The sequence below is a fragment of the Sminthopsis crassicaudata genome, chromosome 5 (genome assembly GCF_048593235.1).
Source record: "Sminthopsis crassicaudata isolate SCR6 chromosome 5, ASM4859323v1, whole genome shotgun sequence".
NCBI classification, from domain to species: Eukaryota; Metazoa; Chordata; class Mammalia; order Dasyuromorphia; family Dasyuridae; genus Sminthopsis; species Sminthopsis crassicaudata.
The window spans coordinates 237,136,277-237,712,992 of record NC_133621.1 but is presented as its reverse complement, the minus strand read 5'-3'; the positions used below and the strand labels follow the sequence as shown (position 1 = coordinate 237,712,992).

The following is a 576,716-nucleotide window of genomic DNA, read 5'->3' as shown; positions in this document are numbered from 1 at the left end:
AATCATTCTTTAGTATAAGATTATTTAGTTTCCAATTATTTTTTGGTCTATTTTCCCCTGGCTTTTTATTAAATGTTATTTTGATTGCATTATGGTCTGAAAAAGATGCATTTACTATTTCTGCCTTACTGCATTTGATTTTGAGGTTTTTATGCCCTAGTATATGATCAATTTTTGTATAGGTTCCATGAACTGCTGAGAAGAAAGTATATTCCTTTCTGTCTCCATTTAGCTTTCGCCAAAGATCTATCATATCAAACTTTTCTAGTATTCTATTTACCTCTTTGACTTCTTTCTTATTTATTTTGTGGTTTGATTTATCTAATTCTGAGAGTGCAAGGTTGAGATCTCCCGCTATTATAGTTTTGTTATCTATTTCCTCTTGCAGCTCTCTTAATTTCTCTTTTAAGAATTTAGATGCTATATTGAATAGTAATGGTGATAGTGGGCAACCTTGTTTCACTCCTGATCTTACAGGGAAAGGTTCTAGTTTATCACCATTACATATGATGTTTACTGAAGGTTTTAAATATATGCTCCTTATTATTTTAAGGAATAGTCCATTTATTCCTATACTCTCAAGCGTTTTTAGTAGGAATGGATGTTGGATTTTATCAAATGCCTTTTCTGCATCTATTGAGATGATCATATGGTTTTTATTAATTTGATTATTAATATGGTCAATTATACTAATAGTTTTCCTAATATTAAACCAGCCCTGCATTCCTGGTATAAATCCCACTTGGTCATAGTGTATTATCCTGGGGATGATTTTCTGAAGTCTATTTGCTAATATCTTATTTAAGATTTTAGCATCAATATTCATTAAGGAAATTGGTCTATAGTTTTCTTTCTCAGTTTTCGATCTACCTGGTTTAGGTATCAGTACCATGTCTGTGTCATAGAAGGAATTTGGTAGGACTCCTTCAATCCCTATTTTTTCAAATAGTTTACATAGCATTGGAGTTAGTTGTTCTTTAAATGTTTGGTAGAATTCACCTGTAAATCCATCTGGTCCTGGGGACTTTTTCTTAGGAAGTTGGTTAATAGCTTGGTCTATTTCTTTTTCTGAGATGGGACTATTTAGACTACTTACTTCTTCCTCTGTTAATCTGGGCAAGCTATATTTTTGAAGGTATTCTTCCATTTCATTTAAGTTATCGAATTTGTCGGCATAAAGTTGAGCAAAGTAGCTCCTAACTATTGTTCTAATTTCCTCTTCATTAGTGGTGAGTTCACCCTTTTCATTTTCAAGACTATCAATTTGCTTTTTCTCTTTCCTTTTTTTAATCAGGTTTACTAAGGGTTTGTCTATTTTGTTGGTTTTTTCATAAAACCAACTCTTAGTTTTATTAATTAATTCAATAGTTTTTTTACTTTCAATTTTATTAATCTCACCTTTTATTTTTTGAATTTCAAGTTTTGTGTTTGTCTGGGGGTTTTTAATTTGTTCCTTTTCTAGCAATTTTAGTTGTAAGCCCAATTCGTTGGCCCTCTCTTTCTCTATTTTATGCAAGTAGGCCTGTAGAGATATAAAACTTCCCCTTATTACTGCTTTGGCTGTATCCCACACATTTTGGTATGATGTCTCATTATTGTCATTTTCTTGGGTGAAGTTATTAATTATGTCTATGATTTGCTGTTTTACCCAATCATTCTTTAGTATAAGATTATTTAGTTTCCAATTATTTTTTGGTCTATTTTCCCCTGGCTTTTTATTAAATGTTATTTTGATTGCATTATGGTCTGAAAAGGATGCATTTACTATTTCTGCCTTACTGCATTTGATTTTGAGGTTTTTATGCCCTAGTATATGATCAATTTTTGTATAGGTTCCATGAACTGCTGAGAAGAAAGTATATTCCTTTCTGTCTCCATTTAGCTTTCGCCAAAGATCTATCATATCAAACTTTTCTAGTATTCTATTTACCTCTTTGACTTTTTTCTTATTTATTTTGTGGTTTGATTTATCTAATTCTGAGAGTGCAAGGTTGAGATCTCCCGCTATTATAGTTTTGCTATCTATTTCCTCTTGCAGCTCTCTTAATTTCTCTTTTAAGAATTTAGATGCTGCACCACTTGGTGCATACATGTTTAATATTGATACTGCTTCACTATTGATGCTGCCCTTTAGCAGGATATAATGCCCTTCCTTATCTCTTTTAATTAGATCAATTTTTGTTTTTGCTTGATCTGAGATGAGGATGGCTACTCCTGCTTTTTTGGTTTTGCCTGAAGCATAATAGATTCTACTCCACCTTTTTACTTTTAGTTTGAATGTCTCACCCTGTTTCAGGTGTGTTTCCTGTAAACAACATATAGTAGGATTCTGACTTTTAATCCAGTCTGCTAACTGCTTCCTCTTTATGAGGCAGTTTGCCCCATTCACATTTATGGTTAGAAGGACTAATTCTATATTGCTTGCCATCCTATTAACCCCTGCTTATGCTTTTCCCCTTTCCTTCTCTTTTACCCTCCTATCCAGTATTAAACTGGTGAACACCACTTGCTTTTCACAGCCCTCCCTTTTTAGGATCCCTCTCCCACCTTAAAGATCCTCCCCTTATTTTACCCTTTTCCTCGAAATTACTGTATTCCCTTCCCCTTAGCTTACTCCTTCCCTTTTACTTTTCAATGAAATGGAAGAAGTTTCACCATAAATCGAATATGTCTATTGATACACGCTATGTTCATCTCCCTCCTTTCTTTCTCTCAGATATAATAGGTTACTTTTGCCTCTTCATGAGATGTAGTACCACCACTTTACACTTTTTTAATGATATAATCTCCTTTCCACCTCTAGTTTCTAAGACAAATTGTACATATGTTCTTTACATATTTTTTTGACAGAAGTATAGTTCTCAAGATTTCTTTTTACCTTTTTAGAAATCTCTTGAGTTCTGTATTTGAAGATCAAACCTTTTATGTAGGTCTGGTTTTTTCATCAAAAATAGATGGAATTCATTTATTTCATTAAATGTCCATCTTCTTCCCTGGAAAACGATGCTCATTCTTGCTGGGTAAGTTATTCTTGGCTGCATACCAAGTTCCTTAGCCTTTTGGAATATCATGTTCCAGGCCCTGCGTTCTTTTAATGTGGACACTGCTAGATCCTGGGTTATCCTTATTGTGGCTCCTCCATATCTGAATTGCTTTTTTCTAGCAGCTTCCAATATCTTTTCCTTTGTCTGATGGTTCTTGAACTTGGCCACTATATTTCTTGGCGTTTTGATTTTAGGGTCCCTTTCAGTAGGTGATTGATGAATTTTTTCAATGTCTATTTTACCCTCTGTTTCCAGAATGTCTGGGCAGTTCTCTTTGATAATTTCCTCGAAAATGGTGTCCAAGCTCTTTTTTTCCTCCCATTTTTCAGGGAGTCCGATTATTCTCAAATTGTCTCTCCTGGATCTGTTTTCCAGGTCTGTTGTCTTTCTGGTAAGGTACTTGACATTCTTTTCAATTGTTTCATTTCTCTGGTTTTGCTTGACTACCTCTTGGTTTCTCCTTGAGTCATTCATTTCTACTTGTTCTAGTCTAATTTTCAATGATGTATTTTCTTCACTCACTTTTTTTATATCTCTTTGTAATTGTCCAATTGAGTTTTTATCTTCTATGGAATTTTTTTCCATTTTATCCATTTTATTTTTTAGAGAGCTGATTTCTTTTTCCAACTCACTAATCCTGTTTTCCTTGGAGTTGTTTACCTTTTCCAGCTCACTAATCCTGTTTTCCTTGGAGTTGTTTACCTTTTCCAGCTCACTAATCTTGTTTCTCAATGATTTGATTTCTTTATCCACTCTGTCTTTGAATGCATGGGATGACTTCTCCAGGCTCTCTTGCCAAGCTTCCCTTTCCTTTTCCCATTTCTCTTCCAGCTCTCTTATGAGAGCCTTTTTGATTTCCTCTATGAGGTTCTTTTGTATTGAGGAGCAGCTTATATCCCTCCTAGGGGATACATCTGGGGACATTCTGTTCCTAGTCTCCTCAGCATTTGAAGTCTGCTCCCTCTCCACACAGAAGCTGTCAATGGTTAGAGCCCTTTTGAATTTTTTGTTCATTTTGTCAGAGTAGGAATCAAAGAAAACAAACTGACAAGAGAAACACTTGGTCTGTTTTGCGGGGGATGGGGCTGGATGGTATTAATGGGCTTCCTCTACAGACTGGGGGGGAGGGCAGCAGAGAGCCACTAACAGAACAGCAATGACTGTACTGAGTCTGCGCTCTGAGGCTCCGAGATCGCACGGAGTCAGTCCAGGTGGGGGTTGGGGGTGGCCGGGCTCTGAGAGACGCTGGCTTTCTGGGGTTTTAATCTTCACCTCCGGTTTTTACACCCTCTCCGCTGCTCCTGGCTTGCTGCCAAGACGGAGCATCCACACTGGGGCAAAAGCCCTTTCACAGAAACGGCAGAGATCACACCCCTCCCCCTCGGGTCTGAGCTGTGTGAGCTGCCTGTCTTGCTCTGGCTGCCTGCCCTCAGTCTGTGCCCAGTCTGATTGACCCCCGAGCAATCACAGACCTTTTCTGGCGACTTTCAAGGATGTCTTCTCTTGGTGATTATTTGTGGATTTTTTTCTGGGTCAAGCATTAAGTCAGAGGCTTGTCATGAAGAGAAAACGAGGAGCTCAAGCAGCTGTCTGCCTCCACGCCGCCATCTTGGCCGGAAGTCCCAAAACATTCCTAATTGCAAAGTTAATGTTAGAGATTATAAATTGTTCTTAATAGTCCATTTTTTGTTATGGAATATTATTGTTCTGTAAGAAATTATAAGCAGGATACTTTCAGAGAGGCCTAGAGAGACTCACATGAACTGATGCTAAGTGAAATGAGCAGAACCAGGAGATCATTGTACACTGCAATAAAAAGATTATATAATGATCAATTCTGATGGGTATGGATCTCTTCAACAAGATGGTTTACACCAGTTCCAATGGTCTTGTGATGAAGAGAACCATGTACACACAGAAAGAGGACTGTGGGAATTGCATTTTCACACTTTTTGTTGTTGTTTGATTGCATTTTATTTTCTTTCTCATTTTTTCTTTTTTGATTTGATTTTTCTTGTGCATCAAAATAATTGTATAAATATGCATGCTTATATTGGATTTAACATATATTTCTAACATGTTTAACATATACTGGACTACTGTTCTCAGCCTTCAGACTGCAGTCTCAGTCATCTGTAATATCTGGTAAGATCTTTTCCATTCTGTTTCTTCCAGGATATAGTAAACACCCATTCTCCTGCAAACTACAAAGTGCAAAGGTATTGTCTAGCTCAGCAATCCTTTGTTTCCTAAGGGCTAAAAAGGGATGAGGACATTGCCGGTATATAATTCCTTAAAAAACTTATCCTTTGTTTCAAAAGAGCGTCTTTCCCTTTCTCTTCCCAAATAAAATAAATCAATCTTATATGAGGAAAGTTCCAAGTCGCTTCTGGGAACAGTTCTAATTTTTTAACAAAGCAATAAGCAAACATTTGGTCCAAGACAATTTAGTCTCTTTAATATCAATTTAGTAATAAATTTCTTAAGAAGCTGATTCATTCTTTCCACATCCCCTCATGAGGACAAATGCCCAGTTGTATAGAGTTGCCACTCAATTTGCATTCCTTCCCTATTATTTCTTATAAAACCTTATAAGTAAAATATGTTCCTTTAGCAGAATCAATAATCCATACTTAGGTACAATTTGTTTTAGTGTTATTCCACTAACCCCTCAGGCTCAGGGGAAAGCTTCCACACATCTCCAATAGCTCAGTTTCCCCACTGGTATTATTTCATTAAAACAAACCCTAAATATTCTGGAGCCAGGCTCCCTCTCTCTCTGGGACACCTCCTCTATACCTTCCCATCTCTCTAAACATATTACACACCCTTCTGACACAATTTGCTCTACAATTACACATATCCCTATATACCAAATTTTCTTGATTTTGTTTCTTTGTTAAAGAGAGAAAGCAAGACAAAACTTTAAGAATAATATTCTAAATTGCTTTGGACCAAATTTCACAAAATTTATGCCACATATCCATCCAGCTGAGCTGACAAAATGTTAAAGCAAAACCCATATGGTTTTTACAAATTACCCAATATACAATTTAATTTTTTTCTTTTTTTTTCCCCCTAAGGCAATTGGGGTTAAGTGACTTGCCCAGGGTCACACAGTTAGGAAGTATGAAGTGTCTGAGACCAGATTTTGAACTTAGATCCTCCTGATTTTAGGGCTGATGCTCTATCCACTGCGCCACCTAACTGCCCCCTATATATAATTTATCAAGCAACATAGTAGCTTAAATATATTTCATCTGATTAGGAGATATTAATATGTGACCTTTTTAGATAAGTTACCAGAAAACCAAAATTTTTAATTTAAAATAAAGTCAAATATAGATTTACATTTTTAGTAACAGTACTTTAATATTAATGCACACATTTCTAAACTCATACCAGAACAAGGTCACAATTTTAGTTTTAATTAATAGTAATTATCCCATACAATTTTAGAATCAGAATTTCACTTTAAACACACACACCATCCCAAAACTTAAGGTAGCGGAAAAATGTCCTTTCAAGTCTGACCACAGAGCTTTAAGAAATTGATAAACTCTAGGACCCTGGGAGAAGAGGGTCAGAGAAATTTGGACCCAGGTGTCTGGCTATAGGTCTGTAGCCCAGTGGCTGTCTCACTCTCTACACCAGAAATGCTGGGAAGGGGCCCCATGTCAAAGACGTTGGGGCACCACTCAAACCTCAGAAGAATTCAGACCAGCCAGGGACACTTCCCTAGCCAAGATAGATTTCACAAACCTGAAAATCTTGGAAAATTCTAGAGAGCAAGTTTTTTTCTTTTGGCAATTTCCCTCAGAAGGCTTTTTTAACCATGTAAATTAGGCCTACATAAGAACACAATAGAACTCAATTTAGCTTATAGTGCCAACCAACTTAAAATTTATTCTCAAAAACCCTAGAATCTGCTTTTAAAATGTTTTTAATGGACTTGCAGGGGTAGAGCCAAGATGACAGAGATGACACATGTTTCTCTCTGACCTTCTTTAGAACCCTCACAATAATTACAAAGTCCAGCCTCTGAATTAGCTCTGAATCAGCAGAACCACAAATATTGGGAGTGCAATAAATTATCAGCAGAAGATAATTTCAAAGATTGCCCCAAAAAAGTCTATTTCAATTGGAAACTGAAGGGAGGCAGCCAGGGCAAGGAGTACAAACACCAGTGCAGACAGCTCAGAGTCCCAGGGCAGAGAATTTATGGGAGGAGAGTCCAGAAAAGATCTATTTCAATCAGAAATGGGAGAGAGGCAGCAAAACACAAACAGCTGACCACAAACACCAGTGCAGACAGCTCAGAGCACTGGAGCAGTGCAGTCTCAGGGTGGTGCTGCAGACTCTGACCACAAATGCCAGAGCAGACAGAACAGAGCCCCATGGCATTGCTGACTGATTCCATGAGGCAGACCCAGCACCAGGAGTAAATCAGCACTGACCCAGTGCAGCTTGGAAAACATCTCCCACCCTAAAGATACACTTTAACTTTTAAAAAATGAGTAAAAAAGAAAAGAGGACTCTGACAATTGACAGCTTTTATGGTGAAAGAAAAGAACAGATTTCAAATCCTGAGGAGACTAAAGGCAAATTGTCTCCAGATGAAGCTCCAAAAGGTGAAATAACTTAGTCCCCATCACACAAGGCTCTCCTAGAAGAATTTTAAAAGGATCTTAAAAGAGAGCTCAAAGAAAAATGGGGAAAGGAAATAAAAGCCTTGCAAGAGAGTCTGGAAAAGGCAATACAAAATAGACATAGTGAAATGGAAAAAGCATATAACTTATTAAAAGATAGATTTGATAAACTGGAAAAAGAAAGCAACTTCCAGAAAATCGGAATTTGTGAAACAGAAAAAGAAAATAACTTCTTAAAAAACAGAGTTTGTAAAATGGAAAAAAAAAATTCCATAAAATAAAACAACTCATTCAAAAATTCAGTTGGACAAATACAAAAATATGAAAAGTAAGTGAAGAAATGAAATTCAGAATTGGAGAAATGGAAATGAATAACTCAATAAGATAACAAGAATCAGCAAGAAAAAGCAAAAAAAAAAAAAAGAAAAAAAAAAGAAAAAAAAAAAAGAAAAAAGAAAAGAAAAGAAAAAATATGGGAAAAAATGAAAAATACCTAATGGGGAAAACAACCGACATGGAAAATAGATCGAGGAAAGACAAATCTAAGGGCTATTTGACTCCCTGAAATAAATACATAATGAAAAAAAGATCTGAGACACTATTTTTCAGAAAATCATCAAAGAAAATAGCCCAGATATTATAGAAACAGAAGGTAAAATGACCATTGAAAGAATTCACCAAACACCTCCTAAAAGAGACCATAATTTTAAAACTCCAAATAATATCATGGCTAAATTTGAGAACTATCAGACCAAGGAAAAAATATTACAAGCAACCAGAAAGAAATAATTCCATACTGAGGAGCCACAATAAGGATTATTCAGGACCTAGAAGCTTCCACTTTAAAAGATCAGAGGGCCTGGAATCTGATATTCCAAAAGACAAAGGATCTTGGATGCCAAGAATAAATTACCCTGCTAAAATGAACATTTTCTTTCAGGGAAGAAGATGGACATTCAATGAAACTGGTGAATTCCATGTATTTTTGACGAAAAGACCAGAGCTAAACAAAAAATTTGACCTCCAAAAATAGAATTCAAGAGAAGCACAAAAAGGTAAAAAGAAAAAAAAAAACCAACCTCTTGAGAACTATATTTCTGTTATGGGTATACATTAAGAATACATGCATACTCTGATATTACTGTTATAATATTTTTTAAAAAGAGATGGAAAGGGGAATGTAACAGAAAAAAGGGGGAAAGTGGAGGTAAAATGAAGGAAATTACATTTCAGGAAGAGGCAAAGAAAACATATTATAATTGAGGGAAAGAAGGGAAGGTGATGAATACTGTGTGAATCTTACTCTCATCAGATTTGGCCCAAAGAAATAATATTAGATATATTTGGTTTCAAAGAGAAACATCTCTCATCTTATAGAAAAGTGGGAGGGGAAAGGGGAAAAAGGAAGGGGTAGGCTAAATAGAAGGGAAAAAAGAAATAGTAGGAGAAATGTATAAGAAAAGGGGAAGGCCTCTAAAGGTGGAGGTCTCTAAATCTTGAGGCAAGTATTACTCATAAGTAAAATACTGGGGAGAGGGAAAGAGGACTAGGATGACTGCAGGTATAATTGTTCAAATAATTTTGACTTCTTGGGCATCCATAATGCTAGTATGAGTTAGTTTTGTTGTGAATATAAGAATAAGAATATATAGTACTAATGAGCTAATTAACAAGATTATTAGTGTGTGGTCTTGAAAATATATGAATTCTTCTATGATAGGAGAAAAGTGTAATTTGTGGTTAATAAGATGGCAGGAAATAAGGAATTAATAGTTTTAACTGTAAATGTGAATGGGGTGAACTCTCCCATAAAACATAAGCAGATAGCAGACTGGATTAAAAGCCAGAATCCTACAATATATTGTTTACAAGAAACACATTTAAAGCAGTGATGCATAGAGAGTAAAGGTAAAAGGCTGGAGTAAAATCTATTATGCTTCAGATGAAGTAAAAAAAAAAAAAAAAAAAAGCAGTGATAGTCATCTTCATCTCAGATCAAGCAAAAGCAAAAATTGATCTGATTAAAAGAGATAAGGAAGGAAATTATATCTTATTAAAGGGTACCATAGATAATGAAGCAATAACCATATTAAACATATATGCACCAAGTGATGTAGCATCTAAATTCCTTTTTATTTTATTTTATTAATTTTATAATTATACATTTTTGACAGTATATATGCATGAGTAATTTTTTTTATAATATTATCCCTTGTATTCATTTTTCCAGATTTTCCCCTCCCTCCCTCTACTTCCTCCCCTAGATGATAGGCAATCTCATACATTTTACATGTGTTACAGTATAACCTAGATATAATATATGTGTGTAAATCCAATTTTCTTGTTGCACATTAAGTATTGGATTCCGAAGGCATAAGTAACCTGGGTAGATAGACAGTAGTGCTAATATTTTACATTCAATTCCCAGTGTTCCTTCTCTGGGTGTAGTTCATTTCTGTCCATCATTGATCAGCTGGAAGTGAGTTGGAGCTTCTTTATGTTGAAGATATCCACTTCCATCAGATAAATTCCTAAAAGAGAAGTTAAGATAATTGCAAAGAAGAAGTAGACAGCAAAACTATAATAGTGGGAGATCTCAACCTTGTTCTCTCAGAAGTAGATAAATCAAACCATAAAATAAATAAGAAAGAAATTAAAGAGTAAATAGAATACTAGAAAAACTAGATATGATAGAAAACTAGATGTGATACTAAGTATGAAGAAAACTGAATGGAGACAAAAAGGAGTACACTTTCTCCTCACCAATTCATAGAACCTATACAAAAATTGACCATATATTAGGACATAAAGATCTCAAAATCAAATTCAGACAGGCAGTAATAGTAAATGCATTTTTTTCAGATCATGATGCAATAAAAGTTACATTCAATAAAGGGCCAGGGGAAAATTGACCAAAAAGAAATTGGAAACTAAATAATCTCATCCTAAAGAATGAATGGGTGAAACAGAAAATCATAGACACAACCAATAATTTCATCCAAGAGAAATACTATAATGAGACAACATACCAAAGTTTGTGGGATGCAGCCAGTGGTAATAAGGGGAAATTTTATATCTCTACAGGCTTACTTGCATAAAATAGAGAAAGAGAAGATCAATAAATTGGGCTTGCAACTAAAAAAGTTAGAAAAAGAACAAATTAAAAAACCCCAATCAAATACCAAACATGAAATTCTAAAAATAAAAGGAGAGATCAATAAAATTGAAACTAAAAAACTAATTAATAAATAATTAAATTATTTAATTAATTAATTACTAAATAAATTAAATAAATGAATAAATAAATAAAACTAAGGGTTGGTTTTATGAAAAAACCAACTAAATAGATATACCTTTAGTTAATTTAATAAGAAAAAGGAAAGAGTAAAATAAAATTGTTAGTCTCTAAAATGAAAAGGGAGAATTATCCAGCAATGAAGAGGAAACTAGTGTAATGTTCTGTGTAATTGTTCTCTGTGTGCAGGTTTCTTGGGGAGCTTCCAGGAGCAGCCTTAGTTTCAGGTTTAGTTCCATAATCCCAAATGCAGCCAGGAGTTAAAGTCCAGATCCTTTATTGTGTCTCTCAAATATTGTCTCTTCCAAAATCTTATCTCCTTCAGTTGGTGTTCGGCTAATTTTTTGGAGGCCTTCCTCTCTCCTTGGTTCCTGAGAGCTCTTGTCTGAATGTCTCCAGTCAGTGCAAGGGTGGAAGTTAGACTGAATCTTGACTCCTCCTCCCAGAGAGTGGATTTGTGGGTTTCTGATCTCTGACTTGTGAATCTCCTGGAAGTCAATCATAGTTGTGAATCTCCCAAAGTCCATGAGTGGGCTTGTCCTTTTATATGCTCTTTTAAAGGTATAAAAGGTGTGAACTCTGAACTAGAGAATTGTTAAGTATCATGCTAAATTAGACAACCGACTTAGCCCCTTGTAAGAATCCTAACAAACTAGAGCAATTATCAGTAGTTACTTTGCCCAACTTTATTCCAATAAATTTGACAATCTAAGTGAAATGGATGAATACTTACAAAAATATAGATTGCCCAGATTAACAGAAGAGGAAATAAATTACTGCAATAGTCCCATTTTAGAATAATAATAATAGAATAATAGGTTAATAATTTTAGAATAATAAGTAATAGAACAATTCCCTAAGAAAAAATCCCTAGGAACAGATAGATTTACATGTGAATTCTACCAAACATTTAAAGAAGAATTAACTCCAACACTACATAAACTATTTGAAAAAATAGGGAATGAAAGACTCCTTATATGACACAGACATGGTACTGATACCTAAACCAGGTAGACTGAAAACAGAGAAAGAAAATTATAGACCAATCTCCCTAATGAATATTGATGCTAAAATCTTAAACAAAATATTAGCAAAAAGATTACAGAAAATCATCCCCAGGATAATACACCATGACCAAATAGGATTTATACCAGGAATGCAGGGCTGGTTCAATATTAGGAAAATTATAATATAATTGATGATATATCAATAACCAAATTAACAAAAACCATATGATTATCTCAATAGATGCAGAAAAAGTGTTTGATAAAATCCAACACCTATTCCTATTTAAAAAAACTAGAGAGCATAGGAATAAATGGACTGTTCCTTAAAATCATCAGTAACATCTATTTTAAACCATCAGCAAGCATCATATGTAGTGGGGATAAACTAGAACCATTCCCAATAAGATCAGGGGTGAAACAAGGTTGCCCACTATCACCATTGCTATTTGATATTGTATTAGAAATGCTAGCCTTGGCAATAAGAGAAGAAAAAGAGATTAAAGGAATTAGAGTAGGTAATGAGGAAACCAAATGATCACTCTTTGCAGATGATATGATGGTATACTTAGAGAACACCAGAATATCAATTAAAAAAACTATTACAAATAATCCACAACTTTAGCAAAGTTGCAGGATACAAAATAAATCCACATAAATCATCAGCATTCTTATACATCACTAACAAAATCCAACAGCAAAAGATACAAAGAGAAATCCCATTTAAAATAACTGTTGATAATATAAAATATTTGGGAATTTGTCTGCCAAGGGAAAGTCAGAAATTATATGAGCAAAATTACAAAACACTTTCCACACAAATAAAATCAGATCTAAGCAACAGGAAAAATATCAAGAGCTCTTGGATAGATTGAGCAAATATAATAAAGATGACAATACTCCCTAAACTAATCTATTTATTTAGTGATATAGCAATCAAACTCCCAAGAAACTATTTTACTGAATTAGAAAAAATAACAACAAAATTCATCTGGAAGAACAAAAGGTCAAGAATTTCAAAGGAATTAATGAAGAAAAAATTAAATGAAGGTAGCTTAGCTGTACCAGATCTAAAACTATATTATAAAGCAGTGGTCATCAAAACCATTTGGTACTGGCTTAGAAATAGACTAATTGTTAGGGTTAGGCTCACAGAACAAAATAGCCAATGACTATAACAATCTAATATTTGACAAACCAAAAAGTCCCATCTTTTGGGATAAGAATTCACTATTTGACAAAAACTGCTGGGAAAATTGGAAACTAGTATGGTAGAAAGTAGGCATAGAGCCACACATAACACTTTATACCAAGATAAGGTCAAAATGGGTTCATGATCTGGATATAAAGAGTAATACTATAAATAAATTAGAAGAACATAGGATAGTTTACCTCTCAGACCTGTGGAGGAAGAAGAAATTTGTGACCAAAGAAGAATTAAAGATCATTATTGATCAAAAACAGCTAATTTTGATTATATTAATTTAAAAAGGTTTTGTGCAAATGCAGACAAGATTAGAAGGGAAGCAATAAATTGGGAAAACATTTTTAAATCCAAAGGATCTGATAAAGGCCTCATTTCTAAAATATATAGAGAATTGACTCAAATTTATTATAGTTTAAGCCATACTTCAATTGATAAATGGTCAAAGATATGAACAGACAATTTTCAGATAAAGAAATTGAAACTATTTGTAGCCACATGAAAAGGTGCTCCAAATCACTATTGATCAGAGAAATGCAAATTAAGACAACTCTGAGATATCACTACACTCCTGTCAGATTGGCTAAGATGACAGGAAAAGATAATTATGAATATTGGTGGGAATGTGGGAAAACTGGGACACTGATTCATTGCTGGTGGACCTTTGAATGGATCCAACCATTCTGGAGAGCAGTTTGGTACTATGCTCAAAAAGTTATTAAACTGTGCATTTCTATTGGGATTACATCTCAAAAAGATCTTAAAAGAGGGAAAATGCAAAAATGTTTATGGCAGCCTTTTTTGTAGTGGCAAAAAACTGAAAACTAAGTGGATGCCCATCAATTGGAGAACGGCTAAATAAGTTATGGTATATGAATGCTATGGAATACTATTGTTCTGTAAGAAACAACCAGCAGGACAATTTCAGAGAGGCTTGGAGAGACTTACATGAACTGATGCAAAGTGAAATGAGCAGAACCAGGAGATCATTATAGGTGGCAACAACAAGACTAAACAACAATCAATTCTGATGAATGTGGCTCTCTTAAACATTGAGATGATTTGGACCAGTTCCACTTGTGTAGTGATAAAGAGAGCCATCTACACCCAGAACAGAAGGTGGAACACAACATAGCATTCTCAATCTCTGTGTTATTATTTGCTTGCATTTTGTTTTTTTGTTCTCAGTTTTTCCTTTTCTTCCTTCTTGATCTGATTTTTCTTGTGCAACAGAATGGCTGTGTGAATATGTATACACATATTGGATCTGTCATGTATTTTGGCATATTTGGCATATATTGGACTGCCTGCCAGGTCAGGGAGGGGATGGGGGAAAGAAGGGGAAAATTTGTGGCAGGGGGTTATGCAGGGGTCAATACTGGAAAAATTATCCATGCATATGCTTTGTGAATAAAAAGCTTTAATAAAAAAATAAAAATAAAAATGTTTTTAACACTTCTGTAACTTTTAAATATTTCTGCAGATTCAATTTGGCCAGTAATAGGTCCACAGAAATGTCATTTTTGTTTTGTTTTGTTTATCATATACAGGAGTGACTTCTATATAGCTCAGATCAAGGATCTCTCCACTCCAGTAACTATTAAATCTTCTTTATACTCTTGTTCTACTCACAGAGTAATTACCCATTATAGATTTTAAAATAATGAACAATCTTAGAATTTTCATAATAGCCAAATGGTTTTAGTTGTAATTTCCTCTTAATTCACAAGGAAGGTGGAAATACCCAATTTCCTAAATTATGTTTACCAAGTTAGAAAAGCTGATAATAACAACAGATTTTTAAACATATTTCCAGTTCCTGTTAGTTTTTCAGTTTATAGTCTAACATTCAGAATACTAGAAAACAAAGCAAATCTGGGTTCTACAAACTGAGAAAGAACTTATTATCAGTTCAAATAAAGCAGAACCAATCTATCATAATCAATTAAGTTTTCAATTTTAACACACATACCAATTTAAAATTATTTTAACTTTAGTTTGTAAGATTCCCTAAAATCTACCTAGATGTCCCATTCCTTCTTCTTATAAGCCAAGAAAGAGTTAAGCACTCCTTCCTGGGTTTTACTTTGAGATTCTTCCTGGAAGGATTCCACAAGCCTGATAACAAAGTACAGGCTCCTTTCTCACAATTCCATTTCCCACCTGTTCCCAGAGCTGGGACCTTGGGGAGGTCATTTGATCTCTGGAAAGATGAACTTTGAACCCTGGGATACATGAAGTTGCAGTAAGTGACCTGACCTATCGGAGGCAGCCAACATTAATGACCATTAGCTAAGGATGGTTAAGTCCTTTTAGTCTATCCAATGAGAAGGCTCAGGTCTTTGCTTTTTTAATTATTATTAATTTTATAATTATAACTTTTTTTGACAGTAATATGCATGGATCATTTTTTACATTATCCCTTGCACTCACTTCTGTTCTGAATTTTCCCCTCCTTCCCTCCATCATCTCCCCTAGATGGCAGGTAGTCCCATACATGTTAAATATGTTATAGTATATCCTAGATACAATATATGTGTGCAGAACTGAATTTTTTGTTGCCCAGGAAGAATTGGATTCAGAAGGTAAAAATAACTTGGGGGGAAAAAAAAACAAAAGTACAAACAGTTTACACTTTATTTCCCAGTGTTCCTTTTCTGGGTATAACTGATTCTGTCCATCATTGATCAATTGGAACTGAATTAAATCTTCTCTTTGTTGAAGATATTCAATTCCATCAGAATACATCCTCATACACTATTGTTTTTGAAGAGTATAATGATTTCCTGGTTCTGCTCATTTCACTCAGCATCAGTTCATGTAAGTCTCTCCAAGCTTCTCTGTATTCCCCCTGCTGGTCATTTCTTACAGAACAATAATATTTCATAACATTCATATACCATAATTTACCCAACCATTCTTCAATTAATGGGCATCCGTTCATTTTCCAGTTTCTAGCCACTACGAAAAGAGCTGCCACAAACATTTTGGCACATACAGGTCCCTTTCCCCTCTTTAGTATTTCTTTGGGATATAAGCCCAGTAGTAGCACTGCTGGATCAAAGGGTATGCACAGTTTGATAACTTTTTGGGCATAGTTCCAGATTGCTTTCCAGAATGGCCGGATTCTTTCACAACTCCACCAACAATGCATCAGTGTCCCAGTTTTCCCACATCCCCTCCAACATTCATCATTATTTGTTCCTGTCATCTTAGCCAATCTGACAGGTGTGTAGTGGTATCTCAGAGTTGTCTTAATTTGCATTTCTCTGATCAGTAGTGATTTGGAACACTCTTTCATATGAGTGGATATAGTTTCAGTTTCATCATCTGAGAATTGTCTGTTCATATCCTTTGACTATTTATCAATTGGAGAATGGTTTGATTTCTTATAAATTAGGGTCAGTTCTCTATATATTTTGGAAATGAGGCCTTTATCAGAACCTTTAACTGTAAAAAATTTTTTCCCAATTTGTTACTTCTCTTCTAATCTTGTTTGCATTAATTTTGTTTGTACAAAAACCTTTTAGTTTGATGTAATCAAAATCTTCTATTTTGTGATCAATAATGATCTCTAGTTCTCCTCTGGTCATAAATTCCTTCCTCCTCCACAGGTCTGAGAGGTAGAGTATCCTCTGTTCCTCTAATCTATTTATGATCTCATTCTTTATGCCTAAATCATGGACCCATTTTGATCTTATCTTGGTATATGGTGTTAAGTGTGGGTCCATATCTAATTTCTGCTATACTAATTTCCAGTTTTCCCAACAGTTTTTTTCAAATAATGAATTTTTATCCCAAATGTTGGTATCTTTGGGTTTGTCAAATACTAGATAATTTTTCTCATATAATTCCTGACTTTCCTTTGGTAGATATATTCCCAAATATTTTATACTATCGACAGTTATTTTGAATGGAATTTCTCTTTGTATCACTTGCTGTTGGATTGTGTTGGCAATGTATAAAAATGCTGAGGATTTATGTGGATTTATTTTGTATCCTGCAACTTTGCTAAAATTCTGAATTATTTCTAATAGCTTTTTAGCAGAGTCTTTGGGGTTCTCTAAGTATACCATCATGTCATCTGCAGAGTGATAGTTTGATTTCCTCATTTCCTACTCTAATTCTTGAATCTTTTTCTCTGCTCTTATTGCCGAGGCTAGTGTTTCTAGTACTAGATTGAATAGTAATGGTGATAGTGGGCAACCTTGTTTCACTCCTGATGCTAATAGTTTTCCTAATATTGAACCAGCCCTTCATTCCTGGTATAAATCTCACTTTGTCATAGTGTATTATCCTGAGGATGATTTTCTGTAGTCTTTTTGCTAATATTTTATTTAAGATTTTAGCATCAATATTCATTAGAGAGGTTGGTCTATAATTTTCTTTCTCTGTTTTCAATCTTCGTGGTTTAGGTATCAGTACCATATCTGTGTCATAAAAGGAATTTGCTAGGACTCATTCAATCCCTATTTTTTTCAAATAGTTTATATAGCAGTGGAGTTAATTGTTCTTTAAATGTTTGGTTGAATTCACATGTAAATCCATCTGGTCCTAGGAATTTTTTCTTAGGGATTTGGTTAATAGCTTGTTCTATTTCTTTTTCTAAAATGGGACTATTTAGACTATTTACTTCTTCCTCTGTTAATCTGGGAAAGCTATATTTTTTAAGGTATTCTTCCATTTCATTTAAGTTATCGAATTTATTGGCATAAAGTTGGGCAAAGTAACTCCTAGTTATTGGTCTAATTTCCTCTTCATTAGTTGCAAGTTCTCTCTTTTCATTTTTAAGACTAACAATTTGATTTTTCTCTTTCCTTTTTTAAATCAGATTTACTAAGGGTTTGTCTATTTTGTTGGTTTTTTCATAGAACCAACTCTTAGTTTTATTAATTAATTCAATAGTTTTTTGTTTTTTTTTTTTTACTTTCAATTTTATTAATCTCTCCTTTTATTGTTAGAATTTCAAGTTTCATGTTTGGGGTTTTTTTATTTGTTCCTTTTCTAGCATTTTTAGTTGTAAGCCCAATTCATTGACCTTCTCTTTCTCTATTTTATGCAAGTAGGTTTCTAGAGATATAAAATTTCCCCGTATTACTGCTTCGGATGTATCCCACACATTTTGGTATGATGTCTCATTATTGTCATTTTCTTGGGTGAAGTTATTAATTATGTCTATGATTTGCTGTTTCACCCAATCACTTTTTTAGTATGAGATTGTTTAGTTTCCAATTATTTTTTGGTCTATTTTTCCCTTGCTTTTTACTGAATGTAATTTTCATTGCATCGTGGTCTGAAAAGGATACATTTACTATTTCTGCCTTACTACATTTGAGTTTGAGGTTTTTATGTCCTAATATATGGTCAATTTTTGTATAGGTTCCATGAACTGCTAAGAAGAAAATGTACTCCTTTCTGTCTCCATTTAGTTTTCTTCAAAGATCTATCATATCAAACTTTTCTAGTATTCTATTTACCTCTTTGACTTCTTTCTTATTTATTTTGTGGTTTGATTTTTCTAATTCTGAGAGTGCAAGGTTGAGATTTTCCACTATTATAATTTTGCTGTCTATTTCTTCTTGTAGCTCTCTTAATTTCTCTTTTAAGAATTTAGATGCTGCACCACTTGGTGTATATATGTTTAATATTGATACTGCTTCATTATCTATGCTACCCTTTAGCAAGATATAGTACCCTTCCTTATCTCTTTTAATTAGATCAATTTTTGTTTTTGCTTGATCTGAGATGAGGATTACTACCCCTGCTTTTTTGACTTCACCTGAAGCATAGTAGATTCTGCTCCAACCTTTTACCTTTATTCTGTATGTATCACTCTTTTTCAGGTGTGTTTCCTGTAAACAACATATTATAGGATTCTGGTTTTTAATCCAGTCTGCTAACTGCTTCCTCTTTATGGGGGAGTTTACCCCATTCACATTTATGGTTAAAATTACTAATTCTGTATTATTTGCCATCATGTTGACCCCTGCTTGTGCTTTTCTCCTTTCCTTCCCCTTTATCCCCCTCCCCAGTATTAAACTTGTGAGCAGCACTTGCTTCTCACAGCCTCCCTTTTTAGTATCCCTTCCCCACTTTAGAGTTCCTCCCCCTATTTTACCCCTTTTCCTCACAATTTCTGTATTTCCTTCTGCTTAGCTTACTCCTTCCCTTTTCACCTTTCCCCTTTTTCAATGAAGTGGAAGGAGTTTCACCATAAATTGAATATGTTTATATTTTTCTCTTTAAGCCAATTCTAATGAGAATATTATACACACTATGTTCATGCAACTCTGTTCTTTCTCTCAGATATAATAGGTTAGCTTTGCCTCTTTGTGAAATGTAGAACCACCACTTTACTCTTTTTTCTGGTATAATTTCCTTTCCACCTCTAGTTTCTAGAACAAATCATATATGTGTTCTTTATATATCTTTATGATAGAAATATAGTTCTCAATATTTCTTTTTAGAAATCTCTTGCATTCTGTATTTTGAGATCAAACTTTTTGTTTACATCCGTTTTTTTCATCAAGAATAGATGGAATTCATTTATTTCATTGAATGTCCATCTTCTTCCCTAGAAAAAAATGTTCATTTTTGCTGGGTAAGTTATTCTTGGCTGCATACCAAGTTCTTTAGCCCTTTTTAGGCCCTTCGATCCTTTAATGTGGATGCTGCTAGATCTTGAGTAAGCCTTATTGTGGCTCCTCCATATTTGAATTGATTTTTTTCTAGCACCTTGCAGTATTTTTTCCTTCATCTGATGGTTCTTGAACTTGGTCACTATATTTCTTGGATTTGATTTTAGGGTCCCTTTCAATAGGTGATCGATGAATTCTTTCAATTTCTATTTTACCCTCTGTTTCTAAAATATCTGGGAAGTTCTCTTTGAACTGGAAAATATTTTCCTGGAAAATAGTGTCCAGGATCTTTTTTTCATCATATTTTTCAGGGAGTCCAGTTTTTCTCAAATTGTCTCTCCTGGATCTATGTTCCAGGTCTGTTGTCTTCCCAAGAAGGTACTTGATATTTTTTTCCATTGTTTCATTTTTTTGGTTTTGCTTCATTCTTGGTGTCTCCTCGAGTCATTCAATTCTATTTGTTCAATTCTGATTTTCAATATTGTATTTTCTTCACTCACTTTTTAAAAATATCTTTTTCTAATTGTCCAAAGTGAGTTTTTAAGTGAGTTGTTTTGTTCTATGTAATTTTTTCCATTTTGCCAATTTTATTTTTTAGAGAGTTATTTTCTTTTTCCAACTCACTACTTTTGTTTTTCAAGGATTTAATTTCTTTATCCACTCTATCTTTAAATGAGTGGGATGACTTATCCAGACTCTCTTGCCAAGCTTCCCTTTCCTTTTCCCATTTTTCTTCTAGCTCTCTTGTGAGAGCCTTTTTGATTTCTTCTATGATATTTTTGTGTATTGAGGAGCAGATTATATCCCCCTTTGGGGATTCATCTGGAGACAATCTATTTTTAGTCTCCTCAGAGTTTAAAGTCTGCTCCTTATCCATATAGAAGCTATCAATGGTTAAGAGTCCTTTTAATTTTTTTGCTCATTTTGTCAGAACAGAATCAAAGAAAACAAACTGACAAGAAAAACAAATGGTCTGCTTTTTTGGGGGGAGGACTGGATACTGTTACCGGGCTTCCTTTACAGACTTCAGGGGGCAGCAGTGATGCACTATCAGGACAGCAATGGCTGCTCTGATACTCTGAGACTCTGAGAGGGTGCTGAGTCACTCTGTGTGGGGGTGGCCAGGTCCCGAGAGACACTAGCTTTTTGGGGTTTTAGTCTTTACCTCCTGTGTTTACAACTTTTCTGCTGATCCTGGCTTGCTGCCAAGACAGAATATCCACACTGTGGTAAAGGTCATTCCCCAGAATTGGCAGAGATAGTACTCCTCCCCTCTCCGGTCTGTGCAGTGTGAGCTGCCTGCAAAGTTCTCACTGCCTGCCTGCCCTCAGCCTGCACCCAATCTGTTTGTCCCCGCCCCCAAGCAAAAACAGACCTTTTCTGGTGAATTTCAAGGATGTCTTCTGTTGGTAATTATTTGTGGGTTTTTTTCTGGTCAAGCACTAATTCTGAGGCTTGTCATGAAATAAATTCTGAGAGAAAACACGGAGCTTAAGCAGATGTGTGCTTCCTCTCCGCCATCTTGGCCAGAAGTCAACCTGATTCAGGTCTTTTGCTTTTAAATGCTGGGCAAGCCTGAAGCTGGAGTACATGGCAGAGTTGGGATGGCTCCCAGCTGTGTCTGGGGCTCTCCTTGCAGGGATTAAATAAACGCTTTCTCTTTGTACCTGAAGATGTCTCTGATTAATTAAGGGAAAGGAGGGTCTTGCACCCAACTTGTCTCATACAGTTTATGGGTGCTCGGGCCTGGGATCTGGCTTCTCAGAGAGATGGGTGGGACCCTGATTCAAGGTAGGTATCTTGAGATCAGACTCTCAGCCTCCCTCTCTGTGAAGAATGGACCTAGGGAGATGAAACACTCAGATACAAACAGAAGACACACAAGTCTTCTATGATGAAACCCAGATAAGAAAAAGACAGGTAATTTATGCATTCATGATCCTAGAGACACTATCTGTTAATGTGCCTTTGAACTATCCTTATGGGCCCTGGAATCATCAAACCTTGGGTGATCCAGATTAAGGGGTGAGGGCCAGATTAAGCCCTGTAAATGGTGCAGGATAGGAGCACTCTATGGTTGCTTAGGAAGGTAGTCAACTCCTTCTGACCCTCTTCTGCCAAGCCACACTTGGGGGGGGTCAGCTGTGCATTTTGCTGGAGACCAAGGGTGAGACTGTATACTCTGAGAAGGGAGCAGTCCAACCCAAATCTTTGGAGCAAAAGAAAAAAAATGTGCATTTGTGTATTTCTGTTGTATGTGGGAAAGTGGGGAAGGGATGGTACTCTTCCATGGGATTTTTGTCTTGTTTGTCTTTGTACAGAATGTCTTTGTCATGTTTGTTCTGTGAGCCAGAATTTGTTAAAAAAGAAAAAAAAAAAAGAAAAACAGAAAGGTCTGACTTGCCTGTAAGCTCCAACTCTGGGCAAAGTTGGAGCTTTAGAAAAAGTCCATTGAGAGTAATGGTTGGGGAATTTAGCAATTGGTTATTTCAAAATTCCAACACAATTCAATTAAATTAGGGAGGATAATATAGAGTGAAGATGGTAGTTTCTTTCTTTTCCTTCCTCATTCCCTGACTGCAGCAGGGCCACGAAGGGTCAGAGGGAGAGAAAGAAACTGTGGGGGATGTAGAAGACCCTTACCCAAAATAACTACTCAGAGATCACTTTTATTAACTTAAATTGGCATTCTTTTGTTTGCTAAGCCCTCAGAAAGCAGAAAGGTTGTTTATTAAAACCTCTGGAGGATGAGCCATTCTATTACGAGATAAGGGAAAGAGAAAGCAGAGGTAGGAGGGCTAAAGAAGTAGTAAGGATATACAGCTTTTATGCTAGAGATTACATCACAAGTAAGAGAGCATTGAGAAGGGGAAGGGGAGGTATCTAATTGGTTGTTGATATTCGGAGAGATTGGAATGGAAGGTTTCTGTTTCCCCAAAATCATCTGATTTCTAGAAAACAGAAAATCTGGCCTTCAGGCTTAATCAAGCAAATAGTGGTAAAGCTAATAGACTAAATATCAATAAATGTCAAATTCTGATAAATGTCATCAGCTCAGGTTAAGTAAATATATTTGTAGCTGGCCAAGGCTCAAGTAAATATGGGCCTGCACATATTATACAGGTCATAGGGGAAACATAGAAATAATGAAAATAAAATACAGAAAAAGAATTCATACATTCCTGTAAGTTCTTCATCTTATCTCTCTATTCCACACAAAACTATGCTGTTTAGTAAAATTCATTATTTGAAATATGATAGCAAAAGCAGTTTTATATTATTGGGAATTTAAAGCTGTATTTGATTGGAATTTACATTAAAATATAGGTTATTAAAACAAAATGCTGGTAACTTATCTTAGGGGAGGTTGTGTCTGTATCTCCCTACTTAGATGGTATGTTGCTTTCTAGAAGTATTGCGTAATTTGTAAACTATGAGTTGTGCCTTAAAAATTTGTCAGCTCTGTTGGGTATATGTATAAGTTTTATGAAATTTGGTTCAAAGTTATTTAATCTTAAAGTTTGAAAAGGTGATTTAAAGACAGAGGACAAGAAAGATTAATTTGCAAAAGCAATTAATAGTTTAAATGGAGTGTATGTTTCAAGTATGTGAGAGAAGATTTCATCATGTGAGCATGGGGAGGAGGTAGATAGAGATGGGATGAGATGGAGTGAGAGAAGGAGGAAGACAGAGAGGAAAATGGCTTGCCAGAAATAGGGGGAAAAAGGGCACAAACCTCTAGTGAATTTGCCATTTGCCATGGTAAAGGAGATATCCCATGAGGTTGGGGCCTATCTTTAGCTGTCAGAGATTGGATCCTGGGGGATTTGGCACCCTAAAAAGTTAGCTGTGAGAAATTGGTGTCAGGAAGCATGGTGGAGTTGAGAAATGCTATGTGGAGTGGGGGAAGAGCCTTGTCAAGTGACAGTCTATCTAATCCCCTTCCCCCATTAAGTGTGGCTGATTTTTTCTTTTTAAACAAACTGCAGCTCCTTGCTGGTTCAAACATTAATTGCTTCTACTGTTTAAAGGAACAGCCTACGTAACAATATATAACAATATAATAATAGTGTTAATAACTGAATTTTTATTTTTATTTTTCAGGTCTATAGCTGCTGTAAAAGGTTTGTTGGAACTATAAGTTTTCTGAAAGCAATTTATTTCTTCTAAGATCCCATCTGTCTTCAGCAAATTATTTAATGTTAAGTGCATAATTGTCTCCTTGTTTAAAGAATATTATTTAAAAAAAAAAACACCTAGAGAGAAATTTTAATCTGATCTGATAATTTGATAGGGTTATTTCCAAAAGTTTAATTTTTTTAGAATAAAAAGAGTATTGATGTTAAATCTGAAAATTTCTTTTATGTGGAAAGAGGAGAGACAATATGCAATTTAGAATTTTTCCATGTATTGGATATTTTAAAAGCAAAATGATCTGTGTAATGTTGAACTTAGAACCATCTTACTTAGATATGAAAGATAAGCTGTATAAGCTGTGAACTTTCTAGGATAAATTTCTTATTATGATCCTTGAGAGCTAGATTCATCTGAAGCTTTGATTAATTATCATTAATGATAATTGCTGTAGGAGATAAAAAATATTTTGGGACTGTAGCTGATATTTATTTGAAGTTTCAAATTCAGGTAGGACTGTCTGGATAGATCATCAAACCATCTGAAAGGAATATGCCACAAGCTACTCAGAAGAAGCTGTTATAGATGGAAGTTATTATTTGGGAATGACTTAGAAGGACGATCTTGGCCTCTGCTGAAGGTAAGATCCTTCTGACTCAATTTCCCAGTGTTGTTCTTTTGAATAAGAACCCACCTGATTATTCCTGAGTCTGGCTTAACGTGGAATTGTTTAAAAAAAAAAAATTAGGACAGTTACCTGAAGTAAAACTGCTTTAAGTAAATCATGTCCCTGATTTTTCCTCTTATAGCAAATATCTGTAATCAGAGCAAGTAGTCAGTGGAAAATATAAAACACAATACGAATATATAGATATTTTAATTTGCAGCCCAGCCCTGGAGAACATTTTGGTTGCTGCTATTATATCTTTTAACTCTTTTACTTCCTAGAACAAAATACTTTGTCCAAGTATTTGGGGCCACTCCCACTTGCCCTTTTAAAAGTTCATTAAGAGAAAGCAGGCAATCTCATCATGCCCTGATTAGGCTAAGGTTTTTTAAAGGACCCTAAAAGTTAAACTAATTTGCCTAGAGTCTTTTATACTGTATGTTGATGAGAGGCGGGGTTAGGTCCTTGCAGTCTCTAGAATCCCAATCCCAGACCCCTGATTTATTTATCAAAAATATATACTGACTTCAAATGCATTTTTTATGATTTGCATGATCATGGGGGGCTATATGGAAAGAGCTGACACCCAAACAATTCGTCATTAAGCATACAGAGGAAATAATTACTGCCAGCTATCCATGGACCTAGAGAGGTTTCTGTTTCTTAAATGAAGGAGAATTCACTTCAGGTAAAGGGAAGTAGGTTTACAGATCAGCTACCCATGTTGCTAATTGCTTGTGACTTTATTCCCTGACTCCTGCATTCCCTCATAGAGCTCCCAGGCAAGTAATTTCTGAAAAGGGCCTGCACATGTGCCCCTTGAAGGGACTTGAAACTGCTTCCAGTTTTGTTAACAAATGTAAAAAAACCTTGGATAAAAACTTTCCATTGTAAGGCTCTAGAGGTTTTGAGGGAAAGATCATACTCACTGAAGGGCACATGTTCTACCCACTGTACCTACTCCTTTGAAGGAAACAAAAACAAGAATTTGGGAAAAACATTCTTTAGTATCTAGCCTAGTGATGGGAGAACCCTGAAATTGTCCTTGACTTTTGGAGAGCCCTGACACTCCTGACAGGGACCCATTCTTGGAGTAGTTAAGTGGTTTCATTAAGATTGGCCCAGAACCACTCCTTACTTAGCTCAAACTTAAGTGATCTCATTTAGCTAGAGATCTGGACCAATATTTCTTTTGAGTAGCTGGCTGCACCCTCTATTGAGCTGAAAATTAGTCCAGAACCACTCCTACTTTAGCTGGAACTTAAATTGTCTTTTTCAATTGAAAATCTAGGCCTGGGGGCAGTGACAACATTACATTTAATTGAAACTTCAGTCTCAGATTTTTTATTTAAAGGGCAATTTGGGGGCTCATTTATTTGCAGAGGCCTAAAAGCAGGAATCATGGCATGCCAAGGGACCTCTCTTTGGCACAGCTGCCTGCCAGAACCCCTGCCTGCTGTGAAGACATTATCTTCTCAACTTTAACCCTTCTTTATCTTTCTTCTAGGATTTCTCTGCTAAGACCTTTATCTCTCTGTCAAGACCTTGTCACTGAAGAAGTCAGTCTCCTAGAAAAAGCTGACCTCTCAGTGCAAATAAACTTCCTTTTGCCAGTCAAACTTTTCGGGTTTGTAAATTCTTTCACGTTGGACTTGTGCTGACCAAAGAGGGATTCCCACAACTCTCTGAATGCCACTAACCACATCATTTGGATAATCACTAGGAAAGCTATTTGGATGAGAGGCACTTATGATAGCCTCATCCCCATCCAGCCTTCTTCTGGATGGGTTTCCTGGTTACTGTCTAGTAAACTCTATATTAACTCTACATTTGTTTATTCTTTGTCTTTTACTCATATTTAGTCCTTGCATTTTAATATACTTGTGAGAGTTGCTTCTTCCAAATTCTGAGCCATGAAATTCCAACCACTTGGTCAACCTGAAATCAGCTGAGATCTGATTTTGACATTCAGCACCAAATACTGCTGCCACCTACAACTCACTTGTCTCCCCTTTTCAGTCTGGACTCTACTGGGTAAGGCCAGTTGTATGCCCCTTGTCAGCCTGAAGCAGCTCCAGAAGGTGAAACTCGTCCCTTTGTTCCAAATGAGTCTAGGTCTGGACTGCTTGAGGTGGAGATGATGTGACAATGGACCTGAAGCCCCCAGGCCTCCACAGTGCTGTAGTTCTATGGCTGCCAGATGCCAATCTTTTCTGTGAGGACTGGGTTTCCAAGAAAGATAGCATTGGTGGAAGCAGGGTCTGATTCCTGCTCATTGTTTTAAGCAGCAATATCCTGTCACCTGCTTACTTATGCGCTTAATTAGAGTAGTTCAAGATTTAGAGTTCAGGAGTACTGATGTGTTTTAGAGTTTAGGAGTTTAGGAGATCAGGAGTTGGATTGGATGAAGTATTTCTCAGTATTGAGTCATTTGATCTCTGTTCCCAGAGTTGGGATCCTGGGAAGGTCATTTGATCTCTGGAGGGATGAATTTTGAAGTCTGGGATACAGGAAGTTGCAGGAAGTGATGTGACTTGTGGGAGGCAGCCAGCATTGGTGACCATTGGTCAAGGGTGATTACATCCTTTTAGTCTATCCAATGAGAAGGCTCAGGTCTTTTGCTTTTAAACCCTGGACAAACCAGAAGCTGACCAGATTCCAGGAGGACATGGCAGAGTTGGGATGTCTTCCAGGTGTGTCTGGACCTCTTCCTAAATAATAAATTTATTAAATTAAAGATAAAAGCTTTCTCTTTGTACCTGGTGATGTCTCTGATTAGTTAATTGGGAAAGGGGGTCTTGCACCCAACCTGTCCCACAGTCTATACTCTTCTCATTCCAATGTGAACTTTCTCACTTGACTTTCTATATACATATAACTCCTTTCTTCTTGCTTTTACCATCTTACATATTAAAATATATTTTTCTCTTCTCTCCACCTCTTCTGCAAAGCTGCTGCAGACAGCCAGACTCAGGAGAGAAAAAGAAAAAGATTCTCTTTCCTTGGGCTAAGAACCCCAGAATTAGCTTGCAAATTACTTTACCAATCAATACACTCAACCATCTAGAGTGATTTCACTTAAAGATCTTGTCTTGAGCCACTCTGAAAGAATTACCACTCTAAATTCTAGAAATTTCAACAATTTAGCCTGGTCTTTTCCAAACCAGCAACATATCACAAGCTTGCTAATTTTTAACACAGAACACAATGCAAAGCAGACATACACACAGAAATCACACAGATGGTTAAGTTGGACATACCCACTTAGCCCTGGGCGCACCCACCCCATACATAAATAGAATTTAATCATTCTTTTCCATGGAAAGAAGTTTGAACTGTGCCCCCCCCCCCATTTTGAATAGTTTATGAGAATTTTCTGGGTCAGGTGCACTTAGATCCGTCTCTCACACCAAATTCGGTGGGGTCAATCCCAAACTCTCAATCACTCAAATGAACAGTTCTGAGTTTTTCAGGAATCTAATGCACTCAGATTCCAAGGTTTAGTTTCTCTGTCTTTGGATTCTGTGCATAGAGTTGCTGATTGTATCCTTTCATTGATCCAATCAAGGGGAGAGAGGAAGAAGGGGGATTCACTTTCACTTTACACCAAGTCTCTCTGCTTCAGGTCACTTTTGCTCAAAGTGTGGGACAGGACTCTCAAGTCATGGCAAACTGCCAAAATTGGGCAGGGTGTCTTTTGACAAGTTCCAAGAGCCTGGTGGCCCCCAATGATCACGTGATCCCGGGCCAAGCCCCAAACTATGTGGCACATAACCCACCCAATAAATTTCAGAGCTCTCAAGGTATAACAAAAAAGTTTTGTTTCTCATGAGAACCATCAAGAGGTAGAAGTGAGATGCCTAGCACAGGCTGCAGGGGCAATATATATTGTTCTCTGATGCAACATTAACTTTTTCCCTCTATCTCCCTTCTTCCTGGATCATCTTCATTAGCTAAGAATGTGGCCTTAAATTCTAACTATATTAGGAAGCATCAATCATTAAACAATCAGTACTGGCTGGGAAAACAGGTGTTAGATCAGTGGGAAATAGGAAATAACATATAAGTTTGAGATTTGGACAAAGACTTGTCTTACTGACTCTGAGATGTGTTTTCAACATATGGATTGGGTAGATAAGAGCTAGATCAGTTTGTTCTATACATTCCCAAAATTATCCTATTCATCAGTACCCTGGGAATTGTTTGCCAGGGAGGGAAGGCAGGGGAAAACAGGAACCTGATCCTATAGTTTAACTAATTTATAGTTTTCTTTTTGACGAAATATCAAACTTTTCACATTCATTAGCTATAGTGCATATCTATCATCACCACCATTATTTAATATTGTTCTAATGATATGGCAAAAAGACAACAAAAAATGAAGATAATAAGAATAGGCAAAAAAGAAACAATAATGTGACTTTTGCCCATGAAATGTTTAATTTATTTGGACAATTCTAAAAATTCAACAAAAATTAATAGAAATAATAACTTCAATAAAATGGCAAATTATAAAATTGTCCCACAAAATTTAGCAACCTTTTTGGTATGTAACTAACAAACCCCAGAAGAAATAAACAAAAAAATGAGAGGACTCTGACTCTCTTTGGATCAAACTTCCCTCAGGACAGAATCTGGTCCTCAAGAGTCCAGAACTAGAGTTCTTTAGTAGGAAAGGGTAACCTTAAGCAAGTCATATATACCTTTAGAACTTATTTCCCAAAAATATTGGAAGTCTGCTGTAATCTATCATAACATTCTAGTAGTGTGACCTTAGAGGTCATTTAATCTTCATTTTATAGATGAAGAAACAAATCTGGAAAAATAAAGTGAATGACCCAAGATCACATAGATTTTGATTCAGATATGGACCTAAAGTGAATGGTTTAGGATACTATGAGACCAGCAAATTTCTGGAGGTTGAGGAATGGAAAACATCAACTGCAAAAGTCACATTATTGTTTCTTTTTTGCCTATTCTTATTATTTTCAAAGACACTTTTTGCCTGGAAACAGAATTTGCCTTATTTTCCTCTTCCAAAACCCATGCAGCAACCATTTAGCTATCAAAATCTCATAGTGCCTTAGTCTGCAAATGAAAACTTTAATTTGTTAAAAACAAAATCCCTAATCGGGTTTTGGTAGGTAAAGAAAGGGTTGACTATGAGCCATTCATAGCTTTGTGTTAGATGTTAAGAAAGCAATCTGATTAAATCAATCTAATTTGAAGTAAATAGCAGTTTAGATGGGTCAGAAAAGTTTCTCTTAAGTTAAAAACTTCTGCCTATTCTGTCTAGTTTAAGAGTTAACTTTGGGATGATAAAGGGAAAAAAAGAGAATTTTTTTACTCCCAACTCTAGAAGCAGCCAAATTATAGACCTCTGCCAAAAATAGTAAAAAAAGTCAGCCAGATCACAAGCATTTATTAAGCACATAATATGTATCAGGCACTGAGCTCAGCATTGGAGATATAAAAACAGGAAAAAAACACCATCTCCACCTTCAAAGAGTTGACATTCTGATGAGGGAAACATGAAAGTAGCTAGGTACATGCAAAATCCCATATAAATCTGAGAGATTGGGAATGAGATGGGTCAGAAAGGCCTCCTGAAGTAGGTGGGATTAAAGTTGAGTCTTAAAGAGAGCCCAGGAAGCTAATGATAGGAAGTGAGGAAGGAACATATTCTAGGTTTCAAGGACAGTCAATTCCAATGCATAGAGTTGGAAATTGGAGTATGATATTTGAAGAGTCTGGATTTTGGATCTGAAGATATTCAGATACACACCACAACAGCTTTTTTTCTTTCCCAGTTCTTTACTTTTCCCCTAGGAAAAAAAAATAATTGAAAAACAATTTATTAGGTATCTGGTATGAGTAAAGCACTAATGAAGAATAGAAAATACATATACAGAGGTATATACATATATATTAAAGTAAAAGTATCTCAAAAATGAACTATTACAGAAATAATATTCCTAATTTTAAAACATTCGTTGAGAGCAAACAAATACATCCTCACTAACTGGATGGATCATAGAGCTAGAGCTAGAATGAATGTTATACTTCAAAAATAAGAAAAATTAAATACAGGAAGAATATTACATAACTTATAGTTCTAATGATGAACAATGTCTACTGTTCAAGAATTAGCCTTACTAAGTAAGGGAAGTTTCAAACCCAATTGTTGAGTATTTTAATAATAAAAATATAAATTATAGAAATAAAAGATTTTTGGAGGAGGCAAATATAATGAAAATATTTTTAAATGATAAAAATAATAAAATCAAAATAAAAGATAGAGGAGGCAAACCACAAAAATCTAAGTGGCCCTTGTTTTTCCTAAGTGACTTCCTTCTTGCTGCTACTGCAATGATGGTGCCCCACTCTAATCCATTCACCAAAGAAATATCAAAGTGATTTTTACCAAAGCAAAGATTTGATCATGTATAATACCGCCTCCCTACTTCATAAACTCAAGCAATTCCCTGTTGCCTCCAGGGTCAAATAAAATTTCTTCTGTTTGAAATTCAAACATCTTTGCATTCTGCCTCCTTCCTACTATGTGATGGATATCCTATAGCCCCACCTTACAATAATTACAAAGATATGAACTTTTCATCTGAATCCATCAGTCTATGGAAGTATGTGTGTGAATAAGGTCTATGAAAGTAGGTGTGAACAAGGTCTAGACATTTTCATTGAATCAGTCTTGAAACTAAGACAGTACATGTTCAAGATAGATGTCTTAGGAAGCCACTGGATGATATTGAATGAATTGCCTAGGAAATGTTTTTAAAATTGATTGAGGAAATTCAATTATAGCCTATGTGTAAATGCCAGGGCTTGAAGAGTCACGAAGAACTTAAATAACTTTTCAGGTGAATTGTCTAAGAAATGGTTGGGGAATCTAAAGGAACCTCTGTGAATATAAAGGAGGCCACTGCTGTGTTTAGTCCAACAGGGGACAATTGTGTAAAACTGATAGAGATTTGGTAATTTTAGGATATAGTGTAACTCAGAAAAAATGTGGTTAAATCCTATCAGGGATATATTTGTAAAATATTTAACAATTGGCTCTCAAAAATATGTTCAGGACATACTTTTAAGGTTAATCTGCATTATTAACATTATTAACATTTTTATCATTACTTTCTTAAGTGTAGACAATCAACAAAAGTACTGATCTGTAGTATTTGCCAATTACTATTGTGTAAATGGCCACACTGAAAATGTAACAATCCTCATCAAGAGACAATATGAGCACACCTTTAGCTCTCTCTTCTGTTTAATAACTGAGATTACTTTGCACAACATTTCATGCAATTATAAGAGAGACCCTCCCCAAATATTGTTATATAAATATTGTCACTGAGAGTCCTAGTCTTTCATTCTTCTATGTTTGTATCCATAAAGCTCTTTGATGAATTGCATTTATCTGATGTCTAGTTTATTTCTAAATTGTAAAGACAAAGTAAGCTCTTTGCTAAGAATTTAGTCCCAAGAACTAGAAACTCTGGGCTATGGTTTTATATATTTATCAAATATGGTTTCAGAAAGCTGCTCATGATTTCTTGTCTTTAGGAACTTCAGCTAAATTTCAAGGGTACTTCTTCATGAATCTTCTTTAATCACTCCAACTCACATTTATCTTTCTCTTAATTAGAATCATGGAATCTCAGACTTAAAAAAAAAAAAAAAAAAAAAGAACTGTTCTAACTCATAGTTAAGCAGAAATCCATCATGAAATATATCTATCATATGACTATCCAGTCTTTCCTTGAAGACTTCAATTAAATGACATGACATGTCATTTATTACATTTTTAATAGTTCTAATAACTAAGGAAAAGTTTTTTAAAATATACGTATCAGCTATAGTTTTATTTTCTGAAGCCAGGCAGAATAATTTATTTTCCATGTGATAGTCCCCTTCAAATACATGAAAAAAGTAATCACATCTTCCCTTCCTTAAATCTTCCCCTCTGGGGGTAAAATTAACAGTTCATCAATATGGCCTGATCTTGAAGTTTTCCACCCTCCTTGTTACCTTCCTCAGAAGAAAGTTATTGTAAGTCATTTTTATAATCAATACCACATAATTAATTGGTCTTAGATTGTTTCAAGTGTATTATTCTTGTGTTCTTAACTAGATTTTTAACTTCTTAAAGACAGAGGTCATTTCTTAATATGTCTTAAATTATTTGTATTACACAGCACTTAGCATGAGAGGTACTTTATAAATATGTGTATATTGAAATTAAGAACATCGTTAAGGCAATTTAAAATGGTATGTAATCACAGATCTTTTTCTAACTGAATTTCCTAGTTCCAAAAAATCAAGTGACCATTTTCCAGAATGATTCCAATAAGTGGTATAAGATTTTCATGTAGTAAGCTATTTATTTGTCCTTTCCCCTGAAATTCAGAAATGATTTCCTTTCGACCTTCTGTCAAACTAGATTTGATTTCATTTACCAGCAGGTGGCAATGAAGAGTAAACCTTAACAATCTTTCAGGTACCCAAATTACCCTTTCACCCTTTAGTAATTTGATGCCTTTGAGGAAAGTGGTTCCTTCTTTTGGAAATCTTGAAAGGAGTGGCTCATTTAGATACCTGGGTTAGGGTAGAGGAGAATACCAAAAGGAAGCTTTAACTGTTTCCTTAGGACCAGCCCTAGCTGACTCTACATAAATTGGCCAACCAATTGACTCAAAATGACATAAGCAATAACTTATAAGAAGTCAACATTCTATGTTTGAAACATTAGATATACAGGTGAGAGAGCTCTGGACCAAGAATCAGGAGATTCCACTTTTACTTCGGTCTGGTAATGATTAACTCTTTTAGTTCTAGATAAGTCACTTAAACCTCAGAGCCTCAGTTTCCTTTGTCTATAACATGAAGAGAATATAGTAGATATAGTCCAGTGACTCAGACATTTATTAGACACCTACAATGTGTCTTACTGAAACTAAAAAAAAAAAATAAAAATCAGTACCTACCTTTAAAAAGCTCGTCATCTACTGTGTGATTTCTAAGGTCCTTCCAACTCAAAGGAAGGAATGAGTATTTATTAAGTACCATCTATGTGCCAGACATAATGCTGAGTACTTTGCAAATATTATGTCATTTGATCCTCCCAATTACTTCATTTTATAGTTAAAGAAACGGAAGCAGGCAGAAGTTAAATGACTTGCCCAGGATTAAATAGCTAGTAAGTGTCTGAGGCTAGATTTAAACTTAGGATATTAACTATACACCTTTTATCTACTGTTTCATCTAGTTGCCTTTAAGATACAAATAAGATTGGCTCAGAATAACTGTTGTGAGAGAATAATCATCACCAAAATCTGATAAAGAGGTGACATTTCTCTATACGAAGTCTAATCTCACTAAAATAGATTAAAACTACTTCAGAAAATTGCACTTAGAATAAATAACCTTCCCCACATTCTCTTTTCTTCGGTCTCAGTCTCCTTGTTCTTTCTTTGTTACTTATATATGTTTCCAACCCTTCTCTAGTCTTAAAACAACAGTCATCTTGTATAGGGTCAGCCATCCCTTCAAGCTATACTGCTTCTCCCTTTTCCAGCAAAACTTCTAGAAAATCTCATCCACACTTAGTGATTTTTGTGAGGGATTATGTGGTTTCTCATAAAGTAAATTGACAGGTTTGGGAAATGAAATCCTTTGTATAAATATCATGATAAAGAACTTAAAATAGTTTAAGTAAAGTATTGTGACCAGCTAAACTTGAGCAAAGATTTGTAATAAGTTAACCATATCAATTTGAGTAAGCAATATAACAGACTGGAATGTAACAAACATCATAATACTTTATAACACTTTAACAATGGTAAAAATGGGAAACTGAGGATTTCTCAGCATCAAGAAGTTTAATCCTTAGGCTCTGAAGAACAAAGACTCTCCAAGTGAAAACATTTGAGAGAGAACTGCTTAGAGAAGAATCTGACTATTTATTTAATGGCCTGGAGATATTCCAGAGGTCTATAAACTAGCTAATCTCTGTTTGTTGATTGAGAAAAGCCTGAGGTAAAACAAAGTCTCCTTAAACTATTTTAAGTGATAGTTAACCTTAGAAGCAGAACAAACTCTTTCTTTTGGAATGAGTGTTACATAACCAAGACCTTCCTGCCACAAAAGCCCACCTAAATTCCAGAGACAAAGGTCAGGTTTGCCAATGATTTTAGGATTATAGCAGGAGTGGGTGGGTGAATAGTTTCTGTAATTTTTTTTCTCTCACTAATCATTTAAATCATTTCACAACCTTTATGAGACTGACCTCCTCCCTCTGGGACTTCAGTGAGAGGACTGTCTGGTTTTTTGCTAGATCCTAATAAAAACTTCTGTTCTTCACTTTGAGATATCTCTGAGTATTTTTGAATTGGGGCTTGTCATACCACACAGTTTTCTCTCATTCTCTTCTCAAACCTTTGCAAAATCAACCCAAAATTGGCTTCCAAAATCATCACTAGAGTGAAAATTCTCTCTAGGAATTATCAATGATTTCTTAATTGCCAAATCTGATAATCTTTTCTGAGTTCTCATCCTTCTTAATTTCTCACGAAATTTGACTCTGTTGCCCACCCTCTCCTCCTTGATTCTCTCTCTAGTCTAGGTTTTCATGACACTGTTCCTTCTTGCTTCTCTTTCTACCTATGGGAGAACCAAAGAGTTCTCTGGTCTTCTTTGGTGGATCATTTTTTCATATCCTATACACTAATTATGAATGTTCCTCAAGGTCCTACCCTAGGATTTCTTCTTATCTTCTACATACCTTCTCTTGTTTTATTACAACATTTAAACTGATGACTCACATATGTATATATTTATCCCTAGTATCCCTTTGGAGCTGTAGCCATGTTTCATGAATTGGGCATTAGACATTTCAAACTGGATGTCTAATAGGAATTTCAAACTTATCATGTCTAAAAGAGAACTCAGCTTCCCTCCCCCAAAACCCACCCTTTCTTTCAAATTCCTCTATTTTTATTGAGGGGAAGCATCATTCTTTTGATCTGAAACCTTGAAATTATCCTCAACTTCTCCTTTTCACTCAGCCCACATATTTAACCAAGAATCAAACCTTGTCATCTTTATAATCACCGTTTCTCTCACATCCATCCCTTCTTTTTACCAGCATTGCTACTACCCTAGTTCAGGTCTTCATCAATTCTCATCTGGACTATTACAATAGGCTCCTAATTAGTTTCTCTTCCTCAAGTGGATCCCTACTCCAATCCATCTTCTACTTAGGTGGCAAAGTGATTCCCATAACAATTCTATGTCCTTTCCTTTCTCAACAAACTCTAATGATTCCCTCAATTTGGTTATTTAAAGCCCTTCTCAACCTTGTCTTATCCTATATTTCTAGACATATTACACATTATTTCTCTTTATATGTATTCTGTCCCAGCCAAAGGGACTGTATTGTTCTTTACATGTGATATTCCCATTTGCCCTCTCTCATTGTTCCAAATGACTGGAATTTACTGCTTCCTCTATCCCACCTCTTAGAATCCCATCACTTCCTTCAAGATTCAATTCAAGTATCACCTTTCTATATGAAGCCTTTCTTAGCCCTCTTTCCCCAACTGCCAATATTTTTTTCCTAAAAATTATATCTATATTGTAAATTGTTTTACACACACACACACACACACACACACACACACACACACACACACACACACATTTTTGCCTTTGTATTCCCATAAACAACATAAAGCATGACACATAAGATGACTTTAATAAAAATTTGTTGATCATTGTTGATGAAAGCATGTATTAAAGGTCAGTCTAGAGGAAAAGTAGTCTTACATATGCAAACAAGAATGAAATCTTAACTCACTCTCCAGTCCATTCCTGTTACTAATTTGGTTAGAGGCCATAAAGAAAGGCTCATTTGGCTTCCTAAAGGAGTAAGAATAGAAGCAAAATATAATTGCTTATATTTAAACAATATTCCTTTCTTAAGAGTTCCTTTTTAAACTGGCACTAGAGTAAATGGACCTTCTTCCTCTGCTCCATTCCTTCACATTTCTTATGTATCTGAAAAAAGGAGGTAATCAACCATTTGCCTTATACACTTCTATTCTAACCTAACCCAAACTGAACCCTCAACACAAATTTCATTGGTTCATATCATTTAGAAAAGCTTTTAGAAGTTATGTTTCCTATCCTCTGATTTTACAGATTAGGAAATCTGCTCAGATAGCTGAAGTGGTTTTGATTCAAATCCAGGTCCTCTCTTTCCAAATCCAATGCTTTGCTCACTATGCTAGCCTGCTTCTCTCATTCTTTTGTAAGTTAGCCTCTAAGCTTTAAGCAGAAAAACTACTAAATATGGGTATTAGAGAGAAAGACATTGAGCTTTCTAGCAATTATACTCTTAGGAAATTATTTTCAAGAGGAAAAAAATTCTCCAGAAAGTGCTTGATATTTTAACTTCCAAGGGAGAATACTGTACAGTTTAATAGACACTTTAAAGAAAAAAGATGATATTATATATTGAATACTTACATTTCAGGTCAACAATTCAATAAGCATTTTCTGAGAGCCTTATCAAAGAAAAGGAAAAGAAAATGAATTTTAAAAATGAATAAGACAAAGTCCCTAACCTTCAAGGAGCTTAACAATCCAGACTTTTTACAAATGTTACAACTTGATACATTGTACAGTCCAGGAAGCTGGTCCATCTGTATGTATATTTTGGATAATTATTGCTAACATAGAATGAAGAGCCCAGAATTGAATAAGAGCAAGAAAAGGGTCCAAATTCATTTCAAAAAATTCATGGTACTTTAGAATATCTTCTCAAATTTAACATTTGTGTTTTAATAATCTGTATTTTTCCAGATATAGGGTATGCCTGTGAATTATGGAACATAATCTCCAAAGAATTAATGTTCTTTTCTTTTTTTATTGAACTAGATACAAAATAAGAAAAAAGAATAAAAAAAATAAAGTCATAAAAAGAAAATAAGCAAAACAAAACAAAACATTGTCCTGTGCTCAGCAGAACATCAAGGATTCAAAATATCTAACAATAAATTTTCATTTCAAAGAAAGTATCTCTCTCTCTCTCTTTACATATATATATATATATAAAATGGAAGAGATTATATTCAAGAGAGTGTATGTGTGTGTCCATACATATGGAAATATAGATCAATGTCGGAAAACAAAAAGCCTTCAATGCCAAATTAAAGAGTTTTGATTTAATTTAGTAGACAATGGTAAATCATGGGAGACTTATAAGTGGAAGAGCAATAAGATTATAGTTCTACTTTCGGATTGCAGAGTTGTATTTTAACTTAGATGAAGCAAATTCAGCTTTAATAACTAGCTAGTGAATACATTTCAAATAAAAAAAGAGTCATAGAGAACTAGATCAGGGGCAAGGGGTAAGGAAGGGCTCAGAAACATAGGATCTCTTGAGAAGGAAAAAAGTAGGCTTCTTCAAGATTAATGTAGAATTCTTAAAGTCCAACAGAGGAACTTTGAAACTCATCCAGGAAATATTTTCCTTACTCAAAGAGACACAGATGAAGACACCATAATCCAGGGACATAAAGGAAAAATTGCAGGTCCCAATAAGGGGATAAGACCAATAAGTAGATTTGGGACAGGATTGAAGCCCTCAGAACTCCTGAGTGTTGCCTTAAATGAAATACACCTCAAGCTACAGGTCTGTTTAACTTTGCATAGCTACAGGACCAAAGAAGAAATCATGTATATAACCTAGGTTGTAACAACATCAACAACAAACTATATAAATCTAGACTGATGTTATAGTCAAAATACTTTTGCAAACCTCAAAGTACTTTACAAATATATGTTATTTTGTGGAATTTTGGTTTTTGTTTTAAGTAGCAATATATAAATAAATGAAAATATAAACTTACCTAAAGCAATTTTGTTTAATTGTTTAATTTTTGTAAAAAGAGGAGAGGTTGAGAATATGAAACATTACCAAAGCTGAAGATTTTAAAAGAACTCTTTAAAGCATATATTAGAAAAAAAGAGTTGGCTTTTTTCTTTATTCATTTTCAACTCAAATACAGAAAGATCAAAAAAATTTCCATTTACAGAAAATATAAGAAGAAGATTTAATATAAAATCATGAAATGTTTTGCATAATTTCACATGTGCTTTCTAATTGCAGGGGATGGAGAAGAGTAAGGGAAAGAATCTGGAATTCAAAAAGTTTTAAAAGCAAATGTAAAAAATAATAATTTTACATGTAACTGTGGAAAATAAAACTAATAAAGTAAAATTATACATGTGTATATATAGATATAGATATACAAATACATATAGATGAATTTCCATTTCACACAATTTACTTTAAAAAAAAACCCTATATAATAAATATTATAAATCATTAGAAAAATTGATCTTGAAGTCAAAAGACATCTGAGTTCAAATCCCACCTCTTCTCAACATGGGAAAGTCAATGAATAGTTAACATTTATATATCAATTACTATATACTAGGGTATATATTAAATTCTTTACAATTATTTTATTTTATCTTCACAAGGATCCTAAGTGGTAAATGCTATTTGTTATCTTTTTTTTTTTTTTTTTTTTTTTTTTTTACACATGAGGAAAAGCTGAGGCAAATAGAAGTTTAAGTGATTTGTCCATTGCACCATCTAACTACACAAATGGGGGATTATAGGTAATATTAATAGTTTGATATTATAGCACGAGGACCTATAATTTTACTGATATTTGGGAATAAGGAAACTTCCTTTACTTATGCCTTTTCTATAGCTCAGTCTTAGTTTTTTTTTTTTTTTTTTTTTTTTTTTTTTTTTTTTTTTTTTTTTTTTTTTTTTACAGTACTTAGACATTAAATGGCAAGAATTGAATCAAAATTTTCTTGGCTTTAAGGCCAGTTCTTCACAAGGTTTTACACACATTATCAGAAATATTCAAACAAAATCTGGACCTAATCCTCACAACAACTTGCTGAGGAGATGCTATTATTATATCCATTTTTCTGATGAGGAAACCGAGGCTGAGAAAAGTTGAGGATGTCACATAGCTATTAAAAATCTTAGAGCTTCCTGACATTCTCTATACCATCTTTCCCATATTACAATGCCCATAACTTTTTTGCACTATGGTAAAAAGAATGGATAATTTCTTCCAAGAAGAAAAATGTCATTCCCTCACAGCTTTAATACTTCAGGGACTTTGAGATGTTAAAAATGTAGATATTGATCCATTAGTGCAGATCACAATTAACCTGTACTTTTCATCCTGTGCTATTCTTATCCATATTTTCTTATGGAGTTTTTGCAAAGCATCCACCCAACAAGATGGAGGTCTCTCTGTAAGTCTTTTAATTTTTTATGAGTATCAGAATAGCTCTCAGGCTTCAAGTTGTCAGTCTTCATTCTAGACGCATAACTAATTTTCAAATAAAAGATTTTCAAGCAAATGTTGCCTCTTCAGGCTCTACTCCCCCCCCCCCAATTTTGCAAAACATATTAGATATGTTATCTTATTTAATTTTCTTTTTTTATTGTTATTTTAATATATTTTATTCTTTTGTTTTCAAAGCAATAAATTATGTTTAATTTTTAAAAAAGTAACCCTTTGGTAGTTCTAGGATATCTAACCACATCCGCAAATTAATTTAGGTTGCATTGCCATTTTATGATATGAGGAAGGCACAGCCATTGCAAATTATTATCTCCTCATTAATTTTCTTTTATTTTTTTATTACACCTTTTTACTTACAAGATATATGCATGGGTAATTTTTCAGCACTGACCCTTGCAAAACCTTGTGTTTCAACTTTTCCCCTCCTTCCTCCCACCCCTTCCCCTAGGGGAGTAGACCAATATATGTTAAATATGTTAAAGTATATGTTAAGTACAATATATGTATACAGTTATTTTGCTGCACAAGAAAAATCGGACTTTGAAATAAGGTAAAAATAACCTGAGAAGGAAATCAAAAATAGAAGCAGAGAATAAGAGAGGGAATGGAAATGCTATGTTGTAGTTCACACTGAATTCCCATAGTTCTTTCAGTGGGTGTAGCTGGTTCTCTTCATTATTGAACAAATGGAACTGATTTGGTTCATCTTATTGTTGAAGAGGGCCTCGTCCATCAAAATTGATCATCATATACTACTGTTGCTGAAATGTATAATGATCTCCTGGTCCTGCTCATTTCACTCAGCATCAGTTCATGTAAATCTCTCCAGGCCTTTCTGAAATTATCCTGCTGATCATTTCTTACAGAACCATAATATTCCATAACATTCATATACCATAACTTATTCAGCCATTCTCCAATTGATAGTCATCCACTCAATTTCCAATTTCTAGCCACTACAAAAAGGGTTGCCACAAACATTTTGGCACATACAAGTCCCTTTCCCTTCTTTAAGATTTCTTTGGGATATAGGCCCAGTAGTAACAGTGCTGGATCAAAGGATATGTATAGTTTGATAACTTTTTAAGCATGGTTCCAAATTGCTCTCCAGAATGGTTGGATGCATTCACAATTCCACCAACAATGTATTAGCATCCCAGTTTTCCCACATCCCCTCCAACACTCAGCATTATCTTTTCCTGTCATCCTAGACAATCTGAGAAGTGTGTAGTGCTATCTCAGAGTTATCTTAATTTGCATTTCTCTGATTAATAATGACTTGGAGCATCTTTTCATATGGCTAAAAACAGTTTCAATTTCTTCATCTGAGAATTGTCTGTTCATATCCTTTGAGCATTTATCAATTGGAGAATGGCTTGATTTCTTATAAATTAGAGTCAATTCTCTATATATTTTGGAAATGAGGCCTTTATCAGAACCTTTGACTGTAAACATTTTTCCCAGTTTATTACTTCCCTTATAATCTTGTATGCATTAGTTTTGTTTGTACAAAACCTTTTTAATTTGATATAATCAATTTTTTCTACTTTGTGATGGGTAATGACTTCTAGTTCTTCTTTAGACATAAATTCCTTCCTTTTCCACAGGTCTGAGAGGTAAACTATCCTATGCTCTTCTAATTTATTTATAATTTCATTCTTTATGCCTAGGTCATGAACCCATTTTGACCTTATCTTGTTGTATGGTGTTAAGTGTGGGTCAATGCCTAGTTTCTGGGCAGCCTATAATTTTGAAGGTAGTCATCCATTTCATTTAGGTTATCAAATTTATTGGAACAAAGTTGGGCAAAGAAACTCTTAATTATTGCTCTGATTTCCTCTTCATTTGGTGGAAAATTCTCCCTTTTCATTTTTAAGACTAATATTTTGATTTTCCTCTTTTCTTTTTCTAATCAGATTTACCAAAAGTTTATCTATTTTGTTGGTTTTTTCATAAAACCAACTCTTAATTTTATTTGTTTATTCAATTGTTTTTTACTTTCAATTTTATTAATTTCTCCTTTTAATTTTAAAATTTCAAGTTTAGTGTTTGGTTGAGGTTTTTAAATTTGGTCTTTTCCTAAGTTTTTAAGTTGCAAGCCTAACTCATTGATCTTCTCTTTCTCTATTTTATTCAAGTAAGCCTCTAGAGATATAAAATTTCCCCTTATTACCGCTTTGGCTGCATTCCATAAATTTTGGTATGATGTCTCAATGTTGTCATTTTCTTGGGTGAAATTATTGTTTCTATGATTTACTGTTTCACCCATTCATTCTTTAAGATGAGATTATTTAGTTTCCAATTGCCTTTTAGTCTATTTACCCCTAGCTTTTTGTTGAATGAAGTTTTTATTTCATCGTGATTTGAAAAGAATGCATTTACTATTTCTACCTTTCTGCATTTAATTTTGAGGTCTTTATGTCTTTTATATGGTCAGTTTTTGCATAGGTCCCCTGAACTGCTGAGGAGAAAGTGTACTCCTTTCTTTATTCATTCAGTTTTCTCCAAAGATACCTAAGTTTTCTAATATTCTATTTATCTCTTTAACTTCTTTCTTATTTGTTTTGTGGTTTGATTTATCTGATTCTGAGAGAACAAGGTTGAGATCTCCCACTATTATAATTTTGCTTTCTATTTCTTCTTGCAACTCTCTTAACTTCTCCTTTAGGAACTTAGATGCTATGCCACTTGGTGCATATATGTTTAGTATTGATATTAATTCATTGTCTATGCTACTCTTTAGCAAGATATAGTTTCCTTTCTTATTTCTCTTAATTAGATAAAAATTTGCTTTTGCTTGGTCTGAGATAAGGATGGTACCCCGGCTTTTTTTTTTTTTTTTTTTTTTACTTCAATCTAAGCATAATAGATTCGGCTCCAGCTTTTTACTTTTGCTCTATGTATCACCCTGCTTTAAATGTGTTTCCTGTAAACAACATATTGTAGGATTCTGGCTTTTGATCCAGTCTGCTATCCTCCTTTGCTTTATGGGTGAATTCATCTCATTCACATTTATGGTTAAAACTACTAATTCTGTATTTCCTGCCATCTTATTATCCCCAGATTATGCTTTTCTTTTTCTTTTCCCCCTTATCCCTCTCTCCAGTATTCAACTTATGGGCATGACTTGCCTCACACAACATTCTCTCTTTAGAATCCCTCCCACCCTCTTTGAGTGCCTCCCCCTTTCTAATACCTTTCCCTTATTTTTTCTGTATTCCCTTCTATTTAGCCTACTCTTTTCCTTTTCCCTTTTCCTCTCCTACTTTTTAATGAGGTTAAGAGAAGTTTTTCTGTAAACCAAATATGTCTAGTATTTTCTCTTTGAGCCAAATCTGACGAGAGGAAGATTCACATAATGTTTTTCCCCCTCCCTTAATTCCCTCAGATATAATAGATTTCTTTTGCCTTTTCATGGAATGAAATTTCCCTTTTTCTTAATCTCCCTTTTTCCCTTTTTCAATCCCCTTTCCACATCTACTTCCCCTCTTTTTTTAATATTATAACAGTAAAATCAAATTATACACATGATCTTTACATATGCCCATAACAGAAATACAGTTCTCAAGAGTTCTTTTTATCTTTTATGCTTCTCTTGAGTCCTATATTTGGAGGTCAAATTTTTTGTTTAGCTCTGGCTTTTTCATTAGGAATAAATGGAATTCCCCTGTTTCATTGAATGTCCATCTTCTTCCCTGGAATGTTCAGCTTAGCTGGGTAGTTTATTCTTGGCTGCATTCAAAGTTCTTTTGCCTTTTGGAATATCAGATTCCAGGCCCTTTGATCCTTTAATGTGGAAGCTTTGATCCTTAAATGTGGATCCTGACCAATACTTATTGTGGCTCCTCGGTATTTGAAATTTTTTTTTGTCTGCTTGTAATATTTTTTCCTTAGTCTGATAGTTCTGAAATTTAGCCACAATATTCCTTGGAGTTTTTATTTTGGGATCTCTTTCAGAAGGTGTTTGATGAATTCTTTCAATGCCTATGTTACATTCTGATTCTATTAGATCTAGGCAGTTCTCTTTGATGATTTTCTGAAAAAAGTGTTTAGGCTCTTTTTTTCATCATGGTTTTCCGGGAGCCCAACAATCCTTAGATTATCTCTCCTAGATCTATTTTCAAGATCTGTTGTTTTTCCAAGAAGATATTTTAACATTTTTTTTTTATTTTTTATTTTTGGTTTTGTTTGACTGATTCTTCTCAATGAATCATTCATTTCTATTTGTTTAGTTCTCATTTTTAATGAGTTGTTTTCTTCATTAACTTTTTTTTACTTCTTTTTGTATATGGCCAATTGAGTTTTTAAATGAGTTGTTTTGCTCTATGGAATTTTTTCCCATTTCACTAATTTAAATTTTTTTTAATGAGTTATTTTCTTTTTCCAATTCACAAATCCTACTTTCCTGGGATTTCTTTATTTTTTCCAATTGACAAATTCTGTTTCCCTGGGAGTTCTTTACCTTTTTAAATTTACATTTCAGGAAGTTGTTTTCTTTTTCCACTTTATCAAATATTTTTTTAATGAGTTATATGCCTTTTCCATATTCTGTTGCAGAACTTCTCTTTCCTTTCCCCATTTTTCTTCTAGCTCTCTTTTAAGATCTTTTATAATTTCTTCTGGGATAGCCTTGTGTGATGGGGACCAGGTTATATCCCCCTTTGGTGTTTTGTCTGGAGACTGTCTGCTATTAGTCTCCTCAGGGTTGGAAATTTGCTTTCTTTCTGTATAGAAGATATCTATAGTTAGAGCTAGCTTTGCCTTTTTACTCACTTTTTTTTAAAAAGCCCTTGGGGTCTGTCTTCAAGGCAAAGAGGTTCTCAGCTTCCTCTACAGAACAGGGACAGATGGACAGTAGCTGTCCCTCAAACAGGCTGAAAAGAGCAGGGCTGAGCAGCGGAAGTGCCACTGCCCTTGGAATAACCCCACTGTGCTGAAGTGTGACTGCCCTGGGCTGATCCCTGCTGTGCAGAACAGTGGCTGCCCTGGGAAGAGTGGCTGAGCAGCAGAAGTGTGACTGCCTGAGCAGAGTCCCACATTGTGCTGCAGGAATGTGGCTGTGCAGTTATACTGGGTGGTAGTGCTGAGTCACTCCCCATGCTGAGTGGGTGTGGACAGGTCCTGTTAAACTCTGGTGTATACTCTACCTTTGGCATTTGTGTAATTTTTCTGCCTTTCTACTCTTTTGTAACCAAAGCCGAGCAGCCAACCTGTGATTGAGTCCTCCCTGCAAATTCTCCACCTGTGGAGACTGTACCCTGCCCTCAGTCCGCTCAGTGTCCACTCAGCTCAGCTCAGCCTCTGTGTTCTGTCTCCCTGACTGCACTGGCCTCCCCCCCCCCCCCCCCGATAAAGACAGACATTTTCTAGTGATCTTCCAGATTATCTTCAACTGGTAATTTGTTATACTCCCCATATTCAGGGATTCTACCATCAAGCACTATTACAGAGGCTGAATTTGGTAATCAGTAAGTGAGGGTAGAAGGGAGTTCAGAATGAAGTGTGTTTTCTCTCCACCATCTTGGCTCTACCCCCTCTTATTTAATTTTCACAACACTCTGAGATAGAAGTTCTTATCATCCCCATTTTTTATATGAGGGAATATGAAGAAACCTGGTCAGGACCACACTGCTAGGAAATATAGAAGGTGAGATTCAAATTCAGGCCTGCTAGTCTCTCATGTAGGCCACCTGGTTCCCTAACTTCAAATAATAATTTTTAACATATCCACTTCACAGGATTATTGAAAAGATTGAATGGGAAATTTTATATAAAGAATTTCTCAGACCTTTTAGTGCTAAATAAATGTCAGTTATTATTAGATGAGAAATTATTAAAAATGAGAGATTATTGGGCTGTGAAATCTGTGCTTTATATCACTATATGTTTCTGTCTTTGTTGTCACTACTATCATCACCTTCTTCTTCTTCTTCTTCTTTTCTTTATTCAGCAAAAGGTCTTTTAGAACAAAATTCACCCTTGTGTCCACTATCCTAAGGGATACTTGAGTCTAGAACACATATGAGAATAAAATCCACAGAAGGCAGATGTAGTAGTGACCATGGGTGGCGCTCTCATCCAGGGAGATTGTGGAACTAAGAGAAATTAATAATTAAAAACAAGAGAAAGGAGGAACCAAGAACAACTGGTTCTAGTGACTTCTTCCTTGGCCTTCACAATACTATTTAAAAAAAAATAAATTAAGCAACATAATATTTGTCAAGAATAAAGTTTTCTTTTAGTCATGTTATATGCTTGTATTATTTTCATCTTTATTTACTTTTTTGGGGAGGCAATTAAGGTTAAGTGACTTGCCCAAAGTCACACAGCTAGGAAGTGCAAAGTGACTGAGACTAGCTTTGAACTCAGGTTCTCCTGACTTCAGGATGGTACTATATCTACTATACCACCTAACTGCCCCTTTAATCTTTATTTAGCTCCAAGAAAATATGCAACATACCTCAGGGCAGTAAATAAACTATTTTACTGAACATAGCATGAAAAATAATATGTCCATATTTATATTACTATTTTTCAACTGTAAGTCTGATTGCGCTGAATAAAATCCAAATTCATTTGGAAGAATTATATAATTTGGAGGTGTTTTTTTTTTTTTGTTGTATAACCTTTTTTAAAAATTATAACTTTTTATTAACAGAACATCTGCCTGGGTAATTTTTTTACATTATCACTTGCACTCACTTCTGTTCCAACTTTTCCCTTCCCTCCCTCCACCCCTTCCCCTAGATGGCAAGCAGTCTTATACACGTTAATTATGTTATAGTATATCCTAGATATAATATATGTGTGCAGAACCTAAGAGTTCTCTTGTTGCACAGGGAGAATTGGATTTAGAATGTAAAAATAACCTGGGAAAAAAGCAAAAGTGCAAACAGTTTACACTCATTTCCCAGTGTTCCTTTTCTGGATGTAGCTGATTTTGTCCATCATTGATCAATTGGAATTGGATTAGCTCTTCTCTATGTTGAAGATATCCACTTCCATCAGAATACATCCTCATATATTATCGTTGTTGAAGTGTATAATGATCTTCTGGTTCTATTCATATCACTTAGCATCAGTTCATGTAAGTCTCTCCAAGCCTCTCTGTATTCATCTAGAGGTGTTTTTAATGCACTCTAATATCAATTTTAGAACTAGAAGGTATCAGAAGCCAGCTACAGCTAGGGCCCAGAGAAGTGATGTCTTTCATAAGGTCACACAGGTGGTAAACATAATGTCTGCCTTTTAGATTTAGGTCCTCTGAAAAGAAAGCCAAAATTCTCCTAGACTATGTTGACATGTATTTTTAAATCAACAGATAACAATATAGCTATGGTAAAAGAGGGTGAGAGAGACCCATGACATTTTTAGATGTTCTGAGGAAATTCTAATACTGGAAATGATTAGATACTTTTGGGCTAGATTTCTTGTAAGGTTCTGCTTGGATGAATTTAAATGACCAAATCACTGATGTTGCCTTTTATTCCCCAACACACATCCAGAGCATGTCAAAGCTATCAAAAAGACTCATGTTTGTGGCAACCGTGTTAGCACCCTGGGTACCTTAGAATCAGTAGGAGTCAGGATAAGCAAAAGTTTTTATTCTTGGTCTTTAGTGGCAGAAGTGAAGAGAGTGGACGTGTGGGATCTCTGTGACCTCACCTCTTCGTCTCTCTCACAGAAGTGACCCTGGATAGTCTCACTATACCTCCTAATCCCTCCCACAATTCTGCAAGTGATAATGTTGTAAAAAATTACCCACCAAATGATTGGGCCACACAGAATAGTGGGAAGGGACATTTTCCAAGCATATTTTCATAGAGTATTGTCTAATCAGTAATTAGCCTCAAGTGCTTGATTGTTCCACCCCAGTGCATTGACTCAAGAGTTTCAGGCCTTTATACATGCTGATTACAAAATTCCTAAATGGCAACGTGTACCAGGTTATTCACCCAAAATTGGTATTAAACATACTTTTGGAACATGATAAAGTAAAATAGTATTGGTGTCTAGATATGAAAAATACAATATTGATATAGGTATAAGAAAATGATATTGGGGTCTAGGTAAAAGAATGGGGTACAATGGATAGAATGCTGGGCCTTGAGGCAGGAAGACTTACATTCATGAATTCAAATCTGGCCTCACACACTTTGTAACTGTGATTCTGGGCAAGTTACTGCATCTTGTTTGCCACAGTTCTCTCACCTGTAAAATGAGCTGGCAAAGGAAATGACAAAGCACTCCAATATCTTTGTCAAGAAAAACTCTTTCAGGGTCACAAAAGAGTTGAACAGAACTGAAAAACAACTGAACATAAACAAAAGACATAAGAAATTACTTGGGGTAGATAAAAGAAATCATATATGGTTTTTACATTTGAGCAATAACTTAAAAATTAAACAACTAATTATTATGTAAATTATGTATATAATATGCTCAAGATGAAAACTAATAGAATCAAAATTCCAAGTTGACATATGTTTATTCTTCACTTTTTTCTGAGCTTGATTTTTCATGTGTTTTTCATGGATAGGATCAGTCTTATAAAGCTTCATGAATAATAAAGCAGAAATCTGATTCTGTTCCTATCTCTCATGTCCAGGAGAGCCTGGAAAGGTTTGGTCGATAGTGGAGTGGGATTGTAAGAGGAGGATTAGAAATATTTAAAGGGTAATCAACAGCATGTGTATGTTCACGTCCAAAACACATAGACAATCTTTCTTTGGCTTAGGCTATGTTAGCACTATAACAAAACATTCAAAGTGAAAAAAATCAATTAATCAAGTGACTACTGTAGTAGATTACCCAGTACCGAACACCTCACCTATTCGGTAGGCAGATGAAAAACCTAAAGAATTATCTAGATTTTTCCATCTTCATCCAGACATTCTGGCATAGTATAGATGCAGCCTTAGAATCTTTTCGATGTGTAATTAAATTAAAGCAAATAATATGACTTTGTCAACAATAGCAAATGGAGAGTATGCTGTAAGTAACTCTTGGGATGGGGTAAGGAGAAAGAATACCTTTAATTTAATCATATTTCAATATTCTGCTACTCTAAAGAAGCATGATCTTGATGGGGTATTCTTTCCAAGATGTTGCTTGAAACCCCTCCATACCTTCTCATTCTTCACAGCTCTCATATATATATATACATAACCAAACATTCAAATAGGTGTGTGGTTTCACTTATGAGCATATTTCTTTTTATAAAGCAGATTACAACCTATCTATGTTGGCTGTTTCTGGAAGACTTCAGGTCTTCTCTTATGAACTCCACCTAATATGTTGGAGAAACTTCCTTGTTTACTCCCAACATCATGAAGGTTATCAGTGGAGCATGAAGGCTCCTACTCTAAAAATCTAAACATAATTTATATAGATACAGTTAAACAAAAATCAGAATAAAGCATATCAATAGTATTGCCCTCACATGTTAGTTTAGTAATCCTATTTGAAAGGAAAAAAAGGAGATAAACTTAGTCTGACTTGAGCTCTTGATGAAATAATTCTGGTTCTTTGTGATCACTGATTTGCTCTCCAGATAGTCATCAATGCTCTATTTAATCATCCCAGGCCACCTTCTTTTTCAATCATACATTTCTTTGATGACATCTTGTTCTTCAATATTCTTCAAAATTCCTTATTTGCTATATGTTAAAATCTGCTCCAACCCTCTGTTCCCTGTCCTACATTATTATCTTCATGTAAGTGTTGTTGTATGACTCAAAAGAAGGCAAAATAGACAACTCTTGAAAAAATGAGAAAAGAAATGAGAGAAATGAGAGAGACAGAAAGAGAGAGACAGAGAGACAGACAGACAGAAAGACAGAGACAGAGAGAGACAGAGAGAATGAATCCAAGAAAAGCTCCCCTAAATAAACTAAGGATAGAGACATGATGGATACTATTATCTCTTCTCAGGTTGTCTTCTTCCCAGATTCTTTTCTTTCAGCAACCTGAAGTTGGGTTGGGTCATTTCTTGTATCTGAAAGTTAGAAGCTTCCAAATGCCCCCAATTCTACTTTTTAATGAGACAACTTTTTAAAGAGACAACTCTGAGATACCCCTATATATCTCTTAGATTGGCTAAGATGACAGGATGTTGGAGGGGATGTGGGAAAACTGGGACACTGATACTTTGTGGGTAGAATTGTGGATGGATCCAACCCATTCTGGAGAGCAATTTGGAACTATGCTCAAAAAGTTATCAAACTGTGCATACCCTTTGACCCATCAGTCAAAGAAGGGAAAGGGACCCACATGTGCAAAAATGTTTGTGGCAGCCCTTTTTGTAGTGGCTAGAAACTGGAAACTGAATGGATACCCATTGGAAAATGGCTGAATAAGTTATAATATATGGATGTTATGGAATATTATTGTTCTGTAAGAAACAACCAACAGGATGGTTTCAAAGAGACCTGGAGAAACTTACATAATGATGTTAAGTGAAATGAGCAGATCATTATCCACTTCAACAGCAATAATTTTCGCTGATCAATTCTGAGGGACTTGGCTCTCTTCAACAATGAGATGATTCAAACCAGTTCTAACTGTTCAGTAATGAAGAGAATCAGCTACACCCAGAGAGAGAACTATGGGAAATGAGTGTGGACCACAACAGAGCATTTCCACTCTTTCTGTTGTTGTTTGCTTGCATTTTTGTTTTCCCTCTCAGGCTTTTTGTTGTTTTTGTTTGTTTGTTTGTTTGTTTGTTTGTTGTACTTTTTTTCTAGATCCTATTTTTCTTGTGCAGCAAGATAACTGTATAAATATGTATACATATATTATATTTAACATGTACTTTAACATATTTAACATGAATTAGACTACCTGCCATCTAGGGGAGGGAGTGGGGGGAAGGAGGGGAAAAGTTGGAACAGAAGGTTTTACAAGAGTCAATGTTGAAAAATTACACATATGTTTTGTAAATAAAAAGCTATAATAATAATAATAATAATAATAATAAAGACTCTTTAGAGAGTTAAGACCAATTCATGTAACTCTTTGAGATTTCTTCTGTGGACATTTTGTCCTCCTATGAGTTAGTGTGTTGGTCTTTCCTGTCAACATAGTAGCTTTCTATGGTCAAGATTCTTTTCTATTTCTTGATCATTTTCTTTCCTTTTCTTTTGGTATTCCTTTCTTGTTCTTCTTCTTGTTCTTCTTTCTTCTTGTTCTTCTTGTTTTTGTTCTTGTTGTTCTTGTTGTTCTTGTTCTTGTTGTTCTTGTTGTTCCTGTTCTTCCTCTTCCTCTTCTTCTTCCTCTTCTTCTTCCTCTTCTTCTTCTTCTTCTTCTTCTTCTTCTTCTTCTTCTTCTTCTTCTTCTTCTTCTTCTTCTTCTTCTTCTTCTTCTTCTTCTTCTTCTTCTTCTTCTTCTTCTTCTTCTTCTTCTTCTTCTTCTTCTTCTTCTTCTTCTTCTTCTTCTTCTTCTTCTTCTTCTTCTTCTTCTTCTTCTTCTTCTTCTTCTTCTTCTTCTTCTTCTTCTTCTTCTTCTTCTTCTTCTTCTTCTACTTTTATGGGTGAGTTCTGTTCCTGGGGTAAAAGGGTGCTATCCCAAACATCCTGTGCAACTCTAAGCTTTGACTTTGAGTACAGGGACTCTTTATATTTGCAGGGGGTAGCTGTTTTTTTCCAGGAAACAGCTTGGTTTTCTAGAATTTGCCTTCTGAGGTGGATCTGCCACACTTATCCACTCCTCTACTGAACTAGGACCAAGGGTCTCAGTTGCTAATCTTCTGGGAGTAGGACCTTCTCACTGTCTTTCCCAGACTGTCTGAGCTGGGCTAAATATACCCTTTTTACCCCAGTGATACTGACCTTTCTTGAAGTTTTTCCAATTTATTTTGATTGGGAGAGTGGTTTCATTTCATCAAACTGTTCAGAGGTTTGGTTTCATGTGCTTTTCAAGGAAAACTGGGAGAGTTCAAGCAGCTTCCTGGCTTCACTCCTCCATTTTGCCTCCACCTCCAGAAGTTGCAACAAGAAATTCTGGAAGACAGAAGCATCCAAAGTGACTTGAAGAAAACTCGAAGACTTGAAGCAAATTCAAAGAAGACTGGAAAGCTCTATTATTCCCTACTCTTGCTAACTCCACCTCCACCTCTCACACAAGTAATGACTATTATATCAATGGAACTTGGGATTGTAGTTACATAAAATTTTAGTTTCTATACTGTTCTATGACTAAGTGCCATACAATACCCATAGAATACTGATATTAAAAAGATAGGCCTTTGTTTCTGAGCTCTGTAATTTACTACGAAGTGATTCAAAGTATTCTCCTCTTATTTAATTCTAACTCATAATCTATTTGTACTTTCTGTCCAAGGTAATTATAATCTTTAATATCTCCCTTTCTACTGGAGTCTTACTTGTCGCCATATAATCATCCCCATTATCTTTTTGAAGAACAACAGCAATAAACTAAAACCAAAAAGCCCTCGATCCCTCCATCTCCATTAGATATCTTTGAATAGCTTTTCTTCACTGTTAATTAAATTCCTTGAAAAAAGTGTCTATACTTAGTGCCTTCATTTCCTCCTTTCTCAGTCTTTTCTAAACCTGAGATAATTTGGTATAACTCATATATCAACTTCAACCCTCTCCAAAGTTATCAGTGAACTCTTAATTACAAAATTAATAGGCTTTTCTCAGTTTTCATTCTTAAAATTTCTCTGCTGACACTATTACTTCCTTTTCTTCCTGGCTACTTTTCTGTCGAATTTTGATAACAATCCTCTCTCCATGGTCTCCTCTCACTTGTCTGACTGATCTTAGTATACTTTGCTTATTCTTCATTCATGTCATGCCAAAGTCCTGCCCTGGAATCTCTATACCTCCCTTTCATTTGGTGATTTTGTCAAGGCTCATGGGTTCAATTATCATCCCTAGGCTATATCCTCAAGTCTTTCTATTGTGTTCTAATCTCTAACACCAACTTGCTATTTGACAATAAATATATTTTTATTATGATTAATATTCACTTATTTATTTATGCTACCTATCCAGTAATTCCTCCGATCTATTACTTTAAGTGTCATGTGTGGAAATGATTTTTTACAATAATAGCTTTTTCTTTTCTTTTTTTCAAAACATATGCACAGATAATTTGACAACATTGACCTTTGCATAGCCTTGTGTTTCAGATTTTCTCCTCCTTTCCCCCATTCCCTCCTCTAGATGGCAAGCAATTCAATATGTATTAAACGTGTTAAAATATATGTTAAATCCAATATGTATAAACATATTTATACAATTCTCTTGTTGCACAAGAAAAATCAGATTTTTAAAAAAGTGAATGAGTAGGGAAAAAAATGCAAGCAACCAACCACAAAAAGAATGAGAACATTATGTTGTGATCCATATTCAGATCCTACAGTCTTCTCTCTGGGTGTAGATAGCTCTCTTCATCACAAGATCATTGGAACTGGCATCAGTCATCTCATTGTTGGAAAGAGTCATGTTCATCAGAACTGGTCATCATATATTGTCATGTACAATGATCTCCTGGTTCTGCTCATTTCACTTAGCATCAGTTCATGTAAGTCTCTCCAGGCCTTTCTAAAATCATCCTCCTGATCATTTTTTATACAATAATAATATTTCATAACATTCATATAGCATAACTTATTCAGGAATTCTCTGACTCACGGATATTCACTCAGTTTCCAGTTTCTAGTCACTATGAAAAGGGTTTCCACAAACATTTTTGCACATGTGGGTCCTTTTCTTCCTTTAAGATCTCTTTGGGATATAGGCCCAGTAGAAACACTGCTGGGTCAAATGGTATGCACAGTTTGATAACTTTTTGAGCATAGTTCCAAATTGCTCTCCAGAAAGGCTGGATCCATTCACAATTCCACAAATAATATATTAGTGTCTCAGTTTTCAACATCCCCTCCAACATTCATCCTAGTCTTTTCCTATCATCAGCCAATCTGACAGGTGTATAGTGGTATCTTAGAATTGTCTTAATTTGCATTTTTCTGATCAATAGTGATTTGGAGCACTTTTTTATATGATTAATTTCTTCATCTGAAAACTGTCTGTTCATATCCTTTGACCATTTATCAATTAGAGAATGGCTTGGATTCTTATAAATTTTAGTCAATTCTCTATATATTTTAGAAAAAAGGCCTTTATCGAAACGTTTCCCTTCTGATCTTATCTGCATTTAGTTTTGCCATTGGGAATATAACACATTACCAACAGAAGATATCCTCAAAATTCACCAGAAAAGATTTGTTTTTGCTTGTGGGTGGGGACAATTAGACCAGGCATAGCCGAGAGGTAAGGAGTTTGGTAGTGAACACATGGGTCTTCAGACTAGGTGTTCACTAAGGAGTTAACAAGTCAGGGCAGCAAGTCAGGGCATTATGTGAGTAGGTATAATAAAGGCTTTTAAGATTACACGTGGCTGTTCTTGAGTGTGCTACCGGTTATTAAACTACTATTCAAGAAATCATGGCCAGAGACCTTTGAAGGCTTCAGAGGAAGCGAGCCGGGTAGAGTTGACACTGCAAAGGTCAGTGGTAAAAGGTACTCTATTGGGCCCTGGGCAGAGTAATAGTAACTGCCAGGAGGGCATATTACAAATGGCAGGCAGCAAGAGCACAGAAGGCAACTAAGGCTGAGCAGACCAGAGTGGGGTAGAGTGTGGTCTCAGCCAGTGGAAAATTTGCAGGGAGAATTTTACCACAGTATGAACTATTTTGCCTTAGCAGAAATACAGTAGATCAGCAGAGAAGCTATAAACACAAAGGGTAAGGACTATAATACTGGAACACTAGGGTCTCTTGGGACCTGGCCACATTCATCCAGTACCCAGAATGATTCAGCATGCTCTCAGAGTCTCAGAGTGCAACTGCTGTGCAGGCAGAGCAGCCATTGCTGTCACACTGCTGCTTCACTGCTACTTCCTGTTGTCTGTAGAGGAATACCATACTGCCCAAAAAGCAGACTGCATTTGCTTTTTTTGTTTGTTTGTTTTCTTTGTTTCTTTTTTGTCAAAATGAGTAAGAAATTAGAGCGAGCTAGCTTCTATAGATAGATAGCTTCTATATGGATAGAGAGCAGACTTCAAATGCTGAGGATACTAAAAACAATTGTCTCTAGATGAAACCCTGAAGGGTTGGGAAGATCCCCACCATACAAGGCTCTCATGGGAGAAATTTAAAAGGCTCTTACAAGAGAGCTAGACGAAAAATGGAGAAAGGAAAGGGAAGCTTGGCAAGAGGGTCTGGATAAGTCATCCCACTCATTAAAAGATAAGAGTGGATAAAGAAACCAAATCCCTGAAAAACAGAATTAGTGAATTGGAAAAGGTAAACAATTCCAAGAAAACAGAATTAGTGGATTGGAAAAAGAAAATAGGTCTCTAAAAAATAAAATTGGCAAAATGAAAAAAAATTCCATAGAGCAAACAACTCACTTAAAAACTCAAGTGGACAATTACAAAAAGAAATAAAAAGTAAATGAAGAAAATAATTCATTAAAAATCAGAATTGAACAAATGGAAATGAATGACTCGAGGAGACACTAAAAATCAGTCAAGCAAAACCAAAGAAAAAAAAAAAAGAAAAAGAAAAAGAAAAAATTGAAAAAAATGTTAAATACCTACTTGGGAAAACAACAGACCTGGAAAATAGATCTAAGACAATTATTTGAGAATTATTGGAGTATGATGAAAAAAAAAAAAAAGAGCCTAGACACATTTTCAGGAAATCATCAAAGAGAACTGCCCAGACGTTATAGAAAGAGGATAAAATAGACACTGAAAGAATTCATTGATCACCTACTAAATGAGATCCCAAAATCAATACTCCAAGAAATATTGTGGCTAAATTCCAGAACTATCAGACCAAGGAAAAAATACTATAAGCAGCTAGAAAAAAACAATTCAAATACAGAGGAGGCACAATAAGGATTACTCAGGATCTAACTGCTTCCACATTAAAGGATTGAAGGGCCTCAAATCTGATATTCCAAAAGGCTAAGGAACTGGTATGTAGCCAAGAATAACTTACCCAGCCAAAATGAGCATTTTTTTCCAGGGAAGAAGATGAACATTCAATGAAATAGGTTAGTTTCATCTATATCTGATGAAAAAACCAGAACTAAGCAAAAAGTTTGATCTCCAAATATAGGACTCAAGAGAACCATAAAAAAGGTAAAAAGAAATCTTGGGAACTATATTTCTATTATGAATATACATAAAGACTACATATATAATTTGGTTTTACTGTTATAATATAAAAAAGAAATTAGAGGTGGAAAGGAAATTATACCAGAAAAAGGGTAAAGTGGGGGTACTACATCTCATGAAGAGTAAAGGAAAAGGAGGAAAAGAAGGTAGGGGGATGAACATAGTATGTATCTTACTCTCATCAGAACTGCCTTAAAGAGAAAAATATTAGATATATTCAATTTACAGATAAACTTCTCCCACCTCATTGAAAAGTGTGAGAGGAAAAGTGAAAAGTGAAGGAATAAGCTAAGTGGAAGGAAATACAGAAATTATTAGGAAAAGGGTTAAGAAAAGGGGAGAAACTCTAAGGTGAGGGGAGGGATCCAAAAAGATAAAGCTGTGTAAGGCAAGTAGTGCTTACAATTTTAATACTGGGGAGTGGGGTAAAGGAGAAGGAAAGGAGAAAAGCATAAGCTGGGGTTTGCAAGATGGCAGGAAATACAGAATTAATAATTTTAACCATAAATGTGAATGGGGTAAACTCTCCCATAAAGTAGAGGTGGATAGCAGACGGGATTAAAAGGCAGAATCCTACAATTTGTTGTTTACAAGAAACACACTTGAAGCAGGGAGATACATACAAACTATGTATTGTAAAAGGCTGTAGAATAAAGGTAAAAAGCATCTACTATGCTTCAGGTGAAGTAAAAAAAGCAGGGGTAGCCATTCTTACAAGCAAAAGCAAAAATTAATTTAATTAAAAGACATAAGGAAGGGCACTATATCTTGCTAAAGGGTAGCATAGATAATGAAGCAATATCAATATTAAACATATATGCGCCAAGTGGTGTAGCATCTAAATTCTTAGAGAAATTAAGAGAGCTGTAAGAAGATATAAACAGCAAAACTATAATAGTGGGAGATCTCACTCTCAGAATCAGATAAATCAAACCACAAAATAAATAAGAAAGAAATCAAAAAGGTAAATAGAATAGAAAAGTTAGAGACAGAAAGGAGTATACTTTCCTCTCAGCAGTTCATGGAACCTATACAAAAACTGAACATATTAGGACTTAAAGACCTCAAAATTAAATGCAGAAAGGCAGAAATAGTAAATGCATTCTTTTCAAATCATGATGTAATGAAAATTACATTCAACAAAAGCTAGGGATAAGTAGACCAAAAAATAATTGGAAACTAAATAATCTCATCCTAAAAAATGATTGGTTGAAACAGCAAATCAGAGACACAATTAATAATTTTATCCAAGAAAATGACAATAATGAGACATCATGCCAAAATGTGTGGGATGTAGCCAAAGCGGCAATAAGGGGAAATTTTATATCTCTAGAGGCCTACTTGCATAAAATAGAGAAAGAGAAGGTCAATGAATTGCGCTTGCAAATAAAAAAGCTAAAAAGAGGATCAAATTTAAAACCTCCAGTCAAACATTAAACTTGAAATTTTAAAAATAAAAGGAGAGATTAATAAAATTGAAAGTAAAAAAAAAACTATTGAATTAATAAATAAAACTAAGAGTTGATTCTATGAAAAAACTAACAAAATAGACAAACCCTTAGTAAATTTGACTAGAAAAAGGAAAGAGGAAAATCAAATTGTTAGTCTTAAAAATGGAAAGGGAAAACTTGCCACTAATGAAGAGGAAATTAGAGCCCGGAACTACTTTGCCCAGCATCATGCTAATAAATTCGATAATTTAAATGAAATGGAAGAATACCTTCAAAAATATAGCTTTCCCAGATTAACAGAGAAAGAAGTAAATTGGTTAAACAGTCCCATTTAAGAAAAAGAAATACATAAACTATTACTTAACTTTCCTAAGAAAAAGTCCCCAGAACCAAATGGATTTACATGTGAATTCTGCCAAACATTTAAAGAACAATTAATTCCAATGGTATATAAACTATTTGAAAATAATAGGAAATGAAGAACTCCTACCAAATTCCTTTTATAACACAGGCATGGTACTGATACTTAAACCAGATAGGTTGAAAACAGAGAAAGAAAATTATAGACCAATATTGATACTAAAATCTTAAACAAAATATTAGCAAAAAGATTACAGAAAATAATCCCCAGGATAATACACCAATGACCAAGTAGGATTTATACCAGGAATGCAGAGATGGTTCAATATTAGGAAAATTATTAGCATAATGATTATATCAATAACCAAATAAACATAAACCATATGATCATCTCAATAGATGCAGAAAAAGCATTTGATAAAATCCAATATCCATTCCTCCTAAAAACACTTGAGACTATAGGAATAAATGGACTTTTCCTGGAAAAAGTCAGGAGCATCTATTTAAAACCATCAGTATCATATGTAATTGGGATAAATTGGAACAATTCTCAATAAGATCGGGAGTGAAACAAGGTTGCCCACTATCACCATTACTATTCAATATTATATTAGAAATGCTCAGAAATAGGAGTTGAGAAAGAGATTAAAGGAATTAAAGTAGGTAATGAGGAAACCAAATTATCCCTCTTTGCAGATGACATGATGGTGTTCTTAGAGAACACCAGAGATTCTACTAAAAAGCTATTAGAAATAATCCACAATTTTAGCAAACTTGCAGGATACAAAATAAATCCACATAAATTCTCAGCATTTTTATACATCACCAACAAAATCCAACAGCAAGAGATACAAAGAGAAATTCCATTTAAAATAAATGTTGATAGCATAAAATATTTGAGAATCTATCTGACAAAGGAAAGTCAGGAACTATATGAGCAAAACTACAAAACACTTTCCACACAAATTAAGTCAGATTTAAACAATTGAAAAAATATTAAGTGCTTTTGGATAGGCTGAGCGAATATAATAAAGATGACAATACTATCTAAACTAATCTATTTATTTAATGTTATACCAATCAGACTCCCAAAAAACTATTTTAATGACCTAGAAAAAATAACAACAAAATTGATCTGGAAGAACAAAAGGTCAAGATTTTCAAGAGAACTAATGAAAAAAAAAATCAAATGAAGGTGGCCTAGATGTACCAGATCTAAAACTATATTATAAAGCAGCGGTTACCAGGATAATACACCATGACCAAGTAGGATTTATACCAGGAATGCAGAGATGTTTCAATATTAGGAAAACTATTAGCATCATGATTAAGGAATTGACTAATTGATCAGTGGTATAGGTTAGGTTCACAGCACAAAATAGTCAATAACTGCAGCAATCTAGAGTTTGACAAACCCAAAGATCCCAACTTTTAGGATAACAGTTCACTATTTGACAAAAACTGAAAACTGGAAATTAGTATGGCAGAAACTAGGCATGGACCCACACTTAACACCATACACCAAGATAAGATTAAAACGGGTTCATGATTTAGACATAAAGAATGAGATTATAAATAAACTAGAGGAACATAGGATAGTTTACCTCTCAGATTTGTGGAGGAGAAAGGAATTTGTGACCAAAGAAGAACTAGAGATCATTATTGATCACAAAGTAGAAAATTGTGATTATATCAAGTTAAAAAGCTTTTGTACAAACAAAAATAATGCAAACACTATTAGAAGAGAAGCAATAAACTGGGAAAACATTTTTACACTTAAAGGTTCTGATAAAAGCCTAATTTCCAAAATATATAGAGAATTGACTTTAATTTATAAGAATCAAGCCATTGTTTAATTGATAAATGGTCAAAAGATATAAATAGACAATTTTCAGATGATGATATTGAAACTATTTCTACTCATATGAAAGGGTGTTCCAAATCACTATTGATCAGATAAATGCAAATTAAGACAACTCTGAAGTACCACTACACACCTGTCAGATTGGCTAAGATGACAGGAAAAGATAATGATGAATGTTGGAGGGGATGGGAGAAAACTGAGATACTGATGCATTGTTGGTGGAGTTGTGAACAGATCCAACCATGCTGGAGAACAGTTTGGAACTATGCTCAAAAAGTCATCAAACTGTGCATACTCTTTGATCCATCAGTGTTATTACTGGACTTATATTCCAAAGAGATATTAAAGAAGGGAAAGGGACATTTAGTTCCCACATCCTCTTTCTAGATGCAAATGTCTTTCTCCATCTTACAAGTCTATTGGAATTGGCCTGAATCACCTCATTGACAACGTATATTTTAAATTCAAAAAGTTCAAAGAGAACTCATTCTTCTCCCCTCCCCAACCTCAAATTCACCTATCTTGTTATTTTCTATTAAGGGCAACAGCAAACTTTCACTTGTCCAAATTGTCATCCTTTTCTCATTTTCATTATGAGAAATTAATAATTTCCATGAAACCTAGGAAATGAAACCTAAAGGTTAGGCTGACATGGAACAGAAATAAAACTTATATATAAAAGCCATAAATTAGAATAAGAATAAGAAACATGCTATTGATAGATGAGTAGATAAATTAGTTTAAAAAAAAAAAAAAGAGTTCTGAGGTTAGACAGAAGGGATGTGTACACACAAAATAAGGGTAAAAGAAAATAAGATTATAGTCACCAAAATGTGGGAAATAGAAGTTAAAATTAAGACCAGAGACTTAGGGGGAATTAAATGTTTTGGCTAGGCTGTGATCTCTGTAGTATTGAATCAATGAGGAAACAGGGGAAGGACTTATGTTTCAGGACTAGGTATAAAAGTCTGTGCTTCTGCACTTCAATGATGTGCCTACTTTTTGGACTCCCACTTTTGCAATAAGGTAAATAAAATTATTTTCCTGCATTCATCAGCAAATCAGTGGAATTCTTCATAAGACCCTTGTTTCTTATATTATTTACTCCATTTATTTAATCCGCTGACAAATCTTATAATTTCTTTCTTCCCAATGTCTCTTAAATTCATCTCCTTTTTACTCACATAGCCACTATTCTAGTTCAAGCCTTCCTCACCTCTTGTTTGGGAATATTGTAATAGCTTTTTTTGGAGGCATTTAGAGCTCAGTGACTTCCCCAGGGTCACACAGCTAATACATGTCAGACACTGGTCTATCTACTATTCTATCTTACTGCCCCAATAACCAATAACAGCATTTTAATTAATATTTCTGCTTTAAGTCACTCCCCATTTCAATGCATCCTCTACATAGCTCCATGTCTCTACTACCTACCTGAGAAAAATTCCCATCATGTCCAAGATTATATATTAACTCTCAATTTAAGCATTAATAACTCTTCAGAAGTAGTCCCTGTCTGATCATTCCAAGCTTCTTACACATTACTTCCATCCATTCACTTAAGGATCTAGCCTTTGTGGCTTACTTTCTGTTTCCTATCTCCATGGCTTTGTATTAACATGAGAATAATGGTAGCACATGGTGCTCCTTCATATTTATGTGCCATAAGAAGATAAGGATAATAAAATCAGCATCAATATAGGAAATTTCTAGATCGTCTAGCCAGGACACACCAAAGACAACTTGAAAGGTCATCAGGAAAGATTTGAGAACAGTATGAGAGAGCTTTGAGAAAACAGCAAACTAGGAATGAGCATGGGTGGCAGTGGCAGTGGCAGCTTGTGGAGGCCTAAGCTCACAGGAGGTCTCTTTTCTAGCCCTAGGAAGGACTCTTGTTTCAGTAGAATTTGCAGGCACAGTGGAGCATTCTTCATAGTTCCAGGGCAGAAAAGAGATAACTAAAAGGATGTCTGAAAACAGCTGCATAAGACTCCTGAAGCTTGGGACAATGGTGTTTCTTCCATCTGGAAACGGAATCTTACTTTAACAAAGAGTTAAAAGCTGAGTAATAAGCTAGGAAAAAGAGCAGACAACAGGAAAAGTTTCTGAGTATAGAAAGTTACTATGGTGACAATGAAGATCAAAACACACACTCCAAAAAAAAAAAAAAAAAAAGTCAAAGCTTCTACATCCAGTGACTCCAAGAAAAATAAGAATTGGTCTCAGGCCATTGAATAACTCAAAAGAGATTTTGAAAATCAAGTAAGAGAGATAGAAGAAAAATTCATAAGAGAATTGTACAAAAAGAAATATAAAAACTAAAGAGAAGAATGCCTTAAAAAACAAAATTAGTCAAATGGAAAAGAAGATACAAAAGCTCATTATAGAAAATAATTTCTTGAAAATTAGAATTGAGCAAATGGAAGCTAACAACTTTATGAGAAATTAAGAAATGATAAAACAAAACCAAAAGAAAGAAAAATAGAAAACAATGTGAGATATCTCATTAGGAAAACAATTGACTTGGAAAACAGATCCAAGAAAAACAACTTAAAAATTATTAAACTACTTGAATCCATGTTCAAAAAAAGAACCTAAAAATCAACTTTCAAGAAATTATCAAAGAAAACTGTCTTGATATTCTAGAATTAGAGGGCAAAATAGACATTGAAAGAATGCACCAATCACCACCTGAAAAAGATCCCAAAATGGAAAACTTCTAGGAATAATATAGGCAAATTCCAGGACTCCATGGTCAAGGAAAAAATATTTCAAGCATCCAGAAAGAAATAATTCAAGTATAGTGGAGTCCACAGTCAGGATAACATAAGATTAGCAGGTTATATATTAAAGGATCAGATGGCTCGACATATGATATTCCTGAGTGCAATGGAGCTGGAATTGCAAGCAAGAATCACTTATCCAACAAAATTGAATATAATCCTTCAGAGGAAAAAGGTAGACATTCAATGAAATTGAGAATTTTCAAGCATTTGTGATGAAAAGATCAGAGCTGGAGAGCTGATTTTCAAATATAGGACTCAGGAGAAGCTTAAGGAGATAATAAGGAAAGGAATATCATAATGGACTTAATAAAGTTTATCTGTTTATATTCCTACATAGGAGAATGATACTTGTAATTCATAAGAACCTTCTCATTAAAATAGTATATATAAATAGAAGATATATCTATGAGGTGAATATGAAGAGATAATATCTTTAAAAAGTAAATTTAAGGGGAGAGAGAAAAATTACTGGGAGGATGGGAAAGGAAACCTTGAAATGGCATAAATTCTTTGCAAGAAACAGTTTTATAGTGGAGGGGAACAGGGGAAGAGAAAGAAGAGTGAATGAATCTTACTCTTCAAAATTGGCTCAAAGAAGAAATAACATACACCCTCAGTATGTGTATAGAAATCTATTTTACCCTGTAAGAGAGTAGGAGGGGAAAGGGGATGGGGGGCATGATATAAGAGAGGGCATATTTGGGGAGAGGATGGTCAAACACTTTTGAGGAAGGTCAGGGTGAAAGGAAGGAGAGAAGAGAATAAACAGAGCAGATACAGTTAGCAATAGTAATTGGGACAAGAATTTTGAAGCAAGTTTCTCTGTTGAAGTCCACATTTCTCAAATGTATAGGGAACTGAGTCAAATCAATTAATTAATTAATTGATTTTTATTAAAGCTTTTTATTTACAAAACATATGCATGGGTAATTTTTCCAAAACTGACCCTTGCAAAACCTTTTGTTCCAAAATTTCCCCTCCTTCTTCCCACCCTCTCCCCTAGCTTGCAGATAGTCCAATGCATATTAAATATGTTAAAATACATATTAAATTCAATATATGTATACATATTTATAGACTTATCTTGCTGCACAAGAAAAATCAGATCAAGAAGGAAGAAAAAGAAAAACTGAGAAAGAAAACAAAATGCAAGCAAATAACAGAGAGAGTGAGAATACTATGCTATGTTCCACATTCTGTTCCCATGGCTCTCTCTTTGGGTATAGATGGCTCTCTTCATCACTGAACAAGTGGAACTGGTTTGAATCATCTCATTGTTGAAGAGAGCCACATCCATCAGAATTGATCATCATTCAGTCTTTTTGTTGCCAGCTATAATGATCTCCTGGTTTTGCTCATTTCACTTTGCATCAATTCATAAAAGTCTCTCCAAGCCTCTCTGAAATCATCCTGCAGTTGTTTCTTACAGAACAATAATATTCCATAGCATTCATATACCATAATTTATTCAACCATTCTCCAATTGATGAACATCCACTCAGTTTCCAGTTTCTTGCCACTACAAAAAGGGCTGCCACAAACATTTTTGCACATGTGGTTCCTTTCCCTCCTTTAAGATCTCTTTGGAATATAATCCCAGTAGAAACACTGCTAGATCAAAGGGTATACACAGCTTGCTAACTTTTTGAGCATAGTTCCAAACTGCTTTCCAGAATGGTTGGTTCCATTCACAAGTCCACCAACAATATATCAGTGTTCCAATTTTCCCACATCCCCTCCAACATTGGTCATTATTGTTTCCTTCATTTTAGCCAATCTGATAGGTGTGTAGTGGTACCTCAGAGTTGTCTTAATTTGCATTTCTCTGATGAATAGTGATTTGGAGCACCTTTTCATGTGATTACAAATAGTTTCAATTTCTTTATCTGAAAATTATTTGTTCATATCCTTTGACCATTTATCAATTGGAGAATGGCTTGATTCTTATAAATTAAAGTCAATTCTCTATATATTTTGTAAATGAGGCCTTTATCAGAACCTTTAACTGTAAAAATGTTTTCCCAGTTTATTGCTTCCCTTCTAATCTTGTCTGCATTAGTTTTATTTGCACAAAATCTTTTTAACTTAATATAATCAAAATTATTTTTTGATCAATAATGATCTCTAATTCTTCTTTGGTCACAAATTCCTTCCTCTTCCACAAATCTGAGATGTAAACTATCCTATATTCTTCTTATTTGTTTATAATATCATTCTTTATGTCTACATCATGAACCCATTTAGACCTGATCTTGGTATACAGTGTTAGGTGTGGGTCTATACCTACTTTCTGCCATACTAGTTTCCAATTTTCCCAGCAGTTTTTGTCAAATAGTGAATTCTTAATGAAAAAGCTGGGGTCATTGGGTTTGTCGAATATTAGATTGCTATAATCATTGACTATTTTGTTCTGTGAACCATATCTATTCCACTGATCAACTTCTCTATTTCTTAGCTAGTACCAAATGGTTTTGATGACTGTTGTTTATAATATAGTTTTAGATCTGGTACAGCTAGGCCACCTTCATTTGTTTTTCTCTTTATTAATTCCTTTGAAATTTCTTGACCTTTTGTTCTTCCAGATTGATTTTGTTGCTATTTTAATGGCCTAGATATTTTTAAAAGGATAAGGATTTATGTGTATAAAAATATTTATATCAGCTCTTATCTCAGGGCAAAGAATTGGAATTTGAGAGGATGCCCATCAATTGGGGAATGGCTGAATAAATTGAGCTTCAATGGGTTTTGAACTCAATTGCTAAAAATATAAAAATGCAACACCTGCTAATTAGTTGCATTAGGAAAATGGAGATTTACTAGCTGGAATTCAACAAAAACTTTTATATAATTTTTACATGATATTGCAAAATGATTGCCATAATTTACTAAATGCAGCCAATGATACACTTCTATTTAGATATACATTTATGAAGTAATTTTTTTAGCTATCATTTTCAGGACAAAATATTGAAATAAACTCAACTTGAACACAGACATTCAAATAATCACATCACATTGTGTTGAACTAAGATTTAAAAAATATGAAGCATATAAAAGTATATTGCTCTTACTAAAATATAAGTATCAATAATAGTATTTAAAGAGATCAAAAGCTCTTTATCATTAATAAATATTTTATTTTTATATCATTCCTTTAAAATATTTTGAGTAAATTTTATGAGATATATAATTATTACTACAATAGTTGGAAGGGTGCATGCTCAAATTATTTTTTCCTTACAGGATGAAAAATCAAAATCATTTAGAATTCAGAGTTCTAATCTGATCCTGACTTATCTTGTGGTTTTGTTTCATTGGTAAATTAGCTAAGAATGCCATCTCTATCTTTATCTAAGTCAGTTATTTACCAGCAACAACATTAAAGAGCATAGGATCAAGTACATATTCCTAGAATGCTCCACTAGAGAAGTACTGAAATATTGACATTAAACTAGTCTCTTTCAATCTAGCCATCCAATTAGTTATGAGCAGCTAGGTAGTACAGTAGTTAAAACACTGAGCCTAGAGCCAGGCAAGTTCATCTTCTTGACTTCAAATCTGGCCTTCAGACATGTATTAGCTGTGTGTCTCTGGACAAATCGCCTAACCCTGTTTGCCTCAGTTTCCCCATCTGTAAAATGAGCTGGAGAAGGAAATGATAAACCACTCCAATATCTTTGCAAACAAATCCCCAAATAGGATCATGAAGAATTAGACATGACTGAAATGATTAAACAACAACAATAAATCCAATTAGTTATGAACTCATCTAACTGTATTATCATCTAGCCCACATCTCTTTACTCTCCTCAAAAGAATAATAGAATATATTTTACCAAAAATTCTCCAAAATCTAGGTAAGCTAAATCTATTGCAATGTCCTCATATGCTAATTTCATAATACTTTCCTTTTCTTCCTTTTTTTTTTTTTTTTTTAAAGAAAATGAGGTTGTTCTGTCATAAGCCATTGTGAAGCCTTCTGGCTTTTTGTGACCACTGCTTCCCTTTCCACATGATCATCAACCATAATAATCTATTAATAATCTATTTTAGAATGTTCTAAGAAATAGAAGCCACACTCATTATGTCTATCATTTGCAGACTCTGCCCTCTTAAACTTTTTGGAATTTGCCCTTCTCCAATACTGGGCTATATTTCCATTTTCCATGTTTTTTCAGATATCACTGACAATGGCTCAGCAATCACACCTGCCCGTTTTTTCAGTATGTGAAATGTAGTTTAGCTAAACCCAGTGATTTGAATTCAAAGGTTCTCAATCTATTTTTTCTTGCTTTATTATCCGCTCTCCATTAACTATTTTCCCCTTAATTCCAGTATAAATGCCATTTTAAACACAGAAAACAGAGGCAAAATCATAATGAAATATTTCTGCTTTCTCTCTTTAGTCAATTATCATTGTCTTATCTACTCCAGGCAAAGGCCGTATTCCTGAATTGATCCTTTTCCTCCCAGGATAGCTTCAAACAAACAAACAAACAAACAAACACCTCTTTTCTTTTCCTGTTTCCTTTGGCAGGCACAGCTCCTCTTGGGCTTCAGCACCTTGAACATTTTTATAGGACTATACCATGCTTTTATATTCATCTTCAGATACTTAAGATTACTTCCAACTTGCACACATTTCTTTTGAAAATCCAAGTTGGTTTATGAGTTCCCTCTGCTTTTGCATTGGTATCTTCAGGCAAATTCCCCCTTTCTTCCTCATTGGAATTGATTCTTTTTGTGTTTCCCAAATTTATTAAGTATATTTTATTCCTTATGTTTTTGATTTCTTCTGTAGAATTTTCATCCATGAGATTCTCTTTATTCTTCCTCTGAGCTATTTAAAATCTGTCTTCCCAAAATCTAGGGTACATCTCAAATTATTACTAGATTTTTTTCTCTCTCTTTTTTTAAAATCACAAACTCTAGAGAAATCATTCATTTTCTCCCCAGGCCCCTGATCATTTCTATGCCTCAGCAACCAGTTCCTCTTCCCTGTTGACAAGGATCAGATAAAGAAAAGAATTTATTTTTATAACTTTCTTCATAATTAAATGATATCATTAAGGAAAATTAAAAAAGCTGCTTTGTTTTTTATTTAAAATAATTGAACTACCTCATCTATTACTAGATCATACCTCTGTGTCAGACTTTTCATCTGAACCCAAACTCCTCATCTCTTTCTTCTTTATAAATAGTCAACTGGTATTTATTAAGCACTTACTATGTGTGAAGCAGAGTGCTAAACACTGAGAATATAAATAGGAAGAGAGACAGTTTCTGTCCTCATGGAGCTTACATTATAATGGGTGAATAAATAATACAAAAAAAGAAGCTGAAAAGAATTGGGCTCTGGGGCATAGTAGGCAGCCTAAAGTGGAATATCACATTACTGGCCTGGGGGTCTTCCTTAAATGGAGGTTCTAGAAAGAGTCATCCAATAAAAATGAGAGGCCACAGAAGCACAATATACTCCCAATATGTGAAGTCTAGTATTGGTCCTGAACAAGTCACTTAATCTATGTATGCCTCATTTCCTCAACTGTAAAATCAGAATCATAATAACACCTCTCACAGATGTTGTGAGGATCAAGTGAGATAACATTTGTAAAGAGTTTGACTAAGTTCCTGGCACATATTGGACACTGGATAAATCCTTGTTCTTTTTTCCTTCCCCCTACATTCTATGTTATCTATCTTAGGATATACAGTTGATAGATAAATAGATAGATAGACAGAAAAACAGATAGACAGCTTTGGACATATATATGTCTAAAAATATAAATAAAATATATGTCTATGTATATATACATGTCTATATCTATATATTTATCTATCTCTATCTCTCTCTACCTAAATAAATGTCTCTCTATATATTATTCTATATGTATATATCAGTATATATACATACACACACACACACACACATATATATATACACATTCATATTCTACACAGATATACACACATAGTCTTCTTTCCTCTCTCTTTTTTTTTTTTAATTTAGTGTCCTTTTAATTCAATTTGCAAGATAACTGGCAAATACTTATTCAGTGAATTCCAGCAATGCCTGTAGTGTTCTTGGTTGGTTTTCTGGAGGTCTTGGAGCAGCTTTCCTTTCAGTAATCACCACTAGAATAGCCAGGTAGTAAAGTCCAAATTCTTTATTGTCTCCTTGACTTGCTGCTGGGCAGTTTTCTGGAGAGCCTTTCAGACCGACCTTAGTCTCAGTGGGGGAAGTGCAAGAGGCCAGCCACCATGGTGGTATAAGATGAAATGAATGAATCTGTCTCTCCTTGGCTCCAAGAGCTTGAGCACCCACCTCCAGTTTTATTGTCTTCTCTGGCTTTGACTCTTTCTGAGTTTGTCCCAACTTTATATGCTCTATTTTAATTACATCATAGGTATGAATCTTGTAGAACTATATTAAGTACTAAGTACATGTACAGAGAGAACTATTCATCACCATGTTAAACTAGATAACCATTGTCTTATCAGTTCCACTGACTTAATGCCTTGTAAGAATCCTTGTTTTAAGCACAGAGTTCTGGCCCATAACATCTTCCTCTATCTTTTGTTTCAGAACATGGGTGGTCACACCCTCCATGACTTCTCAGAAAAAGGGGTGAAAACACCAAAAAAGGAGGTGCTCATGCCCTCTTTGATGTCTCAGGAAGGGAGATGAAAACACCAAAGGAAAATGGGAAATCAAACCAGATTAGTGGGTTTTTGAAGGATCTCACTTGAAACAGGCATACATAAATCTATCAACATGGGAGGTATTACATAACAAAAAACATGAATCAACACGAGGAATTATACATGTCCATAAGTCCTGAAATAGTCCAAAACTAATCTATTGTCCATTACTACATGTGTCTGGTAATCCAATAATTCCTGCAAGTTTTGAAGTCCTGCAATAGTCTTATCATGTCTCAGGGAATCTAATGATTCCTGCAGATTTTGAAATCATATATCAGTCTTATATTTCAGGGAATCCAATGATTCATGCTGGTTTTGAAGTTCTGCAACAGTCTTATCAACAATTTTTAATCTCAGGAAATCCAATGATTCCTGCTAGTTTTGAAGTTCTGTAACAGTCTTATTATCAGTCAGCTCTTTCAGTGTCAGATGTTTCTTAGGTCTTCTCCTTTATTTAGAGTTTTTTTCTCTTTTTCTGTCTCTCTCAAGGTGCTCATTAGCAACCATCTGATTCCTTCTCCATCTATAGAGATATAAGCAAACCCTCTCTCCCAAGCACTTAACCTATGTAGCCCCTTCCATTCACCACTTTCTGGATCTCTCTACATCAATTGACAATTACATTGGAGCTCCTTGCACTGGATACTGCCCTTTCCTTGGGTTAAAAAGCCTGTATTCTCCCCAATTGTAATCTCTTTCTCCTATCTGATTGCTTTTTGGCTCATTGATCATGTAATCCCTTTCTCCCATCTGATTGCTTCTCTGCTGATTGATCATATCAGAGTATTGAGCTGCTAAAGACTCTTTGGGTATAACCTTGGCTTCCATCATGCCCCAATTATTTTTTGTTTGAGGTCTTGGAGCTGTGCCCAGATTCTCATTTCCCTGGGTCAATCTACATTCTGAGGCCCAGTGGAAGTCCTTGTTGCATTTTGGACATGGGGTTTGGGGTATTGTTCTTCCCTGTCTTCTCATTATATCTTTATGCCTACATTGAACTTTCAGATGCCCTACTTTACCACACTGAAAGCATTGATGAGTCTCTCTGGAAATCCCTTGCCAACAGGGACCCGGTCTTCCCATATTCTGCATCATAGCTTAGGTATAAAAGGCATTTGTGCCCACTGTGGCACAGCATCTTATCTCCTCTAAAGGAGCATCTTTGTATAGTCCCAGCATAATTCTTCTACAAACCTCATTAGAATTTTCCTTAGTCAGGTGTTATATCATAATTCCTATAGCTGCATTTTCTCCAATTGTTCATATGACGGCTGTTTGCAAACGTCCCACAAAATCAGCAAAACATTCATTTGGACCTTGCTTTATATTCATGAAGGCTTCCTCTCTATCTTTTCCTAGGAGGCTGCCCCATGTTTTGATAGTAGCAGCATTTTTGCTTATATGCTATCAGGGGTTAATTAGTCTGTATTGAAGTGTCTGCACACTCACCTTTACCTGCTAGTTAGTCAAAGATGATTTGTATATTAACTCCAGTTTGCCTATTTTGTTGGGCTTGTATTCTACATAATTCACTAAACTTTGAAAGCTACAAGTTTTGTCCAAATTCTAAGCATGTCCTTGCTATAAATTTCTTATCACTAGGGGTTAAATTTTCATAATTTACTTTTCTTAAATTCTCTAGTACCATCTTAAAAGAGTGCAACCCTTTTTCAGATCTTTGATAATTTCCAGCTCAAAAGGAATATATCTTCTCTTTTGTTGACATGAAGAATCAAACTCTTCAGTAACAGGGTATGCTTTTATATTTAAATAAGATATATCCTGTCCTTTTTTTTAGCTTTAATTAGTGTCTTTTGTAATCTTGTCATAGGCTGCTTCACAGGTGTTGCTGATTGTGTCACTGCCCATCCCCCTCCTCTTTCTCCCTCCACTCTTGAAGAGTTAATTGAGTGGGGTAGGTCAAAGAATGGGGAATGCCCTAATGGCTCCTTCAGTGAAGTACCACATTACTTAATTTCATCAGAATTGTGCTTAACTCCATTCTTGTCTAATTCTTCATGCTTTTCACCTAGTTTTTCAGTATCCTCCCTCTCCTGTTCTTTCTTCTTTTTTCTTATTCTAATACTTATATAATTCCTTAAAGCCAATTATATTAAGTTATATGTATAGAATGTTTCTTTAGGAATTGAATCAGGGCCATTATCATAGTAATATTCACTTAGTTGCCCTCCTAGTAATTTCCATTCTTCTGGATCTAATTCTTTTTCCTTTGAGAACCAAGTAGATGTGTATTGTAATGTTTCTAAAAATTCAAGATCTGCTCACAAGTTACAATCAAACCTTGGTTTTTTATGAGTTTAACCAAAAAGCTCCTTTCTAAACATTTGTCCCATTTCAGCTGAAACACTACTTTAGCCCTTAACAAAGTTTCGTTCTTGTCTGTTTTTGTATTCACCCTAATTTCTGGGTCACAGATGTAGGTCCTTAGTCCCATATTCGAACACCAAAATTGTGTTCTGGAGGTCTCTGGACTAGCCTTCATTTCAGTTTAGTGATCACCATGAGAAGAGCCAGGGATAAAGTCCAAATTCTTTATCATCTCCTTATCTGATGCTGGGCAGCTTTCTGGAGAGCCTTTCAGACCAGCCTTGGTCTCAGTGGGGAGGAGGGCAGGAGGCTAGCCACCACAGTGGTATGATGTGAAGTCCGGGCTAGCTCCCTGGAACCCTCAGGATCAGCCAGAATCAGAATAAGCAAAGGTCCTTGAACTTTAGGAGGAGAAATGAAAAAGATGGACAAAACCGCCAGGAGTTTTGCCAAGGATCCCTCTTTGATTCTAAAGTCCAGAATCTCCACACTTTTCTCCTCCTTGTCCTGTGGCCAAGTGAAGTTCTCTTCCCTCTCTTACTCTACCCCTAATCCTTCCTATGATTATCTGTTTACACCAAGCATTGAGCCAGCACAGAACAGTGAGAAGGGCCATTTTCCCAAACATATGCTAATAGAATCATTGTCCAAAAGGTAATTAGCCTTAAGTGCTCGGTTGTCTGATTCAAGCACACCTTTTAAGAGTTTCAGCTCTTTATCATATGAGATGAAGTGAATGAATCTGGCTCTGAGTCTCACCCTGGCTGAATTTGTCCCAGTTTATATGCTCTATTATAATTATATTATCATAGGTATGAATTTTGTGGGACTATATTAAGTACTAAGTATATGTACTGAATTAGAGAGCTATTAATCACCATGCTAAACCATTGTCTTATCATTTCCACTGATTTAGCACCTTGTAAGAATCCTTGTTTTAAGTACAGAGTTCTGGCCCATAACAAATGCCCATGAAAACTATCATGACTATATTTTATTTAAACTGTGGTGCAGATGCTCAAATCTTATCCCCAGATATTACATTTTTAGCAGGCTCTTCACTTGCCAAATCAATTTTTCTCCTTTATCTTCAATGAGCAATAGTGAGAAAAAGACAGATTGTGACTCACTAATTTTCAGTCTCTTATCCAATATTTCATAGTCATTGGCAATATTTTCCAGCTTCCTTCAGGTGTTGAGTTAATAGGATGTCTCAAATTGAGATTCAGACAGTTTCCAATACAAAGTCATTTACTGAAGGAGGTGCAGCTTAGTAAAGCAAGACAAAGGTATTTATAGAATACATGGTGCTGATTACATCACAAAATAGGTAGATCTTGAGATTATAGAAGTTTACAAGCATGGAGAGGTCCTAAAGCTTTGGTGAAACTGCACATGCATATATACAGAATGCATATAGAAAAACTCACTGGTAGGATATGATAATGATATTATAACTAGCGTAAGTTCACCCACAGTTAACAAGGCAAAAAAATGTGCGTGCATCACACTGGGGAAAGTCCCTTCTGTAGTTTGCAGTCTAATATCCTGTTCTGCATCCTGTTGGTACAGCTCCCTTATTGGTTAATTTCTGTGGTAGTTGGTGTGGTTATGGAGCATGCTGACATGTTTGTCAGCATGTGATTAAGATTTTCTCTGGAGTTTAGGCTGGGGGCAATGATAAGAATCCTATCATAGGCCTTTGTGCCTATGTGGAGCATCAGAAGTAAGTCACTAACATTTGTTTTGGTAAGTCTTGGGAGGTTCTCTTTAATGTTTTGGATATACATCCCAGGAAAATTAATAAACCATCTCTATTATTGTTATCAGGTTAACAAATAGCTGCCTCAGTAAAATAGTTATGTAGCAACAAGAAGACTGGTCAAGATATATCATAGGAATATGCAAAGGAGAATAAAACATGAGAAGTCTGAAAAAGTGGGAAAGGGCCATGTTATGTAGAGTTTTAAATACCAAACAAGGGACTTTATATTTGATCTTGAAAATAACAGAAAAGTTACTTGAATTTATCAAGAAAGGTGGTGACATGGTTAGATTTAAACACTGTAAATTCACTTTGTCAGCTGTATGGAGGATAAGGTGGAGGGGAGGAGAGTAAAGCAGGGTTATCAATTAGGAGATATTGTATCCAACCATACATACAATAGTCCATGCAAGAGGTGATGAATGCTTGAATCACAGAGGTGATATATATGAGAGTTGATGTAAATGCAGAAAGGACATGATATAGCAGTTCAAAGGCAGTCTGGTGAACCCTATACCCTTTCTTAGAATAATAGTTTAAATGCATAAAATAATACAGAAGATTACAAAGGAAACCAATTGTGTTGAAATATAGATTGTGTGTGTATTCAAGTTTTAGAAAAAGACCTCTGCTTTGACCTATGATCCTATGAGTGTTACATATAGACAACTCCATCTGCAATGTATTTATTGAATTCTCTACTTTGATATCTGAACTCATAGTAAGTAGATTTTTCCATCAGTTCATTTGTGAGAGTGAGTTTCTGACACAACCACTTTCTGCTTTGGTGAGAAAAGATGATGGGAAAAGGAAGAATAAAATAGAGAGTAAGAACAAAATAAGAAGTAGTAGAAATTTTTGTAGTTGATTTGGAGGTTCTTCACTTTGTGAAGAAGGCCAGAAGTTGAATATGGAAAAGAAAAGTAGGTTAGAAATTGAGGGAAATTTGAAGGAGAGCAATCTTGAAGTCTAAATATTGGTCTAGATACTAGATTTGAAATCACAAGACCTAAATTGGAATTCTGATTCTGTCACTTATTATCTGGGTGACCTTGGGCAAGTTTCCTAAATTCTATTTCTAGCAGTTCTCTGTTTTCTCTCAGTTTGTTAAAGAAGGATGTTGACATGGATGACCTCTGAAGTCTCTTCCAGCTCAAAATCCTATGAATAAGTTGACTGGGGCAGAGGCCAAGAAATGAGATAGATCACTCACCCACTCAGTGTTCATTATGATAGTATTTAACACAGAATCCTTTATAACATACAAAAGAGAGTCAGTGAGCTGGATTTTTTAAATGCTGCATATTTTTTTAGATACATGAGAGATGGCTGAATTATTCACATAGGTGCTTCAGAAAAGTTGGAATCTCTTCAGAGAAATCTTTTTTTTTTTCAGTGTTGGGGTTTTTTTTTAATATAGCTTTTTATTTACAATATATATGCATAGGTAATTTTTCAGCATTGACAATTGCAAAACCTTTTGTTCCAGTTTTTCCCCTCCTTCCTCCCACCTCCTCCCCCAGATGGCAGGTAGACCAATCCATGTTAAATATGTTAAAGTATATGTTAAATACAATATATGTATATATATCCATACAGTTATTTTGCTGCACAAGAAGAATCAGACTTTGAAATAATGTACAATTAACTTGGGAAGGAAATCAAAATGCAAGCAGACAAAAACAGCAAGATTGGAAATGCTATGCAGTGGTTCACACTTATTTCCCAAAGTTCTTTCACTGAGTGTGGTTGGTTCTATTCATTATTAAACAAATGGAACTAATTTAGTTCATCTCATTGTTGAAGAGAGCCACGTCCATCAGAATTGATCATCATATAATATTGTTGTTGAAGTATATAATGATCTCCTGGTCCTGCTCTTTTCACTCAGCATCAGTTCATGTAAGTCTCTCTCCAGGCCTTTCTGAAATCATCCTATTGGTCATTTCTTACAGAACAATAAAATTCCATAACATTCATATACCACAATTTATTCAGCCATTCTTCAATTGATGGGCATCCACCCAGTTTCCAGTTTCTAGCCACTACAAAGAGGGCTGCCACAAACATTTTTGCACATACAGGTCCCTTTCCCTTCTTTAAGATCAGAGAAATCTTTTTTTATTATTATTATAGCTTTTTATTTACAAGATATATGCATGGTCACTTTTACAGCATCGACAATTGCCAAGCCTTTTATACCAATTTATCTCCTCCTTCCCTCCACCCTCCTTCCCCAGATGGCAGGTTGACCACTACATGTTACATATGTTAAAGTATAAATTAAATACGATATATGTATACATGTCCAAAGAGTTATTTAATTAATTTTATAATTATAACTTTTTTTTGATAGTACATATGCATGGGTAATTTTTTTTACAACATTGTCCCTTGCACTCACTTCTGTTCCGAATTTTCCCCTCCTTCCCTCCACTCCCTCCCCAGATGGCATGCAGTCCCATACATCAAACAGTTATTTTGCTGTACAAAAAGAATCAGACTTTGAAATAGTGTACAATTAGCCTGTGAAAGAAATCAAAAATGGAGGCAGACAAAAATAGGGATATTGGGAATTCTATGTAGTGGTTCATAGTCATCTCCCAGAGTTCTTTCTCTGAGTGTCACTGGTTCAGTTTATTACTGCTCTATCAGAACTGATTTGGTTCATCTCATTATTGAAAAGGGCTTCGTCCATCAGAATTGATCATCATACAGTATTGTTGTTGAAGTATATAATGATCCTGCTCATTTCACTCAGCAGCAGTTCATATAAGTCTCTCCAGGCCTTTCTGAAATCATCCTGTTGGTCATTTCTTACAGAACAATAATATTCCATAATATTCATATACCACAATTTATTCAGCCATTCTCCAATTGATGGATTCAGTTTCCAGTTTCTGGCCACTAAAAAGAGGGCTACCACAAACAATCTTGCACATACAGGTCCCTTTCCCTTCTTTAAGAAGATCAGAGAAATCTTTTAATGAATTGTTGCATAAAAAAGTCCTACATTGCCAAGTATTTCTTCTTGGTCAAAATATCATTATTATCGACTAAAGAGTTAAATTTTTAGGAGTCTGATGCCAAACTTTCAGAAAACCTAGATATAGGTTTGCTTTTCCACCCTGTTCCTACCTGCATCCCCTTTTGGAATAAAACTTCTCTGGTTTTAGACTTCTTACTATTTCTCAGGAGTTACAGCAAGATAAAAGATATACTAACGTCTTCATAAGTTGAAGACAAAAATAAACATATGCAGGCACATTTATTTTATTTTGGTGAAGAATAAGGAATTAAACATTTGGCTAACCATGAAAGGAAATGTTTTGTTTTTCAGAATTGGAGAGTAGAAGAGCTATTCTTTCCATTTTCATAGCATATTAAAGTTGCTCTTCCCCCACCCCCTTTCATTGCCTAATTTAAAAGAAAACAAAAACATCTGCCAATTTTCAGGTACATCCAGTTGTCTATGAAAATCAAGTAATTATAACTTGCTTGTACATGCTTCTTTGCACTGGTATGCAAGTGTAAATTACATATGTAATCTGATATGCTTATCAAAATCATGGAGCATTTTTAAAAAATCCTTAAAGTTAACCTAAACCCCGGCCTGACTAAGTGAAAGAGTAGCTCATCATATCTATTAGCCTCTTACCTCAAGAATGGAAATCTTGTTTGGAAGTTTAAAATAAAAGTCATTTAGTAATTGTCACCTCATCATGGAATCATAGGGTACCTTAAACCTGCAGTTTTCAGTTGTTAAAGCTTAACATTGCACTATGACTTTTTGGGATACCCTTATTATGAAACATCTAGATTATTATCTTCTCAACAAGGAAAAGAAAGTGTAAGGCAACTTTTCTCCACTGAATTCATAAGTAAACATCTTAGTGAACATAGTAATGAAATCCTGCAATGAAAGCTTTTAGATTAATAACTAGAGATTCTGTGGAAACTTGCCAGTATAGATTTTTGTTTTACCTTATCAAATAATTGTATAGAAGCAATTAAGTTTTCAAAGTCAATAAGATGCTTGAGTCAACCAATCAAGTTGGTTATAATTTATTTCCATTATGAGGAACTGTACTAAGATCACCAAGATAGTTTCCAAAAGTTATTAAAAGATCTTTGGATTTAGGTTAAGGAAGTGCTTAAAATATTAATTTCTTTTGATTCAAATATCCTACTTCTAGTCATGCTCCTAAGCAGATCAAAATTAGACCACATACTCTCAAAATATTTAAACTTCCACATTTTGTGGAAGAAAAGAATTGGAAACAGGTTAGATGCCTCCCAATTGGGGAACAGCTAAATGATGGTATAAAAATGCAATGGACTATTACTATATCATATTCTTTAATACAAGTTGGCTCTGGGTAGGAGAAGGGAGAGAGAAAGATTTTGAAAAAGAGAAGATGATGTAAAAAGATACAAATAACACATTAAAAAGAAAAATAAATATTTAAAAATAATTTTTATTAAGTAGCAATACTTTTTCATATATATTTGTATCTGTTTGACATATAGCTGTGTCTGCATGAGATAGAATTGACTTAAATATCCATTTTTTCCTACTTAGCCAAGTTGACAAGTGTCCATAAATGTCAATCTAATAAAAAAAATAGGGTGATCTCATCAAGTTAGGCTAAATCATGGGATTATAGAGTTGTGGATAATAAATACAGAGTTAGAATAGACTTTAGAAGTCATAAAATCTGAAAGCATTTTATAGATTCTGAGGTGAAAGGGACTTTAGGAACTATGTAGTTTAACCTCTTTTCATTTTACTGATAAGAAAACTAAGACTAAGAGAGATTTTGGATTGCTTGAGGTTACAGAGTGCTGATATTTTTTTCTCTTCAATTCAACAAACATTTATTAACCTACTAGAAACTGAGAGTATCTCTCTTCCTTTAAGGTACAGCTCAAGCACCATCTTCTGCAAAAAGTCCTAATTCCCCAACTGTTAGAACTCTTTCTCACAAAGTATATTGTATTTACCAATTTCGTATATTTGTATTTATGTAATTCATATTTTATGTATGAACTTGTTGCTTCCTTAATTATGTGAATAGAGATTGTCTCAGTCCATGCATTTCTTTCCTCAGTGCCTAGAGTAGTACCTAGCACATAGTAGATGTTTAATAAACATAAAGTTGGTTGATTATCTAAAATAACTCAAAATTACTATATAATAAAGGTACAATGTTATATGAGGTCTAAGGGAGACTATGGTTATTGATTAGGGAGATCAATGAAGTATTCATTGATTGAAGAGGCACTGAATAGTAGAAATTATCTATGGAATGATGGTTAGTGATTTGGAAACAAGAAAGTCTAAAGCCTTCTTCAATCAGAATTCTTCAGAAATTCAGAAATTCAATCAGAAAGATTCTGCAATCAGAATTATAAACTTGTTTGTTTGTGTGTGTGTGTGTGTGTGTGTGACTATTTTTAGTATAATTGCTTTCCTTTGTAATCCTATATATTTCATATTGTGGATTTAAAATTTTAAAATATTATTCTGGGAAGGGGTCCATAAACTTCACCAGATTATCAAAAGATTTCATGGCATGAAAAAATTAAGAATCCCTAGTCCACAGAATGAGGGATTCTAGAGTGGTGATTAGTAAATCATCAAAGCAACAAGCCATATGAGATGAAGCTAAATATAACCAGATTAGGAAAAGTAGTTTAGGCAAGTTAACATGAAGGAGAGAACTAGATACAGTAGAACTATGAAAAGTAGTGACCAAAGGTTGCTTTTAGTAGTTACCGATTTTGGGGCTGATGTAGTTTTATAAAAGAATGATGCTTAAAGAACTCACTATCTGGCTGGGAAAACTGGAAAGCAATTTGGCAGAAACTAGGTGTAGACCAATATCTCACACCTTATATCAAGATAACTCAAAATGGATACAAGATTTAGACATAAGGGGTGATATCATAAGCAAACTGGAGGAGTATGGTATTGTTTGCCTATTAGATCTATGGATCTATGGATAAAGGAAAACTGTATAACCAAACAAGAAACAGAGAGCATAACAGGAAGTAAAATGGATAATTTTGACTACATTAATTTTAATAGGTTTTGCACAAACAAAACCAAAATTAGAAAGAAAGCAGAAAATTGGGGAATTTTTTTTTTACAGAAAATATCTCTGATAAAGGTATCATTTCTCAAATATATAGAGAATAAATGTATGAATCAAACTTATAAAAATATTAATCATTCCCTTATTGATAAATGGTCAAAGGATATGAACAGTTTTTACAAGATTATATCAAAACTATTTACAGTCATTGCTCTAATGAGTTAAATCACACAACTGCTTATAGGGAGGCAAATTAAAACAGCTCTAAAGTACTACTTTAAATCTATCAGATTAGGTAATATGATGGAAAAGTAAAATGAAAAATTAGGATACTAATACACTTAGACTTGATGGAATTGTGAATTGATTCAATCATTTTGGAGAACAATTTGAAATTATGCCTCAATAGCTATAAAACTGTACTCTTTAGCTCAGCAACACCACTACTAGATCTGTATTCCAAAGAGTTGTTTGGTTTCTTTTTTTCTTTCTTTTATATCCTTTTTGGATCCATATGTACAAAAATATTTGTAGCAATTATTTTTGCGCTAGCAAAGAATTAAAAAAATGTTCATTAATTGAGGAATGGCTGACAAGGTTGTGGTATATTATTGTAATGGAATGCCATGATGATATAAGAAATAATGAAGAGGATGTTTTGAAAAGAACCTGGAAAGACCAAATGAATAGAGGCAAAGTAAAATGAGAAAGACCAGAGAAACTTAGTACATAGTAGCAGCAATATTGTACAGTACTCAATATGAATGATGATTATTCTCAGTCATATAATGATCTAAAGGAATTCTGAAGGACTTAGGATAAATTTTATCTACCTCCAGAGAAAGCGGTAATAGAGTCTGAATGTAAATCAAAGCATTCTTTTTTAAAATTTATTTTTATTGGTTTTGGGGGAAATTTCTTTTGCAACATGGCTAATATTTTACATGGCTGCACATCTATAATCTACATCAAATTGTTTGCTTTGTCAAAAGGAAGAAGAGAAAGGAGAGAGAGAATGGTAAATGTAAAACTTTACAAAATGAACTTAAAATCATTTTTATATGTCTTTGTGAAAAAATATAAAAAAAAATTTGGAGGCAATTGGGATGATGTGACTATCTGGGGCCACACAGCTAGAAAGTATTAAGTGTCTAAGACTGGATTTGAACTTGATCCTCTTGACTCCAGGGCTAGTTCTCTATTCCCTGCACTATCTAGTTGCCCCTAAAATATATATTTTAAAAGAGCAAGTAAAATCTAAGGTAGGACCATGTCAGCATACTCCTGAAAACATTTCTTTCAGTGCTACCTCCTAAAGGAAAGGCTTATTCTGATTCTCTTGTTGTTGAAGCCCTCCATGTCTAAATTACTTGAATTTAGTTTATTTGTAATTTGTCTTTATATGTGAACATATTACTTCTTCCTCTCCTTCCTTCCAAATAGAATGTAAACTCTTTGTAGACTGTAATTGTCATTGTTGTTTTTGTTATTTTGGGCTTGTTTGAAACACTTAGATGATTCCTGGAACATAGTAGGCAAGTAGTAGATGTATATATTGAATGGTTTTACTATATGCCAGGCACTAGAGATACAAATGGAAAATAAATAATGAATGTCTTGATATCTTCAAGCAAATTTCATTATAGATGGTGTGATGGATAGAGTGCTGGATTTAGAGTCAGGAGAGCTGAATTTAATCCCATGTCAGGTCTTTCCTAACTAAATAACCCTGGGTAAAGTTGCTTAATCTCTCACTCAAGTTTCCTCAACTGTAAAATGAGGGTAATAATACCACCTCCTTTTCAACTGTTGTGAGGATAAAATAATTGTATGATGTTCATAAAGCTTATAGTATTTTATAAAAGCTACCTGCTATTATTGTCATGAGAAACAACATGTACATAAATAAATATGGCATAATATAAATGCAAAGTTATTTAGAGGAGGTACTAATAGCTGGTGGAGTTCAGAAAAGATCTCAAAAAGGTAACAATGTGAGCTAAAATGAAAGAAAGCTGGGTTCTTAAGAGATCAAAATGAAGAGGAATAAATACATGAATCTCCCCATTTCTCCAGAATTATTTACTTTCATATCCACTTACACTCAGCACACATTCCATCCAACCATCTCCTATACCTAAAAAACATGAACCTTGTTTCATTATACTAAAACAAAACATTCCCTAACAAAAACAAAATGACGTAGTAGATCCTTCAGCAAGAGACTAGAAGGATATATGCATCTCTCTTCTCTCTCTCTCTCTCTCTCTCTCTCTCTCTCTCTCTCTCTCTCTCTCTCTCTCTCTCATCATATCTAATCAAAGTATATAAATATATATTTTATGGAGCAAAAGAGAGAGAAAGAATATTGTGGGAAGGGAATGAACATAATATGATAAAAATGCAACAAACATTTAGTAAGCACTTACTGTTTTCAAATCATTATTAGGTTGAATACCTAGTAATGCACTGAGGAAAATAGTAAGATGGCAGTTCCTGCCTTCATGGAGTTCATAATATGATAGAAGGATAAGATAACAGCATGTATAACTACAATACAATAGCACTGGAAATAGGCTGAGGCAGACACCTATCCCTATCTCAGCCCAGAAAATGTCTCAGATGCATAATAAAAGTGGAACTCATAGAATTTATGAACAAATACAATTCTTCATAGATCCATGGGAATTCACTATAGCTTGAAGCAAGATATGTTTTTTTTTTTAATTAACAGTTTTTATTTACCAGATATTTGCATGGGTAATTTTACAACATTGACAATTGCCAAACCATTTGCTCCAATTTTTACTTTCCTCCCCCCACCCCAGATGGCAGGTCGACCAATACATGTTAAATATATTAGAGTATAAATTAAATACAATATATGTATACATGACCAAACAGTTGTTTTGCTGAACAAAAAGAATCGGATTTTGAAATAGCCTGTGAAGGAAATCCAAAATGAAGGCGGACAAAATTAGAGGGATTGGAAATTCTATGTAGTGGTTCATAGTCATCTCCCAGAGTTCTTTTGCTGAGTGTAGCTGGTTCAGTTCATTATTTCTCTATTAGAACTGATTTGGTTCATCTCATTGTTGGAGAGGGCTACGTCCATCAGAATTGATCATCATACAGTATTGTTGTTGAAGTATATAATGATCTCCTGGTCCTGCTCATTTCACTCAGCATCAGTTCATGTAGTCTCTCCAGGCGTTTCTGAAATCATCCTGTTGGTCATTTCTTACAGAACAATAATATTGCATAATATTCATATACCACAATTTATTCAGCTAATCTCCAATTGATGGACATCCACGTAGTTTCCAGTTTCTGGCCATCACAAAGAGGGCTACCACAAACATGCAAGATATGTTTTCATGTCTACATAATTAGCCTGGCTGTTGGGCTATTTATTCTTTTAGAAAGAATGTCCTGTAATATAATAGAATAACTCCATAATGAGTAACATTGATGGGTTTCTCAAGACAATCATGGAAAATTTTGATGACACCTTCTACATTTCAAAAAACAAAAAATTCCTAGAAATACCAGAAGAGAAGATACTTTCTTTTCTGGTTACCTACCCAAAGATTCTAGTTACAGGTCATATGACTCTTTTCAAAATTTTACATATCATCACCTGTGAGTCTGGGTGGCTACTGTGTCTAGTGTGTCCAATCCTAGAAGACATGTGATCAAATCAAGAACCCTAAGTAAAATTATCAAATTTCTCCTAGATAATAGTAAGACTAAGCTTTGTCCTTCAAGTCATGGACCTTAGTCTGCTGGTCATAAATACTCTGATCAAAATGCATCATAAATTTAGAAATAAAATGAACAAGACATGAGATCTAAAGCTTTTGTTTTATAAATGAGGAAACTGAAAAGATAAATAATAATTTGCTATTAAGTGCCTGAGGCAGGATTTGACCATGTGTCTCCCTGATTACAATTTAAAGTTTTTATCCACTACCATTTGATGTCCTATGCAAGACCTTTCACTGCCACTTCATCTTACTATTTCCTAAAATGAAGAATCCATTTCTAAATCACTTCCCATCTCATCTTTTTCTCTGATTGGGAATCCTAATCAACTCATGTTTTGAACTACATTATTCTATGCCATATGGATAAAAATTAATTCTTCATACCATGTTGCCCATAATCTGATTGACAAAGAACACTGGGCAGACTATTAAACAGTTTTTCAGCTGCTACACAAAATATTACTCAAACTAATGGTGACTCCATTTCCTACAGATGAATTTGATTAATTTGATTCATTTATCCAATAAAAATACTCCCTATAATGCAAACTTTGATTTTCATTCCAAATACTTTCTAACATTCTCACATCTGTAACCAGTGACAACAGTTTAAGGAAGAAAAAGGTTGCCTTGATTGATTGACCTAATGAATAGTAAACCAAAGCAGATATATGTGGAAAGTTGACCTACCTCTTGCCTTTCCAAGTCAGAGTTCAAGTCCAGCTGGCTGTCCCAAACCTGCAAACTGACAGACTAGGAAAGTTGTTGACTTTCCCAATTATGCAGGTCCCTTTGGACTACTGACTAGAATTCCCACATCATTATGCATCCTTATTCATCTTGAAAATGGATCTGAATTCTCTAAATCTTCAACTATCACCTTAATTTGTGAGCATACAAAAGGAATATGTTTTCTGAGAGATCTTGGATTTGTTTATGTGATCACCAGTGATACTCCATTAAACAAGTCAGAGAACCTGAAAAATGTTCTAGGTGGAGGTCTAACATCTAAACCTACATTGCAACGTATATAACTAAAAAGACAGATGATAGTATGATTAATATCACTGCCATAAAATGGTATTATTTCAAGATTATTCATTTCAAGAAGCAAACAGTCATTAGTTGAAATCCTACCTATGTTTCTACCTTCTTGTTTTCCTGGTTTGCTCTGTATATTTCACTTTTACACCTTCTCTCTCTTTCCTCCCATGCTAGGCTTTGTTCCCTGAACTCTTTCCATGCTCTCCTTTCTAGACCCCTAGACTTTGTGGCCTGGTGACTTTGATTTTTCATCTAGTTACCATTTGCTTTCTTTGATCCTTAAGAATGGGCTGTTGTGATCTGAGGGCTGTTCTCTTCTATAGGCATATTGACCTTCTCCTTATATATAATATCCTCAATAATCTCTGGGGAAACACATGTGCAAAAATGTTTGTGGCAGCCCTTTTTGTAGTGGCAAGAAACTGGAAATTAAGTAGAAGTTCATCAATTGGAGAATGGCTGAATAAGTTATGGTATACTAATATTATGGAATATTAATGTTCTATGAGAAAAGATCAGCAGGATGATTTTACAGAGGCCTAGGGAAACTTAGATGAACTGATACTGAGTGAAATAAGCAGAATCAGGAAATCATTGTACATGGTAACAAGAAGATGATACAATGATCAATTCTAATGGGTGTGGCTCTTTCCAGCAATGAGATTATTCAAATCAGTTCCAATAATCTTATGATAAAGAGAACAATCTACACCCAGAAAGAAGACTGTGAGAATTGAGTGTGGGCCACAACAGCATTTTTACTCTTTCTGTTACTGTTTATTTGCATTTTGTTTTCTTTCTTTATCTAATTTTTCTTGTGCAGCAAGATAATTATATACATATGTATACATATATTGGATTTAATATATACTTTAACATATATAACAAATATTGGATTACCTGTCATCTAGGGGAGGAGGTAGGGAGAAGGAAGGGAAAATTTGGAAAACAAAGTGTTGCAAGAGTCATGCATATGTTTTATAAATTAAAAAATTTTAAAAAGAGAATAATATATGGGGAAAGCTTCCATACAGCTCATGTCATCAACAGAAATGTTGGGGCCTTGGCTGATTATGAAAAGAGTGGAGATGAAGAATAAGACTGCAAGCCAGGTCAGTTGTGTCTATTCTACCATGTATTTTTGTTGTTGTTGTTGTTTGTTTGTTTGTTTTAAACATGTACACTGGTTAGATTTATAATAGTTGCTTGGAGAAAGTGTCTCTATGCCATGATATTCCTATACTGAACAACAGACTTCTTGAAAAATAGTGATAATATATGTATATATATATACACATACATATGCAGTGAAATAAACACTATATATACATATGTGTAAATGTGTAGTTAATAGATGAAAGATACATTGTATGGTCACACACATATATTAAAGTAGTTCTTTTTTTACATCACTATATTTTATTGTATTTATTTATTTAAACTTAGTTACAAAATAGGTAGGAAAGCATTGCCTTGTGCACAGCAGAACATGAGAGGATTCAAAATATAAAACAATAAATTTCCATTTAAAGAAAGAATTTATAATAAATACTACTCATTGTGTTCAGAGCTGTCCACCTTTGCTTCCATTTAGGCTTTCTTTTGTTCTCTGCAATGCACTTTTTACTCTATCCTTCCCAACCCCCCATCCCCAACTTTTCCCTCTTCTCTCAAAAAGGCTGCAATTATGCTTGAATTTATTTCATATCTAGATAGACAGATATATAGATAGATGTAGCTGTATAAACACAAATATACAGATACTTCTATATACATATATATATATTAAGTCTACACAAACATATACATAGATATTTATAATCATACACATATATACATATTCATTAATATGCATCTATGTGAGACTGTACTATGTTGGTTTCTCTTCTGTTTCTCTGAAGGTAGATCTAAGTTTTTTTTTAACTACATCAACTCATCAGTTCCTATATGTCAGCAATATTCCAACCCTGTACTATCTTAAAAAAGTCTAAAACACTATTGATTAATATAGCTGCATATACTGTATAGTTTCTCTATTTTTCTCTTTTGATTAAATCAATTTTAGCTGTAATTTTGTCTGAGATGACAATTATTACCCCTGCTTTTTTTTTTTAACCTAACAAACTACTCCTGATCTTTATTTTGTGTGTTTATTATTATCTTTTATTTCCTATCCCTCTTGACCCCTTAACTTTACTTCTACCTCTACCTTACCCTCCTATTGTTTAATCTACCCCACCCCACAGGATCCCTCCCTTATCTACCTCTCCCCACTTTTCTCCTTACCCTCTTATTTTTATCTGAATTTAGAAGACTTTTATAGCCTTCTAAATATATATGTTATTCTCCCTTTATCCCATTCCCATTAATCTACACACTTCTTATTCCTGTTATTCCCATTTATTGCCCCCCCCATTAATCTTATTCCCTCACCCTTGTATTTCTTTGTAAATTTAGAAGACTTTTATTCCTGTATGTGTGTGTGTGCATGTGTGTTTCTTTCTTTAACCCAGATGTTATGTGAGTAGGATTCCCTCCAAAAATCCTTCCCCTTTTCTTCCTCCCCTACCTTTTCTCTTACTCTCTTATTTCTTTCTGAATTTAAAAGACTTTTATATGCTTCTATACATGTATGTTCCCTCTTCAATCTATTCACATTGAGTAGGGTTCCAGAATTATCAGCCTTTCTACTCCCATTTAATTCCTTATGTTCATTCTTCCTGTCCTACCTCATTTATAAAAGATAATTGCTCTTTTTGCCTTTTTCCTACATGGTTTTGATTTTTAGAATAACAAGACACTGAGATCTATCCCAATCTTTCTTTTGCCCTATCCAATTACTAATGACAATCTTAGACATATGGTTTACATTTCAAGGTATAAAAAAATAACTAGTTTGTCCTCATTGAGTCCCTTGTAATTAGTCTTTGGTGTTTACTTTATATTTTTCTCAGATCTTGTATATCAAATTTCCTATTAAGTTCAGGTCTTTTTGCAACAAAATCCTGAAATTCTGGCAATTCGCTGAATAATTTTGTTGTTGTTGTTCAGGATTATGCTTAACTTTGCTGGGTATGATATTTTTAGCTACAACCACAGTTCTGTTTCTCTTTGATATATAGTATTCCAAAACCTGTGGGTTTTTTTTTAATGTAGCCACTGCTAAGTCTTGTGTGATTCTCATTGTGTCTTCTCCATATTTGAATTTTTTTTTTCTTGATGCTCCTAATATTTTTTTCTTTGACCTGCATTTTTTTGAATTTGGCTATGATATTCCTCTAGATTTTCTTCATAGGATCTCTTTCAGGTGATAATCAATGGACTTTTTTTTTCCCTATTTCTCCTTCTACTCTTGTTCTAACACTTCAGAACAATTGTCTTTATTTATTTCTTATATTATTGTACCAATTCTTTTTTTGAACATAAGTTTCATACAGTCTGATTATGTTTATCTTCTCTCTACTGCATTTTATTTCAAATTAATTTTATTGATCTCTTGTTTTTTGCATTATCAATTTCCCCAAGTATCCCTCCTCACATGTCCAGAGAGCCATCTCATATAATAAATAGTATTTTAAAAAAAAGAAATAAAAAGGAAAAAATTAGCATAACTGATCAACACTTTGAAAAAGCCTCAAAATATGTATAATGTCCAATTCCTAACAAGTGATCTTGACCACTTGAGATGAAGAGGAAAAATCTGTTTTGTAAGGTTGCCATTATATTTTTAACAAGCTCTTGACATATTTCTTTCTAATTCATGTTCTCTTCTTAAAGCTAGGCATCATTGACTTTCAACAATGGACTAAAGTGACCCCTTACTACAGTTTGGCAATCGTACACAGTGGCCTGGTATATATAATAAACACTTATTAAATGGTCAATTTCCTTTTTTGCTTTATCAGTTCTCTAATTCTCCATTATGATCATTTCAACTCCATTCCTCTCTCTTCAAACCTTAACATCAATGACATCACTTACTTAGACCCATGATAGAAAACTTCACTTTTTATGAAAAAGAACCAGGACACCTGATATTAGATCTTCAATGCCTCTATACCACCCATCAAAACTTCAAAAAAATACAACTTTAAATATCTTTTTAAAAAATAAAGATATTGAGAAGTTTTTTGAGTTATTTTCTTCTACTTCTGAAGGTAAAGTATCTCTACTATTTTTCATCAATGACCCTGTATCATTAATCCCATCCCAACTTCTTCAAAACCCAGTTTTATCAATTAGCCTTTAAATGTACTTTCAGTATTTATCTTTTCAATGGCTTCTTCTTATGGTACAGGTCTCTGCAAACTTAGAAGTGGCCACCAATTTTTTATCTCCTTTTTCTTTTCTTTTATCTCCAAATTTAAAACAAAACAAAACTAGTCTACCATGAATGTTTCTACTTTCTCCTCACTCACTTCTCAAAAAAACATTACACCTTACAAACTGACTTTCCCATTCCACCACATAACTGAAATGATCTTCTCAGAGGTCACCAGTCTTCATTCTCTGACTTTTTTTTTTTTTTTTTTTAGAATTGAACAGTCGAGGAGGAAGGAATTTATGACCAGAGGAGAACTAGAGATCATTATTGATCACAAAATGGAAGATTTTGATTACATCAAACTAAAAAGTTTCTGTACAAACAATACTAATGCAAACAAGATTAGAAGGGAAGTAACAAATTGGGAAGATATTTTTAAAAGTAAAGGTTCTGACAAAGGTCTCATCTCCAAAATATATAGAGAACTGACCCTGATTTATAGGAAACCAAACCATTCTCCAATTGATAAATGGTCAAGGGATATGAACAGACAATTCTCAGATGATGAAATTGAAACTATTTCCACTCATATGAAAGTGTTCCAAATCACTACTGATCAGAGAAATGAAAATTAAGACAACTTTGAGATACCACTACACACCTGTCAGATTGGCTAAGATGACAGGAACAAATGATGATGAATGTTGGAGGGGATGTGGGAAAACTGGGACACTGATACATTGTTGGTGGAGTTGTGAAAGAATCCAGCCATTCTGGAGAGCAATTTGGAACTATGCCCAAAAAGTTGTCAAACTGTGCATACCCTTTGACCCAGCATTGCTGTTATTGGGATTATATCCCAAAGAAATACTAAAGAGTGGAAAGGGACCTGTATGTGCCAAAATGTTTGTGGCAGCTCTTTTTGTTGTAGCTAGAAACTGGAAGTTGAATGGATGTCCATCAATTGGAGAATGGTTGGGTAAATTGCGGTATATGAAGGTTATGGAATATTATTGCTCTGTAAGAAATGACCAGCAGGAGGAATACAGAGAGGCTTGGAGAGACTTAAATCAACTGTTGCTGAGTGAAATGAGCAGAACCAGAAGATCACTAAACACTTCAACAACAATACTGTATGAGGATGTATTCTGATGGAAGTGGAAATCTTCAACATAAAGAAGATCCAACTCACTTCCAGTTGATCAATGATGGACAGAAATAACTACACCCAGAGAAGGAACACTGGGAAGCGAATGTAAATTGTTAGCACTACTGTCTATCTACCCAGGTTACTTATACCTTCAGAAGCTAATAATTAATGTGCAACAAGAAAATGGTATTTACACACATATATTGTATCTAGGTTATATTGTAACACATGTAAAATGTATGGGATTACCTGCCATCGGGGGGAGGGAGTGGAGGGAGGGAGGGGATAATTTGGAAAAATGAATAAAAAAAAAAGAATTGAACAGTCATCCTTTTCTTCAGGATAGTCTCTCTTCCTTGGACTCCAAAATGCTATACTACATCTATAATTCTTTTTCTTTGACTCCCCTTTCTCTTTATAACCTATTCACTCAAAGTTGTCAGCCTTTTTCTGTTTTCTCTATACTTTCTTCTTTATACACTTTAGTATTCAGATTTAAATCAGGCTAGTCTAGTAGATGAAACTGAGGAGTGGAATAAAATAAAACTCTTATAGACACATTAGTACACAATAAAGGGAATCCTATATAGCTAAAAAGGTGATTCAATAATGATATAACCCTGATTTAGGTAGATGCAGCTTCCCTTTGCCTTCACATTTGTCAGTTAGTGGCAGCAATGAGCTAGAAAAATCTGGTAACTCAAACAGTAGGGATGGTTCGGTTAAACCTGAGGAGTGCTTCCTCTGAGGAGGCTGGACCTTTTACTCTGCTCTATGTTTTTATGCTCCTCTATGTTTTTATGTTCCCAGGTGACCAAAAAATCATGTTAATTGTTTGTGCCTTAGTTCTCTGAAGTCTAGAAAAATGAGCTCAACTTACATGAAGCAAATATTTTTCATGTCACATTTGGTAATCCCATTTAATATCCAGGAATTCTCTAAGCAGATGACTCCCAGATTTATATCTTTAGATCTGATTATTCTTCCAAGATCTAGACCTACAACTCCAACTTTTTGATCTCATATATCTTTACCTAAACAGTAGTGGTAACTAGCACCTTAGATTAAACATAGCTTCTTTTCTTTTCTCTAAAGTTGTTTACTGTCCTGAATTTTCTATTTATGTCATTTCCACTAGATCTTCCCATCTCTATTCTCTTTCCTTGTACAGTTGATATTTCATGCATCTGTCAAACTTATCTTTCTTATTCATAAATGTGACTTATGTCACTTATTTGTTCAAAATATTTCAATGACTTCCTTATATATATTGAAATTGGCATGGAACATTAGCCCAATGGGATAGCTAATTTGCTGAATGACAGAATCAGAATAAATATCTTATCACAATAGAATGATATGCCAAATCTAACATGACAAAATTATATACAAACACTCATATGTATATATGGATAGAGATGGGCAGGTAGATATGGTATGTGTGTGTGTATATATATAAAAAGAGAGAGAGAGCGAGAGCGAGAGAGAGAGAGAGAGAGAGAGAGAGAGAGAGAGAGAGAGAGAGAGAGAGAGAGAGAGAGAGAGAGAGAGATGGGCAGTATACACACACACACACACACACACACACTCCTTATACACTTAATTTTTTTTTCAAACCAGCTTCACAAAATGGGAGAGCTTTAACTAGATAGTATTTTGAACCAGGGGGAAAACCACCATAATAAAATCTAATTCAGTAGTATTATAAAATACAAATAAAGAACACTGATGACCATTCAATGAACTCAGAAATAAAAGGATCTCATCTGAGGCCAATTTTTGGCATTACATTTTAAGAGGATAAATAAATTTAAATGTTCCCAGAAAGAGAATGACAGATATGGTAAAGAATTTGAAACCATTACATATAAGAGATATTTTAAGGAAGTTGGAAGTTTTAGTGGAGAGAAAAATAAAAGACTTAAGGAAAACATTACATCTATTTTCAAAAATTTGAAAATTGTCATATGGATGAGAAACTAAATTTAATTTGTTTCATTTCTTCAGATGGAACTGAGGCCAACTGAGGACATGTTAATAGGAGGCCAATTTCAGTCCAGTAGAAAGAAAATCTTCATGACAACAGCTTCAAGAGGACTAAAGTCCTTGATAATTCTGAAAAACAATATAGCACAGTAAATAGAAAGCTGGCCCTTTGGAGACAGGAAGATTTGAATTTAAACATCTTTTTTAAAAAATCACATATATAATTTTTTAAGAGCTGTCTCTTAAAAGAATTCCATGAGATGACATTCTTATACTACTTCAGATTTTGTTTGCAGTTTTTAAAATGCTGACACTATAATTAACCTTGAACTCTGTTATTCCCAGCTCCAATACCAGCTCCCTATCCATTGTCATGCTACCTCTAATTTAATTTCAGAAATAGGAATTGTGCCAAAGAAATAGTCTGTTCTATTTAGTCTCTCTCTTGAACTCCCATACACATATATACATTATGTATATATGCATATGTATATGGACATATAAAAGTTGGAAAGGAGTTATTACATAAGTGTATAAAACAGCTACAAGTGGGTATGTATTTATATATGTATGTTTTTGCATAACATTTATATGTAGCCCTACTGGAAGGCCAAACAGATTACATTTCAATCCTTCCCCAGTATTCTCAGGTTCCATTAAAGAGGTCTGGGGTGTCTAGGCTCTCTACAAATGGCTCCAGTCCAGATAGATGGCTTCCCCCAATGTACACAAAGGAGAGATTTCCTTTGTACTTCAGTTCTATTTACTACTAATTGATTAGCTTTTACAAAGAAATACTTATTTTAAAAGCTATAATCACAAATTCACAAATTTACAACCCTCCCCCTCTTCACCTCAATGTGTGGGAGGAATAATCCCTTCTCTCTTTTACCACCTTGGTCTCTGATAATGGAAAGAAGATAGAATCATAATTTAGTTCAGTTCATTTATAACTCAATTTCTTAAACTGTGGTTTGCTGCCCCATATGAGGTCTTAATGTGGAGATCACAAAATTATAATGTATTTTCAGTAAATCTGTAAATACTTGAATTGAATGTCTATTTCATATATCTATATATCTGTCATGCTTAGGTGAAAAGGGATCATGAGTAAAAAAAGTTTAAGAAGCCCTACTTTAAACCATAGTCCTAAATTTAAAGTCCAATCACTCAGGGTCAACCCTTGGCATTCCTTCTAAGTTGGCTGTACTATCTCACCTAGAATTCTGGCTTTAGATCCTGGGATCTAAAACAGAATGGGGGAAAGATACTTTTTCCTCCAATTCAGTCCATAGTGTCTGTGCTACTGGGGACACTGTGATCATCACTCTCTGGACACAGCAGGAAAGAATATAAACAAAAAAAGCATAGCAGAAAGTGACCATTTCAGTCTCAATTTTTTAAAAAATGCCACTTGTTTTGGTTATGTAGCCAGTCAAAGGAGGTTATAACCACCTATGAGAAAGGGGATGAAGAAACTTCCTATTAGATATGCACCAAAGGTACCTTGGGACACCAAGGAACCCAAAGATGGGTTCCTTGACCTCAAAGAGCCTACAATGTAGTTGGGAAAGTGACTAACTAATTTTGACTAGTATAAATCCCCAAATTAAGTACAAAAAGTATATGAAGGAAGATGCTATCTGCATTCAAAGAAAAAAAGTGATAAAAAGCTTGTATAGAATGGTTTTATGTGTGTGTGTGTGTGTGATGTATTCATTAATATACATATATACAATATACATACATACACATGCATGTGTATATATAAATATTTGTGTCCAAAGTAGCCATCAAGGAAGGAAGGAGATGAAAAAAAAGTTACATGATAACTCATTATATATTTAAGAGAAATAGAAGCAAGTTGTACATAAAAGATTTGCAGTTTCATTACTATTGCTTTCTTTCTATTCTACTATGTTATGGAAGTGTTAGCTTTATTTCTTAAGTTCAGACTAAAATAAATAAAATTTTATTTAAAAAAAGGCAAGATTACATTTTTGTTTTCTTTCTCAAGTTTTTTCTTTCTTTCTAGATCCGCTCTTTCTTGAACAGCAAGATAACTATATAAATATGTATGCATATATTGTATTCAACATTTACTTTAATATATTTAACATATATTGGACTACCTTCTATCTAGGGGAGGTGGTGGGGAAAGGAGGGGAAAAATTGGAACAGAAGATTTTGCAAGGGTCAATGTTGCAAAACTACACATGCATATGTTTTGTATTTAAAAAGCTATAATAAAAAAAAGAAAGCAAGAAAATTAACCATAATTTGGTACTTCAACAATATGGCTGGAAGGGCCTTGGAGAACACCTCCATTTTACATATGAGAAATTTGTGGTTCAGAGAGATTAAGTCACTTGCACAAGGTTAGGTAGGTGAGTGTCAAAACTGGGATTTGACTTCAGATTCTCTGAATTTTGTATCAGTGTTCTTCCCATAAAATAGGTACTTCCCCAATATAGTGTATACTCCACAACCCATTACTAATCCTGTGGGTCTTCTCCTTATTCATAAATCTTCTAAAGAAAATCCACTAGCAATATTGAACATTCATTCCTGTCTATGGATTCTTCAAATCTGTAATCCCTCCATTCTTATTTCAAGTATAGACATACATTTATTTCTTAGGTGACTTACTCTTTTAAGTCACTAGTATCAAACCCAAATAGAAATGTGGGTTAGTATTTTTTTTTTTTTTTTTTTATTTTGTTAAATGCTTCCCAATTGCATTTTAATCTGGTCCTGGCTAACTCTTATGTGTGCTTTTTTGACACCTCTGTTTCAAACTATTGCTTGTGAAAACCAGTCACAATTGGAACTATGTTACTAACTTACCTATGCCTACAGTACTATCGGCCCACTCATAGTTTGGATGATTGTTCTTTTGAGTCTTCTTTGATTCATTTATTTAGACCAAACCAAAAAAGTCAGTCTTAGAGGCATACTAGGCAATAAATACTCTTGAAATTCAGAGAAGGAAAGAGTTTATTGTGGGTTGAGAATGTGATCAAGAAAAACCTTCAAAGTAGATTACAAATTATTCCACCTTAGTAAATAATGTATCTTTTTCATGTAAATCAGTGTCAGTCAACCTTTTCTACCAAGTATACAAGTTTAATATTTGTGGTCTTCTAACTGAATGATACTGTACCTTACAATGAAGACTTTACCTGTATTTGTTTAAAATTGTTTCCTTAATTCAGAACAGCTGAACTTAAAAAGTGAAACAATGAAACTTTAAAACTGAAATAGAATGCAATTTGGAAATGGAAAGGTAACACACTTAAAGTCTGAATGATAATTTGTAATGCACATGATTGTATGTACAAGTCTTGAAAACAAAAGAGTTACAAATTAGTTAACTAGTATTTTGGGCAGAGGAGTATTTTTAAAAGAACCAGTGGAAGTCACATGGTTTAGCCAGTCATTTCAAAGTAGGAAATTGACACAAGGTTAGAAATAGACGGATAGAGGAAATGAGATACATCACTTTCTAAACTAGGACATTTGGTTCACAATAAGTTTGAATTTTCTCTAAATTAAGCAAATTTAATAATTATCAAATTTATTAATTTACAATATGAAATTAGTAATCTACTCCCTCTAGCTAGCTCCCATAGCATTATGTCATTTACTGAAACAACAGTCTCCTTTTACTTCTAACAAAGTTTTGTCAATAATATGTAAACAATTTTAGCAAAATGCAGTACTTCAAATCAAAACCCAGTTGTTTATTTATTGTCTTTAAAAAGAAAATAGAAAATCTCTTGTATTTTTTACTAAGTCAGGCAATGTGGCTTTGTAGACAGGAAAGAAGTAAAGAAAACCTAACTTCAAATATTACCTTTGACACTAGCTGTGTAATATTGGACAACTTGTTTAACTTTTTCAATTTTTTTAAACTAACCTTTCTTAATATTAATTTCATCATCTGTGAAATGAGGTGTGGTTGGACTAAATAACCTTCTGTATTCTTCTACTTTAAATCATGTAATTGTCTCCTTTAGAATTATTGAAGGAAAGATACCCAGTTTCAAATTGATAAATCAAGTCTATAAAATGGTAGGCTTTTAGATAATCTCTATAACTACCCCCCCCCATCTCAAATAAATCTATGGCAAATTTTTCCACTAATACTACTTACTAATAAAAGGGCATTCACCCTTGAGAATAATGGGTACAGTATACAAAGGTAGTGATCAGCACGCGTGCAATGAATAGATGTTACTAAGACTAGCCATTCCTTTTGTGGCTTATTTTGTTGCCAAACCTAACTCTTCTCTTTTGAGTTTGTGTCTAGCTCTCATCTTTGCTACCAGAGGTAATGTTTCTTAAATCTGCTTCTATTCTCAAGTGAGTGATTTTCAGTATTTATGTCTGTTTGGAGAGTATGCTTTTCCTCAATTACGTCTCAAAATCTCTCAAGCTAAATCTTTCGCTTTTCCATGGGATGTTTCCTTTTGAGTAAGTAACATAATTCCATTGCTAGATGCCATGTACAGTAAGTTGATGGTGGAATAGAGAAAATTTCTTTTCCTCTTCTAAGAGGTGAAAAATTGTGTTTCTCCCCAGCTGTTATTAGCTCCCTCTTTGACTCAAAGTAATTGAACTATCTTTTAAAAGTCACCCAGCAACATGGCCAATCATTATCAATCTAATGATTTTGTTGCTTTCTGACTCAGAATGAAAGCAAGAGTGAGAGTGAGAGGGAGAAAGAGAAAGAAAGAAAGACAGAGAGAGAGTGGGTGAGAGCAAGAGACAGACAGACAAAGAGACAGACAGACAGAGACAGACTGAGAAACAGAGTTATTCAAATTTCATGAATGTATAATTGCATATTAATACCTTTTAAACACATTAATACTTCATCAACTGTGATTACATCAGGTAACTACATCAACTGAGGTGTATTAGTATAGAAGACCAAATTTTCCTTCCACACATGCATGCATATAATACAATTTAGTCATCTGTTTTTATATCCTATCTTCATCTATAGTCTTAAAAATTTCTAATTATTAGATTTTTGAAATCAGTTTTGTTTACTGGGAGCTCCCTATGCTAATGAAATCACAGATATAGTGTCTCTCCCTTCACCAGATTTCCATGGATGAAGTATGTTTTATCTGGAGATGTAGTATCTTCACTCTCACTACCTACAGATATTCACATCTTTGAGGTAAAGAAAGTCTCCTCATATTTTTATCCCCAGAGCTTAGAGCAGTATTTGACATGTATCAAATCCTTCATAAGTTGAGGGAAGGCATTGATAAAAAAAATTTCACATATTAAAAAATTTATATCAGTACATTTTGTGCTCATGAAACAAAGTAATTGTCCATTGACTGGAGCATGGTTAAACAAACTATAGTACATGAATGTAATAAAATATTAGTGTGATATAAGAAATGGTAGATACATTGAATACAGAGAAACTTGGAAAGACTTGTGAATTAACATAAATCGAGGTAATAGAGCCAAAAAAATAATATCACACAATAATAATAAATAATAGAAGTGGAGAGTAAAACCACAATATTAAAAAAGGGCATTGCAGACTTACAAAGAACAAGCCTGGCATACAGAGGTATAAAATATTTCCCTTTATTATGTTGTAGAAAAGGTATTTGTGTGAGGGATAGTCTTTGTCTTTGACATATTGAATATTTCAAATTTATTTTTGGAAATGTTTTGTGATTTTTTTTTCTTCTTTAAAAAAGTTCTTTAAACTAAGGGATGACCCTTTGGAAAATAAGAGTAGGGAGAGATACGGGTTAAAATTTAAGTGATATAAAACAAAAGACGACAATAAAAACTAGTTTTAAAATGTTGGCTGATTCTACAGCAGTTTCTAGGAAACTTAGGGTTAGTAAAAAGTGCTTCACAATTTCTCAAAAGTAAGATAGCTGACTATCCTTCTCTTCAAATCTGGATACAGTTGATACTCTCTTTGTCTGTCCCAGATATATACACTACTGGACAATATTGATAGCATATCTGTTCTGATGTATGTTGGAACTTGTTCAAGAGACATTCTTCATCTATTTAGTCTTTCCTGTGGGATTAAATTCCTTTGAATAATTGTATAGATTTCTTCCAGAAGATCCTACATTGTCTGGGGGCATGATGCAATCAATAATACAATGTCATTTTCAAACAAGAACATTTGGAAGCTCTCATCATGTACAGATGATTTTTTTTAACCTTTTCTCTCCTTGTTTTATGCTTTGATGTTTATTATCAAAAGGTCATTGAACAGGACTATTTTCACTGCTATATCTTCAAGACATATTATATAATCTTCATATATAACTGAAACACATAATTATAGGTCATATTTTGTTTTACAGAGTCAAATCCTTTTTCATAGTTGACAATGAATACAATGCTATGTTAAAGTCTTCACATTTTTCAAGTCAGTTTGTGATGGTAAAGATGCAGTCCATTGTTAAATATTGTTTGTGAAAGCCTGTTTATTTACTAATGCCCTCCTGGAGGATACTTTTAATTCACATATATATGGCCCTAATAAAGATATATTATATAAAGATAGAGAGTATAGAAGGCATATAGGTAGATAGTTGATAAGATTTTCTCAGTCTTTTTTATTTGGGGGAGGGAGTGGATTAATAAATTCCAAGAATTTTCCCATGTCTTTGGCATCTTACATGCCTTCATGTGTTAGATATATTCTAGATAGCTAAATTAGTTCCTTAATCCTCTCACAAGTATATTTCTTCCAGCATGGATTTCCTGTGTATGTATGTGTATATATGTTATGTATTTATACATATATTTGTATATATGTACATATATATATATATATATATATATATATATATATATATATATATATATATATATGCACATACTTGTTCTAATCTAGCTGTAAAATGTGATAACACTTATCTTAGGGTGATTGTAAAGATCAAATGAGATAATGTATATAAAAGCATTTTGTAACTATAAACACATAGTAACAATTTAGAATACAGTTTATTTGACTATTCTAAATAAGTTTTATAAGTATGGGTAATACCTCCATTGATACAGATAATATCTGTATCCTCCTCTATTATTATAGAATATGCCCTTATTGAGATGTGGTAGCTCAAAGATGTGTAGATTTCCAGGAATACTTTTCTTTGTAAATTTCTGTAGGCTGCTCTTCAAAAAACAGACATACATTCTATTGTCCAAAGTTTGTGAATAGCTTGCATAGACTTTGAGAATTTAGAATCACCTTTGCACAATGATGAGTAACCAAAGTAAGATGTTAATTGGGATTCATATAGAATAATAAACATAAATCAAATAGTAAGAAATCTGGTCCTCAATAACCCAGATATAAATTCTAATCTGGTTAATTAATTAAAGGTTGTTAGGAGAGTATGCCATTAATGCCAAATGTATTTCAGCACCAAAGGTACTGCAAATGTAGCAAAAATCATGTTCTGAAGGTCAGTGGGGGATAAATTCATTCTTGTTTATATGTATAGTGCTTTGTGAAATATACTATCTAATTGTATCACAGGCTATTTTTTCAAAGAATCATAGATATATTTAGAAGGCACCTCAAATGTTTTCCAATCAACTTTTTCATTTTACAGATGAAAAAATAAATGAGGTGTAAAGACATTAAGTGACTTGCCCCAAGGTCACTGAAGTAATAAGCATCAGGTGTGAATTCTAAATAGAGGTCAATTGACTTCAAACCAAGGGATGCTTCCACTAAGATATGCTATCTTCCTTAGGGTCATAGGTATAACCATAATTGCTCTCATATATATTTTCATAAACTATGATTAATTTGTATAGAATTATAGTTATAATGAAAAAACTTAGCTTACCTTGGAGACTATTAACTATTAGTTTTTTACACACAAATACACACAATACAAAATACGTTAATTTGTAGTTTTCTAAGTCAGGCCTCTTTTTATTTGAGTTTGATACCACTGATATCAATTTGAGCTGTGATATTGTCCAGTTCCATTACCAGGAGTTCTCCAGGATATTTTGAAGACTTTATTGGTTTCTTGGGGATTTGTTATCTGGTAGTCCCTGAAAGTGAACTTTTAATGTGTATTTATTTTTAGGCATTTACTAAGTGCTAAATTTTCACAGCTTTCAAGGAATGTATTGCATTCTCTAAATTGTTTCTTTTCATTTTCTTCCACAAAGATACTGCAGTGGTTTGCCATTTTCTTCTCCAGCTCAATTTACAGATGAGGAAATTGAGACAAAGAGGATTGCACAGCTAGTAAATGTCTGAGGTTAGATTTGAATTCAGGAAGATGAAGCTTCCTGACTTCAGGCCTGCCAGTGAACTTTATCTACTGCACCACCTAGCTGTTCTTGTGGAAATCCTAGTCCTATATTGCCATAATCAACTTGTTTGCAATCATAAATTTGTTTACATACACATACCCCACATACACACACAATAATGCAGAATTTAGCCATTTGTTCTATGTTAATATATTTCTGGCTCAGTTGATGCTGATGTTATAAATGCACAGCTTTTGATTCTACTCTTGGGGTATTAGTTATTTCACAGACTCCATCTGACAAAAAATCAGGGTTGTATTCACCAACTCTAATGGCATATACCTATCAACTTTTACCATTGCCTGGTTAAATAATAACTCTATTCCAAAAGTATTTTTATAAGGTTTTTGCTTGCTTTTCATGTGCTCTGACAATGTCTAACAATTTTTGGGGGGATGGGGTGGGAGTGATAGTAGATATAGAAAAATCACTATTTTTTTATAATTTGACCCCTATGTTTTGTTAATATTATACTTTTTTTTTTAAAAGGGTAATTCCCAGATCTGTTATAGTCCATTTTTACAATTCCTAAGATGTGGTAGCTACATACTGATTGGTAGTATGTAGATCTTAATTACTTTAAATGTGTTCTTCCTATCAAGTTCTGATTTAAAATGTTAATAATTCATTTAATGTATTCAGCCACAACTTTCTCTTTTATATCCTTATGCTCAATATATCTTGCCTAGAGAACACCTAGGCATTTATTTATAGGTATAGCCTTCAATTATTGGTTCAGTTTAATATCTAGTTTCAAAATCAAAGCCTTTAGTTTCTGTTTTAAAGTAATCTTAAGAATTTTATACTTATCAAATCTCCCAAAACATCTTGACATTATTAGAGAAAGATAAAAATAATTTTAATTTTTTTTTTGGTATAACCACATAACTTGATATCACATGTAGCATTTTGTTGATAGTTCATAGAGAACAATTTTAATTGTGGATATTGAATACAATAGTGTTCTCACTGTACTTGAATCTATTTATATATCTGAGGTACATGAATAAGCCATGAGTGTGGAACTGAGTAAAAGATTTTGTGATAACCAACAAAGGCATTATATATGTTATGCTGTTTTGGGAAATCTTGGTCAACAATTACTGAATCTATAATAAATTATTTTTATGGTCTTAGGATATGTAAGCTCACATTTTTGGCTCCTTAGTCAATGTTATTTTCTTGTACATTTTAGTATATAGTCATGCATGTACATACATATGTATGTATATCTATATGTTTATGCATATGCATATACACAAAGATGGGTAATATACCCACATATGTACATGTGCATGTAGATATACTTGTGCATATATATATATACATAATGATGTGTATATATGTTTTTGTATATATACATATCTATATCTGGATAGATATCCTGGCTAATGGAACCTCCAGTCTCAGAAAATGTTTATTGTGCTTTGTCTGCTCTTAGACTATGTAAAAGAGGTTGAGAAACCTGATTCTAGAAAGGTAGGATGATGAGTAAGGGAAGGGTCCCTCCTAATTGGGAGCATGCAGAGATATTCTGTAACTTGTTCTAGTCCTCTAACCACAAGGGGAAAAGATCATCTTTTGATTTTCAAAAGACATTAACCATCTATAGTGAGTTTCTTGATTTTACCCATTCTTTCTAGGCTGACATTCAAAATAAGAGAGATATGATATAAGCCATTGGATAGAAAGTGAATCTTTAAAAAAAAAAATTTAAGCTTTTTATTTTCCAAAACATATGCTCAGATAATTCTTCAACCCCTGCAAGACTTTGTGTTCCATTGTAACCCTTTCCCACCCCCTCCCCTAGATGGCAAGTAGTCCAATATATGTTAAACATGGTAAAGGAATATATGTTAAATCCAATATATGCATACTTATTTATACAATTATCTTGTTGTACAAGAAAAATCAAATCAAGCCAGAAAAAAATTTGAAAGAAAATAAAATGCAAACAAACAACAACAAAAAGAGTGAAAATGCTATGTTATGAATCATACTCAGTTCTCACAGTCCTCTCTCTGGGTACAAATGGCTGTCTTCATCACAAGATCATTGGAACTGGTTTGAATCATCTCATCATTGAAGAGAACCACATCCATCAGAATTGATCATCCTATAATCTTGTTGTTGTGTACAATGTGTACATTGATCTCCTGGTTCTGCTCATTTCATATAGCATCAGTTAATCTCTGAACTCTCTGAAATCATCCTGCTTATTGTTTCTTATAGAACGATAATATTCCATAACATTCATATACCATAACTTATTTAGCCATTCTCCAACTGATGGGCACTCACTCAGTTTCCAGTTTCTTGCCACTACAAAAAGGGCTGCCACAAACATTTTTGCACATGTGGGTCCCTTTCCCTCCTTTAAGATCTCTTTGGGATATAATTCCAGTAGAAACATTATTGGATCAAAGGGTATGCACATTTTGATAACTCTTTGGACATAGTTTCTGGATCAGCTCACAATTCCACCAACAATGTTTTAGTGTCTGTTTTAGTGTCCCAGTTTTTCCACATCTCCTCTAACATTTGCCATTATCTTTTTCTGTCATTTTAGCCAATTTGAAAGTAGTATCTCAGAATTGTCTTAATTTGCATTTCTCTGATCAAGAATGGGAATCTTTGTTCTTTTCCTCTGTATCTGTTGATTTTTAATTTACGTTAATGCGTACTGGAGTTGGTTATAACCTTGTGAGCTGTGAAACACTGAAGAGTGAAGGCTCTTGCCTTCTAAGTCTAAGAAATGGAATCTGTGCCAGGATTTTCCAGAAGCCAGATGGTAAGGAAGAAATTAAGTCCCTAGTCATATGCTTACCCCAGCATAAATTGGAGGCAGCCAAGAGGGAAATACAGTGATGTATCCAATGGCTATGACAAATTTGGAAGTGAATTTGAAAGAGATATGTTATGTAAAAATAGCTTTAAGTTTGAGACCATTATCTCCAGAAAATGGATTGATATAAGGGACCATATACTCCCCCTCTTTTCTTCTGTTCTTGCTATATTTTCATAGTAAGTATCAATTTACATAAAAGCTAATAAAAGACAATTAGCTGTTAATTAAATAAACTGTAGTACTGGCAATGTAGTAATCACATGAGAAGAACACAGTAGAAAGGAAGATTGAACTGATGGCATTGGAGAAATACCTCTCAGTCCCCCAGGAGCACCCTTGTCTCAGGGACTTATCTCATCTGTGAGAATGAGAGTTGGAAAGAGGATCCTCAGAGATCATAAGGGCTATAGATATATAGAAATAGAGATACTCAGATATAGATACAAATTATAAATGGATCAATTCTAATTTCAATCAAAGCTAAAAGTGATCCATATTTGAAGAGGCCATTTGATAAAAGATGTGAAGTCTTCTATTAAGAAAGGTATGATTCAGGTTTATGTCTGATAAGACATTTTACTAGTAATTTATATGCCACCATGAAGCATTTGATCCAATAATTATGGATCTTCTTCAATTCTTCCACTTTCAAATTTTTCAGGAAGCTCAGAGATTCAGTTATCTTCTTTGACACATTTGTCCATTATGTTAGTATTTCACAAGTTTTGCAGTTCTTGTTTAATCCAACTTTCATTTTCATTTTGTTGGACTTCTTATAGTCAAAGAAGCTGAAAATTTGTACATCTTCATGTATTTTCTCCTCTATTTCTAGACTCTCTTGTAAAATTTTTGATTGATGCTGGATTGTTCATTGTGTTGCTTTGACTCCCTATATTGCCTCAATCTTTTAATTTTGACTTTCAGTTACTGATAAAGGGAATTTAGAATTTCTCATGTTTTTGTTTTCCAGATTCTTTTCCACGTGTTTCTTTTTGTTGCCTTTGATTGAGCATTAACCTTTTCTAAAATGCTTATCAGCTAGAAATTGAAGTACCCTATTGATGCTTTAGCACAGATCTTTAATGGCTCTTTTAAGGTATTTTGCTTATATTTTTTAGCACTTGCTCTTAGACATACCCCTCAATATGCTAACTAATTACAGATTTCCATTCATATCATGACAGCTGCTAATACAAATATTGTTATGGGTATTTTTTTTAAACTCTTTGTGTCATATACAATTAAACATGTTCATTCATGATGATTATAGGAGATATTAGCTTTTATAAGCTATTCTTTTTTTTGCAAAATTTTCCTGCTTATTTTAATTCATGTTGCTAAATACAAAATGGTCTTTTTGGAATTTTAATTTAAAACTATGCCCATCTTTTCAAAATTATTTGGGACTTATGCTTTTATCATTTATTTTGTTATTAGGCATAGTGTGTAGAGTTTGTATTAAGTTAAAGTTAAAATAAAAGTTAAAAAGTTTAAAACTTTTAATGACCTGAAGTTCCTTAACTTTCTCCTCTTCAGGTTTTAATAGCTCCTTCTTTCACTTTTTATTTCATCTAATGAATGTTCATTATTTCATCTTATGAACATTCTTTAGTGGAGTCACCCACAGGAAAGCTATTTGCAGCAGATTAGGTATTGGCATTTCTGATTTCTTTCTATGTAATTTGCCTTATCTTCCCTGACAAGCTGATCATTCTAATGTTTTTGAGTAGCGTCAGCTTCTGCAATTCTAAGCCATACATTCTATTTTGTCGATGCTTAAAAGTAGTTATATTCTCCTAACTAGAGTACTAACCTAAATGTCACCAGAGATCAATTTATTATTAGTATTGTAGTTGTTATTTTGATCTTAAAAGCAGTTAGATTTTACAGTGAATAGCATGCTGGGCCTGGAGTCAGGAAGTTTCATCTTCTTGAGTTCAAATTTGGTCTCAGACATTTACTAGATATATGACCCTGGACAAGTTACTTCTTCCTGCTTGCCTCAGTTTCTCATCTATAAAACAATCTGGAAAACTAAATGGTAAATCACTTTTTGCTAAGAAAATCTTCAATAGTCATGAAGAGTCAGATATGACTTGAAATACAATTGAATAATTTTGCACTTCCATACATATGAGTACTTTAAATGAATGCTTTCACATTATGTCTCAGTATTATTATTTTCACAGTTGTGATTATTCACATTTCTTATATAGTTCAAAGAGTAATTGCTAAGAAAGTGCTTTGTAAACTTTAAAGTCTACTTGCTGTTCCCCATACATGACATTTTTTCTGTCTCCTCTTTACTCCCTTCTCTCCCCCCTCCTCATCCTCTCCTCCTCCCCTCCCCCCAGGCTTCTATGCTTGGAATGTGCTTCCTTCTAACCTTAGACTCTTGGAATCCTCTTAGGCCACAAGAGGTCTTTTTGAATATTCCACTTACAGAGTTTTAGCTAAAAATTAATTTTAATATATTTACCTAAGTATACCTGTAAAATGTAATTTTCTTGAGGGAAGACATTTCTTCATCTTTGTATCCCCAGTATCTAATACAATGTCTTGTACATAGTAAATGCTTAATCAACCCTTCTTCAATTAAATTGCAGTGCAAATGAAAGTTGTTTTGCTGTCAATATCATCCTCCAACTGTTTTGTCTTTCAGGGCAGATTTATTTACAAATATTAGACAATGGGAGAACTAGAAGAGAATAGGATTATGAAAACACACAATCTCAGTATTTAGAAGCATCTAGTCCAACTCAATACTAAACAAGAATCCCTACTATTAATGTTTTTTAAACATTAAATTCTTTTTTTTGGTTTACTTTTTAATAGTTTTTATTTATCAGATATATGCATTGGTAATTTTACAATACTGACAATTGACAAACCTTTTGTTCTAATTTTTCCCCTCCTCTCCACCCCCCCCCCCCATGGCAGGTTGACCAATACATGTTAAATATGTTAAAATATAAATTAAATACAATATATGTATACATGTTCAAACAGTTGTTTTGCTGTACAAAAAGAATCAGACTTTGAAATATTGTACAATTAGCCTGTGAAAGAAATCCAAAATGCAGGCAGACAAAAATAGAGGGATGGAATTCTACGTAGTGGTTCATAGTCATCTCCCAGAGTTCTTTTGCTGGGTGTAGCTGGTTCAGTTCATTATTGTTCTATTGGAACTGATTTGGTTCATCTCATTGTTGAAAATGGCCAATAGAATTAATTATCATATAGTATTGTTGTTGAGGTATACAATGATCTCCTGGTCCTGCTCATTTCACTAGTGTCAGTTCATGAAAGTCTCTTCAGGCCTTTCTGAAATCATCCTGTTGGTCATTTCTTACAGAACAATAATATTCCATAATATTCATATACCACAATTTATTCAGCCATTCTCCAATTGATGGGCATCCACTTAGTTTCCAGTTTTTGGCCACTACAAAGAGGGCTGCCACAAACATTCTTGCACATATGGATCCCTTTCCCTTCTTTAAGATCTCTTTGGGATGTAAGTCCAGTAGTAACACTGCTGGGTCAAAGGGTATGCACATTTTGATAACTTTTTGAGCATAGTTCCAAATTGCTCTCCAGAATGGCTGGGTGTATTCACAATTCCACCAACAATAAACATTAAAAGCAAAGCATTAACAAAGAAGTTAAGAGTCAGGAGAACTTAAGCTACCTCAGTCACTTGCTAGCTTTGTGATCTGTGGCAAGTCATATAATTTGTTGATTCTGGAGATAAAAATATCTCCTTTATAGAGTTGTTGTGAGGATTAAATGAGATAATATATGTAAAGTGATTTTCAAACTTTAAAATGTTGTGTAAATACTACCTATGATGATGATATGTTATATGTTAAAACCTTCATGAACAGAGTGAAAAAATGCTTTACATAATTTTCTGTTTTACAAGAAAAGAAAAATTTCAGCATGAAATACAAAGATGAAAATGAAATAAGAATATATTATCACAAATAAATAAGACCTGGTATATAGTTAGGTGCTTAAAATGCTTATCATTCATTCATTATTTCCTAAGCTCTATGCTAATATGTACTGGAGATACAAAAAACAAAAACTAAAAAAAGCTAGTTCTTATTTTCAAGGGGAAAACAAACATTTTAGAGGAATGGAGTCTTGATTTGAAGAAATCACAGGGATGTTGCATAGACCAATAAAGAGTAAAACTTTATGCTCTTCCAAAAGCAATGATAGTATTGATTTGACAACAGTGAACAAGAGGTAAAAGCAAGGGAGGGAGAAGGAGAGGACAGTACATGAGACAAGAATGGACTTGATGGACTGCTAGAGGGAATATAAAGACAAAGCATGATCTGGGTTTGAGATTAGTTTAATATAGTTGGCTAAATTGGCTAAGGTTGTACTCACTTGATGCCCAATCAAATTGGCTTGGTCCCTAGATGGGAGTTTCAAATAGTGTTTTCAGGGTTTGGAGACATGAATTTTTTTTCTTTTTTTCTTTAAAGCTTTTTTTTTTTCCCCCCCAAAACTTATGAATAGTTTTCAATATTTACCCTTTCAAAACCTTGTGGTCCAGATTTTTTTTTCTCCCTTCCCCCATCTCCTCCCCTAGACAGCAAGCAATCTAATAAATGTTAAATGTGTGCAATTCTTCTATACATATTTCCACAATTATCATGTTTCAAAAAAGAAAAAATAAGAAAACAAAATGCAAGCAAACGACAAAAAAGCGAAAATACTATATTGTGATCCACACTCAGTCCCTACACTCCTCTTTAGGTCCAGATGGCTCTCTCCATCACAATACCATTGGAACTGGCCTGAATAAACCTTGCTGTTGAAACTTACATCACAGTTGATCATCACATAATCTTGTTAGTGTGTACAATGTTCTCTTGTTCTACTCACTTCACTTTTCATCAGTTCATGTAAATCTCTCCAGGCCTTTCTGAAATCATCCTGGTGATTTTTTTCTTATAGAACAATAATATTCCATAACATCCATATACCATAGTTTCATATTGCTTTCCAGAATGGTTGGATAAGTTCACAACTCCACTAACAATGTATGTGTCCCAGTTTTCCCACATCTCCTCCAATATTCATCATTATCTTTTCTGACAGGAAGAGAGGTATGTAGTGGCACCTCAAAGTTGTCTTATTTGCTTTTCTCTGACCAAGAGTGATTTAGAGCATTTTTTCATATGACTAGAAATGGTTTTCATTTCATCTGAAAATTATGTTTATACTATTTATCAATTGGAGAATGGCTTGTATTCTTATAAATTTGAGTCAATTCTCTATATATTTTAGAAATAAGATCTTTATCCAACGGTGAACCCTTGGACATAAAAATTTCCCCCCCAGTTTACTGTTTCCCTTCATTTTTTCCGCATTAGTTTTGTTTTATCAAAAACTTTTTAACTTAATATGATCAAAATTATCCATTTTGCATTCCATAATGTATTCTAATTCTTCTTTGGCTACAAATTCCTTCCCTTCTCCATAGATCTTAGAGGTAGACTATCCTTTGTTTTCTAATTTGCTTATAGTATCACTCTTTGTCTGAACCATGAATCCATTTCGACCTTAACTTGGTATAGGATGTAAGGTGTGGGTCAATACCTAGTATCTATGGAGACACAGATTCTGACGGTCAGGTAAACATACTGGTCCAAGTACAGAGAAGCAGGCAGATAGCAAGATGGTCATGTTAAGTCTGGGCTAGTGGTAGTGAGGGGGTGGGGATGACAAGCAAATAAGGAAAATAAACTAATTTTGCATTTTCTCAATCACAATTTCAAATCAGTATGAGCCCATATGAACTTCAAAAGCTCAGATATTTTGTCCTATTAGATTTGACCCAAAATTCTAGCCTTTTAAGATAATTTTGGGTCCTGCTCCCCAGTGACTATCCCATGCAGATATATATCATATGAAAATTGGATAAGCATACAGCTTTGACTTTTTCTAAGTCATTAAATGTTATATCATACCCTGGGTATTATACTTGAGAACTCTTTTCAGTATGATAATGAATCTTTAATAATGATTCTTTGGTCCAGCTATTCTATTGGTTCTTGAATATACCTCATTACAGAATCATCTAGTCTATATATTTTTTTTCTATCAGAATAGTATGAAAAATTTACTTCCTTTGTTAACAGCTCGAGAAACTATTATGTCAGTCTAATAATCATGTCGAAAAAGGAAATGTTAATTTGATTTGACTTATTCTTGAAAGTTATGTTCGTTCTTTGTGATTACTTTTTTTTTTTTTTTTTTTTTAATATGGTCACTAATAATACCCTTAATATTACATACTCTTGCCAGGAATTGAAGTCATACAATTGGCCACAGTCCACTACTCTGGCAAGTTTATTTATATAACTATAAACAAATGAATCATTTAGTTATGTATCAAAAATGAGCCCAATTTTTGTGTAGTTTGTATGGTAACAATTTTAAAAAAAATTACATTATTTTTACTTCATCTACTTATACTTTAAATGTTTGAACAGCTTGGACAACTAACCTAAAGTTACAAAACTCCTTAAATTGCTTCTGATCTGCTTTGAAGAGTTTTTTTTTTTTCCCTACTTTTTATCCTCACACCATAGTTTTACTGTAACTTTTTTTTGAACTCATTTTTCAAAAGTAACTCTTACAGAAGAGATTTACCTTTTGTCTGTACTACAGTATGAATCAATGCTTGGATTTGAAGTCTGTATTTAAGTACTGATTACTGTGACCTTACTATTAACCATTTACATCTTCATGCTTGTTTCCTCATCTATAAAACAAGGAGATTGGTCTACATGACTTTTAAGATGCATTCCACATTTATAGCTCTGATTCTGAGTGGATTATGCTAAGACTTGTGATACCTTGAAGCTCTAAGATCCTATGCTAATCATTTTGGTTGATAGCTTTAATTTGTACAGTGGTAGTCAGGATATGTAGAAACAATTAGATATTGCCATGTACAAATAGTCATGCCCACTCTTGGCCATCATATATCATGACTGTGAATGCCATGATCAGACTGACAAAGATTCTGGGCAAGGGAAAAGATGGAAAAGAAGTGAAAAGATGAGATCTGTTCAGAAATAGGCTACAGAATAAGTGAGTTGTGTTTGTTTTCCTATGTAAAATATTAAGTGATAGCAAAGTTGTTTAAATACATGAATAATGACATTTTCCCCCCATTTACTATATTGACATCCTTTTGGAATTATATTATTTTTTGACTTTAAAAACATCATATATATGTGTATATATATATGTATATATATATACACACACACATACATATAGGTATATGCATATACAGATACCCTTATTCTTTTAAAAAGATTTTTATTAATCTTTTTACATTAGATTTCACCTTGAATCATTTTCATATTCTCTCCTAGTGAGTTATCCTTATTTTATGTTTTCAAAAGATAAAATGGGAGCAAAATGTCAAGGTAGTGGGAATATCTGACATTATATGTAATATTCCAGGCTTTGCAGCACAAGAACTTTGTAAAGGTGAGGGGGAGATCAAGCGGGGAACATATGTCTCTGTATTTATTTGGCATCAGTTGTTTCTTTTCATTATGCAGCATTCAATTTCACTGTCTTGTGGTCATTCTTTTCATTCCCACTGTTGTAGAAATTGCACATATTGCTTTCTTGGCTCTTACTTCACTGCACCAGTTCACGCAAGTCTTTACATGTATTCATCATGTTCACTGTTTCATATAGCTCCGTAGTATTCCATTATATTTATTAAACACACTTTGTATAGTTATTTCCCAATCCACAGCCATCTACATTGTTTCCAATTCTTTGCTACCATAAAAAGTGCTGCTATAAATATTTTTGTGCATAGAGAACCTTCACTTCTGTCTGTCATCGCTTGGAAATATGTATCTAGCAGAAGATACAACATTTAGTTAATTTCTTAGCATAATCCCAAATTTTTGGAATTTCTAGACTGGTTAGATCAATTCACAACTCCACCAATAATGAATTACATTGTGCTTGTCTTTTTAAAATGCCCTCCAACAATGAGTTTCCATATTTTGTCATCTTTATCAATTTGCTGGTCATGAGATGAAACTTCAGGGTTAGTTCTATTTGCACTTATTTTTTAGAGATCTGCAATTTTTCTTTCATATGGTTAATAGCAATTCTTTTGAAAAGTATTCCATCTTTTTACTTTATTGTTATCTAGAGTCTCATGTTCTTCCTTTTGGTACTTATTTGTGAAGAGTTCGCTAAATAACGGATACTTCAAAATATACCACTATGCTTGCCTTTAAAGGAAAAGCAGAGTTTTAGGCAAGAATTAAACCATGGTAGGTGAAATTTAAGTTATATGGTAGTCTCTACAATTTCAACTACTGAGTAATAAAGCCTATCAACAAAATTATAACTGAGGGGAAGAACTTCCATATCTATCTTTGCAACCTAAATACTAAAAGCCCAGGACATGGTAGGCAGTTAACTATTGATGACAGGGACAAGAATTAAATGTGTGACTTTGTTATAGTCAGTGAACAAGCATTTATCAACACTTACTGTTGCTGGAGACACAACAATAAAGACAAAAACCAAATCAAAACAAAAAAACAATATCTTCAAAAAGGATATATTCAAACTGAAAAGAGAATATGTAAATATGTAGATATGTAGAAGAGACATTCAGAATAGATGAAGATAATTTGAAAGCAAAAGAAATCAGGAGCTAGAGTGACTAAAAGAAAGTCATCTATAGAAGGTGGAAAATAAGCAAAGACTTGAAGACAACTAGGGACTAGAGGCAGTCAGATGAACTAGGACTCAAAAACTACTTAACTTCTCTCCTGTTTCTTTCCCTGTAAAACATGGGGGTTAGACTCAATAAACTCCAAGTTTTCCTTAAGCTCTTAAGATTTCAAAGCAAACATTGTCTACCAAAGCAAGTCAGAATCTTTATTCCATCTTAAAGGCCTGAAGAACAGCTTAGAGCAAGGCCTGAATTCTTCTTCATCAACAGGAACTAGCAGTTATGTTGCAGTCATAGAATCCAGGAAGTGGTTGTGGTGAGTTGAAAGCAGTACATGTGCTTTCATTTTAAAAGCAAACCATCTTCCATCCAATGATTTACTGGGGCAATAGTTAAAGCAGTTGAGAGGCATTGCACTTATACAGTGTTTATTTGAATTTAATTCTGTCAGCATAAATATGTATGTCTCCTCTATGTTAGTGAACATTTTTCAATCACATCTTTAGTCTGTATTCTAGTTACACAACCGGTATGAGTTAAGAGCAGCACCTGAATTCAGATCTTCCAAAACGTTAAATGAGCACTAGTGGTACAGGTCTAGAATAAAGATCTGGGTTCAAATCCATCTCAAGACATCAGTTTAATGGCTCTGGATAAATCACTTTAAATCTGTTTCTTCAATTATAAAGTGGGGATAATAACAGCACCTACCTTACAGGATTGTTGTGAAGATCAAATGATTTCTAAAGTGCTTAGCACAGTGTCTGGCACCATATAAAAGTTAGCTAATATTATTATTCTGACATAGGCTTTACCAGGTTGTGCCAAAAAAAAAGTAAAAGTTTAACAAATGCTTATTCCCTCCCTTGCAATGGAATCTGGTTAAGTTGACAATGGAACCTCTATGAACTCTAGGAAGACTGGGTGACGATCCTGTCGCTTGTGAACATTTATTAGAGAATGACTTTTCAACTCAAACTAAGTCGTATTAAGAGAACTGAAGTTCAGGGTCGAAGAACACTTTACCTCTGGCGGCTTTAAAATGCTTATGCTTCAGATCTGAGGTACTGTCCCAGTTCAGGCCGGGGGTGGGGAAAGAAGAAAGCAAAGCCAAACCCGGAATTCAGGGGTTCAGGACAGGTGATGCAAAATTAACCTTCCAAGAAGGACATTAAACTCACTTAAGAAGCAGGCTGGCACTGCGCTGGCAGGACCGGGAGGAGGATGCTCGGGCACTGGGGTACGGTCCTGGGTTTAGCTAGCTCCCGGGGGGATACGTAGGAAGAACAGAGGAAAGAGTCCTGACGGCGCTCTGCGCTCCGTGGCCCAGCCCGTGGAGGGCGGTAGAGGCCGGCAGCGGCGGAGTCGGCACGGCCCCCACTTGGCTCGCTGTAACGACCACGAGTGGCAGAGGTAAAGGCAGCTGCAGTGAAGGCAGCGGCGGCCGCCCAGGAAGGCGGGAGCAAGATGCATCGGCTTCGGCGGGAGGGGGGGAGGGGGTTGTGCGCGCGCGTGGGATGATGCCACCCCTCTCCCTCCCCCCACACGCACACGCACACGCACACACACCCGACCCCATCGCAGCACGCGACAACGATTCCTACCCTACCCCTAAGCCCCCTCTTGCCCCTACCGTCCCAGAGTACTACAACCGCAGCTCCAGCCACCCGCTACCCCCTCCGAACTGAGCCCGAGCGGCGGCAGGGAGGTCACGACGGGGGTCAAAGGGTAAAGGTCCTGCTCCCAGCAGCCTCCGCGGTTGATACGTCGCCATCTTGGATCCGCGGGACAAGAAAATTCATGCGGTGAGTTTTTGGCAATTTTTCGGAAGTCTGGCGGCGGGGCGCGCGGCGGGGGCGGCTAATCCGGGGTCCCCGCGAGGCGGGGGAAAGCTCCGGGGCCGGTCCGGTCGCGCCGGGGGTCCGTGGGTAGCGTCCCGGTCCTCCGCTTCCCGTTGCTTTTGTCTCGGCTCCAATCGAGGGAGGGAAAGAGCGGAGCGGGCGGGGAGGGGGGGCAGCGGCGGTGGAGGGAGGGAGGGAAAAAGGAGGGAAGTAGGGAGCGGGGGTGGGGGTGGGGAGGGGGGACGGGACGTAAAGCGTCGCTCGATCCGGCCCGCGGCGGCGGAGGTGGCTCCGGCTCCCGAGGCCTGGGCCATCCGGCGGCAGCGGCAGCGGCGGTGGTGGTGGCCCGGACCCCAGTTCCCCCAGGCGCCCGCCCGCCAGCTGGCGCGGACGAACCTTCGCGGGGGCCGCCGCTGCCGCTGCCGCCCCAACGAGAGGAGGAGGAGGAGGAGGAGGAGGAGGTGGCAGCGACGACTCGGCAGCCGGGATCCAGCTCTACTCCGGCGCCGCCTCCATCTCCTGCTGCCGCTGCCTTGTCAGGCCCAGTCGTCAGTCTGTCCTGTTGCTGCTTGTGTCCGGAGGCAGCGTGGGGGGCTTGGTGGGTGGGTAACGGGCCACGCTCAGATTATCTCCGGTCGGGAGGGCAGTGGAAGGAGGGTATGATCTCGATGGGAAAGGAAGGGAGAGTTGAGGACAGGCGGTCCAGGATGCCGCTATGGATATTGCCCCGGCCTTCTCAGAGAAGCCCGCAGCCGAGCTAGCGCGGCCCTCCCTGCGGCCCCGACGCTCGGCACCTTGCTCGAGCTGGTCGCCACCGCTGCCTCAGTGTCCGTTTTCATTTCCGCTGGGGCCTCCGCATTTGCTCCAGTCTCCTAGTCCCTTGAAAGTTTCGGCCAAAAGAGGTCCAAAAGCACTGGGGTGGCCGGTCGGGTAATCTGATGGAGGCCCTGGGGCCGATCCAGGACCCCGCCTCCTACAACCCCGCCTCTCCTCTAGATAACTTCCGATGGGAAGTTTGTTTGCAAAAAGCATTCCTTGACTTTTAGATTTTGCACTCTAAGGAGGCCTCCTGTACCAGCCGTACTGCCGTACTTTGGAAATGCATCCCACTTCCTCCCTTCCCGGGTGTGCTGTCTGTTTCCTTGTCATGGAAGTGCAAGGAACCATCCCCACTTTGCATCATCCAGTAGATGGAGATCCATGATAGGATTCTCTTCTCATTCTTGATTGCTTAGAGTATTTCATGCAAGTTAATTCTCCAGATAGCTATACTTAGGTATCTGATTGCACTGCACGGAAGACTGCAAGTTAAATACTTTGGCTTTTAACTGCAGAAGCATCTGCTCATTAAGAAGGCCTACACAGAGTTAGAATTGAACACATTTAGTGCCATTTCTACACGTTTTGGAATAAAATTCAGTTCCACCATTAGCTTGCTTTTAAATGAGAACAGAAACAGACAATAATCATGAGTTTAAATCTTCTTTCCAGGGGCAAACTACTCAATTTCACAGTTCCATTTTAGTTTGGTATATTTAGGTTGTGATATTTTATGGTAGATTTTTTCTAGAACACTCCAAAAGTGATCGCATTTGCACTGTTTGAAGGCATCACTGTTTTAATTTTAAGAGTTGATCAAATTTTTTCGAATTTTTATTAGTTTAAGTGGCTCTTTTTAATGGATGAAGGAAGAACATTTGTGTGCACTGTATATACATTGTACCACCATCCTGGAGCAATTACCTTTAGTATATATTTGGAAATTACATTTATGAGCTTGACAGAAAAAACATCAGAATACACTTTTCTCAGCCAAAATTCCTAAGAAAATTCTCTCAAAATTTAAATTCGACAAAACTTTTAACTTTTACTGGAAATTCTCTTCCATGAGAGAATGATTCGATAATGTTAGTAAATAGTACAAATGCTAGTATTTAGTTATTTTCAATTTCTTTATTTTCCTTCATTTAAAATTGCTTTTAATTTCTTAACAGGTTTTCAGAATACCTTATTTACAATCATTTCTATAAATTCTCATTTTGAAATGGGAAGTGAGTTGTAGTTCATTTTTTTACACCTATTTTGATGCTTCAGTAAATAAGTTAATTTAAGCATTAAATTTTTTTTTTTGGCATTGGGGGCAGCTAGGTGGTGTAGTGAATAAAATACCAGCCTTGAAGTCAGGAGGGACCTGAGTTCAAATCTAATCTCAGACACTTAACGCTTCTTAGCTGAGTGACTCTGGGCAAGTCACTTAAGCCCAATTGCTTCAGCAAAATAATAATAATAATAATAAATTGGCATAATCCTTTTCATTCTGACTACTGTTTTTCAGAAATGTCTGTATAAACTACTTTTGATATTCTGGGAGTAGGGGGAGATGAAAGTTTATTGTTTTTCACTCAACTATGTTTTCAATATAACCTTTCTATTTTTTCTATGCCACTTAAGTTTCAAAGCAGACCAGAATTGTGGGAAAATGAGATTAGATATCATCGTAGAGGTGTAATGTGGTATAATGAATTGACATAGGACCAGGATTCAGAAGCTTAGATTCTAAGCCCTCCCTTTTCTCCTTTTTTAGGTTACCTGAAGTTGGACTAGCCACTTAACCCTCACACACCTCAGTTCTCAAATCTGTAAAATGGGATCATAACCTAGATTTATTTTTTTAAAGAGGTTTTTTGAGGATCAAATAGATATGTGAAAGCATTCTCAAGTTATAAATTGTCATGATAAAATATATTTTTTTGTTGTTGTTGTTATCACATAAATAGGAGTAAATTGTTTAAATCACTTGAATAATGCCTCAGGTACTTCTTAAAAAATGTAATAACTGGGGGCAACTAGTTGGTGCAATGGATAGAGCACCAGCCCTGAAGTCTGGAGGACCTGAGTTCAAATTTGGCCTCAGACTTTCTAGCTATATGACCCTGGGCAAAGTCACTTAACTCCAATTGCCTCAGGAGAAAAAAAAAAAGCCACAACTAATTTTAAAAATTAAATTTCAGGACTCTGTAACAACCTGATCATTCTAAATTTACCCCCTCCCCTCTTTTTTTTTTTTTTAAAGATGTTTTGGGGGTTTAATTGACTAATGTACCTGAAAGTATTCCTATGAAAATAAGCAAATACTTAAGATTTTTGAGAATATTTCTTTAGAGGTATTTCTGAAGCCCAAGTTTTTTTCTTTTTATTTATTTAGTCAAACACTTATCAAAACATTTATTTTTAGGCTCTAAGTAAAGGGTAAGTACATATGTCAATGACTTCACAACTTTTCACAATTGTGAAAAGCCTTATGTTAATCCTATTTACTATCTTTTAATGAGTGAGTCTTAGGGATTTTCTAATGGCCAGAATATGTAATATGAAGGTGTGTAGTGATGTAGATGTATGAGTAAACTTTAATGCAAACTTTTAATGTTTATTTGTGTCTAGAGGATAATGTGCTTACAAGAAAAGGCTTTTCACACTTTAAAAAAAAAGTTAAATGATAATACTGATGCTTTGAAATGTGTTCAGCCTTTTGTGACATTTTTATTAAATCTATTTTGTAATGCTCATTCTTTTAAAGAAGACATTAGAAGATTATATTTAAAGAGTGTTATAGAAATGGTATTAAAGTGTAAGATAGTGAATTACAGCAAATATTTATGATTTTAGTTATTACCCAAGGCTCATAATAATGAGAAGTTCAAAGTTATTTTAAGTGGCATTAGGACATGTGAATATTAATCATATACAGTCCTGATAACATTTATTTTACATTGAGAAGATAGTTTTAATTACAAATGCAAATAAACTATATGAACCAACTTCCCAAAGCTAGACCTTATTTAAGAGATAACTTTTGAGTATTCAATTTCAAGATGATATATACTAGGTAAATTAAAAAATTTTTTTTTTTTTTTTACAAAGAATAGAAAAAGAACTACCAATGGAATTATGAATATTGTGCTACTTAACCACTTTTTTGTTATGAATTTCAACAATGTTTAGCTTGTATGTGTTCTTTTCTGTATTCTGTTGTGTTTTTATTTTTTTCAGGTGATTCATTGATGCTCTTTTTTGGGGGGATTACGGGAGAAAATCACTATCACTTCTCCCCCCCAACATTCCCCAACTCTTCTTCCATACTATCACCAAAAATGTCCTACTTTAAAACAAATATAACCACACAAAATAAAACCACACTTTGGTCATGTCTGAAAATCTGTGTCATTGTGTACCTCTGTTCCACCATCATACTGTCTAGAGGTGAGAATCGGAACTTATCATCAGTTTTCTGAGTCACTATTGTTCATTGTGTTGATCATAGTTCTTAATCCTTTCACAGTTGTTTTCCTTTACAATGTTTTGGTCATTATATAAATTGTTCTTAGTTCTTTCAACATCAGTTCTTACAAGTTTTCCCAGGTTTATACATAGATTTTAAAAGATGTGGTGGAATTAATAATGTTTCAGACTAAAATTGATAGTTAAAATAAATTAAGGAAATATATATTTTAATTCATTTTGCAATTTTTCCTTGATTTTACTGTTAGGTTTCCCATTTCTAAATAGCATTCACTTCTTCTTTGGTTTGAACTTCTTTTTGGCTTGGCATAATTTGATTTGTTGCTCCTTTGAAGTCTCTACTATAAACCACACTGGATTTGTGTGTGTGTATGTGTGTGTGTGTACATACTTCCATGTGTTTTAATTTGTATCATTTGTAGGAAGGAGTCAGATTTGAAATGATATATATACCTATATACTTATGTATGTATATATATGTATAAACACATTCAGGCATACACACACACAATTTCCTGACATATTGAAGAGGTTCTATATGTATTGTAGTGTCAAATCCATTAGATTATAATTTTTAAAAAAAATTTTATGGCTGCTTATATCAGAGTTACATCCAGTTATTTTAATGACATTGCTTATGTTGGAATTTCCATTCCCACATGATCTTTCCGGTATAATAAAGGAAAACAGCTGAGCTTCTGATAGTGTATATAGAGCATTCCATACACATAGTTCCCAATTTCTTTATTAAAGAAAGAGAACTTTGTTTTGGACCAATTTTGGTTTTTGTGAATAATAAGAGTTTGGATGTCTTTTGGTATTGTTTACATGTACTTTGCTGTAGTAATTTCATATGCTTTGGGGGTTAGCTTGGGGTAACTTCATCTGTTAATTCAAGATTTCCCATGTTTCTTTGACATTGTCTTATTTGTTGCTTCCTGTAATCATTCATTACATTCATGTACCACAATTTATTTAGTTGTCATCAGAGATACTTGATTAACCAATCATCAAGCATTTATGAAATATCTTAATATATTACAGGTACTGTATTGTAGGGCTACAAAACTAAAAATGAGATAGTCCCTAGCCTCAGGGAGCTTATTTTCTATGGGAAGGAAATGACAATACATATATAAATATATAAAGTTATGATTATTTTTTTCTAATTTTTGTTGACAATATTTAATTTAGCAGTGAAGTATGTTACCCTGATATGCTTTATTCATTTTACATTGCTAGAAAAGGAGGCTATAAATAATAGAACTTTTTTTTCAAGTAATTTTTTCCTTTAGTACATGTTTATGGAACTTTGGAGAGACAATGAATATCACAAAATTCTTGTCTTCAAGCATTTAATGATCTAATTAAAAATTATATCTACAATACAAAAGGGAGACTTTAGTGAGTATTGTAGGGAAGATTTTGTCATGATGCTAGGAGAATTCAGAAGAGAACTATTATCTGATTTGGGGCCTTCTTGTTGGAAGTGGCATTTGAAATAACTTTTGAAGGATTCACATTTTTTTCATTTTTTATCACTGTGAACATCAAGAAACACCAGTATTTCTATAGATAAAAAACAAAAATGATTGATACCGTGAAACTGTCCTACTTTCACTAATTAAAAATTAATTCTCTGTGTATTTTTCAAAGTTTAATTCATGCTCTTTTTTTGATAGAACTATCATAACTACCCTTTTCAATAAATTTCTCTACCTTTTCCTTAATGTTAATAAGCCAAAACACACATTGACTATGTCTGAAAGTCTCATTTTTGCATTTTTAATCCATCTCTCTGTTAATGAGATAGGAAGGTTGATTGGTGTTTTGTTATTGCATATTTCACTAAAACTAAAACTTTAGTTTTAGAAATAATTTTCCTTGATATTTTAAAATAAAATTTCATGTTTTCCTTTTTTAAGATTTTTATTATCTACCCCTACCCAGAAAGCTGTCTCATATGACAAAAAACTTTAAAGAGAGTAAGAAAAAAAAAAAAAGCTTAAGTAAGACTATATATCAAAAGTCTGATATATTCATATTAAATGCATATATTTTATGTATCACACTATGGGTTACCATTTCTGCAAAGAAGCAAGAGAAGACATTTTCTCACATCTCTAATCTTTGAGGCCAAACTTTGTTAATCCCAACATTCATTTTTGATTGTTTTGTTATTTCTATTGGTGTATTTTGTTTTCTTGGTTCTGTTTACTTCATTTTCCATCACATCTTTCCACGCTTATCTATTCATTATACTCATTTCTCACAGTAAATCAATAATCTATTAACTTTTTGTACCAAAAATTGCTTAAGCATTCCTGATTTAACAGACATCTACTTTGTTTCCAGTTCTTGGCTACTAAAAAAAGTTAACTGCTGTAAATATTTTGCTATATGTATAATTTTTTTGTGATTTTCTTCCTTGGACTAGCAATGAATGATCTGAGTCAAAGGACTTGGGCATTTAAATTACTTTATTAGTATAATTCCAAATTGTTTTTACAAGGTTGTGATGAGGGTTTAAGATTTCTAATTGCCCAACCCATGACTGACCTTGATTCACAAATTCTGGTCAAAGGGACCCCAACCCTCATCAGTTGGACTAGTTCATGATATTACCAGCAGTGCATTAGTAGGTTCTTTGTATCAAGTCATACAAATCTTTCCAGGTTTTTCTAAATATTTCCTTTATTTTCTTACTACAAATATTTCTTTACATTCACATACCATAATTTATTTACATATTCCTCAGTGGTGGGCATCTACTTTGTTTACGATTTTTTATTTCACTTTCTGTTCAGCTTTGGCCTTTTCATTGGGAATGCTTGAAAGTCCTTTATTAAACATTTGTGTTTCTCCTTAATAAGATTATGCTTGGTTTTAGAGGATAAGTTGTTCTTTGTTTTAAGCTCCTATCTTTTGCCTTTTGTAATGTTGTATTCTAAGATTTTTTATTTTCCTTTATAACATAGCCTTATGTATTTAATCTTGCTTATGGTTCATTAGTACTTGAACTCCTTATTTTTAGATTTTTCATTTTTTCCCCCTTTTGTCTTAGATTGGCTCTCTCAATTTGAGTGTTTTCAAAACAGGCAAAAAAAAACCGGGCTTTCAATTTGAGGTTTCTTCCAGTAGGTAAGCAGTGGATTGTTTCTGTTTTTACTTTGTCTTCTGATTTCAATAGATTTGGGCAGTTTTATTGAAATTTGTTATTCAAGAATTTTGCTTGATTATGACTTTCAGAGAACCTGATACTTCCTGAATTTCCTCTCATTTTACAAGTCACTTGTTTTTCATAGATATTGTATAAAAAAAAAAAAATTAAGACCTTTATTTTTTCTACCATTTCTTAACTCATAGAACTATTGAAGAGAGTACTCCGAAACTCTAAAAATTCTTGAAGGAGAAAATCTCCTTCAACTCTGCCTCTGTGAGAGACTGCTCCACGGAATCAGATAAAGTCCTTTACCTAGGTGGTGAGGGCTGGTTGAGGGCTGGTTGAGTCCTGAGCTAAAGAATTCCAACCCTATTCAAATGAAGATCTTCTATTCAATTCAAGTTGTACCCTGCCCCATCAAGAGCAACCCCCTGCTTGTAGCCAAGGCTTATAAAAGAGCCAATCTAAAACCAGAGGTTCCAAACAAACCAGCTATGTTATGCTCACTATGCCAAGGAGCCTCTGTCCACTGGAATATTCTTTTCCAGTGCCACCTCTCTTTACCTTCACCCATTTCCCTAACCAGACTTTATGCCTTTCTGTCAGGATTTCTAACCTTACTTCCCAATTTCTATAATAAACCTCTTTTATCAGTCTAGGTTTTTGGGTCTGTAAATTCCTTTACAGACAATCTTTGCGATGCTAGAAGGGAGTTCCCCAAAAACTCCCTACCCTTGTGCTGAATCCCAAGGTGGGGTTGCAAGGGAGCCAGACCTCTCCATTTAGTTCCCTGAACCCCCGAACCTGCCACCAGACCTTATCATTTAACTCCCTGACAACCAGAAACTCTAATCTCATTTTGGTTCCCTAAATCTAGACCATATCACTATTGGGTTCTGATTTTTTTTTTTTTTTTTTTAAGAAAATCTGTTATATTAGTAAAGTTTTCCTGTCTTATGTTCTAAGTTATTTACTTTTCTTTCAAGTTTTTTCCTGTAGCATTTTAATTTCAATTCTAATTTCATTATAAAATCTCCTATTTTGTTTCATGAAGCCATTTTTGTGTTCTTTGTGGCTAGCTATCTTTGGATCTTCATATACTTGTGGAGTTAACCCCTCCCCCCTCTTTTTTTTGGATCTGAGAATACATTTTCTTTCTTTTCTCCTGGGAGTCAGAAATACAGTGAATTTTTTTGAGTGGCATTTGGAGTTGGGGAGGAGGACTTATGTTTTAATTCCAGCTTCTCCACTGTTTTCCTTTCTGATTATATGATTGATCTGCTTTATCATCTGTATATAAATATTCTAGTATTTACCTGTTGCAGTATATAGTACTATATATATTATACAGTTTATTTTTTTTTGAAATTTTAAACATTGGCATATATATTATTTAAAAAATTAAAAATTTTTAGTTTAGCATCTTTTATGTATACAGAAATGATCTTTAAATTAGTGGGGTTTTTGTGTAAGTAGTTGAGTCCTGTGGTTTGGGAGAAAATTTTGTACCATATTAGAGGAGTATTCCTAATTAGTCAAAAATGATTTATTTGGGGCACATTTTAAATGATGAATTTGCTGGCATAATCATAGCTAATATGTTTAAAGTTTTTTAAAATCATCAGGCCCTTTCATAATTTCAAAGAACATTTTCATTAGACAAATTCAGCATTTTATATAATGTGGCAATTTTTATTTTTTTAATTTTTAAAAGAGAAGTTTTCATACCCTACTTTTAGTGTAATCTAAAGATTGAATTTTTTATTCATGTTAGAGAAGTTTATACAGTTACATAAAACTTGAAATACATTTAAATTTTGAGTATCCAGTTTTGTTTCATATTACATATAGGGCCCTACATTATTATATCATTATAAAATATGAATGTTAACATTATTATTATAAAACAGATTCAGAACCATATATCAAATTTATGAGCAAATTCTGTTTGAAGTTATTCATAGTATTTTACTTTAATTGTGAAAGGTACATATTTCAGATACTAAGATTTGCACTTATTAAATTCTTTTAACATGTTATTAAAATGTCACATTTCAATGCTTGTAGTATTTGTAAATTCATTTTTAACTTAGTGTTTTTGTTTGCCCTTATAAAGAAAAAAAATGGAGACTGCTTCATTAAGAGGGAAGAGTTTTTTGATAAATGAGACAGAAAATGATTGTAAAAATTATATCAATAGTATTGCTTGGATACAAAACCTGTTTGTATCTTTTTAGGCTTTATGTGATTGGAATAAAATAGAATTAGCTATGTGAAGCTCTCTGGGTGTTTGAATCTTGGGCTTGAACTTCTAGGGCCTGGCTTTGAAATCTTAGTCGTACCACTTGCTACCTTTGTTATTCTGGTCAAACCATTTTCCTCCATGGGCTTCAGTTTCATCTGTAAAATAAGGGGATTAGACTTGCTGACTCATAAAGTAACTTTCAACTCTTGTCTATGGTCCCATAATTCTACCTTCTATTTTAGAAACATACTGTATTGGGGTATTGCACATCCTAGTATAGTTAGTGCTTATTATTAAGTTGAAGCATTGAAAGAAGGAATCTAATATGAAGTGTATCGGTGAGCTAGAGATGAGGCTATATACCTTGTACTTTCAGACCTTACATGTAAAGACTTAACTGTTATATATTTTAAAAGGTATAATACGACATCATTTTTCTGCCAGAAATTATCTTTAGGCATCATCTAATGGGATATATAGATCATTTACAATGCAGAAATTTAAATAATATAGAGAGGAATCTAATTTCCTAGTTAAAAATAAAAGTATAATTTGTAAGCGAGATAGTGTCTGCTATGTTCCAGGTGATCTGTGGTTTTTGCCTAGAAGAAACTCAGGTATTTCAAGATTGCTTATGGTTGGTTGCCTTAATGTCCGGCAGCTTCTAAGTTGATGACTGGGTTTAAAATTTTAAATGAAGATTGTTATATAAAAATGAGACATTTAAATTGGAATCCAGGGGCTACTTGGAAGAAGAAAATGCTGTTTTCAGTGGTTTGAAAACATTTGTTCTTTTAGTAAGATATCTTAGAAATATTATTTGAACATTAGATTTAAGATTTTTTTTTTGAGTGTTAACTTTGCAGATAGTTTAAATGAAGAGAGTTTTAAAGTTAATCCTCAACTAATTTAGTTCTTTTCCAGAAACAATATGAAGAATATTCATTTTTTCAGTTGAAGGAACAAATTAAAGCTGGAAAATATTGGAATAGAAAAGTTTAGGTCCAAAGTAGGGGAATTTATTTTGAACAGTTCATAGGAAAACTTACCTTTATGCTTAGAAGGATATTTCATAATTAACAGTGGTTTTGAATGTCCCTTGCTGCTTTAAAACATAAATTTAGTTTATTTTAGAGTATGTATTGCCTTATGTTGTTACGATTTATTTTTGCTAGTGCTATTTTCTGGTTTTTATTTTATAATTCTTCTTAAAAATTTAGTATAACTATATCTTACTCCATTTTATAGAACTTTTAAAAACTCTTTTAAAATTTTGTTAGACTATTTTCCAGTATACAAGTCCCCTCACTTCTGCCATGAATTCAGGATACTTAACACTTGGTATCCTACACATACTGAAGAGTTTAGTCCTTGTGTTGATTTATGTAAGGCAGTATTTCTCAGAACCTTGCTTATCTTTACATTTTTATATCTTATGTGCTTAGGAAAGAATCTTATACTCAAAGAAAGACTGGGGTGCTAGGATTTAGAACTAGAAGGGACCCGAGAGCGTTTCTAGTCCAAAACCCTCATTTGACAGATGAGGATATCAAAACTAAGGGAATCTGTGACTTGTTCATTGACCATATATTATGACATGTCAGAGACAGGACTTAGATCCAACTCTTCTTGATACTAAGTCTAGTAGAGTCTCTCTCTGTCTCTCTCTTTCTCTTTCTCTCTCTCTCTCTCTCCATATATATATATATATATATATATATATATATATATATATGTGTGTGTGTGTGTGTGTATTTACATTTGAATATGCCTTTCTCTAAAGAAAATTTGTATTTCTATTATATTTATCAATAAACAAACTTAATTTTTGTAAACATTATAACTTTTTGCTACCACAAATGAGCTATAGTGTATGTATTAGTTTGAGCATATCTTAATTTGACATTATAAACAAGCAAAACAGTAAAGAATAAGCCATTTCTATTTACTCAGGTTTTAGCGACTTTTATTATTTTTTTTACTTCCTTTCATCTTCAGGGAATACCAGTTCTTATCTCAAATACAGTCTAAGACAAACTAAATTCCTACCAAATAGTCACAGGAACAACAATTTGAGATTGGGTCTTGGTGTTTTCATTTAAAGATGCATAATATGTGTATGCATGCTATTTGCTATTTATGGCATATTGCTATTTATGATTTGCATTCATAATACCACCAAAAATTTTATATAAGAGGCCATTTGAGCTGAACCATGAGAGAAATTAGAGATGGGTGTATAGAGTGCTTCCCAGGAATAGAGGTACAGACATTTGCAGATGTATCCGTGTAGAAAAAAAAAAACATTTAGGAAGCACAGCAAGAAGGCCAGTTTGATAGGAATGTAGCCTTTGAAGGGGTGTGATATATCCTGGAAAGGTAATTTGGGGTCAGATTGTAAAGGATCTTATTAAATACCAGGGGAGGAGGAGGTGTCTATTTGATCCTAGAAATAATAAAGAGCCATAGCATTTATTTTAACTGAATATGTACAAACTCTAAAAACAAATGGTAGTATATATTCAGCAACAAAAGGATAATGGAGAAAAATCAGTCAGTAGTTGATTCATTAGGGAGTTAAGATACTAAATTACCATCCACAGATATAGTCTCTAGTTTGCATTTATTCACTTAAGCTTTTTATTGTCTGTTTGTTTTAAGCTTCTTATTTTTGCTTCTAGATTTTGTAAGCTCCTTGAGGCCAGGAATGTTATTGTTTTTCATCTTTGTGTCTCATCTATAATTGACATCTGGAGTTTTTGTTTTTTTGTTTTTTTTTTTTTTTTAATTGATTGCTTGAGTAGCTCTGTTGTTTGGGATCCACGAAAAAGGAAAGCCTCTATTGTATTAAGTAGTTCTTCTCTAGAGGATTTTGGGAAACACATGGATGAAAATTGAACAGGACTAGAAGTCTAGGGCTTCCTTTCACTTGTGCAGCACTTTTTAATAATTCAGTCTATCATTGCTGCAAAAGGCCCAGCTGTTTTAAGACCATGCCTCCTAATGATATTCTAAGTCTGCAAATCATATAGTATCATAATCTCCAGTAAATCAAAAGGGACAAGGACAAAAACATGTGTGTGTGGGGGGGTAAGGAATTATGTAGACTTTATTATGTGCCAAACACTATGCTAAGACTTTTTTTACAGATACCTCATGTGATCCTTATAGCAACCTTAGGAAGAATTTTTATAATTGAGGAAACTGAAAGAAAAAGGTTAAATGATTTGCTCAGGGTCTCAGAGATAACTGAATTTGAATTCAGTTCTTCCTGACTCCAGACCCTTCTTTCTACTATATCACCAGCTGCTTCAGTAATTCTTTCTAAATTGTAAAGTACACCTTTGAAAAGAAGAGAGGCACTCTTGACAGAGTCAAGTTTCTTAATAAATGAAGATTGTTTATTTTGTTGTTTCTAATGTTTACCTGGTTCTTACTTCAGTTGCATAAATTCATCTCCCTACCCCCTCTTTTGTTTTTTAATTTTTGGGTCATATTTTCTTACTATAATCAATAATCCTTATGCACTATGATTTTTTCATTTGATCTCCAACTGTTAGGAGAGAAACAATATGTATACAGAAAAGTAAACACAAAATTTATCCAGAGTAGGGGCAGCTAGGTGACAAAATGGATAGAGCACCAGCCCTGAAGTCAAGAGGACTTGAGTTGAAATTTGATCTCAGACATATAACACTTTCTAGCTGTGTGACCCTGAGCAAGTCACTTAACCCCAATTGCCTCAGCAAAACAGATAAGCAATTAAATAAATGATTTATCCAGAGTAACATGCATATGTGTGTGTGGGTGAAAGGAAGATTTGTAGAAATTGGGTGGTGGTGAATCAAGATGGTTATGATAAAGAGTTTTGAGTGAATCTAGGGACTCTGGGATGGAGAAGTGAGGAAGAAGTTCATTTCAGTCAGAGGGGACAGCTGTACAGAGTGGCAGTGAGGTAGAATGGAAAGAGATGTATTTTATTTGAGGAATTTCAATTTCACAGCTATGTGGAATCTGATTTGGAGAGGAAACAATGAGAGCTTTCATCAGAGGGATCGATTTCATTAATGTTCCTTTTACTCAATTTAAATTAGTACTTAGTATTACCTTAGCAGGAAACTAAATTATATCTTAGGATTTTTGATTGTTCATTCAATTAACATTTATTAAGCACTAGTTACTTTATTAAGTGATGAGGATACAAACACAGAAATGAAACAATCTGTCCTGAAAAAGCTTACCTTCTATCAGATATGATTATGTGACTTATATATATTTTTATATACATTTCTAAGTGTATACAAAATAAATACAAGGTGATCTTTTTTTGGTAGACACTAGTACCAGTGTAGCAGGTGTCAGCTGGGTCGTGCTCTGAAAGAATCTTGGGACTTTGAGAGACAAAAATGAGGAAGTAGTCCATACAGGAAGGGTGGGCAGCCTTTGCAAAGGCATGGAGCTGGGAAATGGAATGCTATATATGAAGAACAGCAATGAGGGTAGTTGTAAGTATATGTAATAATCTTAGAAAGGTTAGTTTATAACCATGTTGAACAGGGCTTTCTTTCAATGTCAAACAGAAAATGTTGGATTTGCTCCTAGAAGTGATTAGGGAGGCACTAGAATTTGTTAAGTAGGGGAAGAGAGCCCTTCTGCAGTAGAGAGGTGTAGTTAAGAAGATTAGCTCATTTATGTATTTATTACTGTAGTCCATATAAGATGGATTGAGGGTCTGATCCTAGTGGGATCCATGTGGAAAAAAATGAGTGCATGAGCTGAGAAGATGGAATAAACAAAAGTTGGCAACTGATTAGATATTTGGGTGAACAGCAAAATTTTCTGGTTAACTATTCAAATAATTTAGAAGATATATGATTTAGTATTATAATGAACATTAGTTGACTACCCTCATGAATTTCTGTATTTCAATTCCCTCCTTCCTCCTTTCACTGTGACTTATTTTGAAACTGGTTATTGAATGATTGAATGATTGACATGCAGTCTCTTACCAAAATTATATTCAAAGTCTTTTCAACTTGATAAAGTTAGCCAGAATTCATGGCATAGCCTGTGAGTGTCCATGATTGTCTTTCATACCATAATTGGCTCCTGGTATTAGGGTACTGGACTTTAGTGGAAGAAATTAGCTTGAAAATTAAATTAACCTAGTTGGTTCATTTACTAAGAGTTCATGTAAAAAACATTTACATGCAAATACCCTTTCCCCCTTTCCCAGGTCATCAGATTCCTTAAAAGGAAAAAAAATATTAAACTATCCATTGGTAGAAATTACTGTTCTATATACTTGAGAGATATTATCTCATTTAGATCCTCAAAACAGCCATGAGAGGTAGGTTCCTTTCTTATCCTCATTTTACATTTCAAAAAAACTGAGGCAGGGAGTGTTTAAGTGATTTGCCCAAAATTACACAGCTAGTAAGAATCTGAGACTATATTTGAACTCTGCTCTATTCTTTGGGCTACCCAACTCAAATGGGCCCACTAAGTTATAAATAAGAATCCCTTCAGCCTGTATATGAACTTAGAGAGCCTCACGTTGACATCATTTATATTTTATTGTATACTTATTTTGCTAAATATTCTCTAATAATATTTTAACTTCATTTTGGAGCACTGGGGGAGTGTGGTGGATTTATCTGTGACACATCTAATCTCTACCAATATTCCAACTCATCATATACACAGATAGATGATCATGCCTTTGTTCTCTTCACCACATCCATAATGGATAAATGATCTTCCATCATATTATGTGTCTCATCCCTCTTAATCTATTCTCAATAAAATTGATTCATCCATAAGGAGTTCTCTCTCTCTCTCTCTTCTCCCCATTTGCCCCTTACCTCATTTCCCATTTTCTTTTCCTTGCTAAAGTCAACACTTCAACTTCTCTTCCTGTCCTACTTTCCCTAACTTGCAACCTTCCCTTATCTTTTACTCTTAAATATTGCCCAGTTCCTCCCATCCTTAAAAAACAAACAAACAAACAAAAAACCTTCCCTTGATCCTATTATCAACTCTAGCTCTCTTTCTATATCTCTCCTTTCATAGACAAACTCAGAAAAAGCTGGCTTAGTGCTTCTTATAGCCTCCCACTCACATTTTAATGTCTTGCAATCTGGTTTTTAACTTGGGCTTTCTACTGAATATATACAGTAGTTTAAGTTCACTGATATGGTCACTAATGATTTCTTTGCATCCTCAGCTCTTAGCACAGAGCCTAACACATAGTAGGAACTAATGAAATCTTTGTGACTTTATAGTTAGTTTCAGTGGTCTATTTTTCATCCTCATTCTTTTTAACCTCTGTGTAGTGTCAGATAGTATTGACTTCCTGAAAAGCCCTCCCTAAGTTTTTGTGACCAGGTCCTTTGTGTAACATCTTTCTCATTCTCCTTTGAAGGATCATTATCTTTGTCTAGTGTGATAAACTCTGCTGTATCCGGGGTCTTATCTATGATTTTTTTTTTTTTTTTTTTTTTTTTTTTTTTTTTTTTGGCAGAGGCAATTGGGATTAAGTGACTTTGCCCAGGGTCACATAGCTAGGAAGTAAGTGGATCCTCCTGACTTCAGAGCTGGTGCTCTATCCATTGCACTTCTTAGGTCCTAAATCTTTCTTTTCTTTCCTCACCATTCTTCAGTCAAACTATCTAATAGATTGTTTTCTATATATGAATTTCTCTCTTTGGACTGTGCCTTTTATATTTGCTATTTCCATTCCTAGAATGATTTCTGTCTTTACTTCCTTTTGCAGCCCTTAGGGGTCCCTTCCAGCCTTAGGCTGTAGATAAGCCACCCTATTCAAGTAGTCATTTCTGTTCTTCCGGTGTTAGGTCCCTTACATAATTATCTATGAACATAGGTCATTCTTTCCCAGGATATAAATTCATTGAAATCAGGGACTGCTTATATTGTTGTTGTTTTAATTTGTATTCAGTTTCTAGTGTAGTACTTGCTTGGCACATAGACTTTAAAGAGCTTTAAGAGTGATTGATAGCTTTGAATTAGGTGATGGGAAGAGAAAATAAAATAAAAATAAGACAATTCTGGAAGTTAAATGTTAGTAGAGGGTTATAATTCATGCATACTTAGTTATGAATAGTATATTAATATCTTTTAATTTATCTTATAGTACTTTGTACATATTTTTAAATAGCTAAACAAGTGTTTTTAAAATGTGGATCTGTGTCTACTCTGCATACTCTCAATGTGCTTAAGGGATAGTACCATATGTGGATAGCCTTTGGAGAGAGGGGACTGAAGATAGCTGAAGATAGATGATAGGATATGCTGTTTTGGGAAATATATATATGGTAATCTGTATTTCACAAAGTACCAACTTCTCAATTGTCTATTCATAAGGTTTCATAAGGTTTTTCACTAGGAACCTTAAAATGGAGAAAAGAGCAAGGAAAATATGGTCATTTTCTAAATCAGGGATTCTTAACTTGTGTTTGCTTATATGTGAGTATGTCCATGTGTGTTCACTTTTGAGAATTCTTTTTTAAAAATAAAAACATGAGGTTACAAAGGAAGCCAATTCTATTAAAATGCAGTTATCAAAATATATTTTTTTTATTGTTTACAGAACCCATATTAAGAACTCTTGTACCAAATCCTCTAGTTTATCATAGATGAAATGTTCATTGATCCTTTTCCCTAGGAAAATATGAATGGCCAAAGAGACATCCTGATTCCCTTCTTTTTTCCTTTGACTATCCTCTTCCCCCCCCCCCCCAAAAAAAAAAAAAAAAAAAAAAACAAAACCCTAGAAGACTGTGATTAACTATTCAAATACCTTGCATTAGCATCAGGAATCAATTTTGCCAAATACTGGAAACAGATATTTGGACAGATTGCTATTAAAAAGCATGTGCCAGGCAGATTGTTTAGAGTAGGAGTTCTCTGCCTGAGTTCCATGAACCTATTTATTTAATATTTTGATAAATATATTTTGATAACAATTGATTTCTTTTATAATCATGTATTTTATTGCATGCATCTAAAAACATTCTCAGAAAGGTTCATTAAGTACCTTCCTTAATGATTTTAGAATAATGTATCAAAAATATTAATATTAAGCTATAGTCTCAGATTCATTTTAAGTTAACAATGATTAAGTGCCTGCTCTTTGCAGAGCACTAAATTTAATTCCCTGGAACACAGTGAAAAATAACAGTCCTTGCCTAAAAGTAATTTGTGAGTCAGTTAAATAACATAATGCTAATTAGAATACTATTAATTAATAAATAAGTTGAGAAGAGAAGTTAAAGCAGACTACCACCATTCACATAGTCTACTTAATGCTCTCACTATCAGGGAGTAGAACACTCACCTTGTAGTTAAGAACATTAAGGTTTAGATCCCGTCTCATACTTGCTAGCTTCTTAAACTGTGGTTTGTAACTCCATATGTATTCTTTTAACTGAATATGGGGTTGCAAAATTGATTTTTTTTATCAGTAAATGTTTGATTTGTATACCTGTTTTATATACCTACATACCTGCGAAAAATTTCTCCAATGAAAAGGGGTTGTTTGTGGAAAAAATTTAAGAAGCCCTGTCATATATGAGATCCTGGGAAAGTCACTTAATTCCATGCTTCAGTTTTCTCATTCATAGAATTAGAGGTTTATATTTGATAGCCTCCAAGGTCCTTTTCTGCTCTAGATTTATTCTTGTTAGCCTTTGTTACATGTGATCCAGACTACTCCATGCAGTTTTTCCCTTCTCTATTCCCACATATCCCTAGAATGTATTCCTCAGTTACATTTATTTGCCTTAGAGAATCTTTAGGAAGCTTATTTTGACTCCTTAGTTGCTAATAATCTCTCCCTGGAAATTATTTCATGTGTACATATATATATTCTATTTGCATGTTTCCTCCAGTAAATTTTGAGTGCTTTAAGGACAAAGACTGTTTCTTTTTGTAGCCTCAGCAATTGCAACAGTGTATCTTGCATATGATAAATGATAAAAGTATGTTTTGTTGAATGGACTTAAGGAAAGGATCTAAGAAAGCATCATGGAGAAGGTGACATCTGACCTGAGTTTTGAAGAAAGAGATATTCAACCAGTAGAAATGAAGGGGGAAGAATTAATTCCAGTTTAGGTACACAGGATAATTCTCATGCAGAAATAGTAAACCAAAATTTCGTAGTCAAAAATATCTTGGACTGAGAGTCAGAAGATTGGGCTCTTGCCTTGGTTCTGCCACTACATTATAGAATCTTGGAGTGGAAAGAACTAACTATCCCAAGCTAGTATCTACAATATTTTGATTAAGTGATTTTCCATTCTTTGCTGGAAGACCTCAAATTCAGGAATACCTACTCACCATATAGCCAGTTCCAATTTTGGTGAGCTCTATTATGATGTTTTTTCCTCATATGATCCTTTACCTATCTGTCTGCATCTTCAATCTTCAGGTATTTTTGGTTCTGACCTTTAGAGATTATCAGAACAAGTATAATCCCTTTTACCCAGAAGAGACCTTAAAAAAATTTGACATTTATCATATTATGCCTACATTTTCTCTTCTTTAGGCTAAACTTTCCCAGCTCTTAACAGTCAGCCCATATTGTATCTTCTTGAGTCCTCTCATTGTTTTGGTCACTCTTTTGCTGTTCTACTTCTGTCATTTCTATGATGTAATTCCCATAATTGAACATGATGTTCTAGATGTGGTCTAGGAGAGAATAATACAACGAGACATCCTTCTGCTTTATTCTGGGTCCTTTAATTAATTTCTTCAATCAGCCAACTTTTATGAAGTGTTGTAATAAGCTGGGGAATGTGTGCTAGGCATTGTAGAGACAAATACAAATCATGAAAACATTCCTTCTTAGAGGACTTACATTCCAGTGGAAAGAGGTAAGAGGTAAATATATAAAGTAAATAAATACAACGAACCCAAAAGAACACTACACAGCAACCACAAGATTGTGATGATCAATTGTGATGGGCTTTTCAACAATGAAATGATTCAAGCCAATTCCAGTAGACTTGTGATGGAGAAAGCCATCTGCATCCAGAGAGCAAGGCTTGAATGTAGATCACAACATAGTATTTTTACCTTTTTTATTGTTTGCTTGCTTCTATTTTTTCTTTCTCATTTTTCCCCCTTTTGATCTGATTTTTCTTGTGCTGCATGATAAATGTGGAAATATGTTTAGAAGAATTGTACATTTTAAATCTACATTGGGTTACTTGCTGTCTAAGGGAAGGGGAAGGTGGAAGAAGGAGAAAAATTTGGAACACAAAGTTTTGTAAGGCATGTATTTTGAAAAAATATAAAGCTATTATAAAAAATAAGGAAGTTTAGAAAAGGGGAGGCTTTAGTTATAGTAGGGGTCTTAATCTTTTGTGTGTGTGTCTCTTCAGGTTGTTGCTCTAAAATGCATTAAAAAGGAAATCAATTATATGAAAATAGTTCTGTGCACAGTTATGTATGTATTATATGTGTATATATATATATATATATATATATATGTTTATATATACATATATATATATTTATTTACTTACATTTGTGTTTGTATATACCCATATTCACTCAACTTCATGGAACCCAGCTTAAGAAACTCTGGTGGGGATAAAGGTAATGAATTCAGTTTTGGATATGTTGAATTTTAAATGTCTCAGGGCATTGTTTATAAAAATAATAAAGATTGATCTAGATATCTTGTTACTCAGAATTTCTGTGATGAAAATGCTATAATCTTTAAAGTGCTATATAAATGTCATATTCCATTTTGATGTGACTTAGCCATAAAGATCATTTAAAATGCTGATTGACATCCACAAGCTGACTATTTTTCTTAGCTCTATGTCATTGACAAATCTGATAAAAAATGTCATTATGTAAATGAAGACATCATGAAGATGTAAGATAAAATTAACACAATCCTGGATCACCATCTGGAGACTTCTCTCTATTGACATTGGAGGGATGTGTGTGTATACATACACACAGAGAGATCACACACATGCTCAAGTTTCCTCTTTTATCAGGTGCTTCCTTTAGAACTATCTTTGAGGTAGTAGGTCATTTTTCTATTTCCATTTTATAATACTTAAAGCTCAGAATATGTGACTTTCCCATAATTATGTGTCTTATGAGGTTATTCTGAATTAAATTTCAATCTTCTTTCTATTCCAAACTTTATTTCTTTAAGTGAAATGGGAGGTAGAATCATAGAATTCTTATAATTGAAGAATGTCCTATAGGTTTTTAAGAGGCTTGAAAAAAATCATCTAGGCTAGTCTTTGCAGATAAAATGGTCAAGTGAGGTAGGTGAATTGATTTCCCACAAAACACAAAATAGTGGAAATAGGACCATAACTCAAATCTTAGGACATCTAACTTAGTTTTTCTTTTATAGTGCTTTTTTGCCATTTGGCTTTTTAGCAGATGCCACTTAGATAAACATTTGTTCTAGACTCTGAAGATAACACAAAAATAATACATCAGAACTCTGTCTTCAAGGAGTTTATAATCTCCTTTACAGTAATCTCTACTGCCCTTCCTAATCCTGAAAGCATATTATTTTTACTCATTAGATGGGTTGCTAAACAGTATAATTCCTATAATTTGTGTGTTTTAAGGTTTTTCCTTTCAACAAATTCCTCTGGTGGGAAGTATAAGTGCTGTTATTAATATTTTGTTATTGGAAAAACTGAGACTCAGATATAAAGTCATTTGCTCCAGTGCAATTACCATATGGGACAAGTCTAATGTACACAATTTACTTTCATATTGGTCAGTTATTTAAATCACTACATTCAAAGCAAGCATTCTCTTGCTGTAGTTTTGACCTGGATTATCTCCACAAAGTGGAGAATTATTTTCACATGTATATTTTTTAAAATTTATATTTTTACATCTTTTAGCAGTACATGTAGTCCTGTGACAATGAATTTATTTCCATAACTTTTTTTCTCTCCTTGTCTAGAAAATGAAACAAGGAGCTTTTTGACTTACCAAAGAAGCAATTATCCATCTTGTACATACTTTATGTTAGTTAGTATTCCAGGTTCTGTCAAGTGTTTAAATATTATCAAAGGGCTTACAGAAAAAAAGATATGCTAGAACATCAAAAACTGAACATCAGAAATAATTTTATATTATCAGCTAATAAATATTTTTAAGTGCTGTGTGCACTTTTTAAACTTTTTCCACTAGCGACCCTTTTTCACCTGAGAAATTCTCTGTCTCAAATCTAGGATGAGATGTTTCTGGCAGTGTTCATGAATGCATGATACAAAATACACATGTGTGTTCAGAACCAAGACTGCTGTGAAGTAGTGTGATACAGCATGGATGAGCACTGCCAGAAACACTTTGGATTCATTATGCATTTGATTTTCACTCAATTTTTGATTGTTGCATTTAGAAGCCTTTCATTGTTGCCAAATTTTTCATAACTTCATATGAGGCTGCAACACACAATTCAAGAAGCTTTGCGCTATACTAGTTGACCCTTACTTGAAAGTGCATGTAAATAGTAAATAAAAATTATGTTTTGAAGGATTTTGGGAAGGCATTTTTTTTTTCAAAAGGTTTTGTGTGATGTGAGTACTCTCCAATTGGTTTATTAAATTTGCATTCTTGTATATGTATTTTCTTAAAGTAATATGTTAGTCTCCTGGCATATATTTATTTATTTATCGAATCATTCATTCATTTGTTTGTTTATTTGTAGGTTAAAGATCAGATTTCCCCCTTGACCCTCAGGATCTTTGCTCAGAACCATCTGTTTAATCTTTGTTCTTTTACAAAAATTTGCAAAGTTGTACTTTCTGTGCACAACTATCTTTCTTACAACATAGAACATTCATTAGAGAGTGCAAAAATGAGAAATGATATAAAATATCAAGAAATAACACTGACTTTTTTTTTTTGTAAACAGGTAAGCCATAGACACGCAATCCATCTTAATTACTTATTTGACTTTTGAGTTCAGTAAAGGGAGAAAAAGCTTTTCCTGTAAAACAGAATTAATTTTAAATTAAGTAGCTTACCAAAAAAAAAAAAAAAAAAAAAAGAGAGAGAGATTGTCAAAAACCTTTGAGTTTTTGAGTCAGTAGTTAATGTCTGTTTTTGTTTTCTTGTTTGGTTGTTCAGGCATGTCTGACTTTTTATAGACCGTAGCATCCCAATCTCTTCTATCCCTCTCTCAAAGTTTGTCCAAGTTCTTGTCTGTTATTTCCATAACACTATACATTTTATTACTTGAAGTCCCCTTGTTATCTTGCCTTTGATCTTTACCAATACCAAGGTCTTTTCCAGTGAGTCCTTTTTTCTCATTATGTGACCAAAGAATTTAAGCTCTGTCTTCAGTATTTGCCCTTTTACTGAATTGCCTGAATTACTTTCTTTGAATAATGACTAGTTTTCTCTTCATGTTGTCCAAGGGACTCTTGGACGTCTCCTATAGCACCACCATATGAAAGTATCAGTTCTACAGTGCACAGCTTTCTTAATAGTTCAATTCTCACTGCTGTACTTTGCTTAAAGAAAAACCATAGTTTTGATTGTCTGGACCAGTGGTCCTCAAGCTTTTTAAATAGGGGGCCAGTTCACTGTCCCTCAGACTGTGGAAGGGCCGGACTATAATAAAAACAAAAGCTCACACTCTGTCTCTGCCCCTCAGCCCATTTGCCATAACCCGCCGGGCCGCATAAACGTTCTCAGGGGGCTGCATCTGGCCCATTGGCTGTAGTTTGAGAACCCCTAGTCTGGACCTTTATTGGCAAGGTGATCATCTTTGCTTCTTAGTTTGCTCTCTAGATTTGCCATAGCTTTCTTTCTGATGAGCAAGTGTCTCTTAATTTCATGGCTGAAGTCATTGCAGTGATTTTTGAGCACAAGAATAGAAATCTTATGCCACTTTCATTTCTTCTTTTTTGTTTGCTAGAAAATGATGAGGCCATCACCAGAATCTTTGTTTTTTTGTTAAGCATGAACGCGGCATGTGCGTGTGTGTGTGTTTGTGTGTGTATATTCTTTCACTCTCCCTAAAAGGTTTAATTCTTCTTCACTTTTTGCCATCATTGTTGATATTTTTCCCAGTAACCTTAATTCTGGCTTTTGATTGATCTAGCCTTTCATTTTACATGATGCATATAAGTTAAAAATATAAGGTGATTATATAGTCTTGTCATATTCTTTTTCCAGTCTTAAATCAATAACTTATTCAATGTTAGATTGTAACTTAGTTCTTGACCAAGTTCCTTGGGAGACAGATAAGATGATCTGATACTTTTGATTCACATAAGTCAGGGGTTCGTTCTCAAATTATGTTCTGTGGGCCAGATACCGCCCACTGAGGACTGAGGACGTTTATGCGGCCTGCTGGGTTATGGCAAATAGACTGAGGGGCGGAGACAGAGTGTGAGTTTTTGATTTTACTATAGTCTGGCCCTCCAACAGTCTGAGGGACAGTGAACTGGCCCGGCCCCCTATTTAAAAAGTTTGAGGACAACTGCGACATAATCATTAATGTAGTCAATGAAGCAGAAGCATATGTTTTTCTAGAACTGCCTTGTTTTCTCCACAATCCAGTCAATGGTGACAATTTGATCTCTGGTTTCTTTGCCTCAGAAAACCAGCTTGCACTTCTGGTATTTCTTGGTTCACAGTATTGCTTTGGCAAGCTAGGCTTGCAGAATCTTAAATATAATCTTTGTTGGTGTGTGAAATGAGTGCAATTTGGTAATTTGAAGATTCTTTTGCATGGCCTTTCTTTAGAATTGGGCCATAAACTGATCTTTTCCAATCCAGTGACCTCTGAGTTTTGCAATTTATTGGTATATTGAGTGTACTTTAATTGGGTTTTATAATCTTTAATGGATTTAATAATCTTTTAGGATTTTAAATAGTTTAGCTGGAATTCTAACACTTCCACTTATCAGCAATGTTTCTAAAGGTCGATTTGTGAGTTCATTCTCTAGGAGTCTAGTGTAGAGGACTTGTAAGTCAGTGATGTATTTCTCAAACTACTTTGACCAGGAGGACACTTTTGGCCTTGGCCTTTTATTGATGGTTCCTATAAATTAAGATCTGAGATATTTAGGCTACAAATTCGGGGATGGGTAAATTTCACAAAAGAATGGAAGAAAACAAGCTTTTGGACAGAAAATGTGGAATGTAGGTCACATAATGTAATTTAGTCTTTTGTAGGAAAAATATTACTAATATTGAAACTTTCTTATGAGACATCATATTTACCACTAGAGTTACTTCAGAGCACAATTGCAAATCATTTTTGTTTCAGTCTCTTGGAGGAGAGAGAATAAGTGAAAAAATAATAGGATGATGAATTGTGAAATAAACTAGATTGAATTTTGCCAGAAATAAGCCGTTGAATTGCAGTATCATTATTGTTACAGTTATTTGTCTACCCTTTTCAGTAAGTTACCCTAGGAGGATTTTAAAAATTGTGTTTGTGAGTGAATACTGACTTGACTTAAAACAAACTATAAAAAAATTTAGTTCCCCAGTAAGGTCTAGGAGTAAATAGGATTGTATAATCAAAAAAAAAAAAAAAAAAAATTTAAAACACTGGAATATATATCTGTTCACTGAGTATGTGTGTACCTGTATGTACATATGTGTATTTATTCAGAAATTTTATTACATTAAAGCATAATGAACAAATCTTATTTCTAGCAGTACCTAGCAAAGGTTATTGAAATAATTAAACAGAAAAACAAAAGGTTCAATACTTAATGAACGACCTCAGGGTTTTGTTGTTGTTTTTATCCTTAAAATTGAAAGAGCTTGTAATATAAAGTTTTCCATCACCTAAAGTCTATAAAAAATTTTAAGAACATAAGTCAGTATAAAATAGTGGATTTAGAGTTGTAAAGCTTGAGTTTAGACATCCAGCTGTTGCAATGTGGCCATGCACAAGGTATTTAACTCTCTTAGTCTTGTTTATCTCATTTGTTAAATAATAGCAGTATAGAATTTATGTGAGGATCAAATGAGATATTGTAAGTGCTTATTTTATGATCATGTCTTCTATTAGACCTGTAGCTCTGGAAGATAAATGAGTAATTTAGCAGTTACTAAGGTTACTGGAAAGTGTTGGTATGGTGAGTAGAGCTTGGAGTCTGGAAGACTCATCTTCCTGAATTCAAATTTGATCTTAGACTTATTAGCTGTGTGACCCTGGGCAAGTCACTTCACCCTTTTTCTGTCATTTTCTTCATCTATAAAAGGAACTTGAGAAGGAAATTACAAACTAGTATCTTTGACAGGAAAACTCCAAATGGGATCATGATGAAATGGACATGAGTGAAAAATGATTTAACAATAAGCTGAAAGGCATCAAAGGAAAGAAGAGGAAATAGAATTAATCACCAAATGATTTGCTAATTTTTTGGTGAATATTTGTACTTCTGCAAAACTTTTCTTCATTTTTATTTACAAAGGTAACATTTTTTTCACTCTTCAAGAAAACTTGAAGTCTAAGTCCTTTATTTTGTACATGAGGAAACTTGAGATCTAGAGAAATTTAAATTTGCTCAGTCATGTCTGGGGGCCAGTGTAATAATCTTCAATTTAAAAAAATCTATCATTAGAAAAATAATTGACTGCTGTTACTGTGTGTATTGGAGAATATAGATTTGATTTGTCCACTAAAGAAAATCTTATTATTAGGTATAATAATAAATAATATGTCTCACTTGACTTTGGGTGAGAGAATATTAAATATTGGCATTTAATATCACTACCAGAAAGTTATACCATTAATAAAACATTTTTAACTAATATCAATCCATAATACTTATGACACCAGAATAACTTCAATACCTCAATTAATACAGGTTATATTGACTTTCTCATTCTAATTGAATCTTATCATGTCCTCCTATAAATATTCCACAAAGGCTTCATCCAATGTGATAGAAGCCTTCCTTTAGTTCTCTTGACAGTGAGTACATATCAGGGTCTCATACAGGCTATTCCATTTGTTTTGATCTGCTTTTGCCACATGAACAGCATAACTTGTCTGGTCACTTATCTCTTGTGACAGTCTTTTATATAGTTCTTGATTGATAATATGTTGTAGTATACTTATGTCTTCTACATGTCTCTCTACTGCCCTTTGGATAATCTTCAGTTTTAAATTATTTGCAAGCATTGTTCTTCCTTTATGTAGAACATCACTAGAACAATGTTGCTATTAAAAATATGAGCCTTTGTAACCCTAACCCTTTTAAGTACTGGGCCCAGATTATTTTAGATCTATTTAAGATAGATCAGTTCCAAATGCATATCAATCTAGAGCAGTAATCTCCAACCTTTTTTTGATTATATATTTCTTCCCTCTATCCCCCAATTTTGAGTATATATTCTTTCTCTGTCTCATTTTCAGTGTATATATACATATACCTTCTCCCCCACACACCCCCCCCCCCCCCGGGGTTAAGTGACTTGCGCAGGGTCACACAGCTAGGAAGTGTTAAGTATCTGAGACCACATTTGACCTCGGGTCCTCCTGAATTCAAGGCTGGTGCTCTATCCACTGCGCCACCTAGCTGCCCCATATATCTTAATTTTTAGTGTTGTTTGTGTACTATTCTATAGCTGTACATGCTAGAGAGAAGCACCTTAAGAGTTTAAATGGTAGAAAAAATGCTGACATAGAGTTTCCTCATCTGGAGTTCCAAATCTATTCCTTTGAAATTTTAGGTCTTATGTAGCAATTATATTGGAGAGGGGTGATTTGAAGCAGAAACTAACGAAAAGATTATTGTCTTTGTCCAAGTGACAAATAATGAGGACAAAAATGGTGGCCTTGGAGTGGAATGGAAACAAGTGGATGATGAATGCAAGAGACTCTGTTGAGGCTGGATTAATGGATAATGGAACTTGACAGTTGATTGGATATGTACAGTAGGAAAAATGAGAAAGTATTGGTGCTCTCAATTAGGAGTGAATATTTTGGGAAAGATAATTTAATGTGATCTGTTATGCCAATTTGTAACCTGTTGAAATCTAGAATGGACCTGGGTTCAAATCCTACCACTGACACTAAATGTTAGGTTAGTTCAGTAAGTATCATGACTGTTATTATGAGGGTGATAAGACTGTGACCTATCCTCTAAACTCTTAGTTACCTCTTTTTCTGTCACAGATTTCTTAAGATCTCTCGGTAAACTCCTGCATATGCAGGGACTCCCACTTTGAAGACTACGAATGGTCTAAACAAATGAAAACTAAATCCCTTCTTAAATTGAGAAATCCCATTCTGAAGTAGTTCTGTCAGTCTTAGGATTCTTTCTTTCTTCTTCCCTAGAGAAAAGAAAAAAAAGGGTGATGATCATTAATTATACTGAAGATGCTTTTAATAAGCCTACATAAAATGAACTTTTAATATTTTTGTACAAAACTTTATCCTTAAATACAATAACTGGTACATGGAATATTAAACATAAAAGAATACTAGCTTAACCATTAACATTTCTTCTCTGAATAGCACTGAAAAAAAAAAGATGAAAGTGAGATAATAGCTGAGGGAAAAAGAGGTTTACCAAAAAGTTCCAAGGATGTAAAAAAATGACATATTATTGAATCAATTATTGAATAAACTGGTGAAAAGTATCTTAAATCTTTGCTGGTTATCACAAAATCTTAGAAAAAGTTTGCAAATAGACTCAAGTATTGAAAAATGCTAAAGTATTTGATGTCCACGTGGAAAATTAGTAGTTATTGGAAACATGCTACAAACAATGTCAGGAAAATTGATATAAACTCTACATTTCCAGCAATTCAATTTTAATCCCTTGTGGTTCTTATTAGCCTTAAATTCGCATTCCTCTTAACTTGAAACCAAGTATGGCTTCCAAGTTAGAGGACGACTAACTGAATGAATATCTTATTCATTATTTAATATTCATGGCTGACATCAAATTACTTGTCTCCACCAAAAATTCTATTTAATAGCTCCTTCACTTCATTAGATATTTCTCCAGCAACATCAAAATATTACTTGATCATAACTATAAAATTCTTAATGTATTCCAGAAAAGACAGAGTCTGAGGACTTTTAAGTTTGAATCTAGAGGTCACATTGAACCAAAAAAGGGGATAACTACAAATATCTTTGTCTCTAGTGAAGAGAATTCAGACACAAAGATAAGAAATTATCTAAAGAGGCTTGCTGGCCTCCTGAAGTCAAAGCCAAATGCAGAGATATATTTAAAGCAATTAACATGTAGTTTTTGTTTGTTTTTTTAAGCTGTCCTGAATTGGGACTTTGTATTGGAGCTAGGCTCTGTGTATTTCTGATGGGAATGGTAGGGTCCTGTTTGGTCTTGATTTATATTATATTGCTATTGCTTCTTCCAAAGATTGAGCCCTATGTTCCTCAAAGGATCCAAGGTTGGCCTAGGCTAGCTACAAGCTTTCAGCTCTTTAAGGGGTTTAATCTAGAGTTTGGTCTGATCTTGTTGCCCTCCCAGTCTTAGCTTTGCAGGATTATGACTCTATTTGGGACTGGAGGATTCAGCTTCAGTCTTGCCTTAGAGTGGCATGTTAGCAGATTGCTAACTAATTGCAGACTTCATAGCTCTTCATTTCCTGGCGCAGTTTCAGACTCTGGGCCTCTGGTCTGAGGTGAAAGCCACAAACCTGTACGCTTGACTCTGGACCCTCTGTGCTGCTCTTTGCCTGATATCAATCTCTAATCTGCAGGAAAGTGCCAGTCATGGTGAAAGCAACTTCTTTTCTTCTTTTTCCATGCATAGCCCGCAGGCTCTCTCCCTATCTTCAAGTTGTAAAGCTACACTATCCAATTTGGGAAAGTATGACCCAGCTAAAATCTTGGGCTTAGTCCTCACTCTGCTCTAAGGTACAGATGCAGGCCTTATCCCTGGTCTACTTGAACCTCTTCCACAGACCTGTGGCTATCTCCCTTTGCTGACTTATGTTAAAATAAAGCACTCATTGTAGCTTGTCATTGGACTTTCTTTTCTCTATTCAGTTTAATACTTTTATTTCTTATGGAGGAGTTTTGTGAGAGAGCTGAGTTATACTGCTTTTCACAATTCTGTCTTTTCAGCTCCTTGAAAGCAGAGACTTTTTTGACCTTCCTTAGTACTTAGCACAAAGTTAATGCATGCTTGTTGACTTGATCAGTCTAATTCACAGTGCTATTCTTAATTTACACATGAAATGGATTAGTCCAATAAAGTATCCTGTCAAAAATTAATTCAGATATTGAAAGGTGATAAATAAGACTTATAGATATTATTATGGTACTATGGACATTATTATGGTACATGTTAAACAGGTCAAAAACTTAAGTACAAAAGACCAATATAATAGGCATGTATTATTCGATTTGTTGAATGCAACTGTAGATTTCCCAAGGCTAACCTCTGAAAAACTAAGTGGCTCAGAATGGAATCAAGAGATTCAGGTAGTATATTGATAAAAAAGCTTTGAACAAATGAGCTGAAAAAGGAAATGGTAAACCACTTAAGTGTCTCTGCCAAGAAAACCCTGTGTAGTCATAAAAAGTCTGACAATGTCTCTTATTAAAGAGCTTAGATTACTGCAAGCCATAAAAATTAGCACTTTCTAAATACCTAGCGAGATATGACCTGGTGACCAGTATTAGACTTCAGAAGCTCACTATCTTTCATTGACAGACATAAAAAATTCTCACTTTGCCAGTGCATTCCTCAATAATGAATATTAAAACTGGACTATTAGTTGTTGCCCAGAGCAACTGGGACATAGCATTAATCCTTAAAAAATTAAAAACAATGTTTTTGATAGTACTATTATTAAACATTCATCATATCCAAATTATATGGAACAAAATGTTATCAAAATAGAGGCCCAACAGAGCTCAAGATCAGGGGAGAATTGGAGAATCATTCCTGATGTGTCACATATGGTATAGGATGCTTATATATATATATATATTCCCCACCCCACCCCCCAAGGCTGGGGTTAAGTGACTTGCCCAGGGTCACACAGCTAGGAAGTATTAAGTGTCTGAGACCAGATTTGAACTCCTGTCCTTCTGAATTCAAGGCTGGTGCTCTATCCACTGTGCCACCTAGCTACCCCCATATATATTTAATTTAAAATAATTATTTTAAATCTAGCTGTGCAACTTTTTTGACTTATACATAACATAAAGAGTAGTAGCAGGATTCCAATATCACTATTTCCCAGCTGTCTACATTTCTACCATGATCTTATTCTCTTCTCTCCAAATCCTAGATTAAAATCTCTGAGATCCCAGTCTCTTAATAGGTGAGATTTTTTATCTTATCTTTCTTGGAATCAGGTCTCTGCACCACTTCTTAGGTTGTCATCCATCTTCTCCCAATCCCTTTTCCCCCATCCTTAACTACCTTGGACTCTGAACATTGGGACTCCAGGTTCTTATAGGTGAGCTTTTGCTTTATCTTACCCCAAAGCAAGTTTTTACCTCAGTTCTTGGCCTACGTCTATCCTGCCTCCGTGAAGATATACCCTTATCTTATTTGCTTTCCACCCACCATTTAACGTATTATCTTCCATTAGACTTTAAGCTCTTGCAAGGACTGACTTGCTTGTGTGTATTTGTATACCTAAAACTTATTGTATTTCCTGACACAAACAAGTCTGATAAATGCTGACTTATTTCTTCCATCCATCCATCTCTATCTCTGTATAACTGTCAGGATGACTGACTCTAATAATTATTGAAGAAGATGTAAAAAATGAGATGGTGGTAGCAGCAGCAACAGTCTAGTTGCTGTTGTTTTCAATTTGAAATTTCATCAGTTTAGGGCCCTCCCTTTTTGGAATCATCTTCTTCTGATAGATTCAAGGCTTTGAAAAATTAAATGATTTGCTCTTGATTACATTGCTGTTAAGTCTCTTAGGCAGAATTTGATTTCAAGTCTAAATGATCTCAAGGCACACACTTTATTACTCTTATGTTTTTGTTTTATGATCATAATAGATGATATTTAACTTCTTTACATATAGCATATCATTTGTTTTTACATCTGTTAGATTGAGATAGAATTTACTGAATTGTGAGCAGTTAAATTAAAAGAATGAGAGGAGGAGGAAAAGAAAAGGGGAAAGGCATTAGTTCAGACAGTTCTCTATCCAGTCATTCAATGTTTGCTAGGTTAGGACTTCTTAAGGTTATCCCTTTTTGCCAGAGAGATTTTTAGATGATCCTGAGTATATAAATAGATTAAATAAGTATAAAAATCAAACAATAATTTTATTTTATGTAATATTATAATATATAATATTATGATAATAAATCATAATTTCTCCATTCCCAACAGTTATAGTTTAAGAAGCTTTGCTCTAGATCCTGGACAGTTTGGTTGCATGAGGAAGAGGCACATAATATGCACAAATTTTTATGTGCTTGATTTTAACTTGATTTTTAACTTGGGAAATGAAGTTGGTATTTTATACATGTAAAGTGGCTTAATTTTAATAGTTTCATCTAAAGCCTATCATAATTTCAACCCATAATATATGGGTCAATAATCATTAGAGATGGGATGACAAGTAATCAAGTTATGCATACCTTGTGAGTAGGATTAGTGTAGGAGTATGACAAGTACTCACAGGTCATTTCCCAAAAATCTTTATGGCACTCTACTAGTCTGTCAATACAAGTGAGTTTGAAGATCTATAAGGAGCATACTTCCCCAACCCTCAGACTTTGATAGCAACTGACGAATCAGATATTTGGAAGGATAGGGAAAATAGTTTGACAGATGCATAACTTCCATCCTCACTATCCTCTTATAGACATAGTACTTCTTTAGAATTCCCAGCTACCATGTTGAAAGCCTACCTCATTTATTTGGGGTGGGAGTCAAAGCCACCCACCATAGTTAGAAACAGTCTAGAACTTGTTTCTGTCTAGTCTACTCCCTCTAACCTTGGCAAATAGCTTATTTTACTCCTACTTTTCCTAATTTCTACTATCTTAATGTTGTTAGAAAATGGCTATATTGTAATTTTCAACTCACACTGTTAGCTTCTAGCTCTTTGGAAGACATTTTGATGGTGAGGAGGCATAATAATTTGCCCCTCCCCCCTGCCTGTTTCATCCAGTGGTTTCTTTTTTTTTCTAACTGCCATAAATCTTATCAAACCTTTGCAAAACTGTCAGGAATATCTTGGCTTCTTAATATTCTTTCTGATATAAAAGGTTGGTCCTTGACAGAGTTGTAAGGTTCAGTTTCTCTTCTCTTTTAAGGAATAATAGGACATTAAGATAAATAGGAAAATAGTAAAGGATCTGTTTCAGGGGATTAAATTGATTAAATTCAGGGAATTAAATTGCCATTATTTATTGTAATAGTTATGTATTTCTAAATCATAACTTTTTTCCGTTTGATTTCTTATCTATTTTTAATGTGTCGATGACAAAAATTTTTAAGCATTGTCATAATAAATTCATTTTCCCCATAAGCTCTGTGGTTTTATTTGTTGATACTTCATAGCTCTGTGCTTTTCGAAAATATACATTGGTTATATCAGAACTGGCTCAAATGTTTGTTGGCTGACTGAAGGAGCTCCCAGTCAGTGAGAAAGGCGGAGATGCAGACAACCATGTAGAAACAAAGTACATGCTCTGTAAAATGGAGATAATCTCAGAGAGAAAGCATCAAGATTAAAAGGCATTTAGACTTTTTGTAGAAAGAGCTACTTTAACATTTTTAAAGCATTATATATAATTTATATTTTGGGTCTTCTATATATATATCATTTATTTATTTTACAACTCTTCTATATATATCCACATTTATCCTGCAAAAAAAAAAATCAAAAAGGAAAAAATGATCAAACCACGTGCAAACAAACAACAACAAATTGAATGAAAATGCTACTTTGTGATTCATATTCAGTTCCCACAGTCCTCTTCTGAGTATAGATGGCTCTCTTCATCACAAAATCATTGGAACTGGCTTCAATCATCTCGTTGTTTAAAAGAATTGATCATTATATAATCTTGTTTCTATGTACAATGATCTCCTGGTTCTGCTCATTTCACTTAGCATCAGTTCAGATAAGTCTCTCCAGGCCTCTGAAATCATCCTATTGATCATCTCTTATAGAATAATAATATTCCATAGTATTCCTATACTATAATTTATTAAACCATTTTCCAACTGATGGGCATCCATTCAATATCCAGTTCCTTGCCACTACATAAAGGGCTGCCTACAAATATTTCTGCACATGTAGGTCCTTTTCCTTTTTTTATGATCTCTTTGGAATATTGGTCCAGTAGAAGCACTGCTAGATCAAAGGGTATACATAGTTTGATAGCCCTTTGGTATAGTTCCAAATTGCTTCTCCAGAATTGTTAAATCTGTTCACAACTCAACCTGCTATGCTTTAGTGATAAAGTTTTTCCACATCCCCTTCAACATTTATCATTATGTTTTCCTGTCATCTTAGTCAATCTGAGAGGTTTGTAGAATTTTTGCATTTCTCTGTAATTTTGCATTTCTCTGATAAATAGTGATTTAGAGCATTTTTAAAAATATAACTAGAAATGGTTTTAATTTGTTCTTCTAAAAATTGCCTTTTCATATCCTTTTGACACAAGTGAACTCTGTATGACCTGAGTGAATTCTGTAAAATGATGTGAAATCACAGAAACCATGTCTCCTTTGATCTATAACTCCAAATGGTCTCACATCCAGAGTTCGATAAGCTGTGCCATTCAAGAGCAAATCAAACTTCTATTGATCTTACTGGGAAGTCACAAACCCAGGAAAGATTTCACATTCAATTGAGAATTATTAAACTTCCCCTAGACTTACTCGTAAAATAGGTTTTCTGAAACTGATTCTTTGCAGATCTTCCTTCATTGAAAAAGATATGCTGCCTAAGAGAATGCCTCTTGGTGTGTTTTTTAAACAATAAAACCTTATTTTACCATAGCCTCTGGGTTAGCGAATTCTTTCCCTTCTAAAGGAACCTCATTCATTACCATACCTCATAACTTTTTTTAAAAATTAATTTTATAATTATAACTTTTTTTTGACAGTACATATGCATAGGTAATTTTTTTTTTTTTTTTTTAACAACATTATCCTTTGTACTCCCTTCTGTTCCGAATTTTTCCCCTTCTTCCCTCCACCCCCTCCCCTAGATGGCAGGCATTCCCATACATATTAAATATCTTCTAGTATATCCTAGGTACAATATATATGTGCAGAACCAAATTTTGTTGATGTTGTTGTGGCAAGGGAAGAATTGTATTCGGAAGGTAAAAATAATCTGGGAAGAAAAACAAAAACAAAATGCTCACAATTTACACTCATTTCCCAGTGTTCCTTTTCTGGGTGTAGCTGATTCTGTCCATCATTGATCAATTGGAATTGGATTAGCTCTTCTCTATGTTGAAGATATCCACTACCATCAGAATACATCCCCATACAGTATTATTGTTGAAGTGTATAATGATCTCCTAGTTCTGCTCATTTCAGTTGATATAAGTCTCTCCAAGCCTCTCTGTATTCATCCTGTTGGTCATTTCTTACAGAACAATAATATTCCATAACATTCATATACCATAATTTACCCAACCATTCTCCAATTGATGGGCATCCATTCATTTTCCAGTTTCTAGCCACTACAAAAAAGGCTGCCACAAACATTTTGGCACATACAGGTCCCTTTCCCTTCTTTAGTATTTCCTTGGGATATAAGCCCAGTAGTAGCACTGCTGGATCAAAGAGTATGCACAGTTTGATAACTTTTTGGGCATAATTCCAGATTGCTCTCTAGAATGGTTGGATTCTTTCACAACTCCACCAACAATGCATCAGTGTCCCAGTTTTCTCACATTTTCTCCATCATTCCGCATTATCTTTCCCTGTCATTCCCAATCTGACAGGTGTGTAGTGGTATCTCAGAGTTGTCTTAATTTGCATTTCTCTGATCAATAGTGATTTGGAACACTCATATGAGTGGAAATAGTTTTAATTTCATCATCTGAAAATTGTCTGTTCATATCCTTTGACCATTTATCAATTGGAGAATGGCTTGTATTCTTATATGAAGCCAGAGAATCTGGAAAATGGACATCAAAAGGGAGACTGTTTCTGACATGGGGCAGGGGATCACTCACCATAAGTAAAGTGATTGTTTTTAGAGATGGTCCTGGAACATTTTTATACACAGTAACAGCAAGATTATGTGATGATGATCAACTCTTCTCAGCAATGTAGTGATGTAAGACAATTCCAATAAACTTGGGATAGAAAATGCCATCTGCATGCAGAGAGAGAATTATGGAGACTGAATATGGATTGAAGTGTAGTATTTTCATCTTTTTATTTGTATGCTTTTTTTTACTCCTTTTTTTCCCCTTTTGGTCAGATTTTTCTCTTTCACAACATGACATATATGGAAATACATTTAAAAGGATGGTACACAGTTAAGCTATATTGAATTGCTTGCTGTCTCAGGGAAGTTAGGGAAGAAGGAAGAAAAAAGGAATCTTACAGAAATGAATGTCAAACTATTTTCATATGTTTTTAGAAAAATTTGAAAACTACTGAAGAGGGAGAAAACTTATAAGCACCCCTTTACCCCCCCCCCCCCACCAAAAAAAAAAAAAAAAAAAAAAAAAAGATGTTCCTACCCTGGGCCTTGATGAACCAGAAATTGCCTTTTGGGACTGTTGGACAACTCTTTCTGGGAGATTATGGGGACCAGATTATTTTGTATTCCTGTCCTAGAAATGTTTCAAGTTTTTGGGTCAAGCCTTGGTCTAGTTTTATTATCTGATGGGTTCTTTCAGAATACTTCATCCTTTTAACTCCCATACTTTTGCTTCTTTCCCTATGCCTAATGGAAAGAGCACTCCTTTTACATGAGAGGCTTGTGTATTTATTTGGACCTTTGAAGTTTAGCTAAATGTCCATGAATCACTTAACCTCTTAAATCCTTATTTTCTTTATCAGTAAATCTAAATAACATCTTTAGCATCACTTTATTGTTTCTTAAGACAGTATTTTGGATTTAGTTTCTTTGTATCTCCCATTGCTATGCTAAGCTCTGTACTCCTCTTGGACTTAAAAGATATTTAACATTTGTGGAATTAGTTGAATCAGCTGAGATTGTAGATACATTAAAGCACTATATAAATATTTGCTTTTATTATTCTTCCTTAGCTTTGCATAGGTCTCCTTGGAATCCAAAAAACAACACATACCAGAACAAGCATTCTCTTTACAGGAGGATTATCTTTGATCCTTATCTCTTTGTCTCAGATTATTTCTACTTATAGTGAATTTTCTACATAAAGAAATGTGTCATTATAAATTGCCCTTTTTATTAGTAAAAATGGTACTCTTCCTGAGAATTTTGGGCTCATTCCCACTCCCCCCAAATCTTACCCTAAAAGAATGAAATAAAGTAGTTAGGTTTATTTTATTGCAGCTTGCTTACTTTTGATGTCTCTTGCTCCCCCATAGAGTACTCTGAAAATCTAGTCTTTTTTTGTGGACTATTTGCTTTTATTCCCTTTTGGGAGACAGAAAGAAGTTGAGTCCAGATTTTGTTCTCTTTAGAGCAATGAATTGTAGAGCAATGTTTTCTTATAATAACTTTTTATTTTTCAAAATAATTCAAAGTTAGTTTTCAACATTCAACCTTGCAAAACCTTGTGTTCCATATTTTTCTCCTTCCCCATCTCTGCTCTCCCCTAGGCAGCAAGTATCCAATATAGACTAAATGTGCAATTCTTCTAAACATATTTCCACATATATAATGCTGCAGAAGAAAAATTAGATCAAAAAGGGAAAAAAAGAGAGGGGGGGGGTGGAATCCAAACAAGCAAACAACAGCAAAAAAAGTGAAAATATTATGTCCTCGTCCACATTCAGGCTCCATAGTAATCTCTTTGGATGCAGATGGCTCTCATCCATTACAAGTCTATTGGATTTGACCTGACTCACTTTATTGTTGAAAAAAGCCAAGTCCATCATAGTTAATCATCAGATAATCTTCTTGTTGCTTGTGTACAATGTTCTTTTGGTTCTACTCACTTCATTTAACATAAATTCATGAAAGTTGTAAATTCATCCTGCAGATCATTTAAGATAACAACTTATTTAGCCATTCCCCAACTGATAAGCATTCACTCAGTTTCCAGTTTCTTGCCACAACAAAAAGAACTGCTACAAACATTTTTGCATATGAGTCCTTTTCCCCTTTTTAATCTCTTTGGGATACAGACCCATTAGAGATACTTCTGGGTCAAAGTGATGGGGGTTGAGGTCCCTTTAAGATTCCTTTCTGATTTCCAACCCACCCAGGGCTGAAGAAGCTAGGATTCACAAATCCTGGTCCAAAAGAACCCTTTTTGAATTCCAATGATATTCTGGCTTTCCCAGCCCTCACTATCTGCTCAGATTTCCCCAACCCCCACAAACAGCTTCTTCCTTATTTAAGGACCTATTGAAATCTATTCAAATTCTAACCTTGACTTCTGAAGCTCAGGCTGGAGGCCAGCCTGGGACTCTACCCATGGGCCCCTTTGGATTGTCCAAACCCCCCCATTATAAAAAGAGCCAGACTGGAGTCCACTCTTTGCAGAGGTCCCAAACATGGCATCCTTACGCTGGTCATGTCAAGGATTTCTGCCCACCGGAGCCACCCTGGCTCTGGTGTTTTCCTACCTTTTAATCTTACTTCCAAACCCTACAATAAACCTTTTTTTTTTTTTTTTTTTTTTAATCAATTTAGGTTTTGGGGCCTGTAAATTCCTTTACAGGGGACTCTGTGCTGTTGCAATGATCCAAAAGGGGTTCCCCCTTTCCTAACTCTCATCAAAAGGATATGCACAGTTTGCACAACATGTACACAACTTCATCAACAATGCATTAGTGTCCCAGTTTTCTCACATCTCCATTACTTTTTGTTGTCATCTTAGCCAATCTGAGAGGTGTGAAGTTGTACCTCAGAGTTGTCTTAATTTGCATTTCTCTGATCAATACTGATTTAGAGTATTTTGTCACATGACCAGAGATAGCTTTAATTTCTTCACCTGAAAATTGTCTTGAACTTGCTCCGTCAAATGAAAAAGATTGGTTATATAGTGGCAATTACATGAGGAAAATAAGGAATATCCTGGGCGAGTGTGTGTGTGTGTGTGTGTGTGTGTGTGTGTGTGTGTGTGTGTGTGTGTGTGTGTGTAATTAAACTTCCTGGTAATGTTATGCCACAGTTCTCTTTTATTGTCCTGACTCAGTTTCCCTAATTAATGTTATGCCACAGTTCTCAGTTTCCATAATTATCCTGACCCAGTCCAGACTGTCTGGACCCAGTTTCCCTGCTTTTCAAAGCTCAGTCCTGCAAAATCTCCCCTCCCACCTCCCTCTTTATCAGAATATTTGATAAGGATAAAAGATCTTATGTTTTAGAATATCAGAATGCCTCTCCCCATTTTCAGGATACCTCTCTTCATTCTGTCAGATTGTCAGAGTCCTGTTCCTGCTCTCAGCACCTGACTCTGCCCCTGCCTCAGTCTACCCCCTGAGTCTGAGCCATATGTCATTGAGAACTCAAATTGTTGGATTCTTGGAGGCAATAGTCTCATTCAGCCCTGGGACCAAACCATGGATCCTTTTGGTCCCAATAAATCTCTCCCCTTAAATAAATTATTAAATTGTTCTCTAATCTCTATCCTGCCACAGTTTCTCCGGCATTACATTTTCCTGACTCAGTCCTGCTTAGGTTTTCCTAATTGTTCTGCTCAGTCCTGAGAAACCACCCCTTCCTCTTAATCAGAATATTTGATAAGGATAAAAAGGTCTCATATTTTAGAATATCAGAATGCCTCTCCCTATCCCAAGCTATCAGAACATCAGATACAGGCTTATCTAGATGCCTCTCCCCATCTCCTGGGTGCCTCCCCCTATGATTTAATCCCCCTCTCCTGTGGCTCACCCCACCCTGTCAGAGTCCTGTTTCTGCTCTCAGCACCCTGACTCTGCCCCTGCCTCAATCTACCCCCTGAGTCTGTCATTGAGAACTCACATTGTTAGATTCTTGGAGGTGATAGTCTCATTCAGCCCTGGGACCAAACCATGGATCCATTTGGTCACAGTAAATCTCTCCCTTTTAAATAAATTATTAAATAATCTCTATCTTGCTTCTGTTTCTCCGGCATTACAGTAAGTGGTGGATTGTTGCTGAGAATCAACTGAGTTAGAAATCTCTCTTATTCTTTGTTGATCCTTCTGTAGAAAGAGGCAGTGGAAATTTTAGTGTATTTTCTTGTCAAAACCAAGAAGATCTGAGTTCACATCCTGTTCTATGTGACTTTGGGCTAGTCATTTCTCTTTTAGTGCTCTATGCCAACAGTTGCAAACTCAGGAACCTGGGTGTATAGGTTACAGAAATTTCAATGGGGGATCCAATCAGATTGAATTGTAATTGGGGAATGTTTTACATAGTAATAAAAATACTAGACAATATTGTTTAGTTAATGTTAATTTATGGTTTTATAACATGCAATTGCCTTAGAATTGTCCTTGAGTTTGACACCACTGTTAAGCATCCTTTTAAGACTATTAGTTACAGAAATAGTGCTGACTTGCATTGGTAGACATTGGTAGAGGGAACCTCCACCCCAGTTTTCTACTCAGATGAAATTATAGATCCAGTCCCTATTCCTTTCTCTCTAGTCTCTATAACCATTGTATTTATTTTCTCTTGAAAGATGTGAGCTTCTTGAGAGTTGTGATGGTTTTATTTTTTGATTTGTGATCTCCATTGTGTAGCCCAGTACTTGTTACATATTAGGCATTTAATAAATACCTATTTATCCTTTATAGAAAAATCCAAGTGCAGTGTACAAGAAGCCTTTCCAGATCCTCTTCCACCTTGGACCTTAGTACATTTAACTTGTACCTCTGTGTTCTCTTTGTCATATACTATTTTGCATTTTTTTCTAAGATTCAGTTTCTCTTAATACAATTGTGTTACCTGTCTAAACTTTGAATTTCTCCAGGCACTTCTGGCCATAGTAGGAGCTTAATAATTGATGAGTTGAACAGAATTTAACCAGGTACCTTTTCAAAATTCTCCCCATTTAATAGATAAAGAAATAATTTCTGTCCAACTCTACAGTTACTTTGTAGTTGCTTTTGTGTATGTCTTGTCATAATAGAGTTTTCCTGATAATGAATATTTAATATCGCAGCTAATACAATAAGAATCAAGGAATGTCTTCTAAATTTTTAAAAATATTAATTGTAAAATTGAAACTAAGAAAACATAATTCAAAAATCCAACTTACTGTTTTTGCAGTAAGTACTGTTTTTGCTATTTAAGACAACCTCTTTAGAAGAATGGAAAAATTTATCCTGTGATAATAAAACATTAACTTAAAATTGTGCCATATGAAATATTTTACTCATGAAAATAATTTTCTTTTATCTCTGTTCATACGAATATATTCTTAAAGTATCACATCAATAAGCATTTAATAAATATTTATGTTAGACAAGGGACACAGAGTCAAAGAATGAAACACTCCTTATTGTCAAGCTTACATTTTTTCTAGTCAGACCATTTGTACCAAAAAATAAGAAGTTGTTAAGTAGTGGGAGGAAACAACTTTAACAGATAAAATTTGGAAATACTTTTTAGATAAGAGATGGTGCTTGAATTCCATCTTTAAGGGAGTGAGGGATTTAATGAAACCCAAGTGAGGAGGGAGTAAGGTCCAGTAAAGAGAGGATAAGGATAGTCCCTGCTATGAGGAAGGGTTTTGGAAGACACATTTACATATACCAGACACTGTGATAAGGGCTTTACAAATATTATTTCAACAACTGTTTGATATATACATATATTGTATTTAATTTATACTCTAACATATTTAACATGTATTGGTCGATCTGCCATCTGGGGGGGGGAGGAAGGAGGGGAAAAATTGGGGGGGAAAAAGTTTTGGCAATTGTCAGCGTTGTAAAATTACCCATGCAAATATCTGGTAAATAAAAACTATTATTATTTAAAAAAACAAATCAAAACAAAAAAACAAACAAATATTATTTCACTAGAGGCATAGTGCTGTGTGTGATAAAGAGAAGGGCCAAGTTAGTTATTACAGAGTTCAGGAAGTTACTTGGTACTGCTATATTGTTATTAATATTATTTTTCCCCTGAGGCAATTGGGGTTAAGTGACTTGCCCAGAATCACACAGACAGGAAGTATTAAATGTCTGAGGCCAAATTTGAACTCAGGTCCTCCTGACTTCAGGATTGGTGCTCTCTATCCACCACACCAACGTCTAATTTTCAATACATTTATGACATACAATAGTAAATAATATGCAGAGATCTTTACATCTGTTCTAAAAGACAAATAATTCACTTCCTTACTCAGAAACTCTTATCTGACTAGAATTTATCATTCCATCCTTTTACTATGCCTCACCCTCTTAGAACTGATTTTTTTCCTCTCCTTGTGGCCTCCATCTCCTGACTTTTTTTCCTTTTTTCTCAGTCTTGACTTAGATTTAAATGATTCTGCTCCCCACATTCTCTATTCTCAAATCTCAGCCTGTTCTGTTGCTGTGAATCCTAAAAATTCTGATCTGATTTACTTCTATTAGCCATTTCCTTTGAGTCTTTGTGAATGCTTTTGAAGAAAGTCACACAAGCATTCTGACTTGAGTACACTATAAATTTGTTAACCATCTACAACTGATTCCTCCTGGTAACAAGCAATTCTTTTGTAGCTCCTTAATTGATATCCTATTTCACTTGCCTCCAAAGCCTTTTCTCTCTTATTTTCTTAGTTGAGAACCTCTTATTTCACTCAGATAGTTGAGTCCACACCATTTGAACTTCCCAGTACTCTTTCCTTTATCCCCTAAATCTTACCTTCTCCTTTATCCCAGTTCCTTGTAATGAAAGTTGTCATTCCCTTTGTCAAGGCTTAACCTTCTACATTTGCCTGTGATGATGGATGATCCCATCCCTTCTGGTCTTTTCTATCTCTCTTTTCTAGTACTTAACCTTTATCTTTTCTTTACCATTGCCTTTAAATTCAAAAGCCTCCCCCAAACTTTAAAACTTAACATCTTGAAACTTAACATCTTAAATCTCACAATTCCTCAAGCGGTCATCCTACTTTCCTTTCCCATTTTTATTCATATTATTAGAAAAAGTTGTCTACATTCATTTTTTAATTCCTTCTCAGTCGTCAAAGCTTTGCATTCTGACTTCCAGCCTTCTCACTCAATTGCATTGTTCTCTCCAGAAGTTAACTAATGACATCTTAATTGCTAAATCTGATGGTCTTAGTCTTAATTCTTCATGATTTCTTCCCTATCATGCCAATTTGATCACTCTCCTGTATATTTTCTCCTTTCCTTATATTTTCTCCTATATACTTTCTGTTCGTTAGTGATACATTTTCTCTGCTTTCCCTTAGGTAACCTTTCTATATGATAGCTCCTTCTTTTTCTGGATCATTATTCTTAATCTGCATTATGACAATGGGGGCACCCCAAGTCTCTGGAGTTCACTTCTTCCCCTTTTACCATGTACCAGTTTAATTATCTGTATGCAGATTTCTTCCAGATTCATATATTCTTACCTAGATTTTCTTATATCAAATACCTTATTGAATTTTTCTTTTCTCTGCTGCTACTGCTTCCTTTTCTTCTTCCTTTATTCCTTTTTACCCTTCTGCCCAAACTGAGTGAGTCCAGGCATCTGGCTACATCCCAGACCATAGTGTTATAGAAACTGTAACCTGTTCTGTTTTTCTTAGGGAGCTTGTAGGCTCTCTTCTTCTCCAGGGTGCTCATCATATTAGTGCTGGAATTAACAGAGACCTTATTTCTGATCAATTTTTTTTCTGCTGTATCCCAGAATCCCTTGCCTTGAGCAAACCCATTCGTTTCAACATTCCCCTCCCCAGAATGACAGGCATGTCATGAGACCTTGCTCAACCTATTGGATGTTTAAAATGAATGTTATTTGGGCATCTATGTGCAAAATATCTAAAGCACAACTCAATCTTTCCCCCCTAAATCTTTTATCTACCAAAATTGCGTTCTTTTTGTTAAGGATGACACCCTTCTTCCAGCCTCCCAATTTTATAACTAGATTTTTGTGTGCAATTGTACTCCCTTCTCATCATGCCATATGGACAAGGCTCAAAAACTGTAAGTTTGTGTTCCTTTCTTAAGTCCTATTTTGCATTTATCTTACATCTATTTAATCTTGATTTAGTATCTTTTTTATATAGGGTGTCCCTGTATATGCTTTTAAACTTTATAAATTTAAAGCTTTATTAACATTTTGCAACACTATGCACATGTAATTTCCCTCTATATAGTGTAAGCTTTTTCAGAATAAGGCTTGTTTCCTTTTTTTGTTTGGCATGTTGTAGGTGATGAAGAATTTTTTATTGATTGGTTGATTTCATTTCTCCTTTAATTCATCCTTCTTCTAGAGGAAGGTACCAGCATCTTTCCAAATACATGAAGAAGCTTAGATTCTCAGTGTTATTCTCATTTATTATTGTACTCATTGATTCCACATATTGAATCATTTGCTAAATCTTTTCATTTCTGTGTCCACATCTTCTTTGTATCTCTTCTCATTCACATAACTACCTCTTTAATTCTGGTCTTCTGGACAATTTAAATAATTTCTTTATTGATGTCTTTTCACATAACTACCTCTTTAATTCTGGTCTTCTGGACAATTTAAATAATTTCTTTATTGATGTCTTTTCCTTTTTTTTTCCCCCTTTATTTTGTCTTCTATCCACTTGCCAAAGTGATTTTCCTGAAATACAGGCCTGCCCTATCACCACACTATTCAGTAAACTACAAAGATTTCTTTTGCCTCGAGAATCAATATAAACTCAGAATGGTATTTAAGTCATTCTGAAACTTAAGACTTCTTTCTACCATTTCACTCTGTGCTGACTGCCTCCTCATCCTATCCTACCCTCCATTATTTGTCTCCTCAACACTGTATCTCATTTTCTTTTTACTGAACTCAAGTACTGATGCCTTCTGTATCAATCCTTAATGTTTCTATCTTCCTTCCCCAAAGCATTTTGTATTAGTTTATTAATACTCCATATTTATATTAATAGCTCTTTCAGAGAAGATACTGTTTCATTTTTGTCTTTGTATCCCTAGCTATATTGCATGGCATATAGTAGTATTACTTTCATTTTACAGATGATGAAGAAAGCCCAAATAGGTTAGTGACCTACCGATTGGTCACAAAGCTAGTCAGCAGAGGTAGAAGCTTGCACTTGCTTGGCTCTAGGTCTAGCATTCTTCATGCTTCCTTTCTTCTATTAATTACAAGAACTATCACATCCTTTCTTGAATGATTAAGGTGCTTTCAGATATTTCAGTATAAAAAATAGCCATTTATATTTATGGCATCATCTAGACAACACTTCTTGATCTTGAGGGGTATTCCATGATTCAGAATTGTTGCTTTTTATATGTCTTAACATTTCATACTTGTTTTTATATGGTTGTATAGCAAAATGTCATAAGTAGGCTACTATATACTGATTTGTATAGAATCATGGACAATGTGACTATTCAAATATTTAATTATTAAGTTAAACTTTTTCTCAGAGACAACATAGTATAAATATATATATGTATAGATACATATACATATATATATCTCTATGTGTATATATATATATGTATATATATATATATATATATATATATTTTTTTTTTTTTTTTTTTTTTTGCTGAGGCAATTGAGATTAAGTGACTTGCCCAGGGTCATACAGCTAGAAAGTGTTAAGTGTTAAATGAGATTAGATTTGAACTCAGGTCCTCCTGACTTCAGAGCTGGTGCTCCATCCACTGTGCCACCTAGCTGCCCCAGAGACAATATAATATAGAAAGAATCTGGCTTTGAAGCCAGTGCCTGGGTTCATGTCCCATCTCTGACACATACTGACTGGGAAAACATATAATGTCTCAGTAATCTATAACTTGCAGGAAAATTACTAACATATATTGGTAGAGGATTTTCCATTTGTTGAAGATATTTTATATATCATCTTTCTAAACTCTTCAGTGCATAACTGAAGTAATTTATAACTTGCCCTATGCTATAAAGGAAGCAGAGCTACCTTATGCAGCTTTAACTACTCTACGGTACATTAATTAAAATAAATATCTTTGGTTTTATACTATTTAGGTCAGGGGTTCTCAAACTACAGCCCGCAGGCCAGATGTAGCCCACTGAGGACCTTTATGTGGCCTGCCGAGTTATGGCAAATGGGCTGAGGGGCGGAGACAGAGTGTGAGTTTTTGTTTTTACTATAGTCTGGCCCTCCTACAGTCTGAGGGAGAGTGAACTGGCCCCCTATTTAAAAAAGTTTGAGGACCACTGATTTAGGTTCTACCTTCATATTTAACCACTGATAACTTAAAAGTTTTCAGTTTCTGTTATTAATATGATAAAATATCAGCTGTCTGGAATTTAGACTCCTAGAACATTGAAATATCTATCTTTGACTGCATATTGATATATGCAGCTAATAATGTTGGATTAAAGTTAATGATTTGATTTCAGCTTGGAAGGAGCTCTTCACTATAATACCCTGGGGAGATAATCTTCAACTTTTTCTTGCTTAACTTCCCCCCACCCCCACCCCCCCCAATGAGTTGGATAAAGGCCTAGTTTGGGTATTTATAAAATTTTCAAGTGCCACAAAATCTGGAAAGTAGAGTTCACATGGTAAGTGATAGTCAAGATTCAAAAAGATCTTGACAAACTAGAACATTAGCCTACATATAATAAGATGAAGTCTAATAAGACTAATAGTAATTTTACACTTAAGTTTTTTAAAAGATTAACTTCCCAAATACAAGATAAGAAAAGTAATGGCTATCAGATTGCTTTTGAAGATCTGAAATTTTTAGTGGACCATCTGCTTAAGATAAGTCAGCAGTTTGAAAATGGCAAAAAAGATACCTAATGTGATCTTATCTTGTATTGAGAAGCATCCTGTCTAGGACTATGGAAATGATAGAATAGAGATAGGTGCTGGACCTATGATTTCTTTTGTTTATTTAACTCCCTACCAATGCTGATTGACATTGAGATGCATACAGTCTTTTTTTTTTTTTTTTTTTTTTTTTTTAATAATAATAGCTTTATTTTTCAAAATACATGCAAATATAATTTTCAACATTCATCCTTGCAAAACCTTGGGTTCCATATTTTTCTCCCTCCTCACTTCTCCCCTCCTCTAGACAAATAATCCAATATAGTTACATGTGCAATTTTTCTAAATATATTTCCACATTTATCATGCTGCAGAAGAAAAATCAGATCAAAAAGGAAAAAAAAATGAGAGGAAAATATACAAGCAAAGGTAAAAATATCATGTCATGATCCACTTTCAGTTCCCATAGTCCTCTTTCTGAATGCAGATGGCTCATTCCATCACAAGTTTATTGGAATTGGCCTGAATAATTTCATTGTTGAAAAGAGCCAAGTCCATCACAATTGATCATCACCTAATTTTTTTTTTTTTTTTTTTTTTTTTTTTTGGTTGCTATATACAATGGTCTTTTGGTTCTACTCACTTCACTTAGCATCAGTTCATGTAAGTCTCTGTAGGCCTTTCTGAAATCATCCTGCTGACCATTTCTTATAGAACAAGAATATTCCATTACATTCATATACCATAACTTCCTTGTTGAAAAGAGCCAAGTCCATCACAGTTGATCATCACGTAATCTTCTTGTTGCTGTGTACAATGTTCTTTTGGTTCTACTCACTTCATTTAGCATAAGTTCATGAAAGGCCTCTCTAGGCCTTACTGAATTTATCCTGCTGATCGTTTCTTACAGAACAAGAATATTCTATTATATTCATATATATTCATATGTCATTCCCCAACTAATAGACATTCACTCAGTTTATAGTTCCTTGCCACTACAAAAAGGATGTGTAAGAATAGGGGGAGGGAATAATTATAATGAGCAAAACAGACCTCCTCATGCAGAAGAGGGGGGCTAAAAAGGGGAGGATGCAGAGAACTTGGAATTTAAGGGAGTGCTCATCAATTGATCATTCATTGAATAAAATTGTGATGTATGAATATAATGGAATGTTATTGTGCCACAACAAATGATTAAAGGGATGATTTCCGAGAATCCTGGGAAATATGAAATGAGTGAAGTAAACAGAAATAGGAAATTAGTTTATACAATGAAAACAAAATTGAAAAAAATAATTTTGTAAAGAAAAGTAAACTTGAAATACTTTAGAACTCTATCAAATCAATGCTTAACAAAGTTTGCAGTGGACCTGTGATGAGGCATGAGACCCTCCTGCTGACAGGTGGAAATACTCAAGGTGCAGAAAAGTGACATTTGAACACAGCCATTATATATGCAGATATTCCTTCCAACATTGAGGGATTCTCCTTTCATACCAGAGAAGTCTTTAATTATTATGGTATTAAAAGATAAAATATGTTGATATTACACAATTCTATACATATATTTTATATAGTTGGTTTATATAAGAACATAAACGTAAGGGACAGGACAGAATGGAATGAAACATAGCTAGAAGAATTTAGAACCCACACAAACACCCTTACCCAAACAATCCTTATATAAATATGTTAAATTCAACAGAAAAAAAAGTGGGGAAATGGAGAATTCCTTTGAATTCTTAAACCTATCATTATTAATTTTCTAGTGTTTATTATATCTGTTTGAATGATTTCTGAAAACCCACAGTACTTTTAGTACTACATATAACATAGAAAATCAAGGTTGCCATGTCATTTTAAATTGAGGTCAACGGTACCTTCTTTTTAATCTGTTTTGTTTCAATAGCTTATATTTATACACATACGTATGGAGATACATGCATATGCATATGTAATTAATATACACACATATTTGGCATTATAAATTAATTGAAAGAATGCATACAAGTAATGATAGCATACAAAATATTTGTCTTCATTTGCATTCTGTTCATTAGAAAAAATGCTATTGTAATATATTGGGATAAAATTTCCTAAGTGATAATTTAATTCCAAATAAGAGGAAATCTTTACATTAGAAAAATTGCTTCTTAATAAAATGAGAAAACCCAGCTTTGGCTGTCAGTCAGTCACTGGTCATCCACTTAAAAGAAGTTTTGCTTATTTTGGCTGCATCTTTAGTCATCATGAGAAGCTTCTGATCCTGACAGGAGGATGTTTATTAAACAAGAAAATAGGTTGAGGCACACTCTTTGTTTATTCCATTTTCTCTCACTGTGGACTACTTCCTTATAGTGAGTTCTAGCAGATAGTTTTAGTTGGTGTGAGAGGGAAATTTTTCATATTTGATAATTTCTTGTTTCAGATAAAGCATGCCTGCCAGTCCCGCCATCCCCAGATTTACCAAAGGGGAATCTGTTAAGATGTAATACAGAAAAGTTCTGTTCTTAGTTTTTTTCTCATTTTGTTTTTTATGTTATCATATTGGATATTTTTGCTGCTGTTCTTATTTTTTACATGTTAGTAATTTTGACGGCTTTTGGATAATTCCACTCTAGAGGGAGAACTTGGTGGGCGGTCCTTCCTGTGACACGACCCTTGAGTGACAGTTCTGTTTGATTGCCTCCAGTACTGTGAGGAAAGGACACGACTCTATGGTGAGGACTGATGGACATACATTATCTGAGAAAAGAAACTACCAGGTAAGACCATATTTTTTCCCTTATTCCATTGGTCACTTTTATAAAATTGTTTAGCTATATGTTAGCCAGAATGATCAAATTAGATGTGAATCAGTTTAAAAAATTGTGATTTACATTTAAATAACTTGCATAATATATTAGACAAATGAAAGAATTACACAGTTTTTTATCATATCAAGATATTGATCTATCATTAAGGACATTCCTTTAAAACCAAAATTTAAATTTTGGTTTTTTTTTTGTTTTTGTTTTTGTTTTTTGTTTTAATATATAATCTACCCCAAATATTATTCTGGTCTATGTACAGAAGTATTGTTAAAATGGTAGTAACAAATCAACAACTCTTTGCAAAAAAGTTGGCAAGATTGAATCTGTACTCTTACATTTGAGTTTTGGAAATATTGTAATGGGAATTTTGACAAAAAGCTGCCAGATAAGAAAACAGTAATGAGAAACAACAGTGTAGTACAATGTTTGCTTGATGGTTGAAGCATTTTTATTATGTTGACTCTTCCAATAGCTTACTGTATGTACAGTTTTATTAATTGTCCAACTGTTAGTTTGTTTTTTTTAAAGAGGAAATTAAATAATAACTATAATAGCTTTTTTTAAAGCATTGAAAGTCAATTGAGGAAACTATCATTTGAATGAAGTTTTGGAAAAGTGGCTTTTGAATATTTTTTCAAAAATGCTTCATTTTATATAAGTGCTATCCTTTACTAGCAGTCCAGAAGAATTCTTAGTAATCTGATACACATACACACACACACACAGACACACACACACACAGATTTAAATGTGAGGCTCTTCTCCACTTCCTTCTTCCCTTTCTATTCTCTCTCAGCCCTCGTTTTATTCTAGATTCTACTTTAGTGTTTCTTAATCTTTTTTGTATAAACAAAACTTCTTGTTAATCTGGCACAGATTAACAATAACATTTTAAAATGCATAATGTAAAATATATAAGATTATAATATAATTATAAAAATGATCAAAAAGAAGGAAGAGGGTAGGGCATATGCTTATATTGCCTCTCCTTCTCTCCTCTGAGTAGTAAGGAAAATTGTATAGTAAGCACTATAGGAGAGAGGATCACTATACTGAGAGTCAAGAGTTATTTACTCTTCTGATTGTTGTATAACCTAGGGTGAATTTATTTGGAATTACTTGCCTCAACTGTAGAGGAAGGATGTTACAATCTGTAATCTCCCAGCTGCCTTCCAGCCTTGAAATGTTATTACTCTATTATTCAAGAAATTGAAGAGGCTTAATAGTAGGTTGTCTGTTGCAGTTATTGTATTTAAAATAACCTATCTCAGATCATTTGTTTCCGGCAAGTATAATTGACAAACAAAATAGTAGGTTTAAACAAATAGCATTATAAAATAGAAAGAAAATTTAATTTGGATTTAGAAGACTTGTGTTTAAGCCTCCTCTTTTCATTTCTTAGTCTTGTGACCTTGGACAAGTCACTTATCTTAACCTCAATTTCTTTGTTTGAAAATGGAAATCACCTTTTCCCTCCCCTCCTCTGACTATTTTCATTACCTGGCCCATGGGATTGTTGTGTAGAAAGTATATGTAAATTATAAATGGAAATAAAATTGAGGTGGTATTGATAATAAAGCTAACAGTATTTTTTTTTTTTTATAGCCAAGTTAACCAGTAAACAAAGCATAATGTTGCCTTTAAGTCCCTTATAATTCCAGAATTCCATGATTTAATTTATGTTTATAACTTTTAAGAAAGATTAGAGACTTTGTATCTTTAGTTGCCCTGCCAATAGGATGCTGGAGTGGGTCCCTTATAAGCTTTTTTTTTTTTGTCTATACTGATACTTTGATATACATATTAAAATATCCATTTGTATGTAATAGATTCATGGTCCTTTTTTATTTAAACTTAAATAGGAAAACAATGAAATAGAATAAAACTAAAAAGAACAAAAAACATTGTCATATGCATAGCAGAATATAAAAGAAGATTCCAAATATGTAGCAATAAATTTCCATTTTAAGAAAGCATATATAACAAAACACATTGTATTCAGAATTGTCCATCTTTTGTTTGCTTCCATGTAGGTTTTCTTTTGTTCTCTGCTGTGCACTTTTTACTTTACTAACCTTTTTTCCTTCTTTCTTCTCCTCCCCTCCCAAGAAGCCTACACTTTAGCATGTTTTTTACATATGTCTTTACATATTTGTTTACATACTTGTATATACACACATATATCTGCATTGTATCTTGTTTTCTATCCGTGATAATAATTCTACTTTATTTCTACCTGTTAGCTTGCTTGATTATTACATAATCTTCTCCTTCCCCTCCCTCCTATATTCTCCTCTCATCCTTTCCCTTCTTCTTTATTCCTTCTCCATTAATCTACATACTTTATCCCATTATGGTAAATCTACACATTTTTCTATACCCTATCTTATCCTGTTCCCTTCCTCACTTATTTCTTTATAGATTTTGGAGGACTCTTCTAGGGTGTGTGTGTTTATATATATATAATATTTTCTTTAACCCATTAATAAGTAGGATTTCAGAATACTAGCTGTTCTTCCCCCTTTAATTCTTCTGTGTCAGTTTTTGCTCTTGCAAATATTATTTATGCAAATATATTATAATATATTATTGCAAAAAATATATATTATTTGTATAATAGAATTACCGTTTTTACCTTTTCCTGCACAGTTTTGCCAAAAATCATATCACACTCGGCTCTAGCCCACTCTTTTTTTTTTTTGACTGAGTCATTTAGAGATAAATTACTTGCCCAGGGTCACACAGCCAGAAAGTGTTAAGTGTCTGAGGCCAAATTTGAACTCAGGTTCTCCTGACTGGGCTGATGCTCTATCCACTGCGCCGCCTAGCTGCCCCTCTATCTCAATCTTTCTTTTGAACTACCTAATTACTAATGACAGTCTTAAACATATAGTTTATATTTCTGTGTATAAAATATAAACAGTTTGTCCTTATTAAGTCCTTTGAAAGTAATCTTGGTCATTGGCTCTTATTTGTCACATTTTGTATTGAATTAAATTTAATTGCAAAAAAATTGTGAAAATCTGACAATTCATTGAATGCCTTTTTTTATATTCAATACTCTACTTAATTTTTTTGGATATAATATTTTCTGTCACAACTCTACTTATTTTGATTGTTGACATATAGTATTCCAGAACCTATGGTGTTTGAATTGTTGCTGTTGATAGATCTTATGTGATTCTAATTGTAGCTCCAGCATAATTGAATTGTTCTTGTGGTTATTTGTAAAATTTTCTCTTTGATTTGGGGATTTCAAAATTTATCAGTAATTTTTTTGTATAATCTCTTTTAGGTGGTGATAGGTTGATTTTTTTTTTTTTTTCTATTTCTACTTTTTTCTCTCTCTTGTTCTGTCACTTCAGAACAATTTTCTTTGATATTTCTTGTAATATATGAAATTTCTGTTTTTGTTCATAGCTTTCAGGTAGGCCAAGTCTTATATTTTCTCTTCTTGATCTGTTCTCCAGATTTTTTTTCCCCCTGAGGTGCTGTTCACATTCTATTTTATCATTCTTTATATTTTGTTTTATTATTTCTTGGCCTCTCATAACTTCATTGACTTCCCATTACCTAATTATAGATTTCAAAGAATTATTTTCTTCCTTAAGACTCTAGATCTCCTTTTATAGTTGGTTCACTTTATTTTCATAATCTTCTGGTTTTTCTTGGATTGTTATTTTTTTTCCTTTTAGTTTTCCCCCAGTCTCTCCCATTTGATTTTAAAAGTCTTTTTTGGGTTATTCTATAAATTTGGAGAGTGCACATTACATTAACATTACTCTTTGGGGGAGGTAAGGCTTTTTTTATTTCTGTCCTTCTCTGAAAGATGAACTCTAGTCTTATTCCCATAGTAACTTCCTATTGTTGGGTTCTTTCTCCTTTATCTGCTCTTCTAAAATTACTGTTATTACTATTTATTTATTTATTTATTTTTGCATAGGATCTTATTAGTCTAATCACTTCTAGTCCTGAGGTTGAGGGAATCTGGCTTCATGTCTTCCTTTAGTTCTCCCTTTTAGTATGAAACCCCAAACCAATAACTCCACTCTCCTGTAAATGCTCACAGACAGTAACTTTCCTGACTCATTGCTTCTGCACTCACTTGGCATTTACTGGTTCCTTTTCCTGTAATCTCATCTAAGCAGCACAGCTGGACTTGGCATTCCTTATTAACAGAGGTTCTCCTCAGTCTTCCCTGACAAACCTAGACTCTCCACACTGTCTGAAAAGTGAAAGTTCCTAAGATTGGGTTTGAGGCTACCTCGGAACTCAGCCAGTCCCAAGGCTCTCCATTTGTTTTATTGGAAGTTGCTTGGAGGTGTTTATACTTTACACTCACCAAATCTCTGTCCTGAGCTAGCTTTTTGGATCTTTTCCTCTTGTCACAGGAGGACCACTATTCTACTGTTTATTTTTAGCTGGTATATATTTATGCTGAAGCATAATTTTGTTTTGTTTGTGGGGGAAATTTGGAGTATTCAGAATTTTCTGATCTGTTCCAACCATCTTTCCCGAATCCTAGTCTTTAACAGAATCCTTTCTTACCTTTTTTCTTCTTCATAACCACTTCCAATGATTTTTGCTGCATGAAGTATCTTTTTCAGAATGCCTTAGGCAGGATTAGCCCACTAATATTTGTATGACTATGTGGTGACTAAATAAAACATGAGATTTATTCAGTTTCTTGTTTCTGAACCCATAGAACAGCTGTTGTATAAGTAATTTGCATTATGAAACTGTATAGATAGTTTTCCACACTGGTAAGGTGAATTATATTTAGCATTATGTTAAATTGATTTATGAGTATTTTAGTCATAAAAACAATTGTGCTTATGAAAGAAAAAAGTGACACTTTTAAGAATAGGCACTTAGAAAAAAGTTTTCCCTACTCAATCTTTATTGACATATCTTTTTGTTATGATGCCATTATTTTCAAATAAATAAGTCACTTAAAATATATTAGACAATTCTGTTCTACATGTGACATATATTGGATGAAATTATTGTTCTCTTCTGTTTTGCAGTTGCAGGTAGAAAACTAAAATAAACTTGAAATTAAAATTTAAATTAATTTAAATTTAAAAAATGAAATTAAAACTTGAAAACTTGAAATAAAATTGAAATTTTCTATTTGCTTAAGTATTGAAATGAATCAAAGGCATGTACCCATGGTGTAATATCATTCATAAAGTTTATGAACTAGTTTAAATCTATATAGTGATGCTATTCATATATGTTATTATTATATCCATATGTTAGAAACCTCCATAGTGTGGAATAGAATAAAACTTATCTTTTGCATGTATAACATGACTTTTATGACTAAAAGTATGAAATATACATTATACCTCATTTTAAGTGGATTTGATGCATGTTTTCAGATTCAGAATTAATAGCAGAACCATGTATTTTATATATATATATGTATATATATATAAAACATTAAACTTCAAATTTAAAAAGTTTGTGTAATATATTTATGCTAGGTTATATCTTTAGATAATTATTTTAGTTCAACTTCATCAAACATCTGTAAGAAACAAGCATCTTATCAAGAACTCCCGATTTGCTGATGAATCCAGGAATTTATTTTACATTCTTGCAAAAGGGGGTATCTAAACTAATAGGCACATCCTTGAAGGGCCAAGGCACAGCCTTTTATTCTCCTATGAGTAACTATATTGGCAGATCCTCTCCTAATTACCACTCCCATTTCCCACATTTCAGTGGCCTTAACTCCTATTTTCTTTTACCTGTATTTGGTGTGTATACACTTTTTTTGCATCTACCAATAAATGGTTTCCCTCTATAAGATTGATTTCCTTTCTCAGCCTAGCCTTTATGTTTCATTTATTAGATTCATTTCTCTAAATTAAAAAAAAATAAATAATTGAAAAGTAAACTCTCATTTGATTCTTGTAATGTTCTTCTCTAGAATAGAATGTTTTCTGGGAACAGGTTTCTTGGGGAGCCTCTGGAGGCAGCCTTAGTTTCAGTTCAGTGTAATAATCACCTCAAATTGAAGCCAAGAATTAAAGTGGAAATCCTTTATTTTCTCTTTCCTTCACTTGGGGTTCGGCTAGCTTTTCTGGAGGCCTTCTGGATCTTGATTTCAGTGTTCTCTACAGCACAGCCTGCACCAACTTCTCTGTCATCCTTAGTTCTGCCCAACTGAATCCTGGCTTCTCAATCTCCCAGAGTCCCCTTTGGCCCTGAGAGCTTCTTGCTTATATGCTGCACACTGAATATACTCCAATCATTACATCACTAGGAAATTGTAGGATTAAATCAATGCTAAACTAGATTACTATTGTCTCCTCAATTCCACTTAGTACCTTGTTTCAAGTTCTGGCCCATAACATATCCTTTAGGATCAGATCACTCATACGAACCATGGTAAATTAGATAATTATTGTCTCTATCTTAGTACCTTTAAGAATCATAACAAATTCTCACACATCAAAAAAAAAAATTATGAAAGAAGAGATGCCAAATTCTGGAAACTACCTGGAATTTAAGTAGAATGATCTTTTGGTTGGAAAAGTTACCATAGTTTGGAAGGGTTTGTCTCACTTTTATATTTATATTCAAATGCTTGGCCCATAATAGACACTTAATATGTACTATTCTTCTTTGGAACTTACAAGTTTTTATCAAGGTCATTACTTCCTTCAAGTTAACTAGGTTCAACATTAGAATCATCTACAATTCCTCATTTCCCCCTCATCTTTCATATCCAGATAGAACTGGCAAGACCTGGAGACTATATATAAGATGTCTAACATCTGTTCATTACAATCCACTAATATGGTTACCATTCTAGTTCAGACCCTCATTACTTTTCATGTAGACCTCTTCCAGTTCACCCTTCATATAGCTGCCAAAGTCATGGCATGATCAGTAAAAACCAGTCACTTCCTAGGATCACATATAAACTTCTTGTGTTTGGTATTTTAGGCCAGCAGGAAACGAGGTACAGGGGAATGGGCAGGATTTTTGGGGGGAGAAGAGAAGCCCCATTTATTAAATATCTACTACATGCCAGGCACTATGCTAAACAGTTTACAAATATTACCTCACTTGATCTTCACAATAATTATGGAAGGTAGGTGCTATTATTACTCCATTTCATAGTTGACAAAACAGACATACAGAGGATAAGTGACTTGTTTTGAGTCACATACCTAATAAGTATCTGATAGTAGATTTGAAGTCAAGTCTTCCTGATTCCAGATCTAGTGCTCCATCTGCTATGTTACATAGCTCCCTTTACAACATGGCTATTGCCTACCTTTCCCACCTTTTAATAATATCCTGCTTTTCATACACTCTAATCTAACTGACCTTGTTGCTGTAATTCACTTACAGCATTACCTCTACCTTCACCATGCCTTTGCATATGCTGTTTCCCATGTCTGAAAAGCACTATTTTCTCTGTTTTTATAATTATAAGGAAACCCCTTTTTTTCTTTTAGAACTCAGCTAAAACACCACCATGTACATAAACTTTCTGTTCATGAATCTTTCTACCTGCTACTGCTTCCCTTTCCTCCTTTAGCTTGTGTTTATTATGTATATATTTTGTATACTTTATATGCTGTCTTCTTTGATAAAATGCAGAGTCCTTGAAATCAGAGATTGCTTCATTTTTGTCTTTAAATCTATTGTACCTAGCATAGTGCCAGGTAGGAGCTTTAATAAATGAATGCTTATTTGCTTTATTAACAGTGTTTGTTGTTTAAAGAAAAACAGAATAGGAAGTATAGAGAATATTTCTAGAGTGTTGCCAATAGTACAGGATTAAAGAATTTTGTACTGTAGAAAGACATTGATTTGATGGTTTTAGGAAGACAAATACTTGTTTGGAACGTGTAAAACTGCGTAAGTGATCATCTTATTAAAACTTTTTTTTTTCCTCAAAAGTGACTAACCTAGTTTCTTGGGAGTATTACATAGTAGGGGAATAGATTTCTCGAAGTAGGAGCATGGCCTTCAATTTTGTATTAAACAGAAAACAGAAAATTAAGTGATTGACAATAAGTAAATAATAACTATAATATTTTCTGCTTGGTATTGTAACAAATATAAGTTCAGAATAAAAACCTTAAGTTCATCATTAAATTGTGTGTTTGTATGAGTAGGTATCTTTGAATTTTTAGCCAGCATCATGAAATTTGAATGGAAAAGGTTTTTCATTTCCATCAGCAATGGATGAGAAAGGATCTCCCCTTTACCCTCTCTTAGTTTACATCTCATATCACATCTTTCTCTTTAAGCACTGTATATGGTTAAGAGTAAAAAGAAAGATATTTTCTCTCTCCCTCTCCTTCTCTCTCTTTCTTTCTTATTGGGGTTAAGTGACTTGCCCAGGGTCACACAGCTAGGAAGTATTAAGTGTCTGAGACCAGATTTGAACTCTGGTCCTCCTGACTTCAGGGCTGGTGCTCTGTCCACTATGCCACATAGCTGCCCTTCCTCCCATTATTTTATAAAAAAGAAATGGGTTGATTTTTAAAATCTATTTCAAGAAGTATGCCTATAGTGGTTATTTTGTCTTATGAGGGTACATCATACTGCCCGGTTTTCCAAAAGTGGCTTATTAATATCTGATAATCATCAGTCTGAAGGGACAGGGCTTAAAACTTGTAATTTCATTGTTAACAGGAAGAGAACTCCCAGGTAAGGAAATACCTTCTGCTTGTGCAAGACTCTTTATACATGCTCTATATCTTAGACGCTTGGAGAGTTGCCCTAGAGTCCTAAGAGTGAAGGTTCTCAAGGTTCCACAGCTACCAGTCTGAAAGAAAGGGAAAGGCTTGTCTCAACCTGTAATGATGCTCAGACTTCTTCCTTTTACCTTGTTATAAAATCCCTTTCTTATGCTCTCTCATCATTAGTGCCTTTCAGCAGTCGGCAACTATTCAGTGAAGTGGTAGAGTCTTGTACATTTAAAATAAGGCTCCCTTTTTTATACTACCCTTTTCCTAAAGTATAGGCCTTTGATGAATGTCATCAGTGTATGATACTCGGTACCAATGCAGTTCTGCAACTTAGTTCTATAATACTCCTGCAATTTAGAAGTTAATTTTTAAAAAATTGCTTGTGGAACTACAATATTGTTACTAGTCCAGTTTCGTAGCCATTAAAGGACGGAGGCAGGTAGTCCTGGCTCAGGTCTTTCCACTAAGCTACACTGGAACATATTAATTATGCATGCTAACCTTCAAAGTAATACATTTTCTCCCTTATTTTCTTGGTAAATAAAACCAAAACAAACAAACAAGCATTTTCAGCAATCTCCTTGTCTCCTATCTACCTCCTTTCCCACCCCTGACCCCTGGATATTTTTCATGGATCTACCATCAAATTTAATTTTAGGAAGACAAAATGATTAGATTGAGGAATTTGGCTTTATGTGGGCTGAGTTCTATGTATTTCAAAGAGGATGTTGATAGAATTAATGTGTTTCATATCTAGAGACCATGGTTAAGCCTAGCTCAAACATTAATCTCATGTTCAGGTATTTAGCTTTCTTTGGGGTCCAGTTACCTTTTAAAAATAAGAGTATTTGACCTAGATAAACACTAATATATCTTTACCTACCAATTTCTGTGAACCCATGAAGATCATATGTCTTTTGTTTTTTTGTATCAGTATTAAGTCATAGGCTAGGGATCCCAATTAACTTTAAAATTTTTGAACTCTTGAGTAGAAGATTGAGGGTAGGAGATCAAAGGGACTTCCTGAACACCATGTTGGAGTTTAGACCCAATTCAAGGAAACCTTTCAAATGTAGAGAAATGCTTAAGTAAAGATTGGAAGGCACATGGAATGAAGGGTATTGTAAGTAGTATGAGAGGGACAAGTTGGAAAAGGTAGAGTGATATCAGATTATCAAGAAAACTTTAATTTTCCACATTGGAATTTGAAGTTTATTTGATAGAGAATAAAAAGACATTTATCTATATTGAGTAGAAGGACATGACCAGATCTCTGCCTAGGGGCTAAATTATTTAACGATAGTATGAAGGATGGATTAGATAAGGGAAAAAGAAAATAATTATTATTAGAAATCATTGCAATAATGGCAGTAAGTAAAAGAGCTAGAGCAAAGATAGAATTGACTGGATTACATAAGAGAATAGATATGAGTGATGAAGTTTTACCCACCTGAGACTACAGAATCTCTGAATTGGACAACACCTCATAACAGACCATGTAGTTCAACCTAGATGCGAATGAAAGTTTCAATGAGATGAGTGAAAACCTACTTATTACTTTCTGGGGAAGCCTTTTTCAGTTTTGTAATTAATTAATCAGTAATTAAAACTGATCATTATAGTCTAGCATGCTCTGGTCAGGGAAGATTTTTTTAAAAACATTGGCTAGCCATCCTTTTTTAGTAATAATAGCTTGTAGAGGTATAGAGGTATGATCAGGAATCTAAGACAAGGTCACTCATGTATAATTTGAAGAATCTAATCTTTTGTTTTTGGAAAATAATAGTATTTGCTCATTTCAATCATGAAACTATTGGTTCTTCATTATTTTAAAAAAGATTACTGACAGTGATTTAATAGTCACTATTAGCAATTATTTATATCTAGAGGTATGGCTCACCTAGATCTTATGAATTGAGTTTATCCAGGACAATTAGGGTTTCTTTTATTATTTCCTTTATTTGCTGCTTCAACTTTTTATTTTATTTTATTTTTTAATTTTCAAAACATATGCACCACCCTTGCAGCAACCCTTGTGTTCCTTTTCTTCAACTTTTGATGAACTTTATAAGCTCATTTTCCTTGACAGAAAACACCAGAAAATAAATTGAGCCAGCTCTGCCTTCATTGTGTCTTAAGTTTTCATAGACTTGTCTGTTATCAGTGAATCATTCAATCTGATGAACAGCTTTTGCTTTTCTTTTTCCCCTGATAAAACACACATAAATCCTTTCTACTGCTCACCAGATCCCCTTAAAAAAGTTTTTATTTCTTAGCCTCACTCATTTTGAGTGTTAATGGTTCTGACATAGTTACAGCAGTGTGCCACACTTTTATATGCATTTTTTTGTTACCTCCTTTGCTTTTGTTTCCTGTACAAGATTGCTGTTGTTGGGTTTCTTTTTTTTTTTTTTTAATTTTGTTGGTTAATGAGATCTTTATGTAGCCAAATTGGTCCTTTTATTCTCTTTATCTCCTTAGGATTTAATTTTTTTAGAGCTTCTCATTCTTTCTGAGCCTACTTTCTGTGTAGAATTTTAGCTTATGCCAATGTTAATAATGTGAAATACTGTAAGAATGTTGTATCAGAGAAATTTAGGATAAGAGAAAAAGATAACTTAAGGAGAAAGATAAACTTAATCCTAGAATTTTGAATTTAAAATGCCAGTGAAGTTGGCAACCTCTAATCATTTGAAATATCATATATCATAACATAAAAGTGAATTAGAAATATGAATTTGGGAGAGCTCTTAGTGAAGAGAATAGTTGAAGCTCTGGGAATGATTGTGATTGTCCTGGGAGAGAGTTTAAAGGAACAGAAAAGAAATACATATTTTAACATATTGTGAGGACAAAATGGCAAAATGAGAAATGTATAAAGCAAAGAAAGCTGGAAAGCAGAAGAGGAATCTAAGAAATAACAAGTTTCTAGTAGAAGATCAATGATTAGGACCTAATATTAAAAAGCCAGTTATATATCTGTTCACTTATGAACATTTATAAATGAGAACATTTATCCATTGAGAAAATTTTGGAAAATATCATGTTAACTTAAATGCATTCAAATAGGAACATAGAGCTTATGGAAAATAAAGGAGGAGAGGTGGTTCAGGCAGAAAAATTTTGATTAGCTTATTTCCTTTAAAAAAGATATTTAAATTCAGAAAATTTTTAATAGGCATAGTAGTCTTGATAAAATCTTTACTTGGAAATTAGAAAAGATCATTAGGAAATAAGTAGAATTGAAATGTAAATGGATCATTTATGAAGATGAAAAATAAGATTCTTGCCATTGGGTAGTCAGGGTATCATTCACAATATTAATAATCAAGAGCTCAGCTTTCTAGCACTTTTACTGTTTTCAGTTCAATGAGAAGTCAGATTTCTTTGTTGGAATATAATTTAGTGTAATGTAAAAGGTATAGTGATGTGACTACAAATATGTCTATGAATTCACCAATTCTATACCACACAATTAGAAATTAGAAGATACACTTTGGTTAGTAAGAAATGTTTCATTTTTAACTCATTCATTCAAGTCTTATATTAGTACTTTTTTGTTATGCATGCTACTTGTTTCTAGCTGGTACTATATATGGCTTACCCCAATTCTCAAATTCTATTTTTGTCTCTAAAAGTTCCTACATTATTAATAATTGAATTAAGATCAGAGATAATATGATTAGCTTCATTAGCTCTCTAATAATTTATATATGCTAAGTCACACATTTTACCTTTATCTAAAATAAAAAGTTGGAAGTAAAAATTTAAAAAAGGATTATTTGGGGTGAGCTAGATATGACTAAGGATAAATTTATCCCTCCTCCCAAAAAAGTGTGAAGTGTCTGTTAAACTCGCTGAAATTATTTTTTAAACATTTCATATTAATAACCAAAGTAATAAAAATGTTTTCTTGTGTAAAGCAAATTTAAACATTTATTTAAATACAATCTTTAATGCTATCTAAAGATTATTCATTATAATGTATAGGGGATAATTAACCTTTAAATGATTTAAACCATTTCCTTCAATGATCTTTGGTTAACTTTAGTAGTTGTCAAAATTTCTTAATAATAGTTTGATTAATAAATGAATGAATGATAAGCCAGTAAAGCATTCTACAAATAGGCAAAATATTTCAGGACACTGTCTACTTGAACATTTGCCAGCTGTGCTCTTCTCCTACTAAACACATTTGTCATGGAGGTGATAACAGAAATTGGGGGTAGCAGAAAAACTGAGCAGCCATAATGAGGAAACTGTACATTGAAAGCTTTTACAAAGTCATTTAATTATTATTTTTTTAAAAATTAGAATCCTATAGTTTATAGTTTTGGTAAATACCTTTCTAATCTATGAGTAAGAAGTTTTATCTTTAGTGTTATCTTCGTTATATGTTAAATCAGGGGCACCCTTGGTGTGTCTGGCTAGTGCCATGGCTCACCCCTCAGTTTCTGCTTCTTTGCTTCATCCTCCAGATGTGTGCTTTCCAATGTCCAGATCTGCAAGTGGTGAAAGAAGTTACAAAGGTAAGTATATGGGAGATAAGATTTGGGAGGGAAATTTTTTTTTTTTAAATACTGAATCTCTTCTTCATCTAGTATTTCATTTACCTTTTCTTTGGCTCTGTCCTTTTTCCTTTACAGTTATAAAATTCCTGGAATTACTCATAGCAGAATAGAATTTTAGAGCTGGTAGGGACCTCTAAAATTGGCCTAGACGCTTTCATTTTTTGAATGTAGAAATTGATGCTCACCTAGGTAAAATAACTGAAAATCACATGCAATACCAGAGAGAGCCATGGAGCCATTACTAGAATTTAGAAGTATTATATGTCCATATTTTACTGGCAAATAAATTGACACTCAGAAAAGTGGAAATTACTTGTTTAAAGCTCCTTAAAGAGCTAAGATTCAAAGTTTGTTCCTTTGTTTCAAAATGAAGCATTCTTTCAACTAATTTTTGTTCTTTTTTGGAGGGGGAGATGTTTCTTCTTCCATGGCAAACTTTCTGTATTATTTTTGTGGAAAGGAAGTATCTAAAATTAAATACTTAAAACAGCTTTGCTATTTTATTGTGCTGATCTTTAAAAATGATAGATCACATGCATATCAGCTTTCAAAATCATTTAAAATAAAAAAGGTCTGTAGATGTAGATTTATATAAATTTAAGATGTGAGGAAGTATAGTTATGGTGGTTAAGAAAGTAAAATTAGAATAAATAATTGTATTAGATTTTCTTCAAATATTTCAAAAAAGAGAGGATTCTAAAATAATGAGCAAGATCTCAAATTTGCCAAATATAAAAAAGCTCTGTTAAAGACCGTATTTTCTCACTTTCTAAAGTCTTACCTGAAAATGGTCATATGGGAACAAACAGGTCTTTGTAGATAATTTCTCAGACTTACCTAGTTATTCCACTATAGACATTTACCCAAGGCTGGAGACTATAACCTAGTTCTTACTTTACTCTTTGGGATAAGAGCCCCAATCTGCTGTTTGCTTCCAACCTTGTTCATTGTACAGTACAAAGCTAGGGCCTGCTAGTGACTATTCCTGTCTATACCTCTATTTAAAGATACTACCAATCCTCTAGTCAATATGTAATTGAGTAGTAAATGACAGAACTGCAAGATGGGACCTCTACTCATATATTGGTTCAGTGATAATCTGCCTAGGTGCTTCCCTGCCCTGATAATTAGTCTCAGCTCTCTTTTACTCTCTTGATGTACATAAATTCTGGGCTGGATCTATCCTAGTGAATATAAGCCTCTCTATCTGTTTCCTTAAGCCACTTTGAGCTTCAAAAATTGCTCACTGTAACTTTTTCATAGCTTTTCTGATGTGAATCAGATGTGGCAACTTTTCTAGATCTTTGTGGAGGGGAGAGAATTTGTTAATCCATACTTATTGCTAGTCCACTGCCTTTCCAATAACCTCTTGTCCTTTTTTTTAAAACTAAAAGAGAATATATTAATGGTCCTAATATTAGGTTATAATTCTGTCTCTATTTATGGGGGAATTTTATTTTTTCTCTCTAATCTTTTGTTTTGCCAGTTATGAAATGATTGTAATATTTTTACTAGAAGATAATATATATATTATCTTCTAGTAAAAATATATATGTATAAATAATGTATATACATATCTGTTTATCTATCTGAATGGAAGCTATTGTTACTGTCTTGTAGAATATTATGGTTTTTGGCTGTCCCTAGTTATAGTCTTTTTTTTTTTTTTTTTTTTTTTCTGGAAGTACTTTATGTTGATTTAGTCTAGTAACTACATTGATACTGCTTCTAATCTATTTCAATTCAGTTTTTATCAAATGCCTGCAGTTTGTAGATCCTGTTTTAATCTTTTTACCTATCATTTTTGGTTTATTGGTTTTATTGATAGATAAAATTTTAAAACTTTCATATATTTTATGTGCCTATCATAAATCTGGTATTATATATGCTTCAGAAAATATGATTTCTAAAAGTAATTTTAATTATATAATTTATATGGTTAGTATTTTACCAAGGCACTTTTTGTGTGCATGTTAGGCCATTGAAGCCTCAAAATAACATTATGAGTAAGGCAGGGATTTTTGTTTCTCTTTTTCAAATGATAGGTTAAATTTGTTTTCAGAAAATCATAAAATTAGTATGTATTGAAGACAGGATTGAACACAACTAGTCCAAGTCTTTCTCCTTTTTACTTTACTGTTAAACATAGTTCTTTTTGCTATATGTAATTACTGGTGGGCAATATTAGTTGTTGCTTTTTAATATAAGTTAGAAATGAAAATGAAATTATAAATAAAATTTATATGATAAAGATTCCAATTAACAATAATTGTAGCTTTAATAAGAATATGATGTAAAACTTTAAAAATCATGTAAAGATAGAAGTACTATGACTTATAAAATGCATTCAAAGGTTAAATTTACAGCAAGCAATTAAAAAAGTTTTAAAGCAAATACGTTGTACTAGGTGCTGTGCTAGTTGTGTGGTTATCAAGAAGAGTTAAAACAGTACCTACCTTTAAAGAGTGGAATTCTTATCACTCATCCTATTTATTCCTATTTAAGTCATTCAGTGATACTTAATTAAGCTTATATGTGTAAAACAATAGGATGATTTAAAGAACACTCATGTTTTATTCTTTAAATGGGGGTTACCATAAAATCCTTACATTCAGCATTTCATTATGAAACATTTTTATTAAGCCTATGATGTAGGAACCTTTTTTCTTTAATTTTGGGAAGATGGAGATGATGATAGGAATGTGTTCATCTGCTAAGGAATTTTTTTTAGCCATATAATTCATGAAAGTCATATACTAAGGTATAGAATGTTGATGTCTTTCGTTAGTACAGAGGGTATTCTACTTTTTTAAAATCATAAACTCTTGGAGGCTTTTAGGCATTCTAACCTCAGAGAGGCTTTTAATAGCTATAGTGTGCTTAACAAATACTTACCTAATTTGAATGGGCATTTGATTTTCATAGTGCTTTGAAATGGCATAATTCCGTTATAATGAATTTAGCAATATGATTTCTAGGGGGTTCAGGAAAGATTCTTGTATTTAGAATATGGTGACCTGGGTTTTAATCCCAGTTTCACTACTTAAAGAAGTAGTGAATAATATATTGCATAATCCAAGACAAAGCACTTAACTTCTCTGGGCTTCAATTTTCTCTGTAAAATCAAGAAGGTTCCATTTGACAAATGTTTATTAAGTACCTTCTGCATGCATGGTAGAAAGTACTTGGATTGAAAAGACAAATGAAGAATTCTTTGCTTTCAAGGAGTGTTCAATGTACATGGGTCATATACAGACATAAAAAAAAGTTTAGTGCAAGTTAAATAGGGAAACTATACTAGTAAATGGGTGAAATTAGAGAGGTACCGTGGTACCGCACCTAAGAGGAGTGTTGAAGGGAGAAAAGGAGTCATTCCAAATGCACAAAATGAAGTCTGTGATTATGTATTTCTTGCCTGGAAAAATGTCAGCTTTGCTTATGTCATATGCACATGTAAAAATTGCTTTTTTTTTTTTTTTTTTTTTTTTTTTTTTTTTTTATTCCCATAGAATTCTTAGGGCATAGAAAGAGAAATGCATGCATTTAGGGTGCAAGACATCAAATAAAGAACTTACTTATGAATTATTGTTGCTTTTTAAGTTTAATTAAGATTTTTGATTGTGTTCTTTACTTTTCAGAGTTCTGTTGCATTTTTAGTTTGGAGCATTGATTTTTCCTTGTTTAATATAATTCATTGTTGAAATGAAAAAAGTTTTGTACTTTATTTTTCATACATAGTAAGTCAAATGGATTCTGATTTTTGAATGATTTTAACAGTAAAATTAACAAATATAGGGAATAATATTTTAAAAGGTTATATTTGGTAGGTTATATTTTAAGATTATAGTTAATTGTGTAGACAAGGAAAATGAGATATGAAAGACTTATGTATAGGCAGTTTCTGCTTTTTATTATAATATATTTCTGGAGATCTCCTTAGAAAGCAGAACAAAGAAAGATTGTTTTTGTTTTGTTTTTTTTCTTCCCCACATGCATTTCAGAGTCACTGCATTGATATTGGTGGTAAGGTTGAATATACTAATGGGTGATTGGATTAAGACCTCAAAAGGAAAGTGTTGGGTTTTGTTCATTATTGTTGTATGGACTGACATAGTCTGAGCATTTTTACAGTAAAACCTTATTCTGATATTAATCTGAACATTTTGTTTTCATGGAATATGTTTGTATTTTTCATTGAGAACAGGCAAAAATATAAACTGAGATATGGAAGTAATTTTGTAGATGTGACTATGGCCTTTGATACTATCAGTCACAAGGGTTTATGGAAATTATGCCAAAATTTGGTTACCCAGAAAAGTTCATCAGTATTTTGTACATCAATTTCACAATGACATGCTTGCCTGGGTTCTGCTTAATAGAGGATGCTCTCATGCTTTTCCATTCACCAGTGTAGTGAAACAAAGCTGTGTATTTGCTTCTGCGCTTTTTAGCTTGATGTTTTCAACCATGTTGCCAAGGTTAGCTACCACCACACAGATGGAGTATTGGTGTATGATTGCAGATGATTGTGCATTCAATACAGTTTGTGAAGCTGAAATGCAACAAAATATTCTGTCATTTTTACTAATTTTGGTCTAACAATTAACACCAAGAAAACACAGGTGTTCCATCAGCCAGCATTACATTATCCATATGAGGAACCATTGGTTACAGCAAATGGAGAAGTTTTGAATGCTGTAGATAAGTTCACATACCTTTGCAGTATACTTTCCACTAAACATGAGATCGACTCACTCACTGCCAATGTTAGCTTAGTGTTTGGAAGGCTCCAAAAATGTCAGCTTTGCTTATGTCATATGCACATGTAAAAATTTGCTGGGTTTTTTGTTTGTTTTTTTTTTTAGTCCCATAGAGTTCTTAGGGGATAGAAAGAGAAATGCATGCATTTAGAGTGCAAGACAGCAAATGAAGAAATTACTTGTGAATTATTGTTGCTTTTTAAGATTTTTGATATTAGAAGAGATAGTAGATTAACTATCAAACTGAAGGTCTGCAGAACTGTTGTGCTGACCTCATTGTCATTGTGCTTGTGAAACTTGGATAGTGTACCAACACTGGCAGTTTTCTCAGGAAGATTCTGAAGATCACCAAAAAGCATAAGATATCAAGACACTGAGGTCATTTCTTGAACTAAACAGCCAAGCATTTAAACCTTACTGCAGAGAGCACAACTCAGTCGAGCTGGTCACATTGTTGAAATGCCAAATGTATATTTGCCCAAAAGACCTTTTTATGGAGAACTCATGCAGGACAAGTGCTCACATTGGCAGTGAGAAAAAAATGATATAAGCCCACTCTTGGAATCTGTCAAGAATTTTGGAATTGATTTCATGACATGGGAAATACTGGTCCAGTACTACTCAGCATGACATGTCTTCATCATAGCAAAACTGAAGTAGCTTAAAAGAAATATCAGGTTCTCAAAATTAGAGACTCTTACCATTTTGAGCTTAAATTGGTCTGATCAACTACAGTTGGGCATATATCGTCTTTAAAAATGAAGGACCACAGCCAATTATAGAATAAGAATCGACACTTAATGTTGATCTTGAATCATCAAAGAAAGATTAAAGGATAAGATTATATTGTGCCTATTTTTAAAAATAATTTTCTGTTACCACTAAACAATAAAAATAATTGAAAATGATACTTCCTATATACCTTCTTAAAGTTATACCATGTTATTTTTATTGAGAACAAGAGAGCATTTGAATATAAAATAGTGTTTTCCTGAAATTATTATTTATTTATTTATTTTTAGATCTTTGTACTTAGATCTTAGGAAAAGGAAGTGGAAAACGAAGAGATTTGAGCTAAAAATGCTTATAGTAACTATTTAAATAAAATAGGTTTATTTTGATGCTATAAGATAAAGTAGTTATAATGTCATCCTTATTGAAAATTTATCTGTGACCATTTATTTTCTTTCTAAGTATTTAGTATAGTCATTAATTTGGTATATAATGTTCTTTATATACTTATTTTTCCTTTATCTGCCATCCCTTTAGAGATCTTTCTGGGTTTTTTTGGGGAGCTGTTTTTGTGTCTTTTTTTTTTCTTATTTTAAATACAACTTATCTTTTAAATGTGATTTTTATGCAAATATGAAAAGCCAGATACATCTAGCCTTTTATATATATGGCACCCACTAGAGTAGGTAATGAATTTTAAGTTTTTCACTGTGTACCAGATTGTCTTGTTTAATTTTTATAGGACATCCACAGAATGTGCAATGCATAGCTGGAAACATCAAATTGAAGGTTAGAAGAAAAGTTAGGATTTAATCAGATGATCTGGGAATCATGAGCGTAGCAGATAATAGTTGAATCCATGGGAATTGATGAATCATCAAGAGAAATGTGGCGATGCCAGTGGTTAATGGGAATGACTTGGATAAAGATTTAGTAAAGGACGTTGAGAAGGAGCAATCTAGGAGGCAGGAGAATTAGGAGAACAGTTTCACAAAAACCTAGAATGAAGAGATTACAGGAAGAAGAGTTTGGTATCAAAGATTCAGAGAGCATTAAAAAAAAGGAAGGATTGAGAAAAGGCTATTAGATTTGCAGACGCTCAAGATAAAGGATGATAGCTAGTAGAAGTAGATGAATCGAAGGGATTTTAGAGGTGGTTTATGTGTATGCATGGGTGAATTTGTAGGCAGCAGTGAAGTAGTCAATAGATAGGGAGAAATAGAAGAAAGTAGGTATGAAAGAGAAGAAGACAAGATGGATAGTATCACTTGTAAATGTACAGGAATTAGCAGGAAGAAGAGCTGTTTCTTCTTGTGAGGCCAATGAAATAGAGGTATCTGAGTGATGTGAACTTAGGAGAAAGGGAGAAAAGGAAACTAGCTCCTCAGTAAACTGAACTGTTTTTTTCAATAAGGTAAGAAGTTTAGGTAAGGTTTTCAGTTGAGAGGATGAAGGGAGAGAGGAAGCCTTGAGAGGTTTGAAGAGGAATAAAAGGATTTTTTTTTTTTGGTGATTTCAAACCTTTCTTCCCCCATTCTCATTTGTTACCCTGTTGATTTTGATATTTTTGAAGGTTGAGATTGGATCCTTGTGCATGAGTATTATGTTCAGTCATTTTTATATTTCATAGAAAAATATATCTACTCATCCTTTTCTTTGCCATTGTCTGTTCTTTTTTTTTCATGTATCCTAATTGTTAGAAATGGCAAGTTCTACCTCCTTTATGCTCTTTTTTCTATCCTAATATATTTTTCTTATCCTCCATTCTTCACAAGGCTGTTAATAAGGATCAAATAAAGTAATAAAGCACTCGATACCTGGCACATAGGAGATACTTAATAAATAATCTTTTCTCTTCCCTCTCTCCTCTTTGCTAATCCTCAGAAAAGAATCCACCCCCAAGACTTCTCTCATATTTTACTTCCTCAATACTCAGTAAAAATATTAAGGTTTTCATAAGAACATTTGTTTAATTTTTCCTTATTAAGATATTAGTACTTTTTCATCGTATCTCTCCAGTTACTCAGTAAATCTTTCTTGATTTCTCTTGATTCCTGTATTTGTATTATAGTTTCTTATCCATCCTTGTTTGTTTGTTTTTTCACCAGAAATTTTTAAAGGAAAAGGCCATTAAAGATTTATTTTTCCCCTCCTGTAGGATTACATTGATTTTTTAAGGAAAGTTTTTCATGCTTGTAAATCTGCATCTTTTGCTATTTGGAATATTGTATTATAAAATCTCACATTTTTAGTGAAAACTGCCAGATTTTGTGTGATCCTGACTGTAATTTCTGGTATTGCTTTGTGGTTGCTTGGCAATAATTCTTTCTTTGATGTGGAGCTCAAAAATTTGACTTTACTTTTTGAGTTTTTATTCAGAATACCATTGATAAATTCTGTCTTTGCCCTCTGGTTCTATAGACTTGGTCAGTTTTCATGTATAATTTCTTGAAAAAAAAACTGCTTTGTTGTTTTTGTTACCATCATTATGGTTTTTCAGGGAGTGCAATCATCTTTTCTTGATCTCTTTTTGTGCTTAACTATTTTTTTTATATCAGCAATCTTAGGTTTTCTGGAGGTTATTTTTGGTCTTGATTTTGTTTAATTATTTCTTGCCATTTCAGCAAGAATTTCTTGTTTCATAGAATTACTGATTTCTGTGTAGTCTATTGTACTCTTCTGGGAATCTCTTATAGGCTTACTATCTAAGCTAATAAGTCGATAATTCTTTGCCCTAAGGCTTTTCTTCTTTTTTAAAATCTTGTTTTTCTTTTACATATTCATTGTGGAAAATTCATTTTTTTTCCTTGTCTCTGCCTGAAATTGTTAACTCCTACAATAATTTTTGGTACGTTTTCATTATTTTTGAATTTTGTTATTATTTTTTAAATTTATTCATCTCTTTGAGTATAATTATTGAATTAGCTCTTCGGTAGGGAGTATGCTTTTATCTCCCTTTGCCCTTTTGATTGGGATGATCAGCCTAACTTGAACTCATCCTTTGTTCCTAGGCTGATTGTATCTTTGAGAGAGTTTGGCTCCCTGGGATTGCTGAGATTCAAAGTGCTGAAACTTTAGGTCCCTCCTTGGAATCTCTAGAACTTGAACTTTCTTGATCTTAACACTATGCAGTTCCTGGGTCAACTTCCATTCCCTGGGGGCTTCCAGTATCCTCCTATGTGGGCTTTTTGAACACATCAGGCTTTCTCAGAAGAGCACTGTGCTCTTGCTGCTTTGTAGACGCAGGTCTTTGCAGAGTATATGTGTTGCTGGCCCGTCTCTAGTGTCTGTAAAATTGTTCTGTGCTAGTTCTGAATTTCCTGGTTCTGACTGACTTGTGGTATTTTAAGATAGAAGAAGTAATAATACTTTCCCATTTGATAGAAGAGGTGCAGGCTTGTGGAGCTGTCTTTTCTGGAAATCTTTGGGTTTTACTTGAATGTCTATAATATGTATGACATTAATTTCCACAAGAAATTCATCCTGAAAACCTCTGTAGAATTATGGATTTTGCACAAGTCATTAAAATTTTCTGAATATTTGTTTCATCACCACAATTATATAACATATCACACAGCCCTTTGTAAGAATCAGATGAGTGCTTTTTCAAACATAACATTTACAGTATAGATGGAGTGTTGGCCTTAGAATCTGGAAAACCTGAGTTTAGAATCCTGCCTAAATCACTTATTAGTTATGTCATTGTGGGTTTCTTAAACCACTTTTAAGCTCGGTTCCCTTATTTGTAATGTATGAATAATATTGTCTCCCCTCAATATTGCAATGATGTTCAAATGAGATAATACAACTCTTTAAGGTTTACGAAGTTCTTTATATGCATCATCTCATTTGTCTAAGCAGGATTTAAACTCAGATATTCCTAACTCCATTCTATGTATTATGTCATTTGTACATAAGTATTTTACAAACCTTAAAGCACTATGTAGATGTTAACCACTTTTATTTTTTAAAGGTAAGTTTCTGTTTAACCTATTTTATTTCTAGATAAAAAAATACAAATTACAAATGTTGAATTCTTTTGAATTGCATCATTTGCCAAAATTAGTCATTTCCTTTAGTGTTATTGTGAAATGATCAACTGTCCACTAATTGGTATGAAATAGGAAGATAAACCCCAATTCTTAACATTCAAGTTAAAATAGGGAACTCGCAATTCAAATTACAAACATTTGTGTCTGTTCTACCTATTACTTGACAGGTCCTTTTAGAGTTTTTATTTTAATACATACCGGATTATTGGAAAATCAATAGCATTAATAAAAATGTTTTAAAATATGATTTAGGTAAAATTTCATCTTGTTGCTTTTATTATTTCATTCTCTATTACCAAAGTTATTTTGATTCTTGATAGTCAGATTTTAACCATACAAAGAATACAGAATAAATTTTTGTTGTATTAAATTGAATTGGAATACAATCTTTAGGTAACATGTTTATTTAGGCTTATTTTCCTATTTTTAGAACATATATATATATATCCTTATATATCTTTTACTTTCTTTGGTTCTGTTTCATGAAATTGTAAAGTAGAATGTTAATATTCAATTATGGATGGTTTTTTTCCTCTAATGATTGGTTATAGAATAATGTCAAAATTAGTAAAAGTGAATTTTTAGATTATCTCTTCTTTTCAGTATTCATCCTTTTTCCCTATGGGACACATCAAGAATAATTGTTGGGAAATTTGCCTTAGAAGTAAGATATGAATTCAATCTGACATCTACTGGTTATGTGATCTTGGAGTGTCAGCTAGGATTTCATTGTCCCTGCTAATTGTTAGAAATTAATTTGAAGAAGAAATTGATAGAAATTGATTAATTGATTTACATTGATCAAGAGAGTTTCTTCACTAAAAGTTCTCTATACCAGTGAAATCACAGATCCGATTTAAAGGAAAATCTCCGTGTGTGTGTGTGTGTGTGTGTGTGTGTGTGTGTGTGTGTGTGTTTTTAAAAGAACAAGATGTTGAAAGTGTTGAGTGGATGATAGTACAAAAACTCACTATCATTTGAATAACTGTTTCAAAATATTTAATATTGTAACTCAAGATTCTAGCTTCTCCAGTGTTTTTGTCAGAGGTTTGAATATTGCTGTAGAAAATGCGCTTACCAATTTTGTGAAAAGCGCAACCCTTAGAATTCTAGATAATAATGTTGTATGATAGCTAGGAATTAAAATTTCTTTATAGGATAGAATGAGGAGGTGAAATCAAGAAGATGAAAATTTAAAATTTGAATGGTTTTATGATGAAATATTCTTTCTAACAAGTCCATGTGCATTTAACTTAAAAAAATAAATAAATAAAAGATAAGAGGGGCAAAATACAAGCCAACATACATTTATAAAGTGATGCCATGTGTGCTCTGGGGATTCAAAGAAAGAAAAGATGGACTTAGCTTTAATCCTAATTGTACAGATATTTGAATGCCAGCTCAGGAAGGTCCTGGATATTATATACTAAGAGAAAAGGAAATGATGTAAACAAAGAAATCAGAAGACTGAAATAATTGTAAGCATAAAATAATAAGGCCCTTAATTAATGATAGTATGTGATAAAGAATGAATGAAAAGTCTGAAAGAAGCAGCATCAGGACTGGCAGTTGTTTTGATAAAGAGACAAGGGAGCAGTAAGAATCAGAGGCATCTCTTGAGGTTTTGTATAATGTTCTTGTTTGGTTTTCTGGAGGTCTTGGAGCAGCCTTCCTTTCAGCTGAGAATAGCCAGGTGTTAAAGTCCTTCTTCTTTATTGTCTCCTTGCCTTGGGCTGGGCAGCTTTCTGGAGAGCCTTTCTGACCAGCCTTGGTCTCAGTGTGGGGGAACAGGAGGCCAGCCACCACTAGGTTGATGAAGGTGAAAATGAATCTGAGTCTGAGGGTTTGTGCTTCAGCCTCCAGCCACCATAAAAGTGTATGATGGAATGAATCTGTCAGTCCCTCTGTCCCCCAGGAGAGCTACCAAGAGCCCGACTAAAGATGCAATGAATCTCTTCCAGTCCTTGCTGGCTTTTATATACTCTATTATACATTATCATTATATACATTATTATACATTATCATGGGTGTGAATCTTGTGGAAATATATTAAGTATTAAGTACATGTACTGAACTAGCGAACTATTAATCACCATGCTAAACTAGATAACTGAAGCGGGTTGTGATCCCTTTTAGAAACTAGTCCTTTCAGATTGGTTTATTCCTTTTTGATTCCCAATCCTCCTAGCTGATGCATTATCAATTCAAGAAGCTAGGACCTTTGATTCACAAATCCTGGTCAAAAGGACCCCTTTTGAATTCCAATAGGAAATCTGGGCTTGTCCCAGCCCCTACCAATCTGAGCCAGCTTGGGCCCTCACAACCCCCATAGGATCTGAGCCAACTTGGGATTCCACCCACAGGCCTCTTTAGCTAAATCTCTCATTATAAAAGAGCCAAGCTGGAGTCCTCTCTTTGCAGAGGTTCCAAACATGCCAGTTTTATGCGTGACATGCCAAGGGTCTCTGCCCTCTGAAATAATATTTCCAGTGCCCTCTTTTCTTTACCTCACACTTTTACTAATAGACTTTAATCTTACTTCCAATGCCCATAATTTATCAATCTACATTTTTGGGTCGTTAAATTCCTTTATAGGGGACTCATATGCTGCTACTAGACCTCATTTAACTTCCTATCCTTGCAGCGAATCCAAAGGGATTGCAAGGGAGCTCCGTTTGACTCCCTGTACCCCGAATCTGCCACTAGACCTCAATTTCATTTGGGTACCCCAAATCTATATCTCATCATAACCATTGTCTTTATCAATTCCACTGAGTTAGCACCTTGTAAGAATCCTTGTTTTAAATACGAGTTCTGGCCCATAACAGTTTTGGTTCTACAAATTTGGGTAGTCGCACAAACCAAAATAGATAAGTGATTTAATTATGGCAGTGAGAGAAAAACTACTCATAGGTAGCTGGAAATGGAGAATGAAACTTATGCAGAGAAGTTGCTTTAGATGCTCAGAAGGGAAATTCATCTTCGCTCTCTTTGGCAGAATTACTTGAAAAATGAATTAAAGAAGTTTCTGTGAACTATTTTCCAGAAGGGAGACTTAGTGGTTGTTTTCAGTTTGACTGGAATGGGGTAAGGACAAATTCTGTTATGTCCCCTTATAATTGGAGGATTTTGGGTGAATTACTTAATCACTGGGTCTCAGTTTTCTCATTGTATAATGAACTGGTTGAATCAGATGGTCTTCCAAATCACTTTGAGTTTGAGATGTATGAGCTCATGATTTTGCCTTAGTCTTCTAGTTTCATTTCTACTTGATTTTTAAGCTATAAATCTGGTCTATAATTTTCCTATGCTTTCTTAGTACTCAGTGTTTACTTAACAGTTTGGGATTTCTTTCCATTACAAAGTTCTTTGGTTGTGAATAGTGATCTTGAAGTAGTTGAATGGATTAATCATTCTTAATATTGACTTAAAAATTAAAAAAAAACTTAATCTTTAATTTCTATCATCCATTAAACTTTTTCTTATCATAAAGAATTAAATAGAAGATAGACAAGAAATTCAACAAAAGTAACCAACATATTTTAAAACCTGCCATAGTATGTAATTATCCATGTCTGTGACCCCTCATAGACTTGGGGATGCTTTCTTATCTCTCCTTTGAGGAAAGTATAATTTTGTAGCTTGAATTTTCCATTGTTTTATTGTAGGTTTTAAAAATTTACATTGTTTTATAATTTTGTGTTCTGTTTTCCTGCTTCATTTACAACTTTCTATGCCTCTTTTTATTTCTCATGTTTATCATTTCTTACAACACAGATACATTGTATTACAACCATATATTCATAATCTTTCCCTAACTGGTAGCCTCCTATTTTCCTTTTGTTCTTTCATTTTTTGAGTTATGCCTCCATTTTGGATTTTCTTGACAAAGATATTAGAATGGTTTGCTATTCCTTCTCCAATTCATTTTACAGATGAAAAAACTGAGGCAAACAGGATTAAGTGACTTGTTCAGTCACACAGCTAGTAAATACATGTCTGAGATCAGATTTGAATAAAAAAAAAAAAAAAAGTTTTCCTGATTTCAGATCCAGCTCTACCAACTGTATAACTTTTGTTTACAGATCTTTATTAATTGCAAAAAAAAGAAAAAAAGGAAAAGCTTCACTTTATCTTTTAGGAAATAGGAATCATTAAACATTTTTAAATGGAATGATACCACAGATGCAAATGCTTATTAAACCAGGTTAGCGTATGTAGCAATGGTGTGGTAAGGGAGAGAAGAGTAAGATAAAGGAGTGTGAAAAATTGAAGCAAAGACAAAGCCCTTCTGGTCTTATTCCTGCTATTTTTTCTTGACTAGGAGAAAGATCAAAATAAAAATAGAAAGGGAGTTATCTTGATGAGTTGAAGTTATCTGACCCAGAGGAACTAACTTTCTAGGAACTGAAAGAACTAGTGAAGATGATTTCTGAGCTAGTTATTAGTCTTTAAGAGATTCAAACAATGCTCATCCCTCCTCTTTCTTTCCCTTAACTATAATAGGTCTTGTGTGCTCATGTGATATAATTTACCTCCTTTTATCTCCCCTTTTCTCCTTTAATATAAATCTCTTTTTCATTCCTAATTTCTTTTTGATATTATCACATTAAAGTCAGCTTATAACTACACCATAGTATACCCCTTCTAACACCCCTGACAAAGATAGGGTTCTCAAGGAGTTATACATATCTTCTCATATAGGGTTATAAACATTTTAACCTTTAAAAAACATACTCTTTTTCTTCTGTTTATCTTTTTATGCTTTTCTTGATTCAAGTATTTGGAGATCACATTTTCTGTTCAGCTCTGGTCTTTTCACCAGAAATAATTGAAAACCCCCCATTTCATTAATGTCCATCTTTCCCCCTGACAGATAATGCTTAATTTTGAGTTGATTTCTTGGTTATAGTCCAAGCTTCTTTGTCTTCTGCAATGTCATATTCCAGTCCCTCTGATCCTTTCATGTGGAAACTGCTAGATCTAGAATAATCCTGATTATGGTTTCTCAAAATTTGAATTGTTTCTTTCTGGCTTCTTGTAGTATATTCTCCTTGATCTGATTGAAGTCATCAGTGAGTTTTATTGTAATCCCTGTCAATTTTTTAGCCTAATCACAGAAAACAAGAATGATTTCATCAAGATCCTGTCATAAACTAGATTTATTTTTGGACTTATTAGACTGTTAGATCAGGGAAAAAGTATGCCTATAATTACTTTGAGTAAAGTTTTGAAAAAAGTTTCTCCAAACTTGTAGAAAAAGTACTTTCACTTTCCTTCTAGTTGAGTTTAACTCAACTGAAACTACTTTTTACAATGTTTCCAATGATCTCTTTACAGTTCAAATGTGCTTTTCCCATCCTTATCCTTAATTTATGCAGAATTTGATGGTGGTGACTATCTTCTGCTCTTTTCTTCTGGTTTTGTAGAACTTTGTCTTCTGAGTCTCATTATCATTTATATTATATTCCCTGATTATGGTCGTTCTTCAAGGCTCACTCTCATGCAATCTTGATCCTGTACTTTCTATATTGTTAGCTTTATCAGTTCTCATATATATAATTGTCTTTGCATAAATACCCCCTCCTCCCACTACATATCCTACTCTAGTTGAACTTTAGTCATGCATCTTCCATTATCTTTTTGATATTTCAACTTTAGACAATCCAGACTTATTGAAGAAATAATTTATAATGAAGGAAAGATAGGAGGCAGCATGCACCAAGCACATCATGTCATTTCTAGAACTTTCCAATAGTATTCTCTGAACACAGCCTAATACCCTGAACCCAAGAGCCCCAAGAATAGCAGCAATTTCAGAGCAGTACCCCTCTTTTTCTCCTTGTCCCCTAAGCTCCATAGAGAAAAGGGTTCCACTTTAACTATAAATATAAATGCCAACTATAAATGCCAACCACCACCCAACCAACCACTTTTAATGGAAAGGTAAACAAGTGCTTTGGTAGCAGCAATACTCTGCTTCCCTTTTCCCCCAGTAGACCACCACCTCTGTTTCTAGTCTAGCCTGCACTGCCATTATCTAGGGGAAGCAAACTATATATTGATGCCATCTGGAAATTTCCTTTGCAATCTTTATATCTTTAATAGCCCATAGCTACTTAGTTTGACAAATTAAGTCAAATGGTACAAGGCATATGATTTTTATTTATGGAAAAGGACATTAAAATGATACATTACTCTGTTATCTCTCCTTATTAGAATGTAAGCTCCTTGAAGACAAGGACCTTTTTCTTTTTCTGTATTGTAAGCACTTTAGCATAGTGGTCTGCATATAGTAAGGCCTTAATATATGTGTCTTCCCTTCCTCTCTTCCTTCCTTCCATTCCATAGGTATCTCAAACTCAACATGTCAAAAACTTTGTGTAATCACGCTTGCTACCACTCTGATTTAGATCTTATCACGTCTTGCTTGGACTATTGCAATAGTCCCTTTATTGGTCTTCCTGCCTCAGATGTCTTCCTTTTCTGGTCCTTCTTTTTGACACAGCTGCCAAAGCAGTTGTCTTCAAGTATATATCTGAACCATATCAATTCCCTACTCAATAAACTCCAGTGACTTCCACTTGCTTTAGACATTTATCTTTCCAATTTTGTTAAACATTGCTCTCTTTCCTGCATTCTGTATTTAACTAATTTTACCTACTTATTGGTCCTTAAATAGGACATGAACTTTTTATTTATTTGTTTTTATACTCATTGTCTATCCTCTTTTATTTTTCTTCATTGGAATCTATTCTCTTCCCATGTTCTCTATGTGACAGTATAGGTCTCCAGGAACAGCTCACTCCCCTTTTGTCTTGTATTTTGCCTATAGTATACGTACACATTATCTTCCCCAATAGAATGTAAGCTTCTTAATGTCAGGGGCTATTTGATTTTGTCTTCAAATTCCTAGTATCTAGCACATAGGAGACATTTAGTAAATGTTTGTTGATGGATTGAAAAAAGATGGATTTGGAACTAATTTCATGATTAGACCCTATTAGTAGACATTAATGATTAAGTGTCATATTGCAAAGGAGAAGTGCCCCAAGGATCTTATTTGGTGCTGACCTTTTTGTCTGTGTGATGAGAAATAAAGATCATAGAAGACATGCTTATCAGATTTTTAATATGACAGAAAAATGAGAGAGAACTTGACTAATTCTCTGAATTAAAAATTCAAAATTCTTGACATACCCAGCTTTGAACTAACTCTTATAAGATTAAACTTAAGTTCAAAGTGTGAGAAGCATGGTTAAATTGGTTTGCAAAAGATCTAGGAGTTTTAATGAACTGCAAACTTTTTAGCATACAACATTATATTAGGGGAAGTTAAAAAAAAAAAAAAGATTAGGCTTTAAGAGAGGCATAGATTGCTAGAATATGGAGATAACAATCCTAATATATTTTGTTCTGCCCAGATGCATCTGACAGGTTATGGGTGCCACATTTCTAAAAAAACATTCATAAGGTGAACAGTGTCCCAATGAGAGTAGCCAGGATGATGGAGAACCTGGAGTTCCTTTCAAAATGATGTATGAAGATTGGTTGAAGTAACTGAAGATATTGAGCCTAAAAAGGATTAGGGAAGGTATATGGAGAATGATAAATCATCTTCAGAGATTTGAATGAATCTTCTCTTGAGGAACTAACAAATAGAATATAATGGAAGGGAGCGTAGCAATGTGGAAGTTAAAAGCGTCTGCATCTGCATTTCCTCAGCTTCATACATTATCATTTAAAGGAAAATTCCTTGGATTCTTTTCCATTTCTTGAATATTTGTATTTAGGTCAGGTATTATGTTCCTTACAAGTCTAGTTTGTTGTCAATATCATACTACTTTAAACTTGCCCATTAAGTTACCGTTAATGGCAGGGCATTGGTCAAAGGTTGTAGTGATTTTTACTTCCTATGCTTCCTTTTGAAAGAATAAAATTTAAGTAAGTTGATATGCAGAAAGGGAGTTTTAAGCTTGGGAAGGGGGGTTGTAGCCCAGAAAAACAAGCAAATCATGAGATTAATTGCCAGAAAAGAACTGATTCAAGTCCTATTAGAAAACCAAAGAAAAACTATAAAGTGAATGTGGAGAGAGTTTAGCATTTTAGAGCATACCTTAATCTAATATTGCAAAACAGACTTGGCAAATATTTCAGAAGAATAGCTTATAATAAAAATATCAATAATTGACCAGGCCGCAAGATCTCTGGGTTTCTCTGGCTTATTGTTCTAGTGTTTTCAGTTTTTTATGACAGCTGTTCTATGCTAACATAGTTACCATGTGAAACAGTAATGTCTACTGACTCGTTTTCTAGTCTAAAAATTGTCTTTTCTGACGCTGCCCTACCCCCTCAAAATCTTTTGTGTGAGGGTAGCAAGAACCTTTAAAAATATCCCTCTATATTTCAAAGGTGAATTAGCATCAATATATGAAAAGTTGTATTTGTATATTAGAGGAGAAATTCACGCATAGCTGCACAGAAATAGACAATAGAGAGAAAGCCATCATTCTCCATAGCAGCCTCAAAGACACAAAATGTAGCTAAGTCTCCAAAATGAACTGATTTTGTTGATCTGAGCAGATTAAGGGTCTTACTGTATGCAGAACACTATGCGAAGTGCTTACTATATAGAAAAAGAAAAAGGTCCTTGTCTTCAAGGAGCTTAAATTCTAATAAGGAGAGACAACATAGAGTAATGTATTATTTTTAATGTTCTTTTCCATAAAATTATATGCCTTGTACCATTTGACTTAGTTTGTCAAACTAAATAACTATGGGCTACTAAGGATTTAGAGATTGCAAAGAAAATTTCCAGTAGTAAAGTTATCTGCTAAGAGAAATTAATAGAGTAGGTAAAATTGATGGCTTGGAAAAAAAAAAAAAGAAAGAAAGTTTTTGACAGCAACTGATTATGATTAAGTTCATTAGAAAAGATTAAAAGGATTTTTTTTGTGAGGAAGAGTCCCCTTGAAGTTAACTTTGTGGACCTAGTCAGCACGATTTTATGTCTTTTGGGGGATTCTGAGTAGGGCCAGAGAAGGCAGGTGGTGGAAGTGACTCAGATGATAATAGAAGAATAATTTACATTTTAAAAACCCTTTATGTTGCTTTATGAGCATTACCTTAATTAAGAATTCAGCAAATGGACAAAAGAACAAGAGTGGAAAGATATGTAGGTTATGAAGACAAATGGTGTAAAAACAGTGTTGTAGATGAATTCAAAGTAACATATTTAGAACATGAAAGAATCTTAGGGATCACTCATTAGAGATGAAGAAACTGAAACTTAGCGAGGCTATGAGATTTTTCATATGTTCCACAGCAAGTTCAAGTCTGAGGTGAGATTCAGATTCAACTTGCTGATTCCAGATTCTACATTACACAGTGATGCACTCTGCCTCCTTGGATTTAGAGACAAAATGTTAGAGCATCAAAGTGTGAGGATTTAGGAGAAGTAAGGTATAGAAATTGGAAGAAGAAAGGAACTTGGGATCAGAAAGAGAGAGATGAGAGTTTTTCAGCTTGAAGATAGAATGATTTGAGTTTTAAACAATGGGTGAATGAGGGTCAATCATGAGAGTCAATGAAGTCAGTGAATATGGTAGTCCAGAGTGGTAAAAAGAGTCATTGGTATGTGAATATTGAAGTCACAAAATATGGGCTGGTTGGTTAACTTAGATATTGAGACTAATCCAGGTATTTAAGTCATTGATCTCGAGAAGGATTCTGGATGTCGAAGGAGATAGGGTCACAGGATTAGAATTGGAAGGGACCTTATTGATTAATTAGTTAAACCTCATTCATGTTTTGTTTTGTTTTTGTTTTTTAAGAAGTTCGGTAAAGGTAGCAGAGCTGGGATTTGAATTTTACTGTCAGTGTCTTACCACAGTTTTTTGAACATTGTAGTATTTGGATTTAATTTGAGATGCTTTAAAACAACTTCACTTTTCTTAACCTGATAATGCTGGATTTGAAGTTTAAACACTAAGATTCAAATCTCACTTCTGCATACTATTTGTGTGACCTTGGGAAAATTATTTCCCTTCTGTAGGCCTAAGTTTACTTGTCCATAAAATAAAAGAATTATAATAATTTACCTATTAAATTTCAAATCACATGGTCATATAATTACTCATAACCACAAGTAATCTTAGACAAATCAATTAAGCCCTTTGAATCTGTTTGTTTTTTTAACTGTAAAATGAAGAAAATACTTTTTCATTCTCTACCATCTTCACAGGGATGTTGTGAAGAGTAAATGAAATAAAATATTTTGCAAAGAATAAAATAGTATTATTGTTTCCCTATAAAATAGAAATGATTAAATACTTGGGTTTCAAAAACTACATAGAAATTCAAATAGAATATGAATTAATAAAGTTGATATAAAGTATAGGTACTTTCAGTAAACTCACATGGTATTTTCAGTTTTTAGGGACAATGTATATAGGTTAAAAGTCTTATGTAGTTAAAACTTTCAAGAGGAATAAAATATGAGCTTTAAATCAAAGGAAGGTCACGATATATGTGTGTCTATATATATATATATATATATATATATATATATATATATATATATATATATATATATATATATATATATATATATAGACACACATATATATATATATATATACACACACACAGTTAAGATTATTAGTTGTAATTTTACAAATCACAGGGTAAATATAGTTTTTTAAATAGGAAAATGATGTTTAAGGTAATATCTGACTCTTCTCTTCACCAGAAACCCAGATGTTTAAGAGAAAAATCTAGTGCTACATTTCTTGTGAGCAGATTTGTGATCTTATCTTGTATCACTCTGCTTTGCTCTGACTAGTTTGGTCTCTTGTGTAGCATAGCATTTCTTCCATAATTTTCCATTTTCATTGACAAACCTATGTCTCACAGAAGTTGTGTTACTCAAAATATTGTTTTTCCCTAAAATAACTTTTTTCTTTAGGTGACAAACAGCATGTTTGGTGCTTCAAGAAAGAAGTTTGTAGAGGGCGTCGACAGTGACTACCATGATGAAAACATGTACTACAGCCAGTCTTCGATGTTTCCACATCGGTCAGAAAAAGATGTAAGTTAATAAGTTATATTGGTTTTTGCTAATTAATATGATTCTAAAGTTTTTGTAAATCATATAAAGGGGAATTTATATCCATTTTCTAATTTCAAAACTCTGCCATATTTTGGCTTTCTAAATGAATCAACATATATATAGACAAGTTCTGCTTCCTAGTAGAAAATAATAGAACTATATTTACAAAACTGATATAATTTGTATTAAAATGTATTTATTAGAGCTTATATTTAGAAGCTCATTCACAGTGTGTTCTCTAGAAAATTTAAAAGTTTCCCCAAAAGACAGTAAATCCCTGGCTATCCCTTTACAATAGAGAACTGCTTTTCTTCTATTCCATTAGGTACAATTTCATCATGAGTACTAGGTTTCCTTCTTCCTTCCTCTCACTTCACTTCCCTTTTTCACCATCACTTAGCAACCTCTTATCCTTTGAGATTCATACCATCTTTCTTTAGCACTTAGTTCAACTCCTTGTCATCATCTATGGGACTCTACTTCATTCTCCTTCCTTTCTACTCCTAGCTTTAACTTCATTCATACTTAATAAACTTCAGTAAACATAATCTTGTTCCCCTGAATCAATACAAATGTTTTTAGAAAGCAGCTACATGTGAAGGAGTCAAAAACAAAAAATCTTTGCTTTCAAGGAACTTACATTCTATTTGGAGAAGACAACATGCACCACGTGCTCTCATGCATACATGCACATGTACACACACACACATTGATCAGATCTGTCATTTTGTTGGTGTAGGGAATTTCTTTTTTTCTTTCTTTTTTTTTTTTCTGAGGCAGGAGTTAAGTGACTTGCCCAGAGTCACACAGCAAGGAAGTGTTAAGTGTCTGAGATCACATTTGACTCGGGTCCTCCTGAATTCAGGGCTGGTGCTCTATCCACTGCGCCACCTAGCTGCCCCCGGTGTAGGGAATTTCTAATGAAGAACTTGTAATTATAGAATTGAACCTCCTTCCCTGAAACTTAAAAGAGTCAAAAGTAGTTTCTGAGGCATTAAGAAGACATATAACTTACTAATCCCATCTTAGAGCTATACAGTCAGAGGTAGTACTTGAAACCACTTCATGGCTCAGAGACTAGTTTTATCCACTATTCAATACTGCTTCTCAGTTTAAAGATTAAATATATGCCATATTTAAAAAAAATATGTATATATAGGCTAAAAAATATAGGGCTCAGCTAGGTGATGCAGTAGATAGAGCACCAGCCTTGAAGTCAGGAGGATCTGAGTTTAAATGTGGTCTCAGACACTTAACACTTTCCAGCTATGTGATCGTAGGTAAGGGATTTAACTTCAATTGCCTCAATAAAAAAACAAAAACAGGCTGTAGTTTAATACAGTATACAATATAGTTAAATACAAAGTTAGGAGGAAGAAAGGATACTAGCATTTGGAAAGGATGTCAGAAAAATATTTACATAGAAGATAATTTTTGAGGTATATAATGATGGAAATAAGAAATTCTGGTGGATATAGATGAGGAGCCAAGGGCATTTTAGGCATAGGGAATAGCCATGTGGAAAAACCAGTTTGGTTAGAATAATCCCATGACAGGGAATAATACATAATGATACTAGAGAGATTCTTTTAGGGTAGGTTGTGAAGGGCTTTCATTAAAGTTGACTGAGCTGAGTGAGGTAGGTAGGTTGATGTGGTCACAGATGCTCTTTGGCAGCTCTGTAGAGAACACTGATGTCAGACAAATAGAAACAGCTCCCTGCAAGCTGTATATTGACCTAGAAAACCACAACTTAACAGTATCTTCTTTGTATTTTTATTTTATTTAATATTTCCCAGTTGCATTTTAACTTTGTCCTTGCACTCAGAGTTTGACACCTGATATAGAGAGGATGGATTGAATTGGGAAGAGGAAGGAATGCCAATTAAGAGAACAGTACAATAATATAGACATGAGGCAATGAGGGCCTGATATAAGATGGTGGCTGTGTGAGTAGAAAGAAGAGTTTGGATTTGAGTAATATTGTGGAAATAAAAAACAAGATGTTGCATCTGATTAGAAATGTTGAGTGAAAAGGGATTAGGAGTCAAGGATGATGAACGGGAATTTGTGAACCTTAGTACTTTTAATTGTAATCAGAAGGTTCAATTTACTTTCCTTTTGGTCCTCTTTGGAGTGAATGACAATGTGTTCTGTTTTGTGCATTCTGACTTTGAGTTCTCTGGTACAGGTGTTTTAAATGCTGAATGGGCATTTGTTGATACTAGCTCTGGAGAGACTTTAGGGTGGGTGTGGGAGACATCTGTAAAGAAATAAAAATCAAAACCATAGGAATTGAAGAGAAAGAGTTAAGGAGAGAAGATTGCCCAGGACTAATTAAAACTTGAGGAAACACCCATAATTAGGAGATAAGGAAACTGAGAAGCAAAAAAACAACTAGGATGAGAACTAGGAGAGAAGGAAAGGCTTTATTTAATTTTCTCAATAAAATGGGAGTAAGGATCCTTAACTGAGATAGGTGATAGGGAAAGGACATAATGTCTAGAGAGACCTCTGATTACTTCATATGAAAACTGCTTGTGTCTTTTGATCATTTATCAATTGGAGAATGACTCTCATTTTTATAAATTTGACTGATTTTTTTTTTTTTGAAATTTGAGAAATGTGGCCTTCAAAATTTATCAGAGTTACTATCAGTAGTGTATTTCCCTCCATTCTATTTCTCCCCCACCTTAGTTTGTTTTATTCTCTCTCTCTCTCTCTCTCCTTTCACCTTATCTCTACTCAAAAATCTTTTGCTTCTGCTAGTCCCCTCTTCCTAATGTCTTCCTTTCTATCTCTCCATTCTTTCCACCACCCTTCTGTTATCCTCTTCCCCTTCTTTCTTGTAGGGTAAAATAGATTTCTGTACTCAGTTGAGTGTGTTATTTTTCTTTGAGCCAATTCTGAGGAGTGTAAGGTTCATTTATTCCTCTTTTCCTCTCTGTTACCCTCCACTGTAAAATCTTTTTTCTTGCCTCGTTTATGCAATTTATCCCATCTAGCCTTTCTCTTTATCCCAGTATATTTCTCTCTCACCTCTTAATTTAATATTTTTAGATAGCATCCCTTCATATTCAAGTCACAACCATGTTCCTTGTCTGAATATACTCCTAACATAATAATCAGAAAGTTCTTACGAGTTACAAGTTGTCACCTTCCCATGTAGGAATGTAGACACTTCAACCTTATTGAGTCTCTTGTGATATCCCTTTCTTCTTTACTTTTTTATGCTTCTCTTGAGTCTTTTATTTGAGTCATATTTTCTACTGAGCTCTGATCTTTTCATCAAGAATGCTTGAAAGTCCTCTATTTCAATGAATATCTTTTCTCCCCTGAAGGATTATATTCCCTTTTGCTAGCTAGGTGATTCTTAGTTATAATCCTAGTTTCTTTGTCCTCCAGAGAATCATATTCCAAGCCCTCTGATCCTTTATTATCAAAGCTGCTAAAGCTTGTTCTATCCTGACTCTGTATGATACTTGAATTGTTTCTTTCTGGCTGATTGCAGTATTTTTTCTTTAAGCTGGAAGCTCTGGAATTTGACTGTAATATTCCTGGAAGTTTTCATGTAGAGATCTTTTTCAGGATATGTTGATGGATTCTTTTAATTTCTTTTTTACTCTCTGATTCTAGAATAGTGGGCCAGTTTTTCTTGATGATTTCTTGAAAGATGATTTCTAGGCTTTTTTTTTTTTTTTTTCCCCATGGCTTCCAGGTAGTATCTCTACTGGATCTATTTTCCATGTCAGTTGTTTTTCCAGTGTGGTATTTTACATCTTCTATTTTTAATCATTCTTTTACTTTTAGTTTTATTGTTTTTTGATTTCTTATAAAGTCATTACCTTTCATGTGCTCAGGTCTAGTTTTTAAGGAATTGTTTTCTTCAGTGAGCTTTTGTACCTCCTCCATTTGTCTCATTCTATTTTTTGAGGCATTTTTTTTTTTCCTCAGTAAGCTTTTGTCCCTTTCTTTTCATTTGGTCCATTTAGCCTAATATGATTTTTAAGTTGTTATTTTCTTTGGTAGTTTTTGTATCTCCTTTACCATGCTGTTGACTCTTTTTTTCTTGATTTTCTTGCATCACTCTTATATCTCTTCCCAATTTTTCCTCTACCTTTTTCACTTGATTTTCAAAATCCTTTTTTGAGCTCTTCCATGGTCTGAGACCAATTCATATTTTTCTTGGAGGCTTTGCATGTAAGAGTTTTGACTTTATCTTCTGAGTGTTTTGATCTTCATTGTCACCACTTTTTATGGTTTTCCCAGCCTATTTCTTGAGTTGTAAGTTTTTGTTAAAGTAGGGCTATTTCCAGGTGGAAGGCATATTTTCTCAAGCTTCAGGGGTTTTGTGCAGCTGTTTTCAGAGGTACTCCTAGGCACTTGTAAATAAATTTTCAGTTCTTCCAAAGTAATATGATGTGGGGAGAGATGTGTTTACTATTTTTCTGGCCTGTATTCTGGTGTATGAGTTAGCTCAAGCACTGTTTTATGCCCTGGAACTATGAGGAGGTTCCCTACTCCACTGTGGCAGCAACCTCTGGGTTGCTCCTTCTCACTCTGAGAGTACCACCTAGGACTGTGATCCACATTGGAGTATGGGCAAAACAACAGTCTTGCCTCAGTGCTAATAAAGATACCTCTGTAATCTTTCTGACCAGCTGATCAACCTTCTTAACACCTGTGGGCTGAGAGCTTTGCTGCTGCTGATTCAATGGCTCCCAAGGCCTACTTTTAGTTTTCTGTTTAATACTCAAGTGCAACATACCTTTCCTGCTAACTTTCTAAGTTGTCTTGGGCTTGAAAATTATTTCACCTACTCCTCTTACGGGTTTTGCTGCTTTGGAAATTGTTTTATGGAATTATTTAAAGGTTTTCAGAGGGATTGGGAGGAAAGCTTAGGAGAATCATTGCTTTTTTTTTTTCCTGCCATCTTGACTATGCCCCTACAAGAGAGTTTTTAATAGCTTCTGTGGGAAATGGGATAAAGCATAAGTTAGATTCACAAAATAATGACAAAATAATGATTGCCTTTACAGCAAGGGCCCAGTTGAGTTTTTATATTTATACTATATTAAGTTCAGCATGGTTGTGTGGTTTCTTTCAGATCTATTCAAGAGCATATGAATAGGTGCAAAAGAAATAGATGGTGGGGGTAATTCAGTTGAATTTGACAAGGGATGAATAGTGATGTTTGAGGTTAGAGGAGAATAAGGGGATGATTTGTTAAACTATAAGTTTTAACTATAATAAAATCACTATAATAGGTGATGACATTGAGGTGTGGAAGGAGAAAAAATAGGTTTATGAAGGGTTTCACTGTTCAAGTAAGAAGAATGCTAGAATTTTTTATCTAGTACTTGGAGCCTTGTGTTGCTGAGGTAGAGTGTAAGAGTATGTTATGAAATTTGAGATTGAGGAACTGGGAGATGAGAGTATTTTAGGAAGAACCAACCTGAAGTTTGAAGTCCTCTAGATTAAGAGCAGGATTTGGAGAACAACGAGAGAGAAGTATTGAATTCCTTGAAGGGAAAAATGAGCCACTGTCATCTGAATAGAGTGAACTTCAGAGGAGGAAATGTTACTGGGTGATGGAGGCAAAGGGAGAATCTGAATGTGTTCCATATAATCTTCCATGACTACTGTGGTATATTCACTCACTACCTCCATGCAACCAGTGTCAGAGAAGATGACTGGGAGGTATAATGTAGTCTGGGAGAAGCCTAATCTCAGTGAAATCAAGTGGATAGAAAGAGTATGAGAGGAATGGGTAATCATTATTAATTCCCTAATATGTGCCAATTCCTGTATTTAGTGTTGGCTAATACAAAGAAAAGTAAAAGATATTCCTGCTCTCAAGGAGCTCAGTCTCAATATGCAAACAACTATATCCAAAAAAGTTATATATAATTTGGGAATACGTGTCAGAGAGAAAATGCTAGAATAAAGGGAGATTAGAAAAAGACTTCCTTTAGAAAGTGGGATTTTAGCTGAAAAACTTGAAGGAAACAAGGAGAGAAAGATAGCAGACATTTCACGCATCGGGGAACAGTCAGTGCAAGTACCCTGGAGCAGGAGATCAAATGTCTTGTTCTAGGCACATCATGGATCCAGTGTCCCTGGATTGCACAGTATGTGGAAGGAGAAAGATATCATGTGGTTTGGGGGTTAGAGGTGGTCATGAAAGTGATATTGAAATAGTAGGGAAGTGACATGGTCAGATCTGCACTTGAGGAGAATCACTTTCACTTTGACAGTTAAAAGAAAGAGGATGAACTAGAGTGAAAAGAGACATACAGTAAGTAGACCAACTAGCATACTATTTTAATAGTCCAGGCATTTGGTACACTAGAGTGTTAATGATGTAAGGAAAGAAAGAAACTCTATTTGAGAGATGTTATGTAGGTAAAATTGACAGGTCTTGGCAACAGATTGGTTGCAGGGAGATGAGGAATCATGAGAAGTTGAAGATAACACTTTGATTATGAGTCAGGATGATTGTGAGGCTCTTGCTGCCCTTGACAGTATATATTTTTCTATATAAATTTGTGAGTGTGAGGGAAGTGTTTTGGGGAAAGATTCTGAATTCAATAATTTATATGTTGAATTTAATGTGTCTATGGTAGTCCATTTTGAAATGTCTAGAAGGCAGTTAGACATGTCGGTTAGGGAGGTTGGCAGAAAGTTGCATATATAGATTTGAGAATCATCAACATAGAGATAATTGTTGAATCCATGGAAGCTGAAGAGATCAATAAATGAAATATAGGAGGAAGAGATGAAGAGCCAGGACAAAGCTTTGCAGAATACCCATTTTTGGATCAAGTAAAGGAGACTGAGAAGTTGTGATTAAGATAGCTCTGAAAGGGAGCAGTGCCTCAAAAACCTAGAAAGGGGAGAGTATCAAAAAGACGGTGATCAATAGTGTCAAAATCTGTAGAGAAATTAAAAAGGATGAAAGTTGAAAAAAAAGTCTTTGGATTTGGCAGTTGAGATTGATAGTAACTTTGGGAGATAGCAATTTCAGTTGAATGATGAAGTTGGAAGCCAGACTGTAGAGATGTAAGTAAGTTAGAGGAAAGGAAGTGGAGAAGTACCTTATTGTAGATAGAAGAGATTTAGTAAGTTAACTAGTTGGGGGTGAGTGGATCAAATTTTTTGCAAATGAGGGAGATATTATATTTGTAAGCAGTAGAGAAGCAGCCAATAGATAAGGAGAGTTTGAAATGAGTGAGAGTAATAGAGGGGGAAATATGGTGGAGAAGATTAGATGGAATGAGATCACTTGTTAATATTAAGGGTTTTGTTTGTATTGTGTGTTGCCAGGCAAGGCCAGGAGCAGTGAACCTTGGTTCACATTTTTCTTTTCTCTGGGTTTGCCAGGGCAGGGCCAGAGAGATCTTGGGTTAGACGGGGTAGAGTTGGGCTCCTTGCCAACTACTTCTTTCTTCCAAGCCAAAAATGAATTGGTCTTGGTCACCCTCTTCTCTTTGGGGATAAGGGTAGGGATTGGGTGTGTTAGCTAGTATAGAGCACAATCTTCCTAGTTCATTATCTTCTTAGAACTCACATTACTTTCATCTTCATACTATTTTAGCCTTATTTGAATATAATTTCATCACTTGTAGTAATTCTGTTTCCTATATACTTTACTACAAAATTCTTTTCTCCAGTCCTAATCTTTCAACCTCCCCCTTCAATCTTCTTCTGAACCTATTGTTTGTTTTTACTATGACCTTCAGTTTCTTTGTTTTCCTTTGAGCTTTCAATTCATTCTCTGCCCTTCTAGTTTGTTACTTCTGCTATGTTCTCTTTTCATTCCTTTCCTAGTTTTGGTCCTGTAGTTGACCACTTTAGCCATCTTATCCTACTTTGGAAAACTTCAGAACTAAAAACTCCTTTAAAGAAAGCCATGCAACTATGCAGTCAGTTTATGTTACTTAGACCTTCACTGCCACAATATAATTCTAAATGATTGGTTCTTTCTCTCAACATGCATAATATCCATCTCCTTGAAAATTCTATTCTGCTTCCTCTTCCACCCTGAACTCCTTGTTTCCTCCATGCCTCATGCCTTAAAATTTCTCTCTCATCTCACAGTATTTCCCTTTTTTCAGATTCTCACCAAGAGATAGCTCAGTTACTTCAAAACCTACTTCTCTAATCTGTGTCTTTCTAATGTTTTCTAGAAGCTTGAACTCACAATTCTTTATATTCTCTAATACTTAATCTCTTTGTTTTCTCGGACTCTTCCATGAAATCTCTTCTTTAAAGGATTGTCACTTGATTGTGCCATTGCCTCAATCTATCATCTTACATTTCTTTTCCCTATGCAGACTTCCAGAGAGTTATCATCTACACTAATTCCCTTCTTATCATTATCTTCCCCTTCTGAATTCCTTATAACCCCAAAGCTCAGTTAAAACTGCTGTCTCCAAATTCAACACCTCCGAAATCCAATGGTCTAATTATTTGTGGACTCTGTAGATATTAGACACCTTTGTCTGAGGCCAGATTTGAATTCAGGTCTTCCTGTTTCTAGGCCAGGTGGATAGGACACTGTTCTATTCATCTAGCTCTCCAACAAACCATACCTTAGGAAAAGCAACAAGAAATCCCCAATTAGGAAGTAAAGCAGAAGATGAATTTGAACTCAACAAGGTGTTCTGCAATGGCTTCCTAATTATTTTGTGTTATGGTCTGTGATGTTCTGTTTCTCTAAAATATAATCGTTCTCTTGGAGCAGATTTCTTGGGGAGCTTCTGGAGGCAGCCTTCCTTTTAGTTCAGTTCAATAATCCCAAAATGCAGCCAGGAGTTAAAGTGCTTTACTGTCTCTTTCCAAATCTTATCTCCAGATCCTTTATTTTCTCCTTCAAGTCTTGTCTCCTTCACTTGGGGTTCGGCTAGCTTTCTTGGAGGCCTCTCTTTCTCTTTGGTTCCCGAGAGCTCTTGTCCGAGTGTCTCCAGCCAGCACAAATGTTGAAGTTGGAATGAAATCTTATGCTGCCTCCAAGAATGTGGGATTGTGGGTTTCCCAAAAGTCAATCCTAGTTGTGAATCTCCCAGAAGTCTATGAGCAGGCTTTTCCTTTAGACTTGTAAATCTCCTGGACTTGTGAATCCACTGAATCCTGGCTCTGAATCTCCTGGAGCTTCCCTGAAGTTCTCCCCTTCACTGACTCCTGGCTCTCTCCATCTTCTCATGGAATCCTGGCTTCTTATATCCTCCCAGAGAGTGGGCTTGTGGGAGCTTCTTAAAAGTATGCTCTCTTAAAGGTGTGAATCTAATGTGTGGACCAATGATCAAACTCCTTTAAAGGTGTGAACTAAGTGCATAAGTACCTTATAAGAATTCTAACATCTCCCCCTTTCTTTTGATTTAGAACATAGGGTAACTTGAAACATAAATCCATCAATATGGAAGGTATTACACATAATTACATAAATTACATAAACACATAGTAACAACACAGGCTAGAAGTGATATAACAAATAACATGATCAAATAATCATAAATTGAGAATTTATACATGTCCATAAGTCCTAGAAATAGTCCAAAAGGAATCCATTGTCCATTAGTTTATGTGCCAGGAATCCATTAATTCCTGTAAATTTTGAAGTCCTGCAATAGTCTCATCTTGTGTTAGGGAATCCAATGGTTACTGCAGATTTTGTTCTTAGGTGTTCTCCTTTGGTTTATCTCTCTCTGATGGACAAGGTGAATATAACTGGTTGGCACCCATCTGATTCTTTCTCCATCCGTAGAGAGACAAGCAAACCCTCTCCCCCAACCAGTTAACCTTCCATTCACCACTTTCTGGATCTTTCCACATCACCTGACGATTATCTAAAGATAGTGGAGCTGCTCCTACTGGACACTGCTCTTCCAGTGGGTTGTAAAACCTGTCTGCCGGAGCCAGTGCATCTTTGTCAAAAATTTAAAAATTAATGGTATAGAGAACGAAATTTAGAAGTTCTCCAGGGTTACCTGTGGTTCCCCCTTTCTTTTGTTTTTGGAGGAATATCATAATGTCTCTGTTTCTTCTCTCTACTATTGCCTGACCTCACTGAGGATTAAAAGGTATGCCAGTGGTGTGTAAAATCTTATACTGTGCACAAAAATGTGCAAAATGTTTAGAACTACATTTAGGTCCATTATCTGTTTTTATCTTCCCTTTCATCCTCCACACAACTATTTTCAATTCAAAAATTTGTTTTAATTCAATAGTATTTTATTTTAACAATTACATGTCCAAATTTTTTCCTCCCTTCTCAGACCCAAAGACAGCAAGCAATCTGATATAGGTTTACATTTGTACAATCATTTTAAACATTTCCATATTATTCATTTTGTGTAAGAAAAATAAAACAACCATCACTTCATCATGCACACAAAGTTAATTAGAACTCAGGGAATAGCATCAGAGGTTTGCTGTGAGTCCACATCTTACAGACTGTATGTTTTTCATAGAATCAATCTAGTTAAAATATATGTTGGACAAAGGACAACAGATTTTTTTGAGGGGTGGATGAGTATAAAATGTCTCTAAAATTTCAACTGTTAACTCCTATATGGATTGGAGCAGAGGTCCGACAATAATGGAATTCTTGATCCTTGAAGAATCTTCAAAATTAATCTAAAATTGGTTTATAAATAAAAAGATAAAATTTATTCATTTAATTCAACACATTTATTAAACACCCACAACTGCCCGGCACTATCCTACTCACTGGATATACCAAAATCTCAAAAAAAAAAAAAAAGCCCCTGCCTTCAAGGAATTTGGGGTTAGTTTAGGGACATCTTTAAATTGACTTTCTAATTAATACATTTCTAAATAATCTAATCTAGGATTCCTGTTCTGATCACGAAGAAGATGTACAATAAGAATTTGTCTTAAAATCCTACTATGGGTAAGGAAGCAAAAACAGTCTAAGAATGGAAAATAATCTATACCTGTTTGCCCATCTCTCTCCATGATGTTATAGAACATTTATCCTTTCCCAAATAATTAAAAAAAATCTGATTCTGGCAAAATATAGAATTAAATGAAATCATCGCTTTTCAAATGAAATTTGTCTATAAAAATGTATTCTGTTGACACATAACTTTATATGTATAGTTTCATACAGATGTATAAAACCAAGTTAGAAAACAAACTAGACTTGATTTAATAGTTTTAGTATTTTTTCTGGGTTATGATTTAATAATCTTCAAGTGAAATATTTATGAACAATGCCAAAGATTCTAAATGTTAAAAAAAAAAAAGGATAAAGAACAACAAAAGGGAAAAACTATGAAAAAGGAAAAGCAAATTAAAAATATGCTTTTATCTGTATTCAGTCTCCATTCAGTTCTCTCTCTAGATACAGATATCATTTCCTATCCCAAGTCTTCAGCAAATATTTTTAAAGCGCCTATTTTGTGCCAAGCATTATAGTAAGCATTGAGGAGGAAGCTGTTCTTGATCCCCTCAATCACTTTGCCTTGGGTGAGCTGTCTTCCACTGTTGTTTTTGTACATGTGGAATGTACTTTTCCCTTGTTTTTATCTTTCAAAATAGCTGTCTTGTTCTCAGTTGTTAAGTACTCTCTTTGTAAAATTTGTCTACACTTTGCATTCATTACTTAACCTTTGTATTTGTGTTCTTCCAGTAGAAGAACTGATGTCCCTTGATGGTAGGGACTGTTTCATTTTTCTCTTTATAGGGAAGTTCAGGGACATCTTCCATCAAGTAGTTTTCAAGCTAATAAAATCAATTTTCTCATCATGCTCCAAAATATGCCATTTTCATCCCACATCTTGACCTGGAAATATCATGTCACAGCATCTTCTCATATTACAAAATGTCAAAATTAGCAAGAAATTTCAGGTCTTCTAATCTAAATTTTAAACTGCAGTCCCCTCTGTAACATATGTGACAAATAGTTTTTCAAGCCTTTGCTACTAGCATTGTCTCTCACATCAATAATTATCAATAATTATTATTAGAAGGTTGTTATAGAGAGGATTATTCTTTTTAGTCCCTGAGATCGCTTCCTTATTTTAGATTGTCCTGTTCTTTATATAATATAGCATGATCTTAAGTTCCTTCACCTCTTTAGGTTTTAGTTCCCTTTTTGGGTAGCAGTACAGGTGTGTGTGTGTGTGTGTGTGTGTGTGTGTGTGTGTGTGTGTGTGTGTATGTGTGTGTGTGTGTGTGTGCGCGCGCGCACATATATATGCAGCCTTCTCTTTTTCTTTGTACAATTCTCCAGGAGGAATGAGTTATATTCCTTGAAATGGCTCTGACGAGCCCCACTCAAGTCAGAGATTATGCCTTTAAATATCCTTAAAGGATTTTAAAGAGTTTATCTCTTGCGGTGGCTCCAAATGTTAAAATGTGTACATCACCTGGCCTTCAGATTACTAGCCCAGAACTAAACACAGTGTTTCAGGTTTAGTCTGATCCAGCTCTTTCTTTCCTTAAAATGCAATATAAGATCACATTAGCTTTTTTGATTTTTATAAGGCACTGCTGGCTTATTCTGCTTCTATTTTACTAAAACCATTAAATCTTTTCCAAAAAATTTATTAATCTAACTACATCACTTTAGTCTGAAGTTGATTTTTTGAACCCAAGTGTAGGATATTGTATTTGTGCCTGTTTTTAAGTCCTGATCTTTGTCAACTAATGATCATTTTCTTTCTCTTTTTCTACCTTTTTCTTTGTAAAGGAGACAGGATTAAAGGAAAGGGAAAAGTATAAGAGGATAGGTAGTTGGAAATAGAAAAGTAATCATAACTGAGACAATATTATAAAACAACTTTTAAGTATCTTGATTAATGAAATTATCAAGCCTAACTCAAGAAGACTAATGATGAGTAATGGCTGAGAGGATATGGACTAGGGTTACAAAATAGAGGTACATTTTTAGACATGTATGGATCTGTTTCTTTTACCTATTCATATAATGGGACAAGAAAGGGTTTTTGATTTTGGAAGAGTTGAGAGACTGAGAAGTAACAGTGATGACAAAAAAGAAATGAAAAATTGCACCAATGAAAAAGCTTATAGAAGAGAGTAGAATGGAGTGCAGAAGGAAACAATAAACTATTGGTACTACTTAAAAAACAAATGAGGTAGTATTATTCTCTTATTATTCTTTGGATGTCCAGTCTTTAATTTTTTTTTCAATGGCAGTAAATCTTTTCTATCAAATTATTTTGTTCCATCTCAGTCTTTTGCAATTCTTTCAAATAAAAGAAAAGTGGTTAGTCTCTGACGTGGCTTATTTTGATGAATTTCCATGCCAGCTTTTTGTAATTATTCCTTTGCTTTTCTACATGTTTACCAAGAATGAATGTTAGATTGTTTTCTTTCCTCCCCTCTCCCTTCCCCTTTCCTTCCTTCTTCCCCCATCATTTTTTTTTTTTTTCAAGGGCCATTTGGATATTTATAACATCATTCTTGGGCCATACAAAATTATCAGCCACATAACTCCAGCACTGAGAGGTTTTTGTACCTAGCTTTCAGCTCATCATTGTCTGCAGTTGCCTTAGCAAATAATTTTTATTGCCTTATAAGGCCCATGGGCCAGATCTTCCCCATCTGTCCTATGTGATTTAAAAACAGAAAACAAAACAAAACAAAAACCCTACCTTTTTTTTTTTTCCCTTAGTTTAGCTTTCTTCTTAAGATGTAGTTCATTTTAAATCCTAGCAATTTTAGCACAGCTTTTTAAGGAAAAGATTAACATACTTCATATTTATCTTGTTAGCAATCCTTAACTTCTGTATTTTGTCCTTAAAATCTCAATTCGTTGTTGAGTTTATACATTGTTCTTCTTAAACATCCTGTATTGGAGTTTTTTTTCTTTCTAATGTATTTCATTCTTGGGAGTTTTTCTTCTGTAGTGGGCAGACTTCCCTTTTAGAATTTTAGTTCATGGGATCCTAACTAGTCTTTCTTCCTTACTTGTGAAATTAGTTTGTTCATTTGATAATTTAGATGTTTTTATTCTTTTTTGTTATTCTCTTATTCATTTCTAGATAAATTCCTTTCCTTCACTTATCTTGTAAAGCTTTTAAAAGGAAAAAAAAAAAAGCAGTCTAGCATACCAATACATGATCTATTTAATAGTTCAGGAAATACTTCTCATCCATTATCTTTCAACTCCTCAACTCTTAAAAACTCATTATTTAGGCTAGTGGGCTATTTTTCAAACCATTGTCTCCTAAATCTCTTCTCAGTTTATTGACTAAGCTTGATAAAGTTGTCTACATTAGGTGCCTTTACTTATACTCTCTTCCCACTTGCTTCTAAACCCTCCAAAATCTGGTTTCTAACTTCACTATTCACCTGAAATAGGTCTTTACAAAGTTACCTTTGATCTCTTCATTGGCAAATCTATGACCTTTTCCCAGTTCTCTCCCATCTTGACCTCTTTGTATAATTTGACACTTCCTCTTACTGGACATTTTATCTTTTCTGGGTTTTTGTGGCTGTTCCTTCTAACTTTCTGATTACTCCTAATCTCTTGATAGATCTTGCTACCTTGGAATGTTTCTCAAGGTTCTTGACCTAGACTTTTCTTTTTTCTCTTTCACTTGTAGTTTCATCAGATCTCATGAATTATCATTCTGTTCATCCCTGAGTATATTTTTTCCTTCACAGAATTTTATTTTACTGCTTTGGAGATATTAATTCTTTAATTTATAATATTTAAAATTTTTCATCATTTAAAATATAATAGTTATAAGTTGGTCTTGTCTTTCTTTGAATTGATTATTTCTAAGTTTCATTCTTCACAAAGTGAAATCACCTGAAAAACAAAAATTAAAGGGTCCAATAAAACTTATAGGAGACATTTCTTTAATATAAAGAACTCTATAGATTTTCATCAATTTTTTTGAATATTATCATGAATTTCATTATTAAATTTCTAAGCTTTGAGAAATCTTTAGAAGATTTTTATTATCTGGTCCCTAATTTTGTTTCTTTGTCTTGTTTTTTGGGCAAGCTTTTAAAGGTTTTCATGTATTATCATTTGTGGACACTGAATTTCAAAAGGGAATTATTCCATCCTAAAACAAAGCACAAAAGGAAATTTAGGAGACTTGGGTTCTTGAAGCGGTTTCTTTCTATCTAGTTGAATCCTTTTAAACTGTCTCTCAAGTTCATTACTTATTAAAAATAAATGGTAGAAGTAATGCTTTTGGGTTCAAAAGTCTATGTGGCTTAGTGTGATTCTTGGGCCTGCCTGTATAAAAGAAAATTGAGAATCTTCCCCCCCCCCCCCTGAATAAAGTTAAATTCAGCAGACATTTTTAAGAATAATAAATACTTGGTGCAAAGAAACTTTAGAGACTATCAAGTTGAAACTACATATTAAGGTTAGAATTATTTATCACTTTAGACAGTTAACACATAACAATAACATACCATTTTATAAATTAAGAACTTGAGGACCCAGAGAGATTAAATTGCTTTCCTAGATTCACATAGCTATTAAGTGTCTGAGGCACTTAAACCTGGATCTTCCTCACTTCAACACTAGTGCTATCCACTACTCTATGCTGCCTCTACTGGGCCTACCATGTATAAGATGTGGTATTAATTGCTGACAGTTGTAAAGATAAATAAATACAAATGCTGTCATTAAGGACTATACAGTGAGGTAAAATAAACTATTTATAAAAATAACTATGATCCAAGATAGTATAAAGAGGTTAAAAGAGAGCTGTAGAAAAAGCATCTGAAAATGTAAAGGAGGGAGACATTACTTTCAGATAAAAACTCCATGAAGATTGTAGCATCAATGTTGGACCACAAAGTAGAGAACATTTTAACAAGTGGGGATGCAGAGGAATCCATTACAGGCATAGAAGGTAAAGTGAGTCAAGAAAGGGGACCGGGGAGGGGGTGGAGGGTGGGGATCACATGAAAGTAGAAATTAGAAGCAGTCTATTATGCCCGAAACTTAGAGTTGATTAAGAAGAATAGTATGAAATAATGTTGGTAAAATAAGCTTAGAAGGTAAGGTGGAGCCTGATGTTTAAAATTTGTTTTTCACTTCTCACTACTGGATCTTTGCTATTACTGTCTCTTCAGTTTTATTGATTCATTGAATCAAGACAGCTGAGAAGTATGACTATTTGCTATAGGAACTTTTTTGATAACCAGAATTTTAGTACTTTCCTTCAAAATTCTCCTATAATGTATGCAACTCTGGAGTAAAAGTATTTTGATGAAAAAGCTCACATCCTTCATTCTTAATATCACATATCTATTCATAACTTGAGTGACATAATTCTCATAAAATATCAAGTTCTTACATAAAATTTTTTTTTTCTTCCCTTTTACATCTTTTCTCCTTTTTAATGTATTTCTTACTTGCTGGTTCTATTTTCCATGGTTTCTTACTCTTTTAGGCAATTTTCATTATAAATTGGATTTCATTTTAGTAATAGAATTGACAGAATTTATGAGATATAATTATCATAAGAAATTTTCTAGGCCACCACTTTGCTTTTAAATCTATAGCATGTAATGTGGTCCTATTTTTAAAGGTGTTGCAAGTAGCTTTGCAAATTTTTCAATTTATAAAGATTATGGCAGGAACTTTTCTTTTACATTTAAAATCTTTAACTTTTTTGTTTACTGAAAATTTGTGAGGGCAAAATCATTGTCTTTAAAGTAGTGTTTTTTCATATTTGGGAATGTACAACTGTGAATGAGCAATTGTTAAAAAAAAAATATTAAGTGGAGTTTGGGAATGTTAGCTGTCAGCAGTCTGTTCCTAAGGAAATGAAAGGGAAAAATGGACAATGTATAGACTTGAGGTCACTTCAAGTTTGTAGATTTCATCCTTTAATGTTAACAAACACTTTATGAAATCTGGTATTCTGTGAAAATAGCTTTGTTTCTTTGAGTAACCTTATCTATAATTTCTCAGGCACTAAAAAAGGTTATAAATTTGACAGGTAAACATAATGAAATGTGAATTAGATAAATAACCATGATTTATGCTATTATGCAAAAATATATTTTAAAGATGCTTCTTTAAAATTGTGAGGCATGCCTGTAATTCTTGCTTTTGGGGAGGCAAATACTGATGGATCACTTGAGCTCTGATATTTTGCACTATGTACTACTTAAGAGCCAAAGCTCATTGAATGTCCATTTTAAGTTGGCACCAGTATGGTGAGACCTTGGAGTGGAGAGCCGTTAGAATGACTAAATAGGGACAAATCCACGAAAGAAACAGAGTGAGTTAGAGAAAGAAGACCAAACTTCTGATTGTATTCATCTAGGATATATGTTCTTCGAAAAGGTGTCAATTTAATTGTGGGTAGAATTATAAGATGCTTGTAAGATAGAACAGATGTCCTAAATAAAAAAAACAAAACACACACACACACACACACACACACACACACAGAATTATAAGATGCTTGTAAGATAGAACAGATGTCCTAAATAAAAAAAACAACACACACACACACACACACACACACACACACACACACACACACACACACACACACACACACACACACACACACACACACACAACCAGGAAAGTCTAAATACTATAAATGAGTAGTTTAGCTAGTAGATAGATAATGGCTTTTTGTAGGAGAGTAGTGAAAGAAAAGGCTGTAAAGAAAGGATAAAGTAAAATTGTGGATAACTTTGATTGAGGAGGGAGGAAATATCTAATTGCAATTTCTTTTCTTCTTTTTTTTTTATTATAGCTTTTTATTGACTAAACATATGCATGGGTAATTTTTCAACATTGACCCTTGCAAAAACTTTTGTTCCAACTCTTCTTCTCCTTCCCTTCACTCCCTCCTTTAGATGGCAAGTAGTCCCACATATGTTAAATATGTTAAATATAATATATGCATACATATTTATATAGTTGTCTTGCTGCACAAGAAAAATCGGATTTATAAAGAAGGTAAAAATAACCTGGGAAGAAAAACAAAAATGCAAGCAAACAATAATAGAAAGAGTGTAAATGCTATGTTGTGGTCCACATTCATTTCCCAGTGTTCTTTCGCTGGGTATAGCTGGTTCTCTTTAATACTGATCAATTGGAACATTTGGATCCTCTCATGGTTGAAGGTGGCCACTTTCATCAGAATTGATCCTCATATAGTATTGTTGTTGAAGTGTATAATGATCTCCTGGTTCTACTCATTTCACTCAGCATCAGTTCATGTAAGTCTCTCCAAACCTTTCTGTATTCATCCTGTTGGTCATTGTTTACAGGATATTAATATTCCATAACATTCATATATCATAATTTACCACTGTTCTTCAATTGATGGGCATCATCCATTCAATTTCCAGTTTCTAGCCATTACAGAAAGGGCTACCATAAACATTTTTGCACATACAGGTCCCTTTCTCAACTTTAGTATTTCTTTGGGATATAAGTGCAGTAGTAACACTAAGGGATCAAAAGGGGTATGCACAGTTTGATAACTTTTTGAGCATAGTTCCAAATTGCTCTTCAAAGTGTCTCCTTTCACAAAAGGTCTCCTTTCACAGCTCCACCAACATGCGCATCAATGTCCCAGTTTCTCCACATCCCCTCCAACATTTGTCACTTTTTTTTCCTGTCATCTTAGCCAATCTGAGAGGTGTGTAGTGGTATCTCAAACTTGTCTTAATTTAGTTGCAATTTTCTTATGTCACATTAGAAAAATGTATTCTTAAAATTGTAGTTCAATACAACATTCTTCCTTCCATAAGATAATCATTCAAGGAACTTTGTGATTATCAATGACCTTTTAATTATCAAGAAATATTTTTTAAAATATAACCAATAATTGGGTTTTTTTTCCTTTTTTCTGAGACATCTTAAAAATCACACTCGTGCCGAAAGTCCTTTTGTTTTGTTTGTTTAATGATGTCAACAAGTAGTATATTTCAATAATTTTAATTTGTTTGCCTCAAAGGACAACAGGTATACACAGTCCACGCTGTATGCTCTTTGCCTATATTTATTAAAGGACTTGGCTTTTGGTTTTGTGCTTGCTTTTTCTTTCATTTTTTAGTCATTTCATTGTTTGTCCTTAATATTGATACATTTTATGTTCAGACCTCTTCTCCCCATGCTTTATGTTTGATTATTTAACTTAATTAATATCTATCATAAACCCAATGGAAAAATAAATTTAATAGTATAACTATGAGTTTTTTAATTGAATTGAAAAATGCAAGTATGATCAATGTTTGCTGCTATAATTAGCTATTCTGTTAGTTTTTTAAAATTTGGACTTGATATTTTAAAATTCTAGATCATTAAATTTCAGATAATTTTTTAATATCTCAGTTAAATTTTGGATTCTTTTTTTCAATCTTCACAAATTTCTGCCTTCGGAATAAAATACTCATGCATATTAAGCTGATTTATATTGATTGATCTTATATAGCATGATTTTTCTTCAAAGAGTCATGTCTCTTGAAAAGTAATGTAGATTGAGAGTATTTCCCTTCTTTTAATGGTTTGGATAGGAAATTTTTATAAGTTAAGTCCTAAAAGAACCCAGATTTCCATACATGTAATTATTTATTCTTAATATTTTGACCATTTTCCTCCTAATATGAATATTATAACCACTGTGAAAAATATGTTTGAAATTTGTATATAATCAATTAATAAAAAAGAAAATAATAGTTGATTAATACAAAAGAGACTTTTCCCTTATTATTAAATGGTGATTAAGTGAACTTTTGAATATATAAATGTCTATCTAAATACTTTTTCATTGATATCCTGAGCCAATTATCAATTTATGTTGTGTTAGTGGGTTTATGATCTATTCTAATATTGTTATGGATGCTACGTTTCTATATTTTTTGAAGGAACTTATTAATTGGATTTTTAGCTTCATGAACACATGTAAATGTATAAATTATATTCAGTATAAGTTTAATAAAACTTAAAAATTCCATACATATAGAAAATTAATTTCAGTTTTACAATTTGAATTTATCAACTTATTGTGTACCTAAGAAATGTCCAATTCAATAGTTTTTTTTTAAAATTTTATATTTTATGCTTACATTTAAGTTCTTCATATCTTATGAGCACTTTGAGAGCTATAAGAAATGAATTAGTTATAGTTGTATGCAAAACATTTGTAACATTACTAAAGTCTAAGTTCATTGAGTGTTGTTTGTAGCTCTTTATGCTCTAATATAATTAATTTATTTCTAGATGCTGGCATCACCGTCAACATCAGGTCAGCTGTCTCAGTTTGGGGCAAGTTTATACGGGCAACAAAGTAAGAATTTGCATTTATTTTGCGGTTCCCTTTTTAATAAAAAGCTATCTACATGTGCATTAATGGGGAATTTCAAAAGAGTAGGCATTTTCAGTCTTTCTCACAAGCATTGTTATAATACATTTCATTAGTTTATAATTTGTTCATTTAAGATGTTATAATTTGGACATGAATCAGATTGAATTCTACCATTGCAGTGGCTTTGTAAAAAAATAAATAAATAAAAATTGTTTAGAAAAATTAGTATATAAATAAGTTTTCTAGGATGTTACATATATATATATATATATCTTATAACTTATAGAGTTCAGGTATTTTAAGAGAATAATTTATACTAAAATAATATTATTTAAAAATAGTATTTCATATTTTAGTGTACTTTGATACAACTTTAGCTAGATTAAAGCAATATTTCTCTTTAGCACAACTCTGTATTAGTTGCTATAAAAATCTTCATAATACTAAAAGAGATGGAAGGAACTTTATAAATCCACTTTGTTTATTTTATTGATGGGAAAACTGAGTTCCAAATAGCTTGTTTGACTTATTCATAGTTATCTTCTGGATTAGATTCCAGGAGTTCTGATATTAGTTCTCTTTTACCTGTTACATGTTTTGTTCTTTAAAAATATTTTATTATTCTGACTAACTGAAACTTGTCTTCCTTACAATTATTACCACCTAGAGGGTTTAATAGTACATATTAATTTGGTTTATGAGATTATAATTATGAATTTCCATGTTTTCTGTGAAGTACTTTACTAAGTAGCATTTCATTTTATGAATGATTAATAATATCTGATGAAAAATTAATAGATTATAAAAGGAAATCAAGTAATAATAACGTTGTCTTATTTTAAAATTAAAAAGATATTATAATAAAAATCATTTTTAGTACAATATATATGCCATTTTACCTTTTAAACTGAATTTGAACTCAAATAGTTAAAAGGTAAAACAGTACAGTTTTCTCCCAGTTTTTCCATTATGTCTTCTTATCTTTCTTCTGTAGCTATAATAAATAAGATGCCATATATACACTGGTCAAAATTTCCTGGTTGTTAAATAAAAGCCAATAATTTCATTCTGATTGAACAATAACAAAATAAAAATTAGATCTGAATGTGTTACATATTCAAGACTTTATACTAGTTGTTGAATAATTACTGTAGTTTCTGCAACTAAGCATCTTTTCTTATCATATGTTCCAGGAACATTTTTACTTTACAGGGGACCAGACAAATAAGAGCAGGCATTACCAGTGGATACTTAATGATTATTGCTTGACCAGTTGTCTCCTTAGCATAAGTATTAGGATTTTATGGATAAAATAGTAAAATTAGAAGCAATTTTAATAAACTGTCAAGTTTTATCCTTATTGTTCATATTTGAGAATAAAATACAAAATATCTTCACAATCTTTATTCTTTTCTTTTTTTTCTTTTTGATCCTTTTAGTGTACTCATATCTGGTTAGCATTAAATTCATAGGGAGAAAATAGGGTTTGTATTTGAATGAAATTAATAAGTTGAATTTTCTTTTACGTTGAACCAGGTTATCACTTACATAGACTGTAAAAAGAAAACTATCTGTTTAACAGTGTCCAATCATGACTTCAAAAGACTGATTATGAAACATGTCTACCATCTTTTGACAGTGAGGTGATAAAATTAAGAGTTACAGAATTAGACATGCTTTCTGAGACAAGACCAATTTGTTGGTTTGTTTTACTTGACTATTGGGAGGAGGAGGCAGTGTTCAATGCTAACCATTTTAAAAAGAGGATCAATAAGAGTTTTTAAATGCATCCCAAAAAATAGTTCAAGTGGAACACAAAGAAATTTTGTTACATTATTGAATTTATACATATTTTTAAAAATAAACTATGTAGTTTGTTTTATTTTATGGTCCTTTCTCTTGTTCTTTGCGCATTGAAGTATTTGTTCTCCATAACAAAACAAAACCAAAATAAAGAAAATTTAAAAAGAGAGAAGATCTTGAAAACCAATTGTGGTTTCTCTGTCAGGATCTAAAATGGATATGCATACTATTAAATTGTTATCTGTGAAGCTTAATTTTGAATATCAGGCCCTGTTTTTCACTAACACATTTTGGATCTATTTGTACAGAAAATCAAGACCAATTCTAGAAAAGCTAAGAGTTAGGACACCAAAACAGTTTTTTTCTTCCTCCTTTTAAAATTATAGCTTCTGTTTTATCAAGCTAGATAGCAATTCTCATATAGGCTCTTATTCTCCACTCTAAAGTAGTTGGTGCTTAATTCACTTTATCAGCAGTATAATTATATAATATTTAAGGTGCTTTCCTTTCAGCACCCTGTGAATTAAGTTGTGTAAATCTTATTGTTTTTATTTTGTAGTTGAGGAAACTCTAGTGACAGTAGGTTAAATTATGCATAATCATGCAACTATTGCCAGCTTTGCAGCCATTTCTGAATCCATCTAAGTTCTCCAACCTACATTTGTTTCTTCTCTGAGTCTTTTTCAAATATTTTCATCAAATTTAGGTAAGCTTTTTTCTGTGATAATTTTCTCATCTGCCTGTCTGAAAGTTGTCTAAAAAAAGGGAAATAGTGTTAGTCTGATATGCATATCATGTTGACTTTTTGTGATTAATTCCTAGGTATTCATTTGCTTCATTTTGATAATATAGTCTAGATTTTTCCAGAAGTTAACATCAAAGTCACTGGCCCATAGTTTACTAACTTTTTGGTGCAATGATACCGTTTGTTTTTCACCATCATCTTCTAAAAACCATTGATAGTGACCAACCATTCCATTTATTAGTTCTTTTAGTAGTAAGGAATGTAGTTACCTGAGCTTTATGACTTAGATCTTTTTAGAGCTTTGGAGCTGACTGTCTCTTACTATCACTTTATCTGTTCTGCAGACGTACACAGCAAGATAGGAAACTTCTGCGTTATTATAGTGAAATTAGCAAATATAGTCATGTCATTTACTTGGGATAAACAGTTTTTATAATAGTTCACTCTGTGACAGTAATCATGAGTGTATATTGCTGATACTAGGCTAACTCAGAATATCAGACCAGTTGAAAATGAACTGAGCTGATTCTTCACTTTTATTTAGTTCTCTGTCACTTGAGTATTCGATTTGGATTTTATGCCATAAAAACATTGCTCTCTTGTTATGTTTTTAATTCTGTAGTTTAAAAGAATGGATATTACTCCAAGAACACCTGCAGAAGTTGTAGCTCTTAAAGAGCACACTTCAGTGACTGTTAGAGATATTGAAGCAATTGTTGGTGTGGGGAAGTCAGACATTTCAAGGATCATTCAAGCCCATGTGAAAAAAGGACCAGTCACATAGAATATATTCAGAAACAAAAACAGTGCCAAGAACTGGCAAACTTCCTACAAAACAACCTAATTAATCCTCAGAAAACAAAGAAGATCTTCAGAATGTAAGAAGTTGGAAGAACAGTGAGAAGACAAATTTTTTTTAAAATTTGATATGAAGAAAGAAAATGGCATGAGCAAGATATACAAAATGTAGTATACTGAAAAATTGGGGGAAAAAGGTATTTTTCCAGTGAAACTGATGAAGCTTACTTTTTTGTTCAAAGTTATACCAAAACTGTTGTCAGAAATCCAGGTAATCTTTATAAGATCTGAATATCTTCATCAGATTGTTAAACAGCCACCAAAAAAAAAAAAATGTTTTGGGAATTTTTAAGGATTTCATTTGTCCTCCATGGGAGTCATATGTCCATGAGGCAGTGCCAATGCTAATAAATATATTGACATACTGAAACATAGAATTATTCAAGAATTACAGAAATCCTCAGTGGACATAGAACATTGCAACATGCTCAGAAATTTATTTAAGAGGTGGAGATAAACGGTCATTTAATGCTAAGGAACTTGCTTTTATTTAAACTCTGTTGAAAACCACTTGGCTATGATCAATGCCAGATTTGCAAAAATGGACTTTCTTCAAAGGTTTACTTTCTCCAGTGTAATATATGATCTCATGACGAACTAATGAATGTGTCAATATATTGGGGAGTCATTGCCAAATTGTATAAAACAAGTGACTGCAGCAAAAGAAGGACATAGTGCATATTTAACATTTTTACAACAACAACAAAAAGTTGTAAGACTTACTAATATGTAAATAAATTAAAAATTTTTTTGTCACAGTTAATTTTCAGAGTACTTTAGTTACCAAATAGCTTCTTAGCCATTAAGATAATCTCTTACCTAATGATATATTCCTTATATAATAAGCTCCCATCTTAGAGGTTCTCTGTTCTAATCTTTTGTAAGAGCTATATATCTTTTATTTAGCATCTGGTAATCTGCAGTCTTTTTCTTTATTTTCTCTTTTCCCAGCTTTTAGACTTGTGACTTGCTAGAATTTTCTTCTCCTTAAATCTTTTTTTAGTATTTGTTTGACTTTTTTTTTCTTTTCCTCCAATTGAATGCCTTCTTTAAAAAAAAAGAAAGAAAAGAGATGTGTCTTTTTTACACCAGAGAACGGGGAAAGGTATTTTTTAATGCCCCTTTACCTTCTCTTTAGTTGGAGATCTGTGCTGAAGTTTTAAGCATAGATGACAAATTCTTGGCTATTATAGAAAGAAAAATATCAATCTTTACATGTCACTACAAACTTTCTTCTGTTCTCCGTGGTATCTAGAAGCAAGACCCTCAGCCCTTACCTTTCATATTAGTTGCTTTTATGGGTCTTCTCCTTACCTTTTACAAGCTTGTAGCAACTACTACAAGTTGTCATACTCAACTTTGTTTCCCATCTTATCAACTTTAGCATCCTCCTCTGTTTCTCCTTTTTTCCTTTATAACATTCTCACATCCTTCAGATATTCTTAAATCATTCTTCTCCTTTAATTTCAGTCCCAATTTATTTTCACAAGTTGTAATGTTTAATACTCATCTTTTTCAGATCATAGAGTGCTTACGCTACTCAAAAAATTTTATGTACTCCATATCAGAAGAGGGGGCCTTCTTATTTTGCTTCTATATTTAAAGATCCCCCTAGCTATGTGATTTGGGGGAAACCTAATTTCTTTAGCTATCAGCAGATGCTGACTTAAAAACATAGCAGCAGATATTCCTTGAAGTCTTTTATAGTATTTAGAAATTATCTACAAGATGATGATAAGAGAAATAGTTTGCTGATAAGGTGAGACAGAGACAGAAAAAAAGAGCACATAATTATCATGTCCTATTCCTTTACTAATATGTATCTAGCAGAGTCCTCCATTCATAGTAGTTATATAATAGATGAGTGTTGAATTGATTTTTATTATAGTAGTTTACCAGTGGCAAAATACTTCTATTTGCATCTATTTAGTTGTCATATTCCAAGACATTATGTACTGATTTTGCTCATATGGCTCTTGTTTGATATAAACATATTGAGAAAATAAAAGGTTTGCAGTTATCCTTTCTAATTAAGTAAATATTAATCATTTGACTTGATGTGTATTTGAAATTAAAGTTTAATAAAGCAATCATCAAGCATTTGTTATGTGCCTACTTTGTGCCGGGATCTCTCCTAGGCACTAGCGATACAATTGGAAAAAAAAAAAAATTAAAACAATCCCTACTTACAGGGAACTTAGAAGGGAGCTCTATCATTAAATGCAGAAAGACAATAAGTTCATATATCAGTCAATATAAAATAAAATAAATATAGAGGGAGTACACACATGGGTACAAAAATAGTTAAATACCAAGTAGCAAAGAAGGACATACACAACAAGATAGTTAGATCTGGGAAGATAATCAAAAAGGTTTCATGCAGAAGATGATTCTTGAGCTGTGGCTTGAAGGAGGAGAGGTAGGTACCCTATGAGGACAGGATTCCCTGCTATGAGTGAATTCCTACCATGGGGAATGGCCTCTGTGCAGTGAAAGATGGAGTAATCTCTGTGAGGAACAGAAAGAAGGCCAGTTTACCTACATATTATGGGAAAGGAAGTAATGGGCAATGAGAGGGATAAAAATAGGTTGGGATCATGTTTGGGGGATAAGTTAAAGGAGAGTTTTTATTTTATCTAAAACAATTCTTAGGTCACCACTGTAATTGATTTAGTCATGGACTGATAGAATCATATCTGCCTTTAAGGAAAATTATTTTGGCACAATGTTTAAGAGGGACTGAAGTTGTCAAGACTTGAGGCAGGGATACCAACAAGCAAGAATTATTATTCTGAACTATTGTTGTAGTTGTGTAAAATATATTAGCTATGAGAGTTCAGCAAATGAATTAAACCAGTTTGTTTCCTAATAACAAGAGCTTTGAGATTAAATCTTACATTATTAAATATCTGAAGACTGATTATCTCATCTGAAATTATCCCATTCCAATTTTCCTGTCATTTCAGCTCTTTTGACCTCTTTTTTTTTTTTTTTTTTTTTTTAATTAGCATTTTCTTTAGACTGAGACTGACATTTAAATACTAATTATTTTGTGGAAGAAATAGGGTGAATATTAAGTGATAAAATATGAATATTTCAGATTACCTCTACATTTTCTTTATTCATGCCATCTTCTTTGACTTTTAGCTCAAAAAAATAAACTGAAGAAAGTGTGCAAACTTATACTTGAGTAAATATTTTGTTATGGTTAGTTTTTCCCGAAAAGACTTGCTTTAGAAATTTTTTGGTTTGCTATCTTAACTTTTCTGATGTTATTTTTTATGAAAAATCATGGAATGTATTTGGAGAAATGCATGAAAAAAATTGAGTAACTGTAGCTTAACATTTGTAGAAGTCTTAATGGTAATCATAGCAGGCAAAAAAGACATCTTTTTGCTTACAGTGAAAAAGATGGAGAATGGAAGAAGACAATTAGAGAAAGGAAAATAATAAAATGGGAAAGAAAGCAGGAAGAAAAAGAAGAGAAAATAAGCATAAGGACAAGGGACGGAAAAGGAAGAATTAATTAAACTTTATGACATACAGAAAGGTGTCAAATTGCTCTTTGCCATCTAAGGAAATTGGATTTTGTTTTGTTTTGTTTTGTTTTTTCCCTGAGGATTAAGGATGGCTTCTGGGAAAAGTATTAATTGTGAGAGAAGAGGTATTGTTTGAATTAAACTTTAAAAGAGAAATGGGATCATAGTTTTGCATCCATACTTCTCTATAATTTGTATTATCTGTTGTGTAGTGAAAAGAGCACTAAATTTTAAATCAAGAAACTTTGTTTTCTGCCTCTAATTGTGACCTTGGACAAGTTTCTAAATCTGTGTCAGTTACTTCATCTATAAAATTAAAACTGAACTGAATGATCTTTTTCTTTTAGGTACTTTTGGCTTTTAATATTCTGTGATTCCACTTCCAGGCCAGGGAGCATAAGAAATAAATCTCTTTGGGACACCTATAACTAAAATTACACTTTTAGGATAAAATGATATATTACAGTAGAATTCTTAACCTAGACTCTCCAATGTCCTTGGATAGATTTCAGGAAGGATGGGAAGGGGTGAAGAGGTGAGGAGTTATCAACTTAGACAGGAAGAAAAATTATACTTTCATTTTCAATAACTTTTAATTATAATTTAGCATGTCATTCAATTATTAAATGTAGACAATAGACATCATTATTAAAAGGGTTCTGTGGGCTTTGCCAAACTGTCAAGGGAGTATATAACACTTACATAGAAAGTCAAGAACCTCTACTACAGAGAGCAAGAATAACAATTGAAGTAGAAGTTATGTTGGGAGCAGAGATGAATATGAACTTGGATTAAAATTTGTATTTATATTCGTATGTATTTTGCAAGTATATTTGTATTTATATTCATGTAAATATTCACACTCCTATTTATATTTTATATAAATATTCACATAAAGAAATAACTCTTATGTTGCTTCCTTGGGCTTTTCCTTTCCAATCTACTCTTCTCTGTTGGGCCTCAAGAGAGTCAGTTTGAATTGCCTCATTACTAGTCTCAAGACATTGTGCACTTACCAGAAGTAGTAAATGACATGGGGTCAGCTTCTTCATGATTTTTCATTTTAAAATTAAACATTAGTAAGCATAACATATACATTATGATAATTATGGGTTTTGAGTCCATAGAAATCAATGAGGTTTGTAGCCTGAGTTTGATGCTTACCAGCTTCCTATTTAACAAATTAGCTTTGTATTGTAAAAATGTGTTATGATATAGAAACTGAGAAATAATACTTTCATTATGCTAGAGAATAAAAAATTATTTCATCATTACATTCATAGTATCTGGAAAACATTTTTCTGGCAAGAAAGCCTTGAAAATGCGAGTCTCACAGTGTGACCCCAGTACTAATGTGCTATATTCATTAATTCTTCACTAGGGCTTGGTTGACACTTAATTAACATATAATTCCTAACTACCTTTTCACAGCATTTAAAAAAATACATGAAAAACTGTAGTAGTCCTCAAATTAGTGAAATGTTGCTTGATTTTTAGAGTAAGAAAAGTGATTATTAAAGTGAAGGGGAGAGAATTGGGGATTTTCTGCCATTTTTCTTTATTGTATTATTTTCCTTTGTTCTTTTGCACAGATTTTCTGAGCCTTGTAGAACATATCTTACCATGTATAAAATCACAGATGAATTCACAAATCTTTTAAGTACTGAAGAGTTTATAAATTTAGACTAGAAATAAACAAGTCTTTTATGAACTCAGAGACATCAGTCAGACATATATAATTAGCATGGCATGTTTTCTGTGGTATAAGAGTAAGTGTTAGATCTTAGGAAATCTAGGTTTCAATTTTGGCTCTGACATGCTGTGTAGTTCATTTTAATTTGGGGGGTTCATCATTTATAAAATTAAATGATCTCCAAAGTCTTTCCAGCTCTAAATTGTTGTAATTTTTTTGCTTGCTCATTTATAGCAGATTAGAAGCTATGAATTAAAAGGTGTAGGAGAGAAGTTGCTGTTAAGAGTAGACATAGAAGTAGTAGGCCTTCAATTTCCTCATCTGTACAATGAAGTGTTCTTTCTAGCTCTATAGTTCAAAATTAGAAAGCTTAATTTTATGGAGGTGTGTCTCTGAGCTATGAAGAAAATAGGTTAAATATTTTTCAGTATTTCCTGTTTAAAAAAAAATACTGTCAAAGGCTACTCAATTTACTTGTTTTAGTTCACAAATGATTAAGTTTTGTGGGAAATTTATTTATGTAAAACACCTCATTCCCTAGATAGTAGTGGTATCTGGTATCAGAAATCTGAAATGTAATCCTTTTTAAAAAGGTTGGTAGACAAACCCCAATGGTATAGAATAGACTTTTGGTTAGCCTTTAATAGCATAATTTTTTTATTTGTGAATATATTCTCTAAATGGAAATATTTTCTCAACTTATGTTTCACACTAAGTAATTGAAATTAAAATAAAAATAACATATACTAAACAGAATTAAGCTTTTTAATAAAGTAGCTGATGCCTTAACTTGGCAAATAAAGAGCTTAACAGAAACAGATTCTAATGTATGATGTTGTACGTTGATCTTAATAAAACAAGTCAAATTGTAGTTCTTGGACTTCAATAAAGCATATAAATCTGTTGTTAAACTATGGACATAAGTGGACAAAATTTTTAAATCTTATAAATTAGAGGATATTTTGATATGGAAATTTCTTTTAAAATACCATTCCGAGAAGTTTAATTTATGTCATTAGAAATTTGTAATTTTGCAATTTCTTAATGCATATTTTAAAACCTTTTAAAATTGGTTATTTTTCCCTCTTATAATTTTTAATAGGTGCATTGGGCCTTCCAATGAGAGGAATGAGCAACAACACTCCTCAGTTAAATCGCAGCTTATCACAAGGCACTCAGTTACCAAGCCACGTCACGCCAACAACAGGGGTACCAACAATGTCGCTTCACACACCTCCATCTCCAAGCAGGTATTTATTAGTGATCTCAAATATATCTTTAAAATCTGTATCTGTATATATATACATGTAGTGGTATCACTAGATCTGTTTATGTTCTGAAAAAGATAATCTATTAATATATCAACAAATAATAACTATAAATATATATATATATATATATATATATATTTTTTTTTTTTTTTTTTTTTTTTTAAGGAAACACCTATTTTTTTGGTTAGTGCTTTTCATTGAGACAGAAAATTGATATACTGCCCTTAAACTTTTCATTTAATTTAAATATTTATGTTGTAATAGGGTGAAACATTTGCAAAATACATCTTCCCTTATAGAGTTAAGGTCAGAACCAATAAATGCTGCTCAAATATTAAGAAATTATTAATTATTATTATTTTTCTTCATGTATTTGTAGGGCAATTGGGGTTAAGTGGCTTGCCCAGGGTCACACAGCTAGGAATTGTTACATGTCAGACCAGATTTGAACTTAGGTCCTCTTGATTTCAGGGCTGATGCTCTATCCATTATGCCACCTAGCCGCCTCCTCCCCCTCCTTTCCCCCCTACAAGATATTCTTTTAAAAGAAATTTGATACTGCAAGATTTATTGCTTCATTTTGTTTTGACAATTAGTTTTAAATTTGACAATTAGTTTTACAATTAGTAATTCTAACAAATATCTTCCCCTTGCTCCCATGTCCTCTTCACCCAAAAAAAGTTAAATAGGACTGGAGCAATTGGGTATAAGAGTACATATTACTTTCCATTTTTTGTAATTTGCCATTTGTTAAGAGAAAGTAAGAATGTGTGCTTTAATTTTAGAAGGGTCATATTCTTGGGCATTTCATATCAAAGTATTCTTTCCCATTATTTAAGATTAACAGTATTTTATTTTTCTTCTTCTATTAATTCCTATTGTGATTTACCTGTTCTTCCACCAGTATACAGAGAAAGAATATGAAGAACATAGTAAATTTGAATGATATTGTAAAAAAAATACTTTAGGAAATTAAATTGTGATAGAAATTTTCTTTTAGAAATTTAATGAGGTATTCTCAAGACCCCATTTTTTATAAATGATTTCTTTTTCAGGGGTATATTACCTATGAATCCTAGGAATATGATCAACCACTCCCAGGTTGGTCAAGGCATTGGAATTGCCAGCAGGACAAATAGCATGAGCAGTTCAGGGTTAGGTAGCCCTAACAGAAGCTCGCCAAGCATAATATGTATGCCAAAGCAGCAGCCCTCTAGACAACCTTTTACTGTGAACAGGTAAGGTAAAATAGATCATATTGCATGTATATGAATTGTCTTTTTTGTTATCTTTTGGCTTGTTGCCAGCATTGCTATTCATGCCCACGACTCTGCTCATATCCTCTTTTGTCTATGAACTCATAATGATATATCATCGCATACTTGTGATCAAAAATTTCATTTCTTTTCCATCTCAATTTTGCCCAAACTATCTGGCCTTAAAGTTTTGTTTTTTTCCCCCAAGGATGGTAAAATGTGGGAATATTGTTTAATTGCTTAATCATATTCAAATGTGCACTTTTATTAACCAATAAATAAACATTATCAAGTAAGTACTCTGTATCAGGCACCATGATAAGTTCTGGAAATAAAATAAATTTTATAAAGTCTCTTCCCTCTAAGAGCTTACATTTTAGTGGAGGGAAAGACATATATTAATCAGAATGTATAAGATAAATGTGTCATAAATAGAAAGTCACCTTAGAGAAGAGGATTCTGTTAGCTAGGGGAAACCAGAAAAGGCCTCCTAAAGTAGGTAGTGCTAAAGTAGAGTCTTAACTCCTGTTATCCTAAAGGTGAATACTGGAACAAAGAGCATTTCAGGCATGAGGAACAGGCTTTGCAAAGGCATGGAAATAGGAGACAAAGTGGGTGTTTGAGGATCAGCTGTTGGCTAATCTGGCTGAGTCATAAGAGTATGTGGAAAGAAATAGAATATAAAAAGATTAGAAAGATAGGAAGAAGGTAAATTATAAAGGGCTCTAAATTACAAACAAAAAGACCTTATAATTGATCTTAGAAATAATAAGAAGCCAATAGAATTTATTGAGCAGGGGGATGATTGGTTGGATTAATTAATGGAAGATAGATTGAGATAGGAATGCCAATTTGAAGGCTATTGCTATAGTCAATCAAGAGAATCAGCACTAATAGTTGTGTGAGAAGAGAGCATACATCTATAACATATGAGCTAAAGAAAGAAATAATTTGTATTTGAAACTAATTGAATACGTGTGCTGACCGAGAGAGACTAGTTAAGGATATCACTGAAGTTTTGAACTTGGGTAATTGTAAGACCTGTAGATAGTAATAGGGAATTTCAGAAGATGAGAGAGCTTGAGGGGAAAGATAAATTTTGTCTTGGTTGATTTTGAGAATCTAGTAGGAAATCTGAGTTCAAAATATCCAACAGACATTTGCTAAAGGAGGACTAGAGTCTAGGACAGTGACAAGGTCTCAGCATATAGATCTGACAGTCATCTGCCTAAACATGGTAATGGAACATATAACATTGTAATGAAATTATCAAGTGAGGGAATATGAAAAGAAAAAAAAGGGCCAAGATAAAAGCCTTGAGGGATATTCAGAGGTAAGGAGCATGACATGGATAATGATCCATCATAGATTCCATTTGTTAGTCAAATAAATAATACCAAGACAAAACGGAACCACAAAAACTCAAAGAGGAAAGAGTACACAGAAGAAGGTGACCAGTGTGCTAGTCCATTAATTCTGTCATTTAAGAACTTATTGGTAACTTGAGAGAGCCTTCAGTTGAATGATGAAGTGTGAAGTAAGAAAGAAAGAAAGTGAAAGCTTCTAGTCTTGATGGCTTTCTTAATTGAGATGAGGAGGAAAGATGTAGGTCAATAGCTGACAGGCTTATCAGAATTTAGTGAAGGTTTCTTTGGGGGGGGGGTTTGGTTGTTTTTTAGGATGATGAAGAATTGGGCATGTCTGTAGGCAGTCAGTGAGGTCTGAGAGATTGGGAAAGATTGAAGATTTTAGAGAAAATGAGGGTGCTGTTGAGTCAGTTTAATCTATTGGAGAAGATGGAAGAAATGGAATATTGCTTCCACCTGTAGAGGAGTTAGTCTCAGCAAGCAGGAGTGAAAAACAAATTAGTGGGACATCAAGTCCAAGGATATGAGATAAGGAGGAGGTTAAAAGAGTGAGTTTTTGGCAAATGGTCTCATGTTTTCAGTGAAATATGAAGCAAAGATCCTCCATAAATAAAGTGAGAATATTAAAAAAAAAGGGACTGAAAGAGCAACTATCATAAGTGCAATGGGAAATCAATTAAGAAAAGTAATAGTATTACTACTATAGCAAGGGTGTTGCTGAGATTAGCTGCCATAAATATTTACAGCATACCCAGTCAGCATAATTTTGTTGCTTCCTCCCAGTCCATGAAGCATCACTTGATTAGGAAGGAAAGAGGCAAATTTTTGTAATTTAGGATTGAGGTTTGACAGGCACGAACTGTGATAGTACCAGGAATCAAGGAATTCAACCAAAGAGACTGCTGTCAGGTGTCCTGATTGAGAAGGAAGAGAGAATAGCTAGACCAGTTATTACCTTGTGCAATATTCAGGAATGAAAAAATCCATTTTAATAGCTTACCATTTTAGGAGATGTGTTTAAATGTTCTATCTTACTTTTGAATTGGACCTGTGACTTCATTTCCTCCTAGTGAGGGAAACTTCTTTTGATGCAGATTGGCAGCTGCTCTGAATCTTTGCTTCTTAAAGAGCTTCCTGGAACATTAAGTTGATCTCAGGCTATCCTAACTCCAAGGCTCATACTTGATTCACTGTTTTATACTATCTATCTTAAAAGTTTCCCATATCATTTTTGAAAACTTTTAAAAAACATTAATAATGATTGATAAAGCCTTATTATACAAAGAAAGCTTCAACTTGTGTCTGTTATGATAGGTACCAAAGAAGAGTGGATAGAGTTGACCTTAGAGCCCTGCTTCTGACATACATTTAAACTTTCAGTGCTCTATTCAACTCCCCGAGCCCAAGTCTTTACTTTGCATAGCAAGTATTCTTTATATTGGTTTGTGCATCATAACCATATGCCAATGCTGTCATAGATCTAGTTTTAAAAAAAAAAAAAAGTATATATTATCATAAGTTAGAATCAAGACTGTTGCTGGGTTTCTTCAGATAATTTTTTCTGGTAAGTTTATCTTTTAATAAAATCTGTGTTTAAAACAAGTCTTGCACTTTCTGTTTAACACAGCATTTAAAAGAATTGATTTTCAAACCAACTCTCTATTCCTGAGGTTACATGACAATAATGGACATTAAATCATAAGAAGTGGGTTCTAAGTTTATTGTTTACCTAGACTTACCAAATTAAACAAGTCACCTAATTTCTTTTGCTTCATCAGTAAAATGGGATATGCCATATCTATTTCAAGATGACATAATGTGACTTTACACACTACAAAATATCCTTGTAAAGTATGAAATAATAAGATATTTGTATTAATTTCTCATTTCCTCATTAAGATTTGCCATTCTGCTTTTGGAAACTATCAATTTCATGGATAGAAATTTTAAGGCCAGGTCAAACAAAATATTTTGGAGAGGGTAAATGTATGATTATGTTGTTTCTCTCACTTTATAGTTTCCAAAGAATTATTTACCCACATTTAAATGTTTTCAAGTTTAGATGATTTACTTCTGTCCAGCAGAAAATTTCTTAAAACCAACTTTATTATTAGGTATTAAATGATTAATTAATGTTTGGAAAAGAACTTGGGAATGAGAATTTTAGAAGATCCTGACATAATGTCTGTACCCTATTAATATTTCAAATATTTTTATGTTGTTAGCACAGTTTCTATTTATTCTTCATTCTAGAAGTTCCTACTTCTTTTATTCAACCCTGTTGTAATTTACTGCTACCTAGTATTTTACATGTCATTTCTTTGCTAATTTTTTATCTAGAGTACTCTATCTAGTCTCATACTCCTTTGTATGTTTTTGTACTTATAATCTAATATGTTTTCATTTGTTTTTATACTTGTTTTAGCTCATCCTACTAAATTTTTTTCATGTCAAGGAAGCACAATTGTTATAGTGCTGAACTTGGAGTCAGCAAGACCTGAATTCAAATCCTGCTATAGACACTCACTAGTTCTATTCCTCATTTTCTTCATCAGTAAAATCTGAGATAATAATACCTACCTCCTGGGGTTGTTATGCAGAACAAATGAGATACATTGCATGAATCTAAAAGTGGTACATATTTGCTACTATTACTATCAAGAGTATACTTGTATATGTTTAATGGCTTACTGTAGGGAAAAAAAACTATGAGTGACACATTTTGAGTTTAATTTCCATTATTAACATTTTCTACATAAGTCTAGACAACAAATAAATCAAGCCCTGATTTGTTGTTTGCTTTTTTTTTTTGAAGTTTACATCCTCATATTAAAAATGTAATAACAGGTTACAGAACCAGTTTGAGCTATCTCTAGCATGTTATTTTTAGGTATCCCATGTTATTTTTATTTATTTTTTATATTAAAAATATATTTGGATTTTTTTTTGGACTTTGGTATAAACAATTTTTAAATGTTTGTCAAATACAAAGCTCTGAAGTGCCACAGCACATTTTCTCATCTAAGAAAGTTGTGTTTGAATATTCTTGCATTATCAATTTTAATTATATCTGTCTTTCTGCCATTGGCTTGCTTCCTCTAGCTATATATGTCTTGTAAACATTTTTTACTTCCCTCTAATTTCACAAAAAACCAATCACCATTCTACATTATAATCAATCTGGAGCATTTTTCCAATATTGACTAGAAAACCTGTGGGGCTTCTGATCACAATGAACATAAAAAGTCTTACTAAGTAGTAATACATTGTCAATGTAAGATTTGCATTTTTAAAAATTAGAATTCTTAACTATTTGTGAGTTTTTTGATGCTTGGCATGAGGCCATTCTTTGTTCTTAAGGACTATATTATTGGAATATAAACTCTGGCAATTCTGTTGAGCTGAAAAGACCCAATGATGGACTGTATGCTTGTTAAATTGAGACTACCATAATTAAGTCTAGAGAGGTTCATTATCAGAGAACCAGTAGATTTTCAACTTAGAGAACCATAGCTCTTCAAGACTTTCTAAGTTCTTGTGTCCAGTCAGTAGAGATAGTAATCCACAGTAATAAAATCCCAGATTTTTCCAGTATTGAAGACATGTCTATGATCATGGTTTCTTTAGATTTAATTTTATGGTAATTTTAATGCATTTTGACCTTTAAAAATTTATAAATGTGCTTTAAAAGGATGTGATTTAACAGACATTTGGAATGTTAACTGTGTAGGTAGGAGATAATAAAATAGCTGAAGACTAGGCATTTGGTCTCATGGAATTTACAGTTTAGCCTGAGAGATCAGCGTCATTATGAAATAATATATTGTGAAACACATTTAATTCATTGGTGATAATGTTCTTTATAGTATAGCAAAATGCAGTCATAGAAAACTCATATAAACCAACTAATCTTAGAGTAAAACTACTGGGCATTGTATTTACTCTCAGGATAGTAATTAGTCTGTTCACTAAATGGTACTTTGCTTATAACATTCTTTATCTTCCTAGGTAGGTATAAATGCTTTTCATTCTTATGTTTATTTTATTCCTTATAATCTTTTAAGAAAAAAACAAATCTGGTACATCATCCAGTTGGTTTTAACAGATCAGACTAGTTAAAGCAAAACAAAAATTGCATTTAGTAAACTGAGATTAACATCAGTTTCTAAAGGTTGTATATAATCTGAAACAAGGAAATCAAAAGTATGTACTTGTTTTTTGTTTTTTTTTTTTTTTTTTTTTTTTTCTCAGTTGAAAGTTAGTGTTCTTATATCTAAAACTATTTTCTGTGTACCCAGTATGTCTGGATTTGGAATGAACAGGAATCAGGCATTTGGAATGAATAACTCTCTATCAAGTAACATTTTTAATGGAACAGGTAAGCTTCTTTCATTAATAGTAGTATAGGAAAAAAAATAAATACCCTGCATGATTGAAGCATAAAGCATATTTTGGTTGTTCAGTTTGATACACAATATTTTTGTTATGAATTAACTTAATATTTTGATGTTACTAATTGCTTAGTGGTAATAGAGAGATGCTAATTAGCTACATATTGTTATGTTTGCTAAAGTATGCTTAGAAACATTGAATATTTTATAACACACATATAACAATATATTGGCAGCTTTTAGCTTATCCATATGAGCACATTTCCAAAGATCTCTTCCATATCAGAAGTCATTGTCTTTCAGAAGCTGTCCTCCCCACCAGGACTATGGAAAAACAGTCTTTAAAAAATTAGAGGTTTAAAAAACATGAACATTTGATCACGTATATAATTTAAAATTTCAGTTTTCATGGAGCTGAATATTTACCACAGTTATTGAAAAAAAAAGTAAAATTGGACATAAGCAGTTTTCAATGTAATCCAGTATCAACAAATCCTTTGCTGCAACTTTAGTAGCAGGATCCACTGACCCTAGTTTACCTCTAAAGGAAAGTAAAGACAAGAAGAACCTCAAATTTGAGTTGGTCCCTAACTGGGAGCATGGGAACAAAAAGGAGAAAAATTTTTTGGTTGAGGTTGAAATTAATTGATATGGGGAGAAAAGTAAGAAAATAATAGGTGAGATAGACTTAGCTTTCTAAGTAACGAATGGTTTTAACTTGAACAGGAAGCTCAACAAGGAAGAAATAATTAAGTTTTTATAGAACTTTAAGATAAATAATTTCTTTAAAATGAGAAAATAGTAAAATTCTTTAGAAAATAGAAATGTTAATGAAATATGAGGTTTAGCGATTAATTTGTTTCTTGTGGCTTTTATATAGTTTATAATATACTAGAATTCCATGACATGACACAATGTATTGTGCTATAAAATTTTAGCATAATTTTTAAACATTCATTTGGTACATTTTATGCTAAGAAAATTACTAAAATGATAGTTTTGGGTTTGTTTGTTTTTTATTGCTAACTAATAAAAAAGTATCTGACTGATTTTTGTACCTCCAATACTTATTTTTTTCAAAAAATACTTTAAATTTAGCTTTTTAAAGAGAGGTATCATCATGGTATGACATATAAAGAAGGCTGATGTTAGAAGTTTGATGGAGTTTACAGCTTTGTAAAGAGTTTTCCACATGTAGAGTGCCCTAAACAGATCAAAGAATTTACTTATCAAAAGTAAAGGGGGGAGGGGAAGGTCAAGCTGTAATACAAAATACTTAATTTCTGAGGGACTTATTTCTAGGATGATGATAAGGTGATGGCATTTTTCATTCATGGTAATTATTTGAAATTGTTTCTTTAGTAGGGTTGTGATCTGCAAGTATGCACACCCACAAAGTCATGGATCCTCCAAGTTCTGAAATAATGGAGCCATGAAGAATGCATATTGTCCATATTGCATTTCCTGTTTTTTATTTTCCTATATTTTATTATTTTGTCACCTTAGGGTATATAATTGTCAGCTTTGTCAGTTTAACTGATATTTGAATTTTTTTCTACTTTGTTATCCTTGAAGTATCGATTTTAAATCTTAGGAAATAATCTACTTTTCACATTGATCTAGTTTTCAAACAAACTATCCATTTTGAATAGTGTAAACAATAGCCTTCTGACTCTAAAGTTTTATTAATTTGGGAAGTTTATTTTTTTATGCTTAAACATACTTTATCAACATTTATAACTCTCAGAAACAATTAGCGTAATTTATTTAGAGCAGTTAATCACAGTAGTACCTAAATTTCCACAATTCTTCCTTAACCTTAATCCTGCAATTTTATAATATTTTCCAAATACCCCTTTTAAATGTTTAATACATTAAGATTTTAGAAATTTATCATAGTTCAGAATGTTTTGTCTTGTGACCTTTTTTTTTTTTTTTTTGAAATGGTAATACCTGAAGATGTGAAATCATACCTCACCTGTTTTATAAGCATAAAACATCTTGATCCAACATTGAGCCTAGGTGGGTAATGATGAAGGCTAGTACAGTGTTTTGAATAATATTCATGCAAAATGATATTTCTCCTTGGGTATTTATTATTTGTTTACTTAAAATCATGAGATTTTTACATGAATGCAAAGATTTATAACTTACATATTTTGTCATTGTTTAGATGGAAGTGAAAATGTGACAGGATTGGACCTTTCAGATTTTCCAGCGCTAGCAGATCGAAACAGAAGGGAAGGAAGCGGTAACCCAACTCCATTAATAAACCCCTTAGCTGGAAGAGCTCCTTATGGTAAGCTTAGGAGGGGTGGGGGAAGACCGTTAAGTTGGGAAATCAAAAGAAATTTCAGTGAGTGTATTTCAGTTGACTAGAATAATCAATATACAAAATTAATATGTTCAAAATGCTTTTTAAAGACACCTCATTGACTATATTTGCTTCAAAATTTTATCTTGGGCGAGGAAAAAAACCACAAATGCGAAGTGTAGCAGTGAGGCATAGATATGCACCAAGAATTTGCTAATGAATTATACTTTTAAAATATTTTCCCAGAGAACATATTCAACATTAATCGATAAATAACAATTTATGGTTAGTTACTAATGCAAGGTTTATCTAATGGCCAAGCATAGTATTAGGTGCCAGGGATGTAAATAAAAAGAACTAAACCATTCCTACTTGGAAGATACTTGTGATGAGAGTGATAAGCTGTGTCTGCATATAATCAATAAAACACAAGGTAGTTTAGGAGGGGAAGCACTAGAAATTAGGGAAAATGCTTGAGCTTCTTCTTAAAGAGGTTCTTTGTGGTAGAGGTAAGAGAAAGAACATTGCAAGTAAGAGGAAAAGAAAAAAACAGAAAGGAGAAGGACTATCATGTGCAAACTTTGACTGCATCAAGTGAATAATTGACTGTCCAAAAATTATTCTTCTAGTGCAAGAAGCTATTTTGTAGTCTGCATAAATTAGAAACATGGAGTCTCAACTGGAATAGACTTAGAAAAAATTTAATGTATTCAATTTAATTATTTCCTTTTTTCCCAGACAAGAAAAAGGAGGTACAGAAAAGATTTTCCAAAAAAAACTTGCCAAAGAGCATACAAATAGCAGTAAACATTAAAGTCATGGTAGCTACTACTATAATCTAGGTATTTTTCAGATCTACTATAATCCCCTGCTCATATTTCATTGAAAAGCAAGAATGCAGAGAAAACTGCAAAGTTAAAACTGAAACAAGCCCAATAATGTAATATATAGTTAATTTACACAAAGCTCATAGGCAGGCGATAATCATATGCATGTATATAGTGTGAGTTCTTTTGTAAATTGGGGAATTTAAACCCTTGGAAATATTCTGATGTAGATCATGTGTAAAGATAACTTACTTAAAAGGATAGGTTCTAATCCCATAGTAAAATCCTTTAAGATTTCTAACCAAGAAGGATTTCTAGGGCTTCCAGATCATGAAACAGAGAACTATCTTGTTCATAATAGAAATTTCAATTCAGACTCTAATGTCTTTAACCTTTCCTCATAGGTCCAATTTTTCATCCCTTTAATCATTTCCGTTGTTCTCCTTGGACCATCTCCAGTTTCTCCATATCGTACTTGAATTGTGGAGCTCCAAACTGGACACTGTACTCTATTAAGGGCCTGATCAATGCCAAGTATAGTGGGAGGATTACTTCCCAATTCTTGCATGTTATACATCTAGAACATGGAGTCCTAAGAAAATCTGAAATAATGTGGAGTTGTTATATAATTGATTGCAATTTTCCCACCCTGTAAGTCATTTTCAAATAGAATATTGGCATGTTCTTTTAAACATTACTTTATATGCATTTGTGTTTGAAAGCTAACTAGTAGTATGTATATTATCTAGTTAACATTTTAAAGAAAGCAAGCTTTTTAGATAAAAACATGTTACTGCTTCTTGAAGCTGATATCAGATAATATTAAGCATTTGTAATATGGCACTAAATTAGTGCTACAATCTTACCTATCACTGACCTCCCTTGTATTATTCTACAGAAAAAGATATTATGGGATAAGACAATATTAAAATAAAACATTTTTGGAGCAAGGTTGTAAATGTTTACAAATAAAAACATTCATGCCTTGTTCTTAAGAGCACAAATATTTTAAAATATATATATATATGTAATCCATTTAGTTTTTTATTTATTTTTAATAAATAGATAGTAAAATGTTGATCATACAGATTTTTTTAAACATCCGCAATTCTGTTTTCACTACTTAGTTGGAATGGTAACAAAACCAGCAAGTGAGCAATCCCAGGACTTTTCAATACACAATGAAGATTTTCCAGCATTGCCAGGCTCCAGCTATAAAGATCCAACAACAAGTAATGAGGACAGTAAATCTGTAAGTTATTGTAAATCTTAAGGGGAAAAAAAAAATTAATGGTTCTTTTCTCACTATATTTGGCATTTTGAAGTCGTGTGTGTGTCTGTGTGTGTATCTGTGTTGTATATATATAGTATTACAAAATTGCTTCTTTTAAAAATACTCTTTAACAATTAAATTCTTACTGATGTAGAAAACATCAGAATACATTGCTATTTCCTATCAGTTTGCAAATTGTTGTTGATCTCAGAATTAATTTAAAATTTTATTGTAGTCTCTTGATGTTTGAAATATTCTATCCAGAGGCAACTAGGTGGCACAGTGGATAAAGCACCAACCCTGGAGTTGGGAGGACCTGAGTTCAAATTTGATCTCAGATATTTAATACTTCCTAGCTGTGTGACCCTGGACAAGTCACTTAACCCCAATTGCCTCTGCAAAAACAAACAAACAAACAAATAAAGAAAGGAAAGAGAAAAAATAATATATCCAACTAAGGAACTGTTTTCTGGAATGAATTTTCCCATTTCTATTTCTGTGTTGATTTTAGCAAAATGATTTCCTATTCTGTTTTACCCAACATCTTTATTTTGTCACACTTAGATGAAGTATCTCTTCACTAAAAATGTTGTTTATTATCACAGTTGAAAACATAAGGACATTAAGAACAATGTAAGAAATCACATATTCTAAGCAGGAGTAATATCATTTATGTAAATAAGTTAGGTAATTTGTTTTTTGGTTTTTTTCCTAATGGAGAACCTTTATAAAATTCTGTTTTAAAGCTCCCTCAAAAATGAAATAATTCAATTAATTTTTTATCTTTCTGACTTTACAGAGAAATGACTTATAGACTTTGCACTTTTTTTATTATTTTAAATTTATTTGAATGTTTTATGGGGTACTGTGGAGATTTCAGAGCAGGGATTCTTAACTTGATGTACATAGAAAGATTTCAAAGAGTTCAAATTATTATTGTTTTAAAACCATTTTAATAACTTTGTAATACTAAGTAGTTGTATTTTAAAAATTCCAAAAAAACTGAGTAAGGCCTCACTGGACAGTCAAAAAGGATTTTCAAAGATAAATAGAATGCTATCTATACCTTGTAAAAGATATATTAACTTGTCATTAACTTAAATGTAATTTCCAGATATATAAGTTGTGATGCCATTCACATAATAAATATTTAAATATGTGATCATGAGAGTTTTTACAAATTTACAAATATCTATATCTATGTACAGATACACACACATACATACATATTATATGTATGTGTGTATATATATTTTTTATATATTTACATATTTCACTTTTGAAAATTCTTTCTTGTTTCAGAATTTGAATACATCTGGTAAGACATCTTCAAGTACAGATGGGCCCAAATTCCCTGGAGACAAAAGTTCAACAACACAAAACAACAACCAGCAGAAAAAAGGGATCCAGGTGTTACCTGATGGTGGGCCCATATAAGAGACAATTTAACAAATTTTTGAATGTATTTTCTTCATTTCACACAGAAAAGAACTTTAAAATTTAAAATGTGTATTCTTATCTAGGTCGGGTTACTAACATTCCTCAAGGGATGGTGACGGACCAATTTGGAATGATTGGCCTGCTGACATTTATTAGAGCAGCAGAGACGGACCCAGGAATGGTACATCTTGCATTAGGAAGTGACTTAACAACACTAGGCCTCAATCTCAACTCTCCTGAGTAAGTCTATTTTCTAAGTAAACAGAATCATTTCTTTAAAAGCTTTATTGCTTTTTATGATATATATTAGTAAAAAAGAAAGTAAATTTATCTTTTAAGTTAAGCATTGAAATGTACTGTCAGTTAAATTGAAATTTTCTTTTTGGTAAAAAATAGCCTCATAATTTTGAAGGAAGTCAGTTAGCATTATAAGTTTTCCATTAAACTATTAACTTGTAGTATACCTTATGGGCTTTACAGTAGCTTTATAATTATGCTTTTTAATGAGAGGTATTTATCCATTTTTTTTCTTTAATACATAAACATTCTGAATTTTTTAATAAAAATTTTAGAAAATACTAATTTTTTTTAAAGCTAAAGTGCTTCTACTAAATGGTTCCTTATCATATGCCCAAATAACTGCTTAATCTACCAAAATTTTAATTTGGGGGTCCTACTTGTAATGAAAAAGTCTTAATTTAGCAATGTGGCATCTATAATTCTGTTTTAAATTGTCTTTTAAAAAATGTTAGCTAGCACTATATATAAATTTAACTTTTATGGGTTTTTACATTAATTCTTCTATATTAGTCCTTTGATAATAAAGTTAGATAAGACATTAATTATCTCATATTTAGTTTGGCAAAATGTTTAGAGAAATGTGCTAAAACTAAAAATAATGTGTGAGTGAATATTAATGAAGGTACTCCTTTTCTAAAAGGCAGAAAATTGCTTTGATGATAAAAGTAGGCAAGTTATATCATGATTAAGTCCCATTTGAAATTTGTTTATATTAATTTCTTATTTTTTCCACTTCTTTGAATGAAAAGTAAAAGTAGAAAATTTCAAATGTGGCAAAACTTTAGGGGCTATTTTGTATTTATTACTTTTCCAGGGTTAATTTATAAATACATATATATATATATATTTATATTTATATAAAATAATCCCTTTATATTGTTCTGATCTTTAATTTATTAATTTTTGCTTCTGCTATTTATTTCATTAGTTAACATTTGGAAGAAGCTTATGTCTTTAATTTATAAAATTAAATCCTCCAAATTCCGAAAGTGGAACTTAGTGCCAAAGATATTAGTCTTTGATAAATAATTATTGTGTAATATCTTTTCCCCCAGTGATATTATAGTATTAATAAATCCTTTGTGATATACAAATATCTATATCTATGTACAGATACACACATACATACATATTATATATATGTATATTATATTATACATATGTATATATATTTTTTTATATATTTACATATACATATAAAAATATGTGGGAAAAATTTTACTGACTTGATAGTAATTTTTTTTTTCCTGTTCAGAAATCTCTATCCCAAATTTGCATCACCCTGGGCATCTTCACCTTGTCGACCTCAAGACATAGGTAGGGAAATCTATTCACATTAAAACTTATCCCCTCAATTTTACTCCCAATATCTGTAGATAAGTAGGTAATCAGCACCCCCCCCTTTTTTATTATATAGACTTCCACGTTCCATCTGAGTACTTAACGAACATTCACATTAGAGATAAGGTGAGTATGCTTTTCTTCTCCTTAATCAACATAAGTTTAATTATCTGACAAGTAAAACATTTTTTACAGTTTAATGCTGCACTTCAGAAATACTTATCTGCCTTTAATTTGCAAAATTATATGTTTTTTAACTTTATAAAATTCTATTTGATCTCCTTTTGTTGCTTTTTTTTTTTTTTTCCTCTCACATTCAAATGGTTCCTTGGTGACTCAATATTATTTACAGATATTGATAGTCTGCTTTCCAAAGCAGTCATTAACAGCATAAAGGCAGGACCTCTGCCCCTGATATACACTATATGGAGAACTTTGCCCTTTGATAATTATATTATATGCTCTGGTTCTTGAAACTGAACAATATTTTAAAGTGACATATATTGTGGCTTTAAATGAAATGTTCCGTAAACACATGAAAAGTCTTTGTCTTCTTCAGTGTGGTAAAATCCTGGTATAGAAAATCTACCACAGATTGCAACCCAGCTATTATTTAGTAAATACATAAATTGTAGGGAATTATCTTATGCATATAGATGAAGTGACTGAGATAAAGAAGTGTTGAAATAGTATTTGAACCTAGGACTTCCTAATTCTAAACCAGAGTCTCCTACTTCTATTAACACTGTTAATGGATGACCTATGCTTAAAAATTCAATTGTGAAGTACGTTTTTCCATATCTCATTATGTTTTGTTTTTTTCCCTAAGTCTAGTGTGAAACAAATATTAAGAAATAGAAGCCCTAATCTGTCTATCTAAGAAGAGAAATATTATTTTAAATTTCAACAGAAAATATGGGGAGGAGGAGGTCAATAAAAAGCACTGTCAGATTTTATAACAATTGAAGAATATATACAGTGGGGAAATTCTTTGAAACTGAGTGATATGTGTTTAAATAGGGACAAATATGTTAACTGCTTAGGACTTACAGAATTTTATAATGTATTTAAAATAATTTTGTGAAAGAGTAGAGTCAGGCATATTCTAATTACAAACTGGCAAATAAACTGCTTCTAGTTTTCAGACCAATTCTTTCAACAAATAATTGAATTATTAATCTTATAGGTGATTTGCAAAGGTTAATCAGACATTGCCCTCATGGAGTATGCAGGCTAGGATGGAAATAATCATAAATACAGATAATTAGGACATAAAATTTTACTTGATAACATAATTTTTAGAAAGGCATGAAGCAAAATGCTGAGTGCCATGGGAAAGTCGTTGACCATAAAGTGAGATACATTTTATGATATTTGAAGAGGAGAGAAATTAAATAGGCAAAGTGAGTGATGTCAAGTCTTAAGGCTTAGAAGGAATGTGAGCAAACATGGGAGAATGATAGTATATTCAGATTATAGAGCAGTTTGATGGGAATCACAAGCTGAGAGTAGAAATGAAATGACACTTGAAAGCTAATATGGCACCATATTGTATTATGAGCCATTGATTTCTAGGCAAAAATAGTTACTTCAGAATGGTACACATTATTCTTCCACCCTTCACCACTTAAAATTATTTATAGTAATGGCTCTACTCTTTTATTTTTAACATCTAGCTAAATTATTATCTATACTCTAGTTTTTTTGACATTCTCCACAGATCTAGTGCTGAAAAAGACCTTATTTGGTTCCACTTGGTTCCAGTCCATTCACTATAAGGGAACAAAGGTCATATAAGTAGAGTGCTACAGTGTTAGAACAGAGATTTCAACTCTGATTTTCTAACTTCAAAACACAACACTCTTAACAATCTTATATGCATTTATAGGAACTTTTAATTCTTCATTCTTCTGCTAGAAAAGGAGGGAACATTCTAAAGTCTACCATTCCTGAAACAGCCATTCCATTGCATTTCCTCCCGAGCATCCTGTGTATCCTGTCTCAGTCTCAACCATTTTTCTCACCTGAACTGGTGATGTTGATTCTCCATCCCCACATTCCCCTTTTTTTCCTGAACCTGAAATCCTGAGATAATAAACTCATTCCACAGTGATTAACAAATTCATACTTCATCATATGCTCCTAATCCCAGTGATTTTTGAACCCCTGGCTGTCATTGTCTCAGTTTTACTATGACCTGCTCTGTTAACTTCTTAGTCCCCTTCACCCACCTCAGTCTACCCGCAAGTTTGCAGAAATTTATTTTCTTTAGAAAACAAGCCTGTTTTCATTTAAAATCTCCTTTCTCCGTCTTCTTGGATTCACTGAGATCTAATCCCTCCTTATGATAAAATTTTCATATTCATCTTTCTAGCATTGATTGAACTTTCACTTATATCCCCTGTTTTGCTGGGCAAGTAGGAATACTTCTTATTCCCTGTTTCTACTTATAGGTTCTCTGCCTACTACCATCACTCATTTATTTCTCCTCCCTTAAAGATATATTTAGATAAGATTCTGATATTATCACAATTAAGATTTTGCTATTATCTCCTGACCTTGAGGACACTATTCTTTGCTCAGTAAATTCAGTCCCTGACTCAGTGCCTTATCTTTCCTCTCCTAACTCCTGCTCTTACAGTAGGAGAGGTTAGAATCCCTAATCTCTTAATTCAACTTACTTTCCAAAACTTACTCCTCCACCCCACCTCAACTATACACAGAAATGGTAAGTCCCCTAACTTGCTATTAACTATAGCTGTTCTACTTTAATGTTCATGAACTCAGAAATTGCCTTCTGTGTTCACAGTTTGTTCTCATTTTATCTCTCCCTCATCCTTACAACCCCAAATCTTGTTAGGTCACTCACTTTCCCCCCAGGCTATTACCCCTACCCTGGCTACATTCTCCTTCCTTTTCCACTTTGACCCTTTGGTGAATCAGTTCAACTTGAAATTATTCTCTTTTTCAATCTTTTTATCTCCTTATTTTATGGATGTTCTTGACCTTCCCTGTCTCAGCCTTAGATTATTCTTACCACTTTTCTTCCTATTTATATGCTACTGAACAAAGCTGGAGAAAATCACAAAACCTCGCTGACTGGGTTTGCCACAAATTTCTGTTGCTTATATTCAATTGGGTCCTCATTATGGCAAGGCAGTCTTTTTCTACTTCCCTACTTAATCCTCTCTCCTCTCTTTTAACCCTTCCATCTGACAACCTTGCCTTTTGATTCACTGGGGAAAAATGAAATCATTTGCTTGAAAGTTCCCTCTTATTCCCTTTCTTTTCTTTCTCATCCAAAATTACTCAGCTGTCTTCAGCACCATCTCAATTTCATCCTTGTGTCAAATGAAGAAATGGCCCCCTTTTTGCCAAGACAAACTCTTTATATGAATCTCATTTCTGTTACAAAAGATTATTCCATCTTCTCTGCTGCCTACAAAGAAGCCAATATTTTCATCCTCAAATATTTTCACTTTAGACAGCCATTCCCACTAGCTTTTGTCAAATCTCTCCTCCTTTTTAGCTAAACTAGTTGAGAAGATGTATTATTAATGGTTCCATTGCCTTTCCTCTCACTTCCTTCTTAAGCTTGCAGTTTCTAACATCTTCATTAAATTGAAACTTCTCTCATAAGTTAACAGTGATTTCTTAATTGCCAAATGTAATGGCTTTATTTCAGCCCTCTGCCTTGTTGACCTTTTCTCTTGGTTTTCTTGCCAACACTACTCTCTTCTGGTTCTCTCCCAAGATGTCTAACCACTTCTTCTCCATCTCCTTTGTTTGATATTCATCCATATCATGCTTCATTTATTATAGTTGTCCTCCAAGATTGGAGTTCTTGGGTTCTCTTTTTTTTCTGTTCAATTTCATTTGATCTCATTGATTCTCATAGATTCAATTATCTTTATACTAATTATTCTTATATCTCCTTATCTAGCCCTAACTTCTCACCACTACACCTCTCGTCTTAATTCTCCAGCTATTTATTGAACACCTGGAACTCTGTCCCCAGCATATCATGAAATTAATTCATTACTTCTTCTCTTCCCCCTTTTCCTTCCTTTTAATTTTCCCATTACTGTCTGGGGCAACATCATCCTCTCAGTCACCCAGGCTAATAATCTAGATATCCTCTCGACTCCCTATATCCAAACTGTTGCCAAATCTTAATCTGTTTTCATTATTCAGTGTGTCTTTGTCCTCTCTTTTTCCTCTCTTGGCATTGCCATTACCTTATTGCAGTCCTTCATCATTTCATACTTAGGCTACTCTTTTATTGGTCGTCCTGCTTCAATTCTTTTTCTCACTGTAATGTATCTTTTCAGCTATCAAATTACTTATCTGACCATGTCACTTTCTACTAATTAAATGCTAGTCATTTCCTATCACCTCTAGAATCATATACAAAAATCATTGTCTCTTAACTTGGCCCCTTTCCAAACCTTTCTAATCTAATATTCCCTCACTGTCATAAATCACTGTTTATATCCCTTGCCTAAAATTCTCTTCCTCCATATAGCTTTTCTGATTTTCTTCCAGTCTCAGCTAAATCTTTTCTCTACAAGATATCTTTTTCCCAAGCCCCCTTTTAGTGTCTTTTCCCTATAATTTCTAATTTGTCTTTTTACGTAGTTGTTTGTTTATTGTTTCCCCTCTTAAAGATTGTGAGCTCCTTTAGATCAAAGTCTGCTACAGTTGACTTGAAAATATGCTGTTTTGTATAATTTTAAATTGAGAAGACAGTATGATTAAGTGAATATAAGCCCAACCTGTGTCAGGAAATATTGGGTTCAAGTTCTGATTCTGACACATACTAACTATATAATTATAGGGATGTCATAGCCTATTAGTAACCTAGTCACCTCAACAAGATGGTAAGGTACAAAACTGTTGTTGAGCTCTATCAATGAGAAGATTTTCACCATGGGCTTTTGCTACTTGAACAAAATTGTAATTATGAAATTCCCCCAATATACAACCATACACAATAAATGACTAAAAATCTGCTTCATCTAAAAGTTCTTGTTGTAATAGAAAATTTTCTTAAAGTCTTAAAGATTTATTTTTCAGCTTGAAATTTTGTTACATTGCAAAAACAAAACACCAAACATTTGGAAAACATTTTATCAGTTGGTCAGGCAGAGTATAAACCTGCCTTCCTGTCTCCTTTCCTTCTTTTCATTTCCTTCTTCCCTCCTCTCCTTCTGTCTTTCATATGTACAAATAAAAAAGTTTTAGAATTATAGTTCTCAGTGATCAATTTATAAAATGCTGCAGTTAAAAATGGTCTATACTCATTTTCAAAATGGTATTTTTTTATATTGGCATTCTTATACTTGTTTTATATTCTTGATTTTTATTTGAATATTCTTCTTTTATAGCTGGCTGCAATAAAACTGGGCCGATATGGAGAAGATCTACTATTCTATCTCTATTACATGAATGGAGGAGACGTATTACAGCTTTTAGCAGCAGTAGAGCTGTATGTTCAAAATATTTGATCACTTTTTTTTTTTGTATCATAGAGGATTCATATTCATTCTCTGGTTATCAAGTTATAGTTAAATTATGTGAATAATGGTATATTACATATATTATTATATGTTGTTATAAATTACAAAGTTTTATTTTTAAAATGATATGCAACCTGATTTTTAAGTTGAAATTAGCATAATGGTATATCTTTTGATAAAGAATCAGCTTGACCAAAATATTTAAGTGGATCAAGGTAATATAACTCATGAAGACTAGTGTGAAGAAGTCTACAAGAATCTTTTAATTCCTTACTTTCCGCTGGTTTGTCCAGTACAAAGGAATGTTCTTTGCTTCCTTCTGAAGCTTATATAAATTATTGGCAATCAATAAAATTGACCAAATCTTTTGATTCAGTTAGTTCTGTGATAGTTCATGTCTACTACCCATGCTCTTAAGTTCATGTCATCTCAAGCCTTTTACAATGTCATTGTACTTTGTTTTATCCTTAAGGTTTTTTGTTTGTTTGTTTTGCTTTCACTGTATTTTGAGCAATTTAATGGTTATATAGTAAAAGTCAAGAAAAGTAAATAGTAGATTGTTTAAAGTACAATGAAAGCAAAAATCTGGAATATACACAAAGGTAAAGGGTGAGTAAGACTATTTAACATGTTTGAAAGGATCAGATTTTTTTAAAACTATGAGTAATTTTTATCCTTAACATTCTCTTGGCCATATTTAATAGTAGCTAGTATAAAACAATTGGCCCATTTATTTCCAGGAATAATTTCTAGTATTTGCCCAATATTTCTGTATTCACCTAAGAACAGCATTTAGTCAATGTCACTTGATCCTAGTTGGTTGTACCTTATGTTATTACTGAATTTCCATGTTTACTATATTAGCATTTTCCCCTTATTGCCAAAAAGTGATTAGATTTAGGAGTTTGTTTCTTGTAAAGGTATTTATTTAGAATATAATAGGCATCAGGGACTATCATTAATTTTAGTAAAAACTTTTTCTAAGAAAAATGAAATTGGTTTTATCAATAAATTTACTTCATCATTTATTGCCTTAGCTGAAGAATGTATTGTACACTGATTTCCTTAAAAAGCAGGTTCTTCTCCTTGTCCCTAAACTTTCTGAATAATGTAAAAACCTCTTACTACTTCCTTGTCATTTTACCTAAATGGTAGATCTGATGTTCCAACTTTCTCCATTATCTTTTCTTTCCTTTGTTTTCCTCCTTACCCTACTTTATTTCTTTCCTAAAATTAAATTCTGTAATTTGTTGGATTTTAAGTTCTCAAATGAATTCTGTAAGGTCAAATTTTTTTAACCTTTAACTTAGGCCACTGTAACTTTAGCTACATATCACAAATGAAAATTGAATCATCTAAGAACTGTCATCGGTGGACATTTTTAGCCATTATATGATCAGTTGCACAGGCATGAAAGTATGTATTGTATAGGTGACATAATAAGTTTCTGAGTAAATCTACAAATATCTCTTATCTTTTTTTAACTAGACAATATCCTAGTTAGTTCAGATCCTTGTCTGCAGGACTGTTTTAACAGCTTTTTCATGGATTTCCTTTGTTTATAATCTCTTCTCTTCCCAATCCAGCCTATATAAAAATACCACAATGATTTAAAAGTGCCTCAAAAATCACAAGCACATAATAGTTGTTGATTCCTGTGGGTTAGCTCTTATTATGTCATTCCAGTCCTCAAACTGGTATCTTTCCTCTATTAATTCATCTCCTTGGCTTTTAAAGCCCTTTACAATATACCTTACTTCCCTTTGCAAATTCTATACTTCTACTAGTGTAACCATTATGTTCCTCCGCATATATAGCACACCGTCTACTCTTTCTGTGCCTTTCTATAAATTGTGATGTATACAGTGCTGTCACTTTTTATATGCTTTCTTTATTCTCTCAGCTGCTAGGACCTCCTCCTGAAAAACTGCATTTATTTTATATCACCTTAAACAAGTGCATTAGTGCATTGATATAGTGCATGTTCTTGAGGGTAAGGTTTTGTTTTTGTTTTTTTGGTTCACCAATGCCCAGCCCAGTCCTTTGCACATAGTAATCAATAAATACAAAACTATTAACTAGTTACTAGTATCATACTATTGATATTACGTTTAAATTGATTATCAAAAATACAATTGTATAAAGAGAGGAAAAATATTCCCTAAATCATATGACAGCTATTTAGTTTACCTTCAAGATTTTTCCTTACATTTTTATGTTGTTTCTCATTTTCATTAGTAACAAAAGGTGCTTTTGTTCAATGAAAGGGATCTACGATTCAGTAAAAAAATTTTTTTTTTTTTACTTAAAGATACTTTAAAATTGTTTTCTTATTCATAAGATATTAAAACAAAATGATTAGGTGAAGCAAATTTGATTATGAATTTTCATTCATGTTTCTAAACTTCTTTAAAAAGTTCTAAAAGAATTTAGATGTTTATGTAAAATATATCAAAAATTAATAACAGGGAAAAATAATTTTTTTTCTTTTAAAAGTTTTAACCGAGATTGGAGATATCACAAAGAAGAACGAGTATGGATTACCAGGGCACCAGGCATGGAGCCAGCAATGAAAACCAATACATATGAGAGGGGAACATATTACTTCTTTGACTGTCTTAACTGGAGGAAAGTAGCTAAGGTATATTTTTTTCCTTGTGCAAATGTGTAAATGTATAAATCTAAACTTTTTTTATTAAACCTCCTTGTTTATCTGTTTATGTATGTACCAATACATCCATTCCAATAATGTGCCAGATATTTAGCAAATCTTTTGTCTCCACTTCCTTTTGTGACTTGATTTTTGACTCCAGGAGGGGGTCATGAAACAGTTTATTTCATCAATAGTTAGGAAAATGATTGAGCCTAGTAAAGAGATTTTGTAATTTTGCACAAGTCCTGGTAACATTGAAATATATATATATTTTTTGTGACTACTGAATTGTAAAATAAAGATACCCTCTTGCAATCCCAAAGTCATGTATTCTTATATTATTTAAACAAACATGAGATTTAGTTAAAAATAACTTTTTTTTTTTTACACACCAATATTTTACTCATTCCAGTGAAAGTTAAGTCTTTGGCAACTGTCCTAAAAAAAAAGAAATATTAATCCAAAAGCATGAACTTTAAATAAAATTCAGCATGTTGGAGAAATGGGCATATGGTTTCTCAAAACAAAATAAACACACACCACTCTGAGTTTTCCTAATAAAATCTATAGGAAGTTATTTGGTACCAGATACCATATCTTCTTATCCCACTTTCAAAGCTGTCTTGCTTTCAATGCTGTACTCTTGTATCCAGAATTATATGAAAGGTTATACTGCTCTCCAAAATCCAGGATTTTCTTGCATTCTTCTTCCATTGATATGATTCTAAGGGTTTAGAAATTTTTGTTTTTTGAACCTATAAGTTTCAGGATTTGTTTCTCTTAATATCAAAGGTGAAATGTCATCTCATTACTTATAACACCTGTAGTGCATTTGCACTATGATGAGAATAGAATAACTCTCTGGCATGAAGAAAAAATTGAAGACATTTCACTGTATTGTGTTTTATGCGAACTATTTGGCTTGAGATTAGGAAGATGAATTCAAAAGAAAAGAACCTTTTAGTAGGTGGTTCTTTATTTATGGATGTTCTGTTAGTGTAGCCAAGGTAGAATTATTTGGAGTCAAGTTCTCATACTTGGTTCCATGTCCCAGTTAGGATCAACCAACTGCCCAGTTTTCTTTGGGTATTTAATGTGAATGTGAACACCCCCAAATTGTGTTCATCTATGTGGTTTTTAGATTCTATTAGAATGTATTATATCATTACCAGTTTGTTATGTTTTTAAAATTTGCAGGTGCATTCTTTATTACTTTACCATTGTGACCATATTATTGTAATGTTTGCTATTGACTGTATTATCAGATTCACAGAGGATGAGTGAGGTTTTCTAATAAAAGTGTTTATAGTGCATCTAAATTGACCCCATAGTCAATGTACATACTTTTCTTACATGTTATGTAAAGCTCCAGAAAATATTTATGAAGGATTGTGAAGGACAGATAGTAAATTCACATTTTAGGCAATACTTAGTATTTCAATTAAGGGAAAAATTAAATAACAAGGAGTTTTCATTCATTTGAAAAATAATTTTCTTCCCACTCATTTTAAGTAACAAAAATAGATTATACATTGGGATTGCTCCTAGACTATTGAAAAAAAAATGCTGCATATTAGCATAATTAAAGAAATTAAATGATTAGTCTCAATTTGGATCTACATATTTTAAGATGGAAACTTGACATTTTGGATTATCTTGGGGAAGACATACCAACTTTTCTTAATACAGTCACATTAAGAATATTATTCTATTTTGTTTGAACAACTTTGCTAAACTCATAGAAGCACAACATTTAAAAATAATATGATTGTAGTTTCATTATCTGCATTGCCTTTCAGAAGTTTTGTTAAGGAAAACTTGTATTAAAAATATTACTTTTCAGCTTTCCTTTAAAGTTGTATGAATAATGGAAAAATATTTTAAATTAAAAATCAGTAGTAACTAGGGATGAAAATATAATTAGTAAACATTCTCAGTTATTCCTTTTGAAAAAGGTGAAAGTCAGTCCCACAAATAAAATAACAAATATGAAACAAAAGTTGTCTTTTTATTTTTAAGATAACATCTCAAATTCTCAAAACTGCATATATTAAAGTGCTTTAAAAAGTACAAATATATAAAATGTTATTCAGCTACTTAATTCTTATTTTGAGGTTTTAGACAGTCTATTTTACTAGTTATGTGCATTATCATTTCTACCATGAGTTTTCATTTTTCTTTTCAAATATATTCAAACAAAAAGAGTTCAACATATTTTTGTATCAGAAGAATTATTGACAGCTTTAAAATATATAATACCAACTTTTAAAATGTTAAAACAGAAATTGTATTATATACTAGCATAATATCAGGTACTTTTCTTGATATTTTTGAAACATTTTTCTGAGTGTATATATATATATTACATATGGCCTTGTAAGTTAACTTGTTATATACAATAAAATTGATGTTATTAATAAGTGAAATAGAAAATATGAGTAGTTGTGCAGTTTGGGCTAAAGAATATTTTTCTTCTTAAGCATATGATTATTTGGGGGAGGGGGATGGGAATTGGCATCAATTATCCATATATCAGTTATCCGTATCAACTTACTTAAGCTAAATCCTTTTCCTGTGGAAAACATTCCTCAGTCAGGGAAGCAATTTAAGAAAAAGTTCCATTGTTTTTCTTTAGCTTCTCTCAAATTTGTCATGTTTGAATCCATTTTGAACATCTGGAAAAGGCATTAGATTTATCTTGCTTGGTCTTGAAGAATAGTAGAGTGCATATCTTAAGGAAAAAGCTTCCTCACAGCTGCCTCGATATTGCAGCAGTATTACTTTTGGGGAGGGGGAAAAGTCTTGAGTTCCCAGATACTGAGATGGTATCTTGTAGATATGAGGAGTCATGCTTTTGGCAAGAGTTGGATTTGATGGTCTCCAAGGGCCCCTTTCAACCATGTGATCCTATAATTCTAAGAATTTATTTCCTTTTCTTTCCATTTCTTTTCCAAAATTGGAGTTATATAACAAGTACAGTTTTCTTCTTTTTTTTTGAAATCTATTTTAAAGTAGTTGCATTAGAACAGAAAACAATTTTTTAAATAATATAATTTATTTTTACTTGAGATTAACAGTTAATAACGTTTGTTCACATTAAACTATACATCCCGGAACCATATAAATTTAAATAATGAGACTCATCCAACAATTGAACTTTTCTTGTTGGCTTTGATTTAATCTTTAAAAGAAATGAGGCAATCATAAGACTTTTGTACCCAATAACTACAGGCCCAGCCATTGATAAGTACGGTTATACCTAGGAAATTAGAAATGCTATCAAATCAAGCAAGTCAGTTTTTATCTGTAAAGTTGGGGTATAACTATTATAGTTATCAAGGAGAACTTAAAGAAATAAAATACTCTGTGAGCTCTTTGAAGTTGGTAGTAAGAGGATCAAGTGTGGTTTGCACAGTGCCCAGCTTAGGTGCTTAAATGTTTTTTCTCTTCCTCTGATCAAAGTTTCACAAAGTGTTAATATAACGTTCTCTTACAATAGACAAATTCTCTCTAGGATTATGTAAAGTGATAGCTTTGGTGGGTACTAAATTTCCAGATTTTAAAAAAAAATTTTAATTTTTAGGATGGGTCCTGAAATCTGCATAAATATGAGTGTTACAAATTTATTTGGAGAAACTTTTATTATCAAGAACATTTTTTGATACAGATTAATAGAAATAATTCCAATATTTTTAAATTTTGTGATAATTCAAACAGGACATATGACCCCTATCAAAGTAATACAAGAAAAAGTTACTTTTTTTTTTTTTTTTTAAATATTCAAGCCATTGATTCAGGGCTCATATTTTCATGCCTTTTGATAGGCCTACTGTAGTGTTTCCTATTGATATTTTTATTCATTGGCACCAATTTATCCCTTTTATTATGCTAATTTGTCTAAATATGTATTATTTTATTGTAATTTGTCACCAAACCTAACCCTTCTTACAGGATTTTTATAACTTAAGAGGGATGGCTTGAGATAAATATTCCTAAAATTATTCCTGTCCTTTCAATTAAGCCTTTTTTATATTATGTCTTTTAGATCTTTGCCCTGGATTAGATGCTTTAATCCAGAATTAAAAGAGTGAAAACTAGAGATAACTTAGGGAAATTGAAAAAGAATTCCCTTATAAATAATGAGATATATGCAAGATAAATTCCAACTCAAAATTTCATGATTTTATATAGGATCATGTACACTAAGTTGATCTTTCATGAGAATGGAAAATTTTATTTTAAATTCCAACACAAATTTAGTTAACCAAACTCTAAAATACATCGAACTAATTTTAAAGTTTTCAGCTCATCATGAGATGTATATAGCATAAATGATTCTGTTTCTGGTATTTTTCATTGTTAAGCAAATAGTATAAAGTTTCTGTGTCTTAGTTACCCTAACCAGAATATGGATGTAAATTTTCAGATGAAATTTACCACAGTAAAACTTTTTAAACATCTGTCAGCAAACTTGAAAGCAGTGTAGTACCCAAAGAAACATTTAAATTATAAGTGTAAACTTATCTTTTATCTTGAATTTTCATCTTGATTTCACAAATAACTTTTAAGGTTTTGGAGAGTCCAATCAAAATTAGACCCCTAAGGTAAGATACCCTAAAGTCAGGTTTTCTTCAGTCACTTCTTGGTAATAAAGCATTTTTTATGGAATTGGCTTAATTTTTTTGTTACCATTGATGCTTTCATGCAGTTCTAAGACAATATAAATTAACCAAATCTAAATTATTAATTTTCTTTACTGCATAATAAAAACAGGCTTTAATACTTGGCCATATTCTTGAAAATGTGAAGTGCTATTATAGCTTTTGAGAATTGTAGATATACATTTTAGGACTTTAATGCACATTTGATAGTGATCTTTTTAAATCTGTACAAATCACAATATATTTCCTTTTTAGGGAATGTGGTTTATGGATTGGGAAATCTGGAGATAGGGGAAATTTCACAGGTTTTTAATGGTTGGAATACTTTTTCAAGTTTGGTTTTTAAAGGTCTAGATTTAAAGCAAATTCAAAAGGTGACTTGAATAAGTCATTGAATACCCCCTTTAAAAACTTGTAATTTAAATACCATAGATATTCAGCATTCGTAAAAGTACTTTTTTTGTGTGGGGGGCTATTTTAGTAATGGCCAGTTATATTTTGGATGCTTCAAAGAAATAGGTTTTATATGTGTATTACAATTTTGAAAAGCCTATTTTCACATTGTTTTTCCTTTATCATACTGTTTAGTCAATCTCTTTGCAATGCAGCATTTTACTTAGGAAGTGGCATGAGTATAGGTTTTGAATTTTTCTTTATATAATTAAAAGCATAGTTTTAGCAAAAAGATGCAATCGAGGACTTTGTAATAAAATTTTATGTTTTAATTTTTTTTTCTGTTATAGGAGTTCCTTCTGGAATATGACAAATTAGAAGAAAGGCCTCATCTGCCATCATCCTTCAACTATAACCCTGCTCAGCAAGCCTTCTAAAGACTTCCCTTTTCTTGGGGTATGGCTGTCTCAGCACAATACTCAACATAACTGCAGAACTGATGTGGCTCAGGCACCCTGGTTTTAATTCCTTGAGGATCTGGCAATTGGCTCATGCAAAGGGTCACCATTTGAGGTCCTGCCTTACTAATTATGTGCTGCCCAACAACTAAATTTATAATTGTTTTTCTCTAGTTTGAGCAGGGTCTGAATTTTTCTTTTTTTTTTTTTTTTCTTTTCTTTTTTTCTTTTTTTTTTTTTTTTTTTTTTTTTTTTTTTTTTTTTTTTTTTGGACAGCAGACGTTGATCTGTAATGACAAAAAAGTACACTGACAAAGTTTACCACATAGTTTCCAAAATATAAAAAAGAAAAAAAAAACCTAGAAAAAAAAAAAACCCAAAAAATTAGACAACAAAATTTGCATTGTTCATTGTAGCACTATTGGTAATAAAAAAAAAAAAAAGTTTGTGCATTTTTATGTGAAGATCCTTCTCGTATTTCATTTGGAAAGATGAGCAAGGTCTGCTTCCTTCATTTTACTTCTCCCTTCTGTTTTTGAAAGGCAGTTTTTCGCCAAGCTTAAATGCAAGAATATCTGACTGTTTAGAAGAAAGATATGGCCACAACCTCTGGATGGTTTCTAGGGTTGTGTTATTACTGAGCTTCATCTTTCCAGAATGAGCAAAACACTGTCCAGTCTTTGTTACGATTTTGTAATAAATGTGTACATTTTTTTTAAATTTTTGGACATCACATGAATAAAGGTATGTATGTACGAATGTGTATATATTATATATATGACATCTATTTTGGAAAATGTTTGCCCTGCTGTACCTCATTTTTAGGAGGTGTGCATGGATGCAATATATGAAAACGGGACATTCTGGAACTGCTGGTCAGGGGACTCCTTTGTCGCCCTGTGTACTAAAGGGCCAGATTTTCAGCAGCCAAGGACATCCATACCCAAGTGAATGTGATGGGACTTAAAAGAAGTGAACTGAGACAATTCACTCTGGCTGTTTGAACAGCAGCGTTTCATAGGAAGAGAAAAAAAAAAAAAGATCAATCTTGTATTTTCTGACCACATAAAGGCTTCTTCTCTTTGTAATAAAGTAGAAAAGCTCTCCTCACTGCAGTGTGGACTTTGATTTGAGATTGTGAAGTCATTTCTTCAGCAATGAAAAATGGAGAAAAAGAATACCTGTTGACGTTTTTATAATATCATGCTACCCAGCTGTTAAGAGACTTAAAAGGAAGTCATTTAACTGCTGACAATTTAATGAAATCATTTACCATTTCACATGTAGGTCAAAAAATAGTCTTTTAGTATAACAAGAAGAATAAAATGTAAAACATGGAAAAATGAGCATTTGTAGCATTTGACATACTCTGAACTCTTAGGGGTTTATCAAAATAGTTTCATTTAAATATTAGTCACAATTTACTTTCAAGCTGATCACTTTAAAATACCATAGTTATTCAAAGATAAGAGGTTTTTTTATTCACAAGTTCTGAGAAGCCCAAACAAAATCATGAAAAAATTCTTTTTCCATTTCACTGTATGATTTCACAATTTATCCTTTTCTGAGTTCTTTTCCATCTAACGTATTTTTAAATGCTTGAAGACTAAAGTTACCAAAGCAAGAAAAAGACAGCAAAACAATGTGTTTATTTTTTTTTTTTAATTCTAGGTTTAAACCTATTTTTCTATATGGAAAAACAGTTTGTCATCTATCAAATGTTTTGAAATTAAACAATAACAACATTGCTGTGTTAATGTGCAAGAGTTATAGCAACTTAACTACATTTCTATATGTATCTTGGGATAAGAGAAAATCAACATAACATTATCAAGTTACTTTTTGCACCTTCATAACAGTAAAGTAAATTCATACTTAAAATTTAACTTAAACTTTACCTATGATGCAAATGCAAACAGGCCCCAATATTTTATGACAAGTTTAGTACAGTCCTAGATAACCTCTTTTAAAAATCGAGAATACATATATGTAGAATATATTTAATCCATTTAGAAATATTTCTGCATGGCATGCAAAACCATATGGGACACAAAATAAGGAAATGTAAATTTTTTTTTTTTCAAATACAAAATAGAACTTTGAGAAGTCACAATTTTTCAATCGCAACTGGAAAAAATTAAATCTTAATTTTGGTAGTACAGAAATAATTTTTTTTAACTTTATAGATTTCAAAGAGATCAATATGTACAGCTTCCCAAATCAGTGTAGTTTATGCTTTTGCTTTTAAAGCTTAAAATTGCACTAAGACTTTGGGGACTTTCAAATATAATGTATCAGTCAGAAAAAAATTTTCTCTAACATATCCTACTACTCCAGTGTATTTTCATGTTCAGTTTTCTAATTTAATAGAATCTTTGGGGGTTTTCTTTCCTTCAGAAATCTGACATTTAGAAGCAACTAAAATATTTAGAATATTAAAAAGTTCAAAAGAGAAAACTAGCCTCTTAACATGAAATTCAGGTTGTGTTATTTTTAAGCTGGTGAACAACTGTAAGCGTGTATCAGTAGCAGTAAATGGTATCTAAACTGAGTAATTATTACATGCCACATTTATCATTATTAGGTTTAATCCTATTTAAAAAAATGTCCTTAATTTTAAGGCATGACTGTATTAAAAACAATTTTAAATCTATTTTTTTCCTTAAAAAATTATAACTGCAAAAGTAACTTCTTTGAACTTAAAATTAGTGCCATGCAAAAAAGCCTTTGTTTTATTCCATTTATCACACTATTTTCAGGAATATGATACTGCAAAACTTATTCTCCATGGGGGTGCAAAAACTTTCTTTTAAAATAATTGGAATACCTCTAAAGTAGAACATGCAATGTTTAACATTTTATCCCTTCTGTCCCTGACAATTCCTTTAATTAAAAAAAAAATAGGCTTTAAGAATAAAATGAAATGAAAAATTTGTACTTTAAAATATTTTATTGACTTGGGTAATAATTTCACTTTTAATCTTTTTCTCTGTATTTTAAAGAGACCCTAAAGCTTGTTTTCCTCACATTCTCCTCCCCTCTGGTACTATAAAATATCAAGTCTCTCTTCCCAAGTTTCTTGTACTTTCAACCCTTTCCATCCCATCCCAAAACTTAAGTTTGACACTTGAATATAGGACTATAAAGCAGGCCAAAGATTTTAAGCATTCCTTATTTGCTTAGCAGTACCAACATTACTGTAATTTAGACAAGATGGAACTACAACATTTAGTCCACTCAATTATCCATGGTTCCTTTATAGGCCAGGGGGACCTGGATAAACAGGTGCCAGTAAAATAGGCTTCAGGGAATCAGATCACACGTACCAAGAGTGTTGTTCGTTATGGGGTAGATGTCATCCAGGAGGGAGATCTCTAGAAGCATGCCACAAGACTCTGTCCTTGGTCTTGCCTTGCTCTAGTGCTTTTAGATGAAGGCACTCAAGGCTTGCTTACCAAATGTCCCAATGATGAAAGTTGTAAGTATAGCTAATAGAACAGATAACATGTTTAAAAACTAACATTTATCTTAACAAGCTTAGCAGATCAATTGTATAACTTTTAACATGGAAGAGAAAATCTAGTTTGAAAACAGTTCTGGAGAAGGAAAGGAAACAAATCATAGGAATTTGAGTTTTTCAGCTGCTTGATACAAGCCAAATATATGTAATAGTAGAAAACAATGTTAAAACTATAGATATAAGGAGAGAGCCTCATCCAATAAAAAAAAAAAAAAAATTACAGTGGGCTGAGATTTGGAAGACCTAGGTTTTACAACGTTCTGGTTGTTTTCATTTTGTATGATCTTGGACAAATCAAATCCTTTCAGTTTTGTTTCTTACTCTTTCATCTTGAAAATGAAGAGCTTTAATTTCCTCACATTTCTCCTGACCTTCCTTTATTCAAGGTATTCTGTTTCCCCTGGCCATTTGGACAAGCATTTACTTATTCAGATATATTTCAAAGATTTTTAGTCTTTTTTTTTAAGATTGTTGAGCTCAGATCTCAAGATTAAATGGTCCTAAATGGTATTATTGTGTCAGGCAATATTTGCAGTAGTTGCAGAAATTTACTTTAAGATTATCATATCTGATAAGACATGAAGCCAGATGATGAGGACCATAATAATGATTGTTCTAGGAAATATTGAACATTTGAAGGAACCAGAAATATTAAGCCTAGCAACAGGTAACATTTACATAGAGCTTATATCAAGCACCATGCTAAATGCTTACACTTGATTTCCTTTGTTCTCCCGACCCTGGGAAGTAGGTGTTATCATTTTACAAGTGAAGAAACTGAGGCAGCCAGAAATTAAATGATTTGTCCAATGTCTTAAGGTTGGTTCTGAATTTAGGTTTTCTTAACTAAGGAAGACAGCAGATTATATGCAGATGTTTAAATGGCTTTTGGAGAAGAAGGATGTGTTAGTGTATCTTCATTGCTTCAGAAACCATTAGGTTCATCTAGATTTTAAATTAGAAAGTACTCTCAAAGACCATCTTGTCCACCCCATCCCACCCTCATTTTACAGGTTAAGGAAAAAGAATCTTTGGGAGTTAAATGACTTGCACAGTCTCATATGAAGTGTGGGTCAAAAAGGGATATGTTTTTTTCCTCTGTACCAGGCTGCCTTAAATTTAAGGGTACATGTTATGGCTCTTCAATATACCAGGGAAAAAAACTTTATACAATGAGCATCAAATAGATTTCCTTTTGAGTGCCTTTCATTCAACAGTATGCAATTAAGCACTGTGTGCCAAGAAATGTGTTGATACAAAGGTACCCATGCTTACACACACACACACACACACACACACACACTCTCTCTCTCTCTCTCTCTCTCTCTCTCTCTCTCTCTCGTTCCTGCCCTCCAGGAGCTCACATTCTAACAGAAGCCAACATGCATATGACTATATACAGAAAAGATATATACAATGTAAAATTAAGATCTCAGAGAAGGCACTTAAGCAGGAGGCAGAACTGGAAGGCTCATGCAAAAGATACGAAATTTAGCTAGGTCTTGAAGGAGGCCAAGAAAATCAGGATAGAAAGTAAAAATAATTATCATGTTTGGGAGACCAATCAGAAGATAGTGTCATGTGCAAGTGCAACTAGTTAGTTGGATGTGGAACTATGATGGAAGGAAGTGAGATGTAAAAAGAAGCTGAAAAGCTAAAAAAGAGGCCATTACTAAGCATCCTTCTCATTAGGTAGAGGTTAGTCGAGTTGATTCTGTCATAGTATTATTCTAAGCGCTGAATTCATTATGCTACAATTAGATTTGGGGGGGGGGAAGTACTATTAATACCAAAATCTAAACTCTTAGATATGTATATAGATATTTTGTTATATACATATATATCCATATTTATTGAAAGTAATTTTAAGTCATGAAACCAGATCAAGATACGTTACGCTTTTCAAATCAAAAAGCAAGGAAAGGCATTTTAAAGAAAAGATTATGGTTCACTTTTTATCTAGCTTTAAAATAGAAATTCTTAAAACTTGGCCCAAGAACTTTTTTTGATGTATTTTTATATAATTGCTTTTTCTTTATAAACCCATATTACTGTTTTATGCAACATTTTGAGGGGCTTACAGGTTCCACTGGACTGCAAAAAGAAGCAGGGTTTATGAAACAAAAAGGTAAGAAAATTCTGTTAAGATTTATAAAGGGTTTTTAAAAATAACCTTTAATTACACCCATTTTTAAAATGAAAAAAATTGTGGCAGAGCTCTAGTAAATAATTTAACATTTGACTTGAGATCTCCTAATTCCAAGCTATTTTTCAAAAGCATCTCCCCCTCTTCCCTCCATATATGAATCATCACCATTTAAATTAGGAATTGAAAATATAAAATTAAGTAGGTCTCTTCTAGCTATGGTCTTAACGCAATCATTATGCAGATTATCAGGATTACTTTAGTCTACACCCAATGGGATCTGTGACAACTTCAGTCTATTCTATAGACACCATTGTGAAGAATATAGCCCAAGAGTTCAACCACTAGGAGAAGTCTGAAATGAACATTACTAAAACTTGTCATATTTGGGCCAGAAGTTCATTTATCTTCTCTTTTGGTACTTAGTTTTTAACAATTATGTTGTTTTCATTTTCTAAATCTAAATTAGGAAACTACTTACACATATATATTGGGAATAATTGCTGTTTTGGATAAAATATGTAATTATCCCTCATTTTTACATTTCACCAACTTACCAAAGGCCACCATAATTGAGTGGTAGAGCCACAATTCAAATCTCTCAGGTCATGCTTATGAAGCCAGCATTCTTTCATATGCTGCTTCCATTAATTAAAATTGTTTTATTCTACCCAATTTGGTATTGTTTTATGAAAGCAAGTGACCTGGCAGTATTTTATGTAAAAAGTTTTAGAATTATAGCATTTATGCCTTCTTCCATAGTTTCTTATATAGAGTTCTGTTAAAATACATTTAAGAGACAGACCTCCATCAAGCTGGGTAGCAGATTCTTTCAGGGAAGCAATTGGGTTGGAATAGACATAGTTACAGGAGGTACCCACATTAGTGAGATCACAAATCCATTGATCTTTTGAATACAATGTTCCTATTTTTATGAGGTTTTCTTACTTTTTACATTTCAGATTTTAATCAAGGCCATCACAGACCTACTGAATGTCCATTGACTATGAAATTTTTCCACATTTGTTCAGAAAACCAAATCGGTTTTACTTTCATCCTGTATGGGTAGTTAAAAATGACTGAAGGCATTTGGTGCTTTATAAGATATTATGTACATCATACCATACTGCATAAGACATTGTTGACAATTTTTGAACAAGACTGGCTGATATAAAGCTTTATAATCTGTGTCTCTAGACTGATGATAAAAAGTAATTTCCATTCTTATTCCTGATATTCCAATTTTAAATGTAAGATAGTTGCACAATTCATTAGTCTACTTCAGTAGAATATAGGAAAAATTTAACAAAAGAAAACTTCCAAAGTTTTTGAAAATAAATGATCTTAAGTCAGTGTCTCAGTATCTCCATTTTTTTTTAGTTTTCTAACAATTTATAACTATTAAAAATTCAAGATTATTTTTCATAACTATAGAGATGAACAAAAATTTACTTAGAGAAATGATAATGTGGCTTCGTGCTCCATTTTTCCCTCTTAACAAAAATAAAAAAGATTTGGGATAGCCAGTATGTTTAGTTCCTTAGCTTTAAATCTATTACATAATGAACATTTATTTTAAGATGTAGCTTGAAGCACCACTTTTACAAGGGAAGAGTGATAAATATTTCTAGTTGGGAAAAAGTTAATATATAATAGTTTTTAAAACACCAATGAGGTAGTTATATCTTATTAAAAACATTTGTATACCTCAATTTACCTTCAAAAGTTAAACAAATTTTATGAATGCATTCTGATAGTACAACTATGTACATTTCAAATTAATATATTAGTGAATTTAGACATTGTTTAGAATCTATGCTTTTATATGTGAAGATAAAGCACTATGTAATTTATTATGTACACTGGCATTAATAATAAGTGGTATAAAATCTCAGCTTGGGAAAATTTCAGTCATTTGTGTATGATGGTAGTCTTTGGACAATCGGTCAGTTTGCCCTGACAATGAGCATTAGTATGGAGTATGTATAGGATGAGGAAACTCTCTCTAGTAATTCAAGTTAGCAGCTTCTCTACAATTTAGTTTTTCTACCATTCAGATTTTCCCGTTACCACATATCAATTAGCCACTGTCAAGACATGGAACTTAAATCTAAGTCTTCCTGGTTCTCAGACCACTTCATTAGCTCTCAAATCATGCTGGTTCTCTCAGCATAAAAGGGGGAGGGGGAGGAGGGGGACATTTAGAACTGGAAAAAATCTTTTTATCTTGTCCAAATATTTTAGAAGAAGAAACTGAAGCTAGAATTGGCTTTAATTGTTGATTTCTCTTTACCAACTTTTACTTTCAAGGTCACCCCTTCTTTGTTGCCATCCATTTAGGAACACTATATAATTTTAAAGAAGTAATCCTTTGAAATCCAAACATTTAACCAAATGTGTGACAGCAAACAAGACCAAAATTGCCTTTGCTTTAGTTACTTCACTTGTAAATGGAAGAAGATAGGCTCCTTGATCTTTTAGATATTTTCCAGCTCTTAAAAATTTTTGAAAGATTTTTATGGAACAGAAAATACAAAGAAATTACTTTAGCACAGGATTTAGTGTCAGAGGACCTGCTACTTACCAGTTCTGGAATTTTCTCCTCCGTAGGAAAAGGAGGCCTAGATGGCTTCCAATAGATCTTTTATAACCAGTCTTCCATCAGGTAAACAAGGCTTTAGGTTGATGTTCTTCTGCATGTGAAATATAGGTTGTCTAATGTCTGTAAGGAATGGAGTTTGCAAGAAGAATCCAGGTCAGAAGTGGACTATGGTTTCTTACCTCCCTTAAATCAGCTATTATCAAAAATAATTTCTAGCTTATTAAGTGTATATGGTGAACCCAGAACAAATGTAAGGAATCAAATCCTCACAGAATGATACTTTTGGTTCCTGAAAAATATACTTAATATTGAAGATTAAATTTAAATTTAAGTTACATGGACCACAGAAATCAAGTAAACTTAGTTTGCTAGATTGAGTAGTTTATTACATAAAGAATATTGAATTTTAACTACTTCATTTAAAACTTTAATATTTTATATATTACAAATGTATATTAAAAGTATAATTTCCCTATAATTTTAACAGAGGTACTATGCTTGATATCACAGATACTTTAAGTACTTTAAAAGTATAACATTAAATCATCTTAATTTTTGAAAATGAAATGTTCTATGTAGTCTTTTAAGATAAATGGCTACAAATAGAAGGATATTGTTACTTTGTTATATAAGTCATCTATATAAATGATGACATTTAAAAAAGTTAAAAGATAAATTACTTGAAAGATTTCTTCTGAGTGATATATTAGGGGAATTTATTCAGGTAGAACGAATGTAGGAAATCACACACACACACACACAGAAGGTAAATGCTAGAAACATGCCATCTAAAAGTTAACCAAAATAAGATTCAAAATTAACATTTTCTACAGCTAATATAGATTAGTACAATTTGCTGAAACAAAGGGGAAAAAAAACTTATCTTTTGCTTGTCAGATGATACTGGAAAATAAAGGGCATTTTTTTTTTTTTTTTTTTTTTTTTTTTTTTTTTTGCTTTTTAAAAACCAAATACAACACCTAACTTTGAAGAATGGTAAAGATGGGTGAAAATATTTAAAGGTGGTTTTTAGTAGTTTGTAAAGTGTTAAAATGATTAAAAAGGCCTGTGAAATGAAAACACAGGTATTGGAAAGGTGTGGAGGAGATAGAGAAAAAAGAAGTTGGGTACATATTAACTTCAATTTTATTTATATGAACTCTTCCCCACTATATTTTTCATCTAAAATCTTGACACTAAGTATCACTGCAGAAATCAAATGGTACAGAAAGGGTGGGTGATATTCAGTTATTTCAGTTGTTCACAGAATAAGCTATAAATGCCTATTCAAGGGCTAGATTTTAACTGGAAATGTTGATGAGACAATATTTCTTCATATGCCATTTGTTTGAATTATTATTATAAGCCAATTTTTTTCATTAAAAAACTCAAAAAATATCATTTATCAAAATTTTACCAACAGTTTTTCTGTAATATATCTCTAAATTCCTTTCTAGTACTAGCACATCAAAATATTCAACAATTCTTCCCTACACTATCTTTCCCTTTCTCAGTGATAATTCCTTTTGTTATCCTGCAACAGACTTCCTCCTTTTAATTTTTTGGACATTGGGGATTGTAGATTTAATCATCAGTTGTACTTTCTTGTAGGAGAATACTGAAGAAAAGAACAAATTATGAAGAGTAATGTTTTGATATTTGCTTGATACATATGTTTAATGAAGCAAATAGCTTCTTGACTTGGTAGTGATTCCACTGAAAACTGGAATTAGCAAAGGCAAATTAGTAATTTAAAATTTTTTTTTAAAAAAGCAGAAACTTTGCTGTGAGGTCAGAAGTTCTAAGTTATTTTTTAAAAACTGTATTATCTCTAATTTTTGTATAGAAAAAGATTGGGTTCCATTTTATTACAACGTAACAATTGAGGGGAAAAAAACTGTTGAAGAGAATAACTTCATGCTAAACTGTTCTAGAATCAGGGGCTTCCCAAACACCTTATAATAGAATCAAGCTTTATTTGGGAACCACTGAGTAATAGGTACTAGTGAAAACCTGTTTTTTTGAAACTGAGTGACTTCATGAAAGTATTTTTTCCTTTGTATAACTGAGAAAGGAGATAAGAGGAAAAACAAAAGATAAAAAAAAAAAAAAGTAGGAGATTTAAAAAAGTATTACCATGACAATTCTGACCCAATTATACATTGATTAGAAATAGAAAATGATTTGAATGTTAAGTGTCTTGCATTAACTGAATAATTACTAACCAATTTAAATGATTACAAATGCAATGTGAAAATAAAAAAAGATCTAGGGATAAGCAATAAAAATTTAAGACCAAAAAGGAAGATGAAAGATAAAGGAAACAAAAGGCTGAAGGATGACAACTTAAATGGCTTTAAATGTTATTCATTTAATGTTTATTCAATTAATGTATAGCAAACGTCTATGTGCTAATAAGCTTAGGCTTAGACATAGATGAGCCATTTTCGATGACCTGAAATGATCACTGACAAATTAATGACACTGGCCTTCTTGCAGTTCCTTGAATAAGACCCTTCATTTCTAGACTCCAGGCATTTTTATGTCTGATCCCCATGTCTGAAATACTCCCTCACTTCTGCCTCCTGGCTTCAAGTGCCAATATCTACAAGAAGCTTTTTCCAATCTCTCCTAAATCTAGTACCACCTTTTGTTCTTTCCTATTTATCCTATACACACACACACACACACACACACACACACACACACACACACACACACACACTACTTTTACATAATTTTCATTTTGTCTCCCCATTTAGACTGTGAACTCTTGCTGGTCTGAGATAGTCGTTTGTCTCTTTTTGTATCCCCAGTACATAGCAGTGATTGACATATAATAGATGCTTAATAAATGCTCACTGGCTAAAAGTACACAGATGGGGTAAGACAAAAATAATTTAATAATGATAAGCACACCTGAGCCTTGGAAAACACAGGTTAGTCAATAATCTTGTTCTAACTCAAAGGGAAAAGGTTGGCCTCATAAAATTTATAGATATTTGTAATGAATCTTACTAATCAATTAGTTCCCTATACTTAACAAAAAAGTTGTTTGTTTGTTTTTTGTTTTGTTTTTTTTTGGTAAAACAATACTTTTACTCTAAGTAAAAGTATTCTAGTATTGAACATAATACTTTTAGCAATTAAACACTGAACAATATATAAGCATTTAGTATTTGGAAAAAGGATAACTTTTTTTCTCCTATGCACAATTGTGTTTGCCTCCCTGAATAAATATCCTAAAAGTATCTTCACTTAAAAGAGGAAGAATATTATATGTAAAAAAAGGGATTATTGAAAGAAGAGGATTTGACATTTTAGGTTAATTTCTCTCTTTCTAGATATTAAATGATCATGTAATTACTTTATTCATTCCTAGCAAGAGGATTAAATCTCTTAATGAATAAAGATCTACTTTGATTTCATTTGATCCTCCTATTACCTGAACAAAATCTCCACTAAAACATACCACGTAAGTGATTATTCAAGGCCTAAAATCCTCCAATGGGGGAACCCTATCAACCACATTCTAATGCAATTAATTTCAATTCTTGACCCTTCTAATAATAATAAAGTTTTTTCTGTTAATCAAGTCTAAATTGCTTCTTTGCAATTCCCACCAACATGTTGCTGGTGGAAAAAATGTCAACAACAAATCTAGCCTTTATAGCAGCCCTTCAAATTGAAATCCCTCTTGAGGCTTCTCTTTTTCAATGAGCTTCTTCAATGAACTGAACATACTGCTCTAGATTTGAGCTAACCAGGGCAAAGTAAGGGACTATCATGGCCATCCTCCTTTTTGCTGGAAACTATGTTGCTCTTATTTGCCCAAGATCAAATTAGCTTTTTTAGCTGCTATATTATTACATTGCCAACTCATCTTGAGTTGACTAAAAGTCATGCATCTTTTTTTCAAGACAAAGAGCTCTCTAGCCAAGTCAATACATTTATCCTATTACTTATGAAACTGATTCCAATGTAACACTTTACATTTATGCCTACTGAATTTCATCTTACAATTTCTTAATTCGGGGCAAAGCTCTAACTTGTGAAAATTAGTTTGGGACCAGGATGGTTAAAGGGGTAGATAAGCTTCCCTTCCAATCATCTGAAAGTATATTATCAGGTGTCAAGCATGCCTTTTATTAGTCACTGATAAAAATGTTCAAAAGCTCAGCAATAACCATAAGTCCCTGGGGCTTCTACCAAGACCAAAATGACATTAAATCATTAATAAGAATATTTTTTTTGAATCTAGTCTTTCATCCAGTTTCAAATTCATTTAATTATATGGCTTTCTCATCCATTTCTCTCCTTTGATAAGAATAGCAAAAAATGCTTTATAAAATTCCTTAATTCAGGCCACAACCACCAGACAAGTGCATTCTAATTGCTCTCCCTCTCTCAAATCTCTACCACCCCCAATCCATCTTTCACATGCCTGCCTAAGTTATTTTCCTAAAGCTACCAAGTCTGACCATGTCATATCCCTATACAAGGACATCCTATTATTATTTTTTTAATTCTTCTCAACCTTGGACTCACTCTATAATTCTACTCTCATTACATACATTTTTGCTATTCCTGTCCTCCACAACTCTCAAACTTCTGCTATTCTTCATACCCTTCATCTCTTTATCTGTACCTGCCTTATCTGATCTTCCCCTATGTCTGAAATGCTCTCTTTTCTTATCTTGGCCTCACAGAATCCCTTACTTCCATTATGAGCCAGCTCAAATTATATGTAGCCTTTCCTATTCTCTTACCTCCTATTGCTCTCCCCTCCATAAACTACCTTATATATATATATTTTTATATGCTTACAAATATACATTCTGGTTCCCTCAATAGAATTTATGCCAGCACTGGCCACACAACAGACATTTAATGATTCTTGGTTGATTGATTTGCTAAAATCTAGGTATCTATGATCTATCAAAAAACCAAAACAACAAAACAAGGTGAGTGGGACATAACCTTGCTAAGGAAGTCATGTTATTTGTAATTGCTTTCTTTTCTAGATATTTACTAGTGCTTCAATCCGTTCTAGACACAGAGATCAAGCTTTTCCTTTTTTGAAAATCAAATCCTGCAGAACCTCTACCTCTTCCCATGATCTTTCAAACAGCACCTACAGTGGCTCGGCCAACACACCTGCTAGTTATTTCAATACCTGAGGATGTACTTCATCTGGGCATCCATTTGGATTCATCAAGGGCAACTAGGTGCTCTCCCACTAGGTCCTCATTTACCTTGGCTATCATCTCCTGTCATCCATTTTTGTTCTGCCACTTCCAATGCATAGATCATTCTGAGTAGGAGGAGAAAAACAGAAGAAAAATGAGAATTGAGCAGCAGTCTTTTCTCAATTTATCATTTGTCATCTTCCAATTTGCTACTGCAACTTGCTTTGCATTTAGTGATGAAGACAACTCCAATCTTTCTGGCAGCTTCAAAGTGATTAGAGCTGGTTTAAGAGTGGAAAACTCAAGAAGCATTCAGGTGCCCATCTCTCATTAGAATAAAGAATCCTTGCTAAAATCTGAGAGCCAAGAAACAAAGAGCAAGGATCATAAAGACTCAAATAAGAATATACTAAATATGACATGTTATTAAAAAGAAATTCAATGTACTTGTGTCATTTGGGACAGCAGAGGAAAGAAAGATATCAGTGCCTATGCAAAGATGTTTAAGAGTAAGTCTACCTGAGGAGGATGCCTCTAAATGGTCAGGACCTAACTTAAAATCTTTATTTGTTTTGAGAATGTGCCCATCTTTACAAAGTAAAAATGCTGATGGTTTACAGACCAGAAAAAGACATTTTAACTTCATACACACACACATATGTAGCATATGGGTAAGGTAGTGTATACATAGGGATCGAAAGGATCTGGAAAGGACATTAGAGGTTATCTAGATAAATCTCATTCACTTTACATTATCAGGAAAGTCAGGCTCAGGGAGGCTGTGATTAATACGGCTAGCTAGTAACAAACGAGCCAATTTTTTGAATGTAGGTCTTCTTGGCTCCAAGTCCAGCATTCTCTCCACTATAACCGGGCTTCTCTGGAGGAGTAAAACAAACAAAAAACCAAAAACCCCACCAAACAATCTCACAAGAAAAAGGAGGCTTGGGGTTGGGAGGGAGGAGAGGAACACAGAAGTAGCGAAACTTGGTCCGCCATCCCGCAAAGTGCGTCTGCGAGTCCCAGGGATCCATTTCAGGGACTGGATACGACAGCCCAGGGGTCTAAGAGACTGAAAATCAAGGGCGTAGCCTAAGAGAAGCGAATCAGATTTCTGGGAGCCCCGTGAGAAAAACCTCTTCCCGTTTCCTGCTAGTCCCCACCTTTCGGCGCCCATAGGGAGCGGTTACTTGGACGGCTGGGACATCCCTGGGTTCCCAATGGCAAGAATGATTTCACTTCCACCAGCAGAGGGGCCCCAATCCCCACGCCCCCTACCCCCACAGCTAAGGGAGGCAGAGGGCTGAGTCCCGGCGGACTAATTCTAAGCCAACCCAAGTCCAGTTGCGTCCTTAACCCCGGAGGCTCAGCTGTCAACCCGTGGGACGAACGCCGCCAAGACGACCGCGTGAGCCCGCTACGCGCGAGCCTGCGCAGACCGCAGCCGTTTAGAACGCTCGCGGGGAGGAGGGACCAAGGCAGGGCCGGCGCGCGCCTGGACCGTTACTCCCCGAGACTGGGGGGGTAGGTGGGAGGAAGAGAGGGCTAAGAATGAGAGTGGGGGTAGGGAGTAAGGGGTGAAGGAGGGGTGAGGGATAGATGCTCCGGATTGGACAGTTCCGGGCTTAATTTCTCGGTGATTGGATCTCTCTTCCAGAAGTGTGAAGAGCCTTAGGTGGATCTTTTCCCCGGCACTCACTGAAAGGGGGTGGGGAGTCTTTGCCTAGCTTCCCCGCAGGTTCCTTGTCCCTTCCCTTTGCCTCAGCCCTCCGGTTCCAGCTTCTCTCTGTTCCCCTTTCCCTAAATCCTTTCCTTCCATCCGGACTCGAACACTTATAAAATATAAATTAGCACTTCCATGAAGGGAAGGATGGGGTGAAGGTTAAAAACGAGTCGAGGATTCCCCAATCCTTCCTCTCCATCTTCTCAATCTTAACCCTTACAGGAGCCATTGAGGAAGGGAAGTGTGAACCGGACGCTTCCTGAGAGGGATCGCTCCGAAGTCTCAGCCTAACCCTCTGGTTTCCCCTATCCTTCCCGCTCCTCGCCCCGATCTCAGCTGGTAAGGGGAGCAGGAGGATGGGAACCACTCCAGTAGAATGGGAAACACCCCGCAAGGGGCGGGGGAGGGGGGAGGAGGAACAGGGCACGCTCCGGGCTGTGCAGCCGCCTCCGGCTCTTCCAGTGTGGCCCCCGAGCTGTGCCAAGCGCTGGGGGCTCCCACGTGGGGGTTCGGCTGGGCCGGCTAGCTCCTCAGCTGGGCTGGCTAGCTCCTCAGCGGGCTGCGGGCGTTCCTGCTGGCAGGAGACCGGCTCGCTCCCTTTGTTCTTTCTCTTCCCCCTCACCTCCCACTCCCCTCCTGTCTCGTGGTGGCGGCTCCTCCCGCCGGAGGCTGTCAAACTGCTCTGGAGAAGGGGAGAAGGGAGGAGAGGGGGGAGGGAGAAGAGGAGGAGAAAAGCTCATGGGCTCCTGTGGCATTAGGGGCAATGGCGAAGATCAGGGTGGCTTACGAGTACACGGAAGCAGAGGACAAAAGCATCCGGCTAGGCTTGTTCCTCATCATCTCGGGCATTGTATCGCTCTTCATCTTTGGCTTCTGCTGGCTCAGTCCTGCTCTGCAGGACCTGCAAGCCAAGGCGGCCAACTGTACCGTGCTGTCAGTGCAGCAGATCGCTGAGGTGTTCGAATGCACTTTCACCTGTGGCACAGACTGCCGTGGCACCTCGCAGTACCCCTGCGTCCAGGTTTATGTCAACAACTCCGAGTCCCACTCCCGGGCGCTGCTGCACCGCGACGAACACCAGCTATTAACCAACCCCAAGGTAAGTACACGGACTCGAGGCGTAAGGCTCACCTGGCTGCCCCATGCAGAGAGAGGGGCTCGAGGCACTAGCCTGATTGTTGTGTCCAACTCGGCCCCATGTGCATTAGGCGGGTTAATGGCCGGGGCAATAGCCCTGCAACCGGGGGGGGGGGGGAGGAGAAAGAAAAAGGGGGAGAAGACAATTCTCTGCTAGTGGAAGGACTAAAGCTTGATGCTACCGCTGCCGCCGCCTCTGATGATCGAAGGTTTTCTTCCAAGAGATTTCCAGGCTTTCCGGATTCCGATGCTTTTCATGGAACAGGCCTCCCTCCTCCTTAGCTTGCTACGAACCATGAACCTGTAAGATTCAGCGGTGGCTCGATGAGAAGAAACAAACACTTCTCCTTAAAGTTAACTTTTCTTTCCTCCTGGTTGAAGTTCTGCAGCCAAAGCCATAACCTTAATTGAACACCCATCATGGATCAAGTGTTATAACTGCCGGACACACTGGCTGATGAGCTGTCGAGAGTGGAAGCTATCCACGAATGCTCTGCAAAGAGAGGTCCTGATTTCGTGGTCTTTAGTCAAAAGATCCAGGAACTTGTTGAGGTTTTCTTTGGGGGGGAGGAGAGGGGAAGAGAAGGGGAAGGGGAGGATGTCAGTTCCTTAACTAGAGGCATAATGCAGGGATACGTCTATAAAAATATAAATTTAGGCATATATAATCTATTGAACCTGCTTTCCCTAGAAACTTTTCCTGCCTATTTGAAAAGTCAACAAACTCATATTAAGTGCCTAGGACTGTGTTAGTATACAAAGAATGAAACAATTAGGGATATTTCTTTAAAATACAAATGTAAACCTAGTTATTCTTCCTTTTCAACTTCTGCCTTATTGGAAAAATAAATCAACAAACATTGGTTCTGATACAATACCAAGAAAGAAGCATCCTTAACTTCTAAAGTCTTGCATTCTAATGGAAAATTCGATATCTTTTGACTCTCAAGACTCCCAGTCTTGAGTGTAGTTTGCACTAGGAAAACGGTTGGGAAAATCTGCTTATAAAATGCAGTGACCTTAATCTGGAAATTGAGTTTTTGCAGCTCCCCTGGGGCTATCAGAAAGAATTTCTCATTTTCTTCGATCTTCTTTCTTCCATTATACACGGTAGAATTTTTTTTTAAAAGGTAGATCTTATCAAAAAAGTATTTTTTCTAAAATTTTTCTCAGTCCTTCGGGTGCCTAGCTTGATAATTAAAGGGAAGGTGATACAGAGAAGGTTCCATGATTCGAAGCAAAACGTTAGCTCTACCAATTTAAACTGTTAATTTGAAGTTTGACTACTTCTCCCTTTAGGGGAAAAAACTTGTTATCTAGTTATCTTTCATTAGTAAAAGAGTATTTTGAGAGTTTATTTCATTGAGTATTAAAAATTAGGTAAATGTGTACTACAGAAACCTGTCACCTCGGAAAGCTCTTGCATTAAACTTTAAATTCGTGATTTGAGATTGTGAGGGATGTAGAAAGAAGACCCTTACCCAAAATGACTACTCAGAGATCACTCAGTAGAAGGCAGAAAAGTTGTTTATTGAAAACCTCGGGAGGATGAACCATCATATCTAGAAATAAGAAAGAGAAAGCTTGTGGTAGGAGGGCTAAAGAAGTAGTAAAGATAAATAGCTTTTATAAAAGAAATTACATTGCAAATAAGAGATCATTGAGAAGGGGAGGGGGAGGCATCTAATTGGTTGTTGCTATTTTGAGAGATTGGAATGGAAGGTGTCTGTTATATCATATGTTGGGGAGCATTGAGAAATAGGTGCCCTCTCCCCTTAATTGAATGTTAGACATGAATGCCAGCAGACCTTCAAAATTTAGATTACTAAGTTAACAACATTCAACTAATAGTCTAAATATTGATAACATTGAATAGTGATAAATATCATCATTTCAAGTCAAGTAAATATATCTAGAGTTTAAGTAAATATTGGCTTACACACAACATAGTTATGCAGGTCACAGAGACATAGAAATAATGAATAATACAGAAAAAGAATTTAAACATTCCTGTAAGTTCTTCACTGTATCTTTCCATTCCCCCACAAGATGTAAAGGAACTTATTTAATCCAGAAGTATTTGTTCCCGGATAATCTAGAAGAAAACGGAGTTTTCTTCACTTTTAGATAGAAATGTAGATTTCAGAAACAAACCAAAATTTATATTACTTTCAAATAATCAAAGCATCAGAAACATTTTAGTAGTTAACCAAGCTCCCCAAAAGCCTCTCCAAGAATCACAGCATTTCAGAGCTAGAATATCTATTCCATAACTTAGTTTCATTTTAAAAACAGTAACTTATTGTAAGTGAAGATCTGTTATCCTTAAGAGATAATTTCTCATACAAGTCATATAGCTTTGTCTATTGTTAATAATTTAAGGCAGAAAAACTTATACAAATTAGTAAACTCTTGGACAAAGCTTCCTTAAAATCTTCCCCAAGTTTTGAAATTTCTGGCAGAAGAAAAATTGGAAGCATTAGATAGATTTATTTGGAAGCAAATACTTTGCATAATACTTATATCTGATTGCATATACCAAAAATCTGCTTCTTTAGAATGCCAGTTCTGATGCTGACAGGATAGATCTTGAAGTACCTGGGCAAAATAACGTTTAAAAGAAGTTTTAATAGAATTGAGGAAATAGATCTAAGAAAAACAAACACACCTGTACTTAAACTTATTTGGAAAAATAAGGGACATTCAGTTAAAAATTGAAGAAAAGTATCTTAGTCAAAACAATCAAATCTCCTCCAGATGATGTTTTTACTAGGGGAATTTCATTCAAACTGTAAATGATTTGCTATATTATGAATTTATGCTTTGGCTGTAGTCTTTCCATTTCAGAGTAGTATGGGCCACTATTGATAGAAAAATAAGATGAGTAAATGTTCTGAGGCAGTGCAGTGCTAAGTTCAAAAGCAGAATGTTTAGGTAGGAATTACTCCCTTCTCCCTCTTTTTTAAAATAGCTGACTTGTTATTTCATTGCTATTAGAGAGCTGTTTGGCTCAGTACTTGTTCTACCTAAAATCATTGTTTTTAAGACCCAACTTCTCAAACTGTGGCCCCAATCCCCACCAAATACGGGGATTGAAAAATTGATTTATTGTATACCTATATAGAAGTTGATTTTATGTAAAAATTTCTTGGGTGAAAAGGGGTCATGAGTGGAAAGAGTTTGAAAAGCCCTACTTAAGGCACTGAGAGGTTAACTTCCCCAGAGTTAAACCATATCACATAATATTCCCAATTTACCTTTCCCATCAAGAAAGAAATCCTTTCTTCCCAAAATTTCTCCTTCCTCTTGGATTTTTCACTTCTCTCCAATAACTTTTATCTGAAACTCCCTAAGCCTCCCAAGCATTCCCTGTAGAGAACATGTAGAAAATAGCCCTACCTCCAAGAACAGCCTAAATAGACCTCCAGGAATCCAAGATTTCTTTCTTCATTACCCATCCTTACCAGAAGTAAAATTTAGTAAATCATTCAGAAAAAAATCAAGGTTTTAAAGAATTTTTTTTATCTTCACCGAAGTCTTCAGGCTACTTTTTAATTGCAATGGAAGTCAGTAAAGAGTTCTGGGTCATTATTGTTTGTCCTTCATTCTTAAAGAGTGCCATGACATCAGGGAGGTGATGCCATAAATGCAAGTGAATTGGATTTAAATGAGGGATGGTTGTGCACGATCACCTGCCTCACTTTCCCCTCCAAAGCCCTCTGAATCCAGTCACAAAATATAGATCAAGATAACTGGATATGGCCCTAGATGAAATGGGAAACCTTGGCCCTTTTAAGCTTAGGTCTTCAACAGCTCTTGGTTTTGACTGAGACTTCCCCCATTCAGTGATTAAGGCTGGGTAGCAATTGAAGCAAAGAATCTCTTCTTTCAATTAATCCAAAAAAAAAATCTAAATAAATGAATGATACTTGGAGGGGAAGAGCCTTAAGTTTTCTGGACAAAGCAAAAACGACTGCTATTTACATTATATTCAATGAGTCAATCAAGATCCAAACTATGACCAAATGGGGTTTAGCTTAACATCTATTAATGGCCAATTAGAATCAGATTTTTGGTTTGAAAAAGATTTTTCGTTTAAGTCCTGGTCCTTGAGACATTTAGCCAGCAAACCCAAAGATATCTTGGAAAGGTTTAGAGGTACAAAAGAGAAAATGAGTTTTAAGAATTTCTGTAGGCATGATTCATGGAAATATATTTTAAAATGAATGTACATGGGTAACCTAAATAAATTAATAAAATTAAGATAATAGCACCAGTATTATAGTTACTGTGAGGATCAAGTTAACATATATGAGATACTTTGTAAACTTTAAAATGCTATATAAATACTATCTTATTAAAACTTTGGAAGAATTAGGAAGAAGAGTAATGTACTAAAATTAATATGAAGAGGATAGAAAATACAGTAAGCAGAAGGAAAACAGATAAAATGATTAAAAGGGACTCTGCAATTTAGTCTGAAGACTCATCAAAGTTGAAACTTAGTTGAAACTTCCAAAAAGTATCAGAATAAACTACTAAGTCTCCAAAACTAGACTCCTACCATCTATCCAGAAAGGTTGTTTAGTAGTAGTACTGGCAACATACTCAACACAACAAAGGCCCGCCTCTGGATTCTGTGTTTAGCTTCATTAGGCTCACAGATGATCCAAAAGATTTAAAAATAGAGTTTCAGGTTGTAATTCCCAAGAAAGGGCCAATTTCTTGTCTCAACACTTTTTTCAAATATTTATTCTTTTATGAAAGGAACTATAGTTTTTTATACCAAGTTTATTTTAAAATCAGTGTACTAAATTTTGTTTGCATATTAAAATAGCTCTTTTGTTGAATTATGCAAGATTTTTTGAAAAAATGGTTATCTGATGATTTTTTTTTTTTTTTTTTTTTTTGCTGAGGCAATTGTGGTTAAGTGATTTGCCCAGAGTCACACAGCTAAAATGTGTTGTGTCTGAAACCATATTTGAACTCAGGTTCCTCACTTCAGGACTAGCACGGTGCTCTATTCATTGTGTCATCTAGCTGCCCTCTACAATGATCAATTCTGATGGACATGGCTCTTTGAAACAGTGAGGTGATTCAGGCCAATTCCAATAGACTTGTGAGGGAGAGAGCCTTCTGCATTCAGAAAAAGAACTGTGGGGATTGAATGTACATGGTATTTTCACCTTTTTGTTGTTTTTGTTTTCTTTCTCACTTTTTTCTCTTTTTTTGATCTAATTTTTCTTGTCAAGCATGATAATTGTGGAAATATGTGTAGAAGAATTGCCCAAATTTAACATATTTTGGATTGATTGCTATCTAGGTGAGGGAATGGGGGATGGAAGAAAAAAAGTTGTAACATAAGGTTTTGCAAGGGTGAATGTTGAAAACTCTTTGCATATTTTGAAAATAAAAAATAGGTTATCAGAAAATATTTGAAAAATGAATGAATATTGATTACAATGTTCTGTTTACTTTTTTTCAATGCTGCTAGCACTTCAGAATTTTGAAGTAATACTTGATTACTTAAAGAGTGACAAATTAGAGCTTGAAAAGAGCTCAGTCATCTTGGTTCTCATTTCATAAAAAGATGAAAAGTGCTTTGATCAAGAACACAGTTTGTATGTAGCAGAGCTCAAATTCAAATGCAGATTCTTTTAGAGCCAAATCCAGCACTCTTCCCATGGTGCCATGTTGTCTTAAGACCAAAGACTTAAAATCTCTCCCATGTGTCCCTTATTTTATATTCTCATTGAACTGTTTTAATTATCTACTAGGGAAGTTGCTTTAGAAACCTCAATATTACTCATAAATTGAATCATATTTCTATCATTATAGATTATTTTGCGACCTGGGGCATTTCTCACTGCCTCCTTTTTTAAATTTACAAATTGAAAGGATTATATTAAATGATCTCTAGGAATATATCTAACACTAAAATTTTGTGCTTCATGATAAAAATTAAAGAATTGAAGTTCACTGTGAATATATCAAATTGCAGTGTACTGAAGTAGGTTTTTCCTCCTACTTCCTACTTAAGCAAAAATGACTAAAGCATTTTCTTTTGTCATCATGAAAATTAATTTGCTTTGAACTAACCCACAATTTAGATTAGATTTTTAAAGTGATCCATGTGAGAAGCATCTGACAAAATTGTTGAAAGGGAATTCAAATATACTGTATTTTTAGTATGACGGTGCCACAGCGAGTTTACATTTTTACATAAACTTAAATTAGTAGCAGCTAACTAGACCTCTTCAACTCTTTGAACAAATTTAATGCTAAGAATTTTTCATAATCTCTGAAAAATCAGATAAACACTTTTTGAAGAATTAAGATTGCAGATCATCTAATAAAGGATAATGGAGTTACCCTTGGAAGTAGGTGGTAACAAATAACAATTAAGAATTACACAGGTTAAGTGTATAAGAATTTCATCAGAGACACAACAAATTGGAAATGAAGTGGCTGATCATGAAGTAGTGACACAGGTTAACAAGTGAATAGCTCATGTGTTCCCTTGGAATCCATACAGTGTCAAGAGTCATAGACATTTAAATAGATGGAATCTATGAAAAATTTGGGGTGGGATTGTTATGACAAGGATTGCATGGAATTAGCTGAAATTGTAATCTAACATTAGATTGAGTTAACACATTGATAAAGTCATAGGTCACAGCACTGAGGCATGAAAAAATTGTCGGCTTGAACTTAATTGGATTTAAACTGGTTTTCTTTTGTCACTTAGGCATATGACAACTACCATATAATTTTAGGAGGACATGTAATATTTAAACATTGATTAGAACATAAAGTAGATCTAGCAATTTAAAAATATGTGAGGTTTTATCTCATTACTCTTATAAAACACTTTACATTGGTTATTTCAATAACATCTCCCATTTTATAGAGGAAACGGAGGATCAGAGATTAAATGACTACCTATGGTAACACAACCAGTGCATGTCTGAAGCAGGTACCCAGATTTTCCCCATGTCAGGGTTAGCACTTGCTGCATATCTCCCTGTGACTTATGTTGGAATCTACTTGTCAGTCTGTTTAAAAAAAATTGCAGATTTACTGATAGATACCAGAGGTTGCTGAAAGATTAAAGATTATGCCTTTATATTTATGTAGGGATTCAGCAACATTCATTCATAACAATTTAAGGTCTATCAAGTATCCAGCTTATCCAAATCCATAACTTTGGCTGATTTCTTGTCCTTCAATGTTTTTATTGAATTTCACATAATAGCTGAGTATTAACAGCATCAATATGTAGCATTTAAAGGCTTTAGAGATTTAAAATTCCAGCCTGTAGAGAAGTGTTCTTCCTCTGAGAAGTGTTGGAAAATATTTTCAGCAATTTTAGGGATATGTTACTCATAAGACAATAACTAATTTAAAAAACTTATCAAATGTTATTTTATATTAGCCTATTTATATCTTAAAATAGAATTTTATTTCATGTTCAAATTTTATAGAACATGTCAGAGTTCATGGTGTATACTTGGTGTATCATGGTGCAAACTTCAGGAAGTTTGGATTAGCTCTATACTACAACAAAGCATTAGTCCTACAACTTTTGTCCAGTTTTCATCATACCATAGTTGCTTAAAAAAAATGCTACTATGGTTTGTACAATCCCCACTATTGAGGAGCTCAATTTCAATCAGTAAGTAAACATTAAGTGCTTTCTGTATGTCAGTAAACTGGTCACTTAATAATGAATTATTTCATTATAGTAATCCATGAAACAAGAGAAAATATACAATTATACTTGTACGACCAATAGATAGAAATATTACTAGAGGAACTAAAGCACTTTAACATTTACATTCTATTACTGAAAACTTTTTTTTGATTATATCAATTTTTAAAATTAATTTTATAATAACATTTTTGACAATACATATGCATAGGTAATTTTTTTTGCAACATTATGCCTTGCACTCCCTTCTGTTCCGAATTTTCCCCTCCTTCCCTCCATCCCCACCTCTAGATTGCAGGCATTCCCATATATATTAAATATGTTATAGTATATCCTCGATACAATATATGTGTGCAGAACTGAATTTTTTTTTGTTGTTGCAAAGGAAGAATTGAATTCAGAAGGTAAAAATAACCTGGGAAGAAAAACAAAAATGTAAACACTTTACATTCATTTCCCAGTGTTCCTTCTCTGGGTGTAGCTGATTCTGTCCATCATTGATGAATTGGATCTGAGTTAAATCTTCTCTTTGTTGAAGATATCTACTTCCATCAGAATACATCCTTATGCAGTATTATTGTTGAAGTGTATAATCTCCTGGTTCTGCTCATTTCACTTTAGCATCAGTTGATGTAAGACTCTCCAAGCCTCTCTGTATTCATCCTGCTGGTCATTTCTTACAGAAAAATATTCCATTAAATTTATATACCATAATTTACCCAACCATTCTCCAATTGATGGGCATCCATTCATTTTCCAGTTTCTAGCCACTACAAAAAGGGCTGCCACAAACATTTTGGCACATACAGGTCCCTTTCCCTTTTTTAGTATTTCTTTGGAATATAAGCCTACTAGTAGCACTGCTGGATCAAAGGATATGTACAGCTTGATAACTTTTTGGCATAATTCCAGATTGCTCTCTAGAATGGTGATTCTTTCACAACTCCACCAACAATGCATCAGTGTCCCAATTTTTCCACATCCCCTCCAACAATCATCATTTGTTCCTGTCACCTTAGCCAATCTGACAGGTGTGTTGTGATATCTCAGAGTTGTCTTTGTATTTCTCTTATCAATAGTGATTTGGAACACCTTTTCATATGACGACAAATAGTTTCATTTTCTTCGTCTGAAAATTGTCTATTCATATCCTTTGATCAATTGGAAAATGGCTTGAAATATTATAAATTTGAGTCAATTCTCTATTTTAGAAATGAAGCCTTTATCAGAATCTTTGAATATAAAAATGTTTCCCCAGTTTATTACTTCCCTTCTAATCTTGTCTGCATTAGTTTTGTTTGTACAAAAACTTTTTAACTTAATATAATCAAAATTAAATATTTTGTGATCAATAATGATTTTTAGTTCTCCTTTGGTCACAAATTCCTTCCTCCTCCACTAGTCTGAGAGGGAAACTGTTCTAATTTATTTATGATCTCATTCTTTATGCCTAAATCATGGACCCATTTGGATCTTATCTTAGTATGTGGTGTTAAGTGTGGGTCAATGCCTAGTTTCTGCCATACTAATTTCCAGTTTTCCCAGCAGTTTTTGTCAAATAATGAATTCTTATCCCAGAAGTTGGGATCTTTGGGTTTATCAAACACTAGATTGCTATATTAATTCACTATCTTGTTCTGTGAACCTAACCTATTTCACTGATCAACTAGTTTATTTCTTAGCCAATACCAAATGGTTTTGGTGACTGCTGCTTTATAATATGGTTTTAGATCAGGTACAGCTAGGCCACCTTCATTTGATTTTTTTTTTTCACCAATTCCCTTGAAATTCTTGACCTTTTGTTCTTCCATATAAATTTTGTTATTTTTTTCTAGGTCATTAAAATAGTTTCTTGGGAGTCTGATTAGTATAGCACTAAATAAATAGATTAGTTTAGGGAGTATTATCATCTTTTTTATATTCGCTCGGCCTATCCAAGAACACTTAATGTCTTTCCAGTTATTTAAATCTGACTTTATTTTTGTGGCAAGTGTTTTGTAATTTTGCTCATATAATTCCTGACTTTCCTTTGGTAGATAGATTCCCAAATATTTTATACTATGGACAGTTATTTTGAATTGAATTTCTCTTTGTATCTCTTGCTGTTGGATTTTGCTGGTAATGTATAAAAATGCTGAGGATTTATGTGGATTTATTTATATCCTGCAACTTTGCTAAAGTTATGAATTATTTCTAATAGCTTTTTAGTAGAATCTCTGGGGTTCTCTAAGTATATACCATCATATCATCTGCAAAGAGTGATTGGTTTCCTCATTGCTTACTCTAATTCCTTTAATCTCTTTCTCGACTCTTATTGCCGAGGATAGCGTTTCTAATACAATATTGAAGAGTAATGGTGATAGTGGGCAACCTTGTTTCACTCCTGATCTTACTGGAAAGGTTCCAGTTTATCACCATTACATATGATGTTTACTGATGGTTTTAAATATATGCTCCTGATTATTTTGAGGAATAGTCCATTTATTCCTATACTCTCAAGTGTTTTTAGTAGGAATGGATGTTGGATTTTATCAAATGCTTTTTCTGCATCTATTGAGATGATCATATGGTTTTTGTTAATTTGGTTATTAATATAGTTGATTATGCTAATAGTTTTCCTAATATTGAACCGGCCCCACATTCCTGGTATAAATCCCACTTGGTCATAGTATATTATCCTGGGGATGATTTTCTGTAGTCTTTTTGCTAATATTTTATTTAAGATTTTAGCATCAATATTCATTAGGGAGATTGATCTATAATTTTATTTCTCTGTTTTCAACCTACCTGGTTTAGGTATCAGTACCACATCTGTCTCATAAAAGGAATTTAGTAACACTCCTTCAATCCCTATTTTTTTCAAATAGTTTATATAACATTGGAATTAATTGTTCTTTAAATGTTTGGTAGAATTCACACGTAAATCCATCTGGTCCTGGGGATTTTTTCTTAGGGAGTTGGTTAATAGTTTGTTCTATTTCTTTTTCTGAAATGGGACTACTTAGACTATTTACTTCTTCCTCTGTTAATCTGGGAAAGCTATATTTTTGAAGGTATTCTTCCATTTCATTTAAGTTATTGAATTTATTGGCATAAAGTTGGGCAAAGTAACTCCTAAGTGGTGAATTCTCATTTTTCATTTTTAAGACTAACAATTTGCTTTTCCTCTTTCCTTTTTTAAATCAGATTTACTAAGGGTTTGTCTATTTTGTTGGTTTTTTCACAGAACCAACTCTTAGTTTTATTAATTCAATAGGTTTTTTTACTTTCAATTTTATTAATCTCTTCTTTTATTTTTAGAATTTCAAGTTTCATGTTTGTCTGGGGTTTTTAATTTGTTCCTTTTCTAGCATTTTTAGTTGTAAGCCCAATTCATTGACCTTCTCTTTTTTATTTTATGCAAGTAGGTTTCTAGAGATATAAAATTTCCCCTTATTACTGCTTTGGATGTATCCCACACATTTTGGTATGATGTCTCATTATTGTCATTTTCTTGGATGAAGTTATTATGTCTATGATTTGCTGTTTCACCCAATCATTCTTTAGTATGAGATTTAGTTGGTCTGTTTTTTGGTCTATTTTCCCCTGGCTTTTTATTAAATGTAATTTTCATTGCATCATGGTCTGAAAAGGATGCATTTACTATTTCTGCCTTACTGCATTTGATTTTGAGGTTTTTATGTCCTAATATATGGTCAGTTTTTGTATAGGTTCCATGAACTGCTGAAAAGAAAGTGTACTCCTTTCTATCTCCATTTAGTTTTCTCCAAAGATGTATCAGCAGTCAGCCTGTGGCAGAGTTGTCTCTGTAAATTTTCTAACCACAGAGCCCACCCCTGCCTGTTGACCAGGATTTTTAATGGAATCAAAGGTTCTGGCATCTTGGAAAGACAACTGTCTGGGGAGGATATGCCTCAGCCAGGAGGGGCTGGGACTCTGAAAGAAATCACAGATCAATAGGAAATAGTTTCTTAAAGGGACCCCCAACCTGCTTCAAAATGACTAGTTATCAAATATGTGACATTAATTTTTTTTCCCAAATCTTCTATGTACAATCAGGCTACCAATTGAATGAAACAAAGATAAAAATACCGAATCAGAAATAAAAAGTAAAATGATGAGACACATAATTGAGACTCTTGACTAAATCATCCATGCAAGAAACAATTATACCTATTATTGAAACTAGGTCCTAGAGATGTCAAGACAAAAATGAAAATTTATTCTCTATGCCCCCCAAACAATCTGCTTCTGGAAGCTCACTACAGTCTTGGAATTGATACACTGCAGCTTCTCACTCTGATTTATTAGATCCTTCCAGAACTGTGTAAGGGAATCATCCAGGACATTCATCTCTATGGTGCATTTCCACCACATACTCTACTATGATCTCTTCCTTTTCAACTTGTTTTGCATATGTTGACTTCCTCTACTAAGATGTAAATTCAAGAGCAGGAATTCTTTTCTTTCTACTTATATTTGCACAATGCCTTGTACTTAGTAAATGCTTAATAGGGTTTAACTGAAGAGTTCATTTTCTCAAGGACTTTAAATATTATTTGAAAACTCAATATGTACAGAATGCATGAATTTATACTGAATAAATGCATAATGTTAAGGGAAGGAAGGAACCAGTAACTGGAGGGATAAGGAAAGGTTTCATTTACAAGATAGCATTGAAGCCAAATCATGAAGCAAAAAAATTCCAAGATAGACTTGAAGAGGGACTACATTTTAGATTCAGGGATGGACACAGAGATAGGAAGGAGTTCCTTGTATGAGGACAGCTGGAAGACCAGTTTGGCTAGATCATTAAGCGCAAAAAAGGGAAATAATTTGAGATTGCAAAAATGGGTTGGGCCAGGCAAAAAGGATTTTAATAAAACATGTTTAAGGGGCTTGCCAGGCAAGCCTATCAAAAGAATTTTTATATTATCCAAAAAGCAATATAGATGTCTAAATTTTATTGAGCATGGTCAGAATTGTGTTAAAGAAAAACCATTTTATTGGTTATATGATAGATGAATTGGAGTACAGAAAAACTTGAAATAATTGAAGTAGCCCTGAAAAGTGATGAATGTATAAACTAAGTTGGTGACTTTGTGAGTAGTAAGAAAAACAGATTCAAGATAGAAATGGAAGGTTGATTAGGTAGATGAGATGAAGGTGAGTGAAAAATCAAGGCTAATACCAAACTTGTGCCCTTAATAGAAATAGGAAAATTCAGAAAAAAAGTGGGTTTTGCAGGAAAGAGATGTTTGTTTTAGAAATATTGAATTGAGTTTGAAATGACAATGGCATGAAATATAGGACTAGAGCTGAGCTGAGTCTTAATATATATTAGAACAAATAATATGATAAAGGGAAAACAAGTTTAAAGACTGGAGGATGGTGTGGAATTGAACATGGTAATTCATACTAGACTTTTTTACTATGCTTTGCTACTGTGGTATTTTCAGGTATCTTACTACAAAGGACTTAGAGCACTCAAGCAAATATATCTTTCAAGTTTTCCAAATTATGGATACATAAAGATAAGAAATGGGAAGTAACTATTTATGGCCTACAAAGGGAACAAGGGGTTGACATCAAAAGATTTTTGGGGGAGCTTAGAACAAACAAAGGATTAGAGGGAAAAGGATTGAGAAAATGTTGGTAAACATTCTTCTTCCTTTGTGATTTTGTTTTTGTTGTTTAAAAAAAAAAGAGAGAACTGGTCTCAAAAGCTAGGTAGATCTGGGTCTAAGGCTCACCTCTGATACATATATACTGATTGGGTTTATCTGAGCAAGTTCTTTAAGTGCTCTGGGCAACTAAGATTCTAAGTTGCTGAGTAAATTCAGTTCTTAACATTGTATAAAGGAGTTTCCTCATCAGAAATTCTCTAGATAAATGAAACCATGGGTCTAATCCTTCTCCCTCCTTTCATGCTGCTACTATTGACAGTAACAGAATTAAACTTATAATTCCTCTCCAGAATCCTGTTTAAAACTATAGACATTCTAAGGAGTTCAGACTTTTATTAGCCAAGGTGGGTTCCAAGATCTTTGGGGTGGCCCCTCATTTTGGCAATTGATTCATATTGATATAGGTAACTTGGGAAGTAATGAAAATCCATGCCAATATCTAGTTTATCAGTATCAGCACATTATCCTACTATACTCCTTCCCAACTTCCCCTCTTCATAGAGTCCTGACTTAGCCTAGTTAAAGTTAGCTAAAGAGTTGGCTCTTTTCTCTAGCACTGGCTTAATCTTCTATGGAATCCAGATCCATCTTTACCTCATCACTCTTCTGCTGAAGCTGATGTTGTATTTCTTGTTCCTCCTACCACATCTAGATACACTCTTTCCCATTACCAATCAGCTTCCAGATGTAAAGGCAAATGTATTTTATTTTCTATGCTATATGCACTTTAGGAATTTGAAAGAGTATTTTAAAGTTGAGAGGTAACATGATTTAGTGGAGAAAGGTTTGAGTCCTATCTCTGAAACATACTATTGTGTCACCTTTGGCAAAGCATTTAACTTCTCACTGACTTGGAGCCTGTTTGAGATTAGCAAACTACTGATCTTCATCAATGAAGGGAATTTCCATACCAGGGAGTTCTCTAATCAGATTAAATCATAGGCCTAGATTATTTCTCCTTTTCCCCCACTGTAAATTTATATTACTTTTTGGAAAGAATACAAGAATCAGAATAATTCCTGGGCTTTGATATTATGTGAAAACTACTCAGCATATTTCCAGTCTTTATATGTTATGGGTAAATATTCATATATATATATATGTCAAACATAAATATTCCTTTGTGATAGGGAAAAGCTTCTCTTCCTCACCCTCACCAGATTGGCCTCATCTTCCCCAAAGCAGGTTTATTTCCCCACTCCCATACCCCAGCTGGTAGATCCAGGACAAAGCTGGAGTAAAGGGGAGTTGTTAAGGAAGCTTTCTCAGGAAAGCATATTTGTCATAGTTTTAGCAATTTGGGATGAAAGGTGATATCCTGACTCATACTATGGTTGAGTTTGGAAAAGAGCCTTGCAAATAGGAAGAAGTCTGACTTGATGGAGCTTGTCACAAGATCCTCCTTGATTGTTTGTGTGAAATTCTCTCTGTAGCACAGGTTTGAAGTATCTTCTAAAACAGAGGGCAGTCCATAGAAGGGAGGTATATTATGAGCCCAGTTATCTGTGAAGGCCCTTTCAGAAATCTCTTAAGCATGTTATAATGGGTAAGGCCAAATGGAAACCTTTAAAGTTGCCTATACTCTCTCACATATTTAATACCATAAATATTGGTGCCCTAGAGGAGTGGATTATGTTTCTTTTCTAGTGATGGAACTAAAAGAAGCTGGTATGCTTTTGTTCTACCAGATCCCATTACAGTGGGATCCTCTTGAGGAAAGCTAATGACACCTGACAACTTAAACCAGATTACTGGGCTTTGACCCTGGGTGAGTTTATGGGTCTGTCAGTCTTGCAAATGCTTCCCCCCCTCCATTCTTATGGGTAAAACTAATCATGAGCAGTTTCACCTGGGAAGGAATCCAGTATGTCTTTGCCACCCTTCTCCAAGGCTACCTAATTTTCTTTCATACTTTCACATATTTTAGGCCATGAGTTTCATCTGGTCAAGTAGTCTCTAGTCTTAGAGAGCATAGAGCTAGCAAAGTTCTCTCTCTCTTGAGGTCAAGACCAATGGAAGAATTTTGTCAGTGCTTTTCACTGCAATTAGTTATTTGTGGGCTATATGTTAGCACTCAGAGATGTATGCTAAACAACCATGTTGGAAGCATTATAAGAACAGCAGATGTTGAGAAGCAGATACAGTATCAATTTGGACATTTGGGTGGAAATGCCATGCTGTGCTAGGCATAGGACCATATGATCTCTCTAAGGGCAGGACAGCTATTCTTAATCCAAATGGCTCTCAATCTTTCCTCAGATAGACCCGTCCTATTTCAGGGCAAGAGTTTTGCCTGGTCAATCAATAGCTGCGTCATTATATATCTACCCAGGTCCGATAATTATCTCACAAGCCATGCCTTTGACAAATCAAAACAATCCTGGAAAGAGGTAGGCTCCTCATTTTATGATTTCTTGCATTCAGTCTTTAGGAAGACTTTTATGATAAGAATATGCTGGTTCTAGACATAGTTCTGGCTGAGCCTGTTTGGTTCTTCCTTTCCCAGTACAAAAGTAACTTGGTCTCAACGTCCTTGTTTCTTCAGAGGGTTCCATATTCCCTGAAGAAGTAGCTCAGACCCAGAAATAACCATTGGTAGGCTTCTTTTCCTCTGAGATGAATTGGGAAACTTCTTCCCAACAAAGATTTTTTGGAACAAAAAATATTATTGTTGGGAGATCATTTGCTTTCTAAAAGTTAAAATTATCGATGTTTAGCTATGATAGGTGTCTCTTAGTTGACTTTATGATAATACTGAATCACTAAATGAAAGTGAGAATCTTTATTTAGCCACTAAAGACAAGGGAGGCAACCCCTTCACAGAGGCTCCTAAGGGAACAAAAATTTTGTTCATTCTCCTCATGTGATTTTCAAGAGGTGAAAGGTTACAGGGCATATTGAGTTAGTTGTGGTATAGGGAGAGCCCCTGAATCAACCTGGATACATATTAGGGTCAGGTAGCATTTAACAGGCTTATGACCTTTTACCTTGTTTACTAAAGATGACCATGATTTATGATGAATTATTTACTATATCAAAAGTATCTCATTCTGATGATCCTGGAGCTTCTGCTGAACTTTATCAATACCTCATAACAGATTTCTTCTGTGACTCTAGTGGAGATATAATGAAGCTGATACTATTGGCACTGTTTTAGTTTATTTATTGCCACCTCAAATTAGGAGACTCACTACAAACTATAGGGAATATCACCTACAACATGGACCAGTAAAAGACTTGAAATTTTGTCCTTCTGAATGGAAGTATTTAGTATTGCTCGGTATAGGATGACTATCCAATAATAAGTTTGAGATTTAGTTCTTCAAAAGTAGAAAGGAAAGCCTTAGAATTATTGGCATGTGCTTTCCTCCATATTTTTGTTTTTATTTTTGTTTGTGTGTGTTTCCATTTCTCTTTTCCTCTTAATACTGCCCATGATAGGGAGAATTGTTCAGTAAGAGACTTGAGACTTGTTCCTTAAGGGTCTACATAGAAAAGGCCTAGGATCATAAGCTTTTATCTTCCACTTTGTCAGGGAATTGGGGAGGTTCCTTTTTCTTGCTTTTTACCTTTTGTACTGCTCAATTAAAACCCTATAAACATTAAAGAATATACAAAGCCATTTAGGGCAGAAATATTAAACTCACTGCCTGCAAATCTTCGAAATGTGATCTAAACCAGATTAAAATGTAATTGAGGAATGTTTAACAAAATAAAAACATGGTACAACATATCCTCTATTTGTGATTTTTCTAAGTCAACATAAAGCCTACAGAAAATACACTTCTGTTTGAGTTTGATACTACTACTGTAGAAGATCCTTACCTAGAACATTGCCACTAAGGAGTTTTATGTTGCTAGGATAAAGCTGTTCCCAGGATCTGATAGGCTGTGACTTCCTGATCATCTAGGGATATAAAAAAGTCCCAGCCATCCAGATTGTAGTAGAGATGAGGCTGCATCTAGAAAAACTAAGTGCCATGTTGTATACTCGTTGCATAATTTTGCTGTTTTAGGGTGAAGTAAATCTCCTTTGTTAAATGCATATTACCATATTGCCTCCTTTGTTCTTTGTTAAATATTAAATGACTTGTGAATGAATATGTCATTTTATCCCATCACTGTATAAGAAGATTATATTAGAGTCTCCAGTTTCATATCCTCTAAATTAGTGAACATTTTAAGGACAAGAATCAAATTTCATTTATCTCTTTTAAAATCTCAAAAGTTCCATTTGAAGCACAACACTGTTTTATACACTGTGGATACTCAATATAAAAATGTCTACATGTTTTGCTTGGTAATATCTATATAAAAGTTAATCTCTTTTGTTCTAGCTATCCCTATTTAACCTTGCAACAAAGTTAGAAAGGATGATTACATACACACACACTGATATAAACAATTTTGAAAGAAATTCAAGCTATCAAAATACAACAAATCGCTAATAATTAGAGAAATGTGAATTGAAACATCCTGACACCCATCAGATTGGCAGTTGACCAAGAAGGAAAATGACAAATAATTCAAGGACTGTGGGAATACAGACATATTTATTGTTGAAGTTGTGAATTGATCCAGCCATTATAAAGCACTTAGGAACTATACTCTGAAAGTTACCATACTCTCTACATCCTTTGCTACATTAGTATACCTACTATGCTTATGCTCCAGAGATCAATAAAAGAGGAAAAAGACCTCTATATACTAAATATTTCTGGCAGTTCTTTTTGTGATAGTAAAGAAGTGGAAACTTAAGAGGCATTTATTAATTGGGAATGGCTGAACAAATTATGGTAATATGCAAGTAAGTCTTTTTGAGGATGAGGGAGCCATGGGCATATTTATAGTCTTCCAGGAAGTAGCATAATTAAGGGGGAAAAATAGATAATGGTAGTAGGAACAACTTGCTGGAGAACACTGGAGAGATTGGAATCAAGGGTCCATGTGGAGGAGTATGCTTTAGCAAGGAGAAGTGCTATCTCTTCATGAGATCAGAGTGAAGAAAGAACTAGTAGAGGATGATTTGGAATCCTTTCAGAGATGAATATGCATTTAACAAAGAAGATTCAATTCACCCTAAAACACCAAAAAAAAAAAAAAAAAAAAAAAGGCAATAAGTACACAACATGGTCAGTAGTTCATCAGGGTATTTCCATGGTTACTCCTGTAGTCTCCGTCTCCCACCAAGTCTTATAAGAACATAATATGCATGGCTGGGACTTTTTTATGTTCCTAGATGTATAGAAGATATGTTTTGAAAAAATTCTTTGAGATTATATATTCAGAGAGCAAATATCTTTCCATAGACTATGGAGAATATTGTACTGTGAAAAAGTATTCTGATTAAAAGATAAGACATAAAAACATAAGAATATGTGTTCTTAGAGCATGTGTGAAGGGTAATGTAAAGAAAGGGTAACATGTATGATGGATCTTAGAGAGGAAACAGGTGTAGGATTTAGCTTATTTTGCCTCAAATCTCTGGCTAATAGTCTAGGTGGATCCCAGAATCATATATTTAGAGCTAGAAGGCTCTAAGGGTCATCTAGTTCATTTTTTTCATTTGAAGATGAGAAAACTAAAGTCGTCTAGGAAGAAGGGACTGCCCAGGGTCACCATCTTAACTTAAAATATTCTACCTCTTAGAATATGGGTTTTTGTTTTCCTATTATATTACCAATTGTTCAGGATAGTTCCCTTATTCCTGTGAATAAATGGATATGATATACATTTCTATAACTGCTTTAACTTGGAGTTTTAAAATAAAATTTAATTTGATCTAATGTATTTGTGGTATTCTCTCTCTAGTAAAAATCTGGATCTTTTCCATATCTTGTAATGTCATACAAAGTGCTAATTCCACTTCCTATATTTTGTTTTGCTAGTGCTCATATATTCCTCCTTGTGAAAGAGAAAATCAGAAGAATTTGGAAAGTGTCATGACTTGGCAACAGTACTGGGAAGATGAAATTGGTTCTCAGCCATTCACTTGCTATTTTAATCAGTATCAGAGGTAAGTTCACATTGATATATTCATATCTGAACATTTCTATCACCTGTTCTTTTGATCCTGACATTCATTTGTGTCCATATAGATTTGCCCTGTCTTATTTCAATGGTGCTCCAAGCATCTTGATTTTGTTGAAGTATTCCATTCAGTGACACAGAACCTAAACTCTCTTTGACTGGGCAGACCATCCTTAAAAGCTGCTGTCATTGAAAAAAAATCATCGTCCTATGACTAATATGATAATGAGCCTCAGAATTTAACCAGTTTGGCCCTTACGTGATTTTTCTATTATTGCACCAATATTTGAAATTTTTTCCATCAGAGCTTATATTCTGCTGGGATAGTCTCCATTGGTTTAAGACTTTTAATGGTGATTTTGTATAGTTGATAAAATATTATTTTCATATTAACATCAATTAATAGTGTCTTTTAGTTTAAACAACTAGGAGGTGGGCATGGAATTGGAAAGACATGAAATCAAATCCAGCCTCAGATATTTATTTGCTGTTATAATTCTAGGCAGGTCACTTAATTGCAGTTTCCCTCAAATTTCTCAGCTGTAAGATGGATATAATAATAGTATTTACCTCCACGTGTTGTTGTGAGGATAGTATGAGATAATACTTGTAAGGCACTTTGCAAACTTGAAATCACATTGTTGTTGACTACTACTACCACTACAATTATTATAGCTAATCTCATTATAATTACTATTACTCCAATAATAAAATCCTTTATCGTTTATTTTTACTTTTTTACTGCACTAGAAAAATCAATGAATATAGTATTAAAGATCAAGAGTACTTTTATTCAAATTTTGACTCTGACACCTAATATTTGTGTAACTTTGGACAAGTTGCTTATAATTCTGAGGGTCTGATCATAAAACTGAAGGTTCAGGCAATCAGTACTCATTTTAAAGTCTCTTATCATAATGAATGTTATTAAAATCCATCTGGAAAATTTCATCATACCCCTTATCTGTGCTCCACTGCTCCACTGTCTGATAACATTACATATGAGAAATGAATGTTAGGCTGAATTTTATCTTGAGAAAAAAAATGTTTGATACAGCTTTCTTTGAAAGACAATATCATAAGGCTAAAAGGACTTTAGCTTCAAAACTTTTCTTTTATGCTTTGATCAGGTCTCAGTAAATGTTTTATCCATAAAGGACCACAGTGCCATTAAGAGATAGGCATTTTATTGTAATATAAAGAAAACTGAAATCTGGAGATCACAAGCTCTAAAAGTAGTATTGTCACTAATCAGCCAGGTCACCTAAGATCTCATTTTCTTCCTTTATAAAATGAAGTGGTTGGATTAAGTTAGGTTTAAGATCTTAACTCTGTAACAAAGTGAATATTTATATTTAGAAATCACTTTAAGGTTTACAAAACCTTTGTAACAACTTGTAAAAATAAAACACAATGAGAAGATTCATGAAACTTCAGAGTTGAAAGGGACTGCTTCCTTCAGTCCATGACTGTAGTCATCTCTATATTACAATATAACCAAGAAGTGATTATCTAGTCTTTGATTGAGACCCTCCTTTAAGAAGGAACCCACTATCTTTTGAAGTAGTTCATTCTGTTTTTGGATAATTACAGTTCCTCTTCCCAACTCAGAGGATTTTCCTCCATAGTTTTCTAGTTTTTGTGCTGGCTGCATCACATGCCTGGAACTTTCATCTCTGTCTCCAAGAACCACTCTTCTTTTAAGATAAAACTCAAATATTACTTTCTACATGAACTTTTTCTTGATTCTTCCAATTTCCAGTCTCGACTCTGTCTTCTCTATATTTAACTCCCTTTTTTTCATTAGCTTTATATATTTTATATACTTACCTATGTACTGGTCTTTCCTGTTAGGATACTTTAGGACAATTTCAGTCTTTGTATCTCAATAGCCACTCCAGTGCCTGACACAAAGGAAGTGCTTCATAAATGCCTGTCAACTGATAGATTTACTACTCATAAATCAAATTCAACAAATATTAAGTTTCTATATAATACTATTTTAAGTGCTGGGAATGAATGAAAAGATCAAAATTATACTATCACTGCCCTGAATGAGTTCACTTAATAATATGTACATGTATAAGTAAATACAAAATGATTAGAAAGTCATTTCTGGAAGGGAATGAGTATTCACAGCTGTGGGAATTAGTAAATGCCTTTTATCAGGAGGTGGCAACTGGGGAGAGGAGAGAGAACATTCTAAGCCCAAGGGATGACAGCCTGTACCAAGGTGTGGAGCCTGAAAATAAGCAGACCAGTTTAGCTGGAAGGTACAGAGTTTAAGGAATAATATGTTATCAACATGGAAAATTAGGGTAAAGACAGATTTTGAAGGACTTTAAATGCCAAATGGAGGAGTTTGTGCTTTATCCTACAAGCACTGTTGTATCTTGAATGGGTAAGTTGACAGGATCAGACCTGTGCTTTAGAAATATCAATATGCACCTCTGTGAAGGCTGGTTTAGAAAAGAGAGAGACTGGATGAGGGGAGATCAGTCTAGAGGCTTCTGAATTAGTCAGCTCTGTTGTATTTTCTCTTATATTCCCCTCATAAATTGAGAAAGGCCTAAGTTAGGGTGGTGGCTTATATGAATGAAAAGAAGAGAAGGGCTGCTGGAGAAGTTGTAGAGATAAAATGGACTACAAAGAGTAGTTGGATATTGAAAGTGAGGAAGAGCAAAGAATCAAGAAGCACTGCCAATTACCTGATTAATTGAAATAATGGTAGTTCTCTTGCAAGATATATAAAAATCAAGAGGAGGCATAGGCTCAAAGGAAAAGATAAATGAATTTGTATTCAATTCATACAGTATACATATAATATATTCATACAGTATATCTGTATATACTGAGGGATATACTGAGTTTGAAATGGAAACGTCCAACAGTTGGTGACATGGAACCTGGTTCTTGGTAAAGAAGATAAAGGCTAGAAAATTGAAACTTCTTCCCATTGTTCTTGGGAGCAATTTTAATATCTTTTCTCCATGACAGCTTTCTATATGTTCAAAGGAAGAATCACATGATCCTCACTTCAAACTAAATGTCTCTAGTTCCCTCAACTATTTTACAAGTGGCTTATCTCAGAAAGTTTCACTGTCTCCTCTCTAGTTTATCAATGCCTTTCCTAAAATGTGATCCTCTAAACTGAACATAGGATTTTATATGTTTGTATAGGCCTGGGACTATTGATAAAGCAGGCAAATAACTTGCCCTACTGGGCAAGCACGATTGAAGTTGAGAGTAGATACAGAATCAGTACTTAGTCAGGAAACAGAGGAAACTATCAGTGAGGAAATGGATAAACTAGCAGGAATAAAGATCAGGCCAAGGTGCCAACAGAGGGAAAAACAAAAGGAAATGCCCACAGCAGAAAGAGAAACATTTGATACTGATCTAATCACCTTTTTCTTAATTTTATTTTTCCCTATAGCATTTTATTTTTCAAGAACATGTAAAGATATTTTTCAACATTCATTTTTGTAAGAATGTGTTCTAAATTTTTCTCCTTATCATACTTACCCAAAGAGAGCAAGCAATCTGATATAGGTTATAAATGTGCAATCTTTTAAAACATTTCCATATTTGTCATGTTGTACAAGAAAAAAGACCAAAAAGGAGAAAAAAGCCACAAATAAAAAAGCCCCCAAAGTGGAAATACTATGCTTCAGTCTTTATAGTTCTTTCTTCAGATGTATCTAATCACTTTCTAAAGGGTTCCTTATATCCTCTTTATTCAAGACAAGAATTAGTTTCAGAGAATAAGTTAAGTATGAACACATAGAGGAAGATAAGAAGGTTCATCTACAGAATGAGACCAAGGAGCCAGGCGTTCCTGGTAATAATCACAGCAAATAAGACCTATATTACAAAAGTTATTTGTATGATTTTCTGAGATTTATCTTAAAGAAATTAATTGTGAAGGTACATCTTAGTGTTTCCAGTAACTAAGGATAAAAACATTGGGTGTAGTCTGAATCAGGGAAAATTAAAAAAGAGGTGTGAGGCCCACTCACTCAGTGTGATATCTTCTTCAGATTCTAAGTAATGATGCCTATAGTTTAATCTTAACTTTGTTGAAAGCCTTATTTGTCTTCTCCCCCAAATGAGAGATATCTGCTAGGTGCCCTTTGTCTTTGATATTATTTCCTTTATCCTCCAAATACACAGAGGTAATGTTTTAGAATGAAGCCAAAAGTCATCAGCCATTAGTTATATTATATGGTATCCCGTTATTGTCTGATTTCTCTAGAGGAACATAACAGACCTCTACTATATCTGGCAGATATTGTAATCCTGAAGGTTTCTAGAGTACCTCACAATCATTCAGTCAATAAGATTTAAAAAAACAATAGCTTTTTATTTTCAAAATACATTTACAAGGATAACTATTAACACTCACCCTTGCAAAACCTTGTGTTCCAAATTTTTTCTCCCTTCCCTATCCCCTTCTCTAGTTAAATTCTTCTATACATTTTTCTACAATTAGCATGCTATCATTAAAAATTTATTAAGTACATACAATGTACTAAGAACTAATAGTACAAATTCAAAAAATGAAACAGTTCATTCTCTCAAGTACCATTATAAAGAACCTAGAGGTATCTTTTATCCAATATGTGATGTTTGTCTAACTAAGGACAAGTGGTCCATCCAGTTAAGGATTAGTCTCCTTTTGGGGGCAGCCAGGTGATGGAGTAGATCTAGTGTTGGGTCTGGAGTCAAGAAAACTCATCTTCCTGAATTTAAATCTGAACTGAGGCACATATTAGCTATTGATCCCCAGGAAAGTTACTTAATCCTGTTTTCCTCAATTACCTAAACTGGATAAAATGAGCTAGAGAAGGAAATGATGAACTACTCCAGTTTTTTGTTTTGTTTTGTTTTGTTTTTTGACAAGAAAACTCCTATTGGAAGAGTTGGACATGACAGAAAAAATTACTGAAAGAATCCAAAGGGTAATCATTAATGATTCATTTTTGACTTGGATGGAACCTCCAGGAGAGTGCCCCAAGAACTTTTCCTTAGCCTTATTCTATTCAATATTTTTATTAATGGCCTGATTGAAGGTATAAAAGGCAAACTTGTCACATTTGCAGATGGTATGAATTGTGAGGGATAGCTAAAACATTAGGTGACAGAGTTACAATCCAAAAAAGATCTCAGCAGGTTAGAATGTTAAAATATCATTTAATAGGGATAGATGTATAGTCTTCTATTTTGGTTATAAAAAAAGTCAACTTCAAAATCCATGGTTATAGAATTAACAGGTTCCCTTATTCAAACAGAAGCTGGATAAGCATATCTTGGGACTTATATGGAATCAGGTATGATATGGATTACCTGACCTTTCAAATGTTTTCCAAATCTGGGGTTTGATATTTTCCATGAAAATTTTCAGCTATTTCTTGCTTTTGCAGTTAACATCTGCTTGTGGAGTGGATGTACTCTATGTTCTAAATCTTGACCTAGGGACTATGAATTTTTAAAAATATTTTTTAATTTGATAACTATATTTCAATATAATTGGTTTTCTTTGCAATCTTATGTATTTGTTTTTTAAAATGTTTATTCTGAGAATACAAAAAAGTTCAAGATCTCTGGTCTATAAGACTCCTGTCTTATATTTAGTGTCTCTGGGAATATATTGCTCATGATAAAAAACAACTGAGATACTCATAAAGCATTCTCTTCAAAGGTTATATCTATATATTATTATCATTGTATATTATATATTGTATATATTATCATTATCATTACTTGTATCAATATATATTATCATTATCATTACTTGTTCCCTCAGCCTTGAACATTTATGTATTGGAATAGTAAGAGTACTATCTGTTTTATCTAAGTTAGAGGCTCCATGCCAGATGAAACATTTTCAAGTATTTTAAAGGAACTTATGACTGTGACTGTAAAACTGCCTTTGATTATCCTTTGGGAATCATGAAGAACAGCAGGAGTGCCAGAAGACCAGAGAGAGCCAATGCCCTGATTTTATGGTGCTTGGAACACAGTACTTAAAAAATACTTGTCACAAAAAAGATGAATATTGGAAAATAGAGATTAGTAAACTTAATATTAATATCAATCCCTCACAAAATTCAAGAGTAAATTCTAGGATGAAAACTGTGCTAATAATTTCACTAAAAATAATTGTCAAACCTCATTTTTAAAAAATGCATCATCTGACAAATCAAGAAAATGATGTAGACATAAGGCATCTAAGCTTTAAATAGGCACTTGATAGTCCCTTATGACATTTTAATGTATCAGATAAAGAAATGTGATTGGATAGCTATGTAATAAAAAATAATAATGATCAATGTCTACAATGTGAGGATTTAGAATTATACATCACCACAAGCAGTAATTTAGCAATACCAAATAATGATGGCTAGATTTAACATTAGAAACTCACTATCTTTCATGATTTGACAGACAACAAATGCTTTTATTACAAATACAAATCCTTTTTTTTTCTTTTAATAGTTTTTATTTACCAGATATATGCATGGGTAATTTTACAACATTGACAATTGCCAAACCCTTTGTTCCAACTTTTCCCCTCATTCCCCCCCCAGATGGCAGGTTGACCAATACATGTTAAATATGTTAGAATATAAATTAAATACAATATATGTATACATGACCAAACAGTTGTTTTGCTGTACAAAAAAAAATCTGACTTTGAAATAGTGTACAATTAGCCTGTGAAGGAAATCCAAAATGCAGGCGGGCAAAATTAGAGGGATTGGGAATTCTATGAAGTGGTTCATAATCATCTCCTAGAGTTCTTTTGCTGGGTGTAGGTGGTTCAGTTCATTATTGCTCTATTGGAACTGATTTGGTTCATCTCTGAAAATGCCACATCCATCAGAATTGATCATCATATAGTATTGTTGTTGAAGTATACAACGAACAAATACAAATCTTAATATGCTTTTGAGAACTCACTCAATAAACAAAACGATTGGCACACCACCAAATAATGGCAAGAACAATTGATATTTTGTAAAATGTGGCATTTTCTACAGAGACATTTTAAGCCTGTTATGATTTAGGCCAGTCCTATCTGTCATGATCTCTTTTTAATTAATTTGGCTTTTATTTCAAAAGTCATATTGACACATCATATTAATTAGTTAGTATACATAGATAAAATCAAGTCATATAATTCTACCTAAAAAAATTCTAATTTCCCCCCTCCTGGAAATTGTCTCAAATGATATCAAAATGTCATTTGAACTAAAAAATAAAGTTCTTATTATATGCCAAAAAAAAAAAAAAAGACTAGAAGCTTTGAGTTTGAATATGAAGATCAAACTGAACCAATAGATGATATTTACAAATACTTAGGTCTTCTCCAGATAAGACACATCAAGCATAATGCCATGGAAGAGAAAACTGTGATGGTACTTGCCAAAACATTTCTGTTCTAAGTCAAAGCTCAATGAGAAGAACACATTTAGAATACTTTGTCTCTATTTTACAAAAGAGGAAACTAAGATTGAGGAAGTACAAATGATTTGCCCTGGGTCTGTGTCCGAGGCAAAATTCAAAATGCATTCATAACTGATATAACAACTGTATTCAAAGAGCATTGATTGATAATTTGATTATTTTCTATATATTTAATTTATAGCTTGTTAGTGACTCACTAGATAGAGGACTAGGCTGATGTCAGAAAGACTCATCTTTGTGAATTAAAATCTGGCCTCAGAAAGATATTTCCTAGCTATGTGACTCTGGGCAAGAAATGGCAGACTACTGTAGTATCTTTGCCAAGAAAACCTGAAATGGGGTTACAAAGATAGCCCCAGAGCTTAGCACAGTCCCTTACACATAGTTGACTCTTAATAAATGTATGTTGACAGTGGCATAGGTTAGGTTCACAGGGCAAGATAGTGAATAAAAATAGCAATCTAATCTTTGACAAACCCAAAGATCCCAAATTTTGGGATAAGAATTCATTATTTGACAAAAACTGCTGGGAAAACTGGAAATTAGTATGGCAGAAACTAGGCATGGACCCACATTTAACACCACATACTAAGATTAGATCAAAATGGGTCTAAGATTTAGGCATAAAGAACGAAATCATAAATAAATTGGAGGAACATGGGATGGTTTACCTCTCAGACTTGTGGAGGAGGAAGGAGTTTGTGTCCAAGGGAGAACTAGAGACCATTATTGATCACAAAATAGAACATTTTGATTATACCAAATTAAAAAGTTTCTGCACAAACAAAACTAATGCAAACATGATTAGAAGGGAAGTAACAAATTGGGAAAAAATTTTTACAGTTAAAGGTTCTGATAAAGGCCTCATCTCCAAAATATACAGAGAATTGACTTTAATTAATAAGAAATCAAGCCATTCTCCAATTGATAAATGGTCAAAGGATATGAACAGACAATTTTCAGATGATGAAATTAAAACTATTTCCACTCATATGAAAGAGTGTTCCAAATCACTATTGATCAGAGAAATGCAAATTAAGATAACTCTGAGATATCATTACACACTTGTCAGATTGGCTAAGATGACAGGAACAAATAACGATGAATGTTGGAGGGGCTGTGGGAAAACTGGGACACTGATGCATTGTTGGTGGAGTTGTGAAAGAATCCAGCCATTCTGGAGAGCAATCTGGAATTATGCCCAAAAAGTTATCAAAATGTGCATACCCTTTGACCCAGCCATACTACTACTGGGCTTATACCCCAAGGAACTACTAAAGAAGGGAAAGGGACCTGTATGTGCCAAAATGTTTGTGGCAGCCCTTTTCATAGTGGCTAGAAGCTGGAAGATGAATGGATGTCTATCAATTGGAGAATGGTTGGGTAAACTATGGTATATGAATGTTATGGAATATTATTGTTCTATAAGAAATGACCAACAGGAGAAATACAGAGAGGCTTGGAGAGACATCAACTGATGCTGAGTGAAACGAGCAGAAGATCATTATACACTTCAACAATGATACTGTACGAGGATGTATGCTGATGGAAGTGGATTTCTTCAACACAGAGAAGAGCTAATCCAATTCCAATTGATTAATGATGAACAGAACCAGCTACATTCAGAAAAGGAACACTGGGAAATGAATGTAAACTGTTATTTTTACCTTCTGAATCCAATTCTTCCTGTGCAACAAAAAATTCGGTTCTACACACATATATTGTATCTAGAATATACTGTAATATATTTAACATATATAAGACTGCTTGCCATCTGGGGGAGGGGGTTGGGGGAGGAAGGGAAAAAATCTGAATAGAAGTAAGTGCAAGGGATAATGTTGTAAAAAATTACCCATGCATATGTACTGTCAAAAAAATGTTATAATTATAAAATAAAATATAAATTAAAAAAAAATAAAATAAATGTATATTGATTGATTGAATTGGGTTTCAAAAGATCTCATAAACCCAAACAGTGGACCTAAGATAATAAACTTAAATAATTTAAAAGTGAAATGGTGAGTCCTGAAACAGTCAACTATACAAGTACACAATTATGTTATCTGAATGGGAGAATTTGACTTAAAAGCTAATCACGTGAAAAAGACTTGTAGGTTTTAAGTTGATTACAAGCTAAATATTAATCAGTGTAGCCTACTAGAAAAAGAATTAGAGTTGGAATCAAAAAGCCTGGATTTGAATCCTTTATCTGCCACTTACTACTTAAATAAGTAGTAACTTCTCTAGATTTGTTTTTTTATCTGGTAAATTAAGTGATTAAGCCTGTAAAAGTCTTTTTCCATTAAAAAAACCTTAGGATCTTAGTTATAGCAACTTTAAAAAGCTAATGGTTTTACTTTCTAATAATATGATGGTGCCAGGAACTTATTAATGTGTATTCCCTTTGATAATGTAACAAACAAATCAGCCAATAATACCTAAGCTCCTAAGTATCAGGCAGTATGCTAATTACTGAAGATAAGTCAAAAAATCTCTGCTCTCAAGCAACTTAAAATTCTAAATGGGAAAAAAAACCCTAAAGATTCTTATATGTAAACAAAATATAAAGAAAATACATATAAATGCAGAAGAATTTGTAAAGGGACAACAGTGGAAATTGAGGGAGTTTGGAGCTTTGTTTTGAAGGATGACAGAGATTCTGTGAGAGAGTTGAGAAGTAAAAGCCTTCAAGGATGGAGGATGGCCAGTGCAAAGTCAAAGAGAGAAGAGATGAAGCATTGTATTCAAGGAACTGAGAAAAAGCCCATTGGTGTAGACTATGGGGTACAGGAAAGAGAGTAATGTATGGTGAGGCTGGAAAAAGAGGTTGGAATAAAGTTTTGAAGGGCTTTAAAAGCTAAACAGAAGTTTTATAGAGGCAGTAGGAAGACACTGGTAATTATATAGTGACATGATTAAATGTATGAATAAGGAAAAGCAGTTTGGTAGCAATGTGTAGAATGATCTGGAATAGGATGAAGTAATAATGGTGACAGACATGGAGAGGCCAATTTGTAATAATCTAGGTAAGAGGTGATAGGGCCTAACTTTAGGTGGGACCAATATGAGTAGAGAAAAGGGGTGGGACAAGAGAGAAGTTGTAGATGTAAGAAAATCTAGATTTTGACAACTGATTGAATATGTGGGGTGAGGAAGAGTGAGAAGGCAAGGATAATGCTAAACTTGTGAACCCAGTAGACTGAAAGAATAGTGGTTCTTTCAGAAGAAATAGAGAAGTTTTGAAAATAGATGGATTTGAGAAAGAAGATAATTTCCATCTTGGAATTGTTGAATTTGATATATCTTCTAGATGATTAGTTTGAAATGTTCTGTAGGTAATTGGCAATGTGGTACTCAAGATCAGAGCAGAGATATGAGGCTGAACAAAAATCTGGTTAGCAGCAAAGATGATCGCTTTGATGCCTCAGGAGATCATGTTCCTGTGTCAGGTACCTCATGGTGAACACTCCTCTCACTTTTCAGCTTGCTTTTGTGTGTTGTCTTCCTCAATATATTGTAAGGTCTATTGAGGGTAGAAACTTTCTTTTTTTTTTTTTTTTTTTTGAAATTTGTGTTTCTGAGGCTGTACTAGTGTCAGTGCAGAGAGTGGTGGGAATCCCCTTCTGGTGGATGCAGGTTCAATGTGAAAGAATTCACGAACCTGAAATATTAGTGGCAAAAAAGGAAGTTTGTTGGCACTGAGAAGAGAATGTCTTCACAGCAGGCAAGAGTCCTGGTAGGCAGCTAAGCCCTACTCTGGACTTCTGCAAAAATATGGAGTTTAGAATTGTCCTTTATAGAAGTCTAAGGCTAAAACTTCCAGTTGAAAAGAAAGCCAATGCCCTCAGGCCTAGATACTTGGAGTTTCAAGCACTTAACATCAGACCCAGATCTTCCAATTGAATGAAAATCACTTTGAAGGCCTGAAAGAATTTGGAATTTCCTGAAAATGGTTGGCATCCCCCAAAGATTAATGTGGGGGGCGGAGAAAGTGATTTGCCCAAGATTTCTAATTGAATGATGCCTCTTAACTTGTCTGGGGAGATATGCTTTCCCAGGAGAGCCTGAGACTCTGAATCTCCCTTATAGATCAAAGGGGACACAGCTTCCAGAGTGATTATTTTACGGATTAAAGGGGACACAGTTTTGTAGTAGTCTCATCAACAATTTTTGATGTTCATGAGTCAATTGCCATATTTATAGGGTTAACAGCCATGCTTTTTCAGTGGTACTTGTAGTCAAGAGATGGAACCATCTGATGTTTCTTGGGCCTTCTCCATCTCTCTTCAATGGACAAGGCAAATACTGCTCATTGGCACCCATCTGATTTCTTCTCCATCTGTAGAGAGACAAGCAAATCCTCTCCCCCAAGCAGTTAACTTATCTGATCCCTTCTATTCACCACTTTCTGGATCTCTGCACATCATCTGGTGATTATCTAATGATAGTAGAGCTGCTCACACTGTTCACTGCCCTTCTGGTGGGTTATAAAATCTGTCTGCCGGAGCTACTGCCTCTTTATCAAAAAATCAAAGAATTTATACAAAGAGCTAAATTTAAAAGTTCTTTAGGGTTACCTGTGGCTTTTCCTTTCTTTTGTTTTTTTGGAGGAGCGTTTTGATGTGTCTATGACAGCGAACATCAAAATTGTTGATGAGACTTCAAAATCTGCAGGAATCATTGGTTCCCTAACATATAATGAGACTGTTGCAGGACTTCAAAACATGAAATAATGGACAATAGATTGGTGTTGGACATTCTCTTGGATGCTGAAGGAGGTGTATGTGTGATTGTTATTTATTCACCCTCCTTCTAGGACTTATGGATATGTATAATTCCTCATGTTGATTAATGTTTGTTACATCATTATTAGCCTGTGTAATACCCCCATGCTGAAAGAATGTTTATTAATGGAATATTTACTTGATAGGCTGTGAATGGCTGACCCTTGGATTTTGTTTTACGTTGCCACTTTAACTAGAGACTTGAGTGAAAACATAGAAGGCATGCTGCTGAATTTTGCCAATGAAATAGAGTCATAAGATAGTGTTAATATTTTGAGTGGCTGGAAGTAATGGCTGAAAAGAATAAAATGAATCTTAATAGGAATTCATGCAAAGCCTGGCATTCAGGTTAAAAACATAAATTTCACAATAAAAGGATGGTGGACAACTGGTCAACAGAAATTCAAGTGAAAGGGTAGGGAATTACTTTAATAAAAACTTAATATAAACCAAAAAATGTGACTCCAAATATTAATACAACCTTTGATTGAAAAACATGGCAGATGACAAATAGTAGAATGATATTTATCTCAAAAGAGAGAGAATTCATAGGTGTCAAGATGATTGCTGACTTAAAGTGTTAAGACAGAAAAAGAATTGAGGACATTTTGCTAGCTTCCAGAAATTAGAACAAAAACTGTAATGTTCGGGCTGGCTTTCTGGAGGTCCTTCAGATAGGTCTTGGTATCAGCAGGATAGACACCATGAGAATGGTCAAAAATAGAGTCTAGATTCTTTATTCTAGCCCAGTTTTGATCTTAGTGCAGGAGGCATGAGAGCCACCACAAGGCTGAGAGTCACCACAAGGCTGGTCAAAGATAGAATGTCTATCTTTCAGTCCTTCTTAGCCCTTGTATACCTTATTGTAATTACATTATCACAGCATTATCACAGATTATGTGTGAATTTAGAGAACCATTACATCACCATGCTAAGTACTAAGTATATGTGTGAACTAGAGAACGAGATAATCAATTTCACTGAGTTAACACCTTGTTTCAAGTATACTTCTCTAAAGTTCCACCCTCTACACAGTTTCACCACCCTTGTCATTTCTAGTGTTTAGTGCAGTTATTGGCATATCTTTATTGTTTAATCATTTCAATTGTATCTAATTCTTAATTAACCTATTTGGAGTTTTCTTGGCAAAGTTACTGAAGTACTTTGCCATTTCCTTTTCCAGTTCATTTTATAGATGGCACTGAGGCATAGAGTTAAGTAACTTGCTTGAGTTCACACAGCTAGTAAGTGTCTGAGGCTAGATTTGAACTCAGTAAGAGAAGTCTTCTGACTAAATGTCTTCCTGACTAAACTTTATCCCCTGTGCTACCTAGGTACTCTATCTGGCATTTAGTAGGAACTTAATAAATCAATTGAACTGAATTTAATTACCCATTTTAGAAGAATGCCATCTATGCTTCCCTATTCAGTATTATTCCCATCCATTTCTTTCCATATATTTGTCACATGAATTCATCCCATCATTCTGAGGTTCTTCCATAAATTCTTTCATGAATGTGTGTGGGAGGGAGACTCTTCCCAAATTAAAATCTGAGATTCTTGAGGTAAAAAAACAAACACAAAAAAGGATTTATTACAATCTTGCAAGGAAGAGCAACTCCCAACAGAGAGGAGTGCCAAGCATGAATTGCAAAACACAAGATTATATAAACCCTAACACAGAAGCCCTCCATCCCCTTCTGAACTTTTCTCCCATTGGCTAGGGGAGTTCAAGCTTACATTCTAACACAGAAATCTACCCCATAGATAAAGAATACTAGTTAATACTATACTCTTTACCTTATTAGCTACTTAAATGCCAATGAAAAGGTTGGGGTAGGGATAAGGGGGTGGGGGGTGGAGGAGAGAGATAGGAAGGGAATGTAAGTATCTAAGATAATCAAACACCTGCAGCTTTTAGCTATAGCCCAACTTGTTATTGCCAAGTCTTAAGTCACAATTAGGGTATAGGGTCGAGGCCACATTTTTATGAGAGGTCTTCTTTCAGTTCATGTCATTCAATTTTTCCTCTTACTAATTTTTGAAGACCTCTCACCTCCTTCTTGATACATTTCCTCAACCAACTCATCCTCAGCTTACAATCCCTCTGGGCCTGGTTTGTCCTTTTTCTCTACTGGAGTCCATTCTCGTCTTTTTAATATTCTAAGTCTAATTGGACCTCCCTCTCCAGGTTGTTCATTTTTTATCATCTTGACCAGTGATGTCTGTACTACCCTTGTGATAAACTATATCACACAGGGAAGGCAAACAGGGAGGGTAGTATGATTCCATTTAAAACTATCAGCCGGAACCAAAGAATCTGTTTCTACCAGTTGCCTCCAGACTAAGATCTCTTAAGAGGTATTAAATAGTGAGGACCAGGTCTTGAATGGGACATAGGCCAATTTTCTGATGTTTTTGGCAATGTCATTATCATCAGTTTTCACATAGCAAGTAGACAGATTTAATTTCCCACAAACTCCACCTTCTTCAGTCAACAAGTAATCTAATACCAATCTGTCCTAGAGTACTGCTACCATTTACATCACCATTAATTAGATTAGGTAATCCTTTACAAAAAAAATATGCCTATCACAAACAGAAATATTAAAATAGACAGAAATATGCATCTAGACTAGTTCAAATATTCACTTATCTACTTATTTAGGATATAATGACCATATATTTTCAGATAGGACACTACAAGATCTTACATACTTGAAGTGTACTTATAGTTTCTACTGACCATTTGCCCTGATTATAGAAATTTGCTATAAGAGGAAAAAGCAGGAATATCAATCAAAACTAGTCCTTTAAGCCTCAGCCCAAGAGCACATGCATGACAGAATGAAACATCCTTAGCTCAGTTCAACTTTAGGTAATTATACACAATAATAACTGATAACTGTAAGAGATTCATCCTAGAAAGTTCACAGTTTATCTTATCATATCTAAGTAGATGGTCTTAAATTCAACATTACAGAAATCATTTCTTTAAGATGTTCAGTAGATTTGTTAATCTATAACTTTTAAGTATTAACCATGTTCAAAGGAACAAAGATATAGAGCACCGTTCTAAAAATCTCCTTTCGCAATTACACATGTCTATTACAATCTCATGAAAAGGGGCAATTTCTAGTAGAGAGGGAGGAGTGCCAAGCACAAACTGCAAAACACAAGATTGTATAGACCCCCCCAATACAGAAGCACCATCCCCTTCTGACCTTTTCTCTCATTGGCTAGGGGAGTCCAGACTTGCATCTTAACACAGAAATCTACCCCAGAGACAAAGAATACTTGTTAATACTATACTCTTTACTTTACCTTATTAGGTATTTAAGTGCTAATGAAAAGGTTGGGATGGGAAGACAGGGGAGACATAGGAGGGGAATGTAAGTTTACTTAAGATAATCAAATACCTGCAACTTTTAGCTATGAGCCTACTTGTTATTGCAAAGTCTTAAGTCACAATTAGGGCATAAGGTTAAAGTCACATTCTTATGAAAGTTCTTCACTCAGTTCATCCCATTCAAGTACATCAATTTATAACCCATGGGTTGTCCATCAATTACTACCCCATTTTCCCCAATTCTGTATTTTTCCAATAATATTTTTTATCTCAATTATTTTAGATCATTATAAGAAATTGTAACCTCTTTCATGCCTCTCTTTTGCTTTTTTTTTTTGGAACATCCTTAACTTTAGTTCTTCAAACACTATGACTATGACCAATAGCATCTCTCTAAAATGTTATGCATTTTATATATATAGTATATATGTATATATATATATATATATATATATATATATATATATATATATATATATATATACATAATATTAAAAGATAAATCTTTTTCCAGGGAAAAGCTTGAAGTCATTAATAGAACTTTGTAATTTCTTCAATGCAATTTAGCCCTTGTTTTTAATATGAGCCCAGCTTATATATTATATATGTCCATCTTCAGTTTTCATTGGAAGAATTTAAATCCTTTATACTATTATTGATAAAGAATAAACTAAAGCATATTTATTATATAATCCTGATAGCTCTTTGGAAGGATGGATGCAATTTAAAAATAATCTTTATCATTTTGAAATATAACCCAGGATTAAACTTTCATTCAGCAAACAGGGTATAGGCAGGGTACCTTTGGGGCCTAGTAAGAGATCTGAAGTCTGCACTTCTATCACAGCTGCAACAGAACATTGGGTCAGTCTAAGGAGATGACACTATTTAGGCAGCCTGCACTGGGAGGCACCAGAGGAGGTACGAAATGTACTTGACTCTGATGTTCAGCTGTGGCCAAGAGTCATCTCTTGGTTGCTGATTGTGCACGGGTGAAACAGAGACATGCCGAGACCATCAATCATACTGAGCCACTAGGAAATAGAGGCAGAAGCTAGGAATTATAACAGAGGGTAGAAACTTATCCCAGCTACCCACTTCAGAATAGCAGTATCCACAGAATCCAGACTGCAGAGACTACTGAACTGGTTAGGTTCTAGTGTGATTACTCTTCCCAAGCTTGTGGGAAAGAATGAAGCCCTCAAGCAGACACAAAGACCTAATTCAGAAACTGAAACTGAAGATATAAGCTAGAAAACTCCAAATACAATTAATAAATACGATCAGTTACAAGAACTTCAAGTCATAAAAACCTATAAGAAGAGAGAACTCCATAATAAGTACAGATAAAGCCTCAAAAGAAAAGATTAGGTTGGCCTCAAAGACTCCAGAAGTAGGTGGGAAAAGTTAAGCAAGTAATAAAATAAGAAATTAAAGCCCCAAAGGAAAAAAAAAATTTGAAAAAAACAAAAGAAAACCAAAAGATGGGAAATTTCAGATAAGTTAGTGGAGTATCAGAAAAATAGAATGAACCAATCATAACTCAATTATTCAATGAGACAACAAAAAATATTAGAACAAAGTCAAATACTGTAAAATTAAAAGTTCTATCAAAATCAACTGACCTAGAAAAATGGCCAAGAGATAATTTAAGAAACATTGGACTTTTCTGAAAACTATGATCAAACCAAAAAAAAACCGTAGATACCATATTTCTTTTTTTTTAATATTTTATTTTATTTTATTTTTATTCATTTTTCCAAATTATCCCCTCCCTCCCTTCACTCCCTCCCCCCATGACAGGTAATCCCATACATGTAACACATGTAGTTACAATATAACCTAGATACAATATATGTGTGTAAATACCATTTTCTTGTTGCACATTAATTATTAGCTTCCGAAGGTATAAGTAACCTGGGTAGATAGACAGTAGTGCTAACAATTTACATTCACTTCCAGTGTTCCTTCTCTGGGTGTAGTTATTTCTGTCCATCATTGATCAACTGGAAGTGAGTTGGATCTTCTTTATGTTGAAGATTTCCATTTCCATCAGAATACATCCTCATACAGTATTGTTGTTGAAGTGTACAGTGATCTTCTGGTTCTGCTTATTTCACTCAGCAACAGTTGATGTAAGTCTCTCCAAGCCTCTCTGTATTCCTCCTGCTGGTCATTTCTTACAGAGCAATAATATTCCATAACCTTCATATACCATAATTTACCCAACCATTCTCCAATTGATGGACATCCATTCAACTTCCAGTTTCTAGCTACAACAAAAAGAGCTGCCACAAACATTTTGGCACATACAGGTCCCTTTCCGCTCTTTAGTATTTCTTTGGGATATAAGCCCAATAGCAGCAATGCTGGATCAAAGGGTATGCACAGTTTGATAACTTTTTGGGCATAGTTCCAAATTGCTCTCCAGAATGGCTGGATTCTTTCACAACTCCACCAACAATGTATCAGTGTCCCAGTTTTCCCCACATCCCCTCCAACATTCATCATTATTTGTTCCTGTCATCTTAGCCAATCTGACAGGTGTGTAGTGGTATCTCAGAGTTGTCTTAATTTGCATTTCTCTGATCAGTAGTGATTTGGAACACTCTTTCATATGAGTGGAAATAGTTTCAATTTCATCATCTGAGAATTGTCTGTTCATATCCCTTGACCATTTATCAATTGGAGAATGGTTTGGTTTCCTATAAATCAGGGTCAGTTCTCTATATATTTTGGAGATGAGACCTTTGTCAGAACCTTTACTTTTAAAAATATTTTCCCAATTTGTTACTTCCCTTCTAATCTTGTTTGCATTAGTATTGTTTGTACAGAAACTTTTTAGTTTGATGTAATCAAAATCTTCTATTTTGTGATCAATAATGATCTCTAGTTCTCCTCTGGTCATAAATTCCTTCCTCCTCCACAGGTCTGAGAGGTAGACTATTCTCTGTTCTTCTAATCTATTTATTATCTCATTCTTTATGCCTAAATCATGGACCCATTTTGATCTTTTCTTGGTATATGGTGTTAAGTGTGGATCCATAGTAGATACCATATTTCAATAAATCATAAGTAGTTACTCCAGATCTTTTAGAACCAAAGGACAAAGTGAAAATAGGATATATATATATATATATATATATATAAACCCCCTAGAAAGAGCTCCCAAAAATCTAGTGGTCCAAGTAAAATAACTACAAGAAGACAAAAGGGAATCCAAATACCAAAGAATTAAGACTCAGACAGAAGTTGGCATAACAATTGGAAAAGAGAGAAAATAAAATCTTAGCAGGCAATTATCTAAAAGGCAAAAAAAGTTTACAATCAAGAGTAACTTCAGCTAAAATGGGTACAATCTTAAAATGGGAAAAATGGGCCTTTAATAAAATAGGGAACTTTAAAGAACTCTTTATGAAATAGTCTCAGATGGATAGCATCTTTGAAATACAAAGGAAACAATGGAAACCTATTAAAGTTAATACATTTGAGCAATTGAAGGAGGTTACATAATGCTCCATGGTAAGTGTCCCTTTAGAATTTCATCCATCACAAATCACTGAAAGAGTAAAGGAAATTCTGTTGTATTGATTTTGCAAGGTCAAAGCAAGGGAAAAAAAAAGATATATGCCAGGAAAGAAGAGGAAGAATTTGTTAATTTTTATAATTAGTTTGTATCAGAAAACAGGTATACAAACATGGAGGAGAGGGATAAAAATAAGGAACATCTCAAAGGATAGCCGATCATATTTTTACACAGTATTTAATGCAGAAAAGCATTCAACACAACAGCAAAATACAGAGATAGGAAGGGGAAGCTTGAGTGAAGCAGTCATGTTGAGAAGGGAATAATGATGAAAAAACTTCAAAAAGTAGGTCAAAGGAGAAAGGGATGAAAAAGCAAAACAATGATACAAGAATTAGTGATCAGTGTTTCTAATTTACAAGCCATATTCCTACTTTATAAAGAACAAGAATCTAGGTAAAGAAAAAGAATTGGATCAGTGCACCAGTAATCTATAAAAAAATTATATCAGAGCATCATGAAAGAAGAAATATTGAATCATAGAGTGGGGGGCCCTTCACAGTTCCAGGGCAGAAAAGAATATTTGTTGTCACTCACAGGCTAGATCACGGGCCAGGAGAGTAGTAAAGAGACCTCTCCTTACATCATACCATTCTGGAAGAACTTAAAACTTACAGGTCCCTAGAAGTATTTATGAAAATAGTTGCAAAAAATCCCTGGAGTTTGGGATAGTACACTCTGAAAGCAAACTCCTAACAAAGACTTTAAAGTCAAGAAATAGACTGGCAAAGCAAGCAAACAGAAGAAAAAAAATTGACCAGAGAATATTACTGATTGATTAGTGTCCTTAGTTTTTTAAGAGGACCAAAATGAAATCACTATGTTAGAGTCAGGTTACAGTGTTTCTGACTTTGGCTGATCAGTCAAGTTACAGTGTGTCGGACTTTGTTTGATCAGACCCATATGAGTTCAGAATGTTCTAACAAAGATTGGATTCAGATAGTCCTTGTGAACATTTATAGTGGATTCTCTACATTTATACATCCCTTGTGTCTTTTAAACTACTACAGTTCTGCTAAATAATACATAGAACACAACATACCCTCTGATGAAGTTGTGCCATGCTGGATGTTCAGAAATAGAATTGTTAATATTTGAATTATCTTAGGAAGATTCTGAAGATTACCTGGCAGGATAAGATACCAGAAAGAGCATTCCAACTCTACTTTAGAGAGCACAACTCTGTTAGGCTGGCTCCATTGTTCCAACATCAAACATGCACTTGTCAAAAAAACTATTTTATGAACTCAACAGCTCACATGGTGGTCAGAAAGTGATAAAAGAGTCTCTCTTACGAAATTTAGAATTAATTTGCAACGTGGGAAACAGACACAGAAAGTTAACTATGGTGACAAGGAAGAGCAAAACATACTCAGAAGAAAACAAAATCAAATCTCCTACATCCAGAGCTTCCCTTATGAATTGGTCTCAAGCTATGGAAAAGTTCAAAAAGGCTTTTGAAAATCAAGTTAATGAGATAGAAGAAAAACTGGGGAGAGAATGAGAGTAATGCAAAAAAAAATAATCAAAAACAAAACAGCATGATAAAGGAAAAATAAATATTGCAGAAAATAACAGCTTAAAAAACACAATAGGCTAAATGGTAAAAGAAATACTAAAAGACAATGAGGAAAAGAATGTCTTAAAAAGCAGATTTGGCCAGATGGAAAAAGAGGCACAAAAGCTCATTAAAGAAAATAATTCTTTAAAAATTAGGATTGAGCTAATGAGTTTTTGAAAAATCAACCAATAAAACAAAAAAGAACAATGAAAAAAAAAAGATAATGTGAAATTCTCATTGAAAAACAACCTAAAAATAGATTCAGGAGAGTGAATTTAAAAATATTGGACTATCTGAAAGCCAGGATCAAAAAAAAAGCCAAGATAATTCTTCATAATCAAGAAGTCATCAAGGAAAACAGACAACCTGATATTCTAGAATCAGAAAATAGATATTGAAATAAATCTATTAATCCTCTCCTGAAATAAATCTCAAAATTAAAACTCCCAGGACTATTGTAGCCAAATTCCAAGGCCAACTTTCCAGGAGAAAATAGTGCAACCTTCAGAATTCAAATATCATACTGCCACAGGTTAACACAAGGTTTAGTAGCTTTTACATTAAAGGATCAGAGGAGTTGGAATAATGATATTCTAAAGAACAAAAGAACTAGGACTATATTTAAGAATGCAGAGGTGCATATAATCCTTCAGCCGAAGACATTTAATGAAATAGAGGACTTTCAAGCATGACAAGTGGAATTAAATGACTTGTCTAGGGTCACACAGCTAATAAGCATTAAGTGTCTTGAGGCTGAACTCAGGTCCTTTTGACTCCAAGTCCAGTACTCTTATCTATTGTGCTATATAGCTGTCCTCTTAACATTCTTGATGAAAAGATCAGACCTCAATTAAAAAAATATGACTTTTATTATATTTTTATTGCCAGAATAATTGCCTGGGTAATTTTTACAACATTATCCCTTGTACTCAGTGTTCCAACTTTTCCCTTCCCTCCATCCCCTCCCCTAGATGGTAGGCAGTCTTATACATGTTAAATATGTTATAGGATATCCTAGATACAATATATGTGTACAGAACCTAACAGTTCTCTTGTTACACAGGAAGAATTGGATTCAGAAGGTAAAAATAACCAGGGAAGAAAAACAAAAATGCAAACAGTTTACACTCATTTCCCAGTGTTCCTTTTCTGGGTTTAGCTGATTCTGTCTATCATTGATCAATTGGAACTGAATTAGATCTTCTCTTTATCGAAGATATCCACTTGCATCAGAATATATCCTCATACACTATTGTTGTTGAAGTGTATAATGATCTCCTAGTTTTGCTCATTTCAATTTAGCATCAGTTCATGTCTCTCCAAGCCTCTCTGTATTCATCCTGCTGATCATTTCTTACAGAACAATAATATTCCATAACATTCATATACCGCAATTTACTCAACCATTCTCCAATTGATGGGCATCCATTCATTTTCCAGTTTCTAGCCACTACAAAAAGGGATGCCACAAACATTTTGGCACATACAGGTCCCTTTCCCTTTTTTAGTATTTCTTTGGGATATAAGCCGAGCATTACTGGATCAAAGGGTATGCACAGTTTGATAACTTTTTGGGCATAATTCCAGATTACTCTCCTGAATGGTTGGATTCTTTCACAACTCCACCAACAATGTATCAGTGTCCCAGTTATCCCACATCCCCTCCAACATTCATCATTATTTTTTCCTATCATCTTAGCCAATCTGACAGGTGTGCAGTGGTATCTCAAAATTGTCTTGATTTGCATTTCTCTGATCAATAGTGATTTGGAACACTTTTTCATATGAATGAAAATACTTTCAATTTCTTCATCTGAAAATTGTCCATATCCTTTGACCATTTATCAATTGAAGAATGACTTGATTTCTTATAAAGTAGAGTCAATTTCTCTTTTTATTTTGGAAATGAGGCCTTTATCAGAACCTTTAACTATAAAAATGTTTTCCCAGTTTGTTGCTTCCCTTCTAATTTTGTTTGCATTAGTTTTTTTTGTACAAAAGCTTTTTAATTTGATTACATATAATCAAAATTTTCTATTTTGTGATCAATAATGATCTCTAGTTCTAATTTGGTCACAAATTCCTTCCTCTTCCACAAGTCTGAGAGGTAAACTATCCTATGTTCCTCTAATCTATTTATGATCTCATTCTTTATGCCTAAATCATGGACCATTTTGATCTTATCTTGGTATATGGTGTTAAGTGTGGGCCCATGCCTAATTTCTCCCATACTAATTTCCAGTTTTCTTAGCAATTTTTGTCAAATAATGAATTCTTATCCCAAAAGTTAGGATCTTTGGGTTTGTCAAACACTAAATTTCTATAATTATTGATTATTTTGTCTTGTGAACCTAACCTATTCCACTGATCAACTAATCTATTTCTTAGCCAATACCAACTGGCTTTAGTGACTGCTACTTTATAATATAGTTTTAGATCAGGTACAGCTAGGCCACCTTCATTTGATTTTTTTTCATTAATTCCCTTGAAATTCTCAACCTTTTGTTCTTCCATATGAATTTTGTTATTTTTTCTATGTCATTAAAATAGTTTCTTGGGAGTCTGATTGGTATAGCACTAAATAAATAGATTAGGGATATTGTCATATTTATTATATTTGCTTGGCCTATCCAAGAGCACTTAATATTTTTCCAATTTTTAAATCTGACTTTATTTTTGTGGCAAGTATTTTGTAATTTTGCTCATATAATTCCTGACTTTCCTTTGGTAGATAGATTCCCAAATATTTTAAACAGTTATTTTGAATGGAATTTCTCTTTGTATCTTTTGCTGTTGGATTTTGTTGGTGATGTATAAAAATGCTGAGGATTTATGTGGCTTTATTTTGTATCTTGCAACTTTGCTAAAGTTATTCATTATTTCTAATAGCTTTTTAGTAGAATCTCTGGAGTTCTCTAAGTATATACCATCATATCATCTGCAAAGAATGATAGTTTGGTTTCCTCATTACCTACTCTAATTCCTTTAATCTCTTTCTCGATCATTGCTGAGACTAGTGTTTCTAAAACAATATTGAATAATAATGGTGATAGTGGGCAATCTTGCTTCACTCTTGATGTTACTGGGAAAGGTTCCAGTTTTTCCCTATTACTTATGATACTTACTGACAGTTTTTAACATATGCTCCTGACTATTTTAAGGAAAAGTCCATTTATTCCTATCCTCTCAAGTGTTTTTATTAGGAATGGATGTTGGATTTTATCAAATGCTAAAAAATATGACTTTCAAATACAAGAGTGAAGAAAAACATAAAAAGGTAAACAAGAGATAGGGTTAAAGTGTTTATATTTCTACATGGGAAGATGATACTTGTAACTCATATATGACTTTTCTCTTTATTAGGTCTGTTAGAGGAATATATTTAGAGAGAGGACAGAGTTGTGGGTTGAATATGAAGGGATATCTAAAAAAATAAGATTAAAGGGTGAGAGGGATATAGTGGGAGAAAGGGGAAAATAGATGTTGAATGGGGTAAATTATTTCAAAAGAAACAAGAAAAAGCTTTTGGGGTGAGTAGGGTGAGATATTGAAAGAGATGGTTGATCCCTACTCTCACTGGAATTAGTTCAAATAGGAAAAAAAAACATATGTATTCATTGAGTCTATACCCAGTTGAATATCAAAAGCAAGAGAGGAAGGGATTAAGAAAAGGATGTGTGTGTGTGATAGAAGGGAGAGCAGACTTGGGCAGAGGCTAGTCAGAAACAGAATACTTTTGAGCAGACATTAAGGTAACGGGGCAGGTAGCAAGGTATCTTGAAAGAATTCAGACTCATAGAGTCTCTAAATCAAGCATAGGTATTTATTTGGGTTAACACTTCTAGCAGGTCCTATCCATAAGGAAAATATGTGAACCACCCGAATGAAACATGAGATTTATATAGAATAGAAAGTGTTAACAGGTGCTCAGGATCTGTTCCAAACCATTGCCTGATTATGGAGACAAAGTGGAGCTTTGTGTATGGTCACCCTTAATGAATATAAAAAAGCTCACTGAAGGAGGCAAAACTTCAAGGCAAATGATTTTTAAATGAGCCTAGATAGATACTGCCTAGGTACAGCTCTAGACAAAGTCCCTTCTGTGGTTTCATGACCAGCATCCTATATGGATAATACATTCATTGGTAAAAATATGTTTTATCTAGAGCAAGGGTGGGGAATGTCTGGCCTGCCAGACTTTATGAGACCCACAAAATCACTTGCTAGGGCAACCACAGGCAATGATGAACTCAAAGTTAGGTATAACAATCTCCCACTGAGTTTTATAAGTTGAAAAATTTGTATGGTCTGCAAATGATAAAAGGTTTTCATCTTCACCTATAGGGCTACAAGCAGTTCCTCATTATCTAGAAATTATTGCTAACACAATTGTTGACTCTGCTGCTCTCTTCAAAAGGGACGAAATGAAAGAAAAGAGAGAGTAGAATAAACCAGGGGAAAAGAGGAATAGGATAGAGGAAAATACAATTATCTGCGAAAAACTTTTGAAGTAAGTTTCTCTGATAAAGTCCTCATTTTTCAGTTGTATAAAGAACTGATTCATATTTATAAAAATAAAAACCAACAGATTCCCCAACAGATAAGCAATCAAACTATATGAACAGTTTTCAGATGAAATAATCAAAGCTATTTATATGCTTAATGAAAAAATGCTTTAACTCACAATTGTCTGGAGAAATGCAAAGTAAAACAATTCTGAGACATTACCTTATACCTATTAGTTTGGGTAATATGACAGAAAAGAAAAATGTTCATTGTTGGAGGGGATTTAGGAAAACTAACACAATGCACTGTTGGTGGAATTATGAACTGATTCAGCTATTGTGTAGAACAATTTGGAAATATGTGTAAAAGGCTATAAAAAACTATATACACCTTTTGATCTAGTAATACCAGTAATAGGTCTGTATCCCAAAAGAGATTAAAAACAGAAAAAAGGAAAAGAACCTATATGTATTAAAATATTTGTAATACCTCTTTTTATGATGGAAAAAACTTGGAAATTGAAATTTACCATCAATTGAGTAATGACTGAACCAATTGTGGTATGTGATTATGATAAAATACTATTGTGTTATAAAAAATGATGAACTCTCAGAAAAATCTGAAAAGACTGTTGCAAGTGAAATTGTATTATGAACAAAGTAACAATATTGTAAGATGATCAGCTGTGAATGACAGCTATTTCAGTAATATATGATCTGAGATGACTATGAAGGACTTAATGATGAAAAATGTTATCCATCCCCCAAGAAAGAACTGCTGGTGTCTAGATACAGATTGAAGCAGCATATTTTTTAAAGCTTTTCCCCTGTGGTTTGTTTTTTACAACATAATATTTATTATGGAAATGCTTTGTATTATTGAACATACCTAACATAACAAATTTCTTACTTTCTCAGTGGGAGGAGCACGGAAGGGAAAAAAGGGAGAGGATTTGGAACTCAAAGTTTTAAAAACAAATGCTAAAAATTCTCTTTATAACTAGGGAAAAACAAAATACTAAATAAATTTTTGAAAAATAAAGGCATCTGGGGGAAAGAATAGGGGGAAGGAGGGGAAAAATTGGAACAAAAGGTTTTGCAGTTATCAATGCTGAAAAATTACCTATGCATATATCTTGTAAATATAAACCTATAATAAAAAAGAAAAATAAAGGCATTACCATAAAAGAGGGGAAAGAACGTACATAGGCATCCACTCAATTTCCAAATATCAGTTGAAGACTGGCTGAATAAGTTATGGTATATGAATGTAATGGAATATATTTACTCTATAAGAAATGGTGAACAGGCTGATTTCAGAAAAGTCTGAAAAGACGCTAAGTAAACTGAGCAGAACCAAGAGAACATTGTACACAGTAACAAGAAGATTGTGTGATGATCAATTGTGATGGACCTTGGCTCCTGTCAACATAATAATATAATTGGAAAATGCTTTCCAGACTGTGGAGTCTGAATGCAAATCAAAGCATACTTTTTTTCACTTTATTTTTCTTATAGTTTTTTTTTTTCCTTTTAGTCTGTTCTTTCAAAACATAACTGATATGAAAACATGTTTTCCATGATGGTACATATATTGCATATCAAATTCCTTACTAAATGAAGAAGAGAAAGAAAGAAAAATTTGGAATTCCAAATCATTAAAAAAGTGAATGCTAAAAATTATCTCCATATGTAATTGGGAAAAATACCATTTAAAAATGTAAAAAAGGAAATACATAACTTATATAACTAATCTTAGAGGGGAAATTGACCAAGACAAATGAAGAACCCCTCAATCCCCCCAAAAGGATCGAGAACTAAATGGATTTACAAGTGAATTCTACCAAATGTTTAAACAATAGTTAATTTTAGTATTATATACATTGCTTGCAAAATAATTTGAGAAAGAAGGCATCATATCAAATTAAAAGAAAACTCTAGGCTAATATCTTAAATAAATATTGAATAAAATATAATCCAAGTGGCATTAGTAACATGTTTTAAAAATTATACACTATGACCAAGTTAGGTTTTTGCTGGGGATATAGGATGGGTTCCAGTTTTAGGCAAACTAAATATAAAATTACATATAATAAAAATAGTGAACATAATATGATTATTTCAGTTAATTCAGAAAATTTTTTACAAAATATAATGCCCATTTATGTTTTTATCTCAATATTTTATTTTTCCAAATGTTTTCAACATTTATTTTCAAAATTCATTTTTGTAAGACTGTGTACCAAATTTTCCTCCCTTCCTTTCTTAAATCTTCCCTCCACAAGAAAGCAAACAAGCTGATGCAGGTATGCAATCTCTTCATTATTTGTTTATTTATTTATTTATTTTAGCTGATCATTTATTTAATGCAAAATGGCAGAACAATCAATGATACAAAGCTTTAATGAATTATTATGATGTCATAAGAAAACAGCATGGGAAGACATAAAAATTGATGCACAGTGACATAAGGAAAACTGGAATATACCCACAAATTACAACAATATAAATGGAAGGAACAGGAGATTGAAATGGGACATTACATAGTCATAATGGTGATATTCAACTCTGAAAAAAGACAAGAAAATTTCATCCCTCTCTTTTTTTTAAATTAAAGCTTTTTATTTTCAAAACATATGCATGGATAATTTTTAATATTTTTAATAATAAAGAAAAAACGAACAAAGATAAAAAGACTGTTCTTCAATCACGTTCAGTCTCCATAGTTCTCTCTGGATTGAGGATGGCATTTTTCCATCTCAAGTCTATTGGAATTGTCTTAGATCATTACATTGCTGAGAAAAGCCACCTCTTTATGTTTGGAAAAAATTAGAAAGCAAAGAAATAAATGGATTATTCCTTAGAGTAGATAGTATCTTTCAAAAATTATAACCTAACATCATCTGTTATATTCTCTGCAGGCTTTTCCATTAATTTCAGGAGTAAAGCAAGGGTATATATTGTAAGTACTTTCACTTGACTTATTCTAAAAATGCTAGCAAATAAAGAAATAGAAAAAAATAACAATTTACTTGGAGAGCCATGGAGATTCAAGCAAAAAGTAATTGAAATAATTAGTAACTTTAGTAAAGTAACAGTACATAAAATAAATTCACAAACTGCACATGCACCTCTGTGTACTACCAGCAAAACCCATTAATGAGACAGAATTTCATTCAAAATAACTACAGAAACATAGCTAATAGAGAAATATGTTTTGCATGACTTTATATGTATTATCCTCTCATACTGCATTACCTTTGCAATGAATGGAAGGATATTATTTGGAATTCAAAATTTTAAATGGATGTCAAAATAAGCATAATTTTCAAAAATAACTGCCAAATATATGACAGGAATTTCTTCCAAGAAATGTTTCATCATCATCATCATCATCATCATCATCATCATAGCTAACATTGATATAAGCATGCACTATGTGCTAGGCACTTTGCTAAATGCTTTCTAATTATTATCTCATTGGATTCCCCACAACAATCCTGGGAGCTTAGAGGTAGATACTTATACACATACACACACACACACACACACACACACACACACACACACAACCTATGTAATAACTGATGCCACCTCACACTGATAGTGCTTGAAGTAGGATTTAAACTAGTCTTCTGATACTCTTATTTACTGTGCCACCTAGCTACTCCCCAAAATTATGTGAATACAACTACAAATATTATAATACAAATACATCTACAAAGAATTCCTTATAGAAGTAAAGGAATATTTAAGTAATTAATTGATTGTGGTTAGATCGTGCTAATAAAAATGACACTGCTACCCAATATGATATGCAAATTAATCATGTCATCCAAACTGAATCAATCATTACTTTATAAAAATAAATGAAATGATTTTAAACCATGTCTGAAGAAGCAAAAGTCCAAGGATCTTGATGAAGAAAAACAATACTAATAGCATTCTCTGATTTGGGATTTTATTCAACTCATTTATAGTTTGGACAATGAGATGTTCAGTCTGATATAGTCTCATATGCCTTCTGTTATAATCCTCTGCCCCAAGAAATTTGAGGTAACATAAGAATCTCAAACAAGGAAAAGATCGTAACATTAAAACGCAATAAATGACTAAGCTTTTTCCTTGACCACTCCTTAAGTACTAAAAAGAGTTGCTGTAGTGAGTATCTTAACCTGAATTTCTTTTTTGTTGTTGTTTTTTTTTATTTTTTATTTTCAAAACAAAAAGCTTTTTATTTTCAAAGCATATGCATGGATAATTTTTCAACATTAACCCTTGCAAAATCTTGTGTTCCAATTTCCCCCCCTCACTTCCTTCCCTAGATGGCAAGTACTCCAATATATTCTTAACCTGAATTTCAAAAAAGGAGACTGTTTTTAATTCCACTCACCCTTCTCTCTCCTCCCTACATACTGAAAAAATGCAAGAAAAACAAAATCCCAGTGAGAAACATGTGTAGTCAAGCAAAACATTTTTTTTTTTTTTTTTTTGCACTGGATATGTTGCAGTGTTTTTCTATACCCAATTCTGTGTGTGTGTGTGTGTGTGTGTGTACATGCGTGCACACATGAACATTATTTTTTTTTTTGATCAGTTCAAGATGAGAGAGTTTCACACCCTCTGTTTGTGTAGATGTCTATTTTTGCATCTTGATCAGGTGAGGTAATTTTTCCTAACCTTTTCTTTCCTTCCAGTATAACCTTTTTCTCCCTCCTTTCCAATCACTCCCAAAACTTCTCTAATTGGAATCCCTTTATGAATCCTGATGAAAATGGGGACCAGAGAAGTCACACATATTATTTCCCTGAATTTGAATGTAAGCAGTTTATCCATATTTGATACTTTATCATTGGACATTTATGTTTACTTTGTCTCTGAACCCTTGGTGTTGAACTTCAAAAGTTCTTCACAGTTTTTGTCTACTCATCAGGATTTCTGGGAAGTCTAAAGGTTCATTTTCCTCCATAGAATTTTCTTGCTGGTAAGTTTTATTCATTTATTTATTAAAGCTTTTATTTTTCAAAACATGTGTACACAATTCTTCAACAGTAACCCTTGCAAAACCTTGTGTTCCAATTTTCCCACCCTTCCACCATGCCCTCCCCTAGATGGCATGTAGTCCAATACATGTTAAACATGGTAGAAATTTATGTTAAATCTATTGTATGCATACATATTTATACAGTTATTGTGCTGCACAAGAAAAGTCAAATCAAACCAATAAAAAAGAAGCAAAATAAAATGCAAGCAAACAACAACAAAAAGAGTGAAAATGCTATGTTGGGAACCACATTAAGTTCCCACAGTCCTCTCTCTGAGTATAGATGGCTCTATCACTGAACAATTTGAACTGGTTTGAATCATTTCATTGTTGAAGAGAGCCACGTCCATCAGAATTGATGAAAATATAATCATATAATCTTCTTGTTGCTGTGTATAATGAACTCCTGGATCTACTCAATTTCACTTAGCATCAGTTCATGTAGGTCTCTACTGGACTCTCTGAAACCATCCTGCTGATCATTTCTTATAGAACAATAATATTCCATAACATTTATTCAGCCATTCTCCAATTGATGGGCATCCACTTAATTTCCAGTTTCTTGGCCATTACAAAAAGGGCTACCACAAACATTTTTGCACATCTGGGTGCCTTTTCCTCCTTTAAGATCTCTTTGGGATGTAATCCCAGTAGAAATACTGCTGGATCAAAGAGTATGCACAGTTTGATAACTTTATGAGCATAGTTCCAAATTTCTCTCCAGAATGGTTGGATCCGTTCATAGTTCTATCAACAATGTATCATTGTCTCAGGTTTCCCACATCCGTTCCAATATTCATCATTATCTTTTCTTTTCATCTTAGTCAATCTAAGAGGTGTGTAGTGGTATCTCAGAGTTGTCTTAATTTGCATTTCTCTGAACAATAGTGATTTAGAGTACCTTTTTATATGATTAGAAATAGTTTCAATTTCTTCATCTGAAAATTGTTCATATCCTTTGACCATTTATCAATTGGAGAATGGCTTGAATTCTTATAAATTTGAGTCAATTTTCCATATATTTTAGAAATGAGGCGTTTATCAGAACCTTTGAATGCAAAAATGTTTTCCCAGTTTATTGCTTCCCTTCTAATCTTGTTTTGATTATACAAAAACTTTTTAACTTAATATAAGAAAATTGTCTATTTTGTGATCAATAATGAGCTCTAGTTCTTCTTTGGTCACAAATTCCTTCCTCCCCCATAGATCTGAGAGGTAAAATATCCTAGATTCTTATAATTTGTTTATAATATCATTCTTTATGTCTAGATCATGAACCCATGGTATACTGTGTTTGGAGTGGGTCAATGCCCAGTTTCTGCCATATTAGTTTCTATTTTTCCCAGTAGTTTTTGTCAAACAGTGAATTCTTATCCCAAAAGCTTGGGTCTTTGGGTTTGTCAAACACTGGATTACTATAGTCATTGACTATTTTGTCCTGTGAACTTTACCTGTCCCACTGATCAACTACTCTATCTTTTAGCCTATACCAAATAGTTTTGATGACTGCTGCTTTATAATACAATTTTAGATCTGCTACTGCTAGGACACCTTCATTTGATTTTTTTCCCATTAATTCCCTTGAAATTCTTGACCTTTTGACCAGGAAATCGTTGTCTACTTCAACAACAATACTATATGATGATCAATTCTGATGGATATTGCCATTTTCAACAATGAGATGAACCAAATCACTTCCAATAGAGCAGTAATGAACTGAACCAGCTACACTCAGCAAAAGAACTCTAGGAGATGATTATGAACCACTACATAGAATTTCCAATCCCTCTAATTTTGTCTGCCTGCATTTTAGATTTCCTTCACAGACGAATTATACACTATTTTAAAAGTCCAATTCTTTTTATACAGCAAAACAACTGTTTGGTCATGTATACATATATTGTATTTAACTTATACTCTAACATATTTAATATGTATTGGTCAACCTGCCATCTGGGGCAGGGGGAAGGAGGGGAAAAATTAGAACAAAAGGTTTGGCAATTGTCAATGTTGTAAAATTACCTATGCATATATCTGGTAAATAAAAACTATTAAAAAAGAAAAGAAAAAGAAATTCTTGACCTTTTGTTCTTCCAGGTGAATTTTGTTATTTTTTTCTAGGTCAGTAAAATAATTTCATGGGAGTTTGATTGGTATAGCACTAAATAAATAGATTACTTTATGTAGTGTTATCTTTATTATATTTGCTCAACCTATCCAAGTGCACTTGATATTTTTCCAGTTGTTTAGATCTGACTTTATTTGTGTGGAAAGTGTTTTGTAGTGTTGCTCATATAGTTTCTGATTTTCCCTTGGCAGATAGATTCCCAAATATTTTGTAGTATCGACATTTCTTTTAAATGGAATTTTGTGTCTCTTGGTGTTTGATTTTGTTAGTGATGTATAAAAATGCTGATGATTTATGTGGATTTACTTTGTATCCTTCAACTTTGCTAAAGTTGTGGATTATTTCTAATAGTTTTTTAGTAGAATCTCTGGGATTCTCTAAGTATACCATCATATCATCTGCAAAGAGTGATGATTTGGTTTCCTCATGACCTATTCTAATTCCTTTAATCTCTTTTTCTTCTCTTATTGCCAAAGCTAACATTTCTAAAACAATATTGAATAGTAATAGTGATACTGGGCAAATTTATTACCATTACATGTGATGCTTGCTGACGATTTTAAAAAGATGCTACTATTTAAAACAAAAGTCCATTTATTCCTGTATACTCTTGTGTTTTTAATAGGAATGGATTTGGATTTTATCAAATGCATTTTCTGCATCTGTGAGATAGTCATATAATTATATGATTTGCTAATTTGGTTATTTATATGGTCAATTATGCTAATAGTTTTCCTAATATTGAAACAGCCCTGCAATTCCTAGTATAAATCCTACTTGATGCTAGCAGAGCATCAAGTGTGATGCTTGATGTGAGATACCCCTGTGTTTTTTTTTAACTTCGCCTGAAGCATAATAGACTCTGATCCAGCCTTTTACCTTTACTCCTTTTGTGTCACTCTGCTTTAAATGTGTTTCTTGGAATATTTTAGGATTCTGACTTTTAATCCAATCTGCTATTCAGTTCCACTTTATGGGAGAGTTCATCCCATTCACATTTATAGTTAAAACTACAATCCTGTATTTCCTGCCATCTTATTAACCCTAAATTATACTTTTTTCTTTCCTTTTCCCCTTTCCCTCCTCCCCAGTATTTTACTTATCAATACCACTTGCCTCAAGTAGCCCTCCCCCTTTAGAGTCCCTCCCCCTTTCTTATGCCTTTCCCTTACTATTTCTTACTTTTCTCCTTTACCCTCCCACTTTTCTATAAGGCGAGAGAAACTTCTTTATAAACCAAATATGTCTAATATTTTCTCTTTGAGCCAAATCTGATGAGAGTAAGATTCACCCAATATTCATCCCCCTCCCTTTTTTACCCTCAAATATAATAGGTTTCCTTTGCCTCTGTGAGATGTAATTTCCTTCATTTACATCCACTTTCCCCTTTTTCTGGTACAATCCTCCTTCCACCTCTAATTCTTTTTTTATATTATAACAGTAAAGATAAAATTATACATGCAGTATCAATGTATACTCATAACAGAAATACAGTTCTCAAGAGTTCTTTTCTTTTTATCTTTTTATGCTTTTCTTGAGTTCTATATTTGGAGGTCAAATGTTTTGTTTAACTCTGGTCTCTTCATCAGAAATGGAATTCATCTATTTCATTGAATGTCATCTTCTTTCCTGGAAGAAAATGCTCAGTTTATCAGGGTATTTTATTCTTGGCTGTATTCCAAGTTCCTTTGCCTTTTTGGAATATCAGATTCCAAGCCTTTCAATCCTTTAAGGTGGAAACTGTTAAGTCTTGGGTGATGTTTATAAGTGGCTCCTTGGTATTTGAATTGTTTTGTTTTGTTTTTTATCTGGATGCTTATATTTTTTCCTTGGTCTGATGGTTCTGAAATTTAGCCACAATATTCCTTGGGCTTTTAATTTTGGGGTCTATTTCATGAGGTGTTCAGTGAATTCTTTCAATGAGTATTTTACCTTCTGATTCTATGACATCCAGACAATTCTCTTTGATGATTTCCTGAAAAATAGATGTCTAGAATCTTTTTTTCCTCATGGTTTTCAGGAAGTCCAATAATCCTTAGATTGTCTCTACTAGATCTATTTTCCAGGTCAATTGTTTTCCCAAGTAGGTATTTTACATTTTTTTCTATTTTTTTCATTTTTTGGTTTTGCTTGACTGATTCTTGATGTCTCATTTGAGTCATTCATTTCCATTTGTTCAGTTCTCATTTTTAGTGAATTATTTCCTTCATTCTTTTTGTATTTGTCTAATTAAATTTTTAAGTGAGCTATTTTGTTTTATGGACTTTTTTTTTCCATTTTACAAATTCTGTTTTTCAGGGAGTTATTTTCTTTTTCCATTTTGTTAGATGAATTTTTAAGGAGTTACGTGCTTTTTCCATTTCACAATTTTGTAGTGAATTTTCTTCAGATAATTTCAGTGTTTTCTTTTCCAAACTCTCTTGCAAAGTTCTCATTTTCTTTTCCCATTTTTCTTCCAGCTCTTTTTAAAGATCTTTTATAATTTCTTCCAGGGGAGCCTTGTGTGATGGGGACCAGTTTATATCATCCTTTGGGGCTTCATCTGGAGAAGATCTGCTTTTAGTCTCCTAAAATTTGAAATCTGTTCTTCTCTTTCACTAGAAAATTTATTTATGGTTAGAGTTCTTTTTGCTTTTTTTACTTTTTTTTTTTTTTTTTTTTTTTGCTGAGGCAATTGGGGTTAAGTGACTTGATCAGGGTCACACAGCTAGGAATTGTTAAGTGTCTGAGGCCAGATTTGAGCTCAGGTTCTTCTGACTTCAGAACTGGTGCTGTATCCACTGTGCCACTTAGCTTGCCACTGCTTTTTTACTCTTTTTTTTTTTTTAAAAAGTTGAGATCTGCTTTTAGGGCAAGAGAGATTGTCCAGTCTTCATCTATAAGAGGCAGTGGCTTCCTCTACAAGTGGCAGAATCTGTGCTGAGTCAGTGCTGCCCCACTCCTGGTGCTGGTTGGGTTTGGCCAGGTCCCATGAAATTCTGGTATTTCAGGGTTCACTATTTACTTTCTGTGTTTGTGTTGTATGTTTTTATAACTTCTCCGCTGATCTACTTGCTTGCAACCAGAGTAGAGTAGTCAACATTCCTGTTCCTCCATGTAGAATCTCTGCTCACAGAGTTCCCACAACTCCATTCTGTGCTGCCTATGCTGGTGTTTGTGCTCACCCTGCTTGCACTTGGCTTGCCTCCCTCTCTGCCCAATTGAAACAGACTTTTTCTGGTGATCTTTGAAATTATCTTCTGCTGATAATTTGTTACACTCCCAATATTCATGGATTCTATCAGGCCAGAGCTAATTCAGAGGCAGGATTTGATAGTCTGAAGAAATTTGTTCCTCTCTTCCATCTTGGCTCTGCCCAAATTGAATTGATTTATTTGACATTAGAAAAAGAATGTAAGAAGGCTGTATGTTGTTACCCTCTTTATTTAACTTATATGCAAAGTATATCATGTAAAATGGCAGGTAGAGGAATTCAAAGCTAGAATTTAAGTTGTCAGGACAAAGATCATTAGCCTCTGATATGCAGATTCTATTCTGATGGCAGAAAGTGAAGAGGAATTAAGATACTGCTTGATAAAGGTGAAAGAGAAGAGTGTAAAAGCTTGCTTGAATCTTTAACATTAAAAAAATAGTAAAACAAGTAAAATCTTGGGAACTAGTTCCATCACTTCCTGGGAAGTAGAGTGAAAAGAAATGCAGGCAGTAGTTTTTTCATTCAAAGATAATTATAGATGGCAGTTGCAGTGACAGGCCAGTGACCTATAAATGATCTCAACCAAAATAAAGTCTGATTGTTACCCTCCTGGCCTGAGCTTTGAAAATTTCTGACCTGGCTTTGTATCTGAACACTCACTAGTAAAGTATTGTAGGCCTCAATTTCTGCCAGCCATCTGGGAAGCTCTGTTTCCTCAGACCAGCATAATTGGAGACTCTACTTTTGTCTGGTTACCCTGGTTATTCCACTGCAACTTGAGCTAAGTGCTAGAAGTGAGACCCTGTTGTTCCAGAGCCACATCACTTTTGTTGCTGCTGCTGCTGCTGACTTCTGAACTGCTTCCTAGCCCAGGGCCTAGCTATGCTATACAGGTCTCTTATCCAAAACTGGATAGATGGCAATAAAGCAGCCATTTTTATATATCTCTTCAATTCTGGGATAGAGGCTAGTCCGATCTGGGTATAGTCTCCCTCTATCCCTAGCCTCTCCCTAGGCTCTAGAGTGCTCACAATTAAGTGTCTTAGCCTTACCCATCCTTATCTCAGTGCCAAAGACCTCTATGTCTATCTTGAAATGCTAGACTGTACTAGCCAAAGGATTTACTGTGGCTTTTTCTAGATTTCCCCTTCAGGTTGCTATTTGGTGCATTTTCTAGTTCTGGAGAAGTTTGTGGATGGAAACTCACTGTATTCCTAATTCTGCTTTCTAATACTCTGCCATCTCAGATCTATACTACTCACTGTTATAGGAAGAGAACCATTGTTTTTCCCACTTTCCTATCTGGAAAATATTTGTAAGGATTTTAGGCTAGAAGAAATAGCATTCCTTGATATTTCTGTAGAAACTTAAAAAGAGTCTTAAAAATATGTTTCCACAATCTTAAGGAAAATTATGGGAAAAGAAGTATGAAAAAGTTGATCATGGGAATATATTAGAATAAACAAATTAGGAGCAAAGTTGCATAGTGTTAAACCCATGAATAATTATATACCTATCAGTCCATGAGTGTTGTAAAGGTCAAATGAGATAATAATTGTAAAGTTATTTGTAAACCCTAACTATTAAAGGACCAATTTTGACAAAAGTACCTGAGAAAACTAGAAAGCAGTCTGGCAGAAATTGGTTCTTTTGTTATTTTTGTTATTCTGAATTTGATTAAACACCAGTAAAAATAAAAAAAATTATATATAAAAGAGAACAGAAAAAAATTATATATTAAAGCATGAATCTCTAATCACAACTTGTTTCTAAGAGTAAAATAAAATTCAATACAGTTTTAAAGCTGTTCTGACTTGTCTTTCTTTGACCTTACTCTTCTGTGTATTGAAAAAAATGTTTCAGTACTACAGCTGCTGCTGCTTCTCCCCCTCCTTTTCTTTTTCCTTATTCATCTTTTTTTTTCCTTCTCTTTTTCCTATTAGTAATTTCAGTAACTCTGGGAGATAGGGGCTATTATTATTTCCCTTATGCATATGAGGAAACTGAGGTACAGGTTAAATAATTAGCTAGTTAGTGTCTGAGTTTTCCTGATTCCAAGCCCATTGCTCTATTCATTATGATATCTAGTGGCTCAATAAGAGAAATATGTTGATTCATATATAAATGAGAATTATGTCTAGTTTAAGAAAGTTAGATTCTTCATAGGCTGAGTTTTTTAGTGTCAAGTGACCAGAAAATCATTATTCAGTCATTATTAAGATTATTAACCTAGAGCTTTTAAACTTATTTTGTTAATATTTGGATAATTGCATTTCAGTATATCTTATAATTCTATATATTTTATTTTATACATTTAAAAATATTATTCTGAGAAGGAGGCCATAGACTTTAACAGATTATTCATGACACACAAAGGTTAAGAACTCCAAATTTAGAGCTATACATCCTTCAAACTAAATAAATCTTGATAGCTTCCTTGCCTCTTAAGAGAAATTGATTCAGACTAAATATAGCAGATTCCATTTCTACTACATCTTTCATATTATGGCAAGGTTTCCAAGTTCTTCAGATAGCCCTTTTATCACTTAAATTGTTCTATAGCAGCTAGTAGGCAACCCAAGCTTTGGGAATACAAAAAGCCTTTAGTGTATATAAAAGAAAATATATTAGCATTTTTTACTCTCTCTTATTGTTTGTTTGCATTTTTGTTTTCCTTCTCAGATTTTTTTTTCCTTTCTAGATCCATTTTTTTTGTGCAGCAAGATAAATTGTATAAATATATTGGATTTAAGATATTTAACATGTATTGGACTACCTGCCATCTAGAGGAGGGGGAGGGAGGAAGAAGGAGAAAATCTGGAACAGAAAATTTTGCAAGGGTCAATGTTGAAAAATTACCTAAAAAGCTATAATAAAAAAACTGAAAAAATGTATGACAAAGATAAGACAATGTAACAACTTTATCAAAGGATCTAGTCTACATATTGTGAATGATAGGCATATTGAACACAGTCTCCAATACAAAACAGAGACAATAAGCAAGAACAACTAGAGATGCTGGGTCTATACTTCAGATGTTTGTACTTCTAGCACAGTCAGTCAAATGACATATCACCAGTCAGGCTTAACTATAATTAGATAGCTAAGAGGTCATAGGTCTTTCATATAACCTATTCCCAGGAACTGATTTATGCCACAATATAATCTTCCTAATTCTTTAGTCCACCATTTAGAACCATCCCTTCTTTAGAAACCCCATTAGGAATACGAGACCAAATCTTTGTTCTATGGAGTTCTTTAATGGGATTCTAGATAAAAACTCTCCTTTCCTTTTGATTAACATTTTTAAATTAAATTTATTTAATATTTTTTGCTAGTTACACAAAAAACTTTTTAACATTTATTTTTTAAAACTTCAACTCCCAAATTCTCTACCTTCCTCTCTCCACAATACCCTTCATTGAGAAGACAAGCAATTTGATGCAGATTATACATGTGTAGTCATGTAAAACATTTCCATAATAGTCGTGTTTGAAAAAAAAACCATAGATCTCCCCCCAAAAAAACCCCTCAAGAAAAACAAAGTAAAAAAAAAAGTATGACTCAATCTATGTTCAGAACCAATCAGTTTTTTCTCTGAAGATGGATAACATTTTTCATCCTAAATCCTTCAGAGTTGTCTTGGAACTTGAAAATAATGAAATCATTCTCAGTTGATTATCTTACAATGTTGTTACTTTGTACACAGTATATTTCACTTTGCATCAGCTCATGTAAGTCTTTTCAGGTTTTTCTGAGAGCATCTTGCCCATCATTTCTTTCCTTCCTTCTTTCTTTTTTTTGCTAGGCTAATTTTTATTTTTTATTATACCTTCTTATTTTCAAAGCATATGCATAGATAATTTTCAACATTCACACTTGCAAAACCTTGTATTCCAAATTTTTTCTCTCTTCTCCCCACCCCCTCCTGTAGATGGCGAAGTAATTCAATATGTTTAACATGTGCAGTTCTTCTATACGTATTTCCACAATTATCATGTTGCACAAGAAAAATCAGATGAAAAATGAAAAGAAAAGAGAAAGCAAAATGCAAGCAAACTACAACAAAAAAGTAAAAATACATATTGTCATCTATACTCAGTCCCCAAAGTTGTCTCTCTGTGTATATATAGCCTCTTCATCACAAGACCATTGGAACTGGCTTGAATCACCTTGCTACTGAAAAGAGCCACATCCATCAGAATTATAATCTTCTTGTTGCTGTACACAATGTTCTCCTGGTTCTACTTATTTCACTTAGTATCAATGTTCATGTAAGTCTTGCCAGGCCTCTCTGAAATTATCCTATTGATAGTTTCTTATAGAACAATAATATTCCATAACATTCAGATACCATAACTTATTCAGCCATTCTCCAACTGATGGACATCCACTCAGTTTCCAGTTCCCTTGCCACCACAAAAAAGAAATGTTATAAATATTTTTGTACATATAAGTTATTTTCCTTTTTTGTTCTTTTTTCTCTCTTTGTATACCTGGAAAGTGGTATTGCTAAGTCAAAGAGACTGCATGGTTTTATAGCCCTTTGGGCATAGTTAACAAATTGTTTTTCCAAATAGCTGAATTAGCTTACAATACCACCAACAATGCATTTTTGTCTCCTTTGTCCCATCTCCTTCAACATCTGTTATTTTCCTTTTCTGCCCTTTTAGCCAATCTAAATCTGAGACAATACCTTTACATTTCTCTAATCAGTAATAACTTAAACTATTTTTTCATGTGGCTATAAATAGCTTTGATACTTCATCTCAAAACTGTTCTTTTCATCTTTTATCATTTGGGGAATGGCTTCTATTTTTATAATTTTAATTCAGTTTTCTATGTCTGAGAGGTGATGTCTTTATCAGAGGAACTTGTTTCAAAATTTTTTTCATAATTACTATTGCTAACTATATTTCCTTCCATCCTATATTCTCCTCTCTTTATTCTTTATTCTCTTTATTTATTTATTATTTATTTATTTTATTCTCTTTCTCCTTTCTCTATGTCCCTTCTCAACAGTGTTTTGTTTCTGACTACCCCTTCCCCCAATCAGCCCTTTTTTTTTCTATCACACACACACACACACACACACACACACACACACACACACACACACACACACACACACACACACACTCTTATCTTCAGATGACCTGAAAGCCAAGAAAAAAAAAAAAAAGAACTAAGGTGGAATCAAAATGGCAAAGTGAAGGTAAGGATTCACCTTAGCTCTTCCCCAAATCCCTCTAAATACTTTTAAATAGTAACTTTAAACAAATTGTGTCAGAACTCACAAAAAGGTGAAGATATATTTCTATACTCAATTGAGTGTTATTCTTTCTTTAAGGCAATTCTAATGAGGATTCACTCATCCTTATTTTCTTTCTCTTTACCTCCACTATAAAAGATTTTCCTTATCTCTTTTATGTAAGATAATTACCACATCCTATTTCTTCCTTTTTTTTCTCCCATTACATTCCTTTCTCGCTCCTTAATTTTATTTTTTTTTACATACCCTCCCTTCATATTCACATGCCCTTCTATTTATATATATATTCCTCTAACTGTCCTAATAATAAAAAAAGTTCTTATGAGAGAAAAGTATCATCTTTCCATGTAGGAATGTAAATAGTTTAACCTTATTGAATAACAATGTTTTTTTTTTTCCTTTCCTGTTTGCCTTTTTAAGTTTCTCTTGAGTTCTTGTATTTGAAAATTTTCTATTCAGTTCTGGTCTTTTCATCAGGAATGCTTGAAAGTCTTTCTATTTCTATCTTTTTTTTTTCTCCTGAAGGTTTCTATTCAGTTTTTTTTTTCACTTATACTCTTATTTGCTGGATAGGTGATTCTGGGTTGTAATCCTAGTTCCATTACTCTCTGGAATATCACACATTTCAAGCCCTCCAATCCTTTAATGTAAATGCTGCTAAATATTGTTTTATCTTGAGTGCTTCTACTATACTTGAATTGTTTCTTTCCAGATGTTTGCAATATTTTCTCTGGAAGTGGGAGTTCCAGAACTTGATTATAATATTCCTGGAAGTTTTCATCTTGGGATCTCTTTAAGAAGGTAATTGGTGGATTCATTTAATTTCTATTTTACCCTCTAGTTCTAGAATATCAGGACAAGTTTTCCTTGATAATTTCTTGAAAGATAATATCTAGACAATTTTTTTGATCATGGCTTTTCAGGTAGTAATAGCTTTTTCAGTAATTTTTAAATTATCTCTCCTGGACCTATTCTCCAGGTCAGTTGTTTTTCCAATGAGATATTTTACATTATTTTCTATTTTTTCATTCTTTTGGTTTTGTTTTACTGTTTTTTTATTTCTCATAAAGTCATTGGCTTCCCCTGGAATCTCCCTCTCACCAGTTAAATAACTGGCCTCCAGACTAGTGGATTGAGATCTCTGGAAGTTGCAGTTATCACTGCTGCTGTACCTTCCCCACAATTGATTCAGTGATCCCTAAAGCCCATTCCTGGTCTTTTGGGGTTCCCCTCACACTTAATGGGATAAGTCTTTCCTGCCAACCTTCTAAGTTGTTCCTGGCATCTGTGAATTGAAAGATCTAGAGGTTGCCATTACTGCCACCAATTCAGAGGCCTCAAGGCTTATACCTAATTTTCTGGGATCTGGGCTATGCTGATGATGCAGATTGTGCTGTAATTGAACTCCAGATCCACCCCATTACTGCCAACCTTCTAAGCCATCTTTGGCTGGAAAATTGTTCCACTTCACCTTTTGTGGGTTCTGACACTCTAAAATTTGTTTAAAGTTATTGTTTAAAAGTGTTTAGAGGGATTTGGGGAAGAGCTCAGGTGAATCCCTACCTTCACTTTGCCATTTTGATTCCATCTTAGGTTCTTTTTCTTTATCTTGGCTTTCAGGTTATCTGATTTTTAAGTTACCTCTCTTGGATCTATTTTTCAGTTCACTTGTTTTTTCACATTGCCTTTATTTTTTTCATTCTTTGGGGATTTAAAAAAATTGTTTCTTGATTTCTCATAAACTCATTAGCTTCCATTTACACAATTCTAATTTTCAAAGTATTTCCTTCAGTAAGCTTTTGTATCTCTTCTTCCATTTGGTCAATTTTACTTTTTAAGGAGTTTTATTTTCCAGTAAATTTTGTTGCATCTCTTCCCATTTGACCAAATCTGCTTTTGTTGGCTTTTTAAACCCTTTTTTACTGTTGAGTTTATTTTGTTTTAAAAGGTATTATTTTGTCCAGCATTTGTGTGTGTGTGTGTGTGTGTGTGTGTGTGTGTGTGTGTGTGTCTTGTCAGTCAACAAGAGATGTTGAGTCTTTTTTCTTGATTTTCTTGCACTATTCTCATTTATTTTCCCAATTTTTCCTCTCCTTCTCCAAAATTCTTTTTGAACTCTTCCATGGCCTGAGACAAATTCATATATTTCATGGAGGATTTGGATATAGGAGCTTTGTCTTTGTTATCTTCTTCTGAGCATGTGTTTTGAGCTTCCTTGTCACCAGAGTAACTCTCTATAGTCAGTGTTTTCTATTGTTTGCTAATTTTCCTAGCCTTTTAAAGTAGGTTTCTGCTTCCAGGTTAGAGGGTGTACTGTCCCAAGTTTCAGGGGTTTTTTGCAGCTGTTTTTAAAGATAATTCTAGGGCTCTATTGAAGGGGTCCAGCCTCTACAGGGGGTCCAGGGAGCTGAGTAGGAGGAATAGGGTCGGCATCAAAGGAAGACAGGAGTCGTGAGATAGTTTGAGTAAGGAACTGATAGAAGTGATGTTCCCACTTCGTTCAAGCTCCTTCAGGCTCTATTTTTATACTATATCATGATCATATATTTTTCTTTAGGTCAACATAGTCTTCAGCTACATGTCTGACTTATTGATCTTTATATGTTACTACATTTGACATTTAATATTTGAGTAAGTTTTTTTATGGTTAAGTGTTAATTATTGATTATATTACATGAAACTAATAATGAAAAGGTAAAAGTTATACAAGGTTAAATGTCAGTGAACTTTGTTAGTTTAATTATCTTCTTTGTCAATTCTATGAATTGTTTGATTCCTCTATTTCCCTGACTTGGAACCGTGTACATAGATATTTAGGGCAATTTCTAGTTATATTTTAACCATCTTTTGGTTCCTAGACATACTGGTGTTTTCTGAGTCTAAGTTAGTAAATACCATTATTTCCTGCACTTTTGGATTCTCTCCCATAGTGACAATGCTTTCCATGGTGTTTTTCTCTTTATCATTTGTCTCAGTGAGAAATTAGTTTTATTAGGACAGAATATGCAAGTGGAATCATTTCTAGTTAACTTGTCCAAATTCCTTTGTCACCATATTTTTTAAAATAATGTTTAGTGCTATTATCAAGCCATTTATAAATAATATAGGAAATAGTAGTCCACTAATGAGAATCATAGAAGGAAATGTTCCTGCATGATTGCTGTGCACATTTTTTCTCAGTGCTGGGCTTTGCCAATCAGTTTAAAGATTGCAGCTCCCAACACCCTATTAAGTTTTCAATTCTTCCAGAGGTTTTTATTACATTCCTGGCCTATTCTCTGATTTGTGAGTGCACTCTATTCTGCCCTGAAACTGTGAGGAGCATCCCATTCCATAGTAACTTCAAGTTCTTGTATGCTAGAGCTCCTCCTCACCCTGGGGCTGCTGCTACTACAGCAACTCAGATCCAAATATTTGCAAAGCAGTAGATTGCTACCTTAGTACTAGCAATGAGACCTTTTGTTCAAGCCCCTTACTACCTGTAGGCTGAGAGTTCTGGTAGAAGGTTCTGTCATGAGTGACTCAAAAGCTCCGAAAGCCTGCTCCTGGTTTGCTGTGGCCAGATCTATGTTGCTTGCACTGTATTGCAATTCATTCTTACCCTGTTGCAATAGACCTTTTCTGTTGACCTTGAGATAGAAAAATTTTTCCCTTTTTTTGTGGGTTCTGCCACTTTAGAATTTGTTTAGAGTCATTATTTAAAGGTATTTGGAAGGGTTTGGGGGAGAGCTCAGGCAATTCTTTTTCTTTAGTCCATCTATGTTCCATCTCTTCTCCCTTACTTTTATGTAGGCACTCAAAATTATCACTTGGTTGGCAACATTATCCTTTTGTCCAAGTAAATTCATGTTGATCATAAATATGTAAAGATAATTTAACTTCTGCATGCCAGTAAAAATTAAGGCACTCTCAATAAGTTTACTCTTTGGTTCTCTAAGCTTTGCCTAGGAGGTATTTTCTGAATCTCATATGGGGAAGATATATGCTAACTGAGGGGAATTTGGGCCATTTCTCCATATCATATGGAGTTGTTCAAAAAAGGCAATTTTGAAGGTCAGGACAATCTATGGATGGAATGAAAAAGAGATGGAAAGGTTAACTTAGAACTTTATGTAGAACCCATTCATGCTTATTGGATTAGTCTTCTAGAAGACCAGAAACAGGAAACCACTGGGCTAGAAACTCTCTTTCTACATTGATTCTAATTGCAGATACTGTATCTTAGAAGTGGGACATGTAACTGTTGTAGTCAGGGATGTGATGTGATGACAAATCTGCTAATAGGCATAAACACCTTCCTCTTAGTTGGACAAAATCAAATTAGTAGTTTGCTGATCACAGCTATATTGAGTACCATTCAAGATTGGCACAAGGAGCATTACTGGGCAAGCAAAGGAGGAATTAGAAACCTCAGCCTCTTACAAACTCACAACTTGTTCATGACTGTTATTGTTTAATTCTTCTTCAGTTGTGTCCAATTCTTTGTGATACCTTTTGGGGTCTCATTTGGGTTTTCTTGGCAAAGATTTATTTGCCATTTTCTATTTCAGCTCATTTTTACAGATGAAGAAACTGAGGCAAATAGGTTTAAATGAGTTATTCAGGGTCACATTATAAGTGTCTGAGACTGGATTTGAACATTTGAAGAAGAGAACATTTTCCAGGCCTGGTTCTCTATCTACTACATCACCTGTCTGCCTCATGAATACTGTTGGAAATAATCATCCTGCTAATATCCATAATGCTGCTTAGTACATAGGATCAGTATCATTGCTCACTATACTAGTTCTTATGCTGTTGCTTCTTCTAGTGCCAGCAACACTGCCCACCTTTACTTGGGCCTGAACTGTTTGATACTATTCACTTTACTACTTTAGCTTGAATTACTATTCATTCTGCTGAGTCCTTATATTACTGCTAGTGCTTGCTATCCTAGATAGCATCTATAGTTTACATCAGATTATGTCTGAAATCATCTTGACTTTCCTTCTCCAGTAAATTCTCTAAGACTAAACTGAGTGGTCTGACCAAGGATTTTATTTGAATAGATCTCTTATTCCTTATCCTCATATGATCTTGTTATAGATGCTGTGGCTTTGTCTAATATGGCTAACATTCTGCCATCATTGTAGTGATGGACATTGATGATCTCAGAGAATGGGGCTTTTTTTAGTTCTTCCAGACTATGACAATTTGAGGAAGGATTCAAGTTGTTCTGGAGAAGGAAAATAATGGCAAATTGAACATCTTTCAAGGTGAAAAGTGATTGCTCTTCACCAGTATCAGCACAAGAATAAAGGAAAAGACATTGTTAAGATCAGTAATTTTAACTGGAAAATGAATGGATGCCCATCAATTGGAGAATGGTTGGGTAAATAATGGTATATGAATGTTATGGAATATTATTGCTCTGTAAGAAATGACCAGCAGGAAGAATACAGAGAGGCTTAGAAAGACTTACATGGACTAATGCTAAATGAAATGAGCAGAACCAGGAGATCATTATACACTTTAACAACAATACTGTATGTAGATGTATTCTGATTGAAGTGGATATCTTCATCATAGAGAAGATCTAATTCAGTTCCAGTTGATCAATGATGGACAGAATCAGCTACACCCAGAGAAAGAACACTGGGAATTGAGTGTAAACTGTTTGCACTATTGTCTTTCTACCCAGGTTACTTAATACCTTTTGAATCCAATTCTTACTGTGCAACAAGAAATTTAGTTTTATACACATATATTGTATCTATTGTATCTATATTGTAACACATGTAACATGTATGGGATTGCCTGTCATCTAGGGGAGGGGGTAGAGGGAGGGAGGGGAAAATTTGGAAAAGAAGTGAGTACAAGGGATAATGCTGTAAAGAAATTACCCATGCAGATGTAATGTCAAAAAAATTATAATTATAAAATTAAAAAAAATCAGTAATTCTATACTACTCAGCCAGAGCCTGAAGTGGTCTACCACTTTGATAAGTCAGGAATGTCTACAAAGATCAACATGGCAACTTTGTTTAGTTCCACACTGAGTTAATATAGATGGGGTTGATATAGGAAAGTAGTCTCCTTTATTTCCATTACTAATGAAGTAGCTTTCATGCTTCATGAGAATAGTTATTATTTAGAATTGGCTATCCCTTTATGACTGACATAAAGATTGCCACACATGCTTGTATAAATATTGAGCTCCTTTCTTCAGCTAAACATCTCCCAGAATTTCCCATTAAAACTGGGGTACTGATTGGGATGCCTGGTATGATAATAACCTGACTACCAGTGTCCTTCAGACCTTTAGACCTGAATCAGGGGGAAGAGGCTTAAGGAGATGCCTTTAATTTGGTCAGTGCTGAAAGATCTCTATTGCCTCAGTGGTGGATGTTGGAGGATAGTTTAGCAATCTCATAAGCTGTCTAACCATACCCCCCCCCAACAATTACTTATTCATTTGATTTCTTAATCCATTTTTAAGGCTTTACCTTTATCTTTATTTCATGTTATTAGATTGAGTCCAATGTTCTAAGTGGTTAAGATCTTTTTGGATTTTTACTATTGTCCAGAATGTTAGTGCTTCCTCTCAATCAACTTTGCATCATCTCTAAATTTACTGAGCAAGCCATCTAAAAGATGCTTTTTCCTAACTGTCAAATTTAATTCCAAAAACTGTCATAGTGACTATAAAGAAACATCCTAATGGGAACTGTGTTATTCTTGGGGGAGAATATTTTTTACAAGATCTTTGCATTCCAAAGTCCCACAACTCTGATGCATATGGTTATTTGAGGTGATAAAGTAGGTTGCTTTATTTGTCCATTTGTACAGCATGTCTCATAACACCTGAAATCACAGAGATGTAATAAATAACTTTTTCATTTACAGTTACTTTCCTCTCTTCACCTACTTTTTAGATGAGTTGACAAAAGATCTAAAGAAAAGTAATTGCCATTTAAATGTATATGCCTAGTACCAGATATTTGGTGCTCAGAACCTCTTAATATAATTTTTTAGAAGCCTTCAAGAATTTCCTATTTCTTATTCTACATGAATTTTCTTAAAAACAGGCAGATATCACTTAAAGACTGACCCTTTTTTTAGCTAACTTATAACTTTAGGAGTTATTTAATCTATCAAAATAAAATTGCTTTTATTTGAGTCATCCTTAGAACATCAACAATCTAGCTTTCAGGGGAGGAAAACAAAAACAAACCACCTTATCTAGTATTTTGCTTCACAGATTCAATCTCTTAGGAAAATTACAGCCTTCCTGATTTCCATGTTTATACAATTTAAACTATATTAGAAGCTAATTACTGACCAAGTAGCATTTTGATCATCCTTTGAATAAATATTCTCTTTATTTGATACTGAAATAAACCAAACCATCTACCGGTATTATCTGAAAGCAAATTACAAAGCTTTTTATAACCTTTCTATAAAAAAGAAGCTTTTGGAAATGTTCCTAAAAAACCAGATGTAATCAATAGATATATTTTGATCATGTGGTCATTTTCTTGTCTTGAATTTTTAGTCCAAAAGATCATCCACAAAAAGTGCTCTTTTAATGTTAAAAGTTTTTATGCATTTCTTTCAGCCTTTATACATGTCTCTCCTCTCTTATTGTTTTCTGCATATACTGTTGGTGTAATTTTTGGAGATACCAATGCAAGGGTCCCCAGAGGCTTCATTGTTTAAGAACTTCTTGATAAAACCTGTGAGTAAAACTTTTACTTGTATATCATGTTGATCCTAAGTACCACAGTTTCAAGGCCTCAAGCATTTTGCAGCAGCATGTGAGTAAGAATGAAGATGGCAGATGGTGAGAATAATCTAAAGTTGGTGGTTGACAAAACTTGCTTGGGGAGAAGGGCAAGGAAATGAGGAATTTGTATAGTGTGGACTTGGATGGTTCATTAAGGCATCAAGACAAAGGAAGGGAAGAATGTATGTAGCCAGTGCTGGTCCCTCATCACCTTGCCATTCAGTAAACTCAAGTGATTCCCTATTACCTTTAAGAATACCTGTGAGAATCATAAATGGATTAGAGGAACAGAGAATAGTCTACCTCTCAGACCTGTGGAGAAAGAAGGAATTTATGACCAAAGGAGAACTAGAGATCATTATTGATCACAAAATAGAAGATTTTGATTACATCAAATTAAAAAGCTTTTGTACAAACAAAACTAATGCAAACAAGATTAGAAGGGAAGTAACAAATTGGTAAAATATTTTTACAATGAAAGGTTCCGATAAAGGCCTCATTTCCAAAATATATAGAGAACTGACTCTAATTTATAAGAAATCAAACCATTCTCCAATTGATAAATTGTCAAAGGATATGAACAGACAATTTTCAGGTAATGAAATTGAAACTATATCCACTCATATGAAAGAATGTTCCAAATCACTACTGATCAGAGAAATGCAAATTAAGATAACTCTGAGATACTACTACACACCTGTCAGATTGGCTAAGATGACAGGAACAAATAATGATGAATGCTGGAGGGGATGTGGGAAAACTGGGACACTGATGCATTGTTGGTGGAGTTGTGAAAGAATCTAGCCATTCTGGAGAGCAATTTGGAACCATGCACAAAAAAGTTATCAAACTGTGCATACCCTTTGATCCAGCAGGGCTACTACTGGGCTTATATATCCCAAAGAAATACTAAAGATGGGAAAGGGACCTGTATGTGCCAAAATGTTTGTGGCAGCTCTTTTTGTAGTGGCTAGAAACTGGAAAATGAATGGATGTCCATCAATTGGAGAATGGTTGGGTAAATTATGGTATATGAAGGTTATGGAATATTATTGCTCTGTAAGAAATGACCAGCAGGATGAATACAAAGAGGTTTGGAGAGACTTGCATGAACTGATGCTGAGTAAAATGAGCAGAACCAGGAGATCACTATACACTTCAACAATACTGTATGAAGATATATTCTGATTGAAGTGGATATCTTCAACATAAAGAAGATCCAATTCACTTCCAGTTGATCAATGATTGACAGAAACAGCTACACCCAGAGAAGGAACACTGGGAATTCAATGTAGACTGTTTGCACTAATGTCTTTCTACCCAGGTTACTTATATCTTCGGAATCCAATTCTTACCATGGAACAAGAAAATTGGATTTACACACATATATTGTAACTAGGTTATACTGTAACACATTTAATATGTATGGGATTGCCTGTCATCTAAGGGAGGGAGTACAGGGAGGGAGGGGAAATTTTGGAAAAATGAATACAAGGGATAATGTTGTAAAAAAATTACTCATGCATATGTACTGCCAAAAAATTATAATTATAAAATTAATAAATTAATTAAATTAAATAATTAATTAAATTAAATAAATTTTTTTAAAAAAGGATACCTGCTAGAAAACATCTCAAGGGATTTTGAAATCTTAGGAAAGATCCTAAAAACCTTGAGGGTGGTAGTTTTCAGTGCTTTAAGTTGAAGGTGGGCATTTCAAGAGATAAGTAACTATGTATAGTAAATATTTCTCATGCCAGGACTATTGCAATAGCCTGTTCTACTTGCTACAAGTGTCTCATCATTCTATTCCATCCTTTTAACTCAAATCTTCAAAATGATTTTTTTCTATAGTACATGTCTGACTATATTACTCTATATCATTCAAATTCTATGGACTCCCTATCATTTCCAGAATCAAATATACAGTTTAATGTTCAAAGATACTTTATAATCTTTGTAGTATTTTCATATATTATTTCCTTTTGTGTATTCTGTAGTCCAGTGACACTGGCTTCATTATCCCTTTCATGAGACACTCTCATCTCCTGACTGGACATTTTCACAAAGGTTGTCCTTTATGTGTGGAATGTTTCATGACATTTCCACTTCTTGGTTTACTTCAAGTTTCAACTAAAATATCACTATATATATATATATATATATATATATATATATATATATATATATATATATATATATATATATATATATTCACCTTTCCCAAATCCCTCATAATTTTAGTGACTTCCCTCTGTTGTTTCCTATTTATCTTATATATTACGTGTTTGTACATAGCTATTCACATGTTATCTCCCCTATTAAATTTTGTTTCTTGAGAGAGGAATTGTATTTTACTTTTCTTTGTATCCCTAGCTTTCTTTGTATCCTTAACACAATGTTAAATACATAGTAAGCCCTCAATAAATACTAACTGACTGACTGATATAAACTACTCTGCTTATCAGTTACAGTTTTTTACTCTGGCTTTTCTAGTCATTTTACATATTACTCTCCTTTACGTACTATATGATCCATCTCTACTGATTCTCTTCCTGTTTTTCCCATGGGATCCTCCATTTTCTTTCTCTGTGCCTGTATGCTGCTCTCTTTTTAAACATGATACACTCCCATGAGCGCATGGCGTGCACACACACACACACACACACACACACACACACACACATACTTTCTTGGACTCCTAGCTTCCTGTAAAGCTCAATTTAACTTTTCCAGTTCTCACAGCTGCTGGTTTTCCCTTCTAAGGTCACCTTGTATCTACTTTATATGTATCTTAAATATATTTGTATACATTCATGTCATCACTCCTATTAGAACACAGGAATCTATGAAGACATAGACTCTTGAATATATCATTGTCTTTATATCTTCACAACTTAGCACAGAACTTGTTACAGAATAGATGCTGAATAATTACTTATTGATAGATTAGGCTTGGAATCAGGAAGACCAAGATTCAGATTCCATTTTGACACTAACTGTGTGACCCTGAGCACTTAATCTTTAGATTCCCTGGGTTATCTGAAGTCAAGAGACTGATCTTGAATAGTAGAGAGAATTCCCATAACAAGAGCTTTCTACAGTGAAATCAAAGATCCTTCATAGAAAACAACATGCTCTGCTGGACATTGGGAATCAAGAAGGCAATCTCATTAAAAGAAACACAAATTTGAATTCAACCAGAAATTTACATAAAAAGTAGCAAATTAGGAAGGAAGACTGGTAGGCGTAGACATTGACAACTGCAATTTGGATGAATCAGTAAGAAGACAGAAAATTATCAAAAACACAAGAACTAAAAAAAAAAAGTAAAAGTAACAGCCTGGGATCATTTAGTAGAAAGGCAAATACTTCAGTGAGTTCCAAAGGCAGCACTGTCATGTTACATAGAACAATAACTGATGTTAATAAATAATAATTACCCAGGATGTTAAAAAACATTAAATGTTATTAAACTACTTACAAATTGAACAAAAAAAATTGTTGCATTATATCCATATTGTATATACCCCCCCACACCAACACATTTTATTGTTCAGTCATTTCAATCATGTCCAACTATTCTTGAGTGCAGTTGGGGTTTTCTTGACAAATATACTAAAGTGGTTTGCCATTTCTTTCTTCAGCTCATTTTACAAATGAGGATAGTGAGGCAAACAGGGTTAAAATACCTGCCCAGTATGATATATTTTAACAAGTGTCTAAGGCTATATTTGAACTCTTGTCCTCCTGATTCTAGGCCCAGTATTCTATGCATTTCATCACCTAGGTGTCTAATATATTATATTCAAATATAATATTTCTTTCCTTCCCTAAGAGGATGTTTGTGCCTTTCTAATTATTTGGACAGTTTATTTATGCTAAAAAAAAAAAAAACACTCTGTATCTTGAGCTGTTCTTATATGTTCTTATATTTTCTCTGCTGGTGTAACCAAGTACTGTACTTTCTTCTAAACTGCCCTAAAATCCATTAATATGTTCTATAACACACTATTTGCAGATTACCACACATATTATTTTGGACATAGCTTGGAGTCATTCAGCTGTCTTTTCACCTTCATTTATCAGAAATTAATTGATCAGATTACATAATATCTAAGGGAACAGGAATCTGACTTTGAGATTAATTAAGAAGGAGGCAAAAGTTGAAGGAGAATAACCACTACAAAGCCTTAGAGAAAGACAATAGATTGTATTTCAGTGTATAATCCATTAGATTAACTTTGAGGATATCCTTGTGCATCCTTGAGGGTGGGGGCTGTTTTTTTTTCTTTTTTTGTATCTTTGTGTCTGGTAGACACATAATAAGTGTTTATTGAATTGAATTGAGTGAGATAATCCTTTGGGGAAACTAGACATGTGAGGGACAGAGTGAAGATCCCTAGTTAGGAAGTCTAGACCTCCAGTGACTTATGAGATACATTTTTAAGAAAGAAGTATTTATACATTTACAGATTTAGAGCTCAAAGGGAACCAACTAGGCCAGTCCTTTCATATTTCTTTTATTGAGGTCTATGGCCCAGAGTTTATCTACCTTGATCATATATTGAACAACTGTCAAAGCCAGGATCAGAACCTAGGATCTTTGAATCTAAATCTAATAACTCTTTCCTCTTTACCACTGTCTCCTCCAGTGTTACAGGAGGAGCCTAAAGAGATTGGGGTTAGGAGCCATCTAAGACAAATCTTGTCCAACTCAGTCTTTTTCTACTAGCATAATCACTTCTATAATGCAGTATATCTAAAAAACAGAATTATTTTCACCTTTATATGGCTTATGAAAAATAAAGTTTAGTAATTGTTGCATGGTATATGAAATATATAGTCAGTCAATAAATATTTCTTAAATATACTAGGTCTGGATATACAAATTTGAAAAAAGATAATCCTTGCCCTCAAAGAATTTATAATCTTTTGGAGGAAGATAATGAAGAGAATCAGAAAGTCATGGTTCATAGTTTGAAATAATTCAAAGAAATTCTCTTATAATCATATAAGACTTTATTAACTTGAAAGTAGATGGACTCCTTGAGTCTGGTAATTAGAAAAAGTTTGGGTTTTCAGCAAGATACAGATAAAGGAGGAATCAAGATGTCTTTTTTCATTCAGGTAAGAAGATAGTATCTTTTTTAGCAAGGTATTCTTAATCAAGATAGGATGTGATTTTTGTAAAGTCCTGTCAAGAAATAATATTTTATTGCTCCACAATCTTCAGCTAGATACACAATTTTGAGTAGACTTTGAGTAGACCCATTATTCTCCTCCCCACCAATCTGTCTTTTAGGGAGAGGAAATTCTGTGTGACAAAGGCCAGGGAACCACCAACAACACACAAAAGGAAGTTGAAAAGGGATAGGAGGGTGAAAAGGTACATAAAATGGGTCATGATGGAGTCTAGTTCAAAGGAATACAAGTGCTGAGAAATGAAGAAATAGCTTACATAGGAGCCCTTTCCAATTGGAGGAATTCTTTGTTCTAGTCCCCCAATCAGAGGGTACTGAAAACCATATTAAGACTGATGCAATCTGGCAGGATGATAATTTTCCTGATGATGAGATATCTTGAGGCTAGACTATATATAAAGGCTATAGAGTCCAGTCCATGGGCGTACAGCTACAAAGTGTAGGGGAGAAGAAAAAAACATATGTATGTGTATGTATACACACACACACACACACACACACACACACACACATATATATATATATATATATATATATATATATATATATATATTTATATATATATATATATATATGTAAATACATAAAAACATATAAACACACATAGTAAAAGATGATTCTTTTAAGGATGCATTTATGTTTATACACTATGTTGGTGATTGTGTGTGTGTGTGTAAACCTTTATTCCAACATAGTGATATCATTTTGGTCTTCATCATCTAATCTATGTCTCTCTATATAATTGATGTTTGTATCTAATGTATTATGTATACATAATATTTATACATATTGTGTTACTTTGTTTATATACATAAACACACAAGAATCATCTTTTTTACTCTTATTGATAGTAGAACAAAGCTAAATTGGCAAAGTTTTAGCTCTTTAAATGCAATTTCTCTATAAAGAAGTTCTCCCTAACAGGGTAGATCATTTCAGCTTAATTCAGCAAACTTTTAGTAAGCTCCTATTATGTACAGAGCACTTCCAACCCTCAAGGAATTTGAACTTTAATGAGGGGAATTAGATTTACATACAAACCTGATCTAGAGGTAGCATATAGTAAAAGCAAGGTAGACATCTTTCTAAAGTATTAGTATTTAAATACTAGAATGGATTACTCAGGGATACTAAATAAGTTCTGATCTTTTAGAAATGTCATGGAGTAAAGACTAAAAAAACTGTCTTTAAGAAAGTACAAACTCAAGGATGGAGCCAAAATAGTGGAGAGTAGACAGGACTTTGCCTGAGCTCTTCCTGACTTCCCTCAGAATAAACATTAGATCAAGCCTTTGCATGAATCTTGGAGTGACAGAACCTACAAATATTTGGAGTATAATTCCAACATGGAAAGACTTCAGAAAAAGTATGCCTCAATTGGGCAGGGGGAATGTTGCCAGTATACTTTTAAACCCCAGCATAATAGATGGGACTTGGCTAGGCCCAGCCAACACAGTGAGAAAGCCTGAAAGCACCACCGACCCCAGAGCAATGAGAAGCACTTATCATTCTATAGAGGAAGCTCAGGACAATCTCCCCTGTGCCCCAGGAGCAGATCTCAGTCTTTAAAAAAGAGTTCTGACATAGATAGCAGAAGACATATGACATATGAATGCAGAGAAGAACAGAACACAAACCCTGAAAACACTAAAGACAAAACGACTTTTGATTTAGCCTCAAATGGGGGATAAGAACTGATCTTAACTTAAACAGCTCTCTTGGAAGAATTCAAAAAGTATATTGAAAGAGAGAAAAATGGGGAAAGGAAATGAGAGATTTGTAGGAGAATTTGAAAAGGAAACATAGAAATTGACTGAAGAAAACAATTCCTTAAAAATACATTTGGTGAAATGGAAAAAGAAAACAACTCGTTGGAAAATAGAATAGGTGAAATGAAAATGAGGACAATTACTTTAAAATAGATTTAATGAAATGGAAAAAAAATCTGATGAACAAAATTTAAAAATTTTTAAAATACAAAGATTTATTTAAAAGTACAATTGACCAAATGCAAAAGGAAGTAAAAAAGCTAACTAACTGGAGAAAATAATTCACTAAAAATTAGAATTGAATAAATGGAAGTGAATGACTCAATGAGACATCAAGAATTAGTCAAACAAAAAAGAAAAGAAAAATTAGAAGAAAATGTAAAATACCTCATTGGAAAAACAATTGACCTGGAAAATAGATCCAGGAGAGACAATCTGAGAATTATTGAACTACATGAAAACCACAATGAAAAAAAAGAGCCTGGATAGCATTGTAAAGGGCAGGAACTCTGTATGATTGATTTAATCCTACACCAAGGTGTTAACTCAGTGGAATTGATAAGACAATGGTTATCTACTTTAGCATGTGAGTTCTCTGTTCAGTATGTTTGATTTAATCCTAGAACCAGGTGTTAACTCAGTAAAATTAAGATAATGATTCTCTAGTACTTAGTATAGTTCTACAAGTTGACACCTATGATGATGATGTACTTATAATAGAGCATATAAGAGCTAAGAAATCTGGGAGAGGAGACAGACTGGAAGGAAAGACCATTGGGTGGCTGTGCTGTCTTTTTCACTTCTCCACTGAGACTAGAGAGATTCCATCTTTAATCAGCCTTAATTAAGGCTCTCCTGCCTCCTGCATTCCTTCACTGAAACCAAGACCCATTCTGGAGGGCCTCCAGAAAGCTAGCCTGGCCCCAGGTGAAGGAGACTATGAAAGACTTTGGACTTTATCCCTGACCATTCTCCTGGTGATTAATCTGCTGAGACCAAGACTGGTCTGAAGGCCCTCCAGAAAGCAAACTAGAACATTACATAACATCTTTCAAGAAATCATCAAGAAAAAGCACCTTAATATCCTACAACCAGAGAGTAAAATAGCCATTGAAGAAATCCATCGATCACTCCCTAAAAGAGACCCTAAAATGAAAATCCCAAGGAATATTGTAGATAAAATATAATATTCCAGAGGGCAAAGGAGCTTGGATTACAGCCAAAAATTAACTACTCAGCAAAACTAAGCACTGTATTTTTTTTTTGGGGGGGGGGAGGAAGAGAGGGGAATGGACGTTCAAATGCCTTTTAAATTTTTTTTAATAAAAAAGACCATAACAGAAAATTTGATCTTCAAATACAGAACTCAAAAAATTATAAAAAAGTAAAAAAGGGATTAATGAAAAAAAACTTTTTTAAAGGTTAAGATGTTTACAACCTTATATGGGAAAATATGTTTAATTCTTGAGAACTGTATCTTTGTTAGGGGTATAATTAGAAGGTATAGTTACATTTGACTTCCTTGTGATGATAGAAAAAAGAAATTAGAGGTGAAACAGGTATTGTGCTGGAAGAAAAGGAAAGAGGAGGTAAAATAAGATAAGTTACATCACATGAAGAGATAAAAAAAGATCTATTACAGTTAAGGAAAGAAGGGAGGGGAATGAGCATTGTTTGAACCTTAATCTCATCAGATTTGACTCACAGAAGGAATATCATACATGCTCAATTTGGTATAGAAATCACCCTCGGAAAGGGGAAAGGAAAAAGGAAGGGGAAGCAGAAGTAGAAAAGGAAAGGGGAAAGGGGAAAGGTTGAAAAAAGGGAGGGCAGATTGAGGGAGGTGGTGATCAGAAGCAAAACACTGATGAGAAGGTAAAGGGGGAAAGGAGAGAAAAAAGTATAATTTAGGGAAGATAGAATGGCAGGAAATACAGTTAATAATTTTAAATATGAATATGAATAGAATAAACTCTCTGATAAAACAGAAGCAGATAGCAGAGTGGATTAAAAGCCAGAATCTACGATATGTTTACAAGAAACACATTTGAAACAGATACAGAATAAAGGTAAAAGGCTGGAGCAAAATTGATTATGCTTCAGCTGAAATTTAAAAAAAAAAATCAGGGCTGGCAATCCTGATTTCAAATCAAGCAAAATCAAAAATAGATTTAATTAAAAGAGATAAGAAAGGCATCTACATCTTGCTAAAAGGTACCATAGATAATGAAGTTATATCAGTACTAAACATATGTGCACCAAGTAGTATAGCATCCAAATTGCTAGAGGAGGAGTTCAAAGAATTGGAAGAAGAAATAGACAGTAAAACTATACTAGAAAGGGATCTCAACTTCTTTCTATCAGAACTATATAAATCTAACCACAGAATAAACAAGAAGGAAGCTAAGGAAGTAAATAGAATTTTAGAAAAGTTAGGTATGATAGATCTCTTTCTCAGTGACTACACACACACACACACACACACACACACACACACACACACACACACACACACACACAAATAACCATGTATTAGGACATAAAAACTTCACAGTCAAATGCAGAAAGGCAGAAAGAATAAATGCATCTTTTCAGATCAGGATGCAATCAAAATTACATGTAATGAAAGGCCATGGAAAAATAGGCCAAAAAATTAATTGGAAATTAAACTGTGTAATGCTAAAGAATGAATAGGTCAAACAACAAACTCTAAAAACTATTGATAATGTCATACAAGAGAATGACAGTAATGCAGCAACATACCAAAATTTATGTGATGCAGTCTTAGGGGAAATTTTATATCTCTAGATGCTTACATTAAAAAAAAAAAAAAAATTGAAGATCAATGAATTGGGCACACAACTAGGAAGGCTAGAAAAAGGACAAAATAAAATCTTCTAATTAATTATGAAAAAAATCAACAAAATAAATCTTTCTTTAGTTAATTTGATTTGAAAAAGGAAAGAAAACCAAATTGCCAGTATCAAAAATGAAATGGGCGAACTTACTACCAATGAAGAGGAAATTAAAACAATAATTAGGAACTATTTTGCCAAAGTTTATGCCAATAATCTAAATGAAATGGATGAATACTTAAAAAAATATATAGACTGTCTTAGTTAACACAGGAAGAAATAAATTAAATAGCCCCATTTTAGAAAAAGAAATTGAACAAGTTATTAATGAATTCCCTAAGAAAAAAATCTCTGGGGCCAAATGGATTTACAAATGAATTGTACCAAATATCTAAAGAACAATTAGAATACTATATGAACTTTTTGGAAAAATAGGGGAAAGAGGCCTGTTAGCATTACAAGGTGATAACTCAGGTTGTCTAAACAATTCTCTAACTCAGAATTCACACCTTTGGTTCAGGCCTTTGAAAGGAGTTTGCACCTTTGAACTTCTGGGGGAATTTTTACATGTTTAAAGGAGTTTGCACCTTTAAAAGGAGCAAGTTCATTGGCTATAGGAGTTCTCACAAGCCCCGTTGAGTTCTCACTAGCCCAATCCCTTCGAGGATAAAAGAGGGCAGCATTGGGTCTAGAGTCTGGTTTGACTGGGAGATTGAGTTTAGACAGTGGTCTGGAAGGAGAGTCTAGGCTGGGAGAAGAACAAGACTTCCCAGGAGAACTTCAGGGAAGCTCGAGGAGATTCAGAGCCAGGATTCAGGAAGAAGAGGATTCAAGATTCTACCTTCACTCTGGCTGGAGACTCCAGAAGCTTCCCAAGAAACCTGCACACACAGAAAAGGATTCACAGAGAAAAGAGATCTCTTCCCAGAGAAGAATTATAACTGAGAGACGACAGGACTTTACAAAGGCCTACCAAATTCTTTTTATGGCACAGATATGGTTCTGATACTTAAACCAGGAAAGGCCAAAACAGAGAAAGAAAATTATAGATCATTTTCCTAATAAATGTTGATGCAAAAATCTGAAATAAAATATTAGCAAAGAGATTACAGTAACTTAGCACCAGGATAATATACACCATGACCAAGTAGGATTTATACTATAAAGCCAGGGCTGGTTCAATATCAAGTCAATATCAATATCAATATTAGCATAACTGATTATATCAATAACCAAATTAACAGCAATCATATGATTATATAGATTTAGAAAAAGCATTTCACAAAATACAACATCCATTCCTATTAAAAACACCAGACAGCATAGGAACAAATGTTGTTTTTCTTAAAATGATTAGTAACATCTACCTAAAACATCAGCAAACATTATATGTAATGGTAGATTAAATAGAAACTTGTTTCAGGGATGAAATAAAATTGTCTACTATCATCATTACTATTCAATATTGTATTAGAAATGTTAGCTTTAGTAATGAGAAGAAATAGAAATTGAAGGAATTAGAGTAGGTAATGAGAAAACAAAACTATCACTCTTTACAGATATTATGATAATATATTTAGAAAATCAACTAAAAACTACTAGAAAAAATTTAGTAAAGTTGCAGAATATAAAATAAATCCACATAAATCACTGATATTATCAACAAAATCCTGCAGCAAGAGATAGAGAAATTCCATTTAAAATAACTTTAGACGATATTTGGGAATCTACCTGCCAAGACAAATCAGGAATTATATGAAGTCAATTACAAAACACTTTTCATGTAAATAAAGTTAGATCTAAACAATTGGAATAGTATCAAGTGCTGGGTAGACTGACAATACTACCTAAATAAAAATGACAATGCTACTTAAATTGATCTATTTATTCATGACATACCAATTCAACTGCCAATAAATTTAAGGGAACTGGAAAAGTAATAACAAAGCTCATCTGGAAGAACAAAAGGTCAAGAATTTCAAGGAAATTAGTGGGGAGAAAAAAGCAAAAGAAGGTGACCTAATTGGACCAGACCTAAAACTATACTATAAAACTCTGGTCATCAAAATCATTTGACACTGGCTAAGAAATGGAGTAGTGGATCAGTGGAATAGGTTAGGTTCACAAGGAACAACAGTAAATGACTATAGTAATCTAATGTTTGATAACTCAGCTTATGGGGTAAGAACTGACAAAAATTGCTGATAAAATTGAAAAATAGTATGGCACTTTATATCAAGATAAATTCACAATGGGTTCATGATTTAGACATAAATCATATATCATAAATCATAAAACAAAAATTAGGAGAAGCAAGAGATAGTTTACCTCTCAGATCTGTGGAGAAGAAAGGAATTTGTGGCCAAAGAAGAGCTAGAGAACATTATAAAATGCAAAATTAATAATTTTTGCTATATTAAATTTAAAAGTTTTTGAAGAAACAAAACCAATGCAGCCAAGATTAGAAGGGAAGCAAAAAATTGGGGGAAATTTTATATCCAGGCCATTCTTCCTTTCTTCCCCTTTCCCTCCCTCTTTCCTTCTCTCTCTTTCCTTCCTTCCTTCCTTCCTTCCTTCCTTCCTTCCTTCCTTCCTTCCTTCCTTCCTTCCTTCCTTCCTTCCTTCCTTCCTTCTTTCCTTCCTTCCTTCCTCTCTCCCTCCCTCTTTCCCTCCCTCCCTCCCTTTTTCCTCTCTCTCCTTCCTCCCCTTCCTCCTTCCCTCCCTCCTTCCCTTCCTCCCTCCCTCCTTCCCTTCCTCTCTCCTTCTATCCCTCCTTCTCTTCCTTCCTTCCTTCCTTTTTAAAATAATAGCTTTTTATTTTTCAAAATACATGCAAAGATAGTTTTCAACACCTTTGCAAGATGGCAAAAACACATTAATTACAAAATTTAGCTTCTGAAATAGTGCTTGATTGGCAGAATCCACAAATATTGGGATTGCAGCAAATTACCAGCAAAAGATAATTTTGAAGATTGCCAGAAAAGATCTGTTTTGATTGGGCTCGAGCACAGGAGGAAGCCAGTTACAGGCAGGGAGGCAGAGTACAGAAGCCAGTGCATGCTGAGGTGGGGTTTGGTCTTTGGTCTCTGCTGAGTGGAGAATCTACAGAGAGCACTTTATACCACAGTGTTGGCTACTCTGCCCTGTTGCAAGATCAGCAGAAAAGTTATAAAACATCCAAAAAAAAATACTAAATGTAAAGAGTGTACCCAAAAGTGCCTGAGTCTCATGGGACCTGGCCATACCCACCCAGCACCGCCAGTGACTCAGCATGACCCCAGTGCAGCTGCTGTCACTTCCTAGTTTGTAGAGGAAGCTTAGAACCTCCTTCACTATAAGCAGATCCTAACTTTTTGTTTTTAAATGAGTAAAAAGACAAAGTGAGCTCTAACTATAGACAGCTTTTACAGTAAAAGAGAACAGATTTCAAACTTTGAGAAGACTAAAAGCAGAGTGTCTCCAGATGAAGCCCCAAAGGGTAATATAACCTGGTCCCCACCACACAAGGCTCTCTTAGAAGAAATTAAAAAGAATTTTAAAAGAGAGCTAGAAGAAAAATGGGGTAAGGAAAGGAAAACTCTGCAAGAGGGTTTGGAAAAGGCACATAACTCATTAAAAGAAAGATTTGATAAAGAGGAAAAAGAAAATTCCCTGAAATGTGAAGTGGAAAAGAGAACTCCCAGGAAAACAGAATTTGTGAATTGGAAAAAGAAAATTCTTTAAAAAAAATTTTGTGAAATGGATAAAAACTCCATAGGACAAAACAACTCATTTAATTCAATTGAACAAATACAAAAAGCAATTAAAAAAAAGTAAATGAAGAAAATTATTCATTAAAAATCAGGACTGAACAAATGGAAATGAATGACTCAATGAGACATCAAGAATCAGTCAAGCAAAAAAAAAAATGTTAAATACCTACTTGGGAAAACAACAGACCTGGAAAATCGATCTAGGAGAGAGAATCTAAGGATTATTGGACTCCCTGAAAATCATGATGAAAAAAAAAGAGTCTAGACACTATTTTTCAGGAAATTATCAAAGAGAACTACCCAGATGTCTTAGAAACAAAAGATACAATAGCCACTGAAAAAATTAATTGAATACCTTCTGAAAGAGATCCTAAAATTAAGATTCCAAGGAATATTGTGGCTAAATTTCAGAACTATTGGACCAAGTAAAAAAAAATATTACAAGCAGCCAGAAAAATATAATTCAAATACTGAGGAGATAACAATAAAGATTACTCAGGATCTAGCAGCTTCCACATTAAAGGACTGGAGGGCCTGGAATCTGATCTTCTGAAAGGCAAAGGAAATTGAAATGTGACAAGAACAAACTACCCCACTAAACTGAGCATTTTCTTCCAAGGAAGAAGATGGGCATTCAATGAAACAGGTGAATTCCATTTATTTCTGATGAAAAAACCATAGTTAAACAAAAAATTTGACTCAAGAGAAACATAAAAAGAACTCTTGAATTGTATTTATGTTATGGTCATACATAGAAAATGAATGTATAATTTGATTTTACTGTTATAATATAAAAAAGGAACTAGAGGTCAAAAGGGGATTGTACCGGAAAAAGGGAAAAGTGGAGGTTTAAAAAAGGGAAATTACATCTCACAAAGAGGCAAAAGAAACCTATTGTAACTGAGGGAAAGAAAGGAGAGGGAGGAACATTGGGTGACTCTTAACTCCCATCAAATTTGGCTCAAAGAGAAAATATTTGGTTTACATAAACATATTTGGTTTACAAAGAAACTTCTCTCACCTCATTAAAAAGTGGGAGGGGAGAAGAGAAAAGTGAAGGAGTAGGCTGAAATAGTAAAGGAAAGGTAGAAGAAAGGAGGAGAGACTCTTAAGGGGGAGGGATTTTAAAGGAGCAGGGCTACTTGAGGCAAGTGATCCCCCTAAGATATTGGGGAGGGGAATAAGAGGAAAAGGAAAGATAAAAATATAATCTGGGGTTAATTAAATTAATAGGATGGCAAGAAATACAGAATTAGTAGTTTTAACCATAAATGTGAATGGAGTGAACTCTCTGATGAAGTGGAGATGCATAGCAGACTGGATTAAAAGCCAGAATCCTACAATATGTTGTTTATAAGAAACACATTTAAAGCAAGATGATATATAAACAGTAAAGGTAAAAGGCTAGAGAAGAATCTGTTATGCTTCAGGTGAAGTTAAAAAAACAAAACAAAACAAAACAAAACAAAACAAAAAACCAGGGGTAGCTATTCTGATCTCAGATCAAGCAAGAGCAAAAATTGATTTAATTAAAAGAGAAGTGGAAGGAAACTGTATCTTGCTAAAGGGTACCATAGATAATGAAACAGTAGCAAAACTAAATATATATGCACCAAGTGGTATAACATCTAAATTCCTAAAGGAGAAGTTAAGAGAGTTGCAAGAATAAATAGACAGAAAAACTATAATAGTGGGAGATCTCGACCTCAAACCACAAAATAAGAAAGAAGTTAAGGAGGTATTTAGAATATTAAAAAAGATATGATATGATAGATATTTGATAGGTATTTGGAGAAAGCCGAATGAAGACAGAAAGGAATACACTTTCTTCTTGGCAGTTCATGGAATCTATTTTAGCTAGATACTGACCATATATTAGGACATAAAGATCTCAGAATCAAATGCAGAAAAGCAGAAATAGTAAATGCATTCTTTTCAGATCACAATGCAATAAAAACTACATTCAATAATAAGCTAGGGGAAAATAGACCAAAAAAGTAAATGGAAACTAAATAATCTCATCCTAAAGAATGAATGAGTGAAAGAGCAAATCATAGATAAGGTTAATAATTTCATCCAAGAAAATGACAATAATGAGACAATATAACAAAATTTGGGGGATGCAGTCAAAGCAGTAATAAGGGAAAGTTTTATATCTCCAGAGGTTTACTTACATAAAATAGGGAAAGAGAAGATCAATGAATTGGCTAAAAAAGCTAGAAAAGAGCAAATTAAAAACCTCTAATCAAATACTAAACTTGAAATTCTAAAAATAAAAGGAAAGATTTAATAAAATTGAAAGTTAAAAAAACTATTGAACTAATAAATAAAACTAAGGGTTGGTTCTATTAAAAAAAAATAAAATAGATAAATCTTTGGTAAATTTGATAAGAAAAAGGAAAATCAAATTGTTAGTCTTAAAAATGAAAAGGGAGAACTTTCCACGAATGAAAAGGACATTTCAGTAATAATTAGGAATTACTTTGCCCAATTTTATGCCAAGAAATTTGATAATTTAAGTGAAATGGAGGAATACCTACAAAAATATAGATTGCCCAGATTAACAGAAGAGGAAATAAATACTGAAATAGTCCCATTTTACAAAAACAAATAGAACACCCTATTAATCAACTCCCTAAGAAAAAATCCCCAGGACCAGATGGATTTACATGCAAATTTTACCAAATATTTAAAGAACAATTAACTCCAATACTATGTAAACTATTTTGGAACAATAGGAAACAAAGGAATATTACCAAACTTTTTTGTAACACAGACATTGTACTGATACATAAACCACATATGACAAAAACAAAGAAAATTATAGAACAATCTCCCTAATGAATATTGATGCAAAAATCTTAAATAAAATAATAGCAAAGAGATTACAAAAAATCATCCCTGGGATAATACACCATGACCAAGTAGGATTTATACCAGGAATGCAGGGCTGGTTCAATATTAGGAAAACTATTAACAAAATTGACTATACCAATAATCAAATTAACAAAAATCATATCTCAACAGATGCAGAAAAAGCATTTGATAAAATTCAACATCCATTCTTATTAAAAAACACAAGAGAATATAAGGATAAATGGAATGGACTTTTCTTTAAAATAGTAGCATCTTTTTAAAACCATCAACAAGCATCATATGTAATGGGGATAAACTGGAACCATTCCCAGTGAGATCAGTGGTGAAACTAGGTTGCCCACTATCATCATTACTATTCAATACATCACTAACAAAATCGAACAGCAAGAGATACAAAGAGAAATTCCATTTCAAATAATTCTCAATAGTATAAAATATTTGGGGATTCATCTGCCAAGGAAAAGTTGTAATAATTCTTTTTAAAATATAATGTTCTCTGGGAGGAGGTTTCTTGGGGGGCTTCTGGAAGCAGCCTTCGTTTCAATTCCAGTATAATGACCCCAAAGGCAGCCAGGAATTAAAGTCAAAATCCTTTATTGTCTCCTTCACAGTCTTGTCTCCTTCCTGGGGCCCAGTTAGCTTTCTGGAGGCCTTCTGTAGTCTTAGTTCCAAGAGCTTTTGCTGCTTAAGTCCTTTGCCTGTGCCAGCTTCTGCCTCTAGCTCCTTCTGAATATCTCTTGATTCCAAAGGTTTGTACTTCAGCCTCCAGCCATAACAAAGGTGGAAAATGGAATGAATCTGTCTCCTCCTCCAAGAGCTTCTAGTGGGCTTCTCCTTCCTGGCCCTGAGACCTCCTCCTTATATGCCCCACACTGTGTGTACACCAATCATTATATCACTAGGAAACCATTGTTTGTTGCAGGATTAAATCAATGCTAAATTAGATTTAACCATTGTCTCCTCAATTCCACTTAGAGCCTTATTTCAAGTTCTGGTCCATAACATCTCCTTGTAGGATCAGATCAATCATACTGAACCATGCTAAATTAGATAATTATTGTCTCTTATCAATTTCAGTGACTTAGCAACTTGTAAGAATCTAACATCTCCCACTTTCTTTTGATTTAGAACATAGGTGATCATGACCTCCCTGACTTCTCAAGGAGGTGAGAACCCCAAAAAAGAAGGTGATTACACCTTCCCTGACTGCTCAAAAAGGGAGTGAAAACACCATAAAAAGGAGGTGAGCATGCCCTCCCTGACATCTCTGGAAGGGAGATGAAAACACCAAAGGAAATGGGAAATCAAATCAGATTAGCGGGTTTCTGAAGGGGCTCATTCTTAAAACAGGTATACATAAATCCATTACATAAATTACATAAACACATAGCAATATAACACAGGCTAATAGTGATGTAACAAATAACATGAATCAACATGAGAAATTATACATGTCCATAAGTCCTAGAAAAAGTCCAAAAGGAATCTCTTGTCCATTAGTTCATGTGCCAGGAATCCAATAATTCCTGCAAGCTTTGAAGTCTTGCAGTAGTTTCATCAACAATTTTTCATCCAATGGAATTGAATGATTCCTTCTGGTTTTCAAGTCCTGCAACAGTCTTATCTTGTGTTAGGGAATCCAATGATTCCTACAGATTTTGTTCTTAGGTCTTTTCCTTTGTTTCCAGATTTTTCTCTTTTTCTGTCTCTCTCCAGGTACTTGTTACTAACCATTTGTTTCCTTCTCCATCTGTAGGAACACAAGCAAGCCCTTTCTCCCAAGCAATTAACCTATCTAATTCTCTTCTATTTACCACTTTCTAGATCTGTCCTCAATACCTGGCAATTACATTGGAGCTGCTTGCACTGGTCACTGCCCTTCTGTTGGGTTAAAAAAGCCTGTATTCTCCCCGACTGTAATCTCTTTCTCCCATATGATTGCTTTTGGCTGATTGATCATATAATCCCTTTCTGCCATCTGATTGCTTCTCTGGTGATCGGTCACTTTTAAAAACTCTCTGGGAGTAACCTCGGCTGCCATAATGCCCCTTCTGTCTTTTGTATGATATCTTAAGAGCTGGGCCCTGCCTCACATTTCTCTGGGCCAATCTACATTCTGAGGTCCAGTGGAAGTCCTTGTGGATTTGGACATAGGGTTTTAGGTCTTCTCTCACCCTGTCTTCTCACTCTATCTCTTTGCCTACACTGAGCTCTCAGATGTCCTACTTTTCCACACTGAAAACATTGACGATTTTCTCTAGAAGTCCCTTGCCAAGAAGGACCCTGTATTTCCATATTCATCATAGTCTGGGTATAATAAGCACTTGTGCCCACTGTGGCTCTCCTCTAAAGGAGCATCTTTATGTAGTCCCCATATAATTCTTCTGCAAATCTTATTGGCATTTTCCTTAGCCAGTTGTCTTATCATAATTCTTGTAGATGCATTTTCTCCAATGGTTCTTGTGATAGCTGTCTACAAACTTTCCACAAAATCATCAAAGAGTTTGTTGGGACCTTGCTCTATTTTTGTGAAGGCTTTACCTTCATCTTTCCCTGGAAGGGAACCCCAAGCTTTTATTGCAGTAGTTGCAATTTGCTCATATACTGTTATGGGATAATGAATCTGCACTGAATTCTCTGCATATTGACCTTCACCTGCTAGTTAGTCAAAAGTGACTTGTATATTAACTCCAGTTTGCTTATTTTGTTGGGCTTGAATCCTACATAATTCATTATACTCTGAAAGCGACAAGTTTTGTCCAGGTTCTAAACATGTCCTTGCTATGGATTTCCAGTCATTGGGGATTAGGATTTCATAAGCCAAATTATCTAGGGACATCTTAACATAAGATGATGTAACCCCATAAAGAGTGCTACCCTTTTTCAAACCCTTAATTTTTTCCAGATCAAGTTTCCCAAAAGTAATGTTATTACATTACATGAATGATATATTGAGATGTGCATCTGAAGAGCAAATGTTAGAAGCATGTCTACAAAAGACCATAGAAATACTAAGGAACTACAAATTGCATATAGCTCTGGAAAAAATTCAGACATGCTCCTTTTCAATATTTAGGATATGAAGTATACCCTAAGGTGCTTACAGTACAAAAAACTTTCATTAAGAACAGAGAAACTCAACACCTTAAATGACTTTCAGAAACTGATAGGAGATATCCAATGGATGTGTCCAGCGTTAAGCTTGACTACTCATCAATTACAACCATTATATGACATTTTAAGGGGAGATAGTGCTTTAAACTCACCACGCCAGCTTACAAAAGAAGCTCAAGAGGCTTTGAGAGAAGTTGAATTGGCTTTATCCAATGTGGTTGAAAGAATCACCCAAAAACCCTTGGAAATATCAGTGTTTGCTACAAAAGAGCCACCCTTGTCACAAACCCTATTCCAATACTGTTCTTGCAACTACTACTGCTCCAGTAGACTCTAACCAATTGGGACCTACCACCTTTGAAAATTCAGATCTGGGAAAGAAAAAGAAACACAAAAAGGGAAGAAAATTCCCTTGTGGTAGTTGGCCAAAATGACAGCTTTCCATGCTTTGAGTTGGAGAAGGGCACTGGCTGCACTAGTAATTCACTAACTGATTTTTCAGTCTTGCCTTTTTCCAATTTTTCTGAGAAGGTAGAGTTCAATCTCATATCATTCTTCTGTTATTTATATACTAAAGCTATATAAGCTTTCTGGTTTTTTGTTTGACTCAAATAGGAATTTTTTGTTTAAATTTTTATTCAGTTTTGTCAACAAAAATCTGCCTTCCGGGAAAGAAAGAAAAATCCTCTGTTACAAACATGTATAGTCAATTAAGAAAATTCTCTCATTTATCATGTCAAAAGAAAAAAATAATTGCAATTTGCAACCTAGTTCTATCATTTATCTTTCATTCTTCATGTGTCCTCTGAAATTGTGGTTAGATATTATGTTGATCAGAGTTATTCCTAATAAGTTCATAGCTTATTTTTATAATAATATTATTGTATAAATTGTTCTCCTGGTTCTCCTCACTTTTCTTCTGCATCAATTCATAATAGTCTTCTCAAATTTCTCTGAAATTTTCCATGCTGGAAGAGTAATTCTAAGGCCAAAATTGATGTTAGATTTGGGGGATGAAATGGAGCACTTAGAAATCATTGAACTTTTACAAAAGATTTACTTTATCCTAACACAATAAGGACATGCAACAAGGATACAGGAACATTTAGCTTCTCTGGTTTTAGCCCCCTCATCTCTGTATGCAAATATCTTGTTAGCAGATTATCAAGAATTCATTGTCTTAGGCACCCACTCAAGGCCAAGACCCTATGTGCCTCAGACTTTTTATACCCCAAATGACAATGAAACTTCATCTGGGAAGTTGGAGGCAATTTAGTCCTGGATCTATCCCTTTGTTGCTTCTTTTTTTTGGGTGGGAGAGAGAATGGGAAAAGAAGCTAAATCAGGGAAATCCTAGTTCTATCAAACTTCCTTTCATCATTTCTTATAAAACAATAGTATTCTATTATATTCATATGTCATAACATGTCATTACTCAATTGATGCATATCCCTTCAGTTTCCAAATTCATTGCCACCACAAAAGAACTGCTATATTTTTGTATATGTGAGATGAGTCCTTTTTCTTATTACTTGATATCTTTGAGAATATAAATATAATATTGGTATCGCACATAATAAAGGTATATGCACAGTTTAATAACTTCTGGGGCACAATTCCAAATTGTTTTCCAGAATAACAAGACCAGTTCACAGTTGCTCTCTAGCATTTCCTTGTGTCAAACCCCCATTATAGCTATTTATGTAAAATGAATAGATTGTCTACAGTGGCAGGTCAGAGCAATTAGAATACTTATGGAAATATGAATCTTGGCAGATAAAATTTATTCAGAACTAGTTTATCAAGTAGTTTGTTTTGGCAGTGACTTTGCCCACATTTTTGACCTGTAAAATGTCTAAGAACACATTTGTTTTAGTATAAAGTAAGCTTTCTTTAATATTAATTTCAAGAAAGTCAAAGAACTTTTCTAAGGTGGTTTTTTTTAGGAGAGAAACAGAAAAATTCTGTGCATATTGATGAGCCTAAAATTAGAGTTAAATTACCTAGGAGAAACAAGGTACTGACATTTAAATTCATTTCTAAGTAATACTTAGTATTTGGTAGAAGTTTTTATTTTCAGTAGCGCTTATGAGTTTTTTCTCTATTTACTTTGAAAAATAACTTTTATTTTTAAGATAATAGCTTTTTATTTTCAAAATATATACAAAGACAGTTTTAGCACTCACCCTTGCAAAACCTTGTATTCCAAATTTTTCCCTTCCTTCCCTCAATCCCTTCCCCTAGAAAGCAAGTAATCCAATATATGTTAAACATGTGTAAATCTTCTACAAATATATTTCACAGTTATCCTGCTGCACAAGAAAAATCAAATAAAAAAGGAAAAAAATGAGAAAGAAAACAAAAAGCAATCAAACAATAAAAAGGTGAAAATACTATGTTGTGATCCACATTCAGTCTCAACACTCCTCTTTCCAGATGCAGATGGCTCTCTCCATTATGAGTCTTTTGGAATTGACTTGAATCACCTTATTGTTGAAAAGAGCCACATCCATCAGAACTGATCTTGTTGATGCTGTGTACAACATTCTCCTGGTTCTACTCACTTCACTTAGCATCAGTTCATCGAACTCTCTCCAGGCCTTTCTGAAATTATCCTGCTGATTGTTACTTAAAGAACAATAATATTCCATAATATTCATATACCATAACTTATTTAACCAATAATATTCCATAATATTCATATACCATAACTTATTTAACCATTCTGCAACTGATGAGCATCTACTCAGTTTCTAGTTCTTTGCCACTATAAAAAGGGCTGCTACAAACATTTTTTCACAAGTGAGTCCTTTCCCTTTTTATGATCTTTTTGGGACAATAGAGGCACTGCTGGATCAAAGGATATTCACAATTTGATAGCCCTTTGGGCACAGTTCAAAATTGCTCTTCAGAATGGTTGGATAAATTCACAACTCCACCGACAATATAAATTGAAAAGTAACTTTTAAAAGAACATATATTAACCCCATAATTCTATAGTTCATTGTGATGAGAGATAGGAAAAGAGGAACCCCATTGGTTGGCACAAAGATAGTAAGATAGTCCCATGAGGCGCAGTGTCCCCTGTAAATGAATTTACAGGCCCGGAAACCTAGATTGATAAAAAAAAGTTTATTTAGGAATTTGGAAGTAAAGTTGAAAGTAGAAAGACTCTAGGGCCAAAGGTGGTGGTTGGGTGGGCAGGAACTCTTACATGGCCGGAAGGATACCATGTTTGGGGGGAAGGGCTCCTGCAAAGAGAGAGCTTTAGCTTGGCTCTTTTATACCTAAAAGGGGCTTGTGGGTGGTACCCCAAGTTGTTTGTGGGCTTTTCAGATAAGGAAGAAACTGTGGGGGGATTGTGGAAACCTGAGCAGATAAGGGCTGAAAAACCCAAGCCAGCTTAGATCTGGTGGGGGCTGGGCCCAGATATTCAAAAGGATGCTTTTTGACTAGGATTTGTGAATCAAAGGTCAGCCAAGGGGGTTGAGAAATCAGAAAGGAAATCTTAAAGGGACCTCAACTCCCATCATTTCCCCCCTTAAACAGTTAAGAAACTTTGGGGCAGTGTCCTTCATTTAAGGCAAGGTTGAAGATTTTCTCCGAAGATCATCATAGTAGCAATGTCCCCTCATCTTGTTCCCCCCTCAAACAATCACCTCCAGATGCATGTGGGAAGAGAGGCATCGATCTCTTAACGACAAGGGTCATAGAGATTTGGGGTTTCATGCCAAGAGGTGAGGCATGAGGTGTGGGGGATGGCAACAGGGCATCTAGGGGGTGTCCTGGTCAGTTGTCCCCAGTCAATGTTCTCCAGGCTGAAGGCCATCTGAGAATCCAAACTTTGAAGACTAGAGAAAACAGATCTTGGGCACAGTTAAAAGTGGGGTGTCATCCAGGGTGGAGATGGTGACATTCAGGAGAATGGGGCCTTTAGCAAGAAATGCATTAGGTCCCTTCTGTGGGCTGCTTGTCTGATGCTAATGGCCCATCTAACTATCAAAGAGAAATAGGAGAAAATGCTGAGAGAGAAGATTATTTGTAGCTTAGCCCTTTCAATTCCTCCTGGAATTGGGAATTAAAGGGTGTGGACTCGGAAATCAGGGGAGGCAAGAGGCCTTAATATCTAGTAGATTTAATGAACCACTGCTCTTTTGTAAGGCAGGGTCTAGGAATGGGTATATTCCCAGTTGTCAGGGCTGCAGATCAAGATAAGAATGCAGTTGAGAAAACTGTGCTGTTTTTCTTGAAGAGAGTTGGTTCCTCAATAAGCAAAGATCCTGAATCTTTTCCTTCCTAGTTTCCCCACTCTTTATGGGGAGGGGTGAAAGGAGTCAGAGGGGGTGCACAGTATCAGCATAGCCTACCCAGCTTACCAGCCCTTGAGGTGTTCAGGCTGTCCTGAGATAAAAGGGAAACAGGGCCAGACCTCAAATTCCTACCAGGGAGCAGGATGCTGGGGGGCCCTTGTGGTGTTTGCTGTGTGGTGCAGTTCCTCCTGCTCCAATTCAGGACAGAGACTGGGGTCTTCTAAGGCTTAAGTCTAGAAGAGATTTGCATTAAAAGGGCACCTCTGTTTCTGAGTGCCCTGAGAAGAGAAGAACTGAGAGTCTCAGGTTATCGAGATAAAGGGAAACAGGTGTTAGAAATCAGTTTTGGTCTTACAGCTCTCTGTTAGTTGTCCAGTAGCAGACAGATGACCAGATACAAGGGTTATATATAATCAGGCTGGAAACAGCAAGGTATGACATAATTGAATTGCATTAACAATTTCTATTGACTATTGCTCTGATCTTAGAAATCGGTTACAAAAGGAAAAAATGCAAGAACATAAATTCTAAACAAATATTTATCATAACCTTATACTGATAGCAGTAAGGAATTTGTCCCAATAAGTTCATATCCAAGTAGATGTTTCATAAGTGAACATTATTCATACAAATCAGTTTGCTTTTAAAATACCCAATGCAAATACAATCATATACAGAATGTCTAATTCCACATAAGAGAATTCAAGAAGTTAGCAGGCGAACTTTTAGAAATAAATCCTACCAAAGTATAGATGACATTCACAGAAACCCAGGCTAAATTTGAATTTTATTGCTCTTTCCCAACCTTGTTTGCTTCAAAGGGGCTAGCTTTGGTGTGTGTGTCTCCTAGCTGCAGGGAAGCCTTGTCAAGGTGGGTGGAGATAGATTAGTTAATCTGTTAAGTGGAGTTTATTGAGAGGCAGTAACCAGACCCCAACTCTATAGCTTTCATTCCCTTTAGGCGTCCCTAAGAGAGAAAGATACAACAAAAACTTATAATTTTTGTCTCTATTCCTCAGAGATATATTGTAAATATATCCAGCTTGAGCATTGAGCTCCAGACAGCGTCAATCAAATCCCGGGAAATTGAGCTGTCCACCTCGCCAATAGAGGGTGGGGGTTTGTTAATGTTACCTCATGAACAGTAAATCAGGAAGACTGAAATAGAGGCAAGAGCAATCAAACTATTGGAATAGGTTTCTAGAAAGATGAAATAATCAGGGGAGACAGCATTTTGATAAGACATTCCGATAGCTTGGTATGGGAGAGACATTCTGCTATTCTGACCCCAATCTTCTTATCAGGTCTAATGATAAGGAGCCTTTTCAGGACAGAGAAGCAAGACAACTGAAGCGTGGCTGAGTCAGGATAATTAGGGAAACTGAGTCAGGACAATAAAACAAATAAACCAGACTAAAACTAGATAATGCAAGGACTTATGGCTAGAACCAGTTTCTCCCCAATAACCCCAGAATTATTAGCATCAAACAGCATTCCTCATTCAGGGAGACACACAAGTCTCCTTGTTCGAATCTCTGCAGTTGGGGGGACATCTCAGCCAGATATGGACAGTCTTTAGGTCTGGGGTCATTTATGTATTTAACTCAGCCTCTGTTACTCAACAGTAGCAGTGCTCAAGGAAATCCTGCTGCCTTAAGAAGGCACCCCAAGGAGAGGGGAAAAATGGGGTTGAGAACTCCATTCTCTCTCTCTGGAGCAGGAGCTGGTGGGAGATAGATTTCTGAGCAAATTATGCAGTTAGACCAAGACAGGCAACCCCAAACTATTAGAGTCCTGATATCAAAATGCTGAAATAATAATTAAGGAAATGGGGTAACAGGAGTGGAGAAATAGATCATAGATAATGCTACTCCTTGAACAGGTGTCTGATTTTTAGTTGTTTCTAAAGAATAATCCCAAAGACTGAATAAGAGATTTCAAAGTTAAAATATAACCCAGCAAATCATAGTCTAGTAAATTTTAAGCAAAGAGTAAAATAGTTTCCAGTTCAGCCTTAAATTAATGAAATAATACATCAGTTTTTCCCAATTTCCTGACCAGTTGAAATCTGTTTCCTCCCTCCCTTGTTTGCAGAAATTATCAGATCATATATAACAGAGTAGTAAATTTCCTGAAACAGCAATAGTCAAACAGTTTTATACAGCAATAGTTAAACAGTTTCTTTCATATAGAGCAATAATCAAACAGTTTTAGCAAGTCCCCCAGTTTTAACAAGTCTTAAAAAAAATAGATCAATTAATTTAAAGGCGGGTCTATCTCAGAACCTTTTACAAGCCAAGCCTCTCTGCAGAAGGTGGGTGTGGAAAAATCCCACGTGGCCTCTCCCTACTCTGTTAGAGGGGGAGGGAGAAGGCAGCTAACACTTATGCAGAGAATGGTCCTACCCCACCCATCTTTTAAGCATGGTGTGGGGGCGTTTGGAGCATTGAGAAAAGTCAGACCCTAATTGGAGATACTCGACTCCTTGGGGGTTGGGCAAGTAGAGAGAGAGAGAGAGAGAGAGAGAGAGAGAGAGAGAGAGAGAGAGAGAGAGAGAGAGATTGGAATTCTACATAGAATTCAGGTGTTAATTAAGCCATTCTCTAAAAGGCAGCTTGAGGGGGAATCTATTCTTATTCTATAGTCCCTGGGCTTCCTGGACTGAAATGCCGGAGAAGTTGAGGCAAGAAAGAGATCAGTTTAAGGAAACTGAGGCAGTAAAAGAGAACTGTAGCACATCAGAACAGAGAAAGATTCTAGAGAGGCGCCAAATTAAAAGTAGTTGAGTGTTTTTAAAATAGTTTCAATCTCTCTTTTAATTCACACCTCCTGCCTGCAGTTAGAGATGAGAGAAAAAAAAGATAAAAGAAACTATTCTCATTCTCTTAAAAATTAATTTGCCTTGATAAGGAATTTTGTTCCCCAGCCAAAATTACAAAGATCTCCTTTCTGAATTTCTAGATTGGCCAGGATTAAAACTAGAAAGGGAATCTTTAATTGTTGGCAGGGGGCATAGAATGCCAATCGAGAAAAATAGAGTGCGCTAGGAGCTAAAAGTCCTGGACCGAGAGAAAAGCCAGGAGTTCTACCTGCAAGGTTACTGAGACAGAGAAAGGCTGAGCTATCTAGGCTTTATCTGTCTGATAGCAGGTAAGTGTGCCTTGAGGCTTAGAAAAAAAATGGGCAGTTTTAAAATCTTGGAAAAACCTGGTAGTGAAAGGCTGCTACAGTGAAAAGCTGTGACTAGAGGCTCTGTTCTAATGCAGGATGACTAAATCAGGGAAACAAAGTCCCATTTTAAAATGTATGGAGCAAGCTAGTTCTCTGAGAGGACTGGAAGCTTGGCTTCTTTAAGAGCCAGGTAAAAGCTATGGGAGTGGCATACAGAGTTTTGCAGAAGTACCTTTTTAAAAGTTAAAAGAAAACTTTTCTAGAGATCTTGGAAAGATTGAGTCCCCACTCCCCCCACTGTACCCCAAGAAGGGGACAGGATGGGATCATTTAAATGGCAGGTTGCCAAGCCACACATGGGAGAGGTTAAAAAAGAGAGAGGATGGGGGAAGGGAGAGATGTTATCTTACCCAGTGCTTTTCCAGTGGGGATGACCAGGGCTCATGCGGTTGGATCACATCTCCAAGTTCACCCTGATCCAGAGACTTTTTTTTTCCTCATGGCTACAGCCTGACCACTACAGTGGAGTGTGAGAGGGGCTCAAATACAGATTTCTCCCCCAGAACAGATCAAGGAGACTGCTGGCCTGGGACCCAAGAGGGATGGGATCCTCAGAAATGGCTATGTGGTGGGGGGAGGGATGAAGAAGAGACACTTTCTCCCATGTGTTGGAGTTCCATCCTGAGGGCAGGCTTTCTGGTGAAATAAAGGGATTAGAAATGCCTTGGAAAAGAAGGTCTTTTGTCTCTGGAAGCATCCTTCTCCAAAGCTAGCATCCGATAAGGAAGGATTTTAGAGGCAGAGGTATGTCTAGACAGGTAAAAGCTTTTAGTTTTCCAAATTCTTGCAGCCTCTCTTATCTCTAGAGACAGAGAGTGAGACAAAAGGAGACCTTTTGTCAATCTGCAGCAATTGATAAAGAATTGTGCCAGAGCGAGGTAGAGCTCTAGGAATGACCTAAGCCTAAAGTGGCTTGGATGTCCATTGCAAGATAGGGAAAGAAAAAAAGTCTTTTACCTTATCTAGAGTTCCGGATTCCCTGGTAGGAACACAGAAGAACTCCGAAGAATACTGTGCGAGCAGCTGAGAATCCAGATTGTTCTGAGAGACCTGAAAAGGTTAAGGTTAGTTTTCGAGGTAACAATTTTCGGGGTCCCTGTACGTGGCCACCAAATGATGAGAAATAGGAAAGGAGGGGGAACCCCATTGGTTGACGCAGAGATAGTAAGATAGTCCCATGGGGACTGTGTCCCCTGTGAATGAATTTACAGGCCCAAAAACCTAGATTGATAAGAAGGTTTATTGTAGGAATTTGGAAGTAAAGTTGAAGGTAGAAAGATGCCAGGGCCAAAGGTGGTTGCTGGGTGGGCAGGAACCCTTACATGGCTGGAAGGATACCATGTTTGGGGGGGAAGGGCTCCTGCAAAGAGAGAGATCCAGCTTGGCTCTTTTATACCTAAAAAGGGGCTTGTGAGCGATGCCCCAAGTTCTTGGCGGGCTTTTCAAATAAGGAAGAAACTGTGGGGGGATTGGGGAAACCTGAGCAGATAGTGGGGGCTGAAAAACCCAAGCCAGCTCAGATCTGGTGGGGGCTAGGCCCAGATATTCAAAAGGGTGCTTTTTGACCAGGATTTGTGAATCAGAGGTCAGCCATGGGGGTTGGGAAATCAGAAAGGAAATCTTAAAGGGACTTCAACCCCCATCAATTGTAAAGATCACTGAATACAGAAAACTGGAGAATGCGTCTCACCATAGCCATTAAACTGCCTCTATGACCTCAATTATCCTATACTTCACTAAGGTAGAGAGTTAGGAAGCTTTCCTTTCATCAAGCCTAAAGGTGATTTTTATAGTTAGGGGGTTATTTTAAAAGTATTTAAAAGTATATTAAAAGTACCTATATTTTAAATGTATTATATCCATTAGCATATGAAAGAATACCTCTATGAAACTTGAAAACAAAACTATGGGATTTTATCCAAAGTTAGACTTTGTGACTTTTATATTGATATAGTATTGAGAGACTATAACAGAATAGACTAATATTAGAATATATTAGAATAGACTAAACACATTTTATATTTTAAAGAGAATTTTAATTTTTTTGTCCACTATAGTGTACCATACTATATTCCAGAGACTAAATTAAATTTAAAAGCCAAAGCAATCATATTTTCAATGTAATGCCCACATGTAGTTTTTCTTTCCTGAGTATTGAGGGGATTGAGAAGAGTGTTTTCTTTTTAACTAGCATTTTAACAGCTTTTTTTATAAGTTCCATAAAATAAAAATTTGATATTTAACTTTTTTTTCATATGGGATTATTTTGCATAGCCATTAAGCAAATTCCTAAGGGAATTCAGAAGAAGAGCTCTACAAAACAAGTAGGTCATGGAGGTAGTTCAGTCTGGTGTGAAATATAAGATTGGGTGTCAGGAGATTTTGCTTCTATCCATAGCTCTCTCCCTGACTCAGTGAATGACCTTGGACTAATTATTGGACAGCTCTCATCTCAGTTAACCTTCTTTAAAATTGGGGCTAGTAATAGCTCCCTGTCAAATTTAGGAAGATGTTACAGAGACTGGTTTGATGATTATTATCACATTCTTCAAGCTAATTTTTTATGGTAGCAAGATCTTCTGAAACATTAAGGAAAAATAAAAATTATGATGTTCTACTAAGGCTTTCCAAAAGCCATATTTTGGAAGTGACGAAGGGATCCCGAAACTCTCTAAAACTTCCTGAAAGAGAAATTCTTCTTGAACCCTGTGTCTATGGGACCCTGAACAAGGGAAGCAAGATAAACAGCTTCATTCTGTTATCTAGGTGAGGCTGGTTGAGTCTGGAGCTGGAGAATTCCAATCCTATTGAATTAAAGAGACTCATTGGATTCTATTCAATTCCAGCTCAAACTCCACCCACCAGCCCCCATCGGGAGGGGGAGCAGGCCTCCGCTTATAGCTAAGGTTTCTATTATAAAAGAGCCAGTCTTAAATCCTCTTTGCAGAGGACCTAATATGCCATCCCTGGCATAACAGCCTCTGCCTGCTGGAATGATATTCTCTTTCAGTGCTACCCTCTCTTTATCTCTACCTATTTCCCTAAGGAGACTTTATGCTTCTCTGTTGGGATCTCTCTTTACTTCCTTGTAGGAATTGCCACTAAGGAATTCAGCCTTTCTATTCATGCATAGCAAAGGCTGACTTCCTAATGCCAATAATAAACTTCTTTTTATCAGTCTAGCTTCTTGGGTTCATAAATTCCTTTACAAAGGATCTCTATGCCACCAGAAGGGGGGTTCCCAAAACTCCCTATCCATGCGCTGAATCCCAAGGGAATTTAGGGGAGCCAAACTTTTTCATGTGCTTCCCTGAATCCAGATCCTGCCACTAACTTCATCAGGAACCCTAATCTCATCATTTTGATTCCCTGAATCTAATCTCATCAGAAGCAGTATGTATTTCATTTTATGTTACATTAATGATGAGGTATAGATGGAACTAAAATGATGAGGTCTAGATTTGGGGTACCCAAATGAAATTAGGGTTTAAATGAGGTCTAGTGGCAGGTTTGGGGTTCAGGGAGTCAAATGGAGCTCTCCTGCAATCCCTCAGAATTCAGCACAAGGGTAGGGAGTTAAATGAGATCTAGTAGCAGCGCAAGCAGTTCTCTGTAAAGGAATTTATAGACCCAAAACCTATATTGATAAAAGAGGTTTATTATGAAGGTTAAAGTCTAGTCTAATTAAGGAAATAGGTGAGAGTAAAGAGAAGGGGCTCTGGAAACCGTATTCCAGTGGATAGAGGCTCGTTGGGATGCCAAGCATGGTATAGCTGGCATGTTTGGAATCTCTGAAAAGAGAAGACTCCAGCTTGGCTCTTTTTATAATGAGAGATTTAGTTAAAGGGGCCCGTGGTAGAGTCCCAAGTTGGCTCAGATCTGATGGGGGTTGGGAAAGCAGGGGCTGGGGCAAGCCCAGATCTCCTTATGGTATTTCAAAGGGGTGCTTTTGACCAGGATTTTTGAATCAAAGGTCCTAGCTTCTTGAATTGATAATGCAGCAGCTAGGAGGGGTTGGGAATCAGAAAGGAGTAAATCAATCTGAAAGGACTAGTTTCTTAAATGGACCACAACCTGCTTCATTAAGAAAGCACCCAGATTCATAGTTAGGAATTCTGAGACATATTTATTTGAGGGACAAAGGTAGGATATGAGTTATGAAAAAGGAGTATGATCTGGGAGTTCACTGGTGACAGCAACAGGGGTCTGGAAAGAATAAACTTTAAAGGAGGGTTGATGGTGGTAATGAAAGAGACTTAAAGTATAGGGGAAAGCACAAAATTTAGAATCAAAGATCCTGTGTTTATATCCTGGTTTTGACACCTATAGGATTTTGAGCAAGTTAACAACATGACTAAAGATTGGTTTCCTTATCTTAAAATGAGGGAGTCAGCTTGAATGACCCTAGATCACTTGCAGCATTAAACTAATAATCTCTGAAGTTGCTTCAACCTCTAAAATTGCATATATTTCTATTTTTTATTATAGTTTTTTATTTACAAGATATATGTGTTAGGTTCTTACTAAGTGCTAATGAGATAATGAGATATTAGGTTCTTACTAAGTGCTAAGTAGGTACTTGACAATTCTCTAGTTCCAGCCATGGCTGGGAGTTTTACTTGTGAATTCCTGGGGAAGAGCTTTCATGCTTAGGAGGAGCAAGTTCATTGGTTGAAGTAATTTTTCCCAGAAGCCCTTGCATTATCCCACACCCATTCTCTGGGAGGATAAAAGAGGGAAGTCACTACTCTGGACGAGAGTTAACGGCAACTGTCTGGAGACAACGGTTCTCTACAGGAAGAAGAATCTGTCCAAGAGATTTGAGTTGACACAGCAGATCTCCTCCCAGAGAGCGATCGGCAGCTTCTGGAGACAACAGCATGTTACATATATGTATGGGTGATTTTTCAGCATTGACCCTTGCAAAACCTTCTGTTCCAACTTTTCCCTTCCTTCCCCTCCTCTCCCTTCCCCAGATGGCAAGTAGACTAATACATGTTAAGATGTTAATATATATATATTTTTTTTTGGGGGGGTTGAGGCAATTGGGGTCAAGTGACTTGCCCATAGTCACATAGCTAGGAAATGTTTAACTCAGGTCCTCCAGGCTTCAGGGCTTGTTCTCTATATAAAAACCTATTTTTAATGAAATTACTTTAGCTTCTTATACAAGCAATATACCCTCCCATACCCTCCCCTTACTTTCTGACCTGGCCTCCCAAAAAGGAGTTATAGAGAATCAAGAAATTTTATTTGTGCCTTTTGTCTTTAAATTATTGTCATTTTGACTCCCCACCCAACTATTGCCAGATTGAAATTCTATTTTGCTAAAAATCGTTAAGCAAAAAAATCTGATAAAACTACCACATATAGTAATATATGCCACAGTTTGGCCTAGCAGTTCTCTACCTCTCTACTGATAGAATTATAGTATTTTTCATTATTTATTTTCTGAGAACTTCATTACTTTTCTTGATTATTGACAGCTCAAATTTCTTTTAATGATCTTTACATTGCTGGGGTTATTGTATATTGTTTGGGTTTGGTTTTTTTTGTAGTTTCATACAAATCTTATGTTTCTCTGAATTCCTCATGTTTTCACTTATATATGATTGGGTTTTTTTATGCATTCCTCAGTTTCAGAGCCCCCACTTTATTTCCACTTTCAAAGACTGACACAAACAGTTGGTAGACATTGGACCTTTGGTTTCTGTCTTTCGTTTCCTTGTGATTTATGTGAATTCTCAGTCAAAGAGTATAAGTTCAATTACATGCATAATTCTAAATTCATATCCCAAGTAATTACATTAACAATAGTACAGAAGTCTTCCTATAGCCCCATCTTTTGTTATCTTTGCCAATTTGTATAGTGTAAATGAAATTTTAGAGTTGTTTTACTTTTCACTTCATCTAATATTAGCAATTTGAAGGTCACCATCATTTATAGATTATACTTCTTTTGAAAATTGTTCATGATCTCTTGTTGTTTTTTTTTTTTTGTTTGTTTGTTTTGGAAAATGGCACTTTATATTACACGTTTGTATAGTTACATATTACATATTACGTGTATAACATGTTTGTGTTAGTTACATATTTATTGTAAAGTCATACATCTGTTAGTAATATTTGATTTTTCCCATCATACTGTTTCATTTAAAATTTTATCTTTATAAGTTTTATTTATAAAAAAGTTCTTAAAATAAAAAAGTCTCCTTTTCTAGACCAGAAAGATTTCATGTTTCTAGGACTTCTATGGTATAAATCTTGTCTATCTCTTTTGCTTTCATTGCACAAATATTTTGTTGTGGTTTTTATTAGAGCTAAATTTTGCCATAATCATAATAGCTTACATTTATATAGATAGCACTTAAAGGTATGCAGTGTGTTTTGCAAATGTCATCTCATTTTATCCTTACATAAATCTTGGGAGATAGATTCTATTATTATTATTCCCATTTTATAGAGGTAAATAAGGTTAAGTGACTTGTCCAGAGCCACACAGCTAATAAATGCCTAAAGTTGGATTTGAACTCAGATCTTCATGATTTTAGGAGCACTGCTTGCTTTTTTTTTTTTTTTTTTTTTACTGTACCACCTAACTGCCTCTTTTTGATTTCTGGTATTCAGGCAAATTTATTTTTAGTTAATAGTTTCCTCAATTGGGAGACAGTATGATAAGTCAGGAAAGACCTGGATTTAAATCCTGTTTCTAACATATACTACATCTACATGACTGGTCAGTAGTGCACTCTACGTCAGGGCTTCTTAAACTTTTTCTACTTGTGACCTCTTTTTGCCTGAGAAATTTTTACGTGACCTGGATATATAAGTATATAAAACACGCATTTAAATAAAACATTTACTGATGATTAATTTTGCAACACCCACATAAGTTGTAAAACTCCTTATGGGGTGGCAACTCTCAATTAAAGAAGCTGGACTCTAAGCAACTCTCTTAAATCTTTAAGTTTACATCTGTAGCATTTCTCTGAGATAATCAGTTTACATTTAATCTGGTATGATTGGTTTGTTAAATGTAATCACAAAATCCCAGGTTTGTTTTGTTTGTGTGTGTGTGTGTGTGTGTGTGTGTGTGTGTTTTTACCTGTTTTAAAGAACTTAAGTGACCCATCCCATTCCCTAAAAGAATCCCTATTTTTTATGAATCCAACAATTGGTCACTTTTTCAGCCTCCCTGTGTGAAGGTGCCTAGTGAGAAGGAGGCTGCCTATCTCCCATATAAGTGGCAATTTGCCCTGATAACCAAGCTTTATTTGTTTCTCTGCACATTTAATCTATCACTCCTGTTTGTCTCTGCACTTGTATCCAAGTCTAATCTCTCCATGTGACAACCCTTCAAGTACTTACAGCTTTCATGTCCCTTTCCAAGTCTTCTCTTTTCCAGGCTAAGAAACTCCAGGCTTCTCCCTAATTCCATTGACTGACCCTCATGACATAGCTTTAACCAGCCTAAATGTTTTCCAGGATTCACTCTATCTGATCAATGTCTTTCTTTAACTATATTGTTCAGAACTGAACATAATCACTTAGACTGTAGAGAGAAACTGCTTCATCCTCACCTAGGGAAATTCATCCTCTTAATGTAGTTCAAGATTGTGTTAGCTATTTTTCCTTGCTAATGTGATAAGACACATAGTTTTCTTTTTATTTTTTTTTCTTTTCTTTTCCTGGTTTTGGAGGTGGAGTGGGCAAAGCAATAGGGGTTAAGTGACTTGCCCAAGATCATACAGCTCATACAGTATCTCAAGTGTCTAAGACTGGATTTGAAATCAGGTCCTCTTGACTACAGGGACACATTGTTTCAAAGTAAAAAAATTCTAAGATCACAAAATTCTAGTTCTGTTTGAGAATTCTGGTGAAGACTTTATGTAATAATGAAAAAAATGTACTCCCTCTAAAGCATCTCTCACTCACACACACACACACACACACACACACACACACACACACACACGTAAAAATCATTTCCTGCCAGTGAGGAACTCTGGTCTAATTGTGGAATCTGATTTTATGCAGGTTTTAGAAAATCGAAAAGACGTTTATCACTTGTCATGAGTAAAATCTTACATTACAATACAAGTCTAAGACTGAAACTTGAAAGTGTTACTATATCATTTATTCACTAACAAATAAGCAGATGAGGAGAGAGAGATAGGAACAGGACTTACAATTTCATTGGCTTAAGAAAATCCACTAGAAGAGGAAATTTCCTCTAATAAAGTAGGTCTTCATCTTCTCTTCAAATTATAGTTTTAGTTACCTAAATCACTGAGATGTAACTTTAAGGTCACCTGGCTAGTATGAATGGGGGCAGAACTCAAACCCAAATCTTTGTGTTCAGGAGCCAGCAATTTATCCAATACGGCAATACATCTTTTGCAGAGGCAATTAGTATATAAATATATTAACTTATATCATATTGCTTGCAATCTTGGGGAGAGGGAAGATTGAAGGGAGAAAGGGAGAAAATTTTAGAACACAAAGTTTTATAAAATTAATGTTGAAAACTATCTTTGGGGTAGCTAGATGGTGCAAGCATCAGCCTTGAATTCAGGAGGACCAGAGTTCAAATTTGATCTCAGACACTTAACACTTCCTAGCTGTGTGACCCTGGGCAAGTCACTTAACCCAGTCTCAGGGAAAAAACAAACAAAAAAAAACTATCTTTAATGTATTTGAAAAAATAAAATACTATTAGGAAAATAAATAGAACTATAACAATGACCTATAACAAAGACCAGCAATAATAATCCCAGTTTTCCTTGAAGATCTCTTAAAAGTAAATAATATAATCCATGCAGCTAAATGCAAATTATATGCAAATAACACATGGCTATTTAGGCAGATAGTGAATATTTAGGCAGATCTGCTATTCCTGTTATGGAAGTAACTATTTTCAAACAAATAAGTATAATCTTTGGGGAGAAAAAACAACTGTGAATCTGTTTCAAAGTTGCTTAAGTAGGAATCTATATTAGATTTCCTCAAAATATCACTGTTTCCTTCAATGGATTATCATATGTCACTACTATTTACTGAGTTCTCACTATGTACATATCCTGAACTGTGCAGGACTCCAGGAAAGAAACTGATTTTAGACAACTCAGTCAAACAGCTGAGAATATTTCCCTTTATGAAGGCATTTTGAGTTTGAGAGAGTCAATGAGCTTACCATCTCTCCTCCTTTGCTGCTGTTTCATGATTTGGGAGGATACCTACAATCTTGATTTCTTTTCAAAGTCAATGGAAAATATGTTTCCAGTCTTTTTAAGACTAAATTTTGAATCCATGAGATATGCCATATATTGTTGGAAGTGTGAACATTTTTATTGACAGTTGGGGGATTCCTTCCCTCATTTCCTTGATTTCCAAGCCCTCACAGAGGCCCTTGCCAATCTTAGTTTAGCGTCATTCGGTAATACCTCCACTACTGATTTCGGATATGTCAGTATGCTTGTCATTTTCTTTCTGGAAACTGTGTTTCACACCCACATGGCAAGTATGTGATATAGCTCTTGTTTGCTTTCTGTTTCCTTTTAGCATGGAAAATAGACAGTTTTGGCAAATAATAGCCAATGATGACTTTAGCAGTTTGTTAAATGACTTCACATATAAGTGTTTACACCTTTATGCTTACCTTTATGATTCCCTATATCTGGGTAAGGAGGGGGACACAGGTGTGACCCTAAGAATCTTAAGAGAGGGTCTTACCTGCTTTATTCCCTTGTCTTCAGATAGAATCTTACTTAATATCATTCCTAATGCATGATAGAGTAGTAAAAGTGTTGTATTTGATATTAAAAGTCAAAGGTTCAGATCCCAGCTTTGCTAAATAAATGAAATGTACTTACTTTATGCCAGACACCAGACTAATTATTTTACAAATATTATCACATGTTCCTCAATATAACATTATAATTAGCCTCATAGTTGAGGCAAACAGAGGTTAAATGATTTTTCCACAGTCACACAACTAGTAAGTGTCCAAGGGAACCTCAGGTCTTCCTAACTTCAGGCCCAATACTTTGTCTAATATAACTTAGCTGCTCTGTGACTTTGGGGCAAATCATTTAACTTCTGACTACCTTGTTTTCCTCAGCTATAAAAGGAAGTGTTGGATTAAATGATTTCTAAGGTCCTTTTCATAGTTAACAAAATGCCACCATGTTTGTTTTTAGAAGTAATTTTTAGAAGTAAATTAGTCAATTTATATGGGATCAGTTATTCCCTATTCTCCAAATTGGTCCCATGTTCTATAAATATCATCTCTAGCTTGTTTTCAAACACTCCAAAGGGGAACTATCCCATGATTAGTATATAGCTCATTATGGTCTGAAGCAAGATAAAAAATGCAAAATATCATTTGGTGTTTTTAAAAAAATTAATAGTTCTATAGTTATGGCTTGGAAAAGAGAAAAAAAATTCCCTGGTATTAATGTTATGCATCAAAATGTTTAATTCCTGAGAACATTTCCTAGTGGTAAATTCAGAAGAAAAAGTAGTTTCAGCAGATTTTGTCCCTTCTTAATATATTTGGAGAATTTTCAGGATCTTCACTGTATATTCTGATACTTCCCCATTATTGACCAAAGACTGACAGAAATGACTTTCAAGTTTATGAAAAATAATTATGTATTATCATATTACAAATTGTAAGAATATAAAATTGTGTATTCTCAAATTACAGAATTTTATCTCAATATAGGCTAAGACATAAAACATATATGAAGGATGTTTATTATTATAAGGAAAGACAAAATTGTGATTTGGTACATAATGCATTATAACTTTTGGGCAAAATAAATATAAAATATAAAGGCATTCATTTGTGAGATGGTTATAGGGTGAGATAGATGTTCAAATACTTGATAATAAATTATAATCTTCAAATAACTTAGAAGCTTATAGCTAAGGCCAAAGCAAAAAAAGAGAAGGAAATGGGGAAAAAAAGTTATACAATTTAGAGCAAAAAGGTGAAAATAATGTGTAGATCAAAGTTTTATATATAGTCAGAATGTGATTCCTTAAGAAAAGCAAAATACAAAATTGTATTAGAACTAAAAGTTAATATGTGATTAAAAACAGTTTGATATAAATAATGGGAAACCTAAGTCGATAAAGAAAAAATGAATTTGTAGTTTTTTGGGGTTTTTTTGGTTTTGGGGTTTTTTTAATTCAGGAGCAGATAGCAAGTTTATTTGATAAAAGCAGAGTGCAAATAGGCCAAAGAGGACATATGGTAGGGGTTGGAAGTAAGGATTTTGGTAATCCTGAAAAAGGTAAAATTAGTTGCTTCAGGGACAAAAGGATGATTTTCATACTGAGAAAGTTAGGAGGTTCTTTATGGAAAGGAAGATTGCTTTCAGCCATTTAGCACCATCCAGAACAGCTGTTCATAGCTGATACAACCCTTGCTGTCTTTATGCCCTGCCACCAACACTTCTACTTCTTCTGTCATCTTCTCAACCAGGATGATGAAGATGTGCTGGATCTCAGCCCCCATGACTATTCCATTCCCTTCCTTGTCAAACACTGAAGTTCTTCTACATAGTCCTCATATGTGCCCTGGTCCTTATTCTTTGCTACAGTTTTCAGTATTAGCAGAAAGCGTTCAAAGTCCAGTACCTTCACATTCATCTCATCATTCTTGGGATTCCCTAATACCTTGAGCACCTCATCATGGGTTTGTGACCCAGGGTTTGTATCACATCTCCATGCTTGCTGTATAAGATCTTTTCATCCCATTTGGTCAAACAGCTGGAAAGCCTCCTTGAACTCTGCTGTCTGATTTTCCATTGAAGTCATATATCTTGGTTGTGCAGCCTCCTGCTGCTGCCACCTCTGCTGTTGCTGCTGCTGCTGCTGCTGCTGTTGCTGCGCTACGTAATGGCTCCCAATTTGTAGTTTTAAAGGAAAAGAATGTTTATGGGCATAACATGGAGAGATCAGACCACTTTCTTTGTAGCTCAGTTTGGCCTTGGGCCCTTGCTGAAGAATATATGTGACCAGAGACACTGGTTGATCTCTTTTTTTCCCTGTGACCAGGAAACAGGGGGTTGGTGTGTGTGTGTGTTTGGGAGGGGGGTATGTTTAGGACTCTGGGTCAATATGGAAAGTTGGCTGTGCTGAAAGTGATTAGTGACTGAGCCAGAAAAGTTCACTTGGTGGACTTTAAAAGAAGAAGACAAATGTTCCATTTCTCTCTTCCTTTCTCATTGATATTATACTTAGATTTCTGTTGGCTTTATTTAGGATTTCCAGCAAGATTGGGGAGGATATAGCTCCCTTCTCTCTCTTCCTCAAGTAGCAAATGCAGGTAAAAACTATAGATCCATGACTTTAAATACTTGTGCTTTTAAGCCTGTGTTTTAAGACCCTAGCTGTTTTATCTGCTTTTCTTTGAGAACTCTGAGGAAGATATTTCTAACCCGTGACAACTACTATGTAAACTTGAAAGGGCTAGTTTCATTGAAATGGGTGCTGGTTGCTCAGAAGGAGGTACTTTTGGCAGCTAGTTGTTTGTTGTTATTTGTCCTTCATTCTTGAGAAGAGGACCATGACATCAGAAAGATGATACCATGATATACAAATGAGGAAGCTTAGTGAGGGAGAGCTGTGCAAGGTCACCTGCCTCACTTTCCCCTCCAAAACCATCCAGGTCTAGTGGCAAGATATAGATCAAGAGTAATGGAGATGGCCCTGGATGAAAGAGGCCAAGTTTTCAACAGATCTCAGTTTGATTGAAGCCCTATGCTTTCTGTGATTAAGGCTTGGTAGTATCTGAGGCAAAGAATTTCCATTTTCACCTAGTCCAAAAAAAAATCTAAATAAATAAATGAATGAATGGATATGGCAGGGGAAGACCCTCTGGATTTCTAGCCAAAGCAGAAATGATTGCTATTTACATTAAATCTGAGTCAATCAGGACCCATATAATGATCAAGTGGAGCTTAACCTAGGGTTTATTGGTGGCCAATTAGAATCATATTGGTTTTAATTTAAAACCTGGTCCTTAAAAAAAAATCTAGCCAATAAATCTCAAGATATTTTGAGAGGATTCAAGGTACAAAAGAGAAAAAAATGCTTTTAAATGAACGGAGAGAGAGAGAGAGAGAGGGAAGAAGCGGGGAAAGGAGGAAAGAAGGGAAGGAAGGAAAGAGGGAAGGGAGGGAAGTGCTAAGGTTTAGATTTAGGGAACCAAAATGAGATTAGAATTTCTGGTGGTCAGGGAGTTAAATGATAAGGTCTAGTGGCAGGTTCGAGATTCAGGGAACCAAATGGAGAGGTTTGGCTCCCCTGCGACCCCTTGGGTAGGAAGTTTTGGGGACTCCCTTCTGGTGGTGCAGAGGTTCTCTGTAAAGGAATTTACAGACCCAAAAACCTATAGATTGATAAAAGAGGTTTATTATAGGAATTGGGAAGTAAGGTTAGAAATCCTGATGGAGAGGCCCTGACAGAGAAGCATAAAGTCTGGTTAGGAAAATAGGTGAGAGTAAAGAGAAGGTGGCACTGGAAAAGAATATTCCAGTGGACAGATCTATGGAAAATGGAATTTTGCACTGAGAATGCAGTTCTCAGTGGAATAAAGGTCCTAGCAGCAAAAGACACTGCCAAGGTCCATCTGCAAAGACTTTAGTTGATGGAAGCTTATTACATTGGGTGTCTTAATGGGCATTGGGACAGCCCCAGTTGTCTCAGACCTAGTGGGGACTGGAAGAGCCAAGATCTCCCATTGGAATTCAAAGGGATGCTGTTTGACCAGGAATTGTAATTGAATCAAAGATTCTGGCATCCTCGAAAGACAACTTGTCTGGGGAGGATATGCCTCAGCCAGGAGGAGCTGAGAATCTGAAGGGAATCACAGATCAATAGAAAATACAGTTTCTTAAAGAGATCACAACCCGCTTCAGAAGGAGTAAAGAAAGGGAGAAGATAAAAAAGAAAAAAGGGAAAGCAGAAAGAGAGAGAGGGAGGGAGGGAAGGAGAGAGAAAGAAGAAGGAAGTGAGAGGATGGGATTGAAGAAAGAAAGGAAGGAAGGAAAGAGGGAAGAAGGGGGAGAGAGGGAGAAAGGCAAAAAGGAAGGAACGAGTTGCTACTTGGGCAGTATAAATCTAAAATAAATGTGAAAGATTTGTTCAGGAGTTCCACCTATCTACTGGAAGTCTTTACTTCCTAATATAACATAATTTGGAGCTTGGGGTTATTATTTAATGTTTAAAGTATTTATCAATGGGTAGCTTGAGTTCTTTGTTTTAATAAATAGTTTTTGTGGTTAAAGAACAAAATAACCTGATTTAGTCAGAAGCTGTCTTATCCAACTCACTGTACAAATAAAGAACCTAAGGCGTAGATAGGTTAAATGTTTTTTCCCAAGATCACTTGTGTTATCAAAGAACTCTGTGGAACTCAGCAGGATTGGGCAGTAAGCCTAGGAAGAGCTGCTATTGCCTACTGCTTCCCCCAGTTGCAAGCTAATCCAGGAGTAGTGTTACAACCAGTATTCTTTAGAGTGAGAGAAGGATCCTTTATTCAGATATTCTTATGAGAAGCAGATGTACTCATACATGAGATACACAGAGTACTTCCAGGAAGCAAACTTTATACTGGTAACTGTTCTTTACCCCTCCCTTCAAGGTTTAGATTGGTCAGATTTACTATCTGAGTAGCACTTAGGCTGGATTACAATCAAATTTACAATTAGTCATTTCACCATTGGAATAGCAAATAGATTGAATTACATTCCCCTCAAAAAGTCTTATACTTTGTCACTGACCATAGCTGGTTTGGGAGTGTAACTCCTTAGAGTCTAACCAGTTCTTTAACTCACAAGTAATTGGAGATATCTTAAGATATTTCACCTTCCCTCACCCCATCCTGTTCTAACAATATCTGTGGAAACCCAGCTTCTCATATTTCTCACAACTTGAATGGGGAACATTAGATGTAGAATTTGAATTAGAATTTGAATCTAGGTCCTTTGACTCCAAAATCAGTGTTTTTTCCTAATATGTCATATCTATTTGCAGATTGATTAAATTTAATAGAAGGAATTTGGGAAACTTAATATGATCCATAATTAAGCATTACATAAGAAATTATCCCTTTGAGGACTTTGGGATGGAGTCTTAATAAGGCAGAGAATTTGAGAAAAATCCTGAATGTCTTATCTGAGGTCAAGTCCCACTTAAGATCAAGGGAACACATTTGTGGGAGGAGTTTTTTCCACATCTGTAAGTGACAACTTGGAAACCATCCACCATCTGAGAGGTTAAATCCAATCAATCTTGAGTGCTTATTCCATTGTAGAGAATCTTACACAAAGTCTAGATCTCATTTGAGTTTGCTTGCTTTTCAAGTTAGCTTGCTTGCCCTATCATCAGACAAGTTTGAATTTCTCAATCTTATAAAGTAACCACCTTCTGAATCTCAGTTCTTTTATGTATAAAATAGGAATGTAATATCTACCTCATAGGATTATTGTGATGACTAAATAAGATAGTGTTTATCAAGTTCTTTGGAAATCAGCAAAGATTAACCATTTAAAAACACACACACACACACACCTGCCAATCTGAGAGATATGAGGTGGTACCTCAGAGTTGTTTTAATTTGCATTTCTCTAATCATAGGTGATTTAGAGCATTTTTTCATATGAATATAGATAGCTTTAATTTCATCATCTGACAATTGAAAGTTCATATGTTTGGACCATTTATCAAATGGGGAAATGACTTCTTTTTTTTCTCCTTTTAAGGTTTTTTAAATTATAGCTTTTTTTCAGGTGAACATCCATATACATATATGTTTATTTTTTATTTTCAAGTGAACATATATGTATACATATATTTTATTTCCAAGTGAATATATATATATATGTATGTATGTATAGTTGGTATTTTTGTTTTTGTAATTATAATAAAAACAGAATGTGAGAACTACTTTATAACATGCAATAGGCAAGGCAATAACTAAAAGCAAGGAGAATTATATAATGTCAGAACTGGAATAGATCTCAGTGGTCATCCAGTTCAACTCAATCTGGAGTCAGAGTTCTTTCTGGAACCAATTCCCAAAGAGACCAGTACACACACACACACACACACACACACACACACACACACACACACTGTTGTTTTCTTTTCTTTTTTTATTACAGCTTTTTGTTTACAATTTTTCAGCATTGACCCTTGCAAAACCTTCTGTTCCAACTCTTCCCCTCCTTCTCACCCCCTCCTCTAGATGGCAGGTAGACCAATATATGTTAAATATGTTAAAGTATATGTTAAATGCAATATATATATATATATATATATATATATACACACACATATATGTATACAGTTATCTTACTGCAAAGAAAAATCAGATTTAGAAATAAGGTAAAAATGATCTGAGAAGGAAAACTGTTAGGATTCTTACAAGGTACTAAGACAGTGGAATTGATAGAGAATAATTATCTAATTTAGCATGGTTCAGTATGATTGATCTGATCACACAAAATGGTCCAGAACTTGAAACAAAGTACTAAGTGGAATTAAGGAGACAATGGTTAAATCTAGTTTAGCATTGATTTAATCCTAAAACAAATAATGATTTCCTAGTGATTTAATATTGATTTATACTCAGTGTGGGGAATATAAGGAGGAGCTGTCAGGGCCAGGAAGGACAAGCCTACTAGAAGTTCATTCGGAGGAAGCTAGAGGCAGAAGCTGGCAAAGGCAAAGGACTAGCGGCAGGAGCTCTCAGAACCAAGGAGAGAGATAGGCCTCTAAGAAAACTAACTGGGACCAAGGAAGGAGACAAGACTTGGAAAGAGACAATAAAGAATTTGGACTTTAACTCCTGACAGCATTTGGGGTGATGATTACACCGTACTGAAACTAAGGCTGCCTCCAGAAGCTCCCCAAGAAACCTGCTCCCAGAGAACATTATATTTTAGAGAAGAATATTACAGAAAACAAAAATGCAAGTAGACAAAAACAGGAGTGAAAATGCATCAGTGTCCCAGTTTTCCCATATCCCCTCCAACATTCATCATTATCTTTTTCTGTCACCCTAGCCAATCTGAGAGGACACATACATTCTAGTGCCTGAAAGTGATCCAAAGCTCCTGAAGGCTTTGCCAGTGGACTCTCCTCTCAAGTTGGAAAGGCATTAAATAAATAAATAAAATAACCCTTAGGTAAATAAAATAGCCCATCAAATGGCCAGCCCAACTATGTTCTGAGAGGACCACTATTAGACCAACAGCATAAATTCTTTAGCAACAGCAGCTCACAGAGACACAAAATTGGAGAAGAATATCCACTGGCCAAAGTCATCGCATATTTGTCAGCCTAGTTTTGCTTGTGACTAGGGAGATAAACGATGCTATGTTCTTCTAATTAATTTATAATCTCATTCTTTATGTTTAGGTCATGAACCCAATTTGACCTTATCTTGGGTGTTCAGTATTAAGTGTGGGTCAATGCCTAGTTTCTGCCATACTAATTTCCAATTTTCCTAGCAATTTTTGTCAAATAGTGAATTCTTATCTCAAAAGCTGGGGTCTTTGGGTTTGTCAAACACTAGATTGCTATAGTTATCAAACCTATTCCACTGATCAACTAGTCTATTTCTTAGCCAATACCAAATGCTGCTTTATAATATAGTTTTAGATCTGAGTACAGCTAGGCCACCTTTATTTGATTTTTTTTTCATTAGTTGCCTTGAAATGTTTTGCCTTTTGTTCTTCCAGATGAATTTTGTTATTTTTCTAGGTCATTAAAATAGTTTCTTGGGAGTCTGATTGATATAGCACTAAATAAATAGATTAGTTTAGGGAGTATTGTCATCTTTGTTATATTTACTCAACCTATCCAGGAGCATTTAATATTTTCCCAATTGTTTAGATCTAACTTTATTTCTGTGGAAAGTGTTTTGTAGTTTTGCTCATATAGTTCCCGACTTTCCCTTGGCAAATAGATTCCCAAATTGACAGTTAATTTAAATGGAATTTCTCTTTTATATATCTCTTACTGTTGGATTTTGTTAGTGATGTATAAAGATGCTGATGATTTGTGTGGATTTATTTTGTATCCTGCAACTTTGCTAAAGTTGTGGATTGCTTCTAATAGTTTTTTAGGTGATTTTCTGGGGTTCTCTAAGTATATCATCATATCATCTTCAAAGAGTGATAATTTGGTTTCCTCATTACCTACTCTAATTTCTATAATTTCATTTTCATCTCTTATTGCTGAAGCTAGCATTTCTAATACAGTATTGAATAGTAATGATGATAGTGGGCAACCTTGTTTCACTCCTGATTTTCTTGGGAATGGTTCCAGTTTATCACCATTACATATGATGCTTACTGATGGTTTTAAATAGATGCTACTGACTGTTATAAGGAAAAGTCCATTTATTCCTATACTCTTTAGTGTTTTTTTTAATAGGAATGGGTGTTGGATTTTATCAAATGCTTTTTCTGCATCTATTGAGATGATCATATGGTTTTTGTTAATTTGGTTGCTGATATAGTCAATTATGCTAAAAGTTTTCTAATATTGATCCAGCCCTGCATTCCTGGTATAAATCTTACTTTATCATGGTGTATTATCCAGGAGATGATTTCCTGTAATCTTTTTGCTAAGATTTTATTTAAGATTTTTGCATCAATGTTCATTAGGGAGATTGGGCTATAATTTTCTTTCTCTGTTTACACCATACCTGGTTTAGGTATCAGTGCCACGTCTGTGTCATAAAAGGAATTTGGTAGGATTCCTTCATTCCCTATTTTTTCAAATAATTTATATAGCATTGGAGTTAATTGTTCTTTAAATGTTTGGTAGAATTCACATGTTAATCCATCTGGCCCTGGGGATTTTTTATTAGGGAGTTGGTTAATAGCTTGTTCTATTTCTTTTTCTAAAATGGGACTATTTAACCAATTTACTTCTTCCTCTGTTAATCTGGGCAACCTATATTTTTGAAGGTATTAATCCATTAATGACTTGTATTCTTATATATTTGACATACCTCTTTATATATTTTAGAAATGAGACCTTTATCAGAAATACTGACTAAATTTTTTCCCCAGATTTGTACTTCCCTTTTGATTTTGTTTTTGTTGGTTTTGTTTGTGCAAACTCTTTTTAATTTAATGTAATCAAAATTGTCTATTTTGTCTTTCATAATATTCTCTAGTACTTCTTTAGTCATGAATTTCTCCCTTCTCCAAAGATCTGATAGGTAAACTGTCCTTTGTTCTCCTAATTTTCTCATGGTGTTATCCTTTATGCCAAAATTATGTATGCAGTTTGACTTTATTTTGGTATGGAATGTGGTAAGTCTATGCCAAGTTTCTGACATAATATTTTCCAATTTTCTACCAATTTTTGTGAAATATTGAGTTCTTGTCCCAGAAGCTGGAGTTTTGAGGTTTATCAAATATTAGATTAATAGTCATTGATTATTGTATCATGTGTAACTAACCTATTTCACTGACCCATCATTCTATTTCTTAGCCAGTACCAAATAGTTTTGATAACTGCTTCTTTATAATACAGGTTTAGGTCTGCTAACACTAAAGCTACCATTCTTTGTATTTTTAAAAAAATTGATTCTGTTAATATCCTTGCCCTTTTGTTCTTCTAGATAAATTTTTTTTCAGTTCTGTAAAATAATTTTTTGGTAATTTGATTGGTATGGCACTGAACAAGTAGGCCAATTTAGGTAGAATTATAATTTTTATTATATTAACTCAGTCTACCAATGAGCATTTGATATTTTTCTAGTTATTTAGATCTCACTTATTTGTGTAAGAAATATTTTGTAATTGTCTCCATATAGTTCCTGGCTTTGTCTTTGCAGATAGACACCCAAATATTTTATTTTGTGCACAGTTACTTTAATTGAAATTTCTCTATTTCTTGCTGGTGCATTTTGTCAGTAATATGTAGAAATGCTGATGATTTGTGTGGGTTTATTTTATATCCTGCAACTTTGCAAAAGCTGTCAATTGTTTCAAGTAGGTTTTTAATGACTTTCTAGGATTCTCTAAATATGTCATCATATCACCTGCAAAGAGTGTTAGAATAGGTTAATTCCTTTAATTTATTTTTTTTTCTTATTGCTAAAGCAAATATTTTGGGCATACTTGTTTCATCCATGGTGTACAGGACCTTTTCGATTCCAGATAATCAATATCCAAATTCATTTTACTTTTTTTCTTTTTCTCAACTGTTTTTTTATTTTATTTTTAAATTAATTTTATAATTATAACTTTTTTTTGACAGTACATATGCATGGGTAATTTTTTACAACATTATCCCTTGCACTCACTTCTGTTCTGAATTTTCCTCTCCTTCCTTCCACCCCTTCCCCTACATGGCAGGCAGTCCCATACATGTTACATGTTATAATATATCCTAGATACAATATATATATGCAAAACCGAATTTTTTGTTGCCCAGGAAGAATTGGATTCAGAAGGTAAAAATAACCTGGGAAGAAAAACAGAAGTGCAAACAGTTTATACTCATTTCCCAGTGTTGCTTTTCTGGGTGTAGCTGATTCTGTCCATCATTGATCAATTGGAATTTAATTAAATCTTCTCTTTGTTGAAGATATCCAATTCTATCAGAATACATCCTCATACAGTATTGTTGTTGAAGTGTATGATGATCTCCTGGTTCTGCTCATTTCACTCAGCATCAGTAAGTCTCTCCAAGCTTCTCTGTATTCATCCTGCTGGTCATTTCTTACAGAACAATAATATTCCATAACATTCATATACTATAATTTACTCAACCATTCTCCAATTGGTGGGCATCGATTCATTTTCCAGTTTCAAGCCACTACAAAAAGGGCTGCCACAAACATTTTGGCACATATAGGTCCCTTTCCCTTCTTTAATATTTCTTTGGGATATAAGCCCACTAGTAGCACTGCTGGATCAAAGGATATGCACAGTTTGATAACTTTTGGGGCATAATTCCAGATTGTTCTCCAGAATGGTTGGATTCTTAAACAACTCCACCAACAATGTTTCAGTATCCAAGTTTTCCCACATCCCTTCCAACATTCATAAATTTTTCCTGTCATCTTAGCCAATCTGACAGGTGTGTAGTGGTATCTCAGAGTTCTCTTAATTTGCATTTCTCTGATCAATAGTGATTTGGAACACTCTTTCATATGAGTGGAAATAGTTTCAATTTCATCATCTGAAAATTGTCTGTTTATATCCTTTGACCATTTATCAATTGGAGAATGGCTTGATTTCTTATAAATTAGAGTCAATTCTCTTTTTATTTTGGAAATGAGGCCTTTATCAGAACCTTTAATTATTAAAATGTTTTCCCAATTTGTTACTTTCCTTTTAATTTTGTTTGCACAAAAGCTTTTTAATTTCATATAATCAAAATTTTCTATTTTGTGATCAATAATGATTTCTAGTTCTCCTTTGGTCACCAATTCCCTCCTCCTCCACAACTCTTGAGAGGGAAACTATCCTATGTTCCTCTAATTTATTTATGATCTCATTCTTTTTGCCTAAATCATGTACCCATTTTGATCTTATCTTTGTATGTGGTGTTAAGTGTGGGTCCATGCCTAATTTCTGCCATACTAATTTCCAGTTTTCCCAGCAGTCTTTGTCAAATAATGAATTCTTATCCCAAAATTTTGGATCTTTGGGTTTGTCAAATACTAGATTGTTATAGTTATTCATTATTTTGTTCTGTGAACCTAACCTATTCCACTGATCAACTAGTCTATTTCTTAGCCAATACCAACTGGCTTTAGTGATTGCTGCTTTATAATATAGTTTTAGATCAAATACAGCTAGTCACCTTCATTTGATTTTTTTTTCATTAATTCCCTTGAAATTTTTTGCCTTTTGTTCTTCCAGATGAATTTTGTTATTTTTCTAGGTCATTAAAATAGTTTCTTGGGAGTCTGATTGGTATAGCACTAAATAAATATATTAGTTTAGGGAGTATTGTCATCTTTATTATATTTGCTCGGCCTATCCATGAGCACTGAATGTCTTTCCAGTTATTTAAATCTAACTTTATTTTTGTGGCAAGTGTTTTGTAATTTTGCTCATATAATTCCTGACTTTTCTTTGGTAGATGGAATCCCAAATATTGTATACTATGGACAGTTATTCTGAATGGAATTTCTCTTTGTATCTCTTGCTGTTGGATTTTGTTGGTAATGTAAAAAAATGCTGATGATTTATGTGGATTTATTTTGTATCCTGCAACTTTGCTTAAGTTATGAATTATTTCTAATAGCTTTTTTAGTAGAATCTCTGGGGTTCTCTAAGTATATACCATCATATCATCTGCAAAGAGTGATAGTTTGGTTTCCTCATTACCTACTCTAATCCCTTTAATCTCTTTCTTGACTCTTATTGCTGAGGCTAGCATTTCTAATACAATGTTGAATAGTAATGGTGATAGTGGGCAACCTTGTTTAACTCCTGATCTTACTGGGAATGGTTCCAGTTTATCCCCATTATATATGATGCTTACTGAAGGTTTTAAATATATGCTCCTGATTATTTTAAGGAATAGTCCATTTATTCCTATACTCTCAAGTGTTTTTAGTAGGAATGGATATTGGATTTTGTCAAATGCTTTTTCTGCACCTATTGAGATGATCATATGGTTTTTGTTAATTTGGTTATTGATATATTCAATTATACTAATAGTTTTCCTAATACTGAACCAGCCCTGCATTCCTGGTATAAATCCCACTTGGTCATAGTGTATATACTGGGGATGATTTTCTGTAATCTTTTTGCTAGTATTTTATTTAAAATTTTAGCATCAATATTCATTAGGGAGATTGGTCTATAATTTTCTTTCTCTGTTTTCAACCTATTTGGTTTAGGTATCAGTATCATGTTTGTGTCATAAAAGGAATTTGGTAGGACTCCTTCAAATAGTTTATATAGCAATGGAGTTAATTGTTCTTTAAATGTTTGGTAGAATTCACACGAAAGTCCATCTGGTCCTGGGGATTTTTTCTTAGGGAGTTAGTTAATAGCTTGTTCAATTTCTTTTTCTAAAATGGGACTATTTAGGCAATTTACTTCTTCCTCTGTTAATCTGGGCAAGCTATATTTTTGAAGGTATTCTTCCATTTCATTTAAATTATCGAATTTATTGGCATAAAGTTGGGCAAAGTAACTCCTAATTATTGCTCTAATTTCCTCTCCATTAGTGGCGAGTTCTCCCTTTTCATTTTTAAGATTAACAATTTGATTTTCCTCTTTCCTTTTTAAAATCAGATTTACTAAGGATTTATCTATTTTGTTAGTTTTTTCATAGAACCAACTCTTGTTTTATTAATTAATTAAATAGGTTTTTTTACTTTCAATTTTGTTAATCTCTTCTTTTATTTTTAGAATTTCAAGTTTTGTGTTTGGGGATTTTTAATTTGTTCATTTTCTAGCATTTTTAGTTGTAAGCCCAATTCATTGATCTTCTCTTTCTCTATTTTATGCCAGTAGGTCTCTAGAGATATAAAATTTCCCCTTATTACTGCTTTGGATGTATCCCACACATTTTGGTATGATGTCTCATTATTGTCATTTTCTTGGATGAAGTTATTAATTATGTCTATGATTTGCTGTTTCACCCAATCATTCTTTAGTATGAGATTATTTAGTTTCCAATTATTTTTTGGTCTATTTTCCCCTGGCTTTTTATTAAATGTAATTTTCATTGCATTGTTGTCTGAAAAGGATGCATTTACTATTTCTGCCTTACTGAATTTGAGTTTGAGGTTTTTATGTCTTAATATATGGTCAATTTTTGTTAGGTTCCATGAACTGCTGAGAAGAAAGTGTACTCCTTTCTGTCTCCATTTAGTTTTCTCCAAAGAGCTATCATATCAAACTTTTCTAGTATTCTATTTACCCCTTTGACGTCTTTCTTATTTATTTTGTGGTTTAATTTATCTAATTCTGAGAGTGAAAAGTTGAGATCTACTACTACTATAGTTTTGCTGTCTATTTCTTCTTGCAGCTCTCTTAATTTCTCTTTTAAGAATTTAGATGCTGCATTACTTGGTGCGTATATGTTTAATATTGATATTGCTTCATTATCTATGCTACCCTTTAGCAAGATATAGTGCCCTTCCTTATCTCTTTTAATTAGATCAATTGTTGCTTTTGCTTGATCTGAGATGAGGATGGCTATCCCTGCTTTTTTGGCTCCACTTGAAGCATAGTAGATTCTGTGCCAACCTTTTACTTTTATTCTTTATGTGTCACCCTTTTTCAGGTGTGTTTCCTGTAAACAACATATTGTAGGATTGTGACTTTTAATCCAGTCTGCTAACAGCTTCTTCTTTATGGAAGAGTTTACCCCATTCACATTTATGGCTAAAATTACTAATTCTGTATTACTTGCCATCATGTTAACCCCTGCTTATGCTTTTCTCCTTTCCTTCCCCCTTACCCCCCTCCCCAGTATTAAACTTGTGAGCAGCACTTGCTTCTCACAGCTTTCTCTTTTTAGTATCCCTCCCTCACCTTAGAGTTCCTCCCCCTATTTTACCCCTTTTCCTCACAATTTCTGTATTCCTTTCCACTTAGCTTACTCTTTCCCTTTTCACCTTTCCCCCTTTTCAATGAAGTAGGAGTTTCACCATAAATCGAATATGTCTATATTTTTCTCTTTAAGCCAATTCTAATGAGAATATGATAAACAATATGTTCATTCCCCTCCATTCTTTCTCTCAGATATAAGAGGTTACCTTTGCCTCTTTGTGAGATGTAGTACCCCCCGTTACCCTTTTTTCTGGTATAATTTCCTTTCCATCTCTAGTTTCTAGAACAAATTATACATGTGTTCTTTATATATCTTTATGGAAGAAATATATTTCTCAAGATTTCTTTTTACCTTTATAGAAATCTCTTGTATTCTGTATTTGGAGATCAAACTTTTTGTTTAGATCTATTTTTTTTTTCATCAAGAATAGATGGAATTCAATTATTTCGTTGAATCCCTTTGATCCTTTAATGTGGATGCTGCTAGATCCTGGGTAATCCTTATTGTGGCTCCTCCATATTTGAATTGATTTTTTTCTACCAGCTTACAATATTTTTTCCTTTGTCTGATGGTTCTTGAAGTTGGCCACTATATTTCTTGGTGTTTTGATTTTAGGGTCCCTTTCAGTAGGTGATCAATGAATTCGTTCAATGTCTATTTTACCCTCTTATATCTAAAACATCTGGGCAGTTCCCTTTAATAATTTCCTGGAAAGTAGTGTCCAGGCTCTTTTTTTCCTCATATTTTTCAGGGAGTCCAATTATTCTCAGATTGTCTCTCCTGGATCTATTTTCTAGGTCTGTTGTCTTCCCAAGAAGTTATTTGACTTTTTTTTTTTCTATTGTTTCATTTTTTTGGTTTGGCTTGACTGATTCTCGGTGTCTCCTTGAGTCATTCAATTCTACTTGTTCAATTCTGATTTTCAATGATATATTTTCTTCACTCACTTTTTTTATATCTTTTTCTAATTGTCCAAGTAAGTTTTTAAGTGAGTTGTTTTGTTCTATGGAGTTTTTTTCCATTTCTCCAATTTTATTTTTTAGAGAGCTGTTTTCTCTTTCAAACTCAATAATTTTGTTTTTCAAGTGTTTGATTTCTTTATCCACTCTTATCTTTTTTTTTTCCCCTGAGGCTGGGGTTCAGTGACTTGCACAAGGTCACACAGCTAGGAAGTGTTAAGTGTTTGAGACCAGATTTGAACTTGGGTCCTCCTGAACTCAAGGCTGGTGCTATCCACTGTGCCACCTAGCTACCCCCACTCTTATATATAAATGAGTAGGATGACTTATCCAGACTCTCTTGCCAAGCGTCCTTTTCTTTTTCCCATTTTGCTTCCAGCTCTCTTGTGAGGGCTTTTTTGATTTCTTCTATGACAATTCTGTGTATTGAGGAGCAGATCATATCTCCCTTTGGGGATTCATCTGGAGACAATGTATTTTTAGTCTCCTCAGGGTTTAAAAGTCTGCTCTCTATCCATATAGAAGCTATCAGTGGTTAGAGTCTTTTTAAATTTTTTGCTCATTTTGTCAGAGCAGGATCAAAGAAAACAAACTAATAAAAAAAAAACAAATGGTCTGCTTTTTGGGGGGGGGGCGGGACATGGGGCTGGATGGTGTTACGGGGCTTCCTCTAAAGACTAAGGAAAACAGCAGCAAGGCATTAGCAGGACAGCAATGGCTGCACTGCATCTGTGCTCTGAGACTGAGGCTCTAAGACACTCTGGATGGAGGTGGCCAGGTCCCAAGAGACAGTAGCTTTTTAGGGTTTTATTCTTTACCTCCTGTGTTTACGCATCTCTGCTGATCCTGGCTTGCTGCCAAGACAGAATATCCACATTGGGGTAAAGGTCGTTCCGAAGAAACAACAGAAATCACACCCCTCCCCCCTGTCTGCCTCACTCTTGCTGCTTGCCCTCAGCCTGGGCCCAATCTGTTCATCCCTTCCCCTGAGCAAAAACAGACCTTTTCTGGTGAATTTCAAGGATGTCTTCTGTTGGTAAATTATTTGTGTTTTTTTTTTTCCTGTCAAGCACTAATTCCAAGGCTTGTCATGAGATAAATTCTGAGAGAAAACATGGAGCTTAAGCAGATGTGTGTCTCCTCTCCGCCATCGTGGCTGGAAGTCCATTCTTGTTTTTCTTCCCAGGTTATTTTTATCTTCTGAATCCAATTCTTCCTGTGCAACAAGAGAACTGTTCAGTTCTGCACACATATATTGTATGTAGGATATACTATAACATATATAACATGTATAAGACTGCTTGCCATCTAGGGATAGGGGTGAAGGAAGGGAAGGGAAAAGTCAGAACAGAAGTGAGTGCAAGGGATAATGTTGTAAAAAATTATCCATGCATCTGTACTGTCAATAAAAAGTTATAATTTAAAAAAAAAAGGAAATGATTTCTTGTAAAAAAAAAAAAAGCAGTCTCTCATTTTCCTCCTTCCTTCCCCACAGCTCTCTAGCAAGGCAAATCAAGGAACCTTGGAATATTGCTAATTAACTTTTCTTCATTTTCACTTTCTCTTTATTTCTGCTTTTCATCATAAACTTTTGGGGCTCAGAGCTATTGGGTCACATGATTGTGGATGATTCAGCCTACAGCATCTGGGAACTCTAATCTAATTCCATTCTCTTTGGGAGAATGCATATAAATATGCATTTTAGGGTTGGTTTTGAAAATCACACTTTCAATTTATAGAAGTAGTTTTGTTAGGAACAATGGCCTGGCATAGCAGATAGTGAATTGGCCTTAAAGCTTGAAAGATCTGGATTCAAATTGAGATGAAGACATAGGATTTGTGTTCCTAATCGAGTAACTTAAGCTTTTAATGCTTTTGGCAACTCAATTAGAGTCATAACCTTCGTTGGTACAGAGTTCCCTCATTTGGGAATTCCCTATATCAGTGAAATCACATGTTCAGTCCCTTTGTTTACTTCAAATAGATTTATGTATTTTTTTTAATTAAACTTTACAAAGGCAACTAGGTGACACAGTGCATATAGTGTAGAGCCTGGTGTCTGGAAGTCAGATTCTTGAGTTCAAATCTGACCTCAGATATTTACTAGCTCTGTGATCCTTGGCTTTAGATTTAACCCTATTTGCTTTGGTTTCCTCATGTGTAAAGTGAGCTAGCGAAGGAAATGACCCACTACTCCAGTATTTTTGCCAAGAAAATTCCAGAAAGGTTCATGAAAAGTAAGGGTTAGGGTTAGGGACAAATAGAAAACAACAAAATTAATTACAAATATTTTCTAATTTCTCCTTTCTTTTAAAAAGAGGTGTATGTGTGAGTATTTAGATTCTGCTTTGAGCAAATGCTCAAGATTCCCCTGTCAGGGAAGAAGTTGAATGAATCTTACACTCCTTTCTTAGACCCTAAGCCATTCATCTTCTTCCAAAGAATTCATCACCTGGATCACTGTCTTCCTCTCTTTCTCAAGTCCTCTTCTTATAATAGGTGATTTCATCATCTGTATTGTTGTTCCCTTAACTTTCCTAACCTAATTCTTCCATATCCTTAAATTCTATGACATTCCTTCATGCCATCTCAGCTCTATGTAGGGACTATCACAGCCCACATATCACCATTACTCACTATTATCCATTTCTTTAGTTAGAAAGTCTGACATTTCTCTACCTGACCACAACCACCTATGCCTAGTCTGGCATAAAATTAATCTTCAGCCTCATCCCGTTCCTCTACCTCTCAGTATTTCCTTAAGATATAACCTCAACTCTGACTTATTTTTCTTTCCTTTCTAATCTCAACTCTATGGTTAACCTATTCAAATACACTCATCTCCACTTGAATCACTTTTCCTCTTATTCTCTCATCACTTATCACTGGCTTTCTCCCACCCTCTGCTACCTCTATTCCTAATCACATGCTGATCTATGAAGTTGGAGAAAGTCATACAACTGAGTTAATTGGGTTCACTATAAATGTTTGTTATCCAGCTTCTATTGGATGATCACTAAAGCAAAGCAATTCTTTTGTTTTTCCTCCTCAATTGATGCCCTCTTTCACTCTACATAGTAGCTTCTCTAAAGTTTTTCTCTTTTCCCACCTCTTGATGACCTGAGGACCTCTACTCTTATTTTTTCTGAGAATATAAGCTATTCATACTGAAATCCTTTTCTTTCCCTTCTCTCAAAACCCTACTGATATCTTCTCCCATTTTCTCTTCCATCTTGAATTCATTCTTTTCTCCCCTCAAACATGCCTGATCCTCTTCTCTCCAAAAATCACGCCACCATCCCCTAAAACTGCTATCTTACATTTTTCTTCCCTTTCTCCTCCAAAGATCTAGAAGTGCTGTCTGTATTCTTTGCCTTCACTTTTCCCCCTCATTAATTCTTTTGGAATCTGGTTCTAAAACTCATCACTCAATTGAAACTTTTCTCTTCAGATTTACTAAAGATTTCCTAATAATCTAAATTGACAGTTTTACTTGGTCTCATACTTCTTGAAACATCTGCTGCATTTAACATTGCTGATTTGGTGAACTGAATACTCTTGCTATTCTGGGTTATCATAATACTGCTCTTTCCTGCTTCTCTTCATACCTGTCAAAATTCCTTCTCAGCCTCCTTTGTTGAATCACAATCCATATTATGCCTTCTAATTGTAGGTGTTCTTATCCCCTTTCTTTCTTTATATTCTCTTTCCTGTTGACTTTAGGTCCTGGGTGTTTTAAATTAGCAGTTTGATGAAAATGACATGATTATAATTTTTATTGATGAAAGTCATTTTAAAAAACAAGACCAAAAGCATTGTTAGAGGACTTTAGGGTAATAAGTTTTGGGCATTTTTATCAGACTGCAAAACATTCACCCAAAATAGGTGTTTTGAAGATTTTTCTTTACTTGCAGTAAACCTCTATGGAGGGAGTAGAGAACTCTGAAAAATATATGTATTGATTTATTAAGAAACAGAATTGTTATGGAATTACAGAATTCCAAATGGAGATAGGATACTATAGGAATACTGTATTTCAAGCAGGATATCTTAGTGACATTTCAATTTCAATTTGTTCAAAAAAGAACTTTTTATTAATAATTTTTCCTCCAAATCCTTATTTAAAATTTTGGCCTTGAATCAGGCTGTATGTCACAAATGGTTATCCAAGATAGGGAGTTATATGTGATTTAGTAGCCCTGGGAACTTTCCTCATTTAAATCTCATTGAAAATCTATGGGTTTCAAAGAGATACTAAAGAAGGGAAAGGGACCTGTATGTGCCAAAATGTTTGTGGCAGCTCTTTTTGTGGTGACTAGAAATTGGAAAATGAATGGATGCCCATTAATTGGAGAATGGTTGGGTAAATTGTAGTATATGAATGTTATGGAATATTATTGTTCTGTAAGAAATGACCAGCAGGATGAATATAGAGAGGCCTGGAGATACTTACATGAACTGATGCTGAGTGAAATGAGCAGAACCAGGAGATCATTATACATTTCAACAACAATTCTGTATGATGATCAATTCTGATGGGCGTGGATCCGTCAACAAAGAGAAGATCTAATTCAGTTCCAATTGATCAATGATGGACAGAATCACTACATTCAGAGAAGGAACACTGGGAAATGAGTATAAACTGTTTGCACTTTTGTTTTTCTTCTCAGGTTATTTTTACCTTCTGAATCCAATTCTTCCTGTATAACAAGAGAACTGTTAGGTTCTGCACACATATATTGTATCTAGGATATACTATAACATACTTAACATGTGTAAGACTGCTTGACATCTAGGGGAGGGGATGGAGGGAAGGAAAGGAAAGTCGGAAGAGAAGTGAGTGCAAGGGATGATGTTGTAAAAAATTACCCATGCATATGTACTGTCGATAAAAAGTTAAAAAAAAAAAAAGAAAAGAAAATCTATGGGTTTTAATTAAGTGGGGTGTTCATCAAAGATACATTTATTTTCCAATATGTCAAGTATGTTAAAGAACATATTTCACTGTTTTGAAGAATATATTCAATTTCTGGTGAACTAAATGTCAAAATACACAAACAGATGATTGCAACAAAAAGAAGACTCATAGAATATGTTTTGTTTTTAACTTTCTACTAGTTAATCTGTACACTTTTATAGAACCAGTGAAGAAACAGAAGAAGCTGCCAATATTCCTGTGGCTAAGAATATGTAATGGTTTCATTCATGCTTTTCTTTAAGCTAATGCTTATCTTTCAGTGCATGAACACTGAAAAGGAAATGAAATCCTCTCTCCATCCTCTCCTTAGGAGCCATGGTGCATATAGTTGGAGCATTTTCTATCTGCAGAGTAGATTTAGGAGGTGGGGAAGATAAGATAAAATGACATAGATTTCTTTTGCATTTAATTCTATAAATAGAATCACATGCTAAAGTGTCCAACCTATTAGAAAATGATTTAAGAGAATGAAAAACTTCATTGAGATCAAAATTGTCTTAATGATGGTGGGAGGTAGAGGAGGGAAATTAGGAGCATTCTAGAATTTTGTAGACTCAGCACCCTTTTGTGGCTAGCAGCTTAAGCTCTCTTTTGTGATGAGTAGAGAAGCTTTATCTTGGTTGGAATAACCTAGCTGTGATTTTGTTCCAAGTTCCATAAATGACAGTGCCTGGGCCTGGTGGCTCAGATATGACAGTTCCCACTAGTGGATAATTCATATATTGTATTTAGGTAACTAGATTTCCATGGTGGCAAACTCACACAATGATACACATCCTCTTACACAATGATACACTATCCTCTTTTAGGCTTATAGTAGGCAGCATTAGAGCCACAAAACAATTTCCACATCTAGTAGATGGAGATAAACATGATTCAATGATCTGATAACTCATCTGATGTAAGCCCTATCAAAGATCTATGGTTTGAGCTTGGGAAATGGACAATTAATCAAAAGTACCCTGATTACCCAATGTGATCATTTTAATTTTACAATGAGGCAGTAAAGATTATGAAGAATATGCCTTAACATCTTGTAAACTTAAGATCAAATTGTATAAAATAAATACTTGTGGTAAAAGGGGGGAAGATGTAGTTAGATTATTAGGTTTATTATATGTCAATATATTTGATTATTTTACTTTATTTCATTTGTGGCAGATTGATGAATTGGAGCATCTATTGGATAGACTAGTTTTTTTGTTGTTATTTAAATAAGATTTTTTTCCTATTGAAGTAAAAAAGATCTAGGAATAGAATGAAATGCAAAAGAAATCCAGAAATTGAGTTAGAATTCATTGTTTTTTAGTCATTTCTTTCTGCTCTCTTCTCTCCTTATTCACTTAGCATATACTTAAGTGTTCCACAATCTATCTCCTATAAAATATTTCAAGTGTTGTTCGCATTATTTCTGGTCTTTGATGTTACCCATTTCCTTTGCCATACATGTTGGTATAGGGGCTGTAGTTGGATGAGAAACAATAGGAAAAAAGAAATCAAGACATTTTATTCTGCCAACATGTATTCAGTCTTCTATGGGCAATATACTATATTGAGTAATAAGATACAAAGAGACAAAGAAAATAATCCCCTCACTCTAAGGGAAATTCTACTTCAATATCACATCTCTGGCAGTTCCTATCAAACTGAAGAGACCTCCAGTATTGATCCAGAAAAGGACTATCTGGTTTTTGCCCAAGGACTAATCTAGCCAGTTAATGTTTGGGCTAGCTTTCTGGAGACCCTCCAGAAGGTCTTTGGTCTCAGCAGGACAGTCACCATGAGAATAGTCAGGAATAGAGTCTACAGTCTTTATTCTCACAGTCTGTGTCTGTCACAAATTGACCCAGTCTTGGTCTTAGAGGAGTACAGGAGGCAGGAGAGCCACTAGGAGGATGGTCAAGGATGGAATGTCTCATTTCTAGTCCTGTAAGCCCTTTAATACCCTATTACAATTACATCATTACAGCATACTGAATATGTGTGAACTAGAGAACCATTACATCACCATGCTAAGTAATATATATATATATATATATATATATATATATATATATATATATATATACACATACATATACCAGAGAATCAATCAATTCCACCGAATTAACACCTTGTTGTAAATATCCTTGTTTCAAGTATACTTCTCCAGAGTTTCTGGCCTTTTTACAAATCAGGATCAGAGAAATTTATCTCCAGAAGATTAGACATAAGGTGAAGAATTTTATGGCTCAGACAATCCATAAGCTATCTCTCCAAAACCATGGAGGGATTACCAGTCTGCAGAAGAAGCACTCAGACAGATAAATCCAAGGTCTTTTTAAGTCCTGGAGCTAGAGAACTTGTAATGGCACTTCATTAGAAACTTCTGAAGAACAAGGTTCATTTGTTGGCACTGATAAATATTTATGAAAATTTTGTGCAAAAAAAGAACATGGTCTACCTCTCCTAAGTTAATCCTATAGGGCTTCTCTTATTTGGATGTTCTTTCAGAGCCTAAAAAATTATCATCCTGAAGTAGGTTTTTCCAGCTCTTTCCATATGTTAGAATGATTCATCAGTGGCAGTGAATTCAGGAAATACTGGTAGCTCCAAAAGATATGGTATCAGTCTGTGGGAGATTACATTTTTAAATAGTTTTAAATTGTTACTTGCCAGTGTTCTTAGCCTGTGGTTTTTTATAATTAGGGATGAGGGCCCATACCAATTTTTGTGTAAATTAAGTAGTACTAAAGAATAGATACATAACCTAATTGATACAGGGAATTCCCAAATGTAGAAACATTTTTAAAAAGCTGATTGGCACTTGACAGAGGTTGTAATCGATAGCCTTCAAGAGTTGGTTAGGGCACTAAGAGGCTCAGTAATTTGAAGAGGATCACACAACCAATATGTGTCAGAAATAAGACTGTGTTTCCTGAAATCAAAGCCAGCTTTCTCTCCACTTTTCCCACTCCATCTCTTGAAGATTATAGGAAAGCGTAAAAACAATTAATCTAAAATGTTTGCCAGTCTCATGGAAGATACAAAATACAAACAAGAAGGATTATAGACAAGGAGGATTGCCTAGTAATGACTAGGCTCTAGAAATGTTTATAGAAATATTTCTATTTGCAGATAACAGAGCACTAATTGTATCCAGCTGGGGAGCACTACAAAACTTTGGCAAGGTATCTGGAACAGGGCTTTGCATTGATTGAAAATCCATTGATCTTTAAACTGGATCATGTTTGGGATCATATTTTCTCAGTGCTCTCAAAGAGCATTGGAATCATTGCTCTCTATCCTCAGTATTCATCTTTTTAACAAAATTATTCTCCCAGAGTGGTCATGAAATATACAACTGTAGAAACTGGGAAAAATAAGAATTATAAATTATAAATAATGTCAAGGGTTATGGAAAGATACAGTAGGCAAAGTGGGTTTCAACATTTTACCACTGTTGACTCTAATGTAAGAACTGGTAGGAACTAAATTATTGAGAACATGTTTGCTCAAAAAAGTAGATGAGCAAGTTGCATAATAAAAATGAGAAGCAACAGATGGACATACTGAAAAGTATATGGCATTCCAAATTAATTAAAGGAAGGCCTCTATTTCAGATGCTGTATGCAATATTTATGGGGAAACAATGGCCTAGAATTATATAAGCTGGAATGAAATTTGTATTTGGAGAAGGGAGTTCCAATGATGAAATCAAGATGATACCTAAGTATAATATAGATGACAGTAGTGCACAGCTTTGTTATCATTGCCCTTACCATTTTGAGGGCCTGTCCAGGCATTGGGAATACCATTTTCTTCTCATGAAGGGACTTGCAGTTCATTTATAGAGAGAGGATTTACATGTGAAAAGATAAAATGCATCAAAAAGAAAACCCCCATAAGATAAGGTCCTTCAATAATTCCATATTTTTATGGATCAGTGATCTTATTGATGAGGGAACTCTCTCTAGCAGTACAGAAACCTAACAATGCCTTCCCATGCTCAGAAACTCTTATTCATAAGCTCTTGTAAATCACAAAGATTCTACCTAAATACTGGGAGGACTCTAGCTCTCTTAACATGGTATAAATTTCAATAGAACATACTGACTATTTATTATCCTGTATTCTTAGTAAATAACAAGCTTCTCCCCTTTCCTGGACATTCATCTTTCTGATGATATCCATTATAGGTTATATATTATTACATAACTCCTGCCCACCATACACCTTTAAATTGTCAATAACTTTGTTATTTTTTAAAGATCTATATGTCTTAGACTTTGCAAAGTTTTTAGAAGTGGGACATTAGTCTTGAAAACACCGGTATATGGGAATTGATGAGATGTTGCACATTCCTGCAAAGGATCATCAGTGTTTTACAAGAAAAGTTGATATCTGTTATCCCTGACATAGAGTTTCATCTCATGTAGAGATTATATCTGTATAGGATCACACATACAATCTACCATTCTGACTAAATTCAATCAAAGAGTAAGTTTCAGTTATCTTTAATTAAACTGATACATATGGATCTACTCTTTCATTTGTTCTCTGACTACCTTGATTGACATGTTGTCAGTCATAAATATACATACAGTCATATGCGTATAGATGAAAGCACTAGAATAGGAGGCAGAAGTCATATGCTAGCCTGGTTCTACAACTAACTAGCTGTTCAACCTTCTGGAACTTACTCTTGTGGTGTTAGTTTTCTCAAATATACTCCCAAGGGGACTCTCTAGTTCTATAATTTTGTATGAATTCTCCATGATTGAAATGTAAGTGTAAGATGTGGTCCCTCTGATTTATTCTTACTGATTAATATGTGGTAGGATGAATATTTCTAAACCTATTTGTAGAGGAAGTAGGCTAAAAAATCTGGGGGTGGGGCCAGAAGCTACTCTGTGACACTTCTGATGAATCCAGTATCTTTCCTATAATATAAGATGCATGAGAAAATGGACTCTTAAAACTGGCTACAGAATTTCCATCAATTTTTTTTTTTTGTCAATTTGCTGGTTATGTTATCTTAGAATTATTTTTTCATTTCTCTTATAAATGATTTGTAATAATCATGGTTGTTAATAACTTGCAGGGTTGTTTTTTTGTTTTGGATTTTTGTTTATTTTATTTTTTGGAGAACTGTGGCTTTTGACTATACCATACTATCCATTGGAGAAAAAAAGTCATAAATCTGGTGTCCAGCCTTCGAAATTCATATCATATAGCCATTTGAGCTTGTTCTGGAGGGTTGTATAAGATACTGATCTACATTTAATTTGTGCCAAGCATTTCTAGTTTTCTCAGTTATTTTTATCAAATCAGGAGTTCTTACCAAAGAAATTTTTCTTCTCAGATTTAGCAAACACTGGGTTATTGAGTTTGTATCTAGTTATTATACCGATCTACTTTTCTATCTTGCAAAGTGTTGAGAGAGAGAGAGAGAGAGAGAGAGAGAGAGAGAGAGAGAGAGAGAGAGAGAGAGAGAAAGAGAGAGAATATATTCTAGAACAAGGGACATAATAATTTTACTCTCCTTTGTCCTGGTTAAAGCATATGTAAAATATTATATTTCATTCTCAGTCCACCATCATGCTTTAAAAGGAATAAGATAGAATGCAACTGGAGCAGGATGATCAGAATGGAAAAAAGTCAAGAAACATGGATTATAAGGATTGCTTGAAGTGATTTTTAAGTCTGGAAGAAAAATACAAAAATTAAGGGGGAAATGTTAATTGTTTCCACTTCAAATATATATGGAACAAGATTAGTCCTATTTTAGGTAGCTCTAGAGGACTAGGACACGAGTAAGAAAAATACAATACAAAAAGGTATACTTTAGCAAAATTCAAGGAATAGAGTATTTTGTAACACATTATGCCCTGTCACTAGACAATGCTAAGCACAGGATAGTTGTTTAGTCAAAAAAATTCCTAAGGATGTAATAATGGAAAGGCAGTATTAATGTAGAGAAGAATGCTAGATTGAAACTTACTGTGTGATCCCAAGAAAATAATTTACTCTTATCTAGATCTGTTTCTTTCCCTTTAATGAAGCTAGTAATACCTGTAATGAAAAATAGTTTGACTTAGTGGATAAAAAATAAATTAGGAATCAAGAAGAACTAGGTTCATATGTTACCTCTGGCATACTGGCTGCATAAACAAGAACAAGTCACTTAAAAGTTTAGTGCCCCAGGCAACTCTCTAAAACAATAAGTTATGGGTAAGTTTTCAATTTTTTTTTTTTTTTTTTTGTGGAAGAAGTTTAGATTGGAGTTCTCATATCAATGGATTTCCTACATCAGTGAAATCACAGATGACAGAGACAAAGACGAGACAGAGGAGATACTTATAGTACCTACCTTTCAGAGTAGTTGTGAGGAGTCAGTGAGATTGCTTTGTGCAAAAGGTTTTGCATTCTTCCAAATATAAATGTTGCTGCCATTATTAAGCTCCCTTCCATCTATAGGATTCTATGATTCAATGCTATGTTCCAAGTACTGTTAGTCATTGAAAAACCAGGCATTGGGGCAGAGCCAAAATGGCGAAGAAAATACACACAAATTTGTAAGCTCCATTCTTCCCTCAATACCAACTAGTTAAATCAGCCTCAAAAATAATGCTGGACAGATAAAAACCACAAGGATTAGAAGCACAACTTACCAGCTGAAGAGAATCAGGAATTTCAACAGAAAAGGTCTGTTCTTAGGGGAGGAAAAAAAAGATCAGCACGGACAAGGTTGTACTAAGAGCTAGCACACTGTGCCAAATGGGCTGGGGAGAACTCTGGGATCAGAGAAACCACTGAGACAGAGAAATCTGGCACAGGCTGATAGCTCTACTATGCTTCTAAAACAGCAGATCAGAAGAGAAATCAAACTACTTTAAAATATAAAGCCAGATCCTAGAACCACCCCAATTCGGAAGTGACCTAACACCAATATCAGCTGCTGTCTGGGGCTTTTCCTTGGGGCAGTTAAGAACCTGAACAGCGGGGGACACAGCCCGGGGCAGCCTCTAATCCACATAGTGCGGGGCTCAGCCTGAGGCAGTGGAATTCTAGTAGCAGTGGAACTCCCAGAGAAGCGGAACCTCTGCAGCAGGGACCATGGTTTCCAGGCAGACACTTCCGGTTTGAGAGTAGGTGCTTTTCACATCAGCTGCTAATATCCATGGCCCCACAAGAGGCTTTGGCTGGGGTTTGTTACACATTTACTGTTCAGCCTTAAACCTCAGGGAAGTTGCTAGGACACACAGCGGGGTCCTTCACTGGGCAATCCTCACAGCGCAGTTGTACTAATCACCTCTGAGGCACTTCCAGGGGGGGGAGAGAGGAACTCTCTCCCAGAGCTATCTCTTAGCTCAGACACAGGAGCCGCTGCATCCAACCGGTCTGGGAGAAAGCTGATAAATTTATTACCCCAAGGGCAGAACCCCCCACAGAGTGTTAACAATGAGTAAGAAGCTGAAGAGAACGATTGACACCTTCTATACAGAGAAAGAGCGGGTATCTAACCCCAAGGAGGCTAATAGCAGAGAGTCTCTAGATAACACCCTAAAGGGGAATGATACCTGCCCCCTCCATCACATAACTCTCTCCTAGAAGAGACTATTAAAAAGTTAAGAGAGTTTGAAGAAAAATGGGGAAAGGAAAGAGAAGCTATGATAGAGAATAACAACATCCTGAAATTTGAGTTGGAAAAAATAAAGAATTCATAGGAGGGGCAAGGAAACAAAATTTGTGAATTAGAAAAGGTTTAAAAATCACAAGAAAGTAGGATTTCTGAATTGGAAAAGATAAAAAATTCCCAAGAAAGTAGGATTTGTCATTTGGAAAAAGAAAATAACTCACTAAAAAAAAGTGAAATGGAAAAAAATTCAACAGAGCAAAATAATTCATTTAAAAACTCAATTTGACAAATACAAAAAGAACTAAAAATGTGAATGAAGAAAATAATTCATTAAAAATCAGCACTGAATAGAAATGAATGATTCATTGAGAAACCAAGAATCAGTCAAACAAAACAAAACAAAACAAAAAAAAAAAAAAAAAAAAAAAGAAAAAAAGAAAAGCTGGAGAATAACATCAAATATTTACTGGGAAAATCTATAGACTTGGAAAATAGATCTAGGAGAGATAATCTGAGGATCATTGGACTTCCTGAAAATTATGATGAAAAAAAGAGCCTAGATTCTATTTTACAGGAAATCATCATAGAGAACTATCCAGAGATAATAGAAACAGAAGGGAAAATAGGCGTTGAAAAAATTCATCGAACACCTTCTGAAAAATACTCTTAAAAAAAGAACTCCACGGAACATTGTGGCTAAGCTGCAGAACTACCAAACTAAGGAAAAAATATTGCAAGCAGCTAGGAAAAAACAATTCAAATATCAAGGTGCCACAATAAAAGTCATACAAGATCTGGCTGCCTCCACATTAAAGGATCAAAGGGCCTGGAATCTGATATTCCGAAAGGCAAAAGAACAAGGATTGCAAGCAAGAATAAACTACCCAGCTAAGTTTAGCATTTTCTTCCATGGAAGAAGATGGTCATTTAATGAAACAGAGGAATTCCATTTGTTTCTAAGAAAAAAAAAAACAGATTTAAACAAAAAATTTGATCTACATCCACAAGACTGAAGAGAAGCAGAAAAAGGTAAAAAGAACTCTTGAGAACTGTATCTCTGTTGTGGATATACAGAAAGTCCATATGGATAATTTGATTTTACTGATATAACATAAAAAGGGAAGTAGTAAAGGGAAGGGGATAGTATCAGAAAAAGGGAAAGAAGAAATAAAAAAAGGGAAATTACATCCCAGGAAAAGGCATAGAAAATCTACCACATCTGAGGGAATTTAGAGAGGGGGAGAAACATTGTGTGAATCTTACTCTCATCAGAGTAGGCTCAAAGAGTAAATAATTGACATTTGTTTATCAGAGAATTCTCTCTCACCTTATTATAATGGGGGGAGAGGAAAAGGGAAAAAGAAAAGGGGAATAAGGGAAGGGTACAAGAAAGGGGAAGGGACTTAAAAGGAGGGGGGAGGGATACTAAAAAGGGCTGCATGTCACAAGTGGGGTCCATAAATTAAATACTGGGGAAGGGATTCAGGGTGGACAAGGGGAAAAAAAGCATAATCAGGGGATAATATGATGGCAGGAAATACAGAATTAGTCATTTTAACTGTAAATGTGAATGGGATGAACTCTCCCATTAAACGGAGGCGTATAACAGACTGGATCAAAAGTCAGAACCCTACAATATGTTGTTTACAGGAAATACACTTAAAGCAGGGAGATAGAGAGTAAAGGTAAAAGGTTGGAGCAGAATCTAATTAAACTTTCCACTCTCAGAATTAGATAAATCAAACCACAAAACAAATAAGAAAGAAATTAAAGAGGTAAATAGAACATTAGAAAAACTAGGTATGATAGACCTTTGGAGAAAACTGAATGGTGATAGAAAGGAGTATACTTTCTTCTCAGCAGTTCATGGAACCTATACAAACATTGACCATATATTGGGACATAAAGATCTCAAAATTAAATGCAGGAAGGCAGAAATAGTAAATGCCTTCTTCTCAGATCACAATGCAATAAAAACTACATTCAATAAGAAGTTAGGGGTAAATAGACCAAAAAGTAATTGGAAACTGAATAATCTCATCTTAAAGAATAACTGGGTGAAACAGCAAATTATAGAAACAATAATTTCACCCAAGATAATGACAACGATGAGACATCATACCAAAATTTGTGGGATGCAGCTAAAGTGGTAATAAAGGGAAAGTTTATATCTTTAGAGGCTTATTTGAACAAAATAGAGAAAGAGAAGATTAATTAATTGGCCTGCAACTTAAAAAGCCAGAAAAAGACCAACTTAAAAACCCCCAACCAAATACTAAACTTGAAATTCTAAAATTAAAAGGAGAAATCAATAATATTGAAAGTAAAAAAACTATTAAATTAATAAATAAAACTAAGAGTTGGTTTTATGAAAAAGCCAATAAAATAGATAAACTTTTGGTAAATCTGATCAGAAAAAGGAAAGAGGAAAATCAAATTGTTAATTTTAAAAATGAAAAGGGGTATCTTTCCACCAATGAAGAGGAAATTGAGAAATCGTAAGTTACTTTGCCCAACTTTGTCAATAAATTTGATAACTTAAGTGAAATGGATGACTACCTCCAAAAATATAGCCTTCCTAGATTAACATAGGAGGAGGTAAACTGCTTAAATAGTCCCATTTCAGAAAAAGAAATAGAACAAACTATTAATCAACTCCCCAGGAAAAAATCCTGAGGACCAGATGAATTTACATGTGAATTCTACCAAACATTTAAAGAACAATTAGCCCCAATTTTACATAAACTATTTGAAAAAATAGGGGATGAAGGAGTCCTACCAAACTCCTTTTATGACACAGACATGGTACTGATACCTAAACCAGGTAGGTTGAAAACGGAGAAAGAAAACTATAGACCAATCTCCTTAATGAATATTGATGCTAAAATCTTAAATAAGATATTAGCAAAAAGACTTCAGAAAATCATCCCCAGGATAATACACTATGATCAAGTAGGATTTATACCAGGAATGCAGCCTGGTTTAATATTAGGAAAAATATTAGTATAATTGACCAGATTAATAATTAAATGAACAATAATCATATGATCATCATAATAGATGCAGAAAAAGCATTTGATAAAATGATAAAATAAATCATCAGCATTTTTCTATATCACCAACAAAATACAACAGCAAGATATACAAAGAGAAATTCCATTCAAAATAACTGTCCATAGTATAAAATATTTGGGATTCCATGTATCAAAGAAAAGTCAGGAATTATATGAGCAAAATTACAAAACACTTGCCACAAAAATAGTCAGATTTAAATAATTGGAAAGACATTCAGTGTTCGTGGATAGGCCAAGTGAATATAATAAAGATGACAACACTCCCCAAACTAATCTATTTATTTAGTGATATACCAATCAGACTCCCAAGAAACTATTTTAATGACCTAGAAAAAATAACAACAAAATTCATATGGAAGAATAAAAGGTCGAGAATTTCAAGGGAATTAATGAAAAAATGAAGATGAAGGTGGTCTAGCTGTACCTGATCTAAAGCTATATTATAAAGCAGCAGTCACCAAAACCATTTGGTATTGGCTAAGAAATAGACTAATCGATCAGTGGAACAGATTAGGTACACAGGACAAAATAGGGTACAACTATAGCAATCTAGTGTTTGACAAACCCCAAAATACCAACATTTAGGATAAGAATTCATTATTTGAAAAAAAAACTGTTGGGAAAACTGGAAATTAGTATGGCAGAAATTAAATATGGACCCACCGTTAACACCATATACTAAGATAAGATCAAAATGGGTCCATGATTTAGGCATAAAGAATGAAATCATAAATAGATTAGAGGAACCGAGTATAGTCTACTTCTCAGACTTGTGGAGGAAGGAATTTATGACTGAAGGAGAACTAGAGATCATTATTGATCACAAAATAGAAGATTTTGATTACATCAAATTAAAAAGTTTCTGTACAAACAATACTAATGCAAACAAGATTAGAAGGGAAGTAACAAATTGGGAAAATATTTTTAAAAGTAAAGGTTCTGATAAAAGTCTCATTTCCAAAATATATAGAGAACTGACCCGAATTTATAAGAAATCAAACCATTCTCCAATTGATAAATGGTCAAAGGATACGAACAGACAATTTTCAGATAATGAAATTGAAACTATATCCACTCATATGAAAGAGTGTTCCAAATCACTACTGATCAGAGAAATGCAAATTAAGACAACTCTGAGATACCACTACACACCTGTCAGATTGGCTAAGATGACAGGAACAAATAATGATGAATGTTGGAGGGGATGTGGGAAAACTGGGACACTAATGCATTGTTGGTGGAGTTGTGAAAGAATCTGGCCATTCTGGAGAGCAATTTGGAACTATGCCCAAAAAGTTATCAAACTGTGCATATCCTTTGATCCAGCAGTGCTACTACTGTGCTTATATCCCAAAGAAATACTAAAGTTGAGAAAGGGAACTGTATGTGCCAAAATGTTTGTGGCAGCTCTTTTTGTAGTGGCTACAAACTGGAAAATGAATAGATGTCCATTAAATGGAGAACGGTTGGGCAAATTATGGTATATGAATGTTATGGAATATTATTACTCTGTAAGAAATGACCAGCAGGATGAATACAGAGAGGTTTGGAGAGACTTGCATGAACTGATGCTGAGTGAAATGAGCAGAACCAGAAGATCACTATACACTTCAACAACAATACTGTATGAAGATATATTCTGATGGAAGTGGATATCTTCAACATTAAGAAGATCCAACTCACTTCTAGTTGATCAATGATGGACAGAAACAACTACACCCAGAGAAGGAACACTGGAATTGAATGTAAACTGTTAGCACTATTGTCTTTCTACCCAGGTTACTTATACCTTTGGAATCCAATTGTTAAGTACAAGAAGAAAATTGGATTTATACACATATATTGTATCTAGGTTATACTGTAACACATTTAATATGTATGGGATTGCCTGTCATCTAGGGGGAGGGAGTAGAAGGAGGGAGGGGAAAATTTGGAAAAATGAATACAAGGGATAATGTTATAAAAAAATTACTCATGCATATGTACTGTCAAAAAAAGTTTTATAATTATAAAATTAATAAAAAAAAACAAAAAAAAAAAAACAAGGCATCTTCACTGCCATTAAGAAGTTTTTATGGTAGCTAAAGAGACGCTACATAAATGTGCAAATTCTCAAAAAATCCTTTGCATTATTTTCTGTAATAAATGTGAAATGGAATCGGAGTCAAGAAAGTAGCAGGTCTTTATCTGAGCTCTGGGTCCCTCAGATCAACACCAAATAGAGCCTCTGAACTGGTTGTAGAGTGACAAAATCCACAAATATTTGAATTGTAACATTTCCAGAAAAAGATATTTTGGAAGAATTTCTGAAAAGATCTGTTTCATTCAGGCATGGGGAGGAGGTGCTAGGGACAGGAGACAGCTGAGTACATAGTGCAGGAACCAAGAACTGAGGGATGTTCCTGCGCTGGGGAATCTACCAGAGCATTCAGTCAAAATACAGCAGTGGTGGCTACTCTGTCCTAATTAGAAGCAAGTAGATCAGCAGATTAGCTGTGAGACATCAAATGCAAATACAAAAGGCAAATAGTGAACTTCTGAACCCCAGAATAACATGGGACTGAACCATACCCACTCAGCACCAGAAAGAACCGCTGCACTGGCCCAGGGCAGCATAAAGCCGCTGTTGCCTATAGAGAAAGCTTAGGATGATCTCAATTACCTTTACCCTAAAAGCAGACCTCAGCCTTTAAAAAAAAAAAAAAAAAAAAAAAAAAAAAAGCAAAAAGAACTCTGACCATAGATAGCTTTTATGGAGAAAGAGAAGGACAAACCTCAAACCCTGAGGGATTCCAAAGGCAAATAATCTCCAGATGAAGCCCCAAAGCATAATATAAGTTGGTCCCCATTTCACAAATCACAAAATCCTTAAAATAGATTTAGTGAAATGGAAAAAGCATATAACTCCTTACAAACTAGATTTGAAAAATAAACCAATTCATTAAAAAACAAAATTTGTGAAATGGAAAAAAAATCCATTTAACAACACACCTAATTTCAAAGTTAAATGGCCAAATGCAAAAGGAGATAAAAAAATAGCTGAAGAAAATAATTCACTAAAAACTAGAATTGAACAAATGGAAGTAAATGATTCAATGAGATTTCAAGAATCAGTCAAAACTAAAAATATGAAAAAAGAAAAAAAAGATGGAAAAACATTGGAAAAACAATCTCCCTTTTGGGGAAGGCTGTTTGGGGAAGGTAATAGTCAGAAACAAATTATAGGTGAGGAAAGAATGGAAAAAGGGAAAAAGAAAAGTATAAATTGGGGAAAACAAGATGGTGGGAAATATAGAGTTAGTAATTTTAACTGTGAATGTGGATAGGATGAACTCTCCCATAATATGGAAGCCAGAATCCTACAATATGCTGTTTACAATAAACACATTTAAAGTAGTGTGATATATTCATAGTAAAAGTAAAAGGCTGGAGCAGAATTATAGTGTAGCTCAAGTAAAAAAAGCAGGTGTAACAATCTTGATCTCAGATCAAGGAAAAGTAAAAATAGATCTAATTAAAAGAGATAAGGAAGGAAACTACATTTTGCTAAAGGGTACCATAGATAATGAAGTAATAGCAATATTAAACATATACGGACTAAGCGATATAGTATTCAAATTCCCAAAGAACAAGTTAAAAGACCTGCAAGAAAAAATAGCAAAATTATACTAGTGGGGGATATAAACCTTGCTCTCTCAGAATTAGATATATCAAACTACAAAATGAGTAAGAAAGAAGTTAAAGAGATATGTAGAATTGTAAGAAAATTAGATATGATAGATCTTTGGAGAAAATTGAATGGAGACAGAAAGGAATATACTTTGCTTCAGTGCTACATGAAACCTACACAAAAACTGACCATGCATTAGGGCATAAAAATCTCAAAATCAAATGCAGAAAGGCAGACATAATAAATGCATCTTTTACAGATCATGATGCAATAAAATTACAAATAATAAAGGGCTAGGGAAAATAGACTAAAAATAAATTGGAAAGTAAACAATCTAATCCTAAAGAATAAATGGATGAAACAACAAATCATAGACACAATAATTTCGTTCAAGAAAATTACAATAATTGGACAACATACCAAAATTTATGAATGCAGCCAAAGCATTCTTAGGGGAAGTTTTATATCTCTAGATGCTTACTTGGCATAAAATAGAGAAAGAGAAGATTAACAAATTGGGCATGCAACTAAAAAAGCTAAAAAAAAAAAAATTAACCCCCCCCAATTAAAGACCAAATTTGAAATTCTGAAAATAAAAGGGGAAATTAATGAAATTGAAAGTAAGAAAACTATTGAATTAATAAAAGAATTGGATTTATGAAAAAACAATAACATAGATAAACCTTTAGTTAATTTGATTAGAAAAAGAAAAAAAGAAAATCAAGTTGTTAGTATAAAAAATGAAAAGGGAGAACTTTCCACCAATGAAGAGGACATTGGAGCAATAATTAGGAGTTACTTTGCCCAAATATCAATAAATCTGATAATCTAAGTGAAATAGAGGAATACTTAAGAAAAAATATAGATTTCCCAGATTAACAGAAGAGGAAATAAATAGTCCCATTTTAGGAAAAGAAATTAAACAAGCTACTAATCAACTTCCTAAGAAAAAAATCACCAGGGCTAGATGCATTTACATGTGAATTATTCAAACTTTTAAAGAACAATTAATTCTAATACTATGCAAACTATTTGGAAAAATAAAGAAAAAAGAAGTCCTATTGCAGAGCCATCTGCAATCAGAGAGAGGACTCTGGAACTAAGTGTGGATCACAGCATAATATTTTAACTCTTTTTATTGTTGTTTGTTTGCATTTTGTTTTCTTTCTCATTTTTTTTCATTTTTTTAATCTGATTTTTCTTGTGCAACATGATGTTTTTGGAAATATGTATTTCTAGACTTAGCACATGTTTAACATATATAGTCAGCATAACTTGCTGACTAGGGATGGGGGTAGGGGGAAGAAAGGGAAAAAATTTGGAACACAAGATTTTACAAGATTATTAAACTACGATTCAAGAAATTGTGGCCAGAGACCTTTGAAGGCCTCAGAGGAGGCGAGCTAGGTAGAATTAGTTGACCTTTGGGTCTGATGGGCCAAGGAACGAGGACAGATGTAATAGTAACTGCTAAGAGGGCATGTTACATGGATAGAACTGAGAAAGGCTTTTTTTTCACATACCAAGAAGCTTAATTAAACCATGAGCAAAAATAACATTTAGATAAAGTAACTAAAAGTATATCTATATTTAAAATAACATTGAATATATTCTGAAGTGATTTCCTTAGATGATTAAGAATCCTGCATGAAAATTTTCCCAGACAGAAGCTCTACAATGACTGATGTTCCATGACTCTAACCTTTTTCTCTTCTTTCCCTGATGTCCTGTAGACCTGATGATGTGCTTCTGAAGCGTACCCATGATGAGATCGTCCTATTGCACTGCTTTCTCTGGCCCTTGGTCACCTTCCTGGTGGGAGTGCTTATTGTGATGCTGACCATCTGTGCCAAAAGCCTGGCTGTCAGAGCAGAGGCTATGAAAAAGCGGAAGTTCTCCTAAAGGGAAATGGCATCAGAGAAAGGATCCAAAGATCAAAAGGAGATGAGAGGAAATGTATCATACTTTACTCTCTTTCTCATCATCTTCTCAGCCCCCACAAAACTCATTTTCAGCATCTTGGGAAATATACATGTGGCCAGTGTTTTCACAAAGATTCCTACAAGAAAGCTCCACAAATTATCTACGGAATTGTCCTCAAAATCAAGAGGAATGAGCAACCAAAAGGCCCAGAATTGCACATGTTGTATTAGACATTTCTGAGCCATGGCTAACATAATAAGCTCCTACCTATATGAAATGACCATTTCAGAAAATCCTGTAGATTTAATTTCATTTGAAAAAAAATTCTACCATTTGGTATGATGTAGAATACAAACCATGATGACTAATGCTATTTAAAATATTAAAGCAGAGTGGTCTGATTTTTTTTTTAATGTCTGCTTTGTATCCTGAATACAGAGTACTGAGAGGTAAGGCTCTTTTATATTTCATTTAATTCTTGTTGGTCAAAGTTTTACTTTTCTGTGAAGATTTCTGCACAAAACTGGATCTAATTATACTAAATTCCATTACTGTAGTAAATATCAGTCTGGAGTAATCCTCTTCCATTAAAAGTAGTCCTTAATTTTTGGTTGCAAGAGGAATGTATTTCTACTAACAAGAATTTTTTGTGATACTTAAGCAAGATGAGTTCTTGGATTAGGAAGAATTATCCTAAAACTGAATTCCCTCTAGCTAAATATTTATTCTTAGCAGAGATCTTATTAAAGATTCCCAGAAATGTTGATGTGTATGTCTGTGTGTGTGTGTATGTAAGTGGGGGGAGATTCTTCCTTCTTTTGGCTTATATGCTCATACTCAAGATACTTACAAAGGCATACATCAGTATCCTTAAATTGATCTTCCACCCTTTTTGGATGCTTATTGTTCACAGTATGATGGAATAAAGTTTAATGGAAGAAGGAAAGAACAAAGTAGAAATCCTTGAATGAATGATCATGAATCCCAGCTATCCTTAAAGTCATTTACTTGATCTAAAACTAATGTGGATTGACTAGGGCTTTGCTCCAAAGCAACAAGATACTGAAAAAAAATTATGCTCTTTTAGTAGAAATAATTGATTTTAGAGTCTAGTTAGTGAAAATAATTTGTCTGACAAGCAATTATTAAGCACTTATCATGTGCCAAATACAATGCTAAATCCTTAGGATACAAAACCAAAAATCAAACTGTCCCTACTCTCAAGGAACTTATGTAATCCTATCAGGAAAGAGAATCATCTTAGAGAGAATATGCTGGCACATACCCTAGGAAAAACATTCCCATTGCCCTCTTCTCTAGAAGCATACAAGTCTATACATATAAGCATGTGCAGACTTTGAGACAGATGTGCCAGTTCACCCTAGGTAAGCATTAATTAGAATTGACTACTTCTCGTTATGGCCATTCTTGTTCCTGCTTAATGATGTATATCAATAAACTTATACAAAATAAATATAAAGCAATTAGAAAGGGGTAGAGATACTAGAAGCTGAAGGGAACAGAAAAATCCTAATGTGGAAGATAAATGATACTTGAACTGAAATCTAAAAGAGAGTTGGAGATGAGGAGCAAGCACATTTCAGGGATGAAGGGCAACCTGTATGAAAACATTGAGATAGGTAATAGAGTGTTGTGTGTGTGAAAGAGTGAGAAGGTCATTTTATAGGACCCCATATATGAAGGGAAGCAATATGGCAGTAGACGGCATTAAGGACCAGACAGAGAAATTTTTATTTAATTCTAGAGCCTATTAGAAACTACTAGAATTTTGTGAGCAGAAGAGCATTATACTTCAGGAATATTATTTTAATAACTGTGGAGAATGGGTTGTAGAGGAAACTAATAATTTAGAAGGCAATCCAGAACAGAATTGATGAGGGACTGGACTAGGATGATGTTAGTGTTCTTAGAAAAATGACAATCAGGTGAGAGATGCAGAGGCAGAATGATTTGATTTTTGTCATGATTTGATAACTGATTGGTTATAAGAAGGTTATAATGAAGGATAGTAGGCAATGAAACATTGGAAAAGAGGGCATAAAGTTCAGAAGAGGCAAGTTTGTGGAGGAAAATGATGACTTATTTGAATATCTACAAGATATCTAGTTTGAAATATTTAATAGATGTTGATTCAGTCCTGGAGCTCAGAACTAAGGAATCAATCTACATAGATATGATAATTAAACCCAAGGGATTACCAAAAGAGAAAGTGCAGAAGGGAGGATGTACTAGACCTTTCTTTGGTGTACATTAAAAATTGAGGAGGAATGGGTCAGACAGGTCAGACAGAAGAACCAAGGAACAATGGTGTCATGAAAACCTAAAGAAGAAACATGGCATTTTAGAGCCATTGGTAACTTTGGAGAGAGTAGCTCCAGATGAATGGAATGAAAACATTCCAAAGACATTGAGGAGTGAGAAAAAAATAGAGGAAGTGTCTATAGCTTGATTGTGAAAAGAGGAAAATTTTAGACTAATGCTTGAGATAAGAGTAAAGTGAGGATATTTCAATTAAGTTACCAAAAGGGATTTTCTTCCCCATTCCTCCTTGTCCACTGTCCCTACTTGTCTGCCAGGTGAGCTCCTTTTCTGTACAGCACTGATCTGATGCTTCTGGGTAAGATAGCAGCCTTTTTAAGCATCAGATTCTTAGTTGCCTTCAGCTGAAGTCTATCTCTGTTTCCACATCATAGACTCAATATTGGGAGAACTTTTCCTCACTTCTGGATTGAATTGTTGATTCAAGTGTGCATTTTATACTTCTTGCCATAGGGCAATTTGTGAAGCTTATCCTGTAAAGCTTAGAGCTAAAATGATAAAGGAAGGCCCTCCAAATCCTTGTCTTCTTCACTCACAGATCTCTGATAGTTAAGGTTGTCATACTGGGTAGGGAGTAATTTTTTCTGTGCCCTAAAAAAGAGTTTAAAATTTCAAGAGTTCTGGTCTTATCAGGGCCTCTGATCTCCTTTCTTGTTATCTTCCTTTTTTTCCTCTTCCTTTCTCCAAGCTTGCCTAATGGCATGCCCCACTCCTATTACACCTCACCACCTTTTTAAGCTTTACTAGTGTGTCTTCCCTCAAGAAGCTACCAATATTGTAATCAGTGTGAACCAATTTTTTATGTCATGATTACCTTTGGCAGTCTGATGAAGGCAATAAACCCTTTCTCAGAATAATGTCCTAAATGCATTTTGTTTTAACAAAATCTATAGGATCATAAGAAAACCAATGTTGATATATAGTTTTTGACATATTTTTTAAAAAAATTCATGGAACCCTGAAATCGAGGCTTAGAATCACTGGCATGGAAGGAAAGAAAAAGGAGGTCCCTGCCTGGGCTACCATAACCATTCTCTGAACAAAAAAAAAAAAAAAAAAAAACAAACCTCCCCCCACCAAAAAAAACAAAACAAAAAAAAAAAAAAAAAAAAAAAAAAAAACCCTGAATCTTTTATCTGATGCAGTCCACTCACATACATAAGGTTTGCAAAGCACTTCATCTACATTATCTCATTTGAGCCTCCTAACAACCCTATGAAGTATATGCTATCGTTGTCCACATTTGACAGATAAGGGAACTGAGGCTAATGAGGTTAAGTGATTTGCTCAGAGTCACACTGTTAACAAGTATTAATTAGAAATGTTAATTATGTAAAATTAGAATCCATGTCATTCCAACCTTAGAGCCAACACTGTATACATGATATCATCACTTCCCTTTTACTAATAAAAAACCGTAATGGCAAATTAGAAGTTAAGCCATTTCCACTCTTCTCCTGAGAGACAAAGAAGATTTTGAAGGAAATGAGTTATTGTTATCACATAATAGTGAGGTAGCTAGGTTTAAGATTAAAATTTCAGTTCAATTAAAAAGGTTAGATATTTAGAACTGATGAATTCCTCAGACATCAGCTAATCCAACTTTCTCATATCACCAAGAAGGGAACTGAGATATATGACTATGAAATTGGTGCAACAGTTCCCCTTAACATTATGCCATGCTATAAGAAGATAGCAACATGATGTAATGGAAAGAGTGCCAGATTTGAGGTTGAACAGTCAATAAATATTTGTTAAATGAAAATAGTAACTCTTCTAGTATCAGGGGTTAAATCCAGCAAGCAGTGGTTTCTACACACAAAGAGGAGGCCCTTATTTCAAATTCCAATTCATTGACATTATGTCAATGGGCAGATTACTTGAATTATCAGCCTCAGTTTTCTCATCTGCCAAAGGGTTGGACTAGATGGTCTAAGGTCCCATGTAAGTTAAATCTATGATCTCTTGAGCTAGCTATTCTATTTTGACTACAATTTGTGTTTTTCCTGCAGCATCAATGTTTCATTATTAGCCAATAGAAACAATCTGATTTGCATTTGAGCAAATGACTGAAAAATCCCCTTGCCCCCTAAAAGTAGCACCTTTGAGTCTGGAGTGAAGTAGTGGAATCCATCATTTCCATCTATGCTTAGAATGATAGTGGTAGTGTGTAAAACTTTTCCACCTAAGCAATATTTTAATGAAGGAGAAAATGGATTTAACACATTGATCAAGACATTATATTCATTATGTGTATTCTCACAAATCTATAATTGTAAATCTGTTCATTTGAGGTTTAAAGACTTCATTTTCTGGATGCTTCTGTAAAAATTATAACTCAATTGAAATGCTTTCTTCAAAGTTACCAATCCCTTAATTGACGAATCCAACATCTTATATCTATTCTCATTCTTCTTGATTTCTCTCTGCTATTTAACTGTTCATCACTCTATTATTCTGGATACTCTTTTACTTCTGAATTTTTATGACACCTCTCTTGGTCCTTTTTCTACTTGTCTGACCACATCTTAGTCTCAAACTGATGATCTCATCAGCTTCTATAGTTTGAATTATCATTTATACAAATAACTCACAAACCTATATATGTATATATATACATGTATTTTTTTACAGAGCTCCAATAACAAATCTACAACTACTTGATGGATATTTCAGCTTGGATGTTCAACTTAGCTCAGGCCCTCATCAACTTTCATCTGGTCTATTGCAAGAATATCCTTTGGTCCTTCTTCAATTCATCCTATACACCAGACTTTTTAAAAAAATGGGCTGTACATGGTCTAAAATACTCCTGAGTGGGGCAGCTAGGTGACACAGTGGATATGGTTTTCTAAGTCTATGTAATATGATTTAAGTACAATATATTAAAAAATTAAAATACAATAGAATATACAGACATAATATTAATATATGGTTTTCTATGCCAATATGTGTTCTGCAGGGATCCTTATGTATTACTTACTGGTCCCCATTCCTATTTGAGTTTGATACAACTATTTTAAATAATTGCCAAAATAATTTTTCTTACTATGCAGGTCTGATTATGGCAGCCCTCTACTTAAACATGATTGCTTTACTCTTATCTCTAGGATCAAACATATACTTCCCTGTTGGACTTTTAAAGCCATCCACCACTGAAAAAATATTCAAAATATCTTTCCAACCTTATTCTAAATTATTCTGTCCAGTCATATGACTTTGTTATTCCTCCTTGCAAATGGTTATTCCATTTCTCATCTCCATACTTTTACACTGGCTTCCTACAGCCTGAAATGAAAATCTACCTCACCTCTACCCCTTACAATACTTTGTTTTCTTCAAAAGTATGCTTATGTGCCCCTATATATATGATACCCTTCCTTATACTCCCAGTTACCAGTATCTTCCCCAACAAAAAAAAAGCTTGCTTATCTTTGTTTTGTATAAAATTTGTATATATTTATGTATATATTGTCTCATAGTATGTAAGTTCCCTGAGTACAAGATCTTTTTTTTTTTTTGTTGTTGTTGTTTTGTTTGTTTTTTTGTATCCTGGGCACTTAGCATATATTAAATAGGTACTTAATAAATGTTTGTTGGTGGTTTCCCATTATTTTAAATTTCTCTGATCCTGAACAGTGGTCCTCAAACTTTTAAAATATGGGGCCAGTTCACTGTCCCTCAGACTGTTGGAGGGCCGGATCATAATAAAAACAAAAACTCACACTCTGTCTCTGCCCCTCAGCCCATTTGCTATATTTCGGTGGGCTGAGGGCTGTAGTTTGAGACCCCCTGCTGTAGAACAACAGCTTTCTGGGACTAGGATGATCTGTTTGCTAACTAGTTGTTATTAAATCATCTTATAGAATCATAGAAATAATAGAAGGATCCCCAAAGCTCCTGCAGAATAATACCTGAGCAAGAAAGATCTTATAAAATTTTCAGGTATTTGTCTAATTTCTGATTGAGAATCTTTAGTGTTGAAGAATACACTATGCTCCCTTAATTCTATTCCATTTTTTATGTTATCCCCCAAGAAAGCCAATTCATGCAATCTTTGAGATTGAGAAAAATAAATATTCTATCCCCCTTTCTTTCATCATGTCACACCAGTACTGAAGCCTCCTATTGACTGACCCAGATCTTGGGTCTAAATTAGTAAATAATATACGAAAAAGGAACAGTACATAAATCCACAAAAGAGAAAAAGACCTCTAAAACTTCCTTCCAAGACCAAAATAATCATGGTGTCACCAAATAATAAACTGGTTAAAAGATCATAGCAGATCTGGAAGCTCATTGAAGATGGAGGAACAGAAAAGAGAAAGAAAAGTGAATTACTAGAACAAGGACTTGAAGGATAACTTTCCTCCAAAACATCTGGAAAAAGTAGTATTAGAAGCAAAGCCTTCATCCTTACATAATCCTCTCTCTTCTCCCTGCTACCCTTTTTTGTTTTTCCTGGTCTTGTGGTTCTCCTCCTTCTAATGAGAATCTGTTCCTAAATGAGTGAGAGTCTACGCTCTGGTCAAAGTATAGTTACTCCCAAATTTCTCTTGGTGTTCCACCCCTCACCTTTAATCCATGGGCTAAGGATTAGTTGGGAAACACCTCCTCCCATTCCCTATTCTACCACTGCCAAGTTCTCTTTGACTTTCAGAGTTATACTTTACTTAAATATTCAGGAGAAAGACAAAAATTGGGATAAAGTATTTGTATACAATGATTTCAGTATTGAGTCTATGACTCCCAAAAATACTGAAGTAGGAACAAAACTAATTTTTATCATCACCATCCACCCTTTCTTTTCTCTTCTTGTTGTTTTCTTCAATTACAAGTCATTGAACTGTTCTTTCTCTGTTTTGCTAATGAAAGTGACTAAGGTGTGAAATTTCCCCTGATGACCAATGATCATTTCATCTCTTCTTATTTTCTTCGATGATATCATATATTGTTCTTGGCTCACCAATTCCTTAGAATTAAGTTATCTTGTCTCTGAGTTTTTTCTTCAAATGCCTTTTATTGATTATAATTTTTACTGCCTTGTGATCAGTAAAGGATGTTTTTGGTATTTCTTTTCTGCTTTTGTTTTTGAGGCTTTTATGGTTCAGAACATGACAATTTTTTCATGAAGTTGCCATACACACCTGAAGAATAGATAGATAGATATAGATATAAATATAAATATAAATATAGGTGTGTACTTGTGTATACACATTCTGGTGTTACATTTCTCATCAGATTACTTTTCCTCTGCTTTTCTTTGTAATAAATACACACATACCTATGCATATACCTATAGATATTGATATACATGCATTTTTAATATAAAGCAAAAAAAATCAACATATTGGCTATGTATTATCCTGTACCTATTCCTGGTTCGTCTACTCTGGACCTACTAGTAAGAGATATGCCTTAGAATTAATATTCTGAAATCACAAAGTGACAATTGTGTTGATCAGATATTGGAAGTCTTTCATGATTTTCCTTTTTCCGGTGATTTTTCAACTCTCAAGTACAACAGTGAAATAAGTAAGGATTAACTTTTTAGAGCCAATGGCTACTGGGATCAATTTCTCTCATATTATGTCTCATTGGTAAGTCACCTAAATTCTCTGTCCCTCAATTTCTTCATCTTACAAAATGGAGATTTTGTACTTATGATCTCAAAGGGCTTTTGTGGGGGAAATACTTGTAAATCCTTAAATCTTATAGAAATAGTAAATATTAAAACCTGCCTAGGCTTGTTTCTTCTAAAGGAGAGACTTAAATTACTTACCTCACAGGTTTGTTTCAAATGAGAGAATATGGAATGGCTAGAATGAATTCTGGTCTAGGAATTATAACAACTGGCTTCTTAGGCTCCAACTCCAAAGCTATAACTAGGAGAGGATGATTAGAACTCTTTCCCCAGTACACTGAAAATTTAAAACACTAATAGCACTTTAGTCCTTCGTCAGTGTATAATCAGCACATAGTATAGTGCCTAAATAGCAATAATAATTAAAAAAGAAAATCCTCCCCATCTGTTTACTTCCCCAAAGAGCAAGGATTCAAGATGGTGTCTTATTTTACTATGGTGTGGTGTCTTAGTATCCCACTGTGTCTTAAAATGGGCAATGGATTGTGTTTCCTGCTACTTGACCTCTCCTGCCACTTGCCATGATTTAGAACTCTGTTCATCTCTGCCCCTAGTTAGTGCTCTACTTTGCCTTTTAGCAGACCTGTCCTGCTCTGTCCTTTCTTCTATAAAACAAATGGGTTATATTATATGATCTTTAAAGTTCATTCTTGCTCTCACTTTTTTTACTTGTGAAAACATTTTGTAATCCTGACTGATACAAATACAATTTTTTTACCCCAACAATCCAATGGACACACTGCCAAGGTCATGTTCTCTGGCAAGAAATTAACAGCCAGAATTTGACAGCCCAATTCCTGCCTGCAACCATTCCCAAAATAGTCTTGGGCTATGAATTGAAAACATTGAAAATATGCTGATAGTAGTCATTCACATTCTCATCATATTCTGGTAGAGGGGGCAGCTAGTTGGTAACAATGGATAGAGCTCCAGCCCTGAAGTGAGGAGTTCCCGAGTTCAAATCTGGCCTCAGACACTTAACACTTTCTAGCTGTGTGACCCTGGGCAAGTCACTTAACCCTAATTGTCTCAGCAAATTATATATATATATATATATATATATATATATATATATATATATATGTATATATATATATATATATATATATATATATATATATATATGTAGGTAGAAACTCCTATCTCAAAAAAAATGACAAAAAAATCAGAACAAAACAAAAATAAATATAGCATAACACACAGTCTCACATCTGGGGTCCCTAGAATATAGCTACCCCAGTTTCAAGCTATTCTGGACATCTATATCCACCAAAACCATTAGTCTTGAGCCACCAAGACATTGATTTATATTGCTTCTCTAGTTAGAAGAAACCATTAGTTCAAACTAAAGGAATTTCATGAAATGGTATGCTACCAAAAAAAAATAAAAATAATAATTAAAACAAATAATAAAATATCTCCTATCCATCTTAGTTTAGGGGGAAATACGTGAATATGTATACCACCAATGGGAAGACTAGTGACACATGGGGATCATACATTGAGTGTATAGATCAAGGAAAGTTATGTGACCATGTCACACATTTTAAGAGGCAAGTCATGCTACTGATGTTACTGTGTCTTCTGATGACGCCATTGGGCTTCTTGCAAGATGTGACATTTCCACTGAAAATACTGCTCTATTGGTCCCTGATAGTTTGGGAAGCTTATAGTTTCTTCTGGGAATTGCTTTGTCTAGCTTCTTATCAGTTTCATCTCATTAGAGCTACTTTTAGGCTACCTCAGTTTCAATCTGCTAAGGTATGATATCTTAGGCCCTCTCCTGGATAAGAACTAGCTGATAGGGTTTTTGTTGTTGTTGTTGTTGTTGTTGTTTGTTTGTTTGTTTTTTGTTTTTTTTAATTTCAATAGCCAAACCAATTAATTAAAGCCAAGTATCCCACAGTTAAGATTAAATCATCTTTTCAAAGTCTGTGTCTGGGAAGAAATAATAGTCCCCTATTACCGAAAACTAACTTAAGAGTCATGCATACCCAAGCTCTTCTTTACTTTAGCATAAATAGATTTGAGTCAAAACAAAAGGTAAGCTAGAGGTAAGGTCCTAGTTCTGCACCCTCATTCCTATATATATTATGTATATTTTATTAGCTATGAAGTTTGGCTTGCTGCTATATATTTTTTAGCAAAAAAATACCTCTACATTCTGTCCAAGTGAAAAATGGATAAAAAAATTGCTGGCAAATCAAAGAATAATACTACATACATATGTGAATATATGCCACAAGTCACACAAAGTGACAAATAGCATACAGTTTCATAGTACAATGCCCAATACCAGAGCACTAAAATTGCATGTAGGTATCATTAATATATGTGACTAACATACCGTATGATATATGTACATATACATAATTGAATATATATTTAATGTAATGTGTACATTTAAGCAATAGAATTTAACAACATGGATTCTTTTAAAGTAAGGACACAAATCTCAGTATGGTACAAAACATACAGCATCACGTAACAAGGCTGTATTCAGAAACATAAAACATGCTTCATAGTAATACCAGCAATGATGTTTAACAGCGGTGAAAACTTTCTCTTATGTAACAAACTATTTTAGGACAATCAGTGTCACTGGGGTATGTAATAAACCATTTCTTCTACTTCTTCAAAAATTCAGTACATAAACTGTGACCTCCCGCCTAATATACCTGGCAACCTGCTGAGCTTGTGAATGAATTCAGCATCCTCAGTCTTGCTGGCCTACAGTCCTAATCTTGAGGTTATGGATGTCTCAGGAGGTATATCTCTTTACTAGGTGTCTCCATAATTTGCCCAATAGGGCAAGAAAGGAACTGCTGAGTCTTGATTTCATCCCTTCTCTATTATCTATGCAGAGGTACCCCTGGGATCAAAACATACTTGGTTTCTTTCCATGACCCTCTAATAAATACCAGCACTCAAACTTTTCTATATCTGATATCATATTTTGAGCTATTTATTTTTATTTTGAACTTAACAAGCAGCAATTAAAATGAGCATTTTAATGTACAAAGGAGAATAGAAAAAAATTTTTTTAGTCTACAAGCATTTGTTAAATGTTTACTATGTTCCACATCCTGTACTAAACCATGGGAATACAAAGTCAGCAAAAATATAGCCCTTGCCCTCCAAGAGCTTACAATCCAATGGAACCAAGAATGATGCTATAGAACTAATTTCTATTGAACCATTGAACCAATCCTTTCTCTACTGAGCATTCCACTCAGGCTTCAATGCTTCAGCATGTTAATAGGATTCTAGATTTATGATATCAGACTCCATCTAGTCTAACCTGATCATTTTACAGATGAGGAAGCCAAGACCAGGGAGTGAATTAAATTTTTCAGTGTCATAAGTGTTACCACTTAATTTGCACCTGGATCCTCTGACTCCAAAGTCACTATAGTAAACTGTCTCTCAGCATCCTATTCAACAGCATCTGATTCAGGATGAGCATCTTCCAGAGGGTGAGAAAGACCTGTTTCTAGACTTCTTTTATTGTGTAAAAACAAAACAAAACAAAACAAACAAACAAAAAAAACAAATCACCTTAAGTTGTTTTCAAAATCTCTATCTTGATCTAGGTGGAGCCTTGCAAGAAAGCTATTTGGATAATTTTTTTTTTCCCCACAATACCTCAACTGCAGAAAAATTTTGGTTCCTAATTGGGTATAATTGATTGCATATACTTGGTAAAATAATAGAAACTACTAAGATATCACATAATTTTTTCCAATTTCTTTTCTTCTTAGAATATAGAAAAAGAAAAATTAGAGACACAACCTCCAGTGCTTTGTTGGTGCCTAAATTTTCCATGTATGTTGTATGATTTGGCACTATTTTCCTTTGAACACATCAGATACTAGTCTCTCACTTCTTCTAGACACCAGAGACCATTTTGAGCTAGAAAAATTTGTTTGTTTCTTACTAACTCAAGTATCCTCCTTTGACCCAAGTGTCCAGACTGATAGTGTGGTGTTATGCCTGTAGAGCAAAATGTCTTGAGTATTAATTATGTGCCTACCACAGCATATGGAAATAGAAAAATCACTGAATTTGGAGCCAAAACAATCAGATATCTAAATGACATTTGCCAAGTCATTTAATTTCCTTGGGCCTCATTTTCCTCATTGAGAAAGGAGAGGGGCTGCTCTAGATGAACAATGGGTTCTCCTCCAGCTCTTAACTGATGGCCTTATGACCCTCCTCATTTTTGCTATGAACTTTTTGAAAGTTCTTGACATTTTTATTGTTTTTGGCTTCCTCAATATTGTCTATCTTTATTCTCCTATGTTTCTGACAGTCACTTTTTATTTTTATTTTTTTGGCTCCTTTTCCATGTTTTTTTTTTCCACAACTCTACCTCACTCTATTTAGTTGTTCCATAATGCTCTTCTTGCCTTAGCCCTTTTCTCTCTAAACTTCTTTACTAGTAAACTCATCCACTGAAATGTTTTTTTTTAAATTTCTGTGTCCTTAATCTATATTCACTCCATTTTCCCCTTTAAGTTCCAGATTATTCATAGATGCCTATTAGATATCTCAACTGGTTCCTTAAAATCAATATATTGAAACTTTTTCTCATTGTCTTCCTGCTAAATCTATTCCCAGTGTTTTCCATATCCTTGCATTTCCATTCTGCATTTCTACCCTAGCTATCTTTCCTTCTTCCTAGCTGCTGAACAATCTGGTATACAAAATCTACAGAGAAAATGTCCTAAAGGGGGTTAACCCACTCAGTTTTGGAATACCTTACTTTCACCCCCACTAATCTATGTACTTTTCTGATTGGTGAGAACATGAATATAAACTCACATCACCATAGCTAGCTAGGCTTAATAATGTTTTAATTCCCCTCCAATTATCTCTCACTATCTCTTACTCCCTCCTACCTCTTCCTGCCATTGCTATTGGAAAGGGCATCTTCATTTTCCTATAAATCCACCCACAATCACTAGGACTTCCCAAATTAAAAAACTCCTTAGACTCCCCCATTAGAAGGTAAGTTCCTTGAGAGTAAGAAGTGTCTCACTTTCCTATTTGTATCTGACACAGTACTTGGCACACAGTAAATACTTAGTGAATGCTTATTCATCCATTAGCACTATGCACATGTGAACAGGCAAGGATTTGACCACCTAGAATTTATATTCTACTGAGAAAGCACTATTGCTAAACTGTGTGGGATCAAATACCAAGATGGCCTTTTACCATTTTCTGTCATTGTCTCAACAATAAGATGATTTCTAAGGACTGAACTCCCTGAAGGTTAACGTCTCATTTCATATCTTATAACATTTCTTTTAGCCTTTGAAGCCATGAAGCTATTCTCCCTAACAGTTAAGAATAACTGAAATAAAGATTATTAATTCAAGACAACTAATTTCACATCTATCTGGAAAGAGTCCCAGACTCTCAGCTCTACTTTTAATTGACAGTGGCCTGGCTCCCTGGATATGACAGCCTTGTTCTTTCAAGGAGGAGGGGTCATCACCTTATTTATGAACTCAAATGGCTTATGCCACAGAGCATCTACTTCCACATCGGTCTTCCCTGTTCAATAGAATATGTTCTGGGTTCTGAGTTGGGCCAGTGTTTCTGTTCGGCTGTGGAAGGCAGCCTTCACCAGAACTTGGCCCTTATCAGAATATAGATCAGTACATTATTGTTTGTCTAAATATTATAGTTATTTCTTTGTATATAATCTTTGTCCCTCAATGATAGTCCACTTTAGTCAAGAATTCCAGTCTGTATGTGATAATGAGTCTCTCTTTTCCCCTATGGGCAAATGTAATGGATTTCTGGGGTCCACCATTCTCTTGGTGCTTTCAGGCATTCCAGCATAAGGTCAGTATGAAGTACAAAGTGTATGCTCAGGTCTACATAAGGCAGCACTAGTATATACTGGAGCATTGCTTTGAAGACTATGAGTGACATTGTTCCTTTGCCACATCTAACTGTGCTAATGTTGTTGCTTTGGTTGGGCAACTAGGTGCCACAGTAACCTGCTAGGATTCAGACTCACTTTTCAGTATTCAAATCTGATCTTTTGCTGTGTAATCCTAGGTAAGTCACTTAATTCTGCCTTTCTCAGTTTCCTTATCTGTAAAATGAGCTGGAGAAGGCAATGAGAAATCTCTCCAAAAACCACCAAATAAAAAATTGGACAAGATTGAACAACAAGGTGTTAAATGAGTAGTTCCTTTTAGGGATTCAGAAACTGGGATCTATGGATTTAAAAAATATTTCAATAACTGCATTTCAATATATTTAGTTTCCTTTGAAATCTTAAGTATTTTATTTTATGCATTTCTAAACATGCTTTTGGGAAGGAACACATGAGCGCTGCCAATGTATCACTCAAAGAAGTTCATGACACACACAAAAAAGCTAATAATCCCTTTTATGGACATGTCTCTTTGTCTTCAGTCTTTCCTCTTTTTTCCACAGGAAGGACTTAAATTTGCTTGATAATTCCTGGCTATTATTATCACTTTTATGTTTGTCAATTCTCAAGAAATCTCATTAATAGTTGTATATTTTAGCAATGCCAGAATATATCATCAGTGGTGATGTGGGCAGCTAGTTGGTGCAGAACATAGGGTGATAGACTTGGAGTCTGGAAGAATCATCTTCCTGAATTCAAATCTGCCCCCAGTTTCCTTATCTGTAAAATAAACTGGAGAAGAAAATAGTAAACTACTACAGCATCTTTGCCAAAAAAAAAAAAAAAATCCCAAATGGGGTCATGAAAAGTCAAACATCATTAAAATGACTGAAATACAAGACAATATTGTTGCCAACTAGATCAAAAGTTGTTCCTGCAACTATTAGTGCTTGAAATATGTCAGTTCCTGTGAAGAAGTACCAATCTTCTGACAGCTGTCAATCCATGTGAACTGTTAAACCCAATGCCCAATTACAATGTACCATAACAGTTCAACAGTGCTAATAAATAGAACAATTCATGAACTTTACATAATTCAATAGTTCTTTTACAGCAGCTGGTCTGACAGGAAAATACAGATCCTTTATGCTATCCATGTAAATGCAAATACAAACACTGCTGTCAAATCACATCCTGGAAAAAAATATATATTATATACATACATACATGTATGCATGCATGCATGCATATTTAGGACACTGAAGATAGAATTGAACCCTCCAAATTTAGCACCTAGATCCTCTACAAAAGCTACCACACATTTAAGGACTCTATGCATTCTCTTCCACTGAAAAAACATAATCTCACAAGACATCCCTCCTCTAACTCATCTATTTGCCTTTGTTTTCTCTTACCAGTTCTCCAGAGGATAAAATCTATTCAAAACATTTAATGAAATACCACAATATCACAATTCTTTCCATAAATCTAGGAGCACAGTCTCTGACACTGTAAGACCACTTATTTCTTCTAGTTATATCATTGTGATGTTTTCAGGTGGCATCTCCACTAACTGGGTTACTAAGTTGGAGCACCCGGTTATTTCCGGGGATATGGTTCTATCTGGTCTCATTCTGGCTGCTGGAGAGATAGTCTTTGCTAAGAGTTAACCTCTTTTCTATCTTTTGGGTTTCATCTCTTCAGGGCCAACTATAAGCTATTTCAAATTCCGTCTTTTATAATATATTTGCTAGAAAATCCCTTGTATTTTTTATTAGTCATAGTCACCATGTTCAGAAAACAAAAGCCAATTCGTGTCCCTAGACAAAGATGAAGTCTTTTTCTTTCCCAGCTTTGTGTCTAGGCTGAGATTATAGACCTCTTAATACAATTAACTTAGGGTAAGACATTCCCAAGATTCTCTCAATTTAGCATGAAAATAAATTTGAGAACCAAATAAAAGCAAACACACTGTCTTTCACCTATTCAGACCACATTTCTGACAGTAATACAATATTTTGATCCATGATGTCATTGCCCTACATAAAAATAAATAAAAGCTCCCTCAAAAAATAAATTCTTAAGCAAGGAGCAAGAATTGTGATTTATGAAAAAAATGTTTATTGTCATTAATACTTTATATATTTGTCATTTCCTTCCTGAAGTACTCAATTTGGCACAGGTCACACCATCTTCACATTTTGGTGGCTAACTTAATACAAAATTTTTAATTTTAATTAAGTTATTAAAATTTTAAAATAAAGCAAATTAGCTCAGAAATGACAAAGTTTATTTCGTAATTGCAAGAGACAAGGACAAGGACAGCAACAGAAATTTAGACAGGCAGGATAGAGCATGAGACTTAAAGTAAAAGGTCCTGATTTCAAATTTAGATGATGCTGAGTAAGTCACTTAACTGCTGCCTGCCTGAGTTCCCTATATGTAAAATGAAGGTGATGATAACATCTGCCGGAGCTGTTCCGAGGATCCAATAAGATAATTTTTCTAAAGGACTTTCCAAACCTCAAAGCACCATATAAATGCTAGATATTATTAGATTGTACTTCTCTATCCCAAAGAGCAAGACTTACAGCTAGTTATCCTACATTATAAAAGGAACTTCAACTTGTAGAGAAAAACAAGCAGAATGTAATCAAAGGAAAGGAACATTAAAGAAGGTGCAGCTGTGTTAAATTCCTTTAACTATTTAGACTCTGCTTATTAACAAAGTCAGACATCTAGAGTTAAAAGCAAGGATTTTGATTATTGTTTTAAAATTAGATATCCCTGAAGCTGCTTGCTGCCTCCCTTATGAATCAGTTAGATCTTTCACATCTTCATCTGTTCTAGGCAGTGTGGATAAGGGCTGAGGAGACAAATAATAATAAAGAAAAATAGTACTTGCCCTCAAAGATCTTACATAAGTCAATAGGTGAGAGCAGTGAGAGTTCATAGATGTACATAGAAAAGAGTGATATTTGTTGTTGGGGCACAGGTAATATCAGTAGATCTGTCCTTAATAGGGAACTGGAACTGCTACAACCAGTTTTCCTGATTACCCTGTAATATAATAGAATATAAAAGAAAAGAAAACACTGAAATGATGACCTATTAGGGATATCATAAGGATGAATAGAATCATGAGGAAATCAATTGATATGTATTTTCCAGAAATACTAAAGGAATCTTATGACTGTTTCTGCTGCTAGAGGTCTTTTTAGGGAATGGCATAGAGTTGATATGGGCAGCAGCAGCATATTGAGTTAGAGTAGTTACGGAGAACACTTACTAGTCAGAAGTGGGGATCTAGTAAAGTAGGAATGTCTGGCAGGAAGTGGAGGCACCAGCATCTTGGTTATTTTACATTGGGCATCTTATGGTGAATGCTCATTTTTCAAAAGCCAGATTCCAAGAGTAGCATAATGATGTCACATTAGAGGAGCAGTTTAGAGTCAGGTTAGTTAATGTAAAGGCTAACAATCAGAAGGCTGAGGGCAAAAGCATTATGGTTGATGTTTATATAGCACTGTAAGAACTGACCTGAATAAATCACTTAACCTCTCTATGTCTCAATTTCCTCATGTGAAAAATAGGAATAATAGAATTTGCCTCACACCTAGGTGCGAAAATTAAATATTTATAAAGAGATTAGCACAATATCTAGTACATAATAAGTGCTTAATAAATGCTACCTTCCTTCCTTCCTTCCTCAAGCAGAGTCATTGAATGGGGGGAAAATCAACAAATAAAAAGGAATGGAAGGAGGAAATAAGCATTCATAAAGCTCCTATTGGGTGTCACCCAGTGTGCCAAGCACTTTACAAATATTAACTCACTCAATGAATGCTTGCAACACATTGTTTCCATCTCTTTGCTACAATAAAAAGTACTTCTTGGGATATTTTTGTTTTTTCCTTTCTATATTTTTCATATCCTCATTTGTAAAATGAGAGTTCAGTGACCTAGCTATTCCTTCCAGCTATAAATCTCTGATCCTATAATCCCTACAGCTTAAATATGGATGCTAGCATCCTCTCATCTTTATGTTTGGAATAAGTCAATAGGTGAGAGCAGTGAGAGTTCATAGATGTACATAGAAAAGAGTGATATTTGTTCTTGAGGCAAAGGTATTATCATTAAATCTGTCCTTAACAGGGAACTGGAACTGTTACAACCAGCTTTCCTGATTATCCTCAATTTAAAGAATAAATAAGAATATGATGGCTTGTTGAGACAAAAGATATTTTTAAAATGCCATCTCAGACTAATTTGTGTTATGTAGTATGTAGGCTGTAAATTCCTTAAGGCAAAAAATCATGTCTTATCTCTTTTTTCCCTCTCTCTAGTGTTCCCAGCACATAGTGGGTAACACAAAACATGTCAAATTAGTGTAGATAAATATAATTTATTAAACAAAGTTATATATTTGTGTGTAATAAATATAAACTATGCAAAGGAAATACTATATCATGTTATAAGACATAAAATTAAAACATGAGTAATAATCATGAAAAATTCCAAGAGTTCCATTTCACTCCGAATAGTTCAAGTACTGAGGTAACTGCTGTGTATATTATTTCTGTTGAACAGTTTCCATATCATCTGTGCTTTATGTCTCTAGAATATTAGTATATTTATTTACATTCCAATTCCCATGAAATAATGGAAAGAGTTTCCTTTAGGATCAGAGGATTTTGTTTGAATCCTGACAGTTACTTGTTCATTGTAGGATTTTGGGCAAGTTACTTTATTGAGTCTCTGTGTTGCAATTTTCTAATTCACAAAACAGATGATCTCTAAGGTTAGTCCTGACTCTTAAGTCTTGTGTTTCTATGCTCCTATTATACTGAAGGAAATATAGTATAGAAGCTTGAAATTTCTGTTTAAAAGATAGGTTATATTTAGAATTCTGTAGTTTATTGCAATGGGGATATTAATACTCAGACCACTTACCACATTTCTGCTATGATATAAGCCACTGTAGAGCAGCTAGGTAGTCCCATTGTATATAGAGAGCACTGGGCTTGGAATCAAGAAGACTCATTTTCCTGAATTCAAATATGGCCTCAGATGCTGTACTACCCTGGGCAAGTCATTTAACCTTGTTTGCCTCAGTTGTTTTATCTATAAAATGAGCTGGAGAAGGAAATGGTAACACACTCCAATATGTATGCCAAGAATACACCAAATAGAGTCACAAAGATTCTAACAAATGACTGAACAACAATAAGAGCTATTGTTATTTTATACTTCAAATTTCACATGATCTTTTCTCCTTTCAAGAAAAGTTTAGATTCATTCAACTAGTTATTTTAAGTTTTAATTTCTTTAATTCTGGATTTTAAAAACACCAAATAAAATAATATTTCATATACAGAAAAAGCAATTGTGCATAAAACTGTTAAACTCATTTTAGCTTGTTTTTCCTTATCTATATTAAATAAATATAACATGTAGCTTTTTTCTTTCTTTGACCAGTTATTTTGAAAACAAACACCTTCTTTCTGTCTCTGCTTCCCAAACTAATTATATTTATAGTTGTTGGCTCATCTTCAGTCATTTCAATTCTTTGTAACACAATTTGGGATGTTCTTGGCAAAAATACCGGTGATTGCCATTTCCTTCTCTAGCTCACTTTACAGATGAGGATATTGAGACAAATAGAGTCACATAGCTAGTGAGTGTCAGAGGCTATATTTGAACTCAAGAAGACGTGTTTTCATAACTCCAGAAATCACTCTATTCAATGCATCAATCAATAACTATCTATTTTTTTAAATTTTTATTTATTTTTATTCATTTTTCCAAATTATCCCCTCCCTCCCTCCACTCCCTCCCCCCGATGGCAAGTAATCCCATACATTTTACATGTGAATAACTATCTATTTTCTCGAATTAGCCTTTAAAAAATTTAAAAGATGACTTCAATTTAATATTTTTAAGTAAATTTGGATGTGTAGACTCAGCATCATTTTTTTTCAAATGTTGAGACTCCCCTGAGTAAATTATGGAGAAATGTGATCATTGTGAAGAATAACAACAATCTTTAATCTGAAATACAGACAGACAAAGGGCAAAATTATCATTCAGGACGTAAGAACAAATGGTTTTTGCCATATGTCACCAGTTGTACTAGTGACCTGTAAGTATTTTGGGGGGACACAGAGAGGTCCAGTTCAGAAAGACACTCAGGGAATTATAAGACACTGAAGTTGAAAAAGCCCTGAGAATACTACTGACATTTTGGCTACTAAATAGCAAAAAAGCAAGAAATCTATGTGCACAGAATCCATGACTAATTTTATCATATATGTATTACTCAAGGCTTTCAATTACATATAGGTTTACAGATTAAGACAATAGTTTCCTCTGACATTTCACCTGAGCCACAGGGTTGTTCAAATCCATAATGAAGAAAGGTGGAAAAGGAAATGGAAGACAGGACTACTTTCTTTAATGAATTATGGATTTATTCCTGATATATTGAGAAAATGCATGAAATATATTCTTTTGTTGACTGCAATGACCAAATATAAAATACATATTTAACCAATATATAACTTAAATAAACAGCACAATAGATCTCTGTGCTCAAACAGAGATTGTTAAGATCATCATTGAGAATACACAATATAGCATGAGGGAAATAGTAGGTCTATGGCCACTCTTAATTACCCAGTTTATAGGAATAAGGATGAACAGTATTTCAAAAGCTATAAAAAGTAAATGTTCTATTATAGAACATTTAAGTATAGGCACCTAATGTTTTTTGGGGCATCTTTTCATTTCAAATAAACCAAGGAAAAGTCTGAGAAATATCCATGAGATTTAATGTTAATGGATACTGAATTCTAAAGCTATGTCCTATGGATATTTTCATTTAACAAGCATACATTTAGTATCTACTACATTAGACTGGATACTATTATGGGGAAATAAAAAGGAAAAAAAGTGAATACATACTCTTTTTCCTTCATCGTGTTTACAATCTACATATCTCAGGGAATGGTTTTGGCCAAACTTTTTTTTTTTAATTCAGCCTTACTAATTCACTAACATAATTCTTAGGTATGTTTATAACTATTATACTTTGCTAATCTGTCCCCTCTTAAAGGCAACTGGTATCTTTTTGTGCCAAAGAGGAATTTGCAAACTGATCTGTGCTTCTTTAGTTCAAAGTCTGTTTGAAAGTTTTCTTAAAATAGTTTATGCAATGGATGAATATGGGCAATTTGATATGAAAACTCTTAAGTCTCAACGCTTTTCACAGCAAGATATTCTTGAACACCCATCACCATCATTATCAAGATATAATGAGAATATAAAAGAAAGTTTTGTTTATATTGAAAAAATGATAATTCCTATATTGAAAGAATGATAATTCCTAAGAGGTGTTATTTAAAGACATGAATTGGGGATCAAAAATTCCTCTTGTTGCAATCACCATCATGTTTAAGCTACATAAATAATCACAGCAGCAAAATTTGCATTTGTCTGACATTCACAGTATGACTTGTTTTGTTTTGCATAATTTATGTTAGTATTACATGTGATAGTAAGACTTTCTAAAGCATTGGCATATGGGTTATAAAAAAAAGATTCAGCAAAACTGGCAATGGACCTTTTATTTCTATTGCATGAATTGCTGTGTATAAGAACATTAAGTAAATTATCCTAACTTAATGGGAGTAACTACACAAATATGTTTGCAGACATACACCTAATATACACACTAAATAAAATCATCTTAACAAAAAATGTTGAAAATATTTATTTTCCTTTTGGAATTTCCTTATAAGTCAACTGTGGTTGTCTTAGAATAAAATATTTCTATTGACTAGACTAGAAGCATTTTTAGAGCCAAACCGATTTTTACAATCATGGCTATATGAAAAATTATATTACAAAGTTATGAAAATGGCCACATAGTTTTGAAGACTACTTTGCATGGTAAACCAAAAGGCCAATTAAGTTGAATAGTGGTCATTGTAATAGAAAAAAATAATCAGTCAAATCAATTTTTTGATCAAGTTCATTTGTTGACTGACTAAACTATTTCATTCATCTATCTATCCATCCATCCATTCAACAACGTTATTAAATACTGATGACACAGAATACCCTGTGAAAGATGCAAAGATAAATGACATAAGGTCCCTATTCCAGAAGTGCACAATCTAATATTCAATTAAAAATTATAACCTTGTATAGGTTTAAGTGAGCAAAGGTGCCAAACTGCTTTGGTAGAGGTAGTTTTCTCCCCTGGGAATTCCCTATATTAATGAAATCACAGAAGTATCCATAATAGTAAGAGAAGAAGGTGTATCTTTTAGTTAAAATAGATGAAAATGTTTTTGAAGAACATCTTGAATAATAAAAGGAATACTGTTTTCTCTGCTTACATACTCTAGCTAGTTATGATAGTGATTTTCAAAGTCTTCACCACTTTTTTTTTTTTTTTTTTTTTTTTTTAATTTTTTATTTTATTTTATAATTATAACATTTTTTGACAGTACATATGCATGGGTAATTTTTTACAACATTATCCCTTGCACTTACTTCTATTCAGATTTTTTCCCTTCCTCCCCCAACCCCCTCCCCCTGATGGCAAGCAGTCTTATATATGTTAAATATATTACAGTATAATTTAGATACAATATATGTGTGTAGAACCGAATTTTTTGTTGCACAGGAAGAATTGGATTCAGAAGGTAAAAATAACAGTTTACATTCATTTCCCAGTCCTTTTCTGGATGTAGCTGGTTCTGTCCATCATTAATCAATTGGAATTGGATTAGCTCTTCTCTATGTTGAAGAAATCCACTTCCATCAGCATACATCCTCGTACAGTATCATTGTTGAAGTGTATAATGATCTTCTGGTTCTGCTCGTTTCACTCAGCATCAGTTGATGTAAGTCTCTCCAAGCCTCTCTGTATTTCTCTTGTTGGTCATTTCTTATAGAACAGTAATATTCCATAACATTCATATACCATAGTTTACCCAACCATTCTCCAATTGATGGACATCCATTCATCTTCCAGCTTCTAGCCACTATGAAAAGGGCTGCCACAAACATTTTGGCACATACAGGACCCTTTCCCTTCTCTAGTAGTTCCTTGGGGTATAAGCCCAGTAGTAGTATGGCTGGGTCAAAGGGTATGCACATTTTGATAACTTTTTGGGCATAATTCCAGATTGCTCTCCAGAATGGTTGGATTCTTTCACAACTCCACCAACAATGCATCAGTGTCCCAGTTTTCCCACAGCCCCTCCAACATTCATCGTTATTTGTTCCTGTCATTTTAGCCAATCTGACAGGTGTGTAATGATACCTCAGAGTTGTCTTAATTTGCATTTCTCTGATCAATAGTGATTTGGAACACTCTTTCATATGAGTGGAAATAGTTTTAATTTCATCATCTGAAAATTGTCTGTTCATATCCTTTGACCATTTATCAATTGGAGAATGGCTTGATTTCTTATAAATTAAAGTCAATTCTCTGTATATTTTGGAGATGAGGCCTTTATCAGAACCTTTAACTGTAAAAATTTTTTCCCAATTTGTTACTTCCCTTCTAATCTTGTTTGCATTAGTTTTGTTTGTGCAGAAACTTTTTAATTTGGTGTAATCAAAATGTTCTATTTTGTGATCAATAATGGTCTCTAGTTCTCCCTTGGACACAAACTCCTTCCTCCTCCACAAGTCTGAGAGGTAAACCATCCCATGTTCCTCCAATTTATTTATGATTTCGTTCTTTATGCCTAAATCTTGGACCCATTTTGATCTAATCTTAGTATGTGGTGTTAAATGTGGGTCCATGCCTAGTTTCTGCCATACTAATTTCCAGTTTTCCCAGCAGTTTTTGTCAAATAATGAATTCTTATCCCAAAATTGGGGATCTTTGGGTTTGTCAAAGATTAGATTGCTATTTTTATTCACTATCTTGTCCTGTGAACCTAACCTATGCCACTGATCAACTAGTCTATTTCTTAGCCAATACCAAATGGTTTTGGTGACTGTTGCTTTATAATATAGCTTTAAATCAGGTACACTTAGACCACCTTCCTCTGACTTTTTTTTCATTAGTTCCCTTGCAATTCTCGACCTTTTATTCTTCCATATGAATTTTGTTGTTATTTTTTCTAGGTCATTAAAATAGTTTCTTGGGAGTCTGATTGGTATAGCACTAAATAAATAGATTAGTTTGGGGAGTATTGTCATCTTTATTATATTCGCTCGGCCTATCCAAGAACATTGAATGTCTTTCCAATTATTTAAATCTGACTTTATTTTTGTGGCAAGTGTTTTGTAATTTTGCTCATATAATTCCTGACTCTCCTTTGGTAGATATATTCCCAAATATTTGATACTATCGACTGTTATTTTGAATGGAATTTCTCTTTGTATCTCTTGCTGTTGGATTGTGTTGGTAATGTATAAAAATCCTGAGGATTTATGTGGATTTATTTTGTATCCTGCGACTTTGCTAAAATTCTGAATTATTTCTAATAGCTTTTTAGCAGAGTCTTTGGGGTTCTCTAAGTATACCATCATGTCATCTGCGAAAAGTGACAATTTGATTTCTTCATTTCCTACTCTAATTCCTTGGATCTCTTTCTCGGCTCTTATTGCCAAGGCTAGAGTTTCTAGTACTATATTGAATAGTAATGGTGATAGTGGGCAACCTTGTTTCACTCCTGATCTTACAGGGAAAGGTTCTAGTTTATCACCATTACATATGATGTTTACTGATGGTTTTAAATATATGCTCCTTATTATTTTAAGGAATAGTCCATTTATTCCTATACTCTCAAGCGTTTTTAGTAGGAATGGATGTTGGATTTTATCAAATGCCTTTTCTGCATCTATTGAGATGATCATATGGTTTTTATTAATTTGATTATTAATATGGTCAATTATACTAATAGTTTTCCTAATATTAAACCATCCCTGCATTCCTGGTATAAATCCCACTTGGTCATAGTGTATTATCCTGGGGATGATTTTCTGAAGTCTATTTGCTAATATCTTATTTAAGATTTTAGCATCAATATTCATTAAGGAAATTGGTCTATAGTTTTCTTTCTCAGTTTTCGATCTACCTGGTTTAGGTATCAGTACCATGTCTGTGTCATAGAAGGAATTTGGTAGGACTCCTTCAATCCCTATTTTTTCAAATAGTTTACATAGCATTGGAGTTAGTTGTTCTTTAAATGTTTGGTAGAATTCACCTGTAAATCCATCTGGTCCTGGGGACTTTTTCTTAGGAAGTTGGTTAATAGCTTGGTCTATTTCTTTTTCTGAGATGGGACTATTTAAACTACTTACTTCTTCCTCTGTTAATCTGGGCAAGCTATATTTTTGAAGGTATTCTTCCATTTCATTTAAGTTATCGAATTTATCGGCATAAAGTTGAGCAAAGTAGCTCCTAACTATTGTTCTAATTTCCTCTTCATTAGTGGTGAGTTCACCCTTTTCATTTTCAAGACTATCAATTTGCTTTTTCTCTTTCCTTTTTTTAATCAGGTTTACTAAGGGTTTGTCTATTTTGTTGGTTTTTTCATAAAACCAACTCTTAGTTTTATTAATTAATTCAATAGTTTTTTTACTTTCAATTTTATGAATCTCACCTTTTATTTTTTGAATTTCAAGTTTTGTGTTTGTCTGGGGGTTTTTAATTTGTTCCTTTTCTAGCAATTTTAGTTGTAAACCCAATTCGTTGGCCCTCTCTTTCTCTATTTTATGCAGGTAGGCCTGTAGAGATATAAAACTTCCCCTAATTACTGCCTTGGCTGTATCCCACACATTTTGGTATGATGTCTCATTATTGTCATTTTCTTGGGTGAAGTTATTAATTATGTCTATGATTTGCTGTTTTACCCAATCATTCTTTAGTATAAAATTATTTAGTTTCCAATTATTTTTTGGTCTATTTTCCCCTGGCTTTTTATTAAATGTTATTTTGATTGCATTATGGTCTGAAAAGGATGCATTTACTATTTCTGCCTTACTGCATTTGATTTTGAGGTTTTTATGTCCTAGTATATGATCAATTTTTGTATAGGTTCCATGAACTGCTGAGAAGAAAGTATATTCCTTTCTGTCTCCATTTAGCTTTCGCCAAAGATCTATCATATCAAACTTTTCTAGTATTCTATTTACCTCTTTGACTTCTTTCTTATTTATTTTGTGGTTTGATTTATCTAATTCTGAGAGTGCAAGGTTGAGATCTCCCGCTATTATAGTTTTGCTATCTATTTCCTCTTGCAGCTCTCTTAATTTCTCTTTTAAGAATTTAGATGCTGCACCACTTGGTGCATACATGTTTAATATTGATACTGCTTCACTATTGATGCTTCCCTTTAGCAGGATATAATGCCCTTCCTTATCTCTTTTAATTAGATCAATTTTTGTTTTTGCTTGATCTGAGATGAGGATGGCTACTCCTGCTTTTTTGGTTTTGCCTGAAGCATAATAGATTCTGCTCCACCCTTTTACTTTTAGTTTGAATGTCTCATCCTGTTTCAGGTGTGTTTCCTGTAAACAACATATAGTAGGATCTTCACCACTTTTTAATAGATGCACCAGAAAGTATTTTTGGTATGGAACCAGAACATTATCTCTTGTGACTTCTCAAGAACATACATCATGCCAGAAATCTGGGCCTTTCATTTATGAAAGAAGTATGCTCTTTAAGAAGGCACAGTTGTTTTGTGCAACAAAGTCTTATTTGGAAAAGGATCCCTTCTCTGTTCAACCAAAGGAGTTGATTGATGCAGTTCTTTCTTAACTGATTAAGTCTTTCTCATTAGATCAGGTCCCTCCATTGTGGAAGCTTAGGTATGAATATTGATGACACATTGATGAAGAATCCCCAAATCTGTATCCTTAATTTTAATGTCTTGTTCTGGAATCAAAGAATCCAGTTTCAAATTTTGCCCCTGACACACTTATAGAGCAATTAGAATATGTATTTAAGATCTCTAAAAGGAATCATGTGGCATTTATTACAAATCATTTTAGCTGTGTTTCTAGGAGTATTTGAAGGTCTCTATGAGAGATTCATAACTTGAGTCCACAAAGCTTCTCCCAGGGTATCCTTTGGTAGATTTCAGGGGGTCCATGAATTTGTTTTTAAAAATATTTTAAGAACTATAGTATAATAGAATTAGTTTTCTTTGTAATCCTATGCATTCTGTTTTACATATTTATAAACATTATTCTGAGAAGCAATCCCAAGGCTTCTCCAGATTGCCAGAAAAGAGTTAAGAACCCCTAGTTATATAACACTGAAAATTGGCCACCATCCGGAGAAGTAAGAAATAAGAGTTTTGATTGAATGAGAAGTTGAAGGCACTAATTATAGTTTGGATAATGATTGCTAAGATGCTGTGTGATAGTCCCCTAACATTTGATAGCTGGGAAGCACCAGGATACAGTGATTACAAGCAATGAATAAATAGGCAGGTGAGTGCATACCAATAGAAGTAATGGATTATTTACAAAATGAGCCTTAATGAAAATACATAAAATTTGACTATCAAGGAAATTTTTTAAAAAATAAAACAGATCAGCTAGAGGATATATTTAGTATCTTCAGGGTAGTAGTGAAGTATTTGTTGCTAGGGAAATTTAAAATTAGAAAGGAATAGATTTCATTTTTTATGGACCAGACTAAAAGAACTCATTTGTTTTGTCTTTGTCACAACCTTTTTTTTCTACTTCTCAGATCTCATTCAACATCTAAGCTTTATTCACACCATAGACTAGGGATGGAGAGCTATTTGACTTTAATTCTATATTTATATTTCTTCCCCAGGCTCAGATGACTTAGTATTAAACAATTAATAGGCTTTTTAGGGTTTGGGACTTTATGAGGATATAACTATTATCAGACTGGATCATTTATATAACTAATATGCTGTTTTACTCTCTCAAACTTAATTGAAAAACATTATTTTAAATATGATGGATTCTTAATGTTAATTGGAACATTCAGTTTATAGAAAAAAATTCAATGTCTTTCCATAAATTAATGTAAAGGCAGTATTAAATTAGAGGCACCATAATTGTGTGACTCTGAGTAAGTTACTTAACCCCATTTGCCTCATCTGAAAAATGAGCTGGAAAAGGGAATGGCAAGTTACTCCAGTATCTGTCAAGAATATGCCAACTGAGGTCATGAAGAGTTGCATAACTGAAATGACTTAACAATGACAACAAACAGTGGCTTAAGACCATTTTCTTTATGAAAGTCTGAACACTCTTGTTTCCTGTTCCTCTGTCTTTTTTCACCTACTCTCACATACTCATATTTTTTTTCTTCTTTATTTCCCATTGTCTTGACACAGTGTCATAATAATTGGATACAGGCCAATTAAAAATTGTGAAATTTCCAGAACCTTATATTAATAAGGCTCTTAATCCTTAAATTAATTCTGGTTTTTATCTGATTATTCTTTCTACTGTGACTAACTTGTTCCCTAATATGAACTACAAATTACTCTGGAAGACTTTTCCTAGCCATGTGTCCATTTATATAAATAGAGCTTTCTCACCCCTTGAAGTACTTTGGCAATTTTATACATAGTGATATTGGTAAACTAGAGGATAGGAGGCATAAAATGTTTATGTGAATATGGCAGGAAGTCCTCCAACTCTCTTTAAAAAAGAAACAGAGACATATACATAATGAAAAGAGAGGAAAGGAGGGATGGAAAGGGAGAGACAGAGAGAGGCAGAGAGGAAGAATCTGAGAGAGAAAGAGAATCTGTGAGATGTTTTTTCACTTGGGGGGGATTTGTTATAGTAAAAAAAAAGTAAAAAGTCATTATGAAAAAGTAAGATAATGACTTTGTGTATTATGTAGAGATAAATTCACTCTATAAAATATACATTTAAGTCATTTATCATTATATACCCTGCTTTATTTGTATTGGACAGTACATAAGGTACACATCATTTGGCATACAAGTATCAATTGAAATTATAAATTGAACATAATACTTGTAGTCATTTCTAAGAAAAGTTGGTAACAGTTCTTAGGTCTCTAATGTAACCTTTTTTCTCATAATGTTGACTTGGAGAAAATAAGCTCAAATTGACATCATTATGATTTAAAGCACCTTTTATAGAAATATAACATTTGTAAATTAGAGGACTACCTGCTGTACACATAAACATTCAAACATGAACATAATAGATAAAAGAGATTGCCTGTCAATAGTCACCCCCTTATATACACACTTTTTATATAGACACATAATGATATCCTTAAACTTGAGATGAAGTAGCTACTAGCAGTAGTGTGTAAACTGCTCTTTCATGCTACTGTGGTCACCAGGTTGTCAGGAGATTTGTTATTATGGGTATTTTTCTTTATTGTGGAATTTGGCTTTTGTTCAGAGCAAAAACCATTAAAAGTCTTCAATATTTTGGTTTAGGACTCTCTCTGTAAATGAATATTTATCATTACACAGACACTGGGGTAGCCATTAGAGAATTATTGGTGAGGGTTAGGGGAGGCATAGCACATTGATGGAAGAGCTCTGTTAATGCTTCCTATTTGGTAATTAAGATGATTAGAATGCATCAGCTTGATTAATCTTCTCATTTGGCAATTCTCATTGCACAGACTTGGATTTATATTGTGTATAGTTTTTCTTTTAGGTTGCTATTCACTCTTGAGATTTTTCTACTTCTTTGAATGTCAAACATCCTTCACCTCCCACTAAAGATTGTCCCTGGACATTAAGAAACAATGAAAAAGCCAGTACAGACATTTCACAAATGTTCCTGACATATAGGTTAAAACCATTTATGTGGAACAGTTTATAAAAACTTTAGGATGGAAAAAGAATATTATCTGAAGATTAATATCAAAACATCATGAAAAATATTTACAGAAGAATAACAAAATACAAATTATGTACAATAATAACTATAACATTTAAATTACATATCTTTTAAAATTTACTTGACTAATAAAATATATACAATATAAACAGAAATATCTGTCACTTCTCTAGGATATGGAGTTTAACAACAAAAACAAAACACACAGTGAATGGGGTTATTCCAAAGAGATCTCTGCTACATTCTTAATGCCTTGAATAGACAGCATCTGAAAAGAAGATGACAAATTGTTATTTGAGCAAGTAGTAGGTAGTTTTGTTATTTACCCCCCATGAAAACCAAAAACTATTTAAGAAGAAAGATGAATAGAACTGCTTGGCAGATGGGTACATTTCCCACTATAGCGTAGCTTTTGGAATAGCAGTGTGATGACGACAGAGAAAAAAAGATATGGTTTGAATTCTACTTCTGACACTTGCCATATAAACACAGATTCACTTCTGAGCTTCATCTATTTTTAAAAAATCTTATTTTTTGTAATTATTTAGCTTTTTGTTTTCAAAATATATGCATAGTTTTCAACATAAAACTTTATAAAACTTTGTGTTCTAAATTTTTCTCCCTCCCTTCCCCCAACCACCTCTCCTATTCAGCAAGTAATCCAATATATGTTAAACATGTACAATTCATTTATACATATTTCCACAATTATCATGCTGCACAAGAAAAATCAGATCATAGAAGCAAAAATAAGAAAAAGCAAGCAAAAAACAATAAAAGGTGAAAATACTATGTTGTGATCCACATTCAGTCCCCACAGTACTCTTTCATCATAAGTCTATTGAAATTGGCCTGAATCACCTCATTGTTGAAAAGAGCCACGTCCATCAGAATTGATCATTGCATAATTTTGTTGTTGTCCCTGTTTTCCTGTATCTTATGTTATTATGTTAACTTTTCAATGCTGGACAATCTTCTAAAATTATAAACCACAGAGAAAATACCAATCTGTATTGGTAGAGTGAATTTCCTCACCTGAGTATTTCCTGTATCAATTAAATCACAAGCCTACTCCTTATTTCCATCCCAATTTCTACTAAGTGCACAAAGATAACATCATGGAAATGCATAGTTGGAAAAAGAGATATATTACTCATTTAGAAAGAATGAAGGATATCAGATGGGAATCTTTTTGCAACCCACAACAGTTTAAAAGACCTAGATCAGACTTAACTTGGTATCCATGGATAGATTTTCCAGGGTCCATAAACTTGAATAAGAAAAAAAAATACATTGATACTTTCACTAATCTCTTACTGAAATGTAACATTTCCTTTAATCATTTAAAATGTAATTCTAAGAAGAATATATGGACTTCGCCAGGTTAGAAGGGGATACATGTCACAAAAAAAGGTTAAAGATTCACTGACCTAGGAAGAGAAGAACTTATACAAAAATTACAGGGGATGAAAATATGAGATTAAATTCTGACTAGTGGAGTTTATGGATGAGATTAATGAATGAGATGGGTGAGATCAATGTGGTATAGAATCCATAGATCATGAGATAGACACTAGGATAAGACTCCTTGAAATGGAAGCTATGAAAAATCCTTGAAATTAAGACTCCACCTCTATGATACTCTGGATTCACATTTTCATAGATTGGAAATAAAGGGTTTTCTTGTTCACTACGAAGTTTCCTGGCTCTCAAGACGTCTCTTACACACTGATGTAGATATACATATTGGCACTGTAAAAGAAAAAACAAGGAAACATGTCAAAAAGGAGGCCAAACTTGGAGAAACAGATAAAATTCTCAGAAAACACTGACAGACTTTTTTTTGTGATTGGCACATCAGATCATTAATTTGTCCAAAATCCCTGTGGTTCTTGATACCATTGATTTTGAAATAAGCAACTTTCATTTAGAATTTCAGTTAGGTTTCACCTCAAGGTAATGGCAAAAGGAATAAAGAGCTAAGTCTGCAGTTAGGAAGATCTGAGTTCAAATCAGACTTCAAATACTTCACTAGGTGTATGACATATCTAGGTAAGTCACTTTAACATCTGCCTCATATGTAAAGTAGTGTTAATAAAGTAATGGTAAGTTTTGGTTTTTTTTTAAAGCCTTAAAGTGGTATATAAAGGCTACTATTATTATTATTTTGGAGGCAATTGTGGTTGTCACTTGTTTAGGATCATATAGCTAGTAAGTGTCTAAAGATGGATTTGAACTCAAATTTTCCTGTCTTGATAGTCATTATACCACCTACTTGCCCTTTACCTGCTTCTACTATCACCATCATCAAAGTGGAATGTAAAGCACAGAATTCCAGTCCTACTTCTTGGGTTCTCATGAGTGATTACCATTCCAGAACATTTTGTCTCTACAGAGTTCCCCTTTCCTTAGGGAGGATTGAACTGTCTCTATGTCTTGAAAAGCTCGATTAAAGGATTAAAAGATATGACTGCTCAAAAGTAAATTGGAAATGAGAGAAAGAAAAAAAAAGAAATGAAATCTAAGCATAAGAATCAGATTGAGAGGAGGGTTGTCATTTCAACACTCCAACGATTTTCACAGACAATAGATACTTGTTACTTTAAGACAACAGACTATAAGTGACTTAGGTCAATAAACTTAGAAAACTACAAATTATCATTACCTATGACATATTGTATTTTTATCTATTTTGTTAAACATTTCCTAATTATACTTGAATCTGATTTGGGCTGTAGGAGTTTTTGTAGAACAGCTAGGTGGCACAGTGGATAGGAAGACTCATTTTTCTGAGTTCAATTCTGGCCTCTGATAGCTTATTAGTTGAGCAAACCCAGTAAAAAAAAAAAAAAAAAAAAAAAAAAAAAAAAAAAAAAAAAGGTAACCTGGGCACCTGCAAAATGAGGTGGAGAAAGAAAAAGAAATGGCAAAGCACTTTATACTTTACCAAGAAAATCCTAACTGGGGTCACAAAGAGTTGGATAGGACTGAACAATAATCAGAGTTGTTGTGGGCTGCATTTGACATCTCTTCTCTAGGCGAACCTAAACAATATCTGATTGTCTAAGGGTTGAAACATATAAGAGTGGAACTCCCTTTGATGTAGCTTTTTGTAAATGGAACTATTGGCAATAGAAATACCTTGTCTACCTTAGTACCTTATCATCTTTTTTCTATATTACCTCCCTAAATGATCATGTCACCTCTCCTCAGTTTAATAAACTTCCCTATGCAAATTATTCTCAGATTTATCTATCTAGCCCTATTCTCTTTCCTGAGTTGTAGTCTTGAGATACTGCTTACGTATCTTGAAAATGGATGCCCTGCAGATGTTTCAAACTCACCATGTTCAAAACAGAACTCAAACCCTATTCTCTTCTAAATTTTCTTTCTCTTATTAAGAAAGCCACTATCTAGATAATTAGGTTTGATACTTTGGTGTCATCTTCAATTCATTATTTCTCATACCTCATATCCAATGTGTTGCCAAATCTTATTGATTCTGCCTTTATCTATCTCTCTTGTACACACTCTTCTCTTTTCTAAAATTGACAGCAGTTTAATTCAAGCCTCCACTGCCACCCCACTCCTGGACCATTTTTTCTAGCCTGCTGGTTTGGTATCCCTGACTCAGGCCCTTCCCAACTCCCTTCCCTACCCCCTCTTTTTCCTCTCAACTATCAAATTAATCTTCTTACGATATAGATCTGACCATTTCAGTAAACTCCAGTGCCTTCTTATTACTTCCAGGATAAATATGAAATCCTCTGTTTGGTTTTTAAAGCTCTTTATACCCAGCTATTTCCTATCTTGCTAATCTTATACTTCACTGGCCTCCACATACTCTATATGATTAAGCAACACTGGCCTCCTATATCTCCCAACTCTGCACCTTTTCATTAGCTGTCTCCTATATCCAGAATGCTTTCACTACTCACTTCCATTTCCATCACTTGCCTTCCTTGGTTTCATGCCAGACTTACCCTATATTCTATCTCCTACAAGAGATCTCTTTCACTCTCCCCAATAACTACAACCTTCTCTATTGGATCATCTCCCATTATGAGCTTTATAGATTTAGAACTGGAAAGGACCTCTGAGATTATATATATATATATATATATATATATAAAGATATATATATATGTATATATATACATATATATATATATTTTTTTTAATGAGAAAACTGAGGTTTTTGAAAGTATAGCACTATTCTCATCACTGTATTTATGTTGTTGTCTTCATTATTATGTGAGCTCTTTGAAGAGAGAAACTAAACTTTTTTTCCTACTTCTAGCCTTAACACTTAGTTAGCATAGTTCCTGGCACAGAGAAGGGCTTAATAACTGTTATTGCTATTATTGTTAATTACTATGGTTTTAGAAACTAGAATGCAGGGAAAAGGCAGTACATCTTAGTGGAAGGAAAAGCCTAAGTCAAGTACTAGTTCACTACCTATCTGTTTTATCTACAAAATCAGGAGACTAGCCTAGATAATCTCAGAAGTGCTGCCAGTTCTCTAATCATTGATATATAGAGAAAAGTATGCATGAAATGCATTCATAGAGTTATAGATTTAGAACTGGAAAGGACCACCAAGATTATAATTTTTTTTTAATGAGAAAATTAAGTCCTTTGATTCCAAGTGTAGCACTATTCTCAACTTTAAAGTATTTCTGGTACTATAATGTTGATGGGTGTTGAAAAATTGTTTTTGACTCATATAGTATGGAAAACCCACTGGAATTATGAGAAGCTGTGAAATATCCTTCCAGGATACACTCGGTTCTATGGGATAGTTTTAGACCTGGTTCCTGCCTGGAAGTTAGTTTTCTTAGTCCTTTTATAGATCAGACCTCAGGATGTTTTTTTTAACAAATCATTCTCAAAGTCATAGTTATTAATTTTAATTATAACACTTCCTCTTCCAAATCACTTTTCTCCTGTGATTCGTGCTTCACTTTCCACTCTGCCTAGAAATTAAAGGGAATTTCACAGAGAACAATTTCTAGCATATGACAGTCTCCTGTTGCTAATCTGAGAAACACTTCCCCACCCAATTCCCCCTACCCCCAACCCTGAAGCTACAAAATGACTTTTTTATTATTATTATTAAAGCAGAATTTTAAATTCTGCATAGGAAATTGAGTTACTCTGGAACTACCAAAGTCACCTGTAAATGAGGCTAGTGACTCTGTAGCCCATCAATATATATCTTTCATAAAGGAGGAATCAATAGGAATATGGGAAACTAAGTAACATAGTGAAAAGAGTTCCAGATCCAGAGTCAAGAAGACTCATCTTCTTGAATTCAAATCTGGCTTCAGACACTTATTAGCTATGTTTTCTTGGACAAATCACTTAATCCTGTTTACCTCAGTTTCCTTATCAATAAAATGAGAGAGAGAAAAGAAAATGGCAAACTACTCCAGTATCTCTGCCAAGAAAACTTCAAATGGGGTCACAAAAAGTTAGGTATGAAAAAAAAATGACTAAACAATTACAAGTAGAAATATACACAAGGTGCTTTGTATTAAATACAAACTCTTCTTTTCTCCTGAGTATGTACTTTGGGAAAGGATACTGACTGAAATGTTTTATAGGATAAATATTCTTTCTCATGTATTCTTAATTGAAAAAAACCTGAATAACTAGAGTTGAAATATATCTCATTGAAATGCCTTTCTTGCCCTGTCTAATTAAGCTTTTGATGTTAGCTAAAACATCAAACACTGAGTGTTAGTGTCTGGGGCAATTAGATGATATAGTGAATATTGTACTGGACTTGGAACCAGGTGAACATGGGTTTAAATTCATCCTCAGATACTTACTAGTTGTGTGACTCTGGGCAAATTATTTGATTTTAACTGTAAAATGAGGATCATATTAGCATGTATTAGCATACATGTTCTATCAGTGAGAAAATATTTATACAACACTTAGCATAGTGTCTAGTACAGATGAAAAATATTAAGTTCCTCTTTTTTCAACATATGATGTTAAGTGACTTGTCTAAGGTCACACAAGCTAACAAGTGTTAAGTGTCTGAGACCCAGGTCATTTTGACTCTAGGCCCAGTGCTCCATCCACCACACCAACCAGCTGCCCCATCTCTCTTCTTTTTCTAAAGAGATATTTGACTTGAATACTAAAATATTAAAAAAATATTAAGTTATAAAAATTATTTTAACAAGTTATTAAAACATATTAAGTTCCTCTTTTTTCAACATCATATAGGGGAAGTCAACATAGACAAGAACAGAGATAAAAAGTTCTTAAGAATGAAATTCTCTGGACACAATTCCAGTAAGGAGAAAAAAGGAGGAGGAGATTCTAAAGAGATTATGATTGGATAAGGAATTCATCAAACAGCTTAGTATTAAAAAAAAAAAAAAAGATATGGATCAAAGATAGAAAAACAAGGGCAGGCAACAGAAAGTGAATTCAGAAGCATGAAATGAGATTATTAGAATAGTATGGAGAATGCTAAAACCTGAAATAAGTTGAAGATAGACAGGAATAAAACTAAACTATAGCAAAAAGAGTTTTACTTGTGTTAACAGGACCAAAAAAGGGACTAGGTCATTCTTTGAGACAATGACAGATGATAGAGAGAAATCTGAAGTCAGAGCTATTCAACTTTTATTTTGTGTCTGTGATTTATTTTTTCCTACCAAGAAACATGATTTTTGAACTGGAAAAAAAAAAACAAAGCAAAAATGGTTAATAGGGAGTTGAAAACCAAGATAAGTAGAGAAAAGGTGAGGGAACAACTACTTGCCCTTGACTGGGACTGAGTATTGGACTAGATTTAAGATCTTCCATCAAATCTGGTCTCCAGTATTTACTAGATATGAGAGTTTAAGTAACTTGACCTAAACTCCATTTATCTTAGTTTCCTTATTTGTGAAATAGGGATAATAATAGCACCTATCTCCCAGGGTCATGAGGATAAAATGAGATAATATTTCTAAAATATACACATAGTAGGTATTATATAAATGTTAGCTATTATTATTATCATTGTTCTTCCTGGCAAGATTATGGCAGTAGCTTGTGCTGTCTCTTGTTTAGCTTACATGCTTATGTTTAGTTTTTCCACAGGAAATAAATATTTGCCTCACCTTTGATTTATATTACAATGTAATGTAATATGCTTTACTCTTTCCACCCTTTTGAGGAGAAAAGACATGAACCCAATATAAGAAAATCTTTAAGTTCCCCAGAGCTGAACCTCATCTGGGATCCATGTCTGGGTCCAAAAGAGAGAGAACCTTTAGTGAAGAAGGGACTGAGAAGGAGTGCTCTATTTCCTGGGCCCTGCAGAGTTATCAGTGTTCATACATATTAAATGGGTGGATAATGCATTCCAATCTCTCCTGCACAAAGCATGGATTAAGGACAATCCATTTTCCTGCTTTCTATCAAATAACATACACAGGCAGCTAGAAGGACAAGAGTTATACAAAATCCAACAGAACTGAACCTGAAAAAGAACAATTCCCCCAAACAATTTAAGTGCAGTTCGCTCTTTTTCTTATTGGTACTTTTTCTTCCTAATCTGTTGAAACAGTCAAGCTTTCTGTACAGTTTAGACTCCAACTTTTACCTCTGTCTGAACCATGTGAACCCTATGAAGCCTGAGATCATGCACTGATCCATAAATGTCCACAGAGTCCTTGGAGTCTAACTGTTGCAGGATGCGGTCCAGGGCAATGAAGGTTCCTGTCCTCCCCACACCAGCACTGGAAAAAATGGAGAATAAATATGGACCATGAAATATACATTTAAAAAATCTCTGCCTTTATTTTAAATGTAATTTTTATTTTATTTTTTTGTTAATAAGCATTTATTCTTTGGACTAGCTGCCTACCTTCTCCCCTCTCCACTTAAAAAAAAGAAAAAAAAAAAAAGAACAAAATTATACTAACAAATAAGCATAGCCAAACAAACAATACATTAACTAAGTCTCATTTTGCACCTTGAGTTCATCTGTTAGGAAGTATTATCTTTCATCACATATAGATAACATATAGACATTTGTTGTAGTATTTTTGCCCTTCTTACTATTTCAAAGAGAAGTTTTGTATTTCTTGTGTAAGTTGTTTATAGAATTGTAAAGAACGTTTACCAGGGGACACTACTTGTTGCTTAGTCCAGCAATAATCATCCAACAACAAACATATTCTTCAGAAGTCGAAATGCTCTTTACTAACTCATAGGATCATAGATTTAGAGATGGAAAGGGCCTTTGAGGTCACCCAGTCCAATAAGTTTCATTTTACAAATAAGGAAACAGGAACATACAGATGAAGTGGCTTGTATGACAAAGTCATACAAGTAATAAATGAAAATGAGAGGATGTGAGCCCAAGTCTTCTGATAAATAGCTGGAAAAGGAGTTCAAAGACCACCTAAATCAAAAATTTCACTTTTTGAATGAAACTGAGGCCCAGAGTTATCAAGTGTCTCACTTAAGATCAAAGAGAAGTGCTAGAGAAGGTGGGATTTTGGTCTGTTTGATAAAAATCTAAGCGTCTTTAACATTTATATTTAAGTTTTTAGAAGATAACAATGTGTGTGCCTCCATTAATCACTCTTAGCAAGAAATACCAGTGTTCTCCAGAGCATTAATTAGTCAAACTAATTAATTAATGAAGAATTAGTTCTTCAAATAGACTGAATTGACTTAGGGGTTTCTCCTTATCTCTATTGCAAACCCTTCTCCAAAGAGGTATCAAAGTGATTTTTCCCATATACAAACCTGACTATATCATTCTTATTGAATAAACTTCAGTGACACTATATTACTGAAATAATTTTCCCAACACAAACATGTGACCCTGATATAACACTGCTGAATGAACTGCAATGTCTCTCTATCATCAAGAGGTTTACCTTAAACAATATCCCCTAACTCAACAAAAAACTTTTTTTTTTGGCATTTGAAATCCTTTACAACCTGATCTTCATCTACTGTTCTAAGCCTCTTTATGCATTATTCCTCTCCCTTCACTTTTATGGTCCAGCCATACCAGACTTCCTGGGCTTTGCCATGCCTTTGTATACAAAGGCCTATAGGCTATCTCCCATACCTAGAGTACATTCTCTCTTCCCCACCATTTTGTAGAATCCTTGGCTTCTTTCAAGGCTCAGCTCTGTGAGGGCAAGGATATTTCCATTCTTATATGCTCAAGAACCTAGCACCATGCCTGAATATAGAAGAGATATTATGTAAAGGAGTGTTATTTAAGTATTATTCTGATCTTGGTAACTAGCAATCTGAGGCAAAGAAACAGAAAAGCACTATTCTCAGATTTGGGAATTTGCTCTGAGAGAAAACTGATAAAATGGCTATACATCTCATTATGGCTAAAAACAAACAAAAGTCAAAAATAAAACCGTGCCTGAAAATTTTTTACCTGTGCACAAAAATTTGCCTGTGTACCATCATATTTATTTGGAGTCAGAGAGTTCTACACTTAGCTCTTTTATCTGGGTGATTTGGGGTAATCAACTTTTCTTTGCTTCAATTTTCTTATCTATAAAATTATGGAGTTTAACTAAATGGCTTCTAGTGTCCTTTACAAGTCTAAATGCTATGATCTTATGATAAGTTAGGGAAAATCTCATGGATGAAATGATATAGACTTTACATGTTTTAAAAAAAAAACAGTAGGATTTGTATTCTTAAAGCAGAGAGGAGATATTACCAACAGTGCAGGGAGATTAGATGATGCATTCATAGGATGATAAGGAGACCAACCTGACATGATGTGTTGAGGAATATTTAGAAATAAACTTGAAATACAAAGTTAAACGTTAGGGTCTCTATATAGAGGACTAGGAAAACTAGGCAAAGTATTTAGAATTACTATGTTAGTGTAAGGTACATGAACTGTTTTGCAGCCGTTTTCATCACTAAGTTACTTTTATATGAAAAGGGCCTTAAAGAGACATTGTTCTAAGACATGGTTCCATTATAGGTACATGTCACTAAGGGCCCTTTAATATGGAGCAGTTTAGTGGTGAAAAGGGTAAGAAAATGGGCAATATGCTTTATAATAGGTGAGAGGGAGAAGGATAGACAGAAACTAAAAATTCCCCTTAAAAGCTTAAGCAAGAATCTTCTCTAAATAAATGCTAATTTAGTTGCCTAGCCTGGCAGTTGAGCTTCTATCTATTAGATTTCCCTTTGTTTATGTCTTGATTTGAGCTCCTGAACATGTCCCTAGAATGGTTGTCTTAGCTTAGAATTTAATGTTTATGCCTACCTGCAGTGCACAATGGTGGGCCCCGTCCCCGGTGTTCTGTTAATATAATCCCTGACTGTCCTTACAAATTGGATCAGTGATTGAGTGGTCTCTGGAACTCCATGATCTGGCCAGACTGTATAGTGAAAGTGACGGATGAGTCTATTTGAATCAAGCTGTTCCTCCTGTCAGAGGAAAAGAGAAGAACAAGAATAAACCAATGCAGACATTAGAATATCACAATCACATTCAAGCAGGAAACAGTACATGTGATTAGCAGGATTGCAATTATAGGTGTTCATTGGAGAGTAATCAGCAAGGAGCAAGATTAACTAGCCCCATTCATTTTCAAAGGCTTAGTTGTTTAAAGTAAAGAAATGAATAAAAGTCAGATCTAGGAAGCCCACCAACATACACTGCATATTTTAAATTCTCTGATTGTCCATTCTGACAGCACAGATTCTGATAGCATCTGCACGATGAGATCTCCATAATAAAGAGAATCTTGATCTGCTGGCCAATAATGATCACATTTTACCTGAAACAAATGAAAAAGGAGCAAAATAAGCACTGGAATAAGCATCACTGGTGAATCTTCCCTTTGGACTCTCAAAGTGAGTTAGGTTTCTGGTACCATTTACTAGAGTAATCAAGTTGTTAGCTATTCGATTAATCCCTCAATACAAACCTTTTCATGTCTAACCCTCAAGTTGTAGCTATACAGATGAAGTAATGGGGGAAAATAAGCAGAATTTCCAGATGACTTGGAAATGACTGGAGTGACCTCTCCTCACTCTAGATACATACAACACAGATATCCTTTTGTTTCTGTTATCTTCTATTTCGAGGGCAATGTAATGTGACTAAGGCTTTCTGATTATTGTTTAATTCATTTCATTCTTAGAAGTCCTAGAAGTGATTGGCCTTTTAGAAATTGTGTTTGAAAGATGGAGTTAGAAGAAAACCAAATTTTTTTTGGCTTTGTTAAATACTTTCTATTTCTCTCTCCTTGGTTGATAACTTTTCTTTTAACAGATCAAAATCTAATTCTGATCAGACTGGTAAATCAAATCAATTTATATGTACAAAGAGAAGCAGAGATTTTGAGGTATCTGAATTAAAAAGAGAAAATCAAAATAACAGCCACCACAACAACACAAAAACAATAACAACCAAAAAAATCCTCTTCTGACCCCACAAAGGCAGATAAGTGATTCACCCAAAAGTTGTATGCTCATTTAAAAACATCAACTTTCCACTTTATATCTGGGGACATATATGAAAAGAGAGAAAGTACTAATAGATTAAGGACCCTTCTTTCCTTTATCTTTTGTAACAATGGACCCAGAGGCTATGGCTGAGTCTATCTGCCATAAACTGAAGGGGAGAATTTCTATTTTACTTTGTATTCTCAAGGCTTAACTCAACTATACTATTGGGATTTTCCATTAAAAAATTCTTTAAGGATGCCCCATAACAATTTCTTTTTATTAATTTAGTTTTTTATTAAAACTTTTTATTTACAAAACATATGCATGGGTAATTTGTCAACACTGACCCTTACAAAACCTCTTGTTCCAAATTTTCCCCTCCTCCCCCAACCCCTCCCCTCGATGGCAGGTAATCCAATAAATTAAACCCCATAACAATTTCTATACACTTCTTTCCCCCTCTAACTTTTGACAATGTTCCTTGAGGTCAGGAACATTTCTTTTTATTCCCAGCACTAGGTGTTTAATAAATACTTATTAATATGATTGCTGAATTTTATGCAAATGAGAGAACAAACCTTTTCCAAGACGAGTCAAGGAGATTTTTTTCTTTACTTACCCGACCCTTCTCAACACACTGAGTCACCATTACAATATTGTGAACATTTTGTTCCCATGACATTTTCCAAAAATCATCTTTGGTGCCAGGAAGGGGCCCTTGAGTAGCAATGTATTCTCTTCTAAAGTTGTTGCCCTGCAAGGAATTTATAGCCTGTGAGGTCAGAAACAATAGATTTCTAAGAATTAAAGAGAGCCAGACTGTATGTAGATTGGATAATATGTTTATATCCTCTGAAAAAGAAGGCACTAAAAAAATTCCTCAAGGTCCCATAAATATGTGTAAAAGGAAGGAAACAGATCAAAAACGTTTAAGGATTGATGGAAGACAAGTTCCCCCCAAATCAATAAGCATTTATGAAATTTTGTAGGCACCAGGATTACAAAGAAGCAAGGATACGTTTAGGACAAAAAAGGAAGTGGAAAATTGAGGCAACCATCCAGAAAACATAATCAGGGATCTCAGAACTTATCTTATCCAACTTTATAATTTTATTTTTGAGGAAATTGATACCTAGTCTGAGGTTTTGATGTGCTCAGGATCATGTATCTAGATAGCTCAAAAACAGCACTATGAACTCTAGGCCTTGTGTGTGTGGGTATGTGTATGTGTGTGTGTGTGTGTGTGTGTGTGTGCCCAGAAAGGGGATTTAGCACTGATTATTAAATCATTCATTTTATGGCAGTCAGGCAACTATTAATCAATAAGACATAGTCTTTAAAGAAAAGTAAAACAGAGAGTTCATAGACCATTAAATGAGAACACTAAGCATGTCCAGGGGAAAGCACTCTTAGTAAGGCTGTCCATCAAAGCTTTATCTTTGGGCAGAGCGACTTCAGGATATAGACTCTATTACTTACTGGTATATAGCTGGCATTGATATAATCCGAGCAAGGATCATCATCAACATTAGAAAGCTTCACTCTTGTTGTATCATCTAGAAAGCAGGTTATTGAAAGAGTCAGGCAGTCAATAAGCACTTAGTAAATGCTAACAATATGCCAGGCATTGTGCTCAGCTCTGAGGATCTAAAGAAAAGCAAAGACAATCCCTGCCTTCAAGAAACTTATATTCTAGTAGGGGGAAAAACACAAAAATATCTATGTACATACAAGATATATTTCAAAACATGAAGAAGGTCATCTCTAATTTATTTTTCTCTGTGAACAAAGATACCATCTCAGACCCACAGTGTCGTGTCTTGTTAAACAAAAATACAGCCTGTTTGATTATTTGGGGCTGAATTCATACTGCTGGGCATGGGAAGCCAGAATCAAAGTGAATATGTCTCAAGTATAGGAAAACCAGAGGTTGTTTAAATTTTTGTGTCATGGATTTCTTTGGAATTTTGATGAAGTCTGTCTCAAGATATTTTTAAATGTTTTAAAATAACCATAGTTATCAAAATATTTTTAAAAGCATTCAGAGACAGATAAACCTTTAATAGAAATTTATTTTTTAATCTGGGGGTGACTTTCCTGTTCTTGGACAGGGCATGTACATTTTAAAATAGTGAGTGAAGGCTATAATGATAGGCACCTCTCTGCAAAGTTACCCCTTGACAAGTTAGAATGACCCTAGTTCATAAAAGCCTTTATTGCCTTCTGAGCTAAGTAACATTATATTCCATAGCTTTTATTAGGATTCCAAATACTATTAATTGCCCATCATTCTTCATGTTTCTGCCTCCAATGGGAGTGAAATAACCTGAAAGTCAATTAGTTTTAAAAGTCATAGCTCTCCTACACCAAATCTCTGAGAACTGTTGGAATAGAACTATTCCTTTCCTAAACCTCATATGTTTTACAGAAAAGGAGGTGAAAATTAGACTGCAAGAGATATACCTAGAAGTTTTTACATGAACTAACACAAAACTCACAGGGTAGTATATTGTTGTATCGATTTTTCCCTCTGTTCTCTGGCAACAGGGCAGTGTCACATGATTGATTTCGACCCACCTCTTTTAAATCCTGTTATGACAGAATAAAAGTTTCCAAGTAGAAAATTATTAAATGGTATGAATATTAACCACAAAACATCTGAATCATCTAAAGTCAGATGGACAGGGATCTTTTTTGACTATTTAATCAAATGGTCAAATAAGTGATATCAGAAAGGAACATTCTATGTTCTTCCAGGCCTCAGCTGCTTACAATTTGCCTTTTGTAGCAAATCTGCTAAACTACTCGCTTGCAACAAAGTAGCCCTAAGAGCCTCACAGAAGATTCCCAGGTGTGTGGAAGCAGCAAAGCTCTAGCTCCTAGCCCCCAGGCATTCTATGTGAATAACATCCAACTCATTTGTTTGCATTTGTTTTGGTTACTTGTACTCCTACAATCTGCTGATCTCTTCCTGATGCCAAATTGTCAACATACTGTGCCATAATCACAGGATCATAAGAAATAGAATTTAAAGCACAGGGGACCCTTAGAGGTTACCCAGTCCACTTCCTCTCATCTACTCATTTTACAGATGAGGAAACTGAAAGGCTGTGATTTAGACCTGACTCTAAATCCAGTGCTCTCTCCACTGGACCACCTGGCTGCCTAAACATAACAGGCAATCTTTAAGCCTTCAAATCTACTACTCAATATTAATGTTAAACAGAATACAATAGTTTTGTTGAGATATTAAAACTCATTCTATTTTGCAGCCAAAATTAGAATCTGAGCCCAGATGAAAGGTTATAAAGAGATTGTTAAACTACAGCCTTGAAATAGGAGAGCTATTTGACCTTGATTCCTACCTCATATTCTTTGGAGAGAAGATAGTTGGAATCTGCTTGTAACTTCATGAAGTGTGCTTCAAACTGATTAACTTTTATGGGACTGCCATGAAAACAATAACAACAACAAATTGCTATTAAGTCAAGAGACAAAATTTGAATGATCTTTCAAAAGCACATACTTTAATAGATAGCAAGCACTCTTTCTCTCTCCCTCTTCTTTTCCCTCCTCCTCTCTCTCTTGCCTTTCCCCGCCCCTTCCCTTCCCTTCCTCTCTCTGTCCTCTCCCTCTTTCCTTTCCCCCCTTACCTAGAAGTTCTTCGATTTCTGTAAAGAAATAACAAAAACCTTATGAGTGAATTATCAGAAAAAATTATCAACTGAGCTTTTACAAAAAAATCTGTAAAATCTGGAGGAAAATATGATGGATTACCCTTTCTGCCCCAGGTTGAGATGGACGGACAATGGTCTGTCCCTACGGATGCTGAGTCTGGCAGTGGGTCTGTCTTGACCATGGCTGAAACATAAGGGAAGAGACTTTTCATTTTGATTATCATACACAATTTGATTCTATGCAACAAAAATTGATTAAATACCTACTGTATATTTATCAGAACACTAGGTACTTGATCATATATAAAGTTTAGAGATGATCCCTCCTTCTAGCAACTTATAGCATAGTAGGGGGAGGAGACAATGATACAGATTTTCTTTTTTTGCCAGTGGTGGTTGTGGTAATGAGTGGGGAGGTTGGGTAGAGAGAGAGACCTCTGATATAATCAGTGTGGGGAGCTCTAAGTGTAGAATCTCTCCTCAACAAATGCAGAGTAGCAACTGGTTCAGTACCAAGTGACTTGTTCATGCCAGTATTGGTTAAAAGTCCTTGAACTCAGGTCTTTCTCATTCTAAAAAATGCCAACACAGTAATGTTGCCTGAATCAGGGAATGAAGTACCATACTTGAGAAACAGGAAAACTAGTTTAGTTAGACTGTGGAATGAGGAAAATTGTCTTTCGCTATTAGAATGTGAGTTCTTGGAAGTCAGAGACTATGTTTTTGTATCCTTAGCATTAGATGATAGTATAGTATATATCACAGAATGATAGAATAATGAGATTGGAAACGTAGGTTAAAGAAAGATTGGAAAGAGCTTTAAATGCCAAACAGAGGAGTTTATATATTATTCTTGGGGCAATTGGTATCACTGGAATTTGCTGAACATAGAGGTAACTAGATCACTTCAGAAAAATCACTTTGGCAGTTGGATGGAGAATTAATTAGAACAGAAGGAGACTTGAGACAGGGAGGTCAAATAGGTTGTTGTTCAGTTGTGTCCTACTCTCATGGCCCCATTTGGGTTTTTCTTGACAAAGAGGCTGTAATGGTTTGGCATTTCCTTCTCCAGCTCATTTTGCAGATGAAAAAGTTGAGGCAAACAGAATGAAGTGACTTGTACAAAGTCCCACAACTAGTAAATATCTGAGGGCAGATTTAAACTCAGGCAGATAAGTCTTTGTAACTTCAGGTCTGGTACTTCATCACCTAGCTGCCCAAGTAGGAGGCAACTCCAGGAGAGAAGTGATGAGTGACTGAACTAAAGAGGTACCTATACAAGAGGCCATGACAGATGGATAAAGTGGAGAGAGAAATAATAAGTGGTTGTATATGTGAGAATAAAGAGTTAATACTCCAAGATTTCTAATCAAGCTAATTATCAGAAAGGTTTACCTCAAGGGCAATAAGGAAGTTCAGAAGGGGAAAGGGAATAAGCATTTATTAAACATCTAACAAATACTATTTCTTTTGGCTCCATTTTAGAACGGAGAAATGACCAATTGAAGATAGATCAATTGAAAAAGATAGATTGGGGAGGAGGTAGTAGAAGCAAAGCAGAGGTATAGTAAAAATTGAATATACATGTATGTTTGACTTGAGTCTTAGATGTTTGCCAAGATAAAGACTGCTTTGATCTCTTTTACAGATAGAAAGGAAAAAACAAAGACGTATATTCCATTTCCTAAATCAATCTATGCAATAGTGGAGGGTTTCTTTACAAAAGCAATTGATACAGAACAAGGCAGGACAGAAGGAGAGAAGACTGAAAATAAGGAAGATGAGGGGAAGGAGGAGCAGAGAACAAATATTTGTTACTATAGGTCAGACACTGTCCTTTGAGGTTCCCAAGCACTTTATAAATATTATCTCATTTGATTCTCACAACAACCCTAGAAAGTATTGTTATTATCTTCATTTTATAGTTGAGAAAACTGAGATAAACAGAGGTTAAGTGACTTGTCCAGGGTCACAAAGCTAATAAATATCTAAGGCCAGATTTTGATTTAGATCTTGATGACTCCAGATCCAGAATTCTATCCACTGTGCCTCCATACATAAGGAATAAATTATAAAGGAAATATAATAAATCAGAAAGAAATTTCCAATTTAATGGCATTTGTTGTATTCTTGACATTGTAAACACATGGTATTAAATGGTGTTTTCATCTCCCCTTATTCCCAATAATTAAATTACAGATAATGAACCACAAAATAATGAAGATCAATTATGGTCTTAAAACATAATTACAATTCAGTTAAATAACTGAGAATAGAAAATGTCAAGCTCTATGCAAACAATTCCTAGAATTATAGATCATGGAGCTGGAAATGACTTTAAGAAATTGAATCAAATGAGAACTTTTTGTTCCTGACCCCAAAAGCTTATTCCAGACTAAAACAAACTAAGCAATTAAATGCCATTCATCTAATATTTGTAAAAGGTCTATTTGTGCTGAGGTCTGACAATTTAAAGATGAAAAAGTCCTTACCTAATGGAAAGATGAGGCCTATGCCCAAGCAAGCATAAATACAAAACAATATAGGATGAGGATAAAGGAGAGACCAGAAAAATTTTGTAACAAATAAGAGTTGAAAGAAAGAACATTTAGTTAAGGGATGGATCTGAACAGGTTTCTTAGAGATGATGTTACTTGGATTTGGTCTCAAGAAAAATAAATGAGGATGATATATAGTGATTCCATTTTTGCAATCTTGGAGATATGAATAAGAGTTGAGATTTTCAACATTAGAAAGCATAAGGGTGATGAGAAATAAAACTCCATTTTTCTTTTGATCTTTTTCATCCAACAAAAATTAAGGAAGCTTCTACTAATATGTCAATTGTTCTCAACTAGGAAATGAGTGGGACAGAAAGATGAACGAAATCTATATTTTGGGCTTATTCCTTAAGAAATTTATGATCTATCAGAGAGAATATGATAACTTAATAGATAATCAAAATATAAATAGAATATGAAAAATGTGTGAGAAGACTATAAAGTGCTATGAGGTCAGATGAAGCAGTAACTACTTTTAGTTGGGGAATAAGGTTGGGAGTATTCACAATAGATGGCATTTGAGTTGGCAAAGATAATGGATGAAGGGAAGAGAAAAAAGAGGCTGTTTTCAGGCCAAGGATATGCTGTGACCAAGAGATAGATAGATATATACATACATACATATTACATACACACAATGTTCCAAAAATTCTAGTACAGTTTTAAGCTATTAAAACTTAAGATTTCTCTCTGCCTCTCCCTTTCCTTCTCCCTCTCCCTCTCTTTCTCTCTCTCTGTCTCCCCTTTCCTCCCTCCCCTCTTCCTTTCTCTCCATCCCTTTCACTTCTTCATATAACATGAAAATAGTATATATAAACATACCTGTACCTACATATATATATACATTTATTACACATACTTATACTTATGTATATATTCATACATACAAAATATGTATGTATATGTGTGTACACACACACACACACACACACACACACACACACACACACACACACACCCTTCATATCTATTATATAAGTATACACATACACATCCAAAGAGACCAAGATAATGAGGTTGTATTTTATTTGTTCCATTTATTGAGTTTATAAAGAGGGTTTAAGGTAGCTAAAATTAATAATTTTTTTTTTTGTCAAGCAAAAATTCATCTAAAATTGTATTTCAAAATTTGTAAGAGCTTGGAAAGGGGATTCTGTACCTACCTCACTTTCTGTCTACAGATAAATAAGGCAATGACTGCCACCAGCATGCCAATTAAGAACAATCCAGCACTCACTCCTTCAATAACTCCAAACAAAGGCTCTATGAGAATCAAAATGAAACAAAACAAAGCTCAACGTGGGAATTAGTGCAAGGAAAATACTAGGGAACAATTTAATTCTTCTCTCTGGAGGAAATTTTGCACTTGAGACAGAGTGAAAATATATGCACCCATGATTTAAATCTGTGAATATTGGGAAGGTCTATGGTTTCATGGCATAAAGAATTCCCAAAGTGGAATTCCTTCCACCAATATGGATCACAAGCTGTGGTTAAGCAAGATATCCTAGAGATGCTCGTTCCAATTGGAACCATTATGATTCTGGAGAAACTGACGCAAGATAGAGATTAGATAGTTTTTAATATTTTATTTGAAAGGGAGAGATTTACTGGGACCAAATGGATCCATGGTTTGGTCCCAGGACTGAATGATGTAATGCAGAGACCCTCTTCTTGAATCCTGGCTCTGAATCTCCTCCAGCTCTTATCCTTCTCCAGGCCGATCTCACTTTCCAGGCCCACTGTTCTCTCTTTTATTCTCCCAGAGAATGAGCGTGGGATAATGCAAGGGCTTCTGGGAAGAACCACCTCAGCCAATGAGCCTGCTCCTTCCATCAAGTCAACCTGAGTTCTCACCTTGTAATTGTCCAACCTGAATTCTCACCTTGTCACTATCCAGACAACCCGAGTTCTCACTTAGTAATCCTAACAACTATCATCTCCAAGAATCCAGCATCGAATGTTTTTATAGGGTAATGATGACATAATGGACGGAGGTACCAGAGATGAGGAGAAGCTCCTGATATTCTATTGATATTTAAGATATAAGGCCTTTATCCTATCAAATATCCTAATGAGTTAGAGGGAATGGTTATAGCCTGAGGCATGGTAACTGAGGTAGGACAATTAGGGAAACTGGATCAGGACATTATAAGGGAACTGTGGCACAACATCAACAAATGAGTCATTTTGCTTTTGAGGCTGGCTATAGATTTTTAAGTTTAGAAACAATTTGAACTCAGTTTGAACTTTAAGATAAATGACAATATTTGGTATAGTGTACATAGTTTCTCATTTATATAAAGATCTATTTTGATAGATACTATATGAAAGCTTATTCCTCTCCTTCTTCCTATTATCCAATGACTCATTGGGCTAATATAGAGTGGCTCATCATTCAGTTGATCATAGGAATTTTTCACCCATAGCAATTCTCAAAGACCCTTTGACAAAGTTGTAGCGGAATTGGAATCAGTATAGGAGAAAGAAGCAAATACACTGATGAAATTTTTGGTCCTTGACATATTTAAATAAAAGTATATAGTTTAAATAAAATAAAAACAATTGGGTCATAATCTACAAATGAGAAAAACTAATATACAGAAATAAAGATTTTCTAAACTTAGTAAAGTGAGAGACCATTCTTTCCCTATAGTATAAACAAATATTAAGAATGGTTATATGACTAATAATTTGAATAATAGCTTATGAATAATGATTTTCAAAGTAGGTATTTTTGAGCCTTTGGGCTTTTTAAAATAATGTTTGTCTTTTCATTCTTCATAATAATAATTAACATTTCCATATTGCCTTTAGATTTAGTTTGCATACAAAAACATGTCCCCTCAATCACTCTGTTAAGTTGGTAGTGAAAGCAATATTTTCCCAATTCTACAGATAAGGAAACTGAGAGGCTCAAGGTAATAAAGCTAGTGTCAAAACCAAAGTTATTTGTAAACACATGATTTCTACTATCATTTCCTGGGTCACAAGGAAATTTTTTTAGTCAAATAAAAATGTATTTACAAAGCTTCTACTTAACATTAAATTACAACAAACAAGCCCAAATCCTCTTAGCTTCATTTTAATCCCCTTGTAGAATTGAATAGTAAGGTGCATTTGGCATAAATAGCCACTAGAACCTGTAATACTGAGTCATTTTCTAAAAGTTATAAATGGAAGAAAACAGCTTTTAATTTCAGCAAGGGAGAGAACTAGATTAGATACTAAAAGGAACTTCCTGAATTAGTAATGTAACTTATTTCAGAAATAAACCCCTCCTCTGATTTAAAATGAAGGATATCCTAGTTGCTCTGAGGACTGAAATAAAAGACTTCTCTTCTACTGTGTCTAAAGGAGGGTCTAAATGCAAAATGGATAAAGGAATAGAAAAAATGGCTCTGGGTAAAATGAAATATATTATCCCCCCCCCCCTAGAGATTAGGGGAATTATCCTAGATATCCCTAAATTTCCTTTATTAAACCATTCTCAAAGTATCTTTTGTGAATTTATCTGAAGGCTTTTTGAAGTTTTGCTTGTTTCCTACTGATATGGGAAAGCCTGAAACTATCTCTCTCTGACTTTGGGGTAAGCACGAGAAACTCCTCCGACCCTTGGAGAAGCTCTCCCCTAAGAGACCTGCCCTAGGAAATCAAGATAAGTGGTTTCATTCTGTTATCTGAGTGGTCTTAGTTGAGTCCAGGACCACTCTTACTTAGACCAGCTGGAGATCTAGATTTCAATCTACTTCCATTTTTTTTTTTTTTCCAATCTACTTCCATTGAGCTGAAAATTGGCTTCACCACTCCCAGTAAGCTGTCCCATTTTACTGGAAACCTAGGCCTGGGGCAGTAACCTTATTCAATTGAAACTTCAGGTTTAGCTCTCTTTAAAAGAGCAACTTTGGGGCTTATTTCTTGCAGAGGGACAAAAGCAGGAATCATGCCAAGGAACCTCTCTCTCTCTCTCTCTCTCTCTCTCTCTCTCTGGCATAGCTGCCTTCGAGGACCCTCTACCCACTGAGAAGACATTCTCTTTTCAGCACCAATTCCTCTTTATCTTTCTCACCTATTTCCCTAATAGGACCACACCCTTCTTTACCTCTCTGTCCGGATTTCTCTGCTAGGAGATTTCTTTGCTAGGAACTTTAATCTCTCTCTGCCAGGATTCCTCTGCTAGACTTTTACTTTTCTGTGAGACCTTGACACAAAGGAAATCAGTCTTCCTAGCCAACTTCCCAGTGCCAATAAACTTCTTTTACCAGTCTAACTTTTTGGGTTTGTAAATTCTTTTAAGAAGAACCTGAGCCAACAAAAGGGGGTTCCCACAACTCTGCCCTGTGCTGAACCTCATCACTATAACTTACGGAAGTTCTTCCTCTTAAAATATTTCTTCCCATATTTCAAAGGGTTTTATACCCAGTATTACCCTTCTAAGATTTAGTAAATGACTATAAAGGGTCAGTCTACTTATACTACTTACATACACTTTTATCATATGCTTTCATAGCCTTCACCTTTCTAAACCAATGAGTACTAACCTTTACCATCTCTTTTTAATTTCATCTATGCTTCAGGTTGTATTTTTCAAAATTAAATGGCTAAGAAATTCACTGAATAAATCAATTCATTACTTATTTAGCACTTAGAGTTAGTAGATGATAGTTTTATGGTAAGGTTGAAGTATCAATGTCAAGAGAAAGTTAATCTCACCTGATTCGGTAGTGATGGGCAAAGAGAAAAATGTATCTGAGAAGAGTGGTTCTGTAAATTCCTTCAGGTTTTCATCAAATAATTGTGTGAAGGCTCGAATGCTGATTCTGAAAAGAAGAAAAGTTCATTTGATACTTGGAATATGTGTGATTTCACTGGTATGGTATTTACTGCTCAAAGGGCTATAAATTCATGTATATCATTTGACCTAATGTAATGCTGGAGAAACTGAGGCAAGATAGAGGTTAGAGAGTTTTTAATATTTTATTAGAAGCTCCAGGAGGAGAGATTGGACTGGGGACAAAACAAGATCCATGTTGACCCCAGCCAGATGGATTGGACTCTTGTCTCAAAGCATCCAATAAGGAGCAAGGGATTCCAGGGATTCTTATAGGGCTCCAGCAATCAGGGAACCAGAAGCAAGGTGGAGGTCGAGCACTGGTGAATGGGACCTTCCAGGGACGGATCATAAATTTGGTTCTGACAGGTTGGAGGTAAGAATAATAAATTCTGATATGCTGGGAGGACCAGGAGCCATAATGTCTGAGATAGGAGATATGCCTACATATCTTGAGATAAATCATCTGAATTTTATGACTTTTTGGAATGCTAGTAGTCAGGGTTCTCAGTCCTAATTATCTCAGGCCTAAAGGCCAGGAAGGCGGTTTAAAACCAACAGAGAGACTGAGGCAGAACAGTTCAGGGAAACTGAGGCAGAACATTAATAACACTACTACTAGGCATGAACACCAAAAGAGAATTTTTTAAAAAAGGAAAATTACCTATATATACAAAAATATTCATAACAGCGCTCTTCTGGGGACAAAAAAGCTGAAAATTGAGGGGATATCATCAACAGGGGAATGGCTCAATAAAATGTGGTATATGTTTGTGATGTTCTATAGGAAATGGTGAGCAGGAAAAACAGAACAAAACAAAACCAAAAACCTGGAAAGTTCTCCATGAATACTCAAGCAAAGTGACATGTACTGTATATAAAGTAATAGCAATGTTCTAAGATGACCAGCTATAAATGACTTTGCTATTCTCAGTAGTACACAATTACTCTGAAGGACTTATGATGAAAAATCCTATCTATACTTAGAGAAGGAACTGATTATGTCTGAATAGAGACTGAAGTATTCTCTCTCTCTTTAACTTAATTTTTCTTGAGGGTTTTTACTTTCATTAAGGTGAGAGATTTATGTTTTCTTTCACAATTTGACTTTTATGGAAATGTTTTACATAATTTCAATACGGTTTCTTAATTGTGGCTGGGGATAAAGGAGAGAATCTAGAGCTTAAAATTTAAAAAAATAAATGTAAAAAAAAAATTATTTTGGGGACAGCTAGGTGGCACAATGGATAGAGCACCAGCCCTGAAGTCAGAAAGACCTGAGTTCAAATTTGGCCTCAGACACTTAATACTTCCTAGCTATGTGACCCTAGGCAAATCACTTACCCCCAATTGCCTCAGAAAAAAGAAAAAAAAAAAAAAAAATATATATATATATATACATATATACATACATATATATATATATATACATACATATATATATGTAAATTGAAAAATTATTGGGGAAAAAAAATCTTAGGTTTTTTTAACTTATACAATGGGGAAATAATATACATACTACCTACCTGTACAGGTTTGTTGTAGAAAAATTACTTGTATATCTTAAGATACTTCAAAAATATGAACTATATTATTATAACCTCCCTAAATCTCAAATAGGGAAATCTTATAAATGTGAGAGGAGTAAGATCTAAGGCAGTTTCATCAAGAAAGTGACTAGATATTCTTATAGTTGAAACAAATGAACATAGGCCATTAGGCAAGCAATTTAAAAATTGCTTGTGTGTGTGTGTGTGTGTGTGTGTGTGTGTGTGTGCCTACCTACATGCATGCAATATAAACTCAGTTTTAGGAGTTTAAACTATCATATAAAAATGGATAAAGTATTTGTGTAAATAAGTGAATTATTACATTATATATTCATATACATTAAGCACTGCTGTTAGAATTGAAAGAAGGGGGGGAAAAAAAGTCTGAATTTCATTTGAAAAACAGTAGTACTTTCAATAACCTGAAACTTTACCCTTTAACAAAACCCCATTTTAAATAAATAAATAAATGAAATATGATGTGTACTTCTGTCAATGCTGTTGCTATGAATCATGTAGTACTACGACACCTGAGGAACAAAAATTTATATCATTCAAAAGAAAATGAACAGATGTATTGTTCAAGAAGTGAAAGCAGAAGATAAAATCTAAGAGAAGTATGATAGAAAAGAAACTAGCTAAGTTACAAAGTGAGGATAACAAATATACTACACCCACATATCCATAATGCTAAGAGACCTATAGTTCAGAGAGATTCTCTATTTGAATGATAAACTCTAAGAGGGAGCCATGATAAAAAGAAAGGCCTCATGGCAGCATTTCTTTCTTTCTTTCTTTTTTTTATGGTAGCAAAGAATTGGAAGCAAAGTAGATGGCCCTACTGAATAAAGATTGGCTTAAATCAATTTTGGCACATGAACATAATTGTAATAAATAATGAATAGGATGAATATGAGAAAATAATGATGAACTGAATGAAATGACACAAAGGAGAGGAACTAACCAGCTGTGATTGAAGCAGGAGGGAATTGTTTTCTTTACTAAAGTTGTGGTCCCTTTAAGAAACTGTATTTCCTTTTGATCTGTGATCCCTTTCAGAATCTCAGTCCCTCCTGGGGAAGGCATATCCCTCCCAGATAAGTTATCTTTCCAGGATGTCAGAGCCTTTGATTTAATTAGAAATCCTAGTCAAAAAGCACCCCTTTGAAATGTTGTTAATTCCAATAGGAGATCTGAGCTGAAAACTGATAAGAATCTAAGCCTGGGACCCTCAGCTCCTGAATCTCCCACCAAGAATCCAGGTCTAATTAGCTTGGGCTATCCTAACCCCCATTAAGATACCCAATATAACAGCTTCTCTCAACTAAGGTCTTTGCAGATGGCCCATGCACTTTGCTAGGACTCTGCCCGCTGAGTGTTCTCAGTATCAAAATTCCATTTCCCAATAGATCTTTGCTCCTATAGAAGTAAATCCCTTGTAAACTGCTTTCTATCCAACAATAAACTTTCATTTTGCAACTAATAATTTGGGAATGAGTGAATTCTTTCACTCCTAAACCTCTTGACCACCAGGAATTGAGACCATTCAAACCACATCATGATAACAACAGTATAAATGGAAAGAACAACAACTGCAAAACAACTGAAACTGAAAGCTGTAAAATTAAAATTAATAAACTTTGCCTCGAAGAGATATGAGAATTTGCCTCCCTTCCTTGTTTGTAGAAATGAGACACCATGGTTGTCTCAGATTGCCCATAATGTCAGACATTGTTGATTTATTAGTCTGGCTAAATTGTCTTCCTATCCTACTTTAAATTTTGATTATAGGAGATGGGGAATAGTAACAGAAGAAGAAGTAAGTCTATATTATGAAGTATGGTTGTTGTTTTTTTAATCTTTTTATTTTTAAAACATATGCATAGTTTTCAACGTTCACCCTTGCAAAATTTTGTGTTCCAAATTTTTTTCTCCTCCCTCCCCCATCCCCTAGATTAAGCTATACATATTTCCACAACTATTATGCTGCACAAGAAAAATCAGATCAAAAAGGGAAAATATGAGAAAGAAAATAAAAAGCAAGCAAGCAATAACAAAAAAAAAAAAAAAAAAAAAAGCAAAAACACTATGTTGTGATCCACACTCAGTCCCCTCTCTCTGGGTACAGATGGCTCTCTCTATCATAAGAACATTGGAACTGTCCTGAATCAGTATGACTGGTTTTGAAACAAAAAATAGCAATAATTTTTCAAAGATTTGGGGGATAGCTCCCTGCAATCCTGAATAAATGTGGATGGATGCCCCTCTGCTCCTATGGAGATAAGTTGCATTTGTGTGCTACTTCATGGTTATTTAACTGGAACAGAAGGTGAAGAGAGGACCCCAAAACTCTAAAAATCCTTAAAGGAGAAAATCTCCTTCAATTCTGCCTCAGTGAGGGACCCTGCCCCAAAGGTCAAACAGTTTCATCTTTGTTATTTGGATGGGGTCGGCTCAGTCCTGAAACTCATTGAATTCAATTCAAATTTTAGCCCTAGCTGAAACCCATCCAGGAGCCAACTTGGGATTCCACCCACCGACTCCCGTTAGCTAAATCTCTCATTATAAAAAGAGCCAAACTAAAATCTTCTTTTTGCAGAGGTTCCCAACATGCCATGCTAAGGGCTTCTGTCCACTGGAATATTCTTTCCAGTGTCATCCTCTCTTTACCCTCACCTATTTCCTTAACCAGACTTTAACCTTACTTCTATTCCCTATAATAAACTTCTTTTATCAGTCTAGATTTTCAGGTCAGTAAATTCTTTTACAGAAAACCTCTGCACTGCCAGAAGGGAGTCTCCAAAACTCTCTACTCTTGTGCTAAATCCCAAGGGGTTGTAGGGGAGCCAAAACTCTCCATTGGTTCCCTGAACCCCGAACCTGCCACTAGACCTTATCATTTAATTCTCTGACCACCAGAAACTCTAATTTCATTTTTGGTTCCCTAAATCTAAACCTCATCAAAGGCACTCTAGTCTTTTCAGGGCCTGTCTTTGGAATGTTAAAACCATAGCCCCAATCCCTCAGAAAAACTGGATTTTGGAAACTGGGTTTGAAAAAGCCCTAATCTTAAAATGACCCAGCAATCCCAAACCCCTTTGCATACCTAAAAAGACCTTTGTCTCCTTTTCTGTCAGAACCCTGCTTGGCATAAGAACAGCAAAAGAAATCTCATATAAGACTGCTGTCTCCATGCCCTTTTTCTTTGATTTATTTCCTTAACATAAAGGAGTGACAGGGGAGCCGCTAAAGTCAGAGAAAGGAACCTGTACTCAACTAGCTACACCTAGATAACAGAATGAAACAATTTTATCTTGATTCCCTGTGGTGGGTCTCTCAGGGGAGAGCTTGGTGTCCCCCCCCCAAAGTCAGAGAGAGGGAAAGAGAAAGTGTTTGGGGGCTCCCCTCATCATTAGCAGGCCAACCTGTTTTCTGTTTCTAGTAAATCCTATAAAAAGCCCTATGTCCTTTTGTTCAGGACCATGCACTTTGGATACTAACCCTATATGGCCAAGTTGACTTAAATAAATTCTCTGATTAAAAATTTAATATTTCTCAAGTCTCTATTTTTGGAGGTTCCCTATATATAGACAAAGAGAGAGAAATTGGAAATTTGGGGGCCTCAGGGAGAGCCTTGGATCTGCTTTTACCCTATTCCCCTAGGGGAGTCAGCCCCCTGAGACATTCCAGGGCCTTAGGGTTCAAACTAGGGCTGGCCACAGTTAAGGCATTTCTGACAGACCCCTATTGGACTGAAGTGGAGAGTTTGGCCTGAAATCCCTGCAGGTATATTCTGTCTGGTTGCTAGCATTCACTTTCCCAAAGATATTAGATTGGATGCAGCCAGTTAATGTTTTGGGTTACTGTTGATGGGACACCAATCAACACTTCAATAGGTCTGGGTATCCTCCAGTTCAATCTGGAGTCTGGTCTGTTTCTGGGAGGGAGAGACTGCCAAACCCAAATCACCCCTCAGCACTCCTGAGATGTCAAGAGCTTGCCCCTGGTCTGTATCTGTTGATATATGAAGTTAGTCTAAAACTTCTGTTGTGTTTAAGTCCCTGTTTTTGTTATGTGTTTAGATTGTCCCTTTAAAGAAACTAAAGGGATATGTAAATTGTAATTTCTTCGCACTGAATGAAGATTTAAGAATTGGGAACTTGGGAAAAATGAAAACATTTGGCTACTTTTAGTTTTGGCAGTAAACACACAAAAAAAAGGGAGCAAAAACTTTATCTGGATCAGGTTTGCCTTTTAAGAGCTTGAAGATTTGATAGTTTGAAGATCTGAATGGGAGAAGGTAAAAGAGAACAAAGAAAGCTGATTCAATTAAACAGAGGGGAAGTGAGGTGGAGTCTTCTTCAGGAGTTCCTCTTGAAAATTCAAAATTTGTTAAGTAGGGTTATTTTGCCTGAGGAAAACAAGGAGAAAAAGTTTATTGCCACCAAAAAAAGGATTTTGATTAGACTATTGGATTTTGAGGGCTGTGTGTGATTCTGAAATTGTAGGAGATAATTACTATTTACTGGTACATGCTAAATACTTTTATTTTGAATTTATTTGAATATTTAAACATTAATACTGGAATTTTAAACTGTATTTGATTTGATGTTAAAATATCGGTTACTAAAACAAAGTTCTGGTGTCTTACCATAGGGGGATCACATGCTTGTATCCTAATTAGATGAAGTATATTATTTTCTAAAATGTATGTTGGGTAATTTCTAAAAATTATGAACTATGCTTTAAATTTTGTCAGCTTTCATCTGGAAAAAGCCACATAATAATCCCTTCAGAACATGTAATTATTTGAGGAATCTTTAGATAAGTGCCAGAGCAGAAAACCCCCACTGTACAAGTGTTATGTACAGATACTTTAATTCACTTTCAAGCCTTATATGTGAGATAGCTACTTGACTCTAGGAGTCCTGTTCATTCCCCTCAGATGATTCCATAGCCGAAACAAAATGGGGGATAAGGGACCCGGAAAGTTGGTGGCTTTTTCCAGATGAGAGGATCCTCATCCCAGAAGCACTTGAAGGAGAGGGCAAAACACTTTCACCAGACAACTCATCTAGGGATTAGCTTGAAGGATTAGCAGTCAGGGAAGCGGTGGAAGGTGGATTACTAGTATTCCCTTCCTCTGTCCAGCCTCCCTCAGTCTCTGTTCCCACGAATTTGTACAGGACTCCGGAACTTTACCACCCTCTCTCTCTCCAACCACATCTATCCTTAACTTGCCCTCAGCTGTTCATTGTGCCATAAATACCTCCAGGGCAGACTTTGGGCCTGACTTGGTTTTGCATGGATGCTCAAGCTTCCCCTCCCCTCCCCGCCATTATGTAGGAATAGTCCTTCCTGAAGAGATTCCCAGCTCTTTGACTCCTGACTCAGTTCCTGGGATCAGCTCAGCTTGACCCTGGGGAATATTCAGGGTTCTGGCATTTGCCTAGTGTCATCACTTTAACCTAGCTCCTCCTCATGCCTCAGTCTGCAGCTCTGCAAAAACCATAGCTACCTCTTCATCTGGGTCCCTGTGCTTTCTTGTTGCTTGGTTGGCTTGCCTTGTTGCCTGGTTGTTGCCTCACTAAACGTGTGTTGGCTCAGGCCTTTCTGTTACATGAAGACCCTTTGTGCATTGTAGTCTCTGTCTTTCCTAGATTCTCACTATTCCCTGGAAAAGAATGGTGGGAGTTCTTTTTCCATATAGGGCTTATCAGCTCAAGAAGCATCCCAGCTCTCATCCCTATCTTGGTGGGGTTGGGCCTGCTGGATTCTGTTGCCAGTGGCATTATGGCCCTCATCCAGCGAAATGAGTTATTGGGAGCTAAGTGCACCAGTGAATCTCAACCTAGGCTATCTAGAACACATTATTTCCTGGAGCTTGAAAGGCAAGTAGAACTCCCTGATGCTTAGACCTAGTTTCTTAAATGAGGTGGCCTGTGTAGTGCTCAGTGTACTCTAGGTAGATGCCCATCAACTCGGGGGTTATTAGAGAGAGTTTGGCTCTTTTCCCTAAGAAGCTTGACTCCAGGCTAATGGAGCAGGGTCAGGGGACGAACTTGTACCAGTCCCTGTTTAATTCCTCCCCATGGCCAACCACTTTGATTCTGTCCCTTGTGGGACCACTATTTTTCCTTCTCATCGCCCTCACCATAGGTTCCTGCATCTTTTCTAGTCTTATTTGACTCATCCGGTCTCAAGGTGAGTCAATGAAAATGATGGTACTGCAGCCTCTTAATTATTTGAAAAATGGTGACTCAAGGATTTGAATTCCCCTAAAAAAGAAGTAGGAAATGTTAAAACCATAGTCCCCCCCCCCCCCCCGAAAAAACCTAGATTTGGAAAATTAGGTTTGAAAAAGTCCTAAACTTAAAATGACCCAGCAATCCCAAACCCCTTTGTATACTTAAAAAGACCCTTGCCTCCTTTTCTGTCAGAACCCTGCTTGGCATAAGAATAGCAATGGATAGCTGTGTGACCCTGGGCAAGTCAATTAACCCCAGCCTCAGGAAAAAAAAAAAAAAAAAGAATAGCAATGGAGATTTCCTACAAAATTACTAAATCTCTGCCCTTGTCTTTGATGCATTTCCTTAACATAAGGAAGCAAGCCAACCTGTTTTCTAGTCTCTGTCAAACCCATAAAAAGCCCTTGTTCTTTTGTTCAGGATCATACACTTTGGATGCTAATCCTATGTGGTCAAGACAACTTAAAGAAATTGTCCAATTAAAAATTAATATTTCTCAACTCGTCTCTATATTTTGGTACAACAGGAATAATAATAACAAACTCTCCTATAGTGCTTTAAGCTTTGTCTTTTCCTTACAAATAGTCATAAAAATAGGCGATCCAAGCATTTTCTTTCCTCTTTCATTGTTTTTTCTTTTAAATAGCTGAGGGAACTCATTAGATTGTGAATCCCTCCCTTAGATTGTAAGCTCCTAGAAGGCAAGGACATCTTTTATCCTTTATTTGTATCCCCAATGCTTTACATAGTGTGGAGCACATAAGACATACTTATGAAATACTGATTTAACTAAAGCTCAGAGAGATGAATTAAATGATTTGACCTAAAGAAATACAGAAAGACTCAAAATCAGATCTCCAGACTCTGTGTACCACAGTCCATAGCTACTAAAGTAAACAAATTAAACTTTGAAACTGCCCAGATTTAAAATGGAAAATAAAATGCATTTGAATTCATCAATGAACTCAAACTAGAAGTCAAATTAGGTTTATTCCATTTTTATAAATCTCCAAACTCATTTTTTTTGGTACAATCAGAAGCAGAAGGCAACAAAATAAAATTTTCCATTAAATTATGAAGAATCATAAAACCATAGTTCTAGACTTGGAAGAAACCTTTTGTTGCTATTCTTGAGTCATGTCTGATTTTTTTTGTGACCCTATTTGGAATTTTCATGACAAAGATAATGGCATAGTTTGCCATTTCTTTTTCCAGCTCATTTTACAAATGGAAACTGAAGCCAACAGGGTGAAGTGAGTTACCCAAGGTCATATAGCTGGTAAGTGTCTGAGGCTGGATTTGAACTTAGGTCTTCCTGACTCCAGACCCAGAGTTCTAGATGTCTAGAAAGAATCTTTACAGATCATCAAGTAGAATCCTTTTATTTTTATAGATGATGAAACTGAGGCTCAGAGAGGTGGTATCTTGCAGAAAGTCACACAGATGAGAGGACAGAGCTAGGATTTTGAATTTAGGTCTCCTAGATATCCAAACCAACTCTATAAGCCACTATACCACAGGTAAGAGAGTCTAAGCAGAACACTTGGATTTGCATAAAATGACATATACTATTCTTAGAATGATGAAGGAACTTAAGAAACAAAGCAGGGCGCTTTTATATATCATCCCCTAAAATCCAAAAAGTTATGGCAATAACTTCAGCCCTTTAAAAGCACACATTCCAGCCCAAAAAGCACAGCACCCAGTAAAATAATGTCTTGTATCTATCTCTCCTAAGCATAATCACAGCAACTAGTCTCACCTGTAGGCAGTGTGGGGCTTCAGGGGACCATCACAGAATTTTTGGTGATCTGAATCACATTTACCACCCAAGCTTTCCATCTCTGCTCCAAGTTTAATGTTAAAGTTCTTTGAGTTGATCTCAGGACTTTCTGTGCATTTGCTTGCAAAATAGTTGGTCTGATAGACACGGATTGACGCATTGTGGCGGTAATCAAAGTAGGAAGGCAGGGGATGACGTTGCTCTGGCTTTAGCTCATCACTGCCTGGAAGTGGGAAATGCACACAGATTTTGTATTAAGAACACAGACTATAGTTTGGGGAAGTCACTGAAGAGTTACTTCCTTGCACTGGTGAGTAACTTGAAATCATGATTGGTAGACCTCCATTTCCTACCTCTTCCTTCCCCCAGTAACTTCAGAGTCAGAGTTATAACCAACAGCTCTTACCCTTTAGGTAAATTGCATAAAAATTGTCAAAAACAGTTTTTGAAATGGGAGAGAACTAAAGCATTGAAATCTATGAACCTATCGGGTATGATCATGTCAGCTGAAGCCCCAGGGCACCCAATAGTTTCCCCAGGAAGGGGTCTTCAAGAAGAGGGAACTGGGTTGGTACCCAGCTCACTGAGCTGTGTAGTTGCTGGAAGAAGTGAACCATCAGTAGTAGTAGCTTCCTATTTTAAGTAACTAGTTGGTAAACTCCATTGTTTCTACCAGCTCATGTTCAGGAAGTTTATTTCCATAGTCTGAGGCAAAATTCTACTTGTTCCACCCTAGGGCTTTGCCTAGAGCATAATAATGATCAAGAAATCTATGAAATATCACCATACTTCATGTCTATCTAGGGTTTTTCCCATACTTCACTCTTTCCCTTACCTCCAAAACAAGTTAACACCCATTCTAATAAGTCTTTATACAATCAACTCTCAGTTGCAAGCTACAGAAATTCTAAATTCTTGCCCAACTTCTTTCCACTATTCAATCAATGCCCATCTCAAGCTATTCCTTTCAGTAAATCCATGTCTGAGTGCTTTGTCAATGCAAAATTATGTTTCATTGCTATAAGTAACTTCTAGGTGAGCTAATTCCTTCTAACAACTCTGCAAATGTTGGTTTTAGAGAATTGCCTAAAGTACTGATTGATAGATTTAAATGACCTGTCCAAGATATTTATGCGTGAAATTTAAAGCTAGTTCTCCATCTAGGAGGGTAAATTTACATATAAAAGTATATAGATGGGAATGCATATACACATAAAGACATATTATACAGGTCAGATACTATTTACACTTGATAGGGAGAAGTTGGGAGATAAAAATGATTTTATTGGATAATTCTACAATTTTGTTGCATCAAAATGTATGTGCTATTAGCAGGAGCTTGGAAAAGAGTTTTATTATACATTAGTTAGAATTAGATTTGCCCCATAGAATGCAAATACATTTTAGGTTGTACAAATAGCTTTGAGTTTGTCTGAAGTCTGGATTATTTGGACCATTGCTCTTCTGCATTGACATTAATTAAAATCCAGTCCTTAAGGATGGTAGTGATGTAATAGTTTCTAGGGAAGACAAAGATTTTGAGGTCCCCTGATCTTAGGGAAGCTTCAGTTCTAATAATAAATCAATAATCCTAAATCTTCTGGCTTTGGAGTCTGTTTCAGGGCCTTCCCACATCCAGTCTAAGAACGACAATCTGTCAGATTCTGAATAGACCATTCCTTAATTCATTATTGACTGTCAGATAGCTTCTGACCTCAGGATAGTCCCACTGACCAAATTCCTGAGACAATAGTGATAAATCTGTTGGTCACTGAGAACCAAATTTCAGAGACCACTCCTCATCCTACCTCTGGGCCACAGAATTAACATGACAATAATATAAAGCTGGATAAAGGTGTCTTCTCACTTTGCTAGATTCTTTTGGAACTTTGGAACTTTTGGAACTCTCTGTCTTGCCTTAGTTTCTCTGGCACTATAGTCTGTGACTTGTGAGGTCCCCTTCCCAACCTCAATAGTAGTATTGGAAGAGTTGTATTGATGGTGTAGTTTTTGTCTAAAGTTTCTGTTTTATCAGGAACTCAGGAATTCAATGAGTACATCAACAATACTAGGGCTTATCTAATATCATAGTACTTTTGAAGTATAACTTATAATTACAATAAAACTTTGCCCCTTGACCAGGAAATGGGTTCAAGCCTGCAAATTCTTTTGAGACACCTTTGACACTGGCCTTGTAATGCTTCAGTTTCCCTGAATTGTAATATCTCAGTTTCCCTGCATTAGTTTCCCTGAATTATAACATTTCAGTTTCTCTGACTTAGTATGATAGGTCCACCCCACCCTATGTCCTCTTTCTTGGCCATTAGAATTGAGAGAATTGGGACCTCAGAACACTGGCTACTCTACATTGCAAAGAGTCATAAAACTCCAGATGGCTTATCTCAAATACCTAGATGGCACCCCCCTATCTTTCTGATCTCAGACTTCCTGTCTCTAGTTTCTTCATTCCCAACTTATCAGAACTTATGATCTTCTCTCCTTACCCCCAATTTGTTAGAACTGAATTTTTGGTCCTTTTCTGGAACTTCCATCCACCCAGTGCTCTATCCCCTTTGCCTTTGTTTCCCTGATCACCGGAGCCCTATAAAAATCTCTAAAATCCCTTGCTCATGGCTAAATGCTTTGAGACAAGAGTCCAATTCAGCTCACTAGTCCAAGTTCTATATTAAGAAAATATTAAAAATTTCTAATCTCTGTCTTGCCTTAGTTTCTCTGGCATTGTAGTCTGTGACTTGTGAGGTCCCCTTCCCAACCTCAATAGTAGTATTGGAAGAGTTGTATTGATGGTGTAGTTTTTGTCTAAAGTTTCTGTTTTATCAGGAACTCAGGAATTCAATGAGTACATCAACAATACTAGGGCTTATCTAATATCATATTACTTTTGAAGAAGAGTACATCTGCAATTATCTAGCTTAACAATATATTTTTTGCATTAAGGAGTTTTGCTTCTAGTAAGTCTAAAAATCATCTTCAACACAAAATTTCCTCTAAAATCTCAAGAGTTATAGATTCAGAACTAGAAGGGCACTTGGAGGTAAATACTAGTTGAATGACTAATAAGATACAATCTATAAAGCTTGTGGATTTTTTTGTGCAGTCAGTAGTTTGGGAGTTTGGACTTTTTTATGCTTGAAGCAAGGGTGGATAAAAGGCTTTGAAGGAAGAATTTAGTGCTCCTTTTTTAAAATGCAGAAAAGGACTTTAAATGAACAAAGAATCATAGAGACTATTTTTGGCCTAGGATTATTCATAAAAATTTGCTTTAACTAGCACAATAAAGCACATTATTTCTAGTGATCATTGTGATATAGAAATAGATTTCTTATTTCATTATTCTTCACAGCAGTGGGATTTTGTCTCATTTCTGAATGAACTGAGCAAATCTGTGAGTAATTACATCTCAGCATTAAATTTAAAAAATGATAGAATCATGGATCAGGGAGCACCCTTGAGTGGTCCTTTAATTCAAAACTTCTTATACCATGGGTTGTGATCCCATATGAGGATGCATAATTGAATATGGTGGGGGGGGGCTACAAAAAATATGGTCACAGCAAAAAGAATCAAATATGCTGCCAAGATTTAATTCTTTATATAAAAATAAACAAGCCCACTAGCAATGTGAATTTGCTTTTATTTTAAATAAATGCTAAAATTGTATTTATGCCAAATAATTATTAAAAATTTTTTTAAAATAATTTATCAGTAAATGTTTGATTTGTATACCTGTTTTATATACTTAGATACCTCAAATCATGTAAAAATTTCTCAGATGAAAGGGGTCAGAAATAGAAAATATTTGAGAAACCCTTCTTTAATCTATGGCCCTGTCCCTAAAAAAGTTCTACCTTGTGTCCCTCTCCCCAAATAATACTTCATAAGATGCCTTATTTTTCATTTAAAATTATCAGAGGAGGACCATGGACCTTTTCCTGGGAAAGCATTTTAGTGTCATTCAATTTTGTTACTTCCTGAAACTTACCATCAGCCTCTCTCACTACTATTGTAAAGTATTTCACAGCTCCATTGGTATCACTGAACCAGCTGCAGTTAAAAGTAAAGTTGATGGAAGACTTGCTAATTAATACATCCTTTTTATTCACACGAATATTTGGAGGTGGAGGAGGAGGGCCTGAATGAGGATAAGGAATAAAGAAGGTTTGAGGATTCTGAAATCAGCACATCAACCAACCCAACCAAGTCTAAATTATTTTTGAAATGTGTACAGCTTCTAAAGGAAATATAGTAGTAATACTAAGGTCCCCTGACATTGAGTGCTATTGTTCTAACAATCTGTCTTGTCAATGATTCTAAAATCTTTTGGCCTTAGGATAGTCCTACAAACATTATTGACTGTCAGATAGATAATCTGTTGGTCAGTTACTGACCAACATATAATCAAGCTCCATATAAACACATAATCAACAGTAATCAAGTTCTTGAGACAATAATGAATAGATCACCCCTCAAATCTACCTGTAAGCTATAAAATTAACAAATAAGTAACATGAAGCTCTGACCTCTCTAATTTTGTCCTATAAATTTATCTTCTTTCTCCTCATTCTTTGCTAAATCCTTTTGGAACTTAGCCTACTTCAATTGGCATTATAATTACAATAAACTTTGCCCCTTGACTTGGAGATGGGTTCAAGTCTGCAAATTCTTTTGACACACCTCACTGATCTGCAACTCCAACTCTTAGAGTTGTCTTTTGAATCTCAACATTTTGATTCTTATGTTGTCTGCAATCACCAAACTTCTAACCTTCCTAGTAGAAAATGGGTACGGGAAGTAAGCAATATGTGAGTGGTGCATTAAAGGTAATGAAAAAGGTGATTCCTCAGGAGGATTCCTTAGAGTTGCTTCATTGAATGATTTTGGAACCCTATAGTTCTTATCATATCCATAAAAGTGATATTTTGAGCAAAGCAGCAACTCACACAGGTCTATTAAGATTACTCATCTTGCTTAACTTGAAGATGCCCTATAAAAAGAAACCTTTATAAACTTCAATTGTAGGATACTGGCTCTGCTTTCTTAATTCTTCTCAAAGGGGCAATAAAGCAGATTATTGGGAAGGGTCAACACAGGGCTCCAGTTTCCTCAATTGTAAAATGAGAGGATGGACTCTTGAGGCTGAGATCTCTATCTGTTGTGTTTGTTATGCAGTTGTTTCAGTCTTTCAGTACTTTCTGATCCCATTTAGGGTTTTCCTGGTAAAGATACTGGAATTGTTTACCATTTCCTTCTCCAGGTCATTTTACAGATGAAGAAACTGAATTAAACAGGGTAAAGTGACTTGCCTAGGATCACACAGCTAATAAGTATCTGAGAGCAGATTTGAACACAAGTCTTCCCGACTCCAGATGCAGTACTCTATCTATTGTGTCATCTGGCACAAACACTATGTACTTGGCTCATATTAGGTTTGTAATAAGTGATTCCTTCATCTTTTCCCCTTCAGTGTACTACTGATCAGCCATGGTTGGACACACTGTCTCTTGACCCCAACATAGTGATGTCATTTTGGTCTTTTTCTAAAATGAAGGATAACAATTGACACCAAAACTAATGGACAATGGCAAAGCTCTCCTCTTTGACTTTGGGAAAGAGTGTGGTGGTGTGGAGATGAATACTTACGATCAATCATAGTGATTGTGGTCTCTTCCACGATATCGCTGGTCATACCCTCAGAGTGTACTTTGATGGACACACGGTACTGTTTGTGGGGGACTAAGGTCATAATATTGAGTAGGGATTTATCTTTATCCAACCTTCGGGAGAATTCCACCTCCTCTGTGTCTACTTTCTTGCATTCAATGCTATACCCATCAAAGTCAGAATCAGGAGGAATCCAGGAACAGGCAATGGCTGTGGAATTCTGTGGACGGCAATGTAGATTTTGTATCTTGTCTGGTCCTGGTAGGAGAGAAGGGAAAGAATAGAATGGATTCAGAACTTGACAATGGTTGGTTCTTGTTTGTAGTTTTTTACTTTCATCTCCTCTGGGCAAAACTAACTGATATTAATATTTAAATAATAACTACCTCCCTAATACCTCAGGGCCAGGGATTCTTGACCCTTTTTGATGTTTATGGATTCCTTTGTCAGTCTAATGTAGCCTATTTTAAAATGAAATGAAATTGATACAAAATTTCAGAGGAATCAATCTAAGTATCTACCTCCCCTGTTCCAACAAAGCACCCTGTGAACCAATGACAATAGCTTCCTTGCTATTTATTGCTTATTTTCTTGCACAAAATATTCCATTTCTAAGCATTTTCATGAAGTGTCTCTGAACTCTCTCCCTCCTCATTTACACTTCCTGACTCCTCTGGCTTCCATCAAGTCTCTTTCTACAACATTTAGTTTCCTGGTCCTTTTTGGTGGGGAGAGAGGAGACAATATGATTAAGTGACTTGCTCAGAGTCACACAGCCAGTAAGTATTTGATGCCTGATTTGAATTCCTCCAACTGCAAGGCTAGTGTTCTATTCACTGAGTCACCTAGATGCCTGCTCTCCTGGTCCTCCTTGACCTTAGTACCTTCCTTATGAGGCTATTTCCACTTTTCCTTCTCTCTAGTTTGCTGTTCAGTTATTGTCTCCCTGACAGATTGTGAGCTTCTTGAGCATCTTGAGACCCTTTTTTTTTTTTAAACCTTTCTTTGTATACTCAGCACTTAGCACTGTGCCTGGCACATTCATAAGAGTTTAATAAATATTTGTTGACTTGAAATACAATTATGAAAATATTTTTAAAGATTCATAGATTTCAAATTAAGAACTACTGTTCTAGGTCAGTGGTTTTCAAAGTGTAGTACCTGAGACTCTTTCAGGGAGTTTCCTGAGATCAAAATAATTTTCATAATAAGAGTAAAAGATTTTAGCTTCGAATACAGGAAATGTAACTAGCATACAAAACAAAAGATAAAGATCTGGGGGCCTTGGTAATTTTTAATTGTATCAAGAGGTGCTGAGACCAAAAAAAAAATTAAGAATTGCTGATCTAGGATATTACTTATAAATAAATGACATTTGTAGAACTTTTTTTTTAATCTTGGAGCTATTATATTGTAAGAGGCTATATATATACAATGTATCCCAATACTGATATTAAAAAGCAATCCAATCCGTAAGACCATGCAATTAACTAGGCAGTTAATTTGATGCTGCCCTTCCACCATCCACCACCTTGTTTGGCCCTTAGATTTTGTAACCTCTGTAATAAAGATGGAGATAAACTATAGAGCCATCCTGATGACTTTGTGACAGCTTACTTAACCATTATGGATAAATGTTGAAATAGTTTGATCTACAGATATCAATGGTGATTTAATATATGTAGGTTTTTGTTTGGGTGGGAGATAGAGGTTGATTTCCAGCCCCGTTCACCCAGAATATTGGAAGACAATTTTTAAAAAATTTATATTAAAAGCCATGAGACAAAGGAGAAAAGCTAGTCTGACTCTACTTCTTGGCATCTTACCTGGGCCTCTGACTTAACAGAGCTCCAGATAGTTAAGCTAAGACTAGACCTGTCTTAATTTCCCAAATGGAACAGCTGTGAAGACTAAGCCACTTGGTGGGGGATAATGGTTCCTAAATTGCAGATGCTGTCATTATTGTGAGGGTTGCTGTCATTATTTCTGCTTACGGGATACAGATATGAGGTATTTTCTGTTTCTTTCTATCTAAATCATGCTTAATTTTCTCATCTGTGGTCAAGCAGGTAAGTAGTGAAGACAGATTCAGTGTGAGTATAGAGTGTTCCAGTGGAATATGAGAGATAACTTGGTATATTAAACTGACAAGGTATTCCCTGTATTCAAATCCTAAATTAGTTGTATGATCCAGGAAAAGTCACTATCCATGCCTCAAAAGAAGGGGGATAGATATGATGGGTTCTAAGGGTTCCTTCCAACTTTAAGTCTATGATCCACTGCTCCTACATGTGGTAATACTGCTTATGTTCTTATGGATGGGCATGCATCTGCCCATGAGTGTGAATATATTCATATGTCAGACTCTAGGAAGAGAGAGAGGATGCTCATAATCCTGAAGTCAAGTACAACTGTGTCACTGTCCCTATTAAAGATGCTTCAGTGGTTCCCATGCTGCCCATAGAAATAGAAATAGATGCTGCATAGTAAAAATTTAATAAAAATACGTGCTGACTTGACTCAAGCATAAAATATAAACTCTTCTATTGACATTTAAAGCCCTTCATGATCTGGTTCACTGATAACAGGTGAATTACTCTCATATACAGAGGTAAATTGGATTTTTTGGTCTCCATACACGATATTCTATCCCCCATCTCTTTGTTTTTGCCTCTTGAAATTCTTCTGTTATGGGCCAGAACTCTTGTACTTAAAACAAGGATTCTTACAAGGTGTTAAGTCAGTGGAATTGATAAGACAATCCTTATCTAGTTTAGCATGGTGATTAATAGTTCTCTAATTCAGTATGATTGATTTAATCTTACAACAAATAATAGTTTCCTAGTGACATTAGTTTATACTCAGTGTAGAGCATATAAGCTGGGACAAACTCAGCCAGGATCAGAGTCAGATTCATTCACTTCATTTCACACCACCATGGTGGCTGGCTTTCTGCACTTCTACCACTGAGAACAAGGCTGAAAGGTTCTCAAGAAAGCTAACCCAAGCTTCAGGCAAGGAGACAATGAAGAATTTGGACTTTGGACTTTAAAACCTGGCTATTCTCAGAATGATTAGCCTGCTGAAAAGAAGGCTGCTCCAGAGACCTCCAGAAAACTAACAAAGAACACTACATCTTCCTTATTTCCTCAATTTTTAGCTCCACTGGAAATGGCATTTTGTATTTACATAAGTAAATACAAGCTGGTACACAGTTCCTGGATGGTGAATTAAATAATATGTGTGGGCAAAAAATGAATACCACTGGCAATGTTCTTGTTCAGTTATGTCTTGTGACCCCATTTAGGGTTTTCTTTGGTAAAGGTACTGGAGTGGTTTGTCATTTCCTTCTAAAGTTCATTTTTATAGATGAGAAAACTGAGGCAAATAGGGTTAGGTGACTTGCTATGGGTTATACAGCTAAAGCATCTGAGATTGAATTTGGACTTAGAAAGATGAGTTTTACTGACTTTAGGCATGGCACTCTATCCACTGTGCCACCAAGTTGCCCCACTGGCAATATAAGTGACTATAAAATTGAATTCTACTCACAAAAATGAACCCCTAGATCCAGCCAGTATAGAGCAGTAGATAAAGCTTTGGAGGTAGAGTTAGGAACATTTAAATCCTGTGTTAGGAACTTCCTGGCAGTGATAGCTTGCATAATTCACTTAACCTCTCTGTCCCTCAGTTTCCTCATATCTAAAATGGGGAGGGAATTGGATTCACTGGCCTTTTTGGTCCCTTCTCTCCATAGACCTATGAACTTATAATTCTTCTTCTCCTTTAACTTTTTAGAATAACTTTCAGTTATTCTTCATCTTTCAGAATAATCTCAGAGAAGTAAAACATTTCCCCTAGATTAGCATTCTCTGAAAATACTACTACCTGCAAAGAGAATATGTTCTCTGTTCCAGTATCCAGGTGATTGATTAAAAAAAACACTACACTAGGTCTGGGATCTATTCTGCAAAATTTAGAGATGTCAAACACACTACCTGGAGCATTGTGCAGCCTCCCAAGTGCCATCCAAACTAGATTAAAATGTAACTGGAAAATGTTTAACAGAATTGATAAATAAAAATATAATAAAATGTAAATAACAGTAATATATGGGTTTCTAAATTAATATGCAGCCCAGTTTGCAGAAATCCTTATGGAAAATTTAGCCTCCATTTCTATTTAAATTTGAAATCATTATTGGAAAATATTGAAATCACAGGCCCCTGCCCTGTGCCCCCTCAACTCTAGCCAGCATTAAAAACCATTTTCCCTGAAATCAAAAGACCTTCCTGCACTCATTGTACAAATTACTTTATAATATTACTACAAGGATCAAAGATTTTGAAAATGTCTAAGTAAAAAGGGTAGAAGCTTTGTTTCTATGCAAATGTAACCAACATCCATCCTTGTCCCTAACAATTCCCAGATACTATTCTTACCTTTCTCAGATAACTGAAAGTGAGAGGGAGAAGGAAAAGGAGAGGGGGGGGAGAGAGAGGGGGGGGAGGAGGGGAGGGAGAGGGAGGGAGAGGAGAGGAGGGAGAGGGAGGGGGAGGAGGGGAGGGAGAGGGAGAGAGACAGAGACAGGGGGGAGGGAGATGGAGAGAGAGACAGGGTGGAGAGGGAGGGAAGGAGGGAGAGAGAAAGAGAAAAAGAGGGAGGGAAGGGAAGGGAAGGGAAAAATGGAAACAAAGGAAGGGAACAAAATATTCTAAAAAAAAACTTTCTTAAAACCAATGGTTTGTAAAGACTGATTTCTTTCAAGGATTCTGATCAGAGTGGATTATTTTTAGTATCATGGCAAATATAAAAAGAAACAAGTCTATAACCCACATTGTTTTCCACATGAATTCAGACAATCCTCCATAAACAGGAAATTAAAATAAAAACTACTGAAATGATTAAATGGCAACTCTTCCTCCTACCCCCACCTCCTGAGAATCTTTGGTCCCTCAAATGACATACTTGTCCTCACTGTTCCAGAAATCGGTTGACTGTAGGTTTTCCAGGATTCACCACTAACAGTCCTAACATTGAATTGATAGACTCGCCCTGGATGAAGACCGTATACAATGCGCCCCTTTGATTTTCTGTTACTGTAGGGGTTGAAGATGGTGAGTTGGTCTCTTGGAAACCATTGCAGCTCAAAGTCATCATAATCTGTCCAATCTGGTGGACCCAACCATGTGATAGCCAGGGAAGTATTTGCCACGTCAGCAAAGGACAAAGTACTGGGAGGCCTTGGTGCTGTATAAAAAAGAAAGTAAAGAATTGTGAGGGTTTTATAAATTACATGTTGGTCAGATCTAACACCACAAAAAATACTTTTCTTATGTCTCTTATTATGCCTCAAATTTGCAATCCCATTTGACAAAAAAGTGAGATTTTATTTCAGTTAGCAGTTATTGATATTAATTAATTAATATTTCAGTTTTATGCATTGAATTCTCCATTAGACTGCAAACTTCTCAAGGTCAGGGATTATCTCATTCCTTTCTTTGTATCTCTAGTACTTAGCATCTGGAGTAGGAACTTAATATATGTTTGTTGGCTTGATTCTATTATTGAAAGGTTCTATGGAACTAGAAATTGGACTATGTCCCCCAGTGGCTTACCTTCTATACTTACACAGATGAGTAAATAATTTGGGAGGAAAAAACTACTAGGTAATAGGGGAAATGTAAAAAGGCTTTCTATAGGAGGTAGTATCTGAGCTGAACCATGAAAAAAAGCTTAAGATTCTAAAAGGTAGAGGTGAGGAAGAAGCAGATTATTCTAGGCATGAGGTACAGCCTGCACAAAAGTATTAAGATGGGAAATCCCCAATTCAGGGAAGCAGAGCAATTCTGGAACTGTGTTAATTATAGGAAGTAATAAGAAAAAAAGTCTAGAAAAATAAGCTGCCATTAGACTGTTCCATACTGGTAGCATCAAAATAAAAATTGGATTGATTGAGTAGCACACCCATGCTTTTCTTGTTTATCAAATTTTAAATTAAAATTTAATGATAAGCTGTAAGAAGTAATGTGTAGACAGTTAGCTTTAGCATCAGGAAAACCTGGATTTAAGTTGACCTCTGATACATACTGCTGTGACTCTTGGTAATCATTTAAATTGTCAGTGCCCAAGACAACTCTCTAAGACCAAAAAAGAAGGTACTAGGACTACATTGGAAGGAGTTTCTTGATCTAGGGGTTCCTTATGTTAATGAAACCACAGATTTAGTCTTCATCGTGTTCATATGATTACAATCCTATTTTCAAAAAACTTCCAAATGTTTCATGTGATGATTCCATTTTGGACTGTTGTTCATCTGGACAGTGGCAGCTGAGTATCTTACCTGTTCTGCTTTCAGCATTGATGGTATTGGTAAGGTCACCACTATGAGTCACCACACTCAGAGTATATTTTCTTCCAGGAACAAGGTTATGGAAATGTTTCTCCATGAGGTCTTTTGCCTTCCAGTTTTCCTTTTGTGTGCCATTGGGGTTGTAAAGAATCAGTTCATAAGAATCTAGATCCCCAGGGGCAGGGCTCCAGGTGAACCAAAGGCTATCTGTCATATTCTGATTGGATCCCTTGAGATTATTCACTGGGGCTGGAACTGAAGGAAAAAGGAAAAATTACCACAGAGTACACAATTGTGAGGAATAAAGACTTCTGGGACCACAGTTAAAGTCAAGTTTAGTTTAAATGGCCGATGTGATCTTTCGTTCTCTTCTTGAAGGTTAGGTATACATAGATGTATTGAGAAAAGAATCATAACCTCTAAACATACTGAAGGCTCATACTTCACTCTGCATCTGAACTGTTTAATTCCATTAAACAGAAGGATCTATCCAAGAGAAAAATATGGCTTTATTTCTTCAGTCTTCCCTTTTGGGGCTTCTCTGCTTCTATGTTAACTACTCTGCAAATACTCAAGGATCTCTGAGTTCCCTTCCTTACTCTGTCCCTTATTAAAACTTGACAAAGTTGGTTAATAGCCATTTATACTCTAGTATGTATTGTGTCACTTTTCTCAAGAGTATTTAGATTTCATAATTATCATTAATTGCAAAAATGAAATGCTTTCCTTCTCTTTGAGCAAAACATCTGGTTAATCCAATGAAAATAAAATCCATATACCAACTAAGCAAAATAAAAAAATAAAAACAACTCTATCTGCCAAATCCATCTCCATATCCTTTTCAAATTTAGAATAGGAATTTCCTTTGGATTCTTTTACAAATATCTGAAATCAAAACATTTAAATAGTCACCTACATAATTGAAAGATGAAGAAATAAGCTTCTTTCTTTATACTACTCACTCTGTTCCAGGTACTGTACTAAGTGTTTTACAAATATTATCTTATTTGATGAGTGTCCTGTGTTGCAAATGCTATTATTCTCATTTTACAGTTGACAAACTGAGGCAAAGAGAACACTTGGAACTTGTCTAGGGTCACATAGCTAGTAAGTGCCTAAGATTGGATTTGAAACCAGGTCTTTCTGACTCCAGTCCCAGTTTTATTCACCATGCCACCTAACCAACTCTAAGGTTAGACCAGTCTCCTACTTTTATACCCCCCAAAAAAGGAGAGAGAGAGGTAGCAAGGGAAAAATATAGTGAGTCAGTATGTTAGCCCCAATTTAAATACATGAATGGTCTTTGTTAGTTTATAGCATATAGAAATCCTCCAATAAAACATGAGAAGATATTCTACACAAAATGTGTTTCCTAAGACTTTTTAGTCTTTTAGACTGCTTCAGGCACTCATCTCTGGCCTTATGTTGTATCTTCTCTTTTCTTCATTTCCCTCCCCTCCATCTTTTTTACATAATATCTGTGCTGATAAAAAATAGAAAAGATGATACATGGGAAGGAGAAGGGAGGGGCTTGATGATAGTGACTCAGAGAGTCCCTGAGAATATCAGTAAAAGTTGTTTCATTTTAAACTAAAATACTGTAGTGGTAACCAACCAAAGTCAGAAAGACTGGAAAAGTACATAAAAAAGAAAAGAAAAAAGGAAAAAAAGGAGGAAAAAGGAGATATACCATGTGTGTGTGTGTGTGTGTGTGTGTGTGTGTGTGTGTGTGTGTGTGTGTGTGTGTGTATGAGAGAGAGATAGACAAAGAGGAGACAGAAAGAGAAAGAGAGAGACAAAGAGACAGATGATTAGACAAACATAGAGTATATAAACAAGGGCTAATAGAGTAATTCATAGAGATTTGGCTTCAAAGCCAGGAAGACTTGGGTTTAAGTTTAGTCTCTGACACATATTGAAATAACTAGATAGCATGCTGAGCCTCGAGCCAGCATCCTGAGTCAGCTTCCTGAGTTCAAATCTGGTCTCAGACATTTACTAGCTTTGTAATCCTAGGCAAGTCACTTAACTGTGTTTCCCTTAATTTCTTCATCTGTAAAATGTGCTGGAGAAGAAAATGGCAAACCACTTTAGTATTTTTTCCCATTTTTTCCAACAAGAGTTAGATATGACTCAGCAACAACTGACAGATGTTGGCTATTTATTTGTTTATTTATTGCTGGGGCAATTGGGGTTAAGTGACTTGGCCAGGGTGACAGCTTGGAAGTGTTAAGTATCTTCAAGAGTTTCCATTTGAACTCAGGATCTCCTGACTTCAGGGCTGGTGCTCAATACACCTTGTTACCTCGCTGCCCCAGATGATGATTATTTAAATAATGGCAAGATACCCACCCAATTGCTCAAGATGAAGATCATCTCTGAAATTATGGAACAGTTACAAATGTGCATTGGTAGAAGGAATTTCTTCACTGAGATTTCTTCTGCCCATAAAATCACAGCTCTGCCCACCAAAACCACAAAGGCCACATTCTATATGCAGTGTTGGGGAAAAAGAGTCATATTTGTCTTTTTCTTTAAAATACACACATACACACACACATGTGAGCATTTACATGTATGTATGTGTATGTGTATACATATATATCTTCATATATATATACATACATATGTATAGACTGTAATGTCATCAAATAGAGAGATATATGACAGTGAAGAAATAGTAATTTCATTAACATTCTGCTTATTTGTATGTTGCTCCTTTGGCTGGGGAATGAGTGCTTACCTGTTCTACCAAATATAAATGACTCATTTGAAAGCTCCCCACTGTGAGTGACAATAACCATTTTGTACATTCTGCCTTGCATCAGGTTCTGAAATGCACAAGACTGAACTCCAGGGTCCACCTTGGCTCTCTCCTGAAGTGTCTTGTCTGGGTTGTACAAGAAGATGTTGTACCAGTTTAGTTCTCCCTCAGAGATTGTCCAAGTGAATGCTAAGTGGCTGGTGGAATTCTCTGTGATCCTCAGATTGGTCACAGCTGCTGGAACTGAAATCATGAATTGGAAAGACCGTTAGAATACCAAAGTCATTTCCTTTGGGAAGCAGAGTGGTGAGAGTGAAGAGAAAGTGTATTTTGAAGGCAAGAAGACTTAGCCCTAACCCTAATATCAATTACTAGTGAGTGGCAATCATTGAATATCCAACAATGGCCTTGTAGGTGTGTGCCTTTCCTTCACTGATAAAATATGAGAAGATATCCTATATGCATCCTAAATGATGAGGCTGTTTCAGGCACTAGTCTTGTGATGTTACATTTTGCATCTTCCTTGATGATCTTCAAAAGTTTCCATTGTAATTAATTTTTTTTATTTTTGGTTTTGTGTGTTTTTTGAGGCAACTGGGGTTATGTGACTTGCCCAGTATCACAAAGCTAGTAAGTGTTAAGTGTCTGAGGCTAGATTTGAACTTGGGAATTTATGACTTTAGAACTAGTGCTCTGTCTACTGCACCATCTAGTTCTTTGCAACCAATCTTTTTTTTTTTTTTTTTTTTTTTTTTTTTTTTTTTTTAAAGACACTGGGCCTCAATTTTAAATAAGAGAGAAAATTTCTCTCTGTCTTTCTCTTTAACATATTTCCATATTTGTCATATTGTGCAAAAAAAAAATAATCAGACCCAAAGAGGAAAAACCATGAGAAAGAAAAAGCAAATACAAAAGTGAAAATATTAAGCTTTCATCTCCATAATTTTCTCTCTGGATGTGAATGGCATTTTCCATCTCAAGTCTATTGGAATTGTTTTGGATCACTACAATGCTAAGAAGAGCTAAGTCTATTATTGCTGATCATGACATAATCTTGTTATTGTGTTGTTCTGGTTCTATTCACTTCACTCAGCATCAATTCATGTAAGTCTTTTCCTGAAATTGGCCTGCTCACCATGTCTTATAGTACAATAATATTCCCTAACACTCACATACCATAACTTATTCAGCCATTCTCCAACTGATGGGCATCCACTCGGTTTCCAGTTCCTTGCCACTATAAAGAGGGCTGCTACAAACATTTTTGCACATACAGGTCTGTTTCTCTCTTTTATGATCTCTTTGGGATATAGACACAGTAGTGACATTGCTGGATCGAAGGATATGTACAATTTTATAGCCCTTTGGGCAGAGAGGGAAGTTCTAAATAAGGAATCTCCCTCTACAAATGCCTTCTCTGCAATTTCTAGTCTTGAAAAGTTGTTTAAAGTTTTGAGAGGTTTAGTAATTTCTTCAGGGTTATTCAGCTTGTATGTTTCAGAAACTAGACTGAAACCAGGTCCTTCCACCATGAAGACCAACTCTAGACACTATTCAACACTGCCTCTTATGAACAATTTTAATTTTAGAAATGTTTCTCAGGTCAGGATTGTTGTTCAATTGCATCTAACTCTTTTGATCCTATTTGCCAATTTAGATATGGTAGCAGTTTGCCATTTTTTATTCTCCGACTCATTTTTTATAGAAGAGAAAACTGAGGCAAAGAGGGTGAAGTTACTTGTAAGGGCCCTTTAAATGGGCGGACACAGTGCATCGGGAGATTGAGGCCTGGAAGTAATTTCTGTGGATATTAGGACTGCCCTTGGGCGGGATCCTGGCCATATTGAGATAGTTTCGTAATGGGTGACTCTCTCGCTGATTGGCTGTGTGTGTGACCTCACAGGCCCTATGTAAGCCCACTGCAGGCAGCAACCGCCCCCTTTTTAACCTCCTGCTGTTCACCCTGGCTCCTAGCCTGGGTGGCCAAGCCAAGATGGGTAGCCGAAAGAGGTAAGGGTTTTGGTAGTGAACACGTGGGTCTTCTGACCAGGTGTTCACTCGGGAACCAACAAGTCAGGGCATCAGCTAGGGCATTATGTGAGTAGGTATAATAAAGGCTTTTAAGATTACACGTGGTTGTTCTTGAGTGCGCTACCGGTTATTAAGCTATAGATTCAAGAGATTGTGGCCAGAGACCTTAGAAGGCCTCAGAGGAGGCGAGCCGGGTAGAGTTCACACTGCAGAGGACAGTGGTCAAAGGTACTCTGGTGGGTCTAGGACAGACTAGTAATTGTAACTGCCAGGAGAGCACGTTACAGTTACTCACCTAGGATCAAACAACTAGTGTTCTATCATCTGTGCCACATAGCTTCCTGATTTTAATTACCTGTCCGGCCTTCAGTTTTAGCTCTAGCACTGAAGAGACCTCCACTGACAGTTAATATTTGTATCTTGTACTTCTTTCCTGGTATTAAATCTTCAAATTTGTGTTGCTTTGCTGAAGCCACCTCTGATTTGTTGCGCAGTAGAGCTCCTTCCTCATTTAGAAGCAGGATATCATATCTCTCTGCCATGCCAGCTGCTCCTTGCCAATTCACTATCAGTGAGTGACTACTGTATGCATTATCTGCATATAATCCCTGGACAGATGCAGGCACTGCAAAAATCAACAACAAAAGGGAAGGGAACTAGATTAAATTAGATCTTCCAGGGCATATCTTATCTAGAGGAACAAAGAAACAAAAATCAATAACTTCCTGCTCACATGGTACTTTAAAATCATAAATAATTTCTCCCATGAACATATCCTATGAAATATCTACACATGAGAAGAACTTTATAAAAAGTATTCTGGGCCTTAATTACCTGAGTAATGACTTCAATTTTTCAATTTTATTCAGTGTTATAGGTTTAGACCACTGATGTACAGAAAAGAAGACAGAATAGTGCTGATAAATACTGGAGGATTGGTGAAAAACCTGAAACCCAAAGATTTTTGAGATGGTAGAATTCTACCCAATCTCTAGGTTCTAACTGAAGTTTGATATGTATACAGTATAAGTTAATGTTTTAAGATTTTATACTTCTTGTTACATTTCTATTCTCAAGGTAAATTATGCAAGTAAGCTCTTAGTATTTCAAGACGTTTCTAAGTGTGAAAGAAAAATCTTGTGAAATGGAAATACATTTCTATTTAAATAGGGTGCTAATCAAGGCAGCAATCTTTAAATGAATTGAAACAAAAAATGGATTAGCTAATCATTGAATATTAAACTTGAAATGGATCTCAGAAACCATTTAATTCAAACCAATTGATAGAAGTATGACTTATGATTAATAAATAATATGATATAATAAAAATAATGTGATACAGTATATAGCATAATAATATAGCATATTATATTATAATATGAAATAGATGTATAATTCTTGGAACTGGGTACTTGTTCTTCCTTTATTATGGTAAATTTGTTTTAAACTGTAAAATATGTGTGTATAATATATGTATATATATATATATATATATATATATACACACACATATATATATATATATATGTTTACCTTCATGAAAAGCATTTTTCAACCAAGAAAAATATTTTAAGACATCTATAGCTATACAGCACGGACTATTATCAGAATCTAAATTTCTATCATTTTTGATAGGTAAAAAATATAACCAGAATTCATTTGGGCACTAAAAATTCATTGAATCACATGATTCTTACAATTAAATTTTCATTTCTTTTATATAATTTCCAACAATAGGGAAAAATATAAAGAGGTACATATGAGAGGGAAAATTATATGAATAATTCTTATTATTGCATCAAATTAATTCTAAATTCATTTTTAAATTGCACATTTTACTTTAAATGCATTTAGATGTTTTGTGTTTACTAAATTTTGAGATTGTCAAAGAATAATTTTGGGCCAGTTTCCCGCCATAAGCAATCTGCTAATATTACTTTAGATCTTTTGCTCATTTTGACACTCACCTGTTCGACCAAGAGTTTCTACCTGGTTACTTAAGAAACCACTGACAGACTCTACCACAATTTGGTACAGTTCCCCAGCTTCTAATTTGTGAAATGTGTATTCATTGATATGCTTGGGGATGGTTTGTGAATCAATTTTATGGTTTTGCCTGAATGCTGTCACTGTGTATGAATCCACATCTCCTCCACCAGGTGTCCAGTTCACTTTCAGACTGTCTGTCATTCCATTTGGAGAAACATGTATATTTTTTACAGGACTGGGAGCTAAAAAAAAAAAAATTAAAAAGAAGAAAAAATCAAAAGTGACAACTTAGATAATTTATTGGGAATATTTTCAACCCAAAGTTCTGAAATTCTTAGGTCTATGGTGGGAACCCAAACAAAAGGTAATATGTTTAACTGGCTTGATCTGCTTTTCTGCTTGACTGCTAGTATCATTCACTTAGAGATGGAGGGAATCTTAGAAACCACTTAGTCCTATGCCCTAAATATCTTCAGATATTGAAGTTCCAGAGAGATACTTAGTTCCAGAGAGAAGTGACTGGTCCAAGGTCATAGGGATAGGAACAGAACTTTTGAATTCATTGATGAAGGGAACTTCCAGATGGGGAAATTCCCTTTGCCTTTTTAGGTCAATGCTTTCTCTGCACTAAGAGGTTAAATGATTTGTCCAAGGTCATACAACTAGTATGTGTCACAGTTAGGATTTGAACCCAGGTCTTCCTGTCTCCAAGGCCAGCTCTATGTCATAATGACCTTCTCAGGTCATGCAGGAAGGAATTGACAAAGCCAGGTTTGAACCCAGAAAAAAACCAGCAATACCAATAGCAACAACAAGCATTTATATAGCGCTCTAAGATTTGTAAGATTCTTTAAGCCAATTAAATCATTTGACCCTTGCACCAAATCTTTGAGGTAGGAGCTACAGTTATTTCCATTTTATAAATGGAGGAATGAAAACTGAGAGAGATTAAATGACTTGTCGAGGGTCACAGTGTGTCTAAGAAATTATTTGAACTCAGGTTTTTCTGACTCTTCATTGCCCTTCATTCACTGTTCCACCAAGACAAGTACTCTCTCTCTGTTATGCCATGCTGCCTTTTTTAGACCAGGCACAAAGAATGGATAAAGGCACAGGAAGAAAAGGAGACTTGGAGTTCAAGAGCTTAAATGTTTAGTAGCAAGAGTAGTCACATTCCTTCAGCCTATTTGGAGGGTTCTGGAGAGTACTGAAAGCAAAGGCAGCAAATCTTTATTTTTAGATCTCCCAAGGCCCCTCCATTTACTCCAGACCAATGGCAGTTTCTCCATTGTCTAGCAAGATTTATAATGACATTTTACTCTTTGCTTATATTACTTAGCTTGGACTACTTCCTGGAAATAGGCTGAGGACATTGTTTTCCATACCAGGTTTCAAACTGACACTGAAAGAGAGATTATGGCTTTGAAAGGAAGAACTTCAAAATGAAATGACCTTTTTACTGACTTTAAAAGAATTTTGGCACATTTTAAAAACAAGAAGACTATTCTTTGATCAGTTATTTTCTTTTTAGAACTTAATCATTTCAATTTCTTCTTTAACAACACAACTAATGTAGAAATTATTTACATGATTGAACATATATAACCTTACTTTAAATTGCTTACCATCTTAGAAAGAGGAGAGAGGAAGGAAGGGAAAGAAAAGGGCAAAAATTTGGAACTCAAAATTAAAAAAAAAAGAATGTTAAAAATTATCTTCGCATTTAGTTGGAAAAATGCTATTAAAAACACTTTCCTCTGATCTTCATTTACTTGTTTACTTTCTCTTCACAGAATCATAGAATTTTCCTCAAGGTGTCAGGCAAAGGGTAAAAATCATCTCCACCCTTTATCTGATCTTTTGATTAAAGCTTCTAAATACCCCTGAGTTGACCTAGACCTTGATGTCAATTCTAAGTCTTTTAAAATTATGCTTCTTCAGTCTTCCAGTCATAAGATCCTAAGTTCTGATCTGGGCTTTGATGGAAATGTAGAAGTGCCATGCCAGCATATCTAAGGATGCAATAAAAAATTAAATGGAATTTTGGGGGAAGTTTTGTGGAAGCCATAGATGATATGCAAAGCCCAGCAGATGACACAGAAATTATGACCAATTACTTAATCCAAATTTTACAGAACACTCATAAAAGAAAAAAAAATTCAGACTTCTTTTTTGGTATGAAGAAAGGGCCAAACATTTTTTTTACACAGATTTTCTAATCTAGATGATGGGGATGTGTAATGGAAAGGGTAAGCAAAGAATAGGACTTTTTACTATATATCTTTGCTCCTTCTTAGCCTTCCCACCTCCAAAATCTAGGAGTTACCAGTCTCAGTAATTTTGTCCATATCCTTACTGATGAAATTGTATCCTGAACATTAGTCTTTCTTCTATATGAGAGATAATATTGCATTTCACACACAATCTACCTTTATTCCAAAGGATATTTAAATATTTTACTGTCATAGTTAAATTGCCTATTTTCATATTTGCTTTAGGATTAAAAAAAATGTTGTATCCCAAGTCAGCTAGTCATCTAGGCTCATAGTACAGTTAGAGCTTAGACAGAATTATTAAGTTTAAGATAATGCCCCTTAATAGATGATTATATTATTAACTATTTTCATGGAAACCCCACTCAATATTGGAAGGTTCTTTTCAGTTTACTGTGCTGAATTTAAGTTAAAGAGATAAAATAAATTAAAAGATGAAACTTCTTTTATTTGGGCTTTAAGGGTTGGAATCTCAGCCCAAGTAACATTTCCTCCTTTCCTTCATAGATGGAACCAAATGGCTTTAGCCATATAATTTTACCAAATCTATTCTCTTGGCCTATTCTACTAAAGAATTTTATTTTTAGGGGGCAGCTAGGTGGCGCAGTGGATAGAGCACCAGCCCTGAAGTCAGGAGAACTTGAGTTCAAATCTGGTCTCAAACACTTAACACTTCCTAACTGTGTGACCCTGGGCAAGTCACTTAACCCCAGCCTCAGGAAAAAAAAAAAAAAAGAATTATATTTTTAATTACCTGTTAAGCCCTCGATGAAGGTTGACTTTTGTGCTTCTCCACTGATTGTTAAAACAAGAATCTTGTACAGACGTCCAGGAGTTAGAGATGTAAACCGATACTCAGTTGCAGTATTTACAAGGTGAAGGGAAGGGAGGACCTTCACATCATTGAAGCAAAGCTGAATCTCATACTGATCAACATCTCCATCAGCTTGTACCCAAGTGACATGCAGCTCTTCTGTACTCCTATTACGGATAACTAATTCCTTTACAGTTTCTGGGACTGCAAAGAATGGAGAATTTCAGAATAACTCAGTGAGAAATGGAAGCATCAAACTGATGGACTTAGTGGAGCATATAGTCATATGGATGAAACCACAGATTTTCAAAGCACTCAAGGACCAAAAAGAAAAAAAAAGTGATTGATCATAGAGAATAGCAAGATAGTCGAGATTCAGTGTATAGAATGCCTTGGAGTCAAAAAGACCTGAGTTTCAATCCTGCCTTAGATACTGTCTAGCTGTGTATCCCTGAGCATGCCACTGAATCTATTTGCCTCAATTTCGTCATCTGTGAAGTGTGGATAATAATAGTGGCTACTTTCCAGGATTGTTGTGAGGACCAAATGAGATTTTTTCCCCCCCTTAGGCTGGGGTTAAGTGACTTGCCCAGGGTCACACAGCTAGGAAGTGTTAAGTGTCTGAGACCAGATTTGAACTCGGTTCCTCCTGAATTCAGGGCTGGTGCTCTATCTACTGCACCACCTAGCTACCCCACAAACCTTAAAACTCAATAGAGATGCTAGTTGTTATTGTTATTAGAAAATTTATTCAACAACAAATTTATTCATACAAGTGCAAATAGCAATAAGAATTGACTTTTAGAGAAGACCATGAAATATTAGATAGAGAATTAGCCTGGAATCAAGAAGAACTGGGTTCAAATCACATAAGGTATGTAGCTTTGGGCAAGTCACTTGACTTCAGGGCTCTGGGCAACTCTTAAGGAAAATAATTTATAGAACATTTGCATTTATGGTAGAAATTTCCATATTTGGGAGTTTTCTACACCAAGAAAATTACAAATTTGGCCTAAAAAGGGTTTACACACATCATCACATCTGATCCCCATAGCAACCCTCAAAAGTACATTGCACATATGAGTGACCTGAGACTGAAGTTAGATGACCTGTTAGTGACAAGATAGAATTTGAAACCAGGTTTTTCTGAATTCAGGCCTAGAACTTTCTCCAAAAATCTGTGTTGTCTTTTACGTGTAAAAATTCCCTCAGACTACCTCTTAAAATTCCTCATGTGTAAGCACAACAATCTATAAGGGATTATAATAAATGTATTGATTTTCATGAAAGGAGATCTTGTGTACTTAATTTTTTTAGCATCATAGGATAGTAAGATGCTATATTGTCATCTAGGCTGGAAATCAATAAGAAGAATATAAGCATAATAAGCATATGCTTTCTCTTTATGCAGCCAGAGAAAGTTTTCAGGGTCTGGGCTGCTTCTGAAATTACTAAGGATCTAGTGCCTGTCACATAGTAAGTACTTAATAAATGCTTGTTGATTGTTTGTGGCTGGGTAGCCACAAAGGACAACAGTGATCAGTCATTTGACAGTGACTAAATTGCTAAAACAGCAGTCAGAGAGACAATAGAAAGGCAGTTGACAGAGAAGTAACAGAAGGAGGTAGAAGACAGATGAATTAGGAATTTAGGAACTTGCAGGGATTGTTACAAGAGAGTTAAAACAGCCATCACTGGACCTGTGGTTCTGTGATCTTATAATTACTGAACACAAAATGATGAACTCTTGCTATTTATGGCTTTTTAAAACCGAATATTAACTTTAACAATAAATCATTTAAACTAGGGGCAATAGGCAGCATAGTTGCTAGAGTGCTGGACCTGATGTCAGAAGATTTATCTTTCTAAGTTCAAATCTGACCTCAAACACTTGCTATGTGACCCTGGGCAAATCACTTAACCCTGTTTGACTCAATTTCCTCATCTGTAAATTGACTTCAGTACCTTTGCCAAGAAAACCCCAGATGGTGTCATACAGTCAACCATGACTGAAAGCAACTGAACAGTAACAACTAAATAACAAATAACAGTTTACCTATCAAATAGCTAAGATTTATATAGAACTCTGAGGTTTGCATATATTACCTTATTTAATGATCTAGGCCTCAGTGCTTGTAGGAGTAGCAGCATAGAAAGGAGTAGGATCTTTAGAGAGGAAAGGGAAGGGTCAAGAACAGGCCTTTATTGAATACTTATGATGTGCCAGGCATTGTGATAAGAGTTTTATAAGTATTATTTCATTTGACACAAATCACATTTATGATATTCCAAGAGAGATGTGTGGGAGATGAATGAAAAATTACTAGTGCTAAGCAGCCCCAAAAGATTGAGCCCAGTCCATGAGCTCAGAACTAAAATTCTGAGCTACAGGTTTCCCTGTTAATGAACTTACTTGTTCTCTTATTCATCCGCTCACTGGCTTCATAATTCCCACTCTTGGTACTAACAGTGACACTGTATAGACGCCCAGGGATAAGATTAACAAAGATACATTCATTTTCAGTCTTGGGAATGATTTTGGTTTGGACAGAATTATTCTTGTTGGTTATGACAACCACATAATGATCAAAGTCTCCAGTGGCATGCAGCCAGGATACTTTCAAATGGTCACTCATGGCCGAGTTGCTAATAGTAAGTCCTTGGATCTTTGAAGGCACTGAAAGAGAGTGAGAATTGTTAAAAGTTTAGGAATTCTAAAGAAACCCAGATTATAGACAAGCATTTACATTTATCTTGCTGTCTGTCTATTTCCAACCCAGGTCTTTCAATCTATCTATAAAATGAAGAGGTTGAAATAAGTGACCTTTATTAAATAAGTTTTTTCTATTACTTATGAACTTAAATAACTAGAAGATAAAGATTTTGACTAACTCCTTGAGACAGGTATAATGACACTAGGATAAAATTAATGGGGATAATTAATTAATTAATCTCATTTAGATGTGAAAACTCATCCATGAAAACAAGCCAAGGTTAAGTGACAGAGAGAGAGCAAAGAGCTGAGCTAGAAACTAGCAAGGACTGAATGGACAGAATGAGGGCACCCAGAGCCACCATGGCAGTTGTAGGATTAGAGCTGCTTTGAGAAGAGTTAGTAGACCTTAGGGAGAAACAGGGAACATCAAGGAAATGTTGTTTTTCTCTAAGTCTATTTATTAAGAGCTGAATTTTGAGTTAATGGAAAATGATATCCAAATCTTAACATGATCCTGTAGTGAAGGGCAGACCCAGGATTTGAACCCAGACCCTCTGACTTTAATGCCAGAGAAACTGAAGCAAGATAGAGATTAGAGGTTTTTAGTATTTTATTAATGGAGAATTTGAACTAGTTGGCTGGATTAGACACTTTTGTCTCAAGGAGCAAGGGATTCCAGAGACTCTTATAGGGCTCTAGTAATCAGGGAAACAAAGGCAAGGTAAGGGTAGAGCACTGGTGAGCAAGAGTTGCAGGAAAGGACCATAAATTCAATTGTGATAGGTTGGGGGTATGGATCAAGGATCATAAATTCTAGGAGCCAGGATGTCTGAGGCAGAAGATACCCAAATATTGAGATAACCAATCTGGAGGTTTATGGCTCTTTGGAATGTTAGTGGTCAGGGCTCCCAGCCCTAATGATCTCAGTCCTAATGGCCAGGAAGGGAGGTTGCCACCAGGGAGACTAAGGCAGAACAATTCAGGGAAACCGAGGCATGACATGACTTTTTCTAATATATCAAATCAGTTTAATTGTTTGACTACACTGTTCATTTCAATAGCCCTCATAGGATGCCTATCACAATGCTATGCATGTAAATGGATATAAAAATCCATACTTGGTAATTAATATTAATGAAAATAATGATGATAAAAACTCTAGGATTTCAATGGATCTAAATCTAGAAACTGGTAATTCATGATTACCAAACTCTATTGCTTTGTATTAGGACATCTATCTAGTTGAGATATATCATTACAATATTAAAGTTATTATAATTTCATGTTTAGAATTATAAAAAAGATTGTCATAGACTATTGTACAATTAATATATTCTAAATGTGATTATTATAAATGGTTAAAAGGTGGTAAGAAATAATATGAAACCAGTTTTGGTGCACTAAGTTCTAATCCATGTGAGGGCATTTAATCATTCTCCATCTCTCTCACTATGTGTTGAGCATTTAGGATAGAGATGGGCATCCTTTCCTCAGAAAGTTGGGGTACATATCATATCCCTTCTTTTAGACTGTAAACTCCTTGAGGGAAAGGACTGAATCATTCTGACCCTTCTTGCCTTTCACCTCATGTGTTTTTTTTCCTCCCATTAGAATGTAAGCTCCTTAGGGATAGGGACTGTTTTTGTTTTTGTTTTGTTTTGTTTGTATTTACATCTTCTGCACTTATCACATTCTCTGGCTTATATTGAGTACTTTGTGTTCACTTGCCTTTGTATTCACAGCAACTAAGATAATATCTGACCATGCAGTGCCATGAGGTAAAAGAAAAAAAAAAGTGTAAAATTTGACACCAGAAAACCTTAAAATATGAGCTATTCTGAGATGAGCTGCTGAGTGAAAGGCTTTACAGCTTGTAGGCTTCTTTTGATGAAGGCTACCTTTAAAAAGAACTTGAGCTCTATATGCTAGATTCTGCCATTTTCTTCTTTGAACACTAGTAGCATCTTTAATATACAATTAACACTTAACATATCGTGTCAGCAGTGAATAAAGTGCCAGATCTGGAGTCAGAAAGATATAAATCCAAATCCTTCCTTAGATATTTACCACCCTTATGACTTTATGCTATGTCACTTAATTTTCGTTTGCCTCAGTTTCCTCATCTATAAATTGGGATAGCACCTACTTCCTAGGGTTGTTCTATAATTAATAGTAAAGCCCTGTATTAACACAGGAGCATTTGAAATGCTATATAAATGTTAGCTATTATTTATGATATCAAGTAATATGAGCTTTTGTAATTATAAAGGGGTTTATTTTATTTTGTTTGCCCATAGAAATTCATGAAAATTATAAAGATATGGAAGATTAAGGTATTCCAGAAGGAATCTCACATTCACGAAATCACTTATCCACTGAAGTACTGAAGAAGGCTCAGTGCCCTGTCTTCAAAACTGGAGGAGGCAGAATTGAGCATTATTAAACACCTAAAATCTGTCAGGCATTGTGCCAAGTATTGGAGACACAAAGACAAGAGCAAAACAGCCCTTGCTTTTAAGGACCTAACATTGTAATGAAGAAGACATTTATATAATTCAAATATAAAATAACTTTTATTTAATTTATTATTATATGCTTTATTTATTTTTCTTTTATATATTGTGTTTAGTATCCCATCTCTTTGCAAAGGCAATGCATTATTATACGTTGCAGATGCATATGAATTCTCGGACTCTTGATCATATGGAGAAAGCAAGATACTTGTTTTATGAAGGATTGACTTAACATTTCAGGATGAAAGATTTTGTGCAAAAGTTGATTTCAACTTGGGAAGATCATTTATGCAATGTATTAATTACAGATGATTAAAGCAAAGTCACATTGCCAATGAGAATGAGCTCAGATTTGGCAAACTAAACCCTCAGCTAAGTGCTGCCATATCATCAGTCTGAATCTTCTCCTCTACTTATATTTGGTATATGTTGAGAAAAGAACTTAGGATCAGTTGTATGCCAGATATCATTTTCTAAAATAATAAATTTATTGAAGTTAAGAACTATGTTGTTTTGCATTTCTTTATCATTGAGAGTTAGTGTGTTATAGAAAATGAAGCTTGATCTTTTTTTTTTTTTTCATTGTATTGGAGACCACACGGATTTAGAATTGGAAAAAACCTTAGAAGTCATTGAGTCCAACCTTTTCATTTTATATATCAGGAAACTGAGACATAGAGAAGTTAAATGATTTGCCCAGGGTAACCAGGTAGAGTGGTCCTTAAGTTCTCCAAATCCAATTTTCTTTTCAATGAACTACAAGTTCAATGAATCACAAAATATTTTTGTAAAAATTTTATCTTGATCTGTGTGATTTGACTATTACATATTAGTTTTGTGTGTCCCTGCAACTCTCTAATACTATGAGCTTCCAGAAGGGTACCTACCTATACTGATAGATTTCTAATCTCCCAGCTCCATATGAAAAAAATTATCCAGTCTCCATCTCTCCCTCCATTCCTGTCCCATGACAGGAATAATCCCATTCCTATGCCCATTCTTATCCTCATTCCCATTCCTATCTGTATTCTTATCCTTTATTCCTATCTTTATGGAAAGGGAAGTATGATGTCTGTTTTCAAGATATACTTATCATAGAATGTCAGAAGAAATCTCTGAACACCACTTAATGATAATGAAAGTTTGTGGACTTGAAGGGAGACACATATTTAGCACCATTTTGCATGTTATCTTTGTAAATGGGAAAATAATAGACATTTTCCCATATAAGGAGCTTCTGATGTTTGATTTTCAGAATCATCACAGCTTAGAATTGAAGACCTCAGAAACCATCTAATTTAATTGTTAGGAGTTTTTCTCCTTATATCAAATCTAAATCTTTTTCTCTTCAATTTCCTTTCACTTATTTCTTTCCCTAAGGGGATAAGGAGAAAAGTACAATAAACATGTTTCTACATGGTAGCTCTTAAAATACTTGAAGATACCCAGCTCTTAAGCATTTTTTTTTCCTTCCCAATAATGATGCTAGTAGTCACACTATAGCACTACCACAGAGTTATTCCTGGATCTGTACCTTGGGGGCAATGTGAATAAACAGACTCTAAATAACCACACTCAGGGAGAGCACCTGTCTTTCCATACATTCTCACCTGTACGCTCCTGGCTGAAGGAATGGTTCTCATACTTGCCACTTCTTGTTGTTATAGTCACGTTGAACAGTCGGCCAGGAGTAAGGGAGCTGAAGGAACATTCAGTGGTGGATTTTGCAATAGCAAGAGACTGAATAATCTTATCACCGTGAGAGAGAGTCACAGAATAGCTATCTACATCTCCAGGAGCTGGTAGCCAGGAAATGCTGAGATAATCACTCCGACCAGAATTATTCAATGTTACTCCACTAACACTGGCAGGGACTGGGACAAAAAGAGAGAAAGAAAGCATGAGTAGAAGTAGTAATATGCCATTATTATCAAACAGTAGGAATTCTTGGCATCTAATCTGATCATATAAGAATTAGTGGAAAAGTTAGAATTCCACATTATCTTTTAGAACATTCAAATTCTTTATGTCAATCACAAAGTCATTTAAATGAAGTGCAGTGACATAATAATAGTTAGCATTTATATAGCACCTTCAGGTTTGCCAAGTTTTTAACAAACATTATCTAATTTGATTCTCACAACAATCCTGGAAGGTATTATTATCCACATTTTACAGAAGCAGACACTGAAGCAAGAAGAGATTAAGAAGTTGCCCAGAGTTATATAGATAGTTAAGTGTTAGATTGAATTTGAACAAAAATCTTTCTGACTATAGGTATACAAAGAACATTATCCTGCCTACCTGTCTCTTAGTTTGTCATAATCCTATAGTGTAAATAAAATTTTGTCATTTCTGCCATTTTTTAGTGAAGTGGATATTTATTTGCTTCTGCTTTTAAATTATTCTAAGAATGGAATTTAAAAATTAAATGTATATATTTTTAGATATGTGCTTTTTTTTTTTTTTTTTTAAGAAGGGAACAGTTTAGCAAATCAAAATAATTGGTAAAATGAAGATGTTTCCTGTGGTAAAATGTGAAGAATTGAATGGCTTTTCTTAAAATATTTTCACATCAGTGCATTGTAAAGTTCATGCCCTTTGGATATTCATCTTTGGAAGAGCAATAAACCTCACTGCTATGGAGCCTATTTATGTCCAGCACAAAAGCATTTCCTGCCCTCTAGTGGTAGGAAGAAACTCAAAAACCTTAAGACAATCGCACATAGGAGGCTAGTATATGGTAATTTTCTTTATTTATGGCTGTCTTTACAAATAAAGGCTGATTCTAAGATATACTTATATTTCTATTATCAACAAATATTCACAAAATATTGTCAATTGTTTAACAGCTTATTAGTTTATTTTTGTCATCATTGCCTAGCAGAAAAAGTCAGCTTAACTTTCTACAGCATATTTGAAGTGTGTTTTTCATAAAGAATTCAGATGTTTTCAATATTTACAGAAAATGAAGCTGTCACTATCATAGTGCAAAGGGTCAGTTCAACCAAGCAATGTTTATAGGAATAGGGACTGCACTTGTGATTTCTCTAATACATAGAATTCCTAGATGAGAAAACTTCCTTTTCTATTGCAGGTAAGCAGTCTTCTTTGCAATTTATAATTTCAGTGAGCAGTTCAGAGCACTAATAGGCAAAATAAATGACTCCCAGAATCACTAAGTCATATTACTAAAGATTTAGAGGTGGAAGGGACCTCTGAAGGGACCTCAAATTCCAACTCTTTCATTTTATAGATGAGAACACTCAGGCCCAGACAAGTTAAGTGACTTAACAGGGTCATATACATATAATGTGCCAAAGGCTAGAAGCAGCTGGTACTAGTTTAAGAGTGTTGTTAAATTTTCTTCATGAGCATTTACACCTCAGAAATCAGCAAATGTGAATCAGGGCTTGATTTATTGTTAATTGATCATTTAAATTTGAGAAAGTGATGGGAAAATGTTACTAATGAAGATGAAACTTAAATATGCGTTGAACATATATTTCCCTTCCCTCTCCCAAGAGAACTGATAGTTAAATATTTATAAGTACACCACTGTCTAAGTACAATTTAAATCTAGGTCGTTGACTCAAAGGTCAACTGTCTATATGCTACACCTCAGTAACCTATCTAACAAATGTTTGCATTTTTCTCCAAAAGTTACAAAATAGAATCCCATTCATGATTTTTCTTGTTTGTTTTTGCATAAATTAGTTTACTTTTTTCCTTAAGCTTAATATCAATATATATACAGAAGGATGCTGGAAAATAAACATATAGTTTTTCAATGCAAATTGATAATGGTATTCTCCTATCTTTTCTTGTGATATAGGAAGATATCTATATATGAAATGTTCTTGGCTTGATGTCAATATCTATTCTTGTGTACATGATTTTTTCTAACATTCTGAGACTCTTTCATGTATCACATTCTAATTTGTCTTCTTTCACTCTTAGGCATCAAAACTGTATTTTATTTCATCATTATGTTTTCTTCATAAATAGAAAAATGCATGGTAGGTATAAGTAGGTTATATACTATCACCATTAGTGATTTGTTCACAAGAAGTATCATAAAAGATATGATTAAGAATGGTGAATGGAAAATGAGGTGGATCTAATATGTAAGATGATCTAGGGATAATTGCTTCTATGACCCTGTGCAAGTGACATCATCACTGTGTTCCTCAGTTTTCTTATTTGTAAAATGAGGGAATTAGACTAAGTGGCCTATAAGCTTCTTTCCAATTCTAAATCCTTGATTCTATGATTCTATGTATGACTAAGTTTGCCAATGACAAAAACACAAAATATGTTGAAAAAAGATATGTAAAATTCCTAAAAGGATAGGAAGATGAAACTAAATTAACAAGGTGAATTTTAATAGAAATAAACACAGAATTCATCAAAAAAGCTTAAAATAATTATCAGTACTAGTATTAAGTGGAGGCATTTGGCTTAAAATAGTTGATATGAAATAGGCCTGAAGGTTTTTCTTAATTGAAATCAAATTATAAGTCAAAAACATCCCTACCAAAAAAGCAGATACAACATTGGCAAATATATGTGTTTAGGACAAATAGGGTATTCTGAATTTAGTTTCTGGAGTGATTATGTGACTTATTCAAAATTATAAAGCTAATTAATCAAAAGGCTGGAATAAGACAGTAGATCTCCTGAATTATACCTCATCTTCTTTCCACTCAGCAAAGTATGGGATCATGGAAGCTAAAGGAAGAGAGTTTCAAGGAAGGGGATGGAATTCATAGTACTATATGTTGTAAAAATTCTGCAAAAACAATTGGATTAGCTACCTGGCTATAAGTGAATGTATCTTCTTCTGACTAGAGACAAAATATTCTGAATTGGTTTAATTTAATCTCTTGGGAGAGTTAATGGCTATTAATCTGATTCATCAAGAATATGTTGCTTAAATGAAATGAACAGAACCAGGTTAACGTTGTACATAGTAACAGCAATATTGTTTGATGATTAACTGTGAGTGATTTAGCTCTTTTCAGCAATACAATGTTCCAAAACAGTTCTAAAGGTTTCATTTTTTTCCAGAGAAAGAATTGATAGAGTCTGAATGCAGACTAAAACACACCTTTTCTTTACTTTCTTTATTTTTTGGCTTTTTTTTTGTCTGTGCTATCTTTCACAACATGACTACCATGAAAATATGATTTGCATTACTGCAAATGTATAACCTATATAAAATTGCTTGCCTTCTCAGTGAGAGGGGAAGAGTGTGAGTGAAAGAAAGAATTTGGAACTCAAAAATTTTAAACAAATGTTAAAAATTGTTTTTCCTTGTAATTGGGGACAATACAATATTAAATTTTTAAAAATCTGTTTCTTATACTCTTAGGACTGGAACATAAACGTTTGCAACCTATGTATAACTTATACATATATGTAACACATGTGCCATATCAAGACAATTCTAATAGTTATGAAATTATTTGGCCAATCTTCATTTCTCACACATAAGGAACAGAAAAAAGCCCTAGGATATATGCCCATGAAAAGCTCCGAGAAGCAATTGCTAGAAGAGAGAGCCACAAGGAAGACAGGTCATACTTCTATGCTGTGACTATGCAGAAGGAATGTGGTCATTGTTACTATGGACAAGGTTAAAGGTTTATGGAGAGCTATCTGAAAGACAGAGAGACGATAGAAGTGGATGGTATGTATGGATTAAAGAAGATTTTGCAGAAACTGTGGGAGTCATGTAGAGTATGGAAAAACTATAGGACCAAAATAAGAGGTAAAGATAGACTTAAGAATATAGGAGAAAAGGAGCGTGTACACCCATAACCAGAAGAAAATAGGTGATGGGGAAGAAATATATTTAACTGGTATCAGGATTCCTAAGTGTAGTGCTTAAAAAAGTATTTAAAAAAAAAGAACTCACCTAATTGGTAGTATGAGTTGATAGAAATTTGAAATGACCTTTTGGGGAATAAGATGTGGAATTCAGAGTTTAGGGGATTCAGAGAAAAGGGGATTATAACTAATGATTTACTAAAGATGCTTGAATATAAGTTTTCTATACTTTTTTTGTTATACAGTTGTTTCAACCATGTCCAATTTTTCATGACCTCATTTGGCATTTTCTTGGCAAAGATACTGGAATGGTTTGCCATTTCCTTTTCCAGATCATTTTACTAAGGAGGAAACTGAAGAGTAAAGAGTTAAGTTGGCCAGAGTCACTCAGCTAGTAAGTGTCTGAGGTAAGGAAGATGAATCTTCCTTGATTCTAAGACTGGTATTCTAGCTGTTTTAATAAGCTTGTTCTATGTTAAATGTTTATTGTTAGCCTAATGGTTATAGATATAATGAAATGTCTGATACCAAGCTTAAAATGAGCTATTTTGAAATATTTTATTTTAAGGGCTTGACCTTATATAAGTGTTGAGAAATCTTTAAGAATGAATCTGGTAAATGAGAGGCCAGACCTTCACAAAGCAATTGATTATCTCTGCTGCTGATGACTGTAAGCATGTTTGAAAGCCTGAAGATGGTGATTAAAGTTGCACAAATCTAAAATATCCCAACTTTGATTTGGAAGGGAAGCAGAGATAGAGTCAGGGGAGGTTATGTGGCATAACTACAATTTATATCTTATTAAAAATCTAAGCAAATTAATTCTCCTTAAAGGGGTATTGATTTTTTTTTTTTTTAAGTAAATAAACCTGAACATAAATCCCTAACTTATTTAAGCATTGTTTGGAAACTATATAGAAGCTCTATTCTATGAATGGTGCAGAAAAAATATATTTAAATGTGTGTGATTTTAAAATTTTCCTGATTCTACTTCTGGCTAAATATGTTGGAGACAACCTCCCTTTCCACATCATTGCCACAAAAGAATACCAAATAACCAGGGAGATACTGCTCTTAAGAGAGACCCCTTTATTTCATTACATGTGTAACCTCAGCAATTAGAGGGTATTTAAATCCAACTCTCCTGACAGTTGGAATACAAACATTCAAAGAAGCTGGATTGGGATGACTTGTAGTAGCAAGTGGTTATCAAATCCTCACAAAAGGTTTTTGGAACTCTTTTTGAAGGTTTTAGAATATACAATGTATTTCTCTTTCTTCCCTCTCTTCCCTTTCCTCCCTCTCTTCCTTTACCTTATTGTTCAGTCATTTTCAGTCATACCTAACTCTTTGTAATCCCATTTAGATATTTCTCTAGCTTTGGGCAGAGATACTGGAGTAGATTATCAATTTCTTCTCCATCTTATTTTACAGATGAGAAAATTGAGGTAAACAAAGTATAGTAACTTGCTGAGGAACAATTGCTAGGAGAGAGAGCCACAAGGAGGGTAGGTCATACTTCTGTGACTATGTGGTTAATAAGTGTTTGATGCTAGATTTGAGCTCAGGAAGGTGAATCTTCACGGCTCCAGGCTCTACACTCAATCCACTGAGCCACTTAGTTGTTTACAATTTCCTTTAATAAAAATAACGACAATAGCACTTACATAGCACAACTATATAGCAGTTACTATGTGCTAAAACCTTTACAAATATTTTATTAAATACAATAACCTTGAGCAGCAGGTGCTATTATTATTCCCATTTTACAGTTAAGGAAACTGAAGCAAACAGAGATCAAGATAATACAGCAAATTATATTCAGGTTTTTCTGACTTCAGGACCTGCATTCTATTTACTATACTACTTCACTGGCAACTAGTTGTTTTAAGGGTTACAGATCTCTCTTGAATAGTTCTGGTACCAGCTCAAGGATATTATTTTTGTTGTTCTTATTATCATTTTCTTCAATATCATCATCATCATCATCATCATCATCATCATTATTTTGCAGAGATTGTGGGACAATGATAGTATTTTTGGTGGATTTTAAGATTTAGAAATATATTTCTTTACTATAATAGTTTCAGATCTTGTTAGCTCAGATTTATATAGTTCACAAACTTTTTTTTTCTTTCTCTTACCTGTTTGTCCCTCTCCCACCATTTGTCGGGAAGATATCCCTCCACTGAATGTAGTAACCACCACTGAATAGAGGCCACCAGGCTTGAGGGAGTGGAAGCTATAGCCACTGATTTCACTGGACACACTATCATTTTTAATAACAACATTTTCATGGATTAGTAAGACTTGGTAGAACTCAATATCTCCTTGTGCTCTAGTCCAGTTAGTGAATAAACTATTGGTTGTCCCTTGATTGAACACATTCAAACCAGTCACTTGAGCAGGCACTGAAACAAAAGAAAAAATTACATAAAACAAAGAGAAGAAAAAACAAATGTCATTTAGTCACCCCCAAAGAAGTTCAACAACAAAATAAAATGGTTAAAATTGGAGACAAACTTAAAAGCACTAAAATTAAATTCTCTGCTCTAGACTTATAACTTCAATTCTTATAGCATATGGAAAGCCAGTTTCAGCAAGAAGGCTCTTCTACTATTGTTGCTTATATTGGGCGAAATAAAAATGTTTTAAGCTTCAAAAGCTAGAAGGTACATGTGTTAGGAGTGATTTTAAATTAAATTAAAAAGTGATTTAATTTTAAAAAAATCAGAGCTCAAGTAATGAAAGCAAAACCTCCTTACCCAACAACCCAATCGAATCTGATAAGCATTTATTAGATTATCTCCTATATCTACAGTCACTTTAGAAGACCCTGGGGACACAAAGACAAAACAGAAAACAACCCTGCTTTCAAAGACCTAATATCTTTTGGGGGATACAGTATGTAAATAGATAAGCATAGACATGATGGTTTGAGTAGAGAATGGTATTTCTTCCCATTTCTTGCCACATTAGAACTCATAATCACTCAGAGCTATATGATGAACCAAAGTGAATGAAGTCCTCCCCATCTGAAGGTTGAAGAATTTCTTTATCTAAGGTTTAGCTTCTTAAATTGTAGGCCTCAGGTTTCATTGCCTAATATAGAGGTCACAAAATTATGATTTATTATAAGAAAATATTTGGTTTGTGTCTTATGTACCTTATATATACCTGGGATCACATAAAAATTTCTTGGGCAAAAAGGGGTTGTGAGTGATAAAAAGCATTAAGTGATTAAAGGGAATATTGGTTTATTGTTTTTTGTTTGTTTATATAGTTTTTTGAGGCAATTGAGGTTAACTTGTTTTTGAGGTCAAACTTGAATTTAAATCTTCATCACTACAGGGTCAGTGCCCTATCCATTGAGCCACCTAGTTGACCCCAGAGATTATTGTTTATGTCAGCAAACTATGTCAGGATAGCAAATATTTCTTTGGAGTGTGGGGTAGTGGCTGTCAGGCTAGCTCATACCTCAGAGAATTGGCAATTATCATGGGCTCACAATTTCTCCCCAACTCTGCATTCCCTCTCTATTAATTAGCACCTATCAATAAAATACCTTTCCATCTGAGGTAGAAAGGGAATGGCATCTTGGTATCTTCCTTTCCAAAGATAAGGACCCTTGGCAGAAATATTTATAAGAGAATTGCCATTGTGTACAGAATGGCACAGTGATTTTCTTAGAATTCTAAAATTTTTCTCAAGTAAATGATCTGGATCTCCACCTCTGAAGTAAGCAGCTATGCTTTTGAAGGAATTTAACCTATTTAATTTGAATTTAAAATCTAATTAATTTAAATTTAAAAGTAATGTAAGAACTGGGTTCAAATTTGCCTCCAGACACTCAGTAGCTGTAATACTGGCAATTACTTAGCCTCTCTGCAGTCTGTTTTCTCATCTGTTAAAATAGAAGATCTTGAAGTTTCCTTGGGGTTTCCTCAGCAAAGACACTAGAATCCTTTGCTATTTCCTTCTCTAACTCATTTTACAGCTGAGGAGATTGAGACAAACAGGATTAAGTTATTTGCCCAGGGTTACATGGCTAGTAAGTATTTGTGGTCAGATTTGAACTCGGGAAGATGCCTGACAATGACAAAGCATTGCTTCACCTAGCTGTCCAATAATGACTTTTGGAATCAAATAAAAGCCTACTGTCTAACATACATGAAAGCTGTTATATCCCCTAAGTCTTCTGTTTTTCAGGCTATCTCCTCCTCCCAGGTTACTTCAACTGATTCTCACAAGAAACAATTTAAAGTCTCTTCACCATCCTGATTGCTGCATTGATTGAAAAAATAATGACTGAATAGCAACAAACTTCGTTATTAGGAACTACTAGTAGAAGTTACAAAAAGGCAAATTTGTTCTTTTTTAATTTTTAAATTTAATTCAGTTTTATTTTATTTTTAGGTCTGCATTTTCTCTCTTCTATCATCCCCTTTTCTACTCAACCCCTTAATAAGAAAGCAAGAACTGAACCCAACACTTTGGCAACTGAGGTGTAATAAGGACAGATAATGGCACCTTATTGGGCCCCAAAACTGCTTATTTCATCTTATTGACTCACATTGACATGCAATCCATTAAGACCCCCAAACCTTTTATAAAATGAACTTCTGTCTTGTAATACTTCACAACCAAGATATCTAATTTATATATATATATATCACTGGGCTTAAATTCCTCAAAGGCAAAAAATGTGGGTTCTTTTGTTTTCTTTGAATTGAATTAAAATTTCTTAAAGGAAAATACCTGTTCTTCCTTCTACCCATGTTGAACTTCTCAAATCTCCACTGATGCTGGTGACTGTAGCAACATACTTTCTTCCAGGCACTAGGTCTGTGAAAGTGAATTCTTTGGCTTCTTTGAATAGTGCCTTATGGATGAGTGTAAGATCCCTATCTGCCAGCGAAATGACATATTTATCCCACTCTGCTACAGGGGTCAACCACATGATGCCTAGAGAGGATTCATTGGCATGCTTTACTCGGAGCTGTACAACAGGTTGTGGTACTATGGAAAAAGCAAAAAAAAAAAAAAAAACATGTTGGTAAGTGGCAAGCATGAAATGATGAGACTATTCATTGATTGATGAGAAGTTGAAGGATGCCCAAACTGTACACTGCTCTCTTCCATCCATAAGAATATTCCAATCCAGCAAGCTAGTATGGGGTTGATTTTAATGTGAAAGCATAAGCTTTTGTAGTTGTTCAGTCATTTAAGTAGTTTTGTACACTTTGTGATCCCATTTAGAGTTTTCTTGGCAGAGATACAGAAGTAATTTGCCATTTCCTTTCCCAACTCATTTGACAGAAGAGGAAACTGAGGCTAACAGGATAAAGTGACTTGCCTAAGGTCACAACAAGTAAGTGAAGTCAGATTTGAACTCAGGAAGATTAGTCTTCCTGATTTCAGGACTGATACCATATACAGTGCCACCTGGCTGTTTCTGTGGTTTGGACTGAAATGTAAAATTTATACCTAAGTCTCACAGTTTTATGTGCAAAAATAGCTAGGATATTTCAACCTAAATAATATATTTGGATATGACCTTTAGGAAAAATCAGTGAAATGTCAATATGCTAAAATTCTCTTTTTTATTTTTTAGATTACATGTTTCTAAATTATCTGGTTGAAGAAAGGGGAGAGAGAGGTGATAGGGTTTCCATCCTTGTCCTGTGAAATATTGAAAATAATTTTGAACAGCTTTACATAGTGGGCATCAGAAAGGATGACTGGCACCCAAGTAGTTGCCCCTATCATCTTCCCTCTGCTGTCACTCTTCTCAGAAGGGCAATGAATCAATGAACTTACTATAGTTCTTTTCTTTTACCCAGGTCTGATTTAGGAAATCTGATCATTTTTCATTTTATTCAATATTTGAAGAACTTTCCTGTCATTGCTTACTTGTTCGACCTTGGCAGCGAGCAATGTTCTTTAGACCTCCACTCTCAACAGTGACCTCTACCTCATATTGTCTTCCAGGTATGAGCCCTAGATTATGGATGTCAAAAACCTTTGCATCTTTCCCAATGGTAGTGTTGAGAAGCACTGAAGAACCATTGAGCAGCATAATGCGGTACAACTCCCAGTCTCCAGTAGGAGGCAACCAACTCACTCTTAGGGATCTCATCCAACCATTACTAATTGCCTTCAACTTTGTAACTTTCTCAGGAACTGAAATACGAAAGGAGAAAAAAAAGAAAAAAAAAAAAGGTAAGGAATCCATCTGGGAGAGAGAGAAAGGTGGAAAAATCTTAGAGGAATAATATAAAATCTTACTTTTAATATGTTTTTCTCTTATTAATGTATTATAAGCCAATGTAGAATAGAAAGCTACTCATTTTGGAAACTTTAATGCTCAAGAAACTTATTCTTTATCAACTCTAATAATCAAATATGCAAATTGTTTGTGTTTTTAGGGATAGAGTGTGTAGTAACTTTTTTAGGGATAGAGTCTGTTGTAACTTTTTTTTAATCCATGCAGAACTCTAAATTAGTAAGTAAGTACTGGTGAGCTGATTGAGGTACACAGAAATTAGTAGTGGCTTGGTCAGATATTTGAAAACAAATTTAAACCCATATCTTCCTAATTCCAAGTCCTGAACTCTAGGAAAATGTTACTTCAACACTGCCTATCATTTAGAGAAATGAATAATGTTTATTACTAATCAAATGCTGATCCTTGAAACCATACCAACATTATTTATAGCATGGGTACATTGTCAAAGACAGAATCTCCTAGAGGAGATTCTAAATGACTGTAGCCATTAAACAATCTTTACTTCTTGACTCCCAGGAGAATTCAGAGAATTGATACAATAATTTATTGAAAGCACTGCAGCAATCAACCTTGATGTCTCTGTTCATTATCTCATCTCCAGGAGTGAAAAGGTGATGTTAGAAATCTCACAATAAACTATACAAAAGCTACATCTTCATATCTCAAACAAGTAAAAAATCAGCCTAATAATCTAAGACCCACTCCAGTTTTTCTTGATTATCAAGACGATATAGTCTTCCACTTTATTCTGAGCATTAAGACTTTATTTAAATATATACTTTTTATAGTATGGAAAATGAATTTCCCTTCCATGTCTGACAGTCTGAAATACATATTTTTTAAATATAACCAAATTCCGTTTTTAAAGTTCAAAATTTACCTGTTCTCCCCATTGCTGTTTTCTGGGCAGAGAGTTCACCACTGATGGTAGAAACAGTAACCTGATATAGGCATCCTGGAGTCAGGCCCTCAAAGAGGGCTTCAGTCACCCAAGCTTCTACAGTTTTGAATTCTCTCATACTTCCTTGATGAGACAATGTGATATTATAATAATCCAGGTTTCCTGGTGGTCTTTTCCATTTGACTTTGAGAGAAATGCAGCTATCTTCATTAGTCACCATCAGATTTGAGACTTCCACTGGGGCTAACAAGAATAAAGAAAACCAAAAGAATTTTGTTATATGTATATATATATATATATATATATATATATATATATATATATATATATATATATATATATATATATATATATATATATATATATATATATATATATATATATGTATGTATGTATGTATAAAGGTTTGTTTTTCTCTAATTTGTATTTTACTTTAAAACCAAAAATGACATGACTATATAATGTAGAAAAATCCCTATTTAATTTACTGAGAGAATTAGTTATAAAAAATTAAACCCTATATTTCTGTATTCAATCATAAGTTTGATGGCTGGAATGTCATTTCACCAGAGCAATATGGTGAAATCATACCGTTGTTCTTTCTTCCATTTTTTAATCTCCAGTGTACTTTTGGACTTAACTAATGTCTTAAAATCAAGTTAAGAAGATAATTTCATACTAGTTTGTCAATGGGACAGGGATTTACAGCTACCTTTTCTTCTTAATGTAGATAAAGAACCTTTAAGAATTATATTACGTTTTATACAGAGGTGTCCTTACATTATCATTGATGGCTAACTTTCATGCCTTATTATGGCATGGGTTGATGAACCTTGGGCTCAAGATTATGTCAAGAGAAGACAAGCTCTGACTGGTCCTTCCAATTTGAAATTTCAAGCACAAACCTGACAGTGAACTCTATGACTATCATTTGAGAACCTCCCTCCTGATTTTCCATAGGTTCATAACCAAGTTGTCCATGCTGTGATGATTTTTTTTTTGATTACAACATGCTCAAAGTCTATCTCATTAGTTTACAAAGGGCTTGTGATCAGAATCGGTGCTTATTGACAAATCCTTGAAGTAATTGAAAATATTATCATCTCTATGATGGGCAGAAATGCTTATATGGCATGATTTATTGGGGCACCCAAATATCCATCAGACCCCAATATCTTTTGCACCAACTTGCTTTGGTGTCTGAGAATCTTCCATGGTATATCTACTTATCTATACTTATATCTACTTATATATACTTATCCAGTATAACTATAGTATTAGTTATTGCTAAGTCATTTTATCTCTTGGTGGGGAGAATTCTTGAAATAGGGGCCGTTAATTTTTTAAAAAAATGTATCATGGATCCCTTTGACAACCTGATAAAGTCTATGTACTCCTTTCTTAGAATAATGTTTTAAAGGAAACTGAAGCTTGAGAGATGCTTTCAGATGAAAAGTAGAATGCTACAGAGGAGAACCCTGGGTCATTCCAGAGGTAGCATAAGATGATTGGGTACTTATGGAAGGGATACTAAAAGATGAAAGAAGGATGCTGAAAAAGTGGACAGAGGAGAACCTACAGACTGAGATGAGAGCGTCTATACATTAGATGTGTTTACATAAGAAACACATAACTTCCGACTTACCTGTTCTAATTAATTTAGATTTGTAGTTTTGTAGCCCTGCTGCTTCAGTTACAATTGTGAGGTTGTAGAGATGGCCGGGGGTCAGTCCATGAAAAGTGTAGGTGTTAACATGCTTTTGTGCACTAATGTTGTGAACTGTTCTCCCTTTATCCAGTAATATCACTCTATATTGATCCACATTTCCAGCATCTAAGGACCAGGAAACTTGGAGAGTATCAGTCTTGGAGTAGGTTTGGATAGCTTTCACTGGAAGTGGTACTGGAGGAAAAAAGACAGGTACAATGGGTCAGAAATCATAATAGAACAAACATTTGTTTATGCTTGCCTGAGATCTCAACTGTGCAATTGTGTAACTGAATAATTTAGGATTTTCAGCAAGAAAACAGCACTTAAAAATAAGGACACTAGAGTAAATCTCATCTATAACACTACTTTCAAGAACTTCAGTTTCCACTATCTGTAAAATAGGGATAATAATGTTTGTGCTATACTTCATAAAGTTCCTTAGTAGAATTAATTTTATGAATCTTAAAGTACTATAAAATGTGAATTATTCATATTGTTAATAAACTTTGTGATAGTAAGACATAGAAAAACTTTATAAATGAAACCACCTCCTTATGAAAGTTTATCAGGAGCTAAGTAATTAGTAATTCCAGGAAAGATCTGCCTTACATTTAAATTTCTTCTACATAAAATTTGTTAACATTTCATCAAGTACTCAAATGGATTTATGATTTTACTGATTTGAAAGTTTCTTCCAACAAAATAAATCACAACTCATTCATGCCAGCTCATCTTCTGCAGTTCTTATCTATGTCGTTCCATAAAGATGCCATAGGTTTGGTTAACTCAACATAGTAGAAGCCTTCCTTTATTTTTCTTGACATTGCAAGAGTACCAATGGGGTAACCTGGCTTCTGTTTTTCATTCCTCACGCTTGCTAGTCTATCTTTTTTTCCGTTATTTCCTTAATTTCTTGGTGACATGACATTTCTGTTTTTCTTCAAAGTTATTAATTGTTCATGTGTTTCAGTCTGCTAAGTGCCATTCCACTAACATCTGTAGCATCATTTTTCAGAGACTATTAAATTCTATATCTACAGCCACAAAATAACACTATTAAAATGTTAGTATTAAAAACAGGGGCCTTTGTTTTTTTGGGAAAATTGGGGTCAAATAGAAGAGAGCAGCAATTTTTCAAGGGCAGTCTCCTCTTCTTGTTCAAGTCTGTGCCCAGCTCTTTGTCCATCCTCTCTATCCCAGATACACATATCAATGGACAAATTCTGTAAGTTAACCACCCAAGGGCATTTTGTAATCTAGATGGTGACAGGCTAGTGGTCTCTCCTGTGTAGATGATCAGACCAAATTATTTTGAGCCACTGGAGATGTCTTCTAGGAGTCTCTGCAAAGTTTTGGGGCTTGATGCAATCAGAACAATGTCAAACTCAAGCTAAAGTATCTGGAAGACCTCAAGAAGTATTAGAAATTCTTCTTCAACTTGGATTATGTACTGGAACTCTTAATGCAAGTAAAGTGGTAAACTTTTTGGTAAGCATATATTTTGCCATTTTATGACTTGTCTTACTATTTATGATCAGAGAATCATTAAACAAAGTTATTTATATTATTTTGTCTTCCAAGGGATCTTAGATGATTTTTATTTGTGTGGGAGCCACCTTGCTGAAAAAAAAATCTTTAGACTGATACTTTACCCTACCAAATAATATTATTTTTCACTCAATACACTCCTATATTATAATGATAATCATTCATATGTTACTACTTAATATGCTAATACTATATTATATTCATTACTCTTTCATTTAATTACAGGAATGGGAAAGATGTAGTCAATTATTAAATATCATCTTTTTCTTTTGATTTGTGTACAATAACTTTCATAAAGATTTTGTGCAAATGGAAAGTAGATATGTATTAGTGATTAATTCTTGATGTTCTCTCAGTTGGCTTTTTGGTGCTATTAAAAGGGTTAGAGAACTTTTTTACATACTTTTTCTTTTCCCCTCTTTTTATTTACTTTGTATCTCAATCTCTTCAGGCTTTTGTGATTGCCTTGCCTTTAATTCAAATCTCTTGTACATATTACATATACAAGATGGTCTTTTAATTGTTCTTTTAAAGTGCTTTTAAATACATCTGGGATTGTGATGGTGCAGTGATTTCACCAATTTTTGATGGAGAAAACAATTTGTTATGATGATTTTACAAATATTTTCTATTTTCCTTTTAGTTGGATATATTGTCTAACTTTCATGAACTGATTTTATCCTTCATTTCTCATTGACCTTTGAAATGACATTGCTCAGAATCATCTGTTCTCTTCCTTCATAAGATTTTGCAGATAAGTTTACATTCTATATTGGTATTGACTTTAGCTACCATCTCTTTTTGGCAAGTTGAAGTGTCAAAATATTTGCTGACTGAAGGAAGCCCTTTCTCAATTCTTTTGATCTTCTTTATTAATGCAAGTAATTCATATTAGTTAATTTTTCAAAATAAAACTATTATACTTGTTGTCAATGTGATTTTGTTTCCACTTTCCAATTTTGATTGTCAATTACTTCTTTTAATAGCTCCATATTGAGTTGTTTTAATTGTATGCTATATATTTTCCTCATTTTTATAAGTTTTTCTTCCTTTTTACTATAATATTAACTCTGAAAAGATAATCATCTGGCTGTATATGGCTAATTTAAAGATATCTTCCACATCAATAATAAATTTTTCCTGTCTGTCAAAATATCTATTTCCTCTTCATGGTATTGTTTGGTACTTATCATATCCAAAGACTAGCAATTATTTTCCTAAAGAAAATATTGATGATTCAAAATATGAGCTTTCTGGGACATCTATAAGTCTTTTGTCTTTCTCATTTTCTCATTTTTCCTGAATCATACTTTTATATATAGTATGATATATATACATATATATGTATGTATATATTTGTGTGTGTATGTATATATATATATATATATATATATGAAGATTTTTCTTTTCAAAACACATGCAAAAATAGTTTTCAACATTCACTCTTGCAAAACCTTGTGGTCCAAATTTTTTTTTCTCTCTCCCCTACCCCCCACTTCCTCCCCTAGATGGCAAGTAATCCCATATAGGGATGTGCAACTGAATCTTCCTTCCTTCCTTCCTTCCTTCCTTCCTTCCTTCCTTCCTTCCTTCCTTCCTTCCTTCCTTCCTTCCTTCCTTCCTTCCTTCCTTCCTTCCTTCCTTCCTTCCTTCCTTCCTTCCTTCCTTCCTTCCTTCCTTCCTTTCTTCTTTCCTTCCTTCCTTTTTTTCTTTCTTTCTTTCTTTTTCTTTCTCCTAACTTCATGACTGGTGCTCTATTTACTGTACCACCTAGCTGCCCCTAAATCATACTTTCTAATATATCTTTTTTTCATTTTCATCTTTTTCCTCCTTTGAGTTAAAGTAACAGTTATTGAAATTTACTGATTTAATTTGGTATGTCTTGTCCAAGATCTTTGTAGAATTTCTTTATCTCTTCATCTTTAACAATGGATAATGGCACATAAACTTCTCGTAAATCTCTAATGGCCAAATATCCCATGAAACAATGTTTCTCTTGTTTTGGGTTATTTAATTAAAAAAAAAAAACAGAGATGAAAGAGTATGTAAGTGATAGATGGGGATTGAGAGGGGTAATGTATCTAGGAATCCAGTTTAGCCAGATGAGAACATCAGCATCCTCTGGCTTTCTTTGCCTCTCCATGGAGTACCTATGAATTAGCCTACCATTTAGTTTTCAACTTCTTTCTTTTTTATTTATGACAAAAATGTTAAATTGATAGAATTCATCTCTTCCTACAATACATCTATTGGATAAGTGGCTGAAATTTATCATCTCATGAGGCAAATTGTTTATAGATAGCTTAAGACATCCAGAAGATCCAGAAATGGAAATGGTTATCTAGGACTGACAGCCATTTTACAATTTTTCTTTGTCTTATAAGTTGTCATGGCCAAATAATTCAACAAAAAAATGACTATTTTATTGGTGATATGCCTTACCTTAGTTGCTTGGTTAGTCTTCAGAACAAAGACTCCTTTAATGTTAGGGCCATACATGAAACATTTCTAGGATTATAGAACCTGCTAGAGATCATGCCCTGCCATGACCATTAAGAATCCAGGATTACTTCCAGGAGGGATTATTGGAAGCATCATATAGTAAGATATTATGTTAACATTCTTAGAGAGTTCATACTTATGACCACTATGCTATTATTCAGCTAGACTAATTTTTAATATAAACTATTATTTTTCTATCATTTAATGGTAGCAATTTAGAAGATCTCTGTGACAGCTGCATTTTTGTTTTTGTATGAATATACTAAAAAAAGTGTTTTTTTTTAACAGCAAGCACTACAAAACCTTTCTAAAGTTACAATCATTATAAAATATAGAAAATAGAAAATAGTTTTTTTTTAAGAAAAACCTAATGAGGAATATTTATGGAAGGCAAGCATAAAGAAGAACTGGAAGAAAGGGGAAAAAAGAATAAAGTAGGGAGATAACAAAGGGAAGAAAAAGGGGAATGAGGGAAAAATAAATGAGAGAAATAAAGAGAAAAAGAGGTCTATATAATAGAAAGTACAAGAATCACTGCTCAAATGTCACAGTATCTTGGTTCCCAACTACAAGTCAAGCAGGAGAGGAAAGAATGGAATTCAGGAAACTTCATGCTGAGTTAATGTCAAGCAAACATGGGTAAAGGAATAAAATAACAAAGTAAATGCATTCCAGGGCATAAATTCAGAAAATAAAGTTGATCAACACAATTTGATTTTAAATATGTTAGAGTTGGTTAGCAACTTAAAGATTGTCCACTTAAATCCATCTTATAGATGAGAAAAAATTGTAACTCCAGGGAAGTTGCCAGTCATATAATAAAATGAGGAGTAAGAAGTCAGACTTTCCAACTCAATGATTTTTTTTTTTTTTTGTGATCCCAAACTGCTTTCCAAACCATATTGGGGTGAGAGAGACATAGGCTTGTTTCTGTACTTTTGATAATGATACTTCTAAGATCTCTGGAATTGGGATTAAATATGATGTTGTAAATACAGGGCAATTCAAATAGAAATCATGAGTCCTGGATTTTAGCACCAACTCTGGTACTAATTTAACTTGATTAATTTAATAGTTTAATTAGTAACTGATCCAAATATAAGAACATGACTCCCGAGATAAAATGAGATAATATATGTAAAACACTTTGAAATCCTTAAAGTAATATGTAAAATGTTAACTATTATTATTGCTTTTTTGGTTGAATGGGGAATATGGGACAGGGTAAATAATTAATAATCAAAATACTATGTTAAAACTAGTGCAGCTAAAGTTTTAGGTAAAGGTGAAGCGAGAAAGATCTGGAAAAGATGACATTTGAATTGAGTACCAGAGAGACAAGAATTTAATAGACAGGGAGAAGACAAGGGAAGAAACTCTCTCACTTAGGAGGTAGTACATTGGATACAGTGCTGAACTTAGGAGCTAGAAAGACTTGAGTTCAAATGCTGCCTCAAACATTTAATAGCTGTGTGACACTTAACCTCAGCTTCAGTTTTTTCATTTAAAAATGGGATAAAAAAATAACATTTCTCTCCCAAAGTTGTTATTTGGGTCAGAAACCAAGATAACACTGGGGTTTCAAACATATAAGATTAGATATTATAACAAAGAGCAGGTGTTTGGATTTTGGATATACTAAATTTTATACATCAGTGAAGGTAGTTGGAGGTACAGGTTTGGAGTTTGAGAGAAATGTCAGAGCCAGAGGCAGAAATCATACTAACTGGAAGGGTGGCTTCATACAACTTACTTAATTTCTTTTTATCCCAGCTACTTCCTCTATAAATAATGTAAATGGGCTCCCATTTGTTATATGTTATATGATTCTGAGCACTTAATATTTAATAATATATAGACAGGTCTTACCAGTAGATCCACTGATGTGAATTACAGAGCTACTTTTATTTCCAGAAATAGCTTGAATGGCAAAATAATATTTGCTACCAGCAGTGAGATTGGAAAACACACTTTCATTTTGTAAAGTATTTTCTGGAATTACAATCCTCTGGATCTTCTGATTCTTGTCATTGAACAACTGTAGCTCATACCAATCAATCTTTCCCAAAGATGGGGTCCACCAAACGTGCAAGCTCGTGGAAGTAGTCTTGTCCATATCAACCTCAAACCTTGTAGGAGGTAAGGGAACTGTGAAGAAAGTAAAAAAGAAGAGACTGAGATTGATAGGGTTGTGCCAGTATAGTAGGAATTCTTAATCTGGGGTCCATGAACTTGCTTTAAATCAATATCTTGATAACTACATTTCAATATAGTTGGTTTTCTTTGTATCTCTGTGCATTTTATTTTATGCACATAAAAACATGAGCAGCAAGATAATGCAATGGATACAGTAGGAGGCCAGGAGTCAGGAAGACTCATCTTCATGTGTTCAACTCTGGCCTCAGACCCTTACTAGCTGGTGATCTTAGGCAAGTCACTTTCTTCTGTTTCCTTCAGTTCCTTTGGTGATATGCTTTTCTAAACTTAGCAAGTGTGGGCCTCAGAAAAGAGATATACAGGCTGGTACTTGGAGTCTTTCCAGTTTTCTCAGACCTGGCATATCTTACAAATTGCTGGCATGGATTAGAAGAATTTAAGGTTACTTTCCCACCATGATGAGGTACTCAGAATAGGGGTGTTAGTGGAAGACATAAATTGGTATTTCTAATGAATAAAACATTTTATTTGACTCGTTATAGTTATGCTGTTGGAGTTCTAACTTATGTACAAAGTTTTATATTTTCTCTATCCTAAAAATAATTATATCTGTCTCTCTTCTTATCTCCATCTGTCTCCCTCTCTCTGTTTGTCTTTGTGGTTTTGTGTCTGTTTCTCTTTCTTTCTGGGTCTCTGTCTCTGAAAAATTTGGTAAAAGTTTGATTTTTTGCTTACTTGATGAAAAACATTCAACATTAAGAAACATATGTTTTCAATGGAATTTCTTCCATTAGTAGGGCCAATTTTTATCTCAGCGTTTGGTGCCATATAAATATAGCCAAAGAGAGCAATACTGTAGCTAACGAATCTTCATCATATGGCCCCAAGTCCTGCCTAAATTTATATATAACATCTTATGATACAGGTTATCCAACAACATATGTATTCTGAACTTCAGTCTATGAAATGACATATAGGAGACTTTCAACCTTGTCCTTGAGTACTCCAAGATACGAGGAAGGTTTGGAAAAGAATAGTAGGAGATACAATAGGAAAACAATATAATAAAGCACGAAATAAATCCAACATTCCAGAACTCTAAAACATCTTTGGGAATCCTAGCCTCATCTTTTATAGAGTAGAGTTTCAGATTGAACAGTGTTCAGTCTGTGAGTTATGAAACCTCCAAGTGGTCTACCATGTAAACTCAACATGGATTGGTGCTGTGGAAGTTTTATTGAATATTTTTATAATATAGCATTCTAATGGTTCTGTGGAGATGTCAGAAAAATAAATACATCCATCAAAGTAGGACAGAGATGCAGAAAACCCAAGGGATCACTACATTCTCCCACAGTTTTAGGGCTCCAAAAGTTTGGATTACAGCTGACTGAAAGGAAATTCTAAGGACCTTAGAAGAGACTCTACTAAAGTCAACATAACTAAAGATAAAGTGACCTTGTGTTCAAAATAACTGCATTTTATTTTAAAGGATTTTTTAAAAGGCAGCATGGATAGATAACTGTCCTCAGTTACAAAGAGCTGAATTCAAATCTTGCCTTTGATACTTTCAGGGCAAAGCAATTAACCTGTTAATACTCTCAGTGAATCCATAAGACTCCAACTTCCAGAGGTGATACTAACTTGTATTGGGGAAAGGTTACTTTATTAATGAAATGAGAGATTCAGAGTCTATCCTTATAGATTCATTTAGAAGAAAGGAAATGGAAGAGTGGCTTTGTAGCTAGTTGACCTCCAAGACAAGAATACATGGATTTATATCTTGCCTCTAACACAGATAGGTTGTATGATGTGGGCAAGCCTTTCATTTGTGAGTTTTAGCAATTCTTTAAGATACAAAGCTGTAGAACAGGGATGGGTAGAGGGATGGTCCTTTATCAATGAAAACATAGGTCTTTCCCCTATCTTTATTCAATTAAGTTTTTGTTTAGTATTTAAATTTAATTTACTTTATTTTGAACTTAAGAACTAAAACAAATATTTCTATAGCAGTAGACATTCCTTTTAAATAAAAGTTTTCATGTAACTTTCTTTTCTTTGTCCCTTCCCCACCATAGCTACCATTAGACACAATTCTGTATATATATGTAAAACCATTCTATACTACTTCTATTTATCAGTTCTTTCTCTGAATGCAGAGTATCTTTCTTATATGTCCTTTATAGTTACTTTAAGAATTTTCTTTTAATGCCTACTTTCCCCTATTTCCTATATTTCACTATTCCCCTATTTATAAATAACATTTGGTCAACAAGTAAAGTTGCATTTCATTGTTCTCAGTCTCTGAAAATTAGCCACAAAAGTGGTCAATGGTGGATCAATCCAAGCCTAAATGAGTAAACTAATATTTTCAAAGCAATAATAGCAAAATGATCTGACTTTATTTTTTTTGAGGTTTTTTAGTATATATATTTTTAATTTTTTAAATTAATTTTTATAATTATAACATTTTCTTTGACAGTACATATGTATAGGTATTTTTTTTTTTTACAACATTATCCCTTGTACTCCCTTCTGTTCCGAATTTTTCCCCTCCTTTCCTTTACCCCCTCCCCTAGATGGCAGGCATTCCCATACATATTAAATAATGATCTGACTTTAGAGATGACTTCTGCAGAGCAGCTCAAATGAAATGTCCCATTTCATCTGATATTTTACTCTAATCCTCCATCCAAGAGAGCAGAAGCTTATAAAGTGAACAATAAAAAGCTTTCTTCTGAATCATTAAGATTTTTCAGATCAAAATATTCACACCCCCTCTTCAAGAATTATCTTAAGAACTGCTTCATTTTTTTCCCCTTCCTAGGGTCACACACATATTCTGTGTTAGAAGCAGATTTGAAATCAGGTATTCCTTGTTTCCTAGTTGACTTTCTACTTTTTATTTTATCCTGAATAATATCCCAGAACCACTCATTTTCATGGTTAGCTTTTGTTTTTATATAATTTTTATTTCCAAATGCATCCTTATCTCACTTAATTAGTGAGCTATCTCTCTTAACAAAAGTTTTTAAAAGAAATAGTGGGAAAAGTAAGGAAGAATATAAATTCAAAATGATGTTTCTACTTAAGAAAAACTTTCATTTGGGAATTTAGATAAAGACTAAAACTATTCTGAATTCTGATAGTTCTCCAAACTCAAGAACAATGAATTCAAGAGGATCACATCAGGAATACCTGCAGAGAGAATCATTCTATTCTGAGTATGATTTTCATTTACATTTCAAAGGTAATTAGTAAATTTCTAAAAGTTTGGTATCCAGACAACATGTTCTGTCTGATCTGAGATTTTGGCATTAAATTTTAAGGTGTTTTAAATCAAAATGGGTTACAAGTCTAGAAGGTGAAGTTCAAATAAGCAGACTTTATCTAATCAATCTGGGCCAGAAAACAAAACACCGAGTCCTTTGTATATCCGCTAGAACAAAGAAACAATAGGACCCGGGAGGTGCCTGGGCTGAGAAAACCCTGGCTGGAAACAAACACTTAAAAAACCATTTATATTGTGATAATTCTTTGCTGACAATTTCCCAGCCCTGATATGGTAAAGAAGTCAAATGTTTTTTGGACAAGTATTTTTCATGTGAAATCTGCTTAAGATCTATAAACACTTCATGAGGCTGTTTTCTTAGGACTGTGTTTCATGAAGCTATTACTTTTCTTTTTAATTCAGAGATGGTCATTTAGTATATTCAATATAATCTCACATTATTTTAAAAGATATTTCTATATATAATAAAAATGAATCACAAAATTTGAAAAACCCCACTATATCTACATAAATCATGTGGATGGATAGATGGATAGATATGGATGGACACTACATATTTATATCTCTATTAGTTTAGTCACAACACACCTCTGTGCTTCATAACTAGTGAAATATTTCAGAATAAGAGAACTGTCAAGTCCATAAATTGAAACTTTATATCTTGAAAAAACATATATGAATCATTAGCCAGAAATTTTGTACATCTTTGTTTTCAGAAACAAGAAGAAACAATAATGCCAATGATAGCAGATCGCTACAGAGTTGTCTAGGCATTTAATATTGACCACACTATTAAAAGGAAGTTCCAGAAATTTCATAAGTAAGTTTGATCACCCAATTTTCCTGTCTTAAGAGGAAAGGACAAAATTTGGTGAAAGTACATCACCAAGATGAACTGTCCTTTAAGTCAAACTTTTTTTTTTTTGGAAGGAATTCACATAATGAAATATTTATTTTCTTTCCTTTTTTGAAAATATCAGGATCACTAGATAAGAGAATTTCAAGAGCATTTTGAATGTGAAATGACCAATGTTTATTTTGAAAATAGGTGCTAGTGTACGGAAGAAATGCAATCACATGCAGATTTTTGTTGCAAGCACTTTTTTCTCTTCAAAAGTTTCATGATCCCTTACATATTTTTTTTTTAAATGCCTCCTATACCTAAGTATAGGAGGATTTTTTTTTTAAAATGAGATGATGAAATATCTTTCCTGTTAACCACAAAATATGTCTATTTAGTTAAAAAATATCAAATTGGTTAAATTATTATAGTCCAAAAGGCTGATGAACTTAAATGAATTGGTTACTTTTCCCTTAGTTTTGTTGATATCAGATTAATTACATGTAGCCTATATGAAGAAGATATTGATAGGGGTTGAGGTCCCTTTAAGATTCCTTTCTGATCTCCAGCCCCTCCCATGGCTGAAGAAGCTAGGATCTTTTGAGTCACAAATCCTGGTCAAAAAGCACCCTTTTTGAATTCCAATGAACTTGGAAAAGCCCCGACTATCTGCTCAGGTTTCCCCAACCCCTACAAACAGCTTCTTCCTTATCTAATGACCCTTAGAATTCTATTCAAATTCTAACCCTAACTAACCTAATTCTAACTCCAGCTCAGGCGGGAGGCCAGCCTGGGACTCCACCCATGGGCCCTATCAGATTGTCCAAAGTCCCCCAGAATGGAGTCCACTTTTTGCAGAGGTCCCAAACATGGCATCCTTACGCTGGTCATGTCAAAGATTTCTGCCCACCGGAGCCACCCTGGCTCTGTGTTTTCTTACCTTTTAATCTTATTTCCAAACTCTACAATAAACCTTTTTTTACCAATCTAGGTTTTCGGGGCTGTAAATTCCTTTACAGGGGACTCTGGGCCATCACTAGACTTCATTTAACTATGTATCTTTGCACCGAACCAAAAGGGGTTCCCCCTTTCCTAACTCTCATCAATATGACATTAACCAATTCCTATGACTTTGAAAAAGGACTGCAAAATGGCGTTGTGCATAGAATGTCAGACCTGGAGTGAGGAATCTTCCTAAGTTAAAATCCAGCCTTAGACACTGTAAGACCTTGGGCAAGTCACTTAATTCTGTTTGCCTCAATTTTCTGTAAAATGATCTGGAGAGGGAAATTGCAAACCACTCCACTATCTATGCCAAGGAAACCCTTCTCACTAGTCCCTCCTCCCCCACTCCCCATCCGAGAAAGAGTTAGATTTGACTGAAACACAATTGAATGACAAGATGGCTTCAAAAATTTTAGTAGTTTTGCCTCCAGAATCTCTCTTTTTCATCTTTGTTTTCTATTCCTACTACTACCACTCCCCTAGTCTTTACCTGTATTACCTCATCCTTATGATATCCAAAATGATTCAATTCTAAATCCAGTGATTTTCTAAGTTATTTATATCTAGTCCCACCCCAAGACATTGCCACCAAATTAATCATCCAAAAGTGCTACTTTGTACCTATTAAAATTTTTTGAGAGTTTTTCATTTTTGACATCATAAAATTTAACTGGAATTCAAAGATTTCTTCTGGTCTCTTACCTCCCCATTCTCCTTATCTATGTAAACTTTTTGCTTTACTCATTGCTTCCCATATACATTATGTGCATTCTTTGAATCTTTATCTAAATTTACTTCTACTTAGAATATACTTTTCATTCCTTTTGTTATCTAATTCTAACCTTTTTTTAGACCTCAATTAAATTCTTACCTCCTCTGCAAACCATTCCTTGATCCTATAGGGAGCATTCCAGACGGACTTCAGAGTTTACTTTTTTCTCTTAACTCTGACTACATCTTGGCCTATGTCATTGATTTAGAACTTAGTATTTTTTTAATTTATCTTTTATATCTGTGTCTTATTTATCCAGCTAAATTTTAAAACTATAGTGTACAGGAATCCCTATTGCCCAAAACAATGCTTTTGATTACTGTTAATTCCTTGATTTGGGATCAAAATTTATGATCTTTTGAATTACATAGCTCAATAATGAGTGCTTCTCTTTATATGGAAACTCTTCAAGGAGGAGTCTCATATCAGTATGATGAATGTTGTAAAATGTGTAGATTGAATAGTAAACAAGAAAAAGAGAAAGAAGAAACAAACATGTCCACAAAGATAACTAATTAACTAGTTTGCAATACAAAAACCTGATTCACTTATTGTTTAGTTCTGTTATTTAATATTTTAAAAGATGATGTGAGTCAACATCTATATAAACATACATCTGGAATGTGTTTTGCCCTTTCTAAGGGCAAAAGTACTGGGGAAAGGGGGTGGCAAACTCTCATTTTCAGTCATTCTAGCTAATGTAACATGTGAAGACATACAGAAAACATATGCAGAAAGATCAAGTGTTTATGGAAGCAGTGATTCAACTATTCACAAGTTTAATACAGAATCCAATGACCAGTTCAATTTCATAATTAAAATGATTGTAATTAATGATTTTAACAGTCTAATTAGTTTGACTTAATTTGACTACTACTGCATTTATTTGTTCTCTCACTCTTTCCTCACACAGAGGTAGAACTATTCCTACTCCTCGCTAAAACTAATTTTTCTACTTGATTGCTTAATACCATTCCTATCACCTCTAGTATCTTATTCCAAAAATTATCCCTCTTCTTTCATATATCTTCAATCTCTCCTTCTCTACTGACTTCTTTCCTATAAAGATATTCAGAATTTTCTACTCCTAAAATAAAAATAAAAAACAAGAAACTTTTCCTTCTAGATTATCTTTCTCTTCTCCTTTATGACAAAATTTCTGGAAAAACTCTAGTCAACACATTCTTTCTTCAGTTCTCTCTTCCACTGAAAGTCATCAGTGATCTTTTAATTCTTGACCTCCTTACAGCATCAGAATCTATTGACCATCTTCTTCTACATATTTTCTCCTCCTATTAATTTCTAGATCTAAGAAAATAATAGAGAAAATGCTAATGCAGATTCAACTTAAAAGTGAATCTTGAATATATTTTGGGGAATAAGAAGAACTGGTTAATCATTTACTAGAATACCCTTGAATCCCAACCTTTCATTTGCAGTCTATTCCCACATCTCTAATTCTCTACAAGATAATTTTATTTGTTGTACCATCAATATCTTAGCTAAACATGTTAAAAACTGAACTTATTCTTCCTCCTAAACCTGATCCTTCTTTTGATTTCACTATTATTTTCAATCATACCAATTTACCCAGTCTCCAGTTTGCAAGATCTTGTTGTTATCTCTAACTTTTCTCTTTCCCTCACTCCTCATATCCAATCACTTAACCAAAGTCCCACTGATTCAACTTTACAATATCTCTCAAACTGTCCCAATTGCCAGTATCCCAGGATGAACTCTCATGATCATCTGCCTTGCCAGAAAGTCCAGAAACTGCTCCAATTCACAATTTCACAAAATTAGTAGTCAAAAGCAATGCTTTTTAAAAACTAACATGGTGTAGCTGAGAGGACACTGGATTTGGAGTAAGGACTGACTTTGTTTCAAATCCTGCCTCAGACATATGCTAGTAATTCTGTGGCCTGTATAATTCCTTCTAGTTCTAAATCTATTATTTTATGATTATGTTTGTGACCAAATGTTTTTAAGATTAGTAATAATTCCAAATAGTTGACTAGAATTTTTTGATTTTGGAGGATATTAGCTTTTATTATCACTTTTAGATTATTCCAGACTAATGCAGATGCTTCTGAGAACTAGAGGAAGCTTAGAATTTTATGTAGGCAGCTTATGTGCCATAAGTAGATACGTTACTAGGCCTGGAGTCAAAAAGCTGTGGATTTAAATCCAGCCTCAGACTAATTAGTAGCTGTATGACAAGATTAAGAGACTTGCCTCAGGTTAACTAGGGTATGAAATCAGATTTGAACTTATGAAGGTAACTTCCTGACTCCTCTGGCACTCTACCTATTGAACCACCTTGATGCTCTATGCTAAATTAGTTCTAGGCAAACTTATTAGCAATTGTTTTGTTATAGGTTGACCAGTTGTTAAACTGCTTCAAAGCAATCCAAGCTCCTACCTGGAATTGTTCTTGATACCCCCAGCTACTTCCAAATTATATTTATTATTATATATATATATATATATACACATATATATATTAACATATATACATAAAGCTATCAAACTTGTAGCCTATAAAACTTCTCAGTACATTTTGAGTAAGATTAAGAAGTAACTGGGAAATGTTTAACAAAATAGAAAAAATACATACAAATTAGATATTGCTGACCTGCAGTTTTCTAAGTCAATATGTGGACCATAGGTATTATTTCTACCTGAGTTTGACACCGATGATGTAAATGTTTCTTCCCAACAGAGATAGGGGAAGTTTTACTTTTCTTATTTTATCCTTAGTACTAAAGCAGTGTGTGGCATATAGGAGACATTGAACAAATGCTTATTGATCAATTTATTTATTGATTAAAGAGAATGGATCACTTCTACATTACATAGTAGCATGTCATAGGTTGTTTATTTAGTATCTACAACTTTCTCAGCCCATGAGGCTAGACTCTGAAGTGAGGCAGTAAGGTATAGTGGAAATCCCACTGTCTGTGGGATCAGTAGAATTGGACACCATTTCCAATTCTGTTGTTCAGTTGTTTCAGTCATGTCAGACTCTTCAAGATCCCATTTGGGATTTCCTTGACAAAGATAATGAAATAGTTTCCCATTTCCTCCCTCAGCTTATTTTACAAATGAAAAAAATTGAAGCAAACAGGATCAAGTGACTTGCCTAGAGCCCCACAATTACTCTCTACCTCTATGCATTATGGTGCTACTCCTCCAAGCTCTACCAATAGGCTTGGGACTTGGGGGCACAGGGATAATGATATTTTTACAAACTCCTTTATAGTGTCATTATGCGTGAAACATTTTGTAAACTGTACAACACTAAATAAATGTGAACCATGATTATTACTAGGGTTTGCTATGCTAGTCTGATAGATAATGTGATGGCATTCTAAATCAACAACTGTGGATTCAAGTTTCATCCATGGTACTCTGGTACTATTTTTTTGGTAGTGGTAACTATCTCATAGGATGATTAGGAGGCAATAATTTGTAAAATGCAACACTCATTATAGATGTAAGCTATAATTATCAGTGTATAGGTAGTTTTTTACTCAACATTTATTTGTCCCTGAAAACTATTTTTGTTTTTAGTGGATAATGAGCACCCAAAAAAGCACTTCACCAAAACATTTGAGTCATTGCTTTTGTATAGACATAATCTTAAGGAATATGTTCTAATTATCTAATTAACCTGGTCAAAGCAAACAGCCACACTTTATAATTCAGCTCTGAAATTAGATACTTTTCGACATGAATATCCAAATTTTCTTTACATTGACCAAATTAACCAGATCGTTATGAAACTGTTAGTTCATTAAGATTGTAAAGGCATCAAAAAAAATGTAAAGAAAATACTTCCATTCTAGAAAAAAAAAATGTTTCAAGGCCCATGGATATTGCCAATGCAATTCAGGAAAATAATCTATTGTTTGATCTGTGCAAAGAGGAAAGTATTCCAGGGAATTTAATTCCTTATACTTTGAATAGCTCTTACATGGGCTATCTATGAATGATGCAAATTAGATTGATTTGTTAATTTTTTCCTATTCTCAAAATCATAAACTATCAGAGTTGGAAGGTCATCTAATACAATTCCGCATCTAAAGGATAATCTTCTTTTTATCAAATCTATAAAGTGACCATCCAGTATTATCTGGAAGATTTCAATAAGGAGAAGCCATTCTTTGATTCCATAGCCCTAACTAAAAGGCATATATATATTTTTTTTTTATGTCAAGTCTGAGGGGAAATGTAAGATAGTAGAGAGCAGCCTTGGAAAAAAGATAGGTAAGTAGAGAAATAGAGAGGAAAGTAGAAAGATAGCTTTCTAGCAAGCTAGTTAGAAGGATGAATTGTTCAATGGATATTTAGGTAGATAGGTAGATAGATCGATAGAAGATTGATAGATAGATATAGATTGCCAGATGAGGTAGATAATAGAATTCATAAATCCTTATTATGTGTCAGGCAGTGTGCTAACTATTGGGGATACTAATTAAAACCTGCAAGTTAGTTCCTGCCCCAAGGAGCTTACATTCTAATTGGGTAAGATAACATATAAGAAGGAAGTGGGAAGGATTACCTGAATTCAAGTGTTTCCCTTTACAAATACTTTTCCTGACTCTGACTGGTTCTCCACACTATACCTTCTCTTTATTTGGACTCAGGATATTGATAATATTTTGACACTATATAAGCTATACTAAGTGGTCATACCTTCTTTTAGGATTATACAAATCAGTTTAAAAGGACTAATTTATAATTTCCCAAAATACATTCAAAACTTGTCCCCCATGAGGAGTTGTATTTTTTCTTCCTTTTTGTCAATGATTTTTCCCTGTGCTTTAAAGATGAATACCCAGTCTCTCCAAATTTAAGGGGGAAGGGGGAGATATTTTTTTTTCTGGTTTGCTAAATTTTAGAGTGAATTGCACCATAAATCAAATGTCTGTTAAAAGAAGAAAAAAAAAAAACTAAACTATTTTTAAAAATTCTTCAGAGCTTTAAGGAAACAAGTAAATTTAAGAATTTTATATCATATTTTGTGTTAAGCAAGGAAGGTAGTATAGTAGAATGGAAAGAATAGTACCTATAGAATCAAGACCTAAATATTGAGAAAAGGACTGTATTTGAACACAGAATTAATAGATAATTCATGAATAACTAATAAAATTAAACTAAACAATTCAATCTACCCTATTTTAGTCAGTTAAGGGAACTGCTCAATGTCAAAGAAGAGTTCCTTGAAATTTAAACTTTCAAACATTGAGAAGAAACATTGTTAAATAGAATAGCTTGAACAATGAACTAATTGAATTAATAATAATAATTGAGTTACTTTCTTTATCTTTCTCCTCTGCCAACAAGCATCTCATATCTCTATACTTTTTATTTTCCTATACCTTGGATACAAAAAATTTCCAAACACATTAAATCTCCATATATCTAGTAGTTTCTTTTATAAAAAACCTCTTTTCATGGAATGCCAATATCAGTTATGTCTCCCCTCTTTGCTCTATTCCTGAAGTTTCTATGCCCCTTATCAAAAATAATGCTAATTTGAGGAAACGCATGTTTCTCAATCTGTGCATTTTCATTATTTACTTAAAATATTTACTTAAATTATTCTGCTGTTTTGTCATTTTAGTGGGTCAAATTTAACAGTCTCCATCATTTGCATATGCTCCCTTCTAACAGATTCTTACCCTATAATAGGCGCAGAGACCCAGCCTTTTAACACTAAGAGGGCAGAATTTGAGACATCTCAAGCCTCTTAAAATCATACCCCTTGTGTTTGGAGGTCTCTATCAGTGATCAGTTTTCATCTTTCCTTCTTTCTTTGGAGTTTTAATAGGAGGTCAAATGAAAGGAGCCCATCTCTCTCACTTCAGAATGTTCCATGGCAGCTGCACCTGCAACCCATTACCTGTTTGCAAGGAGATGACTTTCGTATCTCCATCCTGAGACACAATCCTGAAATGATAGGTTGTTCCACTTTGTAAATCCTGGGGGTTACATTCATAGGTATGGTTGGCAATCCGCATAGGGTAGCACAGGGCACTCCCAGAGGTGTCGGAGTTGGAGATGAGGCTAAAGTTACAAGGTGACCCTTCTGTGCTCCACCTGAGACTGGCAGACCTGCTGGAGACCTTGGCTTGGGTCAGGTTGATGTCGCATCTCAATGGTTCTCCTAGGCCATTCTGCAAAAGGGATCAGAGACAAGTGACTGCTCCTGACTGCTCCTTCCTTAGAGACGCTCTGGTTCCTTTCCCTTCCTCTCCAAAACAATCTCCCCAAACAAATTCATTAAGTTAAACAAACAAAAAACAGAGCAAGAACATGAGAGATGGCCAAGTCTCCCTACTGCCGTCCTTCTCCAGAGGAGCTTGGGGGTGGGGGCGCAGGAGACAGGGAGCAAGGTATGACTTTGGCAGTGAATGCTCTGGAGGATGAGCTGGTGGCAGAGCATATCTCTGTTTTGCTCTCAGCACCCTTCTCTCGACCGAGGAAGGTTCCTAAAGAAAAAGGTCTAGGAGCACAGAACAACAAGGAGTGGAGGCTGAAAGCTGGAGAGGAAAAGCAAAGAAGGTGTTTTCTCCACATCTATGAGGGAACCCCTTCCTCCTTCCACTCACCTGCATCAGGTTCAGTGCCATCCATAAGGCCAACCTGGCTCCATAGCTCGTCATTGCCATCAGTATTTAACAAGATTATCGAAGGGATTATTAAGAAGGGAGACGGCCACCGAGTCCCAGCTTGTGAGAGGAGAGGCGAGTTGAAGCAAGAGAATGGCAAAGGGAGAGTGGAAACTCCTGGGACAGCCAGCAAGACACTTGTTGCTTAAGGTTCAGGGCTTCCTGCCCTCTCCTTGAGGTTTTCTCCGGGAGGGGTACCGGCATGTGCCAGGACAGGGGCCGCTCTTGCTGCTGCTACTGCTGCTGCTACAGCTGCAGCTCTCGGCGGGCTGCGGACGCGAGAGGGAGCGGGAGCAGGCAGCTCGCAGCCCTTCCCACGCTGCCATACTGACCCGTGCTGCCGCTAGCCTGAGCTCTTTCCACGGACTTCCGCAATCAAAAGGCAATTTCCTCGTCTCCCGGCAAAGAAACAATGCTCCGGGAAAGGAGGGCGCCTCGAGGAGCCAACGCCTGAGGCTGCCAAGGGAATCTGGAGCATGCCCAGCTGCCCCCCTAGTGCCCTCCTCTGCTAACCACCGGGGTCCCGGCCCCGTTGCACTTGGCCTCGCGAACTTTCACTTTTTCCACACTCTTTTCTCTGCTCTCCAGACCTCTGAGCAATAAATGTTACTTGCCTCCCTCCCTCTCACTTTCCAGCCCCCTTTCCTTTCTCCACACCCTTCACCGCCCCTCCTCCCATCTTCCTTCTTATTGTGCTCCCTCTTCTGCTTTCTCCAGGGGCTCTTTTCCCAAGATTATGCCTGACCAATCATGTAACAGAGCAGGTTTTCCTAGGTCTAGAAATCTCTTTCCCGGAACTTTACGAAAATGTTCTTATCCCACAAGTACCACTAAAAAGAATTCGTTCAGTTCTCTTGGTCCCTTTCCCCTCACCAACAAAAAGTTCTTCTTTGCCCATTTCTAATCAAGATGCAATCTTTTCTCTTCTTCCTACACACTTTCAATTTTCTCCTATAAACGATTTTGCTTTGTTTCTGTAGGATAAAACTACTTTAAAAATGCTATTATGAGAACACTGTGATTGAGAAATTCAGTAGTTTGCTTATATTTACCTGCTAAAGTTGTACCCATTTCTTTCCAGAATTAGCTTAATACTACTGTTTAGCAAAGGACAGTAAGGTCACAAGCCAATTTAATCATTAATTCTAAGCTAAAAATTCATAAACAAAGCAATCTTGTGACATATTACTGAATAAAAATCTATCATGACACCCCCAGTTCTAAGAATCTAAGAAATTCTTTCCATTATTATGCAAAGTAATGTAAGTAAGCCCTCCATAAGTTCAGAAATATTTCTTTAACAGAGCATTATAAGCACATTTCCTTCAGTTTTCTGTACCTATTTGTACCCTTGACACAATGTACCTCCCGGTTGTTGAATGACTGTAGGACTAACAATACGCAGAACTTTCCTGATTCTCAAGGAACAAACAAAAAGAATTCTATGCAGATAACAGCCAAAGTATGATCCACACCTTAAATACTTCATTATCACTTCCTTTAGATATAGCATGATGATATAGATGAAGCAGCTATAGCACATTTCACATTGTCATTTCCAAGAGTTTAAAAGACCTGTTGAGGTTGTTAAATGGAGAGGAAAGAAAGCATTAAAAAAAAATTAAATATGCCATACTTAATTTTACATTGTATACAGCAACAGAATGTCTAATTTGAAAATAAACATTTGAAATATATCTAATTCCATTTGGGGAAGCCTCATTCCCTCCTCCAATCTCTTTTAAAAGGTAACTTACACATCTATCTTGCACAAACTTTTTGCTCTTTTTATAGATAACCAAAGTTATATTTTCATACCCTCTATATTCAATAAGGATGAAATATCTTATAGAGAGTAAGCACTTTACTGAATATTATTGATTTGAATTACTTTTTAGTCCATCCTTTTAACTTAAAACACTATCACAGACTAAATCAGAATTAGTTTTTATACTTTTCTTTAAATTAACCCACTAAGCCCAGTCAAGCCCAGAAGAATTCTGACAAACTAGATTACATCAGGAGAATATGAGCATGGATGTCATGTTACATGAATAAAAAGGCATTTATTAAGCAATGGCTATGCAGAATACCAAGTGCTGAGCTGAGTGCTTGGATACAAAGGAGTAAAAACAATGCAGCCTCTGAATTTGAATTGGGAAGACAAATCACATAGGGAAATTGTGTTCAGGAAAGGGTAATTTCTTTTCTTTTCTTTTCCTTTCTTTCTTTCTTTCTAGTTGGTGAATGAGGTAATAGAAGAATAGATTGACATACTACATACTCCACATAGTAACAGTGGTAGAATTGATTTGATCTGGTGAAGAGAAGATTAGGAATACATCGTGTTCTTCAACTATTTAAAAGATGTTTTTGGCCCTTAAGATTTAAGCCATACTAAGTGAAAGTTTTAGAATGGCAGATTTTAGGTTCAATGTAAGGTTAAATTTAGAACTGTTTAGAAATGAAATGATTTGTCTTGTTAGCATTCATTTTTAATGTGGAAGCTGCAAAAACACTTCCCTCCTTAATTCTGCCTTCTAGAGTCCTTTTCTTCTAAGAATTCAAGCAACAAAAAAGCTTCTCCATTAAGCTTTTTATGATCCCTTTGACTGGAAGTGGCCTCTCTAAATTTTCTTATATTTAACTACTTTGTATAGAGTTGTATTAATTTACTTTAAATTTATGTTGTTTATATTTTTATATGTACTTGTTTCCCCCATTAGAATTTGAACTCTTTTTGAAGACAGACTATTGTTTGGCCTAGCATAGTCTCTAGTACAAAGTAGGTACTTAATGAATATTTTTTGTTTGATGGATTACTGGCTGCAGAGGTGATCCTTTTTCATATACTGTTTTAAATCAATGACCTCTGAACATCCAACTCAGAAATTCTATGATTCAGTTAATAATTTTTTAAATTCTTTGATGAATCTGTGAATGTTATCAATATGGGTACTCCCTTGGTTCTATTAGTCCTCCATTCTGCAATATAATAATTCTAATGATATTATATAATAATACACTATATATTATGCATATTAATATATAACATTAACATTAAGTAGTTAACAAATAAAAGTATTAACATAACATATAACATGAAATATATTTAGTACTTTATAATATAATTATATAATAGAAGCTATATATTATCACATATTTATATTTTATTTATTTTATAAATATTATATACTATCCAATTATATAATAATAATTGTATAGTTCTATTTAATGTTTAGTATAGTCTGAGGTCTAGGTATTGAACACTAACCAACATGCTCTATAAATGAATGTATAAAAAGTTGTAGTTATGATGTAATATAGCTTCTAGGGCAGACAGGAATGATTTTGAGGTCCTCTAATCTTGGGGGGGGGCTTCTGTTCTAATAATAAGTCAGTGACTCTAAATCTTCTAGCTTTGGAGTCTGCCTCAGGAAATTCCCACACCCAATCTAAGAATAACAATCTATCTGATTTCGAATAGACTACTCCTCAGTACTTTGCTGACTATTGGATAGCTTTTGGCCTCAGAACAGTCCCATTGACCAAACTCCTAAAACAAAAGTAATAATCTGTTGGTCAATGAGAACCAAATTGCAGAGACCACTTCTAACTCTAGGCCATAAAATTAGCAAATCTATCATGAAGAACTAGATAAATGTGCTCTTGCTTCTTTGCCAAATTCTCTTGAAATTTATTCTGCTTGTAATGGCATTACAATTACAATAAACTTTGCCCCTTGATTAGGAAATGAGTTCAAGCCTGCAAATTCTTTTGAGACACCTTATGATACCAGACTGTGATCCCCAAACCCCTTTCCCTACCTCAACAGTTAAAAAGATTTTAGCAAAGTAAAATCATTTTTAAGAAGGAGGGTTAGGATAACCACATTTTAATTCCTCTCTAGGCTGCACTCTATGCTCTGCTGAACAAAGCATCTGAAGGGAAAAGGAGGAGGTAGTAAGTGACAGGCAAGTTAAAGACACCCCCCTGAGCATTCTTTCCCCTAAGATTCCATAGACATAGGCCTAGACACTGAACCCAGGAGTCTTGGGAGGACCAGTACCTCCCAAACCACCAGATCTACTTCCAACATAGCCTCCAAAACTATCTTTGATAGAAGTATTTGTTGAGAGGACTCCACTTTTTTTTTTTTTTTTTTTTTTTTTTTTTTTTTTTTTTTTTTTTTTATCACTACTAGTTTTAGCTGCTGACCAACTGCCACCAGCAATCAGGCACATGAGTTGGACCAATTTTTGTCTTGTTCTTAACCTGGCCCTCACAATTATCATCTGGGAAAGCAAAGAAAAAGCCAGCCATCCCTATACCAACTGCCAACAAAACTGCCAACACAAGAGGAAAACTTGCCTGTCTGAAGAATCAAGATAGCTGGTAAAGAGATAATCACTACCATTATCCCCTTGATAACAACAAGAACAACAACTCCTTCTCTTCCTACTACCACCCTTCTTCCTCCTCTTCCTTTTTTCCTCCTCTTTTTTTTCCCTCTTCTTTTTTCTTCTCCTACTCTTCCTCCTGCTCCTACTACAGTTTATCTTTATATAGTGTTACATTATAGTGCTTGGTGCTGTTCTATGTGCTTTAATTATCTCAATTGATCCTTACACCAACCATGGGAGGTAAATGACATTATTACCCCAATTTTTATAATTGAGGAAACTGAAGCAAATAGCTATTAAGTCATTTGCCCAAGATCATAAAATTGGTAATTGTCTGAAGCTGGATTTGGAACTTAGGTCATCCTAACTCCAGGTCCAATACCATTTTCCTTCAGATATCTGGAGATAGAATAGGACTCTTAATTCAGGAATCTTGGAAATGGTAATGCTTTTAGTCCAGTGCTTTCAGCCTTCATTCTAGGAAGCAATATGTGAGGAGATGTAGCCCTACCAACTGTTCCTACAAGTGATGCTTTCATAGTTACTGAAGACTCAGAAAAGAAAGTTCCTGTCACTAGCCACTGGCTCTTTCAAATGTTCCAACATCAAAAACTGATATTTTATACCTGAAAAAAAAAGCTATTCATTACTACATGCTTTTTCATCATACCATAGAATTTTAAGATCTTACTTGTAATTGAAGCCTTCTCTCTCTCATTAGAGAGAGCTCTTTTGAGTGCAGGGATTGTCAGACTTTTTTATGTATTTTGAGCTTTTAGCTCAGGATTCTGCATAAAGTAACCATTTAATACTTAATTTTTTTCATCTTTGGAAATACTAAGAATCCACTTCACTTTGGAAATTCACTCCATTCCTGAATTTCATACATTAGAAATACAGTTATCCCATTCATATTACAACTTTCCCCATTGTGGTTTCAATATATTGTAGGTTGGCATAAGAAATTAAATGGGAATTTCGGGGGAGTTTTAAAGAAGCAACAGACTACATGTGAAGGGCAGAGGATGACACAGAAAAAGTTTTTTTTTTTACTTAAGATTGATCTACATATATGTAGTGCAATGACCAAATATTAAACCCAAATTTACAATACCCCACAAAATAAAAAGAAAAAAATCAGATTTCTTCTCTGGTACAAAGGGAGGGCCAAAAATTTTATATGAATTTTCCATATCATGAGGGAGTCTTGTCCCTAATCACCTTGCTGTGGAAGAAATAACTGTACCCTCTGTTCTGTAACCTCTCCCTTTGCTTAGCTATTTCCTCCCTTTCCATTTTAAGGAGAAGCCCAAGCTAGACATATAACCAATCCCTTTCAGGGTACATTCTTGCCTTTCTCAGACTTTCTTTAGGTAACTTCATCTTATATTCCCTTCTCCCACTACTCCATTCTGCTTCCTTTTATGTGTTGTCTTCCCTCATTTTCATAACTGCTTTATTATAGGGTAGAAATATTATAGGGTAGAAATATTTATGTAAAATGTCCATAGCATAACATTTTAGTATTTATTCTTTTAAAAATCACTATATTTAAATTAGAAATTAAAGTAAGCGATTCTTCTTTGAAAAAAAAGAAAAAGAATATAAACTTTTTTCTTCCTGAGGCAATTGGGGTTAAGTGACTTGTCCAGGGTCACACAGCTAGGAAATGTTAAGTGTCTGAGGTCATATTTGAACTCGGGTCTTCCTGAATTCAAGGCTGGTGCTCTATCCACTGCGCCACCTAGCTGCCCCAATATAAATTTTTTTTGAAGACAGTTATGTGCTTCTTTTGATTCCTAGCATTTATCATAGGGTTTAGCACATATTAGTATTTAATAAATATGTGTTGTCTTTTGTAACTGATCAGAAATCAAATGCAACCTCCTTTTTAGGGAGGTATTGTCATCTCCATGATACCTGTGATAATAGGGCAAGGAAAAGAGAAATAAAGGACTGATTTCTGGAAATGTGAATTTATGATATGATTCTAAGCTTATAAGAGCTCAGATTTATAACCCCACATACTCCCATGACTTATCCCTTTTATGTATATGATCCTTTATTTCCAACCCTGATAACTCTTATGAGCTTATATTCTATAATTCCAAATGCTGGGTATCTTGTTTCCCAGAAGATGTCCAGAATTGAACTCATCTTTCCCCCTAAAATCATACTTTTCTTTTTAATGTCCCTAAATTTTTTTTACACCACCAAACTCCCAGTTACCCAGATTAGAAACTCCAAGCACTTTTCTTTTCCTTCATAAATCAAGTTATCAAGCATTTATTGCCTACAATATGCCCTCTGCCAAGTAAGCAGTGGGGATACAAATAAAGGTCAAAAATAGTTCCTCCCCAGATTAACACCTCTCATTATATTCAATTAACGTATCTTCATTTTTCCTTTTTCTGTAGCATCTTACATATTAATTTCCCTTGCTGTATTATCTCTTGCCTGAGGACCATAACAATCTCCAATCCGTTTTTCATAGACTAATATTTTTAAGGCATTACTCAGATTATACTACCTCCTTGGTTAAAAATCTTTGGTATTTTTTCATTGTTTACCATGTGAGATATAGATTCTTCAGATTGACATTTAGTGCCTTCCACATTCTGACCCCCAATGTATCTTTTAAGACTTAATTCACTATCCTCCTATTTCACTATCCTATTTCAACTGAATCAGACTACATGAAAGTAGGTATTTCTTGATATTGTCCTGCTCTTTCCTATTTCTATCCCATTGTATTCGCCTTCAGACATGTCCAGAAGAGGCTTTGTGAGCACTTCTGCCTTTTAAAAAAATCCTTTCTTTCATCAAGGTTCAACTCAGGCACTAATTTCTTCATAAAAGTGATTCTCCCTTCCTTCTCATTCCATGCCCACCTTTCATTCCCTCCCTTCACCTCTCTCTTCTTGGATACATTATATCATTTTTTTGAATATTTTTAACTCTTTCCTAGTGTTATTTATTTTGTTGTTGTTATATTTCTCTTATATCCCCCCACTAGATAATAAGTTCCTTGAAGGCAGATATTTAAGTTATATTTCAGCCTTCTGCGCTCACATCTAGTATTATAATTACCTACATACATGTATCTCCTTATACATTATAAGCATCTTTAAACCAAATACTATCTTATTTTTGCATTCTCAGAACATACGACAGTAGCTAGCATTGCACTTGATATATGTGAAAATGAAATTAAATCCATGAATAAGAGGTTTAAAACTGAAAATGACATCACAAGCTTTAAGGTATTTCAATATATATATATATATATTAAAAAACAAAACAAAACATAGAGGGGCAGCTAGGTGGCATAGTGAATAAAGCACCAGCCCTGAAGTCAGGAGGACCTGAGTTAAAATCTGGTCTCAGACACTTAATACTTCCTAGCTGTGTGACCCTGGGCAAGTCACTTAACCCCAGTTGCCTCAGCAAAAACAAACAAACAAACAAACATGGAAAGCATCATAGCAATAGTTGAAGGAAGGCATGTATATAAATATACTATATATAATATGCATACATATATACATATACATGTAATCAGACTCATACACACACATACCTAAAAGCATTCATTCAGGAAAGATTTATTTATTAAGCACTGTGCTAAGAAGAAAAAAAAAACTCACCCTACCTATTCTACTAACTTTCTACTAGATTATATTCTACTGACTGTGTCAATAGTCATTTCTGTGGTCTCTATGTTTTTACCTTCTTCAATTCATTCTCCCATATATCTGCCTGAGATTTTTCCTAAAGTTGAAGTCTGACATAAGCTGCAGTGGTCCCCTTTTTCTTCTAGAATTAAATGAAATCTCCTATATTTATAGCAAATACATTTATTTATATTCCCACTTGTCTGCAACTACCTTTTCAAAATTTGGAAATAATTCTCCCATTTTATATGGCAGATACTGGCCCAATTTAATTGCTCACAGAGAACATTCTATCTCTTATCTCTTGGTCTTTGTGCAGGCTGCTCCTTTCCCTCTGTGCCTATAATTTATTCCCTCCTTATTTTCTTTTCTTAGCTTCCTTGAAAACTTAGCTCAAGAGCTATATCTTAAATGGCATCCTCCACACTCAATCCCCATTCCTAATCCCTAGAAATTTTCTTGTATTTATTATGTGTATATGTATGTAATATTCTTGCTATTTCTTCTAAAAGAATGTCAGCTCTTTAAAAATTTGTGAGGGTTCATTTTTGTCTTTGCATTCCCAGCACCTTGTATAGGGTCTAGCATACAGTAGGGGATTAATAGGTGCTTCCTGATTGTTGGTTTAATTTCATTTTGCAAATTGTTTATTCAAATGATATAACCCTAGCAGAAATTTCCATAGAATTACGTAATCTCAAGAAGAACAAAATCCCAAGTAAACTGTTAACTAAAAAAAATATAGTCCAGAGAAATGATTTTTATCATTTAGGGTTGCAGGATAGAAATTTACTTCATGAATATAGGTCCATGATTCATTCTTCACTTAAAATTTTAGAATATTGGCTGGGGCAACTTCCAGGGGCAGAATCAAGATGACAGGGTAAATCAACTGAGTTCTCCCAACATTCCTCTCCAAGCAACTTTGCTTAAATCCTTCAGTGTCAGAGCCAAGAAAAAGTCAAAGTAAGAAAAACACCTTTTTTTCCTAGTCCTAAAACAATTTAGGAGATTGGAAAGAGAGATCTGTGACACTGCCATAGAGGCTGATCCAGAGTTCATGTAGCACAACACCAGTGGTGGACCTTGGTTTCAGCAATAGCAGTTGTGCAGCTTTTTAAATACAATACAATGATCCAAGGCAATTTTAAAGGAAATACTATACATTTCCAGAGATAAGTTCTGAGTACAGATTGGAGCACACTTTTTCAACCTTCTCCATTTTTCTTGTGTTTTGTTTGTTTTTGCAACATGTTAATGTGGAAAAATATTTTTCATTGATAATTGCTTGCCTTCTTAATGGATGGGATGGGGAAGGAGAAAGGGAGAAAATTTGGAAATCAAAATAAAAAAAAATTAATGTTGTTATTAAATGAAGTAATTAAACAAAAATAGTTTTAAAAGATCACTTATAAAATACTGCCGGTGATATCAAGAGATGACCTAGGCTTATAGAGCTAATATGTGTAAGAGGTAAGACTTGAACCCGTCTTTTTGATTCCAAAAGCAGATCTCTATCCACATGTTGCCTCTCATCTTATTAAAGGGAGAAATTATAAATCTATTTTTTATCTGGTCAAGCTGTTTTTTCTCTTAATGTATATTGGATAGAGTTCCAGATCTAGAGTCAGTAAGAACTGAATTCAATCTAGCATGAGACACTTCCTACCTGTGTGATCCTGGGCAAGTCACTTAAATCTCTGATTGCCTCCGTTTTTTCTTTTTTTTAATAATAGGGATAATAACTATATCTTCTTCCCTGGGTTGTTGCCAAGTATTAGATGAAATATTTGTAAAGCTGATTATATAGTACAGAATTGATTATTATTTAAAAGATTATTCTCTTTACCCCCTTCCTTTGTATATAATGATAGAAGGTTTGTTGCTATGGCAAAGAATGAAAGAATCATGTTTATGGAAGGTACTCTCTAAATATGTGTTGAATTGATTTAGAAGACAAAGCTAGATATCTGAATATCTTTTATTTGAATATATTTTAAACTATTTTTAGTGATATGGAAATCCTTTTATCTGGTCATTAATAATTTGCAATTATTTTTTTGGGAACTGTTCATATCTGTTGACTACTTTTCTATTTGGGAATGGATTTTAATCTTATGTATTCCTGTTGGTTGATTGTCTAAATATTTTGGATACCAAATTCCTAAGAAATTTGATACAAGGATTTTCCATTACCATCCCCACTCTCAATTCCAGTCAATAGTTTCTTTTCTTATCTTCGATGCATTAATTTTATTTGTACAAAAGCTTTTCAATTTAATGTAATAAAATGATTAATTTTTGTTTTTTTTGTGTGTGACTTCCTTCATCTTAGTTAAGAATCTGTCTTCATATATAGTTGAAAGAAGATACATGTTCTATGTCTTTTTTTTTTTTTTAAATTATACATGGTCAATATTCTAATCATGAATCCATTTTGAATTTTTTGTGATATCTGGTATAGAGTGATATTCTAAGACTAATTTCTGAAAAAACTGTTTTGTAGTTTTCCCAGCTGTTCTTATCAAAGAGAAATTTCTTTCCTAAGTAATTTGTGTTTTGAGATTTATTGAAAATTGAGTCATTGATTCTGTCATTGCTCATTTTTTGGGTCTAGTCTGTTCTATTAATCTGCTTCCCTTCTAGTACCAGTGCTGTTTTATAATATAGTTTGAGAATTAGACTTCTATTTTCCCTTCATCCTTATATATATATATATATATATGTATATATATATATTTCATTTTATAAATCATTTTTTCTTCCTTCAAGTGAATTTTGTTATTATTTTATCTAGATCTATAAATATAGTATTTTTGGTAGTTTGATGCTATCAGACTAAATCTATAAATTAATTTTGGTAGAATAGCAATTTTTCTTATGTTAGCATGACTCAGACATAATAATGAATATTTTTCCACCTTAATTATTTTTTTAAGAAGTACCATGTGCATGTCTTTTTTTATGCTGAGTTAAATTGATCTCCAAATATTTTATACATTTTGTAGTTGCTTTGAATGAAATTTCCCTTTATATTATTTCCTCTTAGATTTGATTGTTATTATATAGAAATGCTATTGATTTTTTGTGGGATTATTTTGTGACCTGCAACTTTGCTGAAGTTATCCATTATGTCAATTAGTTTCCTTGCTAATTTGCTAAGCGTTTCTAAATAAACTATCATGTCATTATTTAGTACACTTAATTTTGTCATCTCTTTGCCTAATTCCATTTCTAAGTTTAGAGAAATATATCATATAATATTGGAGAAAGGAACAGCCTTTCTTTTCACCCTATATATTTATTAGGAAAGCTTTTATTTTATCCCTATGCTTTTCATGGTATTAAAAATACTGCCTTATGCCTATATTCTAGGATAAATTAGTATTCTATATTATCAAGGATTACTTCTGTATGTATTGAAATAACCATGTAGCTTTGGATATTTTTATTTTTAATAGGTTATTTTTATTGTTATTGAATCATTTTTGTATCCCTGCTACAATTACAATTTGGACATGATGAAATTTTCTTTTTTGATTAATTTGACATTTGACAAGATTTTATTTGAAATTTTGAAAATAATATTCACTAATGATATTGGTGTATGGTTCAATTTCTTTGTTTTATCCTTCTCTGGTTCAAGTATTAGATTACATTTATCTCATGAAAAGTTTCATAGAATGCTTCCTTTTCAATTGTTAAGAATAAAAATGTACTGTTAGATATTATTTCTTTTATTTTAAAAGTTTGATTGGAGTTCCCTACAAATCCATCAGGTCCAACTTTTTTTTTTTATCTGAATAAAATTTTGATTGGTGCTTTGTGTTCTAGTTTAGGAGTTCTTGTCAGTTTTCTTATATCATTTCCTGTATTATGATATGCATGCTTTTAAAATTTTTGTTGTGTTCTCAGAAATCTATGATACTTAATTTGTCTCTACTCGTATTTTCTTCAAGATTAATGATTTTTTCTTATATAACCTTATCTTTTTGACTCTTATTTTCCATATTGCCTTTCACTTCAGCATGATTTTATTTTAAAACTGTTCTCCTTTTTGTTTCTTTGGTGGGACTCCTTATCATATATCAAAATTTTAATATTCTCCTGATTATTTTTGTTGTGCTGTCATAACCTCTGAATTTGTTCCCTGCTAATTTCTTTTCTCTTTAAAACCACTTTGGGACAAAATCTCTGAGATAGGATGGGACTCCCTGTATGAAACCCCAAAATACAACATTATGGACCAGTTTATTTATCTCTCATAAGACCTTGTTGGACCTTGTCTTCTTATTTTGAAGATTCAGCCATAATTGTTCTACTTCTAGCTGGTCCTGACTTTTTTCCTTAGTTTCTAATGCCTAGAAAAGAGTCTAATCCTCTATTTTGTGTGCCCCATGACCCAGAATAAGATATTAAATTTTTGTATTTTTTATCATAATAAGTTTCCTGCTAATACTTTTAATAGAAAATTAAGTCTGAGTGTTAGACACTTTAACTTGTGATTATAAGCCAACTTTATTTTATTTTCCCCAAAAGTCTTTTTGTTATATAAATTATATTGAAACACCTTTATCTTTGTCTTTAAAAGAAAATGAATAGTAGCTTTCATTCAGTAGAAGTACCAATTAAGGAAATGACACATTGGAAAATTATGTTGTACCTTTTAATTTGAACTGATATATTGAAAATGAATGAAACTTTTCTCAAGATAATATGCTCTAAAATTTAGAATAAGGTATCAATATAATGGGGGGGTTGGGGAAAGGGAGAGGAAAACCTTTATTAAGACCTTCTTGGAGACAAGTAGGTGGAGTAGTGGACAGTTCTGGAATCAGGTAGACCTGAGTTCAAATTTGGCCTCAGACATTTAACTAGCTGTGTAATCCTGGATAAACCACTCAACTCTGATTGCTTCCGAGAAGGGAAAAAAAGAAAAGAAAAAAAGGAACTTCCTATATGCCAAATACTGTGATAAATGCTTTACAAATATCATTGCATTTGATCCTAAGGAATCGAGGGCCAGATTTTAGGCAGGATGGAGTAGATTCAGGTTCTACTTCAGATACTCACTGTGCAACTTCAGGCAAGAAACAACCTCTGGTTTTTCCAGATAACATTCTAAGATTATGCTTTATAGAAAACAAGATGTTCATATTTTTTTTTAAAAAGTTTTTCTTCATATCAACAACTTATTTCTGGTAACAAAAACTTTTTTCTTTCTATTTATGAACTTAACAACTATAAAGAAAAAATAAGATTGTATATGAAACTGAGTTCCTATAATGTACAGTTTGGTTTTCTTAAAGTCTATATTAAATATGATAAGATAATAACAAAATTCCTTCTTATCTGTGTTCCCTTACAAATTTCCTCTTAGTCTCTTTTGCTCATTAAACTTTTTTTCATTGATGATCTCCTTTCTTCTTTTTGGCAATATTATCACCACTCAACAATAACATTCACTCCACCAGCTCCCCCCTTATAATAAATAAGCAAAGTCAAGTAATGCAAATCTATGTCTAAAAATCATGTTTCATTATGCACATTACATAAGAAATTGAAAAATCATAAAACCCTGGCCATTTTATGTAGAGGGACAGAACTCTGAAAAGGTATACTTGAATTACAGACATCAGAGTACTTATAATTCAGCACCTACTCAGTGTGATTGATTCTTTTGTTAAGCACATACTTAGTGTAATATAGTGATATAATGGCAACAGTTGGCTTGTGCTCAGTGTGCTAGTAATGTAATCGTACTGAGGTATTTAAAGGAGTCTCAGAAAGAGAAGGCTCTCTCAGCCACAGACACAGAGAAGACTTCAGGCTCCAGATTCCAGACTCTAGACTCCATCTTTGACCAGCCACATGGTAGCTCTCCTGCCTCCTTCACTTCTCTGCCTAAAGACCAAATCCAGTCCAGAGAGTTAGCCTGGAGATTACATTTTGGCGGCCAAATGTGGGGCCCTAGAAACGCAGGGCCTTGCAAAACAGGGCACAAAGTACTTTGACTGACATGATCGTAAGCTCAGTGGTCTCAGTTCCTGTGACTTGGAAATAGAATGAGTATAAAAATAGACAAGCAGGAAAACTTTGGTAAAGGCAAAACTAGTAACTTTCATTTTTTCAGCAGAAATGGAGCAAATATTAAGAGCCTCCTCCCCCCCAAGGGAAGTTTGTAGAATGCATAGTTAGTTTAATAAAGAAGCAAGGGTTGTGGGTAACTCAGAGGCAGATCACTGGGCTCTTAAATATATTACAGTACACATCTCCTTGGTTTTTTAAAAAAGAAAAATTACAGCCAGATATGTAAGAAATATGGGAAAGCAACTAATTGAGTATTATGAACCTATGGGTCCTGATTTAATTCCCGAAGAAACATTCCTTATGTATAATATCATAAATTGGTTTTAAAGAATCCCAAAAGTTCTAAAAGGAAAAGTTTTAAGGAGAACAGCCAGACAAGGAAGTGTGAGGAGAGAGGAGGAGAGGATGGTACTGACAAAGCTTCTGAAAGGCATGGAGAGTTGGATGTTAAGCACCATGCCAATAAGCTTAAAGAGTGTGGTGTTTCTCACTTTCACAGCTCAGTTACACCTGAGTAGCTGCCCTTAGGCCATTCCCCATATATTGACCATCCTCCCTCAATTTTGCCTTTGTGGGTAGAGGGAGGAGGAGGAGGAGGAGGAGGAGGAGGAAGGGTAGTGACACCATCAGCACAACCTATGCAGCAGCTTTGTCCACCCCCTATGACATGATTACAAAAGGCACTAATTAAAGCTAAAGAGGAAGGGCAGGATATATCTGATTTGAGAATGGAAATGTACCCTGTAATTGAAGAGTTTGACTCTTCAGATCAAGAAAAAAGAAGATACATTCTTTTTAATTTAGAAATTATCAAAGATCTGAAAAAGGCTTGTACTCTTTATGGGTCTAAATTGTCTTATGTTAAGATGTTGTTAGAGAATTTGGCTTTTGAAGTTTTAACCCCTAATGATTAGAAATATATAGCAAGGATATGTTTAGAACCTGGACATAACTTGTGGCTTTCTGAGTATAGTGAACTCTATAGAATACAAGCCCAAAGAAACAGGCAACCTGGAATTAATATACCAGTCACCTTTGATCAACTAACAGGTATAGGTCCTTATGCAAACACTTTAGTGCAGATTAATTACCCTTTTACAGCATATAAGCAAATTGCTTCTGCTGCTATCAAAGCATGGGGCATCTCCCAGGAAGACAAGATAGAGGGGAAGCCTTCATGAAAATAGCACAAGGTCCAAATGAACCCTTTGCTGATTTTGTGGGATGTTGGCAGACAGTTGTCATATGAACTATTGGTGAAAATGTAGCAACAGAAATTATGACAACTTGCTAAGGAAAATGCTAATGAGGTTTGTAGAAGAATTATACTAGAACTACAAAAGGATGTTCCTTTAGAGGAGATCATAAGACACTGTGCCACAGTGGGCACAAATACCTTTTATATAGCCAGGCTATGGCTGCAGGAAAACAGAGAACTTGGCTACAAATCCAGGACCAAGAGTACTTGTGGCTGCAGGGGATCAGGAGCCCTTCTTGGCTAAAGACCAGAGCACAAGCCAGGACAATAGTAAACACATCTCTGCCCATATCACAATACCTTAGAAGCATGAAAACTTGCATAGACCCACCCCTCCCAAAATCAGCTCTGAAAACAGTAGCATAAACAGAAGTTTGGTTTAGTGCCTCTGCAGCCCAGTTTTGACACAAAAGTAAAAGTGAAGAAAAAGCCTGGAGAAAAGAGCAAACAAACAAACAAACAACAACAACAACAAAAACCTTGACCATAAAAAGCTATTATGGTAGCTAGGAGAAAAAGAAAACTTTCTTACAATAATGTGAAAATAGCTACAATCAAAGCCTAAAAATATCAAAAATCAAAAGCTGAATACAAAAGCTAAAAATCAAAGCTGAATACAAGACTAGCAAGAATTTCTGAAAGAGTTAAGAGATAAGAATAATAGAGGAAAAAATTCAGAAAAGAAACGAGAGTGATGCAAATAACTTATAAAAAGAACTTATTAACAGCTTGGTAAAAGAACTGAATAAAAATATCTGAAGATTTTAATCATACTTTAAAAAACAGAATTAGCCTAATAATAATAATAGAGGCACAAAAATCACTGAAGAATTTTTTAAGAAGCAAAATTAGCCAAATAGAAAAAGCACAAAAGCTTACAGAAGAAAATTATTCCTTAAAAGTTAAAATTGGTCAAATAGAAACTAATGGCTCTATGAGGCATCAGAAAAAAAATAAAACAAAATCAAAAAAATGGAAAAAAGGAGAATATATGAGATACCTCATTGAAAAAAATGACTGACCTGAAAAATAGCCCAAAATATGTAAGTTTCAACTTTATCATTATTAAACAGTATAAGAAGAAATCCACAGAGAGAGCATAGTGTGAGTCAATTATAATCATGTGATCATCAAAAAAAGAATGAAGGGAGGGGGAAGAGGGAGAAGATGGAAGGGAGAACAGGATGGGGCAAATTTTTTTTTCCACAAAAAAGAAACACACAAGAAAACAGATTCATAATGGGGGAAAATGTGGGGGTGGCTTGAATGTTTGAACCTCCCATGAGAATTGGTTCAAAGAGGAAGAGGTTGGATTTTAGAGGAAGCAGTAGTCTGCATGAAACAAGACACACTTTTGAGGAGGAAAGAAAGGGAGAAAGATACAGGATAAAAAAAGAAGAAAATCGGATGGAGGGAAAAATCACAATTAGTGATCATGATGTGAATTGGATGAGCTCAGCCATAGATTGGAAGTGCTATTACATAATGGATTGGAAACCAGAATCCAACAATATGTCATATTTAAGAGATACACTTAGGATAGAAAGATACATAGTTAAAATAAAAGTCTAGAGTAGAATTTATCATGCTTCAATTGAAGTAAAAAAGGAAAAGGTAGCAATTATGATATGTGACAAAGCAAAAGCAAAATTATATCTAATTGAAAGGGATAACCAGGAAAACTGAATTTTGCTAAAAGGTACCACAATGAGGTGGTATCAAAAAAAATTACAATAAGCTTCTTTGATAAGGTCTCATTTTTCACCTGAGTCCAATTTATAAAAGTAAGAACAATTCCACAATTGACAAATAACCAAATATTATGAACTGGCAGTTTTAAGAAGAAAAAATTAATACTATCTACAATCACATTTTTAAATGCTCTTTTAGACTCAAAGAAAAAAAAGTTTTTATATATACAGAAATATTTATAGTAGGTTTTTTTTTAAAAATTGTGGTAACAAAGAATTAGAACCTGAGGGGACATCAATTGGGGATTGGCTGAACAAGTTGTGCAACATGATTGTGATGGAATACTATTATATGTAATATGATGAGGAGGGTGGCTTCAGAAAAAAACAAAAACAAAACCAAAAACAAATCTATATGAAATGATGCAAAGTAAGTGACAAGAACCATGAGATTATTGTACACAATGAGAGCAATGTTGTGATGGATGATCAACTGTGAAAGATTTGGCTATTTTGATCAATACAGTGATCCAAGATAATTCCATAGAATTAATGATAAAAAATTCTGCTTCCAGAGAGAGAGAACTAATAAACTCTGAGTGCAAATTGATGTATAATTTCCTTTTTGTGATATAGAAAATGAAAATAAATTTTGCATGATTTCATATGTATAATTTATACCATATTGTTTGTCTTTGAATGAGTTGGTAAAGGATGTTAGGGAAGGAGAGAATCTGGAGCTCAAAATTTATAAAGAAAAGAATGTTAAAAATAAATAATATATATATATATATATTTTGTTTTTTTAAGAAAAGAGATGGTAACTACACTCTGAACTTTTCCTTCTAACTTTAACCACCCCCACACAACTATTCAAACTAATTCTTATGTTCTTATTATCAAATTAATTGAATTAATATTCAAATTAATATTAGTTATGAACTAGAATAGTTTTGAGTCCATATACATAATACTTTGTCATGGCTCTGATCATGAATTTCACTATATAACACAATATAATTCTAATTTGTAATATGATGTTTACTATTATGGGCCAGAACTCTGAACTTGAAACAAAGGATTGAAACAAGGTGCTAAGTCAGAGGAATTGATAAAAACAATGATTATTGTACTTAGTTCTTACTAGAATTCTACAAGATCCACACCTTTAAGAGAGCATATATAAGCTAGGAGCCTCAACCAGGATTCAGTCTGGGAGATTCAGAAGCCAGAGCTCAACCTCTCTTAACCAAGACTACAGAAGGCCTCTAAGAAAGCTAACCGGGCCACAGGAAAGGAGACAAGACTTTGAAGGAGACAATAAAGGATTTGGACCTTAATTCCTGGCTGCATTTTGGGTGATTACTGAACTGAAACAAAGGCTGCCTCCAGAAGCCCCACAAGAAACCTCTCCCAGAGAACATTACATTTTAGAGAAGAATATTACAATTTACCATATTCAAGTATATATATTAGCTCATCCTTGTCCTTCTCTCATTTATCTCTTTTCATGAATAGCAAGTGTAAAAGGTGAGGGGAACGTTATGTTGCCTACAGAGTGTGCCATGCCTCTTTTGGTAGTGGCAAGGGATTGGAAATTGAGTGGAGGTCCACCAATTGGAGAATGGCTGAATAAGTAATGGTATATAAATATAATATAATATTGTTTCATAAGAAATGATGAGCAGGCTGATTTCAGAGAAATAGGGAAACATTTACATGAAATGATGCTGAGTTAAGCAGAACCAAGAGAACACTGTGCACAGTACAGCAAGATGATGTGATGATCAACTGTTATAGACTTGGGCCTTCCCAAATAAAGTGGGGGTCTCACCCAAATGAAGTAATCCAATATAATACAATTCTAATAGACTTGGGATGGAAAATGCTATCCATATCCAGAGAGAGAAATATAAAGACTAAATGTGAATCAAAGCACAGTATTTTCCACTGTTATTTATTTATTTATTTGTTTGCTGTTTTACTTTTCATGTTTTTTCTTTTGGTCTGTTTTTTCTTGCACATGACAAATATGTTCTGCTCATGTTTAAACTATATTAGATTGCTTGCTGTCTTGGGGAGGAGGGAGGTAAGGGAAGGAGAAAAATTTGAAACACAAAGTCTCACAAAAATGAACATTGAAAACTATCTTTACATGTATTTGAAAAAAAAAAACTATTGAAAAAATTAACCAAAGTATGCAAGGCTCATATTTTCATCAGTTCTAAAGAACTAGATATCTACAAGATGATTGTTGATGTCCATTCTAGAACATATGGTGACAGGACTAGATTAATATCTCTCCCCTTTCCAAGATAATAAGGACAATGAAATATTCCTTGAAAGAAGTATTTCAAAGGGGAAAAAAGCAAAAAACTAATCTTAAAAGGCAAAATAAACTTAAAATTCATGTTAGGAAAATTCATGTTGAATATTAGAAGAGAGGCATTATGGTATACTAGGTAGTATGTTGAACTTGAAGACAATCAAATTCTGATGGATATTTTACTAAATATATGATCATGAACTCACTTTACTTTGATTAGCCTCAGTTTTTTCCATCTGTAAAACTAGATAGATGTTGGACCTTTAAAGTCTCTTTTTAATAATAATAATATATTTTTATTTTTCAAAATACGTACAAAGATAGTTTTCAACATTTACCCTTGCAAAACCTTGGGTTCCAAATTTTTCTCACTCACTCCCCTTGTCCCCTGGACAGTAGGTAATCCAATATACGTTAAACATATGAAATTCCTCTAAACATATTTCCACATTTATCATACTATGTAAGAAAAAACAGATCAAAAGGGAAAAAAAGACATGAAAAGAAAAAAAAAACAATCCCAACAACAAAAAAGGTGAAAATATTATTGTTGACACAATAATCAAGACTTATAGTAATCTAATATTTGATAAACTCTAAAACTCCAGCTTCTGAAATAAGAAATCACTATTTCACAAAAATTGCTGGGAAAACTGGAAATTAATATGTAAGAAACTCTGGATAGACCTATATCTCATGCCCTATGCCAAAATAAAATATATGATTTGGGGATAAAGGATGATAACATAAACAAAATAGGAGAATAAGGGATAATTTATCTATAGATCTTTGGAGAAGGGAGGAATTTATCACCAAAGAACTAGAGAACATTATGAAACGCAAAATGGACAAACTTTAATTACATGAATTTAAAAAGATTTTTATAAAAACAGAAACAATATTAAAAGGGAAGAACAAAATTGGGAAAAAAATCTTTATAGCCAGTGTTTCTGATAAAGATCTCAGTTCTAAAATATATAAAGAACTGTGTCAAATTTATAAAAATATAAGTCATTCCCCAATTGATAAATGTTCAAAAGACATGAACAGACAATTTTCAGATGATGAAATTAAAGTTATCTATAGTTATATGAAAAAAAAATAACAGGGTAAACCACTGTTGATTAGAGAAATGTAAATTAAAACAACTCTGAAGTACCTACCACCTCACACCTCTCAAATTGACTAAAATGATAGGAAAAGATAATGATAAATGTTGGAGGGGATGTGGGAAAAATGGGACACTAATGCATTGTTGGTGGAGTTGTGAACTGATCCAACCATCCTGGAGCACAATTTGGAACATGCCCAAAGGGCTGTGCATACCCTTTGACCCTGGATACTGACAAACTAGGTGAAAAGGATGAAGAATTAGACAAGAAAGGAATTAAGTACAGTTCTGATGAAATTAAGGAGTGTGGTGCTTCACAGCTGGAGCCATTAGGGCATTCCCCAAACCCTGACTTACCACCCTCAATTAACCCTTCATGAGTGGAGGGAGAAGGAGGAGGGGGAGGGGCAGTAACACAATCAGCACCACCTATGAAGCAGCTTATGACAAGATTACAAAAGGCACCAGCTAAAGCAAAACAAGAAGGACAGGATATATCTGATTTGATAAATGCATACCCTGTTATTGAAGAGTTTGATTCTTCAGGTTAACAAAGGAGCAAATACACTCCTTTTGATCTGGAAAAAACTAAGGATTTGAAAAAGGGTTGCACTCTTTATGGGACTACATCATTTTATGTTAAGATGATATTAGAGAATTTGGCTTATGAAATTTTAACCCCTAGTGATTGGAAATCTATAGCAAGGACATGTTTAGAACCTGTACAAAACTTATTGTGGCTAGAATTCTGAATATAGTGAACTCTCTAGGATATAAGCCCAACAAAATAGGCCACCTGGAGTTAATATACAAATCACCTTTGATCAATTAGCAGGTAAAGGTCAATATGTAGACACTTCAGCACAGATTAATTACCCTATAGCAGCATATGAGCAAATTACTGCTGCTATAAAAGCATGGAGCTCCCTCCCAGGAAAAGATGGAGGTGAAGCCTTCACAAAAATAGAGCAAGGTTCAAATGAACCCTTTGCTGATTTTGTGGGACATCTGCCAAACAGCTGTCATATGAACACTTGGATAAAATGCAGCTACAGGAATTATGATAAGATAACTCCTTTAGGGGAGATCATAAGACACTGTGCCACAGTAGGCACAAATACCTTTTATACCCAGGCTATGATGCAGAACATGGGAAGACAGGGTCCCTCTTGGCAAGGGACTCCCAGAGAGACTCTTCAATGCTTTCAGTGTGGTAAAATAGGGCATCTGAAAACTCAAAGTAGGCATAGAGATAGAGTGAGAAGACAGGATGGGAGAACAAGACCCAAAATCCTATGTAAAAAATGCAACAAGGGCTTATACTGGGCCTCAGAAAGTAGATTGAGCCAGGGAAATGAGAGGTGGAGCCCAGCTCCAAGACCTCAAACAAAAAACAAGTTGGGCATGATGGCAGCTGAGTTTACACCCAAAGTCTTTAGAAGTTCAGTACCCTGATATGATCAATCAGCAGAGAAGCAATCTGATGGGAGAAAGGGATTACATGATCAAGAAGCCAAAAAAAAAAAACCATCAGATGGGAGAAAGAGATTACAATTGGGGAAGGCATGATCACCTCCTTTTTGGGGTTCTCACCTCTTTGAGAAGTCAGGGAGGGTGTGACCACCTTATGTTCTAAAACAAAAGAAAGCAGGAGATGTTATGGGCCAGAACTGTATAATTTGAAACAAGGATTTTTACAAGGATTACAAGTCAGTGGAATTGATAAAGACAATGGTTATCTAGTTTAGCATGGTGTTTAATAGTTCTATATATCAGTACATGTTCTTAGTACTTAATATAGTTCCACAAGATTCACACCTATGATAATGGAGTATATAACAGCCAGCAAGGACTGAACTAGATTCATTCCACCTTTAGTCAGGCTTCTGGTTGCTGGCCTCCTGCTCCTCACACTGAAACCAAGACTTCAGAAGGCCTAAGAAAGCTAACCGAGCCCCAGAAAAAGAGACTTTGAAAGAGATAATAAAGGATTTGGACTTTAACCCCTGGCTACTCTTGTGGTGATTACTCTACTAAAATGAAGGCTGCTCCCAGAGACCCCAAGAAAACTCACCAAGAGTTTTCCTATCCTCTTAGCCAATCTGAGAGGTGTGAAGTCATATTGCAGCATTTGCATTTCTCTAATCAATGGTAATTGAGAGCATTTTTTTCATATGACTAGAAATGGCTCTATTTTCTTCCTTAAAGTCTCTTTAAACTTTAAAACTATGATCCTATGATAAGCATGGGCAAAGAGAGGGAAGGAAAGAAGAAATACTAAACATTTAGGGTTATATAATAGGCATTTGCCTCTTTTCATAGAAGATGGCACTGAACTCTCTGAGGGAGACGTAGCTTCTTGTACTCCAGGTAATGAGAGAGGAAAGTAGTGACTTTGTTGAGAGTAGACACAGATATTTGAGACAGATAATTGTCTTCTATGAAGGCATCTATAAAGAGATGTCTTATTTTAGCAGGGCATGTATCCAAGATTTTGAGAACTACAAATTTGAGAACAGCAATAAGATTTTGTGGTATAGAACTTATAAGTAAAATCTCATCAATGTCAAAAAAAAGAGAAGGACATTGGATATTTTTTAAGTACAAAAGAAAATAGGAGAAAGTTCAGAAGGAAACATTAGACAAGTAGAACAGTTTTGAAAATATCACACAGAATTTATTATATGTCTTTTTAAAAAAGCAAGGGACATGAAAGTCATTGTTTATATAGAATCTCTTTTATGTGAACAGAATAGATTTTTTTGTTAAGTTCAGAATTTTAAAAATTCAGAAAATTCATTGTTCAAAATGAACAGAGTAGATAACAGGGATTCTGGAATAGTAGTATATATATTAAGAAGATTTTCATGATGTGAAAGGGAAATTTGATGGGGAGCATTTGACTGAGAATTGATGAAGAAAAAAATAAAGGAAATATTGTGGTGATATTTTACAAGAAAATACTTGGCTAAAAGGAGGAGAAAATGGCATATCTGGTATGGCAGCATATTATAGCAGCTCTGGGTAAATTTCACAGATTTTTGTTGATATTTGTTGAGTATTTTTCCCCTTCCTTCCTTGTTTGTCTGCCTCCCTCCCTCCTAAAAGTAGGAGAAATAGCAATTTAAAACTTTTAGATAATACATTATACAATTAATACTGAATATCATTAAAATAAAATTGCTTTGTGACTTTTTAATTTTAAAATTAATTTTAACATAAAATATAACTTTTTTTAGGCATTCTGTCTAAATTTCCATCAAGATTCAATATTCCTTTCTTCTTTTTGGCAAATATACATATATTCATCATTAAGAGACATAATAGAGAGCTAGCATCAAACAAATATAGGAAAATCTGAATTCCAGTCCTGCATCTTACTACATAACAAATATGTAATCCTGGCCAAATTACTTCATTCCTCTAGGCAACTCTCTAAGACTTTGAGTTGCATGGAAAATGCTAACCTGAATTGGCAGAGGGAGTTTTGTAATGCAAGAACTCCTTTTATTAATGGAACTATGGGTCTATCTAGTGCCTCTTACCTATGTTCACAAATAATGTGTATTCCTTCCTTCTGGTTACATTTTTTTCATGAACTTATATAATAAACAAGCAAGGATAAAAGTAGAGGACATTGGTACAACATTGAAGGAGAATTATACTATGGAGAAAAATGAACCTTTACTCCAAAAATGAAAGAGAATTCTTTTGATTCCTCTAAGGTTATTTTCAAGAGAAACAACACATTTAAGAAAAGCAATTAAGATTCAAATTATGCTTAAATCATAGCTCTCAAAAATGAATTAATAAAATCCAAACAATAGGATAGAGAACTTAAAGCACATAATAGAATTTCTTGTCAAAATAGATGAGATCCTAAAAAAAAGAATAAAGAGATTAGGGACTCAAAATAGCAAAGTAGAAGAAAAGTTGAAAGAAGAGAAGAAAAATACAACTTCAAAATATAAATTCTACACAAGCCAAAGAGAATGATCTTGATAGGATTCCCAGACATAACTTAAAGATTCTATGTTTAAGCACAAGAATATTTGAAATATTACAGGAAATGTTGCATGAAAACTGTCTAGGATATGTATATGACAAAATACTGGTTAATAAAATTTACAGATTGCTGACAGTAAAAGTCATGCATTTGAAATTATAGCTGATTAAATCTCAAAATTTTAACTGTAAAAAACAATTTCCTGGAATAGATTTTTGAGGACTTAAAGCCATGATGGTTGCCTGCATAGAAAGCGACCTTAGCTCCCAAGTACAAATTCAGTAAGAAAGTATTGCAAAAAACTTCTTCCATCTCAAAATCACACAGAAAAAATGTAATAAAAAGATTCCCCTTCCCCACACCAGCAAAACCAGAGAACCTAGAGTGAAGCATGTTTATACAACTCTTGTCAGAATGTTTATGAATCTACAAAACAGAGATATACATTTTTGGATATGAACACTTTGAGCGTTTGTTTTGCTTAATGATGCTTATTTATTTCAAGGAATTTCTCCCACTACCACCACCTTGTATCTCTCAATTCTTAACTGTGGAAGAAGGATTAGAGAAGGAGGATTAGAAATAATGTCAATAAAAAAGAAGACCATGAATAATTTTTTTAAATGTATAGAAGAGATCAAAAATTCAGAAAGAAAGAACACCGACAAAGAATAGTTTTGAAAGTAACAGAATTTATTACATATATCTAAAAAAGAAAGTGGCATAGAATATATTTTCATCATTTCATGTTAATTTCTTTTTTAAATTCTTCTATGGATAAGGAGATTTTCTTTTTGGGATATTTAAGTTCAGAATATTTTAATGCCTTTTAGCAAAAAAGATAAGTCAATTCAAAAACTCAGGATTATTCCTATCCATGAAAAGTCTGAAAAAACTAATGAAATAGAATATTCCAAAAAGCAATGAACCTCAAATTACAATCTAAAATGATTTTTTAAAAATCTTACAAAACATTGCCTAATTATCAATGAAAAAAGGTAAGCCAAAGGGAAATATTAGTTATATTTATGGAAAAAGCAACAAAAGAAAAATAAAACAAAGAAGTATTAAACTTGCAAATTATCCACATCAATATAAACATGAAAAATGTAAATGTAGAGTGGGATTGGATTTGAGTGATTCCCATAGAGCTAGATATGCACACATGCACACTGGTCCCTTCTACGGGGATGCATATTATATAGAAAATGTGCTTCATTAGCCCCCTCTCTCCTAAGACCAACATGAAACACAGGGGAGTGTGCCACTGCAATATTGGGGAAGAATGTTTGTTCTTAGTAATCTAGTGTTTGACAAACCCAAAGACCCCAGATTTTGGGATAAGAACTGACTATGTGACAAAAACTGCTGGGGAAATTGAACACTAGTATGGCAGAAACTAGGCATTGACCCACACCTAACATCATATACCAAGATAAGGTTGAAATAGGTTCATGATTTAGACATAAAGAGTGCTATTATAAACAAATTAGAAGAACATAAGATAGTTTACCTCTCAGATCTGTGGAGAAGGCAGGAATTTGTGATCAAAGAAGAACTGGAGCTCATTATTGAACACAAAATAGACAATTTTGATGATATTAAGTTAAAAAAAGTTTTGTACAAACAAAACTAATGCAGACAAAGAAGCAATAAATTAGGAAATTAGGAAAAATATTTATATACTAGGCCTCATTTCTAAAATATAGAGAGAACTGACTCAAATTTATAAGAATTCAATCCATTCTCTAATTGATAAATGGTCAAAGGATATGAATAGACAATTTTCCAGATGAAGAAATTGAAATCAACTCTAGTTATATGAAAAGATGCTTTAAATCATTATTGATCAGAAAAATGGAAATTAAGACAACTCTGAGATATCACTATACACCTTGCAGATCAGCTAAAATGACAGAAAAAAATGATGATAAATGTTGGAAGGGATGTGGGAAAACTGGGGCATTAATAGATTGTTGGAGTTGTGAACTGATCTAACCATTCTGGAGAACAATTTGGAACTATGCTCAAAGGGTTATCAAACTGTGCATATCCTTTGATGCAGCAGTGTTTCTACTAGTCTTATATCCCAAAGAGATCTTAAGGAGGGAAAGGGACCCACATGTGTGAAAATGTTTATGGTAGCCCCCCTTTTTTGATAACTTTTTACTGACAGTTTATATGCAGAGGTAAATTTTTACATTATCCCTTGCACTCACTTCTGTTCCGACTTTTCCTTTCTGTCCCTCAACCTCCTCCCCTAGATGGCAGGTAGTCTTATACATGTTAAATATTTATAGTATATTCTAGATACAATATATGTATGCAGAACCAAACAGTTCTCTTTTTGCACGGGAAGAATTAGATTCAGAAGGTAAAAATAACCTGAGAAAGAGAACAAAAATGCAAACAGTTCACATTCATTTCCCAGTGTTCCTGTAGCTGATTCTGTCCATCATTGATCAATTGGAACTGAATTAGATCTTCTCTTTGTTGAAAATATCCACTTCCATCAGAATATGTCCTTATACAGTATTGTTGTTGAAGTATATAATGATCTCCTGGTTCTGCTCATTTCACTCAACATCAATTCATGTAAGTCTTTCCAAACCTTTCTGTATTCATCCTGCTGGTCATTTCTTACAGAACAATAATATTCCATAACATTCATATACCACAATTTACCCAACCATTCTCGAATTGATGAATATCCATTCATTTTCCAGTTTCTAGCCACTACAAAAAGAGTGTGGTAGCTCTTTTTATAGTGGCAAGAAACTGGAAACTGAGTGGATGTCCATCAGTTGGAGAATGGCCAAATAAATTATGGTGTATGGATGTTATGGAATATTTTTATTCTATAAGAAATGATCAGCAGGATGATTTCAGAGAAGCCTGGAGAGACTTATAGGAATTGATGCTAAGTGAATTGAGCAGGAGATCATTGTATATGGCAACAGCAAAATTACATGATGATCAATTCTGATGGATGTGGCTCTTTTCAACAATGAGATGATTCAGGCCAGTTCCTATGATCTTGTGATGATCTATAGCCAGAGAGAGGACTGTGGGAACTGAGTGTGAATCACAACATAGCATTTTCACTTATTTTGTTGTTGCTTGCTTAAATTTTATTTTCTTTCTCATTTTTCTTCCTTTTTGATCAGATTTTTCTTATGCAGCAAGATAATTGTATAAATATATGTATGGGTATATTTGATTTACATATATTTTACCATGTTTAATATATATTGGATTACTTGATATCTAGAGGAGGGGATAAAATGGAACACGAGGTTTTGCAAGGGCAGTCTTATACATGTTAAATATGTTATAGTATATCCTAGATACAATATATGTGTACAGAACCAAACAGTTCTCTTGTTGCACAGGAAGAATTGGATTCAGAAGGTAAAAATGTTGAAAAATTATCCTTGCATATGTTTTGAAAATAAAAATCTTCAATTAAAAAATAAAAGATAGCAGAAATTTTTTTTTGTTATAGCCATCTATCTTCAAAATAAGTATTAATTTATAAATGTTAAGTTATACTAAGTGGTTAAATGGAACTGAATTGCTACCCACTGTATAACAAGAGACTATAACTCAGGCATTAAACTAATGATAGAAGGGAAACATTCCCCAAAACTTCTTTAGTTATACCCATAAACATACTTTTCACTGATTCTTTGGTCCCTAAATGTCACTTGGGAGTCAGAAAGCATCTTCTTGAATCCCCAGAATTGGGAAAGGACTTTCTCTTTCTTCCCTTAATGGAAACCCAGGAATGTATTCAATAAAATGGAGGATAGAAACTTCTTATAGCTATTATATATAACCTACTTGGTAAAGTGGATTTTCTTGCCTTGGACATTAGTTATCTTTGAAATAATCCTCTAGCCTAAGGGACTAAAAGATCCAAAGGGTGTCATTTATTATATATATATCACTTTAATAAGGGAGTAGAACATATATCCATCTCTATTAAATGTGCTCTGATATACTTCACTCAACTCCTTCCCCTCAGTTAAATAGTTGCTGTACTCATCAAATTTATGGGTGTATGCGACATATTTGTCTATATTTGCAATTTTTTGGTAACTCTTTGGGAAGATTCAAGATTTTCCTTTTGAATGCTTCAGCAATGTCTTGCATTAAAAACTCTTAACAAAGCCCATGTGACATGATTCTTAATAGCTGTCAAATTTCATGCCAAAATTTTCAGTAGTTCATTTAGCATGGTTCTTTGAAAATCCTGAAATGGTGTCTTTTAATAGTATACAGAACTGCCACTAGTGGATCTGGAGAATATATTTCCACACATTCAAAGTTATATAATTTTAACAAACAAGTAATATTTTGTGAAGTTTTCAGAAGGGGAATTATAACCAAAATCCATTAATGAGAACTATGATACAATATATTCAAAATTTTAGGATGTAGCTAAAATTGTCAAGAAGATAATTTATATTTATAAATTTGTTCATCAGAAAGAGTAAATCAATGAATTATAAATACAACTTAAATTTGAAAAACAAAAGATTAGAAGTTTTAAATATCAAAGAAGAGACATAAAAATTGAATAAAAAAACCCATTGACCTGACAAATAAAATTAATAGCTTTATGCTTCAAAGTGATCAAAGGAAGAGGAAAAAGACACATAAGTGCAAAAAAAGTTTATAATGGACTTTTTTTTTTGTTATCAAAGATTTAGAAACTAAAGGAGTATCTGTCAATAAGCAATGGATGAACAATGGCATGTGAAGGCTATGGAATATTTTTGAACCATAAGAAAAAACAAATCAGAGAAATTCAGAGAAATTTGGGAGAGTATAAATTAACTAATAGAGAGTGAAATGAAAATGAGAACAGTCTATGTAATGACTAAAATATACAAGATAAAAACTCTGAAGGACCTAAGAACTTTGGTCAATATAATTTCTAATAATGAGTCCAGAGGCTGATGAAGAATCATATATGGCAGGAGAGGTGACAGAACAAAGGTACATAACGAAAAGTACATACTTTCACATATAGTTAACATATGGATTTGTTTTGCATGAAATTTCTTATAAGGAGAGAACTTTCCTGAGATGAGTAATGGAATCAGGGTGGTGTGTTATGTGATAATGATGCCAAACAAATAAAAAAAAATCATCAATAAATCATTTAAAAACAAATGAAAGACAATGTAAGGAAGTTTAAAAGGATAGAAAAGTAGGCTATCACTGGAATTTCCATGTCAAACCTGAAATAAGATTAATGCTTCCCTCATCCAAATGATATATAATGGAAATATTGATTTTATGTTCAGTTCTTTTCCTATGTTTCATGCATAGAGAAAAGTTTGTGTTTATTGATGTTTGTTAAGTTCACAAAAATAGAAGAAAATTTAAAAAATAAATCATACAATACATTTTCAAAATCAACGTGGAATGTAATTACTAGCCAATGTGGCATAGGTGAGAAATTTTCTGATCCTCTGGCCTCTGTTTATATCTAAGTGAAAAGGCCACCAGCCAAGTCTGCACAAAATTCACTTATATTGTCTTCTGTAAGTCAGAGATAAAACTGAGAGACTTGAATCTTCATACATAGATCCAGTCATCTAAGTTAAGCAATTTTTTCCTCCCTGAACTTGTTTTAATGTGCTGTAAATATATCTTAATGGATTTTTCCAGAAGACTATTCTTTGAGCTTCTGATGAATAAAGGGTGCTTTTCTGTAACAATGGACTGAATTTCACTTTCCAACTTATCAAACAACAGCTATTTATATTTGATTATTATAAAAGTAAATGCTTCAAATAATGATCTAACAGTCGTACCTTGAGGAAAGTATGAGAGCCATGAAAAAATTGCAATCTTAAAAGCTCTCTTGAATGAGTATAGCAGACCTTGGAATATCTTCAAGAGTAAAAGGAATGCATGGTGTGTTGGCTTTGTGTCATTCTGGTGCCCCCTTTGGAATAGGCTGAGGAAGGGGGAGGGGAAGAGGAAGGGAAAGGGATTATGAAAAGAAGGCAGTGGATTTGTTTGAGAAAATCCATAATCACTAATCACTTTGCTGTTTATTGTTCAAGTCCAGCAATTCCTAAATTAGGGAGGCTATTTGGGGGCTCATGAGGCTTGCAGGAGACACATCAGCTTGTGCTGATATGAAGGTATGGATGTGGTCATTTTAAAGCCCAGTGTGTCATCAAGCTCTTCAAATCCAAGTCTTTGATTTATTATAACAACTTTGAGAAGACAAGCTTTTATGTTTTCATTATGTTGCCATAGACAGAAAATAATGCCTTTGCTTTTATTTGTAAGGCAATCTTTTGTTGCTCAGTCATAGAATTTCCTAATTCATAACTGAAATGATTTTGTAGAGTTTGAGAATTTGGAGAGACTGTAGAAATTATCTTTTCCTATCACTGCTGCAATATGAGATTAGACCAGGAAATTTTAGATTTAAAAGTTAATGACTTTTCTTTCTATTCAATAGGTTTAATATATCTTATATGATATTCAATGATAAAAATGTACCACCAATTTATATAGTAAAATATATTAGTATCCTATAATTATTACTATATTGATATAACATATAGAGTCAATATAATATAAACATTTACTTTTGGGTTAATACTTCCATTTTTTGAAGAGTTATTCAAGCATATTCTGTGGAATTCTTGAATTATGATGATTAATTTTAGACTTTTGGGGTCTGGAATCACACTTATTTAAAATTCTGTGTGGTATGAACAAACTAGCAACTGATATATTTTAAATGAATATAATGCTGACTTATTTTGAGCTTAATTATCCTGCTTAATTCTGAATTATCCTGGAAACTCACCACTTATCTTTTATTGTACTTCAAACATAAAGATGTAAGCCTATGAGATAAATGCTAGAGTCAGAACCATGGCTAGCATGGTATACTGAAGGCTGCAAGAATAAAATCCTTGGAACAATGACAGGAGGCATGCCCTCAGCTTTGGTTGAGGAGACAGTTGGGGATAGGGAATATAGGAGGGACAAAAAGGAATTGACCTGGGATATGGCTGCTCAAGGAGAAAGGCTAATAGTTTCCTATTCTAATTACTTAAACTTGCTAGCTAGATATAAAGACAGTTTTCTCTAATTTGCTGAAGAAACATGACCTTTACATTTAGGATCCTGAAAAGTGATCTTTACATTTGGGGATCCTTGATTTCAATACTGTAGTTATTAGTACTTCGGCTACATTCAGCAATACTGTGAGTATATATGCTCACTCATATGTTTTTTGTTGATATTTCTAAATAATATGGTGTGTGGATGGATAGATAATAGTATGTGTGTGACATTTTCTGTTTCAGAATTGAATGCTTAATTGATAAGGCCCACAAAAGTAGGGTCAATACTGGACACAGATGGGGAGAGTAATATGTTTGTTCTTCTTCTACTTCATTTTGTAATGATAAACATTTTTGGATTATCCATTCTTTGTATTATATATATTATGTGTATATATATATATATATATATATATATATATATATATATATATATATATATATATATATATATATATATATATATATATATATGTGTGTGTGTGTGTGTGTGTGTGTGTGTGTGTGTGTGTATGTATATGTATATGTACATATTCATTTGCCTTACACTTTGTATGGATAGTTGAGAATTAAATATATTGTCATGACAGCATCTTAGATGAGTTGTATAATTTATGTTTGCCTCATCATACTTAACTCAAAGTATATTACAAATGTACAAGTTTGTGTTTACTTAGAACATAGGCATTTACAAATATAGCATGTAGAAAACCCAGAGATAACCATCCTATTCAGTTAGTGCCATTTTTAGCATAATGAACCTTTAGAGGAATTTTCAGAAATTTCAGGTTTCACAAACACACTCCACAGAATACTCTTTTCCCCTTGTCTTACCTCTGCTGTGGTGCTGAGGTACTGTTGAGTAGTTGTGGGTGCCCAAGGTTCCTTTGTAATACCAGTCATCTGTACATGAGGATTCCCAGTGCTGTTTATGTCGTAGTTTTCTGTAGCATCCCTTGCTAGAACTTCTGTGACATTTCCAATCAGATTTTTGGGGTCATAGGTAACGGCATTTGTGGTAACGGGAATCTTTGGAGGAATAGTGTTTCTAATGATCCTAGCTAAAGTTTCTCCACCGTGATGAGCTGAAGAGAATAAAGAAGAATGGCTAAAAATTAACCTTTCATTTAACTGAATCACTAAAAAAAAATAATTCTATTTAGTAAGGAGAAAATACATCGCAGATATGTTTAGGCACCAGGCATCTATTCTAAGCTACAATGCTGTGGAAAACCATAGCAGGCTAATGTATTCTGGGCACTAGTATCAAACTACTTCATATAACTCTCTGATATTTTGGGAAATTCAGGGGCTAGGGAACAGATCAAGCAGTTTCATCTCTAGGGGTGGGAGAAAGGAAAAAGAAATTTATATGATAACTTTGCCATTTATTAAAAAAGAAATAGTAAGTTATATACAAAAGATTTGAAGTTTCATGTGCAATCACCTTTTTATTATACATTACGAAAATATTTGGATTATTCCATAAAGTAAAACTAAAATAAATTAATAAAAAAAAAAAAGAAATTCCCAGATGAGGAAAACTACCCTTTACAAATACAAGTTGAGACTTTTTGTACAAATTATAATCTTTAAGTTGACTAGGACAATGGGAGATCAATCAATCAATAAGCATTTAAGTACCTACTATGGACCTACCACTGTGCTAAGTACTGGGGATACAAAAGGAAGCAGATAGTCCTTGCCTTTGAAGACTTTACAATCCAATGAAGGAAGTAGGGAGGATTCTAGATTCATTCCTCTTCATTTTATGTTTTTAACACAGCATATTATTTAGGAAACAGGAAAATAGGGCAATCTTAGTTTCTAACTTTCTGTAGTTTTGGGGGCTTTGGTGTTAGGATTCTTACAAGGTGCTATGTCACCGGAATGGATATCATTATCTAATTTAGCATGGTACTTAACAATTCTTTAGTTCAGAGTTCACACCTTTCACACCTTTAAGAGAGCATACTTTTAAGGAGCTCCCACAAGCCCAGGGAGTACCCACAAGCCCATTCTTTGGGAAGATATAAAGAGCCAGGATTCAGGGAGGAGGAATCAAGATTTCATTCCCACTTTGACTGTGGTGCTGGCTGGAGACACTCGGGCAAGAGCTCTCAGGAACCAAAGAGAGAAGAAGGCCTCAAGAAAGCTAGCTGAGACCACAAGTGAAGGAGACAAGACTTGAAGGAGAAAATAAAAGATCTGGAGATAAGATTTGGAAAGAGATAGTAAAGGATTTTAATTCCTGGCTGCATTTTGGGATTATTGAACTGGAACTAAAACTAAGGCTGCCTCCAGAAGCTCCCCAAGAATCCTGTTCCCAGAGAACGATCATGATCTAGAGAAAAAGAACGTTGCACTTGGTCATAAACCTGATGAGAACCACATTTGGGATGCATTAATATTTTTTGTTAATTGCCTTGGGATTTTAAAAAAGGAAAGGAGGAGTCCAAGCCCCCATACCATCCCTTTCAGAACATTGAGACCTTTATGGGTATCTCATCATCTCCATTTAGTAACAATTTCTTTAAAGCAAGTAAAAAATAATGTGTACAACATTTATTATAACTTCGGTATAAATTATTTTAAAATTGTGACAGATTTAATGGTCTGTCAACTGAGTATTAAATGCAATTAATTCATTGACAAATGGGTAAACTTCACCAGAGGGTGGTAAACAACCAAATGCAAATGAGAATAAGCAAATGAGTACAACCATGTCTGTACTGTTGGTTCCCAAACAATGGATTATAATATTTTGACTACCTTTAGTGAAGATTAATTTGATCCTTTTTACAAAAGGATGAACAAACTTAAAAAGAATGCACCATAGTCAGTCAATTAATATTTATTAAGCACATAATATATGCTTTTGTATTGAATACCTAGGATATAAAGAAAGGATTATTTTTCTGTTATTTCTTGCTCTCCTGGAGATTACAGTCTAATGAGGAAGACAATATGCAAAAAACTATGTACAGACAAGATATAAACAGGCTAAGTTGGGAGCCGTCTGAGAAGAAGGGAGGTAAAATTGATGAGGTTCGGCATAGGGCAGAGAGTTGTGGGAACCCCCCTCTGGTTGGTGCAGGTCCTTTGTAAAAGAATTTACAAACCTGTAAAGTTAGACTGGCATAAAGAACTTTATTGGCACTGGGAAGCTGGGAAGCTTTTGTTACCAGGCTGACTTCCTTAGTGGCAAGGTCCTGACAGAGAAGTAAAAATCTAGCAGAGGAGTCCTGGCACAGAGGAAGTTTCTAGCAAAGACATCCCGACAGAGAAGTAAAGAGGGGTGTGGCTCTGGTAGGGAAATAGGTGAGAGATAAAGAGGAATTAAGGCTGAAAAGAGAATGTCTTCTCAGCAGGCAGAGGGTCTTTGAAGGCAGCTATGTCAAGAAGAGAAAGGTTACTTGATATGATTCCTGCTTTTGGCCCTCTGCAAGGAATGAGACCCAAGTTGCTCCTTTTTATAATTTGAAACTTAAGCTAGGGTCTTGGTGCAGTTTGAGTTGAAATCAGACCAAAATCTTCGTAAATTGAATAGAAATTTTCCAGTTGAATGAATGTCCCTGGACTAATCTCCAACTCAATAGAGGAGGTCAATAGAAATCTAGATCTCTAGCTCAGGCTAAGTAGGAATGGTCCTGGACTCAACTAGTCCTACCAAGATAAACAGAATGAAACCACTTTATCTTGATTAGGGCGGGTCTTTCTCAGGGGTGAATTCAAGGAGTTCTCAAGTGTTTATCTCTTGGTCCCCCCCAAGTCAGGACAGTATTGGGGTTCCCTACATCAAAATTAAGGAGGTCTGGGAAAGGCTTCTTGAAGAAAGTAAGATTTTATTTGAGACTAGAAGGAAGCTAGGAAGCAGAGATGAAGAGGGAGAAGATATGGGATATAGCTTAATTGGGTTCAACATTCAAATGAAAATTTATTAAACATTTACATGTTAACAACTGTGTTGGGTTTTTGGGTATCAAGACAAAAGTGAAACTTTCCTTACTCTCAAAGAGCTCTAATTCTATGGGAAAGTTAATTAGTGTTGCCATGATCTGAGCTTAGAACAGATTCACTCAGCGTTCTGTCTCAGTTTTTTCTGGTCAGGGATGTATTCTTACCAGTTACTAAATGTTTTAGCAGAAGCAGAATCAGGTCTAGCATACCTGATGAGATTGATGCCCTTGAGATCACATCATGATATTTTTTTCATGTCCTAGTGATTTTAAAAATTGCATTTGGTTGGTTTAGAATTGTAAAATTAGCCAGTTGTTTTTATTTTCCAATAATAATGCTGAGGTCTTAAATAGCTTTTTCCTACTAATTTCTCCAGTCCTGATTTTTAACACTTTCCAGAAGATGAAATTATATTACCTTAAAAGCCTAGAGAGAGGGATAAATACTTAAAATGAAATATTAATAAAATTTATACTTTTTAACATTTCTTTTCATAAAATGACATATTGACTACAATATTCTTGATTATTTCTATATGTGAGTTTATAAAATAGAATGCAAGATAATTTGTGGGGAGTTCATTAGATTTCACTTTTATTGTCATAACACTAAAGCTATGCCAATATAATGTCAATAAATATGAATGAAAAGTTAAAAATTCATTGATTCAATGCCAAACATCTGGATTTTTCCAAATACCCAGATGTTTGTCATCATGTTGCCAGAGCACTCAAATGATTGACTGAATGTCTCACTTTTGATCCACATTTTTTGACAATATAGCCTCAGTTATTACAAAAAAAATAACTGTGGTGCCTTTATTATTTTTAGTTAATTGAAAAGAGTGATTTTTTTAAAAAGGAACACTTCTTTCTTTCCCCAAATTATCCTATATTTTCCAACATTTCTCTACGTTATCTCAGGTGATATTGAACTTCAGAGAATCAGGGATTGGTTAGCCAATTTCAACATTTCTCTAAATAAGCAATATGATCTTTCGCTAAAGTATAAATGTTACAAACATATGTCAGGTGATTATGGAATACTGTACCTTTGGTTATATATGAGAATTATACTTTCACAAAGGTTATGAACAAACAGAAAGCTTTTAATAAAGCATAAAAGGTAGGACTGACTTTTAAAAATCTTTTTATCTTGGTCATTCATAAGGGTGACCAAGGGAAACTTAATGATCCTTTTTACTCTCCTCACCAAATACACTCCATATTTTGGTTTGAATGATATAATTTAGAGCTCTAATCTATACATTTTGTTCTATGTCAATTTTGAGAGAAGAAATTTTGAAAAATTAGTGAGAACAAAGGGCAAAATGAATACCAAATGGATCAAGACAGAGTTAATCATTTGATATTTCTCTAACCTTATTCTCTTTTGAGTGGTTTTCCCTCTAATAATACAGATGACATCTCTCCATGCCTCTCCAATCTTTGTAATTTTCATCCATATCCTTTGATTAGTCTGTCTTATAGGAAATGCCTATTATTAGACTGTCCATTCTCACTCTATAAGCTGGTCCACTTCTTTTCCCTTTTTAATCTATTCTTGACAATTTTCAGTAATAAGGTATTTAGTGTTTTTTTTTTTAATCTACTTTAATAAAACCATTCAGAGGTTTGGTTGTTTACTATATCTTATTTGGAAGGTACATTTGACTAGTAAAATTCTATGCATACATTAGGTACTTAATAAATACTTGTTGAATAAAGGAAATGAAGTAATAATTAAAAAAAATACTTAGAAGTCAGAAGGGAGGTGGAGTGGGAGTGGATTAGACAAATTTGGAACCAGGAAATCCATACCTAAAACACAACTCTAAGTGTTATTCATTTCCTGCTTCTTTCTTTGTATTTAGGGAAGGTACAAATAAGAAGCAAAATGATAGAAAGGAGACTGACAAAGTGAAGTAATGGTCTTGTGTCATAGGATCAAGATTTAAAGCTAGAAGGGACTTCTGAAGCCATCTAATACAACCCAACATAATCAACAGTGAGAAAATTGTATCCTATATTACACTTTCAGTAGTGTATGTGTATATGGAGTACACATGTGTGGAATTGTGAACCCCTAACTATTTAGATATATTCATACCTAGATCATTAATTTACTGGACTTTGATAATGTCATTTCTATTTTCATGTTAAGCCTTTTTTCATTCAACTATTTATTGTTAAAGGCTTTTAGTATATCAAAGGATACAGAACAAAGAATACCACAAAAACATAATTTACCATTTTGTCAAGCTCCACAAATACTGTTCTGATGTTCTGAGTGGTACTAATGAGACAATGGCCATCAGTTAATTAAACAGCATGCAAGATTAACAATAAAAGTATCAACCTAAACAAAATTTTTTCATTTTCTTAACATAGTTTGATGGTTAATGGATTTTAGTCACAATTCATGTATAATTCCACATTTTATCTATATATGTATATACATACTTCATGTATATTCATATACACACATATACATATACATAATTTTCTCAATATAGATTAAAGGTTGATGACCTTTAGTCATGTTTCATTTACATAAATATGATAAACATTCATGCATACACATAAATGTGTTCTTTTTTTTTATGAAAGAAAATTTTGACCTATATTCATGAAACTTCGGACTCCATTAAACCTTTAACCATGGCTTATTCTTAATACTTTATAATTTATTTAATACTTTTAAAATATACTTGGCTAATATGAACCTCTAATTAGATCAAAATTTATAGAGTTTTCTTGCACTAAAAAATAGATATTTACTAGAATTTTCAAGATTTATCCTTAAATGAATGGCTCACCTTTCTTTAAGCAGAGGCTTTCATTGGTAGATTCTCCCTTCTCATTGATATCTATTTTCATCCAGCTATGGAGGTATTTCCTGCCCCTCTTGACCACTACCCTGTTGCCTTGTTTCTTGAGGAAGAAAGAGGAATTTGTCACTTCAAGGAACCCTTCTTTATCATGGCAAGTCCATGTGGGTGCCTGAGAGCAGTTCAAGAAGATGGCAGCTCGAGAATGGGAGGCTAAGGAATTGGAGATGCCCAAACACTGGGAAGATTTAACATGGAGAAGTTTTTCATCCTCTGTCCACATCCACTGCTGGTTTTGACTGGTCACATTGCACATGGCCACAGATACTATCTTACTTTCAAAAAGGCATTGTTGTTTCTGGATGTGGATAATCTGAAAACTTTCTGGAAGATGGAAAATATCATAAAAATATAATAAACACTTGGTTCACTTAAAATAATGCATAAGCCCCCAAATGAAAACACTAAAAATAGAAAAAATCATTTTATGTTATTTCATTATATATATTTAGAATTAACTGAAATGTTTTAAACTCACAAGATTGTCATTTTAAAAAGTCTTACTGTCCTTTATTTTATTTTTATCCAGTTTATAACCAGAAACAAAAGAAAATACATTTTTTCCCTAACAATAATGAAATGAAACTTGAAGAAAAACAAATTACCTAAAAAGTTGGTGTGACTCTTTAGCTTGATTCAATATATAAAAATTTGGGGAAATCCATGATCCTTTCCCAGAGACTTCTTTACCCAATTCATATATTCCCACATTGAAATTATTGTATTATAAACTGAATCAGGGGAGTGGTAGAAAAATGATCTTTGTCAAATTTATCTTCTTTCCAAAGACTCAATGTCTTTAATTAATGAATTATTGATTAGCCCAGATATAGTTTTTTCTTATAGTATGTTTTTACTTCTCAATTGCTTTCTCAATCACATTTTTGCTTCTCTTAATATTTTATCATTTCTATACTATATTCCCTAAAAAACCAAATTCATGTGAGTTAGAAAAATCAATATTTTTTCACTATTTAATTTTTTTAAAAACAGGGCAGTTAATATTAGACACTTACACATAGATTTATAGTCAAAAACAATTTTCAGTCTTCTCTTCCTCACCATTCCCTCCCCCATTTTGGTCAAATTTCTAATCTTCTCAAATTAAGTATAATTACTACATTCCCTTTAATTATATTTTAAAGCAGTCTTTTAAAGTTTTTTTTTCAATTAAAGTCTTAAGAGGCCTTAAGAAAAACCCTCCAAACATTGGACATAGTACAGAATGTGAATAAATATTAACAATATCTCTTCAAGATATTTTAGCACACTGGTATGCAATTACCATGCCATTCTGGGAGAGATTTAAGGTTTATGTGGAATTCAAGCAGAAGATTTACTTTCTTTTGGAAAGACATCTAAAAATAACTGGCATACTTAGTCCTTTTTAGTTCCTTTTCCTGCACAAAATGAAAAGAACAATCTCCATTTCTGTCACATTTCAGACATTTTAAAAAGCCCATGGCACCCTGGCTGGATATAAGAGAAATGCCTCTGAGATTCTGAGAGTAATTTTACTCACCTGAGTTTCCAAAGATCATGTAGGTAACAATCAGCATGAAAAATATAGGCTCCATTTTCGATTTAACAACTCTTCATGCTTTGTTTGGGGGGGGGGTAGGTAGAAAAATCCTCCCAGATAAGAGAAGCAAAGGCTAGGAAGGAAATGGGCCTTCATGGTGGGGGGTGGGGGGGGAAGCCAGTGACGAGCACTTCCTTCTATTCAATTGTTTAGGGGAGTTTTATACTGGATTGTCCTTTCCTCTGTTTCCTTCAAATGAAGTGAACTATGACTATCCCCTTTTTTATGCAGACAAAAAAAATTCCAGACAAGAGCAATGGATAAACTACTGAATCTGCACCCAAAGTTATCAATA

General features: G+C 34.2%; 3 protein-coding genes, 1 long non-coding RNA gene and 1 pseudogene across 20 annotated transcripts; 3 read left to right on the top strand and 2 right to left on the bottom strand.

Moving 5' to 3' along the window:
• The first annotated feature begins 113,355 nt into the window (after positions 1–113,355).
• On the top strand, positions 113,356–256,613 carry CNOT2 (CCR4-NOT transcription complex subunit 2). 9 transcript variants are annotated; one of them, XM_074270550.1, is made up of 17 exons: positions 113,369–113,582; positions 162,959–163,102; positions 176,352–176,402; positions 196,955–197,077; positions 217,317–217,383; positions 227,142–227,289; positions 228,366–228,548; positions 234,232–234,311; positions 236,498–236,623; positions 238,593–238,717; positions 240,041–240,161; positions 240,262–240,418; positions 241,734–241,795; positions 241,896–241,945; positions 247,207–247,307; positions 249,835–249,979; positions 255,396–256,613. In XM_074270550.1, the coding sequence occupies exons 2-17, from the start codon at positions 163,055–163,057 to the stop codon at positions 255,480–255,482; spliced, it is 1,674 nt and encodes a 557-aa protein (XP_074126651.1). In that variant the 5' UTR covers positions 113,369–113,582; positions 162,959–163,054; the 3' UTR covers positions 255,483–256,613. The 9 variants fall into 9 exon arrangements, with proteins under 9 accessions (XP_074126657.1, XP_074126658.1, XP_074126656.1 ...); XM_074270558.1 differs by having other exon boundaries at positions 113,382–113,582; positions 163,030–163,102; XM_074270552.1 differs by lacking the exon at positions 162,959–163,102.
• A 13,859-nt stretch (positions 256,614–270,472) lies between these two features.
• On the top strand, positions 270,473–414,572 carry KCNMB4 (potassium calcium-activated channel subfamily M regulatory beta subunit 4). Of its 5 annotated transcripts, XM_074270561.1 has the most exons (5): positions 270,473–270,635; positions 270,906–271,022; positions 271,442–271,782; positions 291,107–291,234; positions 413,620–414,572. In XM_074270561.1, exons 3-5 carry the CDS (start codon positions 271,447–271,449, stop codon positions 413,786–413,788), a joined length of 633 nt encoding a protein of 210 aa, XP_074126662.1. In that variant the 5' UTR covers positions 270,473–270,635; positions 270,906–271,022; positions 271,442–271,446; the 3' UTR covers positions 413,789–414,572. The 5 variants fall into 5 exon arrangements, with proteins under 5 accessions (XP_074126662.1, XP_074126664.1, XP_074126666.1 ...); XM_074270563.1 differs by lacking the exons at positions 270,473–270,635; positions 270,906–271,022 and adding an exon at positions 367,984–368,081 and having other exon boundaries at positions 271,161–271,782; positions 413,620–413,699; XM_074270562.1 differs by lacking the exons at positions 270,473–270,635; positions 270,906–271,022 and adding an exon at positions 332,853–332,941 and having other exon boundaries at positions 271,234–271,782.
• LOC141542713 (myosin light polypeptide 6-like) lies at positions 378,401–387,189 on the bottom strand (annotated as a pseudogene).
• An 8,359-nt stretch (positions 414,573–422,931) lies between the features above and the next one.
• Positions 422,932–503,297, top strand: LOC141544424 (uncharacterized). Its single transcript, XR_012482601.1, has 2 exons — positions 422,932–425,269; positions 502,582–503,297. It is a non-coding gene; the product is annotated as an uncharacterized LOC141544424 (long non-coding RNA).
• PTPRB (protein tyrosine phosphatase receptor type B) lies at positions 442,589–576,485 on the bottom strand. 5 transcript variants are annotated; one of them, XM_074270541.1, is made up of 34 exons: positions 576,362–576,485; positions 574,768–575,163; positions 568,824–569,074; positions 535,556–535,829; positions 523,450–523,728; positions 517,465–517,722; positions 515,799–516,062; positions 514,543–514,812; positions 513,388–513,648; positions 510,774–511,040; positions 504,408–504,671; positions 499,982–500,245; positions 497,509–497,772; positions 494,460–494,723; positions 492,848–493,117; positions 490,441–490,704; positions 487,689–487,952; positions 486,314–486,595; positions 481,325–481,603; positions 479,667–479,816; positions 475,643–475,886; positions 465,965–466,071; positions 462,415–462,514; positions 458,791–458,874; positions 458,667–458,684; positions 458,379–458,460; positions 457,512–457,602; positions 456,493–456,569; positions 455,633–455,767; positions 454,218–454,340; positions 453,824–453,987; positions 451,160–451,295; positions 445,179–445,299; positions 442,589–443,815 (listed from the first exon to the last, which is right to left on the bottom strand). In XM_074270541.1, exons 1-34 carry the CDS (start codon positions 576,414–576,416, stop codon positions 443,793–443,795), a joined length of 6,645 nt encoding a protein of 2,214 aa, XP_074126642.1. In that variant the 5' UTR covers positions 576,417–576,485; the 3' UTR covers positions 442,589–443,792. The 5 variants fall into 5 exon arrangements, with proteins under 5 accessions (XP_074126642.1, XP_074126643.1, XP_074126644.1 ...); XM_074270542.1 differs by lacking the exon at positions 458,667–458,684; XM_074270543.1 differs by lacking the exon at positions 514,543–514,812.
• Positions 576,486–576,716: the final 231 nt, after the last annotated feature.

Excerpts from the sequence above, each read along its gene's own strand:
- KCNMB4 (XM_074270561.1), top strand. The coding sequence starts at position 271,447 with ATGGCGAAGATCAGGGTGGCTTACGAGTACACGGAAGCAGAGGACAAA. Across the intron at positions 271,783-291,106 it reads AGCTATTAACCAACCCCAAG|TGCTCATATATTCCTCCTTG; the intron begins GTAAGTACACGG and ends TTGTTTTGCTAG. Across the intron at positions 291,235-413,619 it reads TATTTTAATCAGTATCAGAG|ACCTGATGATGTGCTTCTGA; the intron begins GTAAGTTCACAT and ends GATGTCCTGTAG.
- CNOT2 (XM_074270558.1), top strand. Across the intron at positions 227,290-228,365 it reads ACACCTCCATCTCCAAGCAG|GGGTATATTACCTATGAATC; the intron begins GTATTTATTAGT and ends TTTCTTTTTCAG. Across the intron at positions 234,312-236,497 it reads TAACATTTTTAATGGAACAG|ATGGAAGTGAAAATGTGACA; the intron begins GTAAGCTTCTTT and ends GTCATTGTTTAG.
- PTPRB (XM_074270541.1), bottom strand. The coding sequence starts at position 576,416 with ATGGAGCCTATATTTTTCATGCTGATTGTTACCTACATGATCTTTGGA. Across the intron at positions 475,887-479,666 it reads AGTAGTGAGAGAGGCTGATG|GCAGTGATGAGCTAAAGCCA; the intron begins GTAAGTTTCAGG and ends TCCCACTTCCAG. Across the intron at positions 466,072-475,642 it reads AAGCCCCACACTGCCTACAG|AATCAGCATTCGAGCCTTCA; the intron begins GTGAGACTAGTT and ends TCTTCTTTTCAG.